Source organism: Marmota flaviventris, chromosome 10 (genome assembly GCF_047511675.1).
Source record: "Marmota flaviventris isolate mMarFla1 chromosome 10, mMarFla1.hap1, whole genome shotgun sequence".
Classification (NCBI taxonomy): domain Eukaryota; kingdom Metazoa; phylum Chordata; class Mammalia; order Rodentia; family Sciuridae; genus Marmota; species Marmota flaviventris.
The window spans coordinates 99017790-99464179 of record NC_092507.1 but is presented as its reverse complement, the minus strand read 5'-3'; the positions used below and the strand labels follow the sequence as shown (position 1 = coordinate 99464179).

At 38.6% G+C, this 446390-nt stretch overlaps 2 protein-coding genes, 1 long non-coding RNA gene and 5 pseudogenes across 10 annotated transcripts; 4 read left to right on the top strand and 4 right to left on the bottom strand.

The window, feature by feature from the left end:
• Window positions 1-11704: 11704 nt before the first annotated feature.
• Window positions 11705-29593, bottom strand: LOC139707270 (uncharacterized). Of its 4 annotated transcripts, none has more exons than XR_011708892.1 (5): window positions 29483-29593; window positions 29303-29394; window positions 24864-24964; window positions 16002-16152; window positions 11705-11960 (listed from the first exon to the last, which is right to left on the bottom strand). It is a non-coding gene; the product is annotated as an uncharacterized lncRNA (long non-coding RNA). The 4 variants fall into 4 exon arrangements; XR_011708894.1 differs by lacking the exon at window positions 11705-11960 and adding an exon at window positions 13929-14594; XR_011708895.1 differs by lacking the exons at window positions 11705-11960; window positions 16002-16152 and adding an exon at window positions 20293-21274.
• Window positions 29594-70961: 41368 nt separating this feature from the next.
• Window positions 70962-95463, bottom strand: Sec22b (SEC22 homolog B, vesicle trafficking protein). The gene is made up of 5 exons (XM_027951771.3): window positions 95208-95463; window positions 88865-88974; window positions 85855-86015; window positions 83127-83273; window positions 70962-77820 (listed from the first exon to the last, which is right to left on the bottom strand). Exons 1-5 carry the CDS (start codon window positions 95280-95282, stop codon window positions 77666-77668), a joined length of 648 nt encoding a protein of 215 aa, XP_027807572.1. The 5' UTR covers window positions 95283-95463; the 3' UTR covers window positions 70962-77665.
• An 8082-nt stretch (window positions 95464-103545) lies between these two features.
• LOC114105332 (ADP-ribosylation factor-like protein 4A) lies at window positions 103546-104122 on the top strand (annotated as a pseudogene).
• A 3230-nt stretch (window positions 104123-107352) lies between these two features.
• On the top strand, window positions 107353-324464 carry Pde4dip (phosphodiesterase 4D interacting protein). 5 transcript variants are annotated; one of them, XM_071618121.1, is made up of 49 exons: window positions 107353-107582; window positions 154234-154289; window positions 159617-159768; window positions 179736-179846; window positions 219916-219992; window positions 222228-222351; window positions 228963-229138; window positions 229431-229548; window positions 256429-256563; window positions 257295-257414; window positions 257645-257737; window positions 257867-258079; window positions 259311-259469; window positions 260678-260791; window positions 260982-261119; window positions 262226-262405; window positions 263308-263502; window positions 265515-265682; window positions 265855-265936; window positions 268639-268730; window positions 272821-272937; window positions 273110-273247; window positions 274238-274350; window positions 275855-275982; window positions 287109-287197; window positions 293119-293351; window positions 296022-296454; window positions 297285-297477; window positions 298369-298485; window positions 299562-300090; window positions 301626-301861; window positions 302865-302916; window positions 303932-304155; window positions 304794-304946; window positions 306817-307002; window positions 308931-309182; window positions 310344-310475; window positions 310968-311087; window positions 312467-312656; window positions 313247-313371; window positions 315557-315796; window positions 318089-318205; window positions 318748-318974; window positions 319962-320105; window positions 321146-321284; window positions 321580-321626; window positions 322729-322779; window position 323358; window positions 323405-324464. In XM_071618121.1, the coding sequence occupies exons 1-49, from the start codon at window positions 107353-107355 to the stop codon at window positions 323548-323550; spliced, it is 7605 nt and encodes a 2534-aa protein (XP_071474222.1). In that variant the 3' UTR covers window positions 323551-324464. The 5 variants fall into 5 exon arrangements, with proteins under 5 accessions (XP_071474222.1, XP_071474220.1, XP_071474219.1 ...); XM_071618119.1 differs by lacking the exons at window positions 322729-322779; window position 323358 and having other exon boundaries at window positions 323405-323536; XM_071618118.1 differs by lacking the exons at window positions 107353-107582; window positions 154234-154289; window positions 159617-159768; ... (5 more) ...; window positions 322729-322779; window position 323358 and adding an exon at window positions 247721-249256 and having other exon boundaries at window positions 323405-323536.
• On the top strand, window positions 125460-125559 carry LOC114105350 (U2 spliceosomal RNA; annotated as a pseudogene).
• On the top strand, window positions 323843-331667 carry LOC114105343 (plakophilin-4-like; annotated as a pseudogene).
• Window positions 331668-346994: 15327 nt separating this feature from the next.
• Window positions 346995-347369, bottom strand: LOC114105334 (transcription initiation factor TFIID subunit 13 pseudogene; annotated as a pseudogene).
• A 27783-nt stretch (window positions 347370-375152) lies between these two features.
• On the bottom strand, window positions 375153-375671 carry LOC114105342 (ras-related protein Ral-A-like; annotated as a pseudogene).
• Between the last annotated feature and the right edge of the window lie 70719 nt (window positions 375672-446390).

Here is a 446390-nt window from a genome sequence, read left to right as displayed (position 1 = left end):
AGGTTAGATACTTCTTAAACAGCTTGCTTTGCGTAGGAGTGTCCCTTAGACAGAGTAATGATACCTAAAATGCATTAGTAATGATACCTAAGACTCTGCTACTGTGGGCTAGGGGATTCAGAGAAGATTTTCATAAAGTATCTGGGGTGAGAGCAAGATATTAAAAGGTCAGTAAAATGTGTATGAGGAGACCAGCTGAGGATATTTATTGTAACATTGTAAGAGCCAAAAATTGGGAATAACCCAAATGCCCATTCACAGGGTGCCAGATGAATAATGTATAATATATTTACAAATTGAAATGATTATCTTCATATATGTAGATAGGGATAAACCTTGAAAACTAAATGATAGTGAGAAAAAAAAACATTGCAGAGGGAAACATAAAATGTGCCATTTATGTATATCTAATTTTTTTCAAAACAATTCTATATGTTATTTGTGGATGCATATGTATACAGTAAAAGAAAATAACCAGAATAGTGAATACTTCCTGGCAGGACAATAGGAGATGTGATCTGGCCTGGGTACAAGAGGGTTTGTAAGAACTGAAATTAACAACAGACAACAAATTGTGTGGTCCTGTCATTTCAAGGAAGAACCCCCATAAAAGCAAAAGTAAAGGAAGGGAATAATAAATAACTTCTAGCACTTTTAGTAGTTAGGGGAGACAAAGAGGAATATGGGGTTGGGATCAGATCATACAGACTTTGAATGACAAGCTGGAAAGTAGAAATAAGAGTGTTATCTCTCAGATCACAGAAAACCATTGAAGGTTTTTGAGCAGGGGTAAGACTTGGAAAGGAAGGTTGCTGTGATTACTGATTGTCAAGAGCAAGAGTGCAGAATTGATTGTCAAGAGCAAGAGGTGAACTGGAGCTCCAGGACCAGTCAGGAGTTTGTGAAACAGTCCAAGCATAGGGAAGTAAAGCCCTGAACTAATGAGATACATGGCAGAGTGGAAAGGAATTGATGGTTCTGAAAGAATCTTGAAAAAAAAAAATGGCGGGGTGTGATGGTACAAGACTTTTGTAGTTAATTGGATGTGGGAATTTATAATTCTATGGGATGGGAAAGTCTCCCCATAGAACCTCTCCCTGACTCCTACAGAACAAAGTCAAACTTCTAAAAATGGTACATACAATGGCTTTTCCTCATTGTTCCCGTCTCCTGATATCCCTGCCCCCATTGTGAACTTTACACAGTAACAGTATAGAATGACTTCAGATTCCCCAAATATATCTTGCTGTTTCAGACTCTGTACCCTCTGTTCCTTTGGCTTGGAGTGAGTCTTATAGTCCCCTTCCCTCCTCCTCTTGAAGAATTTCTAATCATCATTCATCCTTCACTCCTAAGAGGGTTTGCCGACACTGTAACGAGTTTCTACCTCTAATAGACAATTTCTCCACTGTACTGCTTCCTTTATCTTACACTGATATCTATTTTCCACACAGGAGTTTTGTATTTCTATCTTCTCAACTAGATTAGGAAGTCTTCATGGGCAATGACCATGGCCTTATTCACCCACAGTGTCTATCACATTATAGATGTTGAACTAGAATATGAAACAGTACTAAACAAGTGTAAGTCATCTCAGTATGAATGTACTCCCATGATGTTACAAAACTGTACTCTAATAAGTATTTTAGAACAGATAAGCAAGTACTATTACTGAAAGTAGTTACCTTGGATGCTAGAAACATATTATTTCAAAAATAACATTTGTCAAAATACTTTTGAAATTTCTCTTATGCATATGTTTTTTAAAAGATAATAATATTACTATTTAGTTCTTGACCCCCACAGTCTGATCATCCTCTTTACTCACTACAGATATTTCACAGTGAGTTGGCTATATTCAAATTTTAAAATTCACCTGCAAAGATCAGATTTGTCACTATCAAAATACATTGAGAAAAGGGTAAGGGTACTTATCCCTGAAGAGCAGCTCCAAAAATGACTATACATCTAACAACATTATTAAAATAGATGTGTAGTTCCCTGGTGGCTGTTTAAAAGAAAGCAACTATTACGTCCAAGTCCAATATAGCTTTTGTTGAATTTGTTGTAATGTTAAACTCACTGTATATGTTCTGGCAAGAATAAGAGGACTAGAGTAAATGTTGTGAATGGAAGAAGGCTGGGACTGAGCAAGTGCTTTGAAAGACATGTTTTGAAGCAAGATATAGATATAAATCGATAAAGAAACAAAACACAAAAAAAGGAACTGAAAACCAAGGGAAGAAATTGGGACCAGAAAAGACTAAGAGATATTAACAAGCCCAACCCATCAACCAGTAAATATTTACCATGAGCCAGATCCTGTGCAAGGATTTGAAGGATAAAGAGAAACAAGTAAAGAGAATTAAGATCCAATATGACAAGCAGAGTGTTGTAGATTCACAACTGAGGGACTATGAGTCAAATCTCAGCCCACAGGTGATCAGGGAAGGCTTCCAAGAAGAACCTAACAACTAGCGTAAGAATTGGAGGACAAAACCATTAATGTAATCAGGTGCAGAAGAGGAAATTTCTCACATTTACAGGTTTAAAGCTATTCCAGACACACAGCAACATGTATAGAGGCAGGGGAAATGGAAATCAGAATTTGTTTCCTGAACTGGGAAGAACTCAGACAGAAGCTGTGGGAATACAGAAAAGATGGGCTTGGACACTGAGATTGGTAACTGCTTAGATGAAAGAGGAAAAGTAGATCAAGGAATCAGCAATTCCTTGAGGCATGATAATGCTTTTCCCAGATACAGGATGTAAAGGAGAAGGAAAATGAGTTTGATAGTGAAGATAAGTAGGCAAGATATCAATATAGCTGGAAGGGGGAAACTGTTCTGGAGTACAGCAGTAGCTATTGTCAGCCTTAGGGAGACCTGGGTGTAACCTGACTGATTAGCAGAATGGAATTGCACTCTTGAATTGGCATCTTCCCAAAATTAAGCCTAACTTCCATTGTGTACATATATTTCTCTGATCACTATCAGAAGCTGGAGTGACTCGTAATGATATCTCAAAACTCAAGTAGCCACTGAACATGTGAAATGCCCAAATATGCCTGAGAATGTCAGCCCCAAATGTACTTAGCAGTTTACTCAAAACTGAATTGGGAAATGGTCTTCCCCAAGAACACTGCTTCTAGTCATAACAAATTCTATTTCATAGGAGAGATTGGCAGGAAAACATTGACAAAGTCCTAAAACTAAAAGTCAGTCTCCAGGACCCAATTAAAATATAGATTTTTATATAGACCTTCAGCAGTAGGAAAAAATGAATGAGAGCTACCAGTACTTTTAATCAGAACTTAAAATTACAAATATGTCTTTAAAATTACAAATATGTCTTTATTAATTAAAACTCACATGTAAAATTGCCTACCAAAGCAAACACAGGATAAAATAACTAACTCATTTGTTCTCATCTGTCCTCTCAGATCCAACAGGCTATAAAAACTCAGGGGTAGAAACTCTGGCTTATTTGCTTATCTTGCCCCAGTTTGTAGCATGTAGTATACAGAAGTGCTCAATAAATGTTAAATAAGAAAGATATGTTTCTCTATAAATTGGGGAGAAATGAAAATCCAAAAGAATATTTAGGAGTCTTGGAGAATCCCAGGCTGAGTCAGTTAAACGCTGTAAATATTGAAGTCAAGATCCTAGGGTGGGTATTAAGTATAAGTTTAGTTACCTCACATATCTGACTACATAACCTAGTAATCCAAAATGTGTGGTGAGATGTTTGTGGAAGAAGGGATTAAAAGTGAAGATTTCTTTCTTTTAATACTGTCTTGCTGTGGCTGGGGCTGGGGCTGTAGCTCAGTGGTAGAATACCCGTCTCGCACGTGTAAGGCACTGGGCTTGATCCTCAGCACCACATAAAAATAAATAAAGATATTGTGTCCAACTGCAACTAAAAATATTTTTAAAAAATAATGCCCTGCTTTTGGGCAGTGCTTTAGAACTTTTAAGCATATTATCTCATTTGATCCTCAAAGCAATCGTGGGAAATAGGGAGGCCACTCATTATTATCCCCATTTCAAAGATGAAAATACTGAGATAAAGTGTCTTGCCCAAGGCTAACCAAGTACTTAATAATAGAGCTAAGGCAAAACCTCACTATTTCTGACTTCTTATTCAGTCTCATTCCACTGCATCTTTCTGCAATTATAGGAAGCATATCCAACACATTTAATGTGAGGACCTCTGAGCAGAAAGCATAGTTGTTATTGTTTCTATATTAGGTCAGAGAAATCTGACCTACTGTCACTGGGAGACCTAAACAAGTGAATATGTTCTTTCATTTTAAGACATTTTGGGGGGAGCACATCCTTGATTCTGGCAATACAGACATAAATAAGACCAACCCAGCTCCTGCTCTGTGAAAAGCACAGTGCATTGAGGGAGGCCAACACATAAATAACATAACTACAACAGAGATAAGTACAGGGCCATGGGAAAGTAAAGAACACTGTGATTAATTTCAAGGCCACTTGCATTTCCTCCAGTCCAGCCTGCCAAATGTGAGCTGAGGTGGCTGATGCTACTGATTGTAAACAGTGTGAAGATGGGGATCATCTCTTACTCATCTCGTATTCCTGTTTGTAAACCTCAGAATAATAGTTCTTTGCCTTCAACAGAGTAAGTGCTCAATTTCATATTCTGAAATTTCCATGAAGTTTGACCAGAGAACTCGTTTGTTCAAGTTCTAAAGAACAGAGAGGTTTACCTCAAGATTCAAGTCATCTGAGAATTAGGAGCCAGCCAGACCCTTCCAATTGTCTCTGAGTATAGATCCAGTTGTCTCTGCTGTGATTAAGTGTACAAGTCATATAAGTAGTTGTAATTTTGGCTTCCTGACATATTTTTTTATCCTTTTAAAAATGTATCTTAAGGGGCTGGGGTTTGGCTCAGCGGTAGAGTGCTTGCCTAGCACATGTGAGGCCCCTGGGTTTGATCCTCAGCACCACATAAAAATCAAAAAATAAAGTAAAATCAAAAAATAAAGTATTGTGTCCAACTACAACTAAAAAATAAATATTTGGAAAAAAACCCACAAATGTATCTTAATGTAATTGAGGTTGAAGAGAGAAAAGTTTGAGGTTATCTTTGTCTAATAACCTATTCCTGGGTTGAGAGTACAGCTCCATGGTAGAACATTTGCCCAGCATACGAATGTTCACTTTACCACTACCTGACTTAAAAGCCTCTATGACATATTTTATACTGAGAGGTATCACATTTTGCTTCCTAAGTGGGTGTATACTTTTCATATATAATGATGTAAAAAAGAGCTGACCTGCATGTATCTCAGTCCAATAGCATCTCCTCAATTCAAAAGCATCATAAATCCACAACTGTGTAATTATGAAACCACACTATTATTGGATGAGTCTCAGTGCTTCAGACACTAAATTGATTATGCAACTCTGAATATTTATGAAATATTGTGGCATTTGTTCTCAGAGACTATTTAGTTGTTTCTACCCAACATTCTTATATTTTGCCTTCATAATTAGCCAAGAAATTCTTGAAAAGTGTCCAGGCCCACAGAAATTTTCTACCTTAAAATATGGAAAATCTTCATATCATCTAGGTGCAGATCATATCTAACTAAATCCCCTGAAGCAGAAGAAAAGGGAACATTTTTCTTATAATGTGGAATTCCAAAATGATTAACTAAATATAAGAGTGGGGGCATCAAAAGTAATGAGGGGAAATCCATTTATTAAAAAAAAAAAAACCCTCCTTCGAAGTAAGTAATTCATCAGGAGATAATTAATGGCTGGCAACAGGTATTTATAATAGAAGCATACATGGCCTTAACGATAGGGTTACTTCTGAAAACACGCTAATTAAAAAGGGAAAGAGTAATTTTATAGGAAAGTACAAATCAGTGGTGTGTATGTCTGCTAATGTGTGCAAACAGACAGAGATGGTAATTGCTGGGCTTGGACCAGGTATCTGTTGTCAAAGATAATAGACTGTAAATATACAAATAGGGTTTCTTATAAAACTACAGGTATGGCAGTATTTTGGGTCAGTTCGGGATAGAATGTGAAATTGGAATTTTGTGTATGAGAGGTGGTTGCATCTGAATTTCCCAGATAAAAAGTTGCATTTTTTTTTAAAATCATTTTGGTCTCTGTTAGGAATATTGCAATATAACCATTCTGTCATTTTGTTCTTTAGTTGTAGATGGACACAATACCTTTATTTTATTTATTTATTTTTATGTGGTGCTGAGGATTGAACTCAGTGCCTCACATGTGCCAGGCGAATGCTCTACCACTGAACCACAACCAAGCCCCACTCTGTCATTTTGCTCAGACCACTGGTACAACCATTTTTCTTTCAAAGCTTTGACTTCTTCCTTCTTGTAATACTTGGTGAATGTCTAAACAGGAATTGAAGAACAGATGATGGTGAGACAGAATGTTTCCCACATTAAGATTTCTATCTGAGCCCAGTCTTTCCTTCTGCGAACAGCCCTGAGGACAGTTCACACTTCTGTTGGTTTCTTCTGCAAGATATAGTTGCCTCCAAAGAGCCTTCCTTAATAAACTCTCATGGCCTAGGATCCTTGTCTCTACTGATGACCATCATTTGAGAGTATTACTAAAGACAACGGTTGGGGGAATAGATTTTTTTTAATATTTATTTTTTAGGTCTAGATGGACACAACACAATGCCTTTATTTTTATGTGGTGCTGAGGATCAAACCCAGGTCCCGCCTGTGCTAGGCGAGCGCTCCACTGCTGAGCCACAATCCCAGCCCAGGAATAGATATTTTTTTAAATAAGGTAAGGAATGATATGGTGAGCACCACCTACTAACGTAAACCCAAGTGCTGGAATTAGGAAGGAAACTCTAAGTTTCAAAAAAGGCAAACTTAGAACTTGCAGAAAGTAGTATACTTCCTTACTCATCTACCACTTGGGGTTTTGAGGAGAAAGGGGAAGTTAGAAGATTTGAAGGGAAGAAAAACAGAACAGAAGAGTGGGAGAGGAAGGTGAAAGGGTCCTCTGGAGTAACATGCACCTGTTTAGAAGTGCGGAAGTAGAATGCACAGGAGCAAACAAAGAAGCAAGGTGGAGTTCCCCCTTGTATGACTCCCTCTTCCACCCTGAAGGCCTGGGATGAGCCCACAGTATTGTCCCAGCAGCAGGAGAGGCCAGCTCTCCAGCATACCTCCCTGAATTTCCTCCAAAAAATTTAATTTCTCCTGGTTCAAATCAGTCCCTTCCATCATAAATATTCATAGATAGTTGCAACACTAATGACATTGATCATGATCATGGCAGCCAGCATTAACAGGCGCATACTGTATGTCAAGTACCTATTAAGCACTTTACCTATTTTATTGTTTGTAATGCTCCAAACAGCTTATGAGTCAGTATCATTTCCACCTCACAGATAAATTAAAACCAGAGGAAGTTGCCCAAGATCACACAGCTTCTAAGTGATAAGCCCAGGTCCATCTGACCAACCCCAGTGACACAGTTGACCTCTGCATGCTAATATTTGCTCACAGGTCTCTGTCTCGGTGATCCAATCCCATCTGTTGTTCAGATGACCCACTTGAGTGCTAAGTTGTCTTCTAATTACTTATTATAAGTCTGGTCTCCCAAGTCTATTGTGAGACAAAACCTCTTTGTGCTCTCCTATAGCATGGTACCCAGCCGCCTGCTTGGCAGCCTGCAACTCTGAGGCAACCCAAGGACTGCTTTTCCTTTCTTTGCCTGCCACATGGGAGGTCAGACAACTTTGTTGATTGGTTCCACACTCCAACACTTTATTTTGAAATATTTACTTCTAATATTCTCTTCCTAGTAAAAGACAAAAACCAATAGAGAAAGAACCAATTATATGTACTGCTATAACTTCAATTGTAAACATAAAAACATCAATTTAAAAGTTAAATGAAAAATTACAGGGCAGTAATTCACACCTGAATACAGTTTTTATCCTGGATTCTCAGGTAATTTATAAATTATAAATATTTTATTTTGGTGCTACATGGATGCCATATGTAGCATTGTTATTTTCTGCAGAATATTCCAGTGTTAATTGAGATACAGAGATAGAATACATTCTATATGGGTGTTGGGACCTGTATCCAGAAGTTATATATCTTATTGAAGAGACAGCCGTTGGAGACAATACCCACATGCTGCTTTCATTGCCAAAGTCAATTGAATGGGTGGGCCCTTCTTTATCTTGAATCAAGGAGAAGGAGTCCCCCCCTAAAGAATCTCCTGTTGCAGCCTTTCCCCTGACCACTTGCCCCCTCCGTGGCACTTACAAGTCTTTACCACTCTTCTCTTTCCCACTTTCTGTTCCCTGTTTCCTTCCCAGTAAAAGGCTTCACTTCCTACTTCTCTAAAGACATCTCCCAGGTCAATGTCACATCTCCTGCAAGACCTTCCCTGTCCCCACCAATTCTATTACTGGCAGGCCAGGACATCTAAGAACTTGCCACACTCTCCCCCTCAATCTCTTGATCTATCTCTTTTGTTGCCACTTTTTCTTCCTCCCCTTGTATTTCAGAGGAAAGAACCTTCCCTTCTTTCAGTGCTAATCCACTTGCATCGGCCCCTGATTTCATCCTCTTCTGCCTTTACCAGGATCATTTTGCCATTCATTATCCGTATGCCCCCACCCTATCTCACCATGCATCTCTACTGGCTTAATCCCCTCAGCCAACAAGTTTCTTCTAGCCTATATAAACACACACACACACGCACACGCACACACACGCACACACACACACACACTCTTATTGTAGATAAATGTAGATACATGTATCTTTCCTTTATTCCCAAACCTTTTTTAAAAATATTTTTTAGTTGTCAGTGGACTTTTATTTTATTTATTTATATGTAGTGCTGAGAACCCAGTGCTTCACATATGCTAGGCAAGCGCTCTGCCACTGAGTCCCAACCCCATCCCACTCCCAAACCTTTTAAGAGAGAAATTTATCCCTTGCTGATCTTACTTCCTCAACCCATTGCAGTATCCTCTTCCTATATTTACTGAGAATCTGCACATAAAAATGATGTAGAAATAAAGATGGACAGGGGAGTTCCTATTTCCAAGAAACTTCTAATAAGTATGCAAAAATTCATAGGAGAGCTGCCTGGAGGAAACTGGAGAAGCTTCCTAAGGAAGTGATGTTTGCATTAAGCCTTAAACCATGAGTTTGGTATTGCCAGGCAGAGGCTGTACATATACTGAGTAAGGGTAATCATATGACTGACAGAAGAAACAACTTATGCAGAGAATTGTGAAACCATAATATTAGGGAGTACCAAATGCCTCAATTGTAAGAGTTAGTTCCTAGTAAGGAATGCGTGCAGTGGCTCTCAAACTTTAGTATGCACCAGAATTACCCAGAATATTTGTAAGGAACTCCAGTTGCTGGACTCCATTCTTAGAGTTTGGGGTGAGTGTGGAATGAGTTGGATAATTTACATTTGCAGCAAGTTCCCAGGTAATATGGATATTGCTGTTCTGGGGACCACACTTTGCAAATCACTGTTTTAGTCATCCAAATTCTGCTTGTATTATCCTAGTGAAATTACTTTTAGATCTCTTTTTAAAGATCTCCAACTGCAGAATCCAATTAACTGGTTCTCAGTTCTGATCCTTCTTGATCAGTTTGCAGCATTTTGCATTGTCCACAATTTCAGTAATCTTCCAATCATTTCCCAGGTTCCATTCTCACTTTCTTTCAGTCCTTTCACTAAACTGAAGCCCCAAGGATTGCCCAAAATACAAGTATAATCCTATCACTCTATACTCAAAACCCATCAATGGCTTCAAAATTCACAGACACATAGAAAATGCATGGCTTTCTGGCCTTTTCTGCTGTTGCCGCATATTGTACAGTCTATGTCTGGGCTCATGAAACTACCAGCCAGTCCTCAGACATGCTATGGGCTCATGTCCTCCTCACCTCTGTGCATATACTTCCTTTGCCTGGAATGCCCTTCCTCCCTGCTCTCCCTTATCCATTGTGCCCTCACCTGTGGAATCCCAGCTCAAGGCCTAGTGCAAATGTCACATCCTCAGTGCAGCCTTCCTCAGCCTCAAGGTTCCTTTCCCTGAGCCCCTATAGAGTTAGTTTCTACATATTATATGTTCATTTAACAATTAGCTGAGTGTGTGAGTACTGTTTTGGGGTTTACAAAAGTATACACTCTAATCTTATTAGTTTTGTTATTCTCATAGAAGATATTCGATATAGGTGCATTGAATAAATGCTGGGAAGATATTCGATATACGTGCATTGAATAAATGCTGGGAACACAGCACACACTCTGCACATGATGATTTGGGTAGGCTGCCTATCCAGTGGAACCAGAAGTGGGCAGGTAGGCAAAGAGGAGGAGGAGGACATAAAGAGAAACTTCATTAATGAGCCAAAGTCAAACGTGCCACCTCACAGCCACCTGACTCCCTGACTGAGGAGTTGAACCATGTCCTTTTATTTCGCATGACTCTCTCTTTCTTTGATGACATAGTAGTTTGTCAGCTCTATGGACCTGGCAGTTAATTATGCAGCTGCCTTTCTTGCTTTTGGTAAAATACTTGTGGGGGAACTTATCTAGAGCTAAGGAGCAATCTCTGTGGAGACTGAGCAGAAAATACTTTGGTAGCATGGCTTGATGCATATACCATCAGCCATTCACCTCCTGTTCCAGCTCAACTGCTGAGGAATGCTGGGAGAGTCTCTGACTATAAGAACATATCCTGTCTGCTGCCATTCTTCTTATCCTCCTTCTTTCTTCCACTCTCTCAGACTTAGTCCTGCACATTCTGATTTCTGAGGTGGCTAGAGCCTGCAGAAATAAAACAGGCCCATGTTGCTATATGGCTAGGCTGTATTCTCCTTATTTCCTAGTAAAACCATAAAGTTAAGAAAGCATCTATCAGCTAGTGAGAATTTTTTTTACCTTTCCTCATCTTCCTCCAACTCTGCAACCATTCCTGTGAGAACAGCCTTTTACATAGTGACTCCTATGTGCTAGGTGTTTTGCATACATGATCTCATTAAATCCTCACATCTTTTCCAAAAGGTAGGTATCTTTTTCTCCATTTAACAAATACAGATACCGAGGCTCACAGAAGTTAAATAATTTGTCCAAGATCAAAAAGCTAGCAAATGTAGGGGCTGGGGTTGTAGCTCAATGGTAGAATGCTCACCTTGAACATGCAAGACCTGGGGTTTGATCCTCAGTACCATATAAAAATAAATAAGTGAAATAAAGGCATATGTCCAACTACAACTAAAAAATAAATAAATAGATAGATATATAAATAATAAATAAAAACCTTTTTAAAAAAAGCTAGCAAGTATAGAGGTAGAACTTGAACTCCTGGTACAATAATTCCAAAGCTTGTATGTTTTCTATTACTCAAACCATCTTGGAGAACTGAAAAGGCCAAATGTTAGAGTCAGCCATATCACAGCAAAAATTAAATTCAATACATGACCAGTGTAACTCCACATCACGTATAACCACAAGAATGGGATCCTAATTAGAATAAGTTATACTCCATGTATGTATAATATGTCAAAATACACTATACTGTCATCTATATCTAAAAAGAACAAATTTTTTAAAAAGAAAAAAATTAAATTTCAAAGTAGTTTGATTTCCAGGGCAGCCCACAAAAAAATACTATATTGAAAAATTCTTTGGATATGTTTAATGTTGCAAGAATTTACAAAACTTAAAAATTGATGCTACAATGTGAAAATGACCCAGGATTGGAAAAGCTATCGGTTACTCACAGTGTCCTTTGTTTTACTCTTCTGTAGCCAGTGGCCCCTCTCAGTTGGATGTGTCTGATCAGGGATGCTTCCCTGTTACTTCAAGTCATACATTCACCTGTGATTTGCATACTCCCTGGGAATGTTGCCTTTTAAAATCTTCCCTCTTCTCTCTCTGGAGCACAAAGTATGACCAGATAGGAGGAATAAGATTGTGTCTACATGCACAACTATTTTGACAAAATATAAATTATTTTTTTTCTAAAACAATGCTAGTTTCACTTAAATGTTGATGAGGAATTTTAGAGGGTCAATTTGACACCTAAAACATAGGCTTTCCTCTATATTTCTTTGTTCAACTTGTGCTCATGGCATCGCGAATAAACAGAGCTGGTGATAACATCCATCACAGAGTTATTAAGCACACAGAGTGGGTGATAAAGTCAACAAGAAGCTGAAAGCAAGATATACCACGGATAAGCTGCCAAGAGTTGGCTGTAGATTCTAAGTGGACACTGTGGCTCATTCATTTTCTCCCTTTAGATTTCCAACCCCAAAACATCATCCCTGCTTTGGTGTTTATGACAAGAGTAAGAGAGTAGGAGACAAAGAAACCATGGGTGTCACATGTAGGAAATGAATACAATACATTAATGATTTGTCTAAGACAAAATGCAAAGACTCGATAGTAAATTCTTGAGTGCTATGAAAGAATAAAAAAAGACAATTAAAATATCAAAACAAAAATAATATGCTAGAGGAGACACAAATGGTTGCTTCCTTCAAGCAGTATTTTGTTTTCTTGTCCTAGCTATCTCAAGCTCAGCTGAGGTTCTAGAGTCTGCCTATTATTCAAAGACTTAAAATTGTTTTCTTTGGATTATTCCCACTCCTATAATTTTCTTGCCTCTCTTTTCAAAAGTAGGTTAAGGATGTTCAGGTTTCCCTCAAGCGTCTTAAGGAGTTAGTCATGATTACAGTTGCATCTTTTAAATTGCCCAACCCGTTGAAAGGCTGCCATGAAAGGAGCTTTTACAAACACAATCTGGGCAGTGTTTTTCATTGTCATATGTTGCAAAATGTGACCCAGAAGTTACCTCCAAATGGGTAATTAGCATAAAAGCTGCTGAAGCAAAGGAGAGGAAGGTGGGCTACTGTCCCCATGGAAAAGGCTGCTGATCTCTCTGCAGGGAACATGTACACTGAAAATAAAAGGAGGAGAAGCTTTTTGCTAATAAGTATGAGAGGGTTTTACACAGCTCAGTGGCACCTAATAAGTGGTGACAACTGCTTTCTGGGTTAGAATCCTCTCTAGAAGCTACTTCTCAGTCATTGACCCTGGCTGCCTGTTTCCTGACCATCTACTCTTCTTGTGCTCCTCTTTAAATTAGATTAAAGCTTCATCACCCATCATGGTACTTGTCTCCCCATCATTGCCCTTCAAGGGAGACTTTGTAGAATCTCACCTATGAAATTTTAATAGTGGCTTAAAAGTGGTTAACTTTATGTGTCAACTGTACTGAACTAAGAGTAACTCAGAGAGCTAGTAAAACATTACTTTGGAGTATATCTGTGATAGTGTTTCCAGAAAAGAATAGCAATTGAATTGATGGACTGAGTAAAAGGATTAGTCTCACAGGCGGGCGTCCTCCAACCCACTGAAGGCCCAAAGAGAACAAAAAAGCTTAGAGAAAGGATGAATTTGCTACTCTCTTCTCCTGTGCTCAGGTATCAGTGCTCCTGGTTCCTCAGTCTTTGGAGTTAAGACTGGAATTTAATGATTGGTTTCCTTGGTTATCACGCCTTCAGACTTGGACTAGAACTATACCACTGGCTTTTTTGGGCCTCCATCTTACAGACAGGAGATCATGGAACTTTCTAGTATCCATAATCTCCTGAGCTAATCTCTCATAACAAAGTTCTCTCTCTCTCTCTCTCTCTCTCTCTCTCTCTCTCTCTCTCTCTCTATATATATATATATATATATATATATATATACACACACACTCTCTCTATATATATATTTTTTTCTATCAGTTCTGTTCCCCTGGAGAACCTTAATATATGCAGATATATTGTGATTGTAGTTTATATACAAGTTGTTTTTATTCCCCCAAAACCATCCTCACTCCTGTTGAGAATGCATGACCTATCTGATGACAGACAGTAGACTGATCTGGATCACAATAAATGGAAATCACAGAATTCGATGTGATACAAAAACAATTTGGGCAAAAATCCAGGCAGATAGCAAGTGTAGGAGTTTGTCTAAATAAGGCTCAGGTCATGACAGATAGCTGGCTATAAAGCCTAGCCAAGCAGAACACAGGGTGGATGATGCCGTTGAAGGCAATGTTGATGGAAGACATGAGAGCAAGGTTCAAGGTAGGCAGAGGCATGGAGAATATTTATACACTGGGTTAGATAGTGCCTCTTTCAGAGGAACCCTCTTATCCAGACAAGTTCCCTGGAGGAGAATTTGCTCGCAGTTCTGAAGCTAGACTTAGACATTCTACCTATGATTCTAAAGAGCATGGACAACTAAGCTGACTGTTTCCCATTGATGAAAATCTGCATTTTTTTTTGTAGGGAAACATGTCATGTTGGTCCCTGTATTCCCTTAGAACCATTCACACCTCCCAGTACTTTGAATCCTACATATCAGATGAAAGAACAAAGCCATCCAAACTGATTTAGAACTGGGCAAGGGTGTCTACATCCCTGGTATTCAAGAAGATTGAGCTGATAGGAGGTCTGGTGTTTCTCTTCCTCAAGTCATTTGCCTTCTGGAGATGCTTCCTCTTCTGAGCTAAAAATAGTAGCAGAACCAGGGCCCTTAGTAGGGAGCTCTCAAAGTTATGCTTCTGACAACCCTTAGCATCTCTTAGTGATTAAATTCAGTGGGCTCTCTCATTGATTTCCAGGTACACAGTGCATCTGGTGCTAGTGTGTGCTCTCTTCTCTTTGACTAGGGTCAGCACTAACTCCACCTTTCATCACACTCTGCCTCTTGGAGTCTTCTGAGTGCTCTCTGCAAGAGTCTTCTCAGTCTCTTACTTCCTCCTTACTTTTCATCAAGGGCACCCTTTTTATCTTTCGGTTGCTTTCTATTGCCTGACATGCTTTTTGGTTTATATGTTCAATGTAATTTAGTAAAATTGTTGAGCACTTGCTATATGACTAGCACTGGAATAAGCAAAGTGTAGTCCTTGCACACTCTTTTTTTAAAAAAAATTTGTAGTTGTAGATGGACAAAATGCCTTTATTTTATTTGTATATGGTGCTAAGGATCGAACCCAGTGCCTCGCACATGCAAGGCAAGGGCTCTGCCACTGAGCTACAGCCCCAGACCCTTGCATGCTCGTACGGAAGAACAGATATGGATATAACCAAGCAAAATGCAATGTAAAATATATAATATAGACATGTACAAGATATCTTAGCTACTCAAAGTAGCTAAGATTCTGTCTTGAGAATATCATAAAAGGCACTGCAGAGGGGAAAATTCGATCTGTGCCTTAAGAATGAATAGAAACTTATAAAACAGAAATGCTGAAGAGCATTACAGAGAGAGATAAGGATGAGAAAAGCACATCATGATCGAGAAGAATTTGGAAGTCCATGTGACTGAATGGGAAGTAGGTGAGAATGGATCAGGGCAAGGGGTATGTGATGACTACATGGTAGTTTCAGTCACCAACTAAATCTTGATGATTATGTAACATGAAAATGTGTGTGTGTGTGTGTCTCCCTCCCTCCTTCCAGGCTGCCATGAGCTGAGAACTTTCTCTTCCATGCCCTTACACCATGACGTTCTGTCTCAACCTTGGGCCAAAAGCAATGGAGTCAGCCAACCATGGACTAAGATCTCTTAAGTCCTTGAACTTAAGAGGACTAGAAGCTTTCATTAAAAACTAATTAACAATGTACCTGGCCAAGCCTCTTCACATGGTGGATTTCCATGGCTATGATTCAAACAAAAACAGAATATGTACCCCTTAGGATGGACTGGAAACGCTTTATGCTTATTGCCATTAGTCACATTCTCTCTCATAAGAGCAATTACAAGAGAGCTAATGGCTAACACCTTTCAAATTAATAAATACAGAGTTTCTAAAAATAGAAAGTAAATAGCAATAGGTAAAACCTTAATATTAATGACCACTTGCTCTGGAAACTAAAAAAATATAGTGTCCATCCTCACACACAGTCTTACCTTACTTTTATTAGCAGGCAGTTAACAAATATTCACGGTTATCATTGCATTGAAGACTTTCACTGTCCACCAAGGATATTTTTAAGAAATATATTCTGGTTGATTGAGTTTTTTTCTCTCATCATTTGCCTTCTCACCACAACTGAGGAAGCTGTATTAGAAAGGAAGAGAACTGAATGTGAAATCCTATTTGTCATATATTTACTTCTTGAACCATTGGTTTCTTAGAAATAGAACATTTTAAACATTTAAAAAAACATCAATTGGAATTGAAGAGAATAATGGCTCCCCAAAGATGTCCATATCCTAAACCATCAAATGATAGCTGCTTACATGGCAATGGGGACTTTGCAGATATGATGAAGCTCAGGGAAGATGAGATCAGATTATTCAGATAGGTCTGATGTAATCACAAGGATTCCTCTATTAAAAGAAGGTGGAAGTGTTAGGGAAAGAGATGTGACAATGGAAGCAAAGGGTGAGAAGAGCAAAGGGTGAGAAGACACAGCCATCAGCCAAAAAAAAAAAAATGTGAGCAGACTCCAGAATCTAAAAAAAGTGAAAAACAGATTATCTTTGTAAGTTCCAGAAGGTAAGCTACACTGGTAATTTTAGCCCTATCAAGTTCATTTCAAACTTCTGATTTCCAAAGAATAAAATGATAAATTTGTTTCTGAATCATTAAGTTTGTAGTAATATGTTATGATAGCAGTAGGAAACTCAGATGCAAAGGCAGGCAGGCAGGATGTGGGAGTAGAAAGCAATCCAGGTAAAAGGGATAGCAGAAACCAAGGCACAGAGGCATAAACTAGCGTGACTCACCCTTAGGACCAGGTTGCAAGTAGTTCAGTGTTGCTTGAGTTCAAAAATCACCAAGTAAGTTGTAGAAGACAAAGCTGGAATGTGAATAAGCACTAGATGATATAGGCCTGACCACGAACTGCCCTACCATGGAGTTTAGATATTGCTTAAGTGTACAAGGTAAATCCAGACACTTTAGTGGTTTAAAACAAAATACAGAATTTTCAGTTTGAAAGAAAGGTTGAATGGGGAAGAGCCTGGGACAGGAAGACTACTTAGGAAGCTATTGCAAAAGTCCCAGCAAGAGGTGGTGTGACTCAAACTAAAGCAGTGTGAGGAAGAGGTCAAGGTAGTAGCATTTAGGACCCAGAGGGTGACAGAATATTGGTGGTAAAGAGAAAGAGAAGAATCAAAGATGATCCCAGGTTTCTCCTTGGACTTGGGTGGATGCCCTTGCTATCTACTAAATGGCAAAAATTGAAGGTTCCTCCCAATATTTCTTGGTTTCATATTTTCTTTATTTCGTATCCATTAGATTCATTAGTTCAACCAACTTGTGTCTAGGCTGTCTTTAAAGTCTCCTACCCATTTTTCCAAATTCTATCATTGCCCATCCTTAATGTAGTCCTAACCTTGTAGTTAGAAAAATTAATTTAATTATTCATCAGATACTTATTTATTGCCTACCGGGTACCAGGTACCCCTAAAGACTCTGGGAATGTTGTAAAGAGCAAAGCAATTTTTTAAAATAAACTAACCTAAATTTAATCTAGAAGATCTTCTTACGAGGCTCTTTTGGACATTTTCACCTCCAGTTCACATCTATGATTACTTTCAATTTCTTCTCGCTATATATGTATATTTACTTTCTTTTTCTTTTCTTTGGTGTATGTGTGTGTGTGTGTGTGTGTATGTGTGTGTGTTCTCAAGCCCTCTACCTCCTCATCCCAAATTAGCTATAAAGAGTCTTAACTTACAAATGTGATCTAAAGGGGTACTTCAAACTCTCTGTGGGGTTTAATTTTTTTTATTTGTTTTCTTAAAAATGTCCAAACTTGTGGTCTGCGTCCTTTTACCCCTGACTACTACATAGGTTGTGCCACATATGACTCATTGTGTGAATTCCACAGTTCCCAAACTAGTTTATACCCAGCTCACTGAAATCAGCCCACTGATGACATGCTCAGATGTCACAACATTCTGAGTTTTCTCTCAAAACTTCTAAATGCTTATTCTCTATTTCAGCACCATCCACAGACCACATTTTTACTCCTCATACTTATTCTCTTACTAGAACAGTTTTGAGGAATTTAGACAATTTTTAAATACATGCTTAATTATAAAGTAAATCTATTTTGTCTTGCCAGCCCTCTAAAGCCTATATTTGTTATGCTAACTTATGTTTTCCTATAAGAGATTGTGGACTATGTGGAGTCATGAGACATGAGAAGAAAGAGATGAAGAGCTGTGGGACTTTTCTTTTTTTTTAAAATGGTTTGGCATACCATTTTATCTATCCATCTATCTATCTATTTGTTTATTTATTTATTGAGTACCAGAGATGAACTCAGGGCCTTGCACATGATGGGCAAGCACACTACTGCTGAACTACATCCCCAACCATCTGCAGTCCCTTATAAAATTTTATTTTGAGACAGGGTTTTGCTAAGTTGCTGAGGCTGGCCTCAAACTTTGAATGCTCCTGCCTCAGCTTCCCACGTAGCTGGGATTACAGGCATGTAATCAGTTTTAAAAATGAATACCTCTTATTCTCCTTTGCTTTTCATGTTTTTCTTTTATTTCTTTAATCAACTACTGCCTTAACCTAATCTCAACTCATACAAATGAAGAATGAAGTTAATGTGAAAGACTCTCAGTTCTTTTATTCAAAGATTCAGTTCTTTATCAAGTTCTTATAGTCCAACCACCTCGATTTCACCAGCCCTAATTAGATGAAGTTATTTAACATAAATCATAGTTTCAATTTAACCTCAGGCTTATGAACTGGATGAGAGTAAGAGAGAAAGAAGGAGCCTTTTGTCTCTGGGTCACTGGCTCAGTACTGGGGCTGGCTTATGCTGGACATCCTCCAGCCCCCAATGAGTATGTTTGAAACCTTATATTATTGCTCGTTCGGGACCTTTTCTCAGTCCTCATCATCCGTATCCTTTCTTTGTTTTGACATTATGAACTCTTTGTTCCCTGTGAACAAACTCTTTCTATGGCTTCTTGACTCCACATTTTATTTCCCCTATTTCTGTGCCTACTCCAATTTCATCTTTGTGGTCTTATTCTCTCTCCTCCTTCCCAAGGAAATCATCCTAGACTGCTCTATACCTCTCACATGTTCTCCAGATGCTGTCTTCCGTGCTCTGGACTCAGTTATCATTTAGAAATCCTCATGAGCTAAACTCTTTCCTGAGTGTGAGACACATAGTTCCAACTGCTTTCTTAACATCTTCATTTAGGTATCTCTAAACAACTCTGTTACTTCCTTGCTTTCCATATCACAATACCATCTACTTCAACATTCAATATAAATAAACTCATGCAATCTCTTTTTTTTTTTTGCCAATGAATTTTTCTTTTTTTTTTTTTTTGTTCTTTTTAGATATACATGACAGTAGGGTGTATTTTGACATATTATTATACATAAATGGGGTATAACTTCCCATTCCTGTTGTACATGATGTGGAGTTACACTGGTCATATATTCATATATGAAAATAGGGAAGTTATGCCTGACTCATTCTACTGTCTTTCCTACTCCCATCCCCCATCCCTTCCCTTCATCCCTCTTTGTTGGAATTACTCTTGACTCTTTTTTTCCCTCATTCTTTTGTCTTCAACCAGCCACCAGCCACCATGGTGGCATGCTGTATTTATTTCTCCATCATTCTTTTCTCCATCTCCACTGCCTTGGTTCAGGCCCCCATCACTCCTAAGCTGAACCATTATCACTTCTCTGAACCCTCAGCTCAACGATCAGGCTTTCCCATCCAAAAACACCACCCTGGTGCTGCCTGTCCCTTTCTCTGACAGACAACTCCCTCATTCAGATTCCTGAACACTGACCTCCCAAACCTTTTTTTCTCTAGCTTTTTGTAATACCACCATGGCTCCTTTATTAGCATGCATCTCAGGCCTTGACATTTATATAATAACTACAAGAAAAATCACCATATCACTCAGTCTGTCTTCTCAGGTATTCTCAATATTTCCTAAATGCACACCATTTCTAACAGCCCTCCGTACCTTTGTACCTTCTGTTCTTACAACCAGCTATGAATCAAACCTTATCATTCTGCCTGAATGGATTATTATTCATCTTCTTGGTACCTGTGTTTCAGTTTCTGGAGTGACTTTTCCAAGCAAAGGTCACTTCTCCTTCTAGTGCAGTCCCATAGCATTTTGTAAGGCCCTCTATGGATAGTTCATTCAATGGAGTTTTTATGAACCAAACACTGAACTAGACTTATATAAAGCAGCTTGCCTTTAATTGGTAGAGAAAAATACAAATATATATATAAAAAAACAAATACAGGTATGTATTTTAAAACAATCAATATTACTATATTTCCTGTAGAAAAAGTATAGGCAGAACATGTGGACAAAGAGAAGAATGGGTCAATTCTACCTGAGAGATTAGAGATGGGAGGAAAAAAAAATAAGAAAATCTGTTACAAAGGAGATAACACTTTGTGGAGTGACAAGAGGAGTCATTTCAAGCATTCCAGGGAGGGGACAGCATGAGGAATGACCCACATTTAGGAAAAAGCAATCGGTTCACTGTAACTAGACCCTGGGCATCAGCATAGATCCAGTTAGATGAGAAGTTGGAGAACAGGAAGGAGGTTTCACCACAAAGGCCTCAAGGCGCCACTGTAGGGTTTTCAGCAAGGGCAGGTATATTTTTAGAAGGATCATTCTAGAAATAGTGTGCAGAGTGCAATAGAATTTTAAAGAGTAGGGTACACATATGCTTTCCAAACTGGATTGTAAGCTCCTTCATGTTGAGTCCTCTGTCTTTTTCTATCTTCCTAATGCACTCATTCACTACCCAATGAGAGGGGCTCCGTGATGCTCATCCTGGAATCAGGGAAGGGAGCTGTAGGCGGGCTGTGTTCCAACCCGGTGAGACATTAGCAAGTCACTCTGTACTTCTGTTTTTTCATCTATAAAATGGTGGCCTATCCAAGATCATCTTTCAGTTCTCTTTTGCTTTTATTTTCTGTAATTGTATAAGGGAGGGTCCTTGTTTTTTCAGTTTGCAGTCAATATTTGGTAAAGTAAGAACAATAATACTGGTTTACAGAGGTGTCAATAGATTAGTGTACCAAGTACAGGTTGACCAAAAGATTATATAAGCTATTCTCTGAATAGTGAGCAATGATTCTGGTTCAATTCACACAGAATAAGGATAGGTTCTTCCTGCTGTGGTTGTGTAGTCTCATCTCCTTGAATGTTTCTTCCTTTTTAAAGGAAATAAACAGAACTGACATTACTATTACTGTGGGCCTTTAAGGCATAAGACCAATACATTTCAAAAAAAACACAAGCAGTCTGAAGAAGTCATCCATCTGAACTGTTCTTTCTTAATTAGCACATCAGAATGCCCAGAGCTCTGTCAGGCTCTCCATGTTCCTTTCATAGTTTCCATGTTTTTGACTTTGTAGACTATGCTCTGTCATTTCTGTTTCTGTTTCAAGATCTTGCTGGCCTTATCACCAGAATATAAAATTCAGGATCTCTAGCCACAGAGCACATTCCTATTGACCACAAAGAAGCAATAGTTTCTTTTATTCTCCATGTTATTTGATCTTTATCTTGATGACATCCTAGCCTTCAACTCTTGAAAAACATCTTTTTTTTTCCACTGATGATATGATTGTATTATCTTTTATCCAGTGATTATTTTCTTGATTAAATTTTTTCATCAGTGTACTTCTCTACCATGATCTGTCTCCACAATTACTGAGTAAAATTATTTGAATTTAATTTGTTAAATATTTGCCTTCAATTTTTTAAATTTAGTGATTTATTGGCTTTTTCCTAAGAAATATCATTCACTATCTACTATTGAATTCGTACATATAAATTATCTAATTTCTTAACATAATATCTATATTTACTCATAAAACAAAAAAAATCCTCAATTGGATCATATTTTCATAATAGACTATGTCCACATGGGTTTCTTTTTACTGTAAAACATAGCTGCTAAATTTGTTCTGGGCCATAATTTTCCAGAGTAGCTTGTAAACCAGCCACAGTAATTTGGAGATGCTTCAACTGAGTTGAATTTTCTTTAAAACAAGGCTTTAGAAGAGGAAAAGAGGCCTGTTTATTACCTTGGAGGACAAAAAGAGAAAGATAGTGGTGACAGTGCCCATCCCTTATGTTCTCACACTTTAGGTAAAGTAGGCAAGACAGCGATGCCAATAACCCCATGTGCTTTGACTTCACTGGGTATGGGTTTTGTTTTCAGATACTTCTTTTTGGACAGTAAGCTAACAGGGTGGATATGGTTCTCAAAATAGCATCTAAACAAATAAGATACACAGTGAAATCAGTTCTTCCTCCAGATAGGGGTTCGGTGGTCTTATACTGCTCCCTTCTCCACCCTCCTGTGGTAGGGAAGAAGCTGGTCCATGGCTGGTCCATCTCCCAAGGATGTTACATAAGAAACACATATTCTAATTATTTATTTACTCCAAGAGCTACTCAGAGCATCTAGTTTTCATTTTTTGAACTGCATACGAAAGGTATTTGGGAGTAAAAGTTCAATAATTCTTAAGAATCAGAAGAGTTTCTTAAACTAAGTCACTATGACACAACAATAGAAAGTTCTAAAATTCACAACAGCTCTGCCTTAAGGGCCTGAGGTGATCTGTAAAAATAGTTCACTAATCTCTTGACCCATAAAACCCCACAAAATTGTGCAAAGCAAGAGATTCAAATCTTCATTTTCACTTTAAGAATGCCCATAAAACTGCCCAGGCAACCAAGTATTTAAAAGATGGCACTTTGAAGGAACAATGTGTGCCGTTACAGAATTACAATGGTAGATGTATCCTGGCCAAAAGCACATTTTGAAGCATATGCTCAGCATATGTAATGCTGAACTTAAGGGTTTCGATGTAGATTCTCTGGTCATTGAACACATCCAAGTGAAGAGAACACACAAGAAATGCTGCCATATTTACAATGCTCATGGTTAGATTAACCCATACACAAGTTCCCCTGCCAAATTATGATGGTCCTCACTGAAAAGGTACAGATTGTTCCTATACCAGAAGAGTAGGATGTATAGAAGAAAAAGATATTGCAAAAAAAAAAGGGGGGGGGCTGGCATTGTGGCTTGGTAGCGTGCTTGCCTAGCATGCATGAGGCACTAGGTTTGAGTCTCAGCACCACATACAAATAAATAAAATAAATGTCCATCACCAGCTAAAAAATATTTCTTTAAAAAAAGATATTGCAGAAGAAATGGAAGAAACAAAAACTTACTGCTTGGGAATAAATTTAGCATAAAATAAATGCAAATGAAAGTTTAAAAAATCATAACAGGGCTGGGATTGTAGCTCATTGGTAAAGCTCTTGTCTCACATGCATGAGGCACTGGGTTCGATCCTCAGCACCACATAAAAATAAATAAATAAAGATATTGTATACAGTTACAAGTAAAAAAAATATTTTAAAAAATCAACAAATTTTAAAACAAGCACACCATCTAAAACTTATACAGTGTAATTTGAGCTGCTCATTGATCTCATAAAGTCAAAATAATATTCTGTAAGAAAAGTCCTAATACAGGCTAATACTTTCTGTTCCTTTTCTTATCTCTAAAGTGGGATAAGTATGAAAAATTTTAACTGTCCTGTGCAAGAAATAATAATGATAAGGAAAAATGTGGTCACTCTAGATTAGTTTATCTCATAAATAACTAAGAGTCTTTGAAAATTAAAATATCACAAATTAGTGAGAAATCTGAGTGCTTTCCAATTTACTTTTTTGCCTGGGTTTTCATAAGGGGATCAATGGTGAAAAGGATAGTCTTATATCAAACCTGGGAGAAATAAAAGGAGTTGTGTATTGCCTTAAGAAAAATGACAGGAAAGGAAAATAAAAGGTACTTTTTGTTTTACAGGAAGATTTCAATGAACATAAATTATATTTATTGACCATTAATTACATTGGCATGTGCATTGCCTTTGCATATGGCAGCGGACATTTGTTGAAAACAAGTTCTTGAACGAGTGGTTCTCCATGATCTAGCCTCACAAAAGTGCTCTATTTCACTTATTTTGGTTCTTAAAATGTTACTATCCAAACAAGTACCTCTTGTGAAAAGAGGGCAGAAAAAGATGAATTATTTTTAAAACTAAACTTGTCACTTTTTAGAAACAAACTTAACAAATGTCAGTGGTGACAGGTAATCATCTAACACATGAATGCCAAACATATAAACAGAGCTAAGTGTTGTTTTAATAAACCATTTACTTAGAGAATGTGGACTGAGATAGCCAATGCTGTAGTTACCATGTAACATGGGGACTACGAGTGCAACCTCCAGAGTCAGACTGTTTGGGTGTGAATTCTGATTTTGTCATTTGCGAGCTATCAGATCTTGGACAATCTTGGTGCTCTGATTTTCTCATCTGTGAAATGAAAACAATAACGATATCTACCTCATAGACTTTGGTGAAGTTATAAACGGAATGAGTTAATGAATGTAAAGTGATTAGAAAAGCACCTGTCAGCTGGGCATTGTGATGCACACCTGTAATTCCAGCTACTTGGAAATCTGAGGCAGGAGGATCACAAGTTGAAGGCCGGCCTGGGCAACTTAGTGAATTCCTGTCTCAAAATTAAACATAAAAAGGGCTGGGGATATAGTTCAGTGGTAGAGCATCCCTGGGTTCAAGTGCTGACCAAAAAAAAAAAAAAAAAAAGTGTATGGCCTAGAGTGAACACTTACTAATTGTTACAAGTTACACAGATTGATTGCTTCTAAAATTCTTTGTAACAGTGTAGGACTGAGATTGAAATAATACAGACCACATCTGAAAACTTCTGAAAGTGCTTCCCAAAAATCTTCTGTCTCCTGGAATCCTCACAGTTTACATCAAAGCAGAGGTTGGAATCTTTTCAGCTAGAACCTGTAATCATATAGCCAAAATTAAATGTGCTTAAAAAGAGAACTTTCAGGCTGGGGTTGTGGCTCAGAGGTAGAGCGCTCACACTTGGCATGCACGAGGCACTGGGTTCAATCCTCAGTACCATATAAAAGTAAAATAAAGGTATTGTGTCCACCTACAACAAATAAATAAATAAATAATGAACTTTCAATTTTTCCTATTATCCTCTTCTCCATTGGTATAACCCTTCCCCCCAGCCCCCAGCACGGGGAATTGAACCCAGAGCTTCCTTCATGGTAGGCAAGCACTTACCTCTGAACTACATCCCCAACCCTGCAGTAACATTTTTTTCAATTAGTGTAATTAGAGTTCTAGTTAAAGACACTGGTCTGGATGCTGTAAGGAGGCAAGTCCGTATCTGAATAGGCTATTGTAGAAATCTTACCATCATGCACAACATCATCACTTGGGGAAAATATATTCCATGATGGCAAATAAGTATTCATCTCAATTCCACTCAATAAATCAAGGGTCCAGGATTGTTGACTACACCAGAACTGGTTCCTTGATTCCCTTCCTGTACTGAAGAGGAATATGCTTGCCTGAGAGACCAGGGGTGATCCTGCAGACCTACTTGAGCTGGATGGAATGGGGCACTGCCAGGTTGCCCTTGTTGAGTTAGATGGCTACTGAGTGCTGTGTCTTAAAGAGCTCAGGGTGGGATCTTCCCTCAAAGTTATCTTACAGTGACTTAGAATCCTTATACTCCACTGTGGCCCCCTACTCTGACTTAGGGTTTGTCCATGTAATAATGTCGTGACGGACCAAGCCATTTCCCAGGTCTGCTACTGCTTCTCCTGATTGGAAATACACCTATTTTAGGTGAACATCAAGGTCTGAAATTTAGACACTCTGTTGTTGTTTTGGTACCAGGGATTAAACTCAGGGGCACTCAACCACTGAGTCACATCCCCAGCCCTATTTCGTATTTTATTTAGAGACAGGGTCTCACTGAGTTGCTTAGTGCCTCGCCATTGCTGAGGCAGACTTTGAACTCATGATCCTCCTGTCTCAGCCACCCGAGCCGCTGGGTACACTATTGTTTTAACAACTAAAAAGTCAAAACCTACCCCCTCTGCCGTAACTATATAAATATTATTTATTAAAAAAAACACATAAAAGGGTTAATTTGCTGATCAAGTATAAATTATGCCAAGATGAGAATAGAAAATGAGCACAAATTCCAGAAATAATATAAATAACATCTCACCCAGGTCTTCTGCCCTGAATCTGACCCCAATACCCAGACTGAAGTCTGTCTCTTATAGACACAAGTCCTGCCCCATTACTGTGCCAATGAAAGCCAGACCTCAGTCCAATTTCTTCTCCAGAAAAGAGGGGAAAAATCAGGAAATAGTTTATTATTTCCATTCCAGCACTTAGTCCAATGCCTGGCACAGTGCCTGGGACATAAAGAACTTTCAGCAAATATTGATTGAATGAACAGATAGGCTGCCACCCACCCCATAGCCGGTATGACTCGAAATGGATTTAGCCTCCCGAGGCTCCTTTTATGTATTAATCCTGTTTCCATACCTGCTCCTCAGCATGTGTGGCTGCCCATCCTAGTTAGTTTTTCTGATCTGGGTAGTCATCTGCCCCTTGTTTCTGTTTCAAAGACCCTGGGAGAGCCAGTATAGTCTGTCACACGAGCTGATTGGCAGGGGAGAGGGATGCAAGGGGAGCCAGACCTTCTTATGTGGGACCTACAATTCCTTTTCCCTTGTCAAGGTCTGTTTCAAAGATGCATTCTATTGCCCAGAATCCTCGTGATTAACAACCATGAGTCCTATTGCTGAGAATCCCCTCTTTCCAATGCTTTGCTCTGCTCCTTGATTTACTCTTGGGATACTACAGTCATTATGACTCAGTGTTCTCTTTTTGCCATGAGGCATTTTATTCTCTTCTGTTTTGCACTGAAAACCCAAGTATAAAATAAACATTAACATAATTTTATTATAGATTTGCCAAAATCTGCAAAGACTTGAATTTACTTAGTCTGGTTCTTGGTTTTTCAACAAACTAATCTTCTCTTCTGAAAGCAACTGAAGTTACCTCCCTCTTGAAAGAAATCCTTTTCTCATTTTATTTATTTATTTTTAAAAAAATATTTATCTTTTATTTTTTTTTTTAATTTTCGGCAGACACAACATCTTTGTTTGTATGTGGTGCTGAGGATCGAACCCGGGCCGCACGCATGCCAGGCGAGTGCTAGGCGAGTGTGCTACCGCTTGAGCCACATCCCCAGCCCTCTCATTTGATTTTATGGGCTACTTCAAGTAGTATATTGGATTCTGTCTCTCATATTTCTCAGTGTTCACAGTTTTCCCTATCCTCTTCCTTATTTTTTATTCCTATTTCTACCATATCAATGAAGGCTTTTGTTGGCTCTTGTCTCAGCTATAGCAACATCTTCTACATGGTCTTCTTACACTAATTTATACCAGCTCTGGTCCTTATTCTCTATGGGATTGGGGAAAGTTGCTTTCACTCTAATCCCCAGTTTCCTTGTGTATAAAATAGGCACAATAGATTTCAGTCATTTTTATAAATATGAGCAAATATCCTAGACTATAAATTCAAATGTGATGATGCTAATTAATAGTTGTCATCATCTCCCACAATATTTCTGAGAAACCCACAAAATGAATTAATGTATTTTTATTGAACATGCTACACCAGTCACTAATCTAGGTTCTGGGGACACAAAGATAAACAGACCAGGACACTGCTTCACAGCATTTACACTATAGGACAGAAAAAGAGAAGATTAAAAAATAAGAAGCAATAAGAAAAATTACAGAAAACAAAACGGCGATAAGAGCTACAGAAAGAAAGGTTGGAGTAGTTGGAATAGAGGATGAAGTTCAGGGCATCAGGGCAGGTTGCATTGAGAAGACTTTTTTTCTGTGCAAAGACATTTGTGTGGAGTGGGCAGATCTTACTTGTGCTCTTAAATCAGGGCTGCAGTGTATTTTTACAGTCAGCTTGGCTGGCACAGTAATGCTTGCTCAGCCCACACCCCTATGAGTTAGAGGTCCACAGTTAGTATGTCAGTGTGGAGTCCTGCTTGGTCACACCCATCAATGATGCTTTTGAAAAACAGGAAGTCAGACAGTCCATTTTTTTTTTTACATTAATGCTGAAGGTAAAGAGTTATCACAGAATTAACTAAAATTATCTACTATTACCCTGTTCCAAGTTGGAAGAAAACTTTCCAGCCATCACATTTAACCTCATGGTGCAGGTTTTATGAGAAATTGAGGGCTGTGACAGCCCCCTGGTGCCTAGAAGCATCCTCTTTCAAAGCAAGAAAGGAAAAGTTCTCTTCCAGATGTTACTGTCAGTTACCCACTGGCCAATAGGCCCTAGAGCATTATACATTCTCATATAATGGCTCCTTCTTTGTTTTCCTCTGGGAAGACATGTCCAGAGGAGGTAGGTTAGGCCCTGCCTTATGACAGCCAGACTGGCCAGAACCTTGCAGGTCTAAAGCCCAGTCTTACCACTGCAGACTTCTTCCTCAGAAGACTGTGCCCTCTCTTGGGCCCCTGTATCCTTGCCAGCAATCTGCCTACCTTGGAAATCTCCCCAGACATGTCTGTGCATGACTGAAACACTACTGAAGGAAAGATTTAGCCCCAGCAACATTCTTAGCCCCCTTGTAAATCAATGACTACCCATCATTCATTGTCTGAGGGAAAGAGATATTGTAACTCTGCATCACAAGTGAGTCTGTCTGAATTCTGGACCAACTAGGATTTTGTATTACATAAGAAATAGAAACTATAAAGTTTCTAGCAGAATCCATCTAGTTAGTAGGTTCTCAAAAGATGGTAGCTATCATAATTATTTAAGGAGTTGCATAATGAGACATTGTAAATTTATTCTTCATAGTTTTTGAAAATGATTTATGAAACCATGTATCACACCAATAGAAGCAAATTCTTTTACAACAACAAAAACCTCTTGACCCAGTGTTGTTTTCTTCCCTCCTTTTCTAAACTCAGATGAGTAGTCTTACACTCACGGTTTCCACTTCCTTCACTTGCTTCTGTTTGGTTTCTGCCTCAATCATTCCTCTGAGCTTGCCCTCACTGAAGTCACCAGTCCCTCCCTAATGTCTCCATTCCCTCAGGAGTCAGTAGGTAGGCCTGGGGGGATGGGGGGGAAAGATACCCTTGGGGAAAGGACAACCTGGATCTGAGTAGAAAGGAAGGGGCAAGGGAGCAAGAGGTGAGGCTACCTCTTCCAAGTGGAAACAATGATTCAGAACCAAAGTTGAATCCAAACACTCACCTTTTCCTAAGAGTCAAGCAGTCCAGTTAGAAGCCAACTCACCTAAGCAGACAAGAAAGTCCAGAAGCAATCCAACTCCAAACAGGTATAAGCTGAAAAAAAAAAAAAATCCAGAGTAGTCCCACAAGGAAGAGTGCAAGGAGATGGTAGGCCAAAAGAGATTCCAAACTCATCAATTACCTGTTGCATTTGGCAGGGCTTTCCTGGGAATGTCTGAGGAAAAGTTCAAACCCACAAGATTATTTCTTTCAGAGATGAGAGATGGGCTCCCTGGAGCACTCCTATACTGGATATGTCAACACAGTGCCTGCCACACCCAACTTCCTCTTCAAGATGAAACTGCCCCACCCACAGCCCCCTGTAGTGAGAAGCAGAGGTAGGTTGGTCTTTACGCAGGGATGGCTCCTCATAGGACCAGGAATTGGCCCTTCATGCTAGGGCTGCCTCTCCAAAAATCAGGGCTTCCAATTAAAAAAAAAAAAAAAAAGAGAGATTCTTCTGGAATTTGAATTAGAAAATGTGGATATATGGAAGCACTCAGCCATGGAAACTAAAGCTGAAAGTATGCTGTACAATGGCATGGGCCCATAGAGAGTTACAGCAAACTAAAGCTATGAGGAAGCAGAACAGTATGATAAGAAATTAGGATTTATGAATCAATAGAAATGCCATAATTGCTAGAGAAGATACATGAAGAGTAAACAGAATTTGTTTGTTGGAATAAGACAGAAGGAAGCAAACCTGCAAAGTGGAGAACTACTTCGTGACTACTGTTATGAAGTATCTGCCTGAGTAAATCCCAGCTCACTGGGTTCCCAAGCTAATGTTTGTTGGACACCTCCTATAAGCTGGACATGGTTCCAGGTATTTGGGATCCATCAGTGAAGAACGGAAACTGGAAAGGACTTAACAGAAAACCTCTTGTGACTTGAGGTAGGGTCTCTGTTTCAAAGGGTCAAATTAAAACAACTCCTCCTGCTCTCACCAGTTTCCATGGCCCAGCTGGTGAGACATGATGTCATTATGAGTCTACTCCCTCTTGGGAACACAGTTCAGGTTTATCCCCCTTCATTGTTGAGATGGGTGAGCATTAGAAAAGTGTGGAAATTGAGAGACTGGGCATGGGGAAAATCAACTGACATGTGACCATGGTGAAACAGTGACTGAATGGCCCCCTCTTTGTATTAACGGGGGCTCAAAATCTGGCTTTACCATTTTCTTATGTGTGACTCTTGGCACAATTTTGTCAGCTGTAAACTGAAGATAATATAGCATCCTCATCATTGCATTGTTGTGAGAATTAATTGAAAAAAAAATCTGTGCCAGGCATTTAGCATAGTATCTGGTCTGTGGTAAGTGCTTTATTAATGTTAACTGTTGTTGCTGATGTAACTATTGTCAGAAATCCTGTAGCTTTCACACTGGGTAGAATAAACATGTTAGGGAAAGAATCAGGTGGTGTTCGATGTTCAGACCTTCTCTCTGAAGGCTGCTGCGGGCACAATGTGGTACGCTCATGAGAGAGAGTTCCTTCAATTTGGTATACACCTTCCCAAGTACTACCTCACTGAAAGAGTATTGATATGACTGAGAAGAAAGCATGCAATAAAATGATTAGAATAAAACTGTTGTCACACAGAAAAACATTTATGGAGGCACACAAACAATGCAAGTATTCCTTACTCATTCTCTTTCACCTCTCTGGGAGTGGTGGGCAGGTGGACTTAGACCCGATAGGCCCATACTGGAGCGCAACTGAGGATTCTGATTGCACAGCAGTGCCAAAGTAGAAACAATTTTTTACTTCTCAGGGTATAAGTGGCCAGAGTGGATGGAGGAACAATGCAGGGAGAGAAGAGTGCCATCTTTGTGGAGCTGTCACTTCTAGGACACTGGCATTACTGGACCAGATGGAAGTCCCATAGGTGGAGTCCCAGAAGTATGTGGATCAGAAGTCATATTTGCCCTTCAGAAATCCCAGGTTATCATTGCCTCAGGTGCAGATATTTTTTTATTAGTGTCCCAGAAAAATCATGTCAGGGAGGGCCTCATATTGTGTTTTGGTTGTAAATCAGGTGTGTGGCTGGGATGAGGCCACACACCTGATTTACACACCTCTAATGGTCTTCTTGGCATTTTACATGCTCCAAGACCTTGGATCTGGATTAGGACTAGATCCAAGAGATAATGGAGAGCAGGATAGGGCTCCTCCTGGGTGAGGATGGCCCACTCTACAGCATCTGTCTTAGTGCAAGACTGAATGAAGCTGTGTTGGAGAGCACTGGAGTTGGCACACTGGTTCAGAGGACAGACTCCAGAGCTGGAGGGCCTAAATTGAAATTTCAGCTTTTATTTCTTAGCAAATTTTTACCTATATGAACTCAGAAGAATCACTTTATCTCTTTGTGTTCCAGTTTCCTTATCTGCAAAACAGCAATAATAACACTATATACTTCTTAGGGTTATTATGAGTGTTAAATTAGTTAATGTGGTAAGTCCTCAGAACAGGGCCTGGAAGATAGCTTCTGTGATACTGGAAGAGTGAGGGGAGTGTTGAGTTGCCTGAATATAATGTCAATGTCAGCACATCAGGCAAACTTCCTTCTCTGTTTTAGGAGGTCATTACTAGGGCAGTTAGACAGAAAGGATAAAAGTCTATGAAGCATCTCTTGGAATGTCTGTGCACTCTAAAGTGACCAATATGTCTCTCACTCCAGAACCACAGACACCTGGCTATACCAGACTTGGTCCACACATTTCTGGAGACTGTTTGGAAGGTGCTGATGCTTCAAGTAGCCCAGGACTGTTGATATTAGAGTGCTGCATGAAGCATACCTGGACAGGTGTGTGTGGAGTTGGAGGTGCTCGAGGGAGTATTAGGGCATTGTTTTAGAAGAGCAGAAAGCCATCCCCTAGAAGGTCACACAGAATACTGATGGTTTCATGCTATCATAGATCGAGCAGTGTCATGATCTCTGCAAACTGTGTAGATACTTGTAGAAAGCCATCTTCTACTCTTTGTCTTCCAAATGCAGTTGATGAAATACAAATGAGGTCACAGGCACTCAAGTGGGATTTCATGGGACCCCCAGAGTTGGCCCAGGAGCATAAGGGAGCCAGACAAGATCAGGACATCAGTAGTCCTAGTAGAGGCCCAGTTATCTGCTTTTCTTCTTTACTGAGTGTTCTAGTGTGCTCTTGAGATCTCAAGGCCTATAAATTCCCATCAAATCTTAAGTTACAGGTGTTGTGGTAACCATAGGGTTTCCAGATAAAATTCAGGACAACTAGTTAAGTTTTAATTTCAGATAAACCACAAATAATGCCTTAATATAAGTATATTCTAAATATTAAATGGCATATACTTAAACTAAAAAAAAAATTGTTACGTAGATCGGTGTGGTGGTACATGCATGTAAACCCAGTGACTTGGGAGGCTAAGGCAGGAGGATTGCAAGTTCAAGCAAGCCTCAGCAACTTAATAAGACCTTAAGAAACTTAGGGAGACCTTATCTTAAAATTAAAAATAAAAAGGGCTAGGGATGTGACTCAGTGGTTAAGTACCCCTGCGTTCAATCCCAGTACCCCACCCCCAATATTTATTTGTTACCTGAAATTCAAATTTATTGGTCTCTTGTATTTTTTTGTTTTCTAGTAACCTTTACTGAGGGTGTAGCCACAGAAGGCTGATGGATGGGTGCAACCTCCAAATGAACACAAAAATAGACATGCTAAAGGATGCTGGTTTCCTCACTTCACAGGGACCCCATGATATGAACTCATTCAGTATAAGTTGCTAAGAATGGTGCAGGTCTGATACCTACCTTCTCTAATGTTGTGATTGGCTATTCTACAGATTCAAGGACTCTTTTGCCTGATGTCAGGGCTGTGAGAAAATCCCAGTGGTGCACACAGTGTGAGTTTCCAGACTACAGCTAGGCCAGTGTTCAGCATCCTGCTTTCCCAACAGAAATGAGAATTCTCACTTACATACATGTCCTCTTGCCTCCAAACATAAGCCTTATATCTACCTAAACTGCTGGAACCAGATTTAAAAGCATGGCAACTGAGAGACACCTGAAGATAGATCACTTGCTCTGGCAGCAGACACTGTAAGGCTTGACATGGTCAGACCAGCAACCTGTGATCTCAAAACCAACAGCCCCTTTGTCAGTTATTCATCTACAGAATACAGCCACTGAGGTCTGAGTTGTGGAGAACCAGCTGGAGATACAGCACTGCGGACTGATAGAATAATGTCCAACCTCACTCCCTTGAGGTGGAAGTAGATAGTAACCAAAGATAAGGATGAGGTGTAACTCTGAGTTTCCTAAGCTGAAAGAATGGTCCAGAATCTCAGTCAAGCACACCCAGATACAGAGTTCAAAATCCAGCAAAAAAACCTATCCAAAGAGGTCAAAACATCAAGGCAGTGTTGGGAGACAGAGTTCAAAAGGTGTGGGCGACTACCACCTGTCAGTCATTTTTAAATTCCTGGGTCTTGGGTCAGGTTATGGATGGTTACGAATGTTACTCAGTGGTTAGGGGTGTTGTTGCCGACCTAACTATTGATACCATGAACACTTCTCAACTCTGCCCTTGGAACAGACTTGTGGACATGCTTTCTTTGCTGTCACTCTTGACTTCAGAGATTTGTACCCTTTTGGTGTCTTCTTTCCTGCCCTTTCTCTGTTTTCTTTCAAGTCTCCTTCTTTTCCTCCCTGTTCCTTAAATATACATATGTCCGTCCTATCCTTGGTCCACTGCTCAGCTCTTTTCTATCTAGTATGCCTGGATGTTCTCATTAGTTATTGTTTTAGTCAGCTTTTTCACTGCTCTATCCAAAAGACCTGACAAGAAGAATTTCTTTTTTTTTTTTTTTGATACTTGACCAAGAAGCACGTGACCACTGAGCCACATCCCCAGCCCTATTTTATATTTTATTTAGAGACAGGGTCTCACTGAGTTGCTTAGCACCTCTCTTTTGCTGAGGCTGGCTTTGAACTTGCGATCTTCCTGCCTCAGCCTTCTGAACCACTGGGATTACAGGAGTGCGCCACTGCACTCAACTCTCTGACAATAACAATTTTAGAGGTGGAAAAAGTTTAGTTGGTGCTCATGGTTTCAGAGGTCTCAGTCCAAAGACAGTCAGCAACATTGCTCTGGTCCCAATCAAGGTGAGGCAGCACACTATGGCAGAAGGTGTGGGAGAGGACAGCAGCTCAGAACGCGGCATCCGGAAGCCGAGAAAGCTCCCTCAACAAGAACAAAATATAAGCCCCAAAGGCACGCCCCCAGTGATCTCCTTCTTTAGCCACACCCTACCTGCCTACAGTTACAACCTAGTTAATCCATTCAAGTGGATTAACGAACTGATTAGATTCAGGCTCTCATAACCCAATCATTTCACCTCTAAACATTCTTGCATCGTTTTACACATAAGCTTTTGGGGGAAGACCTAATACCTAAACAATCACAACTCTCACATTTCCAACTAAGCATAACTTGTTATAATGCGGGTTGCAGAGGCAAAAGATTCGAATGCTTTTTGAACTTCCTAGCTGTGAGACCTAGTCCAAATTTTATTTTGATTTTTTTAAGCTTCTCTAGGCTTTATTTCCTCATCTACTAACTTCTAGGGTCATTGTGGGAACTAAATAAGAAAACATATATAAATTACTTAGCACAGTGCCTGATGCATAAGTGCTCAGTGAATATGACCTCAATGGCTATTCTTACTATTCAAATGCTTTTGAATCTCAGCTCTTTGTTTCCAGTTCAGTACTTTCTCAGGAGTCTTACTTATATATCCAGCTGTCTATTGCCTCATTCTAAATAAATGTCCTGAAGACATCTCTTGTTCATTGGGTCAAAAATAAACAGGTCCTCTCTTCTTCTAACCCTCCCTTTCCTTCTCTGTTCTTTACCTCAATGGTTGACACTATCATTCATTAGTCATCCAAGCTGGAACCTTAGAAGTTATCCTTGACTCTATCTTTTTCACTCACCCTGTTCTTCATCAAGTGTCATTAGAATTGAACAATTTTACCTTTTCAACCCTTTCACTTCGCATTTTTACCTTGTCTTGACAAAAAAAAAAACCTCTTGAAAAGGTGACTCAAGACTAAGACCCTGAATCTGAGACAGCTCATGACTTTGGAGGCAAAGATAAACTCCAGTGGCAACTTCTGTTATTGTCTAGAATACTTGCTGCTTCTGCTTGTGGAATTTGGTATCTGTCTTGGCCTTTGACTTGCCAATAGAATGTGAGCATATGTGATTTTTTTTTTGCCAGTTCTGAGCAGAACCTACAAGGGTCATTATATCATTCCACCATTGTTCTTTTCTCTCACTATGATCCTGCCATGTCCCTTGGCAGGAGTCACAAATGCAGAGGACATGAAACAGGATAGCAACCAACTCGTGAAATACACAGCGCAAACAAAAGATTAATCTATTTTGTTGTTAAGATACAGGGATGGGCTGGGATTATGGCTCAGCGGTAGAGCGCTCGCTTAGCACGGGTGGGACCCGGGTTCAATTCTCAGCACCATATAAAAATAAAGGCATTGTGTTGTGTCCATCTACAAAAAAAAAAAAGATTCTCTCTCTCTCTCTCTCTAAAAGAAGAAAAAAAAAAGATACAGGGATATTTTCTTATTGGATCACAACCTAGCTGAAATGGATAGAACTCCTTTCAGGATTATTGATGGAGTTTTTGAAGCAAATGCATGATTAATATGGAAATCAGTGAATCATGATGATGTCAGGCACAGTGTTCTCCAACACTGTAAGAAAGCTGTATGCACTGCCAAGCATCACAGATGCTTCACATATGTCTAGAGTACCAAGGTTGTTCTTTTGGGTAAAGTTTTGTTTGGCAAAGTAAGTTTTTGCCATTTTGAAAATGTAAGTTTCTAAAAGGAGGCCAAGAAAATCAAACTGTAGAAATCTGTTTAATGTACACAAAATAGGAAAACAAAACAAAACAAGAGCTATGAACCAAGAGATATCAGGGATGCACAGAGTTGCATGCTGAAAGGAAATGGCATTGCTGTGAGTTTATTTATGACCTACTTCAACATTTTGGAAGATATGTCAGCAATTCCTGGATTGGTAACATAATTTGACAGAAAGATAGCTTTTTTAAAATTGATTTTATTTTTTAAATACATGACAGTGGAATGCATTACAATTCTTATTACACATATAGAGCATAATTTTTCATATCTCTGTTTGTATATAAAGTATGTTCACACCAATTCACGTCTTCATACATGTACTTTGGATAATGATGTCCATCACATTCCCCTTCTCTCTCCCTCCCCCTCCCACCCCTCTGCCCTATCTAGAGTTCCTCTATTCCTCCCATGCTCCCCCTCCCTACCCCACTATGAGTCAGACTCCTTAAATCAGAGAAAACATTTGGCATCTGTTTTTTTGGGATTGGCTAACTGCACTTAGCATTCTCTTCTCTAACTCCATCCATTTACCTGCAAATGCCATGATTTTATTTTATTGCTGAGTAATATTCCATTCTGTATATATGCCACATTTTTAAAATTCATTCATCTACTGAAGGCTATCTAGGTTGGTTCCACAGTTTAGCTATTGTGAATTGTGCTGCTACAAACATTGATGTGGCTGTGTCCCTGTAGTATGCTGTTTTTAAGTCCTTTGGGTATAGATCAAAGAGAGGAATCCATATGCAATAAAATGAAATTAAACTCCTATCTTTCACCATGCACAAAACTCAACTCAAAGTAGATCAAGGACCTATGAATTAAACCAGAAAAACTCTGCATCTACTAGAAGAAAAAGTAGGCCCTAATCTTCATCATGTGGGATTAGGCCCCACCTTTCTTATTAAGACTCCTTTAGCACAAGAATTAAAACCAAGAATCAATAAATGTAATGGACTCAAACTAAAAAGTTTCTTATCAGAAAAAAAAAAAAAATCTGTGAGGTGAATAGAGCCTACATTTTGGGAGCAAATGTTTACCCTTCACACATCAGATAGAGCACTAAACTCTAGGGTATATAAAGAACTCAAAAAGCTAAGCACCAAAAAAACCAAATAACCCAATAATAAATGGGCCAAGAACATGAACAGACACTTCTCAGAAGAGGATATACAATCAATCAACAAATATATGAAATAATGTTCATCATCTATATCAATTAGAGAAAAGCAAATCAAAACTACTCTAAGATATCATCTCACTCCAGTCACAATGGCAGCTATTATGAAAAAAACAACAACAATAAGTGTTGGCGAGGATGTAGGGGAAAAGGCACACTCATACATTGCTGGTGGGACTGCAAGTTGGTACAACCAATATGGAAAGCAGTATGGAGATTCCTTGGAAAAACAGCTTTAATTCTCTAATGCTACCACAAGTCCTGATGCAGCCTGACCATTTCTAAGGCACACGTCTCCTTTACTTGGCAACAACAGCAGCCCCAGCAACAATAGTTCACTACAAATGGTGGCATATGCTGAACCACGTGTTAGTAGATGGCAGGGTATTTCTTTGCTATTCTTTGTGACAAATTTGGGTATTAACAGGGCATTTCAAGAATAAACTAGTTTTAATACTCAATATTAAAACAGCTTCTAAATTGCCATCATTTGGGGCCAGATTTTTTATTATTATTATTATTTTTTTGTACTAGAGATTGAACCCTGGGGTGCTTTACCACTGAGACACACCTCCAGCCCTTCTTATTTTATTTTTTATTTTGAGACAGTCTTGTTAAATTGTCTATGCTGGCCTTGAACTTGCAGTCCTCCTGCCTCAGCCTCCCCAGTTGTGTGTGCTACTATGCCGAGGTGGACCAGATAATTCTTAGTTGAGGGACTGTCCTGGGCATTATAGGATGTTTAGCAGTTTCCCTGGCCTGACTCATTAGATGCCAGTAGCACCCTCACAGTTGTGACAATCAAAAATGACTCTTGACATTGGCAAAATTCCTCAGGGTGACATTCTCCTCTAAAGGAATAAATTTAGTGACAGGAAATTAGAAACCATGGCATAATAAATTAAAGATACTTTTGATTAGCTAATGAGTTCAGGTAGTTTGTTGTTCAGTTTTCTTAGATATCAAGTCAGTTCCAATTCTTTGCAAGTTGTTGGCTGAGTACCTATTCTAGAGAGAAAATGTAATTTGCATAGTCAATACAGCATGGAGATTAAGGACTTGGTTCTGGAATCAGACAGCCTGGGTTGGAATCCTAACTCTGCCATTTACCTGCTGTATAAAGTGCCGCAAGTTTCTTTTCTTCTATGTCATTGTTTCCTATTTGTACATGAAATAGCACAGCATATGTGATAGCATATATGAAAAAAACATAGGATTATTGAGAATTCAATTAATCAATGCACATAAAGTGCTAGGATGTCAAAAACAGTCAATAGATGCTTATTTTTAACCTCTACAACAACACTTCAAATTAAGCAACATTACCTCCATTTATACGTATGGAGGCAAATATTCAGGAAAACCAAGTCCAAGATCACACAACTGCTAAGTCGTTTGGCTGGCAAAAAGAGGAACTGGACACAAATTCCAAGACTGAAGTGTTTCTCTCTATACCTTAGGCTTGGGCGAAAAACAAGTTAAACCTAGGAGAAAAAATTCTCTTTCAGGGATTAAAAAAAAAAAAAGTGTCTACTTGGCTTGGTGTGCTCACATGAGGTAGTAGAGAGATCCACCAAACAGGAGGCAGAAAAACTACATTTATCACAGACTGTGTGAATCTGGGCAAGGCTCTCGAACATCCTGAGGCTGTTTACTCATCTGTAAAATGGACACAAAAAAACACCTGCTCTTCGGTCTTCACAGATGGTGGTCAAAGTCATGTGAGACAATGTTTGCAGCGGAGTACTGCAGAGTGGTAAACTGCTCAGTAAATGATGTAGGGTTAGAAAAGCAAAGCTCTCAGCAGGCTATCAGGAAGGCATGCTTAAGACCTCTCGGTTCCTGGTCTATCTCAGTCCTGGTATTACGCATGCAGAGCACATCTTTCTGGGCCCAGAGGCCATCTCATGAGCCTGCTCAGCAGCAGCACAAGTCGCTGGGCAGGACTTGTGTGTGTCAGGGTGGGGCTGAGGCTTCTCCTGCCTGGGTCCAGGGTGGGCAATCTGGGAGGTGACCCTAAATTGGAGGCAGCAGCTGCTGCTTATCTGTAGTTAGTCAGCAGGCCAGACAGATGAGGTGTCCGTGGTGACCTTCCTGCCTCAGTGAGTGTGGGAACCCGGGGCTTCCCAGGGCGAGGGAGTGGGAACATAAACAGAATGGCCCCTGCTGAAGCTCCAGCATCTCATCCTCCCTTGGTGCTGCCCTAACCCAGGAAGAAGCACAAAAGAGACACCCAGGCACTGCTGCCTAGGACTACAGAGGGAAGAGACCCCAGCCCTGAGGAGGAGTTGCTTTCACCTCCTGCATGATTCTCTCCCAAAGGTGGATACTTCCTGCTGAAAGTCCCACCACCAGTACCCTTTGCTGTCAAAGGGGCAGAGCTAGAAATCTATCATCCTGGTGGAAACTTTCTTCCCTCCCTCCTCCTCTCAGCCTGTTTGTCACTGTATTCCCTAGAATGCTCCAGTGGTCAATGTCAAAGGGCAACAGACAAACAAGAGGCAGTGTGGGAGACATGGCTAATTCTTAGCCACCTTTCATGTGTCTACAAAAGGCCTTGTGTACCTGTGGGCTCTTAGGATGAACTGATTGACTACTCCAGAGCTTTCTTGTGTTAAGTATCTTTCTTTCTGTTGCTTCCTCTTCCTCTTCTCATTGCCTGGCTCCTCCAATGTACCATTCAGAGTTGTTCTGGAGAAAATGGTAACACATTTTCTATGATTTCCCACCTTTTTCTTAGTTTTCTTCCTCTCCATCTTTATATTGGCTAGCACCTAATCTGCATTTGACAAATGTCTTAGACACCATAAAGGTGCTGGGGATGCATCATCTAGAAAGCAAGATAAAGTGATGATATCTGAATGCATATGTTTTAGCGGGGAAGACAGATACTGGACAAGTATTCTTCAAAGGAGACGCTGAGGGTGCTGAGTGCCTGTTTCGGTAGGTGCAGATGGGGGCCTGGGAACAGCCTCCCTGAAGAAGAGATATTTTGGCTGAGCCTAGAAGCACAAGGGTTATTCAGGTGGAGAGCTGGGGAGGGGGAGAAGACAGAGGAGAAGGAAAACGTATGTGAAGGTGCTGAGGGAAGACAGAGCATTTGAGGAACCAAAAATGAATAGTACAGCTGCTTGTGGTACATGACAGGGCCTCACCCTCTCCCTTGAGCTCTGGTTTGCCCCTAAACACTTCTGCCTACTCACCCACCATAAAACCTGTCATGTATACTCTTCCTTTGAGGCTCTGCTTTTTTCCCTTCTGTCACTGCAGTCTTAACCGATAATTTCCTAAAAGAGGTAAAATGGTTTGGAGCCTGGAAACTTTGATTCTTAACTGAATTCAACTACTTCACTGTGCAATCTTCAAGCAAGTTTTTAGCATCTTAGAACTGTGGTTCCTTATCAGTAATATGGCCTAATAAGTGTGCTACTAGAAACATTTAATGAATGTTTATGACAGCACCCAATGCTGAGTACTTTTGTTGTTTAGAGCACTTAATTCTCAAAAACCTCATGAAGCAGATAATATTTTTATCCCTTTTAACCTTCTCAAAGGATTCTTGGGAAGTCTAGTTGTGACATTAATCATAGGTGTGTTTTGTAATCATTAAAGGGTTAATGCAAAAAATGCAATAATATTATCATGCTGTTCAATCAGTACATATTTAATAAATAAATTCAATAGTTTTGGGATATTCATAATTAAGTGAGTCTCAAAATCTTTTGTCCATCTCCTGAACAAACCAAATGGAAAGCAGTAGCAAGCGTGAGAAATGTTGTCATCATCAAACTGAGCTAATTTCATGTGGTGCCAAACCACAAAAGGGAGAATTCCACAGATGTGACCCTGAACCTGACGAGATTATGGACTGATGACCACCATTGCTTGAGATCTACAGGTAGATTCCAGAGAGAAAACTCAGAGTCAGTGGATGAAGAAACACTGAGGTTGCCTCAAAATCACTGCCTACTAAGGGTGAGGATCTGCATAATCTTATAGCAAGACAGGAGATGAAGCCAAAGGGTTCTCAGTCTGTTGGTATTCTCTTTAGTACATGTCTCTCCATTTTCTATGGCTTTATCAAAATATTTTTTCACTTCAAACTTTGGAAATTATTTATACATGACATACGCACTATCAGAATAATGAAATGCCTTTTAATTATTAATTTCTGAATATAACAGACTAATATAAACGTATAGATATGCATGTATGCATGTGTTTTGATGCACGTGTGTTTATGTGGCTTCCTATACTCATGCTCCCCTACTTGGCAAGAAGTGGTGCTCCTTGGCTCCCCCCGAAAGCTGCCAAATGTGGGAGGAGAACTGACACCAAAAACAAATGAGGTGAAAGAGGATAACTGTGGTTTGATGCTCTCAGATCAGAGGAGAGGAAAGTCAACAAGATGAAAATGATTTAAGTATAGGCAGCTCCTAGGGATTGTCCTCTCTGTAAATGATTGTAATAAATCTGTATAAACTCCTTTAATTTGAGTTTTAACATCCACTCCTCCCACCCTCACAATATTAGGTAGTAGAGTCTGAGGTAAAGCACATTCTGGGTTCGGAATAACCCAGGTTCTGTCAGAATCTGTCCCTTGCCAGCTGAATGATACAGGACAAGTCACAATCTCTCTAAGCCTCCCTGTCTCTACCTATAAAAGGAAAAGTGCTATCTATCTCATGCAGATCTGATAAAGGAAAATAAAATGTATCAAGTGTCTTGCATTCAATATTTGGCAAATGAGGACTGGGGCTGTTGCTCAGTGGTAACACATTGCCTGGCATGTGTGAGGCATTGGGCTCAATTCTCAGCACCATGTATAAATAAATAAAATAAAGTTTTATCAACAAATAAAACTCCCTATTCTGGGTCCTTCATGCCAGGAAAACTGTCATGCATCCTGTCTGACCCAGGACTCTTTTATCCATGAGGAGCACCAATTCCATATTGAAGTAATTTTTAGGTTTCAAGCGATTTTTCTTGTATATATCTTGAATTTGCATTTTTTTCTGTCAATTTGCACATTAGCAAATTCAGAATTCCAATGCAAGACTTATATCAGACTTTCTGGAAAATTAGATCTGAGGTAACCCCAGGGAATCAAAAGAGTTATGGGTGATGAGAAAAAAAAATACATACCCTATCACACCTTCTCCAATTGTGAACATGTAGGTTATTTATGGATTGATATGACACGATCATAATCCCTTGTTGGAAATGCTCTGTCACTTCCCTCTGCTATTAGTGGGTGTATGCTCAGTTTTTGTCAACTCAGAGAGGTAATGCAAAACCAGGAAAGTAAATCTGCTTCTTACACCTCCTACTCCACACCAGTCTCCCTCTTTCTTTTTATTTAATTCTTTCCAGCTTTACACATTGGAAGTAAATGCATTTGCAATTATCTTTGCTACAGCTCCCATTATGGAAACAATTGACAGGTGGCTGAGGAGTTAGGAATCCAGGGGCTTTAATCCAGATGTGCCGTTGCTTAACTGTGGGCCTCAAGCAAGCTAGATCAGGCTTTGGTCTCTATCTGTAAAATTTAAAAAAGAACAAAGTATTTATGGAGTGTCTATTCTGCCAAGTGTCCTCAACCACATCACTTCACTTAAGACATAAAAAAAGAATCCTCCTAGTTAGGAATATTTATCTATGTTAAACAAATGAGAAAATAGTGAAGCAGAGATATTGTCGGGAGCTTCTCTGGATAGGAGCTATGTACACATCTTTAAGTCCTGAGTAAAGGGGACAGTTATTGCACCCCACAATACATTGGACTTTTACCCACGCTCAGATAATGAGGTGTGGCTCCAGGAGTGGGCATCACCCAGTGGGGTTGAGTTACACTCACCTGTTCCTTTGTAATCCTACCCCTTTGCCTTTTTTTGGGATAGAATGTTTCATGGAACCTCCCCTTGTGTGTCCCCTATATTCTTATATATTCTCCTCTTGTGTGTTCCCTTATTCTTATATGAATAAAGAATTCCAGGGGCTCCCTCTCTTTCCATGGACCCCTAAGGTCACAGAGCCATCCCCGGATTTTGAAAAGGTACTTGGTGTATGTTTGTGTGCTTTCTTTGCCGTTTGCTTAAGTTATTGAAATAGGCAGATTTGGGGGCTGGGGATGTGGCTCAAGCGGTAGCGTGCTCGCCTGGCATGCGTGCGGCCCGGGTTCAATCCTCAGCACTACATACAAACAAAGATGTTGTGTCTGCCGAAAACTAAAAAAAAGAAAATAAATATTAAAAAATTCTCTCTCTCTCTCTCTCTCTCTCTCTCTCTCTCTCTCTCTCTCAAAAAAAAAAAATCTTCCTTCATTAGCTTTCATTAAAAAAAAAAAAGAAATAGTCAGATTTTGTGAACTCAGCATTAGGTTGCCAGCTCTGCTAGATGGTGATAAGACATAAATTACCCAAGGCTACATGAGAGGCAAAGAAGAGTCTGCCAGAATTTGAATTTAGGACCACCTTATTCCAAATTTTATGCTTGTACTAGTAATTCAACATCATCTGTAATGCCCTTTCCTATTCTAATATTACAATGCTCTGTAAGCACAGTTAATCAATAGTTGGCTTAGTTCTTTACAGTGAGTCATCCATCCATGTCTTGGGGTCTCTGTGTAGGCAGAGCCCTGAGGGGATTTACCACATCCCTTATTCAGCAATTACATCAGCTTGTAAACCCTGGTATTATAAGGAGTAATTTTATTGCCATCAATTGAAATCTAATACTTGACTTCATTTAAAATGCTCCTTCTAATAAGGAAAAAAAATTCCTTGGGAGCCCTTCCCACATCCTTCCTTGGAATCTTATATTACCAGCCTTACCTTTAATTATTCAAGATAGTTCACTGACAAACCAAAAATATTTCACATGTGCATATTTAAAAGATTATAACCTATACAGGTTTAGGGCATGGTATGAAGAGCTTATGACATGGAGTAACCAGTGACTCATCATTATCATGGAGATTTGTCCTTCTCCCTCTTATCCTCAGATGCTTCCAAAATTGCACTCATGTAAGAACTTAAAATATCTCATTGGTAACTCAAATACATAATGGTTGGAAGAAGAACATACACCTCACTCCAAGGAGAGCAAAGGGGAATTCTCAGTGTTGCCAGTTCAATTTTAGTCAACCAGGTATATGGTTGAGCCTGGTCCTTTCACATCATAGTTACCTAAAGGTAAAGATAATGTTTTATTTGATTTTGCTTCATTAGGCCAGTCCAATGTCTAGCATGCAGTAGGTGCATAAGTAAATGCAAAGGATAAGGCAAACCAGTAGGGAAGGTAATTAGAATAATCTAGATCATCACTGAATTAAATGTCAATTATCAATTTAAATCTGCCTTAATCATGTGCTATCAGCTCCTTGAGAGCAACACCCATGTTTTACCCATCTTTGTGTACACTTGGATTTCGTCTTGTATATTAGGGCTCAGAAATTCTGTGGAATTGAATCATCTTACAGTAAAAAATCCTATAAGATGATATAGTAGAGTGATGGAAAAAAAACTAAGTGATTTGAAGGTGATAAGGGAAGAATAATAACAATGATTACATAATCAAACTTGGTAGTGGAAAACAAGGATGCTCTTGGAAAGGACTGATGCTATTATTGGAGAAACGTATTAGACACTGTCCAGAGAAAAGTTGTGTTCTCTTTCTGCTGCTTTCATGAAGCACAAAAGTAAAATAGATTCATATTGGTACTTTAGGGAAAAATGATTCCCCAACATTCCACTTGGGTCTGTCCCCACTATTCCCTAATGGGCCTGAATCCAAAATATTACGAGTCTCACGGATCAGTTCCCATCCCCACCCCCGTGTTCTCATGTAGAGTCATTTCCTGGATATGTGAGACCTAAGATGAATTCCAGCATCTTCCCTCCTAGATCCAGTACCACATCCCTCTTCCTCTCTAAAGACAACTTCTCTCCAAGAGGGGCTAGGTTCACTGCATCCGAAACTCCTTTTCCTGTCCTATCCTCTTAAGGCATGATCCCAAGACAATACCCTGTCCCATACTGTGAGGCTACAACTGCAAACTTTTTCTATCAGATAGATGAAAACCAGAAATTTTAGTTTTTAATGGGACACCCCCTGTGATTAACATCATCCTGTTGTGTAAGAAGCCCAGAAGTAGGAGAACATAGGCTTCATGATGCTTCATAGATTTCTGTTTGTAGGGTCAAACTTGACTCAAAGTTGGCGTGAACAGGAGTAAATTAATGGCTTTGGTGGGGAGTGAGTAAGACTGAAGTCTGGAGGGAGCAGTGTCCTACATAGATGAATAAAACAGAAAGGAAATATTCTTAAATGGAATAAGAATGTGGGAAACATTTGGATGAGAAAGCTGAAATGAAATTTTAAAATGCAGGGAGCTTGAAAGTCCACGTTTAAGGTTTAGGGTTTAGGGAGAACAGCTAACATTGTCTATTTGGCACTCTTCTAAGCTCTATAGATTTATTACTTTATTCAGTCTTCACAACAAATCTATGAGATAGGTATTAGTATTAGCCCCATTTCATAGATTAGGAAACCAAAGCAAAAAACTAGGGAATAACTTATTCAAGGCCACACGGTAACCAAATGGTAAAGAGAACTGCAATTTGAAGTAAGCTCTATCCTATATTATCATTTATGTGCTAAGCAGTATGCCTTATTCTGACTCCAGGAGTCCTAAAGAGCTATGTGCAAGAGGAAAAAAAAAATTATGTCCTGTCACACCCCTTCAATTGTCAACATGCTGATTATTTACTTTGTGAACTAATGTGACACAATCTTTAATCCTGTATTTTTATGCACACTCTTCCTGTAAAATGTGTATCAACACACTGTGTGTGTCTACATTGTGGTTTTTTATACTCACAATTAATTTACCACTGCTCTTCAAGATCACAAGATCATACCTCATTATTACCTCTAATTTTTAGCATGGTTTCCATTAGCTATTCCTGAGAGGAAATAAGCAGTCCTTGCATTTTACAGATGGGGAAAGTGGTTTAGAGGAGGTCAATGGCTTGAGCAAGGTCACAGACCAAGTTAGCAACATGTGGCTTAAATCCAGATCAATAACCTCTGTCTGCCCAACCTCATCCTTAGAGGGTCTGTCTATCCTAGGGACTGGGCCACATTCCAAATTGGGTCATCTGGTGCATGCTGCCTGTCTGAAATTCCCCTTGTGGTTTTGCTCACATCTGGTGTTTTTCACTTCTCTTTCTAAACACGTGCTTTGATCCTATTGCTGCTGCAGCAGAAAGATGTCCATGGCTCCAAGGAGTATAGCTAATTTAGTGAGAGGTGAAAAATACTCCTTTTAACAGAACATCTAAAAATAAACAGTGTCACAGTTTCACCATGCCATGCTTGAGGCACTTCCTGGAAATCCCTAAATTTAGTTAGTTTCTACATGGTCTCCCTATAAGCCCCCAACCCTCTAACGTGCTTGGACTCCAGACTCTTAGCTCTTCTCAAATGCCAACAGGTCTGAAGTCTTCTTCCTGTTTTTCTTCCTTCTGATGATACTCAGAGTGGACTGCAAGGGTAACAAATGGTTAATAATGACATGCCTTTCTTAACAGTTCTGTAGTCATATTTCTCCATCAGTTCACACACACTGAGTAGGGTACTATCTATATTTACTTCCACAAATCCTTATCTACAACTAGCTTTCCTGTTTTACTTATTTAAACAAACTTTGTTACTCTGTTTTTTTATTATGACAAATATTTTTTCATTATATCAAAATTTTTAGAATAACAGAGAATAAGAAAAACCCACAATCCTAGCACTTTACCACCATATTTTTTTATTATTTTTAAGTCTATTTTCCTTGTACTGTATTTATAATTTTTCATTTATTTTTACATAGTTACAATTATAATTTACATGCAGTTTACATGTCTTCTTCTTTTCATTATTTAATATCACAAATGTTTCCCACGGCCATGGTTTGGATATGGTTTCAGTATCCCCCAAGCCTTCATGTGCTGAAATTTAATTCCTGTGTATTAAGAAACTAGAAACTAAATCCAACTATAGTGTTTAGAGGTGAGGCCTCAGGGAGGTGGTCAGAATTAGATAAGGTCATCAGGGTGGAGCCCCCATTATTCAATCCTGGTGGATTTATAAGAAAAGGCAGAGACCAGATACACACAACCACATGTGTGCTCCCTGTCTCTTGCCACGTGATATCCTGTACCACCTCAAAACTTTGCCAGCAGGAAGGCCATAACCAGATGTGATGTCTTGATCTTGTACCTCCAGAACCACTGGCCAAAATACACTTATTTTCTTTATAAATTACCTAGTCTTTGGTATTGTATTACTAGCAACAGAAAGCAGAGTAATAAGCCAATGTTGCTATATAATCTTTCAGATATAAAATTAGGAATGAAAGGAGACATGTAGATTTTGACAAGATGAATAGGGAAAGGGTACCAGTGACCTCTCAGAAAGGAGTGGATTATCAATATTTTTACTGAATTTTATTTTTGTACTACCAGGGTTTCTCTATCACTAAGCTGCATCCCCAGCCCTTTTTATTTTTTATTTTGAGACAGGGTCTCACTAAGTAGTCCAGGCTGGCCTCAAACTTCTGGTTCTCCTGCCTCAGGCTCCTGAGTACCTGTGATTACAGATGTGTGCCACTGTTCCCAGCTGTGAATATCTTTTGTGGGTAGCCAATTCTATCCTGAAGTTGCTGAATTTTAAGGGGAACTGGAGGAGACATAGCTATGCACAAAGAGACAAAACAGCCCAATATTTTTGGAGACAAAAGATTAAAGTGAAGTCACAAATAAGAAAATGTGGGATTCAAGACAATGAGCCTTCCCTATTGAGATAAATCAGAAGCAAGACTATATGTTTTGGTAACATCTACCTAAACAGTCCCCAGAGAACAACAACTTATCATAGATATGGCCAGAAGGAGGGACGCAGGGAACACTCCTCCTAGGGAAAGAACATCTTCCCATGGGCTATGGAAAATGATAATAAGGAAGTTACATTGCTCACTCCAATTACCAGAGGTATCTATGGAAGAAATGAGGAAACAGAGCATTCTTCCTGTTAAAGGGAATTGTTTGACTTCCTCACTTGGTTTTCTACTTTATCTTGGTCCCTCTTCCCTTCTCAGTTGGCCCATCAGATTTCTGCACCAAACTATGAAATGGTTTTCTAATGGATTAAATTGTCCTCATTTAGTCAACCTTCCTCCACTCAAACTTTCTGCCTCTCTTGCTTTTCTTTGCTGACCATTCCAAATTCAAGATGTCCCACCAGCTCCCTCATACCATATTCACCCACAGCACACACAGAGGTCCATACTGAGCAGCACCACGGGCATGCCCTGCATTGCAGCAATGGTGACACCTAATGTTGCACAGAAGGATGCAGGCCATCACCTCCTGCTTAACTTCTTTGAAGCAGTTCTATTTACTCTAGGGAAACCAACTGACTATTATACATCAGGAAACTTTGATCCTCACAATAATGCTGAAAGACTGGAATGGCCATTTTAAACTCACAGATGAGGTAACTGAGGATCAGGGTTTGTTTATGTAATAATATATAACACTGTGGAGATGTAACAGAATTGAGAAAAAAAAAAAGAAAAACAAGGGAAAAAACCAACTGAGGAAAAAAGCAAAATACAGGGGCTGGGGTTGTGGCTCAGTGGTAGAGCGCTTGCCTAACATGTGTGAGGCCCTGGGTTCGAGCCTCAGAACCACATATAAATAAACAAAGTTAAAAATCCATTGGCAACTAAAAAACATTTTAAAAAAGCAAAATATCTTGTTAACCACCTTCCCAAAGAATCACTGTTCACTTTTTAAATATATTTCCTTTACCTCTCTCTCTCTCTCTCTCTCTCTGACAAAATTCAATACTTACTCTTTATGTAATATCGCATTTTTAAAAAATTCACCATTCTGTTGTGAACATTTTCCAGGATAGGTTCATTTTGTTGGTGGAAGGGACTAGAATATGCATTTGAAGCCGTAAGAGAAGGCCCCATATAGGGCAGCACAATGGGAAGCAATCCAAAGCCTTGGGGGAAGGCTGAAAATGAGGAGCGTATAGAAAGGCAGGAAGGCTGTCAGAACACTGGCCACTATAATGCTTTTCCTATTTCACATGTTTCCCGAAGGCTTCTTAGAAACGTGTTAGGAAAGGATGGCTGCCGGAACCACCCAGTCTTCACCATGATCCCAGTTCCCCACCACCAATCATTATCCAGCCTGGCACAGATCCTAGAAGGACACAGGGGGACCATAGAAACAGATAAAGAAGAAATACTTGTGAGGGAAGGTTTGGAAGGTGAATGTAATAGATTTGTCAAATAGAAAGCAATATACACTGAGTGTGTATATAGATATACCACACACACATGCATATACACATGCAATAACTAAGATGTCCTACATAGAGTCAGACAAATGTGTTTTCAAATCCTAGCTCTGTCACTCATTTTTTAAACAAAGATTTTATTTTTAGAGCAGTTTTAAATTCACAGAAAATTTGAGCAGAAGACACAAAGATTTCTATACACCCCTTGCCCTACCCTGCATAGTTTTCCCATTACCAGTATCCCTCAACGGAGTGATACAACTCTCAACAATTTGTTAGGACTGATGAACCTACAATGACACAGCATAATCATCCAGAGTTTATAGCACACATTAAGATTCACTCTTGGTGTTATTATGCATTGTATGGATTTGGACAAATGTATAATAACATTATACATTATAGTATACTATAGGTTAGTTTTACCACCCCCAAATTTCTTTGTTCTCCACCTGCTCATCCTCCCTCCCTGTCTTGACAACCACTGATTCTTTTTCTGTCTCCACAGTTTTGTCTTTCCAGGTCATATGGCTGGAATGATATAGTATATATGGCCTTCTCAGACTGGCTTCTTTCCTTTAGTAATATGCAATTAAGTTTCTGACATGTCTTTCATGGCTCTATAGCTACTCACAGGCATGTTTCTGTGAAATTTTAGGCATATTACTTAGTCTCTGTAAGTTTCACTCTTCTCATCTGAAAATAGGCCTGACAATAGACCTATATGCATAAGGTCTTGTGAGAATAAAAGACAGGCAAATGTGTAACATACTTACTGCAGCACCTGGCATGAAGAAAGCACTTTGTTCATTCATTTATTCAAAAAAATTTATTATCTACCATGCTGAATGCTAAGTGCACAGCATTAAATAAAACGAACAGGGTTCCTATCCTCATGGAACTTAAAGTTTAAAGATAAAGGTAAATATTTATGTAAAAATTCCATACACTTAAAGTCTGTAATTTTGAACTGTATAAATAATTTGAAGAAAACAAACTATTTCTAAAACAGAGAAATTGATTTAGTTTGGTGGGAGGGGATTGAGACAGCCCTTAGGGAGGGCCACTCTGAGGAACTGATATGAAACTGAGACCTGAAAGCTGAGCTGGAAATAGCCAGTTGAAGTGCTTTTGCGGGGTTGGCAGAGGAAGTGTTCCAGGTAGAGGGAACAAGTCCTAAGACAGTATAGAACATAGTGGATTAGAGGAACTGAAACATCCGTGTAACTGGAGTATAGAGCTAGGGGGAACAGGGTACACATGAGGTCGGAGACATAGGCAGATACCAGATCTTGCAAGGGGTCACAAGACCCCAGTAGATGCCTATTCTTTAGAGAGTAGAAGGAGAAAGGGAAGCCAAAAAGAAAGAATAATAAAAGAAGAATGAAAACGGGAAAAAAAGAGTGATACAGAAGGGAGGGAGATGCTGGGAGTGGGGAACAGTGGAGAGAGGGAGAGAGAGAGAGAACTAAAAGAGCTTTAAAAGTCAAAGGCGAAGAGAAGTTGAGGAGGACAAAGACTCAGCAGAACCAAGCAATTTAGAAAGTAAGAAGCCTTTGAGACCTCTCCAGCAGGTTCAGAGCAATAGCCAAAGCGAAAGCTAGAGTGCAAGGGGTTCAGAAGTAGCGTGTGGTGAGGAAGGAAAAGAAGAGAGGAAGTTAGCAAATGTGCTTTTTAGAACTACTGCATTGTGATGAAGGAAAAGAGAAAGTTTGAGTGATATCTAAAGGAACAATTTCTTCTTTATTTTTATTCATATTGGTATTTTTGAGCATTTTTCTCAGATAAGGAGAAGGATTCACGATAGAGATTGAAATCAGAAAGTAAGACTGTTTGTGTCTTCAGCAGGCTGCATTCCTGCGGGTATTTTGCCTGCAATTAGAAAGTGGTAGGTTCTCTTATTGAGGGCTGTAGATCTCAACAATGCTTGCAGTTGTAGATATGGTTAGTCAAGACTGTACAAAGCATTTTCCTGTTTTTTTAAAATTAAAACTATAAATCAAATAGTCATAATCTTAACTCTTTAATAACAATAGGTATTATAAATTTTAAAGTAAAATTTCAAAACACTCATATCCAGACACAATTAAGAATCTATTCCACTGGCATTTAAGTACTGTTAGTAGATGCCTTAATGTAAACCTGGTTTTATTTTTCATCTGATAGAATCCTTTCATTGTGATCTTGAATCATTTCTTTGGTTCAAAAACCTATTAGGGTAGGCCCATATTTCAGGTCAGTTTTATATCAATAGCTCTTTAAAATATTTCTAAATCTAAATTTCCCATTTGCTCATAATTTTTCTTCTGCCTCAACAAGACATGGAAAGACAATGACCCCGCTGGGTGATGGACGCATGGAATGACAAAGTTTAATTTTACTTATCCCATTCCCTTATCATCTAGAGACAATACACATTTTCCATCTCACCACTTCCCTGTTTTTGAAAAGCAGAAGGAAAAAAAAAGACAGATTTCTGATTTTTATTTATGTATATCACAGCTAAATATGTACATAGTTTAAATAACTAAATAGTTCTTTTATGTTACTAATTACAAAAAAAAATTCTCCAACCTCTACCCACTTCTCAAGCATCAGAAGAAATCACATTCAATGTTTTAACTAATTCTTTTTTTGATAAACAACGTATCTCTAAATGACTATTTTATATATTGACTTTCCACTATAGAAAGTAGGAATTTATCCTTTACCCCTTCTCATGCCCCACCCAAACATATTTCCTTGGCTCATCTATCCATATTATTAGATTGATACTCAATGTTTATATTACTATGGCTAAATAAATACTATCTATATCTGTATTGTATTGTTATAAAATAATTTATGAATTATGATTTTCCTTTCCTCAAAAACATTTTGCTTTTTCTAGAGTTAATAATTGTCTCCTTTTTCATTTGCCTATCTCTTTCTGTGCATGTCACTAGTTTAATTCATGCTCGGCATCAGTTGTTTAGTCTTCTCTGAATATTTTCAGACAAATTTGGTACTGTCCCAGTTCTTCCAGAGCCTCTCTTCTGCTCCTATCTGGGCTGATTGTTCTCCAGGCCTGCTGGACAGCTGTCCTCTTAGGATCTCCATTCACCACGTCCTGGGGATTCCCTTCACCTCTGTATTGAGCACCCTGGTTCCTGGATTCCACCTCTTCCTCTTTCTTGATTTACTCCTTTGTTTTGGCAGAGCACATTTTCTAGTAGTTTTCTAAGAGAGAGTGCAGGGGAGATACAAATCGCTATCAGGACCCTGCCCATGTTCTTTGGCACTTAGGACATCTGTGTCTTCTAAACTGCCAGCACATATCTGTTTGCCTGAGTGCTTTTTCAGGCCACTGAAGGTTTGTTCAGGAAGTGTTGAGGATTAACCCCCTCCTCCCTGGAGCAGCCCTTAACCAATGACTGATGGTTTAACAGATAAATACCCCAGCTTCCTCAGCCCTGAAGGGCTGAGGACTGTTTTCCGCATAAATCTCCCAGAGTGCTCCAACAAAATCAAGTTTCAGTTGTTCACAGAAACTAAAGGGATATATCAGCTTCCTTGTCTCACTTCTCCTCTCCCCAGCAAATATTTCTTGGGATTATCTCTCAAAAAAACTACTTTTGTTCTTATATTTTCTATTTTTTTTCCACCTTTTTTTTTGCTTTCTTTTTACAAAAGTTCTACTGTTTTTAAATTTCTACTGTCATATTTAAATTTATAAGATCTTTTTCTTTTGTTCTCTAACTATTCCTTATAAAATTGCTTTCTGTTCTTATTTCATATATGCACTTATCCTTCTTATCTTTTTGAGGCTATAATAATTTTTTGTTTTATTTTCCTTCCAGAGATGTGTTGTTTTCAAATTACCTTAAGGGCATATGTCTCCAATATGTCAGGGTCCCAGAGAAAGCTTTCCTAATGTCCAAGCTGGCTGATGGGTCCTCAACTAAGAAAGGGAAGAAGGCAGAGACAGAGTATCTCCAATGACTCTAGGTAATTTTTATATAATCTCCTTCTCCCCCTCCCCAGGATGTCCTTTTACACAACAGTGCCTGGTTTCCCCTTGGTTTTACCATCCTGCCAGAAAAACAAAACAAAAATCAAAACTTCCATTCCTTGGCTATAGTGAGGAAGGGACAGTTCACCTGACACAAGCAAGCGGCTGGGGAATCTGGAGTTCTAGTTGTTTCCTGAACTGACTTTCAACTCATCCTGTTGCTTACATCCTTAATATCACTCACATTTCCAAAAGTATCTAAGGTTACCAAATGATGAGCATCTGGGAGATTCTGAAATATCAAAGCAGGCTGCTTTAGCTTTCTTTTCTGCTGGCCTGGTATTCAGCTTGCTCTAGTCTCTTGATCCAGTTACCACATCCACATAAATCCAACTTTTAAGTTAACCTTGTTGTCCCTTGTGTATTCTTTTTTCTTTAGGCTTATTCTTTAGGAAAATTCATTTACCTTAATTCTTATTTGCTTACATATGGATGAAGAAACGCTGTAAACTCATAGAAGAAACTAATGCTGGCCCATGGACAGGAAGAAAGTGGAACTGGGCCAATGGATGAAAGAAACTTTGGTTTGTGCTTCTTCATTTTTTTTTTTTTTGGCTTTTACATCATGTGAATATGTTAATTAATCAAAACATTAAATTTGGGTTGAGTTTGAGGAGGGAGTGGAGTGCAACTCATGTGTTGAATCTATTGTCTTTAACCAGAAGTCACAAGTGTTGGTTTTCTAGATTAGCAGCTTCAACACTGAGATCATGAGAAATTTCCCAACCAAAAGCCATTGTAAGCAAATAGAGAGCAATAAGCCAAAACACAGACTGATTTGCCTCCCTGAAATTAAAGATTTATGCAAAACAAAGAACAAAAAACAAATAAAATAAAACAAACAAGACTGGAAGACCAAACCTAACTAGAGAAAAAATATTTGCCCCTAATATGACAAAGGGTAGTTTCCTTAAATTATGGAGTTCTTACAGAGCAATTAAAATCAGGTCAAAATCCAATAGAAAACAACAAAAGACATAAGTAGAATATACAGGTAAGTAAATACAAATGGCTTTTTAAAAAAAATATTTATTTATTTTTAGTTGTAGTTGGAAACAATACCTTTATTTTTTTTATATGTGGTGCTGAGGATTGAACCCAGGGCCTCACACGTGCTAGGCGAGCTCTCTACCACTGAGCTACAACCCCAGCCTCACAAATGGCTTTTAAGATTGTGAAAAATGCTCAGTCTTACTAATAATTTAAAGATTGAGAATCAAAACAATACAAAATTACTAAAATCTGATAATATAATTGATGAAGTGAGGATTTGGAGATATAGGGAGTCTAAAACATTTTTAGGGGGATAAAAATTGTAGTGCAATTTGGTAATATCTATTAAAATTAGAAAGTTACATTCTTTGACCCAGCAGCTTCACTACCAGAAATTTATCCTATGAATCTGCTTGCACTGGTCATTAAGACATGTTTATAAGAACACTATTTATAAGCAACATTATTTGTAGTCACAGAAGCTGTAAGCAACACAACTCTTCATAGTAGTAGTCTACATACATAATAATATATTAATTCAAAGAGATATTAAGCAGCATTTAAAAAGAATGGGGCAGGGCTGTGGTTGTGTAGCTCTGTGGTAGAGTGCTTCCCTAGCATGTGCGAGGCACTGAATTCAATCCTCAGCACCACATAAAAATAAGACAAAGGTATTGTGTAAAAAAAAAATTAAAAAAATTTTTAAAGAATGGGGCAGCTTTATATTCAGGAAATTATTTCTAACATCTATTTTTAAGTTTAAAAGCAAGGTATGAAATAACGAATGTATGGAATGACCCTGTTTGTGTATATGGTGAATTTCAGTGTTTTTTCCTCAATATATAGATATGCCAGTGTACAGAGAACATCTCTGGAGGAATACATAAAAAAATCAGTAATAATGGCTACCTCTAGAGAAGGGAATGGGAAAATTGGCGGGGAGGGTTGAGAAAGGGAAGGAAAAAAAACATTTCTTCTTAAATATATTTCATCTTTTTGTTAAAACCAAGTATGTATTTTTTTTAAAATGGGAGTATTAATCAGGGATTTTGGCTGCAGCAACAGAATAAAACTCCAGTTAATTTAAGCAGAAAATGAATATATTAAAGGATATTGATCATCTTCCAGGCCTAGAGATTCAGGTGTAGAAGTGATAGCTAGAACAATTTCATGAAGACACCAATGCCTCCGTTGTAGACAATACTGCTGGGACCATGGACACCCCAACTCTGGATGCTGTTCCTTGCTGATAGAACTACCACCACTGCAGCATCTGGAAACCAAATGTGGTTATTGCAATTAATGCTGCTATCTGTAGAACAAATTCAGCAGTCTTTGAGGTCACTCATTCCAAAGTCAAAATCTAGTACAAATCCTAATGCTTATGCATAACTGCAAGGGAGACTGGGAAATGAGGATCTGACATTTTCTGTTTCAAAAGTGGGAATTTTATCAGGGCCCATAAAAGGGAGAATGCCCTAAATACAGAAAGGTTAATTAACTGGGGTGGTGTGGGGTAGGGGGAAAAAATAAGGATTTTACATGGATTTCATTTTGTTTTGGAGGAAAGTATGAAACTCTGTCTTGGCTCGCATATGACATATTTACTTTCCTACATGGGCCTACTGCATGTACTATATTATTCAGAATCATAGCACTTCAGAGTAGAAAGTTCCCTATAGTTCCTTTAGTTAAAAAGCCTTGTAGGAAAAAAAAAAAAAAAAAAAACTCAAGTTAAATTGAGGAAAACACAAGTGGTCTGAGGTAACTTTGTGAATTTCTGGTGCTGACTAGAGCCTCCCCATTTGGGGCCCTATCCTGCAGAATCCTTGAGTCCCACCCATACTTTGGCAAAGTCTCTACTACAGTGTCAACAGATATGCTTCTAGTAGAGCCTCTTCCTGAAGAAGCTGATGGCATTTATTACAAGTATTATTAAATTTGTACATAAGATATTAATGTTTATTTAAAAATAATCTTATTTTTATTACTAAAATAGTTTATTAAAAACAAGAAAAAATATGGAAGAATTTAAAGTAAATGGTAAAATCTCTATCCTCCACTTTTCTATTCTCTAAGAATAATCAGTGTTAAAATTGTGGTGGGTGCCTTTCAGGTCTTTTTCCATATATGAGTATACATTTACATTTTTTTATAGATTCAAATATATACATATGTACTGTTTAATTACTTCCTTTGCATTCCACATATATCATGGACATGACTGACATTTGGTGCTGACTAAATCTGACCAAATTTTAAAAATCCATGATTGAAAAGAAACAAGTATATAAGTATGTTATTGGCAGATCAGTGGGTACCACATGAAGATTTAGTGCATAAGAAGAGGATGTGATGAATCATGGAAGACTTGGTGATGAGGTGATTTTTTTTGGTTCATTACCCTTGTGGTGCCAAAGTATAAGTTGTTTCATATAGAAAATTACCAACTTCATCTATATTCAGGGCTGATTCAGAACATGACAGGACATCCATAACTACTACACCATTCCTCATTTTTAGGTGAGGAACTATTTTCCTGGTGGTGGGGTTGAGAAGGTGGGCATGGTTAGGAGTTTTGCCCAATATCACCCAGCCTGGAAAATGGTATAGTTGGGATTTTTCTCCGAGACCCCCCTCGCTCACTGCATTGTGTTGCCTTGTTTTCTGCAGCATTTAAGAGAGAGAAGGAGGGCAGTGCTTTGGAAAACATTTATGTGAACTCCCACATTTGATTTCTTAGACAGTAGTGCTCCATGCTGCCTTTGTGTCTGTGAGTCCTTCCATGAAGTATTGCTTTTGACTTTTCTTTTGCCTAGTGTGTACCCTACTAACTGCCAATAACTATCTTTGGGTACTACAAGCTTTGTACTTCAATCTTCTCATGGGAATTTCCACTTTTTGTTTCTTTTCAATCATGGATTTTTTTAATTTGGTCAGATTTTGGCAGAATATTGAACATGATATATAATATCAGATGGATGACAAATGGTGGGTGGGAAACAAAGAAAGCCAATCATGTTCACATAGATGCCAAATTCACTGCATTAGGGAATGGTCATTTAGTTCTAGATAATGAGGATGGGATGGGATACAAATTAGGACAAAACACATTCCAGCTCATGGCAGCTTATTTTCTCAAACATTTATCCCAGACATCATGACACTCTATCAAAAAACAAAACAAGACAAAAAACTGTACATTCCCAATCACTTCATATAAGTTGTATAAATTTTCAAATACGGATAAAACTGAATTTTCTTAGTATTTTAGATTTAAAAATAAATAAAAACAAGTGTTCATATATTTTCTTCACATACTTCAGTATATCATTTTGAGCACTCCACTTTGGATCCCTCTGTTCCAATCAGGGAATTGAATATACACCAAAAAAGATTGTGACACAAGAGAGCATAAAGGGAGCTGGGGTTGTGACTCAGCAGTAGAGTGCTTGCCTATCACATGCGAGGCCCTGGGTTAGATCCTCAGCATCACATAAAAATAAATAAATAAAATAAAGTTTATTGTGTCTAACTACGACTAAAAAATAAATGTTAAAAAAAGAGAGAGAGAGAAAGCATGAAGAAGACTCTAATATGAGCAAAGCATTCTTAGACCATCAAAAAAGCATCCCTGGAAGAAAGGAAGGCTGAATATTTGCAGACCTCATACCTACTCCTGGGTCTAATTCTCAGTCTTAGGCCAGAGATTAATACCAGTCTTGGTTTCTTTGATTGATGCCTGTACAAAGGCTACCTAATAAAAAGGCTGCACATGAAGAGGCTACCTCACCCTTAAGGCATCTGTTTCCTGGTACTTTGAGTGGATGAAGGCTTAATAAATAACATGCTATTCCATGATGATATGGATAGACACTTTTGACCCAGGACCCAGAGTCATCCTTCACTTTCTACACTCAGTGGTGGGGCAGCAAGTGCCTTGGATATGGAATCAGGAGGCTGAGCTGCATTGTATCCTTTTTGTATGACTGTAACCCTTACTCTCTCTGAGCCTTAATTTTCTCATCTGTAAGTCTTAGAGTGGATAATTTGCTTATACAAGTTCACACAGTTAAGATGTACAGAGACAGGATTCTGAGGCTTGCTGGACCCTAAAGCCTGTGTTCTATTCACTACACTTGGATGCTGATCTCATGGTGCTCTGGAAAAGTGAATAGGTAACATGAGCATATCTCATCAACTTTGAAGAACAAGGTTACACAGAGTGTTAAGATTAAGTCCTCAAACTCAAGTCTAAATTCAAAATATGTTTTTCTACACAGCCCTAAAAGTCAACAGAGTATGATTTGGTTGGAATGAAAAGGTGGAAAAAGAAAATTTCAAAGTTAACTTCCTTATTTTTAGTCCTTATGACAGGGTATGGTAATCTGGAAATAGTTAGGTTAGGAAGAAAGTGACCAGTTCTACCCCAACCTTGCTCTTGATTTTGGGCATATCCTTTAGGCTGAGTTTACTTATCTATTAGGGAATTCTAATCAGTGATCTCTAAAGGGTCTTCCTGCTTGATAATCTTCAAATTCCCATCTTAAAATGCTCTGCAATTTGGAGTCTCCCTGCACTCTGGGAAGAGGGAAGAGAGGCATGTGGACATAGAAGCAATCCCCAGGTCTGTTAGGGCTTACTCCAACAAGGCTGTATGGGGGCAACTGAGAGAGTGGATGGGGACTCAAGCCAGAGCCCTAGTGGGTTGGGCTGGTAATTATAAAGAAACATTGTGGAGAAAGTTTCTGTTGTGGTTGTTCCCTGTGTTTACTTTGGGCAGTTCTGTCATTTTTTAACTGACCCTTCCCAGATGAGATCGTCAGTTTTCAGCTGGGTAAAGTCAGGGCCTTGCAACTGATGGAGTATTTGAATCCTCTGTGGCTCAGTTGCTGGAGAGAGGCCAGGGCAGCTGACACTCCCCCTGCCCCCCCCCCCCCCCCCGGCCCCCTTTCAGGGAAGTGAAGCCAGGGCTGCAAATTTGCTGACACTGGCCAGCGGCCTGTAAACCCAAACATCCTCTTCTCCTCTGCTTCGGTGTAGCAACGTGAAGAAAAGAAAGTCATGGAGGTTTCCAGAGCTTGGAAAGGCTCTAGCTGTATTCCTTTCCAGCCATTCACTCCTGCACATCGGCTCACAGCCATGTAGGTACAAGGTTATAGTTACAGTTGAGAACTGCTGACACTGCTTAAAAAAAAAAAGAAAAAGAAGATACTTTTCTTCATGGCTAAACATTCTCATAATTGATTTAAACCCAAAGGTGCATAGTACTTGTTTTTATTTTCATAAGTTTGAACAATACCCATGTAGCTAGCTATTTGAGAATCAGAGAGAAGGAAAGTTTATCTGCTTTTTCTAAATTCTCCAGTTTCTTTTGGCCTGTGAGTACCAAAGAATAGAGTCTTTTATGCCTAAGATGAAAAACATCTGGCTGGCACATCTGAGTAAGGTTGGTCTAAAGTAGGGCAAAACCAGGTGGAATGGCCTGCCTTTTTGAATTATGGAATTTTAAGCATTTATGTTAATAAAAGTTGCTAAATTCAACCTCTTCATTGAACTAATAAGGAAAGAGTCCAGAGAGGTTAGGACACAGCCTGCAAAAGATGAGCTCAGAACCCAAGTCTTCTCAGTTCCAGCCTTGCACATTTTACATTATCTATCCATTCTCAGGGAGGACTTGCATATGAAAAAATAAATTATAAAAAATACATAACTCTCATATTTTAAACATCCATTTATTCCCATTTTTGCAGCTTTCTAAAAAAAATTTTAGTTATAGATGGACACAATACCTTTATTTTGTTTTTATGTGGTGCTAAGGATCAAACCCAGTGCCTCACATGTGCTAGGCAAGCACTCTACCATTGAGCTACAACCCCAGCCCCAATATTTACAGTTTTTTTTAAATACTTTGTTTTTAGTTGTAGTTGGACACAATAGCTTTAATTAATTAATTAATTTATTTATTTATTTTTATGTGGTGCTGAGGTTCCACAGCTTACACATGCTAGGTGAGCGCTCTACTGTTGAACCGCAACCCCAGCCCCCACTTTTACAGTTTTTATCCACTGAATATATATTCTTTCAGAGAAGAGAGAGATTTAATATTCATACAGCAACTACTATGTGCCAGATGTTCAAATGCATTTCTCATTTAACTTTACAATACTGTGACAGAGGCATTATTATGCCTGTTTCATAGATGATGAAACTGAAAGGTACACTTGCCCAAATTCACCCAACTAGAAAGTGGTGGAGTCACTAATTTGAATCCAGATCTCTTCCATTCTACAGCTCCCAGCGTGCACTATATCACATACACTGTGCTCATCTCATCACAGTTTATATTTATTTGTTTTTCCACTTTCAAAAGTATGACCTAGTTTTCATAATTGTTACATTTATGGGTGTATTCATTCATTCAATGAATATTTATTAAAAGGCTCTCTATTTCAGGCACAGTTGAGACACTGAGGATAGAGTAGCAAGCAACATACCCGAATCTCTGCTCTCCTAGAACACATGGGGAGAGATAGAAAATAATCCAAATAAATAAATCAAATGAAGTGATAGGTGCAATTCGGGAATAAAGCAAGGAAAAGGAGGAGGAAATGCTAGGGACTTGGGAAAGATAGCAATTTTAAATAGGAGGATTAGGGGAAAGTAATTCTCATCTATTACACTGGAACAAAGATATGAAGGTGGTGAGGGAACAAACTCATGGATGTCTGGGAGAAAAGAATTTGAGAAAGAATACTGAGTGAGTCCAAAGTCACTGGGATAGGAGGAGGCCTGTGCATCCATAGTAGAGTGTGCAAGATGAGAAATAGTATCAGATAAGGTTAGAGAAATAATAAAGGCCAGATGAGATAGGGCTTGGGAAGAATAAAATATGTTGATTTTTATACTAAATGAGAGGGCAGACATGGGAGCTTTTGAGTAAAAGACTGAAAGGTTTTCTAAAGGATTACTAAGTGTGCTGAGAGCAGATTGGGGGAGGGTAACATTGTGAAAGCAGAAACACCAGTTGGGAGCTACTGTAATACTTCAGGTGAGAGATGATGGTGATTTGGACCTGGGGTAGTAGTGACAGTGAAAAATTATGCAATTCAAAATATATTTTTACAGTGAAGCCAGTATAATAGTCTACCGTATTTATACATCATGGTGTCACAAAATATGTTCCTGTTTTGGAGATTTCATTTGCTTCAGCTTGTGCTATTACAGATAATAATACTCTCATTGACATTCCCACTTATACTTTTTACATATCTTATTTCCTTAGGATAAAGATTACTGAGTCAAAGTATGTGGTTGCCCTTGGGACTTTTGCTATATGTTGTTGTATTACCAAGTAGCTCTACTAGCAGTACTTTAGGGATCTTTTAATTTTAAATGCTCTGGAATCCCTTTCCTCTCCCCAGCAAATAACTCATCTCCCACCTTGGTTTTCTTCTTTCTCTCTCTCCTCTCTCTTATTTTGGGGAACTTATAAAGGGGAAGGGTAACAAAAGATGGGCAAAGGTTAGGCTGGCCACAGAGAGAGGTAAGAAAAGACTGAGGAATTTCTTCTTCTTCTTTTTATTTCCCCCCTTGCCTTAACAGCAATGAGCTCTGATAAAGGGCCAGCTGTTTCCCTTGGTTGAATGAGAATCTCCTTCTGTAAGAATCAACAAACCACAATACTGCTTACTTAGAGACCCTTTTTTCCCCCCCTTCTGGGAAGATCAATGGACTTTAAAATTTCAATTATCTTTCACAATATTCCCTGGTGCTAGATCAAACTGCCTCCTCTGAACAAACATTCCTCTCCACAGGGTGGGAAGTTTACCAATTTTTTTGATTCCTTTATTCCCATTCCCCATTGGTTTGGTCCCCTTTTCAAAGGACCTGTCTCCTCTTCAACTCTAAAGTGTACCTGCTCAGGCTTCCTTATTCAATTTTACCCTGGGTATGAAAGAAAATGTTTTAATTGTTTATTAGGAGTAGGGGCTTTCTGATGAATTTTAGTTATCTGGCTGTCAATTTCTGCTGATCCCCAAACTCATATGGAAATGCAAGGGACTCAGAATAGCTAAAAAATTTTGAAAAAGAAGAACAAAGTTGATAAGCTCGTGCTTCCTGATTTCAAAACATACTATAAAACTACAGTAGTCAAGACAGTTTGAGGCTGAAATAGATGAACATACAGATCAATGGAAAATAATTGAGAATCACAAATAAACTCTAACAATTATGGTCAAGTGATTATTGACAAAGGAGCCAAGACAATTCAACTGGAGTAAATGATCTTTTCAAAAAAATGGTACTGGAAAAGTAGACATCCACAGACAAAATAATAGGCTTATATCTTTGCTTAACATAATACATAATAATTAACTCAAGTGGATCATAGGCCTCAATGTACAAGTTACAACTATGAAACTTTTAGAAGAATATGAAATCTTTGTGACTTTGGGTTACGTAGTAAATCTTTGTGACCTTAGGTTAAGCAATTATTTCTTAGATGCACCAAAAAGCACAGGTGATAAAAGAGAGGCAGAGAAGGAAAAAAAAAAAAAAAAAAACAGCTAATAAGTTATACTTCATTAATATTTAAAACTTTTGTGTTTTAAAAGACACCATCAAGAAACTGAAAGGACTACTTCAAGAACAGAAAAAAATATATTGCAAATCATATGTTTGATAAGAGACTTGCATTTAGGATATAAAAAACTCCTCCATAATAAGAAGACAAATGATCCAATTTAAAATGAACAATGGGCTGAGGATGCAGCTCAGTGATAAAGCACTCAGCCTAACATGCTTGAGACTTTGGGTTTAATCCCTAGTACAGAATAAGGGATGGAGAATGGAAAAAGGAACAGATCAGTCATAAGTCATTTCAAATTAGAAAATCATGTGTGAAAGGGAGAGGAATTGGGGGAGTGGAATCTTGTGTATTTTTATTTTTGTGTAGGAATGGGAGTAAAGGGGTTCAAAGCAAAGTTAATATGCAAAAAATTGAGAGGAGAAAGACTTCACTGAATTATTTAATGCTGTGTACAGCTAACAGGAATTAATTGATAAAAGTATGTAAGCATTACAGCCAACTGGAAAAAGGAACTTTGATTGCTGTTGCCACATTTACATCAAAGAAAAATGATACTGGAATTCAGCAAATAGTCAGAAAAGAGATTAACCCTTTCTACAAGATTGTGAATCAACATTAGGTTATTTTCTTTTCTAAAAAAAAACTTTTTTGTATTTTTAGTGGTCGATGGACCTTTATTTTGTTTATTTATATGTGATGCTGAGACTTGAACCCAGGGCCTCACACATGCCAGGCAAATGCTCTACCACTGAGCCACAACCCCAGCCCCAATGTTAAATTATTTTCTAAGAAATTGCTCCTTTTTCCAAGTAGAAGGTTGTGTATATAATTTTATTTGCAGCCCCTTGAATTTCAAGATGGGTATTTTTCACCATAGTAACTTTTTAATTTCTAAAAATGTGCTCCATAAATTACAGGTTTTAAGAGACATTTTTGGATCTAAACTGTGTCTCTTTTTAAAATAATAATTTAAAAATAAGAATACAAGGCAAGTTAAAATAAATGCAATGGTAACTCATTGCATGTAGTAAGACAGACAGATACACACACACACACACACACACACACACACACACCTCCTAAAAGTTCAAAGTATGTCATGATACAAATTGTACCACTATTGACCTCTTTCTTAGATGTCTTAGTCCCTCCCACTCATGAGCCTGTCTCTTCCTGACAGCCCTGTCACATAGGGTAGAAGAGACAGGGACAGAACAGCTGTGACTAGAGCTTATTCATCTGGACAATGGATGATGACAGTTACAAATTTTAACATGTTTTATAGAGTTTGCAGTATATGAGCCTATACTGTCACTGTCATATGATTTTGATTTAATTTTAATCTTCATAGAAATTCCCCTCCCCCAGATGAGGGTATCAAAGCTCAGGTATAAAGTGATTTGTTGAGATCTCTCTATGCTCTCTTCAAGTATATAAATATCCAAACCTCCCTTGATTTTTAAAAATGAAACCCATTCTTTACTGCAACATTTTCTTTAGCCAACCTCTCTCTTCTTTCATAACTAAGATTTTTCAAAAAAGTAGCTTATATTGCCTACCTCTCTCTTTTTGTACTCATATTGCTAATTTTTCTTGTCTAAGAAATGTAATGTAACTCATGTCACAAGCTGAAAGATGACACATGGAAAGTGCAGTCACCCAACTCCTGCAGGTTTAGATCATGCATAATTATACACATAACTTGAGAAATGTTCTTGATCATTGAGGAAAGTGGGCACACTCTGGGCTGGAACCCAGACTTGGGAAACTTGTAGCATTTCTCTGAGTTTCAGGGAGCTTCCCAGTCCCACTCCCTTCTTCTCTAAAGTAAAGGCAGGTGGAAAAGGAGGAGGGAGGGTAGTTTCAAAACAAAGTCATTTGACTACAAATTCCATTCTTTCTCATTTATTAGATTCTTTCCAACTTACCACTGTTGGGGTTCTAAAACTGAGAACATTTTTACTACTTACAGAGGCTTTGGGAGAAAAGGTCTCTTCACTCTAAGATTTGTTTCTCTCACCTCCTGTTTTAATGCCTAAGATTCTTCCATTTAAGCTTCAATAATGATCTAGATCGCGGAAGATTTGCATTGACAAGATTACAGGAGCTGAACATGACAGGAGGTGAGAATGCTGTAAGAGGAGGCAGGCTTGAAAGCATGCTTCATCTATTTCTCAATGTTCCTCAGTCAGTCCTGGTCACTTACAGGGCAGAAAATATAATGCACAGAGGTGTGTGAGGAACTTACAGACTTGGGTACACAGTAAGTTCTTTCTCCCCTCCCAGTTGCACTCACAGTATTTCCTGTTCTGTTATCTAAAGTGTGAGGTTGGCAGTCTCTAAATGCAAGTGCCCAATTCCAGTCAAGCCAAGCAACCTTTCCCCCAGACTAAGATGGATGCTTCCATTCTCTATGTCTGACTCTCCAACTGCAAAAGCAGAGCTCAGATCTCATTTCTCCAGATTGTGAGGCAGTGAGCTTGGGAAGGTAAATTAAGGAGTCACTGTGAGGCTCTATATTGCATCTGTATTCAGGCTGCTGAAGAATAAGTATCTCCTTTAACAGTGAAGGGAAAAAATGTAAGTTGAGTAGGCCATGGGCAAAATAATAAATAGATGTTATTTATCTTTGATTCTCCTGTCTTTTCCTTTCTCCTTCCTCCTTCATTGAAGGCAGGAATCTGAAGGTAGTCATTTACACTTTAGTGTACATTTAAAGTTCTCAATTATATCAAAGGGGAGTTGTCATTAGTTATAAAATAATTACTTCTACTATTTGAAGCAGCTTTTCAGGCAGATAGCAGAAGTATTTGGGGGGAACATGGGAACTTTCATCTGGGAATCACCTCTGGCAGAGAATTGCTAAGAAATACTCTACCCTGGACCTTTGTGCTTAGAGTTAGACTATGGAGGAGGTTTGAGGCAAATGGTCCATTCACTTAAGGGACCTTCCCCGAGCCTCTATATTTCTTATTACCATCCACCTTCTTAGGCCAGTACCTGGTAGTGACACTCATGGTGACCCAGGAAAATTGGATCAGGGGAAGTGGAAGGCTGTGCTAATGATTTATTAAACTCTGTGGCTTCTTACTCCTCCACCAGATTCCCCACCAGAGGGTGCGGCTTGGGTCATGCTGGGCACACAGCAGCTTTGTGGTGGGTATCGGTTTGTGCTTCCTCTCCTTTGCTTTCGATTCAATGCCTTCCTGTTGCAGTCTGAAAAGTTCTAATTAACCATTGCCTCACACCAGCTACCCCACAAGCAACCTGGATCCATGTAGGGGCAAGTGTAGAGTAACCAAAGGGTAAGGGTTAAGAGGTAAGAAAGGAGAGTGGTCGAAGCCACATGGAAATTTTAAAAAATCAATCAATCAATCAAAAAACAGTATGGCAGAATGAATAACAATCAAGAAAACACTCTAATACAATTAAAAAATGTTCCAGTTTACATTCAGCTATGGTAAAAATCAATCATAAGTTAACTAATTCAAATATATTTCCATGTGAATTTTGGCTTTAATTCCAGAATCAGTTAAGCATCTAAGTTCAGTTCTGACTCAGGAATTAAAGCCAATGACAATTTGAGAGTAAAAATCCATCTGAATACACTTAAGTCCCTGTAGTAAAGCACTCAAGGCAAAGGAAATAGTATTTGTGAAGGCCCAGAAGCAAAAGGAAGGAAGGTGTATTCAAACCCTGAAGTCCAGCATGAGTGGAGGTCAGGCTGCTGGCAGGCTGATCATGACGGGCTTATGAGCTGTGTTAAGAAGTTTGTACTCTATCCTCAGGACAGTAGGAAGCAACTAACGGGTTTTAAACAAAAGTTATTAATTCACCAGAACTGCATTTATATAAAGAACATCCTGATGGCTGGTGGAAAATGATCCAAGGGGAGAAAAACTGGGTGTTTTTCCTAGGCAGGAAACAAGCAAGAGGAAGTGTAACACTTACACAGATGGTACTCACTTAGGTCAGGTGGTGGCAGTGGGAAAGGGGAGAAGTGGATAGAGTCGAGGGGATTTTACTGGACTTGGTTATTGATTGAATATGGGGGAGGTGAGCAAACAGTACCAAGGATAAATTCTACGTTTCTGGCTATAGTAAGTAACTGGGTGGATGGTACAGCATATATTTGGATAAGGAGCAACATAGGAGGAACAGATTTGAGGGAATGAGTTGGTGGTTATGGTTTTAGGAATTCCCAATTGGAAAAGTTCCAGGAGGCAGTTGGTTACAATGAATTTAGAGTTCAGGGGAGATAGAGATTTAAATGCCATTTGCATGTAGTCTAATAATGCCATGGAAGGAAATAAGATTTCTTATTTCTCTCACACAGAGACTGTGAGAAAAGAGGTTGATGTAGAACAGGGTCCTTAGAAATACCAACAACACTGAGTTTTTGGAGAAAGAGGAGCTTGCAAAGGATATTTTAAGATCCATATCTAAGGTAGGAATGAAAGAATAGCATATGGAAAACAAAGGAAGACAGTGAGTCTTCTCAGGGAGGATATGGTCAGTAGCATCAGGTGCTCAGAGGTCAAGTAAGATAAAGACTGATGTGTTGAATGAATTTAGTAATACAGAGGTTGTGGGACACATCAGTGTCCTTAATAAAAGGCTCTTTCAATACAGTGGGAGCCAATACCATATTACTTTGTTGAAAAATAAATAAGCATTAGAAGCAGCAAGGTAGACAGCTCATTCAGCAATGTGTACCCAAAATGCTCTTTCATACTTTGATATATCCTGCTCATTCCAGGACAGGCTGGAGTGAAGAATTTCTAAATAAACAAAAATCTGAGGAATATGTATATATTTTTTGAAGGGCAAGGCTAGAAGTCAGGAAGTGAGTGACTTATTTCCTGCTCACCAGACAAGAACTATCAACCAATAAAAAGAAGTCTATGTGCTCCCAGGTGCCAGTATGGGGGTGTTGGTCTACAATAAGCCAAGTATGTGATGCAATTCTCAAGAACAGGAAGAGGTTTAGCTGGAATGGAAAAGACTCTGACTTGGGGGCGGTGGGAGAAGAGGAAGAGTGGGAAACAGGATAGTTTTTTTTCCTCTCCAAAAAAAGCAAAGCCAGAAATGAACTGGCCAAAGCAGAGGGAATTGGAAAATTAACTGAAAGCCTTCCTATCGCATCTCTCATTGCAATAGGGCAGACCAAAAAATAAATAAATAAATAAATAAAAAGCATCACATTCAGAATTGGCTTTTATAAAAGCACTTATCAGGAGAGAGAAATTACTCATCCTGTGGGGCCCTTGACATATGGGGCATCCCCCTGAAATTTTCTCTTCAAGTAAAGAACAGCTATTATGATTACAGATGAGAAAATTTATCCATAAAATGAGGAGAGTGGCTATCAACCGCACAGGGCTACAGTGAGGATGAAAGAAAATCATGTCTGTGAAAGTACCTCATATACTGTTACAAATGGCTCAAATATTAGTTGCTATCATTACAAGAAGATTCACTGATTAAAGGTATAAAAGCACTAGGAAACTTTTAAACAAATTTGAATAATGAATGAGAAAGATCAGATATAAACTTCTCTTTGTATCACACAGATACTCTATGACAGGCATATGTAGACACTATTGGGAATCATTCTTTGAATTTAGGTAGGCATTAAGTTGGAAAGATTGGGCCTGAGCTCCTTACCTTCCTCTTAGAAAAGAATGTTATTTAAAAACTAATGCCATATCCATGTTCATAGCAGCACAATTCACAATCATTATATTATGAAACCAGGTATCCATCAATGAATGAATAGGTGAAGAAAATGTGGTATATATACATAATGAAGTTTTATTTAGTTATAAGGAGAAATGAAATGATATCATTTGCAGGAAAATGGATGGAATTTGAGCCAAACTCCAGAGTCAAGGGTTGTTTTCTCTCATATATGGAAGGGGGTGGGGGCGGGGGGAAGGTAGGGAATCTCACTAAAATTGAAGGCAGACTAGTAGAGTAAAGGAAGGGGACCCAGGGAAGAAGGAGAGTTAGGCAAAAGGGAGGTACTGGAGGATGAAATTGACCAAAGTATGTTATGTGCATGTATAAATACGTCACAATGAATCCCATTATTATGTATAAAATTTTTAAAAAACAAAAACTGATGTTAAGTGATGTTCAAAAATTTGGGGTTAAGTGGGAAAACATGACTAGAGGGTTCTAGATATGTTACAGAGTTAAAATGTTACAGAGTTAAAATGAGATTAAAGAAATAATTATTTTCTTCAGAGGACACATAAAAGGTAAAATGTTTTTTGAAATGAGTAAAATGGTTGCTATAGTGTTTATTGTAATGAGATCAGCTTTGTCACCTAAAGATAGATAGATTATAAATATATATATATATGTGTGTGTGTGTGTGTGTTGGGGGGGTTCTGGAGATGGAACTGGGTCCATCTAGAGTGCTAGGCAAGCATTCTACCATTAAGCTACAGTCTCAGCCAAGACCACCATTTCTCTTTACAGTATAGTTGTTTTCCTCTCAAGGAAAAACTAGACATTTTGAGGAAGTGGCAGAACCTTTGGATTGGAGTTTTGCTGCCCTCTTCTGGGAACATCAAGTTATGGCCTGAGAAAGGGACCTTACTAAAGGATCCTCAATAACTTCGGTATACCAGAGCAGGGAGACTGCCCTATCAAGACTGAGATAAATATGAAACTGGGTGGTAAGATTCCAGAGGGACAGGCATGACTGCACTGGTCACAAATGTTTACATTTAACAATTATGTCATAATAATAACAGTGATCTAATATGGCATACTTATTGGTCATTTTGAGGTTTAGAAAATCCTCAAAACCATTACTGCTTTTTAAACCTCCTTTATCTCAAATAATCTACCAGTAGGTAGAACAGATATCATTTGCTTTTTCCACACAGAGAAACCGAGGCACACAGTACCTAAATAACTTATCTAAAGTACTACTGCTAGAGTGGTGAGCTGGGTCTAAGAGTTGTGTAAAATGCTTTCTACCAAGTACAATGCTTTCTACCATTTTTTGCCTGCTGCATGCATGTGATACAAGCAAATTGTCTCTGTTGCAGTTTCATGTAAATCTCTAATCCTCTTCAGTAAATGTCCATTTTACACTGCAGGGTTCAATTGATAAAAATAAATATGCTGCTTTGAATATGATTCTAACAAAAATATGCTATAGTGAAAGCAAATATAAAATTTATATAAATTCCTTCAACAAAGTGGATGAGTCTATAGCAGGTCTTACACTGCTTTGGAAGCTCTTTTGTGTCTTTTTTTTTTTTTTTTTTAAAGAGTCTTTGAAAAGTAGAATTTTTAGTTTTATTTTATTATTATTATTTTCTTTGGTGGTGTTGGGGATTGAACCTAGGTCCTTGTGCATGTGAGGCAAGCACTCTACCAACTGAGCTATATCCCCAGCCCCAGAATTTTTATAACATACTTAAATCCCAACTCTACACTGGTAAAAACCTGAGAAAACTGAAGATTAAAACAAAACAAAAATAACAAAGAAAAAACAATTTGAAAGTCAAAGTACTTTTATTTTAAAGTTCTGAGTGCATAAGTAAACATACTGCATGATAATGCAAGTGGGCTAAATAAGAGAAACACAAAGAAATATAATCTCCAGTACTTCTTTTGTCCCTGCTTGCTCAGTCTAACATACCTCACTGCTCACCTACACAAACTCCTTGGAAAAAATTGGAAGTTCAGCAGGTGCACACTCCCATCAGTGGGTGAAAATTAAGCCTTAAACCAGTTTCTTAACAGTAGCATGGTAAAAAATTTACCTCATATGGCATATTGATTAAGGTATTTATCACTGAACTAAAATTACTTTTTCAGATGAAAAACTGGAAAGTAGTTAATAGATAATTAAAAGTTCACTAGATACTATTTATACAACATAAAAGCAACTAACTATAGGCATGTTGGTCAACTAGAAGTATTCTCAGACTGAGATCTGCTGGTCTCACTGATTTTTGTGCTTTTTCTCTTATTCTAATGCGCCTATTTCCTTTCCTTCTTTACCTCCTTGCCTTTCAATTGTTTCTGCTACAATCAATTTCACCCATTTTCTCCAAAGTGTTCACAATATATTATTGATCCTCTTTTTTGTTCTGACTTTTTAAGCATGCTTCTTTTATCCTCATTCCTTTACTAGGCTATACCATTTTTCATCATGTTTTTTTTTTCCTTTCAAATTATGCTTTTAAAAAAAAGAGCATTAATTTTTGTAAGTCAACATATTTATTCTGCAAATATTTGCTGAGTACCTCCCATGTGTCAGTCACTGTACTAAGTACAAGGATTCAAAGACATGAATAATAATTGGTCTCTATCTCAAAAACACAAACACATACCAACTGGTATTTTTAAAGTGGTAATTTTGTGCTAGAAATATGAACATGATAATGTGGGAGGATGGAAATGAACTTCTCCCAGGTCATGAGAATGTTAAAAAGGCTTTATAAAGGAGATAAATTTGAGCTGGGTCTTGGAAAGATTAGCAGAACTTATCAAACTTATAGGGAAAAGAACAGGAGGAAAATATTCTAGAGAAAAGGTACAGAACAAATCACAGCACAAGTTAAGTATTTGACAGTGTAGAAGATCTCAGATTATCTGATGTGACTAAAGCAAACTACAGGTGGTGGAAAGTGGTAAGATATGGGTTTGAAATGGTACAATGGGGCCAGATTGTGGACTGGAGTATATGATCTCTTTCTACAGGAAATGAGGCGTGATTAGCTCTTTTGGAAAATTTGGTAGTATTGAGGTGAGAGAGGAAGATACAAGGAAGATAGTAAGGAGACTACTGAAAAAGTCCATGTTAAAGTTAGTAAGTACTTGCTCCCAAGAAGGTGAAGAGAAAGAGGTGGGTGAGAAATATTTTGGAGGTTGTGAAAAACAGATTTTGGTCAACAGTTGAGTTAGAAGTAGGAGGAAAAGAAGGAGTTAAATTCAAGTTATGACTTTTAGCTCAGGTAAGGGGATGGCAGATGATGAGTAAAAATTTGAAATATAGTACTGATTAATAAAAGCACAGGTTAGGTTTTATCTTTGAGAATAACGAAGTAGAGGTGATAACGTGTTTTAGATGTAACAAATAAAGTATTTATGGGATATTCAAAAACAGATATTCAATAAGCAGCAAAAAATTTGGGTCCAGAACTCAAGTTTAAAGACAGGTATATTTGGGATTAATCACTAATATAAGAGAAGCCCTAGATTTAAAAAAAAAAACCAAAAAACAACTTTTCTTTGAATTCTTGCATTGTTTGAAATGTTTTTTTTACAAAAGGAGTCCTTAAAGCAGGGGTACATATATATGTACATACCTCTGCTGACTTAATATGTGCTGAATAAAGAAAGAACAGAATATATTATAAAACCAGTCAAAAGTAAGATAAAATAAGGCCTAAAAATAAACAGTAATACTCAGTTGATTTTGAAGCTCTAATTTACAGAATCAAAGTTGCAGCATTATGTTAACTTGGAAATGAAAACCACATGGGAAATGAAAAAGAAAAGAAAAAGGGAGAGAATTAAAAATGTAACAGCAAGTGAGGGAAACACAAGAGAATGGGTAAAAGTACACAGGTAAAAAAAAAGTAAATTTTTTTTTTTTTGTTAATGAGTGGAGTTTTTACTTTGCTAAACTGTTAGTGAATCAGTTATAGAAAACTGCTGAATTACCACTGAGATTAAGTGAAAAAGGAAGCAAATATGGGAAGATATACATATAAGCCAAGTGTGAAAAACGGCAAACAAAATCATAAGAGCAAAAGTTATTTACAAAGAATAAAAGGAAAATGATAAAATAAATTAAAAAGGACAGGAAAATGAAATGATAAGAAAATATACAAAAATAAGCATACTACTAATAACAGGACAGAGTAAAATGCTTAAGACAAAGTGTCTATGTTATTACTTAGGAGTAGTAAACAGTGTAGTGTAGTGATTATGTGTGTTGCTGCCTTGGATTTGAATTTCTGTATCTCAACTTGCTAGCTATGTGGCCTTGAGCAAAGAAAATGGTTACAAAGATTATAGTACCCATAAATTGCCCAATACTTAATACTCAACAAATGAAGATTATGAGAGAAAAATTAGTCCAGTGTATATTACTATATGAAAGTCCAACCTCCAGGGATTTTTCTAATCTAAAACATGGATTGTTATAGCACTTGAAATAAACTTTTAAAGAACTAAATGATTAAATTGCCTGAGACAGTTTTACCTGAAGTGTCAATCCTGCCTGACAATAATGAGTAAGAACAGGATGTGAAATTCAATTTGCTCATTGTATCTCAAACTATGTCATTCATAGTAAAATATTTTCTTGGTGGGGGAGTCATCTTTACAATACCAGTTATTTGGTCCAGTTAGTTAATATGCAATCACAAAAATAACATCTACATAACCGTGTTTGTTGCCTTCCTTTTGAACTGCCTGAAAAATACCCTACCAGATGGGGTTTAGTTAATTGTGCTAAACACACTAAAAGCCTTTACAGTGTGTTCAACAACACTCAAGCTTAGAATAGAAGTGAAAACTGAGGTGGGAGTTTTCACTACCATAAGTAATAGTGAACTACCAATAAGGCAGAATTTAAATTATGAGATATTTTACTATACATGTTTTATTAAATCCTATGTGTAGAGAAGTGACTTCTTTTTAACTTGCCTTTGTAAGATATCTTACTAGTAAAAGCAGAAAATAAAAATTTCAAAATCCTTAATTTTGATATAGAGAAACTAGAACAACAACAACAAAAAATCAGCAGAACCAGATCTCTGATTGTAGTACGGGGAAATATTATTTGATATAAACGTATTCGTACACATAGTTTTTCAAGAATACATCTCATCCAAAAAGTTTGTTCAAACTGTAGAATTTTTCAAACTCACCACAACTAGATAGTGTCCAAAGCTTCTGGGTTCTTAACCTTTGAGTCCCACATCCTATATATTGGAGTTCTTAACAGAGAGGGACCATCGACCACTAGGTCATGAAAAAGCTTTAGGGTCCTTGAATAGCCTGAAATGGTTTGTGACACTTGATATGCATGTACACAAGAATATTTTCTGGGGTAAAGGCACATACATTTCGTCAGATTTTCAAAGATTTCTCACAAAGCTTAATGATCACTGTTAAAGACATTTAAATAACCAGATGTGTGTACAATGTGCCAATCCTCAACTCACTGCAATCTGACTTTGTCCCCAGCTCTCTGGAATCATTTCAGCCTACAGGATTAAGTTTCTGGTTGTTAAATTCAAAATACATTTTTTGGGGGTACTTAGTTTATTTGAATGTTTGGTAGTTCCGTATTTTGTTTAAAAGCACTGATTCTAAAAATCCAGCTGCCTAGGTTCAAATCTTGGCTCCATCAATTTTTAGCTTTGTGACTTTGGGCAATTTACTTAATGTGCCTCTGAGTAGCATCCTTTGTAAAGTTTCTTTATTCATAGAATTCTGTGACCATCAAAGGGTTGAGTCAATGCAAGAATCACTTAAAAACCTTCTAAAAAACAAAGTGTTATGTAACAGTTATCTGGTATCTCTAATTACTCTTTTCTTGAAAATCATTTGAAACTGGCCTAATTCTGACTTGTCTGACAAGTTCTTGGTTTTAACACCCTATTTCAGGTTTTCCCTCTCCAATGTATCTTTTACACCATGGCCAAAATGATCATTTGAAACTATAACTAGCTATCCTGTGCTATGGCCATTAATAAAGTCTGAACTCCTTAGCATTATAGACAAGACCCTTTATTATAGTATATCATTCTAGTTCTTCCTTATATCTCAACTGTCTCTACTTGAGTTAAGCTAAACCAAGTTGTTACATTCCCAAAATATGCCTAACTCTCTCTACATATGACTTGAACATGCTATTAACTCTACATGCCCCATTCTCCTTCTCTTGAAATAAATTAACTCTCCTTTCTTAAGGTGCCTGCAACAACTTCACACAGTATTTATCACATTCTATTTTAGATGCCTGTTTGATTCCTGATACAATTCATCTAGTTAGATCTTCCCACTAGCTCCTATTAAGAACAAAAGGGGCTGGGCAATGGAACAGGCCTGTAATCCCAGCTATCTGAAAGGCTGAGGCAGTAGGACTGTGTCAAAATGTGAGGGCCAGCCTGGGCAACTTAGTGAGACCCTGTTACAGAATCAAAAATAAAAAAGGACTAGGGTTGTAGCTCAGTAGTAGAGAGCCCTTGAGTTTAATTTCCAGTATGGGGAAAAACCAAAAACCCAAATGGGGCTGTATTTATGAATCTTATTCTGTTATTTTTCCACTACCCTGATCTTAAACCACTTTCCTATTCCTTTATTCTTCATTATCATATCCTTTCTTTTTAATTAGTGCAATGAGGTTAGGTGGAAATGTACCTAGAAAGGATATGTGTACTTAAATTAACTAGATAACAAAACTTCACACTGAAGGGAACATTCTAGAAGGATTTATTTCATTGCTGACCATTAGGTTGCAGCATGCAACTTCTCAACAATAAGGTGCTACTCTCCACTCCTACAAAAGCACCAAATGCTATGGTACTACCACTTAGGTTTTCAGTTTTATTACCAATTGTCATATGCCTTTTAGGGACTTAAAAGCACTTATTCTCTATAAAAGAAACCTCATATTTCATGCATAAAACTCTAATTGGCAGATATAGATCTATAATAGAAGAAAAAATCCTAGTTCTGTTAAGTTATCAGAAATAAAATAAGCATTTCTACTTCCCTTGTTTTAAGGAAATGAGATTATTTTTTTCCTATCAGGAATCAGAACAGTGGTTCTGATGATCCTTTAAGGTTATAAAACTGCTTACTAGTTAAAAGTTCCCTCTAAAGATGTTAAGAAGTTGGCTTATTTTCCTGTATAGTTTAAAGAAATATTTGCAGTATGTGTAAGAGTTATAGGTTATATTGTAGACACTGGCATTAATATTCAAAAGGCCTATTATCCCCTTTTAAAAAATTCCATGTCAGAAGGTAAAAGGAAATCCCCAATATCCCTGAGTGAAAAAGGAAAAAAAAATTATAGTTACTTTTATTGGTTAATAGAAGTCATTGTAAATGTATTTTCTATCTTTAGAACATTCTTGAATACTTTGCATAAACTGAAACAGGAATGAGGTGCTCTCAGATTTGCTTAGATAAATGTAGCAGTATGATTAGTTCATCTGCAGAGATTTCAAATTTAATTAACTATATAGCCTAACAGTTTCCATTTTGAAATGTGACAATATCCTGAAAGGATGTTCATGGGACATGAAACTAATGGATAAAGGGGAATTTTTAAAACGTTAGCAGGAAAAAAAAAAAAAAAACAGAGTGGGGAAAACTATAATGTAAGTAAGGGGGCAAGACAAAGCTGTAGTACTGAGCTGGGCCTTCTCTTTAAGCTAGGGGCCTCTAGCAATCCTATGCTATATCTGCTTTTATAATAATATAAGCAAAAAGCTGAGAAATAAAATTAATAATGTCCCAAACTAAGTCTTTTGTTTAAAGAGTAAATAAGAGAAAAATTTTAGCTTCTTAATCAAGGAGTGCTTTATAATTTCAAGGCATCTTAATATAATTCATTTAACCCTACAGCAATTGTGCAACAAGCAAAATATCATAAAAGGAAAACAACAAAGGTTAACTCCTATAGGGGCCAACAGACAGGATTGGTGCAGCACAGTAATTAACCTTCACATACTTGAAGTCTTGTTTGAAAGGCAGAAAAAACTCAGATTACTGAAAATCACAAATGTCACCAACAAAAGGAATGTTGATTAAAGTCAAAAGAACTTCCCAAAGGGTTGCCTTCTTTGAAGGAATTTCAGAATATTGCTAGCACAGATTGGCTACCTTAAATCTCACTAATGGCTCCATTAGAGAATGAGAATGCCCAGTCAGTGCTGTTAAAAATGTACTGGGAGGGAAAAAACAAAATAAAACAATCTACTGTTCCCTAACATATATGGCTTAGCACCCAGAGAAAGCCTCTGCCCCCAAAAGAGACTTTCCACAAAGGGTTAAGCTTCATTAAATGAGGCGTACTCTTTCATTTTCAGGATGTCTTTTCTTGCAAGGTCTTTAGAGGCAGAAGTTCCACTTGGATTCTAATACACATTTCTGTGAGCTCAGCTTCCTGAAAACTTACACCTGCCAGGTTCTAGGTTCTCCCTTATCAATGACTGGATTCACTACTTCACAGCCACCAGAATCGCACATACACTATTAACATGATGAAAAATACAGCTACTGCTGCAAGTTTGGCATAAGTGGAACGCATGTTCAAGTACTTCGCATCCTGGCGGTATTTCTTGGACAGACTGGACAAATTGTTGGCCTTTGAATCCAATGCTGTCAAAGAGGAAGAAGGAAACCATTAATTAGTCCTAGGAAGTATTTCATCAATAATATTAAGGCATAAAAATAACCAAAATGAGAGGCATATTAACAATGAAACTTAAATTTTCATTTTTATTTTAAGGGTAAGGTTACATATATTAACTCAAAACTGCAGTGCTATAAAATTTATAATATATTTTAAAATCATCTGACCAAATTATGTGCAAAATTATTGAGGCTGTATAGTGTGGTGGTCGGGAGCACAAATTTTGGCCTTAGACTCTCTGGTTCAAATATCAGCTGTACCAACCATGTAATTAATGTTCATCAAGTCACTTAGCCTTTCCCAGTCTCTTTCTTTCTTTTAATATTTTTGTAGTTGTCAATGGACCAATATTTTATTTATTTATACACAGTGCTAGAATCAAACCCAGTGTATCACACATGCTAGACAAGCACTCTTACCACTGTACTACAACCCCCCAGCCCTCTCTCAGTTTCGTTATCTATAAAATATAAGGTACATAAGATTGCTTGTAAAGTGAGAACAATGCCTGCACATATGGTAAATACTTAATAAATATTACCTGACATTTCTAATAATTATCATCTTTATAATATTTTAATCATAATATTATCATTTTTATAATCTTTTAATGGTTTAAGTCACATTATATCATATTTTTAAAAATTATAATCCATGTAAGATAAGAATTAGATAACTAACTAGAAAATTCAGTTAATCAGACACAGTATTAAACTACATTTCAGTGGTATAGTTTAAAATTTCTGAGATTTTCCACATAGAAAAGACTATTATGAAGTTAAAACTGTAAGAAATCATATTTCAATAAGCATAGGAATGTAAAATTGTAATTAAAATGTAGTAACAGGTCCTCAAACAAACAAACACCAAAATGCAGTAAATTAAGTTTTTAGCATTTTCTGAGAAGTTTGCCTTCTCCCAACCTATTAATTGTTACTGAGTACTTAGATATAGCCAGATACAAACTAGGTCAGATTAAAACATAGGACATATTTAAATAATGAAAAGCTTTGACATAAATTAATTCTGATCAAACTTTTCATTTACTTAAATTTTTACAAAACATTTTGCAATCTCAATTTGTTTATTCTCCCTTGAGATAATACAACTGGAATATTTGGAATTGCTTAATAGAGACTGGTTTTGATTGAGAAATGTGGCATTACTTAATAACACAAGTATGATAGTCACATCTGTATTTACAAACTGGTCATATGAGTAAGAAAAAAACCTAGTCATGAAAAAAATCAATTAGAGGATGAGAAATAACCATGACAATGATCAAGAAATCTTTCTATCTAGTCTACTAGAAATGTACCCTCCATTGGACAAGAGAATTTTATTGTTTTTACTTCTATATCCCAGGCAACCAGAATGACATATAATCAATGCTGAATAAACATTTGCCAAATAACTCTAAATCTGCTGAGCATAACTGGGCAGAGGAACGAGTATTAGGTCATTTGAAATAAGTGATAAGAGAATTCCTCAATAAAGAAACATTTTGAATCACATGATATCATAAAGATAAAGTTACTGCTTGGAGAAGTCATTTAGCAAATATTTATGCTATATAGTAGGACTATATGAAGTGACAGACGATTCAATGATGATCAAAACATACATGATCCCCGCCTCTGTGGAATTTATAGTCTCATAGAGGTAATATCATGAATGAAAAAACACAACTCAGAGCTTAAAAGATAGTTGTACTAGACATTAAAAAAAGGCATAATTTAAGTTTGCTGAAAGAATCCACAGGAACTACTCTTAGTCTTAAATGCAAAGCAGACTACCTATTAAACTAAAATTAGAAAGAAAAGAAGGTATAAAATATTTATTCTTAAGAAGCTTAAAGAGGAGAAAATATTCTTTGAAGTAGGCTAATCTCTTTACTGTCCTTTAAATATGCTCTGTTCTGATGTTTTTTTCTTCTACTTAAGATACTTCCTTGTCTATGTAAATTCAAAAGGCTTTCCTTGCTCACTTTACATTTTTCTATATCCTTCTATATTAATATAGCTCTTGTTATCTACATATCCATTTAAAGTTACTGTACACTGAAAAAGGACAAGGACTCTAGAGGCCAACGAATCCTGCTAAGTATCAGCAGTGATTTTTAGTAGGCCACATAACTTTTCAAGATTTTTGCTTCTTTATTTGTAAGACTGGTTTGATATCACCCATTACACATGAAATAATTATGAAGATTAAATAAGATACATATAAAACTTCCCCAGCAGATTAGAATAAGTGTCCAATAGATGTTTATTCCCTTATACTGCCTGTTAATTACTCTTTGAGACAGTTTCTTATCTCCCCAACAAGATGAAGCTACTTAAGGTAGACAAGTACTTCTTTTTAAATCAGCATATCAGCTTTTTAACACAAAACACTAGAGGAGAATCCTTTACATTGTTGGTATACTGACAGATGTATAAATTTTGGATTTAAAAAGCGTCTATGCTACTCTATCTCAGGTAGAAACTGTAAGTCTATTATGAAAAAAATGGCATGGTATTGGCACCAAAACAGACTTGTAGACCAATGGTACAGAATAGAGGATACAGAGACAAACCCACGTAAATACGATTATCTCATACTAGACAAGGGTGCCAAAAACATTCACTGGAGATAGCCTATTCAACAAATGGTGTTGGCAAAACTAGAAATCCATATGAAGCAAAATGAAATTAAATCTCTTGTTTCTCACCTGGCACAAAAATCAACTCAAAATGGATCAAAGACTTAGGTACTAGAACAGAGACCGGGCCGCTAATAGAAGAAAAAACAGGCCCAAATCTGCACCATGTTGGCCTAGGATCTGACTTCCTTAACAAGACTCCTAAAGAGCAAGTAAAATCAAGAATCAATAAATGGGATGGATTCAAATTTAAAAAGCTTCTTCTCAGCAAAGGAAACAATAATGTGAAGAGAAAGCCTACAGATTGGGAGAAAATCTTTACCACAAGCACCTCCGATAAAGCATTAATCTCTAGGATATATAAAGAATTCAAAAAACTTAACACCAAAAAAACAAATAACCCAATCAATAATAGAAGCAGAAATACAATTGATCAACAAACATATGAAGAAGTGTTTAACATCTCTAGCAATTAGCGAAATACAAATCAAAACTACTCTAAGATTTCATCTCATTTCTGTTAGAATAGCAATAATCAAGAATATAGGCAACAATAAATGTTGGTGAGGATGTGGTAAAAAAGGTACACTCATACATTGCTGGTGGGACTGCAAATTGGTGCAACCACTATGGAAAGCAGTATGAAGATTCCACAGAAAACTGGGAATGGAACCACCATTTGATCTAGCTATCCCACTTCTTGGTTTATAGCCAAAGGACTTAAAATCAGCATGCTATAGTGATGCAACCACATCAATGTTTATAGTGGCTCAATTCACAATAGCTAGACCAACCTAGGTGTCCCTCAATAGATGAATGGATAAAGAAAATATGGTACATATACTCAATGGAATATTACTCAGCTTTAAAGAAGAGTGAAATTATGTCACTTGCCTGTAAATGGATGGAGTTGGAGAATATCATGCTAAGCAAAATAAGTCAATCACACAAACCAAAGGCCAAATGTTTTGTATAATATGTGGACACTAATTCATAATAAGGTGGGGGGCACTAGGGAAGAATAGCGTTACCTTGGATTAAGTAGAGGGAAGTTATGGGAGGGGAGAGGAAGGGATGTGGGGATAGAAAAGATAACAGAATGAAACAGACATTATTACTGTATGTGTGTGTGTGTGTATGTATGTGTGTGTACATGAATAGCCAAACAGGCTATTCATGGAATCCACTGCAATAAGTCTTTTAACATTTTCCTCTTATTTTTCTTTTTATTTTCCTTAACTTGTACAAATATTTCTGTACATAATTTTGTAAATTTTTGTAGAGTAATTGCTTCAAAGAAATATATATATGTAGTCATATATATATATATATATATATGACTACATGACATGATTCTGCAACATGTACATTCAGAAAAATGAGAAATTATATCTCAACTATGTACAATATATCAAAGTGTATAAATGCATTCTACTGTCATATATAACTAATTAAATTAAAAAACTAATAAATAAATAGCTTATTTGCTAAAAAAAAAACTTTATAGACTCATCCTCAAAATTTGATGTTTAGGGTGTAAAGCTATATGCTAGGATAACTGCTACTACTAACACAAAGAGTAAAGTTTTGGTTCATACTAAAGGATAACTATTTACTAATGTGTAGCAAGCTGAATTTTAGAAATATTTATTAATGAGTGTATAGTGGGGGATAAAAGTAGCATGTGAAACATATATAAAAATTCATAAAATACTGTCTTTAAAGAGTTTACATGTCTGCCTCTAACACTTGGGTAACATTTAAATATCAGATAAATACATATACTTCAATTATTTACAATTTAAAATTACTATAGGTAATTCAATCTCAAGCACTACACACATACACAAAAATCACTATAGGTAAAAAATGCCTAATTTTACATATATATGTAACCAATTTACTGCAAATATATTTAAGTATCTATATTGAATATATATTGAACATATATTAATAATAATATATTTAATGCAAATATTTGAGGTGAATTGGGTAAATAAACATATACAACACAATCATCCGCAAAAAAAGCCATGTAACTAAATGTTTTAAGAGTTTAAAAAGTACAGAAGAGATTATGTGATGTGGGCTATAAGGATCAAGGAGGGTTTCTTTGAAGGAGCAATTCTTGTCTACATCTTAAAGATTAGATCCATACAGTGAGAATGGGCCATTAAGAATGGTGAGTAAGCTCACCTAGCTGATAGAATATTTGTGAACTAGGGAGAATGATAGATATTTTGCAATCTCCTTCTTTTCCATTGGTTTGGTGGTAGTAAAATCTCCCAAACAGGCTATTCATGGAACCCACTGCAAAAAGTCTTTTGACATTTTCCTCTTATTTTTCTTTTTATTTTCCTTAACTTGTACAAATGTTTCTATACATAATTTTGTAAATTTTTGTAAAGAGTAATTGCTTCAAATACGTATGAATCCTTTACACTCTTCTAACCCAACAAAAACTAATCACGTTAGGGAAAAAAAATGTATCATACTGGAAGCCTTGTAATGTAATCTATTTCTGAAACATGAATTCTTAACAGTCCTGGCATGAATCTTACTGCAATAAAAATAAGCTCTCCTTGCCTATGGTATTGCTTTATTAAGTCTCATATTGTGTTCAGATACCTGAGAGTGCTTCTCCTCGTTGTAACACTTCTTCAATATTGGCCACCATGATTCTCTGCACATCTTGCAATTCAGTGTTGATAGAGCCTAGGTTTCTCCGAGCACGACTGTCAATGTACAGCTTCTTGGTTTTCTGAATGAAGGTATCTACAACAATGAAGAAAAGTGACCATTAACAACTCCTTTCAAGTCCATCGGAGTATTTAAGTAGGGAATTAGAAGTTTTGAGCTTATTGGATTTGCCACTGTCCCTGGTTTAATCAAGCACATGGGGTGAGTATCAAAATCTAGGCTTTGATTTCTTTTTTTAAAATATTTTATTTTTTAGTTGTAGATGGATATAATATTTTATTTTTATTGGTGCTGAGGATCGAACCCAGGGCCTTGCACGTGCTAGACAAGCGCTCTACTGCTGAGCCACAATACCAGCCCTAGCCTTTGATTTCTTCATTTGTAAAATGTGAAGCTGTAACTAGGTGACCATTCAGGGGATATGAGCTTTAGAGAATTCTGAATAAAAAGTATTTGCTATTAGACATTTTACAGAAATAAAGACCACTATCACAAGCCTTTCCTCAAAGCAGAAAATTTCAAACTATATTTGGTTTCAATACTTATTCTATACATTCCCAAAAGTATGCGGGTAACACCCTACCATCATTATAGACTAACAAGGCAAAAGAGTTAATGATTACTAAAAAGTTATCATTACAAATGTTGCCTTAAAGTATTTTCTTTAATATATTTTCCTAATGTCGTGACATTCTTAAACTTTGGGTAAAGTAAGCATGTGACTGGGAATTTCCTAAAATACCAATGTAAAGCTACAGTCTCATTCATCTTTAGCCAACGTTGGTGTAAGAATGAATTATTATTAAAGATACTTTTAACTTTTGGCAAAAATCTGAAGTTATATGTGCTAGACACCTTTCACTTGGCCTCTTTGGATCCCTTCCACCTTTTTGCACCTTGCTTTCTGTCTTGGGAACCTGACCTGTATGGTGTACCTCAATGGGCTCCTTACCCTCTGGCTTCCAGCAAAGATCAGGCAATGAAGGAGGTCCCAAGAGTAGAAAAGGTTTGGAACAGACCAGTGATATCAGGGTACTTATTCCCAATAACTTCCTAAGAAGTCACTTTCAGCTGGAAGTATCTCTCTTGCAAAAGTTAGTGATCCTAACTTTTGGTTTCTCTTATAAATTTCTTCTTTTCAATTCTAAAAACTGCTCCTTCCTTTTATGCCTTCAAGCCTAGGGATGGTAAAACTACTTTATTACTGATTGCAGATTACTATGCCTTATGGTTCTCTTATAGCCCATTCATACATATCTTCAGGTATAGCCAGTTAAGCTTGTTTGAGCGTACCATCTATTTCTTGTGTGACCTTGACACATGTGTTTTAGTTTTTCTTTAGGTTTACTAAATTGTTATTATCTACAAAAAATAAAATCTGAACAACTGGACATTATATGAATTAGCTTTTGGAGAGTTTATAGTTACGAAACACTATTTTGCCAAATTTTTAATTTCTATAAGGCAAGATGACTCACTTATCAGGCAAACTTGAAACACTCCAGAAATTCTAAGATAGTAAAATTACTTACTTTTTTAACTAAAAATTTCAGCAATGTAGCATGATCCTACTTATTCTTACCCTATATTTGATGTTCTTAGGATATTTCTTTTGATATATTGCCACTAGATACTTTACGAGGTCTGACTAGTATTGAATCTTTTCATAATTCCTATACAAATACAGATACCCACGCTCACTACTTCTGAATATAGTAAATATTAGTCTCCAATCAATAATACATCTTCTTGTATTTTTTTAATTAGAGGATACTTTTCTACTAAAAGAAACAAAATACCATTTTTTTCTCATTTCCAAATTCTTATCTCCAAAAAATGAATCTTAATATTAGCATGTGTCTAGAGGTTGGAAGAAAGAAGACTCAGCTGTTATAAGCCCATTAAGTAGAGCTTTATGCATAGCTCTGGTCACAAATGCCCCTAATTGGTGATGGTGCATGCCTGTAATCTCACAGGCTCTGGAGGCTGAGGCAGGAGGACTGTGAATTCAAAGCCAGCCTCAGCAACTTAGCAAGCCCCTAAGCAACTCAGTGAGACCCTGAGTCTAAATAAAATACAAAAAAGGGAGGAGGATGCAGCTTGATGGTTAAGCACCCCTGGGTTCAATCCCCATAGCACACACACCCACAAAAAGCCCCTAATGAAGAATCAAGCCAAAGAACAAAAAGGCAACAAGATCAAAAGGGAAAAGATAATTATATCTAGAGAATATTGCTTCTAAGAAGGGAGCCTCATTCATTCAAAGAGACAAAACGAGGGCCAGGTATGGTGGCACATGCCTATAACTCCAGCAATTCAGAAGATTGAGGCAAGAGGATCTCAAGTTTGAGGACAACCTTGGCAATGCACTTAGTAAAACCCTGTCTCAAAATAAAAACCAAAAGTACTGGGGGTGTGTAGCTTACTGGTAAGGTATCCAGGGTTAATTCCCAGGACCACCAAGAAATAAAACAAAAAAACAACCAAAGAAGAAAAGGAACAAAAAGATGTAGAATGGGAGAAGAGGCTAAAGCCAAAATTCCAGTAAGGTAAACATCAGGGAAAAAAAACGTGTCCAAATTTTATCAGTGTAACAAAGAGCTTTTCCTCTATATTGTTTGTTCCCCTAATAAAGAAGTGAGGGGCATAAACTTACCAAACTCAATAAAGGAGTAAGGTCTAGACACAGTAGGCACCTTTTTCCCATGCTGTTCATCAAATTCTGAGTGCAAATCTTCTAGGTAGGCAAAAGCCAACTTCTTAGGGAAGGCAGCTTCACACAAAACCAGATAACACACTCCCTGCTCAATAATATAGCTGAAAAGACAAAAAAGCAAGACAAAGTTGTTTATAAAGTTAACAGTACCTCAAACTTGTTGAAGCAGACTCTGAGGACCATATAAACTTGTGAAAATGTCTAGTTTAATCTCTCTGAGGCTGGCCAAGAGAAGATCAATTTCAAACCACAAATTCTCAGAATCAGAAAACAAACATCTTCTCATTAAGAGACATATATCCCAAAAGGAGTATAACTATTTTATTCATTACACAATTCTTCAACTAACATATATCAATACCTAAAATTTCTTCTTAGAAATAGATTTTTCACTATATCTACCCTTTGATTTTTGTAAGTGAACTAGTATACATATATTATATTTCTTCTAGTCACAAAGTAAAACTGGAAATTTTTGTGGACACTTAAAAGCTGAAAATAAACAGCATATTATTTACTGGGTATAGACAAATGTGGCCTTGGAACTAATAATGCTCTCTGATTTCCAGGCTAGGAAAACTATAATCAATTGGAAACTACTGAACAACAGAATTTGGCTTCCATTTGTGATAGGGAGTTCTCTGGACTACATGTATGAATATCTACATGTATGAGATATTCTTGGGAAAAGTTTAGGCTATTACTTAAAAGCTTTCAAACTTCTTTTTTAGCTATAGTATTCTTTTTTTAAAAAAATATTTTTAGCTGTAGATGGACATAGTAACTTTATTTATTTTTATGTGGTGCTGAGGATTGATCCCAGTGCCTCACACATGCTAGCCAAGCACTGTATTACTGAGTCATAATTTCAGTCAGCTATAGTATTCTTTACTTCAGCAAAAAATTATACTTAAAAGACCTATGTGTACAGATTATTTTAGAAGTTATTTAGTGTAAATAGGAGTTTAAAGGCCAAAAGCATTATATAAACTCCCATCCCTGCCCTATGTAACACCTGAGGTATCCTATGGCTTCACAAAAGACAATTTAAAGACTATTACAGTATCTTAGGCTCCTAAATATCATACTAATTACTTGCTTAGAAATAACAGTTCTCCCTGCCTTCAAGCTATATCATCTTCTATACCACATGTTTTATTCCCCTCAAATTGACAGTATCACATTGCCTTGTTTACAAACTCTAGAGGTTCTCCAATACCTATGCAATAAAATCATACTTCTTGAAGTATTTATAGCCCTCCAAAAGTGCTAAGCTACTTTCTATAACATATTCTAATATACCAAATGGCAAGCTGTTTCCTAACAAGCTAGGTTTTAAATTTTAAAATATTTTTGTGAACTTCTACTTATGCTGTCATTTCTAATTATAATGCTCTTTTATATACTTGGAGAAATCCTGTTCCTTTTATATGCTCAATTGTATTATAATTTTTTTCTGTGAAATTTCTCTGCATTTTCTCTTCCTCTATCCCTTTCTTCATATTAACCCCCACAAATGGGAATTTACTACTTCCTTCTCTCTCCCCCAAAGCATTCAGATTGCATTACAGCATTTATTGCCCTGAAATATTATGGTATACTTGTTTTAATATGTGTTTCTCTCAGCTATAAAAAGATAAGCTCATTAAAGGTAATGATATTAAAAGGAAGACTTAATAAAGGGCCTGGCAAGTAAATCTTTAATAAATAGCTCTCTGGTAGAAATAAAAGATATGAGATTATGAACATCCTAAAGGAACCAGACAGAAGAAAATCCTTTAATTCTATAAGAACTTTCCTAAGTCTTTTGTTTCCTCACCCATGGTAGACATATACAGTCCCTCAGTAGTTATAAGAGGTTGCTTCCTGGACCCTTGTGGATACGGAAATCCAAGGATGCTCAAATCTCTTATATACCAATAGATATGGAAGACTAATTGTATTATATAATTAATAGCATAATTACATAATTATACTGCTATGTTGCCCAGGATGGGGTCAACCAAGCTTCCTGCCTCAATGTCATAAGCAGTTGTGACTATGGGTGTATATAATCTTAAATGACTGCCTAAATGACTATTTTTTGGTGTTGAAAATTAGATTTATATAAAATGTTTCAGATACTATATAAATTGATACCTTACAAAATGCAATGTCTACCATTTTCTTAATCAACAGGCCAAGGTTTTGTTTTTATTTGGATATATTTAATTACTCGTCTTTGATAAATGGTGGTATTTTGTATTTTTTATTTTTAGTTAAACCCAAAATGTTCTTCTTGGGTCTAAATTACTGAGTCCCTAAAATGGCAAAGATTATTTAGCTGATCCCTTTTTTTTTTCTGTGATCTTGTAATTTTCCTGCTATATCAGATTCAAATTTGACATGTACTGAACATTTAATACCAGTTGCTTATAAATCATTTAAAATGCAATAAAGTTCTTTTGATCCCTCTCTCAGGTGTATGTATTGTCTTTACCAATGACTGAGATGCTTTTAAACTTTTTTTCCTAAATAATAACTCATATTTATTGATTATTCCCTTTGTGCCAGGCAAGTAATACATATGATTTCCTTTAAAATCCTTATGGAACTTCTATAATCATTTGCCCTATTTTATAGAGAAAAGTGAGGCTTGAAAAGGTTATGTGAATTGCTCAAAGTTACATTCTAGTAAATGTCTAAGCAAGAGTACTAACCTACCTATGTCTGGCTCCAAGACATTCCTAAAGTAAGAGGTTATCTGTTATTGCATGATGGGTACATAGTTTTTTTAGACACAAGTTATGAGGCTAAATTACTGTAAGCATGTCAAGAGGAGTTGCTTCCAGGAAGAGACTCTATTTTTCAAGTTATCTTTACTTTAAAAGACTGTCACAATTCTCATAAGGTGTCACATTTACTGTATTTCATTCATAAATGATCATAAAAAAATCAGGACTATACTCACTGAAAAGTCATTGCTCCTGCTTCCAAGGTACACCTGGTAGGGGACTGTTCATTCAACTTTCGAAAGAGTTGTTTAGCCTGGCTCTGATACTGTTGAAGGTCCCGGCCAGACTGAAAGAAGACACCTTCATTTAAGAATTTTCCACACAAAAAGCTGTGTCAATTAGTGAGAAGCATCATGATATTAGGAGGATGTTATGTGAATAAGATCCTTAATTTACAGCTTAATAAGATTCATTTCAATGAGAGAAAAATGATCCTACTTTTACGACAAAGACGACCTAATCCCTACTTCAAAATCATATTGGTTATTTGCTACGAAGCAAAAGTATGTATCTTCACTACATTTCTGACACTTTCAGTGTTCTTTCCACTATTAGGTCAGTATCTTCTTCCTAACCCATTTCACTTTTACAGTTACTGGCACAGAATGGCACAAGCATGTGTTATAATCATGAGAAATTTGTGACTGACGAATCTTATTTTTATGCAGGCATATCAAGTAAAACCTTCCACAAAGCCTTATATGATTGAGAATTTAAGCAAAACTAAATGTACACACTATTAACTTCAGATTATACGAACACCATGAGTGAAACTAATAAAAAATAAGTAGGGGTATAATAAGGACTGGAAAGTCAAATATCCTTTATGTATAAATCTATTTGGTTTTCTGGATAGCAAAGTTTGAATTCTGAGGAACATGTGCAACAAAATGAAAATAATAACATGTGAGTAATGTAATTATAGGTCATATTTACCTAAAGGATTTCTGGATAATACTATAATTAGTTAAAAAGGGGGAGCGAGGGTGAGAGAAACAGTGGAGAAACTACTGGAGAAATAGTGTCATTACTTTCTTTCTGCAGTGCTGGGCCCTCATGCATACTAGGCAAGTGCTCTAGCATTGTAGTAATATCTTTTTGAAAGGAGAGAATGAAGAATAGGAAGCAAACACATTATTTATTCATTTGCATACTAATTGGGGAAAGGAAGACTTTCTGTTGGCTATGATCTGAATGTCTGCATCTCCTCAAAATTCACGTTGAAAAAAATTTTTTAAACCAGGAATTGAACCATTTAACCACTGAGGTGCATATCCAGTCCTTTTTATTTTTTATTTTGAGATGCGGTCTTGCTAAGAGATTAGAACCTCGATAAATTGCTGAAGCTGGCTTTGAATTTGTAATCCTCCTGCCTCAGCCTCCTGAGCTCCTGGGATTATAGGCATGTACCACTTAACCTCAAGGTGATATACCATTCCTGAGAAATACAATGCTGATACAATCCTTTTGGCTAAATAATAACCTTTTTGGTATACTTACATGACCAAATACTATGTATCCACCCAAACAATGTCATGTAATATTTAATGATATCAGACAATGTTTATCAGATACTGGTAAGTGGAAAATTGAGGTAAAACAGTCTTACAGTATTGTCAGTTATTTAATCATACACAAACATGAGCATACACACACATTTAAGGTCACTCACCAAAAAGATATAATGAGTAGAGATTATAGGTAATAATCACCACTGACATTTTGGTCTTTTTGCTTGCATATATTCACTAAACTTTCTAAATAAGCATGAATTAATTTTGCAATGGGAAAAATTAGTCATTTACTCATTAACTCATTCATTCCTGTTTACTAAATATTTGCATCCAGTGTATGATGAGCAAGTCTGGTTTATGAATTTTTTTAAAAAATGTGGCATATATACAATATGAAATATTACTCAACAATAAAAGAGAATAAAATCATGGCATTTGCAGGTAAATGGATGCAGTTGGAGAAGATAATGCTAAGTGAAGTTAGCCAATCCCAAAATATCAAATGGTGAATGTTTTCTCTGATATAAGGTAACTGTCTCATAGTGGAGTAGGGAGAGGGCATATGGGAGGAATAGATGAACTCTAGATAGGGCAGAGGAGTGGGAGGGGGCAGGGGTTTAGCCATGATGGGGAATGTGATGGTCATCATTATCCAAAGTACATGTATGAAGACATGAATTGGTGTGAACATACTTTATATACAAACAGAGACATGAAAAATTGTGTTCTATATGTGTAATAAGAATTGTGATGTATTCCGCTGTCATGTATTTAAAAAATAAAAGCAATTTTAAAAAAAGATTCTTCAGAAACAGGTAAATGAAATTAAGGGCTCACTTTCTGCCAGGCCCTGTTCTAAACACTTTATATAATTTAACTCATTTAATCTTCACAATTACCTTGAGATGACTATCATACCAATATTTGATAAATCAAACCTGCCTCCGGACCAAGGACTCCAGATCAATAAAGGATGGAGTGAGGATCTGAGCCTAGGTAGTCTGGCTCTGGAGCCCCTGCTCCAAATGTTACATAACACCAATTATATAATTCAAATTTCTAAGTGATGTTTTGCTAATTCGTAGAAAATGCTCAAGAAATCATGTGGCAACTTGGATACAGAAGTTACAAAACAACATAACCTCTACTTTACAGTACTGACCTTTAGATTATTTTCAGTGTCAAAGTCACAAAGGGCGCACAGTCAGCTAGTTCACCTAAAAATATTTGAGTGTCCTGATTCTACCTTCTACTTCATCTAGAATAGATTAATAAGCTTTATATACTTTATAATGATATCTGTTGGTAATCCAATAATGAAGTGGATGAGAATAACTGGACAAATTGTGTAAAATACTTGAAGTAATTTGATAGCATATTTAGGATTTATCTCTCTATAATACAAAAAGTACAAGGTAGTAATTTGTCGTACAACCATAATAGTTTCATTGCTGTCACCTAGGACTGCTAACAACTAGTTCTATCAAGTATCATCTTTTGCCTTAGTAAGAACTTTTAGCTAAGCTCTTGTCATTTAAAAATCCCTATTGAATTCAGCTGGTCAAAGTCCAGCAGAACCAAGAACCAACCATTTTTCTCTATAATCTACCTTAAATAATTGGGAGAATGAAGCTGTTTAACTGTACAACAGACTATTTGTTTTTTGTTTTTTTTTTGAGTTCCCTGCTGGTTAGATCTACCCTACCACCTTCTTGAAGTCTAAACTGCCCTCCACAGAGCTGGTGCAAAATTAAAGAGAATACAATCATTTTAAGGTAGAACAGAAAGGTGGATAAAGAAATTGCAAACACCCTAAAAGGAAAAACACCACAAAAAGAGCAAAGGAATACACAGGATATTAATTAGGGTAGTCTGAGTTTGTGAAGAAAGCTCATTTCTATACCTGCCCTAAGCCTAAATTTCTAGTTAAGTACAGAGGAAACACTGTATATAACATTCTGTTATTTTCAGAATTTTGCTCTCAATTATATAATCTGAATAACTTTTCATTTCATAAGGCAGCTTGTACAAGGACTGGTACCTAGTAAACACCTAAAATTATCAGTGACATAGTTGAAAGCACTTTGAATTATTTGGCTTAGACAATTAAGGTATTTAAACATAAAAGTAGGCGTTGGAGTTGTGGCTCAGTGGGTAGAATGCTTGCCTTGCATGTGTGAGGCATTGGGTTCGATCCTCAGCACCACATAAAAATAAAAATAAAGATTTTTAAAAAAATCTTAAATAAATTTTTTTTTTGTAGTTGTAAATGGACAGAATGCCTTTATTTCATTTGTTTATTTTTACATGGTGCTGAGGATCAAACCCAGTGCCTCATGCATGCTAGGCAAGTGCTCTGCCACTGAGCTACAGGCCAGGCCCTAAAAAAAAAATCTTAAAAAAAAAAAAAAAGTATTTGGTAGGATAATCTGTTCTTAAAAAGCTACTACTAGACTGGTAAGGAGTGACTACATCATCAAAAGTCCTAGAACAAGGCAGTGGAATTTGGTGGTCAGGCACTAAGCCTGCTCTAGAGCCTAACAGATACTGATTAAAAACCAGTGGTTCTCAACCTGGGGTGATTTTACTCTCAAGGGGACATTTGGCCATGGCTAGAAATATTTTGAATTGTAATAAAGGGAAAGAGGTAGAGCTACTGCCATCTGGAGGTATAGGCCAAGTATGTCCTTACACATCCTAAAATGCGCTGAAAAGTCCCTCACAACAAAGAAACCCAAAATGTCAATGGTTGCTGAGGTAAAAAAAATCTTGATGAAAAATTCCACTATGCTACTTACTAGCTGTATAAGTAACCTATTCCCCATAAGCCTCACAGCTTCTTTATCTATAAATAGGGATAATTAAAGAATCTATTCTAATATGATCAGTATGAGGATTGAATGAAATAATGCATTTAGGCTTAGCATAGTGCTTGGTATGCAGTATGCCTTCTATAAATGTTCTCTATATAATTATAATAGTAAAAGTAAGTCTAGAACTCATATTTGCAGACATTAAAAGTTTAAGAGACATTCTGCTGTCATATATACTTAATTAAAATAAATACATAAATAAAGATCTAGAGATATGCCTAAAGTAAATAAAATGATCCTAACTCCAAAAAAAAAAAAAAAAAAAAAAATGTTTAAGAGAGACTTTATTACTTAAAAACAAAATTTCTAGAAGAAAATACAATGGAATTATAATCACATAAATATTTGTGTCAAATGTCTTTGTCAATGAAACCAAGCACCCACCTTAGTAAATCAATACCACACTCAAAATTAAGAAACAAACAATAACAAATCAATTTTTTTCAATAAAGTATCAAGGGAGAGTAGGGGCCCTCTAATATTAAGAAAATTTTCATATCCACTTTATATTCTTTGCTCACAATAGAATAAATGCAAAAGTTGAAAAACTGATCAGATTCTTCCCCTTTTTACTTCACCGCCATCCCTCATGGGTAAAATATTTCTCAAACTACATGTCCTTCAAGGAAATTTTCCCATGTTCTTGGGATCCTTTGAACAATCACACTCCTCCTGCTGAGTGGTTCTAGAAAATTCTTAACAAAAGTGGAGAATCAACAGAAAAACATTTCACAGTTAAAATTCAGGATGAGATATTTTTCACAGTTTATTTCAATGAGTAGACTTTGGTGGAATGAATGAAATATATTTCACTTAGCATAACCTGCAACTCTATCATCTGTATAACTACTCTCTTAAAAGTGAAAATAAACAAATTTACTTTCAAAAATAAAGAGGCATAAAATCAAATAGAAGAGTTCCTTAATAACAGATCCTCCTATCAACTTAGATGTCATTTCTGGGAAGGCCCTTCTGATCTTAGATATCTATGTTCAGCCCCAGAACCCCTTCCTCTTCCATAATGGTTTTACATTACAATGGTTAGTTATCTGATTTTTCCACTAGACTGTAAGCTCTATGAAGGTGGAGACTGAGTCCTCTCATCCCTTGCATTAACAAAATGCCTGCCACATTTTTTTTTTTTTTTAAATGAGTATCATAAATGAAGAATCCAAGAAAAGGAATGCACGAAATGTTTTTCCTCTTAGGAATCCATCGTTTTTAAGCCTGAGGTTTTAAAAATCTACTTAGGTTGTATGAGAAAGTAATATAAAATTGACCACTTTAAATAAGTTACATAAATTCTATTACTGCCTTCTTTAGGGACCTCCCAGGCTTGTTCCTGACACTTATCTCACACCGAAAATCTCCCATGTGATTCTAAGTCACAAAGCAATTTCCTTTTAAGATAACTGGTGGAGTTATTATTAATCAATTCAATAAATTTCTGAACACCCCCTAGCATAAAGCTACTGTTGTAAAAGCTATAGAGAACACAAAGATGAGTAAGACCTGTCGTTTGTTTGCCTACTAGGAAACTTCACTTACTGAAAGACAAAGCAAAATAAAATAAGGTACAATGAATTGCAGAAATTTGGTACGTTTATTGGGCGAGATAGGAATTGTGCATAACCTTGAAAGAAGGCACCCCAATGAAATTTAACGATTGCATATAAGTGGTAAAATTACCTCACCCACTTTCAAAAGATGTCAGCAAGCCGGGTCAAGGATCAAGTGCTACAGAAAGACGAGTTGAAGAACTTAGGAACTCACTTTTTCCTAGGATTTGTGTCAACGGCCTTATTAGCAGCAGAAAATCATGAGTCCTAACTTTGTTACAAAGCCCCTAAAAAGCCACAGAACACAATTAGTGATCACACTTAGATCAAACCTATTCCTTTTCCGAAGTATTTTTCTGAAGAGAAACGGGTAACACAAAAATCTGTCTTCGCTTTTAGGAAAGATTTCCTCTCAGGGGTAGCCTCTCCACCACTGAAAGAGCGGAGCACTTCAGACCCGTCGGGAGATCCTGGGAGGTTCGCAAGGGTCTCCCGCGTCCTAGGAAGGAATCCGAAGCTGAAAGCAGCGCGTTCGCGGGGACTTGGGGTCGCCGGGATCTGTTAGTGGCTCACCTGTTCGTCCTCCTGCATGGAGGCGGCCAGCGGAAGCCCGTCTGCCACTCGGGCGATCATCGTCAGTAACACCATTTTCACTGGCTTCAGGGACCCAACACTGGCCCGGGGCGTCGTCCTCACTTCCTCCGCTGCAGCAGCAGTCACACCTCTACCTCAGTTCCCTAAGAGACAACTGCTTGCGTCTCCGCTTCCCGCTGAGGTGGCCGGAAACAGCTTAAGAGCTTTCCACTACCGGTCCCCAAAATTGGCTTCCCACCGAGAACCACAACTACGGAACGTTAGTTCCGTCGTCTCTCCTACCTTTGTAAATTTCCAAAGTCCCGCCTACTTTTCTGAATTTTTGAGCTTCCAATAAATCTCGCTTCTGGAGTGGGTGTGGCACCCGAACTGAAAGAATGTTCTAGTTCTTAATACTTTTAAGTTTGGGGAGAGGACTGGAAAGAGGGTGGGAGTTAGTAGGTTGTTAGAAGAAAGTTATGTGAAAGCACTGAAAATCAGGCTATATTTTTCATATTTAATTTTTCTATTTTATAGAAAATTATATACAGAATATTTCCTATATTTGTATATCTCCAGGCAGAGATTTTTTGTTTTTTTCCTTGGCTGCATTTTTTTTTTCCATACTGTATCCCCAGATTTTTTGGACAGTTTCTGGTAGGAGGTCAGTAAATAATGTATGTATGTTATAAAAGAACAAGTACAGGACCTCAGAGATACCTAAGTCAGTCAGCCTAAAACCTTCATGAATCATGCTATACAGCAGGGCAGTCTTACTGGAACTTTCAGTGACTGGGCATTTATTCCCTATTGGAATATCTTCTAGACAATCGAACTTCAGGAACTGTCCCCAGTTCTCTGTTCTTTGATATCCCCATCTCTAATCTCAGGAATATTATTCACAGCATTTTTGTGAATATTAGAATAAAATGTAGGAGCAGGGATTTCATAAAATAAAGAGAAGTTATAAAAAAATCTATTGTAACATATTAATAACATCTAGTCTTAATGTTTATAGTTGGTGCCTACATTAATAGAAATGCTAAGCACTTCATGTATATTTTTTTTTTGAGAGAGAGAATTTTTTTTTTAATATTTATTTTTCAGTTTTCGGCGGACACAACATCTTCATTTTTATTTTATGTGGTGCTGAGGATGGAACCCAGTGCCCAGTTCATGCCAGGCCAGTGCATTACCGCTTGAGCCACATCCCCAGCCCACACAACATCTTTTTTAATTTTATTTTTATGTGGTGCTGAGGATTGAACCCAGCGCCTGGCACATGCCAGGCGAGCCCGTTACTGCTTGAGCCACATCCCCAGCCCCTATGTATAATTTTTAATTCAACAAAAAACCCTATAAGATTGGATATAAGACTTGGGGAAAAAGCTTCAGAGAGTAATTTTTCCAAAGTAGCGAATGGGAAGAGGATTTGAACTCAGATTCAAGACAAATCCTGGCATGAGTCTTTCTTAACTTTTACTCAGAGATTAAAGGACTTTGCTTTTTTTTTTTTTTAAGAGAGAGAGAGAGAGAGAGAGAGAGAGAGAGAGAGAATTTTAATATTTATTTTTTAGTTTTCGGCGGACACAAAATCTTTGTTTGTATGTGGTGCTGAGGATCGAACCTGGGCTGCACACATGCCAGGCAAGCATGCTACAGCTTGAGCCACATCCCCAGCCCCAGGATTTTGGTTTTTTAAATTTACCTTTTTGATTGTCTTCAGTTATGAGGAAAAATAGTATTATTTCATTAGAAGTTTTGGGGAGGAAGACCCAATAAGACCTTGTGATTGACTCCACATGAATGATGAGGGACCAAAATTGATAAGAAACCAGTGGTTCTGTTTACAGATACAGTGAGTGCAATGGAAAGCAACTCATATATGGGAGCTTAAATTGGTAGAATCATAATACATTTAAAATAGGCTATAGTTATAACTTGTTCTAACTTCCCTTTTTTATCCTTAACAAGGACAGGCCTTCTCCACAATCTAAAATGATGGTAATGCGGCCTCTGTTAGAACAATCCCAGTAACTGTGAATTAATGACACAAATATTTTAAATAAGGATACTTCTATGTGAATTAGGAAACAAAGAGAAAACTGTAGTAGGACTGTACAGAGAAGCAAATTTGGGCAAGAGTTTTAGTTCTTTACAGTTCCTAGCCCCAGGCTCTTCTCAAGATCCATATGCATTCCTGCTCTTGGATTCTATAAGATACTCTTGTTTCTTTTTATTAATAATCCCTTTTTTTATTTTTGTCTTGTTATATGTTTCAGCTACTTTGTGATGTTTCTGTTACAACCAAAAAAATTTAATACAGAAATGCAGAGTCAACCCGGACAAACCCCATTTTGGAACAACACTCATACTTGAACTTAAAAAAAAAAATTCCTTTTTTAGTTGTAGTTGGACACAATATCTTTATGTGGTGCTGAGGATGGAACCCAGGGCCTCCCACTTGCTAGGCGAGCGCTCTACTGCTGAGCCACAATCCCAGCCCCATACTTGAACTTCCTATGTCTCTGTTTTATTTATTTATTTATTTATTTTTATTGGTTGTTCAAAACATTACGAAGCTCTTGACATATCATATTTCATACATTAGATTCAAGTGGGTTATGTCTGTTTTAAAACACACTAGATGATTTTTGGTATCCCTCAGACACACTGAAATTATTATTCCTGAGGGCTAAGTAGCCTTCAGGAGAAAATTAGAATTATCTCTGTTAGACCTTAGGAACTCTGGAATCTGAGTGGCTTTTACTTGTGACTTGATTGCTATCATCTCATTCACATGCAGGTATTGCCTTCAACTCCTGCGCCCTTTGATCCTTTGAGTAATACAGTATGGTATAATAATGGCTAACTCTGTGATCTGGTAAAAGGAAGGTCTTCAACTAATTTACACTTAAAAAAAAAAAGAATAGCCACAAACATTTGTTCAAAATATTACAATTTATAAAGCTCATGTATAGTATACTTTTTGAATAAAATTTGATCACAATCTTCTGAAATGAGTAAAATTCAAGAACTTTGGGGTTTGTAAAATTTCTAGGAGAGAAAGAAAAGGAAACCATATCTACAGCTGCTAGCAGATTCTGGAAATTTATAAAAAATGTGTAATTCACACATCAAAATCAATATTAAGCTGCTAAAATAGGATACGATTTTTTTTTTTTTTTTTTTTGGATAATGGCAGAATCAGAAAGTTGCAGAATTTTTTTACAACTGGGATCAAAGAAAGTAATAGAGGCATCCGTTCATTCTTAATTCCCAAATGCCTAATTATATGTCAGACACTGAACTAGTAATAAAGATGCATAAATAATAGTCCCATTAACTTCTGTCCCGTATCCACCCACAGACGAAACACTGCTGCCGAGGGAAAGAATTCTGCAGGTAAATGGCAACTCCTGTTTGAATTTAAAAATTATATAAATGGAAAAAGCATTTCTCAGGAGATGGTACTCTTGATAAACAAAATAGCTACTGTATCTGAAAAGATATCCGGTCGTATGCACCAGTATGGCTCACTATTTCAAAAATTTAAAACTTAGAGATTACTACATAGCTGCTAACCTGAGCCTCACACGCTTTAGACCCCACCTCCTGCCTTCACTGCCTGCGAACCCGCTTAATACTCTGCCCTCTGCGGTTCTCCCCGCCCCCTCCCGCCCCCAGTTCTGATTGGTCATTTTTTCCGTGCCAGTCATTTTCAAAAGCTCCGCCTTCAGGCATGGCCATTGGTTATTTCTACGGGGTCCGGAACGGCCCCGCCTCCAGACACTATAGGCACTGGCCCGGATGGAAGCTGAGAAGCAGCGCCCCACGTGCATCGACGGGCTCTGTACTGGTGGTTAAATACTAATTATTTTGAAATGCCATTCCTTCTGACCTCCCTAAGGTGGGAGCTCCGTGAAGGTAGGAACGTGTTGGAAGGGAAGGGAAAGAAGAAAGGAACATAGTGTGCATTATGTCAGGTGAAAGCCACTGTTTAAAATAATTACTGCTTTAGAAAGCCTATTTTAAATACTGAGCGATAGCGAAACTTTGCCTGTTAGAAGAAACTGTCTTATAAAACTGCTAATTTCATGGTGTCTGTCTGGTTGTTTTGCTGTGTCAGGAAAGCAGGCAGAGAGCTGGCTCAGCTGGTCTATCCCTTGGAGTTTGGGATGGTGTGAGTTGAGAAAGATAGTTGGTAGATTTGAAAAGCAATTTTTTTTTTCCCTACAAGGCTTAAAACTCGTCCAAGACAGAAAAAAATAATTATTTGCTATTCCCAAGGGTATACCTGGAACCTAGCAAAAATTTTCAGTGTTATGGAAATAAATGAATAAATGGTGTGTCTCAGGGATTGAAAATACTCACTGGTTGTATACTGCACAATTTGCAGTTCTGTACTTAAGAAGACATATTCATAACCTATTTCTTTCGTTATTTTAATTAGTTATTAAATATTTACTGCTCAACTATTGTGGGTAATACCAGGCACCAGAATACAAAGAGGTGAATACAAAGCATGATGTTTGCTGGTAGAGTTTACATTCCACTTGACTCTGTCTCTCTTCCATTACCTCTAACCCACCTCCAACCCTATTGCTTTCCCAGTTTTCAGTCTGGATTAAAACAACCTTGGAGGGTGAATTTCTTTTCCCTGATGATCCATTCTGATTGCCCTTTACACCTGCAGCTCTACTCCTTTTCTATGGAATCTAAGTGGATTTAGTTATTTCTAGAAGCCATTATAATTTCCTGATCATGATACCTAAACACCATAATCCCAAATGTTGGCATCTTAAAAACTTGAAATCCTTAAAGTCTAACATTCCTCAAATTACAATCCTCAGGATTAACATCCTGAATGTGGAAATCCCTAAAGCCCCAAATCCATAAAGTGGTGATTCTCATGGTGGGAAAGCTATATAAAGGGGGACAGAAAGCCAAATTCTAAGGAAGGCATTGACCACACAATGTGGCAATGATGAAAACTTTAGTTCAAAAATGCATTATTTTTCTCCATTGGAATTATTTAGATTTAGGTTGTCCATCAAAGAATTTCAGATGGCCACAGTTATAAAGAGGATATACACAATTACCAACCATAGTGATGTACATTTTTAAAATTTGCTTTTTGACCTATTTATGAATATGATTCATTTTCTCATAACTGTCCTATGTATAAGACTATTCTAATTTACCAAAATGTTTATGTTTACAAAAATATGAATGTTATTATTGCTGATTTTACCTAGTGGCCTGTGCATATTTTTGTATGCTTTCTAAATAAATTCCCTTTTAAGAATGTAAATAAATATCTCTTTATTTTTGGTGCCCCATATATGCTAAGCATGCACTCTATTACTAAGCTGCAACCATAGCCTGAAAAAAAATGTCTTTTAAAAGAAAATTTGAATTAGTTATTCTGGAATTACAGTTTTGGGATTTTGGTCTTTGGTGTTTAATAATTGGGATTATGGTCCAAACTGTTACTCACTATGATTTTATTTTATTTTATTTTTTTGCAGAAGATTCATTTATTTATTTTTTTTTTACTCACTATGATTTTAAAGAGTTTATTGCTAGGTCATTATAGTCAGACCTATTAATCTGCATTTTCCCTTTGTGTCCTCCTTATTTCTGGCACTCAGAGGCTGATTTGACTGTGAGCTCTATTCAATGACATAATTTCCACATTCTCTCTTTTTAAAAAAAAAATATTTATTCTAACTAGGTATATATTACACCAGAATGTATTTTGATTCATTGTATACAAATGCATCACAACATTTCATTTCTGTGGATATAGTGTTCCACCATATGTGCAGTCATACATGTACGTAGGGTAATGATGTCCATCTCATTCTACCATCTTTCCTGCCCCCATACCCCCTTCCTTCCCCTCTCTCCCCTTTGCCCAATCAAAGTTCCTCCATTTTTCCATGCCCTCCTGCATTATGGATCAGCATCCACTTATCAGAGAGAACATTCGGCCTTTGGTTTTTGGCTTACTTCGTGCAGCATTATAGTCTCCAACTCCATTCATTTACCTGCAAATGCCATAATTTTATTCTCTTTTAATGCTGAGTAATATTCCATTGTGTATATATACCACAGTTTCTTTATCCATTCATCCATTGAAAGGCATCTAGGTTGCTTTCACAGTTTAGCTATTGTGAGTAGAGCTGCTTTAAATATTGATGTGGCTGTGTTACTATAGTATACTGATTTTAAGTCCTTTGGGTATAGACCAAGGAGTGGGATAGCTGGATCAAATGGTGGTTCCATTCCAAGTTTTCTAAGGAATCTCCATTCTGCATTTCAGAGTGGTTGCACCAATTTGCAGTCCTACCAGCAATGTATGAGTGTGTCTTTCCCCCCACATCCTCGCCAACACTTATTGTTGTTTGTATTCTTGATAACTGCCATTCTGATTGGTGTGAGATGAAATCTTAGAGTAGTTTTGATTTGCATTTCTCTAATTATTAGAGATATTGAATATTTTTTCATATTCTCTTTTGTGTGGACATTTCCAGCCTTTGGCATGACAACTCACACCACTGTCTAATGCTGTGGAATTGCTTAGACCTCTGAAACCTGTTTTATGAAGTCTCCTTTGTTTCATATAAAGAATTGTCTTCAGCAAATTTCTGAATTGAAACAGCTTCTATGGTTTCTGAGAGATATTGGTGTTTTTTTTCTACATGAGGTTTGCTAAAATTCTGGAGTCTAAGGGGTCCATGTTTTTTATCATTTTTAGAAAATTCTTTGTCTTTATTTCTTTAAATACTGCTTCTATACCATTTGCTCCCCTCTCCTTCAGGAACTAAAATTACACTGTGTGCCATTAGCCTGTTGTATTCTCTTGATTTTCTCTCTCCTTTAGTTTGTTTACCTGCCTTCCAGCTCACTAATCCTGACTTCTGCTGTACTGAGACTGTTGTGAAATACCCACAATGGGTTCTAATTTCCTGTTATTGTAATTTTTAGTTTTAGAATATCCATCTGATATTTTAAATTCCAATTCTATATTTTCATACAGTTATTTATTTATTTATTATGTGGTGCTGAGGATCAAACCCAGTGCCTCACATGTGCTAGGCAAGCACACTACCACTGAGCTACAACCCCAGCCCTTGAGTTCTATATTGAGGCAAATTATCCATCTTTTTACCTTTGTCCATCTTTTCCATTGTTTTCTTATACTTAGTAAGCTTAGTTGTTTAAAGTTCCTGTGAACCCTAGTATCTGGTTCTGACTCTATTAGCACTTTTTTCTTAGTGTTTAGTGATTTGGATTTGAATTTTAGCCTGGTCCATTATTTTATATTGGATTTGGACATTGTGTTTGAAAAATTTGTTAGGCTCTGGATAATGTTTTCTACCTCTAAAAAGTTAATCTTTCTTCTATTTTTTTTCTTCAATGCTGGGGATCAAACCCAGGACCTTGCCCATGTTAGGCAAGCACTCCACTTCTGAGCTACATTCCCATCCCTAGTTTTCTTCTGGAATGTAGAGGAGTACTGGAAGGTTATTTTGACCTTGTAAAACCTTGGTTTTAAGCTTTGTTTTTAAGCTTTCTTATATTTAAATATTATATTGCCTTAATTCCAAAGTTCTGATCCTTTTGGGCCCTGGATGTCTCTATACCTTGTATAGGCTTGAAGTCCCATCTTCTGTTGGGTGCTGAAATCATTACTTGGTTCCTTAGACTCTATAAACTATGTTTTCTAGTGGATTTTTGGATTTTGTTTTGTGCATACTAAGTTTAGGAACTGATTTTGTTGTCAAAGTAAGCCACTATATTGATCAGAGTTTCTATCTACATTAATGAACTCCTTTTCTGCAGTTTCCTCCTCTTTTGGTGTTTGCCCTCAATCCTAGCCATTTTGGCAGCCCTAAACTTTGACCTTTTTACTCCTCAGCTTAGAAATATTGCTGCCTTTTACTTAGCTGTTATTCTTTTGCTCTTAGTTTTGAAAATTCTCTCAGGATAGAAATCCTAGGGAACACTGTGCTCATGTAGTATCTTTTAAGGGATCATACATTTAAATCCTGTGTGTTTTGGCAACTCTTCAATGCCTTCCAAGAGTTGTTCATGTAAACTTTATATATAAGCCCTATGTTAGAGGTTTCTAGTGCAGCAACTGCTAGAACTGCATGGAGGTCTAAGCTGGATGGATGTGTGGTACATTCCCCCTGCAAGGAAATACTTGCCCGGTGCTTTCTCATTTGTACCTGGACTCCATTTTAGATCTTGTAGCGGAATCACCTAAGAAGAGAAATTCCACATGAGAAAAAGCGTTTAAATCTGGAACACTTATTTGCAGCTGGAAATGGGAAATGGACTATCAGACTAGACTTTTATTCTTCATTTTAGTCCTTTCTCATTGTTATTCTGGTTTTGGACTGGGTTGGAAAGACAACTGTTTTATACAGGCTGCAATTCAATGAATTTGTAAATATTGTACCTACCTAAGGATTTATCACTGAGAAAATTGAGGTAATCTTGGAAAATTCTAAAACAGTCACTTTCCACTCTGGGGATGTTGGTAGTCAGGAGAAATGAAGAACACCATGAAAGTCATATGCCAGACGCACAGAGGGCATTTGTTGCTATGGACTCCATTAATGTTGAAAGGATTGAAAAAGCTGAAAACAGAATTTCAGAAAATAACAGGGATATTAGAAAATCAAGGAACCCCTGTATTTACAGTTGCTAGCAAATAAGACCCAAGGAACTCACTGTCTCTCATAGAAATTGAAAAATGGTTAGCAAGCTCATAAATTCCTTGGCATTTGCAGCCTAATGGTGCAATCATAGGAGAGGGACGAAGAGCAAGACTTGAGAAACTATACAACATGATAATTAAAAGAAGAAAAATGTTGCGGCAACAGAAAAAGAAAAGATGAATAGCAATACCTATAACATTTGTGTAGAGTAGGTTTTCGCTGGTCTGATTTTGGTAAATGAAGAGTGTCTATAGCTTGCTTTGCTTGGATGCTATTATGTTTTGTTGAACAATCAGATGCCCAACTCATTTGCCTTGTGGAAGATGAGTAAATGCAGTGCTTCTTAGAGTTATCTCTTCTCCATACCCCACAAATATATTGGTCTTACCATTTTGGGACACCAAGCAAGGATAGTAAATTGACCAGAAAATAGTTGTGGAAGTTTGACCTGAAGTTAGTAAAATAAAACGTTGACGAGTGTCTGTTTGTGTTTATATCTTTTGGGGGAAGCCTTTGCAAAGAAATTGCATGCAAGGCTTTGTATGTTAAGATAAAATGCTAATGAATGCATACTTAAGGTATACATACACATTATATGTGTGTACACATTTACACAGTTACATTGATCACACTGGGACAGGGAGGAAGTATTTCCTTTTTTAAATTTTGGCCAAGTGATTTTTTTTTTAAAGGGAGGGAGGGAGGGAGGGGGAGAGAGAGAGAGAGAGAGAGAGAGCGAGCGAGCGAGAGGGAGGGAGGGAGGGAGAGAGAGAATTTTTTAATATTTATTTTTCAGTTTTTGGTGGACACAACATTTTTATTTTATGTTTATGTGGTGCTGAGGATCAAACCCAGCGCCCCGCGCATGCCAGGCGAGCGCGTTACACTTGAGCCACATCCCCAGCCCAAGTGATTTTTTTTTGATCGCATGATAATTAGTTTTTTTTGTAGTTGTAGATGGACAGAATGCCTTTATTTTTTGTATATGGTGCTAAGGATCAAACCCAGTACCTTGTATATGCTAGGCAAGTGCTATGCCTCTGAGCTATAGTCACAACCCTGGCCAAGTGATTTTTGACATTTTCTGGAATCAAATACTGTAATGCTCTCTCTTAATTCTAGACAGTTAATTCAGTCTAACTTTAATAAGGGATTTGAGGTAAAAAATAAACCTTATATAAAGTTTATATATTGTACATATAGTTATTTATTATTAATTATTTTTCATATTTTATTCCACTCCCTTTCTCCATAGTGGGAAGGTTAAATTGATACATGCTATTCCATCTTGACTAGAGTTGGAAATCTCATATTTCATAGCTTTTGGGTTTGCTTTTTGTAGTTTAAGATGGCATATTATTTTCAAATTACAGAGAACCAATCCTTTTAATTTGGATATTAAATAAAATCTATCACTTGTCTGTGGGTAAGGCCAAAGTTTGAGTCTCTGAAATCTAAGGCTGTGGACAAAATTTAGGTATTTTATACATCTAGAGTCATGTAATAGGATTACTCTCAGCTTATGTGCAGATAAACCACATAAATCCAAGAATTTGGCTCTACCACTCAGACCACTGGGCATAAATGCACAGGTACAGACAATACCATTTATACAGGTTAAGTGGAATTGGAGTTGTGCAATATGGTGTCCTTAATGCCAGTTTCTTTTTTGGCCTTTGAACTGGATTCCTTTGGAAAACACCAACAACCACCGCCAAAACTACTTGGGGCTGGGATGTAGTTCAGTGGTAGAGCACTTGCCTGTATGCATGAGGCCCTAACTTCAATCCTAGCACCACAAAAAAAATAAAAATTAAAAAATAATAAAGCTACCAAACTATGTGGGACAACTGATCCAGCACTGCCTTGCTATGCCAAGTGTGAAATTCACCAGGACTTGTGGAAGAACAGCTTCAGTTAAGCAATAAGAGTAGAAGCATTATTGCAGTGCATTAGGAAGTAAAGAATATGAAGTCAGGAAGTATGGACATCAAATGAGTGTACTGTATCTAAGAAAATTGGATGTAAAAGGAAGTGAGAGGCTAGAGACTTTATTTTAGGGATGAGGAAACAACATATGTTTATGGACTGGAGATGGACCTAATGAAGAAGGAAAGGTAGAAGATATAAGGACAAGAAGAGATAATTAAGAATTTCCTTGTCAAGCAATAAGATGAATAGCCCAGATAAGATAGATTGGAAAAAGGATAAGGAGAAAGATACAGATTAAGTTAAGAAGTTTGAAAGAATAATGAGGTATTTGATAATTCATTCTCTGAAGTCAACTGGAATCATTATGGGAAGGACTAAAGATAAAGAAGTTGAATTAGAGACAGGATGAACCAGAGATAAATCTCTGACAACATACAGGCTTGGGGCTGGGGCAGCTGGATGGATGATAGTGCTGGGGTTAAAAAATAGAGGACCAAGCCAGCAGATTTGGGAGGAAAGATGAGTTAGAATGAGTTCCACTTTGTTCACATTGAGTTCATCAACAATAATGGTAATTGTCTTTGAATCTTAAGACCATGGTATACAACTTCAAAGATAAACCTTGTTCCCTTATAGGCCTGGTGCCTGTGTAGACCATTTTAGTGGAAAATAGTTTCAGCTTTACTGGAGACTTAAGGAGTCGCTGTTCTTCAGAGACATATGTAGAATGAAAGAAATGGGCTTTTACAATGAACATTTAGTGGAGGATTTTTTAACCTATGATTTTTTTTTTAAAGATGAAAACACTTGAATTAGTGGACAACAAAATACATATATATATTTTACTATGAATTTTTAATGAAAAATGGCAATCTGTTCAGGAGCACATTTTTGCAGTATCTAAAAGGAAAGTTCAAAGGAAAAGCAGATTTTAGGAGAGAGGGCAAGGAGGAAAGAGGAAGCAAAGAGGATAGCCAACAGACTGGAGCAGTGATTCTAAGGAGCTAATAACAGGTAAAATGAATACAGAGGGTAACTGAGTTAGCGTGAGGACAAAAAGGGGAAATATTGAGAAAAGGATTGAGAACAGGAGAAACGTATTCGAGGTTAGAAACTGAGAAGGTGACATTGGAGTGCACAGAAAGGCAGGAGTGGGGTCTAGAAATGAAAAACAAACAAACAAACAAACAAAAAAAACTACAGGTTGAAGTAGGGAATAAAGAAAGAAAGGGGAGATGATAGGGAATGAAGGGAAAAGGAGGTGTTTGTAGAAGAAGGACCAAGCCATCTATCTGGGCGGAGCAGTAGGCTGAGCAGCCTCAGAGGAGGCTGGGTCTGACCACATTTCCTCCAGCACATTGGCAGCTGAAGTGAAAGCTCATGCATGCTCAGAGGATGCACCTGGGCAGTCCGGGAAGGCTAGAAAAGCCCAGCAAGGACTACTAACTAGCACTGGTGTGGCCAGGGCCGGGAAATCCATGAAGAGGACAGACAACGGGTCCTGCTGTCGCCAATGCGACTGTGGCTGCTGCCGCCGGGCGTCTCGCCGGACTCACCACACGCCTCACTGGTTTGGGGACGCGGTGCGAGTCTCACAGTCCCTGCGGCAGCACCCCAGCCGGGAAAGACGACGCCCGGAGCCGGTCGGGAGCTGGGCAGTGGCTGCAGAGGAGGAAGAAGCAGCCTCTGTGGGCGCCCCTTGGATGAGGTGAGGGCGTGGGCAGCTCCTGCCGCTGGAGCCGGGGAAGCAGAGGACCGCGCCCTGGCGTGCGGTGAGCTGGGCTGGAGAACTGCGGGGCCGGAGGTCCCAACTCCTGGGAGAGGTTGGCGCCCAGTGACAGTCTCTTCAGTGAGGGTGGAGGGCACCGGTGGTAATCAGGGTCCGCGGTGATAGGAGGACAGTGGTGAGTTCCTAGAAAAAAAAAGAAGTGGCGCTGGTTTGTACCCGAGAAAGCTCGGGAAACCCTGCTCTTACCCTAAGGTCTTCGCTTGATTTGATCTGCTGCTCTGATGGTGGTGAGGTTGAAGGCTGTGCTTGTTGGACTGAGGCAAAGGAGAGATGAACACAGGGCTCAAAGCCGTGCTAGGATGGAAACGTTAGGGATAATCACAGAAGATAAAGGATCAGGAAATGTGCTCGAATTGCCTTTTCTTTCCTTACGCCTCTTCTTTTTTGGATATTTATCTTAGATGTAGACAACTGGGTGGTATTGGTGACGGTTCTTTTTTTCCAGGCTAGCTACCTTTTCCCCTGCAGAGCTGGAGCCTGCCTGTTGGCCGATGTGCAGGACAAGCTTCACCTAAACCCAGTCCTTTCCTCTCTTCTGGCCTGGAAGACTGACAGATTAAGCCCAATTTTCTTCATGTAGCAGCAGCAAGATGAAAATCTGTCATGCGTAAGATTTCCTGGAGAAGAGACAGATTGTGAAACAAACACATTCTTGTCATAGATTGTTTATCTTTTTCTTTCATGGGAAGCCTGTACTGTAAATCAAGCCACAAAACAGTAATGTTTTCAGTCTGTAAACTGCTATTAACTAAATGGGATCTTTAAAAAATTACTTCATTTCTTTAGGCCTCAATTTCCTATGCAAAAAATTGAGATTTGGATTAAAAAGAGTATTAACTATAAAACTAAATATTAATTGGATTAGTATTTTATGGTCAGGATTCTGCTGTAGTTGTGAACTAGAGTCCTTAGTTTATTTAAAAAACAAAACAAAACTTGATTGTTTTATTCATCACACCACCCACTGTCCATACAAGAAAATGGAGTCAAAGACATTCAGTTAACAGTGCTTAAAGGAATCGCATTTCTATTAAGGAATTCATAATTAATAACTGCTCTTAAGAGTAAGAAAGCAAGAAATATTCATTATTTGATTTTTTAAAAAATTACATGAAAATTTAACCCAAATATAATTAATTACTTTAAAAAATGTGTCTGTGGGATAGTGAATATTTTTTCATGAACTACTTTGAAATTTTTTAAAAGCTTGGAATAAAAAAATTAATATGTCTATATCTATACCTATATCTATAATTTCAAGGCTTCTTGAGCATTTTACATATTCTAAGTTAATTTTTTATCTGGAAAGAAATATTAATACTGAAAAATTATAAAATAGATCATCTTCTTCTTATAAAGGTATAATTTTTCTCATTATCCTTGGAATCAAAACTTTATGTGTTTAAATTTTGATTCTCTAAATTGTGGTTTTGTTTGTTTTTGTGGTGCTGAGAATCAAACCTGGGGCCACATATGCTAGGCAAGCACTCTACCATAGAGCTACATTCCCAGCCCTGTGGTTTAATTATGAAAATTGGAAGCAAATATTCATTGTTTCTTAAATAGTTACTCATCTGACAAACTACCTCTACATTCATCTTAGTTGATGTAATGATAAATCTTGAAATGTTTAATTTGAGAATTCCTGAAAAATTTTAAACAGTTTTAGAAACTACACAGAAGTGTTGCTACTCTGGCCTTCATTTAAAAATCAATTCTATATTAGCTATAAACTTCTAATGCTATATTAGGTATAGCATTAGAAGTTTAATGAATATTAGAAGCTTGTGCATAGGAAATCATGTTTTGGTATAATTTTCTAAATCTCAAATCACCTAAAAAATTTAAGAAAGCAGCTTTGCATATTATCCAGATTCAATTTACTTGTGTTAATTATTGAGCATTGATGGTGGTAGCTGATACAATACTTAATACAAAATTACCCTCAGGTAGCTCAGAATCTACATTTCTAAACTACACTGATGTATCCATAGTATGGAGTAAGTTCTGTAACAGAAAAATGAATTAAGGAAATAAAAATAAATTTTAAAAGTATCTCTCCTGGGAAAGCTGGCCAATTGTGTCTCAAGAGGCCATAAAAAGTATCATTCTTTTGGAAAACGTCAAAATTGGTGTTAAAACTTCAGTCTGTTTCTTAAACTGATAAACTCACAGAATTACTATATAAACTCAGAATTATTAATTTATAATAAGGTTTTTTTAATGTTAGGAGGCTAGTTTTTTTCTTATTCCAGTTAAGTCTCATCATATATGCCATATTAGGAAGCCAAATTATAACCAAGAAGTTGTGAGATTTGCATTTACTGCAAGATAAATTAATCAGTGGATTCTAATTTTTAGAAAATTTGATAGCTTCAAATAGTATTAAAGAACTTCCCTGGGAAGTGAGTGTCCATTGATTCTCAGCCTTCCTTCTTATGTACCCAGTTTTTTTTAATATCTCTGACATGTAAGTATTTAAGTGAGTTTATTGTCTATTTGGTTTGGGAAATTTTATGTCTATTTCAAGTGTCTGAACATTTCTATGAATCAGTTGGTCTTAATTGTAAAATTTAAATTCCAAATGGCAAGTGTCTTAGCCTGTGTTGTGCTGCTATATATTGCATAATATCTGTTACTGGATAATTGATAAAGAACAGAGATGTATTTCCTGTGGTTCTGAAGGCTCAAAAGTCCAAGATCAAGGGGCTGGCATCTGGCGAGGGCCTTCTTACTGCAACATTATACAGCAGAAGATGGATGGGCAAGAGAGCACTTGAGAGAGAAAACAGGCAAGAAGGGCCAAACTTGTTTTTATAACAAACCCACTCTCGTGTTAACTAATTTACTCTCGACATTAATTCATTCGTAACAGGAGAACCCTCATGGCCTATTCACCTCTTATTAGGCCCCACCTTCAACATTCTTGCTCTGGGGATTAAATACATGCACTTTGAAAGATCATTCAAACCATAGCACCAACTTCATTATCTTTAGGTAAAGTTCATGACAGGGTAGGGCAGTGGGATTGGAGGGCTGTATTACAGAACTTGCATGCTGGCAGGATGCAAGTTAATTGCACCTACATAGAGTGCAAACAGGCAGTAGTGTGTTAGATATTTATTCAGAAACTGGTTGAATTAGAATTGAAAGTAAAAACTAATTCAGATGAAAGGGATAACTAATATTTATCCATAGGAACTTTGGGAGAGGGCAGGGGATTAGCAAGGATGGTGAAATGTGATGGACATCATTATCCAAAGTACATGTATGAAGACACGAATTGGTGTCAATATACTTTATATACAACCAGAGATATGAAATATTGTTCTATATGTGTAGTAAGAATTGTAATGCGTTCCGCTGTCATTTTTTAAAAAATTGATAAAAAGTTAAAATTAAAAAATTAAAATTATCATTTTAAGAGTTTAAAGGCAAATGCTGATTTTTTTCCACAAGAAAAAATGCTTCAAGAAACCTATTCTGAAAGAAAAGAATTTTGAAAATTTGAAACTAAGCATTCTATTCTCTTAACAAGTTACTGTGATTCATATGATATTTGTAACATCATGCTTTTTAATATTTATTATTTTAGTTGGACACAATACCTTTGTTCCATTCATTTATTTTTATGTGGTGCTGAGGATTGAACCCAGGGCCCTGTGTGTGCTAGGCAAGCACTGTACCAACTGTACCACTGAGCCACAATCCCAGCCCTGTAATAGCATACTTTTTATTTAAGTTTGTTTAGAAACTTACCACAAGAAGACTTATAAAAATTGCAGTTTTTAACTATTGGAACTCAATATATAGTTAGTTTTAGTGATGTCTGCATTATTTAAGATCAGTGAAACAAATCATACACAGTCCAGTCAGTGGACTTACATTTAGTAGTTCAAACTATTTTATGTATTATCTATAATTTACATGTAAGTATCCTATTTGACTGAGATGGCAATTATTAGGATAACTGAAATTCTGAGCCAGTATTTTTTTTTTTTTAGAGAGAGAGAGAGAGAGAGAGAGACTATTTTAATATTTATTTTTTTTAGTTTTCGGCAAACACAACATCTTTGTTTGTATGTGGTGCTGAGGATCGGACCCGGGCTACATGCTTGCCAGGCGAGCGTGCTACCGCTTGAGCCACATCCCCAGCCCAAGCCAGTATTTTTTTTAAATCCAAAAGCAAACTAAAATTTACTAGATACAGAAGCTCTCAATAGTTGCCATTCTCCTTTTTTTTTTCCCTAGACTCAGACTGTATTTTAAATTGTGCAACAAAACAAAGCAAAACAAAACAGCTTTGATTTGTGCTATCACATTTTTACCTTTATTATTCTCAGTTTACTATAAATGATACCTAAATTCTAAAGAGCCTAGTTATACTAATATAACCTTAAAGAAAAGTAAAAGAGTGAGAATTTTTATTTATCTTCTATTTTGTTTAAGTATTTAAAGAAGTAAAGTACTCGAAAACAAATTCTGAAGTTTCAAAATGGAAAATGAATTTTAAATACTTATGATCCCATTGTCTATTGGTGATACTGTCACTGGATAAATGAATAAATGAAAATAAACATTCTCATACCTCCAAATTTATATATTTTTAAGTGTACAGCATTAAATGCATCCATGTTATTTTGCTTAGAGTATTTTCATCTTACACACTGAAACTTTGTATCTATTAAAAAATGTTTCCTCTCCCCCTTCCCTCAAGCCCCTGACAATCACTGTTCCATTTTTGTCTTTGAATTTGACTATATAGGGTACTTCATATAAATGGAATCGTTCAATATCTGTCCTTTTTGTGTCTGGACTATCTGGTTTACTTCATTTAGCATAATGTCTTTCAATCAATTTTCAAGTCAATCCATCTTATAGACAGATCAGAATTATATTCTATTTTTTAAGGCTGAATAATACTCCAGTGTATGTATATATTGTATTTTGTTTATCTATTCATTGCTGATGGACTTTTGTATTGTTTCCATCTTTTGGCTACTGTGAACAAATGCTGCTATGAACATGGGTGTACAAATATCTGAGTCCTGTTTTTAATCCTTTTGTAAGGGTGTATGACCAGAATTGAAACTTCTGGATCACATGGTAATTCTATGTTCAATATTTTTTAGTTTTTTTTTTCCCTCCTTGTTTGAGACAGATCTTGCTATGTTTCCCTGGCTGGTCTCAAACTCATGGGCTCAAGTGATCTTCTCTGCTCAGGCTCCAGAGTGGCTGGGACTATGGGTGTATGTTTAATTTTCCTGAGGAATTGTTATCTTACTTTCCACAGTGGCTGTACATTCCCACCAATGATGCAAATCCAGTTTCTTTCTGCCATCACCAACAGTTTTTATTTTCAGTATTTTTTGTTTGTTTGTTTGTTTTAGTTGTTGCTTTTGGTAATAGCCATCCTACTGGGTATAAAGTAGAATCTCTGATTTTGATTTGCCTTTCCCTACAGATTAGTGCTATGAGAAATATTTTTAAAGTTTCATATTTATTCCCATATTTAACCTTTCCAATGTTTTTCATTAGTTTGTTTAGATCTCAATTCCATCTTGTATCATATGCCTTTTGTCTGAAAGAATTCCTTTGGTATTTCTTATTCATTCTGCAGATATGCTGGTGGGGGAATTCTTTCAGCTTTTGTTTGAGAAAAGTCTGATAAAATCTTTCTTTCACCTTCATATTTGAAAGATATTTTTGCTAGTTATTAGGACTGACTATACAATGCCTTTTATTTGTATCATGGGATCCAATGCAAAATAAAAATGTGGCATCTTCTTGTGGTGCAAACTTTATTAAGAATTTTAAACCATCAACAGCAGAACATTAAACTAAGCACCATCCTTCTAAGCACAGGACCTTGCGTGTACAAGTTGCACATTCATGAATCCTACTTTTGCTGGTGATAGAATTCTAGTTGACCCCTCTTCCCCCTTTTTTTCTTTCATTACTTCAAATGTACTGCTTTGTTGTCTTATAGGCTGCTATTTTTTTAAAATGAGAATTCTGTTCTCATTCTTGTCTTCATTCCTCTTTATGAGATAGGATAGGTCTTTTTTTCTTCTCCTGAATGCTTTTAAGATTTTATTACTGGTCTTTATTAACTTAATTGCAAGTTGTCTTGGTGTAGCTATTTTCATGTTTCTTGTGCTTTGGGTTTGCTCAGCTTATTGGATCTCTGTGTTTATAGTTTTCATTATAGTTGGAAAATTTTTAGCATTATTTCTTTAGAAAATTTTGTTGCCCCTTCTAACTCCTTTCCTTTGAGGACTTCAGTAACACGTATACTATATCACTTGAATTTTTCCCACAGACCACTGATCTTTTTTTCCCCTCCTTGTTTTATTTTGGATTATTTCTACTATGTATTCAAGTCTACTGACTTTTTTTTTTTTTTTTTTTTATCTAAGCATCTAATCTGCTCTTAATCCCCATTCAGTGTATTTTTCACCTCAGGTATCTTTTTTCATCTCTAGAAGTTTTTAACTTCCATGTATTTTTATTTATCTTGATTGATCTTTATTCTACCTTCTTGAAAATATGAAATGCTACAATAACTTCCAATTCTACTTCTGTGTCAGTTTATGTGTCTAGTGGTTGATTGCTCACTTCATTTTGAGTAGTTTTCCAGATTCTTGGTGTGCCTGGTAATATTTGATTAGATACCACATATTAGGCATTTTACCATTAGGTTCTAGATAATGTCACATTCCTATAAATATTCTTGAACTTTATTCAGTTAAGTTAGTTGGAAACTAATTTTGGGTCTTGTTTTTAAGCTTTATTAGATGGATTCAAAGCAGCATTTCATACAGGGTTAATTTTTCCTACTATCTGGGTGAAATTCTTCTGAGCACTGTACCCAATATTCCAGGAATTAAGACTTTTCTGACTTTAATGGATGGGGAGAAAACTATTTCTAGCCTTGTGTGAGCCAAGAGGATTGTTCCCTCTGAATTGCTCCTACAGGTCTTAACCCAACCTGAGTGGTTTCCTCACATAAATGTGCTGACCAGTACTCAGCTAAATGCTCAGTGGGACCCCTTGCAAATCTCTGGAATTTTCTCTTCTTTCTTTTACTTTGCCCTATGAACTCCAGCTCCCCGAGCCTTTTCAAATCCTATCATGAGTACCACAACTTAGACTGCCACATTCTGTCTGGATTCCATCTCCTGCCACTATGGCCTGCTAACTCTCTTCCAGATAGTAAGATAGGGCACTTGTGTGACCTACCTTGTTTGTCTTTTCTCTGGGATTACTGTCCTATGAAGCCTGATGTTCAGTGTCTGAAAATGATAGTTTCATATATTTTGACCAATTTTTAGTCATTTCTCTAGGGGGATTAAATATCAACACTGTTATTGCATACTATTCAGAGGTAGAAGTATATTTCTAGCCATGTTGTAAATTGAGTAGTTTTCAACTCTCTTTACATATTGGAATCATTTAGGAGAGGTTTGTGAAAAAAAAATTGATGTACAGACTCTACTCTAGACAATTGAATCAGATTCTTTCAGATTGAGGTCTCAGTATCAGTACTCATTAAAAGCACTTGAAGTATCTCGTTAAAACAAATAACAGAACTTCTGTATAAAAGAAACGGTTGCATTTCTAAACAGTTCTTAGAAACTTTCGTATTCCTTCACTGCAACCAAGACACAGAGATGGCTGGCTTGGATGCTTTATTTATTTATTTATTGTTTGTTTGTTTATTTTTCTAAGCACTGTGGGACTATAGGAGGCTTTAAAGTGGGGTCTGATGTACTTAGATCTTTGTGAATCATGAGGTTGGTACCTGTGTGGGAGTTGAATTTAAAGGGGAGTGAAGGCATAAGATCATTGGTTGCAAGTGGTTCAGGGCCAGAGGTGATGAGGGTCTGAGCACAGTTAGTTGTAGTGGGGAATGGGAAAGAAGGGATAGATTGGTGAATTTCTGACTTAGAATCAGTGGGCCTTGCTGATAACTTGAGTGTGGGAAATAAGGGAAAGGGTGAAACAAGTATAGTTGGCTTTCTGTATCTTCCAATTCTGTTAATCATGTTTTGAAAATAGTAAAAAAAAAATAAATGAATAAAAATAAAATACACAGCAATAAAAATAATACAAATAAAAACCTATATAGTATTATAATAATTTATTTAGCATTTATATTACATTAGGTATTATAAGTAATCTAGAGATGATTTAAAGTATACAGGATGGGCTGGGGTTGTGGCTTGGAGGTAGAGTGCTTACCTAGCATGCGTGAGGCCCTGGGTTCAATCCTTAGCACCACATAAAGTAAAATAAAGATATTGTGCCCACCTACAACTAAAAAATGAAAATTAAAAAAAAATTATGCAGGAGGCTATGTGTAGATTATATGCAAATATATCACTTTGTGTAAGGGGCTTGAGCATTTTTGAATTCCAGTCTGCAGGGTGTCCTGAAACCAAACTCCTGTGGATAATGAGGGGTTGTTGTATTACTTTCAAGTTTCTAGGTCAGCCATGGCATGATTAGTAATCTCAGTAACTAAGATGCATAATATGGTAGAATAATCAAGTATAAAGGAAATGAGGGAATTAATTCAATTTGGCACATCCATAAGAAAATATCTTTTATAATTGTTTTTCAGCCTCTAAATTTTTCTGAAACGTGGGACAGAGAAGACATTTAAAAGAGAGTCTTTGGGAGCTAGGGTTGTGGCTCAGCGGTAGAGCGATCACCTAGCATGTGCAAGGTGCTACGTTCAACCCTCAGCACCACATAAATAAAATAAAGGTATTGTGTCTAACTACAACCAAAACAAAATATTAAAAAAAAGAGAGTCTTTGAATATGCTGTACTATTTTAAATAGATTTGTCTTTTCAATTCTATTTAACCTAGGTTAATATTAAAATCAATTTGTGTGTGCGCGCGCGCCCGCACGCACATGTGCTGGGGATTGAACCCAGGGCCTTGCACAAACTAGGTAAGCTTTCTACCACTGAGTCACAACCATAGCCCTGTTGATTCTTTCAGTTTGAGAAGCTGACAAAGATTTTTGTCCCATTCTATAGGTTCTTTCTTCATACTGTTGTTTCCTTTACTGTGCAGAAGCTGTTTATTTTGATGTCATCCCATCTATTGATTATTTTCTGAGCTGTAGGAGTCCTGCTGAGGGAGTTGCTGCCTATGCCTATATGTTGGAGTGTTTCCCCTGTGTTCTCATCTAGCAATTGGAATGTTTTGGGACTTATTCTTAGCTGTTTGATCCATTTTGAGTTGGTTTTTGTGTGGGCTGAGACAGGATCTAGTTTCAGTCTTTTACATATGGATAGCTAGTTTTCCCAGCACCGTTTGTTAAAGAGGCTATCTTTTCTCCATTGTATATTTTTGGAAAAATTTTGTTAAGAATCAGATGACTATAGCTGTATGAATTTGTGTCTGTGTTTTATTCTGTTTCACTGGTCTACATGTCTCTTTTTATGCCAGTACCCTGCTGTTTGTTTTACTATGCGAGCCTGTTCTTTTTGAGTCCTCAACTGTTTCTTTTATTCTGTGGATCTCTCTTTCCAGTAAATCTTCTATACAAAATTTCAATATAGCCTGAGTTAGTTCATTCGTCTTCCTTAAAAGTATGTATGGAGTGGCAGGCACAATTCCAGGTGCTAGAGAAGAATGAAGAGTTAAGTTATCAGCTAAAGGCTCACAAGCTTGAGTTTAACAAAGTTGTAGTAGAACTGGTGAAGATATTGACAGGAAACAAGTAAAGAAACATTCAAATAAATTGACTTCTGATATTAATAAATTTTATGAAGAAAGTAAAATAGAATTGTTAGAGAGAGGCTGACACAGGTGATGACAGAATCCCAAGATTTCTAAGTTAGGAATTAACTTGATATGATTGAGGAACAGACAGAAGGCCAGTGTAGCTGGACCATGATAAAGGAGTGTGGCAGGAGATGAGAGGGAAGAGATGGACATGAGCTAGGTTATATGAGATCTTTCAGGTGATAAGAAGCTGATTTTATTGTAAGGATACTAGCAAGCTAGTGAAGACTTGAAGCAGGAGCATATGATATGGAAAATGTTATAAAATGTCATGCTACTGTTGGACAATAGACTTTCAGAGGTCAAGAATGGAAGCCAGGGAGGTGGCTTTGAAGGTTGCTGCAGAAAGTAGCACAGATATGAAATAATGGTGACAGGCATTGTGGTGGTAGCAGTGAAGCTGGTAAGAACAGAACAGATTCAAAATATATTTTGAAGGTAGAGTCAATAGGATTTGCTGGTGGATTGAATGAGGGGAATGAAGTAAAAAGAGGAAGTCCACAGAATTTTTTCAAAAGAGCAACTTTCCCCTTTATCCATAGTAATTAATTCAGGGATGGGGACTGGACTGTTAGTTCAAACAGGTTTATTCAGGAGCCTCCTGGAAGAGAGCTTTGCTTCTAATGGATGTGAACCTGGGCAGAAGGTAGGTCTGGGCCTCTTGGTAAGTAATTTGATATTTTGCAGATTTTGAAAACAAAACCAACACAGAAAATATTTGAGGGGTGAAGAGAGACAACTCCATTGTTAGCTGTACTTGGAACATCTGGTTGAGATTTTTTTTTGTCTAACCCTAGTTTAGGTTTTATCTCCAGTCATTATAGGGGTGCTTAGATGATGAATCAAAGAGATGCAGATCAGTGTAATGGAGAGGACCCTGGATAATATAAAAAATAACTCCACAGAAGGTTGCATATGGTTGTTAAACAGTGATGGTGTTTGTATGGTGCAAGGAGGGCAGCAGACATGTGCATCTACCCAGTCTTTTTTTTTTTTTAATTGTAGTTGTAGGTGGACAGTATGCCTTTATTTTGTTAATTTTATGTGGTGCTGAGGATCAAACATGCCTCACACATGCTAGGCAGGTGCTCTGCCACAGAGCTATGACCCCAATCCGTCCTCTGTGTCTTATTTGCTAGAGAAGCCTCATAAATACTGATGATTCATACTGGCTTTCACAGGAGTTCCAAACAGAATTATATAATGATTTTATATTGTGATTCCTGACATCCCATGGTAACAGCATTATCATTTATCACCATTAGTACATTTATAATTTGCATTATTAATAATATTTATTGATGGACTAGGGATATAGCTCAGTGGTACAGGGCTTGCCAGACATGTGTGAGACCCTGAGTTTGATCTCCAGCACTGCAAAAAAATTTATTGAGCATATGCTACATATGAGGCCTTATCTTAAGCACTTTACAAAACCTCATTTAATTCCTAACTATAATTTTGTGAGAAAGATGTTATTATTATCCCCAATTATATGGAAAAGTTAAGTAATTTGACGAAGTCTTACAGCTATAAAATGGTAGAGGTCATGCTTAATTTCCTGGTGCTAAATTTCTGTTTCATGTAACTGTTTTTTATCCATCTTGCATGTTTTTAAAATGTTTCCTTGCAGTGATGCTGAGTATTTGCTTTCCCTTAAAAATAAATTAATTTGAGTTATCTCTCTCCTTTTCTTTGTTAGCATGGCTAAGGGTCTGTCAATTTTATTTATGTTTTCAAAGAACCAACTTTTAGTTTTGTCAATTTTTTCAGTTGTTTCTTTTGTTTTGATTTCATCTCTAATTTTTTCTTGCCTTCTACTGCTTTTGCTGACGATTTGTTCTTCTTTTTCTAGGCTTTGAGATGTAGTGTGAGGTCATTAATTTGTTGACTTTTTCTTCTTTTAAGGAATGAACTCCATGCAATGAATTTTCCTCTTAGTATTGCTTTCATAGTGTCCCAGAGATTTCGATATGTTATGTCTGTGTTCTCATTTACCTCTAAGAATTTTTTAATCTCCTCCTTGATGTCTTCTGTAAGCCATTGTTCATTCAGTAACATATTGTTCAGTCTCCATGTGATGCAGAATTTTTTTATTCTTTATTTTGTCGTTGATTTCCAATTTCATTCAGTTATGACTTGATAAAATGCATGGTAGTATCTCTACTCCTTTGTATTTGCTAAGAGTTGCCCTATGGCATAGTATAAAAGTACATGTATGAAGAAGACTTGAATTGGGTGTCAACATACCTTATATACAAACAGAGATATGAAAAATTATGGTATATATATATTAAGAATTGTAATGCAAAAAAAGTACATGTATAATGGCATAAGTTGACGTGAACATACTTTATATACTGAGATACAAAAAATTGTGCTCTATATGTGTAATAAGGATTGTAATGCATTCCACTTTTGTTGTGTATTTAAAAAATAATAAAATCAATAAAAAACAAAAATAAAAATAAATAAAAATAAAAATAAATTAAAACAAAACTATAAATGAATCAAAACAAACTATAAGACTCTGCTTGAACTTAGATAAAAACAGTCTGGTCTCCAAATTAGCATAAGTGTGAAAATGTCATCTGTTTGAAAATAATAAACTGCACTATTAAAATCTGACCTTGTGAGGACTTGCTTTCTAATTTATATGGTAAAACCCTTGAAGGTGAGCACAGAGAAATAAATAACCTGTTTAAAACAAAAGGAAATGTACCTGGACATGACCAAGAATCTATCAAAAGAGTATCAGAGAGCTTCACATTCAGGTTAATAAAAATGGGTGAACTGCACATTTCCAAGGAGAATCTGGAACACTATTCAAATAACAAAGACTTAAAGCAAGCTGGGCTCACTGCCCAGAATAATAGGCACATGCATTCACAGAATTTTGTCCACCATTATATGCTCACCCACCCCCACATCTAACCTCATAACTCTATCAAGAAATAAGTGAAACCAGTGCAAGAGATGTTGATGTGAGAAAGTGACCCAAGTGAATAAACAGAAACAATACCATATTTTAGCATTTAAAAATCTCCATAATAGTCCACTCTGTAACACTTTTTGGCTATGTAAATCTTTACTTTGAAATCTCCAGCTAAATATTGTAACCAAAAAGTGCAACTTTCTTGTAACTTAAAAAATATTTTTATTAGTTGTTGATGAATTTTTAAAAATTTTATTTATTGGTATGTGGTGCTGAGAATCGCACCCAGTGCCTCACACATGCTAGGCAAGCGCTCTACCACTGAACCATAATCCCAGCCCCCATTTTATTGTAATTTTAACAAGAAAGGTTTTCATGAATTGCACATATCTTCTAAGGAAAAAATATTCTTGGTAGTAATTAAAGCATTTTCTGGAGAGAAATACATGAGGAATATACTCTACAAGATGATCTTTGGAAGGTGCTATTTATTATTCCCTTTATTTCACCATAAATCTAATTTTCTGTTGTGCAGCCTTAAGTAACTGCTCTGACTTCTTTGTTCTTCTTTATTTTACAGTGAATAATAGCTTCTTTGTGAATAAGAGGACTGAGTTTCAAACTCTATGGTGTGACTTTAGATAAAGGGAAATATTAGTTATTATTAGTTACATGTTATATTAGTTATTATTGCTATCACTACATAGCAGATCAGCCCAAAATGTTGTGGTTGAAAACTACACATATTTAGTATTTTATTATGTTTGTCAGGTTTGTGTTGCTGTGACCAAAATACTGATGAGAACAACTTAGAGAAGGAAAAGTTTATTTTGGCTCACAGTTTCAGAGTTTCAGTTCATGGTTGGTTGAGTCCATTGCTCTGGGCCTAAGGTGAGGCTGGCATATCATAGCAGAAGGGCATGGCAGAGAGAAGCTGCACCAGACATGGTGACTGAGAAGCAGAGGGAAGAAGGGGAAGTTGGCCACAGGGAAGATGAACCCTTCCACAGCATGCCTCTAATGACCCACCTTTTCCAGTCTTACCCCACCTACCTACAGTTACAACCATTTAGTTCATTCCAACTAGGATGGTTTGATTAGGTTACAGATCTCGTGATCCAATCATTTTGCCTCCGAATATTCCTTCATTAACACAGGAGCTTTTGGGGGACTTCATATCTAAACCATAACATTATGCTCAAAGATTATAAAGTTCAGGAATCTGGGAGCAACTTAGCAGGGTACCATTAGCTGAGGGTCTCTTATTCTCTTGTAAGGTTATAGTCAAGCAGTTGTCTAGGGGTGCAGTCATCTTAAGACTTGACAGGGACTGACAGATCCACTTCCAGGCTCTCTGCCATGGTTGTTGGCAGACATTATTTCCTTGGAGGCTGTTGGAATGAGTTCCTGTGTACACCATAGGTAGGTTTACAATATGGTAGCTTACCTCTCCTCCTAATTGATGGAAGCCACAATTAAAATAACCCAGTCTTGAAGGGGACATCCCATTTCTTCTATCTTATTGTTTTCACTAGAAGTTAATCATTAGGTCCATCCCAAACTCCAGGGAGAGGTATTTAAACAAGTCTTTGATTACCAAAGATCATTGGGAGCCATTTTAGAGACAGCCAACCATTTCCTGAGCTCCTGGAAAGTAGAGGAGCAATAGGAGTCATTCCTCTTTTCTTTTGGATGGAGGCTAGTACAATCAAGCACAAAATGCATAGGGAGGGTAACCAGAGCTGAGGCTGAAGACTATAACAAGCCATGTAAGCTTCCTTTCAGTATGTTGGCCTGTATCCTCAGAACAATAACAATCTCAAGCTCGACTTTTGGGTGTCTTACTTCCCTCCATGTCACAGGTAGAGTTCAAAGTCAAAGAGGACCAGAGGTTAGGCTCAATCCTTGAAAATTATTTGAGCTAAAGAATTAGTGTTTTACTGTCAATCTGAATTGGCCGCTGAGCTATATACATACTTCAGTAAAAGAAAACTGGAAGCAGAGGCCAAGATATAGTCAAGAACCTGGCCCATTGTTCATCTCTCCAGGTTGAGGTTCAAAGCTATAACACCAGTGTTCTACCCAGAAGGTCAGTTAACAAATGGCACAAACAACATGAGACCAGAGGAATGGCTGGCTTGCAAGACAGATATAGGCAGAAAGGCGGGAAGATAGGCCCAGGCTATCCCACCATTGGAAACTAGATAAGTTATCTGAAGGAAAATGCAAATGCCTCATGCCTCCAGGGGCCTGACAGGTAGCATAAATCAATGAGGCAGGTTAGGTGTAAGAACAGAGAGAATAGTGTCTGTGACTGTAACTATCTGGAGCACTTGGGGCCCAACACACACAGAAAATCCCTGAGGCCCCACCACATCTGTAAAATAGATTCTACCAGCAGGGGGCACCTGTAGATGGTTTTCATTGTCATAAAGTAGTTGTGGGTGAGCCGCTATTACCAGTAGAGGCTCTGGATTGAAGTTTCCTAAGTAGCTTAAATTCACTGCAGCCTGCATAGAAGATGAAGGGTGGCTACTTTGATTTCCAGATCTGACTTCAGACTATTTGACAGGAAGACTAGAAGTGACAGATTTGATTTTTGAGGTGAGCAGGAAGGTACCTCTCTCCAAGTTGGGGCTAAAGATTTTCTTGAAAAGACAGGCTTTTTAAAAAATTGCATTTAGTTAAATTAGTAGCAAGTCATGAGGTAACCCATATTTCCCCCCTCTCCTGTCATCTTCCCTTCTTGTCCTTTTCTGCCATCTCCCCAATGTTCTAGTTACCACAGAAACTTGCCCTTGAGACTTGAAACTATTTAGGTTGGAAGAGCTGGTGTTGGCTCAGATAGCTGTTTTTACCTTGTGGTGTCTCAAAGATGCGCTGATGTGTGACAGTTCACAATATACAGACAGAGCTGTTGCTAACATTTGGTCAGCAGAATATAGTACTAGAGAGACCATAAGGTTGCCTCTTGGCACACCACCTGGGGATGAAAATCCAGGTCCCTGACAAAGGTGAACACAGTAAGGCATTCACTCCCAGGATGATATAGATACAGGGTCAGATCCTGTCTTTATTTAAAAATTGCATTCAGGAGCCAGCATGGTGGCAGGCTTCTGTAATTCCAGCAACCCCGGAGGCAGAGGCAGGACAATTTCAAGTTCAACTAGCTTGGGCAACTTAGCAAGACCCTGTCTCAAAATAAAAAACTAAAAGGGCTAAGGTTATAGCTTAGTAGTAGAGTGCTCCTGAGTTCAATCCCTAGTGCCAAAAAAAATTGTGTTTACATATTTTTGCATTAATTTTGTTTCCAAAACTATTGTATTAAAAATTCACTTCTCTTAATTACTGAGTTTTGGGCATCCCTTGTGTTTTGCATCTCAGGTGTGCATTGCTCCTTTCATCCTAGTTCCAGCCCTGAACATCTTCACAATTGAATCACAAAGTTGAACCAGCCAGGCACGGTGGCACAGGCCTATAATCCCAGTGGTTTAGGAGGCTGAGGCAGGAGGATCCCGAGTTCAAAGCCAGTCTCCCACAAAAGCAAGGTGCTAAGCAACTCAGTGAGACCCTGTCTCTAAATAAAATACAAAATAGGGCTGGGGATGTGACACAGTAGTTGAATGCCCCTGAGTTTAAACCCCAGTACCCCTTGTCCAAAAAAAAAAAAGTTGAACCAGTTGATTTGGTCCATTAGCATCAGGACCTTTTGGCCTTGATTTTTCCCTCCATTTTTTCTCCTGAGAATTGATCAACACCAACAAATGAGGGATGCAATAATTCTTTTCTATGTGTCACCAACTCTTATTTAGTAAGCTCAAGTATTTCTGTACCTAAAAATGAAATAACTTATCTGATTAAAATATTATTTTAGTTGAAAGGAATTATAGTGGTTAATGTTAGATGTCTTTGTTTTCTTTTGCTAAGCTGGTATGAGTTTGATGAGATTAACTCTTACATCCACTATGCTCACTTGAACTTTGCAAGGATAAAGGACTGTTGTGGTTTGCTCATCTTTTGTATAGAATTGCCAGATATTTGATACTGAACTCAGTATTTTGGCTTCTTGTATGCTAAAATGAAAATGAAAACAAAAGTGAATACACAATGTGACATTTTTCTCATTAAAATTTTCTCCTGATTGCATAAGGCTTTTTGAGACTGTTTCTTGATAACACTTGCCAGCTGGAAGAAAGGACAAAACAGCTGTTTAAACTGTGAAGAAATTGGCTTCCAGTAGTTGTAAGTGTGAAAGAGGGAATTTGTCTTTGTTGTTTATTTTGCCTTTGTCCTGGGAGTGATTATTTTGATGAACCCTCTTGGTTGTGCAGATGTGAGCCAAGTATCAATGGCGAGAGGGGGTAGCTCCTCATACTGACTGGTGAAGTAATGCACTATAGACACTTCGGATTATGATGTAAAATATTCTGTTTAATAGTGACAAAAGGTGAACTGGGAGGAGTGGTCAAAATCAATTATTTAATAATTTTAATTATTCTTAGGAGATACACACTGAATTCATTAGGGGTGAAGACTATGCATCTTACTTTCAAATGGCTCGTCGAAATAATAGCAGTGCCAGCATGGTGGTGCACACCTGTAATTCCAAGGACTGCAGAGGCTGAGGCAGGAGAATAACAAATTCAAGGTCAGCCTGGGCAACTTAATGAGACTCTGTCTCAAAATAAAAAATAGAAAGGGCTGGGAATGTAGCTCAGTGGTATAGTGCCCCTGGGTTCAATCTCCAGTACTGCAATAAGTAAATAAATGAATAAATAAAAACAGTAGCAATAATTGTATGAGTGTATGCTTGTGTGTGTATGGAGAGAGGATGAAAACAAATGTAGCAAAATATTAATAATTGATGAATCAAGTGAAGGATTTATAAGACTTCTTGGTACTATTTTTGCAACTTTTTTTTATTATTTTTAATTTTTTATTGTTGGTTGTTCAAAACATTACATAGTTCTTGATATATCATATTTCACACTTTGATTCAAGTGGGTTATGAACTCCCATTTTTACCCCATATACAGATTGCAGAATCACATCAGTTACACATCCATGGCCTTTTGGCTAAGATCAAGTGTAGTATCTGTTCTTATCAGTTTAATATATAAAGCAACTTTTCTTTTTTAAACTTTTTAAAAATTCATAATGGAGAGTATTAAAAAACAATGATACATTTTATATATATGTATTCATCTATCTATCTATCCATCCATCTATCCTCAGGGAAAAGCTAGTAGATATCATGATACAAGAAGCAAAGGCAAGGACTTTGTATGTCTGGCTTGTCCTCAGCAACATGTTTTTCTAATTGAAAATCCAATCTGAGATTTAAACTAGGATCATGCTCTCCATTTAGTTATCATTCTGATGGATTTTTAAGCCAGAATTGACTGATCGATATACACTCCTCGAACCTGACTGAAAACTGCTTACTCCATCCTAGAAAATGACTCAGGTTTTAGTGATGGTGTGGGTTGTTAAGAATGTTTGGAAGCTACTTACAAATTTATTATAGTATTGTTTCTGGTTCCATAAACTTATTTATTGACCCTAACATCAATCTTTTCGAATTTTAAGGCCTGATGTCTGTGTTCAAAGAAAGGAGAATTATTCAAATAATTCACATAAGTCTTTCCTCACTATTCAACCCCCTTCTGTGAAATTTACATATCACATTTCTTGGATGATTTCCCCTCCCCCAACATCAAATACTCATAAATAGTGGGTGTTGAAAGGATGAGGGGGATTGTGTGAGTAAATTGCCACCAGCTGTCTGAAGGCTTGGTCATAATTTCTTCCTTGAGGTTTTGTTACAGCTGACAGGGTATAACCAATGAAAGAGATGAGTCTGAAAACACACACACGCACGCACGCACGCACGCACATACACACACACACAAGACAGTTGGGAGATAAAGGGAGGAAATGCCCACTTTTTTGGTCTCTAGGACTCTTGCCAGCAAGTGGGGGAACCACTTATTCAACTTCCTTGTAAGAACTTTAGTCTCATGATAAATCAGGAAGCTGAAAAATGGAAAATCTGGGTCATTGGCCTAGACCTGGAGAGCAATTTGGAGCAGAACTGAAATTAAAATTCACAACTACTATACAGGGTTGGAATCCTGCCTGGCATGCAAATATTAAGGAAAAATACCTGATTTATAGAATGTTTAAAATGTGCTGGGTACTGAATTAAACACTTTTAGTGTATTATCGCATTTTGTTTTCACAGTGACCCTATGGAGTGGTCATTATCATCAAGCTTATTTTACAAATGAGAAATCTAAAGCACAGAGTTCTAGTAACTTGACCAACATCACAGGGCTGAAAATTGACCACAGAGCCAGTAATCTTAGCAACTTGTATAGTCTGCCAGTGCCATTGGCTACACGGCACTGTCCTTTCAGATGAATGGTACCTAAGGCAATCACCCAAGGGAGGCTGTGAACATTTTTTTCTTCCAGTGAAAATTGAAACATTTTTTTCAACAGTACTTTTTAAAAATTGATTTTTAAATTGTTAGTTGACAATTATTGCATCAATTTATGAGATACAATGTGATATTTTGATATATGTACACATTATGGGATGATTAAAACAAACTAATACGTTTTTAATGAAAGTACTGAATTTTACAATTTTAGTATCCTACCTGAATGCTGCCTACTCAATGAAAATTTCTCTAGTCAAATTTAATTTTGTGCTCTCTCCTTCATGTTCTATTCTCTGTGCTTTATACAAACTGATTTGTGTTATGTTTGATGAATACTTGCCTTGAGTTCTACATGAAGTTTTAAATGTGTAGTACAATGTCTAGCAAGAGCTTTGTGTTTGCTGAACTAAGGCTGAATCAAATAAACTTAGGTAACCAGATTGTCCTGGAGTTTTGTCATCTTTTGGGAATAAAATTAAGACCCATCAGTATTAGCTACCAGATTAAAGTCCCTTATAAACCTCCTGCTTGCCTACCATAAGTATTTATGCTTAACCTAAGGGTTGTTTTCCATTCTTTCATAAACTTTTCCTGCTCTGATCTCTGTTACTCTGAAGCACAGCTGCCCCTTTGTCTGCTATGTATAGTCTTCAGAGCCCCACATCTCACCACCCGCTTCCCTGCTCCAGCTGCTGAAGTACAGATTTTGCCATTCATGTATATACAACCATTTCTCTCCAGGTTACTTGAATGACCGGTGTAACTAGGTACATCTATGTGATGTAGTTCTGCCTGTTAGGCTCTTACATTGAGAACTTAGACTCATACATGTTAACAGACTTGAATTTATGAACCCTATTATAAAGTTTTCTCCATGGAAAAGTCCAATATTACATACTTGGCTCGCTGTATCTGTAGGTTCCACATCCATGGATTCAACTGCAGATGGAAAATGGGGAAAAAACTGCAGCTATATTGAACATGTGTAGGCTTTTTTTCTTGTTATTATTCCCTAAACAGTTCAGTATAACAACTATGTATGTATCATTTACATTTCATTGGTGCTGTAGTTTGGATCTTGAATGTCTCACAAGGCCCATGTGTTAAAGGCTTGTTCCTCAGTCTGTGGTACTGTTGGGAGTTGGTAGAACCTTTAAAAGGTAGGGCTTTGTGGGAAGAGGTTGGGTCACTGGGGTGTGCCCTTGAAGGGGATATTGCAACCATAGCCCCTTCCTCTCTCTCTTTTTGCTTCTTGGCTATCAGGAGTTGAATAGGGCTCCTCTACCACGTGTTAACACCATGATGTTTGGCCTGTACTTCCACAGGCCAAAGGCAACAGGGCCAAGTGCTACAGACCGAAACTGTGAGAAAAATAAGCCTTTCCTTTTTCTAAGTTGATTATCTCAGGTATGTTGTCACCACAATGACAAACTTATAATCAAGAAATAATTTAAAGATTGACTAAATTATGTATGTTATGTGCATGTATGAATATGTCTCTGTGTATCCCATTATTATATATAATATACCAATTAAAAATTAATTTTAAAAAGTTATAAAAATATTTGGGAGGGTGTTCATAGGTTACACGCAAGTACTACACCATTTTATATAAGGGACTTGAGCATCAGTAGATTTTTGAGGGACCAATACTGTCATGGGCTGAGGACAAAGCCTTCAATAAATGGGCCTTTGTGAGATAATTAAGATCTAAACTATAGCACCAATACAATATAAATGCTACGTAAATTGTTCTTATACTGTATTATTTAGGGAATAATGACAAGAAAGTCATCTTTCATTCTATACTGTCTTAATTTTTTCCAGTCCATGCTGGTACAACTCACTTGTACTAATTTATAATCAATTCTTCTGGATAAATGTCATACCACATGCCATTCTGAAAATGCTCTCTCTTTTTTTTAATTGATTGGACTGCTTATGAGTCTGATGTGAGATAATGGATCCTTTAGATTATTAGAAATGTTTTTGTCCAGGGGAGAGGCACACCCTTAAGATTCTTAGAAGCCATTTTGTTTGACTGAAAGGATGTATGAGACATCCAGTAAATCTTGAGGTCTTATCCGTGGGTCTAACAATAACATCTTGGATTTGACTTTTGTCCTGAAGCCAGTTCTTATTTTGAAAGCTACTGCTGTCTGAAGAGATGGGGATGAGAAGCAGTTTTTCAATCCAGCAAATCCTGGCTCTTTATACTTTCTCTGAATTCTGCTCAAAAATCAACTCTTTTTTTTTTCTTAGCTCAGGTTTTTCTATTCATACTTTATCATAATGTGGTTTTAAGAAACCCATTAGCACTTTTGAAATTTGGCCTAAAAATCTTCTGAGCCTGATCTATCCATTCATTAGGTGGATTTTGTATTTTCCACTTTATCAGAAGAAATGATTTTGATAAACTTTCTGCCACTATATGATGTAGGTCATCTTTTTCCTGTCCCCTGTAGTATTTTCGTCACTGTCCTTTACAGTTTTCCCATCAGTCTCTGCAAAGTTCTTCCAGCTTTCACTAGCGCTTTCCTTGAGGCCTATCTGGCTTCTGCTGCATCCATGTAACAAAGTCATTGCCATTTGTTTTAGATTTTTGTTACAGCAGAATCCTGCTTCTAGAAAACAAATTTGGTTACAGTTATCTAACACTATTTAGTAAATTATTCCAAAACTTATGGCTTAGTACCACAAACATTTTATTTATATCAAGATTTGGGGTGGTTCATAATTCTAGCATAGTTCGGCAGGGCAGATGTACTCTCATCTTGGCCACAGCCAGGCTTGTTCAGTTTTGTCCAACTAATGAAGGACTCTTCACACCTCATGCCTGGCACCTCAATGGGAACTGCTGGATACTAGGGCTCCGTTAAAACCTTCCCCCTCTCTGTGAGTCTGAGGGCCGTTTATATTGTTTCTCTAGCATGGTAATTTGACTTCTTATGTGGGACCTTATGGCTTCAGAAGCCAGTATCCCAAGAGTCTCACATGGAAGCTGCAAAGCTACTTATTAACCCGTCTTTCACAGTCAGACATCTCTTTGGCTGCATCCTATTAGTTAAAAAAAGGCCAACACAAGTTAAAGGTAGAAGAATTTGATTCTACCTCTCATTGGGAGAAGTAGCCAAGAATTTGTGGTTGTCTTTACCACAGATCTCAGAATGTTTCCAGAAGCTGGGTGCTGTGGTGCACACCTTTAATCCCAGCAGCTTGGGAGGCTGAGGCAGGAGGTTTGCAAGTTCAAAGCCAGCTTTAGCAATTTAGCAAGATCCAAAGCAACTTAGCAAGATACTTTATCAAAATAAAAAAAAAATTTTAAAAGGGATGGGTATGTAGCTCAGTGGTTAATCGCCCCTGGATTAATTTCCCAGTTCCAAAAAAAAAAAGGAATAAATCCAGAAAGGACATTGTTTTAAAATCCAGGGTTAGAGAGATGGACAAAGGACTTATAGGGACCAGGCAGACATCTGCTGACGAGTAGTCAGCTGAATAACCTATAGTGATCAGTGAAGTGATAGATATTGCAGACATATTGTCCTCCTATCTAAGTGTTCAGAGAATGTTAGGTGTCAAAATCAGAGAAGCACTGTGCATAATGGTTGAGCATGACATTCTGAAACAAAATTGATTGGTTTAAAATATCATCTTTGCCATATATCAGCTCTGTGGACTTAGGTAATATTCTTCACCTCAATGTGCTCCACATTAATTATTTATGAAATAAAAATAAGGAGAGCCTACCTCATAAAGTTATTGTGAGGATGAAAGAAGTTATTATACCCAATACTTTTAGAAAAGAATCTGTCAAAAATATATTAGACATTATTATTTTTCTTATTGCCATATAGATTATGCAGTTACCCATGACAAGAATCATAGTCCTTCTTACTCAGAATGAAGTTAGAGCGAAGAAAAGAAAAATAATTTCTAAGAAAATTGGAGCTGCAAAAGATATGACTTTTTATTTTGTGTCCCCTTTAATCAATTAAAATATTTTCTGAATCACAATTAGTTGGCCAAATTAAAAGCAGTTCATTCAGTAAGAAATAACTGGTTTAATTCATTGATATCATATATATAGATTATTTCAGTTCTAGTCCATAAAACTGGAAGCAGATACACAAGGAAGAAAACGTGTGGCTTTTGTATGCGATTCTCTATTTCAAATGGTAATAAAAAATAATATGTCAGAATAGGCCAGGATATGCTACAGTAACAAATCCTTAAATCTCAGTTACTTAGTAAAAAACATATATTATTCTCATTGCACATGTTTCTGTTTGGGTCAGCAAGATGGTTGTGATCCTCATAATATCCCAGACCAGATTAATGAAATCTTCATGTCAAAACATACTGATTTAGTGGAAATTGACAATGGCCAATCATATTCTGGCTCTGAAAAACATCTAGATTTTACCTGAGTAACCACATGAGACATCCTTTCATGTTTCTATGGTCAAACCAAGTTTCATTTCATTGGCCAAACAACTAATTTTAAATAGGGTAGAAAAGGGTAAAGTTAACATCTACCCCCAAGGAGAAAAAAGTTTGATGAAAAGCCAGAAAGCTCTACATGTAGTTAGTGATTGGTAGATTATATAATTGTTCCACAAATATTCATTCTTCAACCCTATACTCTGAGTGAAGACTACTCTTTTCTGAACCAATGACTGGACTACATCGTATGACTTACTTTGGTGAATGGAATATGACAGAAGGAATAGTGTACTGGTTCAGAGTAGAGACTTTTAAGAGATGTTTTGCATCCCTGCGAACTCTCTTATATTTCTGTATTCTTCCAGGAGAATATTCCCCAGATTGCTGCTGCTTCTTCAGCAGGGGTCCTGGAATGAAAAAAATGTATGAAGCTGACTTAACCTATATCCAACCATGTCTAGAGCACAGATCCTTGAGTAAGAAATGGATGTCTGCTGCAAAATACTGAAATTCTTTGTTACGTTGCATTGTTTCAGCAAAAGATGACTAATGCAGTAACTCAACACAGAAAGATTTCCTGAATACTGGCTGCTATAAATAATGGTTTGTAAGTAAGCATATGAAATAGAAACTTACTGAATAATAGTCTACGAAACGGGGGCTGGGATTGTGGCTCAATGGTAGAGTGCTTGCCTAGCATGCGCGGGACCCGGGTTTGATCCTCAGCACCACATAAAAATAAAGGCATTGTGTTGTGTCCATCTACACCTAATATATATATATATATATATATATATATATATATATATATATATATATAGTCTAAGAAACATAAAGTAAAATAAATGATGCAAAATTGTATCCTAAACAGATATAGTTATGTATCTAAAATACTTATAACCATTGAATCATTTATCTATTAAATAAGGAAAAAAATTTAGAATGATAAATCCTAATGCTAAGGATATATAAGATGATAAAATTAGAATCCTTTTACCCTACCATTCCTATGTCTAAGAAGTTATCCTAAAGAAATAATTTCTCTTAGTCCATTCTGGGCATTCCTGTGCATTCCTTAGTCCTTTGCATTCCTGTTATGCTGGGTAGCTTTATAAAAAATAGAATTTATTTCTCACAGTTTTGGAGACTGGTAATTCCAAGACAAAGGGGCCAGCAGATTCAGTAACTGGGGAGGGCTGCTCTATACTTTCAGGATGGCTTCTTGTTGCTGCATCCTCCAGAGGGTATAAATGCTGTATTCTCACATGATGAGAGGTACAGACAGGAAAAAAAGACTAGGCCACTCCCTTCAACCTATTTCATAAAAGCACTAATCCTAGTAATGAGGGTATGGCATTCATGACTTAATCACTTCCCCAAAGGTCATACTTCTTAGGCTCTACTCTTTAGTCTCCACAATCTATGAATTTTAGAGGAATCCACACATTCAAACCATAACATAATTCAAAATAATAAAACAATGAAGGCAGGAATGTTTGAGATGAAGGTAGCTAATATTAGAAACAGCATAACTATGTAATAATAGGATATAATTAAGTAAGCAATGGTTCTACTGAGAATATAAAATATTATACAACCATTAGAATAACAGATATGAACATTCCCTAAAACATGGAAAAATATTTTAAAAGTGAAAAAGAATATACACTTATGTCTAAGCTGTAATTATATGTAAATAAACATAACTATATATGGATAATGGTTGAATGGCATATGGAGAAATGTAAACATTTGTGCAGGAATAGTTATATGAGTGAATATTTTTCTTTTGAAGTCTAACACAAAAATTGTTTTTTGACAACAAATATGATTTTGTATAAAACAAAGAAGTTTCTCTTCTTGAGAATGTATTCTTATCTGTATCAGCCTTTTGTTTGTGTATTCGAGTCAGTGTTTGGATTAAGAGTTACACTTTTAAGAGACTGGAAAGAAATTTAACAAATTTCAGGATAAAACCAACTACTATGTTTAACCATAAAGCTCTCATAAAAAATGTAAAAAAAATATTTGAAAAAATATTCAAATTATTAACATTGATTATCTCTGGGTAGTGAGGATAATTTATTTTTTGTATACCTTTATGTGTTTTTCAAGTGTTCTATGATAATATTATGAATTTTTAAAAATAGTTATTTTAAAAACAAATGAAACTATTTTGTAACTTCACTTCTGAGAGCCCACAGTTTATCTGGTTAGTGCTATAATTTCTTGAATGCAATGCGTGTCTGGTTGTAGACAGAGCTCCTCTCTTCAACTCAATAGCCCATAATTTGATTTGAGACACAACTAAATATAGCACCAACTTTGGTATGGAGGATGGAAATCTGACTCTCCCTGCTTTTTTGCTTCAGAGGCAGCAGGAGATTCTTTTCAAGACAGGTGGCCTGTGAGCCTTGTCAATGGTCAGACTGGACCTTCAAAATTTTCCTGATAGCATTCTAAGCTCAGGAGCAAATTCAACAAAACTAATTGTTGGGGTTGGGGGATTGTAGGCCCAGAGGCCTTTTACACAGATTCTCTGAACTCTTAAATGCTTTGTTGTCCTATCCTCCCCACCCCTACTTTATATTGGTAATCATTAGGAGAACTAAAATAGGAAATGGGAGGCAAGATGACAGTTTGCCCAAGAATACAGACTCCTTACAGTCCTGCAAATACTCAGGCATGCCAGAGTCTTTTCTGAGTCAAACTCTTAGGATGCCAGAGAGAATAGATTCATTACCTTGTTGGTCATATCTGGAAATTCAGAGAACAGTGCCTCTGGAGCCATGTTAAAGAGAGAAGAACCTGTATCAGAGTCTCAGCAGAGACTTTGAGCTTTCTTAGCTTCAAACTTATCATCTGTAAGCAAGTATAACTAAATCAACATTGCCACATGTAGGCATTATAAAGCTTTTTGCAAATTAAAAAAAAAGGTCAGTGGTAATTGCAAATAATAACAGTGATTGTGTCATTTAATAAAAAAAGATTTTATTTCAGAGCTAGAAAGGAGCTTCAGGCTATAAACAGTCTAATTATGGCATGTCTGCCTTGTTTAAACCTTGATATATAAGTAGATGGTTCAGTGTCTGAGGCAGTGTCATCTCAGAAGGACCTTTTCCGTGATCTTAAAACAGCCCCAGGGGGAGATTTGAGCTCCTGATTGCTACAGTCTTAAAGTTTGTCTAATGTTTTCTGGGATGTCCAGAAACCCTCTATCTCCTTGGAGCTCATGATATAGCCCAGTTGCTGTGGAAAACGACAAGAAAGGAGGTAGAATACCACAGAATCAAGGAATGTTTGAGATGAAGGTAGCTAATAAGGGTAAGATGCTTCCCTTTCTGAGGGAGATTTCTGTCCCTAGCTTGTGGTGAAACTAACGAGTCACATCTCTGGGAAAATAACTCATGTTCTGTGACCAGCTAATGCATACATCTGCGTTCAGGCAGAATTGCACTGGAACCTTCCTAGACTCCATCTCTGGCTCCGAGGTTACCTGTGGGTGGGTGATGCAGTCGTGTACGTGGGAGGACCTCCTCTCCAGATTTTCCCTACAGTTGGTTGGTTTTATTCAGAGCCTCTCATTGGGATGAATGCAGGATAGATGATATGGGAAAGCGTCCTCTAAGCCCCCTCCCCCGTTGTCAGCATCATTTCTTTGAGTCTGTGAGAGGCCGTGAAGACCCAGGGATGTGTTGAGGCATCCTGTAACCTGGGCGGATTCAGCCAGGAGCACACTGGCTGTGGGGAGCCCCGCCTCCCTCGCTCGCGGTTGACAGCTCAGCTGGTGCGGAGCAACTCGTGCCAGCCAGTCGTGTCTCAGCCTGGGAGTGTGAGCGTGCACCGCCCGCGCCGCTGCCTCTGGCCCCAGCTTCCAAAAACAGCTCCAGCGCAGCTCCGCTCAGCGTCCAGCTTGCTCCTGAGAACAGTCCCTCCCTTGTGCCGGTCGCACCGTTAGCTGGAGGTTCAGCCACGTCAAACTGGTTTTCTGAAAAAGCAGGGCGAGTTCTCTCTTTGCCTCCGACACCGAAAGAAGGAGCTGGGGAGGAAAAAGCTTGGGCTTTTTGCACTGGAGATTCCTGAGCAAGGCTTCTCATTTTCCCAGGCTGCTTCCACTCCCGGGTGAGGAGCGCCCTGAGAGTAAGGAAAGAACCTGGAAAATGGAGCAGACGTGGGCGAGGTACGTGAGCTGCTTCTTTCTAGCTGCATCAGGGAATTAGTGGCCCTCCTCTGTCCCCTCCCCCAGCGCCCTTAGGAAGAGGTCGCCCCTCACCCCTTGGGGCCTTTGACCGGTTCTCTTTTTTTATCTGTTTGCCCTCTCTGATTCCCAGTCTATCTTTCCTGGTCCTCCTGCACATGTTCTGTTCTCTGGTGCTTCCCTTGCTTAATGAATCTTCCTTCCACATACTCTAGACATTAAAAATACCCAATGAGGTTGCCTGGAAGTTTTTGTAGAAATGTATGTCTTTCCCTGACTTGGTGTCCTCCTTTTCCATAGACTAGAGGGACCCCACTTGGTTTTTCTTTAGAGATACCTTTAATTTTTAGCACTTTGAACAATATCGGATTCATTTTCACCCTGCCACGTTTTCCTTCTCAACCTCACCCTGCGCTAGTCACACAAAGGCAAAAAACTGAGTGAGCAGAGCCCAGCAACACTCTTCTATCTCCAGAGCCTCTAGTTGGAGCTGACTTTCCCCAAGAAAATAAGACAAAGAGTTCAGGGTACCCTGCATTGCTCAGGCTGGAGCCAGGGCAACAGTCTGCTTTTAAGTCAGACTTTGGAGATATTTGATGGAATTCTGTTTTCTCCAACCTCCACTCCCAACTCCTTCCCCTACATATTCTTTAAGATGGAACTCCTTCCAGGGAGGGGTAAGGATAAGGGACCCTCTGTTGAGACAAAGACTTAATTTTTGTTTTTAGGGGAAGTGTAGGTGGGGAGACTATATATTAGAAGTGTTTCCATCATAGACACATCTACAGGGTTTGACTTTGGAGAAGTGAGGTCGGGCCAATGAACATTATGATTTCTGAGAGAGTGAAGACTAAAACTACAGAAGGTAAATTGTGGGTTTAACAGTACTTATACAAAAGACCTGGTGGCGGTGGTGTGTGTGGGGGGAGTTATTGATTGTTAAGCTCAACAAGAGTAAACAGTTTAATGTGAATATTAAAGAAAGGGCAAAATGAAGCATGGGGTCTATTGCCAGACAAATTGTAGATTCTAGATTTTTAATTGTTGTTCCTACTTTTCGTGTTTCTCTGCTCTTTCTACTCAGGCATTTCCTGTCCTAGAAGAGTGTGCTGTTTAGGAAATCACTAGATTAAAAAAGTGCAAAGAGACAGGAGGGGACTAAAAGCCATGCCTTCAGGGGTACCCAAAGAACCTGAAGCTCTTTAGTCTGGAGAAGTACAGACTGGAACAGGGGAAGGATGTGGTTGTTCTCTTCAAAGATCTGAAGAGCAGTTGTTGGTGGAGGGATTAGATTAATTTAGAATCTCTTAGGAGGATGGAACAACTGATGGGAGCAATTTGTGGGGAGGCAAGTAATGACTTAGTATAAGGGAAGAGCTTTCTAAACAGCTACCTGAGCAGTACAGAGATCCCTGACCCTCAAGTTATTTAAGCAAAGGCTCTATGACCTCTTGATGGTAATGATAGTGTGTGTATCAGAGATTCTTTCCATCAGTGTTTTTCACACCTTAAACCAAAAGTAATCATGTGAAAGGTTTGATAACTAGCATTGCAAAAAAAAAAAAAAAAGTATTATTTGTTAACTTTCAGAAGAATCACAAATTATATGTTTATAATCCAATTTTCATGAATGAGCATATGCACACTATGGTGAGCACTCAGATAAAAAATGAGAACATAGCCGGCACCCCTGAAAGCCTTCTTATGAGTCCTAGAATAACCATGACCCTTATATTGAACACCATAGATTAGTGTTGCCTAATCACCTAAGCACCGCCAGGTGCTCTGCCACCGAGCCGCATACCCTGCCCTTTATTTTTTATTTTGAGACCGATCTTGCCAAATGGCCTCCAACTCATGATCCTCCTGCCTCACCCTCCTCTGTAGCTGGGATTACATTGGTGTGCCACCACACCCAACTTGCCCCTCTTTTTGTCCTTGGTCGGGGAGGGGACTATGACCTTCTCTCTGTTTCCACAGAGTGCCTGGAGTCTAGGCACTTCCATTTACACAAATGAAGTCATACATTTTTTACTTTTTATTCAGCTTCTTTCACTCAGTCTTATGCTTTTGGGATTCTTCTACATTGTTGTGCTCAGTTATTGTTCATTTGTTCTTGCTTCTAAATAAGATCTGTTGTGTGTAAATATGTCAGTTTGTTTATCCATTCTATTGTTAATAGGCATTTGGGCAATTTCCAGTTTGGGTCTATTAAAATAGTGTTTCTATGAACATTTCTGTACATGACTTTTGTGACCATATGTACACATTTCTGTTGGGTAAATAAATAGAAATAGAATCACTGGATGACAGAAAATGAATGTTCAGCTTTAGTAAATACTGCCAATTTGTTTTCTAAAGTAGTTACGAAAGAGGTTTCTAAAGTGAGTGTCCAAAGGGTAGTGACAGTGAAAAGGTGCTCTACATCACTCATCATGAGGAAAATAAAAATTAGAACCAAAGTTTCATATCACTACATACACATTGAATTGCTGAAATTAAAAAGTTAGAAAAGAACTGAGGGTGTATGTTAGTGATAGAGTGCTTGCCTAGAGTGCAAGAGGCCTTGGGTTTAATCTCTAGCATTGCCAAACAAAACAAAACAAAAACAAAAACAAATTAAAAAAAAAAAAAGAGAGAGAAAGAAAGAAAAAGAATATACCAAATGTTGGCAAGATAAAACCCTTAGAATATTCACACTTTTTTTTTACCCTACCCACAGTAAGAAATGTCATTTACATTGTCACCAAGTTCACTTACAAATGTAAAAAACTGAAAGTTTCATGTAACAGTACTTAAACTTACTATGTGTTTTATACTCTAATATTTTCTATTCTGTTCTTCTTTAGAAAACAAATGCTGGTCATGACTAAATTTATTTCACCACCTAATTGGTCACAGTTGGAAAAATTGTATAATTATAGCTGTGGTTAGTGTCTTAGAACCTTCTTAACTTACAGATCAGATCAGTTCATAAGTATTTATTACAAATGCAAGAACCCATAGCCAGTCACATTGGCGCATGCCTATAATTCCAGTGACTTGGGAGACTGAGGCAGGAGGTCATAAGTTTGAGTCCAGCCTCTGCAATTTAGTGAGGCTCTATGCAGCTCAGTGAGACCCTGTCTTAAAATTTAAAACAAAAAAGGACTGGGAATATAGCTCAGTGGTAGTGCCCCTGGGTTCAATTCCCAGTAGAGAATGAACAAAAAACCAAAAACAGGCCCCTCTGCTAGATGCTAAGCACAAAACAATGAATGAGACTGATTCTCTGCCTTAGAGGGTTTATATTCTTATCTATAATTTTAAATGAGGCTAAGGCAGAGAGGTATATTGGCTTCTCTGAGAGAACAGTGGAAAAATACAACTTAGGGGGTTCTGAGAATAGAAATTAACTTTAATTCCTACCATTTATTAGGCTTTTGTTGGGTGCTAATCCCTTTGCATGCTTTATTTCACCTAATGTTCAGAATCCCATGAGGTAAGTATTTATATTCTTAAGATAAAGAAATTGAACTTAATAGAGAACAAATAATTTCCCCAGGGTAACACATACAACAAAGAAAGAAATGAAACCTAAAACTATTTAATTCTAAAACTTATGCTCTTTTTAATTTTTTTACTTGAATTTTGTAGGTAGCTCAGTTTCTGAGTTGATTCTGAAACTGGCTACTTGTATTGACTCCTTAAATTTATGAATAAGCCTAAGACTGTGACTCTATCCCCAAATTTCATTCTGGGAAGCTCTGGAAAGTCTCTTCTCAGAGAGGTACTTCAGCTGACCCACCACAATCATATTCTGCTCAGTCTCCCCACAGAAGACAAAGTACTGGGGATTTGAGTTCTGAAAATTGCCTTAGCTGGGCATGGTGGCACACACATGTAATCTCAGCAACTCTAGAGGCTAAGGCAGGAGGATCATAAGTTGGAGGGAGGCCTTAGCACCTTTGTCTCAAAAAAAAAAGGCAGGGGATGTTGTGGAGGTGCTTCAGTAGTAGAATGCCCCTAGGTTCAATTTCTAGTACTGAAAAAACAATTTAGAAATCCGATGTAAAGGATATCTAAATTGTTTTAGATGAGAGTGTTTCCCCACCTTCCCAAGGGGCTGTTGCCTGAGTGTTGCCAGACTCTGGTTAAATCAGTGGGGAGAGTGTGGTTGGTTCTAGAACAGCAAATTTCCCATGGATATGCCAACCTTACAAAAAGCTGGTTTGGTTACTAATCAAATTGAAATCCATAAATAGGGTAAAGGTGGTCAAAGGAATAAGTTCATGGAGATGATGAAGAACTTGACTCTCAGGTAGTTTTCCTTACCTCACAGATCTAGTATCAATCAGGAAAGCTTCTACTGCTCTTGAGTTTTTAGCATCCACTTATCTAGACTAGCAACTCCCTGTGTCTTCTGCTTTAGAGACTGTGGATATTTCAGAGTCAGTATTTGTATTAATTTCCTATTGTTGCTGTAACATCATACCACAAATTAATGGCTTATAACAGCAGAAATTATTACCTTGCAGTTCTAGAGGTCAGAAGTCTAAAAATTGGTCTTTGAGGCTAAAATCAAGACATTTAAATAAATGTTTGTGAACTGGTCTGATCTGTGAGTTAAGAAGTGTCTGAAACATCAGCAGGACTGTGTTGCTTCTGGATGCTCCAAGAGAGAATCTATCCCTTACCTTTTCTAGCTTCTAGAGGCTACCCACATTCCAGGCTCCATAGCCTCTGTTCATCAATGTCATCACTCTGGGCTCTGCTTCCATTATCACATCTCCTTCACTCATTTTGACCCTGATGTGTCCTCTTACAAAGATCCCTGTGTTTACATTGGGACCAACCAGATAAACCAGAATAATCTCACCCCAAATCCTTCATCCCTTTTACCAAGTCCCTTTTGCCATGTAAAGTGGCATATTCAGAAGTTCTGGGAATTAAGTACATGGGCATCCTCGGAGTGCCATTTAGCCTGCCACAATTGCTACATGCTGGAAAAGTCATTGCTAATTCTCTTCCACTTTCTGTAAATAATATTGGAAATCTGAATAAAAGTCAAACCCTATGTTAACCTTATACTACTTCTCTGAATCAAAAATAGCAACAAAGGGACTGGGGTTGTGGCTCTATAGTAGAGCAATTGCTTGGCATGTGTGAGACCCTGGGTTTGATCCTTAGCACCACATATAAATAAATGAATAAAGTGAAAAATCCATTGGCAACTACAGAAAAAAAAGCAACAAAAAAGTGAACTTGAAATATTTAAGGGCAGCCTGTAAGCCTGAAGTTTAGGAAAAGAAAGCAAATTAATTATCCTATTTTGTTTTGTTTCATTTGATTTAGTGAAATGCAAACATTAATTGTATTTGCCTGTTATGTCTGTGACAATTTTGGAGAAGGGAAGTAACATTCAAGAAAAATAATGGTCCCATTTCAGAATTTGATTTTGTTTTTTCTCTTTCTGTAAGACAAGATGTTCATTTGCTAAAGCTGTATCATACTTAACAGATCCCCATTGATAAATTATTTGTATTTATTCTGCTCCATGTTAATACTTAGCTAAAGAGGAATGGGAGACATTTATATTTTTTTGAATTGATGATAAATTAGTACAGAGTCCTGTTTACAAAAACATAGTTATGGCCAGAGATGGCAATTTGCCCCATATTACAGATGAAGATGCTGAGGCTAGGGAGGTTATGTGATATTCTAGTGTTCACAACTAGTATGTATTAGGTCTGGGTAATGATGATGTCTTTACTTACTATGATGATGGTATTTTTTGTATAGCATTTTGTGTTTGGAAAATGCTTGTTTCATATTTCTATTTCTCAAACATGCTTGGATGTTGAATTTCCTGTTTAATATTCTGCTGTGCTGGTGATTAGTTTACTGGGTCTTGAAAAGGAAAGTCTGAATTGGCAACTATGATCTACCTTGACATGGTTCAGAAGTTGGATTTTGACTGGGGGAATTTGCCTCAATCAGTGCTTTTACTCCTTGCTTATTTCCCACAAACCAGATCTATGTAGACCCTACCCCAACCCCTTTTTTTGGACTGTGTGCTCATGGTGGATTTAAAGTCCTAGATGATTGGGAAGGGGTTACTTTTCTTTGGAAATGTGAGGAGACTGGGCTTTTTTTTTTTTTTCCTGAGACTGGGCTTTATCACAGTGCCTTCTCCATCCTGGGTGGCTGGCCTGACTGTGGCTAAGGGATTGTTGGTGCAAGACTATGTTCGCCATCCATCCATTCAGTGGATGCCCAGAGACAACACTCCCATTGAAATTGTCCCAATTTTATAAATAAAATTCTAAACCGAGTGCAGAACATTCCACGAGTTGTTTCAGGCAAAAGTTCAAATTATATTTAAAGTTACAAGAAAGTTCAGAATAAAGGAGATGTCATAATGACCCAAGATAGCTCTTTCCGATTCTATTTTAAAACATTCAGATGCACTGAGGACTTGTCCTCTGAGAGCATCTTCTGAGTTCTGTGGTTAGCAAGACAAGCAGGATCTGATTTTTTTCCCTTGAGTCTTTCTAGCTAAAGCATGGTCTACCTTGAAATGGTTCTGGGCTCTATAAATAGTCACGGACTATTTATAATGAATTTTATAATATAAATAATAACTTGTATTTTAATAACACTTTAATATTCTGTGATACATTTTCCCTTAACCTGTCTTTATTATTTCTGTTCCTTTCCTGCTTGTTACATTTTGCAGAAACTTCTTTCTTTTTTGGCTTCTCCAGGGCCAGATAGGGAAGAGGTAACCTTCTGTTAGTTTCTTCTCATTGTGTTCAGGGTGACAGGGGTACACAGAAGCAATAATTGGGAAGCATTGATGACAAAGGAAATTAAATAATTTCTAGCATTTCATGCAATTTAAAATTATATTTAATTTCAATTTCATAATTGGTATATTATTATTCATAACATAGGAGAGCAGTTATGTGGAATTACTGTACATTACTTAATAATTCCCTATGCTGAGGCCTGTAGTTCTCCAATTTTTAACTATGATAAACAATTGATAAACATATAAGTGTATAAAGCATTGTCTTCTATGGAATTATTTTTGAATGATAGATATTCAGAAGCAGAATAACTATGTCAAACATTTCCAGTTCTTTTTTTAAAAAATTTTTTAATCGGTAGATGGACTCAATACCTTTATTTTATTTTTATGTGGTCCTGAGGATTGAACCCAGTGCCTCACACATGCCAGGCAAATGTTCTACCACTGAGCCACAACCCAGCCCAAAACATTTCCAATTCTTGAAAACATATTGCAAGTTGCTTAGACCTTGTATTCACATCAACAAGGTATTTTTTTCAACTTAAAAATCTTTTTCAAGACCGGAATCCCTTTATTGCAGAGAAGGAAACTGAGGCACACTGACATAAAGAGGTGATTCCTGCTTTTTAATTTTTATTCATTTTATTTTTTGGAACCTTTTTATTCCTAGGTGAATCAAGTAACATTCCCAACTTTTACCCTTCTCAAGGGTAAACTGCTTCATTGTTGCTATCAATCTTCATTAGTATTACAAAGTGTTCACTGAAATGATAATAAATTTTTCATCTAAGAAAATAAAAGTATATTTAAGTAACATAAAAATTATGCATATATATTAAGATGTCCATTGCGAGGAAAGAGAAAAAAAATATATGCTGTATTTGCTTGTGGAATCGTGGGCAAAAGTCAATATATGTTTTTATAGCAGGAAGAAATTTACATTGTGTTCACCAAGTGACAGCATATAAGTTTTAGAACTGAGTTTGTTTTAGAAATATACTTAGATATTTTTAGGTTATTGTCACCATGAGAGCAGCATTATTGCCAGCAGATGTAGGGAGCTTGTTATAGAGTGATGGTCACTCTACTTACACTGAGCTATAATTATGATGTGTGGACCTTAATGTACCGGATGTTCCCACCCATGCACCTAGCCTTGCTTGCTAGGATAACTTTGTTCATCCTTCGAAGTTAGTTTCATCATTACTGCCTTTTGGAATTATTTTTGAATCCTAATTCTGGGTATTTGCTGTATCCTACTCTGTTATAGCTTGTACCTACTAGGTTTATTTGGCATTTTCCATGATCAAAATTTAATGAAAGAATGAACTGTTATTTGTCTCTACATCTTCAGCATCTAACATTGTTTATAGCACTTAGCAGATCCTCTGTATAGATAACATTCCCTTAAAAAAAAAAAAAAGATAACATTCCCTGAAAGGCTGATGTGAATATCTGTGGAATTTTTTTTCCCTTAATTCCACAGATATTCACATCAGCCTTTTATATATATATTTGTTTAAGACATATACATCAAGCTCCTTTTATGATTTAGACTTATTAAATACTCAGTATATGACAGGGAATGGCATATAAACCCTTTCTTCAAGGAGCTGATGTTCTAGGGGGGTCCTTAGGCAGGAGCATGTATTGGTGTTATGCCTTGACCTCCAGTTCCTTAACTTGACTTTACTTCAGTTTGCCATAAGCACAGACATCCTTTGTCTCTTCTTTGCACCAGATTCCCTACCTTCAAAATCCTTAACTCTAAAATTATATTCCATGACCACAGATCATTTCCTCCATTTTGCTTTTCTTTCTGAATGTTCAATTTACTGCATCACTTAATTCTGTTCCTCAGCTCCTCCATTTGCTCATGCCCTCCCTACTGAGCCTAGATTCAGGGTCAGCTATTTGACCCTCAGTGTTCTCAGCACTGCTTTAGAATCTCTGACATGTTTATAATCCCCAACTCTTGGCCTTTTTCGATTGTGTTATCCTCTAGAATCCTATAAGCGTTGTTTTAGTAATTATGAAACCATATGGAGAAAGAAGTCTCTAGGTTCATTCTTTTTAATCTCAGATTGATCTGTAATGCAAGAAATTCTCCTTCTCCTCTCTCCTACCTCTCCCTGATTCCTTGCTATACCCTTCCTCCCTGGACTTTTCCTTTTAAAACACATTCCTTACAACCTTTAGTTTCAATAGTGTAAATGAAAACAAATGATCTGTTCAACATCATTTCTTTTTTGTAGAATTCACATAAGCAAAACTAAAGAATAATTTAAAAACCTAAAATCATTTTCAATGTTGTCTTTAGGTGATAACATTTTAAAAATTATTCTGATTTTTCTCTGTAAACCTTTCTCCTTTTTAAAATTTGTATAAGTAGCAGGTAGTTCTTTTAAAGTCACTAAAAATAGATAAAAAATAAATAAATGATGAAAGATGATGTGAATAAAAAGATAGATGGAAATGGGGAAAATCACCTATCTCTTGACATCTAGTCTACGGTTCTAGATAGATTGAGTCAGTTTTTCACCATACCCCAGTGCCTTGGAACTATTAGTTGTTAGTGGAAACTGAGGACTGCAGAATGCATTGCCAGTACCAAAAGTAAAGAGTAAAAGATAAATTCTAGAAGCAGGTGGGGAGACCCTATACACCACTGGTGAAGTGACAAAACCAAAGTAGATTATTTTCATGTCTCTTTTGAAAAAGTGATATCTGAGGGTAGATAGAGGGGAATTTATTAGGTATTTGTATGTCTATTGACTTCATTAACCAAAGTGAGAAAAATAATTACAGAAACAGCCTTTATCTTTTTATAGTATCAAGTGATTTCTATGAACCATGATGGAAAGTACCAAGAAAAATAGTTTCCTTTAGGATGAAGACTTATAAACAAAATGAAGACAAAGAAAAAGAAAGGAAAGAAAAAAAAGGACCTAAACAGATGGACAATGATGTTGTAGCTCCCTGCAGCTATTGCGAACTAGAGCGATAACTACCTCTCAGAGTTCTGTTTGGTCGTGGTCACTCTCAGTGAATAGTCTGTGTTGAGTGAAGGATGTAATTGTAGCCTGTACAGTAGAAAAGTGGATGTTTCTGGATCAGTGCCAAGTTAGTCCACCCTTAGCATATGGAGGGAAGCTCAAAGGGATGCTCTCTCTGTGCAGAGGGTCTTTGCCAATTCAGCATCCTTGCTTGCAGAGGTTATAATGATAGGTTTTGAGATGAGAAAAAATGATAACCTCACTGTATTTATTATATATAATAGTTCTGTGCTCTGCATCTGTGACTTCTATCCTATTTGCATTTGAATATGTGTTTTTGCAATTCTGATGCCAAATGGGAGGTATTTGGCAACATTTTGAACATAGAAGATATATTCACTGTCACTCTTGGCAAGAGAAGAAAAGATCTGAGAAGGAGAAGTTTCAGAGCATGTTCATAAATTGTCTTTTCTACTTTGATTGTGTCTGTTTCCATCACCTCTCTTGCCTTTCAGTTTATTCCCGTATCCGTTGGGACAATGACCGTTGTTATCACAGAAGGAACTCGGGGAAGATGTGAATATTTTAGAGAAATTAAGTTAGAGATGGGGAAGTTTAAAGTAATGGCTGACTCACTTTTTCAGGACAGGACCTATATAAGTAGTCATACCAGCTACTTCCCTTTTAGGATTTTAATTTGTCATATGGCATCTGTAACCTGAATACTCAAAGATTCAAGTGCATGATGTATTCATCAAGGATAAGTTGGTATCCCAAGAAAACAAATTTGTTTTTAATCTAGATCTCCTGTAGATTACCCACCCTTCCTTTCTTCTTGGTTTCTCAGGTGCCATTTCCCTGGACTCAAGGCAGATATGAAGGAGGCTCTCACTATATGTATAGATAAAAATAGGACATATTGGGAAGAAAAAAGGTTTGGAGTCAGGCAGGATACCATTGTCAAATTCAAGCTCTGACACCAACCAGCTGTGTGATCTTGGGCAAATTATTTCATTCATTCAGGCTTCTTGCTTCCTTTCCTGTAAAATAGTGATGACGGTGCCTAATCTTCAGAATTTTATGAGGATTGAAGGATTCCTGGACACTCAATAAGTTGTGGAGGTAGCATTGGTGGTGGGTGGTGATGGTTGTCCATAATAATAATGATGGTCATTGATTAGTGTTGAGAAGAATACTAATGTATGAAAACATTGTTGAGCTATAAGGTTATGCATAGGTAGAATAGAAATTATTACCTGTAGATGTCTTTGTGTTTAATGTGATACTATTTGTGAAATCCTACAATTTACAAATTGTCAGGGCCAGAGAATGACATATATAAAAAATAGTAGGCCAAAGTTCTTTTCCTTCTAACCCTTTTTATGTGCCAAGATTGGGTGAGGATATAATTTTAGGGATGTGAAAAATGGACCTTTGAAAGATTTCTTTCATTTGAATGAAAATTTAGCAACTCACAACAGATGAGTTTTTTAAATTTTATTTTATTTATTTATTTTATTGGTTGCTCAAAACATTACAGCAGAATACAACAGACACTAGTATGGCAGTATGTATAAAGATGGACCTTTATTTTATTGATGTATTTATATGCAGTGCTGAGAATCGAACCCAGTGCCTCACACATGATAGGCAGGTGCTCTACCACTGAGCTACAACCCCAGCCCCTCACCTGCATTTTCTTCCACTCCAAACCCTCAGCCTTTTTACTTCTCCAGGTTCTTTTCTGGTCTGTACCTATAGGTGTCTTTGTAGTAGTGCAAATCTTAGTCCTGACCTTTTTTTTTTTTTCAGTTTAGTGGGGGAAATCCTTGTTTTATTATTTGGCCTCCCCTTTTTCTCTTAGAGATAGCAGTCTCTCTCTGCCCTTTCCCCGTTTAATAACCGCCATTTAAAGGAATCACCGCTCCCCTCCCTGCATATTGTCCCATGGCAGGGAAATCCTTTCCTGGAGCCAAGAGAAGTATAGGAGGCAGCAAGGCCACTGCACTGATGGCAAGGGCAGCTTTTACTCCACACATGGTGGCAGGGAGGCGGGCGCTGGCAACGGCTGCATGGTTTCTATTGTTTCCCGGCCATCCCCCTAACCCTCTTCGGTTTCGCTCCTCCATTGAGACCACTCCTGACTCTTTCTTCGGACATTATTATTAAATCACTTTTGGGGTTTGTGTTAGGTTTCTATCACTGTATCATGCACTTCAGATAAATGAACTTAAAAGGTAGAAAAGTGTATTTGGATCACAGTTTCAAGAACCTCTGCAACTTTAAACATTCTCCTTCTCTAACCAAAATTTTCAAGTTTTTCTTTTTGAGCTGCTTTCAGCTCTCAATTCTCACTGTAAATTTGGCTCAAAGAGCCAGCAATACTTATACTAGCCTGAATATGGTGTTGCCTTGAAATTTCCTCCATCAGATTAATTAATCCATTACCTTTAAACTCAGCCTAGCACAAAAGTCTCAGGTAATGGGTAAAATGTAGACAAATTGATGAGTTCTTTTTCTTTTTCTTCTCTTTTCTTTCTTTCTTTTTCTCCCAGAACATAACATAGGTAGCCTCTAGTCCACTTCCCTGTAGAATCCCCATTTCATTCTGGAACCTCATGAGCAAAGAGCCTTTACTGTCCACATTTCTATCAGCATTCTGAGTTGAAGCTCTTACCAGAAACAACCATTAATTAAGCTCCACTTATTGCATTCTAGACTTTTCCTAACCTGCCTCTCCAAACTTTTCCAAATTTGTCCTACAAACCAATTCCATCAGCTTCTGAACCATATGGTCAGGTTTAGTCATAGCAACCTCCCTACTCCTATTACCAATTTTCTGTGTTAGCTTTTTGCTGCTGTAACAAATACCTGAGATAAACAAAAGAAAAGGTTCATTTTGGCTCACTTTCAAAAGTTTCAGTCCATGCTTTCTTGGCCCTGTGACTTTGGGCCTGTGGCAACACAGTACATCTTGGCAGAAGCACATAGTGGAGGAAAACTGCTCACCTCATGCTGGTTGGGAAGGAGAGGGCAGGGGGTGGGGGGGATACAGAGACAGACAGATAGACAGACAGAGACAGAAGGGACTGGAGTCTCAGTACTTCATTCAGCAACTTGCTCCCAGTGACCTAACTTCCTTCCATTAGGCTCCAACTCCTACCAATTCTACCATCTCCTGGTAGTATCACAGGCTAGTGATCAAGCCTTTAGCACATGGGCTTTGGGGGGCATTTAAGATCTAAACCATAACATTGTTTTAAGTAATTAGATGACCATTCAGACCTGGGGAGCAAAATGAAAGCACTGAACACAGCCTTCATTATCCTGTTTTTGTCATGTTTCCTGTGTATTTATAGCTATGCTTGAAAAACCGGATATAGTATTCTCTGTTTTCTGGAGATTTCCTACAATCCCTACCTGCCAGGCCAAAATTAATTATTATCTCACTTATGTTCTGAAATCATTGTTAAATCTGATATTGTCTCTTTGAATCATGTATCTGCCTCCCACAATAGATAGATTGTGAGTACTTTTATGACAGGATATATGTATTTGTATTTCCAGGGCCTGCTATGTAAACAACATCTCAATAAATATTTGTGAAATGGAATTTAAAAATCTATAAATGAAAATGCATTCTACTGTCATGTATAAACAATTAGAACAAATAAAAAATTAAAAATCTATAAATGGCACTCAGTGCCATAACTTTTGCTCTAAGTACTGCTTAGAGCAAATAATAATAAATAGCATGTTGTTTTTCTTCTTCTGAGTTTTTGTTTATTATAAGAGAACTATATCAAAAGAAACTGGAAAGATAGAAAATGCCTCCAGGAGCTAGCCTTTGTTCCCAGACTTGAAGATGCTAAGTGATGATGATGGCAAGTGATGAAGTGAAGCCTAAACAACCTAAGTGTGTGTGATTGGCTTAGGGAGGGCACCCACTTTGGGAGTTTGCACACCCATATGGGGAGAAATAACTGGGTTAATTATTTTGAGTCTAAAGAGAAGAAAGCAGTGGAGACTAGACATAATCAGCACTTTAGAAATGGTTTTATGATCCAGGCTGGGGTTGTGGCTCAGTGGTAGAATGCTCGCCTACCATGTGCGAGGCCCTGAGTTCGATCCTTGTCACCACATATAAATAAAGGTATTGTGTGCAACTATAACTAAAAAGTAAATAAATATTTAAAAAAGAAATGGTTTTATAGTCATTTTGTTTCTGAGATAGAACTATCTCATATAATTCAGAGACTTGTTACAGAGCCTGATTTGTAATGGTGACTGCTACTTTCTCATGGTTGTGAATAACATGATGTGTGCCTCCTCTTAGTCCATAAATTAAGCAGGCCAAAATATGACAATGACACCAAATATGCAAGAAGGTCTTATACCTGACTTATAGAAAATATTTCACTGCAGGTTCTGTTGTGGTGTTCCTCTTTGCTAAGGACGAAGGAGCTCAACTCTCTACCTACTGCCACTACCAAAGTTATGAGAGATCAGACTAGTGGGACTAGGGAGATACTCAGATCTTAAAGGAGCTATATTACTAGCTGTTTCAAGCCAAGCAAAATTGATTGCCTTGGATATTCCTTGCCATAAATGAAACTAACATTCTTTTAAAATTACAGAAAGGAGCCACGTGGTGGCACAAGCCTGTAATTCCGGAGGCTTGGAAGGCTAAGACTTGAGGATCGAGAGTTCAAAGCCAGTCTCAGTATAAATGAAGCACTAAGTAACTCATTGAGACACTGTCTCTAAATAAAATAGGGCTGGGCATGTGATTCAGTGGCCCAGTGCCCCTGAGTTAAATCCCAGGTTACCCTCCCCCTCAAATTACTGGAAGGAATCATCACGCACAGTTTGACAGTATCAGAATATCAGGGGGTAGCAGAAGGCTTTCAGAGAGGAGCAATTATTTTTCTGATCATTCCCAACCTAATCACCCTGGAATACATTAGGAAAAGATAATGTGATATTAAATTTTGAAGTATTGATTCTAATATCTTAACAGCTACTTATCAGCTAGTCAAGAAAATATGGGGTTGTATAATATGCAGAAATCAAAAAATGAACAGCTTGTGGGTATGTTGTGCTTGGAAAATGGTTGGTTCTTCCAATTAAGCACAATAGTGTCTTGGTAAGAACATTCATTTGTATGAGTTTAGTGAAATTGGTATTAGTATTAACAGATTGATGAGGTAGGGAGAATGAGAAAGATAACACTTATTCCTCATTTATACAAGGAAAGCAAAATTGAAAGTCAAAGCATCTTGGGGAAAAGGTTATATATGGACATGTATGTAAGAAAGCTGTAAGGTCCTAGACCATGAAAAAAAAGAAAAAGGGGCAAGCTATATGGACATGCTATCTGAACATGAGTTATTTATGGACTGATTTTGTTAAGAAAAGCTAGAAACACTTGACTTTGAGAAAGAGTATGCAATTTTTGTTCTGGACTTGGGTAATATGGAAGAATTTACCAACATATCTTTCTGTTTCGGGGGGGGGGGCATTGGAAGTGGGAAAATTTGGAGTCTATTTCTACCATACCCCAAATTCTCTTTGCACTTTGGTTTATCAGATGTTGTCATAAATTGCAATCCCCTAGGTATATGCTCTGTGTTTCTTCACTTATGAACCCCTTCCCTTGGGGGCATCAAATTCCTTCCCAACCTTTTGGAGCAGCTGAGTGACCCCCACTGCCTGGCAATAAGAGAGGGAACTTGAGCTGTTAATAGAGCTAAAGTGGTTTTTAAAAAATCTCCTGAGAGATTACAAGTATGCCTTTTAACTCAGTGCTTGTCTAAAGTAACCTCTCTGTCCTTCCAGTTATTAATTCACACTAGACAGGCAGCAAGCTCAGAATGGCTGTTGGTGGGGAGAAGGTGAGGTATCTGGGAGGGCTGATCCTCATTGCCTTGTTATAACATGCTCTGATCTGTAATATGGGATCTGCAGACAATGAGGACTAAGTGAGATCATGTCTGGAAAGTAGCCCAGATCCTTAGAAAGTATTAAAATGGGTTTTATGATTAAGTATCTATTAGACTAGAATTGCGTACTGCCATTACTACAAGGACCTTAGAAATTCATGTCCTTCTTTTACAAATATTTGAGGAAACTGGAGCCCAGATAGGTAAAACTAGTTAGTAGCTTGTCACCACAAACTAATGAATTGTGTGTTGAAGCAAATAAGTTTCTTAAGATTATGTCTTAAAACATGATCAAATTCTGTCCACATTTGGTCTGTACTTACAGCCTTAGAAGTCTGCAGGGAGCTTGTTGGGCACCATAAGTAAGTGAGCAAGCTGGAACTGCCAGGACAGGGAGTGGCAGGGACTGTAGCAAACCAGAAAACATGCCTGTTTTGTGTAAAGGAGACAAGTTGTCTCTGAATATGCAGACGGAGTGTTTTGGGACCCTCTCATTTTCTAAGGGAAATTAGAATTGGCTTCACCTGGCATGAACTAAATAAAACATGTTGGATGGGCTGGATTTGGCCTGAGGTTGACCTTGTTCCCAAAGATATCAGATGCATGTTCACCTTTGTGGATGCTCAGTGATTAACAACAGCTAAGTATAAGTTTTTCCTCTACATCAAGACATTGTTTTTGATGAATAGTTTTGACATCCTTCCCCTGCTTTACCTCAACAGAGGGAAATCCATAACCAGTATACTCCTCTCATGTTCTTTACTGTCAGGGAAACTTTTTAATGAGAAGGAGAAAGGAAAGGTATAGGACTGGAAAGAATCACAAGCTGCTGATCTACTTTTGATTAAAGAAGAATTAACAGTTGTGTTCAGTCCAGTGTGTCCTGTCAGTACTTACTTTTTTTTAAGGGGCATCCAGGAAATTTAAAAAATGTTATTAGTGGAGTATAGTTATATATAATAGTGTAGTTCATTTTGACATAATCATACATGCATGGACTGCCTGGTACTTTCACGTCCATCTGGGACTTAACAGTGAAGATTTATGCCAAGATCCAGTCCTGAGACAGGGAAGAAAGAACACTAACTTCCAAACAAATACTAGATTCTTCTCTGTCACTGTGCAAATATCATCTGCCCTTTAAAAAGAGAAGCCTTCTAAGTCTCTGTCTACAGAATTCTTTTTAGCTATGACTGACTGGGAGTACCCAAAAGCTTTAAAAAATAAGCTAAATGTCAAAAACATTTCTCTGTAGAATTACTGCAGTCATCTCAGTTTCTTCCTTACCCACCCACCCAGTCTGTTGTAAAAACAGTAATCAGCCATCTTAAAACATTGGTCATTGGGTTCATGTCTCTCTTTGATTTACAAGACTCCAGTTGCTAAGGGCCTCTCAATGTCCTGAAAGGCTTTATATAGTTGGTGCCCCCTGCACAGCCCTCCCATTACATCACTGACCTCACCTCCTTCTACTGCTCAGCTATGTTGACCTCCTTACTGCTCTGTACACTCTAGAATGCTTCCTCCTAGGAGTCTTTGAATTTGATGTTGTCAGTTTAGAAGACTCTTTCCCCAGATACCCCATACTTATTCTGTTGCTTCTCAGAGAAGCCTTGTATACTAAAAATTGTAATCTCCTCTGCCTCTTCTAAGCCCTGAATTTCCTATCCGTACTCCCTATTTCCCTTCTCTCTCCTTCTTCCCTTCTTCCTTTCCCCCCTTTCTTTCTTCCTCCCCTCCCCATCTATCTTTCTTTCTGGTACTAGGGATTGAATCCAGTGGTGCTCCACTACTGAACTACATCCCCAGTCCTTTTTATTTTGAGATAGGGTGTCACTAAGTTGCCAAGGCTGGTCTTGAACTTCCAATCCTCCTGCCTCAGCCTCCCAAGTCACTGGGATTGCAGGTGTGTGCAACCATTCCTAGCTTCAAATAGGAATCAACAATTTTATTTATTTATTTGTTTGTTTGTTTATTTATATTTTGTAATGCCCTCCAACATGGTAGGCAAGCACTGTACCACTAAGCTCCTTTCCCAGCCTCTCTCCCCCTTTTTTTATAAATAGTTATAATAGTTGTCCCCAACTGCTATGACACATTTTACTTACTTGTATTTCCTTATTTTAAGTTCCATGAGTGTAGGAGGTTTGTCTGTCTTGTTCACTGCTACGTTGGTAGAGCTTAAGACAGAACTGAGGAGCACAGTAGGTGCTTGACAAGTATTTGTGGGATGCATTTTGAAGATTTTTAAGTTAAGGATGGTGGTGTTTGCTGAGCTTGGCCAATAAACCTCTTGCTACTGGATCGTGGTGTAACTAGCATTTCCATGAATAGATTTTGTCTCTTTTTCAAGTTTTCTGTGTCAATTCTACCTCCTAAACATATCGGATTTTTTTGACTTTTCTGTATCTCCACTGTTTTTACCTTAGTTAAAACCATCACGAGCTCTTACTTGGAATATAGCCTCTCACTGTCTTCTTTTGCCCACTCCAGACAGTCTCACTCAGTAGCCAGATGAGCTATCTAAAATCTAAATCTCTGGTCCTTTGGCATTCATTCCCTAGTTTGAAATCCTTCAGTGATTTCTCCTCCCACTCACATAAACCTCAATATCCTTAACCTATCCCACAGGGCTCTGTGTGGTCTGGTGACAACAATGACTTTCTCTGTTCCTCTAATAGGCCAAGGTCCTTCCTTTTTGACTTAGGATCTTTGCTGTTTTCTCCCTTTCCTTTGTTGTTTGCCCCCTTCTTAATCTGGTTGACATTCCCCTTTTCTGGAAATGTCCTTTCTCCGAGTCCTTATCCTAGTTAAGTTCCCTTTATTTGCCACAATGGTAATGAATACTTGCAAAATTATTTGTTTAATGGCTGGCTGTATGTGTAGCTAGAGCTTAATGAATATTTTTTTGTGGAGCAATAAATGAAAACAGCACATAGATGTTGTGTCCCCCAGGGACTGGGGGCCTTTTGAAATGATATCTTATTAATTAATGAAATGTTTCTCTCCACAGAGATTATTTCACAGACGATGATGGAGAGATGGTACCCAGGACAAATAATGCAGCAGGTAAGGATGCCATGGACTTTGTCTTATTATATTCTTTTTATTTATTTTTTTTAGTTGTGGTTGGACACAATACCTTTATTTTATTTATTTATTTTTATGTCTTGCTGAGGATCAAACCCAGTGCCTCGCATGTGCTAGGTGAGCCCCGAGCCTTGTTACATTCTTGGTTTCCTGTTAATCATCATTCTTTTGAATTTGGGGTCTTTTAAGTTCATTATGACAGACTCCTCAGATTTCTGTGAAGTTCCAAATTTGCACATACCACTGCAGCAGTGGGAATTATATAATCTCCACTGGGGAATTATGTACTGCATAAAATTATATGTGCTAGGAAGCAGCACAATGCAGTAAATCATAATTGAAATACTTATGTGAATGCTTTGCACTTTTAATGATTCTATAATTGCCAGATTAAAGTCACTTGTAAAATGATTAAAATAAATTCTGCCACTAAAAGGAAATCTCTACCCTAATACACCATTAAAATGGCTATAATAATATTGTCAATCTTGGGGATAAGATTAAATGACAAAAAGCCCTTGGTATAGAGGCTGTCAAGGAACAAGCACTCTGTAAATCTTATTATTGTTATTAAAGTAGTCATAACAATAGCACAATCATTACTGCTGTAATGTTAGCCAGAGATCTACTTGAATTATCAAACCAAAGTGAGAGACAGCTGTCTCTTTGGGGACTATTTTTCTCAAAACCTTACTCCATATTGAGGGTTTTACTTACTTGTTAAGTGATTGGCCTTTTGCATAGTAGCCTTGAAGCATTGATGGTTCGCGTGTATCACATGGAATGAAGGTTTAATTGGAACCAAGTAAGGATTTGAGAGTTACTTAAAATTAGTATTTGAACCTGTGTATGTTAAATTCAGAAATTCCAAAGGTTATGATACTCAACATTTTGAATGTCTGGGTCCTGCATTTTGAGGAGAATATCAAAGAATTAGGGCAAAAAAGGAAGGGGAATGGATGAAATGCCCACTACCAACAGACATTTGGTGAGATGTTTTTATTTACCATTCATAATCCATGTAAGAGCTTTGGGAGGACATATTATTATCCCCATTTTTATAGAGGAATGAAGCTTAACAAAATTAAGAGATTTGCTTAAATTCCCATAATAGCAAGTGGTCAGGATTCAAATCCCAGCTCCTTATGTTCTGCTCTTTCCATCATGTCCCACTAATCTCCACGTAATATATTTTTGCTCTGTTATTTATTTATTTTTGTGGTACCAAGGGTTGAACCCAAGGGTGCTTAACCACTGGGAAACATACCTGGCCCTTAAAAAATAATTTTTTTTTTTTTAGTTGTTGATGGACCTCTATGTTATTTATTTTATTTTATATGTGCTGAGAATTGAATCCCGTGCCTCACACATGCTAGGCAAGTGCTCTACTACAGAGCCCCAGCCCCTACCCAGTCCTTTTTTCATTTTTTATTTTGAAACAAGGTCTCACTAAGATGCTTAGAGCCTCACTAAGTTGCTGAGCTTGGCTTTGAACCTGTGATCCTCTAGCCTCAGCCTCCAGAGCCAATAGGATTACAGGCGTGCACCACTATGCCCTGCTTTCACTCAGTAGTCTATTTAATTTCACCTAAATGTGAAAGAAATCCTTTTTTTTTTTTTTAAATTAAAAAAGTGGCATTTGCTTAGAAACATTCAGTATGTCAACGGGACAAATGCAACAAAACACCACCATCATCATCATATGTTGTTATTATTTAAAATCAGAGTGTTATACAATTAGCAGAACAACTATTTTGTGTAAAAATAATTGAAATCAAAACACCAAAAACAATTGAAAATGACTAGAAATATCATCTCCACGTAAAACTAATTTGTGCTGTGTACCAATAAAATCTGCTTTAAATTTCTGAGCTAGTTTAAAGTTACTTAAAATTAGTATTTAAACCTGTGTATGTTAAATTCAGAAATTCCAAAGGTTATAATACTCAACGTACCAGGCAAGGTTAGCAGCTATTGACAATGCCCTTAATAAGGACAGGGCTCTCTAAAGACACACTTAATACTGTGTTAATTTTATAAAAATTAAAAGACACTGCACAGTATTCAGTGTTGAAACAAATCATTTAGTCTTAAGTTTCAGAATTCTTTTTACAGTCAATGATTTAAATACTTTAGGGCAAGGAAAAAACTGTCCTGGAACCACTTTATTGAACATCATCATTTTCTTCATCGTCTTTCTCTTCACCAGCATCTTTTGGATCCTTCTTTTTCCTTTTGTTCCTTTTCTTTTTCGACCTCAAAAAATCCCACCCCGCATCAGACTGTCTTTTGTCCTAGAATATAGAAAAAGCCTTTTTATATTTTCCTTTATCTTAAAATCTGTACTTCCCTTAAGGCTGTATATTATCTGCAACAATTACTCCTGTTTCTTTTAGTTTCCTGACATCACTAATGGATAGGCCAGAATGTGACTTGCAGTGGGGTTGGGGGCAATTTTCAGAATAAAACAAGAAAAAGGCTGAAGGAGATCTCTTTGGTGCATGGGGCCCTTAAAGCTCTCTCTTTCCCCCTGCCCTTTTGCAAGGGGGAATATATGTTTTAATTTCTCCATCAAAATTGACCTTGTTCAACTTTATTTTATCTTCACAATTTTTCTTTCTCTTTAGCAGACAAGAATTTCCATCTTTTTGAGCATTTTTAAAAATTATGAGATTGACTGAAGCACGTGGGTGCTTTTTCTTGTGCTCTATGTTAGTCAACTTTTTGTCACTACGGCAAAATACCTAAGAAAATCAACTTGAAAGGAGTAAAGATTTATTTTGGCTTACAGTTTCATTTCATAGTTGCTTGGCTGTATTGCTTTTGGGCCTGTGATGAGAGTACATTGTGGCAGGAGTACATAGTGGAGGAAATCAGTTCACCTCATGGTGGCAGAGAAACGAAGAGAGAAGGAAAGGGGCCAGGGCCCCCAAAAATCTCCTTTGAGGGCATGCCTCCAATGATCTAACATCCTTTCACTAGGCCCCACATTCTAAAAGTTCCACCACCTCCCATTAGTACCATAGGCTGATGGCCAAGCCTTTAGCATCTGAGCATTTGGGTGACATTTAAGATCCAAACCAGAACATGCTCCTTCTGCCAAGTTTGCAAAAAGAAAGAGAGAGGGAAGGAGAGAAGGAAAAAGAAAAAGAGCATATAGTGAGATTTTGCTTCTTTTTCCTTAGGACCCCTTTTGCCCCTGTGTCTAGCTAATTTTTCATTGAGATGTAGGGTGATCAGGGCCTGTTTGTTCTCACTTGCTCTGATGCTATCTGTAGAACTCAATGTATTGCCATAGCTTTTATTCTTTCTAATGTAAAAAAAAATAATTCAGTAATAAATGCTCATTTTTCTCTCCTCTCAGCCAAGAAACGATATATTTTCTATGTCTTTTATCTTTCACCATAACCCCAGCCCTCCCTGAGTCTCAGTTCCTCTTGTGTTCCATGCTAGACCAAGACCCTTATTTTTTCACAGTGTCACTGCTCAGAACCAGGCATAGGGTTCACAGACCCTCCAAGAACAATACTTCTGTTGATTAATGGAATGGTTGAAATTTGACCCCTTTGTCTCATTCCTCCTGAGTCTTAGACTTAACACAGTATTAGCATACTGCTAAGAGAGACGGGTGGAAAGAACATGGGATTGGTTTTGGGCAAGCAAACTTTCTGATCCTTTATTTACTCAGGAGTAAAATGAATTCAGTAATCACATTGGTCTATTTCACTAGTTGCTGTGACTCTATAAATGCCTTAATTCATGCAAAATTATTTTGTAACCTATAGTGCTGTATGAAGATATTGGTTGCTACAATTATTATTCCTAAATAGTATCCTGAAAAATTCTCTTACAGAGATTTGTAGAAATACTTCTTAGCTAGTAGCTTTTTTCTTTCCTTTTTTAAAAAGTTAAAATTTTTTTTTCACAATACCTTTATGCTATTTTTTTTTTTAATTTTAAATGATGCTGAGGATTGAACCCAGGGCCTCATATGTACTAGGCAAGCACTCTACTTCTGAACTATAGCCCCAGCCCTTTTCTTTCCTTTTAAAGACTAGTTTGGTTATTTTTTGTCATGTAAAAAACTACCCCAAACTTAGTGGCTTGAAACAGGAATGGGTCATGCAGATGCGGTGTATCTGTAATCTCAGTGACTTGGGAGGCTGAGGCAGGAGAATCTCAAGTTTAAAGCCAGCCTCAGCAATTTATAGAGGCCCTTAACAACTTGGTAACACCCTTTCTCAAAGTAAAAAATAGAAAGGGCTGGGGTGTTGCTCAATGGTTAAGCACCCCTGGGTTTAATCCTGGGTACCAAAAAAAAAGAAAAGAAAGAAAGAAAAGATTGTCAGCAGGGCTGGGATTGTAGCTCAGTGGTAGAGCACTTGCCTCGCACGTGTGAGGCCCTGGGTTCCATCCTCAGCACCACATAAAAATAAATAAATAAAAATAAAGATATTAAAAAAATATTGTCAGCAAACTTCAGCCCATAGACCAATATCCATTTTTTTGTAAATAAAATTTCAGTCACCTAGTCCTGCTTAATTCACTTATGTATTTTCTGTGTCTGCTTTGAGCTACATGGGCAGAACTGAGTAGTTATGACAGAGACTGTGAAGCCCATAAGCCTAAAATCCTATATGGCCCTTTAAGAATAGGTTTGCTTACCCTTGGCTTAAAACAATACTGTATTATTTCTCACAGTTCTCTGTTGGCAAACTGGGCATTTTTTTTTCTGCTGGTCTCATGTGGGATCACTGAAATGACTAATCTAACAGCTTGCCTGGGCCTGAGGGTCCAAGATACCCTTGCTCACATGTCTGGCATTTGGTGACTGGGTATAAGCTGGGCATCTTAATTTCCTGGAACGTGGCCTTTCCTTTTCCAGTAGGTAAACTGGGCTTTAATGCACTGTGGTCTTGAGGTGCTAAAAAGGCAAGAGCAGAAAAAAGCTTCTTACTGTGAATCATAGTTTCTGGGATTCATACAATATCATTTTCATCATGTTTTGTTACTCAGAGCAAATCACTGGGCCACCCCAGATTTGAGGGCTGGAGAAATAGATTCTACTTAATTGGAGGAGTAGGAACACCATATTGCAAAGGAGCATGAACACAAACCATGTAGTTTTTTCTACTAAGAACCATTATTAATATGATCTACCTCAGGCTACTTTATATGAATTCTTTCTATGTGGTCCAGAATTGAAATGCATTTTGTGGAAACCGTAATCTTCTGAAATGTGCCACTTAGAATGATCAAGGTGCCTTTATTATATAAATTTCATTGTTGTTCTTTTTCACTGACAGCTTTTCTTAGTGACACTAAAGATAGAGGCCCACCAGTGCAGTCACAGACTTGGAGAAATGGTGAAAAGGTCCCCTTTGGGCAGACACATTTCTTGAGAGCATTTGAGAAGCCCCCTCAGGTGCAGACCCAGGCTCTTCGAGACTTTGAGAAGGTAAGTCACACGATGGATAGCTCTAATCCCAATTAAAAACAGTATGATGGAATAGTGATGTCTTATAAAAATATGATGTGTACATTAGTTGGGGTTATAAGCATAGTCATCATAATGGTGTTTGAAGAGCCTATGTCCCATAAGCATATGCTCTGTTAGCTGTGTGCTGGTGGCTGTGGTTTATGGATATTTGCCTGTACCAATAAATTTTTGTTTTACCGTTTGTGTTTTTTTAAGTGTTTATTTTTTAGTGGTAGTTGGACACATACCTTTATTTTATTTATTTATTTTTATGTGATGCTGAAAATTGTACCTAGGACCTCGCACGTGCGAGGTGAGTGCTTTACCACTGAGCCACAACCCCAGCCCCACCATTTGTGTTCTTGTTTACTTCTCAGATGAAGTCAGGAAGTTTAAGTAGCACCCTGAGATTCTGTAGCTGCGACATAGTAAGCCCAGGAGTCCTAGTCCAGTCAGCTAGCATTATATTCTCTATTACTGTCTGGGACCATTCCAGAGATCTGAGTATTGTTTGCTCTATGAGGTTTCTCAGAACCATTTGCATCTCATCAAGCATCTAGCCATGTTGCTTGATATTCCTTGCTTGTCCTTAGATTTGGTTAAGAAGCAATGACTGATAGTGTAATATAGACCCCCAGCTCTCCTGGAGCTGGGTTGATCCCAGGGAATCTATACAATAGGACCTGTCTGCTGGGATCATAGGGCCCAGAAAGAGGCACCCATAATGTCTTTTACCCATGTTCTAAAAAAAGAAACAGCTCTTTGGTGCCCTCTGGGGGTTACCCAGTGGGCAGGCCTCACATGAGTACTGCGTAATTAGATCCTTAGATCCTGTGGTTTTCTTTCACTCTGGAGTTGATCACTTTGGTCATAAAACAATAAAACTCCATTTTTCAAAAAAGTTTTGTGTTGAAATGGTTTATCCTGTCTTTTATCATCTTGTAGTTATAAATGTTTTCCTGGGACTTCAATTATTTGTACTAGATACTGCCATGGCAGTAATGTTCCATATAACATGTTATTAGGAATTGAACAACTTACTCTTGGTCTTCTTGATCAGAGTTGTTTGTCATGGACACTGATTTTTTTAAAAATCAAAGAATTCTCAGGAATATTAAGTGACTTTAAAGAAAAGCTGTGTGTCTGGTTGTGGGAGTGGGGTAGTAACTCAGGCCCCTCCTTTTCCCCCACCTTTTGGATCTGCTACTGCAGAAGGGCTGAGAGCTCCTTGTTTGGGGAGCCTTGACAGGCAGTCTTCCCATGTGTTCCTTGTGGCTGAGAAGTGACTGGGAACATAGACATGATGGGTGTTGCCTCCACTGAAAGTTTGAATGGCTGGATGCTGTGGGGCTGAGCAGGGCTTAGCTGACTTTCAGATATAAAGTCCTGAGTCCTTTTCTCTTAGAGTTCAAGTCTAATATCATGGATTTGTCCTTATTTCTTATGGGGAATCACTGACAGAAACCAAGTTAGGATGCAGAGAAAAGGCCAATGACAGATAGTTAAATCTCTCTCCTCTGTACATCAAGTAATAAGTAAAAAACAATGAGACTAAAACACTTCTTTGTCAGAAACTCATTGCCAGTCCACCATGCTGTGTTGTGCTCATGTATGTGTTCATTCTTATATTCATTCATTTAGTAGATTATGAGGGACAGTACCTCCATGAGAGGACTTGAAAATTGGAGGAAACCTTAGTTAGAAAAAATATAGGAAGGGTCAGGTTACATTCCAATGTTCCATCCTTAAAATGACAGAATACCATGACATTTTCTGTAAGATTTTAACTGTGCATTCTGGAGTCTTGGGATAAAGGATGGGTGATTGTACTGTAAGACAGGAAGTAACATGTTAAAGGTTTTGTGTCAGAAAAGGTTGATTCCTCCACAGCTTGAAGAAGATGTCAAAGGAATGCAATCTGAGATGAGCAGCCAGGAATCTGTATTTCATCTATTCTTATTTAATCTGTCCATGCAACAAATGTTTGATCACTTTAAGAAATTATTCCTGCCCTTCGAATAGGTACTGTTTATTAGGAATTTCAGACATTATGTAACTTAAAGGTGCTGTCATGGAGATAAGAACACTGTACTCTGAAATTTGGGAGAACATATCTAATTTTATTAAAGGAATGGTGAAGGGCCTTCTACCAGTGATTATCTCTTATGGCTATACAGTGAAGGAGGTTTCCAAAATTGTGTTATATTTTGCTAGTCAGAGAGAGAGAGAGTGCAATACTCTAGACAGTGAGGACATTTTTGGAGAAGAAAGATATACTCATGAGTGAGCCAATGAGAGACTGGATTATAGGGAGATAAGAAAGGAGAGCTTAAACAAGGAGAGAAGTAAAAAAATTAATGCATCAGTAAGGTGATTGTTTCTAAAATACTTGCTGCTATAGGACATTTGGGAAAATGCCTTTGATTCCAGAGTAAAAAGTTATAGACTAAAAGTGAAAAAACGGATACATTATGTAACCAAAACATAATTGGTCAGTTAACAAGCGAAAATGATAAGGGACAGTTATGTCAATGCAGGGGAAAGGGATAAGAAGGGCAAAACTTTGAAGATATGATGGTTTCTCTTTCCTTCTCTACCCTCAGTGAACAGCAGGAGTGGGGTGAAGAATGATGGGGAGGGAAGGAAGAGCAATGCTTTGGGCCCTGCTTTGATTCACCTTTCTAGGTGTCAGTTAAATTCTAACTCCCAGCTGTATTTGTCAGGTTGAGACCAATAGATGGTATTTCACAGGATAAAAGGAGAGTATCACTTAGCATATAGCCTTCATTTGTGTCTTTGAATGTGTGAGTGATTTAATTAATTTTAAAGCCTTGTCAGCTTTGTTATAAAGAGTTTGCACTGATAAAGGGATCTCTTTTCTTTCTAGATCTGTATATTAGATCAGTGGGTTATATGCTTAAGTTGCCTTAGTTTGTCTTTATAAGACTTGAAACGAGCATCATTGTCCTCGTTTTTCAAAAGAGAACCAGGGCTCACAGAAACTGTGACTTTTTCTGGGTTCTAGAGTTTATTATATATCACAATCATCAATCCTGACAGATTATTAGGTCAGATATAAATTTAAAAGTTGAGTATAGTGGTGCATGTCTTTATTACCAGCCACTTAGGAGGCTGAGGCAAGAGGATTGCAAATTTGAGGGCAACTCAGTAACTTAGTGAAACCCTGTCTCAAAAAAAAAAAAAAAAGGCTGGGGCCATAGCTCAGTGGTAGAGAGCTCTACTGAGCTCAACCCCAGGACTATAAAAAAAGAATTAATTTTTATATACAAATGGACATGGTCAATAGTTGAGAAAAAAAAAATCCTTGTATGCTAAGGAATGGTCATAGCACCCACCCCAGCTCCTGCATCTAGTGATCACTTTCTACATGTCAAGTAGTGTTCAAAGTATGTGATAGTGTTACTTCATTTAATATTTACAATAACTCTGTGGAAAAGGCGTTACAATTATCCCCATTTACAAACAAGGAACTACAGGCACAAAGAATAACAAAGAAATTTGTCTGATGTTTCATGACACGAGCCTGAAAATAATACCTGTCCCTTGTTCGACCTAAAATAATGAGTTTTTCGAGGCAGCGGGGAGCTCACTTGGTGAAGTATGGTGCTAATGAAGGTGTTGGCTCATCTGGAAAAGGAATCATAAGCTCCTTCTATGGAGAGTGATGTAGATGAGAATTCTACCAGAGTTCTCTAGGTAAACTGTAAATCCACTTTTAGTGCTCAGTTTTCTCTCTCACAGAAAACTCCATTAATTGCTCCATTATTCTGACCTACTTGTAATTCAAAGCTGTTTTATACTTCCATGTCTTTGTTACTACTGGAAAACCTTCTCTCATACTTCCCCTCGTTAAAGCCTTCTCACTCTTTGAGTTTCAGCTCTAGTGTCCCCTGCTTTTTTTAGGATGCTTTCTGTAACACTCTAATCATAGAATATATACCCAGACTATAAGCTTATTGAGGATAGAGAACACCTCTTGCTTATTCTTTTCTATTCTCTAGAATTTGGCATAATTTAGTTTGTAATAAGCACTCAGTAAATGTTCATCGATTAAACTTATCGAAAAGTTCTGAAGATTGGGTATTCCACTGGATTTGTATTTCTCTTGCCACTACTTGGTATTCACAATAAGTGAATGGTTCTAAAGTGGGTATTGGTGGTAGAATGGAAAACCAAGAAATGTACATTTATTTCATTGAAATAATATTTCACAGAACTTATTAAGAGGATCATAATAGTAGCTAATAATAATAAACACTGTTTATTGAGTGATTTTATACACCAGACACTTTTCTAAATATTTATTTTATTTCAGCTAATTTTGAGTTCATCTTTCTAATTTATAAGATTGTTATTATTATGACATCCATTAAACTATAAAGAGAGCAAGGATCAAATAACTTGCCTGAAGTTATAAAGTAGAGAAGCCAGGATAACTCCAATGATTTCAAGGTTCTTGGGGAAATGAGAGGATCATCTGGGGAAGGAGAGGTTCCATTGGTGGAATGTGTGCAGTTTGGTTTATACATAGAATTTTAAATGGCAGAAGCCACAGAAGAGCCCTGAAGGGTAGGGGTCTTTGTTAAATCAAGAGGAGGCCTCCACTGCTCTATTCTGTTTACACATTTTCTAATAATGTTGTCTTTAACATGAAAATGCTAGTCAAACCAGCTGCAGCATTCTAACTGTAGACTGAAGCCAGCTTTCCCTGGCCGTCTCAATCTAACCACAGTGAGTCAGCCTGTTGAGATCCCACCCAACCTGGCAAACTTTTCCACTTGTGTCTTGGGTGGGGGGAGAAAGAAGAAAAAAATGCTAAAATGGAGAGGCTTTTAAACTTTTTACCTTTGTGGAACGCTGAATTATCAGAGTCTGGATATGCTTTGCTAATTAGGTGAATCTGGGTGATGTCAGCGCTGCCTTTATGTTCTGCAGTTTCAGTGTTTTTGAGTGTTTCTCTGTAATTGTAGTCTTGGAAATGAATGCTACCAGTGAACTGCATTTTAATTTTAAAAATGGCATTTATATTTCCATAACCACAGTGTCCCAAGCATACTAGTTTTGTTTCCACTTGTGTCCTAAGACACTCATAAAGTTATTAGATGAGAAGGAGGGAGATTCTAAACTTTACGTGTTCATAAGCATAGCTTTTCTCCCTGTTAAACATGACTCCTCAGAGGCCTTCTACAGAACTTTAGTGACATTTGTTTCCTGAGCAACATTGCCAGAGATATGTGACGAGTAGCACATCAACCATGTTTTTCCTTAAGTACTACAGGAATGACTGAGACATATGCAAGTTACCATTCAGAGTATAAAACCTGATGAGTGGCATCAGAAATTTAAGTTATAAAATATTTTATTTAAACAATTTTAAAGCAGCAGAGGATGAGATATTTCAAGATTGGAATAATTAATGAATGAAAATATGTCTTTATGTGTTGCTGAGGATATTTCAAGATTGGAATAATTGATGAATGAAAATATGTCTTTAAGACCTTTTTTTTTTTGTCCTAACTATCAGGATAAAACGTTTCCCTAGTTTTTTGTGTATGTATATACATGCATATAAAAACACACATATTAGCTCATATTTGGTTATAAAATTAATAAAGTAACTTTATCAAAAAGAATAAATCATAAAAATTGAACAATTTGTGTAAGGTATGGCTAGCAACACAGAAAAGAGAGCAACCACTTCCACAGCAAATAAGGCTTTAAATTAGAATAATTCTCCATTTTTAAAAATTTAATCTCATTACTCTGTCCTCATTTCTTTTCTTCACCATATGAAGAGAGCTCTATTGGGGCTGGAGATATGGCTTAGTGGTAAAGTGCTTGCCTAGCGCATGCGAGGCTCTGGGTTCGATCCTCAGCACCACATAAAAATAAATAAATAAAATAAAGGTATTGTGTCCAACTACAACTAAAAAAATATTTTAAAAAGCCCTATCTTCCTTCCTGTGGACCCTGTGGAATTTCCATTATTATCATAATTTCTATTCCAATAATAAAATTTAAAAATAACAATAAAAAGGATACTAATTAATACCTATTGAGTGCTTACCATGTGTCCACCTCTATGGATGCTTTTGCCTTGCATTATCTTATTTGGTTCTCCTAACAGGCCTTTAAAGTTGTTACTATCATTATCTTCACTTGGACAAAGATTCACTGAAGATAGGAAATGACTAGGAAGTACTGGAGCTGAATATGAATATAAGTATACTGATTACAAAGTCTGACCTCTTAGTCATAGTTTTATTATGTCTCTCTGTGGACAGCTGATTCCCTTATACATTTATGGGTTAACTCATTTATTCACTCAGTATGTGAGTATGTGCTACATGTCAGCCCCTGTCCTGGCTGTTAATCCCACAGTGATCAGGTGTGAATGTATGCAGTGATGTGTGTTTAAGGGTGAATGTTATCCAGCATTGTTTTCTTTCTTTCTTTTTTTGGCCTGATCTTATATGTTACTCTTTTCTTTAAAATATTTTTTTGTAGTTGTGTAGTTGGACACAACACCTTTACTTTATTTATTTATTTATTAATTTTTATGTGTTGCTGAGGATCAAACCCAGGGCCATGCACGTGCGAGGTGAGCACTCTACTGCTGAGCCATAACCCCAGCCCCAACTCTTAAAAATTATTAGTTTTGATTAGATTCTGACTTTTAGACTTAGAAGCTCTCAGAGAGGGCTTGGCAATGTATTCCTGATTTTTTTTTTTTAACCTCTTCCATTCTCTTGGACAAAAGTTTAGCATATTCTATAGCCTCTTCCTTATTTATTTTGTTTCCCTAGGGCAAAGCTGACATTTGTGTGGTTGGACATATGGAATAACAAGACACTGAATCTTGGGTGCTCTGATCCTGAGTTTATTAACTTCTTAGTGTAAGGGCTTTCTAATAACGTATTGGTGGATTTCATTTTCTTTAGAGAGGTTGAGAAATTTGCATATTCTGCCAGTTCTTGGGCCCCAGGTGATGAGGCATTGTGGTATGAGTCAGTCCAGGAATATCTTTCTCTGCTTTTTTTTTTTTTTTAAATAATACTCAACTTGAAAAGTTGATTTACTTTAACAGGAAGAAGAATAAACCACTAACATGGGATGGGAGAGGGAGAATAAGCAATGTTCCATGTAGAAGAAACAATATGAATCAAGATTCATATGAGAGAAAGAACTATAGCTAGTCAATATCCTTAGAACATGGGAGACAAGCAATGTGGAAAAAAATTAAGACTGGAGAATAAGAGAGAGAAGATAAGAGACAGAAGCCAGTACATGTGGCCTTATAAGTTCTGTAAAGGCTTTACATTTTAAACAGGCTCAATGGGAACTGCTTAAAGGTTTTAAACAGGCAGTCGACATAATCATATTTGCTTTTTAGAAAGGTCTCTTTGGCTTCTGCATGGACTCTGGATAGGAGGACTAAAGCCTTGAGGCAGAGAGAACGGTTAGGAGGCTCAACATCCAAGGCAAAAGTTGATGATGATGCCAGCAGAGGAATGAGGTAAATGAACAGATGAAAGAGAGATTTCAAAGGCATAATTGACAGAACTAAGTTATTGATTTGGGTGTGAAGGAATCAGTGAAGGCCAAGGATGACCTACCACCAAGTTATCTCCCCATTCCTATCTGAAACTTAGTTATTACTCTGCTGCAAATTTCCAGAGTACCTTGAACTTTCCTTTTAATACTATGAATTATCTATGGTTTAATAGTATGAATGCTATAGTTAATCTTTCCTGTTACAATCTGAGCTCCATAATATCAGATACACAATGTCTTTTCACTACTAACTATAATGATTAGCAGAGTTCGGGGTACATAGTTAACATTACCTGCCCCCCTTTCTTTTCTTTTCCTTCCTTCCTTCCTCTCTTCCTTCCTTCCTTCCTTCCTTTCTTTGTTTCTCTCTCTCTCTCTCTTTCTTTCTTTTGTTTTCTTTTCTTTTTTTTGTTGTACTTTGTCGTGTCAAGCTTTCTTGACATCATCAAGTTGCTTGAGCAACTGCTAAGTTATGCCATTCGTGGGGAGAAAAGAGAACAGCTGGAACAAACACAGTATTTTTATAATCATTAAAACAACAGTACAAACCAATAAATCAGTGAAGTGATTTTCATTTTGGGGAAAAAAGTAAAGATCTTTTCTGCTCTTCAGGAGCTCTAAGTGTATTTGGGGAGACAGCCAATATTAGATAATCCTAATAGATTGTGGTAAAGACCACAATAAGAATAGGTGCATAATGCTGTGAAAGCACTCAGGAGGAGGCCCTTGTCTAGCCTTAGGGTCCAGTAGCCTTCTTTAATATCTAAGTTAATTACTTAACATCTGAGCTGAATGAGGAGTGAAGAGGAGGGACATTGCATGCTAATGCTGCTACCCCTGCAAAGTCCTAGAGGCAGCAGAAAAATAGTTCAGAAATAAGAAGATTTTTGTCATGGCTGGAGCACTAGAGTGTTGATTTGGGATCATGTTGGCTGTGTCTCTCTCAACTCACCCTCTACTTTCGGTTAGTGCTTTGCTGCTGACCAGTCTATGGTAGTTCGTGTATCACTGTGAACTCTTAGCTCTTACGACCACAGCAGATCCTAGTCATGCCTTCAAAACTGCCTTCATGTCTTGAGAAGGATTGAAAAAGGATTATTGAAAATCTTGAGAAAAAAGTTGAGGCCATTGATTGATATTTCCCCCTGAATTCTAGTAGCTCAACAGATAGTCTTTCTGAGTTGAACCAGGTGGACAAACATCACCTCCTGCAGGTATTGGTTGGGCTAAGGTGAGGGAAAATCTAGTTTGGAGCCTAAAAGTTCTTGGAAGCTCCAGGCAATGCTGCAGCTCAAATGTCATTTCTACCATGCAGTTCATTTAGTTGTCTCTGGCCACACTATTTCTGTCTGGGCTGTCTATTTTTGGTGGTCAGAGAAGTTGTTATTTGTTTTGTTTTGTTTTTATATAGTTCACAGTGCTCTGGTGTGGTGCTGATGACGACATCTTGCTATTCCAGGATCAGGGGTGGTGTGGTTGTGTATCTGTGGTGGGAAGAGGCAGCAGGAACATCATCTGAACCCTCATCCTTTATGCTCATACTAAAGCTGTCTAAGATAGGGTTTGTTAATCAACCTGTTGTTAGCTCTCCTGTCATCAGTCCAGTTATTTTAAGAAAAAGCTGTGTAGAGGATGTGCTCTGAGTTTTAGGGGAGAAAATGAAATGGTATTAATAGTTTAGCATATAAATGACTCTGAAACTTTAGAACTTATGTAGAAATTTCAGAAACAGAGTTTTAAAAGATAAATTTGCTTATTCTGCAATCTGAAAGAAAAAAGTGAAGTCTTTGTAGCATCCCCAGTCTTTCTGAGGCAGGTATCAGTAGTTGGTTTCTGGAAAACTAAGCAGAAATCTCTGTGTTGGAGTGAAAGAATTGATGAGTGGAAGACTGAGTTGAATGACTTCTATTTACATTTCCTTGTTAGAATGTGATATGCAAATGTTATAAATATTCATCAGGACAGCCTAATGGGAATGTTTTCCTTGTATCAAAATATAGAATAGATTATGTATTTGAATGGATCACATATTTGAATTTGTTTTATCTGGAATTATAATAAAACTTTAGCTATGAATAATTAGTATTGAAGGCCATTAAGAGGATATTCCATGTAGCCTTTCTGTTAGTGCCCCACAATTTAAATAGGATTAACATGCAAAATATTTAGACATGATCAATTCTTTTTTGGGGGGAGTACTGAGGATTGAACTTAGGGGCATTCACCCACTGAACCACATCCCCATCCCTATTTTGAATTATATTTAGAGACAGGGTCTCAATGAGTTGCTTAGTGCCTCACTGTTGCTGAGGCTGGCTTTGAACTCTTGATCCTCCTGTCTCAGCCTCCCAACCCGCTGGAATTTCAGGCATGCACCCCATACCCAGACTAGACATGATCAATTCTAAGCCTTTAACTTTAACTAAGTTGAATTGAATTTAAATATATAACTAAATCTTTATTACAGAAAACCTTTATAAAGGGAAAATGATTGAGGAAGTTGCTTCTCCTAGCTTTCAATTATTTTTTTTAAACAATGGCTTTATTGAAATATAATTGATATCCCTCACAACTCACCCTTCTACAGTCTGTAATTCAGAGTTGTACAATCATCACCAGTGTCTTTCTCCAGAACACTTTCTTCACCTCCAGAAAGAAACCTCATTCCATTATTAATCACTCCCCATTTCTCCTTCTCTCTAGCTTAGCTCCTGGGAACAACAAATCTACTTTCTCTCTCCATATATTTGTGTATTCTGAGTATTTCATATAGACAGGATTGTATACTATATGACCTTTTGTGCCCTTCTACTTTTTTAAATTTTATTTTTATTTGTTTTAATTAGTTACACATGACAGTGTGCCCATTTACTTTAATAATAAAACGCCATTGTGTTTTCAGGGTTCCTCCATGTTGTAGCATGTATGGGTATTTCATTCCTTCTTATATTTGGATAATATTCCAGCATTTGGATATACTAAATTTTATGCATTCATTCATTAGCCCAAGGACTCTTGGGATATTTTCACTTGGGGCTATCAAGAATAATTCTGCTATGAATGTTTGTGTATAGGTTGTTATAGGGTCATATAGCTTTAATTCTTCTGAGTGTGAAACTAGAGGAGGAATTTTTGGGTCATATGGTAACTGTTATGTTTAACCTTTTGAGGGTCCTCTTTGGTTTACTCATCTTGAAAGTGGAGAAAGTGAATTTTACATAGGCTCAGATGGTCAGGTCCTCCAAGGACAGAGGGATAATTATTTACAGTCCAGGATGCTTTTTGGAAAGATGTTAGAGACCTGAGGTACATGGGCATGTTAGTCAGCTTTCCAGCACTGTGACCAAAACACCTGACCAGACAACTTAGAGGAGGAGAAGTTTATTTGGGGCTCCCAGTTTCAGAGGTTCAGTCCATGGTCAGTTGACTCCATTTCTCTGGGGGCCAAGGTAAGGCAGAATATCATGACAGAAGAGTAGAACAGAGGAAAGCTGCTCACCTCATGCAGGCTGGGAGGAAGAGAGAGAGAAAGGGAAAGTGGACATAGGAAAGATGAATCCTTCCCAGGCATGTCTGCAGGCATGTCTCCCACCTCTTCAAGCCACATCCTACCTGCCTGTTACCACCCAGTTAGTCCAAACTAGGATAGTCTGATTAGGTTACATCTCTCATAATCTTATTATTTCATCTTTGGATATTTCTGCATTAACACAGGAGCTTCTGGGGGATGCTTCCATATATAAATCATAACAAAGGGGAAATACTGTTTTAGTCACAGGTCAATCTTAGGCTCACAGGGGATATATAGTCTCATGACCAAAACCCTGGATGAGTGTGCAATATGGAGTCCAACTAGGAAGTTGTAGTCTGTACTCCTCCTCTTCATGAGCAAGTCAGCTAAGGCTCTTGATGTCTCTTTTTCCTAAGTAGGGAAATGGGGATAATGATATCTAATTTGTGTACTCCAAAAATTGTAGTGAAGGTACAATGAAATAATATACGTTGAAGTGTTGTATACATCATCAAATCCCATGTCAGTGGTTGTTGTGGAAAAGACACTATAATTGAATCCAGCTAATTTTATAATATAAGTCTAAATCATTAAAAAACAACCAGGAATTAAATTAAGTACTCTTGCAACTCAGATTTTATCAGAACAATGTAGAAATTCTAAGTATTATGAATATCTACGTATATGTATATTGTATATACATACATGTATTACGAATGTATACATATATGTATATTATATATACACATATATGTATTATGAATACATATATGTATTATGAATAAAATCCCTTCATCTGCCCCAACTCTTCCCATCTGCCTCTCTCTCTCAATCCAAGACAAATTGGCTTCCTAGGTTATATTTGACTGGATTCTGAAATACAGAAAATACTTCCTAGCCATTTGTGAGCCTTTGTTATAGAGCTATCTTGAAAATAAGACAGTAAGAAAAGTTAAAAGTTTAAACAGTCTATTGGAGATCATCTTTGGGTTACTGCTTTTGTTTTGGAAATATGGTGTCCCTTACACTTACTTACCTCTTCTTGTAGCAAAAGGCAATCAGAGTACTCAGTGTGAGTAGATAGACTCTTATTACCTTTTTAGTGCTATAGGAGAGCTTGTGGGTATTCTGAGACTACTCGAAAAAGGATAGCTCTCTCAGTAGAGAACATCTTTGTTAGAATTGTTTCTAGGAGAAAGTATGTTTCAAACATAGATTCTCAGGATGTCCGAAGATCTTAAAAGTTCTCTCTAGCTGAGATGTGAAGACTCTTAACAATATCACTGACGAGTGGTTCTTCAGTTTTAGTTAAGTCCCTTTTGTGGCAGGTATATTGTTCTTTCTTAAAAGTAAGTACCTGGCTAGGGTTATGGCTCAGTGATAGAGAGCTCGCCTAGGACGTGCAAGGACCTGGGTTCGATCCTCAGCACCACATGAAAATAAGTAAATAAAATCAAGTATTGCATCCAACTGCAACTAAAATATAAAAATTTTTAAAAAGTTTTTTTTTAAAAAGCAAGTACCTACTAAAGATTTGATATTTAAATATATGAAAGGAATTTGGCAATAAATTCACTACATTCAACTCTACTATAGAGAATTTGTCCTTATATCTAGTTGATAACTGTCTACTTAAAACATTTCTCATTTCATTCTCTTTAAAATAATTAATTTTTTAAGAAAAATTATGGGCTATTTTGTTACTTTCAGGAAAAAATGTATAATAGATACTGATTCTTACAGTTTTTTTTTTTTTTTTTATCATGCCAGACAACTGAGTTAAGGATATGTTAGCACCACACATTCTGAACAGTATGAAAGATGGCCATTAATTTTCAAAATGCCTTACATAATGATAAATATGAAAACATTCTCTGGTTTACTCAAAAAAAATTATGAGCTGTTTCACAAATGTCAGGAATATACAAATAATAATGAATACTTGTCAGTGTATCTATTATCTAAATATGAACAACCATTCTTTTCACTCTGTGTGCCTCAGGTGGAAAAACAAAATAGCAGCGTTACAGATATAGTTACAACCCTCTTGGTGACCTGTCTAGATCCCAATCTCCTGATTGCAATCCTACTATAAACTATTATTCTGTAATTGTCCACAAATTGCACAATTAGAAAATAGCAGAACCAGAAGTTGAACCTAGATCTCTTTGGTTCAAAAGCTATTGCACATTCCACAATTCTATACCACCCCACCTAGATAAATGTGCATAATATGATCATAATTGCTATCTACTTGTAAATGTATAATAAAATGTTGAGGTTACTTTAAACACTACTCTCATGCTCCTTTGTTTACTATATTAACTTATTTTAAATATTTTTATTTTTAAGGAAGGTAAAGATATGAATTAACACGGATATCAAAGTTGCAGAGTTTGAATTGTGGAAGTTTTATTATATTTGAAAAGAATGTGTCTATCATGGTGATTAATCATTTCTAGTGAAGTGGAACTTTATTTTTAGGAGATTGGTGAGAGATTTATATGTTTTCAAGCAATTCCATTATAAGAGCTATATGGGGGGTCTGAATATGATTAAGCAAATGTGGAGTTGGGTTTTTTAAAGGCTGACTTGACAGTTGGTGATGTTAATGGAGCATGACATACAACAGCTGGGTTGTAATCCTCCTACTATTGTTGGCATTGATTGAGTCATTATTACAGTATTATTTCCAGTCTTGGCTAATACATTATGGAAGAGGTAGAAAGAAGAAATTAAGAAAGGAGCAGGGTCAAGCCATTCATGTTTGAAAAAATCGTTTTGAGAGAAAAGTATAGATATGAGATTTACTGAGAGAGAAAAAACAAAGGTATAAACACTATATAAGTCCCAGAGCCTGCAGTGTTTTATTGTCTAAATAACATGGAGCTTCTGAAAATACACTGGCCTGGGAGACCTGATTTGGTAGGTTGAGTGTACAGTCCAAGTATGTGTGATATTGTTTGGTAAAGCTACAGAAAGCAAAGTAATAAGACAAAGCATAATCAGTAAACAAAGAAACAGAACAATCTTGCTTGTAAACAGTTCCCAGTTCTTCTTACCCCCATTGCCTTTCTCCTTACCTGTTTTAGTCAGATTTGCATTGCTATGATCAAAAGACCTGACAAGAACAATTTAGAGGAGGAAAAGTTTATTTTGACACATGGCTTCAGTGGGTCAAACCATGGTTGGCCAACTTCATAACACTGGGCCCAAGATGAGGCAGAACATCATGGTTGGAAGGTATGGCAGAAGAAAGCTGCTCAGTTCCCATCAACCAGAAAGCAGAGAGACATCTCTGCTTACCAGAGAGAAAATATAAACCCCATAGGCATGCCCCCCAGTGAGCTATTTCTTCTAGCTACATCTTACACCCAGTTAATCCATATCAGTGTGTTAATTCACTGGTTAGGTGGCAGCTGTCATAATCTTATCACTTCACCTCTGAACATTCCTGCATTTTCTCACACATAAGTTTTTTGGGGACACCTCATATCTAAACCATAACTTTGTCCACATTGAGAACCAGGACCTGCCTCAAGGAGCAAAGTCAAGGCTCTTCACCCTGACTTTCAAGATTTCCCCAGTGTAGTTCTTCACGCCCCGTAGTCTCTGGCCCCTTATTCCAAGATGGTGTGTACCCTTTGCTTCAGTCCAGTTGGCCCTCTGTACCTTCACTTATATTCTACATACCTGGATTGCTTGTAACCTCTCCCCAGATTACCCAATCCTGATTTAATCCTTTAATGGGCAATAAGACACCAATTTTCTATGGAATCTTCTCTGGCAATCTCTCCTTCCTAATTTCTATTGTTATGTTTTTTCTGTGTTATACAGTTTGTATTGTCCTTTGCTAACAAATTTAATACATTATTCTCTATTTTTTTCAGAACTCTTATAGAAAGACCAGATTCTGCATTGCATTTTAACATTAGTTTGTTAGAATAATTTGTTTATAAAATACCCCTTTTAAAAGGAGGAGTGTCTTTAGGTATGCCATTTATCTTAAAATATTTTCTTAATTTTGTGTTCAGATTGGGTTTTATTATAATTAAATCCAGGGAGGACAAAGAAATCAGCAGTTTAATTTTCATGCATTCTTTTATTCAACAAGTATTTATTGAGTACCTATTATGTACCAGACACCATTCCTAGCACTGGTGATAGAGAAAAAAATAGGTCAAATTCAGCTTTCTCATGGCATTTACATGCTAGGGGGGAGACAAGATATGTAAAGCTAGTAAATGTAGTATTTTAGAAGGTGGTGATACTATAGAATTAAAAAAATAATGAAGGGGGATATGGAATGCTGACAAGAAGCATGGGTGGGTTATAGTTTTAAATAGGGAAGTCACCTGTTTGAGAGGGTAGCATTTGTGGTTTATTTATTTATTTATTGCAGTATTGGGGATTGAACTGGGGCCTAGAGAAGGTGACATTTGATCCAAGATGAAGGAGAGGAAGAAGATCCTGTAGCTTTCTAAAGAAAGAGCATAGTAGGCAGACGGATCAATTAGCTCAGAGACCCCGAGGAGGAAGGGTGCTTACAGTTTTTGAGGAAAAAGCCAGGGGAACCACTGTGGCTAGAGCAGGATGTATAGGGAGAGAGTGGCAAGAAGAGTACAAGAGGGAATCCGAGAGGAGGAGAGAGGCTCCTGATCATGCAGGGCCCTGGGGCCTTATGGGCTGATGAACCAGTATCAGCCTTTACTCTGAGGTAGACAACAGGGGTTTCTCATGGATGAGTAACCTGACATATTTTAAATGAGTTACTCTGGTTCTCTGTTCAGAATAGACTGTAGGGGAATTAGGGTTGGTGCAGGGGAACCAGTAGAGGAAGCTATTCAAATAACTTGGGGTAAAGATGATGGCATCTTGGAGCATAGTGGCAGAAATTCCAGTGACATTGGTGCTACATGGAATGTGCGCGCGCGCGCGTGCATGTACTCAAACATACTATATATGAAACAATAAGACTCATAGACAGATGAGGTGATGTATAAGAAAGAGAATGAGCCAAGGAAAACTCAAAAGAATTTGGCCCAAACAACTATAAACTCTATAAAAACTATAAACATTGAGTTGATACAAACTGAAATAGGGTCCAATGAGGGAAGATCATGTTTGCTGGGAAGAAAGAGGATTCCATTTTAGATATCACAAGTATGAGATGTCTATATTCAGATGGAGATTTCTACTAAGAAGTTAGGTATAAATTGGAGTTCAGGGAAAAGGTCAGGGTGGGCACACAATCTGAGAAATTTAGGTGAACAAAACATCATTTTTCTACAATTACCATTTTCACAAATGTATTTTCTTTGCAACTATTAAAACAAACTTTTTACATTATAAGAATAATCCAGGCAAAACATAATATTTATGGGATACTTATCCATTCATCAATTCCACAATACTTGGGAGTGCTTTATAAATACTGAGGAGAGAATACAAAGATAAAAACTACTCCTTGCCAATCTTTAAAATCTTTGAGGTGACTTTAAACAGGGTGTGGCAGCACAGTGGTGTGACTGTTACTGCAGATGTGGTTTTAGGGTGTTGTGGAAGCTGTAGGAACAGATGAAGACATGTAATCATTGACACTTTCCTTGGGTGGCTTTGACTAGTAGGGAGTTCAAACATATGAAAAATTAAATACCTCTAAACAGTATAAATAACCTTCCAAGATAATAAAAGCAATATCAAAAGGCATCACATGAACCACTTGCTGATGTTAATATTTGCCTTAGGGAGGTGTTCAAGAGAGGAAGAAACTAGAGTAGGATGCAAAGTTTTATTTGGATGGAATTTGAAACAGGATTTGAAGGAAAAAAAAAAGAGGTGAATGTCTTAAAGACATGTGGTGGTGTTTTCCCTTTAATCTAAAAGTGATGAGATGACTGTGAAGAGTTTTAATTAAGAGAGATGGCAGGATATATTTGAGTCTTGAAAACATTATTTTGGCTCTAATATGGAGATAGCTGGAGTGGAAAGGGACTACTGCAAAAGTATTTGCTATGAAGTTTGTGTTGAGTATGTGACATTCAAGTTGAGCTATCTAGCAAAGAGTTGGACGTATAGGACTAGATCCAGAAGGCTGATTGGAGATTTAGGAGTTATTTGGGAGGTAAAAGTTATGGAACTAAAAGTAGATAAAATCTCTAAGGGAGAGAGTGTGAAAACAAAACAACAACAAAAAGCAAAAGGCTAAGGACTTACTATCATTTAAGCACCAATTTTAAGGGGCTGCCCCCCCCCCCAAAAAAATACACACAGAAAAGGGAGCAGAGAAATAGGCACAGGAGAAAACAGGCATAGATGTCCAGAAATATATAGGTTGAATAAGAATAGCCTGAATTCTTACAGTTTTATTTCCCAAAAATCTTTTATTAATTTTTTTCTTACATGATAAAAGAATCCAAATTGACAGCCAAAGCTTGATTAAACACTAATCTAGAATCTGGCAGCATGGCTCTCTTTGAACAAAATGGAAGTGATAATAATAGGCTATCCCTCTAAGAACTTAAAGTAGTAAAAGGCCTTAAAAATCACTCCATTCCCAACCATATCATTTTATACATGAAGACAGCTGGGCCTCTAGAAAAGTACACTCTTAAGCCCAGTTAGTTACAGAACTGGGACCAGAGAAGGTATTTTAAAATTTTATTTATTTCTCTAAGATGGGGTCCCACTATGTTGTCCAGCCTAGGCTGGACTCCTAGGCTCAAGTGATCCTCCTGCCTCAATCTCCCAAGTATCTGGGACTATAGGGTGCACCACTACACCTCAGAAAAGTATTTTTTGAATTTTAATTTAGATTTTGCTCCTCATGGTCTATAAGCCCAACATATTCATTTATTCCAAAATTTCAAATTTAATGAAAATAGTTAAATAAATTTTAAGTGTGTAGGTTTTTTCAAAAGGGTGGAATATTTTGGCTTAAATTATCAACTCTCCGTGAAGAAATGTTGCCTACTTATAATCCTAATCTATTTGGAAGAATGCACAGTTCTAATTCTGCCCTGCTGAGGTCACTTAATTCATTAAATCTTTTTCTTTCAAAAGCAAAGTGCTAGTTCAGCTGCTACCAAAGCTTTTCCTGGTATCACTTCAGTAAGAACTGATCATTCTTTCTTCTATGTTTCCATAAAGTCAATGATTTTTTTTTTTTTAAAGTACAGGTTGAGATTTATCAGCTGCTCATGAAATCAACTTAGCAGGTCACTCAGAAAGAGAAAAAGAAGAGAAATGTTAGAGCATATCATGCATAATGATAGTAACAATTACTTTGTGAAATATTTATTTCAGTTAAGTGTGAGTGTGAGTGTGAGTATGTGTGTGTGTGCGTGCGTGCATGTGCACGTGCTGGATTGCAGTTTGAAAAGCACAATCTTGGTGAATTGTAGTGTAAAGCATATCTTAACATGTACTGATCAGCTAGCTCTTTGATGGTTGAGACTGTCTTCATCAATCTGGTGGGTACTCAGGAGATACAGACATGAATCATTTTATGGAAGTTTGAGAAAGAATTGAAAATATGAGAAGCAAGTAGGTTGGGAAAGTGAATGGTTGACATATGCATAAACTTGTTTCCTTAACTTGGATGTTAATATTCATTTTTAAAAAAGGTATTATTATTGAACAAAGAACCTGAGTTTGATATTTGTGCTGTGAGGTTGTCTCCTAGTCACCTTCAATATCCCTGTGATGTGGCATAAATAATACTTCCTGCTAATGTTGCAGCTGTCACTCAAAGATCTTAAGTTGCTTTATGAGCAGGATCTGGTGAGGAGTACTTGGCTCCACTTGGCAGTTGCCTGAGTTAAGAGCCAGTGACTGGCTGAAATCAACAGGCTCCAGGAGGGTGGCTCCTTCCCTCTGCTCCTCCTACATTCTCTTCTCCCCTTCCCTTCTTCCCTAGAGGGAGGTGTCCTTGACCCTCTCTCTGTGTGAGCTCCTGTAACTAGTAAACAGTTTGCAAAGATCCCACTCAACTAGAAGATTCACTTTCTTCGGAGGTGCCTGGAGGTGGGAGAAGCATGGAATAAAGGCTATTAATGTAACTGCTCAGGGATTGAAAATCAGGAGGAAAACTGAAAGGAACTGATCAGAGGTGAGCTCTGGATCACCTAAAGGAATTAGAGACTCATTTGGTTTGTAGCTCCTTTAAGATTTGCACCTAAAAGGATATTTGACATGTGGTCACCTTTTTGTGGACCATTTTGTGTACATGTGCTCTTCTCCATAGAAATCTTGTTTCTGGCCACACTTTCTTTTTTAATTATTTTATTTTTTGGTACAAATCAGCCACCAAGAGCTTAAAGTAAGTAGCCCCTCCCCAGCACTCCACACCCTTTTATTTCCTTCTCTTCTTTGCAAGCCCTCCGCCACAGTCACATTGAATTATTCCCCCTTCCCATTTCCTGGAAGCATCTGGGGGTCAGCCCCTCTTTTCTCCTGGAAACTGTTAACTGCCTACACTTGGGCCTGGGAGGCTCCAGGAGGGTGACAGCCTAGTCCTGGCCTGGAGTCGGGTTACACCACTTGTGTCTGAGTTCACACAGCATGTTCCTCTGTCAGGGATTCCGCAAATATCTCCCTGAGGTAAAAAAGGAAAGCGCATTGCGCTCCAGCACCCAGAGCAGGGAACCCGGTCCCAAATCCTGGAGAAAGCGCCCGCGTCCGGGGCCATGTCGCTGTAGCCCCGGCCTCCCTTGGGGTCCCGCAACCTCAGCAGCGTCCCAGCCGGCTCCATTCATGCCGTGGTGCAGCTGCACCATGTTCCTGGGGTGAGGGGGCGATCGGGCATGCTCCTCCTCATGGGTTGCCCACCATGTCTAATGGATATCGCACTCTGTCCCAGCACCTCAATGACCTGAAGAAGGAGAACTTCAGCCTCAAGTTGCGCATCTACTTCCTGGAGGAGCGCATGCAACAGAAGTATGAGGCCAGCCGGGAGGACGTCTACAAGCGGGTGAGTGCAGGGGCAGTGGCAGCCGGGGGGCTAGTAGACCTGTTGCTATTTTAGGCCATTCCTAGCTAGTTCTGTGCTTGTCAGTGAGAAAGACAGGATTCAGTCCAGATTTGATCACCTAAACACCGTGTGACCTTGGACAAGCTTATTTCACTTCTCTTGTTCCTGTTCTCTACTTTCCTTCTGTGTAAAGGAAGGGGGCTGCATTAAACCAGAAGGAACTCTCAAACCCTGTTGTGGAACAGCCCAGAACAGTCATCCTGGAACAGATTTAAAATGTAGATTTCATGCTTCACTCCAGGGATTCTGATTTAGTAAATCAGGAGGGAAACTTTCATTTTTAGGCCAGCACAGGCAGTGACTCAGGCAGGTGGATTACATACAGGCCACACATTCTGCTATTGAAAGGTCCCTTCTAGCTCTGGATCAGTGGAGCATAGGATGATGCTGTGGAGGAAAGGGAGGCGCTGAGGACAGTTCTTTCCTTGAGAAATTCATGTTTGTTTTTGAAGATGATTAGGCTTTTGAGACAGGATCTTGGGCACTTTTAGTCCTAGGAATAGTTCACCTTAGAATGAAGGAGAGAATACCCATGGGATAGTGGTGGGCTGACAGGTGGGGTAGAAGAGAGAATGGGCTTTCCTTTGCAGGGAGGGCTCTCTTGATTGATGGGTCAGAATGTGTTGGCTGAGTTCAGAGTGAGATGAGACAGCACCTTACTTAGAGGTGATGGGTTACAGGGATTAAGATTCCTAGCTGGTTACCACAACATTGATTTCTTTAGACCTCTCAGTGTCTGGGCAAGTTGATCTGAAGTGGCCTGAATAACCTGGGGCTGGTTACTTCTGACCATATCAGAGATTATAAACTCCTGCTTTTTATGGCAGAGGACTACCCAAACATTGCCTGTCATTTTATTTGTGTGTCCTATCCTATCCAGAAGAAGGCTGGGAAGCATTACAGACTGCTGAATAACATCTTAGATCTGGAAAATAACTGATGTCTTTGAGACCTAAACGATAATTTAGTAAATTCAGTTAACATGGACTACTAAATCTGAGGAAGTTAGCACTATTTCCTATTTTTCCTGAATTTCCATGTTTAACCTGAATTTTTCTGAGATTCACCCAGGTTCACCTTTCATCTTTTATGTGGCATATAGTGAGTGTTCTTCTTGGAGCTGCCAGAGGTCAGGAAGGCTGGTAACTCAGAGATGGAGACAGGGGAACATAAGTGGCAGTATATGCTTCAGGGTAGGAAGGTAGGAATGGTAAACAAATTTGTTCCCTGTGCAGCGGGAGAAAGTTTTCCCATCAATCCAAAGCAAGACAGAAGGGGCAATTTTTTAGATTATTTGAGAGAAAGGATTTTCTTTTAGCTTGAATAAAACTACTGCTTGGATAATTTTGTCTCATCCTCTGCCCTGCACTAGCTAAAGAGACCATCTTCAGGGAATACATTGGGTGGGGTGTGAGAGGGCACCATTTCTCTCCTGGAAAATGTGGTTGATGAGATAATAGGAGCTACAGAGGGTACAGGGGCAGTGAGTCACAGCACATTGTCACATGTAGAGGTGACAACCTTTTTATTCCACTCTAGTCTAGCCCCTGGGTCTCATGCAGAAAGTAGGTATTGCCCTATCTCTACCTCGTCTTAAGTTTCAAGTAGAGTGGTCAGGCAGTATTGTACTATATGATTTGAAGGATTTCAAACTGCTGTGTCCTCTCCTTTCCCATCACACCAAATCTTTTTCAATCTGCCTGTCACATTACTCTTCTCATCTGACTGGTTATTTGAAAAGTGCTACAGGTTTAGATTGTAATGCTGTTATTATTTGAGAAGCAGAATGCATACAGTCACTTTCAGTTATTAACATCACAGTTGAAATTGGTCTATTATACTAGGAAATGATAAAGGATTGATAGAAACCAGGATAGTTCTGTTTTGATGGAAGGACCAGAGATTAGGAAACACTGGGTTAGGACTCATGGAGAACCAGGGGACCTAGGCAAGCCATTTAACCTCTCTGAGCCTGTTCTAACATCTATAATATGAATAAGACCACAGGCACAGAAACTTATTTATTGTATGAATAAATAGCACCATGATTGATGAAATAGAACTTGTGTCAAAGTACTTTGTAAACTCATATATATTCCCATGAATGCATCTTATGTTCATGCTTGTTTTTCACATCATGATTCCACAAGGTTAGAAGGATTAATGATCAGCAATTTTGGTGAAGAGACATCAAGGGTAACATGCCCAGCCTTACACGGTAAGTCAGATGGTTCAGATGAGAATTAATTTAGAGTACTGTTCTGTTTTCAAACTTATCTTGATTTTTATTTAGTTGTTAGAAGGATGTTTCTTTAAAAGTAAATATGTAAAAACATTAAATCATACTCAGTTGAATTAGAATCTGCAAAAATTTGAATACTGTTTACATAATTCTTTTTTTTTTTTTTTTGATACCAGGGTTTGAACCCAGCCAGGGGCCCTTAACCACTGAGCCACATCCTCATCCCTCTTTTTATTATTTTTTTTAGTTGTAAATTGATCTTTTATTATTTATTTATATGTGGTGCTGAGGATTGAACCCAGAGCCTCACGCATGCCAGGCAAGTAAGTGCTCTATCACTGAGCCACAACTTCAGCCCCTCAGCCTTTTCTGTTTTGAATAGGGTCTTGCTAAGTTACTTGGGGTCTCGTTTAGTTGCTGAGGCTGTCTTTGAACTTGCAATCCTCCTACCTCAGCCTCCCGAACTGCTGGGATTGCAGGCATGTACCATCTTTGCATAATTCTTTAAAGAAGACCAATGCTTATACAACATAAAAGTAATGCAAATCTGGGCTGGGATTGGGGCTCAGCGTAGAGCACTCGCCTTGCACGTGTGAGGGCCTGGGTTCAATCCTAAGCACCATATAAAAATAAATAAATAAAATAAAGATACTGTGTCCAACCATAACTAAAATATAAATATTAAAAAAGTAGTGCAAATCTATTGTGAATATTAATTATTAATGATTAATATTGACATTAATTATTTTATTGTTTCTGTTGAGATATTGGTACCTTAGAGTGAAGAATTACTGTCTTAGTGAGAGGATGTAAAACACTCCACCATAACTTCAGAGAAACTTTGGGAGAAGAGGCCTGGAGAGAGGGTGCTGTTCTTTTCTTTCTAACTATCAAACTATCAAGTCTTCCTTCACGTGTTTGAGAAAGAGATTAAAATGGATATAATTCTTAATTGTGAAGGAAGCTAAATAGATTTTTGTTTGTAAGAGAAATTGTAAAAGCTAGAGTGCTAACTAAAAACCTAGAAGTATCAAATTCAAAGCAAGTTAACAGATGAAGACTTAAGGGTTTCTCTTTTTTTGGCTATTCAGAGAATTGAGAAAAACTCTTTAGATTCATACTGTCCGTGGATTGATAAATAGTATTAAATTATAATTAAAAGTTGGTTCTTTGAGATTAGCTACTTTTCTGTTGAGTGTTTAAGTTATCCTTGAAGCTTCAATTTTTATAAATATTAAATACATATAAATGTTTATGTATGTATAAATATATACATAAACATACATGTATATGTATATACATAACTTTTCTTTTTAAAGGATGAGTTGGCTTACCCTCATTATAGGTAAACTGGGACTTATGCCTGCATGATTAGGTACCACTGCTCCTTTCTTGGTACAAACAGTAATTATAGGTTCAGTTTCTTTGGGGAAGACAATTTTGAATCTATAAAGCAAGCTAAGAAGTAATCATTGTAACACATATATAGCCCCCAATTCTGGAGTAAAGGAAAGTGAGAAAATTCTGTGAGTGGTTCACAGCTGAGTATGGCCCACTCCTAGGGAGACTGGCTTGTTAGCATTTCTGAACTGCAGCTGCTGTGGTAAATAATTTCTGGGTGGCAACTTGGCTGACTTCCTCATTGTTATTACCTAATCCTTCATCTTCTCATGTTAGCAGAGTGTGCCACCACCAGAAACATGTCTGACCCTGGAATTTATAAAATTCACTGCTGTGTGGTCAACACCCAATCTTCAGATTGCACACAAAACCACCATCCTCTCTTTTGCTTCATGATGATAACTTACTTGTTCAACTTATGTGTACTTTTTTATTACCCAAAGTTGCTTTTTAAGAGAGTGAAGGTTCCATTCTAAGAATCAAATTTAAAATGTGATAGGGCCATATCCAATAGCAGAAAGGTCAAAAGAAATGGAATGTTGTCATCCTGGACCAAATAGAATCAATGTTTAAATATGGTATAATTGATATAAAGTGAATTTGGCCTTTAGATAGGAGTTGAGAGTTGTGTTGTATAGTTTTATGTGTCTTAAACTGCCTGACTTCTTTGAGAAACCACTCCTTTTGAAACCACTTTAGTTTTCTTATCCTTGAGATTAGCTGATCCTTTTCCTGAGCAATCTTTGAAGTTTGTACATAGCATACTTCTATAGCTATGTTGAACAGCTTACTGATTTTACCTTTCACCAAATTGTCATTGTTTCTACTATTCTGCCATCACTGGGCATAGTAGTTAAGAGCTATGAGCTGGACAGACTTGGCATGGAATCTTGATTCTGCCACTTCACTTCCTGTGTTAACTTGGGCAGATACAGCCATGTTCCACATATTGATATTTTAATCAATGAATACCACACACATGAGGGTGGCTTCATAAAATTTTAAAGGAGCTGAAAAATTCTCATAGCCTGGTGATGGTGTAGCCATTGTCACAGTGTAGGGAACTGTATTATTACAATATTTCTGTTTATAGTGATGCTGGTATAAACAAACCTATTATGCTGCCAGTTGCATAAAAGTATAGCACACACCATTATGCACAGTACATAATACTTGATGATGACAATAAGAAACCATGTTACTAGTTTATGCATTTATAGTACTATACTCTTATTAGTATTTTAGAGTATATTCCTCTCATTTATATAAAAAAAAAACAACATTAACTATAAAACAACCTTATATGGTCCTTTAAGAGGGATTTCAGAAGAAAGCATTGTATCAGAAGAGGTGACAGCTCCATGTGTATTGCTGCTCTGAAGGCTGTCCAGTGGGACAAGATGTAGAGATGGCAGACAATGATAATGATTGATCTTGACCCTGGGTAGGCCTAGGCTATTGTGTGTATGTGTCTTAGTTTTTAACAAAAAGGTTTTAAAGTAAAAAACAATGTGGAAAATTTTAAAAATAAGAAAAAAGCTGCTAGGTCTGGTGGCACTCCTATCAACTCGGGAGGCTAAGGCAGGAGGATTGCAAGTTCCAGGCCAGACTCAGTAACTTAGTGAGACCCTGTCTCAAAATTAACTTAAAAAATGGGAAGGGGATGTAGCTTAGTGGTAAAATGCCTCTAGGTTAAATCCCCAATATCATACACACACACAAAAATAGCTTGTAGAATAAGGATATAAAGAAAAAATATTTTTGTACATCTGTACAATGTTTGTGTTTTAAGTTATACACAAGTCAAAAGTTTAAAATTAAAGTTTATAAAGTACAAAAGTTACCATAAGATGATTGTTATTGAAGAAATAATTTAAAAAGTAAATTTAATGTAGCCTAAGAGTACAGTGTTACAGTGTTTATAAAGTCAATAGCAGTGCAAGCAGTGTACAGTAACATCTTAGGCCTTCACATTCTTCACACTCACTCACTCACAGATTCACTCAGAGCAACTTCCAGTTGTGCAAGCTCCATCTGTGGTTAAGTGCCCTATATAGGTGTACCATTTTAAAAAAAATCATTCACAACACATTTTTACTGTATCATTTCTATGTTTAGACATGTTTAGGTATAAAATACTATCACATTCCACTTGTCTACAGTATTCAGTACAGTAGCATGCTGTATAGGTAACCTAGGTGTGCACTAACTAGGCTATACCATCTAGGTTTGTGTAAGTATACTCTATGATGTTCACACAGCAGAGAAATTGTCTAATGATACATCTCTCAGAATGTATCCCTATCATTAAGGGAAACATGACTGCATTGTAATTTCTCTGTGCTGAGGTAGGTGCAGTAATAACACCTGACTTATAGAGTTTGGGGGAAGATTAAATGAGCCAGTTAGTTGAATGTGGCCTATCACACAAAGACCTCAATAAATATTTACCATTATTGTGACAAATTGGAGCTGGTACAAGTATCCAGGTAAGTCCGATCATTGTTATGGATCATTTTCTATTTCAAATGAGTTTCATTTTCCTCAGTAGTGGGGATTTGGGACGGTTTGTCTTGTTTAACTCAATTCTCTATCTTAATTTGCTGGATATAAATGACGAAATAATTCCACTGTCCCTATTGCAGCAAATTAACCCTGACATCCTCAGATACAAAGAGAATAAATAAGAAAGACTGAGTTTGTCAAATTTCTCTTTGACTCACTGATGGATTTAGTTAAGCCTGATTTAAAAAAAAAAAAACAATATGCTCAGCAATATGGTAACAGTATACATGTAGACTTTCTATACTAAGCACTGAAAAGTTGAGGGAAGTTCAGGAACTCCATCAAGCTGTAAGATTTATAAACATTTATGTGAACCAATGGAAGCTGTTTAAGAAGGATGAGTACCTTTGAGATTATCAAATTGTAGGTATGCAAGTTTTGTACTAAATAAGGACACCTAAATTCTTTTTTGTACCAGTGATTGTACCCAGAGGTATTTTACCATTAAGCCACATCCCCAGCCTTAAAAAAAAAAAAATTATGTATATATATATATATATATATATATATATATATTTTAGTTGTACTTGGACACAATACCTTTATTTTATTTATTTCTTTTTATGTGGTGCTGAGGATCAAACCCAGTGCCTCACACCTGCTAGGTGAGCACTCTACCACTGAGCCATAACCCTAGCCCCATCTCCAGCCTTTTTTATATTTTATTTAGAGACAGGGTCTTGCTCAGTTGCTTAGGGCCTCGCTAAATTGCTGAGATGGCTTTGAACTTGTGATCCTCCTGCCTCTGGAGCCACTGGGATTACAGGTATGTGCCACTGCACCTGGAAGAACACCTAAATTCTTAATTCATCTTTTCTTAGCTCCCTGGTATTTGGCCAAGTCACTTAACTTGGGTGAGCATGAGTTTCCTAACTTGGAGGTACAGATTCTTGTCACACTGTCTTTCCCCATTTGTAAACATGCTGCCATGTATTAGATGTTAAATAAAAATTATTACTATCTTGCGCACCAGAGACACATGCCATCGAGTGCACACATTCTCTAATTATTGTCTAAACTGACCATTGTCGCTGCCGGTTTATAAGGTTTGTAAAGTTTTCTTATTATACTTAGCACAGTTGGTCTTTCTTTTTCACAGTTGGATGTCTTGCTTAATTATAGACTAAGATTTTTCTTCTATTTTACTTACATACACTGTAAGAAAATGTGTATGGTGGAAAATGGAGGAACATAAGTAAAGAGGAAGAAAATATTACATTAGCCAAACTATTTGTATGTTGGTGGATTGGGTACTGGGGATTGAACTCAGGGGCTCTCTACCACTGAGCTACATCTGCATCCCTTTTTATTTTTTATTTTGAGACAGGGGCTCTCTGAGTTGCCTGGGCTGGCCTTGAATTTAGTGATTCTCCTGTTTTAGCCTCTGAGTTGCTGGGATTACAAGTGTGTACCACTGTACGCAACTATTTTAAATAGTTCTAGAATGAACATGCTCCTGTATATGTACTCTATGTATTAAATCCCCATCCTCAGCTTTCTTAGGTTTGTAAAGACATTGTTATTCATTTCTTTTTCTTTTGGGGAATGGAAGTCAGAAAAAAAAGTAGGGAAGTTCTATTCCCTTAAATATTTATGACAAATATTTGTGTTCTTGGTTGAAATTTTTCTGAACTCCATACCTATTAGAATGGTGTGTGTGTGTGTGTGTATATATATATATATATACACATCAGAAAATAACAAGTGTTCATGAAGATTGGAGAAATTAGAACCCATGCATGTATTGATCTGGAAAATGGTATGAAAATTCCTCTAAAAATTAAACATAGAATTACCATATAATCCAGCAAATTCACTCTGGGTATATACCCCAAAGAGGTGAAAACTGGGACTCAAACAGATATCTGCACTCTTATGTTCCTAGGAGCATTATTTACAAGATGCCAGAGTGTGAAAACATTGACAGATGAATGGATAAGCAAACTATGGAATATACATACAATGGACTATTATGTAGCCTTAAAAAAGAAAGAAAATTCTAACATATACTATAACATGGACAAACCTTGAGGACATTGTTAAGTGAAGCCAATCACAAAAGGACAAATATATAATTCCACTTATATGAGGGAGTATTCATATAATAAAGACAGAAAGTAGAATGAAGATTACCAGGGGTTAAGGGGAGGAGAGAATGGGGAGTTAATTTTTAACAAATTTTTAGTTAGGGAATAAGTTCTAGAGATGGATGGTGGTGAATGTTTCCCAGTAATGTGAATGTAGTTAATACCACAGAACTGTATACTTAAAATGGATAAAATGACAGATTTAATGTTGTGCATATTTTACAACCATATTTTTTTATTGGTTATTCAAAACATTACAAAGCTCATGATATATCATTTTTCATACATTTGACTCATTTGGGTTATGAACTCCCATTTTTACCCCAAATACAAATTGCAGAATCACATCAGTTACACACTCACGTTTTTACATAATGGCATATTAGTGACTGTTGTATTCTGCTACCTTTCCTATACAACCATTATTTTTTTAAAAAGTGACTTTTTCATAAGTGTCATAGTTAATTTAAAAAATAGTGGAGGGGCTAGGGTTGTGGCTCAGCAGTGGAACACTTACCTAGCATATGTGATGCACTGGGTTCGATCCTCAGCACCACATAAAAATAAAATAAATAAAATAAAGGTATGTCCATCTACAATTAAATTAAAAAAAATAAAATAAAAAAATAGTGGAACCGTTGGCCAAAATCAACTTTGTTTTCCGTTTTTTGTTTAAGCTGTCTCATTTTTATAAGCGCTTTTATTAGAATACATGATATGTTCTTGTTGAGAAAAGAAAGGATTTCTTTTTTTTTTAAAGAGAGAGAGAGAGAGAGAGAGAGAGAGAGAGAATTTTTAATATTTATTGTTTTAGTTTTGGGCGGACACAACATCTTTGTTTTTGTATGTGGTGCTGAGGATCGAACCCGGGCCGCACGCATGCCAGGTGAGCGCGCCACCTCTTGAGCCACATCCCCAGCCCCGGGAAGGATTTCTTTTTTCTTTTGAATACTTATGAGTTTTTCCTCTAACTACTGGGAAAAAAATTCCAAATAAGGTTTTGAAAATTTAATTCTAATACACTTTCAGTTATCCCCTTAATGATATCTACATAATTTGCACTTTCACCTAAACTTATTACAAAGACATTTCTTCCTATTAGTTATGTTCATCCAGTTTATACACTAATAGAAGTAGAATGTTAGAGTTTAAAGAATAGGCATTTGAAATTTCTGTCTCAAATGTTTCCCTTACTTACAATATCACCATGATCATTCGTTTACCCATTTACATATATACATTAATGTATTCAATCAAACATCTATTGTTTATATATCCTATGCTGGCTGCTTTTGTAGATGTGGTGGAGAAAGAAATCAACACATAAATAAAAGTGGTATAATAAGGACTACTATAGAGATATGTCCAGGTCTACTATACTATTAGAAATAAAATCCATCAAGAAAGGCCTTGCTGAATGTGTGGAGTTCGAATTGAGTCTTAAAAAGGTAATATAACAAGAAATGGGGAAAAGCATTTCAGACCAAAGAAACAGAATATAGAAAGGCACAGAGTCATGATGGAGTAGTGTGTGCCCTTCACACTCTGGTCATTGGGGATGGCTGGAATATGTGGTGTGAAGGGCTTGTGGTGGCTAAGGAGAGACTGGAAAGGTAAGCAGGGGACAGGTCATGGAGAGATTTAGAATTATCCATTCACTCATTAATAAACATTCACTTGGTACCTGTAGTACTTCCAGTATTAGACTGTAAGTCTAGACCTCAGAGAGGAGTAAAATACAAGTGGTAGAGTATGGTAAAAAGCAGTAATAGAGAAACATACAAAGAATGAGAAAACTCAGAGGAGGCTTCCTTATCCCAAATGAATAGAGCAGATGGAAGAAAAATCTACAACTGATTCTTTGCAGAGATGACCCTTTTTTGTCTTCAAAGGGGAATAATGGGGGAGAAAAAGAGAGTTTTGCCATAAGCAAAAGCCCAGAGGCAAGAAACCACAGGTATGTGTGCAGAATCATGAGCGGTTTTATGCTGCTAGATTTAAGTATGGAATGTGGCATGAAAGAGGCTGAAGGGTATAAAGGGTATAGTTTTTTTTTTTGTACCATTTCAAAAAGTTCAGACTTTGTCCTCAGAATGATAAGGAGCCATTGATGGGCTTTAAGCAGTAGGGAACATGCTGGATCCTTCTGGTGGGTTAGGGAAAATGGATTTGAAGAGATAAGGAAGGAAGTCAGGAGGTCAAACCTGATGAGCAAAAGAAAACAAGGGCTTAAGTGAGGGTGTAGCAATGGGAATAGAGGGGAAGGAACTAATCTTTGAAATATTTAGGAGGTAAAAATATCTGTACAACTTGATGAGTGATTGGGATGAGAGAATTGAGGGAAAGGAATCTAGAAGACTGACCGATTTTTCTAGGCCCCCAATTCTCTGTGTTTGAAAAGTGTGGAAGGGACCAGGATTGACACAAATATCCCTCACATCTCTGAAGTTCTGTGATCCTGGGCAGCCTTTTTATGTGTTTTCACCTAGCATGTGTAGTTGCTTCGCCTCTCCCAGTCTGTCACCCTTTCTGTTGGCTTCTCAGGATCAGAGGTGCCAGCAAAGCTGAGTTGGCTTTAGAACTGCCAGCCAATGTCAGGGAAGTCAAGTGCTGTTACCAGGTAGCTGCAGTTATAATTAGCACAGTTACTAGGGAAAAGCTGATTCTGTAAGCATGGACTGCCAGAGACAACTTGCCCCTATGGGATGAATTTACTTGCTTGCAGAAACAAAATAGGTACATATGAAATATTTTAATGTGGTTTTGGAAAATTCAGTTTTTGCCCTGGGTACAGGATATGTTAAAAAGCAGAAAGTGAGTTTGTACTAATCAACATCTTGTCTGAGACAAGAGTGGGGCAAAATTCTACTTTGATATGTTTGACTAGCTAGAAAAAGACTGACTTTCATCTGAAGGGGGATGAATAAGAACATGGAATCACTGTTTCAAGAGCTGGTGAGGGTCTTGAAAAACTCTATAATCCATTCATTTTTCAAGAAAACTATTTATTTTGGCTGGGCCTGTGACTCTTCGGTAGAGTATTTGCCTAGTATGTGTGAGGCACTGGGTTCGATCCTCAGGAATACATAAAATAAATAAATAAATAGAATAAAGGTCCATCTATAACTAAAAAAAATTTTAAAAGTTTTTAAAGGAGCTGGGGATATGGCTCAAGTGGTAGCGTGCTCGCCTGGCATGCGTTTGGCCCGGGTTCGATCCTCAGCACCACATACAAACAAAGATGTTGTGTCCACCAAAAACTGAAAAATAAATATTAAAAAAATTTCTCTTTGTCTCTCTCTCTCTCTTTAAAAAAAGAGTTTTTTTTTTTTTAAAGAAAACTGTTTATTTTATAATAATTTTATGCTTACAGCAAAGTTACAAAAATAGTGCTGACAGTTGCTATGTGCCACACACTTAGCTTCTCCTAATGGATAAATCTTTCATTTTTTAAGGATAAGGAGATAGAGGCCCAAAATAGTAATTTGCCTCAGTTCACACAGAAAATGAATGGTCAAGCTGAGACTAGAATCTAGGATGCCTTATTGCGAGATGGCCAGCTCCCCAACAGATCAGGTTCCTGTCCAGGAGGTGTGAGCTGCCTGGGAAAATAAAAAGTCTGAACCAATCAGTAAGAAGGGGTGGTGGGTGGTGGTGTGCTGTAGAGCACTCACCTAGCACCTGGGAGGCCCTGGGTTCGATCCTCAGCACCACATAAAAATAAATGAATGAATGAATGAATGAATGAATAAATAAATAAATAAATAAAGGTATTGACAACTACAACTAAAAAATAAATATTAAAAAAAGAGACATAAAGACAGAGCCAAAAATTAGATATAAAAAGAGGAGCCCCTGATGGATCTTCCAGTCCTGATAGGAGCCAGATCTGAACAACTGGAAAAAGGCCCCATTCTTTATGTAAGGGGGAGTACATCAAAGGCAGGGATAAGGTTTCTGCGGGAGGAGTCTTGTGGTGCTTGCTTCTTGCTGTGGCAGGGGTCTTGCAATGAACAGGTTGATTGGCATTTTGGCAAGCTACACCCATCTCTGGGAGGCTGTTTAGAACTTGAGCCTGAACTAGGCAGAATACCACCTGAATCAGGTATTCTTGAACTAGTGGGTTCCTCCTGGGAGTTCCTAATACTGGGCTTCCCTGCCTAATGGCTTGAACATCGCCCAGTCTACACACTGTTCACAGATGGCTCCCTGCAGTTCCTAACTAATCTTTCCAGGCTGGTTAAAATGACCTTGTTCTCCAACCAAAAATATAAGAAATTTATGTGCTGGTGAGAAGTTAGATTTTCTTTGCATTAATCGGCTAAAATAGAACAAACACAGCAGGAGCTTGAGTAATTCACAGTTTGATTCTCTAACTGCTGTCAAAAGAAAATATTTAGTTCCTCAGTCTACATATCCCCCCCCCCCAGGAGTATTATTCATATGTTTTCAAAAGTCACTATGGACATTTTCTTTTTTCTTCTGCTTCTTGCTCTGGCCTTTGCCATCTCCTCTGAGCAAGTTCAACTACATAGAGAAATGAGGCTTCATTACACAAGGAGAAGACACAGAGTGGGAGCTGGTGCAAACTGGAAAGGGGCCTACCCTATCATGTTATATAGCAGCTAATCCACCCACACACTGAAGGACAGACTTAGTACATTCCATACTGGGAAGAGCTAAGTAATAGTCAGATGGCTTTTTGCCACACTGGGCAGCTATCATCCCTGCTATTTGGAAACTTGGCTTGAAGAGGTTAGGAGTGAATGAAAGGCACTGGCTGGCTTGTAATGCCAGTTTTTCATCTCCCATGCTCATGGAAGACCTGCTGTCATGAGGAGCTAGCAGCCTCCTCTTGAGGCACACAGGGCCTCAGACAGGCGAGAGAGGGCATGGGGAGAGGAGCCTCCTCTAAGTGGGGTGTAGCTGACTGCTGGAAGACTGTGACCTGAGCTGTAAAAGGAGAATCTGGGCTGGTGGAGGGCCTGAAGTAATCTAGTCCTTCTGGGTCACTTTTTCTTAGAAGGTCCCTGCTCTTCTTTCTGAAGCCACATAGGTAGTTGCCTTTTACGTACTCTAGCAGACCTCCCTCTCAGGGAACTCTGCAGTAAACTGAGTATCTGTTGCAATACAAATGGACATCTGGTCTTGTCTATCTAGCACAACTTACTTAATATAACAGGAATACAGTATCAGCAATCTGGTCCAAAATCAAGAACTTCTGGGTCCAGATCTGAATCCCAGTGCTTCCTGACACTGAAGTCAAGTGAAAGTAGTGAACCTCTGGGGCTCAGAGAAGATAGATCCCTTAAGGTTTAGTATACCTTCTAAGCCTTATTATCTCTCTCTGATTCCTTCCAGTCTGTGAGATCTTGGGGAAGCCCAGGTTGTTGCCAAACCATTTGGATCCTCAGAGGACTGAGTCAGGATGGTAGTAAATAACCCCAACCATCTTCTGCAAAGTTGGAGTGAGAGCAGAGGGGTTCCTTTAGCTATGTGAAAGCTTGGCCCTCTGGGGGCAACATAAAGAGGCCTGCAGCAAAATTGCTACAGTTTGAAGATGGTGTTATCAATTAGGAGTGAAACTCTGCCTTGGGCTTTCAGATTTGGTCCTCAACTGCTTCCTAATTTTTCTGTCTTCTCTTTTTTCTCCTTTTTTCCTCCTCAAGGGCCCAGAGTCTGTGACCAGTATCTATAGGTCTTGATATAAAATGAAAGAAAATAAATGCTCATGAGGAAAACAGCCTGAGGACTCTTTATCTCTTGTAGTATCTTATCTCCAGGAGAAGTTTCTAGACTCAGGTCTCGTCCCAACTCCTGGTATTAATAGTCCTCCCACTTTTAGGTCCAGTCTATCCTTCTTTGCCCCATATCTCTCTCCTTTTCTCCTTATACACAAGAAAGTAAATGCTAAATGCTTTGCATTTTTATCCTATCAGGGAACAAATCCATTTAGTGTTTACTATGTACCAAGTTGTATTTTATGCATTTTGCACATTTAATCTCAACCACAAAATAGCCCTATGAAGGAGATGTCTTTTCCCTATTTTTAACATGATCAAATTTGCCATCTATAGTCTCAGGGAGTGTACCTGGTGTACTGGCAGCTATTTGGCCTAATTCTACACTAATAAGTAGGGTCTTGGCAAGTTCTTTAGGATTTAAAGTTGGTCCTTTTTCAAATGCAAATGATGTTTTTCAGTGAATGACTCTACATGGTTTAAGGTCTGGCCAAAGAGAAAGAAAAAGCTTCACAGTGGCTTTTGCCAAGGCTGTAGCAGGAAGAGGTAGATTGTCTCATTGGTGTGTCCGTAGTAAAAGGTGGCATTGACCTCATTTTTACCTGCAAAACAGATACAGATTTCCATGTGGAAAGTAATAGAATCAGGGCTGCCCTGTCAAACTGTGCTGAGTCCGGTATAAACTCCACAAATTCAGAGGAAATATAAAATTGTTCAAACAAAAAAAATTAGAAAATAATGTATATAAACTGGGCAGGAATTGGGATGTACTCTGTAGTCCCAGCTACTCAGGAGACTGGGCAGGAATTTCCTTGAGTCTAGGAGTTCAAGTCCAGCCTCAGTAACATAACAAGAACAAAATTCAATCAATAAAAGGCTTATGAGTAAAGGGCAGTGGAATTGAGATTTTTTACACATTGGGAAAGAACAGAGTTAGAGGTATTCTTTTTTTTTTTTAATTTTTTATTGTTGGTTGTTCAAAACATTACATAGTTCTTGACATATCATATTTCACACTTTGATTCAAGTGGGTTATGAACTCCCATTTTTACCCCATATACAGATTGCAGAATCACATCAGTTACACATCCATTGATTTACATATTGCCATACTAGTGTCTGTTGTGTTCTGCTGCCTTTCCTATCCTCTACTATCCCCCCTCCCATCCCCTCCCCTCCCCTCCCCTCTCTCTACACCCTCTACTGTCATTCATTTCTCCCCCTTGTATTATTTTTCCCTTTCCCCTCACTTCCTCTTGTATGTACTTTTGTATAACCCTGAGGGTCTCCTTCCATTTCCATGCAATTTCCCTTGAGTTAGAGGTATTCTAATAATGGACTTGATGTATATTAAGTCTCGTTATGTGACAGGATATACATAACATTGGAAAGTGAAAGTACTCTTGGGGGAAAAAGAAAAGGAAAAAAGTAGACTGAGGTAAAATAGTCCCTGTGTTACCACTGTTGACCGGTGACGAGTCCTTGCTTCCCCAATGTTGAAGAATAACACCAGAGAGCACGCTGAGGCAAGGTCAGAGTAGAAATTAGAAGTTTATTAAAGGACAGCAGAAAAGACTTCTCCTGGAGGAAGAAGGGGACCCAAGAGGTGGAATCCGTGGAAGTGCTGTTGTCTCCCCTTTTTATAGTTTTGGTGATGGAATGTAAGGGGGAAGGGTTGGGACACAGGTGGGCCAAACAAGTAATCTGGGCAGGAAGGACTTCATTATCACTTCTTTGGGATGGGCTATCTCCAAATCTGTTGGGGGCTGTTTCCTGGGTTCCATTAACATTCCTTTGGGGTGGACTTTGGCCTAGGGCTTTTCCGGGACTTCATTAACATTCTATGAGTTGTCCTGCGTTTCTGGAATCGTGGTCAGCATGGCCTCCATTTTAGATTTCACTGGATTAGACCCGATTTACCTAACTACACTGACTACCTAACTTTAAATCTGTCTTCACCTGTTTTGTTACTATAATGAAATACTCAAGGATGGGTAACATAACAAAAGGGTTTATTTATTTTATAGCTTTAGAGGCTGAAAGTCCAAACATGCTGCTGGCCCTGGTGAGGGCTTCCCCTGGATACATAACATTATGGTGGATGGTATCATAGTGAGAAGGTGTGTGAGAGGGAAAAATTACATGGTGAGACCCAAAGCCAGAGAGGAGGCAAGGAAAGTTTTGCTTTTTTTTTTTTTTTAAATAACAAATCACTCTCATGATAACTGTGTAATACCTTCTGAAGGTAGTATCCCAATGACCTCCCCCTGGGCTCTACCTTTTAAAATTTCCACTACCTCCTAATGTCTGTCAATAAAGCTTCCAGCATATGACCCTTGGGGAACAAACCACATCTAAACTCTAGCAAAGTCAAAAAGAACAAGAATGGAGAGCAGGTTGCAGTCCGGGAAGGCCATATTTAGACAGTGGTATAAAACACACAGACAAACACACACAATCTTAAGTCTACACAGGTCAGGAGTCTTGGCATGGCTTAGCTGGGTTCTCTGATTAGGATCCCACTAGGCTAAAGCCAAGGTATTGATCATACTATATTCTCATCTAGAGGCTTATGTAGGCAAGAATCTAATTCAGAGCTCATGGAAGTTGTCAGCAGAATCCATTCCTGTGGCGGTATGACTGAGGCCATTGACTTTTTGTTGAATGTTGGCTAGAGCTACCCAGAGTTCCCTGAAGCTACCTACCTTTCCCTGCCCTGTGGGTTTTTTCTATCTGGCCACTTTCTTCAAGTCAGCAAGGAAATGCTATCCAACAAATCTGCAGGAAGACAGTCTTGAAACTTAATATAATCACAGAAGGTAATATTCTATCACTTTTGCCATATTCTGTTGTTCTAACCAGGTTTGCCTATGTCCAAAGTGGGGAGATGAGAGTGTGGACATAAGACCCTCAACACAAGGAGGGCAGGGGTTATAGGGAGCCACATTATAGTCTTCCACTTCTGATTTTACAGAGATGGGATGGAAATGGAAGTAAATGTACATGAGAGTGACCAATGGAGGAGTATTTGTTTTTGGGTTTACTTTCACAGCATTTATATCCCTCTTACCTGACCTGAGGTAATGAGAGCGTCCTAGATTGGCAGTCTCCATGCTGAGCTCCTTTCTCACCCTTTGTAGGTGTCCAATTGCACTTCTTTTATCATTTTAATTTTTCTTTTCATCTTTTTTTTCAAGTCAACTTCATTAAGTGTATGGTTTAATGAATCTTAACAATCAAGATGAAATATTTTTATCACCTAAAACAGTGTTGCTGTATGTCCCAGTGATGCCAATCCTCTAACACTTCTGACTGCAGGAAACCATTGATCTGCTTTCTATCTATACAGAAGTTTTGTCTGTTCTAGAATTTTATGTGTATAGAGACAGATAGTACAGAATTTGGTGTCTGGCTTCTTCCACTTAGCATAATGATTTTGTGGTTCATCTATGTTATTTGTATCAGTAGCACATTCTTTTTTATTGCTGAATAGTAGCTCAGCATATAAATATAATACAATTTGTTTATTCATTCATTTGTTGATGAACATATGGGTTGTGTCCAATGATTGGCTTTTAGGAATAAAGCTTCTATGAATATTCATGTAGAAGTCTTTGTTTTATTTCTCTTGGGTAAATGTGCAGTAGTGAAACTATTAAGCCACATAATATTCATACGTTTCAATTTATAAGATACTGCCAAACTGTTTCTAAAGTGGCTAAACCATAGAAAGTGATTTAAAAAAAATTTTTTTTTAGTTGTAGATGGACAGAATACCTTTGTTTTATTTGTTTATTTTTGTGTGGTACTGAGGATCGAACCCAGTGCCTCGCACATGCTAGGCAAGTGCTCTGCCGCTGAGCTACAGCCCTTAGAAAGTGATTTTTAAATGTGACTTAAAGGAGATGAGGGATTTAGCAACCAGATCACTGGGGGAAGACTATTCCAGGCAAAGAAACAACAGAAAAGCCATTGTGGCCTGAAGCAGCACCAGATAGGGAAAGAATGCTGGGAGATGAGGCCCCAGAGGTTGTGGAGCCGGTGCAGATCAGGTAGGCTCTTGTTGACAGTATTTAAGACTTCCGCTTGGGTTGTGGCTCAGCGGTAGAGCGCTTGCCTAGCATGTGCAAGGCCCTGGGTTCGATCCTCAACACCACATAAAAATAAATAAACAAAATAAAGGTATTGTGTCTAACCAAAAACAAATAAATTAAAAAAAAAAAAGACTTCAGCTTCTACTCTTAGTCACATAGGGAGTCATTGGAGGGTTTTAAGCAGAGGATTGATCTACCATATGGAAGTCCCATTTGACTTTTGAAAAAATCAAATCTGGTTATTGTATTGTAAACTGACCACAGAAAGGCAAGGATAGAAGGCAGGAGGACTATTAGGAAGCCATGCAGTTATCCACGTAATGGGTGATGATGATCAGACTAAGGTAATAGCAATGATCCTGGGGAGAAGTGGTGAAGATAGTGAATCCAATGAGACTTGCTCATGGATTGACTGTGGAATGTGAGAGAAAGAAGGGAATCGAGGAAGACTCCAGGGTTTTGGGCCTAAGCAACAAGAAGGCTGGTGTTGCCATAATTGAGGCAAGGAAGGCTATGGATGAAGTACATTTGAGGATGGGAGAATAGGAGTTCAATTTTGGTCACTTTGTGTTTGAAGTATTGGTTAGACATTCATGTGACAATATCAAATAAGCAGTTGTATATATGTCAGAAGTTATGGGAAAAGGTTTAGGATGGAGATGGAAATTTGGGATTCATCAGCACGTAGATGATATTTAAAGCCATAGGACTAGATCAGATCACCAACCTGGTTAGACCTACCAAAAGGGAAGAGAAAAGGACCAAAAGATTAAGCCCTGTGTCATTCTGACATTAACAGTTTGGAGAAAAGAGGAAGAACCAGAAAGGGAACAGAGGAAGTACAAACTGGTGAAGTAGAGGAAAACCCAAAGTATCTGGAGTTCTGGAAGTCAAATTGTTACGGTTTAGATGTGGTGTCCCCCCAAAGCTCATGTCTGAGACAATGCAAGAAGGTTTAAAGAAGAAATGATTGGGTTGTGAGAGTCTTAACCCAATCAGTGAATTAATCTTCTGATAGGGATTAACTGAATTCTAACTGATGTGGTACCCTGTGGCTGGAGGAGGTGGGAAAATTGGGCGTGGCTTTGGGGTTTATATTTGTATCTGGAGAGGGGAGTGTCTCTCTCTCTCCTGACCACCACATGAGCTGCTTCCCTCTGCCATACTCTTCTGCCCATGATGTTCAGCCTCACCTCTAGCCCCAAGGAATGGAGCCAGCCTTCTATGAACTAAGACCTCTGAAATTGTGAGCCCTCAAACTTTTCCTCCTCTAAAATTGTTCTGGTTGGGTTCTTTAGTCACTGCAACGAAAAAACTGACTGAAAACAGAAATGAAGAAGTGTATCTGTAATGCTGCTGATAGCTTGAGTGACAGGATGACTAAGAACTGATCTTTGGATTTGCAACATGAATGTCATTAGTGATCTGGTTTAGTTTTGGTGGAATGGTGGAAGCATCAGCCTGATTGTAGTGGACTTAAGAAAAAATGGGAGGAGAGGAATTAGATTTAGTGAACATGAATGATGGCATTAAAGAGTTTTGGTTCATAGGAGAACAAAGAAATGAGCGGTAAGGGTCTGAATTTTTTAAAAAGACAGATGAATTATAGCATGTTCACATATGAATAGGATTTTTCAGTAGAAAGTAAAATAACGATGGAAGAGAAGAGAAGACTCTCTGAATGTTATTGTTAACAGGTAGAGAAAATGGGACTTAATGTGCAATTGGAAAGTTTGGCTTTAGATAGGAGTCTGGATAGTGAATCTGTGGTCACAACCGAACAGACATGGTATAGGAACAAGGGTGTTGGTAGATGGACGATATGGAGGGAGGAGACTTCCAGAGGTTTTGTTGTTGTTATTATTGTTGTTTTGGTGAGGTAGGAAACAAGTTTATTCTTCCACTTATATGTATTTTCAATCACATTCTTAGAATGAGTTACTTTCCCTCATGTGTGCTCATTCCTGTTGCTCATGTGTGCTCACATCCTTATATTTTGGTACAGGGGATTGAACTGAAGGGTGCTTAACCACTGAGCCAAATCCCCAATCCTTTTAAAAATTTTATATTTTGAGACAAGTCCTTGATAAATTGCTTAGGGCCTTGCCAAGTTGCCCAGACTGGCCTCAAACTTGTGATCCTCTTTCTTTAGGAATTACAGGAATGCACCACTGTGCCTGGCTAACACATCCTTGTCCACACCTGGAATACCTGTACATTTTCTTTCTGCATATCCAAATCATACTTGTTTTTCTGAGTCCAACTCAGTTCCACCTGCTCTGATGGGCCTTTCCTTATCACCATTGCCTGAAATCCTTTCTTTCTCTGTGCTCTTGCAGTTCAGATACACTGATACATATTACTTAATCTCTGGTTGGCAATTATCTTTCTGTATATATATTTAAAAGATCTACTTCTTGGGGGCTGTGGTTGTGACTCAGCAGTAGAGTGCTCACCTAGCACATGTGAGGCCCTGGGTTTGATCCTCAACACCACATATGAAATAAATAAAATAAAGTTATTGTGTCCAACTACAACTAAAAGATAAATATTAAAAAAAAGAAAAAAGTCTACTTCTAGATTATGAACATGTTATAGGCTGGATTGATTTCAAATATCCTCCATAACTTTCAACATAAACATTGTTGAGTCCATTACAGAAATTTAGAAAATTCATGAGTTGCTTACAAATACCCTAGAAGTTGCAGATGAGTCTCACCTGTACAGAAAAGGTGGGTGAGAAACCCACCTTTCTATCCTTTGCTATCTCCTTCCTCTGAGTCAAACGGTTGCTGTCTTCAGAGAACTCCAGTTGAACCTTGACTCTTCCTGAAACTGAGCAGTCTCTCCAAGAGAGGGGTTGGTACGTTGGGAAGCAAATACACTAAGAGAAGGTCCGAGTAAGAACAGCATATTCTTGAAGATTAGGATTTTTTAAAATGGGTTGTGTATTTATTTATTTACTTACTTATTTTTATGATTATTATTATTTTGGTACTAGGGATTGAACCCAGGGGCACTTAACCACCAAGTTACATGCCCAGTTCTTTTTAAAAAATATTTTATTTAGAGACAGTTGCTCTAAGTTGCTTAGGGCCTTACTAAGTTCCTGAGGCTGGCTTTCTATCCTCCTGCCTCAGCCTTCTGAGCCTCTGGGATTTTAATCATGTACCACCATGCCTGGCTTATATATTTATCTTGAACAACATTCATTGGTTTGATAAATATATAATCACCTTCTATATATAGCTTTTGCTACCAAAGTGGATACAATGATGAGAGAGTCTCTGCCATCATTAACTTAAGAGTTTAATTGCCTGAGCTGTGACGCTGACCTCTCTGTTCAGTGTAGTTCTGCTGTCACCCTCCTCAGTGTTTTTTTTTTTTTTAATCACTCTTAATTAGCTGAAGTAATTTCTGTGTGTGTGGGGTTTTTTTTTTTTTGTGGTGCTAGGGATTGAACCCAGAGCCTTATGTTTGCAAGGTAAGTACTTTACCGACTGAACTATATCCCCAGCCCTCATTTCTGTGTTTTGATGTTTGATAAATGCCATAATCCCATAAAACTTTTTAAGGTGTGATTAGATCATAGGATTAACTGTGAGGTCAGAACATTTCTTCACATGACATACATAAAGCTAGTACGTCTTTTTCCTAACATCTTGCAAATGTTAGGAAATAGAATGCAAACTGTACATGTAATTTTATTTTATTTAAAATATTTTTATTTTTTAGTTGTAGTTGGACACAATACTTTTTTTTTTTAATATTTATTTTTTAGTTTTCGGCGGACACAACATCTTTGTTTGTATGTGGTGCTGAGGATCGAACCCGGGCTGCACGCATGCCAGGCGAGCACGCTACCGCTTGAGCCACATCCCCAGCCCTGGACACAATACCTTTATTTTATTTATTTATTTTTATGTGGTGCTGAGGATCTAACCCAGGGTCTTGCACATGCTAGACGAGTGCTCTACCGCTGAGCCACAACCCCAGCCCATACATGTAATTTTAAATTCTTTGGTGACCATGTTAAAAAAATAAATAAAAAGAAACGTGAAACTAATGTTAATAATATAGTTAAAATATTATCATTTCAACATGAAATCAACATTTAAAAATTATTAGAGATTTTACATTATTATAGTAAGTCTTTGAAATCTGATGTGTACTGTCTCTGAAATACTCATAGCACATTTTAATTTGAAGTAGTCACATCTCCAGGATTCAGTAACCCACATATGGCTGATACCAGTCATCCTGGATAGCACAGCTCTAATATCTGTAAGGTAAGTGCTATCCCTGGTCTGGAGCAGAAGTCTAAGTTCAAAAGAGTTGCCTTGCTTTAGAAAACAGGCTTTCAAAAAGGAAGTGACTGCCAACTGTTAGAGTTCAGTTTTTATATAAGCTTCAATGTAAGAAAAATGGTCCCGGACTTTTCAGTGTGCCTAAGTGGCTTTATCTTTCTTGAAGAATAAATCAAAACAAGTATCAATCCAAAATTGAAAGCTGAATTTGGGGATAAATATCAGATTATGTTAGATGCCACAGATAACTTAAAAATATTTAGCAGGCCATAAGTTTCCTATGTTCCAATTTATCTATAGAAAAGTCAATGTAGTTTCTGTACTTTGAAATGAATTCTGTACCTGGTACCTAAAGAGTACATTTGTGTACGAAACCAAGGAAAGCAAAGGCTGGTTCCTGTGAAATCCAGCTTTCCAATAGCTGAGAGAAACAAATCATTGTGAACATTACTTTTAGCCCCTCAATAGGACTGGGTTCCTGTCTCCACATAAGGTGTCCTGGGTGACTGCATGGGTTCCAGCCTCACCCCTGGCTTTCACAGGGGGCCTTTACTTTGCTAAATTAAGCCCAGGCAGTCCTATTTGTGAAAACAGACTCCTGCCAAGAGAGAGACATGTCCTGCTAAGGAATGTACTGGGGAGGGGAGAGAATCACTGAGATCATTTGTATTTATGTGTGTGTTCTCTCATTGCCAGCTCAGTTGTGCCAGATCTACAGAGGCTTCTGGGATTCAACCAAGATTTTAACAGAGTGACCATAGAGAATGAATAGCTCATGACACATGGGGAAGGGTTTAATTGGAGGTCAATGTGAACAACAAGGCAATGAGTATCTTAGGACCTCTGTGTTCAGAGTCTAAATAAAACAGGCAACCCACCTCATGTTTTTCACATTTGTGTCCTTAAGAAAATAGAATAAATTTTATGTTTTGTTGTGGTTTTAGGTTCACAGCAATATTGAGCAGAAGATAGATTTCCCATATATTCTGTCCTTTGTACGCATCCACATATATATAGCCTCTCCCAGTGGCAAAATCCAAAGACATCTCATTTGAATCTGTTTTTCTTGGGTTCCTGAACTCAGTGTTGACCCAAATTGACTACCCCTTCTATGATTTATGCTTCTGACTACCTTTGGGGAAACTGCATTTATCAAATACCTGCTATATGTCAGGTGTTTTCATTTAAATCTTCTTATTTAATTGTTGCAATGTCCCTGACATGAACACTTAATGGAATTGAAACAGGTTAAAGAGATTTGCCTCTAGAATAAAGAGGATGAACTGTAAAAAATATCTGCAGTTTCATGTGGTTCAATAGAATGCAACCTAGCTAGTGTTTGAACCCAGGCCTATTTAGTTTTAAGGCTTATATTTTGTATTGCCTCTGCCCAAGTACTAGATTCTTAATTTTCTCTTGGCAGTGCTATAGTTCATATTTATATACCTGCCATCCCTAGAAGACCAGGGTTGCTGAGAGTAAAAGCAACCCAAGATATGATATGTCTTGAATGGTGTCTAGGTGTTTCTTTGGAAGCTAAATCCAGTAGTTACATAACAGACCTGCTTTAACTTGTATATCTATTGCTATTTATATCTGCCACCTGTGCATATTCCATGAAGCTATCTGATTGTGTTTTCTTCTGTTTATTATATTTTACTATAAAGTAACCATTTAGTTGATAAAACATAGGCCATAAATTCTCTGAGGACTGTGCTTTGTGTCTGTCTTTCTCTAATACCTATTAAAATGCCTTATAAATTAAATATATTAATTAATTAATTTGATGGTGCTGGAGATGAAACCTAGGGCCTCACACATGCTAGGTAAATGCTCTGCTACTGATATACATCCTCAGTAGTACATTAAATATTTGATGAAAAAACAAGTGAATAAAAAAAAAAAACTGCCATATCACAAGTCAGTTACCTGTCTTCTGGCCAAAGAGTATTTTCTCTCTCTCTGTTTCTCTACCTCTCATACACATATGCACATGGGCATGCACACATGAACTGAGCCCTATCTGTGTTTGTCTAAATACCTGCTCTCCTTAGAACTTTGGCCTCATGCTTACTCAAGTGTGGATGTCTGTCTAATGAAGGTCAACCAGGCTAGGAAAGAAAGAGTATTGCTTTCAGGCCCCTACTAAGGACTAACATAGGTTAGACTTGAAAACAATGACCTGAACAGAGTTTTGCCATTTGGTTATGAATCCTTGTACAAACTCAAAACTTTTCTGCTTATTTTTTTCCATCTCTTTGGGAGACTGGATAGTAAAGCAGGCACTAGAAGGAGAGTGCCCTAAACTTGCATAGTCGGCTGGTTATTGAGGCCATGGACACTACCTTGCTGTCCTTTCCCTGGCAATGAAGGACACTTGTCAGATGTTGGGGCAACCGCTGTGTCTAATTTGGGCCTTAATTTCACTAGTGAAAGAAATTCAATATGAAATCTGTAGAAAGGCAGGGAATTGTATTTCTAAATCAAAGCTTTCCTCCACTGTGTGTTAAAATCTAAAAACTTCATGTTTTGCACTAGAATACCTTCTGGCTAGGTGCCTTATGTCAATGTAAAAGATTATGAGAGCAGATAGTGATAGTTCTTATGGGCAAGAGGGAAAGCTCTAATTTAAGATAATTGTATAAAAATAAATCTTTGGGGGTGACTGGTCTAAAGTCACAAAGTTAATGACAGAGCAGATAGATCTAGACCCATTAGGGTTCTATTTTTGCTCTAAGACTTAATTAATGGAAAGAAAATTAATTTATAAAATAACTCCTCTGGAAATTACTAAATATATTTCTGGGATCCAAGGACTAGTCCCTCTTCTCTTGCCCAAGACAGAAAAAATTCCTCATGAAAATACTCCGTGCTTCACTGTATTATATAATAATGACCTTTCCCCAGGGATATTGGAGAAGCCTAAAAAAGAAGTTCATTCTGTGTACAAAAATATTTGTGAACTATTGTTTTCCTAGAAAGAATATTATTCTTTTCAAAAAGAAAAGATTTTAAAATCCAACTCACTCACTAATAGTTTCTTTCTACTTTGGGTGAATAATCAGGAGTTTGTGAGGGTCTACTCACAAGATTTTGTGACTCTTCTTCCTGCTAAGCCATTTGTTTTTAGATTTCTTTCCTTTACAGAATTGATTAGAGTGGAATTTGGCCGTATTTATTTTTGTCCCAGATAAAGACTCCTTTGTGGAAGGCCTGCCTTCTCTGGCTTTTTCCTATGTCTTGCAAAGGTGTAATTCCATCTCTTGTACTCATTGACCCCTAACCTGCCTCTTACTACACAAAGAACTTCTTGAGGTCAAGTACTATAAAGCCAAGAAATACAATTTTATTTTGGAACTTTAATATCCAGTAAATATTTTACTCACTGATAAGACATGCTGTCAAGCTTCTTTCTCTCTTTCTTTTCAGGGGTATGAAAAATAGCATAAGACATGGTCCTGTCATCAGGGAGTTTACAGATTAGTGGATACACACACACACACACACACACACACACACACAGAGGAATGCAGGGAAGTGAAGTTAAATATAAAACAAAAATATAAATCAGCAATTTCAAGACAGATGATAATGTTCATTCCCTAAGCTTATACTGATGGTTACTGAAGGCAAAGTATTTTTCTAAAACCCAGATGGAGATCCAGGCATTTAAAAATCACTGATACCAGACAGAATGAGGTGAGTGCAATACCAGAGGTACACTTCTGATGACCGTGAGTTCTGGTTTACTCAAGAAAGCCTTGATTTTTGCCTGTTGCCCTGGTATAAGTACTCATTTTTTTACTTTAAGAAGATTGTAGTATGAATGTTAAATTATAGTCATATTGAGTTAGAGAAAGATTCCTAGAGAGAAGGAAGTTTGAGATGAATCTTAGTGAAAACAAGTTTAGAAAGAGAAGATGGAGAGAAGACATCTCAGACTGACAGCAGCTCAGGCAGAGCCTTGGTGGCATTCAAGGGCACTTATGATTGGTTTCCTCAAGTAATAAAAGACCTTGTGTTTAGAGGAGGGTGGCCTGAAGAGGTCTTAGATCTCTCTGTATACTATCATCACTCAGAACTCCTGTTATCAGAAAGATGGCTGCTCGATAATGATTGATGTCATGTGATCCCGTGTCAGAGTAAAGGATATGGGTCAAGCTAGGTGGTGCCAGCAGGTGAAAAGGAGAGAAAGAGAGTAAGTGAGGCCCTGTGAGAGTTGAGAGACTAAAGGATGATATGAGATAAAGTGAGAGAATATGCTTTTATTAGTTTAGTCTGATCAATTAAAGAGGTTGCATATTCCTCTTTAAACACATCTTGTTTGTAGTTTATTTCTGCATCTTGTCTTACCTGCCTACAATCCACGCTCAGTGGGTTCTGAGTTTCTCAAATTTGAGAGGTGCCGCAGTCTGGCTGGGCACAAAATCACGAGCCACTCAAGCAGGAACAAACTTTATTTCCAAAACTCCCGGGAACGCCACGCAGGCGGCCTTCTCCCGGGACACACCACACCAACCCGAAATCCCTCCTCCGGAAATCCCTCCTACCGCACTTCCCCCAGCCAATGGGAACTCTCCGGGAATCCCCACATGAGCTCCAAAGTAGCAGGCTGATGCGGACAGCAGGGGTCTAATATCCAATTGAATACACATCTTAACATAATCATTATCATCTCAATGGCTTGCTGGCTTCACCTTTCAACCAAAAATGCCATGCATCATTCCTACTGGGCTATGGCTCTCAGCAGAGAGACAATCTAGAGGCAGGTTCATTCTCTTTATTCCTAATATTGAGAAACAGACTCAACACCACTGTTTTATGCAAGTCTGGTGGCTAAAAAAAGCTGTTGTAGGGAGCTATAAATGCTATAAATGACCTTAGTTTAGGTAATTCCAGAAATGAAAATGAAAAAATAAAAAGCACATAGATGCTTATCTTTTGTGATGAAAATGTCCCCCTTGACTTTTAATTTTGAAAAGATTTAAATACACAGAAATATAAAAAGAATATTACCTGCCTTGTACCCATCCCATGAACTGGGGACCCATGTCTCTACTTGAACAGCACCCGACATTCTCCTGTTCTTTTTTTATATATATATTTTTTAGTTGTAGATGGACACAATACCTTTATTTATTTATCTTTATGTGGTGCTGAAGATTGAACCCAGTGCCTCACCTGTGCTAGGTGAGCACTCTATTACTGAGCCACAGCCCAGCCCTCTCCTGTTCTTTTAGTTGATCTCTCTGCAGTGTTCTTTTGCTATCCTTCTCTCCTTATGGCAACTCTCAGACATCATATGACTTACTTGGGAAGACATGAGAATGTAACTTTAACAGATTTATGTTTAAACATAACCACTATAATATTATTATACACAAAGAGTTTACAGATGATTTCTTAATACCACCTAATACTCAGTTCATACTCAGTTTTTCCCTCTAGAACATTCATTTTCAGATCTGGAGATCTTTATCTCTGAGTTTTAATGTAGTGCACAGGAAGAGAACGGCCCTTTTAGAAGGAAGGAGAAAGAGGAAGCTGTAAAACTAAATTGCATTCAACAGTTCTTCAGTAGGGTAGTAGTTTACCTCTTAGAGGCTCTTCTCAGCTTACAATGGAGAAAATCTTTTCAAGATTTCAGATAAAAAAAAGTTTTTTAGATGAAATCTTAGAGTGATTTTGATTTGCATTTCTCTAATTGCTAGTGATGATGAACATTTTTTCATGTATTTGTTGATTGATTGTATATCACCTTCTGAGAAGTGTCTGTAATGGCAGCTATTATGCATACAAACAACAAGTGTTGGCAAGGATGTGAGGAAAAAGGTACACTCATACACTGCTAGTGGGACTGCAAATTTGTACAGCCAATATGGAAAGCAGTATGGAGATTTCTTGGAAAATTGGGAATGGAACCACCATTTGACCCAGCTATCCCTCTCCTCGGTCTATACCCAAAGGATGTAAAAACAGCATACTACAGGGACACAGCCATATCAATGTTTATAGCAGCACAATTCACAATAACTAGTCTATGAAGCCATCCTAGATGCCCTTCAATACATCTGGATTAAAAAAATGTGGCATATATACACAAGAATATTACTCAGCAATAAAAGAGAATATAATCATGGCATTTGCAGGTAAATGGATGGAGTTAATGCTAAGTGTGAAGTTAGCCAATCCCCCCAAATCAAATGCCAAATGTTTTCATTGATAAAAGGAAGCTGATTCATAGTGGGATAGGGAGAGGGAGCATGGGAGGAATAGGGCAGAGGGGTGGGAAAGGAAGGGAGGTGGCATGGGGTAATAAATAATGGTGGAATATGATGATCATTATTATCCAAAGTACATTTATGGCAACATGAATTTGTGTGAATATACTTTATATAAACCAGAGATATGAAAAATTGTGCTCTATATGTGTAATAAGAATTGTAATGTATTCTGCTGTCATATATAAGTAAAAATTTTTTAAAAAGTTGTTCACACAGTCTCACAGCATTAGTCTATCCCTTTTCACTTACTCAACAAACATCATTGTCACCCCACTTCCTCTGCCTCTTGTCCACCTTTTCCTTGCAAGTTTATTCATTTGTTGGTTCATTCATTCAATGCTTTTACTACACACATAGATGTGAGGCACTGGGCCTTGGATGACTCACAGTGGCCAGCCACTTAAATCAGACATTGTGCTGGGTACTTTATATAGGCTCAATTATTCCTAACTATAGCTTTTAAGGTAATTTTTTAAATTCCTATTTTATAAATAAGGAAATTAGGTCCTTAAACATTAGGTTACTTACACAAAGTAAGGTTTCCCATCTAGGAAATGGCAGGAAGGCATTTGGACCTAGATGTATCTATCTGAAATTCCTGTCCCAACTTCACAGAATGAGGGGCAGATGCTTAATAATCAGTATACTTGGCTAGTTCCACCATATCATCATTTACTCTGTCTTTAGGAAGCTTATAATTCAAAAGGGTAAATAAGTCATAGAAAAATATGCATCCTGTGGTATGTCAATGTTGAAGGACAAAGAGTTATTAAAACTCATATCATCAAAGGTAAAATAAATTAATTTTAACTGGGAGAGAGATGAAGTAAGGCTTCATAAGGAATATGGCATTTAATGATGAAACTGAAGGAAGAACAATGATGTGGCACCAAGGAAGCCTAGGGCGTGTTCTGGAAATCTAGTTAGGCTGGTGGATAATTATGGGAGATCAAACTGAATAATAGATTGAGGTCAAATTTTAAATACAGGCTGTCACGTGAAATTTCACTGCTGTACAGTTTAAAATCATGAAAGACTTTTTGAGAACAGGGAATGGAATAATCAGAGTTATACTTTAGGAAAAAATGTAAATAGAGGAGAAACCAAGGTTGGAGAGACCAGATATAAGATTATTTACTCTGATACTGGTGAGGCTCATGGAGTGCCTAATAAGGTGGTATTAAGGAAGGCTAGAGAGGAGGGCATGATTGGAAAGAGATTCAGGAATACCAGATAATAACTTCCATTGGAGAAGCTCAAAGAGAATGTATAGTTTTGTTCTGTAGTTCAGATATAGTAATAGTATTCCTATGTACCACACTCTGTCCCAAGTGCATTTGCAACAATGTTTATCATTTAACTACTGAAAACTTTCTAGGGCTTTTTGAAACATTTTTATAATGACTTTAGTGAGAGATTCAAAAAATAACATTAGGGTTCTCTCATTTGAAGTGTACACACCAATGTTTCCAAATATTTTCATTCATGCAGCCTTCATCATAATCAATTTTAGAACATTTCATCAGATCCATAAAGAAACCTTTACTCATGAACCATCACTGATTTCCCTATCTCCCCTAGCCCTAGTCAATCATCAATTTACTTTCTATCATTATAGATTTGCCTAATTCGGACTTTTCATGTACATGGAATCATAACACAGTTTTTTGTGTGTGACTGATTTCATTTAACACAATGCTTTCAAACTTCATCCATGTTGAAGCATTTATCATTCTTTTATATGCCTAAATAATATTTCCTTGTATGGCTCTACCCCACAGTTTATGGATGGAAATTTATAATTGTTCTGTAACTTTCCCCTATCAAATATTCATGCTTGGAGTAAGTGAGCTACTAAAACACAATTGTATATTTGGGGTGTATAGCAGTTTCTATTTTAATAATGATATTTCCTCATCTGTAATGACCTTCTCCACTTCTGTGTATCTTACCTAATAAACCTTATGTGGCAACTCCAGTCATATTTATATTGCCTCACCAAGTACCACCTTCACCATTTTAAGCCTTATCTTGGATTTTGATCTTATCTCTTCAACTGAGTTCCAGGCATACTGAATATAAGAAATGCCTGTTCATTGCCATATTTCCCATGAGACCTTTAAAGTCCCATTCAACACTAAGAGATATAGAAGACCTGACTTGGAAGAGGTGGAGTGGACATGTCAACACTCCTGGCTATAACTGTACTTTTTCAATTTTAACTTCCCCCTTGCCTGCTCATAGAAATGGCTCATGGAATATTATTGTTATGTGGGAAACAGTGGGTAAATTATTGACCTATGATAAAAAGATGGACATATTTTTGGATTAAGATTGTTTAATTGATAAGGCAAAGCCATTTCTCTTTGTTTTTTTTTTTTTAAAGTAGGTTTTTAGGATTTAGTATGCCATGGCTTTATTGTAGAAGAATTTGAAAATATTCTTTTTAAAAGAGATAGGCACATTATTAATTATAAGAACGATGGATAATTTAAAGAGTTAAAATTGAAGACTTGGAAGGAGTCCCGTAATTAGTTCTGCTATTTGCTTTTAACTTGATACTGTATTTAACTCTGGTAACAGTGTACAAATCATTTCAGTGGGATCCTATGTTTAACATTTATTGCTTTAAGACTCTGACCCAGTGGTGTTTCCCAAAACAAAACAAGCTGCAGACTTGGAGAAAGTCTAATTAAACATGATTGATCCACAAACTTTTTATTAGCCCTGTCCTTTAGTCTAGGTACTAACATTATAATGAAAAATTTGAAAGTTTGTTGTTGTTCCTATTTAATTTGAGCTTTACCACTGAAACCTCTCCTTGAGTTAGTTGGGTGAATACTAATTTGGAGACATGGAAAGAGAGGAGCTCTCCTTCCAGCCCCCCTTTCTTGAATACATAAATATCCCTAGATATCTTGAGGAAGGGCTGATGAAATTTGGTGATAAATAATCAGATGTGGTTAATTTGGGATCCATTTAAGTTATACTTAGAATTTAATGATTTATGCATGCATATTCACTCGTGGAGAACAAATAAATGTGATAAACTATGTAGTGATTTTTCTACAGAAAAGAGGTTGCAAAAGGGTTAGACTTTGGAATTGTAAATTGGTTTGTGTTTGCATTACCATGTGGTAAGATTTTGTAGCACTCACGAAATTACTTTGGTCTACTGGAATAATTGATTACTAGATTTGTATCTAATCTTGTGGAGATAAAGCTATTTTAGCACTTTGGTATGAGATTCATAAACCTATTGTCTATTTGAATAGACATGATGCTGTATTCTAAAGAATTCATTTTACTTCTTGTCTTTCCTCTTTTTCCTTTCCCTCATTTTCATTTCTCTTTGCTATTTATCTCAAAATGAGAAAGCTAAAGTGAAAGTAGTTCTGATTGGGTGTGTATTCATCTGCAGGTGCCTGGGACATCCCACTTTTTGTGTAGTAATTATTTATCCCTTTCTATGACATAGTGTTAGTTTAATATGTGATTATGGCTAAGAAATCCAGCTATCCTGGTCAGAGATGATAAATTGTTGTTTTTGTAGACAATAATAACTAACATTTTTGAATGGTTACTGCATGCTAGGCAATATGCTTTCTGTGCATTATTTCATTTAATCTTCTTGACATCCATATGAAATTGGTACCATTACAGCCCCCTTGATAGATAAGGAGATCAAGGGTTTTGAGAGCCCTCTTCTTGCCTTCAGGACCTATGTATGCTCTTTACCATCATAGCCCCTCTATATGTTCCTTCAAGGACTAAATACAACATGTTCTCTAATTTTATAACTTACCGCATTCTACTATCAGACACAGCTGGACATTGTCTTCTGAGCTGGTTTCTCTGGCTGAAATGTTGAAGCCGAAGTGGAATACTGGATTCTGCTGCAGTCTGGCTGGGCACAAATGCCGCAGTCTGGCTGGGCACACAATCCCGAGCCACCACACAACTTGTAGATTCAAACAGCAACTCTTTATTCCCGAACTCACACCAGCCGTCTACAAACACGTTCTGGGGAAATCCACGTTCTCTGCCCAAATCCACGTTCTCTGCCCAAATCCACATCCACTGGGCTTCTATCTCCCAAAAAATACTGTCTGAATCCCGTGAGAACTCAAGGGGAACTCAGGCAGCAGGATACGCCCTATTCCCAGCAGGAATAATCTTAAACCTGGAACGCCCTAAACCCGATTATCTTAAACCGGGAACACCCTAATCCCGGATCCGCCCTGGTCCTTTAGCAAGGTCACCTAACTGCAATGTCACTGCAAAATGTCCTATTTCCACGAGTCCTTCCACTAAGCAACATGGGGTACGCTGGCAAGGAAATTGTCATACCTACTTGGCTAATGGCTCCCAGCATCTCCCCCCTTCTGATTAATTAAACAACAAGCAATGTGGCTTAAGGACCGTGCCTGGTAGGTTGTCCAATTCAACATATGGTTCTTACCCGTCATTGGAAAACTGACCTTTAGGCGTCAGCCTCCTGTCTTAGGTTGATACCACTGCAATTGGATCATACCCGTCACTGACTACCGGTCCAGCATACAGCCATTGGCCCCCAAATTTTAGACCATCACTAGCAGAAGGGAGGAAGATACAGAAATGCCACAACACCAAGCCAATTGACGGCTCCTTGGGAAAAATTGCATCACTGGTGACACCATCAGCAAAGATATGCCAGCACTACCACAATTAACATGGGGTGCGCTGCCAAGGAAATAAAAATTGCATCACTGGTGACACTATCAGCAAAGATATGCCAGCATTACCACAATTTGCTGCACCAAACGATAGTTACATAGTCCAGGCAAGTTCTGCAAGCAGTTCAAAGTGGAGGAATCTATCAGTATGTCCATTTCCTCCCAAAATCCGTTTCCTCCCAAAGTAAGTTGACTCCTTGATTGAGCATTACTTGTTGAGTTATATTCATTGATGTATCAGTTTATACAGTTTACTGTGATAGCTATCATAGAAGCTGTAGTTTGGTTTTATCTTTGTCTTCACTGGCACTGGGATGAAGATAGGAATTCTGGCAATGATGCTAAAAAGACATTATCCTGAAAAGAATTATTAAATATAATGAAAAGGAAAGGTGAAAGTAAACAAACAGATCTGTTAACCACCTTTAAAAACAATCCTTAACAGCTGTTTACCTAATTTAAATTAGTAAACAAACAGATCTGTTAACCACCTTTAAAAACAATCCTTAACAGCTGTTTACCTAATTTAAATTAAACCATTTAAATCACGTGAATAAAAAAAATAATAATAATTCGGATCCATTTTTTCATGAGCGCTCCTCATATAAGAAATATGGACATACGCACATGCAGACATACAACACAAAACACAAGAGTGTACACAAACGTACAACACATAAGAAAATAGTAAAGACCTTGTAGCTTTACCTAGGTGAAATCTCCATTGCAATGTTTAAAAACTCCACAGTCAAAAAATAAAACTGATCAGAAAAACATTAACCTAGGTTTGTATGAGCTCAAAAAATAAAAATAGAACCTTATGATGTGGAAAAATGCAATAATAAAATAGCTATTGAAAAAAGCACCCTGGTTAATCACTGTCACAGATGTAAGAATGGCCAAGCTGGAGTTCTGGATATCAGCTGTTATGGATTTGAGTCAAATCATCTTCTTTTCGATCTGTAGAAATTGTTTTAGTTAATCTCTCTGGAATCCAAATTGGCTGCTGTTCTCCCTGTGGAAACACACAAACAAAACCCCGACTCCAGACAATCACTGGGTCAGGACCTTTCCATTGTCCTGTTAGAATATCTTTCCAAAGTACCTTAGGCTTATGTACATTTTTTTGGATACATATGCCTTTCCGCAGCACTAAGTCCTTATGAATCCAAATTTAAAAAGTTTAGAGTAAAAAGCGTTATTTTAAGTTTATCTTTAGGGGATATATACCCCTTTCCAATTCCCTCTTTTTGCTTTAATAAGTATATGTCTGTATCTAATAGTTGTCTTAGCTTTTTGTATTTTTTACCTGAAATACCTTACTTGAATCCTATTATCTTCTCATTTTTTTAAGCAATGCCTTTAAGATTAACTAAGCTTCTTTCCTCCATCATGAAGGCATTTTAACCACCTTCAATTTAACCTTTTAAAGCCTTTTAATTATCATCTATACTGTACTTTTAAATGTACTTTTTTACCACCTACAACTTCACTCTTTTAAACGAGGCTTAGATTTTGTTTAAATCGCTTCAATGTTAGTTTACATGGCTGCCCTTCAACCAAAGGCTTTTTTTTTAAACTCCATTGAGAAGCTTTGTCTCAATCTGCCATGTACAAATACCTTTTTCTTCTTTCTTCCTTTCTCAAGCTTTTAAAGTAAGTCTAGTTTCCTCAAAATCTTTTTAAATGGCATTTTACAACTTTTTACTTTACCACACAGAGATTATCTCATCTAGAAACATTTTTTTTCCTTTAACCTTTTATATTAAAATATATTTCCACATCTTGAATCTTTTTCTATCTCTTTTTTAACTGTTAACCCTTTTTATAAATTCACATTTTGAAACAACTCTTATAAAATTTCTGATTTAGACAAATTACTCCACTTTAATAAAATGAAAGACTTTCATGTTTTTTATGATACTATAATACTATAATTGAAACCCAACTGAAAATTTTTCTACTCTTTGTATATAAATTACACATGATAGAATCTTAACACTTAGTAACCTTGTTTTAGCAAAGACACAGACACAAAGCAATATTAAACATTTTTCCATTTACCAATTTATGAAAACACACATAATGTTTAAATATATTACCTTATGGAACTTAATAAGTAAAGAGTACTTGATTTCATATTTAGTGGTTGATTTAACACTTTACCTTTGTAAATTAATCAGATGTCTGTAGAAACCAAGATCTTAGACAAGTGTAGTAAACAAAACTAGCCATCTCTTTCTTGAAGAAAAATCCTTCTACAGGATACCATGATGGTCCCATTGATATACTTAATAACTCGTCTTTAAAAAGCCATGGGCTACATTTTTGTATTGTATCAACATATGTCCTAACTGTTCTTGGTCTTACTGGGGTGCCTTCTTCCTCTAACAATTTATCTTGCTCGGAGGCGAACAACTTCAAACCTTGAGTCAACCATTTTCCCCAGTTTGCCTGAGAAAGTTCTAGGAACAGGCAACTTGAAATAAAAACAAAATAAATCAAAACAAGAGCATATTGTTTTTTGAATTGGTCACCCATTCTTTCGCTCTTCCTCAGGGGCGAGCAATTTCACTTACCTCTAAGCTTCAGAAGTTCCCCGTACGGGCCACCAAATGCCGCAGTCTGGCTGGGCACAAATGCCGCAGTCTGGCTGGGCACACAATCACGAGCCACCACACAGCTTGTAGATTCAAACAGCAACTCTTTATTCCCGAACTCACAGGCAGCAGGGTACGCCCTATTCCCAGCAGGAATAATCTTAAACCTGGAACGCCCTAAACCCGATTATCTTAAACCGGGAACACCCTAATCCCGGATCCGCCCTGGTCCTTGAGCAAGGTCACCTAACTGCAATGTCACTGCAAAATGTCCTATTTCCACGAGTCCTTCCACTAAGCAACATGGGGTATGCTGGCAAGGAAATTGTCATACCTCCTTGGCTAATGGCTCCCAGCAGGATTCAATTGGATTTCAATTTTTCTGTTTAAAATGAGAGACTTGGAGCAGATAAATGCTAAGGTATTTTATATATGTGAGTCTATGGCCAAATTAATTCAAGAACTAGCTCTATTTTCTTATCTAGGATTTAGAATGGATGGACCTTTATAATTTATACCTTCAATTTTTCTTCCCTTTAGATTTAAATATTTTTCCTATTGGACCTGAGGTCTCTAATTGACATTTAATTCTAACCATGTACCTGAAGGAAGGAACTAGGGCTGGTTATGTAGCTCAGAGGTAGAGTTCTTGCCTAGCATATGTGAGGCCCTGGATTTGGTACTCAGTGTGCGCACACACACACACACACAGCAGCTCCATAAGACCTATGAGAAAACTGAGGTTCAGAGGGATTATTAGATAACCTGTCTAAGGTCACCTAGCAGGAAAGTGCTAGAGCCACCATTGGAACCTACTTCTTTCTAGTCTGAATCAGTACTCTTCACTTTTTCACAGTGCCTCCCACACTCTCTGTTTGTATGTTTGCTTTTATTTAGGTGCTTGAGGATTTCTTATGAAAAAAAGTTGCAGTATGGATCAGTTTATATGTGATAGAGATTTCCTGTATTACATCAAAAGTCATTTATGTAGCTCTCGTCATTTGAAACCTCAAGTGTTTTCAGAATTGAGGTTTTTAAAAAATCTGCTGAAGCTTGAGCAATCTGAGATGGCTCAGCAAATATCTGGCTTTATGATTTAATCAGCCAGGTATAAGGAACACCATTGATAATAACTCTTCATCATTATACATTACATTTTCTTTCATGTGACATTTTAATTTTTTACTCATTCTGTGTCATTTTCCATGTAAAGAAACTTCAGCAGATTATTACCTAGGGTTAACAAATGAATCAGTTGGTGGCAGAAATAATAAACATAGGATTCATCTTTCTCAGCATCGCATTTTGAGTACTGAATTCATTTGAAATACAATGGTCTCACAGAAATCAAAACTGCTGCTGTCCCTGGATGATAATACTGTTATTGTTGTTGTTGGGATGATGATAATAATAATTTTTATATTTATGTTCAAAAACACTGTTCTAAGTCTTTTACATGTCCTTAATATATTTATGTCTCATAACCCTCTATGACAGGTTATAAATGAGGAAGGAACTTATCTCCATGTAACAGATGATGGAATATGACAGAATTCATGTCACTTCTATGAAGGGTCTCTAGCTTAGGGATCATTTCTTATGATGATATTTGTATTTCTCTTACTATTGAGCATAGAGTTTAAGATGCAGTAGCTACTTATTAAATCTTTTGCTTCGTTGATTTATCAGTTAGAATAGATGAATAGTTCTTCCAGTACCAAGTCATGGAATTGATATAGGAATCTTGGGTCTTTTCCTGATACAAAATTGAGATATTCTTCGCTACTAGTTGTTTATTTGGGGGAAGTTAGCATTGTGAGTTATCCATCTTTTGGTGTGAACAAGATGCTGAATTAAATTTGAATTTCAGATCAGTAACAAAGAATATTTTAACTAAGTATGTCCCAAATATGACAAAGAACATTTAACAATAAAAATTTATTACTTATCTGAAATTCAAATTGAAGTGGACATCCCATATTTTTAATTCTAAGTCCAATAACCCTAGTGTTAGTGTTCAGAAAATAACTTTAGAGAATATTCTGAAAAGACCAGGCTATTACTTTCTTCTTAAATGCTATAAGCCGTGAGGCAATTAAGATACTGTAATTTCATCTGATCTCACTGTACTATAAACCAAGCCAAAAGTACATGTTTTCTTAGGAGATCAGCTAGCACTCTTTTCAATAGATCAGACTATAAAGTTATTAGCAATATGATCAAAAACACCTTGGGTCTAACTGCCGTCCAGCTCCAAAATTCTTTAATTCTCAGTGACTTTCTAATATCAAAGAGGTGTCTATTGTTCCCATCTAGTATTGTTGCTTCCTCCATGAGAAGGTGTTATGAAATCCCTCCCAAAAGTAAGTGATACCCTAGCTTGGCATATTCCCGTGGACTCAAAGAAACCTAGGTATTGGTGGTTGTTATATGTTCCACTATCCATGATGTGCCTTTCCGTGCTCCAGCCAGTATATCACTTTGTCAACCTATGATGTAAAGGCTTCTTTCTCTCTTAGTCACATCCTTTTTGCTTAATACTGTGCCATGGACTTTAGCAGGGAAGGGATTAAATCACCTATGTACCCTCATCTTTAAGATGAGATAAAGTAATTTTCCAACCAACATTTGCAGACTCCCTCTTAGGTTCCCCCCCACACTTGCTCCTCTGTTTTCTGTTCCCTATTTTAGTTAAAGAGTATGTCACTAGGCATGTGCTAGAAATCTCTGCATCATCTTTGCTCCACCTTCTAATCTAATTTGAATCTCACAAGTCAGCAAGCCCTATGGAATCTGCCTCTTAAATGTCTTTTGGGTCTTTTTTCTCTGTACTGGTATGGCCGCAGACAGTTCCCATCCATCTGGCCACTCACCTATCTTCGTATCTATCACAAGTTCTTCCTCAACAGACTTGAATGTGGTGATATTTTGCCTAAATCTCCTTGATCTCTTTTGGTATGATTTTTTCCAAACTTAGCTTCAAACTTTTGGGAGTAGTGTTTGGGGATTAAACCCAGGGACACTCTATCACTGAGCTATATCCCTAGCCTTTTTAACATTTTGTTTTGAGATAGGGTCTCACTGAGTTGTCTAGGCTGGCCTCAAACTTGGAATCCTCCTGCCTCAAACTCTTGAGTTGATGGGATTATAGGTGTGCATCACTGCACCTGGCTTCAAACTATTTTCTCTACTGATTTTCCCATTCCTTGCCACTCACCAAGTCACTTAACCTGCACTGGATGCATCACGTGCATTTCATCAAATCTTTGTTCATACTTCACTTGGGATGTTTTTATTTTCTTTTTCTGTTTGCCAGAATCTTACTTGTTGCTGCTTTACCTCAAAACAAAACAAAACACAAAAAACTGTTTCTTGCATAGATTTAACATCAGAGTCCCCTTTTATCTTAATTTATGAAAGGTCAAATTCATGGTAAAGGCAAAGAAAGAATTGTTTTAAAAAATTCTCACAATAAAATAATTAAATCTAAAACATAACTCTGCAGACAGCATTGTTTTAGTTGTAGATGGACACAATACCTTTATTTAATTAATTATTAATTTATTTTTTATGTCTTGCTGAGGATTAAACTCAGTGCCTCACACATGCTACGCAAGTGCTCTACCACTGAGCCACAATCCCAGCCCCAGCAATTTGGTTTTAAGGAGCAAACTTACATTAGTAAGAAAAAATTGTTTTAATATACACTTTGATATCTAATGTTTTAAAGAGCAAATCGCCTTGGGCAGTGTTCATCATCCAGGGACAATGATGAACAGGCTGAGAACAAATAAGTAGTACAGGGGAAATCTTGAAGCTGTACAGTCCATTGTTCTTGACTAAATTACCGATTCATCTGAATTCCCATTTATGTGGAGGGTTATGAAAGGGCTCAGATGCGATGAGATGCTATGAAACAAGTCCAGACCCAAGTATGGCAGTTAATGATGGTAAATGCCTGTTTGCTTTTCAGAACATCGAGCTGAAGGTTGAAGTGGAGAGCCTGAAAAGAGAACTTCAGGACAAGAAACAGCATCTGGATAAATCATGGTGAGGTGCAGTTTGAACAAGGTGCAGAACAGTGTGAACAGAGGAACTCTATTCCTTTCCCAGAATCCAGTTCCCTAATTTGGGAACAATCAATTTGGAACCAAATTCCTTTACTTTATCCCTGGCATTTGAATGTTGTGTCCAGTTCAGGAACTAAAATCATGGATGTTTATGTACTTTCTTTCCCTTGGATTTTCTGTCTATTACTTGGTAAAGCAAACATTGCTGCAGAATGGTACCTCCACCAGACTTAAATTTATGAAGTTCCTATTAAACAGTAAGGAATAAATCAGGGAATAGTGAATACTTCCACTTTTAGTTGAAAGAGACAGATGCAAATAACGTTTGTCAGATTATCTATCAATCGGATAACATCAAGGGCTGACATAATGATTGGGGAAAATGGACATGCCCATATGCTTTTGATGAGAGAATTGTGGCTGCATTTTTGATATGTGTTGCTATCTATCAAAATCAAAAAGAAACATTTCCTTTGCTCAATTAATCCCTAGAATTATTCTGTTTCTCATAAATAAAGGCACTCCTGTGAAAGGTTAAATGTATAAGGGTGTTTGTGGATCATTATTTGAAACAGCAAAACAAACAAACAGAAATCTCCAACTATCCATCAATAGGGCAATGATTGAAAAAAAATTCAAGAAAACTATCCTGTGGACTGTTATGCAGTTATTAAAAAGAATGAGTTGGCTCTATATTATTGTCCTGGTAGAAAGTTCTCGATAAACTAAGTAAGGGGGAAAAGTACTAAGTGATGTGTACACTGCTAGCCCCTTTGGGTAAAGATATATGAATGTATTTGCTTGATTATGCCTAGGAAAAAAAATGGAGGGTTGCCACCAAGATCTTTTGCTTTCAAAAAATTTTAAGTCATTTCATTTTGGTGGCAAAATCCTGTTTTTAGAACTGAGAGAACCAGGGTATAGAGAGTTGAAGCCATCTTAAGTTACTGGTGGAGCCAACATCTGGCATCAAGTTGAAGGACCTTCTGGCTTCACAAAAACTATAGTTTCTTAAATCAGGCATTCCTGGCTGAGTTACTCAGAAAATGTGTAGCCTTCATTCTTTAGAGATTTTCAGTGGTTGTCTACTGTGTTTTATTAAGGACTGTAGAGTCAAAGTAAAAGTTGATTTCCGAGTTGTGCCTATTTCAGGGGTCTTCAGTCATTCCCTTGGCTTTTGTCCAGGTATTGTCAAGGCCTTCATACTCCCCCAAAGCTGTATAATGATAAAACAACTCAAAGTAAGTGTACCCTCTGGAATGGTGCAGAGTAATAACCACTGTCAGCCAAGGAATCCTGTAATCTTCAGGGAAGCCAAATTTAAGCTCCATGGACACAACCTCCTAAGCCAAACATTGAAGTATCACTGTGCTTGGTGATACTTTATGAGCAATATGGTTCTCTGATCTCAGAATAAGAAGATGGTACGTGGTTCTTAATAAATGGCTTAGAACAGGAATAAAAGCCAACCGGAATTAAGATCAGTCAGCACCTGGTACCACCCTGAAAAATTCTAATGCTCAGATATCCAAAGACAGCTGTTGTTGGCTATAAATAAACTGGTGATACCTTACCCGCTTCATGTTAGAGCTTGGATATTAATTCCTTGGGCTATCAGAGAAGCAAAGCTCAGCCAAAATGCTGAGCTCCCATAGATTAAGTATCTGCTCTCTGTGAGAGACCATGGAAAACTGGATAGAAATCTGCATAGGTAGCCCACATTAAGGACAGTCTACTGTGCATTCCCAGCTATAAATGCAGAGGACATTTCTGTGGTGGTCTAGGTTGATACCCTGTCCCAGTATTCTGAACAGAAGGAACACTTTAAGTTTAAACAACTGGAAGGGCAAGAAATTAGCAAAGCCATCTAGAAAAAGCAGTCTAAATGGGAAAGTTCAGGGACAGATGGTAGTGACATGGGTGCTGACTAGCTGCCTTCTGAAACAAGTTTCCTTCTCCTGAAGTTACAGCTTTTTGAAGTCTCTAGGAATCCAGGCATAGCATGCTTGTCAAGCAACAAAAAGTTAGAATTCCTGAGAGATTGCCTGAGAAAGTTGGACAGAGCAGTTCCATAGATAATTGCAGGAAAAAAAAAAAAAAAAGATGCTTCTTTTTCTTTTCCTCGGTGTGACTCTGGATTGCTGGAACAACCTCAGTGAGTTCTCTGGTGAAATTAAGGGTCTGGCTTTCACTGGCTAATGCTCCATGTTTCTAGGGCTGACGTGGAGAATCTCAACAGCCAGAATGAAGCTGAGCTCAGGCGCCAGTTTGAGGAGCGACAGCAGGAGACAGAGCATGTTTATGAGCTCTTAGAGAATAAGATCCAACTGCTGCAGGAGGTGAGCAGGAGTCTCCAAGGCCCATGGCGAGGGGCCCTCTTTGAATCTCTTCTGCTGTCCTGTTTTCTGGCTTTTATTTTTCACCTCTCTACGTGTCATAGAGCTCCTCACCTAGGTGGGACTTGGCAACCTCTGTTTTCATTATTTTTAAAAATTTATTTATTTTAATTAGGTATATATGACAGCAGAATTAATTTTGATTCATTGTACACAATTGCAGCACAAATTTTCATTTCTCTGTGCACGATGTAGTGTTGCACCATATGAGAAGTCATACATGTACCTTGAGTAATAATATCCATCACATTCTACCATGTTTCCTGCCCTCATATGCCCTCCCGTCCTCTCCCTCCCCGTTGCCCCATCAAGGTTACTCCATTTTCCCCATGCCCACCCCCATGATGGATCAGCATTCACTTATCAGGGAGAACATTTGGCCTTTGAATTTTGGGGATTGGCTAGCTTCGCTTAGCATGATATTCTCCAACTCCATCCATTTACATGCAAATACCACAATTTTATTCTCTTTTAATGATGAGTAGTATTCCACTGTGTGTATATATATATCACAGTTTCTTTATCCATTCATCTATTGAAGGGCATTTAGGTTGTTTCCACAGTTTAGCTATTATGAATTGAGCTACTATAAACATTAATGTGGCTGCGTTACTATAGTATGCAGATTTTAAGTCCTTTGGGTATAGACTGTGGAGTGGGATAGCTGGGTCAAATGATGGTTTCACTCCCAATTTTCTAAGGAATCTCCATACTGCTTTCCAGAGTGGTTGCACCAATTTGTAGTCCCACCAGCAATGTATGAGTGTGCCTTTTCCCCCACAACCTCGCCAACACTTATTGTCGTTTGTATTCTTGATAACTGCCATTCTGATTGACATGAGATGAAATCTTAGAGTAGTTTTCATTTTTATTTCTGTAATTACTGGAGATGTTGAACATTTTCTCATATATTTGTTGATCGATTGTATATTTTCTTCTGAGAAGTGTCTCTTCGCTCCTTAGCCCATTTATTGATTAGGTTTTTTTTGTGTGTGTGTTAAGTTTTTTGAGTTCTTTATATATCCTGGAGATTAGTATTCTATCTGACGTGTGTGTGGCAAAAATTTTACTCCCAAAATGTAGGCTCTTTCTTTACCTCATTGATTGTTTCTTTTGCCAAGAAGAAGCTTTTTAGTTTGAATCCATCCCATTTATTAATTCTTGATTTTATTTCTTGTGCTTTAGGAGTCTTATTAAGGAAGTCAGAGCCTAATCTGATGTGATGAAGATTTGGACCTGTTTTTTCCTCCTAATAGGTGCAGAGTCTCTTCTTGGGTCCTTGATCCACTTTGAGTTGAGTTTTGTGCATGGAGAGAGATAGAGGTTTAATTTCATTTTGCTGCATATGGATTTCCAGTTCTCCCCACACCATTTGTTGAAGAGGCTTATCCTCAGCATTCATTTTCCAATGTATATTTTTGGCTCCTTTGTCTAGTATGAGTAAATGTATTTATGTGGGTTTGTCTCTATGTCTTCTGTTCTGTACCCTTGGTCTACATATCTATTTTGGTGCCAATACCATGCCATTTTTGTTACTATAGCTTTGTAGTATAGTTTAAGGTCAGGTATTGTGATGCTTCCTGCTTTACTAAGGATTCTTGCTAAGGATTGCTTTGGCTATTTTGGGTCTCTTATTTTTCCAAATGAATTTCATGATTGCCTTTTCTATTTATGTAAGGAATGACATTGGGATTTAATTGGAATCACATTAAATCTGTATAATGCTTTGGGTAGAATGGCCATTTTGACAATATTAATTTTACCTATCCAAGAGCATGGGAGATCTTTCCATCTTCTAAGGTGTTCTTCAATTTCTTTCTTTAGTGTTTTGTAGTTTTCACTGTAGAGGTCTTTCACCTCTTTTGTTGATTCCCAAGTTTTTTTTTTTTTTGACGCTATTGTTAATGGGATAGTTTTCCTAATTTCTTTTTTAGAGGATTCATCACTGATGTATAGGAATGCATTTGATTTATGGGTATTGATTTTATATCCTGCTACTTTGCTGAATTCATTTATTAATTCTAAAATTTTTCTGATAAAGTTTTTTTGATCCTCTAAGTATAAAATCATGTCATCAGCAAATAATGATACTTTGAGTTCTTCTTTTCCTATTTGTATCCCTTTAACTTCTTTCATCTGTCCAATTGCCCTGACTAGAGTTTCAAGAACTTTGTTGAATAGAAGTGGTGAAAGAGGATATCCCTGTCTTGTTCCAGTTTTTAGAGGAAATGCTTCCAATTTTACTCCATTTAGAATGATGTTGGCCTTGGGTTTAGCATAGATAGCTTTTACAATGTTGAGGTATGTGCCTACTATCTCTAGTTTTTTTAGTGTTTTGAATATGAAAGAGTGCTGTATTTTGTCAAATGCTTTGTCTGCATCAATTGATATAATCACATGATTCTTTAAGCCTACTGATGTTATGAATTATATTTATTGATTTCCTTATGTTGAACCAACCTTGCATCCCTGGAATGAACCCTACTTGATCATGGTGCACTATTTTTTAATATGTTTTTGTATGCAGTTTGTCAGAATTTTTTTGAGAATTTTTGCATCAATGTTTATCAGAGATAATGGTCTAAAATTGTCTTTCCTTGATGTGTCTCTGCCTGGTTTTGGTATCAGGATGATACTAGCTTCATAGAATGAGTTTGGAAGCTTTCCTCCTTTTCTATTTCAAGGAATAATTTGAGGATATTGGTATTAATTCTTCTTTGTAGGTCTTGTAGAATTTAGCTGTGAATCCATCTGGTCTCGGGCTTTTCTTGGTTGGTAGGCTTTTCATGGTGTCTTCTATTTCCTTGCTTGAAATTGATTTTATATTTCCCTTCAACTCAGTTTGGGTTGATCATATGGCTCTAGAAATTTGTTGGTGTATTTGAGGTTTTCTGTTTTATTAGAGTATAACTTTTCAAAATAGTTTCTAATTGTCTTCTGTATTTCAATAGTGTCTGTCGTGATAGTTTCTTTTTCATCGTGAATTTTTATAATTTGAGTTTTCTCTCTCCTTCTTTTCATTTGGGTGGCTAAGGGTTTGTCAATTTTATTTATTTTTTCAAAGAACCAGCTTTTTGTTTTGTCAATGTTTTGGATTGTTTCCTTTGTTTCAATTTCATTGATTTCTGCCTTGATTTTAGTTATTTCCTGTCTTCTACTACTTTGGATGTTGGTTTGTTCCTCTTTTTTCTAGGACTTTGAGCTGTAATGTCAGTTCGTTTATTTGTTGACTTTCTCTTCTTTTAATGAATAAACTCCATGCAATGAACTTTCCTTTTAGCACTGCCTTCATAGTGTCCTATAGATTTTGACAAGTTGTATCACAGTTCTCATTCACCTCTAAGATTTTTTTATCTCCTTCCTGATGTCTTCTGTTATCCATATGTCATTCAATAGTATATTGTTTAGTCTCTGGGTGTTGGATAGCTTCTGTTTTTAATTTTGATTTCTATTCATATTTGATTTCTGTTCAATCAATAATTTCATTGATTTCTAATTTCATTCCATCATGGTCAGATAGAATGCAGGGTAGTATCTCTGTGTTTTTGTATTTGCTAAGACTTGCTTTGTGGCATAACATATGGTCTATTTTGGAGAAGGATCCATGTGCTGCTGAGAAGAAAGTGTATTCCCTCTATGATGGATGGAATAGTCATATATATATATATGTCTGTTAACTTATTGATTGTATTATTGAGTTCAATAGTTTCTTTGTTTAGTTTTGTTTGGAAGATCTATCCAGTGGTTAGAGAGGTTTATTAAGTCACCCAGTATTATTGTATTGTGGTCTATTTGATTATTGTAGTTGAGAAGGATTTGTTTGATATATGTAGCTGCCCCATTTTTTGGGGCATAGATATTTATGATTGTTATGTCTTGTTGATGTATGAATCCCTTAAGCAGTATGAAATGTCCTTCTTTATCCCTTTTCACCAGCTTTGATATGAGGATGGAAACCCCTGCTTGTACCGATGTGATTCTGCAATCTGTATTTGGGGTAAAAATGGGAGTTCATAACCCACTTGAATCTAATGTATGAAATATGATATGTCAAGAGCTTTGTAATGTTTTGAACAACCAATAAAAAAAAAAAAAAAGAAACCCCTGCTTGTCTACATAGTTCATGAGAGTGGTATTTTTTTTCCACCCTTTCACATTAAGTCTATGGATGACTTTTCCTGTGAGATGAGTCTCTTGAAGGTCTTTTTTTTAAAAAATCATAGAATTATGGGATAACATCAATTGTGGCTTTCAATTGATGAGTTTGGGCCATTTACATTCAGGGTTATTATTGAGACATGATTTGTATTCCTGGTCATTTTGGTTTATTTTTGGTTTTTTAACTTGACTTTGTTTCTCCTTTGATTGGCCTTTCCTTTAGTATAGTTCCTCTCTTTGCTGATTTTCCTTGTTGTTCTTCATTTCCTCCTCTTAGAATATTTTGCTAAGAGTGCTCTGTAGTGCAGGCTTTCTCGCTATAAATTCTTTTAATTTGTGTCTATCATGAAAGGCATTAATTTTGTCATCATATCTGAAGCTTAATTTTGCTGGATATAAGATTCTTGGTTGGCATCCATTTTCTTTTAGAGCTTGGTATATGTTGTTCCAGGATCCCTTGACTTTGAGGGTCTGGATTGAAAAATCTGCTGAGATCCAAATTGTTCTCCCCCTATATGTGATCTGATTCCCCTCTCTTGTGGTCTTTAAGATTCTATCCTTATTCTGTATGCTAGGCATTTTCATTATAATGTGCCTTGGTGTAGATCGGTTGTAATTTTATACATTTGGTGTCCTGTAAGCCTTTTGCATTTGGTTTTCCAATTCATTCTTCAAGTTTGGGAAGTTTTCTGATATTATTTAATTAAAGAGATTGTGCATTCTTTTGGTTTGAATCTCTGTGCCTTCCTCTACCCCAATAAATCTTAGATTTGGCCTTTTGATGTTATCCCATATTTCTTGGATCTTCTGTTCATGGTTTCTTCTTTCACTGTGTGGCCAGAATGTATTTTATTTTCAAGATTATATATTTTGTCTTCATTATCTGACATTCTGTCTTCCAAATGATCTAGTCTGTTGGTGATACTTTCTATTAGATTTTTTATTTGGTTTATTGTTTTGTTATAGTTAAAGCTTCGTCCCAGGGTTTCAAGAACTGACTCTCAGACCACTCATGTATAATAGAATCAAGCCTTTATGGAAGCACACCGGTGGTGGCTGACCAGAACATAAAGCTGTTCCCCTAATCAGCCCCGAACAATTGCAAGGGCACTCCTTATAAGCCTGAAAACCGCAAAAGGGATGTTCTGGGGTGTCTAGCCAATGCAAGCAAGGCAGGTTACAGAAGCGGGACAGTGCAGTCAAGCGGAGGGAAGCCTAACCAATCAGTTAGCCCAGTCACCCCACTTACAGAAACAGAGCCCTGTTACCCTAGTTACAGAAACAATGCCCCATTAGGTAGTTCCGTGTTCGTAAAGGTTTCTATAGCAAAAGGAAAAGAACTTCTTGCTCCAGTCATGACTCTTCTACTTGGCATGGTTGTTTTACAAGATGAAGTCATAAAACAAAATGGAGTCACATTTGCTCCTACTATCATAGTTTCTTTCATTTCAAGGATTTCTGATTATTTTTTGGGGTGGGGATTGGGGATTGAACTCAGGGGCACTTGACCACTAAGCCACATTCCCTGTTTTGTATATCATTTAGAGACAGGTTCTCACTGAGTTTCTTAGTGCCTCACTTTTGCTGAGGCTGGCTTTGAACTCTCAATCCTCCTGCTTCAGCCTCCTGAGCCACTGGGATTACAGGCATGCGCCACCACGCCCAGCTGATTGGTTTTTTGTTTGTTTGTTTATTTTTTAGAATCTTTATCTCTTTCTTGAAGTAATATTTTGCTACCTATATTTGCTCCCTTATCTCTTTGTTGGAATTATCAATTTTTGCCTGTATTTGCTCACTTAGGTCATTCTTTAATTCATAGATCATTTTAATTATGTACATTCTGAACTCCTTCTCTGACATTTCATCAACTGTGCTGTCAATGGATTATATTATTGTAGTATCTTGGTTTGTTTGGGGCACTTTCGTCCCTTGTTTTTTTCATTTTGTCTATGTGTCTTCCTTTCTTGCAGTGTGGATCTGAGGTTTTATAGTTTCTATCCTATAATCTTGTAGTGTCCCTGAAGATTACCTATACCTCACCTTGGTGTTGGGCTTCTAGACCCTTGCCCATGTCCCATGATAAATGCTATTGCAACTAAAGGTGGTGGTGGCAATGGCAGAGATAACTCAAGATAACAGTGAGGGTGTCCCGAGATGGATGGGCTGAAAGGATGGGCTGCCTGTTTGGAGATGAAACAGTTGTCCCCAGGTAGAGGTTACTATGTGGGGAGGGCTATGGCGATGGATGCAGTGTCCCCGATGGAGGTGGGGTAAGCCTGGGCACTGGTGTGGGTCTGCTGGTCAGCAGGCAGTCCTGGGCCCAGGCCTGGGTTCTGGTGTGGGTCTGACAATCGGCCAGCCCCTAAAGTCTTAACCTGTTTTCATTCTTTTTTCAGGAATCCAGGCTAGCAAAGAATGAAGCTGCACGCATGGCAGCTCTGATGGAAGCAGAGAAAGAGTGTAACCTGGAGCTCTCAGAAAAACTGAAGGGAGTCACTAAGGACAGGGAAGATGTACAGGGAGACCAGGTCAAGCCCGACCAGTACACTGAGGCCCTGGACCAGAGGGACAAGTATGTGCCTTTGGTGCTCTTTGCTTGACTTTGCCTATTCTCCGGGCCATCAGAATGTTCAATAGCCACACTGTTCCCTGTTAGGACTGATGGTGGAGTGGCAGAACCTTCACCATTTCCAAGACTTTCTGGTCCCACAACCCAAGATTTTCTTTTCAGGGTTGAGTTTTCAACAGCATCCATTAAAAAAACTCACTTCTTACCAGTCACGAGGCCAAGTATGAATAGTAAATCAACAAAGTGGTCCAATGGTGGTAAGCAAGAGATTGGATCTTTCTTCTCTTTGCTGCAGGAGAATCGAAGAACTGAGTCAGAGCCTGGCTGCCCAAGAGAGGCTTGTAGAACAACTCTCTCAGGAGAAACAGCAACTTCTACATCTGCTGGAAGAGCCCACTAGCATGGAAGTGCAGGTAGGGCTTGGGCTGTATGTCCCAGGGCACTTGCTTCATGCTCTCATGAGCTTTACCTTTATTATCTATTTCTGTGTAACAAATTGCTACAGACTTAGCAGTTTTTTTTTTTTAATTTAGTTGTAGATGGACACAATACCTTTATTTATTTCATTTATTTATTTTATGTCGTGCTGAGGATCAAACCCAGTGCCTTACATGTGCTAGGCAAGTATTTTACCACTGAGCCACAACTCCATCCCCAGACTTAGCAGTTTAAAACCACACGTATGTGTTATCTCAGTTTATGTGAGTCAGAAGTCTAGACATGGCTTAATTGGGTTCTCAGTTCAGGGTCCAATAACTCTGAAATGGAGGTGTGGATGGGATTTTCTTTATCTGGAGGTGAAACAAGGGAAAGATCTGTCTCTAAGCTCCCTCAGGTTACTGGCACAATTTATCTCTGTATGGTTGTAGAAGTAGGATCTTGTTTCTTCACAGCCAGCACTGGAGAAAAGACTATTGCTTCTCTAATAGCTAGATCCTCTTTTAAGGTTCACCTGATTAGGTCATGCCCACCAGTGTGCTGTCCCTTTTTTGTTAACTTAAAGTCAACATCTGAAAAAATCTCACTTTTGCTACATAATAGTATAATTGTGTAGTGAACTTTACCTTTGCCATGCTCTATTGATTAGAAGCAAATTACAAGTCTTTCCAATATTCAAGTGATGGGGATTACATAAAAGTGGAAATTATAGGGACCAGCTTGGATTTTTGCCAACCATGCTGAGTGATTTATAACTATATAGATAGAACATTGAATGTGGTTTTAATAATGAAGAGATCACACTTGCTATGGTGAAAATAACTGTATCTTTATCTATATCATTGCTCTTGGAAGTTAGCCCAGAGGGAACTCCCTTCTCCACTTGACATTTAATTTACCAAAAATAACTTTCTAAATAAACCTTAGAATATATTGGAGCTCAAGTAACATAACAATTCCCAGGTATTCTTACAATGATAAAACAAAATGTGTGATTTAACATATTGATTCACATATACAAAGGTTGGAGTCAGGATAAAGAACAGTGGTAAGAATTAGTTTAAGCCAGTGCTTCCCAGCCTTTTCCATGTCTTGGTACATACAACAAATGGTAACATTAGCAAGGTATAGGTGTAAATAGATGAAGCTTCTCACTAGGAGGTGACTAGTCTGGGTGTGTAGGCCACAGTGAGGACAAAAGAAGTTATTGTTCTGGCCATACTTGTGAACTTTTTAGACTACAGACCCATTTGGGTTGGGAAGATTTGGTTAATAAATTCAAGAAGTGATGTGTGTGTATGTCATTTGACCTCTATGAATAAAAATTAAAATTCATAGGCTTTTTGTAAGATACATGTTGAAATACTTGAAGTTTCTTAAGGAACTCTTGAAAAGATTTCATAACACATTTTCATTAGAAAAAACTTGACTAGGAATGAGAATTGAATTTCTCTCCTCATTACTAGCTGTATGACTATGACTAGATCACTTCTCTGCTTTCATATGTGTAAAATAGGAAGATTAGCCCAGATAATCTCTTAAATTTATAATGCAAACATTTTATTATAATTCCAGAATCACTAGAAAAAAGTATATATTCCCTAACATGAGTGTTTTGAAAGAAATAATTGTTATGTATAAATTCCAAAATCAGATCACTCTCATTGCTCATTTTATATTTATCAATAAATACTGATATATTTATGTATGTATACTTATTTTCATCATCATTGGCAAGCACTTAAGTGGGTATATGTAGTTCATTATTTGTGATGCTAATGAGAGATTGTATCAGTTTTCATAACAGATTTAAAGAACAGAAATATAATTTCTAAGAGACTAAATTATCTATATTATATTTTAAAGAATGCTTATATCAAGGATTAATATACAGACGATAATGTTGCATAATTTTGCAGAAAAAAGAAAGGCATTAAGTCACCTAAATTGTACAAAATTGATATACTTTTAAAATGTTGCTTGTTATTTATAGAATGTATTGTTATTGTGATTATGCAACACTTTGTACATTGAGAAACATGATCACTTTGTGCTGTTAATTCTCTAAGACAGTGTTTCCCTTTTTCGTAGAAAACTTATTTGCATAGGAAATTGTCATACATCTATGGTATACTGAAATAAGTGACTGTGTTAGCCAGTTTGTTTGTAATTATGACCAAAAGGCCTGACAAGAACAATGTAGAAGAGGAAATGGTTTCAGAGAGCTCAGTTCATATATAGATGGCTGACTCTATAGTTCTGGGCCCAGGGTGAGGCAGAATATTAAGGTAGAAGAGTGTGGAGAAGGAAAGCAGCTCAGGGCATGGTACCAGGAGGCAGAGACAGCTTTGCTCACCAGGGACAGAAATATAAACCCCAAAGGCACTGCCCCCAGTGACTTACCTCTTCTAGCCATACCCAACCTGCTTACATTTATAGCTTAGTTAATCCATATCAGTGGATTAGTGCACTGATTAGGTTAAGGTTTTCATAACCCAATAATTGCACCTCTAAACTTTCTTGCATTGCCTCACACATGAGCTTTTGGGGGAAACCTCATATCTAAACCATAACAGTGACTGAGGCTGCTTATGGTTGGAGGGGACTGGCCATGGCCATTTTAGGATCCATCTACTATCCTGAGAGATGAGGGGGCTGGCATTTCTGCACAGTGGTGGGCTATCTTGGGGCACACTGTGCTGAACACCCAAGTTGGGAGGCTCTATCACAGGGGTCTTTGAGTAGGTCCTCCTAGGTGTGGAGGACAGAACGTGTCCCACAGCTCACTTCCTAATTTCTCCCTTTGATTCTGTGACTTATGGGGAAAAAACAGTCAGGATTATTTTATATTATTGTTTCTGAGACAGCCCAGAGTGACCTGGACAGATAAAGCAGCCTTTTAGGAAGCATATAGATAATCTTGTGAAAACTTCCTTTTCCCAACTTGTGTTTAGAATCCAAGGAAAAGTTTTGGTCACTGTGATTCTATTTTACCCTCTGTGGCCTAGCCAGAATAAAATTTTGATTTTTATAATATCTTGTGAATTTCAGCCATACTCTAGTGGTTCAAATTGACTTATGAAAGGAGACAAGTGCAAGTTCAGAGAAGGAATCTTGCTTTTTCTGTAGCTGATTTAGTGTGAAGTCTTTTTAACTAGGGCAGCAGAATAATATGAAAGAATGAACTTAGGATTTGGAATTTGAATCCTAGCATTACCAGTTTTAGATGTATGCCCTTGGACAAGTTAAACAACCCCTTCAAACACAATTTCCTCTTCTATAAAATAGGGATTAAAAACCCTAGTGTTTAGCCATTTATAAGTATTGGAGATAATATATATAAAGTGTCTTGCATATTGCTCAGAACATGGTAACTACATCATCCATATTATCAATCTGAAAGATAGGATGACTTTTCTAAAACTACGTAGCAGATAAAAAGATATATTCAATAAATCACATATTCAAAACTTCATTCACATTTTAACTATCTCTGTCCTGTAAGAGGCATAGATAAAATTAATAAATATAGCAATTATTTGTTAGGAGATTAATGATTACAATTATCCCTCTGGACCTGTTAGTCACCCACATAAAAAACTGTGTTATAGGCAAAGACTTAACTCAAAGGTGCTAGTTTGTGTTACCATTGCTCAGGAGGACCGCAAGTATAAATGGTTCAGGGAAAATTGGTCAAAATGATTATTATACTCACTTGTTAGACAAAGAGAAATATTAAAGTACTTTCTATAACATCTTGGAAACATTTAGTCATAATCAAATGGTTCAGATTGCTGTAATACAAAAATCTAGAAGCAAATTGATAGGATTTCTTAAATACATATTCCATGAGTAGTTTAAATATTTATGCATTAATATCCAACGACTCTTCTGTAGTAATAATATCAGCACAACAGCATTTCCTATGTGCCAGGTGCTTCTCTAAATATTTTATGTATTAACTCAAATTAACTGAAAACAAGTGTGATTAGACATAAAAGAGCCATAAAAAGAGAATAATTTATAATAGGAAATGTTTATTTTCATATGCAAGTTCTGATTCAAAACTATATGAAAAGACAAAAACAGTCAAGTGCTTATATCTGTATAGAAAGTCACCATGAATGTCAAGAGCTTCAAATTCAAGTGTATATTATCTTGGCAGGTATACTATCAGGTATATTATCTTGGCATTCAAAACCAGCAAGTGTCTTTGCCAAAAATAACAAGTGGAAAATTTCCAAACAAAAGCCAATCTTTCCTTAATTTATATAGTAGTTTAATTCATGGGAAATTCATTGTGTTCATTATGTTCATATGTGTGTATATATACACATATGTACATATACATCAGAATTTAATTCTAGATTCAGATGATTATCAGTTATTTTATTACCTCCATCAGTGCCCAGTGGAAGTCTTGAAAATCATTTTGAATTTGGGAGAATCCTTTGTCCTGCCCATTGTGAGTTATGTAGCAACCTTGATACCCATTTTTCTGAGAATAAAACCAAGCACACTCCCTCAATGAATTTCCAAAATGCACTCTAGGAGATAGTACATTTGTTCTAGCTTTCAAAGGGCTCATAGTCCAATGAATTATTGGCATGCAGCAGTATGATAAATAAATATAGAAGTATATGCATAGTGCATAGTGGACCCACTGATATAAGGGATTAACTCTACCTTTGGAATTCAGATAGGGACTCACACTTGAGCTGGGTCTTAAAGGCTGAATACACCAGGCAGAAAATAGGGGGAAGGTCATTCTAGGCAGGGAGGACTCCACATACAGTGGTATGGAACATATTTAAGGAATTGAATTAAGAATAATTGGTATTACCAAACATTTGATAAGTCTGGACAGTGATGAAATGTACAACTGTGAAGTTATATAAATGTCAAGGTAATCAGTTCATATTGTAAGAAAGGGAGATTTTTTTAAAAAAATTAAGCAGAGGGAATAAAAGCATATGATTTGCATTTTAGAAAAGCAAACCTGATGGTTGCAACTAAGAATTACTTGGAGAGCAGATAGTTGATATCACCTCTTGAGTGAAAAATTGTGGTTTGATGTGGCCATTAACTGCTACATCAAGTCCATTCTGTGCATTAGATAGGTATAAAGAATGTTGTAAAAGATTATAAAGCATTTTATCTCTCTGTATACGGTAATGTTTAATGGTCCCTGCTGTTTATGACAGCTGATGTTTGTACTGTGGTTATTATCTTTGTTAACAGTGGGAGTGTCTTAACTCTGCTGCATTATACCTGAACTTTAGTCTGCTGTGCCTCTTCTCACCACAGGGGCCATGCCCTTAGGAGGTGGAAGGCATTTAATTTCTAAGCATCTAGGCTGGCTCCCCAGAGGGTAAAGAATCTCCTCCTCTCCAAGAAAACCATTCTGGAATCTGACTGATGCTGGAGGACAAAAGAGTTTTAGTCCTGAGGACTGAATTCCCTCCCCTCATCTCTCCTTACTCCTCACAATCTAGAATACCACAGTTGAGCCTGAGATGGAAAGAGAGCTCACAGATTTTGCACTTCTAGGTTTAAATATTCCAAGCAAAGAACACTCATTTACCCCATCTCCTATGGATGAATATGTGTCATGTAATCCCAGTACAAAAATGTGGATTGGGTATAATCTCTAAGAATAGAAGTTTCACCTCAGAGCCTTCATTCCTTCAAACAAGACAGATACTTTCAATATAGATTATTTGAATTGCTTTTACTCTTTCCATGTTTGCCATTACCCATTCTACCAAAACATTTTACAGTATCTGTTTTTAGTGGGAGTGTGTTTGCAAAATATACGAATTTATGTAACTTTGTATAAACAACCCCCCAAAATGCCATGAGTTTGACATGCCAAAGGTTGACCTCACTCCAGGTTTGCTTCCAGTTCTTCCTGTCCTTTTCAATGTCCATTCAAGTCAATAACATGTCATGATTACAGTGCTCTGAAGCTTTTTGATTTAGCTGTTATGTTGCAGCTACTTGTCCACATCTTTTCCCCCAGGGAGTCAGGAAAGCTAATAGAGTCTTTCTCTGTGACTTTATCCACAAAGTTGCAGGGGAAAGTTAGTGGTTGTTTCAGTTGTTGATTTATTCCTCTTTACAAAATGGTGGCAGCTTCATCTCAAAGCTTTGAAATGAAACTGGAAATAGGAAGTGTGAAAGCAGGGGAAATTATGGGTTTGCAAAGAAAGGTTTGTAGGAATTCTTGCTTTGTGTCTTTTTTTTCCCCGTCTACATTTTTTCTCTAGTCTGAGATAAGCAAAATTTATTAACATGTAATTTCACTGTGATTGATTTTAAAATGACAGGGTAATATCATTAGGGAGGGGCACACATTAATCCAGCAGGACCTTGCCATGCACACTAATCAGCAGGCACTAAAGCCATGGCATTTAGCCTTGTTTGGAACCTAATGTAAATAGCACTGCAAGCAATGAGGCATATTTCCTAAAATAGCAAACATTCCAGTGTTACAGTGGATAGATTTGATGTGGAGGTTAAGGCAAGAATGTGCTCTAAATGCTCAAGACAGAAACTAAAAATTTTGCAGGGATTAGTAGCTCTGGCAGCTCCAGATAACTTCATTTAATGAAATAGAGTAGTTTTTCAGTATCTTCTTCTTAAGATGATGAATATTGGAGCTGGAGACTCATTTATAAATTCTCACTCAATATTGCTATCTCCTGGACATAACTTTCCTGAGTAACAAGTCTCAGAAGAAGCAGGACTTACCAGCTAAAGTAATTATAGCTTTGGTCCTTTGGCGTGGCAAAAGAGATAGAAAATGAGGGGCCTTCTTTACAGTTTTATTAAGAATATTTATTGAATCAACTCAAAATGGATCAAAACCTAGGAATCAGAATGGAAACTATGCAACTCTGGAAGAAAACATAGGGTCAAAATTTCAGTATAGAGGTCCAGGCAATGACTTTCTCAACAGGACCCTTAGAGCTCAGGAAATAATGTCATGAGTTAACAGATGGGATGGCATCAAATTAAAAAGCTTCTCCAAAGTAAATGCAACAATTAGGAAAGTTAAGAGAGAACCTACAGGATGGGAGAACATCTTTGCTAGCTACTCTTCTGACAGAGGATTAATATGTAGAATACATACACCAAAAAAATGAAATAACCCAATTAATAAATATAAAATGCAAAAAAGTTAAACAAAGAAGAAATACAAATGGCCAACATTGCTAATGTTCAACATCATTAGCACTTAGGGAACTGCAAAGCAAATCTACACTGAGATTTCATCTCACACCAATCAAAATGGCAGCTATAAAGAATACAAACAATAATAAATGCTGGAGAGGACATAGAGAAAAAGGAACACTTTTACTCTGTTGGTAGAATTGTAAATTAGTACGACGACTATGGAAATCAGTATGGAGGTTCCTCAAAAGGCTAAGCATGGAATTACTATATGACCCAGCTATACTATTCCTCAATATTTATCTTAAAGAATTAAAAGTTTATAGCAGCATAGTTCATAAAAGCCAAACTGTGGAACCAGCCTAGGTGTCCATCAATGGATGAATGGATTAAAAAAATGTGGTATATATAGACAATGGAGTTTTATTTGGCTATAAAGAAAAATGAAATTATGTTATTTGCAGAAAAATAGATGATTTAAAGACCATTATGTTAAGCAAAATAAGTCAAAATCTGAAGGTCAAGTGTCAAATGTTTTCTCTCAGATGTGGAAACTCAAGAGGAAAAAGAAAAAGATGGGAGGTGGAGATCTCATGAAAAACAAAAGGAGAGCAGTAAAGAGAGGGGAGGCAGTGCTGGGGAGTGATATGCCAAATTATATTGTTAATTGTGTGCAAGTGTGAAAGTAACAACAGATCCCACCATTATGTACAATTATAATGCACTAACAAAAATGTGGAGAAAAACACATTTATTGAGCACTTATAATGCTCCAGGTACTGTTAGTTGAAGGAAAAGAAACATAAAGATGTATAAGGTTTAGTCTCTGTCTTCAAGAGATTACAATCTAAGAAAGTCATTGATTTAAAAATACAGGTAGCAGAGAAAGGAAAAAGTCATCATGGGATAGGCAGTGAAGATTCTGTTCTGTAAGGAATGAACAGGTTTTAATAAAGTAGATACCAAAGAAAAAGGGTTTATTTATTTATTTATTTATTTTTCAGTGATTGTTGATTCAGATTTAAGCAGCTACCATTCTAAGCACTCCAGAAGTAGTGTCTTCATCCATGTAACTGCTAGGTGGCTTATTGGTAGCTTATAATTAACAGAAATTTATTTCTCAAAGTATTGGAAGTTGGGAGGTCCAAGACTAATGAGAGGGTAGCATACTCTATTAAAACACTAGATAAAGGGTTGAATCACAATCCAGGTGGGACAAATGGGACAACATGAGATTTTATCACACTACTCAGAATGAACTTTGGTTTACAACTTGTTTATTTCTGGCATTTTCCATTTTATATTTTCCCGACTACATTTGATTGTAGGTAACTGAAACTGGAGTAGCAAAATGTGGATAAGGGTGGACTATTGTGTAGAGCTCAGTCTTTCCTATGGTAATTTTTTTTATTTTTAAATTTTTTCTAGACATTGATGGACCTTTATTTTGTTCATTTATTTATATGCAGTGCTGAGAATCAAACCCAGGGCCTCACACATGCTAGTCAAGCGCTCTACCATTGAGTCACAACCCCAGCTCCTCCTATGGTAATTTTGAGATATCTTTGACACAAATAAGCAAATATTAAATAGGTAGTTGACTATTTGAGAGTAGAACCCTAGTATTAAGAGAGAATTCTAGAATAAAGGTATAAATTGGAAGCCACTGGAAAAAAGATGGTAAGGGATGAGATGACATGAGCACCAATGAACACCTGCAAAAAGTTTGTAATGGAGTATAACTCTTAATTCACAAATTCAGGTGTGCAAGAAATATCACATTACTTTTTAAAAATCAATTTAATACTACCCTAAATACCTATCTTAATCAGACTGGTGGGAAATTCAATTCCACCCATTTGGAATTTCCTTCCCTCCCTACTCTCAGTAATATAAAGGTTGAAAGTACCTTGTTTTTATCAGATGCCAAAGCATCAAGCAGACTACTCTGACCATCAGTCCATCACTGAAGTACCCCTACCCAGCAAGCTTGGTTCTGCCAACCCAACAGCTTGTGATACTGGAATCTTTTCTGGAGACAGAATTCCTTATCTAGCCTCTCTAAGTTATCCCACTGCCTTCACCTCTGGGCGCTGATATTGAATGGAGGTGGGTTCTTGTTATTCTTTGACCTCTACTCTCTTTTCAATCTGGGTGAGATATCACCCTCTCTCCTCTTTTGTTGAACATTTCTCTCTTTTTCACCATTGGAACACCAGACTCAAATCATCTCCATGAGTTTAGAAGTGTATAAAGCTATAAAAACAATTTGACTTCAAACAGCCTTTGCTCTTTGCTCTGAAAGAATTCCTGGGTAAACTGCATCTAGGGGCTGCTTCAGATTAGAAAAAAAAGGGAAGTAGGAATATACAGGTAACAAAAATTTACCTTATCACTATTTAGTTAGGGAAGAAATATGAGATGAAGCTAGAAGGGGAGTAGATTAGGGTCTTTCGGTAGATATAACGAAATGTCAGGTATTATGGTTTAGAGAAACTCTGAGAATATCCCCTATTGTAATTTTGAGATATTTCCTGGGTTTGTGTGTGGGAGCTTAGACCCTAGTGAACAGTGCTGAGAGGTGGTGGGAATGTTAAGAGGAGGGGAAGTTATTAGGTTATAGCAGAATCTTCCCTCAGAAGGATTAAAGGAGCTTTCATGGGACCTCTGAGTTCTCATGAGAACAAGTTGTAATAAAAGTGAGCCCAGCTGGGTCCAGTGGTGCACACTGGTAATCCTAGTAACTCATAAGCCTGAGGCAGGGGATCACAAGTTCAAGGCCAGCCTCAGCAACTTAGTAAGACCCTATCTTAAAAAATAACAACAACAACAACAAAAGGGCTGGGGATGTAACTCAATCCTTAGTTTAAAAAAAAGAAAAAGAAAAAGAGTAAGCCTAATTCCTGAATCACTGTTTGGCTTCCTCTTTTTCCATGTGCTTTTTTGCTTATCATAAGACCATCTGTTATCCCATTGGCAAAGGCCAAACCAATGGAACCATCCAATCTTGGCCTTTCAGCCTCTAAAATTCAGCCAGATAAACCACTTTATCTTATAAAGTTAGCTAGCCTCAGGTCTTTTAATATACTAACAGAAAACAGAACAATTACTAGACTAAAGGTTTTAGACTTCATCAGATAGATAGCAGACAATGATGCAATTTTACTGCAGATGTCTAAAAATAATATGCAGAACGATTAGAGATAATCTAAGGCTGCATGATTATTGTACTGATGTTAGGTTTTAAGAACCCAAAGTGGAAATTATAGTGAAAATGTGAAGCAAGACACATGCTAGAGATATTCAGAAAAAGAATTAAGAATCTAGCATTTGGCTTGATAGGGATGGATTCTGTGGAGTTAAAGATAATAACTTTGAAATTTTCATTTTCACCTGATTTATAGATCTACCTGATTAGCACTCAGTCATATCAGGAAATATTATGCCTGACCTCATTTATCCTGCAAATTTCTCTTTCGCTTTTAAAAACGTTCAAAATTTCTCTCATTTTTGAAACTTTCCTTTTTTTCACTTGTGCTTGGATTTTGAGAGAACTACACATAGTCTTCTATTTCATTTTCTCAGTTACCTAAAAAATTAGCATGTCCCCAAATAAAAATTTCAATATCTACTTTCAAATGGGTTAGTGTAAGCCATTCTTTTACTAGTCTTCTGGACCCTAAACCTTATTTTCACCTTTAATCTTTCTTTTTATCCTGTGTGTGTATATATATATGTATGTATATGTATACACACATATCATCACTGAGTGTTGTGTGTATATGTATACATGTATATATACACACATCATCATCAAATGTTGTCATTCATTCCTTCAAGAAGGTTTTCATATTTAACATTTTCTTTCTGTTTCTACATCTGATCTCATTTCATCATGTTTTAGTCATCTTTTATTTTGTTTTATTGGTTCTTTTAGAATTCACTTTGACCTAATTATAAAGCCTGGAAAATAATTTGTTCTAATTCAGTTCCCAGTACTGCCCCCACCCTGCCCTTCCTCCAACCCCCTGTTCCCTTCCTTCTTTTCTATTGATCTTTCCATTTTTTACTTAGTTTTTTTTTTAAATAAATAGTGTCTTATGGATGTACCTGATGGTGAGATTCACTGTGGTATATTCATATACAAAGGAATGCTAGGTCAGATTTTTTCCACTGTCTTTCCCTATCCCATCCTTTTCTCCTTCCCTTCATTCCCCTTTGTCTACTCTATATTCTTTCTTTTTTTAAAAAAAAATGCCTTCCCTATTTTGGATTAGTTTCCACATATCAGAAAACATTCATTAGTCAGCTGTTCTATCACTGTGATCAAAAGACCTGCCTGTAATCCCAGCGGCTTGGGAGGCTGAGGCAGGAGTATCTCAAAGTTCAAAGCCAGCCTCAGCAATGGCGTTTTGCTTAGCAACTCAGTGAGACCCTATTACTAAGTAAAGTACAAAATAGGGCTGGGTGTGGCTCAGTGGCTGAGTGCCCCTGAGTTCAATTCTAGGAATCCACCCCTCTCCGCAAAAAAAAAAAAAAAAATGTAGAGGAGGGAAAAGTTTATTTGTGACTCACAGTTTCAGAGTTCTCAGTTCATAGGCAACCAGTTCTATTGCTCTGGGCTCAAGGCAGAACAGCAAAGCAGACGGGCATGGTGAAGGAAAGCAGTTCAGGACCTGGCAACAAGGAAGCAAAGAGCTCCATTCACCAGGAACAAAATATAACCCCAAAAGCATGCCCCTGGGGACCTATTTCCTCACCCTACCGACCATACCCACCTACCTACCTACCTACAGTTAGTTCATTCAAATGAATTAATGCACTGATTAGGTTAAGGCTCTCATAACTCAAATCATTCACCTCTAAACTTTCTTGCATTGTCTCACACATGACCTTTTGAGGGACACTTCATATCTAAACCATAACACCCCACAGATGAGTAACTACAATGGCTTTTTGGCACATTTTCCTGTTACCATCATATAATGTCTCCTTGAAACTACAGTCCATCGTATTACCTGGTTAGTCTTCCTAATATAGTTTTTGTCATGCCATTCTCTGCTCCAGACTACGACATTTAAATACAGATTCTTTTGTCTTTGTCAAATACTGTAATCAGATTCCACTTACCAAGGTTCTTGATACTGTAGTATTTGGCTTATAGTTGGCCCTTGATATATATTCTTTTAATGAACAATTGTAGCTTAGGTGCATGTAGCAATAAACCTGGACACTAAAAAATTCTGTTTATCCCAGCTTCCAAGTCTTTTAATGATTTGGGGTGGAGTTGGGGGCGCTGGAGTCCTTTCCTTATCTTCCACTTTTAGTGCCTCTTCTGTCCCCTTCAACTATATCAGATCATCCTAATCTCCACTGTTTTTTTGCACTCTCACTGAATTTAAGTCAATACTGTTTAGTTTACCAATCATACTAATTATAACATGCACTTTTATAACTACATTCAAACTTGCCGAAGACAAAATACATTTGATTTTGCATAAATTCTTGCAGATTGACAGATTTAACACATAGTTAAAAATTTACTTAATAAGCTATGGATATTTAATAACTTAACTTTAAAAACTCTAATGTTTATTATTTTAAGATGGATTTTGCTGAAAACCTTCTTGCTACAATCTGTTGATATCCTGGAAATCTCTTGGTTTTAAACTGTATTACCAAATGCTCTATTAATTGATGCAAAGCATGACTGTATCTGACTTCTTAAAGATTTTCTGCTAGCACAGGAAATCTTGTAGTGTTACCACAAAGCCTAACTGGCTTTACTTTGACATTCTTACATTTCCCTTGTTTGCCTCAGCTTTTATGTTAGAATCACTTTGGCGGGGGCAGTTTTGGTAATTGTTGGTAATTTCCAATGTCATAACTAGGGCAATGAAACCTAATACGCCTGGTTTGGGAAATAGGGATCTTCCATCTTTGGTTCTCTTGGAAACTCCCTCCCAGCCCAGAATCAGGTCTTGGAAACACTTTAATTCTGTTACCACACAGTGAGTACAGAAGTGACTATGGTTTTAAGAGATACTTCTCAGACCCCAAAATCTAGAGATCAAAAGAGATGGTACAGAAGACCCATAGCACAGTAATACTTCAGAATCTTGTTTCAGATGTGGATACAATTCTCTAAATTCAACAAAGATCTTGTCAAGTTTTTAATTTAATAGTTTTTCCCATTTGTCTTCAGCACTTTTGATCTTTTGATTGAGATTTTTCTGAACACAGCTTAGGATAGTTCTAGGTCAGTGGTTTTCAAAGTGTGATTTCCAGACAGCAGCATCAGCAAGATCTGGGAATTTGTCAAGAATGCAAATACTTGGGTCCCACCCCAGACTTATTTACTGAATCAGAAGCTCTAGGGGTAGGTTCTAGCAGTCTGTGTTTTAACAAACTCTTCAGTTTATTCTGATGCATGCCAAAGTTTGAAAACTGCTACTTAAAGTCAACATTTTTGTAATGTAGATTAGGAAATTAAAGACCAGATATAAATGACTTCACCTAGTTCACAGAGTTAGTGAAGTGCTTGTGAATATATTTATCAATACATTTTGAGACCTAACTGCTAAAAAATCAGTAATTCATGATATGAAACCTATTCTCAGTAAAATTTTCCTTTATTATGTCTTCAATAAATTTTAGAAATAATCATCCTATATTAAATTATCACGAAAGTCCTGTCACCATTCCTTGATTTGATGATAAATATATGATGTGCAAATGTGTATAAAATTGTATTTTTCAAAGTTCATATGCATAGGAACTACTGAGTTTTTACTTTGCAGTTTGGCCTCTTAACAGATTTTCTTCTGGGCTATATATTACCTTTCCTTTTTTTTTTGGTACCGGGAATTGAACTCTGAGCCACATCCTCAGCGCTATTTTGTATTTTAGTTAGAGACAGGGTCGCACTGAGTTTCTTAGCACCTCCCTTTTGCTGAGGCTGGCTTTGAACTCGAAATCCTCCTGCCTCAGCCTCCCGAGCCGCAGGGATTACAGGCGTGCAACACTGCACTCAGTTATCTTTCCAATTTTCAGATTGATTCTTTTATTGAAGTGGTGGTAACATTCTTCTAAAGAAACCCCTCAGATTAAAAGTATTTGGATAATACATATTTTAAATTTATTTATTACTTTTTAATCCTTTTAATCAAAATATACCAAAATATATAAAATCTACAAATCTAAGTTCTTAGTTCAATAAGCTTTGATAATTGTACATCCCCATATAACTATCATAAAAAATGAGATGAAGAAAATCTTCTTCACCCCAGAAAATTCCTTTGTGCCCCTCTGCAAATCAATTAATTTCTTACCTGGAAGCTATTTCCTGACTTTCCTCCCTATAGATGTGTGTGTGTGTGTGTGTGTGTTTTAATATATATATATATATATATTTAGCTGTAGTTGGACACAATACCTTTATTTTATTTATTTATTTTTATGTGGTGCTGAAGATCGAACCTTGCACCTCACATGTGCTAGGCAAGCGTTCTATTGCTGAGCCACAACCCCAGCCCCTATTGCTGTGTTTTTCCTGTTTTTAAATGTTGAATAAATGGAATCATACTTGATATACTCATTTGTTTATGTCTTATTTCACTTACCATGTTTTTGAGATTCATTCATGTTGCGTGAATCAGAGTTCACTCTTTTTAATTTCTGGTTAGTATGGCATTGTATGAATATACCAGATGTGTTTATCCTAACTTTTTCTTAGTACAAATATTTCTTTCTTATCCCAAAAGCAACATGTACTTATTGTGAAAAATTATAGAATATGAATATTAAAAAAATCACAATTCCACTCTATAAATAATCACTAACTTAGAACCTTTGTTTATATAAGTTGTCCATATAATACATGTGTATTACACATATTATAAAAATTATTATTTTAGGTTCAAGTTTTATCACTTTGAACCTAATGTTAGTGTGTTAAATTGGCATCATCCTTAGAATTTTAACTTTAGAATCTTTTCTAAATTTAAAAGAAAGCATAAGACCTGAATAACTATTTATTGCCCCAAATGCAAATGATACACAGTATACACAATCAAAAGAAAATGTTTAATTCCTATCCTCCAATTTTGCTTGCCTCCCCAGTGTTAACCACAAAATCTTAACCACAATCATATCGATAATGTCTACGAAGTGCTGAATTTATTATCACAATTTTTCTTCTAAATTTTATTCTTAAATTTTTATTTTCAAATTTGTTATCTATACACCAATGACTTTAGTTTTGATTATATTATAACACCAATGAACATGTAAGGACTAATTCTAATATAATAGCTTATTAGCCACCTTAAGATAACAGTTTTAAAGTAATTTCTCTAGGTGTATAAAGTACTACCTTCAAATTTTCTGATTGTTGAGTAGGAATATTAATATGCCTGTTGTTGGAAGCCTAGATATATGTTTTCTCAATATATTGATTTTTTACTTATCACAAATATACCCTTCAATAGTAAATTGGCTTTTCATTATAAACGAAGTTATTTACATATTGTCATTAAAGTTTGGATATCAGTCAGATGCAAAGTCCTATTAAGGAACAGAAAATAATATAGAGTATTATTTAGGGTTTGCTTTCTAAGGGTACTTTGTTTCATTGGAGACCTTGATTAATGTCTTAATTTGCAATTTTATGGACTTTCAAGTCCTTGGTGCTATTTGGAACAAGACTGGGTATAGATAGAAGGGGCATGTCCTGGCAAGCAGTCTGTCCATTAATCAGGACAGTCCAGAAACTCCTTGCCTTTCTATTGATCAGTATAAATTCCAAAGATTGTTGCTTTATTTCTTATGATTTTAAAGCTCACATACCTAGAGGCAGGCAAAAAATGCAGGTAGAGCTTTACTCTGAACTGTTTTACAGTTTTGGTTTTGAGGTGAGAATATGCAGTGTGTTAGCTTTCCATCCTTGGGACAAGACACCTGAGAAAGATAACTTAAGAGGAGGAAAGATATATTTTGGCTCACATATTAGTTCATGGTTGGCTGGTTTTATTGCTCTGGGTCTGAAGGTGAAGGAAAGCTGCTGACCTCATGGCAGCCAGGAAGCATAAAGAGTGAGGAAGGGGTCACTGGGGGCAAGAAATACATTTCCAGGACATACCCCTAGTGACCTGCTTCTTCCAACTAGGCGCCACATCCTACCTGAGAATCTACCATCTGTCAATAATACTATCAGCTACTCAAGCATCAGTGTATTATTCCATTGATGAATTAATCCACTGATAAAGTCAGAGACCTCATGATACAATCATTTTCCAAGACTCAATCCCCCAACACTGTTGTATTGAGGACTGAGTCTTCAATGAGCCTTTGGGGGACATTCCACGTCCAAATCATAACATTTATTACTTAGATGAAATTACATATGCAAAGTAAATGGCTTACTAAGCCCAAAGCTCTAAGGACTGTTCCCTTATGGAGCTACAAGAGCTTTTGTTTTGGTGACTAGAACAATACAATCATGTGTGCAGGGCCCTATGGTTTTAAATTATTTTAAAATATTCCCATTACATTAAAACGACAACACTGGTTATTGTTTAATGACCTAAACACTGTTAAAGCATTTTCCCCAAATCATCCCATTTAATCCTAATTAAGGAGTTTGGGGCTTATTATGAGTTCTTAATAATAGCATTTGGATATCCCCAGGCTCAGATGTATGGGCTTTGTCCTAGAAATAAAGTTCAGAAATGCTTAGACTATTTCTGGCTTTATCTCAGAAGGTAAGCATTACTATAAATGGAAAATGTCCTGCTCTGAAAGACTAGGAGTGATTGCTGAGGTTAGTGTTTCTCCTCTCAGTTATTTTCTCCTCTCAAGCCAGGAAAGGAATTATTATTATTTGATTGGTGATAACTTTCATTCTATTGAGTCCAAGCTCCTTACCTCGTCTTTGTGTGCATTCTACGTTCTATACCCAAGGGTAGAGAGATTTAGAATTGTATATTGTTAAATAAGGAATTGTATATTGTTAAGAAATCATAGAACTGTGTATTGTTAAATACTAAGTAAAGTCATTGAAATTCCAAGCCCTAATTCAACAGGACTGCAGAACACTCTGGACTCTTGCTCAGTCTGTCTGTCTTCCCAGTCACGAAAGAAATGTCCTCTACCTGAGCTGGAAAGTCAATTTGGTGATGATAATGTACATTAGGGTGGCTACATTCATGAAAAAGCCTATTTCCTCATCTATTATCTTAAGAATATTGGTTAACCAGATGGATTCACATGGTATTTGATGGACTCTTTCTAAAATGACTGCTTCGTGCCCTCTCTTTTGATTTTTTTCCCCCTAAATACAGGACAAATCACTGAGCATTGCTAACCCTACCACCTCCTCCCCTTCACCCTCCCCCAGCATCGAAGGGAGAAAGGCTCATCCTCTTTTCTGCATACGCCCAATAGTTGGGGGAAGGGTTGAACTTGGTCTCCTAAAACCCGCTCTACTTGCTCCCTCAGGTTATCAACCTTTCCTCGTCCACCTCTGCAGCCAGGGACCTTCAGACCTAGGCAATAGTCTCGGTAGAGAGAGGAGGTGGTACTTTGACGGAAGGAGTTGGCGCGCAGCGGTGCCTAGTGGCGCTGCCAGGCTGCTCCAGAGTACGTGGCAGAGCCCACAGAGGGGCGGGGAGGAGGTTTGGCCTTCTCCTCCCCTGAAGGAGCCTTGGGGCATCCTGCAAAGTCAGGGCGATCCTTAAGTGGATGGGAGCATCTTTTTGGTGAGATCTGGGCAGATGAAAGTGTATGCAGCAGTCAGCGTCCTCCTCTACGTTCCGTACCCACCGAAAGCCTAGTCAGCGTTTGGCCGCCAGCAACGGTAACCGGATTTGGGGCCAGGGGACGCCCTCCCTAGTCCGCATGCGCAGAGTAGGGAGCCTGCTGGCACGACTACAACTCCCAGAGGAACCTCGCCGAGCCGCAGGCGCCCGGCCGCCGGCGCCATCTTGAAATCTGATGCTCAATCGGCCTGGCTTTGCGTCAGCCCTAGGCGGCTGCTAGAGTCCCGGATCCCAGCCTGCTAACCCGGGAGGACGTGGAGGACGCGGCGGCGGGAGAGACAGCTGTGCGAGACTTGGCAAGGTTGGACTGGGACCCGCGCTGCTGTCAATCAGCATCCCCCTGCGGCGTTTCCACTCCTGCCCGGCTTCCCCAGGGGCGGGGCCGACCACTGTGGTACCCAGAGCGGAGCGCGGTGCTGAGGTTCCCCCCTGCGGGGTGGGGACCTCCACAGAACTGTACCATGCCAGCTAGACACCTCCGAGGCCGGAGACGGAACGCAACCCAGGGATAGTGAGCGATCACTCAGTAGCTGCCACAGGAAAAGCTCGGCACCCGCTAGCAGCGAAGATGAAGGAGGTTTGCAGGATCTGTGCCCGGGAGCTGTGTGGAAACCAGCGGCGCTGGATCTTCCACACGGCGTCCAAGCTTAACCTCCAGGTTCTGCTTTCGCACGTCCTGGGCAAGGATGTCTGTCGCGATGGCAAAGCCGAGTTTGCTTGCAGCAAATGTGCTTTCATGCTTGATCGTATCTATAGATTCGATACCGTTATTGCCCGGATCGAAGCCCTTTCTATTGAGCGCCTGCAGAAGCTGCTGCTGGAGAAGGATCGCCTCAAGTCCTGCATTGCCAGTATGTATCGGAAGAATAATGATGACTCTGGCGCGGACACTAAGGCAGGGAGTGGGACCGTTGACATTTCCGGCTTACCCGATGTGAGATACTCTGCCCTGCTCCAGGAAGACTTTGCCTATTCTGGGTTTGAGTGCTGGGTAGAAAATGAAGATCAGATTCAAGAGTCACACAGTTGTCATGCGTCGGAAGGCCCTGGAAACCGACCCAGGAGATGCCGTGGTTGTGCAGCTTTGCGAGTTGCAGATTCTGACTATGAAGCCATTTGTAAGGTGCCTCGAAAAGTGGCCAGAAGTATTTCTTATGGCCCCTCTAGGTGGTCTACCAGCATTTGTACTGAAGAACCTGCTTTGTCAGAGGTTGGGCCACCCGATTTATCAAGCACAAAGGTGCCCCCAGATGGAGAAAGCATGGAGGAAGGGACACCAGGTTCCTCTGTAGAATCTTTGGATGCTAGTGTCCAGGCTAGTCCTCCACAACAGAAGGATGAGGAAACTGAGAGAAGTGCAAAGGAACTTGTAAAGTGTGACTGTTGTTCAGATGAACAGGCTCCACAGCATATCTATAATCACAAACTGGAGCTAGCTCTTAGCATGATTAAAGGTCTTGATTATAAGCCCATCCAGAGCCCCCGAGGGAGCAAGCTTCCTATTCCACTGAAATCTAGCCCATCTGGAGCCAAGCCTGGCCATATCATGACAGATGGAGTTAGTTCCAGTTTCATTAACAGGTCTTTGAAACCCCTTTACAAGGCACCTGTGAATTATCCCTTGGAGATTTCAGACTTGCAGGAGCTGTGGGATGATCTCTGTGAAGAGTATTTGCCACTCCCTGTCCAGGTATACAAAATGGCTTCAAAAGTGTCTGAGTAGAGCTAGCTGGCTTCAGGCTTTACATGATTTCTGTCTAGTAGGTAGAGATTAAGGATATTCCAGACTTGAGAAAATTAATCATTGAGCCTATTTTGGATACACCTTTTTTTTTTTTTTAAATGTCCCATTTAGTGAATGTGATTTACACTCAGATAATTTGCTTTTCATAGTCCTCTTTGTAATATAACTTGTTGATATCTTCCCATTAATTATAAAGATTGCATATCTGTTGAGACAAAAAGATTTCCTATTTCATTTTTATCCTACAAAAAGAAGACAATGTCATTTCTATCACTAGAACTTTTACCTCCTTTTCTTCTTTTTGTTTATTGATTCATAAATGTTTTCTTCCATTGGCATTCTGTAAGGGAGAACTTTAGTTAGTGCTCCCTGGAGCATTTAGCCTGTCATCCCCAAGATACCTCAAATAATTAGAGCAGAGGGTAAAATTTGGGGGAAACATTAATCCACTAGTAAAGTGTTATAACATTAGGCATGATTATTATTATTATTATTATTGATGGATCATTTGAGGATTAATCACCACATTCATAGAAGAGGCTTGGGAATTCAAATATTGTCAGTGTCTCAATGTGCAAATTGCACCGTTGGCTTTTCTACTGACCTCTACTAGATGATATTTGGTATTAAGAAAGGAGTTAGCCATTATATTATTTTGACTTTCTTAATTACTAAAGAATGGCAGTTGATCTTTGAGCTATTCATGTTTACCCAGTTGATTTCATATCACACTGTAAAATTCAGCTATATACAGGGAACTGACAGATGGTATTTTGTTTCTATAGCAACAGGAAACACTAGATTCAGTTAACTTTGTGAAACATTCTGGCATGTTTCATTTGATAAAAATTTCTTAGTGGTACTAAAGCAAAAGTGGACAATCTAGAAGGCATTTCCAGGAAGCCTGGTACATAACACAATTCCAGAAATTTAGGACTTGATAACATGATACTGTTATTTGTCACATGAAATTTTTGAAAGTTAGTTCAATTGTATATAAAGCTTGTATTACAATAAGAACTCAAGCAGAAATAGGAGTAAAGTTTTCAAAACAAAATTATCAGATAAAACATGGAAATGTTAAGAAAAAGTAAAAAGAAATGTGTTTTCATTTGTATAAAATGCTAAGTACTGTAGGCCTAATGTTTGTGTACTTATTTTCTATTGCTTTTTCTTTCAGTGGAGACTCATGGCTAAATTTGGGCTTAACACTATTTCTGTAAACAGACTTAGATGTTACAAATTAAACTTGGTATTCTCATATTTGGATCTAAAAAAGTAGACTAGGCTTGGTGGATGATGGGAAGTCACTTTCCTTTCTCAAATATGGTCTTTACTGTAGAAAGGTGAAAATTTAGAAAATTAAGGGTAAAGAAAGAGGAAAAATTTTCTCCATGTTTAATTAAAAATACTATTTTTTAGCGCCTGGACTCAGCAAATTTTGGAGTTGGGAAGGATTTTAAAGAACATCTCAGCAGTCTCTCATTTTAGAGTTGGAAAGTTCGTGGTTTAAATAATTTAGCTCATGCAGAGCCAAAGCTTCCTGATCATTTTTAGTCAAGATATTTAAATTCAATACATAAAATCATGTTTCCTGAAGTACATTAACTCAAGTAAGTACTTATTTTAAACCAAGAGCCCTCTGTCTGTAACCTAAGTATCCCAGGAGAATTCTTTAGGGATCCCCTGAAGCAAACTTTCATAGGAATAAGCATATGTAAACTATGGTAACTGTATCTTTAGGTCAGGTGCCTTTACATTTTTTTCTTCCTATGAACTAAAATGAGACCTACCAAAGAAATTTACATCATATTTGTTCATAGAAATAGACAAAAATAGTCTGCCTTTGTCCTACGTAGCTCTGGTTTGCCCTAAAGCAAAACAGCCCTTAAGGAGCTTAGAAGTTTTTAAAATAGTAGGGTGTGACCTTTGTGACCTTTCTGGTTTACAGTCTTTACTGTTTGTAGAATAATAAAACATTGGGGAGGAAGAAAATAACATTCAGCTTCAAGAAACTTGGTGTTTAATTACTATTATTTTCACTAATTAAGAATGTAAAGGAAAATAAATGGGGCTCAAAGTATTTGTAAGTAAGTATGTATTTTATTCTGGACACTTGATCTATCTATCTATCATTTAAGCCTGATAAGATTCTAAGCTCCTTAAGGGCTGTTTTGCTTTAGGGAAAAACCAGAACTAGGTGGGACAAAGGCAGACTGTTTTTGTCTATTTCTATGAACAAATACAATGTAAATTTTCATTGATAGTTCTCAATTTAGTTTGTAGGAAGAAAAAAATTGTTAAGCAAAACATTTTTCTTTAGTTTAATCTGATAGAAGTAGGAAGAAAACCTGTTATTTTAAGCCAGCAAAATTGGTCTGTTAAGGTCATTTTAATTCCTTTGTTTAGTCCTCCACTTACCTCCCGTTATATGCACTATTAAACATCAACATTAGGATTCTCCTGATTGATTTTTTTTCTTTTTCTCTCTCTCCTTTTCTTTCCTTCTTTTTCTGTATTAAAGAAAAACAGCAACAGCATGTTTCTCCTGCTTACCGATTTTCTGATATTATGCAAAATAATTTCTTTGCCTTCTGTGGAATTCATGCCTGAAGACCTAAGGTTCTTCAGATATCTAAAGAAAGGTTTTAAGCCTTATTCTAGCTGGTAATTTTCTCCTTTGTTGTCTGGCTCTGAAGTAGAAAAGCTATCATAGGAGGGGTGTGGTTTCTTAAAAAACAGCATTTCAGAGAACCCTGGCCCTTTTTATGTAAATTCAAAGAGATCTTTGCTTCAAACCTTACAATGCCAAAATCTTCTCCTTTGTGACTATGATAAGTTATCTCACTCAGCTTAGCTCTATTAAATAGATCAGGCCCTTTGAAAAGCATAGACTATTAGATACTGGTCAAAGATTAGGCCTTTAATTTTATGCTAGTTGATGGTTTTTGTCTGTTTCCTATTATGAATGATAGGATAGAAAATTAGTTTGAGATCTATGATTCATTATTTTGAGGACTAGAAAGTGCCAAGAAAATTGCTGTTAACCCAGTAGACTTAAAATGCCTTTTAGCCTAATGGTCTTACATTATGCAACATGAGGCAATCCTTTTTCTGATGCTAGAAAGGATTTGTACTAATTCTGTGTCAAAAGTGACTTAATTTAAGGGACTGGGGTGTGGCTCAGTGGTAGAGCGCTCACCTAGCATCTGCAAGGCACTGGGTTCCATCCTTAATATCACATATCAATCAATCAATCAATAAAATAAAGGTATTGTGTCCAATTACACCTAAAAAAGTGTTTTTAAAAAGTGACTTAATTTAAAATTGCATTTCATTACAACATGATCTTAATAACCGAAAGTCTGGGAGCAACACTAATTCTGACAATTTAAGGATTTCTGATCTCAGACTATAGTATTTGGAGTGATGGGTTTATGCACTTGAATTCATTATGAGTTCTTTACTCAGCAGCACTTACCAAGTACTCTTTTGCCAGATTGTTATCTGAAAGGACATTTTCCTGAGATATAAAAGAAAAAGTTATTATGAACAAAAAGACAATTATCTTCAAGCTTTTAAGTCACTACATTATATTTATAGAATTATAGTTTTCCTGTGAGTATTCATGCCAATGTGAGTTCAAATGAGATCCAGATTCATTATATACTTTCCTATGACAATCTTTGGTTTACAGTTGCTGTTTGTGTGTGTGTGTGTGTGTGTGTGTGTACATATTAATATATATATATGGTCTTCTTTCTAAGAGAGCCACTGAAGGATCAGAACTCCGAACTTGGAACTAGGAAAAAGGCCTGTTTTTGTTTGTCCTAATATTTTTTCATTTATTAAATAAAAATTTTTGATTGCTTATATATTCCCAGCATTAATATCAAATATCTACATTTTTCTAGGAGTCATATCCTACTTCTTTTCACAAATCCTGTTAACTGTACTTTCAAAATTGTCCAAACCCACTCATTTACCCCCCATCCCACCTGAATCAAGGCCACTATAATCCTAGCCACTATTGTATTTCATCTCCTGTAGTACACTAGTCTCCTGTCTTTTCTCTCCACTTCTGCTGGTGCTCCCCAACAGTCCATCACCACAGAGCAGCTAGAGTGGTCTTTTGAAAACTTAAATATGATTCCTTTCTGTTAAAAATACTGTATTGCATTTCTTTTCAATTGGTGTGAAATCCAGCTTTATTAGCTCTGCTGTTCTAGGAGAACTGTCTGATTGGGCCCCTGCCTACCTTTTCAGTTGATTGTGTTACTCTGCCCTTTGCCCATTATGCTCCAGTCCTGAGCTATCCAGTAAGCTAGCCACTGGCCTTGAGTAGCTGCTGAGCACTTGAAACTTGTCTATTCTGACTGAGATGTGCTGTAGTGTAAAATCTACTTCCAACTTCAAATACTTAATAAGAATAAAATCATGTAAAGCTTCTCAGTAATTTTTATACTGATTACATGTTTATATTAATATTTTGGCCGTATTTGCTTAAATATCAAAATAAACTTCACTTATTCAGTGAAGTCACTAGAAAGTTAAAAATTACATACCTGGCTCATGTTATATTTCTGTTGGAAAGTAACCCTTTAGCCACATAGGCCTTTCTCTTTCCTAGGCTTCTATTTCACTGGCTCTTTTCTCTGCTTGGATTGATCTTCTGCTGATATTTGAAGGACTGGCTCTTTTTCATTTAGATTTCCATTTAAGTGCTGCTTCATTAAATGCCTTCTTCTGAACAGTAGAGTAACTTAACCACCAACTCTCTACCATGCTTTCCAATTTTACTGCAAAGAGCTTGTCACTAGCTGATATTTTGTATTTGTTTGTTTATTATGCTACTCCAGCCCTGCAAAATATATTTGAATGAGGCAGTGACTTTGTCCTATAGTACTTGATCTCTAGGACCTGTGCCTTCCATTAGGTACTCAACATGTATGTGTTGCAAGAGAGAATACATTAAATTAATGGATCCTTTACTGGTAACTGATATTTGGTAGGCATAAGAAAATACAGTGAGTGGGTCAGTTTCTCATTTTTGTCTAAATAAGCATTGAGATCTAGCTTCTAAAAAATGATGTCATAAGTTTAGATTCTTTTTGTGAAATGCCCCCACTAACTTGTTAAAACCTATGTGATTATTTTTAGTTCCCATCATCTATTTATAATTAAAAATATTTCTTGATATCTCTTTGGTATTCGTGTCTTTTAGAATTTTGAAATTTTGACTTCCTAAATAATGAAATGGAGGGGGGTTAATGTACTTTACTAGCTGTTCAGAAATAGCTCTAGACTTTTAAATAGGATAACATGTTTGCTCAGGATAGGCCCTGGTTTTATCTGTTATGCTGATATAATTATTAATTGTATCCTTTCTAAAGGGTGAAATTACATGAGCACTAAAAAGGTAAGGGAAGTCACAATTTGTATCCATTAGCTCCACACTTCCCTCACTTTCCTGTTTCTGTTGCTCTGAGATGCCCTGTGAAGATTCTACCCCTCCTTAGATCCAGGATTTTTTTTTTTGGGGGGGGGGGGGGTGCTGGGGATGGGACACAGGGTTTCACATGTGCTAAGTGAGCACTCTGCCACTGGTCTACAACCCCAGTCCCTATGCAGGGTAAAATTTTGTCTGCTTGAAGAGCCTTTCCTACATTTCCCATTGAAATGAATGTATTTCTCTGTATTTATGATAGGAAATACCTCTTCAGTAAACCTAGTAGACTGTTTAGTTAAAACTATGCATTAGATTATATTCCCCACAATTCCTCACAGGGTACTGTGCAGGTTATAGTACTTGACTGAAATTAGAGAAAGAGATAAATGGCATGGAAGGGATAGAAAAGATCTTCATACTTCTAAACAGGAAGGGATATGAGGCAAGCTCTACTGCCTGGAAGGTGCTAATCAAGTGCAAAGGAAAGAAAAAAATGAATAGCAGTTGCTTGTTTTTTGTCTTCCTTGTGAATTTATATTCCTAACTGGAGTGACAGTTATGTGAGGGGAAATGTTATTTAATGCCACAGTGTGTCCTTAAATTTTATTTTAACATCTTTAAGTCATGATGATTATAAGGCACAGTTTAATTAGTTTATCTTAGACTGATCAGTCATCCCATATGAACATTATGCATTTTTTTCCTCCTGAATATTTTTAGTGAATTGATATCCTCATAAGTCATACTTCCTTCCTATACTACTGTAGATTATTTATCCAGGATGTACTGTATACCTGACTTTAATTAGGCATATACATATATATATATATATATAAATACACACATATATATATTTACGTACGTAAATATATATAATTATTTTTTAATGTACCTGTAATTTCTTCCTTTTTATTTTGAAAAAAATTCAAATTTATGGAGACATTGTAAGAAAAGAACAAAGAACTCCCATTTACTCCTTACTTGGATTTACCACTTGCTGATATTTTGCCACATTTGTTTTATCCCTATCCTTGTATAGGCTCATTATTTTTAAAAAATTCCTGAACTGTGTGAGGATTGGTTGTAGATATTATGTCACTTAACCTTAAATACTTCTGCATGTATTTCCTAAGAACAAGGAGATCTTTTACAACTGTAGTGCAGTTAACAAATTTAGAAAGTTTAGGTTTAAAAGAGTATTTTCTAATATCTAGTTCATATTCAAATGTGCCAGTTTTTCCAATAATGTAAACAGGCCTGTTGTAAGAAAGGTAATTATAATAAAACTTCTCTTCTTAGGAATGGCATACGATTCATCCATATAGCTTTTCAATTCCCTGATTAAAAATAGAATAAAGCAAACATTTGGTCATCTTAAGTATTTCCTTTTTAAAATCCCCCTTCTCTTTAAACTGAATTATTTGCCTCACCTCACCTAGTTATGTAGTCTGTGTGAGTGGGTGGGAAGGCTGGAGAGCATAGAAAGGATGGAGGTGAATCACTGCTCTTAGCAAGGACCAGGATTGTCTTCAGGAAGTTTTACTGGTACTTCATGTAACAACTCTGGTGTTCCCAATCTGTGGAAAAACATGCCACAGATATTTGAACATAAAAGTAAAATTTATTATTGGCTGCATTTAACTCATCTTGTCTTGCTGCTTCATCCTAGTCGCTGCCTGAAGATTTGGTACTCAAACAACAAAAGAGGAACTCAGATGAGACCACTGTAACTCAGCAGTCTATATCTGATTCCCACGTGGCAGAACTTCAGGAAAAACTCCAGCAAACAGAGGCCACCAACAAGGTATGATTAGTCCTGTGCTCCTGGAGAGCACAGGATTTTCCTGAGGATGTGATTGGCTGTAGTCCAAGTCTTTTGACCCGAGTAGGACTTGAGAGGTGAATTCTGTGGTCTTCTGATGCTCTAGGGAACTTTCACTTATAAGTTTAGTCCTTTCCTTTATTTCTCATCAAGATTTTAGCGAGGTCTGCCCAGATTCCAATATCTGGTATCGTTTAGGAATGTAATTAAAACTTGCACACAACCTTTAACAGTGTAAGGTATCACTTTTTGATCTTTGTGCTTTTGATCTTAGCTTAACTTCACTTCTTTATAGCTCATGGATTTTCATGTCTGTTAGAAAAACAATGCCACAATCTAGGATGCTGAGTTTCTTGCCTGCTGAGTCCTTGTAGTATCCCGTCCTATATAAGATAGCAGAAGCTCCTTGGTCTTAGGTGAGGAATCCACAGTGACTCATGTGGACAAGTGCCTACTATAGCTACCATTATAGAGAAAGCATGGTGCATGAGAATTGAGGCAACTGAGTATTGAAGGAAGTATTTCACATTTATTTCTATTTCCTTGTGTTGATTGGCTTTAAACTTTATGGTTACTGTATGTGAGAAAAATAAGAAAGTACTATTCTGTAAAAAATTCTTCAGAACCTGGTTTTGAGGAAGTACTTTGGTTGCGTTAAAGTTTAAAGATATCCTTGACCTAACAAACTAGCAAACTATTTTTTTTTAATTCAGACTCTTCAAGAGAAACTAAATGAAATGAGCTCTGAACTAAAGTCTGCTCAGGAGTTATCTCAGAAGCAAGATGGTACAATTCAAAGCCTCAAGGAAACTCTGAAAAGCAGGGAAAATGAGGTAAAATATTTAGCAATCAAGAACCTGTGAGAAACCAATTTGTCCCATCAAAGTAGACAGTATTCTATATTTTGTAGAAGTATGTATTATCAGACTAACAAATCTTAACCTGGAAAAATTGTATCTTAACCTAAATTGGTGTTTTGTAAGAATCCTGTTACTATACAGGCAAGATAATTGAATTTATATTTAGTTTGTTAACATGTTTGGCACTTCTCTCTCATTTTCAGACTGAGGAGTTATACCAGGTGATTGAAGGTCAAAATGACACAATGGCAAAGCTTCGAGAAATGCTGCACCAAAGCCAGCTTGGACAGCTTCAGGTATGTGAACGTCATAGGGAGAGACTTCAGTTGGGCATGTGCCATTTGGTTTTATGTTTTGTCTTTACAGTCTTCTCAGGTGTTCAATGCTTGCCCTCCTCGTGAGGATAATTTCTTCTCTTTCTTCAGAGCTCTGAGGGTACTTCCCCAGCTCAGCAACAGGTGGCTCTGCTTGATCTTCAGAGTGCTTTATTCTGCAGCCAGCTTGAAATACAGAAGCTTCAGAGGGTGGTACGACAGAAGGAACGCCAACTTGCTGATGCCAAGCGATGTGTGCAATTTGCGGAAGCTGCAGCAAACAAGAGTGAACAGCAGAAAGAAGCTTCTTGGAAACATAACCAGGTAAATCATTAACCACTTTGTAGCCCCAAATGCTGACTTTGCCCTGATAGTAACTTTTTAGCAGGACTGTGTATGTTGAACCTTAACCTTTGAGTCATTTTTTTAGTCTGAGTAATTCAGTTTAACATTTGTTGCCCATGTGTCATGTGCCAGATATTGAACTACATTGTGGAAGTATAATGGTGAATACCACAGGCTCCTTCCTCTTAACTTACTTATAATTTAGTGTGAGAAAAGCACCTGAACAGAATATCAGTGTGGTTAATACTGCAGAGGAGCCATGTATGGATTTTTATAAGAATATGTAGGAGGGGCTGAAGAGGGAGTCAGGGAAAGCTTGATGAAATATGAGGTGTTCTGGAAGCAGGGGGAGGTGTGAAAGTGAGCCAAACAGAAAAGTGGGGAAGAATGTCCAAGGTCTAAGGAATGGAAAGTACAATTAATCGTGTAATTTGAAAAATGTCTAATACATAACTCTTAAATGAATTTCTTTTTCTTCTTGGTTGAGAGTATATTCTTTCTCACTCTCTCGGTCTGTCTTGTTTGAAGATCTTAAGATCTTTTTTGTGCTAGCTTCTCTTAGACTCCCTGACACTCAGATTTAAAAGTACAGTTTTTGAAGCATCTTCCTGGTTTCGTACTTTGGATGATAAATATGAGACCTGAATTTCCTTTAGAAGTATTAAAATTCAGTTGTCTTGATAGTTTGGGGGTAGTGATAGAAGGATAGGGATGGAAATAATTCTCAACTTTTTATTATGCACACAAAGGAAACATATCCTAAGTTTTGTTTAATTTTTATATAGAGCTCCCTTTCTTTTTTTACAGTACGTTGCATACATACCTATTATTTATAAATATCTGCACACATATTTATATAAATGTGTAGACCATAAACATGCAAAGTATTCACTTATAACTCATGGGTGTGTGAAAAAAAGAACATTCACTTATTACTTATAATTCTGTATTATTTACATCCCTTCTGATGGGAATTTATACATGAAATATTTAAAGTTAGTATTGAACTCTAATATCAAGTTTATTTCCTACTACCCCCACAGTTTTTTCACAATTTTTCATATCCTATTTGATCCAAATTTCTATAGCAATATTAATAATAGCACTTTCTGCTATTGTGTATTTCATTATATATCTTGAAAATTTTAATGTATCTAATGACTATGTAAAAACTTTAGATTGCTTTAAGAAGGGAATATATTTAATTCAGGAATTGCGGAAAGCTTTGCAGCAGCTACAAGGAGAATTGCAGAATAAGAGCCAACAGCTTCGTACCCTGGAGGCTGAAAAATACAATGAGATTCGAACCCAGGAACAAAACATTCAACACCTAAACCATAGTCTAAGTCACAAGGAGCAGCTGCTTCAGGTGAGTGTTTATGACTTCAATGAAACTGTACTCATAGAGCTCTGAAATTCTTGTTCCTGTAATATGAAGGTATTAATCATCTGTGTTGAGATCCTGCTGTAAGTAGAATATTAAGTTGTGGGAATCAGGAAGATTTAAAATAAGTAGAAAATACAATCTAAATCAAGATGCTAATCATCAAGTAAGAAACATCTGCATAGACCTGAAAGACTTAACCAGTATTCAGCAAATGGTAAGCACCTCTGCGAGTTAGACACTATGCCAGGGGTTGGGAAAACAAAGAGATTTGGCTACTCTCTCAATCTAATAGGAGAAGACATCTGTACATAAATTTCCTGAAAGTTAAATGACAGAATGAAAGTTTTAAAGAAAAATGTGATATTAAGAAGAGTGATCAGACCGGGCGCAATAGCACACACCTGTAATCCTAGTGGCTCAGGAGGCTAAGACAGGAGGATTGCGAATTCAAAGTGGTGCTAAGCAACTCAGTGAGACCCTATCTCTAAACAAAATACAAAATAGAGTTGGGGGTGTGGCTCAGTGGTTAAGTGCCCCTGAATTCAATCCCCATTACCACAAAAAAAAAAAAAAAAAAGAGAGAGAGAGAGAAAAAGGAGAGTGATCAGTTTTGCCATCTACTCTAAGCTTCACTCACATTGAATCGCTTATATTTCACTGAGTATCTGATTTTTTTCATTGTATGCATATATTGTGTATAAAAGTGTTTTTTTTTTTTTTTTCTTATGAATGTACCCCTAGAACCTCTTCATTTAAGAAATCCTAGTCTTTTGTGGTGCTGGGGATTGAATCCAGGGCCTTGTGCATGCAGGGCAAGCACTCTATCAACTGAGCTATATTCCCAGCCCAGAAATCCTAGTCTTTTATCAGTGCAAATCGTTCCTCCTTTGTTAGATCTTTATTGTACTATTAGGCAGAGAGTCAAGCAATATACCCTGTGTTCCCCTACTAGTTAGCTGTCAAGCATGCTAGTATGTTTATATGTTGAAGATTGGTTATCAGTTCTATGTATTATATATGTTGTATGTTGCAGAATAGTTAACAATTTACATGAATGCTATCTCTGCTAAATTTTTCCCCCTGCGAAGAATAATCATGTTTTTTATCTTAAATGACAGATTACTTAGCAAAATATAGGAATACAGTTAGTAATAGATAAGTGAATAAAGGAATATCTTTTGTCTCATTAGGAATTTCAGGAGCTCCTACAGTATCGAGATAATTCAGAAAAAACCCCTGAAGCAAATGAAATGTTGCTTGAGAAACTTCGGCAACGAATACATGATAGAGCTATTGCTCTAGAGGTACGTGTTGTGGTTTTGCTTATTGGGCTATAGGTTATTCTATGTACATGAGTATCAAGAAATTTATGTCTACTTAATTTTCTCCTTTGGGGTTTTGGTTTTCCATTCTCTCATATTTTGAAGCTCATTGAGTAAATGGTAATCAAGATAATGAACCTTGTAGAATTAGGAGCTTTACTTTTTGTTACAGCGGGCTATAGATGAAAAGTTCTCTGCTCTAGAAGAAAAAGACAAAGAACTGCGCCAGCTTCATCTTGCTGTGAGAGAGCGAGATCATGACATAGAGAGACTGTGCAGTGTCCTCTCTTCTAATGAAGCTACCATGCATGTAAGAGCAAAATCTGTCTTGACTTGGTATTCCTCTCCCACTTGCATTCTAAGCCTGAAGCATCAGCATCCTCCATCATTTTCTGAAAACCAGAGTATTTGCTTTATAAAGTATATGGATATGTGTGTGTGTGTGTATACACACACGTATATTATTTTTATTTATACACACACATATATATATATAAACAAAAGTAGCACTTACTAGTTCCATCATTATAGACTAGAAAGTGAGAAATTAGGGCTGGGGTTGTAGCTCAGTGATAGAATACTTGCCTAGTACACATGAGGAACAGAATTCTATGCTCAGCATCACATAAAATAGACATTATTATTGCTGTATGTATATAGGTGACTGTATGACCAATGTGATTCTGCAACCTGTACAATCAGAAAAATGAGAAATTATACCCCATTTGATTCAAATGTATGAATTGTCAAGATCATCGTACTGTCATGTGTAGCTAATAAAAAAAAAAATAAATAAAGGTATTGTGTCTAACTTAAAAATTAGAAAAAAAACTGTGAGAAATTACAGCACTTCTGTTTTTGTAGAGGAAGTCAGTGAATACTGGTTTCTATTTACATGGTTCTAATTTATTTTTCATCTTTGGAAATGGGATTTGGATATAGATACATACACATCCTTCCCCACACATATACATTTTTACATAAGCATTTCCAGGGTATAACTGTTGTTCATCTCATTAATATTACATACACGTCCCTGTATTCCCACAATTAGAACACTTGTTTATTTTACTAACATTTACCATGAGCTTTTTATTTACATACTTATTTTAAAGCTTATATAACTAACCATCTGTCACTTTTTAAAGGAGTCATTTACTTTCTCTTCAGAGAAATTACTTCCTCTATAATGTTTCCATTTTATCATGGGCCTAGTATTTCTCTCTCCACAAACTAGTTAAGAATTTCTAAAAACAAAAAATAAATTAGTATGACATTGTTAGATTAGTTACTTAGTTTTCTCCTCTTGCAAAAAAGTTAATAGGTGCTAATTTAAAGGTGGATCTAATTTCTCATTTATCACGAGAAGTATAGAATAGCTCTTTTAACTTATGATTGCTCTCTTTGTGACTATAGAGCATGGAGAGTCTCCTGAGGGCCAAAGGCCTAGAAGTTGAACAGTTAACTGCTACCTGTCACAACCTCCAGTGGCTACAAGAAGAAATGGAAACCAAATTTAGCCATTGGCAGAAGGAACAAGAGAGTATCGTTCAGCAGTTACAGACATCTCTTCATGACAGGAACAAAGAAGTGGAGGCAAGACCTCAGTTAGCTTAAAAGCAGTTGGCTTAGTGGTTACTTGATTTCATTCTTGACTTAGGACTCTAGAAGTCTGGGAAGCAAGTTATCCAAGTCTTTAATTTCATTTTCTGGGCAAGTAATTGGCTTTCCCTAAGACTTGTTCCCCATATCTGTAAACTTAAGATGATGTTTATCTTTCTCAAAGAAGTTATGTGAGAATTAATGTGATCGAAAATATGCATCTATAATATGATAACTAACCTTTATTAGTTATGGTGCTCATGTCAGGTCAGGTACTATTTTAGGAGCTTAATGGGCAATAACTTATTGAATCCTCACAAATATATGAGGGACATAATATTATCCCTTTTTTACAGACAAGGAAAAGACTTCTGAAGTTAACTTATCCAGGTACCAGCTAGTTAAGTGTCAGAGCCAGTATTCAACCCAGGCAGTATGGCTTCACAGTTTTAACCACCAATATAGAGATAGGAATTGCATCAGCCTGCTTATTAAAACAGTTTTTGTCATTCCTTTTTAACTTTCTGTTTGATGCTCCCCTAAAAGTTTTTGCTGGGGAGAAAATAAATGAAACACTTGGGCTGAGTGTCCATTTGTTCTCATCTAACATTAATTATTATGTTCCCTGAGCAAATAAGAGAAGAATTTATTTCAGAGAACAATATGTAAGTTGGCACTCTATATATTTTATATTGTTAGTGTTTGTTCACTGAGCATGTCTAGCCTTCTGAGTCATAGGCCTTTCCTAAATGCGGGGAAACAAAAGTGGATAAAACATGATGTTTATTCTCAAGAACCTCAAAGCTCTTTCTTCCATGACACTTCTTATAAGCATTTCAATATGTGTTAGAAAGAACTTTTTTTTCCAAAATCTTACACCATTCCTTCTGCATCAGGATCTTAGTGCAACATTGCTCTGCAAACTGGGACCGGGACAGAGTGAAATAGCTGAGGAGCTCTGCCAGCGTTTACAGCGAAAAGAAAGGATGCTGCAGGACCTCCTAAGTGATCGGAACAAACAAGCTTTGGAACATGAAATGGAGGTTCAGGTTCTGCTTCAGTCTGTGAGCACCAGGGAGCAGGAGAGCCAGGTAAGGACTAGTGCAGAGACCAGAAAAATATCATTTGTAACATGTGTATATCATTTTACATGATATACGGAGAAACTCCATAGTTTCTCTCCTGCTGTTTATTAAATAGATTTCAGTTTTACATCAGTCATCCAAGTGTTAAATGTGTTTTAAACACCACATTTGGAATTGTGCCAAAAACACGTGTTCATTAACTGCATTGTCTACACTGATTTTTTCTTAATGCTTTGATCATTATAAGAGAACAAGGTATGGAGTTTTGGAGTGTTTTGATTTAATTCTAAACTATCAAGACTTGAGTGACATTTTATATTTTCATTCGAGGTATGGAAAAACTTACAATCAAATGTATTTTCTTTCGCTGGGCACAGTGGTGCACACCTATAATCCCAGTGGCTCGAGAGGCTGAAGCAGGAGGATCTCAAGTTCAAAGCCAGCCTCAGCAAAAGTGAGGTGCTAAGCAACGCAGTGAGACCTTGTCTCTAAATAAAATACAAAATAGGGCTGGGGATGTGGCTTAGTGATCGAGTGCCTCTGAGTGCAATCCCTGGTACTCACCCCCGAAAAAGTATTTCTCTCCTATCTCAGGAGGAAAAAAAAATGATTGGTTTTGAAAGGACATGAAGAGAATACATTCCCATACTCAATATTGAGTGTTAATCTCAAAATAATGGTATACAACTATTTCAGAAATAATTTTTTATTTTTCCCTTCATTTTTATCTTTTTCCTTAAGGGCAAAGACTACTAGTTGACTTATGCTGCATATTAAGGACCAGTAGCTCAAAATCAGTTTTTGGAGGAAGCTGCATTCTTACTTGCCTATGTTATGTTACCACAATATTTTCTGATGCTTTCTTGTATCATGGGATAGTGATATTCCACTCTTCTAATTCTCTGGCCTACTGAAGTAAATACACATTTTGTTAGAAACATCCTGCCACATACTTCAATGATCACTTCTAGAAGAGACCTAACAAAATTATTGTGAATCATTTAAGTCTTTGACAAGAGGCTACTAAGTCTTTGAAGTTTCTTTTTAACCTCTGTTATTTGAAAGAATTAGTCTTATTATACATCTTTTTACTACACAGCAGATAATAAAATAATGGAACCTTGGAGCTAATGGAAATGACTGAAGATTTTAAATTCAGCAACAGTATTAGTTATACTCTTCTGCATTCTCAAGTTTTACAGGCAGAAGAATCACCTAAATGGCTTTTTAAAAAAAATACTTTTTTAGTTTAGATGGATACAATGTCTTAGGAAACAGTTATTTCCTATGTGTGGATCCCTAATGAGGACATTAAAGATCTACTCTCTCAGCAAATAGAGGTAAACAATATAACATTATTACCAATAGTCGCTGTGTTGTACATTAGATCCCCAGAACTTACTCATAACTGAATATTTGTGCCTTGTGACTCACAAGATTGTTGTTTTAGACAGGATACTCAGGGAAGGCCAATCTGATAAGGTGACATTTGGCAAAGACCTGAAGGGAGCAAACCATCCAGATATATAGGTGAAGAGTAATCCAGGGCAAAGAAACAAGTAAGAGTAAAGACAGTCATCTGTTACACCAATTCAAACCAGAACCTTAACACCTTAAACCAATAGAGTTCTAGCAGAATCTACTTCAGTTTCTCTTATCTGTAATAAATGTGTTATGTTTTTTTTTTTCAACATTTTGCCTATGAGCAACTTTTTTTTCTACTCACTTGACTGTTTTTCTTTATAAACTGATAGCAAGGAAACTATTTCTTAGGGTCCCAGTAGCTTTTTATTTTTTTTTAGTTGTTGATGGACCTTTACTTTATTTATATGTGGTGCTGAGAATTGAACCCAGTGCCTCACACATGCTAGGCAAGTGCTCTACCACTGAGCCACAAACCCAGCCCCCGCAATAGCTTTTTCTAAATGGTTGGTCTTTAAGCAATTACACTTGAAAACAAATTGTGTTTATTTTACTGCAATATCTTTCTAATGTTATTTGTGACTTCTTCTCACTAGGCTGCTGCAGAGAAGATGGTGCAAGCCCTAATGGAAAGAAATTTAGAATTACAGGCTGTGCGCCAGCATTTAGGAGGGAAAGACTTAATGATGGCTCAAACACTCGTCTCTAACCAACAAGCTAAAGCTACTTCCATGAGCCCCAATCTGGGAGAGCAAACTGATCAAGTAAGAACTGTAGACTTATGTAGACTTCATGTCAGCAGCATTTCTTGCTTACATTTCAGGCATATAAGTTTAATAACTTTTAATATGAAACTGTGTGAGAATATTGCAAGTCCTGCCATTGTGATCATAGTTCCTGTGTCTTCCTAAATTCCCCAACTCTTCCAATTTTTAGGCATCAATGCAAATACCCTCCAGAAATGATAGCACTTCCTTGCCTGCTAAAGAGGATGCTAGCATTCCCAGGTCCACATTAGGTAAGTATCAAATTTTGTTTCATGAAAAGATCTTTTGTTTTCCTTCCTGTATCTCTATATTAATAGGTTTGGCCACAACTCTTTCTTTTAACAGAAAAAAATGTTTGGATTCCTCTGAAAGGCTGGAGACATGTCAGTTCTCAGAAGAAATGCCCATAATTTATGTTGATAAGAGTTCACAGTTGGGGCTGGGGTTGTGGCTCAGTGGTAGAGTGCTTGCCCAGCACAGGCGAGGCCCTGGGTTTGATCCTCAGCACCACATAAAAATACATTAATTAATTAAAGATATTGTATCCAACTACAACTACAATATTGTATCCAACTACAATAAATATTAAAAAAAAAAAAAAGAGTTCACAGTTTACTCCAGGGAAACTGAATCCTAATTCTCCTTTTGAGAGAGTTTTGCAGGGATTCGGAAATGCCAGAGTAGTGTTTCCAAACCTGCACAGCAGGACCAATGGAACTGATACATTCTACTGGATATCTTTCAATAGTGGGGTGCTCATAGTAACTTGACAACACTTACATTAAAGTATTAGGAGGGACAATATACCTGAATTATTTTCCAAGCTCAACCTTATTCAAGGAATGGCTGTAGGGCTTGAACTCCCCAAAGACAATCACATTCTAAGCATGGTGGGAGCAAAACTCAAGTAGAAACCTTGGATTGGAGTTTCTGCATTTACAGAGCAAAAGGTTGGTATTTAGGGTAGCTTTAAGGAAGCTGTTTCCCAGAGAATTACAGAAGAAGCTACTGGTGATGATTAATGAGGTAGGGATTATAATGCTGGAACCAGAAAGGGTGTAAACTTAAACAATTAACTTGTGATTTCTTTTGTCACCAAGAATGTAAAAAGTTTGCACCTGTATTATAGTGTATGGTATTAGATGATTCTGTGGGAAAAATTGCACAAGTTTCATTATCTAACAAGAAACCTTTGCATTGCCCCAAAAGTAATGAATGCTAGATTTGTGTAATTTACTTTATATTTGCCTTTTTCTTTTTAAAATTTATTTATTTATTTTAATTAGGTATATATGATAGCAGAAAAAAACATACTTTCCCCCAACTTTTTATTCTGGAAATTTCAAACCTACAGAAAAGTGGCAACGATAGTGTAGTGAATACCCATATACATTTTTATTAGGATTCATCAATTGTTAACATTTGCCACATTTGCATTATTTTTTTCCGTGTGCACAACATATATAGATATAATGCTTTTTTTCTAAATTTCTTATAAACATCATGACATTTGATCTGTAAATATTTCAGCAAGTATTTTCTAAGGACAAAGGCATTCTCCTACATGTTTACAATGTAATTATCATGTTTAGGAAATTTGACCTTAATGTATTTTTACTATCTAAATATATAATCCATATTTAGAATTCTCATTGTCTCAATAACATTTTCTGTAGTTGCTTCTTCTTGCCACCAGGGGACATGCATTGTGCCTAGATGTCCTGTCTTCAGTCTACTTTAATCTAGAACAGTTTTCCAACCTTTTTCCTCCTGTCTTTTACAACATTAGGATTTTTGAAGAATTCAGAGCACTGTCTATCATTGTTTCTTCATGGTTAGGTTCAGGTTAAACATTTTTGTCAAGAATCCTATGAGTGATGTCTTTTTGGGTGTATCCCATTAGTGCATATTGGTCAGTTTGCATCAAGTTGAATAATTGAATATACAGGAATAAGTATCAGATCATCAAATGTGGAAAAATTTTTACGTAGTGGTAACAAATTTTATCCTTTGGTTAAGGTTGTAATGTGTGCCAGATCTCTCCATTGTAAAGGTTCATTTTCCCCTTTGTAATTAGTAAGTGCTCTACAGGCTGATAGCTTGAGATGCTGACAGTTGTGTTTCCCAATAGTCAGTAGCTTTAGCATTCTTTAAACCTTGCTTGAACTTTTAAAAATTAATTTCCTAGTTCTTAAATTTTTTCTCTTATCTATTATGAAATTATTTTACAAAAAAAAAGAGTTATCTTGCCCTCATCTTCCCACTCCATTTGTTGTGTAAGTGGATTGTGTCTTTTAAAAAATTATTATAATATCTACCTTCTGTATTCCATAATTTTAGATTTTTATGTCCTATTATTGTCAAACTAACTTACACATTCAAAATTTAACATTAACACAGTTAAAAAGTCAAGTAGATGAAAAAAATATTCTCAGAAGTCCCATCTGCTTTCCAATCTTTTCTCTCATGTTTCTTTTCATTCTCTGAAGGAAAATTGTTAAATTCTGTGTTATCCTTAATGAAATATCTTTTTGCAAAAATAAACAGATGAATCATGTACATACATAATTTGTATGTGTGTGTCACATATTTCCCCCTTTTCCAGATAGAAGTATTCTTTTGAACATAGCTTCTTTCACTTAATGTATCCTTGAAATTGCTCCATATAAGTTCATGAACTTCCTCATTCTTTTTTACAGCTGTATATATATAGTCCTTAGTGTGAATACACTGTGGCTGATTCCATCTTTTCTCTTTCCCATGTAGAGTGATTGCAATATTTTGCTATTATAAATAATGCTATAAAAAAACCTGTGTGTGTGCGTGTGTGTGTGTGTGTGTGTATTTTTTCTTAATTGCTGGAATGCATATTCCAAGAAAATTTCTCAAAAAATGAGGCAGCAGAGATTACATGTTTTTAGTGATTAAAACTGGCACTATGTGTTCATTTTAGGAGACTTGGACACAGTTGCAGGACTGGAGAAAGAACTGAGTAATGCCAAAGAGGAACTTGTACTTATGACTAAAAAAGAAAGAGAAAGTCAGGTGAGTTTTATAGTCAAGGCTAATTTCTAAATTCCTGTTTTGTTTTTTTTTTTTCCCCCAGAATAGTTTATATTTAAAAGAGTACGATTCTTTAAGTATAATATCTAAGTTCAAATATAAGGTATACCTTTTTTCTTTTTGGAAAAAAATATAAATCATTTTATATGTGTGTGTGTGTTTATATATAAAAGATGTATATGTAAGATATAGATAATATATAACATTGTATATAACATAAAAATATATGTAAATAAGATATATATTATATATGCATACATATATATATATTTTATCCAATAAGATCCTCTTATTTTTATAATGGGGACTTTTAAAGCTTTTTTACTACTGAAATAATGAAGTTTTTTCTACCCATTAATAACTGTAATAAAATGATTGTAAAACACTTGTGAAAAGAGGAAATGCTATGTTATTGCTGCTTAGAATTATGACATTAGACTCATGAAATTAGAGTTTAGAAGCATTAAACAAGAGAAATTTGAGTATGAGCAATAATATTTATTGAGTACTCTTATATGCATTAGACTGTGCTGAATTCTTAAATTAATGCCAGTGTTCACAACTCTACACAAAATAGATGGTATTGGACTTATTTTATAGATGGAAAAGCTGAAACACTAATTTATTTATTTTTAATGGGACAGGGGTTAGTCCTAACTAATAAATGCCAAAGCTAAGATTTAGACTCAAAGTCTTTTGTGTCTCCAAATACTTTCCTTCTAAGAAGTCATTTCTTGGAATAGATACTCTTCCCCATCTTATGCATGAACTCTTTCTATCAGTAATTTTCATCCATTTTCTTAGAAGAAACCTGTCAGTCTTATAGAAATCCTTCCTCTGTCTTCCCCATATAGCCAGTTGTATGTCCAGCTATGATGTAGAAGAAATGTTAGGGCTACAACATAGCATTACAGACAAAAACTATACACATGTTGCTATGGCATCTATTTTAAAAGGTCAGTCAGGGGCTGGAGTTGTATGTAGTTCAGTGGTAGAGTGCTTGCCTCATATGTGTGAGACACTGGGTTTGATTCCTAGCACCACCTATAGATAAGCAAATAAAATAGATGTCCATCAATAACCAAAAAATATTTTTAAAAAAAGTCAGTGTCATGGGTTCCTAAGTTAGCTAGCTCAGTTCCTAGCTTTTTCTACCTTTTTTGCTATAATTTGATTTATAATATAAAATCTGTTTATATTTATGATGAAATTGTCTTATTATACCTTTTGATTTTATTACCATATTTTTGCTTATAAACCAATTCATGCATGGCATTTTAAAAAATTAGTTTTTAAATCCCCTAATCCTTTCCCTTTTTTCCTTTACTTTAGCCATTGATTGATTATTCATGTCAGATATTTTAATTTTCACATACTATTTCTGTTTTTCTCATATGTACCAAATTCAGAGTAATGTTACTTTTTGATTCTGTTCTGTTTTCGTGATCATAAAATTATAATGCTTATGAATGATATTTAGCTATTGCTTAACTTCATGAATCCTTAATCCATTACCCTCTTCTAAGTCCAATAACATATAAATGTATTACCACATTCCATCTAACATGAGGTATTTACCAAAAGCTATGTCGATTTTCCCCATATTTCCTGTCTTGATATTATAGTAGTATATAGATGCAGCAGTAGTTACTTCATTAATTCCCTGTAATGTGCCAAGTACTTGTAAAACATTTTCTGTATTTCTTATGTAGCCCTGAAAAGTAGCTATATTATTTCCATTTTACACTTGAGGAAATCATTAGTTTAAATGCCTTGTAAAGGAGTTTATGCCAGGATTTAAAACCTGTGTCAGTCTTACCTGCAGACCTTTTATCATGCTGTAAAAATGTTTTCTTCTTCATGTTTTCATTTTTCTTCAATGGAACCAAGTACCTGGATGTCTGTTTGTATCTATCTATCTATCTATCTATCTATCTATCTCTTTGAAGAGGATCTGATAAATAGCACCCTTTTTTCATACCCAACCCTGAACAAATTGAGAAATAAAACAAATTGGTGGCAGATAGCCTGAAGCTTTATCAGATTTAATACTGACAGAGTCTTAGAAAACTTAATGTAAGAACCGATGTTGGACCTGGATTGGGTAATTGACCTGCTCAGTCACAGGCAGCATTGGGCCTGGCAGACTATTCTGTGGTGGGCAACAAACTGCCTTTGGAGAAGCAGTGATAAGAAATAGTCTTCCTTTAGGCCAGTGTCTTCTAAGGAGAGGAAGTGGGGGGTGTGAGCCAAGCAGGCCTGGTTTATTCTTCCACTGTGTACAGATAAGTCAAGTCCCTCCCCCTGATTGGGGGCAAAGAAATGTCAAGAGTTACACTAACTGAGCTCCTTCAGCATGGAAGGAAAATAAAGGTAGTTAAAACTATCAAATAACTGTTACTAAATCATATGAGCCACACAGTTATACTGCAAGCATTGATGGAATTAGAAGATACACGAATAAAATTTTTCTTACTTTTGACTTAAATTTTATGTGCTTAAGGAAGAAGTGTTGCTTCCTTTAGGAAGCTTAATTATACCTTAAATTGGCTTCTCTACCATCTCTCTTCACTTGTTCCACTGAATTTTTAAAGATTATCTTAAAATAGTTCTATAAAATATTTATTTGAAATAACTTGCCATTGCCGTAAAGATTATATGGAATACGATACCTACAGGAAAGACATTATGCCTAGTGAATCAAGTTTGCTTCCACAAGTTCATACTCTGGATCTGCCACTTAATAGCTCTGTGATTTTTGAATTGGTTCCTTAATTTCTGTCTCAGTCACCTCATCTGTAATTTGAGGTGTAGAAGTCACCTTATCTGTAAATTGAAAAGTAGTTGCCCCATAGGATTTCTGTGAGGATTCATTTGTTCACTTGTTCATTCATTCATATATGGGATACTTTCTGTAAGCTAGTGCAGGGCTGAGGTAGTGAGCAATATCAACAATGTCCCATTCTGGCTCTGTGTAATTTCTACTAGAGAGATAAAAGACAAGAAACATGTTATATTATAAATTATAATATGTTATAATAATTATGCCATTAGATATTATAAATTATAAATATAAGATTTCCTTGCTATATTTGCTAATATACGCATTATAAAATATTATGATATTATAATTGAAGATTAAAATGAGTGATACAAAAAAAAGTGATAGAAAGTAACATGGATGGGGACCACCTTAACTGGAGTGGTCAAAGAAGACCTCTTTGAGCAGATGATACTGGGGTCCTGAGGACGGGAAGGAAGCATCCTTGGAAAAGATATTTCAGGCAGACCGAGTAATAGGTATAAAGCCCATGAATCAAGAGTCTGTGTTACAAGAACAGAAAAAGTCTTGTATTCCTAGAAAGTGAAGAATAAGGATAAAAGTGGCCGATATTGAAGGACAAGAAGTAGATTAGCCAGATCGCTAAGTTTGTGAGAACAACTCAGCTATGGTTATTATCATAATTTTTAATGAATTTGTTATAACGATGTTTATCATTTTCTAATGAGGAGGGAAGGAAAATACAACACTGAAAGTTTAGGGCCTACAGTGCTAACTGTGTGTAAGATTCCATTGCAGGTGGTAGCATGTTTAGTAGGAAGCATGTAATATTTAGTGATCTCTGATGTTAGCAGCTATTTTTGTTTGATGCCTTATTTATTAATTCATTAAGTTTTGCATAATGGAGGTGTTCTATAATGTTTTAATCTATTAGCTAAGGAACTTATATGAAGAAGAACTTCATCTTTTACTTCTGCTAAAGATAACCAGTTTTTAGGTGTCATAATAAATATGGTTAAATTAAATAAATTTGATGGTTTTATACTGCTAACTCAAATAGAGGAACACCATTAAAAACAACCATTACAACTTCCCATGAAACAACATTTGGTACCATGCTGTGTGGTTTATTTATTTGTTCCAGTAGAGCTCTGTTCATGTTCTTGTTTTCTTTTGCATTATTGGCTGATAGTGATGTGATATGAAAAGCAGTTGCCTCATTGTTGAAATGTAAATGTGACAGCTGTTGTTTCCTCTACCTGCTGACTCCAGTGTTTCTTTTGTCCCCAGATGGAACTTTCTGCTCTACAGTCTATGATGGCTGTACAAGAGGAAGAGCTACAGGTGCAGGCTGCTGATCTGGAGTCCCTGACCAGGAACATACAGATAAAAGAAGACCTCATAAAGGTCTTTCAAAGCTTTTTAAAGACTATTGGAAGTGCTTGGCCAGTGCTTATCAATATCCCACTTGAAAGTATAGTAGATTATTTCAAGAATATTTGTTCCCTTGCTCCTCTGCTAGAACAGCTTTTATTACTATATTAATATCTATACTTATTACTTGTTTTTTAATTTCTAGGACCTGCAAATGCAACTGGTTGATCCTGAAGACATACCAGCTATGGAACGCCTGACACAAGAAGTCTTACTTCTTCGAGAAAAAGTTGCTTCAGTAGAATCCCAAGGTCAAGAAATTTCAGGAAACCGAAGACAACAGGTAAAATATTGAAATACAGACTTTATTTTTTTTATTTGAAATAAGCAATAGAAAGACTGTCAATCTCAACTACTTTTGAAAAAAATCTAGGTCAGTTGATGGTATTTCATAGAGAATCCATACTCCACAGTACCTTGCTCAGTAGCAGTCATACATGCCTATTTCTAACCTTTATAGTTCTGAAAGGAGTAGCAGTTGCTTTTGGACACATACTGTCAGTTATCCTTCACTCTCAAACATAAGTCACTTCTCTCTCAATTAACTCTTTCTCATCTGCCTGCATTTAGCCATGTTCAGACGACTCCCAATTTAAAAAAGGAAGAGAGGAAACAACCCTGCCTTTGCCTTGAGTTCCTCTGTAGCTCTACTTTATGCTTGACCTTTTCAATGCCAAATTTTTTTCAAAAAGATTTATTTACCTATGCTCTACATCCATTACCATTACTCTCACTAACTGTTCTTATCATCCCTCCCCCGCAGCTTTAATTTTAGCTTAAACATCTCTGCTATTTACACATTATCATAGCCCATTATTTTTATGTCATGTAGTATATCTCACAGGACATATGTATGATTGATGGATGTCTTTTCCTCCCACTAGATAGTAAGCTTTTTCCTAGAATTAGAACAGAGTCTGTCACATTAAAAGGTGCTCAGTAAATGTTTATTGCATGAACATTGAAAACTAGAAAGTCCTATTGTATGTTTCCCTCTTTCCTATCCTTTCTCACTGTTTTTTGGGCTTCTTTCCTATGCGTCTGACTTTTGTCTCCTTTTTTTTCTTTCTTGCGCTCATATCTGAATTCAGCTAAGATATAAAATGATATTGTGTCATTGATTAAAACTGTAAGATACTACAGAGATCTTAAGTAATAAAAGACTGGGACTTTTTGGTCAGAGTATGTGCAAATACATTTTTCTTTTTTTCAGGATAAACTTGGCCTCACGCCTCACTTTTCCATTTGTATGTTGCTTCTTTTCTTTCTTCAGTTGTTGCTGATGCTAGAAGGACTAGTAGACGAAAAGAGTCGACTCAATGAGGCCTTACAAGCTGAGAGACAGCTCTATAGCAGCTTGGTGAAGTTCCATGCCCATCCAGAGAGGTAAGAGAGTAACTTTTCCCTTTACTAAATTATTATTATTATTATTATTATTATTATTATTAAGACAGGATCTCACTAAGCTGCTGAAGCTGGCCTTGAATTTGTGATCCTTCTGCCTCAGTCTCCCAAGTCACTGAGATTATAGGCATGTGCTGTCATGCCCAACTTTGTTTTTCCCTTTTTTTAAAAAAAATATTCCTTTTATTCTTTTCATTTCTTTTATTTCTTCTGTTCTTTATTAAGTGCAGATGCTAATAATACCAAAGAAGAGAGAAAAAGAAAGCTGTCCACTTTGTTATTTGTTGCATAGATGGCTCCAAGCCTCAGTGTCTAAATCTTGTCAGGAATAGTGTGTTTCACATAGTTAAGTGAGGATTAAATGAGAAGACAGTTTAGGCATCTAAACAGTGCTTTGCATATGGTAAGCATTTGGTGTATGTTCCTTTCTTTTCTCTGCTCCATGTCCTGTTAAAGGCTGTTCTGTTATAAAAGTACAGCTACAAAGGTCTCAGATATTAGTTTAGTATCATTAAATATCATTGAAGGTAATATAGTCATTGCAATACCTAATATTACCTCAGAATCATCGATAATCATCATGATGATTATATTTTCTTGTATTTTTCTCTTAATTTTTGGTCATGTATATTTTATCTTTTGTGTTTATTTTATATTACCCTCCCCCCGCCTCATTTCGCTTTCTCTCCCAGTCCTTTTTTCCTCTTTCACAGTTTTAAATTTTTATTATTCCCATTTCTTCTAATTTCTTGTTGGGCTTAAAAATATTTTCTTTTTACTCAGGAAAATGAAAGCAGGGGAAAGGTATGATAGGACCACTTGCTTGTGTTATTTTTTAAAGAACCCCTGGATCTTTAGTCTTCATGAACTGGATTTATTTTCAGAATACTGTCCATTTTGGTAAAAAATAGCTATCCTCAGCAATTCTACTTGGCTCAGTCTTGCTTCACAGGGTCTTCTGAATTACTCTACCTTTGTCAGACATTTTTCAGCATTACAGTAATTTTGGGTAAACATGGAAGCAAGTTTACTTTTTTTTGTGTGTGTGTGGTGCTAGGGATTGAATCTAGGGCCTGTGCATATGAGGCAACAACTCTACCAACTGAGCTATATCCCCATGCCTTTCAGTTTACATTTAATTTTTCCTGGGTTTTAGTTTTTCAGAAACTAAAGCTTTTAATAATGAAATTTCTCTTATGGGGCCTGTAGGAGAGTGAGAGCAATCATAAGACTATAATTTTATTTGAGATTTGCCCAGAATCTGGCCTAAAGGGGCAGGCTTTGAAGAAAGAACAGGCCTTGCAAATCTATCAGTAGTGACTACATGTGCTGCACCAAAGAGCTCATTCATTTATGATGTCCTGGAGAACATTACTTTAGAAAATCTCACAGTCTAGAGTAGCATTGATGGCTCTTTGGAAACATATGTGGACTTGTTACAGTTGATGGCTAATCCATTTTCCTTCCATGTGGCATGTTCAATCAGCTCTGAGAGAGATCGAACTCTGCAGGTGGAACTCGAAGGGGCCCAGGTATTACGCAGTCGGCTAGAAGAAATTCTTGGAAGAAGCCTGGAGCGCTTAAGCAGACTGGAGACCCTGGCCGCCGTTGGAGGTGGGGAACTGGAAGGTGTGCAAGTTCGTCACAAGCATGCCTTCTGAGCGCTGGCGGGTCACACTGCATCCCAGGATGGAAAACCTGTTTACACTAACCAGAGGGAGCCTTGTCTGATGTGACAGAATTAAATGGTGACTTACTAATAATAGAGCTGGTACAAGTAGCATCAACTACAAAGTGAAACTCACTTTAGCCTCCTGTATCTTATGTACATATCTACTTCTCCATTGATTGTTGGAGGTTACAAAGTGTATTTGCACATTTAAATCATTCAGTTTTAGTTTCCCCACATACACTCATTCTTTTTCCCAGCCCTTCCTTCTTGTTCCCTCATCCCTTCTATGGGCCAATAAAGTTTATTCCTTCCCCACTTTCACAGTCCATTTCATATGTTCCATATCATGTCATAAATGCATGTGTGTGTATTATTTTTGCCATTCAATCAACTCCTGCTCTTTGAGAGCATTTTTAAAATCCAATAAAAGATGAGAAAGAGAAAGATTGAGTTTATAAGAATGACTTTGCAAAAGTGATAATCCATATCAGAAGGTAATCAAAATCAGGAGAGTAGTCTTAGGCCAACTTAAGGAACAGAGGCAAAACCTGTTAAAGTGTTTATAATAAACTTTTGGCTCTAATATTGTTTCAGAGTTGACTGTTGATCAACAGAGGTGAAATTAGATAGTTAAATATTAAATTCTATTTAAAACTTTGTTGATCCCTTTAGGTTTTCTTTTAAGCCAGGGACATGCCATTTAGTTCAGAAAAGTCTTCCATTGTCAGAATTCTCTGTGTACAAAGATAATTGTTAATGTAATATCCCTGTTTAAAATCAGTATTTTGCCAAATAACTCGTGGAAAAGAGTATCACTTCTGTATTTCCATTTGGTAGTGGCACTAGTTGGAGTCCTTTATTTTTCACTATCTAGTGTACATACACTTCTCTATATTAAGTAATGGGCTCTAGGCTTTTAAGTGCTCAAATAGTTTAGAATGAAATGTCACTGATCTGTATTCATAGGTTTTAGTCAGTGTCTTGGTGATCTTGTGTGGCAACATGACAGGTGTAAGGAAAAGGCACTCGGGATTGTATTTCTGGTATTTTAAATGTCAAGAGTATAAAAAGTAATCAAGATTACTGTGGAGTTTTGTGGATTCAGCACCAGGAGGTTTCTTATTTCTGTGGATATTTGTTTCCTAGATTAGAAGCAGAGATTTTAGTTGCTTTAAACATGGTAATAAGTGAGCAGGGATTTAGGGTTTTAGTACCCTAAACATGTCTGAGTTTCTTTTCTAAGCTAGATGGAACATAATTTTTCTTTTTATTTCTGTTTTTCACGTGACACTGTTTCTTTCATATTTAAAAAAATTTTTTTTTAGTTATAGATGACATGATACCTTTATTTTATGTGGTGCTGAGTATCAAACCTCGTGCCTCACACATGCTAGGCAGGCACTCCGCCGCTGAGCTACAGCCCCAGCCCTTTTCTTTCACATTTGTATGCTGACATGGCTTACATTACGGTCTAATATTCATCAAGGATTCTGTAACCTTAGCTGTGCCTGTAACAGTGTCAGTTGATGTAACATGGACAGGGAGGACGTATTCTACCAGAGAAACACCTGGAATATTTTGATTATGTGGTTTTGCAAAGATTGGTAGCCATAAACCTTTCTCTTAATGGAGATGCCATTTCACTTTTAATGGCCTTGAGAGGAAAAAGGAGTCAATGGGAAAGAGAGAGGAAGTATAAGCATAACCACTCACTATTCTTAATTTCCTGGTTGTAAGAGATGCTTTCCTGTACAAAACTTTATGTAGCTTTTTCCAAGTAAGAAAGCAGATAGTGGAGTTGAGCATAGAAATGTCAACCTGGGTTGGGGTTGTGGCTCAGTGGTAGAGCTCTCGCCTAGCATGCACGAGGCACTGGGTTTGATCCTCATCACCACATAAATGTAAAATAAAGATATTGTGTCCACCTAAAACTTAAAAAAATAAAAAAAAAAATAAAATAAATGTCAACCTATTGAAGAGTATTCTCTCATGTTATTACAACAAGGCATTTAGGAAAATTTTTCTCTTAATTTTACTAATAGACCAAGGAAGCTTTCTAAGTCTACTGTTAAGTTTTAACTGTGAGTGATTCTCCGGTTCTAATGGCTCATAGTTATTATAGTAATTTATGTTAATAATCACTGCTTCTATCAACCTCCAGTGAGAGTGGATTGATAGAATACATTGAATTTGATTTTGATACCATAAATGTAACTAAAATCTAATACTAACTTTCTAGTTTTGATTGGGTTGAGGCTTGCAAATAGTGCTACTTGGAAAGAGCTTGCTATCTGTGGATATTTGTTTCCTAGATTAGAAGCAGAGATTTTAGTTGCTTTAAACATGGTAATAAGTGAGCAGGGATTTAGGGTTTTAGTACCCTAAACATGTCTGAGTTTCTTTTCTAAGCTAGATGGAACATAATTTTTCTTTTATACTTCTGTTTTTCATATGACACTGTTTCTTTCACATTTTTTAAAAATATTTTTTTAGTCGTAGATGACATGATAATTTGACATATTATGATTAGAGAACACAATTCTGATGAACATTTTTGTGTAACTCACAGATAGCTGTGATTGGACACATCATTCATATTGTCATTTAGCATTATATAATGTGCTTTTCTCTCTTTAGGAACACAGGGTCTTCTGAATTACTCTACCTTTGTCAGGCATTTTTCAGCATTGCAATAATTTTAGGTAAACATGGAGTGCCGTGTGTGTGTGTGTGTGTGTGTGTGTGTGTATGTGTATGTTTGTGTGTTTTACTCTGGGGATAAAGCCCAGGGCCTTGAGTATGCTAGGCAAGCACGGTACCACTGAGCTATATCCCCAGCCCACTTAAGCCATTTTTAATCAGAAACAGAACTTAAATTTAGAAAAATCCATATTGATAGATTTCATTGGTCTTACATTTTCTTTTGAATAATGCAAGTCCACAAAGTAATGGTTAAAAGGGATCAGGGTAGATAAAGTCTACAGTTTTTAGGACTGTAGAGTTAAAAAGGACTTCTAAGGGTATTTTTTTAATGAGTGAAATGGAAGTCCTTATGACATGTTTAAACTCTTATGAAAGTTTTGTTAGTTTGTTTTTTGAGGGGTTCTTTTGTTTGTTTAGGTTTTGTTTTTGTTTTTGTTTTGGTGCAGGGATTGACTATAGAGCTTCATGCATGCTAGGCAAGTGCTGTGTGACTGAGCTACCTACCTAGCCACTCTACTGCAGGTTTAAATCATATTATTGAAATCTAATGATTATTAGAGACTAGTATATGTCAACATTTGTCTGATGGTCTTTTTTTTTTTTTTAAGCTATTTAGTTATTTACTTTGAGAGGGTATATTCTTATACCCTGTTTCCTTTACCCTCAACTCATCCATTGCCACAGCAACTTTTCTTCACTCAGTTGTAGACAGCAGCAATATTTTTAGTACCTCTGTATCTTAGTACATTTTTCTGGTTCATAATTCTAAAAGATTTTTTAATTATATCATATTTGGTTAAAAAAATCTATTAAGGATGAAGAAAATCTAAACCCATGTAGGATCTCAGCCACAAAAAGTAGCTTCCTTATAAGATTCTTTAATATATTTTACTTAGTTTATACATGAGTGACTTATGCCTAAAAGACCTATCACTTCTATGCTAATTTATGCTCCTAGTTTAGTGTGTGGGTTGTAAGAAGTTGAGTCATAGTTTCAAAACAGTTCAGTTTTCATTTTGTTAATTTCAGTTTTACTTTGAGTTTTGAGTTGCTTCTGGAATCTTCTGATTAGGGAAAGAAGCAGCAGGTCACATTATACTAAAATTATTCCTTTTTTAAAGAAGTAAAGGTTGATTTGCTTACATAAAAGTTATAGTCTTAGAATACTTTTAGTACTTTTGCTTTCCTTGAGCTCGTAGTAGAAGTCTCTAGATCCAATTGTTTGGGTAAAGGCATTGTTTTCTGGTCTTTTTACAAAAGAGCCACATAATCTTCACACTTGAGATAGTTGTCTCTTTAATACTAGCTGGCCTCATATTCAACAAGTCTGTAGCCAGTATCCTCCAGATAAAGGGACAAAATGTCTATGAAGTTAGGAAAAAAAATCAGTAACTCACACACTTGACATCCATTTTTCATCTTACATTGAAATATTGTACAAAAGGTAGAATAAATGAAATGAATTTTCTTTTTCAAATACAAACATCTTGTGAGATAGAAGCACATATTTCTTCCTTGCTCTTAAGTTAAAGCTTGGGATGCTTTTCTCCTTTGGATAGTATAGAACCATTTGTACTCAGGGAAAAAAAAAAAAAAAAAACAGCTGAAAAAATGGAGCTCATTTATGGTAACTCTAATAAAAAAAGAGAAGGGACAAATCAATAGGTAGTGTGCTGGACAGATTTCTATAGGGTAGTTTCTGAGTCTTAATGCATTTTGAAATATTTAAGCCACTCCTTCACCATTCATAGGTTTATTAAAACATTTTATTATGATTAGAAAATAAAGTAATACTTTTACATAGTCTTGAGTATTGATAGAAGGTAAATTCTCAGCTTTTTTCTATGTAATCACATGAGCCAGGATGAGTGTCCCAAATAAAAAATTAGCATTATCATTTGCCTCCAACAGGGAAATGGAAGGGAAACCCAAAACTGTTGAACTAATAATGCTAATTTTTGTCAGATTTCAAGTAAGAACATTTAAACTTGTAAAGTGATAAACTCATTATTTTTGTGTTACTTTCCTTTTGTTGTTTAAAATCAAATTCCAGAAATAAAAATCTTTATTTATTATACTGTTTTCCTTTGCTAGAGTTGAAAGAATAAAACAGACAGAAAGTTCAGCAGCATCAGAAAATGTTTGGTCTAAAATATTAAGAGTAGGACTAAGTACTTGAACCAAATTAACTTTTTTCCCTGGAGAACATCTAATTGTATGGCAAATTCTTGTAGATTTGCTTTTTAGTACTTGAGTATGAGGTGCTGCTTTTTGTAGTTAGTTATAAAGTCATTATTCTAAGATATTTATCTCTCAATTTATAAACTTTAGAGGTGTGTATATATACATGCAAGTATATTTTATAACTCATGAATTCCCATCACTGTCCATGGAGCGTTATTAGCTTAATTTTTTTAAAAGCAAAGTTTTATTTGCTTTTATCACTTTAAATTTTGTCGGCTTAAAGTGATTCATAACTTCAGATGAAAAAGAAAATGACATGTTAAATGATCAGAAACTTGGCATTAAATTATTTTTAGAACTTTCCCCACCAAATTAAGCTGTATATTTTTCTTTGAAAGTTAATTTCTTCATAGATCTGTGGTGTTAATCTGTATTAATATTTGTGTTAAAATGGAGAGTGTACTTTTTATATATAAGTGTTAGAATTTCAGCTTACTTTAGTTGAGACACAACAAATTGTTACTGATCTAATAAAAATATCAAAGGCCAACAGAAACTATTTGGTTTTGTTCTTAAAAGATTTATGAGAAAAGAAATAGAGGATACTTATCTTTTTTTCTTTTCCTTTATAGGAAAATCAGTCTATTGATCATTGTACTAAAATTCCAAGTCAAAGTAAGGCTCTTTGGAATGAGTACTTTACTAAAGGAAGGAAGAAGAAACCTGAATTTTTCTCCTCCCAACGAAGTGAGACTAAAGAGACAGTGTTACACTTTTCTCCAGAAAACTGAAACTGGCTGCTTTACCTTAAAAATCCTCTCTTAATTCTCCTTGCTGAAGTAGATTAGGAGAAAGCAGGACGGATTTGAGGATCCACTGTTATGGTGGCTGGTGCTGTCTCTTTAAATCTTCCTAGAAAAGCCTTGTGTTCTTTAAAGAAGAGACCATAAGCGGGAGGAAATCCTCAACACTACAGAATTACATTTACAGAATAAGTCCAGTGAGCATATCTTCTCTCCAGGACGTCCTAATTTACACATGTACTGGTCATCCTAAGGATAAGTGACTAGTTTATTGAATAATCACCCTTTTGAAAAAGTAAAAATGTTTTCCAAAACCCTGTTGATATTTCATATCCTGAAAAGTGATTTGGATTTTAATTTAGTTTTGTAAAGCCACTTAAAAACAGTGCTTTCTGAATACTGTATGGGTCAGGGGCCTCCAGGTTGCATGAGATGTGTTGCAACTTAAAGACAAAGGTATTCCACAAAGGGGCTTGACTTGCAGACAGCAGCTTTCTGTTGTTCAAAACAAGCATCTGTTTAGATAAAGAATTTTATTTCTCAGTGAGGCTATGGAGAGCTACATAGAATATTGACTTTTTCTTATGGCCCTGAAGGGAATGGATTCAGATAAAATTGATAGAAGAATGTTCTCCTTTGGTTCTTTCATCTAGCATCATAATATTAAGTCAGTGATGGTTGGTTCATGACATAAAGTATGAGAGTTCTGCAAATGAGCACACAGCAGAGTGTCCAGGAATGAAAGAGATGGATGGAGAGGACCTGGCACTGAGGGAAAGAACACTGGGCACTGCAAACTTAACTCATGCTGTCAAGTACTAGCTTTTAAAATCTTCTTCCAGGATTAGTAAAATATGAACCCTGCTATGTTCTTGGTTTAGTTCTTAAAGATTTATGAGCAAAGTAGAGAACACTCATATCTTTTTTTCTTTTCCACAGGGGAATCAATCTATTGATTGTTGTACTAAAATGTCTTATCTCTTTGCTGTTGATCCCATATAAATGGCTTATAAGGGAAATAATGATTATAGAGTAGGGGGAGTTATCTTGACCCCACCCAGTTTGGACTCCTTACTAAGAATTAAAATTAAACTTTGTGAATTTTCCTGTAAAGCTTATTTTGCATGGTGGAGTTTCAAGACAGTTATAATTTACTGCTGGTGAATCCTGTTTGTATGGCACCTTTCCAAAAGAGTTCATCCTATTTCGCTGATGACTCTATTCTTTTTCAACTGTCCTGGAAAGCAGAAAGAGCACAAAGTATTATTTCAAGCATCTTGCTGAGGAAAACCGATTTTCATAAGTGAAGAAGTACAGGTAGAATCAATCAAGATCATCCAGTTAATAACATCAGGTCTAGAACTTCCTTCTTCTGCTTACATTTAGATTCTGTGGCCTTCAGTTTAGTTAGCCCTAGTCCAAGGACCACTTCAGTTGATAGAAAATTATTTTCTAGATCTAAATAATGGACATTTTGGTATCACCTCTATTTTGTGTGGTTCAGAGCCTAGAATCTTGTAAGAACCACAACTCCATCAAAACCATAAATAAAAGTTTATCAGCAGTAACAATAATAATAAACAGCAATACTGTCTGAGGGTAAGCTTTATTGAGGACATACTGTACTAAGCACTGTTCTAAGCACTTTAAAATTAGCAAACCCTTTGAAGTTCACAACAGCTGCATGGAATGGATGATATTATTAACCCTAATTAACAAATGAGGATACTGAGTTACAGACAGGTTATGACTTGCTTAAAGTCAAAACTAGTGACAAAAGAATAATTCAAACCTCGACTGGCTCCAAAGTCCACATTCTCAATATGCAATTTATCTTCAATTTAAAAAGTTTTATAAAAGTAAGAATTTTTTCCTTGGTCAAAGAAGACCTTATGGTTGCAGAATGCTTAAACTGTTGCCAAAGTATTTTACTATGTTACATTTTAGAGGGTTATTAAAAAAAATATTTTTTAGTTCTAGTTGGACACAATACCTTTATTGTATTGATTTATATGTGGTGCTGAGGATCGAACCCAGGGCCTCGTATGTGCTGGCAAGGCAAGCGCTGTACCACTGAGCCACAACCCCAGCCCCGATTTTTTTAAAATATATATTTCTCTTAGTTGTAATTGGACACAATACCTTTATTTTTATTTATTTTTTATTTTTATGTGGTGCTGGGGATTGAACCCAGTGCCTTGCAAGTGCTAGGTGAGCGCTGTACCACTGAGCCACACAACCCCAGCCCTTTTAGAGGGTTATTTTGTTTATTTTGTAGAACTGAATAGATGGTTTAAGATAATTTTCAAGATCTAGATAATGGACATTTTGTTATCACCTCTATTTTGTGTAGTTCAGAGCCTAGAATTATTATAAGCACCACAATTCTATCAAAACCTCAAATAAAAGTATTTAAGATTGCAGGCATGTTTTCATGTTAACATGAAACATGTAAAACTTAATCTTGGAGAATTGAGTCAACTTATGAATGAATAGATTCTTAGATTTTGGAGACTCTCAAAGTGACAGACCAGTTTATTTTATATTTTTATCCATAAAAGCAGAAGACTCATCAGTATAAAAAGTTTTAGAACCTTTCATTTAAATTAGAAATTTAAAGAAGTCCAAGATAGTTCTAAAGATAGACTTCTGTTGCCATGTAAAAAGCTTAGAAAAGGGGATTCCCCACAAAAGAGGTTCTTTATTTTCATTCATTTAAAAAAATGTAAATTATAACAGAAAGATGGATGACTAATGTACACTTAGATATGATATATAAGATATCTTCATTTTATTCCAACATTTTCTATAAAATATTTTCAGCTTTATTCTAGTCCTCAAACAAACAAACAAAAATTGTTTTCAGCTTTCTAATTCAAGGTGGTAAAAGGTAAGCAACTTTAAAACTGCTGTAAAGTAACTACAGCAGATTGAATGAACTCTGGGGGGTAAGGAGGAAAGAAAAATAAAATCCCTGTGTGGTAGAGTGTTGAGGTAAGATGGGCATTCTTCCTTTTTCTCTAATTTCTGATGAAGTCAGAACCAACACATCCTGTTCTCCCCCCAGTGAATTAAAAAGGAACATTATCTAGAAATGTAAATGTGGCATCAGAAAGGACCTCAAAGGTAAGTGGAGGGCAAAAAGTGTCAGATAAAAAACTTCAAGACCCGTGACAGTCACCTTTCCTAATTCCTTTTGAGGAACCTAATAAAGGAATCATCCTGGGATGTGGACTTAGCATAGGCTGTGCAAGCCACCAAGAATGGTATGGGACAAAGATCTGGATCTAACAGAGCTGAGCTTCCTTGAACTACAGGATCATTCTCTAGCTCAGTGTTCTAAAGGAAAACAATGGAAAATATGCTTTCTTAATCTTTCACTGAGTAGGACAATTAATCTGTGTGCGCGTGCACACACACACAGGAAAAATAAGATTATGATCTCTGTCATTGTACAGGGAAAGATTCTCCAAAGTAAGCATAATATAATATATATGTCCTTCAGTGAATTATCATTTAGTGTTTTGAAGCAGTCAGAGCATTCACCTCTGAGTAGAGGTGAACATATTCACCTCTATTCAGCCAGTGCCTTGAGTGAGAGAGTTCTGGAGCTAGTTTGAAATAATAAGTATTGGAAATCCCCACTGTACACTGTCTGCCACAGATTAAGATGCTCATTGTTAGAGGTTTCTCTTTGTGGAGGGATTTACTGAATAGGATCCTGCCTTGGTCCATGATTAAATAACGTTCACCAAAAGATCAGGGAAATTAAACTGTTAGAACAGCATGCCTAATTATCTTTATACCTTGATGAGGTCAGCATGAGCCATTGCAAATTCTCTGGCATGAACTTGCAGAAGCCAAGAAATGGAATCTAAAGACAAATTGCTCCTGTTCAACTCATCTGCAGGATGGGGAGTAAGAATTCAGGCTTAAGAAAGAATAGGTGAGAGGGCTAACCACTCGGACAGTGAATGCTTATTATTCATGTAGAACCTTTCATTTATGGAAATCTGAGCTAAGAAGGAAGCTCCTTGGATTGGGAAGAAGCAGCAAAAATAAAGTTCTGATTTATCACCTGAAGAAACAATGAATGGATCCTAAGAGTACAGACACTTCTTGACATAGGTCTTGTCAGGATTAGTTGGGTAACCTTAGACAAGCCACTTAATCTCTTTAAGGCCAGGGTTATTGAGTGGTATGAAGAGGACTTTAACAGATTGGTTGCTGAGTCCAAGGTCAGAACTAGATCTTGAGATTCTCTAACCTGGGTAGGTTCTGTAAGATACAGGGTGGCACAGGAGATATTCTTTGGTATTTTGATAAAATAAAACTATAATGTGGGCACAGTTATTGATCTAAAGTAGTATGGACAGTCTTTTATTCTAACAAAAGTAAAAAAGAAGAAATTCTCTAGATTTGTTCATTATTGTAGTCACTAGCTATATGTGGCTATACCAATAAAAATTAATTTAAATAAAATAATTAATCCAGTTTCTAAGTCACACTAGCCACATTTCAAGTGCTTAATAGCCACATGTGACAAGTGTCTACTTATTGGTACTGTAGACAAAGAACAGTGCCATCATCAAAGAACAGTGCCATCTGTGGTCAGCACTGCCCTAGACCACTAGCTGCCTAGACCAGTAATGGCAGTGATTTGTCCTTTAGAGCAGGGTGTGGATGTTTGTGCTGTGGGGTGACTGTGTACATGGTGACTGTGTACATTGGGGAATGAACGAATAGATTAATCCTTATTTGAACAAAGTATAAAAAACCCTCCATTCAAAGGATGTTGTCGTTGAACAGAGTTTGAGAGACATGGGGAAGAGGGAAAGAGGAGGGAATTAGGAAACAGTATCATTCTGTGTCTGAAATCTGGACTAGACCTGAGTCTTCCCCAGGACACAGGACCCCCAGATGGGAGAACCTCAGAGATGTCATCAGTCTATGCATAGCTGATCACAACAATGGAAAAGTGGGAAAGGAACTGGGTTGCCTTAATCCCTAGGAAATGAGGGAAACTCTTAGCATTTGTTGGGGGAAAAAGATTAGTTATGTTTGGCCCATGTTACAGAAGAAAAAGTTGCTACATATCCAGGATAGGGAATCATTTAGGCTTTTAAAAAATAGATAAGAGGGTAATCATTCTTGACAGTCAAGCTTTTTGGTTATAGATCTGTACAAGCTTGAGTGTTAGTAAAAAAAATACTGCAAATACACTGAGAAGGATTGGTTCTGCTTTCCCTAATGGCTAGGATTCCAGGCACTTGGGGAAAGAAAGAAATCAGAGGTGGATGGCAAAGAGTGTAATTTTACCTGCTGTCTGGAAGCCATCTGTGAAGGGACTCACCTTTCTCTTCTGAACTTACTTCCAGGTGCATCTGCAGGGGATGACACTGAAGATGCCAGCACTGAATTCACTGATAGTATTGAGGAGGAGGCTGCACACAACAGCCACCAGCAAGTAAGTCAGTGTCAGGTCCTGGGGTTCCCTGGGTGGAAGGTACACAGCCCTTCTGGGGTCTGATGGTCTCCCACAGCCTTTGTGCTCCTAAAGTGAGAAGACATTATTCTATATAAACCACTTCCCAGTCTGCTGCTTGTCCTCCCTAGGCATCCCAGCTGCCTCTCCAACCCACATTGTCAGTTTCTCTAATAGACCCTTTTGTTTTTACTACTTCTGTGTTTTTCTTCTGCTTCCTGCCTCTTCCTACCCACCTTTGCCTTTATTTACTGTCTGTAGCTATAGCTTCAGAAGAATTTTTACTTACAAGACAATGGATACTTCCCCTCTTGTGCTTTTGTAACTGAAACACACCACAGAAGACAGGGAGACATCGAAGGGCTGCTTGGGGAGGTGGCAGGGCTTAGGACCTGCATGGGGAGAATGCTGAGAAACTCCAAGAGGATCAGAATGTCTCCATAGCAGGGATCTTTCTCAATGGAGTCTCATATAGAAGAGAACTTGGCAGTGCAACCTGACAGACTACCCAGGTTGTGGTCAATGACCAGCAGATGGCCCTTCAACAGCAAGCCCCTGTCAAGCCTCAACTTGGTATCCAAGGCTGAAACACAGTCCCCACCCACTATCAGAGAAAGCACGTTCTCAAGTCCAAGAGTGAATGTCCTGGACCTCAGAGATTATCACTGATAGTGAGCCCACAACACTTGTTGGAACTCCTAAGTGTCTCCGCCTTGCCCAGTGACATTTAACAGTTGCATCTTCTAGATGGACGATGCCTGAAACTAAGTTATTGCAGAGAAAGTAGATCCCTGATAGAAATCCTTCTGCAAAAGTAGCCAGGCTTCCCCAGTGATGGCTTCCTTAGGACTATGAGGAAACCTGTAGGGAAAATGAGGATGCCTGGGTCTGTCTATACACCATCTGCATAAGAAAAAGAGGAAAAATTTAATAAACCAGTGAAAGGAGCCCAAGTGAACAGTCCCCAAATCTTACAGGATATGGCACAATACGTCCTCAAGAATTTCCCTTCTACCACGAGTCCCTTTTTGTTGCTTTAGCCATAGCTAACCTTCACTTCTTCCTTGAGTTTTTGCATTAGCTCCACTACTTTTGCTTGAATATCTTTTTCTGAGTCCTTCTCACCAAAGGTTGTGAATTTAATTGTGCAAACCACTGCCCCTCAGTAGAGATGCTTCTGCCCTTCACTCCCTGATTTCACTGAGGATCTTCGGTAAGAGAAAGGAACCCACAGAATGAACAGATATTCACTTTAAGACAATTGGTTTGGGATGGCAGCTGGTCACTGATGGTTAGTGACTGTGGGATGGGATTAACTTAGAATAAATAAGCAGGAAGCACAGCTGTAAGGAGATTCAGATTCTGATTTGCATGGTATAAATTATTTTTGGTAGTACAAGTCCTATAGGAAAACTGACTTATAAAGTCATTTCTTCCATAGCCTTTTTTTTGTAGCCTAACATGGAGAATACAACCAAATCCTATTTTGATAAGGTCAGTCCAGCTGGGAAATGGACTTTTACATTGGGGCATATTGCAGTGCTTGCAATATTACTTGGCATAGGAGATGCCTAATATAATTTTAAATTGATAGACTTCTGGATTAGGGCTTGACTCTTGATAGATAAAGTGTATACCTGTTGGATGAAGAGTCTCTTGGGTAAGCACCATTTTCCTTTTTATCGCCTTTTCTTAAAAAACCAATCTTCAGCTTTGGGGAGGAGGACCCTTCGTATGTGAAGTCATTGTAAGTTTACTTCATTTTTCTGGAGTTTACAGTTGTGATTCTCTTTCTTTCAATTAAATAAAGCTTGCTTTGCCATAACTGTGTTTTGTGTCCAGATTCTCAAAAAAAAATCATTTGCTTTTTTCTAGGAAAATGGTTCCTTATTTATTAGGTTGTGTTCTCCTTGTTGGAAACTAAGACTTATTCTTGACACCAAAATCTCTTCTTCACTCAAGCATCCATATACTTCCCCTGGTACACATATCCAACTTTGGGTTCCTGGGCAAGAATCACCTTTTAGCCAAAGAAAGTTTTTTTCCTCCTTATTTTTTTGACTCACCTACTTAAGCAAGCTTCAGGTCTGGCTATGATGATAATTTCTCCTAGATATCTCCCCCAAAATTCCAATCTCAAATAGATTAAGATCTACAGTAAACACCTAGGAAATTTCCATTAAAGAAACTAGAGTAATCAATCATTGCTTTCTTCATTTTAACTTTGCAATGGAGAAAAGTTAATCAAGAATTGAGATTCAAATGCAAAGGAGAGAAGTCAGTAGACTAAATGTGATGTTTTAGGAACAGCTATTTAAAAAACTAATATTATTTTTATTGTCCAATCATGATTATGTACGTTTATGGGGTACAAAGTGATGTTTTACTATATAAATAAAATGTGAAATAATTACATCAAGCTAATAAATATATCCATCACCTCACCTCACCCTGGTTTCTTATGGTGAGACATTTGAAATTTATTCTTAGTTCTTTGGAATTATACATTATTAGTGACTGTAGTCATCTTGCTGTGTAATAAATCTCAAAACCTATTCCTTAAGTCTATCCAAAACTTTGTACCCTTTAGTAAACAACTTCCTGATGTATCCCCCCTCACTCTGGTAATTATCACTCTATTCCTTACTTCTGTTAGTTCAACTTTATTATAGATTCCACATATTTCAGTCCTATAAGTGAGATCAGGACATATATGTCTTTGTCTGCCATGCTTATTTCTCTTAGCCTGAAGGACTTCAGAATCTTCCGAGTGACAGGATTTCTCCCCTTTTTAAAGGCTGAGTAATATGAGGTTGAGCATAATATTTTCTTTATTTACTTACTTCTCTGTTGAGAAGTTGACCTCTTATCATGGCTATTGTAAAATGATGCTGCAGTAGACATGGAATGCTGAAATCCTTTGACAATATGATTTCAGTTCCTTTGTAAATATATATCCAAAAATGGAATTACTGGATCATATGGGTAGTTCTATTTTTAGTTTTTGGAGGAGTCACCATACCATTTTTCACAGTAGCTATACTAAAGTTCATTCCTACCAACAATGTACAAGTTCCCCTTTCTTGGCATCTTAATGCTTGATATCTTTTTTTCTTTCCTAAGTTTGTATAAAAACCAATCTAACAGGTGTGAGGAGATATCTCATTGCAGTTTTATTTTGCATTTCCCTAAAGATTAGTGACGCTGTGCATCGGGGGAAAGCTAGTTTTTAATGCACTTATTGCTGCCTCGGAACTGACTTACATTGTGAGAGGTATGAAGCAATAGGGAAAAACAGAACAACTCTATTCAAGCAAGAGAGAAGATCCTGCACTAAACCTCTGCAGGGCAAATAGGAACTCAGCACCCAAAAAGTTGAATTGTATGGAAACAATAGCACAAGTGAATTAGGTAATGTTGAAGAAGATATCTATAAGAAAGACATAGCTAAAATAGATTTAATGGATTCATACTACTGCCACACATAGTGGAAGTCTCAGGGTTTGTTTGAAGGAAGGAGCAGAAATATTTGCTTTTCATAAATGATTAAAAACTAATGAAAAGGCTAGTTTCTGAGTCACTTTTCATACATTGACATTTAAATTATATTTATATTTAAATTTTAAGTTTAGTCAATGTATGCCATCGTTGAGATAGAACTATGAAAACCCAAATTAGCATAAGCAAAAATTAGATCTCGAGTCATTATTTTTTCTTTAACAAAATAAGTGTATTAAAACCAATAGAGTAAGGTATCATACATACAGATGGTGCTTGAAAATAGTTAAACTTGTTTGGCATGGTGACGCATACCAGAAATCCCACTTACTGGGGAAGCCAAGGCAAGAGGATTGCAAGTTTGAGGCCTGCCTTGGCAACTTTGTGACACTCTGTCTCAAAATAAAAAATAAAATAAAAAGAGCCGGGGATGTAGCTCAGTGGTAGAGCACCCCTGTACCATACACACACAAAATGGGTAGATTTATAAAGTTGGACATTATTTTTAAGCAAAAGGAATCCTTGGGTTTTAGAAAATAATAAAGATTGTACCCATATTCAAGACTAATGGTGATGTTTTAGTTATGTTAATTGGAAAGGGTTTATATTGAAAGATAACACAGTTAAATGAAAGGTAGAGCCATAAATTTTGCAAAGTGGTTTTATCCAGTACCATGTCCTTTATTTTGTCACAAATGGTTGGTGGCATATGTGGAGATGACCCCCAAACTGACTAAGCTGATCAGCAGAGTTATAGAGAGAAAATTGTCAAGAGCCTGCCAGATATCAAGCTCACAGAACCCATGTACAATTGGATACCTAGAGATGGTGTCCTTTGTGTGTGGATCTCTTTCTTTGACACAGGTGCACATCTCCTTACTAAACACCACTTGCACATGCATGTTATGAGTTACCTCCACCACAAACCTGTGGCTTAGATTTTATCATGGTTTCTTAAGGGAAGTAGCAAAAGTCAATTGCTTTTTGCCAACCCAAGCCGCTCCAATTATTGATCCATGTAAGGTACCCTAGATCTTATTCTGTTAACATATTGGTAACTTAAATGAAGGTTTAAAGCATATAACTAATTCAACAAATCATCCCTACTTGGGTAACCACTACACATTATAGAGATGCACAGCAAATATTTTGATGGTTTTGATAATTAGGAAATGGTTCTGTATAGCTAGAATGAATTTATAAGTGATAAGTACAAATAACAGATTTATAGATATAAAAGAAAGAGAGAGAGAGAGAAAAAAAAAAAAAAAACATGACCCAGACAAAGCTGTGGGAGAGAGGTGGGAAACTGAGAATTAGAATTGACCTGGGGGTAAGTAACTCTCAAATGCTGCCACTGAGATAAAAATAAAAATTAATGTGACATTGAGATATATTGAAATTAATTTAGACAGGCAAGAAATCCTTGTTCTAAAATAATAGTCATACACTAAGTAGATTGCCATACTTTTGTTTTGATTTCCACACTTTAAAAAGCATGAAAAACAACTAGAGACGAGTGCAAATGAACAGAAAGAAAGTCTAAAACTTCGCTAATTCCCATTTGAGGAAACACTGTAAGATTTGCTTTAATTGAAACTTGAAGAGGATTTTTAAGAAAAAGAAAGGTATTGGGAAATTGTTTCTACCTTGATTTCTTCTTACATGCTTAAATTTGTAAAGAGAATTTGGCTGACAATATTGGCACAAGTGAAATAACCAAAAAGGAATAGAGGCTTTTGAACAGGGCTTCACCTCAGCTTCTCAGTAGTTTAGGATGTGATTCCCCTGCTGTCAATGAAATAAAGCTTACTCTGTAGCTCCACCATTATTCTAATTTTGTGAGGACTGCTGCTGTTTCCTGAGTACCCTGAGCCCTCCTGCTCATCTTCTCTTTGGAATCTAAGTTCCAGGTAGGGCCTTGGGCATTGAGCCCTGCAATTTTGAGCCATCATCTTCTGATTCAAGGATTCCAGTGTTGTGAAGCTTCGTGACTTGTGAGAAGACTCTGGGGAACTCTGACCTCTCAGAAATAGGAATCACCCCATCCACAGACACAGACTTATTTAAAACTTGTTTGTTTGTGTGTGTGTGTGTGTGTGTGTGTGTGTGTGAAAGAGAGAGAGAGCGCGCTTTTTGTGTTTTCCTCACCCTTCTGTGTATTCTCCTCTTCCCCTTTGTAACAACTCTGCTCACTAGATGTGTCCTCCTTGCCCAAACCACTCTCCCAGACCCTTATGACTGAGAAAATCCTTAGAAGGGAGTTCATTTTAGCTTTGTCTTCTTGTTGTTGCTTCCATTGAAGGATGTCCTTGTGATCTCATGTTTCTCTTGGGTCCTCTTTAATGACCTAACATCATTTTATGTATGTGACCTAATTTCTTTAAACCATTATTTTGTTTCAGCTTACCAAGGTGGCTTTGGATAAAAGCTCGGCAACTGTGGAGACCCAGAACACATCCCTTTCCCCTCCATCCCCAGTAGGAGGGGACAGTAACAGGTGTCTTCAGGAGGAAATGCTCCACCTGAGGGCTGAGATCCACCAGCACTTAGAGGAGAAGAGAAAAGCTGAAGGGGAACTCAAGGAGCTAAAGGCTCAAATTGAGGAAGCGGGATTCTCCTCTGTGTCCCACATCAGGTAGGACATTTTCTCCAGGGAAGGCGAGCCTATAGACCACAAGTCCCTACCACCATAGCCAGGGCCTTGCCTTGCTGCAACCAAGATGTTTGTGTTGCTACATGACTACGGGATCCACATTCCAGGATCCATGCATTGATGTTTCTATGAATTCTTTACAGCAAAGTTAATGGATAATGGTGATCACTTTTGTTATTGATTGGAATGTATAAGGGATCTTCTGCCCCCAAAGTTTAACTGCTGTATGCAGAACCACAGCAGTTCGCAAGATAGGGGTATTTATATGGAAGCCCCTGCTTCTCCAACTCAGTTCCCTGGCAGAAGCAACGAGTAATCAAATCATGGAATAGCAATTTTAATAATATCTGCTGCTTTATTAACTTGATTAAAATGATAAATATCTGATTCATTGACTAGATTGGCTACTCTGTCTTTAGCAGCTTTTTGTCAAAAGATGCCCAGAGAATATTTTGATATAGGGATAATCCACTTAATCATTCACCACTGAGGACTCTTGTTTAGAGTACAGCTATAAGATGTACAAATTTTAATTCATGTCCTGTGGTTTCCCGGTATACTACACATCACTTAAACTTACTTGAATAACATTAACATTTGAAGAGGACCTTGATATCCAGCCCATTGTCCATGTTTATAGTTAAGAAAACTCAGGCCTAGGAAGTTCTAAGTGACTTACTCAAGATTGTGTAATGGTCCATAGCCAGACCCCTGGCTCCTGATTTTTAAATCTGCTCCTTTCTTCTGTTATGTATTTTTTCAAATATTTTTTTAAAACTTCGGTGATCATTCTAAATGTTAGTTCTTTCACACTGAATTATAATAATTCTTTAGTTAAGTTCTACTTAAGTTAAAGCACAAGCTTTGCTTAACTTTTGCATGTGTGAATTTAGTTGAGATGTTACAAACAGAACAATTCTTTTTGATTCTACACACCATGCCTATGTATCCTTGTGGATTATTTTCCTTTTTCCTCAGAGTTACTGTTCTGAAACTGATTTTTTCTCTCCACCAGACCTCAAGAAACACTGATGTTGTAGAAGATAGAATCTAATACCTAACCACTCCTTTCAAGATTTTGTTGAGCATGCTTTCATTACTTTGTACTGTGAAAACATTAGTGTTTACCCCAAAATGTAGTTATAATATTAAATATTATTTTCTATATTATATGTGTGTCCCCCTCTCTCCCTCTTTCATCCCAGTTTTGGTAACATCCTGTCCCTTTTTTATCCATTGAAAAACTGTCTCATGGATGCTCTGAATTCTATGTCCTAAAGTATTTTCTTCCCTAAATGACACCAGATTAATTCTGCTCGAAGGCCCAAGACTTCAGGATTCTGAGAAATCTAGTTGAGGGACATAGCCAACTACTGATCCTTCAGGCCATGAATTACCATTTTTCTTTGCCTCTTCAAGCTCAGCACTCTCAGTGCTTAAGAATCACCTGTGGAACTTAAGTAAGATTCAAATTCATAGGCCTTAGCTTAAGAGCCTTTTAAACAAGGACCTGGTGGGATTTTGATGTTAATATTCCTCAGGTCTACAGCTAGTTGCAACAGCATCGAATGACTCCTCTGTTGAGGATTCTGAGCTAACCACATCCTGTAATTTCATTAGTATCTACTAATGTTATAATTCTTATTTTTCATAAAAGGTATCATAATTTTTATTTTATCTAAAAGGAAACTGAGACTCCAAGAGGTTAAGTGAATTGCTTTGTGAAAGCCATGTTTTTTTATAGCTTCCATTAAACCCCAGAAAAGGGAGTATTGGGGATAAGGGTAAAGCTAGAATGTCTTGGTGAAAATTAGTTTAGTCAATTTTATTTTGTCGACAATGTGAATGTTTTACATGGCAGGAACCTGTGGAGACCCTGGGATACAGGGCAAACGGTACAGATATGGTTTCTGCTCTCATGAAAGTTATCTGCTATCACATGAGCCAGACATATAGCAAATAATTTTATGTTTATGTTTTATCTAATTAGTGTTGTTTCTGTCTTATGTGTTCCTAGATGCCAATTATGGTGGTTTTTTGTTGTTGTTGTTGTTACTGGAGATTGAATTCAGGGGTGCTTACTGAGCCACCACCCCAGCCCTTTTTAATTTTTTTATTAAGGCTGGCTTTGAACTTCCAATCCTCCTGCCTCAGCCCCCCAAGTCACTGGGATTACAGGTGTGAGCCACTGTGCCCAGCTCCTAGATCCCAATTTATCCTTCAGTGGTTTAAAATGGATGATAAATAATAGAACTGTAGAATCCATAATAACAAATTTGTCATAGGCCATTTCCTTCTAATGTTTTACTGAATAGTGTAAGTACCTCTGTGTTTTCCAGAGGTCACTGAGAATTAGAAAACTGGCTATTTGGCCAAGTAAAGAAAAATAGACTGTAGATCTTGATACCGAGATTTTAGTGATTGGCGCTGCCATCAAACAGCTGTTGGAAGTATTTGGTGTGGGGCTGTCTCTCACCCTTCCTAACTCTGGGTATTCCAATGTATAAAATAAAGATGTTGTTGTAGGTTTTTGAGGTTGCTTCATGCCCTGGCATGTCCCTGAGTCTATCATGGACTGAGATGTGGGTAAAAGGGGCTATAAAGAGCTGTGGCCAAGACCAGATCTGTTCTCTGAATGTATATTTTCTGTAGGAATACCATGTTGAGCCTTTGCCTTGAGAATGCAGAGCTGAAAGAGCAGATGGGAGAAGCAATGTCTGATGGATGGGAGATGGAGGAAGACAAGGAGAAAGGCGAGGTGATGGTGGAGACTGTAGTCGCCAAAGGGGATCTAAATGAGAATACCCTTCAGGCTGAGTTCAGAAAGCTCCAGGGAAAACTGAAGAATGCCCACAACATCATCAACCTCCTCAAAGAACACTTGGTACTAAGCAGCAAGGAAGGGAATAATAAACTTACTCCAGAGCTCCTTGCACACTTGACCAGGGAGATTGACAGAATGAACACAAACCTGGTTTGTTCTCCTGGGAAGAACCAATGCCAAGAGGAGGAGTTGACCACAAGGCCTTGCCCCAGACCCCAGAGCCTTGACCTTGGGGCCGCCCTGGCAGTGGATACCCACCAAGTAAGCAAGGGCATGGGTGAAATGAAAAATACTTGGTAAAGATCTGGAGATATCAGTTTTTATCTTAAACTGTCTATCAGGAGGTAATAAAGGAAGGGCAGCTTTGTTCCACAGGGAGGGAGATGGTAATAATAAAAGTACCCATTCAGTTTTAGAAAGGTTTTTACATTATCTCATGAGTATCTCCTAAATTGTTAGTTTTCCAGGTAACATCTCAGCAGTAGCAGTGGGTAATAAGACCTCATCTCTGCCCTTGACATCATACGGTGGGGAAAAATGGCCACAAACCCAGATAATTTTAATAGGATGTAACTGCCATAATAGTGGGATCCATCAGATTTTGAAGCATCCCAAATGGTGTGTAATGACATCTCTTTCTTATCAACTGCTATTTTCATCACACTTCATTACAGGTGTCTGTGATCACAAGGGGTTGTTGGGATTCTCTTAAGGGAATTAGCTTTGCTGAGGATTCAGTCAATGGAGAATACAGAGGATTCTGAGAACCACTGAAATAGGAATGCAAGGAGAGCTGAGTGGAGGTTTCTACCTCTTCCCTTCAATCACTGAGCAAACATTTTCTGAGAGCTCTCCTATAGACTTGATTGGCACTCTGCTGTGTGCTATAGATACAGAGATGAATAAAACATTTTAGAAACTCTCTAGGAGCTCTGTCTAAAGCAAGTAACTATTGAATGGTGTGACAAGTACTCTGACAGACACATGAGTATAACCCACAGTGTTAAAAGGGGGAAGTGGCTATCACTGTGTGTGTGAGTAGGGGGGATGGCCTCAGGCTGTCCTGATCCCTGTATTGGTCCCTTTTACAGTTGGATAACCAGTCTCAGGCCCAGGATGGTAGGCCTCAATCAGAATTTAGCCTGCGTGGTTCTACCAAGCACCTGCGCTCTCAGCTGGCTCAGTGCAGACAATGCTATCAAGACCTTCAGGAGAAGCTACTGATCTCAGAAGCCACTGTCTTTGCCCAGGCAAACCAACTGGAGAAGTACAGAGCCATATTTAGTAAGTATTGGAAGCTCACCATCACAGTGTCTTTGTTCTTCCTAAGAAAAGATAGGTCTTGCAGATTTTACTCTTTCCCCCTCCAGTCTCAAAACAAATTCAGTTCTGACCATAGTGCTAGAACTGTGGAAATGGATATTTTACTTCAATTTGAAGATGGCAGAGAAAAAAGGAAGAAAGCAAAGTTTCAAGGTTGCAATGGGCGTATAGGGAGAAAACTCATCTAGGTTTGCTAATTTCTGGTATAGTGAGTAAACTGCCTTCCTCTCTCAGTGTAATTGGTTCTCTTTTATTTTCTTTGTACTATAACAGATTCTTTAAAAATGTGTAATAATTATTGGTTTAGATCAGCACTGTCTAATATAACTTTTTTGCAGTGGTAGGAAAGTAGAAAACATATATATATATATCTGTCTCATATGTCTATTGAACATATAAAATATGGCTAATGCAATTTGGAAATTTTAGGTTTTACTTGATTTTAATTCATTTAATATAAAATAGCCACCTTATTGGCCAATACAGATCTAGATGTCTTGGGACTCTACATTAGCTCAGCCCCATTTAAACATTTACTGAACTCCTGTGGATAAAGGACTTGCAAGTTTCACTGCAGCTTCCAGAGATGATAGTATTGAATATCCAACTTACAAGTTTCTAGTCCCAACCTAGGTTGTCAGAAGTGAGATTATCAGTGAAAAACAAGCTCATCCTCAAAGAAATTCTGCCTGGAGCAGATGATTTCTCCTCCTGACCCCAATAAAAAGAACATATATTCCACACTTGATCTGACCTCCCTGCCCCTAAAGGTCAGGGTGTATGCCCCAGAAGTTCAGGGAACATGTGAGAAATTCAGATACTCTGTAATACTTTCTGTTACTTCCTGAGCAGGTGAATCCCTTGTGAAGCAGGATAGCAAGCAGGTCCAGGTGGATCTCCAGGACCTGGGCTATGAGACTTGTGGTCGAAGTGAAAATGAGGCTGAACGTGAGGAGACCACCAGCCCTGGTAAGATCATAGGGTATAGGACTCACCTGCCTGCCCCAGGGTCAGCTGTCACATTTGGTTGCCATTCTAGAACCACTGGAACAGGAATGCAAGGAGGGCTGAGTGGAGGTTTCTATCTCTTCCCTTCAATCACTGAGCAAACATTTTCTGAGAGCCCTCCTATAAAGAGAGCTATATGCATTCCTGTTCCAGTGGTCCTAGGCTATTCCCATACCTTATTGATTAGTAGGGGTTGGGAAGTTGTGATTGAAAGGGACCCAGGACCAGAAAAGGACAGGAAATGTGGAGAACTCTGCTTCAAAATGAGTCTGAATATGAGTTTCACCTTCTATAATTAACTTTTAGCATACTTCTCTTAAGAAAATAACATTCTATCCATATCACTATTATAGAAAAAAATACCAAGGACTACTTATGAAAGAAGGGAATAGATGAGCTCTTGGGGTTATGTAAGCAATATATTTTTAAAAAAATATTTTGTTTTGCCTTATAAAAGACAATAGTCATGGGGCCCCTACCTAATTAATACTGAGAAAAGGAGAAAAACACTTTCCATCTCTTTTCCCTTGAGGCAGAGTAGTGTGGCAGTTAAGAGCAGAAATCCTGGGGCAAGCCTAGTTGGTTCAAATTTCAGTTTATGAATTTCTCTGTGCTTCAGTTTCCTCAACTACTAAAACAGTTATTTAATAAAACTACTATCATTATTAAATGGCTATTTAATAAAGGCCCAAGTTAATGTCATACTTAAGAGGCAGCAATGTGTATGGGACGTACACATGACATTGGAGGATTTGAATTATGGTTTTGCCATGTGCTAGTCTGAATGATCTAGAGCTAGTTAGTTTATTTCTGAGTCAGTAAAATGGAAGGCGTCCATACCTAACTTGCAGGGCTGTTGGGAGGATATAAAATATTAGGTTTGAATACTGGTACAGAACCAGGTTGAATTGAGTACTGCTTCAATTTTGCTCCACTAATTATTATTCCTATGGCCAAACCTATTCCCTGAAAAGGGAATGACCACAGTAGCATGTCTAGTCTATATTCAGGAAGATGTCTTTGTCTCTGTCTTTCAGAATGTGAGGAGCACAACAGCCTCAGGGACATGGTACTCATGGAAGGGCTGTGCTCTGAACAAGGGCGCATGGGCCCAGCCCTCACTCACCCTCCTGGGAAGAAGCCTTCAGAGAGCCGGCTAGGGAAGCAGGAAGAGTCCCAGGCATATGGAAAGTCAGAAAACATCTCTGTTCTACAAAAGGACATTAAAGATCTGAAAGCCCAGCTGCAGAATGCCAACAAGGTCATTCAGAACCTCAAGAGCCGTGTCCGGTCTCTCTCGGTTACAAGTGATTATTCATCTAGTCTGGAAAGACCCCGGAAGCTAAGGGCTGTTGGCACCCTTGAGGGGTCTTCACCCCATAGTGTCACTGATGAGGATGAGGGGTGGCTGTCTGATGGCACTGGGGCCTTCTACCCTCCAGGCCTTCAGGCCAAAAAGGATCTGGAGAGTCTTGTCCAGAGAGTATCCCAGCTGGAGGCTCAGCTCCCAAAAACCGGAATAGAAGGGAAGCTGGCCGAGGAGCTGAGATCAGCCTCGTGGCCTGGGTAAGGAGTGCACTATTTGATTGATGATGTCTAAGTTTGTGCTTGGAATTGAGTGACCTAAGTAGTTTGAATGAAGAACATATCATCATAGTAAGAAGGCACTTATTTAAGTGGTGGTAAGTCTGAGAAGATACTTATTATCAGCTATCATTAGTACATTGTATGGTGGCCCAGTGTCTGGGAGATACCAGGTTGCTGGGATTTTCTATTAGGGATATATTTAAAGTATCTGTCTGTCTATCTACTGAAATCTATCTAGTATGAGATAGTAGAAAGCTAGATTCAGATACCTGGGTTTAACTCCTAGCTTTGTCACCTATTAGTTGTACAATTTGCCTAACTTTTCTGAACCTATTTGATTACCTATTAAATGAGGATAATAAGAGAGGCCAACTCAAAGGATGGTTAGTAGCTTTCAGTGAATTAATGCAAGTGCTTAAAATAGTGTCTGACATGCATTAAGCTCAGTGCTATTTGCATAATTGTTATTGTTTCTGAAACTTCATTTTGAAAAACACTGGATGGACATCCATCTTGGTATGTGTCATACTTACCTATTGCTAAATAATCACTTTACAACATAGTAGCTTTATCATTTCTCATGGTTTTGTGGGTTTACCAGGCTTAGCAGGGCCCCTGGGTGGCTGCCATCAAATGGTAGCTAAGGTTGGAATAATCAGAAAGACTTCACTGGGCTGGACACAATTTCTTTATCTACATGTCTAGTGAGTCAGTGCTCTCTGGCTTCTCTTTCTCCACAGGGCTTCTTATTGTCCAGGGCTTTCCTTCTGTCTTTGGCTTCTCATAGTGTGGTGTTCTCAGAGTGCTTTCTTTGTGAAAGCTGAGATCTCAGGCAGGAAGTAAAAGTTGCCAGGTCAGTTAAGAGTTAGTCCCAGAATTGGCACAATGTTACTTCCACTGTATTATCTTGGTTAAAATGGTCATAGAGCCTTCCAATATTTAAGAAGGTAGAGAATAACCTCTAAATGCTGATGAAGAAGTGGCAAAGCCATGTTGTACCAGAGCATATGGGACTGGAGGTCGTATAATGGCCATCTTTGTAAATTACAGTCTGTCACAGTATCATAGCATAGAAGAAATAAAAGACATGGAAAGTCCTATGTAACTTAGGATTAAGTGATTTTAAGTGTTTATTGACTATCTATTGTGAGCCTACATTATACTGGTGCTGTATGAGATGTACCATATAGTATTGTCTTTACTTTCACAGAATTTATGATTTAGTTTTGGACATATGGCTAATATATATAAAACAGTTGAAGAACAGTGGCATACTAATTTTTTATGCAGTATTTTCTCAGAATAGTATTTATTCTTAAATACCTCCTATGGATTATATGAATTTCTCTTGGGGGAGTTCCTTAGGTATATCCTATATCCTCTTTGAAATCTCTAAGGAAGCCCCTATAACTTTAATTCATTTTTTCCCATTCATTCTCTCTCTCTCTCTCTCTCTCTCTCTCTCTCTCTCTCTCTCTCTCTCTTCCTCTTCTCTTCTCTTCTCTTTCCTGTAGAAAATATGATTCCCTGATTCAGGATCAGGCCCGAGAACTATCCTACCTACGGCAAAAAATACGAGAAGGGAGGGGTATTTGTTATCTTCTCACCCAGCATGCAAAAGATACAGTCAAATCTTTTGAGGATCTCCTAAGGAGCAATGATATTGACTACTACCTGGGTCAGAGCTTCCGGGAGCAACTTGCCCAGGGAAGTCAGCTGACTGAGAGACTTACCAGCAAACTCAGCACCAGTAAGTAGGCCATGGGACTTTGGAATACTCTCAGTCACTCTCACAGTTCAGGCCCGGGTAACCACCACACCTCCACTGCACAATTTTATCCCAGGGTCCAATTTTACTTCATCTCCTGTGGGCCATTACAGGATCATGACTGGCTAGCAAGGAGTACCAAGAGGAACATACAGGGTTGGAGATGCATGGTTACAACTGCAGAGAATTAATCACATATTGAATGTGACCTTTCAGGCAGGAGGTAGCATGCATCTAATGTTAAAGAGAGAGGGAGATGAAAGGGCCCTGTTACAATGAAGAGTCCTGAATTAAGAACTGAAAGATGCAAGTTCATCCTAGGTGCTGCCATCAACCTGCTTTGAACAAATTACTTTTCCTTTTGTCATCTGTTTCTTAATTGATTGCATAGTATTTTATATATACATGTATTTCAAATATAAATAAAGCCATTTTGGACATAATGAAGGCAGTGGCTATGGTAGTTCAAGGGATATGTTGGTTATTATAGAACCTGTTACATAGAATTTCCTAGGACTATAGCAGGCTCAGACTTGGGGGACAAACCAGTCCTTCTACTGGTGACAGGTACAAAGGTGGAACAGGGCTGTCATTTCCTCAGAGACAAGAGTAGGTTCTACATGAGAGCAGTAATGGGACACATAGCTGTGTATTTGGGAGGAAGTCTATGGCAGGACATAAAGGCTGGAGTATTTGAGAGGGCACCTAGAGGTATCTTGTGATCAAGGAGGCAAAAGATATTTTGAAGTTTTGCCATGATTTAAGGCAGACAAAGTCACAATGGTTAGGGAAGGTCTGCCTAGCAAACTCAGTTGAGTCTGCCACCTCACTTCTACAAAGACACAACTGAGGTCCTCAAAATAATTATTCTGGACACACATGTAGAGTAATCACTATTCTGTGTCTGAATAGGCCCCTGAGTTTATGATGTGTGAAATGAGATCTATTTAATTTCTTACTATTTCTTTCTGAATTTGGTTTGCAGAGGATCATAAAAATGAGAAAGAACAAGCTGAACTTGAGCCACTGGCCCTCAGGTAATTCAGAAAATAATCTTATAAAGGCATCTGAACTAGGGCCCAAGGGGTCAAATGTGCTACAACTTCATAAACTTGGGGGGGGGGAAGCTGAATGTAATCAATTAATTTATTCACTGAACATCTTAACATTATTTTTAACCAAATCCTTTCTTCCCTTTTGATATAATTCCATGGACACATTAACTCTCTAAGCTTCGTAACTTAGAATTAGCATGACTTACAAGTGAACTAAATAGGTTTCAGGAGTCTTCTCACCTTTCCCAGGGGCCTTCCCTGCTTTCCCCCCTGTGTATTTAATGACCAGGGTAAGCTTTTTACAAGGTTGGCTTGCCCTAAGTTAGATTGACAGCTTGCTTAATGGCCACCCAATTTTCTTGGAGAAGAAGGAGTCATAATACCGTGTCTAGTGAAAGAGGCCCAGTGAAAGAGGCTGGACGCCCTGGGAAGCCACGATGCCTCAGGAACCATTTTTTAATGTGTCACTTCTTATAATGCTCTATAAGATATGTGCTAAGGGTAAAGTTACAGCCACTAGTTTGAGCTGTCTGTGTTACAACTGTGCCTCAAAATAACTGTGGTGTCAAGGTATTTGGGTTTTTATTTCTAATCTATCACAGACATTTCAATCAACTAGATGATTCTACCTAACGTAGTCTTAGATGTTGGGACAATGTTTTTTCAATGCTTTTAAATGCTCAATTTCAATTTTATACTGGTCTTATTGGAGATAAGAAACAGTCCTTGGGCTGCAGTTGTTCAGAGATCATATCATACCTAGATAACTGTCTCCTCAGGTCCTGAGCATACTATGTGGCCAGTGTGCTGGGTAACTATTATTCACTCTTCATCTGTCTCCTACCTGCCCTGCAGCCCCAATTAGAAATGAGTTATTTCAATTGTGCTATGCAGAATGGTCCCCCTGGCTTATGTGACTTTTTCTCATATGCCTTAGTCAGGACTTGCTGGACTGTGTGAACTTGGTTTCACCTTTGTCTACCTCTCTTCCCACCAGGCTCAGCAGGGAGCTGCAGGAGAAGGAAAAAGTGATTGAAGTCCTGCAGGCCAAGCTGGATGCCCGGTCTCTTTCGCCCCCCAGCAGCCATGCCTTGTCTGACTTCCACCGTTCTCCCAGCAGCACCTCCTTCTTATCTGATGAGCTGGAAGCCTGCTCTGACATGGACATAGCCAGCGAGTATACACACTGTGAAGAGAAGAAAGCTTCACCTGGTCACTCAGGTAGTCTCTACTTTCTGAGAGGTGCCCTTCTATTTAGACTGAGCAGAGACCTAGGAAACCAGGCCTTATGGCTCTGCCTTGGTGTGTATCAGGCTGAACATGGTTCTGGGACCAAGTGCCAAGCACAGGCTCCCATGGGTTAAGGACTTTACTCTGCTCCTGACTCTTCAATTTACTATGTCACCCTATTACCCATCAGCATATATTGCTGTTGGACTCAAGGCAATCTGTAGTGCACAGAATGAGAAGATGGTGGGAAGATTTTTCTTCTTCACTGAATCTGATAGACATCTTTCTTTAAGATTGAACATCTCGTCTCTCTTGTAGTGATCTTGCTGCAGTTCCTGAGCAGTATCTCCTGAGTATCTGTGGGTGTCCACAGTTGCTGCCAGTCTTCCCTGATATTTTTAGAGGTATAGATTTCATCATTTCAGGGCTCTGAGCCCCACTATAACCCCTGAAGTGGATGCCTCACTAAAGGAACTATTTGCAAGCAAGAAAATGAACACTGCAAAAGTGCCTGTGCTTGGAGCTTTTTCTGACAACGAGACCCCAGCCCTGGTACCCCTAGTTAAATATAAGGCCAGGATTCCAGTTCTCTGTAGAACATCATTTTCTTTCATTCATGGGTTTTATAGATTCCATCCATCATTCAAGTCTTTCTGCTGTATTGTCTTCTAAACCATCAGTAACCAGTGCTTCACAGGGGGTTAAGGCCGAGTCCAGCAGCAACCCCATCAGCTTGCCAACTCCCCTGAATTCCCCCAAGGAGGCCAACCAGGCCCATCCAGGTATGCAGTAGCTTCATCTCCTCTTCCTCAGCTGCCCGTTGGACTTTCCTTCAGGGACAAAGGTGTGAACATAGAAACCATTGTGCATCACATCCTAGACAAAATCAAGACACCACTTTCATGCACTAATTGTGTCTGATTTAAAAAAAAAATTAGAACATAAGTAATCCATGACAAGATTTGATCAGCATACCAATTTTGACCAATAATTAGCTAATAATTTTAAATAAACATTTTTCTTTCTTTCTTTTATTTAGCCTGGGGAACAAAGAGGCAAAATTTTCTTACAGGATTACAATCAAAGAACGGAAAGAAATTCCCATTTACTGATCCTGTATACATGTTACCCATATATTCTTCACAGTGGCCCTGTGTAATGGGTGGCATGGCTTACTTTGTGACTAAATTCTGTTTATTTTATACTATCATTCCTGGATTTGTGAATGTATTACTAGGCCTTGATTTGTACGTGGGGTATATATCCTGGGGGCAACTAGGTGGGTACATTTCACTTCTATGTCTCAGCATAGTTGCCAGAGGCTACATTGTTCACTCACAGCTCTACAGAAGGGTTGGCACGGAAAGAGCCAGCCTTGTCTTTACCTCCTGCCTCACACACCTGGATGGCTGCCTTCAGTGTAGTCTGACATGGATAGGGATTCTCCCAGGAAGCACAGTGCTTTCTCTGCCACCCTCCTCTCTTCTGAGGAAGAAAGGTGTCCCTAACCTGAGACTGGGCACAAAGTTTCTGAGCCAGAGTATGTACCAGCTAGACCAGGAGATCATGGGGAAAAACTTTTTACCCAGAACTATAGATATCTGCTTAAATGCTCAGTTCACAGAGCAGAAAGCCAGGGGTTTTAAAAATCAGAAGACTTTTTCCATAAGAGGCCTGAGCTGTGCTACTTAGCAGTTTGGGTGTCTTTGCAGTATTGCTCTGTCATGATGTCAGCCTCGTGGGGCAGTGAATGAGTTTTAGAATGTAACCATTGTCTTGTCTTCTACATTAGACATTCTCTACAGGGCAGTCTTAATTTCTGGTCCTTCCATTGGATACCTGCCCTCTACCTATTTTTAGTAAAGAAGAAACAGAGGCAAACATTGGAACTTCCCAGGGTTTACAAAAAACAGGCTATCAGTGGGCAGCATAAAGATCACCTGGAGATTTCTCAAAGTGAAAATTTCCAAACCCTGCTCTCAGAGTTCATGATTCTGTAGCTCTGCATTAAGGACTGAAGAATCTGCATGTATTATGAGTTTGTCCTAAGTAGTTCTAGTGCCCAGACAAGTTTGTAAGCCACTGAATAAAGGCCTCTGTTTTTCCTCTGGTGAAAGAAGATGCTGATTTGGGTTTCTGACATTTGTTTCCATCAAAATCTTGAACTCCATGTACTTGTAATGCAAATTTCCTGACAGCCCTATCAACTCCTGCCTTCCTCAAGATGGACCCTGATGCTTTCGGAAGAGGAAGTGTAGGTGTAGGAAGAATCACTCCCAGAGTCAAGGACTGATACATGCTGGGAATAACACCCAGTGGCCCTTGAGGTCTTTGGGGCACAGCCATTTTGACATGGGTGAGGGTCAGTAATGGCCCCTTGCCTTCTGTAGCCAATTGATTTCAAGATGAGCAAAAAACATATATATAAGACAGCCCTGGCAGGGGAGAAGGAGGAGAGGTCAGCCGGGTCAACCTCTCTGGAGCAAAGGTCACTCTTGGCTGGCTCAGCCTGCACCTCATTAAGTGTAAGCCACTCTACCAGTTGGTATCTGGTCAGGGAATTATTTCACCTTCTCAATCTTTTACCCATGCTTTTCTCTCACTTTCTCTCTAATGATATTGTCTCCTTTCTCCCTAACTTTCTGTTTCTAGGCTTTCATTTTAACTCCATACCCAAGCCGGTTAGCCTCCCCCAGGCTCCATTGCCCTCAGCTCCATCCAGTTTCCTGCCCTTCAGCCCCCTTGGTCCTCCCTTCCTTGGCTGCTGTGAGACACCAGTGGTGTCCTTGGCTGAGGCTCAACAGGAGCTGCAGATGCTGCAGAAGCAGTTGGGAGAAAGTGAGCACAACTGCTGCCCTTGTGTGCTTGCGAGTGGCAGTCTCACATTGTGTTGCTCTGCATGGCTTTGGCTTGATAGTGAAGTTGGAAAACAAACAGTGGCACATTCTATAAATGGAAGAGGGAAGGAAGGCTCTGCTTGCTTATTTTGAAATGCATTTGCTTTTGTCTTTCTGATGTGTGTGTCTCATCAGTTATAGGATATGTTCAGGAAGCTCTAGACCTAGTGCTCACACACTTTTGACAGGTTGGGTACCACCACGTGTGCAGAATCCGGACAGCTGGGAGAAGTATTTACTGGTAGGGAATGGGAGAAAGATTTTGTTTTGTCCTCTTAGGATTAACATGACAATAAAAAAGGTGGCCACATATATGGATGGACTCCTTTGTAGGGCTCTTATATTCTGCTGTGAAATGATTTTAATCAAGTTTAGTTCTTGACATTATGAGCTCAAGGAAAAAGGGTGGTGGTAGAAAGATTCAGAAGCAGAAGTAATAGAGGCCCTTTTTCTGTTCCAGGGCAGCTGGAATCATAAACATAGGACATGATGTCTGATTGTGAATTCTGTCCTCAAGATAGTTCATCTTATATAGTCACATAATTTATAGGCTGTGTACAGTCATCTTTTAGAAAACAGTTTGATATATTTATGGGCTGGATGCCTCATCATAAATTTTATTTTATTTATTTATTTATTTGTGTGTGTGTGTGTGTGTGTGTGTGTGTGTTTCCTAAACCCAAATCATACTTTGGGTTTAGGAAAAAAGAGGGGGAAAAAAACCCTTCATATAATGAATTTACTCACTAATAGTGCTTTAAAGAACAACTAGAAAAATTGGGGGTAAAACTGGCAAGTGATACAATTATTAACCCCTCTTAGAAGTTTGGATTGATTGAAGGAAATGATGAACTCACTCCTGTTTGTTTAGGGGGAGATGCATGTCTGTTCTGCTGCCCATGTTGATAATCCTTGGAAGAAAACAGTCTTCTGAATTTTCTAAATTATGGCCCTGCCCACGTTTTCTCCCCTCTTTCCCATGTCAAACTTTTTCTTTTATTTCTTTTTTTAAACACAGAAGCAAAGATGAAACTCAAAGGGTCTTACCTTCAGAAGCTCCCTAATTATGGCCAGAAACAGGCGATATAGGCAGAATTTTATAGTTTTTAAAGTCACCCAACTTCTTACCTCTGCTTCAAGGGCTCAAGTGGAAACCCTGTGGTTTCATAGGACATATGGAGAAATCAGTTCATGCAATACAAGGTCAGGCCTCCCTCCTTGGAATGGGTTCAGTGGTCTTTGGGCAGGTATGGTGACACTTTTCAGTTCCTTGAATCATGTTGGAGGGGATCCAAATCACAACTTGCCTTACATAGGGCTTTCTCCAGCTCACAATAGGGTTCATTAGTTTAGAGGAATTGAGTTGCCTTGTCTTGATGGATTTTGTGTCCTCTTTCTCCTCTGAAAACTCCAAAGGAGGAATAGAAAGATTTACTGGTTAGCAGGGACAGCAAATATTCATAGGCAAATATTCCTGTTCTCAGGGATATTCAATCCTACATCCCATCATGCTCTGACCCCTAACTTTGGGAGTAAGTCCTATTTCTGGAACTTCTCAGGAAACTTCCTAGACTCTGTCATGAAGAATTATAGTAGGAGCCAGGAATAGGATCACTGGACTTTTCCTTGTATACAAAGGTGATTCAGGTTACTTTATCCATCCTTTTCTATTGGTGTCTCATGCTAAGAAATACAAAGGGTGCAAGTTATCCCCTCTAGGTCTTTATGCCATTGGTGTCTCACAGAGGATGTGACCTCTGAAGACCCATATGGCCCCTGGTAATCTCCATTCTTAGTAATCACAGAATTCCTTGCTGATCCTTCCCTTCCGACACCCTGTTGGTTTCTCATTCATGTTTCTTTCTGCAGGTGTCAGCAGTGTTCCTCCAGCTTCCACAGCCACGTTGCCAGGCAGCCATTCAGAAACCAGCTCTTCCCACTACCTCAACCCTGCCCAGTCCCACTCTCCAATGAGGGGTGCCATGGAATTGGGCAGAATCCTGGATCCTGGATACCTGGGTAGCAATGGCCAGTGGGATGTCATGAGACCTCAGAAAGGGAGTGTCTCTGGGGACATCTCTTCAGGTTCTTCAGTGTATCAGCTTAACTCCAAACCCACAGGTAAACACAAAGCTGAGAGTCTTGGCCTTTGAAAGGAATAGCATTTGGTTTGCTCCTCTCCTGCCTGGGCAGGGCTTCTTCACTCATCCCCAACCCCTGGCTCCCAGAGTAGGAATATGATCGAAGAGCAGTCTCAGTACCACATCCTTTCTAAGTGCACCCTTTCTTTCTCCCTGCAGAGGGTTTTGGTGCACTGCAGGGCTATGGAAAAGTCAGTGACCCATCCCCTGTGCTGTCACACATGTTGTTCTCCTTCATTGAACCTGACCTCTTTGTAGCCCACTCTTTTAGACCCTTCTAGATGGCCAGGCAGATGTTCACAGGGATTTGCTTCTATCAGTCATGAATTTTATGAAATCCCCACCCACACATATGTATTGTACACAAAAACCAATCACATCAAGTGGAGGGGTATAACTAAGCAGGTGGATACAGGAACACAGCTCAGTTCCAACAGTAAGATGTTATAATTCTCAAAAAAAGATTGAGCCCCAAACAAAATGGTATAGTTGATGTGGTTTATTCTTAGCATCTCTTCCACTTTTCTTTTCTGCATCCTTTTTCTTTCCTTGGGGTTGCTCCTTTCTCCTCTCTAATCCATATTCAGATCCCTCAATCTATGCAGGCTATCCTGCTTTTCCCACCATATTAAAAGCGATTTGAGGGAAGGTTTTAGTTTGGGTCATTAACCACATGGGATAAATTGAAGGTCATGTGCTTTTAATTTAGGCCTTCTCTCTAAGGATTGGAGGACTATGCTAAAAATTGTTCAGTTATAATATCAGTAAGAAGAAAGGCATTAGAAGAAAGTCAGAGTGAGAACTTTTCTATCATCCTCAAAGCCACACCAGGCGGTGGCCAGGCCTTTCCTGATGGTAGGCAAGCTCTAACCAGAGTTGTCAGTTATTTTTCTAAATCATGTGGAACTTTACCAGGCCTCTGTGTGAGAGATAGCCCATGGGGTTTCCTTAGCAAAGGACCATTCTGCGCTTGAAAGCCCATTTACTCTTTATTTAAATAAAGTTACCTGTGTCCCCTCAGTGCCCGTGTGAGAGAAGGAAGTTAGCAGAAGGGGTCATGCTGAGGCTGATCCATCTCCCATTCTTCCTAGTAACCAGGACTCTCATTTCCTTCTCTCCATGTCCTGGTGGTATGATGCAGGGGCTGACCTACTGGAAGAGCATCTTGGTGAAATCCGGAACCTGCGCCAGCGGCTGGAAGAGTCCATCTGCATCAATGACCGCCTGCGGGAGCAGCTGGAACACCGGCTCAGTTCCACTGCCCGTGACAGTGGTAGGGAAGGCCCAGCTCTTCCTGTTTCTGGATGTATTTAGGGAACTTTTGAAGAAAAGGCCCTTTGGCAGAGTTTCAGTTTTCAAACCCTTTGGTATACTTTCCTTCAGTAGCTCCCTACAGACCGTCCAGCAAGGGAGATGACTAAGTGTTATTATCCTACTTCATGAATGTATCTGAGCTTAGAGAATAACTTTCCTCCAGGCCGAACTAGGTCTAGTACCCAGAGTCTACTTATTTCTCACATCATACTTAATCTCCTTACATGCTGCCTACTGATTCTGTGTGTCCTTGTGATTGGCATGTGCTAAAACCTGATCTATAAGGGCCTTCCCCCACTATTTCTTCTCTCTCCCCGTGCTCTTCCTCTGAGCTGCTGGCACTTAGAGTTTTGGGAGCTTTCTGCTGGGTTGGGACAAAAGATCTATGGGAGATACAGAATGCCAGACTTTTGGAAGTATCTGTAACTCAAATGTCTGTTTCCCTGGACAGGATCCACCTCTCACTTCTACAGTCAGAGCCTGGAATCTATGCCTCAGCTCTACAATGAGAACAGAGCCCTCAGGGAAGAAAACCGGAGCCTTCAAGCTCAGCTGAGTCACGTTTCCAGAGGTAGGTGGACAAAAATCACAAACTGGTAACACCCATGTCCCTTTCTTCCCTAGCCACAGCAGTCACCAATTGGAGAAGCAAAGAAAAGAAGGCAGAGATAACAGCTATTAAGCTGTTAATCTACCAATTCAAGATTCTCGTAGCCATTCTCACTCTACAAAGGGCTGCTTCCTAAGAGGTCCCAACCATGGCCCTCCCAAGAAGTCCATCACTTCTGTGAAGTCCACCTACAGAGGTCCAGAGTCATTAACTTTCAAACTGGTTATCAGTTTGAGATTTACTCTACCTCCTCCCATTCACAGCTGGTTTGGACCCTTGAAAGGAAGAAGTGTGTGTGTGTGTGTGTATGTGTGTGTGTATTTCCTGTCACATTTCTCAACACTGAACTGCAGCAGTGTGTCCCTCATCTGTTCTTCTGTCACCTCACCACATCCCCTCACTATACATTTCACGCTGCTCTCTGATAGGTAGTCCTACACTTCTATGTCAGGAGGTACTAGCAAATGTTCTCCATAACTCTCTCAACTGTATTTGATGGGCATCTATGAGTAAGTGTCATTTCTCATGTGACCTGGGAGGCACCTGATTTAGAGTTAATTGACCCAATCAAATCAATGTATAACCATCACAAATTCTTTTTGTTTACAGATATTTATTAAATATCTACAAAAAGGCTAAGAATAGTTTCTGAGAGGAATAAATCCAGAATGAAGGAATGCTTGAGGAAGCCAAAGGCTTCAAGAGATAATTCCTTAATTAGTCACTCTGAAGCATACTTCAGAGGAAAGGTTCCTGCTTGGGGAAGATAACAAAAGTTAATAGTTAAGAGAGAAGGAAGAGTGACTAAACTATCATTGCATATTTGGAAAGAATAGAACAGACCTTACTGGTGAGAAGAGAGTAGAGATTTAAATGAGTACTGTTTGCTAGGCCCAGGCAAGTTCCACTTCAGAGGACTGATTAAACATCCAGCCTTATTCTCAGGGTTCCTATCAATCATATTTGAAAATTTGTGATCAGAGAGAGATGCTGCTAGCCCTGCCAAAAACAAATGTCCCAATTTTCAAAATGATGAAAAAATATATTCTAAAAACCATGGTCAAGAAATCTTGATGTTGATCTTTGGCAAATTTGAGATAGATTGTTGAACAAACAATAAGTGGTAAGCTTTAGATACCAGAATGTCTTCTTTCAGAGTGAGGGAAGCCATACTAAATGAGAGAATCAGGCACTGCAAAAATGGAGGTATACCGGACTTTAGCATGTATGGGTACAGTAAGCCAAACTCTGTCCCTATGCCTTACCTTGGTTTTGATTGGTGCACTTGGGATCATCTCCCTCCTGAGCTTTGACCCCACACCTGTTGTTCTGCCCACCAGGGCACTCACAGGAAACAGAATGCCTGAGGGACGCTCTGTTCTCCTCTCGATCCCGCCTTCAAGAGCTGGAAAAGGAGCTGGAGCAGCAAAAGATGGAGCGGCAGCAGCTTCTAGAAGACCTGCAGGAGAAGCAACAGGAGATCTTGCATTTCAGGGAGGAACGTCTGTCCCTCCAGGAAAATGACTCCAGGTAAGGGGAAGGGGGCCCCATTTTCAGATTTATAAGGTATATTGGCAAGACAGTAGTGTCCTCTTTGGGAAGCCTGGTTTTCCATCTGCTATTCCTGCTTCCTGGGTGAATTTGAGCAGAGGAGGGCCTCTCTAGGGATACCTTTTGCACTCCAAAGTGGAGTTACATAAGACTTGCATGTACCAGAGACTGGAGAAAGACCATTCCCATGCTGTCAATTAGATACAGGACATTACTTTCACCTTTACCTGGAAGCTGCCTCAGCAGCACAAGTTTGAGTGATGTTTATCCAAAGCACAAGCTCCACAACTACCTGTCAGCATGAAGAGCACTGGGGGTCCAGTGAAGACACTATGCTGGTGTGTCTGTCCTGGTCCTAGCTTAGGTAACTAATGCTGCTTCACACCAAGTTACTTTACCTGTCCCAGGCTCTGCTTCTACATCTGTAAAGTAAAGGAGATGGTCTTCCTGATCCCTGAGGGGATGTCTAGAGCTAAAACTCTAGGAAGCAAAGGTTGGCTCATAGTGTATTGCACAAGTATGGCTGAGCAGCCCTGCCAGCTCAGTGGGCCCTTGCTTCTCCCTGGCAGACTGCAACACAAGCTGGCCCTCCTGCAGCAGCAGTGTGAAGAGAAACAGCAGCTCTTCCAGTCCCTGCAGTCAGAGCTACAGATCTATGAGGCACTTTATGGAAATTCTAAAAAAGGACTAAAAGGTATGTTTTCCTTCTCCCTCTCCTCTTAAAGCCCAAGCACGAGACATTAGTGGCATGGGCAAGATTCAGTCTGGGTGCCCTTACAATAGGCCACAAGAATCAAACTTCACCTACTTAGGTAGTTAGAAACAAATTAATCAATGTGAGATTATACCATGTTTTTAATGCAAAGAACTATTCTGGTGCTATCATCATTTGTGAAAGTCTTAAATATTATAAATAATATATAATGACAGCCCATGCAGCCATCCTACTTTACCTTAATCCTGACCCCCCAACTCACTATGGGAAAATTAAGAGATATAAAACAAAAGTTATTGTGTCCATCTGCAACTAAAAAAAATTTTTAAAAGTATACATATATATGTATATAATTGGCTTTTAAAAATACCTTTGAAACCTTAAAATTTCAAGCCTGATTTTAAATATTAGCATTTTTATTGAGGACTTTTGCCACCTGCTGAAATAATAATCTAGTATTTGAGAATTTTGGTATATTTCCCTATTTGTCTTCTTTAGATGAAGAAGGCACATTTGAATTTTCTTAAAACTGGATTTAGTTTCCTAGTTTACTAAAAAGGGAAAATGAACTAGAACTTGAAGCATAGGGGTCTTACCAGGCTGAGAGAATAGCAAATGTACAAAGCCAATGTGAATGTTGGGTCAGAGGAGAGATCAGCCTGTCTATAGCTTGATTGGAGGAGTAAGAAATCAGATTAATGGAATGAGAGACACCAGTGCATAGAAAACCCATAATTCAGCATAGAGGTTTATATACAATGGAAATAACTATGCTTTTTTCTTTTTCAATGAAAGAAAGTATGTAATGAAAACAGAATTTTAAGATGTTAAGTCTGGTGGGACATTTTAGAGACATTAGAATCTAAAAAACCTCTTGGATGGCCAAATAATTTGGGGAGCTTTAAAAAGTGAGAGCTTAATATAAGGTGCTTGGGAAGATAAAGAAGGATACATGAAAAAAAAAAAAACACATGACACATGTTTCATAAAAAAAATACCGACAATAAGCAAAACTTAGTGGGAATTTGGATCTAGGGAGAGAAAGGGAGGAGTGTGATAGAAACTTTGGATTAGTTTCTGAAGCCACTTGATCCTAAACCACTTCCCCTTTCATTCCATTCCTCCAGTTCATGGGTCTTTTAGGATTTATTACAAAGCTGTTGCCACTACAACTCCAAAATTCCTTATTTTTAATTCCAAAATCCAATAAGAATTAAAATTGAATTAAAAGCTTTTTCATATACTCTTTAACTGAATGACAAGAGGACATTTATAGTCTTCAAATAATCACTTGATGGGTAAATAGCTGTGGGCCAGATGCAATTTGGTGCAAGTAATTCAAGGCACCCTCTTGCATGGTATATGCACCCTCTTGCCTTGCTAGAAATCAAAACCAATTCAGTCTTTTAAAATATATTTGGCTTTGGGCTTGGGTTGTGGCTTAGTGGTAGAGTGCTTGCCTAGCATGCGTTAAGCACGGGTTTCAATCCCCAGCACCATATAAAAATAAACAAATAAAGTTATTGTGTCCATCTGCAACTAAAAAAATTTTTAAAAAGTATACATATATATGTATATATTTGGCTTTAAGGTAAAATATTTCTGAGATCTTTTCATTATAGCATGTACAAATATGTGTGGTAAGTAGAAATGAAAACCATAGAGAAGCTGAAAAATTCACTTTGTTAGGACCCCTGTCTAAAGTACTTGACTCCCATTTTTACATGTTACCAAAAGTCCTGGTGCATTCCTCCTCTCCCTCTTTGATTTCTGAGGGCAGAGGTGATCAAATCTTCTCCCTCAGCCCCTACCCTTCTCTAGTTGAGTGCTGACCTCCTGCCTTGGAGGATCCTGTTCTCCAGCCTGCAGAACTAAGGTTAATATGGAGGTGAGATAACAGATTTGTTATTGTCTGCCAATCAAATGCCTTTAAGTACATGGGGATAATTTTGAACCTCGGAAAATTCCAAACTGAAAATGTGTCACCTTGGTGTGTCCCAGGGGCTACACAGGAATGATTAACATCTCTACCACAGATTTGCTGCCCAAGTCCGAGACTACAGTAAGGTCCTTGGCAGAAAAGAATGTCACAGAACAGTATTCTCACAAGTGCTTGTAAATACATGGGCCAATGCAACCAAACCCCTCTTCTCTCTTCTTTTAGCTTTTAGCCTGGATGGCTGTCACCAAGTTCCTTTGAACAGTGACTTGAACCACCTGGTGGCAGAGATACGAGCTCTGAGAGGGCAACTAGAACAGAGCATTCAGGTGAACAATTGTCTGCGGCTACAGCTGGAGCAGCAGTTAGATGGTGGTACTGGCAAAGGCAGCCTCAGCCCCTCCACTGTGAGCCAGAACTTCCCAACCAACCCTGACCCTGGAAATAAGCAGTCACTCTTTCAAGGTAGGAAGGACAAAGAATCAAGAAGCCCTTAGCCAATGGGGCGATACCAATATGTGTGCAGTGGAAGGGGTACTCTTGCTTCTCTTAGGTTCCTTAGGGTCAAGTTCTCAAATTGGAGAGGCTTTAATATGGTGTCCTGAGAGCATGGGATTTAGAGTCAGACCTGTCTCCAGATTCTGCGTTTACCATTATAGGTGGTTTGCTTTGGGCAATGTGTTTAAACAATGAAGTGTTGAAGCCTTGGTTTCCTCAACTTGCAGATGGTAATAATATAAAATATATACCATGTATGGTTATTTGGAGCATTGAATTAAATCATTTTCAAGTGTCTGGCACAATAAGAATTGCTCAATAATTATCAGTTAACATAGTTAACATCTATTCCTTGTATTTGTGTAGTCCCTTACAATTTACCAAGCATTTTCAAATATTTAATTTCCTCTGAAGTACGTGAGAAAACTGGGCATTGAGATATTAATGGACAAGCTAGGGTTTATAGAACTTAGGGACAAAATCAGGTTAGAACCAGATATTTTGATTCCCAATTTGTATCTTTTTTCACCTTGCCAGACTCTATCTCAGTATCACAGACCTTGCCACACTCTCTAGAGTGGCCCTTTCCTTCATCTGGGGGAACTCAGCATGTGGCAAGATACTCCTATCCCTAAGAAAACCAGGGCTATGGGAAAGTACTGGGTGGCAAGCGTGATAATTCCAGGTGACAGACATCCACTTCTGCCCCATCCTCTTGCCTGCATGTAAATACACATGTTCATCAGATCTGTATTACTCTCTTCAATATCTAGTCTCAGTTTTGCTTTCCTCACTTTAATTGAAAGTTAACAGATCTCTTATACCTAAGCTCTTCACACATCATTCAACTTCTACATCTTCTTCTGTTTTTACTTTTGATGTATCATTTAACCCACTTTCTCCACTCACCTGCATGGCCATATCGCCAATTTTATTCTAATCAAGAATCACTGATGCTCAGGTTTCCATAAGGCTGAGCTTTCAAACTCTCCTGTCTGATGTTACTGAGTCAAGTTAATCCTTATTTTTTCCTTTTTTGCTGAATACTCATTTATGAAACTATGACCTCAATTGTCAAATGAAAGGGACAATTACATGGACTTGTTGTGGCCATCAAGTAAGAAATATCTATGGACTGCTAAGTACCATACTCAGTTGGCATCAACTTCTCAGCATTTATTGAATGTCTGTTTCACCCTTATGGGGCTGTCATGATGGACATGGTCTTGAGTCATGGGAAAGTACTGGGTGGCAGGCATGTTCATTCTAGGTGACAGACATCCACTTCTGCCCCATCCTCTTGCCTCTAACCAAGTTTCCCCTCTTAGAGTTTTTCCTTGTACCAGCTGAGATGCAGCCCCATGGTTTAGTCCCTTCTTCCTCCCAGTCCCCAGAGACCTGAGCTGGAAACCTCACTCTGACCCACATTTCCCCTAGCAGTACCTTCCTGTCTTTTTTTTTTGATATTTCACGTTTTTTATCAACTTTATTTTTTCTTTTTTCAGTACTAGGGAATCAAACCCAGGGTCTTAGGGCTGGGGATATAGCTCAGTTGGTAGAGTGCTTGCCTTGCATGCACAAGGCCCTGGGGTTGATTCCCAGCACCAAAAAAAGAAAAGAAAAAAAAAAAAAAACCCAAGGAGGCTGTAGCTGTAGATCAGTGTTAGAGCACTTGCCTCACAAGTGTGAGGCACTGGGTTCAATTCTCAGTACTGCATAAAAATAAACAAATAAAAAATATTTAAAAAAACAACAAACCCAGGGCCTTGTGCATAATATGCAAGCAGTCCATCACTGAGTTGTACCACTACCTTTGATTAACATTTTAACATATGTATGCATACATCTATGCATTATACAAAATAGCACATACAAAATTCTACTCAGGATTGGGTTTATAAAATGATATCTAACAATGGGCTGGGGGTATGGCTCAGTGGCAGAGTGTTTGCCTAGCATGTGTGATGCACTGGGTTCAATTCTCAGCACCACATATAAATAAGTAAAATAAATATTTTTAAAAAAATTATATCTAACAAGTTTTTAAATGGAAAGTTACACTTTTTTTTCCTGAATAATGGAAACATACCAAGCGAACTGATTGTTGGCTTTTGCTTTTCATTGTGGCATATGGATGCTAATGTTGTGAAAGGGGAGTCCTGTCAACTTAGACTTGGGTGGTAAAGACTAGGCTGTGCATGATTTGGGGTGCAGAATGTTCCAGGGGTTCTGAAAATTTTGATTGTCTTTACTCCCTAGATTCAGTTACTTCCCCTCCAGTTCGTGATGTTGGCATGAATTCTCCTGCTCTGGTCCTTCCCAGCTCTTCTTCCTCTTCTCCTGGCTCAGACACTGCCATTGTCACCAGGAAAAATGGTAAATATGGCAACTAAGTGGCTCAGACACCATGACGGAAAATTATTAATGCAAATAACTGTTAGTTCTCTGTAAGTACAATATCTGAATTTAGAAAATTTTCTCTGCATGCCAGAAAACCTTCAGTCCTATTCATTGAATCTTCTGTGGCTGCCTTTCTTTTCATTCTTCTTCTTCCCACAGTTGTCCTGTTGTTCTGTTTGCATCATTGCCCTGTAATCTCTCCGTTCATATATGTGCTGTGTCCTGCTGATTTACTTGTCTGTGCCTTTTCTATCCATAAATTTTTCATGTTTATAATACTATTTGTCCTGAATAGTCCACTTTCAATAAAGATAAAATCTGTCTTCTAGCAAGTTTATTATGCAATGATGTAAGAAAGATTATAAAAATAAAGAAACCAGAAGGTCTGGACTTGACCCATCCTGCATTTTTGAAGGCTGCCTTTCTTGATCCTTTCACTGTCTCTTTGCATTGGCTGGAACTGAGGATATCATTATGAATAACAACAGATCCTATATTATCGTGGTTTTCTTTTACAGAGCTGGAATCAGATGCTCCTCAAGGAATGAAGAACTCTCCCAAGCTGGAGGGTGATACTACAGATGGCTCCTTCGCCAACAAAAATGGCCGCCATGTCATAGGCCACATCGATGACTATACTGCTCTCAGGGAGCAGATTGAGGAGGGAAAACCGCTGGTGCAAAAGATCCTGTCTCTCCTGAGACCCACATGCAACTTCCTGGGCCTTGAATCTCAGAGCTCAGAGGTAGTCACACCTGCACCTCCTGGGTTCACCCTTTCTTTGTGTCCTTTGTCCTTAGTTCTACTTCCTTCTCCACTATTTATTTTTGTGGCCTGCATCTCCCAATGACAGAGAAATCATCTTCCAGTTATTCTAGCCAAGCCCTTGCTTCCCTTTCTCTTGATTCATTCTAAGTTCTACTCTGTTGTAGAGAAGGCCAACTAGATAATCTTCCTTAGAGCCCCAGAGAAGTCTGTGCAACATTGTCACCATCCTCAGTAGTGCATTTGTTAAGTATTGACATTCATGTGATGTTGTGTTGAACTCAGCACCCTCTGCTAGTTATTACCTGTTACACTCATGGTGGCCCATGCTGGCCCACTTAAAATCAATCAGATGGACAGATGCTGAGGGATTTGCGTCCATAAGGACCTTGTGTGTGGAAAGGGTAAGAAGTGGGACACTATGGTATTTGTTGAGACAGAGCAAAGGCTGGGAAGCAGTGCTTCTCAGAGTACTTTACTGTTGAGAGAGACCAAGGATCAGTGACTATGCCGAGCCACCAGAGACCCATGGATGAATAGACACAGCCCTGCCTCCAGAGAGCCTGGACTCAAGGGCAAGACACAGACCTCTGTTGATAAGCAAACTAAGGTGCCAAGAGCACGATGTGAGAAGCCACCTCTTGTGCCTTGAATGGACCAATGCAGAAGAAGGGTCTTTTGTTGCAGGAAAGGAAGGTAACAGGTCTATAGAGGACATGACATGGGAATGTGCTTTGACAGACTTATAGGGTGTCCAGGTGGGAGGAGGCATTCCAGGTAAAGGGAGCAGCACTTCAGTCCTGGGACCTCACAGGGATGAACCAGGATTTTATAGGTTCAAGCATCCCATGTTTTGTGCCTCACTTAAAAGGAAGCAAGCTTAAGACCTGTACAGGCCTGCGATATCTTGAGCCCTGAGATATCTCAGCTTGAATGTTTTCCATGGTTCCCTTCCCCCTTTCCACAGGCACCAGGCAACAAAGGAGTCCGTGAGCTACGCAGCAGTATCAGTGCCCTACAACACACCCTAGAAGAGTCAGCCTCCCTCCTGACCATGTTCTGGCGAGCGGCCCTGCCAAGTTCCCAAGGCCCTGCACTGCCTGGCAAAGCAGTAAGAGACTAATGTCTTCTTCCATTTCAAATACTGCTCTTCTGTTTCTGGTATGGTTCTGTCTCCTTAGTCCCACAGCTTTCCGAGGGTCAGGAACCACATGGGAAATTAGTATGGACACCACCTTAGGGGAGCATCCTGGAGGGAAACCCCTGATCCATGGCAGCTGCTTTCATGGCAGCTCTGATTACCTTACCTCCTCCTTATACTCCAGCCTCCAAGATCAGAAATCAAAGAGGAGAAAGAAAAAAAAATGGAGGAACTATAACTGAAGTTTGAGTGGACTGAAATTCAGGGGCCTTTTGAAGTTTCTCTCCCCCTCAGGTCTCCTTGGTCAAAAGATCAGAGGATATCACCATGAGCCTGAAGCTTCTTATGGTCATGCTCCTAGAATCCCAAAATATCTTTTTAAATTATCATCTCTGTGCCAAGGTCCCCCCCAGCCCCCAGCCCCCAACCCCAGGATCTGCTGTGATCTCAGGCTGGCTCTTATTGCTAAGCCTGGAGTGGTCCCGCATCTGGATCCCTTCCCAGATATTCGAGTTCCAGACAAATATTGCTGTTATCTTTTGGGAGCTAACTGCTAATTCCAGGGAAGGTGCTTTACCATCTTCACATTTATACAGATATTTAGAGACTTACACACTGTCTTCAGGGCAGCCCTGTGTCCCATACATCATATCTCTGAAATTCCAAATCTTGTATGGATGGGGGAAGGATGAGATAGAACTTTTACAAGGACTGAATTGGAGGTCTTATTCACAACTGGGAGTTTTCTGCTAGTCTGGGGTCAGGGTCTCCTTGGCCACAGGACAGTAGACCTGTGCTAGTCTGGGGGCTTTCATGTTTTCAACATTCTTACCTGTGGCCTCTTCCTCAACTGTCCTGAACTGGAGGATCAAGAGGCTGTAATGGAGAGAACATACTCCAGAGAGTGTTGAGAAGATTATAGAGTTCTGCTTCCAATTGGTAGGAACCACAAAGCACTGGATGCTTTTGGTCTCCATACTGTTGTCTGAGAGCCTATCCTTCTTCCCCAGGATGAATCAATGGAAAGGGAGCTACTGGATCTGCGAGCCCAAGTATCCAAACAGGAGAAGCTCCTTCAGAGCACAGCTGAGCGTCTGAAGACTGCCAACCAGCAGAAGGAGAACATGGAGCAGTTCATCGTCAACCAGTGTAGGTGCCCCTGAGCTGTGGAGCAGCAGAGGAAAGGGGTGATCTTACAGATGCCCCACTGTGCTGCAGATGAACAGTGTCCACAGAGGCACTGGAATGTTGGGAGAGGAGAGTCTGATGCACTGGGCCCAAACTTCCTGTGCCATGAGTAATTGTGGGTGCAGAGGGAGGGAAGGAAGGAGTCAGCAAGAGGCCATGATTGAGGGGTCAGAAGAAAATGCTTTAGAACACACATGCCCAACAAGTAGGGCCCAGCTGGTAATTCCTGCTTTGTGGGGCTGTTTTGTTGTTTCAGTGACCAGGACACATGATGTTTTGAAGAAGGCAAGGACTAATTTGGAGGTAAGGAAACGATTACACCTGTCAGAGCCAAAGAACCTGCCTCTAACACACCACTGTCTATCATCAGGTCTGTAGGTAACCCTGACCTTCTTTCTTCTTCCAGAGGAGAGATATCTGATCCACTTGACTGGTCCTAGTTCCTAGTTAGCCTCCTGTTAGAATTCCATCCTATCACTTCTCCCACTCAGTTCCCTTCCCTGCCCTTGTTTTTCTCTTGTCATCATCTCTCTTTTTTCACTTCAATTTTTCCTCCTTGATGTCAGTTAAACAAGGAGCCAGGAGAAATGTAGTTCAGTTGGTTCTTGAGGACAGAGACATTTGCAGGTTTTCTGAGAATTAGTTATCTGTACAGGGGTCTTTAGGCCATTTGGGCATTCTGGACTTTCCTAAACTACTTTATGATAAAGTAGAGTAAGGCACAACCTTATAAATTGACTTTAGTGCAAAATATTATGTTAAGAACAGCAATTTGATTTTGACACATTTTTTCTTTAAAAAACATGATAAAAAATCCACTTGGTCTCATTGATCTAAAATAAAATAAAATTTGATAATAAATAAACACTGAATCTTAAGGCAAGAGATTTTATATATATATATATATATATATATATATATATATATATATATATATATATACATACATACATATATATGCTAGATATTCTCTACATTTACTTAAATGCTAAGTGCTTATTACTTAGTACTTTGAAGAAAAACTTGATGTGCACTAATTGGTTTAAAACTCAGAAACTAAACTTTTAAACTTAGACATTAAACTTCGCCAGAGAAGTTGAACATATTCCTAGAAATATTCCTAAATTGGGGCTGGGGTTATAGCTCAGTGGTAGAACACTTGCCTAGCACATATGAGGCACTGAGTTTGATCCTCAGCACCACATATAAATAAATAATATAAAGGTATTTATTTGTCCATCTACAAATAAAATAATTTTAAAAAAAGAAATATTTCCTTAGTTATATTCCAAAAGGGTTGACTCCCACACTGTGATTAAGGGTGGGCCATGGTTTAACCAGCTCTTGTTTTTTAATTCCCTTTGGTTCTTCTCTGATGATTCCTTTCTTTCTTGAGCCTCTTTAGCACAACACTTACAAGATTGCTTCTGTACAGCCTTATCCTGTCCCAGCCAAGGTAACCCAGTAGCCTCCAGATCCCACTGGCTATCTCCAGTGTGCAGGCCTCCCTTTATACTTCCTGATGCCTGGGCTGTAACTCCAGGCTTGTCACTAACTGGCTGTGTGCCTTTGGCTGTCCTCCTTGCCTTTGTGAACTGCTGCCCCCTCATCTGTTAAGAGTAGACTAGATGGTCTCATCCCTGCCCCTTTGAATTCTCCTCAAGAAAACTGGGATACACACTTAACAGGGGAACTTCCCCCAACATGTTTTCTCCTTCCTACCACAGGCTTTTTCTACATGTGCATGTTTCATGCTTGGCACTACTTTTCCTAGAAGATGGCAAACTTCCCCACTTTTTTGTTTTTCTTCAGACCACATAACTTGTAGCATGAACTGGCTCATCCAGAGGAAATGGTAGGATCTGACCACATAGAGTATAGTGGGGCAGTGGCTGGGGCAGCAGGAATTTGGGTGCACAGGGAGGCTTTTCCTCTAAGCTGGGACCTGGAAGCTCATCCTCTTAATCCCCTCCTGCCTTGTTCTGGCTTCCTGCACGCTTTGCCCTCATTCCAGCCTCTGGATGTCGTCAGCAGGGTCTGACAGTTCCATCTGAACAGGGTTGTTTTATGTTTTCTTGCAGGTGAAATCTCTAAGGCCCCTGCTGTGCACTCCAGCCTTGTGACCCTTGCCTTCCAGGAGCCACACAAGAAGCAAAGCCACCACAGGTCCTTAAAGCATCAGGAAGAATGGGCCTGCCCCTCTTTTGCACAACTACCTGTCTGCTGAGGAGAATCTGGGCTTGATTCCTCTAAATCTGCTGGAGGTCTGAAGATGCAGTCAGAGACGTGTCCTTGTGGGGTAGGCAGAAAGGTAGAATGACTTCCTGGCAGTGATGGAATAACAGTAGCCAAATTCCCCTGGGCCCAGCATTAAGCAAAGCACATGTGAGATTGCGTAGTAGCACTTGTGACACTGCTTTTGAACAGCCTCAGTGGCATAGCACCTGCCAGAGCATGGTTCTCATCTCAACAGCTGTCCTCAAGATGGTCAACGCGAAGGAAATAGCTGCCTTCTACACATGGGACATGTGATCCCAATGCTGAAGCTCCTCCACAGTTATAGAAGCACACTACTGAGCAGCAGTGCCCTGCTGGACAGTGTCAGTGGGGTTCAGTGAGCACTGCTCACAGATCCACACCTAACCAGGTAGCTCCTCTGGGGCAAGTCAGGCTGGACTTCATGCTGTACCACCAATTCTGAGAGCTTTGATTCTGTGTGGGGAATTGGTGACTTGTTAGATGCCCTGTCATGCTTAGCCTAGCATGATCTTCTTCATTTCTTACATGTTCTCCAAACTGTACTGTCCCTACCCCCATTAGGTATGTTATCCCTTTGTCATCCTAACTTCCCTCAGGCGAATTGGGAACTGATGGCCATACCAAGCCTATGGAAAGTCTTGCATATAGCAGCCCTCTGCTTGTTTTTAAGTGGTCTGGGCAAGGTCCTAGTTGTACTGAAGCCTAGTCTGTGTCTTCAGAGTGCTCCTAGGATGTGGGTATGTGTGTATAAATGTATGATAGAGATTTATGTATGTTGCTGTAGCAATATGTTGAAGGCCAACGTAACTCATGGATGGGGAGGACGAGAGGAAACAACAATCTTTTTTTGGTGGCTATTAAAGAAATATGTGTATAAGTGAATAGTTTTTCTTTGTTTTGTTTTGCATTTCTACACCATTTCCCAGAACAAGTATATCAGAATAGGAAAGACAAACTGTCATGAAAAAATAATAGTCTAATCCATAAAGTCTAAGTTTAAAAATTCATTTTTCCTCTATTTTACAAAAATTTCCAATATATAATATGATGGAGTGATCTTTAAACTTGATTTGCCTTACAGTTTACACAGGGAAGGACATATTTTGCTGTTTGTTGTGTTCCATTAAAACTCAGGAGTTAGGATGGCAAGGGAAACAAAGGTTTCTTACAATGTTGGATTTGAGCAAGATAGAGAACATTTTCTTTCTCAACTCTCCATCGTTTGTGACTTAGGAACATGGAAAGCTTTTATAAGAGCTATGGGGTGCAGTAGGACAAAAGGCAGGAAATATCCATGTGTATATTTAGCTAGGCTGTGTTAATCAGAAACATGTCTCAGACTCAGTTCCTCTGGGCAGTGCCCTCAGGGCCAGGGAAGTCCCTCAGACTCCATTTTCAGCTTAAGGAAAGTCAGAAGTTAAAAGGCTTTGGAGCTGTTAATTTCAAATGCAGTCTGTTTCACAAATCAGTTGTGAAGATTGTGGGAGCAATTTCCTGGGATGAAATGCCAAGAACTTTTGTGGGTGTGGGACCCTAGGGTTGCATTTAAATATAAGCATCCCAGGTGATTCTGATGCAGGTGGGCTACCGACCACAGTTTAACACACATTGTTTTATATCATTGAGTCAAAACATTAAATAAATTTATTTAAGAACCATAGTTGAAAATTATGCCATTCTGATACCAGTCTTGGAGATCAGGAATGGGTCTTTGTTCCCCTGGTGTTTAGGATTAAACACCCCGAGAAACACCCAGGCAAGTGTAGAAAGCATATTTTATATACCAAAGAGACAGGGACAGCAGACTTCTCTGAAGAGAATTGGTACCGCTGGTTATCTATCGGTGACAAGTCCTGCTTCCTCACCTGTTGAAGTTTGAAGCATGCCAAGGCATGCATATAAAGCAGGGTTTATTTAAAAGGGGATAACATAGACTTCTCCTGGGAGGGAGGAGGGGGCCAGAGCTGGTATCCTGGCATCCCCAGAAGTGAGGTGTTCTGCCCTTTTTATATGTCCTAGGCTTCCTTTGTTCTCCTGCCTCTTCGCCTTATCTTTCTCCTTCCTACTATGGGACTAGGCCTAGGCAGTGACTAGACCTAGGAAATGCTTAGTGGGATGGCCAAAAGGTGGGAAACAGGTAGGTTGAAGTGGGAAGGGCAGGATGGTGCAGCCCACATTAATTAACAACCTTATAGCTCCCTGTAGGGAGCTATTCCTGGGACTGGTTACCTTAGCAACAGGTTGGAGCAGGGATAGTTCTTGGGTGGAGGAAGGGCTCTGAAGGAATTAACATTTCAATCCCTCAGGGGACAGTCTCCAACTAGCCAGACTCACTCAAAATTGGCCTCCTTAAACCGACCTGACTTGATTGACCTGTTTATACTGACTGTCTCACTAATTCTGGCTTCAGAAGTGGGCAAAGAGCTGGGTGTCAGGAGGAGTGGGTGTGTCTTGCTGTTTTATAGACCCCAGAACCCCCCACCACCTTTTCCTTCTTTGTGCATATGCCTAAGGGTAAGAAGGAGCTGGAGCACTTGGGATAATCAATAGCAGCTCATTGTGCTGGAAAGTGTGATTCCCAGGTTAGCTGTTAGCAACCCATCTGTCTTTTCTTTGATAACCAGCCCTTATGTTCTCCACCCCCATCATTTATTACCTACACTGACTGCCAGACCTTCTTAGCCCTGAGTCAGTTTGCTGAGGAATGTGACATATCCTCTCCACTCAGGCCAGGTGGGGCTGCAGACAGATTAACTCACCATCCTCATTTATCTGTCCTCTTATACTTCCATAAATGTTGAAATAAAAATCTTAAAAGATTCCTTCAGAAAAATCCTTGTATTCTTTTGCCTTCTAGAATTAAAATTAAGCTATCACTCTATAATTATTTCCTAGAAACAGTTAAAAATGAAATCCTGTGAGGGGAAATAGAATTTAAGTCCTATAAAGGGGGCTGGAAGGGAAAACAGAACAGGTACCACTTAAAATATGTAATAGTATCTCTTTTTTTTTTTTTTTTAAAGAGAGAGAGAGAGAGAGAGAGAGAGAGAGAATTTTTTTTTTAATATTTATTTTTTAGTTATCGGCGGACACAACATCTTTGTTTGTATGTGGTGCTGAGGATCGAACCCGGGCCGCACGCATGCCAGGCGAGCGCGCTACCGCTTGAGCCACATCCCCAGCCCGTAATAGTATCTCTTGACCTGTCAACCTAGGCCTTCAGAATGTGCAGAGTTCATCACGTCCTTCAGATCTCGTCACTGGTGAAGTGAATTAGAGAGGCACTTGTGTTGACTTTCTGTTGTTGCTGTAACCAATTCCCATAAACATCGTGGCTGAGAACACCCCAAACTCATTTCTTTAGAGTTCTGTAGGTTAGGAGTCCACCAAGGGTCCCAACAGGCCTAAAATTGATAGGTCAATCTTTGGCTGGTAGCTGCTTCCTCTACCTTCACAACCAGCAAAGCAGGCAGAGTGCTTGATCCATCACCCTGACCTCTTTCTTTGCCTCTTCTTCCATGTTAAAGACCCATGGGATTATTTGGATGTTATGGATTACCCTGTGCCATTCAGCATGGTCTCCCCATCTCAGAATCCTTAACATAAGCCCATCTGCAAGTCCCTTGCTAGATAATGAATGAAGTGTGTTCACATCCAAGGATTAGGAAGAGGATCTCTTGGGGAGGCCATTATTCTGGCTGCCACATACTCTTTTATTTTTTTTTCCCAGTTTTCAGTGGACACACATCTTTATTTTATTTTTATGTGATGCTGAGGATCTAACCCAGCGCCCCGTGCATGCCAGGCGAGCGCAGTTACCACTCGAACCATATCCCCAGCCCCTGCCACATACTCTTAATTCATGTGCTGACTAATGTTGGAATTAAAACAAAACACTAAATCAAGTTAGTAAAATTAAGACACTACCTTAAGGCATAGCCTGACATAGCAAAAATACTAAATTTAAAATTGAGCTCTGGAAATGCTCCAGTGATGGCCTTAGGATTTTACAAGTGTTGAGATTATTTTAGATGTGGCCCTTATTTTCTCAAAGGCTGGCTTTGGGTGCAGAACTCTCATCTGAGGCTAAGAGGACACAAGGAAGCAGGGAGGGAGAGGCAGATTCTGTATACCTGGGAGCCTGCTGACTTTGGCTCAGTACACTTGGCTCATTCTAAATGGGGCAGTTGGATGGTTTTCTTTGGTCAGGATTTCCTGCTGCTTGTAGCCCCTAGCACCATGGGGATCTCTGTGTGCCCAATGATGGCCATGAGGTGGTGCTAGAAAAGGGCCTAGGGTATTCAAGTCCCTCAAGATGAGGGCCAGATTCTAGCCATGAGGAACAGGAAATGGAATAGTTGTGGTTGAAGTTCAGCTTTAAGGTGCAGCCATCTTCTTTGGTCTCCTCATAAACTGAGCTTGACCAGAAACAATGTGATTGTTTTTGATTTTTCTTCTGATACAAAATATTCCTTCATCTTCATCGCAGATGAGAGCAACCCCTTCCTGTGTTGGCCTGTATAGTGTGTATGTGGGAGGGATAGAGGGTATGTGGGCAGGAGGAGCAAGAAGAGGAACAAGGAGTGGAACAACAAGGCAGGCCAGGAGGACAGAGAGGAGAGAGGGATGGAGGTGGGGCAAGATGTGCAGGAGGTGGTGAGGAGAAGAGGCAGAGCTTGAACTCTCAGGCCCAGAAGGAACTCAGCTTGTAACTAAAAACTTGGTCCTTGTCCCCAGTGCCAATGAATGCCTATTAATAATGAGGACACAGTTTTGAGAAAAAGGAAAAAGTTGTTTTATGGCTTTTCTGACAAAGGAGAAACACAGGGGACTCCTGTCCCTGAGGCTGTGATTCTGTCCATCAGAAGGAACAGGGGGATTTTAAAGGAGCTCCTTAAGGGCTATATTCCAAATGTGCCCTGACAGGGAGTCCAGGGGCATTGATGGAGTGTTAGGATTCACTTGTTATTTGTCACTTCCGAGATCCTCTTACAGACATCTCCTTCCTGTGGAACACAGATAACTCAGGGTAATCTGGCCTCCAGGTTAGGGAGAGTGAGGGGGAGAAAAGGAAAAGGGAAAAAAATGTCCCTTTAAAAAATAAGCCTCAGAACTATATTCAAAAGGTGAAGTGGACCCCTGTTACAAGCTGTTGATGGATTGGTTCTCAAAAGTTTATTTGGGGGCTGGGGTTGTGGCTCAGTGGTAGAGCACTTGCCTTGCGTTTGTGAGGCACTGGGTTTGATTCTCAGGACTGCATATAAATAAATGAATAAAATAAAGAGCCATCAAAAACTAAAACTATATATATATAGTTTTATATTATATTATATTTATATATGTATATGTGTGTGTATGTATATATATATAAAGTTTATTTGGAACGATAGCAGCATCTACTCACTATCCACAGAGACAGGAAGTAGGGAATCCTCTGGTAGCTGGCTGGAGAGAATCCAATGACAACAAAATTTAATGCACCCAAATTGGAGGCCACATTTCCAACACATCACACCATGATTTTAGAGGGTACTCAGGACTTCCAGTGCTGTGTGGCAGATTGGTTTAGTCACCTCTTGAAAGACCTCCAATCCCAGGGGAATAGCCCCTCAATGCCAAACCACCTTTTGAGTCCCCAGTGACCCTGACAGATGCACAGACACAATAGCTTCTCCTTCCCAAAGCCAGGTGGCGGCGGCGCCCCCCCCCAAATGCTCAGAATTGACCGCGGTACCACAGCATCTGGCATCTTCACTGAAAAGGAGTGTTCATAACATGGAGCAATTTGGACAGCAACAGTAAGATATTTACAATAGGATGGTTCCATCTCACCCAGATAGCCTGATGACTTATTGAGTTCCTGTTTTGTCAGCACAGATAGCTTTTGCTAGAGTATGTCTTCGGCTATGTCTCCTATATATGAGGGAGGAACCTATTATAGTCCAGTGTACCATAGGCCAAACCAAAGAACCGTGGAGCTCCAAGGATGGCAGGTGGCTCTCTATCACACCAGCTTAGGTGTTGGGATCTATAAAAGACTTCTAGCCAACAGAATGACCTTCCATACCAAACAAATAATTATGCTCTAAACACAACAGCTACCTACACCCAGCTCTACAGGCCAATACAATATCAAGTACAAGAGTTCAATTATAACAGGCTTCAGTAGGCAGCTCTGGCTGATGATGGCACCACAAGATCCCCATCAATAGACAGTGTGATGGGGTGACCAGCACCCAGACAGAGCAGGTTCCTGCTCAGGAGGTGTGAGCCTCCTGGGAAAATAAAAAGTCTAAAATAATCAGTAAGAAGTAAGACAAAGCCAAAGTTTAGATTTAAATAGAGGAGTGTCTGGTGGGTCTTCCAGTCCTGATAGGAACTGGAACTGAACATCTGAAAAAGGCCCTGATTTTTTATTTAAGGGGGAGTACATCAAAGGCAGAGATAAAGTTTCAGTGGGAGGAGTCTTGCTTTGGTGCTTATTCCTTGGTGTAGCAGGGGTCTTGCAGTAAACAGGTTGATTGGTGTTTGGCAGGCTACACCCATCTCTCTCTCTCTCTGAGACTGTGCTTGAACTTGAGCTGTGAGCTAGAACAAGGTGCCAACGTGAATTGGGCATTTTCGCATCAGGAGGTTCTGCTTGGGAGTTCCCAAAACCAGTCTTCCCTGCCTAATGGTTTGAATGTCACTCAGTTCACACACAGCTCATAGATGGCCTCCCCTGGGACAGCATCCAGAAAGACCCCAGGAAGTTTGCCTGGCACAATCCCAAGCTGCCCAAAATCATTCATATGCTGCAGCACCAGTTGCACTCCATACTAGCAAACACAGCAGCCTATCTTCAGCACCTGGGTTTTGGCAACAACAAAGTGAAATTGGAAGTATATAGGCTAGGGCAAATCAGGCGTCTGTTTGATTTTTTGGACCATAGAGTTTTGAAAGTTCAGAAGGATACTTGTACTCTCTGAAACCTTGTCTTTGGCAAGTCCACAGATGAAAATCAAATAGCCATGAAAAATGTTGGTGGGATACCTGCCATCTTGCATCTGTGAGAAAAACTATTGATGCAGAGTAACGGAGCTTGTTACAGGAGTTATTTGCTATTCATCTTCATGTGATGCCTTAAAGAAGACATCAATCATCTGAAATGCCCTCTCAACCTGAACAAACACTGTGATTGTTCCTGTTCTGGGTGGAATGCTCTTCTTTTGTTGGTGATTATAAAATTAAATTTCTGACTTCACTAGTTCTGCATAACATGACAGGGTGCCTGAGCAACCTCAACTCTGCAAGGAATGAAGCAAGGAAGAAAATACAGTCCTGTGAGAAGCTGGTTGACTCACGGTTTTAAGTGATCCGTAGGTGTGAACACATCTGATTATAACAGCAAGATGGTGGAGAATTGTGCACCGTGAGGAACTTGTCCTATTGGCTGGAACTGAAGGTCCCTTAGTGCTGGGTTTCTGTTCTCACGACTAAAAGGCTCAGGGGTCACTCCAGTTAAACTGGGCTAACTGGGCTGCACGAAATAACCACACAAGAGACACAAATACCTTTTTCTTTGGGGTCGCTGTGATGGCTCCTCTGACCTTAAGGGTCTGCAGGAAGAGAGAGAGCGAGAGCACGCGCTGACCCCTTTTATTGAGGAGAAGTTATTTAAATGAGGCAAGGGGTCAGGTTCCTCTATCTTCATGATGTCCACTGTCAGCAGGTTGACTAACACCTGGGTAGGCCACACCCAAGGGCACAGTAAGAGAAGGGAACACACACAAGGCACTTCCATGGAAGATTCTATCCTAAATAGGGCAAGGGGTTATATTACAAAGGAACAGGTGAGCATAGCTTCACCCATGGGGCTGTAGCAAGACACACCCATTTCTGTGACTGAGCGCCTCAGCACCCAGCCGGGGAGTGTAACTCAGTCACCCATAAGGTTGGCCTCCCACACCTTAGGCTTGACTGCTGGGACTGACGAGTTGGATGACTTACTAGGTAGGAAAAGAATCTCCCAGAAAAGGCTCCAAGCCAAGCTGCTGGAGGAAGCTTCCACCTTGTCTGTGCTTCCACCTTGAGAAGGACATTTAAATTATTTTATTCATATTTATTGCCATCATCATCATCATCATAATTATTACTAATTTTATAGTGCTGGTGATCAAACCCAGGGCCTCTTCAGCTGGCATTCTACCACTGAGCTAATAAGACCCCCGTCCACACGAGGACATTTTAAGGTAAGCAAACTAAAAACTATCATTTCTAATGAACACAGATAAAATAAACACCACAAGATATTGGGAAAGTACATGTAAAAACATTGTAAAACTGGGCGAGAAGTCACTGTGACCCCTGGGAGACACTTACCTGGCATTCCTGGGGACCCAGAGGACCTCGGGACCATGGCGGCTGGGAGGATTGTGTCCCTGTGTGTCCTGTGCCTTCCCCCAAGGTGGCACCAGATCAGCTAATCCTGCTGCTGTTCCTGGCCACATTGTTCATGGTCTTTCTGCTGATAGTGCAGTTGGTGTTTTGTGTGGCATCTCTTTTGTGTTTTAAGTTTCTCCTGGGACTAGTGGGAAACCCAGTATCCCAGCAGGGAGGTCATGAGCCTTTCTGGATCCTAAACTGAAGCAGACCCTTTATGCTCTGCAGACAGGATAAGATCACCTCCCCGAAGGAGAGCACATGATGATGAAGGTTGTTTTAGTTAGCTTTTTTGCTGCTGTGACTAGAAGATCTAGCCAGAACAATTTTAGGAAGAAAAGTTTATTTGAGTGCTCACAGTTTCAGCAGGCTATATTCCTCAGGGATTAAGATAAGGCTGAACATCATGGTAGAAGAGTACCACAGTACAGGAAGCAGCTCACAGGATGATCAGGAAACAGAGAGATATTTCACTCTCCAGGTATAATATATATATCATAGATGTGCCTCCAATGAACCACTTCCTCTAGCTACACCCCACTTACTTCCAGTCCCCACCCAGTTAATCCCGTCAGGGATTAATTCATGATTAGGTTAAGAATATAATTGAATCATTTCTCCTCCAAACCTTCTCACATTGTCTCACACATGAGTTTTGGGGGACACCACATTTAAACCATAACAAAAGTCATTGACCCCACACATGGTCCTTTATCAGTGAATGGTGGAATGTAATTGTGAACCTCTCTGTCTTTAGTGACTTGACTTTGAAATTTATTAAATGACTGAAGAATATTTGTATTTGGATTTAATGGTTCAAAAAAGTTAAATGTAAGCCATAAGATAACAAAGGGAATTAAAACCAATTGGACCACTGCTAATTTTATTTTAAAGACAATATTTCGATTCACTAACTTTTTACTTAGCACACTTATTCCTTGGCTCATTGAGTCTTTGTTTGCTTGTTTGTTGGCACTGGTGTGAATCTGGTGATCATTCTAAATTCGAAAAAAACCCCCATATTTTAATAGTCATAAAATATAAGTTTTTTCTTCACATTTTAGCTTGTTTGAAATTGGAATGCATCTCAGTACTCTAACCAGTTGATAATCACAGAATTATCCTAACTTGTGCCTGTGTGAATTACAGCGTATAAATGGCATCCTCTAATTGACCTGTGTATTGTTAATACCAAAAATGTCAGTTTTTGATTGGCATTTTAAAATGCCTTCAGAAAAATTATGCTATGACTTAACATTGAAACACAAGGTTATTGTATATGCAGAAAAGCATGAAAACAGAGAGGCAGGGCAGAAATTTGATATTAGAAAAGCAAATACTCATTGTTGGAAATTCCATATTTTCTTGCAAAGCACCCACAAAATATTTTACATAACCTAACATTAGAAGATACCCACAAATAGATGAAACTGAACTATATTTTGTCAGTGAGGCACGTGCAAAGGGATTGCCTATCACACACCAAGCAATGAAATCAAAGGCAGAGGAAATTGCCCAGACTCTTGGAATCACTGAAAACAATATTCAAAGCAATAAGAGGCTGGTGAGAGGGATTCATGGGCAGAGCTGGGCTAAGATGAAGGCATCAGACATTGTTTTGTCTAAAGCTTCCCACTAGCATCAACAGAAGATGGGATGGAGCCTTCTTTCAAGAGGAGGAATAATCAGTTCTCTTGAAGACACCTAGGACTCTGTTCTGTGGGCAAATGCAGGCAGTGGGGACAGTGACGTAAAAAGTGACTCAAAAGAGTTGGGTTCAGAATGTGAAGTTAAAAGTTATAATTTAACCAGTTTATTTCCCACATCCTTTACATACATACAAGATAGATGTGATAAAAATTTTAACAACACTATTTGAATAAATATAAACATTTTTCATGATAAAATACTATAAAATAGTTAATACATCATGATCAAAAGGATGTCTCAAGAGTGTTAAACTATTTTATCAATAGAAAATTAAGCAGTGCAGTTAATTACATTGACAAAATTAATCAATATGTTAATAAATGAAAAAACGGTAGTTCAAAAAATTCAACACCCATGATGGAGAGTTGGGCCTACTTTTTCTTCCAGTAGTCATAGCATCTCTGGTCTAATATCTAGGTCCTTGATCTACTTTGAGTTGAGTTTTGTGCAGGATTTGATATAGGGGTTCAATTCCTCGAAGAAAAAGTAGGCCCAACTCTACACCATGTCAGTTTAGGAATGGCATCAAGCTTCTTCACAGCAACGGAAACAATAATGCCAAGAGAGAGCCTACAGAATGGGAGAAAATCTTTACCACCTGCACCTCAGATACAGCATTAATCTTCAGGATATAAAAAGAACTCAAAAAACTTAACACCAAAACCTCCAAATATTCCAATCACTAAATGAACAAAGGAACTGAACAGGAATGTCACAGAAGAAAAAAATATGAATGTCAAAAAATATATGAAGAAATGTTCAACATCTCTAGCAATTAGAGAGATTCAAATTAAAACTACACAGATTCCATCTCACTCCAGTTACTGATAAACCCAGCCTAATTTCATTTTAAGATTGGGAGCCATCTCATCACAAAGTCATGAAAAATTAATTTCTGACTGCAATTTCTAAACTTGTTTGGAATTCCTGCCTGTGCTCCGAACTCACCCATGACTGGCTCTTCTTGACTCTCTCCATCTCTAAAACCTTAGTGGCGCCTCATAAATCTTAGCTCACCCTGACCAGATAACAATCCTCTCTGAAACCTCAGCAGAGCCTCATAAATCCTCTGGGATCTGAATTTACTCCCTACCTTGAAATATCATGCCATGTAGATCATTAACCCGCTATTTGCCTTTGTATTATGCTTGTCAAAATCCTGTTATATATAAGTTCCTAAGACACTCCCCTTTGCAACTTTTTGTGCTATAAAACCATGTTCCTGGAGAGCTGGGGTACAGATCTCTAGCCTGGGGTTTTGGGAGAGACAGTCCTGTGTACACAAAGTCAAGCTTGCTTTAATTTGATTCAAAATTGGAGCCGGTAGTCTTTTCTTTGTGTCGTGGTTTAACATCACAATGGCAATTATCAAGAATGCAAGTAACAATAAATGTTGGTAAGGATGTGGAAAAAAGGTCTACTCATACATTGCTGGAGGGACTGCAAATTAGGGCAACCACTATGGAAAGTAGTATGGAGATTCCTTGGAGAACTTGAAATGGAACCACCATTTGACCCAGTTATCCCACTCCTTGGCTTATATGTAAAGGACTTAGAATCAACATACTACGATGATGAAGCCACATCAATATTTATAGCATCTCAATTCACAATAGCCAAGCTATGGAACCAGCCTAGATGTCCTTCAATAGATGAATGGATAAAGAAAATGTGGTAATGTATACACAATGGAATATTACTCAGCCATAAAGAAAAAATTATGGCATTTGCTAGTAAAGTGAAGGAACTGGAGAATATCATGCTAAGTGAAATAAGCCAATTCCACCCCCCCTCCCCCCTGCAAAAAAAAAAGGCCAAATGTTCTCTCTGATATGTGGATGCTAACCCATAATGAGGAATGGTAGGGAGGGGAAGAATAGAAGTTCATTGGATTTGACAAAGGGAAATGAAGGAAAGAGGGAGGGCAGGATGGGGTTAGGAAAGAATGAATCTGACATAACTTTTCTGGGCTCATATATGAATACACTACCAGTGTAACTCCTCATTATGTAAAACAACAAGAATGGGATCCTGATTGGAATGGGTTTCACTCTATGTATGTATAATATGTCAAAATATACCCTACTGTCATGTATATCTAAAAACAACAAGTTAAAAAAGAAAGAAAGAAAGAAAGCCAAGGAAAGAGGCCTCAGAATTAACCTACTAACCCTACTGACATCTTGATGTTGGACTTCCAGCTTCCAGAATGGTGAGAAAATAAATTTTTATTTCTTAAGCCTTAAATAATAGTAATAGTAATAGTAATAATAATAATAATAGTAATAAAATAATTGCTGAAAGTAAGAAGCAATCCTGTTGCCTGCAGAGGGAAAGACAAAACACTTTGAGCACTTTCAATGGCTGTAGCATCCTTTTGTTTGTTTTTTCTATGAAAACCCTTGGAAGCTGTTGGAATATGCCTAAGAGCCTAGGAACCATGTAGTCTTTTGACATCTGGTTAACTAGATAACTAGCTAGTCAGAAGATTGTTAGTTAAGAGCACACATAACATGACCACCACTCCTTGCACTGAGATGGAAGTAATTATCATTAGGAGGAATGATCATCAAATATTTTGTCAAAAGAGTTTGTTCCTTGTCAAGTTATAATTTTAAGAAATGTCTGTTTCAAACAGTATAGTCCTAGGATCAATATTAAAGAAGCAGGGCTGGGGTTGTAGCTCAGAGGTAGAGTGCTTACCCCTCACACGTGAGGTCCTGGGTTTGATCCTCAGCACCACATAAAAATAAATAGAAAAATAAAGATATTGTTTCCATCTACAACTTAAAAAGTATTAAAGAAGCATAATTGTAGTGAAGAAAATTATGGCTTATTTTTCCTTTCTTACATTCCATATAGAATATTTATTAGTGATGAGACAGCAGATTATTTCTTAAAAACTGTCAAGGTTGGCTTTCATCAGAGGCACTCACAACCTTTCAGTTCAAACTATTTTGAGTCCTGTGTTTCTCCACGATGAGGTGTAAGATTTATAATGTATGTTCTCAGCTGTAAGAGAACTGATGAGACAAAGTACCAGCCCACAAAAGATGTCTAATGTGTAAGAACAACATAAAGGATATTTAAAAATAAAGACAGTGTAGGAAGTACTCAACGAATGATTTAGACAGTAAATGTTGAATTAAAAAAAATCAACACCCAGTCATGTTCTAATTTCTAAACAATGAGGAATAGAAGGAAAGCACCTCATCCTGAGAAAAAAGTCCTTATAACCTACAACTGATTTCATATGTAATGGGGAAAGCCTGAATAGAAACCACAAACACTGGGGAAAAGACAAGGCAAGAAAACTGTAGGCAGAAGATTTAAAAGGAAGAAGTAGAGCTGTCTTAAATTGCAAATTACTGACCGTGTAGGTAGATAATACTAAGGAGTTCACCAGAAAACTGCCAAAATTAATTGGTGACTTAAGCAAGTTGCTAGAAATGCACGTAAGGGGGCTGAGGGAGAAATTGCAGGACAATGGGAATCTGCCTCTACTAAGAGAGGTGGAGGGTGGGGTGAGGCTGCTGGGGATTTGTCCCAGCTAGAGCGGTTTTGATGGAAAGGAGAAGAGAAGGGAATGGTTCCCCAGTTTAGCTATTGTGAATTGTGCTACTATAAACATTGATGTGGCTGTGTCCCTGTAGTATGCTGTTTTTAAGTCCTTTGGGTATCCACCGAGAAGAGGGACAGCTGGGTCAAATGGTGGTTCCATTCCCAATTTTCCAAGAAATCTCCATACTGCTTTCTATATTGGCTGCACCAATTTGCAGTCCCACCAGCAGTGTATGAGTGTGCCTTTTTCCCCACATCCTCACCAACACCTATTGTTGTTTGTCTTCATAATAGCTGCCATTCTGACTGGAGTGAGATGAAATCTTAGAGTAGTTTTGATTTGCATTTCTCTAATTGCTAGTGATGATGAACATTTTTTTCATGTATTTGTTGATTGACTGTACATCATCTTCTGAGAAGTGTCTGTTCAGATCTTTGGCCCATTTATTGACTGGGTTATTTGTTTTTTTGGTGCTTAGCTTTTTGAGTTCTTTATATACCCTAGAGATTAGTGCTCCATCTGATGTGTGAGGGGTAAAGATTTGCTCCCAAGATGTAGGCTCTCTATTTACCTCACAGATTGTTTCTTTTGCTGAGAAGAAACTTTTTTAGTTTGATTCCATCCCATTTATTTATTCTTGATTTTATTTCAACCTAGATGCCCCTCAATAGATGAATGGATTAAAAAATGTGGCATATATATAAAATGGAATATTACCCAGCAATAAAAGAGAATAAAATCATTTGCAGGTAAATGGATGGAGTTAGAAAAGATAATGCTAAGTTAAGTTAGTCAATCCCCAAAAACCAAATGCAGAATGTTTTCTCTGATAAAAGGAGGCTGATTCATAGTGGGGTAGGGAGGGGGAGCATGGGAGGAATAGAAGAAATCTAGATAGGGCAGAGGGTTGGGAGGGTAAGGGAGGGGGCATGGGGTTATAAATGATGGTGGAATGTGATAGATATTATTATCCAAAGTACGTGTATGAAGACATGAATTGGTGTGAATATACTTTGTATACAACCAGAGATATGAAAAAATTGTGCTCTATATGTGTAGTAAGAATTGTAATGCATTCTGCTGTCATATATAAACTTAAAAAACTTAAAAAAAAAAAAGAAGAGAAGGGATATTTCCTAGGTGAAGGAGAGAAAATAACTGTAAGCTTCAGGTAGGGACCAGATGGAGGTGCAGTCTGTCCAGAGCAAGGGCAATTGGAGATGGCTGGTGAGACATAAAAATCAGAACCTAAGAACTTGCAATAGCATTAAAAAATAAAAATTAAATATGGACTAAACAATTCACAAGGAGGGGAGGTGGAGTGAGGGCATAAGATTAAAAATGCCTGGGTTGCTACAGAGAAATCTGTTGATTACTTTGATAAAACTTGTACTGTCTACTGAACAGGAGTCCAGTCCTTGAATCTTCAGCCAGAACTATTCTTTGATTTGATGGTCTCAAGTCCTGAACCTCTCCCCTCAATCTAAACCTCTCTAGCCCCAGAAGGCAGCCTGTCTGCAGGGGGAAAAAATGTGGGGGAGGGGAGAGAGTGTACTGCCAGTCAAACTTAACCATTAAGCCCCAAGTTTTCAATTCTGCCAATATTTCAATGGAATTGATGCAGGTGCATTAAAATAGTTTGCAAAGTTCAATCTAGAGCTTATTATATAATTTATTATCATTAATAATGATATCATTAATAATATTTGTAAATATGAGAGATTATTCCCTTATTATGTTTCTCAGAATACTAGAACTCTAAAAACACAAACATTTATTTGGAAGTTACATACATTTTCTATTTGTGGCTCAATTTAAGTTTTTTGGTGTTCCAAAAATGGGACAATGGAACATAAGGGGTTAAGGAAGCCAGCAAGATACCTGATTTAGCTACTACCCATCTTACAAAAGAGATTTCCCTAATTCCAGGATGAAAGGCAAGTTAGTGAAAACAAAGAAAGCAAATAGCTCCAAGCTTTCTGGGTGCACAGCATTCTTGGGTGGATTCATAAGGGATTCTAACGACATGAGAGAGGCTCCAGAGTGGGCAAATGTGGTATCTCAAACCCAGCAACTGAAAACTACCCTCTTAGCTCCTTGCTGGTCCCTTCCTTTCAGTTGGTCTCCCCTCCCTACACAACTTTCCAAGTCCGCAGAGTCTTTCTTTTCGGGTGCTCCAAAGTAAGTCCCTCAAAAAAGTAACTATTGGGGCTGGGGTTGTGGCTCAGAGGTAAAACACTTGCCTAGGCACTAGGTTCGATCCCTGGGGCACCACATAAAAATAAAGACAAATAAATAAAGGTAATACGTCCATCTACAACTAAAACATTTTTTTAAAAAAAGCAACTATTTTTCAGTCCTTTGTAACCATGCAAAGTTTTAAAATCCAACACACACCACACACACACACACACACACACTCTCTCTCTCTCTCTCTCTCTCTCTCTCTCTCTCTCTGTGTCTCCTAAAGAAAACTCTTGTTTAACGCCAGGCGGAGAACATTTAACTAGGTGGGAAGAGTCTTTCAAATACTCCTCTAAATTTTTCCGTGAAGAGGAGGGAAGGAATCACAATGAACTTTTCATGATCTCCAAGGGCTTCTTTTCAGAGCAGAGCCTGGCAGGAACAGGGGGAGCCTTGCGATTCTGGGGCGCGCTCCTGGAGCTGCTCAGGCTCCTCTCACCTTTCCCACTGGACGAACTCCATTGAAGAACTTGGGGACTCAACTTCCGGGACACTCAAATCAAGGCCCAGCTCTTGGCTGAATTCAGGGCTTCAAGGGATTCCCTACACTGGGGCGCAAAATCCTAGGCACCTGCGCCCCCTACTGGCCTCAATAGACACTCGGAAGCGCGCTATTCTTCCGCTAAAACCGTGACAGTCAAGAATCTAAGGAACCGACTGAACTGCTCCCCACCCGCTTGAACCCAGGACTGGAAACTGAGTCTGATCATCCCACCCCTGAGTTAAGGAACGCCTTTTCCTATTTCAAGTATTTTCTACTTGTATGGAAATAGGACAATAGAGCCAAATATGTGGCCAGTTGCTGAGGGTCACCTGAGGACAGAGGGGGTCTTGCAGGGTCACGGGGCCTATTGTCCACGGGGTGGACACCTCCAGTGCCAGAAAGCATGGAGCCGGCAGAGTCGCCGAGGACAGGATGTCCCAAGCATGGACACCCAGATTCCATGTATCCAGTTTCCCAGTGATCGCAGCCTCGGGCACCCGAATTAGCGAGGAGCCAGGGGTCAGCGCTGGGGGACAGGGCTGAGTGGGCAAACAGCAGGGGACCATGGAGGACTCAGGGAGCAGCCACTGTCCTGAGCAGCCTCTCTCCCTGCCCTGAATCCCGCCTGTCCCCTAAAGTAGAACTTGGAGGGGAAACATTTCCCATTTTAAGGAGGGAAAGATAATGACCTTTACCCCAACTAAACAAAAGGTTCCACCGACACTTGAACTCTGATTGTTGGACTTAAAGTGTCCAGAGGGCTCATGGAACCACAGTAATGAACAAGTCCCAACCCCCCTTGGATTTGCAAGCCCTTTCTCAGCCTCCATGTGCCCCAGCTTTTCTTCCTCCGGTGAGTACAGATATTACTCAGCTATTACCGCTGTGGGTCCTCTGAACCATATAAACACATTATATCTCCTAATTTAGGTGTTCTTTTATCCTTTTAAAATCCTTTGCCATTTATACACCATATTATGTTTTTTTGAAGAATTTCACCCTGGGGGAACCATTTTAAATGGTATTGATTTTAAGATTTTAAAAGTTTGCTTTCTAGTTTTATATTGTTCGTAATAGAAATATGTTTGATTTTTGTTTATGTACATTGCACCCTACAATACTGCTAAATAAATATAAATAAATATAAATCTTTTTTCATTTATTTATAAGTGGTGCTGAGAATTGAACCCAGTGCCTCACACATACCAGGCAAGTGTGCTACTGCTGAGCCCCAGCCCCAGCCCCTCTCATTAGTTTTAATAAACTAATGAGAGGGGCTGGGGGGTTTGCCACCAAGATTCTTTGAGATCTTCTATATGGACAATCATAAAACCTGTGATAGAAACAGTTTTATCTATACCTTTCTTAGAATGGATGCCTTTTATTTCCTTTTCTGCATTATCTCATTGGTTAAGACTGACATAGAATGCTGATGTGAGTGGTGAGGGTGGACACCTTGCCTTGTTTCCAATGTGGTGGGGACAGTATTTGGTTTTCACCAGGAAATGCGGTGAGTGTGAAATTAGCTGTTCCGTTTTGTAGATGTCCTTTATCAGTTTGAGGACATTCTCTTCTATTCCTAATACACTGCTATTTTTTTTTTTAATCACCAATAGATGTTCTTACTGAATTGCCTTTTTACCTTTGTCAATAGTCAATTGGCCATACTGATGGGGCCCTATTTCTGGAAGTTAATCTTTTTGTTAAATTCATCTGTGTTTATCTCTTTGTCCATAGTACAATATCTTGCTAACTGCAGCTTTATATTAAGTCTTAAAACTGGGTAGTGCAATACATAATGCCAAATATAGTTTCTGCATCAATTGATATTATTTTGTGGTTTTAGTATTTAGACTATCAACATAGTGAATTACAATAATTGATTATTTCACAGAGAGCCAGTCAGGCATCCCTGGGATTAACCCAGTAATTAGGGAAGTTTCTCCCCACAAAAAGAGAACCTATAAGACATGTAGGTATGAGAGGATGCATTATGAGAATTGATTCACAATTGTGAAGGCCAGGAAGCCCCATGATATGTCATCAAAGCTGGAGAACCAGATGTAAGTTATTCTGAGTCCACAGGTTTAAGAAGCAGGGGAGCTTTCACAGTAAAGTTGAAGAGATGACTTTCCCAGCTCCAGAAGACAAAGTGAATTAGTTATTTCTCCATCTTGATTATTATTGTTAATCTTTGCGGTACTGGAGATTGGACCCAGAGTCTTCTACATACTAGCCAAGCATCTGCCACTGAGGCACAACCCAGCCATTTTTAATTTATTTTGTGACAGGGTCTCACTGAGTTTACCAGGCTGGCCTTGAACTTGAGATCCTCCTGCCTCAGCCTCTCAGGAAGTGGGATTACAGGTGTACACCATCATGCTCAGCCCTCTATCTTTATTTTTTATGGGACCATCAATGAATTTAATGATGTGTATGCATATCAGTGAAGATTCTGCGCCAAATACTAATCTCTTCTATACACAAGCAAAAATAATGTCTCACCAGCTATTGGTGCGAACCTTAATGTAGTTAAGTTCACGTTAGAAAATTATCACGCCCACTTATTGTATTGTTCATTTTGTATATTGCTGGAATTAATTTATTAATATTTCATTACAAATTTTGTATGTATGTTCATTATGGTTATTGTTCTATAGGTTTGGGGTTTTTGTTTTGTTTTTTAGAAGTCAGGGATCTCATTTGTATTGTATCAAGGTCATGCTGACTTCACATAATGAATCATAAGGTGTTTCCTTCTTTTACATTTTTTGAAAAAAATTTATGTAGCATAATGTACTTTCTTAATTGTTAATAGAATTTCCAGTTAATCAATGTGGACCTAGAGATTACTTTTTAAAAATTAATATAGTTTAAATAGTAGTTAGAGCACTATTCAGTTTACTTGGTTTATTTTGAGTGAATTTAGTAGCTTGGGATTTTCAAGAAATAGATCCACACTTGAATTTATGTGTGTAGGTTAGTTCATAATGTTATAATATTCTCTTATTTTGCCTTTTGTATTTTTAGGATATTTAATGATATCCCATGCAATTCTTGATATTGGTAATGTGTGTTTTCTTTCTTTTTTTTTTTTTACAAACATCAGTTAGAATATTAACTTTGCTGCTTTCTCAGAGAATAACATTTTACTATCTCATTGAAATTAGAAAAAGAATTAGGGAAGAGAGGATCTGAACAGTGGAGTTGGAGGGTCAGAAGAATCACCAAGGAGGTAATGCCTGAGAGCTGATATGTCTATTAGCACAAGTGTGACCTCAGAGTAAGAAGTGTTGGACTCATGAAGGGAGCTGTTTCTTTTTGGAGTTTTAGCCACTCATCTGATGATGGCTAAAACCATTGTGGGTATGCACTAGTAGCAGTCATGAAGAAGAGCTTCATGTAGAATGGAGGAGCCAGCACCTCTCCATCTGTCCAACACCACACTGTCCATTTACCACTGTAGTAGGTTAAGAGAATAATAAACATTTCTCCTTTATCTAATTTCTCTTTGGGCCAATTCTAACTGAGAAGTGTACAACAAAGGAGACTCTGGGGAACTTAGTTCTAATTAAGCTAAGTTGACATGGCACAAAATACAAGAGCCCTAAAATAGATTTCCAGACAAGGACTATTATCAGAACTATAGAAGAGACATTTCACAATGATAAAGGAGTTGATATTTTAACAAAACATGAAATTCATTAATGTGCATGCCCTTTGAATACTAGAGCTTCAAAAAAAAAAATGACCAGAACTAAGGAAATCTACTGTCATGAATAGAATTGTAAACACTCATCTGTCTGTATTTGATACAATAAGTACAAGAAAAAAGTTTGTATGGTTATCAAAGATTTATAAAACCTGAAGCTTTTATAGAACATTAGATAGAGAAGAGATGTCATATTAATTTCAGGATTACAGGGAACATTCACTAAGGTAGACTGTAAGGTACAATCATTGTTGTGGTTGCAATCTTGTATTTTCTACATATGATTATGTGCTGAATGTTGAGTACCCAGCTTATGATGGAATTGGGAATGGTGGAAACTTTGGAAGCTGGGGCTTGGATTAAGGAAGTTAAGTCATTGGTGGCATGGCCTGGAAGGAGAGATTGGGACCTGGACCCCTCTGCTCTCTCACTTCCCAAACACCATGACCCCAACCAAGCTGTTCGGCTTTACCACAGGTCCAGAGAAAAGGTGCTAAAAACCATGGATTAAACCTCTCAAAACATTATCTTAAACAAATTTTCCTTCTTTTAAGTTGTTTGTCTCAGGTGTTTTGTCACAGTGATGTCAAGTTAACTAATATGATCATAAAGTGAGTCTCAAAATTTAAGAATTTTTCCCAAGCATATTTGACAACACTTAAATTATGAGTCAACAATGTAAAATACCTGAATGATAACCAAACATTTTTAAATTAAGCAATGTGTTTCTTTAAAAAAATACCTATGTTTAAAGAAAAAATTACAAGGGGAATTGGAAATTATTTTGAACTGATGGATAACTGAAAAGCAACCTAGCAACAGGATGCAGCTGAAGAAAGGAATGTGTCTAGTGCCACCTGCTTACATTAGAAAAAGACACAGGGATAAAATTAATGTTGACTCTGATTATCCACCTTGAGAAAAAAAAAAGAAGGAATTAAACCAAAGTAAGTGGATGAAAAGAAATAGTAAAGATATGATGTAGAATATAGAAAATGATAACACCACAAAAAAACAAAACAGAAAAATGACTTTTCAAAAAGTTTAATAAACTTGATGAGAGCAAGATTAAGTGAGAAAGAAAAGCACAATAAGCAATATCCAAATACAAAAGATATCTCAACATATCCTAAGGTATTACCATAATGTAGTCCTGTGTATCTTCTTATAAGGATGTATTATAGGAAAAACATTTAGCTCAATGATAACATAGACAAAAAAATCTTGAAAAACAAATTATCAAAATATATAAGAAAAAAGTGGAAAATCTGAATAGCTATATACATTTTATAGTAATTAAATTTATAAAAACCTTACCAAATAGACACTAGAAACATATTCATTGGTGATTCTATCAAATATTTAAGAACCAAATAATACTAATCTTATACAAAGATTTTATGATAACATGCCTGGGATATATTATATCGCCAAACCCATTTTATGAGGCCAGAAGGATCCTGATCACAAAATAATCAAGCAACACTTAATTCTTAAATTAATATTTATAATTATGATTACTTTTTGCAGTGCTGGTGATCAAACCCAGGGCCTTGTGAACCCTAGTCAAGCACTTTACTGCTGAGCTAAAATATCAGTCATCACAAGGACATTTTAAGATAAGAAAATTACAAACTAATATCCTTCATGAAGAGAGAAACACAATAAACACCACAAAATATTAGGAAAATAAATATCAAAATAAAATAGATAATACATCATGATCAAGTGAGTAATATCCCAGGAATACTGTAGTCCTGTGAACAATAGAATATTCAGAAGTGCTATTAATCACGTTAACAAAATTATTCATCATCTTAAGAGATATAAAGCTAGGACTTCACAAAATTCAACACCCAGTCATGTTCTAAGTGCTAAGCAAATAAGTATGAGAAGGAAAACACCTCAATCTGACAAAAAGTCCTATAAACAGCCTACAGCTGATTTCACACCTAATGGGGAAAGCCTGAGTGCCAGAATTAATAAGAGAGTTTGACAAGTTACTATAAGTGTCCATAATTGGGAACAGAGGAGGAACTTCTGGAGAATGGGAATCTGTCCCCACAAATGGAGGTGGAGGGTAGGGTGAGGCTGGTCCTTGTCTCACCTAGAGCAGTTTTGATGGGAAAAGGAAGAGAAGAGGTATCTTCTGGGTGAGGAAGAGAATAAACTCCAGGTTCCAGGTAGAGACCAGATGTGGGTGCAGTCTGCCTAGGACATGAGCAGTTGGAGACGGCTGATGAGACAGAGGAGGGAATAGAACCTAACTATGAACTTGCAATTTCATTAAAAATATAAATAAGGACTAAATAATACACAGGAGAGGAGGTGCAGGACCAGAGTGAGGGATTAAGAACAGAAATGTCTGGTTTGCTATAGCATGATCTCTTGATTACTCTTATGAACATTTTCTGTATACAGTATACTAAACAGACTTTGGGTCCTTAAATATGCAGTGGGTTCAGGTATGGCTCTCCAGAAACTAGTTCTTGACTTGATGATCTTTAGTCCTGAACTACTCCAATAGGGAGATACTGTCCTCAGCCTTTGTTTTGTACTCAGGTGTTTAAGTATTTGCCTGAATGCCTTTGGCTTAGATTGGGAAAATGAGTTCTAAAACTTAAAAAGTAACCTAAGTCCAAAAGGTTTTAAATAAAAAAAGTCTTTCAACATGGAAGCATCAACATGAAACTTAAAGTTTCTAAAAAAATAAAAATAAAAAAATCACTCTTTAGAAAATATTAAAACAAATTATCATTTAAGACACATAAACATTCTTACAAAACTTGTAGTTTCAAATATCATCTCCTTAAAAGAAAAACCAGTTCACTATCTTTAATAACATTTCAGACCACTGTTGTCTAAAAACTTCAGAATACGTAAGGCATATGTCTCAGCTGTCATAGTCAAAATGACACTTAGATTTCACATTAAACAGCTATAGTATAGCTTATAATGGCACAAATATACCTAACACATAAATACTACTTCATCCTTTAGATAGTCAAAAGTCAGAAGGAACTGCATAATTTGTAAGGTACTTTAACTTACGTGTAGTCATTAAACTCAGTAAGTAATTCAAGTATAGTCATGTAAAGGGAGGCAATTAAAGGCTCAAGGATCACTCTAAAATCAAAGACATGAAAATAAAGGCTGAAAACTTTGTTTCTCCATCTTTCATTTACATGCCTAGATATTAGGACATTACTGAACAAAATACACAATTATTGTATATGATTTCCACAGAAGATAATGAAATTTCACAAAGTACAAAATTTATCAAGATCCGTAGTTTGCTTCATCAAATGCTTTTCTAGCTCGTTTCAATTCTTCATTCATGGTAAGCAAGTCTTTAACCCTAGCAAACTTTCTTGGGTCCTTTTGAATCAAGAAGACGATATCTTCAACTTGTACTCGACCTTGTCTTCCAAATGACATTGCCTTGTGAGTTATTTCAGTGATGAACTCTATGACAAGGTCTTCAAGAATATCTAATGACTAAGTGTAAGGATTCTGATCATCCCCAAACCCATACATCATGCATCGCAATTCTTTAGTAAAAATTCTCTTTCTTTTACCCTGTCCACCTTTTGCGCCTCCTCCAATTTCTTCATTTTCCTCCTGAAAGGTCGGGTCTTCTTCCTCATCTGCCATCCCACTATCCCGCCAGCCCACAGCCAGTCTGGAGATTTTAAATTAGTGCACTGCCAGCACCCTATACTTGCTGGTCCACACTGGGAGACTTTACCCCAGGGATCTCCCTTGGGTTCCACTTGTGTGGTGGGGGAGCCAATTCTTAGTCTCCTCTGTCACCTGCAGACTCCACATTTCCTGGTCTCGGGTTCAGTCTCCAAACAATTTCTCCCATCCTCACCCTTTTGATTTCCCATCCAGATGCATCTCTCCCAGCCATTTCTGCAAGCAGTTGGATTGGAGAGAGTGGGGTAGAGCCAGTGGGTTTCAATGACCAGTTGTCCCTTGTGTAAACCTCTCTCCATGTTTGATTTTTTCTGGTCACTTAAGCACACTCTATGTCATGCAGCACATGTTTACTGGGCCTTTATTTTGGGCCAAACTTGAGTTTGCCAGGAATTGCCTTTGTTGGTTGCCAGCCCCTGAGTACAGCTGCAAAATGGTTCCTTCCTAAGTCCTTCACAGATCACCTGGAAAGATGGCAGCTTCTTTCCCCACACTCAGATATCGTGCAGCATGTCCTTCAGGTTTGTTGGGCAATATCCTTGGTCTCTAACTGCCGTGTATCCAGACATGCCTTGCGTCCTCCAAAAATGCAGGTTCCTTTAATTCTCTTATCCCTCTACTATGCTCACAGGGGGACCTCTCTGGCTGGAGCTTCTGGCCCTGCTGTGACAACGGCTGAACCACTGGGGATTTTTTCCTTATTTTATTATATCCAACCTTGTGTGTTCCCAATCTGCTTTGAATGTCCACTTTTAGGTTCTAGTAAAGTACCCGCTCCCCTTTTTGTTCACACACTTTGTAGAGAAGCTGCCTGTCTGCTTTATTGGTTTCATCGCATGGAGCAGCCAGGAATGTAAACTCCTGTACTCCACCATCTTGTATACTGGGCCTTGAAAAACTGGTCCCTGGACTCACTTTTCTAAGAGTCAATTAATGAAAATGCTCTCTTATAATGTCAGACCTCAAGATTAAATGTAGTTGCATTTTAGATTCTTAACTGGACATGTCAAAGTGGAAAAGGGTCTAAAAAGAGGAGAAAAAAGTACCAAAGCAGCACATGATCTTTGCCACTTGAATTCCCACCCTAGGCATCAGTTATTAGACTGAAGTCCTTTTACAGTGCCATCTACAGCCCTCCAGTGAGTGTCCCCTTCAATAAGTCCATGAATTCCAGATACAGAGTCCTGCACGTGACTGTCCATGTGATATCAAAGACAAAACTGTCCTCAGAACAGTATGTGTTTCCCATCTATATCACACATTGCAATTTTGTTTTTGTAATCAGGACTCTTTCTTGTCAGTTTTAACTTTTTCATTTGTATAAAAGTTGACTGAAAAAAGATTTAAGAGTTGACTTAGTCTTGTTCTAAAAGATGAACTTGGAGAAGTGTCCATGTGCCAGTGATTTATGAAGGCCATGCTTCCCAGGAGAAAGAGGCAGTGGAGTTGAGGGAGCTGGGAAGAGAAGGCAAAGCAGCCTACAAAGTGTGTGATTTCAGGGACAGCACCATGTGTTTAAAAGATAATTTTCATAATATTTGGACCCCAAGCTGCCTCTGCTCCAGTGTGGCAGTTACAGGGAATATCAGGACAGCAGCTATGAGAACAGAAAACAGTTCAGAGTGAAAAACATAAGAGTGAGTCGACCTTGTGCATAACCAAAGTTGAATTTTACACTCACCTATCCAGTCAATTCAGCCTCCTGCATTTGGAAAGTTCTAGAGAACTTGGGCCTTCTAGGCCTCTTCCTATCAATATCTTGACATCATATGATATGTTGTTATTTGTGTATGTGCTATTTTTGCTATAACAGAACTGTTCATGATCTTGGAATAACTATGTTGAAAGAAGTTATTTATGTAATTCTTATTTTAGTCCTTACAAAGGAAAAAGTGATTTTTTCTAAGGACAAGAAGTTGCCATTTCTAGGTATATATCCAAAGGACTTAAAATCAGCATAATACAGGGACTCAGCCACATCAATGTTTATAGCAGCTCAATTCACAATAGCAAAGCTATGGAGCCAACCTAGGTGTAATGGATAATGAAAATGTGACAGGTATATACCATAGAATGTTACTTAGCCATAAAGATAAATTAAATGATATTTGACAGTAAATGGATGGATCTGGAGAATATCATGCTAAGTGAAATAAGCCAATACCCCCAAACCAAAGGCCAAATGTTCTCTCTGATATGTGTATGCTAACACATAATAAAGGGGCGAGGGAAGAAGGAAGAATAGAAGTTCATTGGATTAGACCAAGGAGAATGAAGGGAAGAGAGGTGGGATGGGATTAGGAAAGATATTAAAATGAATTGGACACAACTTTCCTATGTTTATATATGAATACATGACCAGTGAAAATACACATTATGTACAAACACAAGAATAGGATCTTAATTGGAATGGGTTGCACTCCATGGATGTATAATACATCAAAAATACACTCTACTGTTACGTATATCTAACAACAACAACAACAACCACTGCTTGTTCCCCTTGGACAGACTCATTCTACAACTAGCACAAATGAAATTCATAACTTGGTTAAAAGGACTATGTCTGGTGGAATGAGATAGATATTACCCTTAGTACATGTATGAAGACATGTATGGTGTGAATATACTTTGTATACAACCAGAGATATGAAAAATTATGCTCTATATGTGTAATATGAATTCTAATGCATTCTGCTGTCATATAAAATGAAAAAAAGACTGTCATCTTTAGTTGAATGAACAAAATCAGGCAATCAGAAGCTTATTTTACCTTTGATTATGGAATATGCAGCTACTTTTGGCCTCATGATGTGTAATTTAGAATAGCCAAACCCCATTGTATTACCCTTGCTTATTGTCCTTGGTCATTCATTGTTATGTGTAATCCAGTGGCTCTCCTTCTTCTTTATCCTCCTCCTCCTCCTCATATTCTTAAAAAAATTTTAGAAATATCCAGAAGTCATTAAATAGCTGTATTTTACACATTTCAATACAGCATTCTACCTGAACATGGAGACATAAATTATGTATGTATAGATACGGAATGCACATACAGGATTGTCCTGAATGATCTCATATTTTGAATTAAAAGAAATGTTCTGGGATGCTATGATGCACACTGTTGGCTGGATATCATTATGCCAAAATGTATTTTGGTCCCCTGATTATTGGATACTTGTCCAGGTTATTTGGATTTCTCTAGTTACATCTGTCTTCCTTCTACAAAGCTCATTCCCAGTCTTAATAGCTCTGTGCCCCCTCAAAATTCTCAAATAGAACCTACTTCCTGTACTTCATCCCTCCTTATATTAGGGACTTTATGGGCATCTCCAAATTGGCTTCTGCAATCTACTGGGGGCAATTTAACTTTAGAATCTGTTCTCGTATGAACCAACATTTCTGCCACCTCATTCCATTTTTTAACTGAAGGAACCCTAAACACTTATCAGTACTGTGGTTTAAAATGAGTTCATGGGAATTCCTTCATTCATTTGCTAGAGCTAAATACAACACATTATTTGATTCATTTTACAGATGAGGAAACAAAAACCCCAGAAGGCAGAAGTGGACCATGTGCCAACAGGTATAAAAGTCAGTGCTCAGGAAGAGCTGAAGAAACTTTCTTTACTAGTTCAGGTTCTCTGTACTCTTAAGAATCTATCTGCCTCTTGACTTTGAGCACTGGTGGTTGCTATCTCTTGCTCCAGAGGCCACACACCATTAGGGAGGATAGAGACAGTTGGAATATTGTGAGCTCCAATACAGCGCAGTTCTCCTTTTGTTCCCCCTCAGGCTGTACTCATCCTACCACGGCCTCAGCTGTGATGTAGAAACCAGAGCAGCTGGTGAAATGCTACTGGTGGAGATGTCAAGCATCCTGTGAACCAGGGACTTCAGAGCAGGTTAGTGTGATCAAGGCCACCCAACCTGCGCTAAGCCTATAGACAAAGCTTTCTGCCAGCCTGCAGCCTTCAGCCAGTTGCTTGTGGATGTCCTGCCCCTGGTGACTGTCTTTCTGGCTGAGGAATTTCTTGAGATGCTGACTGAGGTAGAAGGAGGAATCTCTTTGATTCTTGTAACTTCTGGCTTAACTGAGTCAGTTCTTGCACCTGAACTTGGACCAGGAGATAATATTTCCTAAGGAGGGATGGAAGATACTTTTAGAATGGGAATGATGTAGTGATAGGTGATGAGGACTTTGAGAGATTTCTATCTCTCAAACACCTTCCAGTTGTGATCCTGGCTCATTTCTTGGTGAACTGTGACTTTTCCTTTTCTTATTACATTTTACATGCAGTAGTCCAGTAAAAACATGCTCCTGAGGCATTTATATACCCCAGAGGTCCTCTGACTCTTAATGTTATAACAGGATATGAATTTTTATTTTGTGAATTTTTTTTTCTTTTTTGCTATGAAATACCTGCCAATAAGAAACAGTGACCCATGCAGGAAACATGTGCCTCTTACTCTAGTTCTTCACAGTCAGTTCAGAAAGTGCTGGACATTCCTTGGCCTGGTCAGTTCACTTTGGATGAAACAGATGATACAAATGCCACACAGAAAATAGGCAATACAGACTGGTTAAGCAAAGTAAACCAGTGATAGGAGCAGATTTTCTCTACCCTTGCATCACGAATGTGGCTATTTTGGCCTGATAGTGCTCCTTTTTTCATGGTAATTACCCTACCCTGAATATCCCCTTGGAGGCCATTGATTCCAGTGTTGCTTTTTTTTTTTTTTTTTTTCATCATGATGCTCTTCATGATTTCCTATAATCAAATTTATAAAACCCCATTCAGATATCAGTTCTACCTCATCCATGAGGAACACAATGGCCTATCTTGGCACAGAGAAATTATCAGAGTAAATTTAGAAAGTCTCATGTTTTCCTTTAAAGAAATGGCTGGGCAGGGTGTTTTATTTATTTATTTATTTATTTATTTTTATTGGTTGTTCAAAACATTACAAAGCTCTTGACATATCATATTTCATACATTAGATTCAAGTGGGTTATGAACTCCCATTTTTACCCCAAATACAGATTGCAGAATCATATCGGTTACACATCCACTGTTTTACATATTGCCATACTAGTGTATGTTGTATTCTGCTGCCTTTCCTATCCTCTACTATCCCCCCTCCCCTCCCCTCCCCTCCCATCTTCTCTCTCTACCCCATCTACTGTAATTCATTTCTCTCCTTGTTTTTTTCCCATTCTCCTCACAACCTCTTATATGTAATTTTGTGTAACAATGAGGGTCTCCTTCCATTTCCATGCAATTTCCCTTTTCTCTCCCTTTCCCTCCCACCTCATGTCTCCGTTTAATGTTAATCTTTTCCTCCTGCTCTTCCTCCCTGCTCTGTTCTTAGTTGCTCTCATTATATCAAAGAAGACATTTGGCATTTGTTTTTTAGGGATTGGCTAGCTTCACTTAGCATAATCTGCTCTAATGCCATCCATTTTCCTGCAAATTCCATGATTTTGTCATTTTTTAGTGCAGAGTAATACTCCATTGTGTATAAATGCCACATTTTTTTTTTATCCATTCATCTATTGAAGGCATCTGGGTTGGTTCCACAGTCTAGCTATTGTGAATTGTGCTGCTATGAACATCGATGTGGCAGTATCCCTGTAGTACGCTCTTTTTAGGTCTTCAGGGAATAGTCCGAGAAGGGCAATAGCTGGGTCAAATGGTGGTTCCATTCCCAGCTTTCCAAGGAATCTCCATACTGCTTTCCAAATTGGCCGCACCACCAGCAATGTACAAGAGTACCCTTTTCCCCACATCCTCGCCAGCACTTGTTGTTGTTTGACTTCATAATGGCTGCCAATCTTACTGGAGTGAGATGGTATCTTAGGGTAGTTTTGATTTGCATTTCTCTGACTGCTAGAGATGGTGAGCATTTTTTCATGTACTTGTTGATTGATTGTGTGTCCTCCTCTGAGAAGTGTCTGTTCAGGTCCTTGGCCCATTTGTTGATTGGGTTATTTGTTATCTTATTGTTTAATTTTTTGAGTTCTTTGTATACTCTGGATATTAGGGCTCTATCTGAAGTGTGAGGAGTAAAAATTTGTTCCCAGGATGTAGGCTCCCTATTTACCTCTCTTATTGTTTCTCTTGCTGAGAAAAAACTTTTTAGTTTAAGTAAGTCCCATTTGTTGTTTCTTGTTATTAACTCTTGTGTTTTGGATGTCCTATTAAGGAATTTGGAGCCCGACCCCACAATATGTAGATTGGAGCCAACTTTTTCTTCTATCAGACGCAGAGTCTCTGATTTGATATCAAGCTCCTTGATCCATTTTGAGTTAACTTTTGTGCATGGTGAGAGAAAGGGATTCAGTTTCATTTTGTTGCATATGGATTTCCAGTTTTCCCAGCACCATTTGTTGAAGATGCTATCCTTCCTCCATGGCATGCTTTTAGCCCCTTTATCAAATATAAGATAGTTGTAACTTTGTGGACTAGTCTCTGTGTCCTCTATTCTGTACCATTGGTCCACCCGCCTGTTTTGGTACCAGTACCATGCTGTTTTTGTTACTATTGCTCTGTAGTATAGTTTGAAATCTGGTATCGCTATGCTGCCTGATTCACACTTCCTGCTTAGAGTTGCTTTTGCTATTCTGGGTCTTTTATTTCTCCATATGAATTTCATGATTGCTTTATCTATTTCTACAAGAAATGCCATTGGGATTTTGATTGGCATTGCATTAAACCTATAGAGAACTTTGGGTAATATCGCCATTTTGATGATGTTAGTTCTGCCTATCCATGAACAGGGTATATTTTTCCATCTTCTAAGATCTTCTTCTATTTCTCTCTTTAGGGTTCTGTAGTTCTCATTGTATAAATCTTTCAACTCTTTTGTTAGGTTGATTTCCAAATATTTTATTTTTTTTTGAGGATATTGTGAATGGGGTGTTTTTCCTCATTTCCGTTTCAGACGTTTTGTTGCTGATATACAGAAATGCCTTTGATTTATGGGTGTTGATTTTATATCCTGCCACTTTGCTGAATTCATTTATTAGCTCTAGTAGTTTCTTTGTAGACCCTTTTGGGTCTGTTAGATATAGTATCATATCATCCGCAAATAGTGATAATTTAAGTTCTTCTTTTCCTATTTTTATGCCTTTAATTTCTTTTGTCTGTCTAATTGCTCTGGCTAGTATTTCAAGGACTAAATTGAATAGAAGTGGTGAGAGAGGGCAGCCCTGTCTTGTTCCAGATTTTAGAGGGAATGCCTTCAGTTTTTCTCCATTTAGAATGATGCTAGCCTGAGGCTTAGCATATATAGCTTTTACAATGTTGAGGTAAGTTCCTGTTATCCCTAGTTTTTCTAATGTTTTGAACATAAAGGGATGCTGTACTTTGTCGAATGCTTTTTCTGCATCTATCGAGATGATCATGTGGTTCTTATCATTAAGTCTATTGATGTGGTGAATAACATTTATTGATTTCCGTATATTGAACCAGCCTTGCATCCCAGGGATGAATTCTACTTGATCATGGTGCACAATTTTTTTGATATGCTTTTGTATTCGATTCACCAGGATTGTATTGAGGATTTTTGCATCTAAGTTCATTAGAGATATTGGTCTGTAGTTTTCTTTCTTTGAAGTGTCTTTGCTGGTTTCGGGATCATGGTGATGTTGGCCTCATAGAATGAATTTGGAAGAGCTCCTTCTTTTTCTATTTCTATTTCTTTTTCTTGAAATAACTTGAAAAGTATTGGTATTAATTCTTCTTTGAAGTTTTTATAAAACTCCGCTGTATACCCATCTGGTCCAGGGCTTTTCTTGGTTGGAAGTCTTTTGATGGCTTCTTCCTCCTTTGTTATTGGTCTGTTTAAATTGTGTGTGTCTTCTTGACTCAATCTGGGCAAATCATATGACTTAAGAAATTTATCGATATCTTCACTATCTTCTATTTTATTGGAATATAGTGTTTCAAAATAATTTCTAATTATCTTCTATATTTCTGTAGTGTCCATTGTGATATTGTGTTTTTCATCCCGTATGTTAGTAATTGAGTTCTCTCTCTTCTTGTCTTCGTTAGCATGGCTAAGGGTCTGTTGATCTTATTTATTATTTCAAAGAACCAACTTTTAGTTTTATCAATTTTTTCAATGGTTTTTTTTGTTTCAATTTTGTTGATTTCCGCTCTGATTTTAATTATTTCTTGCCTTCTACTACATTTGCTGTTATTTTGCTCTTCCTTTTCTAAGGTTTTGAGATGAAGTGTGAGCTCATTTATTTGTTAGTTTTTTCTTTTTTTGAGGAATGACCTCCAGGCAATGAATTTCCCTCTTAAAACTGCTTTCATTGTGTCCCATAGATTCCGATATGTTGTGTCTGTATTTTCTTTTATCTCTAAGAATTTTTTGATTTCCTCCTTTTTGTCTTCTGTAACCCATTGATCATTCAGTAACATATTGTTCATTTTCCAGGTGATGCATGATTTTTCCTTCCTTCTTTTATCATTGATTTCCAGTTTAATTCCATTATGATCAGATAAGATGCATGGTATTATCTCCACCCCTTTATATTTACTAAGAGTTGCCCTATGGCATAATATATGGTCTATCTTTGAGAAGGATCCATGTGCTGCTGAAAAGAACATATATCCACTTGATGATGGTTGATATATTCTATATATGTTGGTTAAGTCTAGGTTATTGATTGTGTTATTGAGTTGTATAGTTTATTTATTCAGCTTTTGTCTGGAGCATCTGTCCAATGGAGAGAGCAGTGTGTTGAAGTCACCCATAATCATTGTGTTGTGGTCTATTTGACTCTTGAACTTGAAGAGAGTTTGTTTTATGAATGTTGCAGCACCATTGTTTGGTGCATATATATTGATAATTGTTATGTCTTGTTGGTGAATGGTTCCTTTTAACAGTATATAGTGTCCTTCTTTATCCCTTTTGATTAACTTAGGTTTGAAGTTGATTTTATTCGATATGAATATGGCCACTCCTGCTTGCTTCCGAGGACCATGTGAGTGGTATGATTTTTCCCAACCTTTCACCTTCAGTCTGTGTATGTATTTTCCTATCATATGAGTCTCCTGAAGGCAGCATATTGTTGGATCTGTTTTTTTTAATCCAGGTTACTAGCCTATGTCTCTTGATTGGTGAATTTAAGCCATTAATGTTTAGGGTTACTATTGATATATGGTTTGTACTTCCAGTCATGCTTATTTATTTATTTATTTTAATATGGTTAGTTTTTCCTTTTTGGTTATTTTTTTTCCTTCCCTTTACTGAGTTACCTCCCACTGTTAGTTTTGGGTGCTGTTTTTCAATTCCTCTTCTTGTATTGTTTTGCTCAAAATGCCTTGCAGTGCTGGTTTTCTGGCTGCGAATTGTTTTAACTTTTGCTTATTGTGAAATATTTTAATTTCATTGTCAAATCTGAAGCTTAATTTTGCTGGATACAGTATTCTTGTTTGGAATCCATTATTTTTCAGCGTTTGAAATACGTTGTTCCAGGATCTTCTTGCTTTCAACGTCCGTGATGAAAAATCAGCCGTTAACCTAATTGGTTTACCCCTGAATGTAATCTGCCTCCATTCTCTTGTAGCTTTTAATATTCTCTCCTTGTTCTGTATGTTGGATATCTTCATAATTATGTGTCTTGGTGTTGGTCTATTACGGTTTTGTATGTTTGGGGTCCTGTAGGATTCCAGGATTTGGCAATCCATTCCATCTTTCATATCTGGGAAGTTTTCTAAGATTATTTCATTCAACAGATTGTTCATTCCTTTGGTTTGAACCTCTATACCTTCTTCTATCCCAATGAGTCTCAAGTTTGGTTTTTTTATGACATCCCATATCTCTTGGATGGATTGCTTGTGATTTCTTTTTTTTTTTTTTTTTTTAATTTTTTATTGTGGGTTGTTCAAAACATTACAAATTTCTTGACATATCATATTCCACACTTTGATTCAAGTGGGTTATGAACTCCCACCTTCACCCCATACACAGATTGCAGAATCACATCAGTTACACATCCATTGATTTACAAATTGCCATACTAGTGTCTGTTGTGCTCCACTGCCTTTCCCATCCTCCACCCTCCCCCCTCCCCACCTCTCCCCTCCCCTCCCCTCCTCTCTCTCTACCTCCTCCACTGTATAACCCTGAGGGTCTCCTTCCATTACCATGCAATTTCCCTTCTCTCTCCCTTTCCCTCCCACCTCTCATCCCTGTTAAATGTTAATCTTCTTCTCCTGTTCTTCGTCCCTACACTGTTCTTAGTTACTCTCCTTATATCAAAGAAGACATTTGGCATTTGTTTTTTAGGGATTGGCTAGCTTCACTTAGCATAATCTGCTCTAATGCCATCCATTTCCCTGTAAATTCTATGATTTTGTCATTTTTTAATGCAGAGTAATACTCCATTGTGTATAAATGCCACATTTTTTTTATCCATTCGTCTATTGAAGGGCATCTAGGTTGGTTCCACAGTCTTGCTATTGTGAACTGTGCTGCTATGAACATCGATGTAGCAGTGTCCCTGTAGCATGCTCTTTTTAGGTCTTTAGGGAATAGACCAAGAAGGGGAATAGCTGGGTCAAATGGTGGCTCCATTCCCAGCTTTCCAAGAAATCTCCATACTGCTTTCCAAATTGGCTGCACCAATCTGCAGTCCCACCAGCAATGTACAAGTGTACCCTTTTCCCCACATCCTCGCCAGCACTTGTTGTTGTTTGACTTCCTAATGGCTGACAATCTTACTGGAGTGAGATGGTATCTTAGGGTGGTTTTGATTTGCATTTCTCTGACTGCTAGAGATGTTGAGCATTTTTTCATGTACTTGTTGATTGACTGTATGTCCTCCTCTGAGAAGTGTCTGTTCAGGTCTTTGGCCCATTTGTTGATTGGGTTGTTTGTTTTCTTATTGTCTAATTTTTTGAGTTCTTTGTATACTCTGGATATTAGGGCTCTATCTGAAGTGTGAGGAGTAAAGATTTGTTCCCAGGGTGTAGGCTCCCTATTTACCTCTCTTATTGTTTCTTTTGCTGAGAAAAAACTTTTTAGTTTGAGTAAGTCCCATTTGTTGATTCTAGTTATTAACTTTTGTGCTATGGGTGTCCTATTGAGGAATTTGGAGCCCGACCCCACCGACTGTAGATCGTAGCCAACTTTTTCTTCTATCAGACGGCGCGTCTCTGATTTGATATCAAGCTCCTTGATCCATTTTGAATTAACTTTTGTGCATGGCGAGAGAAAGGGATTCAGTTTCATTTTGTTGCATATGGATTTCCAGTTTTCCCAGCACCATTTGTTGAAGATGCTATCCTTCCTCCATGGCATGCTTTTAGCCCCTTTATCAAATATAAGATAGTTGTAGTTTTGTGGATTGGTTTCTGTGTCCTCTATTCTGTACCATTGGTCCACCCGCCTGTTTTGGTACCAGTACCATGCTGTTTTTGTTACTATTGCTCTGTAGTATAGTTTGAAGTCTGGTATCGCTATACCGCCTGATTCACACTTCCTGCTTAGCATTGTTTTTGCTATTCTGGGTCTTTTATTTTTCCATATGAATTTCATGATTGCTTTCTCTATTTCTATAAGAAATGCCGATGGGATTTTGATTGGCATTGCATTAAACCTATAGAGAACTTTTGGTAATATCGCCATTTTGATGATGTTAGTTCTGCCTATCCATGAACAGGGTATATTTTTCCATCTTCTAAGATCTTCTTCTATTTCTCTCTTTAGGGTTCTGTAGTTTTCATTGTATAAGTCTTTCACCTCTTTTGTTAGGTTGATTCCCAAGTATTTTATTTTTTTTGAAGATATTTTGAATGGAGTGGTTGTCCTCATTTCCAATTCAGAGGATTCGTCGCTGATATACAGGAATGCCTTTGATTTATGTGTGTTGATTTTATATCCTGCCACTTTGCTGAATTCATTTATTAGCTCTAATAGTTTCTTTGTAGAGCCTTTTGGGTCTGCTAGGTATAGAATCATATCATCTGCAAATAGTGATAATTTAAGTTCTTCTTTTCCTATTTTTATGCCTTTAATTTCTTTCGTCTGTCTAATTGCTCTGGCCAGTGTTTCGAGAACTATGTTGAACAGAAGTGGAGAGAGAGGGCATCCCTGTCTAGTTCCAGATTTTAGAGGGAATGCCTTCAGTTTTTCTCCATTCAGAATGATGCTAGCCTGAGGCTTAGCATAGATTGCTTTTACAATATTGAGGTATGTTCCTGTTATCCCTAGTTTTTCTAGAGTTTTGAACATAAAGGGATGCTGTACTTTGTCAAATGCTTTTTCCGCATCTATCGAGATGATCATATGGTTCTTATTTTTAAGTCTATTGATGTGGTGAATAACATTTATTGATTTCCGTATATTGAACCAGCCTTGCATCCCAGGGATGAATCCTACTTGATCATGGTGTACAATTTTTTTGATATGTTTTTGTATCCGATTCGCCAGAATTTTATTGAGGATTTTTGCATCTAGGTTCATTAGAGATATTGGTCTGTAGTTTTCTTTCTTTGAAGTGTCTTTGTCTGGTTTAGGTATCAGGGTGATGTTGGCCTCATAGAATGAATTTGGAAGTTCTCCCTCCTTTTCTATTTCCTGAAGTAGCTTGAAAAGTATTGGTATTAGTTCTTCTTTAAAGGTTTTGTAAAATTCTGCTGTATACCCATCTGGACCTGGGCTTTTCTTAGTTGGTAGTCTTTTTATGGTTTCTTCTATTTCCTCAATTGATATTGGTCTGTTTAGGTTTTCTATATCCTCCTGACTCAATCTGGGCAGATCATATGACTTAAGAAATTTATCTATGCCTTCACTATCTTCTAATTTATTGGAGTATAAGGATTCAAAATAGTTTTTGATTATCTTCTGTATTTCTGAAGTGTCTGTTGTGATATTGCCTTTTTCATCCCGTATGCTAGTAATTTGAGTTCTCTCTCTTCTTCTCTTCGCTAGCATCGCTAAGGGTCTGTCGATTTTGTTTATTTTTTCAAAGAACCAACTTTTAGTTTTGTCAATTTTTTCAATTGTTTCTTTTGTTTCGATTTCATTAATTTCAGCTCTGATTTTAATTATTTCTTGCCTTCTACTTCTTTTGCTGTTGTTTTGCTCTTCATTTTCCAGGATTTTGAGATGAAGTATGAGATCATTTATTTGTTGGTTTTTTCTTTTTTTAAGGAATGAACTCCAAGCAATGAATTTTCCTCTTAGAACTGCTTTCAATGTGTCCCATAGATTCCGATATGTTGTGTCTGTGTTTTCATTTATCTCTAAGAATTTTTTGATTTCCTTCTTGATGTCTTCTATAACCCATTGATCGTTCAGTAACCTATTGTTCATTCTCCAAGTGATGTATGCTTTTTCCTTCCTTCTTTTATCGTTGATTTTCAGTTTCATTCCATTATGATCAGATAAGATGCATGGTATTATCTCTACTCCTTTATATTGTCTAAGAGTTGCCCTGTGACATAATATATGATCCATTTTTGAGAAGGATCCATGTGCTGCTGAGAAAAAAGTGTAACTGCTTGATGTTGGGTGGTATATTCTATATATGTCAATTAGGTCTAGGTTATTAATAGTGTTATTGAGTTCTATAGTTTCCTTATTCAACTTTTGTTTGGAAGATCTGTCCAGTGGCGAGAGAGGTGTGTTGAAGTCTCCCATGATTATGGTATGGTGGTCTATTAGACTCTTGAACTTGAGAAGAGTTTGTTTGACGAATATAGCTGCACCATTGTTTGGGGCATAAATATTTATGATTGTTATGTCTTGTTGGTGTATGGTTCCCTTAAGCAGTATGTAGTGTCCCTCTTTATCCCTTTTGATTAACTTTGGCTTAAAATCTATTTTATTTGATATGAGTATGGACACTCCTGCTTGTTTCCGAAGTCCATATGAGTGATATGATTTTTCCCAACCTTTCACCTTCAGCCTATGTATGTCCTTTCCTATCAAATGCGTCTCCTGTAGGCAGCATATTGTTGGGTCTTGTTTTGTGATCCATTCTACTAGCCTGTGTCTCTTAATTGGTGAGTTTAAGCCATTAACATTTAGGGTTATTATTGAGATATGGGTTGTTCTTCCAGCCATATTTGTTTATTTCTGTTACTAAACATGGTTTGTTTTCCTCTTTGATTATCCCCCCCCCTTTACTGTCCTACCTCCCACTGTTGGTTTTCATTGTTATTTTCCATTTCCTCTTCCTGTAATGCTTTGGCGAGGATGTTTTGAAGAGATGGTTTTCTAGCTGCAAATTCTTTAAACTTTTGTTTATCGTGGAAGGTTTTAATTTCATCCTCCATCCTGAAGCTTAATTTCGCTGGATACACAATTCTTGGTTGGAACCCATTTTCTTTCAGTGTTTGAAATATGTTATTCCAGGATCTTCTAGCTTTCAGAGTCTGTGTTGACAGATCAGCTGTTATCCTGATTGGCTTACCCCTAAATGTAATCTGCTTCCTTTCTCTTGTAGCTTTTAAAATTCTCTCCTTATTCTGTATGTTGGGCATCTTCATTATAATGTGTCTAGGTGTGGGTCTCTTATGATTTTGCACATTCGGCGTCCTGTAGGCTTCTAGGATTTGGGATTCTGTCTCATTCTTCAAGTCTGGGAAGTTTTCTTGTATTATTTCATTGAATAGACTTCTCATTCCTTTGGTTTGGAGCTCTGTACCTTCCTGTATCCCAATGACTCTTAAATTTGGTCTCTTAATGTTATCCCATATTTCTTGGATGTTCTGCTCATGGTTTCTTAACAGTCTTGCTGAGCTGTCTATGTTCTTTTCCAGTTGAAATACTTTGTCTTCATTGTCTGATGTTCTATCTTCTAAGTGTTCTACTCTGCTGGTAGTATTCTCCATTGAGTTTTTAAGTTGGTTTATTGCTTCCTGCATTTCTAGGATTTCTGTTTGTTTGTTTTTTATAACCTCTATCTCCCTGTATAGTTGATCCTTTGCTTCCTGGATTTGTTTGCGTAATTCGTTGTCGAAGTGATCTTTCATTGTCTGATTTTGCTGTTTAATGTCTTCCTTGATACTCCAGATCATCTGAAGCATGTATATCCTGAATTCTTTATCTGACATTCCATCTGCTGCAGCTGTTACCTCTTCTAAAGTTGCGTTGACCTGCATTGCTTGTGGTCCTTTCTTTCCTTGTCTTTTCATACTGCTTGCGTATCTTTCCTGCAGGTGCGGGCGGCGGCTCTGCTCTCTTCTTATTCCAATTGGGGTGTCGTGGCTACCACGCCGGCAGGTCACTGGGCCTGTTCTGGGAGCTGGCGGCGGCTCTGTTCTGCCCCTACTCCAATTGGGGTGACGAGTGTACCACGCCGGCAGGCCACTGGGCCTGATCCGCCGGTCGGTTGCAGGTTTGCCTACCCTGCAGGCGCGGGCGGCGGCTCTACTCTGCCCCTACTGCAAATGGGGTGACGTGTCTGTCGTACCGGTAGGCCACTGGGCCTGTCCCGCTGGTCGGTCGCAGATCTGCCCACCTTTCGGGCACGGGTGGAGGCTCTGCTCTGCCCCTACTCCAATTGGGGTGTCGTGACTACCCCGCCTGCAGGACACTGGGCCTGTTCCTGGCACGGGCGGCGACTCTGCTCTGCCACTACTCCAATTAGGGTGGTGTTTGTACCACGCCGGCAGGCTCCTGGGCCTGATCCGCAGGTCTGTTGTAGGTCTGCCTACCTTGGAGGCGCGGGCGGCGGATCTGCCCTGCCCCTCCTACCACGCCTGCGGACCCCTGGGCCTGATCTACAGGTTGATCACTGGTCTGCTCACCCTGCGGGCACGGGTGGCGGTTCTGCTCCGCCCCCGATTGGGGTCACGTGACCACCACACCGGCAGGGCCTGATCCGGGCGTGGGAGAAGGATCTGCTCTGCCCCTACTCCAGTTGGGGTGACGTGTGTACCACACTGGCAGGCCACTGGGCCTGACCCGCCAGGCTGTCACAGGTCTGTTTACCTTGCACGCTCATTCGTCACAGCGCGAACAGCGGCTCTGCCCTGCCCCTCCTACCACGCCCATGTACCACTGGGTCGCGGGTCTGCCCACCTTGCGGTTGCGGGTGGCGGCTCCGCTCCGCCCCCTCTCCAATTGGGGTCACGCGGTCACCACGCTGGCAAGCCGCTGGGCCTGCTCCGGGCGCTGGCGGCGGCCCGGCTCCTTCCCTCTGGCTCGACGACAAATTGAGGAGACTCGGGTGACTGTGCCTCACCCCCCCTACCAGGAGACCAACTGCTTATGTCACCACTGGTATTGATGAAGTTCCCTCCTCCGCCGCTTTCTGCAGACATCAGATCTCTGCCATGTTGGTATCCTATGCGAATGGCAGCATTTCGTTCCCCTTGCCGGGCAACCAAAGCACCGGGTGAGTCCTGACCGGCCCTCAGCAGGACCCGGACCGAGAAGCAGTTTCCGTGGGCTCCTAGCCCCGGGCCAGGGAAGTTCTGGGAGCCGGAACTCGGCCACTCCGTGCTCGGTGTAAGCTCCTATAAATGTAAGCTCCAAGAAGCAGTCCCCGCGGGCTCAGTTCCGGGAGCCGTAATTCGGCTGCTTAGTGCTTGTTGTATGCTCTGGTAGGCGCAGGGTCCAAGAAGCAGCCTCCGCGGGCTCAGCCGCCGCTCCGCGCTGGGTATTCACTCCGATAAGATCAGGTTCTAAGAAGCACCCAGGCGCTGAGCCCTAGCAATCTGTCTGCAAGCCGCAGGCGAATTGCAGCCTGAAATTACCTGTTCTATGGCTGAATGAGCTGCGGTCAGTCGAAAACAGCGGTGGTGACGTCAGTTTACCAACATGGTGGCTGCTGGCCTCCTCTGTGGTCTGACCGGTGTGGAGAACCGAGATGGACCGCTTCCTTCCCCCGTCTCGAACCCAGAATTCAGCCCTGAGTACGGTGCTTGCGCGGCTGGCAGAAACTGCAGCGCTGTAACCCTGCGTCTCTATCCCAGCGCACGCTGCAGATTCTAGCCTCGGGCCGATTTGCTGAATAAGCAGTGCGACAAACCTCTCGCGTTTGAGTCCCCGTAGCTGATCCTCGTGCGATGGAAATCCTTCCTCCAGGTTCCGGAGCACCCCACTATTGCTGGAAATTCCTAACAAGATATCCTTTAGCCGTCCTGACTTGTCATACTCCCACACAGTGAAGCAGCACACGGGGGCAATGCACTCCCCTCGCCGCCATCTTTAAACTTTCGTGATTTCTTAACATCCTTTCTGCGCTGACTATATTCTTTTTGAGTTGATAAACTTTGTCTTAATTATCTGATGTTCTGACTTCTATTTGATCTAGTCTATTTGTAATATTCTTGTTTGAGTTTTTAATTTGGTTTATGGTTTCCTGCATTTCTAGGATTACTGTTTGATTTTTTTTTTAAAATCTCTATCTCCTGGTAGAGTTCATTCTTTGCTATTTGAATTTGCTTATGTAATTCGTTTTCAAAGTATTCTTTCATTGTTTGGACTTGCTGTCTCATGACTTCTCTAAGATTCCATTCCATCTGAGTCAGGTATGCCTTGAGTTCTTTCTCTGTCCATTTTTCTGATGCCTCTAGGTTCTCCTGTAGATTTAAGTTGTCCTGCATTGTTTGTAATCCTTTTTTCCCTTGTTTTTTCATGTTGTTCACATTACTTTCCAACTCTGTTTAACTGTTGTGTTTCTGTTTTCTCCTATGAATTTGTTTTGGTTTTGTATATCTCTGTGGTCTCTCCTTTGTGGTGGGAGACTATGCCTAGAAATGTTGGGCTTTATTGTACTTTAAAGCTGATTCCTTCAATTCATAAAAAGCTTACGGATTCTGTAGCCATATAGTGATCTGTTGTTTGGTCTTAGGACTTTATGTTTAGGTTAGGTGCTATGATGGTATGAAGGTTAGTATGTCTTGGCTACTTTGGAAGATTGCTCTACTGAAGGGGGATATTAACAGGCAATTGGATCAGGTTGTTTGGTAATAGCTAGGTATTTAGGAGCCCTATAGACAGCCTTGAAATGATCACCTATTTGCATTTAGACAGTTACACGTAATGGAAGACGTAATGCTTGGGATGAAAGTTGGGGGGTAGGGGAAGGAAAGTGCTCTTAAAAAGAAAGAGGGAGAGAGAGATAGATAGAATAGAGGAGAATGGAAAGAGCATTAAAACTTGAAAAGGGAAAGAAAGAAGTAAGGAAAAGGGGAGAGTAAAAAAACTAATAAAATAGAAATTAAAAAAAAAAAATGAAGTCTTAGAGAGCCATTTTCTTCTCCTCCATAGGTGGAGCTGTGCCCTCTGAGCCAAGCTTCTGCCCTCTATGTGCCAACAGCAATCCCTGTAAGGCGGCTCCTGGGAGTCTGTCAATCCTGTTAGTCCAGAGCCGTTTCTCTTCTCCTGCCCCTCCCCGCTTCCTCCTGTCAGCCAGCTAGACCCCCGCTTGCCAGAGGCGCTCTCCAAGGATCTGATTACACTTGCAGCCCCACTGTGTGCCCTATTTCCCGAACGACTGAGCACTCTCTCTGTTATTCATCCAAGCCCCAGTGTTGTGGAGCGGTTATCTGGGAACTGACAGTTTAATTTTTCCTGACCCCTTTGTTGGGCACACCCCCGGGAACTGGTGGCTAAGACCTTGGATGTCGCTGCTGGTGGTAAGGGGAGTTGGGGATCGAGAAGCCCCTCTGCTTCCCTCGGCCCCTACAATCATGTCCACGCCGCTGGTGGTGGGGGTCGGGAGTCCCTTTTGCTTCCCTGGGGCCCCTACCGTCACGCCCACTCTGCTGGCCGTAGGGGGAGTTGGGGGTTGGGAGTCTCCTCCGTTTCCCTCAGCCCCTACAGTGCGCCCACGGAGCTCTGGGTCGAGTTTTCCCAGCTGTATGTATCTGGTGGGGGTGGGAATCACACACCTGCTAAAGCCGATTCCGCTGGGAAGGAATCCAGTCTGCTGAATTCTGGTGACGTCACCTCTCTGCTATGGCGGACCCCAGGCTCCTTGCCCGAGTGTCCGAAGGGAGGGGTGGGTCTGGCCTGTCTCTGGTCTGACCCAGTCTCGGTTGGTTTCGGTTTGGGTTCGCTGTTTCATGAAGGCTTGGTTAGAGACCTCTTCATAGGGTCCCTACGCCACGCCTGCTGAACTGCTGTTTGCTGCGCAGCAGCGGCGGGAGGCGAATAACTTAAAACTTGCTTGTTTTCTGTTTCGTCTTTGTGAGGTGGTTGAATAAAAAAAGAGTACGTTGTAAAGAGTAAACAAACATGAAGGACCTATTCCTTTCAAGACGCAACCATAAACTCAGCTTGGCTCCACTGTCAGGGCTGCTGTGAATCTCTCCAAAGGGCCAAAAAGGAGTATTACTCCATCCCACTAGGCACACCTCCCTTGAACACAGCAGTCAAAATCCTAAGTTAGGAAAAGACAGAGTCATAGTTCATTCAAAGGAGAAGTGTTGCAATCAAATCCTCTGATGTCTTTCTCTTTGGGGCCTGAAAAACACTCCTATAGAGCACCTCTTGTTCCCAGGTGGCATCTTTTTCTGCCATGGATCACTAAGTCTTGTTACACAGGGTGCCTGGGAGAGGGGAGAGGCCCAGGAGAGAGGAACAAGGATGCAGTCCAGAGACAAAGAGACAGCTGCTGAAATGAAGTGGGCAGGACACACAGAGAGATGGGCATGCAGAACATCCTTGGACTGCTGACTCACCTCAAAATGGGGAATGGCTTGGTGCCCCACTCAGTTCCACCTGCCATCATAAAATTGACTTAGGCAGGAAAACGGAGTGTGATATGGAATTTTGCATTAACATCAACCAAGCCATAATGTGAGCATTACAAGTGTACATTACAAGTGTACATACAAGTGTACATTAAAATCTTCAAAGAATATTGCCTGGTAGCCTATTCCAACTCCTAAACTACTGCCAGTCATCCCCATATCTAGCTTGAATTCCTCACACTGTCATTCAAGCCCAAATTCTTCTGTTCTGCCTTTCCTAAAACAAAAGAACTCTAGCTGGCCGGCATCCGGTGTGGGAATGTTCATGTGCTTTAAATACAGCACAGAATCAGTTTCAAGTTTTCCTTTTTGTATTAAGTAGCTGTCAGCCCTTTAACACTCCCTCCAAGTCTGCATTTTTGTGACCTGAGATGACACTGAGGTAGTTTTGGGAACATACACTGCATGTAATGATAAATGGCCCAGCCAACAAACCCAGGAAGTTTCTCATCAACCGTAGCATCTTTTAATCTTGAGAGATAAGTCACTGCACCAGAAAATTCAGAGAGAATAGAAATGAAAAGAACTCAGACTCTTGCCAGAGCACTTAACTGTTTCCATGGAAGAGAGAGTCTCAAGTTACTTGTATAGAAAGTACACCCAGCACCCAGCACTGTGAAGGGCCAGCAGGCTCCAGCCAGACAACACCTGCCTCCTGCAGGTAGGTAATGGAGCAGCCCCCCTTGGTGCTTTGCCTGGCCCTGTAGCATGGAGAGAGGGAAGCTGATGAGGTAGACAGGGCTCCTGCACTGCAGTCGGAAGCCCTCCTCTGTCCATCTGCATGTGACCCTGGGACCAGGAACAGGGCAACAACTTGACCCTCCCCAGGAAAGGCTCCCAAGAGTGGCACCAGAAGGAGCTCTGCCTACCCCTTGGGACAGGGAAGGCAACACCAGCGTTCTGGCTACAACACTGGTGCTGGGAGCAAATGGAAGGCAGACAGCTAATTGTAACATGTATCTATGCTGTATCTAAGAACCCCGCCAACCTTCCATCCAAAGCTTCTTCATTACACTCTCCTTTGGTGCCTAATAGTCATATCTCACTCATTCATTCATGATTATGCATGTCAAGTAAAAGGCTTTTATTGGTTAATATACATTACAAGATAACGTGAAAACAATAGAGAAAAGCTCCTGAATTCCTAGGTCTAGAGGAGGCAAGGAGGCCTGGAAATCCAGGGGTAGGGAGAGAGATCAGGGCCAAATGAGCAGAGCGCCCCAGGAGACCCACTCAGATCCAGGAGGGCCCTGCTGCTCAGGGGCAGCCCAGAATAGCTTTGTCAGGACTCCGGCAAGTCAGGCAGAGGCTCCAACTGTGGGTGCAAACTGCTGTAGGTGAAAAGGTACATTAAAGCACATGTCATCCAGGTAAAAATTCAGTTTCACCAAAGACAAATTGAAAGTGAAAAAGATTCAATTTATAAGTCAGAAAGTGACTGGATGGTGGGAGCTGAGCACTGAGCCCTTTCCTTCCAGTGTTTTCTGCCATGTCTTGTCAAGGACAAGCTGGCAACTTGCTGCAGCGGGAGAGTCCAAGTTCTGTGTAGCTTCCTGTGTTGATCGACAAGTGAAAAAAGTTCACAGCCTCAAAGTGGATCAAGGACCTAGGAATTAAACCAGAGTCACTGCCTCTAATAGAAGAAAAAGTAGGCCCAAGTCTCCATCATGTCAGATTAGGCCCCTACTTCCTTGATAAGACTCCTGTAGCGCAAGAATTAAAATCAAGAATCAATAAATGGGATGGACTCAAACTAAAAAGCTTCTTCTCGGTAAAAGAAAGAATCAGTGAAGTGAATAGAGAGCCTACATCTTGAGGGCAAATTTTTACCACTCTCACATGAGATAGAGCACTAGGCTATATAAAGAACTCAAAAAGCTAAACACCAAAAAACCAAATAACCCAAGTTATACAATTTTGACTTGAGGAAAAGCCTTGATATCCACTTTGATATTGAAGAAATGATGAAGTAACTTCTGGGTATAACCGAAGAAAATGTAACTTTTGGGAAAACTAGTCTGTGTTAATGATTTTCCACATGCCCAAGAATGAATAATAAGTAGAATTATTGTGGAGTGGCGCAGAAGAGAGTAGAGTGGTACTGGCATGAGGGTAAACAACTGTTGACTGCCTTATGAGTAAAAATTCCTCATTTGTGAGGACCTTCTGCAGAGATCAGGGGGCCTGTGGATCAGACAGGAAGGCAGGGGCTCCCCACATTCCATGACATCTCCAAACTTCTTTTTTTTAATATTTATTTTTGAGTTATAGTTGGACATAATACCTTTATTTTATTTATTTATTTTTATGTGGTACTGAGGATTGAACCCAGGGTCTCGCACCTGCTAGGCGAGTGCTCTACCGTGAGCCACACAACCCCAGGCTGACATCTCCAAACTTCTAATTCTGTTAGACTGTTACCTGGTGCACTCAGCCCTACCTCCTCACTCCTGTCCAAGTCTGAGCTATAGGCAGAGCTTTCAGCTCTGAGGTCTGAAATCCAAAGCCATGTTTTGGGGGTTAAGGCCTTTCAACTGTTGTGGTGTGGTGATCAACCTCTTTTGAACAGTAAGTTAATGATTACAGTTCTGTCCTCCCTTAGTCCTGATGAATGCTACTTGATTTAATTTGTTTTTAACCCGTAACGTGTCTGGGTTTCTTCTCTGTAGTCCCTGGCTGTACCTCTAAGGCCTAAAATCATCATGGCTGTATAGGTCAGCCCTTCAGAAGAAATCATCCAGTAATTGTGCCTTCAACTGAAAGAGGGCAAGCAAAAATTGAGAGACCTCAACGAAAAACTGCTTACATCTGAAGTTGTAATTTGTACATAGGATCCTAAGTTGTACATAGAATCCCAGTCACCAAATGAATGGTCTTCTCTGAGATATAAGATGCCCTGCCCTCCAAAATGGATTCTTCTCTTCCTTTCCTTAAAGTAAATTCCATTAATAGCATATTTCTAAAAGTCTAGAAGTTAGTATATTTACCTTCAATATAATGGCAATGGAAAAATGAGACAGAAAGTGTTTGGCAACTTCTAGTTTATAGTGAGGTGTAGGGTGAGGATAGGGTTAAAATGCTAGCTTATGATTTCTACTGAAAGCATGCAATTGCCTTTTTCTCTCTCTAGAATAGCTCACACTATTTTTACTAGTATCCTCTCTGTATTATATCGGGTCTTACAGGCATAAAAAAACCATGTTGTTCTAAGTGTCTGGAACTAATGATCTTCCATTCAGTTCAAGCTTTTTTTGAGTCCTAATTGGACAGCACTTGCTGGTTATGCTGAGAACAGTGTGGCAGTGCACAGTACCTTCTTTAAAGACCTAGAGCAGTCTGTTGCTAATAGAAGCCATGGTACCCAGAAGTGATATCATCAAGACCAGGGACTCTGCTGGTGAGGAGAAATCCCTGAATCCTGGGACACAGAGTCTTAAGAATCCAGGAGATTCTTCTCCCTGAAGTGCAATGGAAGGTGTTTCTGGGATATCTGAGGATCTATAGCACCTTATAGGTGTGTTCCTGAGCTGGTACCTCTAGGGAGGAGGATGTTGTCCTATGGGAGCTCAGGCCCAGGTCATTAGATTTGGGCCTCTGACAGTTGACAGAAGAGGGGAGGCATGGTTGGGATAGTAGACATTTTGTATTTGGAGGCGGCAGCAATAGCCCCCAGATTTCAGGTATAGGCCCATTTCACCCTGAGTCCTTCTATAAGCCTTTTAAGATACACAGATCAAACAACAAAGGCACACTGCCAATGGTTCATATAAATGAGAACAAATCCATAAGCAAATGGTTATGACCTTGACTACATAGGTGATTCAGGGTGTTTATGACCTTCACTACATACTAAAAACAGCTCTCTGGAAGCCTTTTAGAAGGAGCCCAACTATAAGCCTTTAGTGCCTGCCCAGTAGATGGCCAGCTGGTACAGAATGACTTCTAGGATTTTAATTATGTGATATGAGGCCAAAGTGAGAATGAGGGTTGTGGAGGAGATTATCAGCCCCAGTTAAACCCAAGATACTCTGCATAGCAGGTCCTCCCTTTCCACAGTCAGCCTGGCAAGGGTGGACAGTCAGCCTGCTCTTCAGGGTGGACTGTTGGGACTCATGGAATCCTGGAAATGGGTGTGTTCTATCACATGGTTAAGAAGGAATCTTGCCACCTCTGAGCCCAAACTTGCCTTTTTTACATACATTTTCCAAATATTAAGTGGTATAATCTTTCTTTTAATAAAAAATGATTAGAGAAAAAATTAAAAATTGAAGCTTGTTGAGCTGGGATTGTGGCTCATCAGTAGAGTGCTTGCCTCACTCATGTGAGGCCCTGGGTTCAATTCTCAGCACCACATAAAAATAAATAAATAAAATAGAGGTATTAAAAAAATTGAAGCCTATTAAGGAAGTCAGGAGATGAGATTTAGGAAAGGGCAAAATGTATTTTATTAAGATAATTCTTTTGAGTCGCAACATAATTGTAGGAAAATAATTAGAGGTTGAAGAAGAAAGATATCCCCTAAGACCCTGTTGAAGTAACAGTGTAAAGGTTTATGGCACTGGGCCATTGTCCTGGGCTTTAATCCAGAATTCTGTCTTCTCTGTCTTCAGGTTCCTACTCCATCATGTGATTTTTAATACTACCTACTATGAATTTTAAAGTGCATAAGAGTAAATTTTCATAAAATGTTTATCTCAATCATTGCTGGCACAGAGTAAACACTGGAAGTTCATCGCTCTGTTATATCTCATTTAACACAAATGTTATCACTGTTGGGTGAATTTCTTTCAGGTTTTAAAGGTCTTAACATTATTCTTTATACAAGTGCATCCAGATACAATATTTGTTATCTTTGAGATGTTTATTTAGTCTTGAAATTCTGAGCACAAGGGAACTTTCACCTCTGTTGTCCTAGGGTTCTTTGTCAATCTACAGAGAATCAGCAGTTCATGTGAGGCTAATAGTTTGACTTAAGAGGCTGCAGCTTTGCTAATTATAGTGGTCCAGGATTCGGAGTCAGATGTGAACCTGACAGCCATGTACAGTTGAATTACCCTCCCATAATACATCCTGCATCCTTGGACTTCTCTTTCCTCATCTATAAATTGAGGAGTAATCAAATACTATGTGTTTGGGGAGACTTCAGGACATGGAGGCCCTGTGTAGACTCTGGGATGAAGTTCCCATTGTCCTTGGATGGACCTGCCTCCTCCTCTGAAGGCAGTGCCCACAGCAGCATGTCCAGTTGGCCACTGATGCAGGCTCATTTGTCTTTTGTCAGGGTGTGGCAAGCACAAACACACCATGAAGTCTGTGCTGGGGGAGAGGTTGCAGGCAAGGAGGGGAAGCTGCCAGAGAGGCTGATGCTAGCCATGTAGCTGAGGTGAGGGGGCTATGAACAATGCAGGTAGGTGAGAAGGCATGTGAGACTCTGAAGTGGGGCAGCCCAGCTGGGGGAGTTAAGATCTACCTTTAAGAAGAAGGGCAGAAAGTCACACACAAGGAACATTCACAAGTATTTATAAAACAATTTGGAACCACATAATATTGTGAATGATGGACTAAAATGGTTCACAAAAAATGCCTCGTTTGTAGTTTCAGAGCCACCCAAATCCTTCTCCTGTCATTGTTGCTGTTAATCCCAGCTGGGCAAATCAGGACACATTCATGTGTGTGGCTCACATACCATCCAGGCACAATGCACTATGTTATGTCCACCTAGAAATGTCTTTGGCCAAATGAGGAAGTGAAGGGGCATCTTTATAAAGGAGATTCAGGAAGACGCTTGACTTTGAATAGGGAAGAGTAGGTGAGGCGATGTCTAGGAACCTTACAGAGAACTTTCTGATACAGAGGAGGCCTTTGTTTGGCTTTATTATTTTTTCTTTCTCTATTGCCGAAGTGAATTGTGTTTAGATGGTTCCATGGCATGTTCTTACCAAAATCTCTGTCAAAGGCCATATAATCTACTGTGTAATTCTGCAGGCTTCAATTTCTTTTTATTCCATCCCAGAGAATCCAATATTAAAATCCAAGAGCAAGCCTGGGAGCTTTCCCACTTAAGAAAAAAGCTACAACAGGGAAGAGAGGTTTCATCGTTTATCAATGATTTTCTGAAAGACCTCATTACTCAAGAAGACTCTGACTGCCACAAGTAACACCACCTTCAAGATCTATTGGCTGAGGGGTGCAGACTGGTCGAATATCTTGTCTTCAAGCTAAGCCCAGGTAACATGACCATAATTACACTGAGCTGCTCCAAGGGATGCTGCACGCACAAAGTGATTTTTTGATCAGTTTTTTTGCTTTTCATGTCAAAATTAGGGCATGGAAACACCAAGGCTGCCTGTGTGGGAACACAAAAGCAAGTACCCAAGTGAATGTCATAGTGCAACTATGTTCTTTCTTCCTGATAGAATGTGGCCTCTGGATAAGGAGGTAGAATCCATCTAATGTTAAAGAAGAGGACAGGGATGAAACATGAGCCCTCATGTTGTACTGATATCATTATGGACTAGGATTGAGAGGGTCCCATTCTCCAACCTGAATTCTTACTATCTGTGGCCATTGATCATTTAATCTCTCCTAAATTTCTGTCTCCAGATTTCTAAAAAAGGATCCAGTAGTAGTTGGAGCTATCATGTGTGGGAAAGGAAGTTTATGAATGCATTTTTTTTTAAAAAAAGATATATATCCTCAGTCTTTGGAGCTTGTTTTGGGCCTTGGTATTATCATCTGATGATAGAAATGTTGCTTTATACCTCATGCAACTTCCATAGGGGGAATTTCTCCTCATAACAGACCAGGCTGAGTTTTTATGTTTGGCATGACTGATGAGAAGAGTCATAAATTATTATTAACTAAAGAAAATGCATTACATTGGGAATTACTCTGATTTGTACATTCTGTGGACTTTGGAAAATGTGTAATATATAACTTCTGTGGGCTGTGCCACACAGCTAGTTTTAGTAAGAGTCCACTGTCATCCACCTGCTCACCACCCCCTCATTGAGAACCTCAAAGCATCATGTCTTTGTGTATCATCAGCTGTGTACCTGGCAAAACTTTTCTCCCCATATGTGGCTCATCTTTTAACTTTGTTAACAGTGTCTTTCACAGAGCAGAGGTAGATTCTAACAAAGTGCAATTTCTCGGCTCTTTCTCTCATGGGTTATGCCTTGGTGTTGCGACTGAGAAGTCATGTGCAAACTCCTAGATTGAATCTTTTTCTTCACCATCTTAGGAGGGTAATTAAACATTTTATGTTTTATATTTTAGGTCTGTGATCTCTTTCTATTTAATTTTTGTGAAAAGTGTAAGGTCTGTGTCCAGTTTCCTTTTTGAGGGATGTGAATGTCCACTTGTTACAGCACCAGTTGATAAAAAAGTCTCCTTTCGCCTGTGGATGGCCTTAAGTTCTGATCTAATGACTCTAAAATGTTTTCTTGATCTCTCTCCTAAAATAATGTTTGCTCCAAAGTTTACTCCCAATATTTCTTTAAATTATCTCTTAAATGCCACACTTGATCAGCTGGGTGACATGAATGGAAGTGAATCCAAGGGTAAGGTTCCCTTCTCAGTTTACCTCTCTAGTGAGTAGACTGTGTGATTTTTTTTCATTTAAAGAAAGTTAATTGGCCTTTAAATGGCTCAAATTGCAAATAAATGATTCAGGTAGTGGCATCAGCCTAAGAAACTAGATGCATCTTTGTCATTTGGCTTCACAGCTTCTCAGTACCCAGGAGAGGAAAGGTCTCAAGGCAAAACCACAATGTTTGTGTTCAGGATTCCTGGTATAATGGCTGAAGTGAGCACACCTAGGGTCTGCTAGGCCTGCTGGCTAGTGTGACATTGATCACTTAATTCCATGCATGGCATTGTTTATGAGTAGTAAGAAATGAAAGACATACATCATAAACCCCTAAGCAAAAATATTTGACATGACTAGCTAGATGTAATATCTAAAGACATGAATTCCTAAAAAGCCTCTTTTTGATAACTTTATCTACACACCTATTACCCCAAATGCCTGTACACCTTTGACATTATCAACATTAGCTCATATTTTAGCAGAAGTTTCCACATACTTATCCTTCCTCTAGCCAGCTCTCTTTTTTGCCTTTTCTACAGAAACTTGCCTTTTTATCTTTCAACTCTGATTTTTTACCAACCAGTAGAAATGGAACATCATCATCTTTTTTTCCTCTTAAAATCTCCTCCTTGAAGCCAGCTGTGGCTGCCAGCGATTCCATTTCTGCAATAGAGAAGGTACAGAGGAACCCCTCCCCTTTATGAAGCAGTTGTCTCCAATTGCAGCTGGTCTGAGTTGTGGAGATGTGCTCTTCCTCCCCACCCAGCACACCTTCTTCCTGTAGCTCTCTGCTTTGCTAGGTTCAGAGTCCTCCACAAACTCCTCATACATGAACTGCAGAGTCCCAACAGATTTTCCCACACCACCACTGCTCACTATGATGACTTTGTGTAAGGTTAAGAAATTCTGATATTTGTGGGGATGTGCAGCCATCTAGTGTTGTGGAGTTTTCACCATAGTATTCAGAATGATCTGTACCAGCAAGCTGTCTGCCACCCAGTAGGTCCCAGAAGCCTCAGCTGGATTGGCTGTGGTGGAGGGTGCTCTGACTTTGTTGTCTGGGAGGTTCCTTTTAAGGGGAGTCAGAAGGAGGAGGCTGCAGGGTAGCAGCAGAGTGTGGGCAAATGAAGGAGAAGGCAGGGGATCCAGGCTAGTCTATGGGGGGATCCACCCTCTTCCCTGCAGCTTCCAGGCTATGTTATGTGTATGCTGTAACTATAGATGCCATGGACCAAAATCTCTTCTACTGTTTTTACTTTTTCTACTTCATTGTTTCAATTTCCCCTGATTGTTCTGCTTAAATCTAAGACTATTTCTTTCAGATTTATTCCCCTGTTATTATTTGAGCCCTGTTGCAGTGTGGGTGAGTTGTGGAAGGATAGGACTATGGACTCCTTCCACAGTCCTGCAATTTATTCTCAGGTTTTAGTCAGCCTGTGTCTTGGGTTGTGACCTTCCCACCTACTCTGTGTTTCTCCTACCTCTGCAATCTGGTTAGTCCTATGTACACCATCATGAATTGCAGTGGACCCTTAGTATGTGATTGGTACAACTGACGTTCTTTCAATGGAGTCCTCATGAGCTGCTTCTGGAGGAGAACTTTATGCCCATACAAAGGTTACAAATTGATACGGCTCCATGCTCAGAGGCTCCCATGTGTTTGTGATGAGTGATGTGGAACTACTCAATGCCTGACTGGACATTTCTGAATTTGATTTCAGAGAATTGTGAAGATATAAAATGGAAAAGAGCAGGAATCACTGGATCCCAGGTAACAATGAATATTAAGGGCCTTAGAGAGGATAGGTAAAATATGACAGGGGTCTCCATGAGGAAATCAAGAGGTCCAGGTAGCCATGTATTTCACATGTAAAGGCAAACAAAAACTGCTGGTATGACTACATTCCTCAACCAATGAAGAAGTCCATCTTTTAACAAGGTGCCCATTGTACTGGTTCTGGTCTGCATCCAAGTAGAAATAATCAGCCCCCCCCCCCCCTAATTTTTTTTTTTTACTCACAGAATCTACATATGGATCAATTGAGGATGAGACATATATATAGGTTATCGATCCATTGAGGATAATGTATATCTATTTTCTTTATGGTTGACCTGAATTTGTTGAAAGGCCTTTCATAGCCATGAAATTGGATCATGGGTGTGTATATATATCCATATATGTGTGTGTGTGTGTGTGTCTTGGATTCTACAATGTCTCTGAAGCATGTAAAAGTAAAAGTCAACATATAGAGAAAAGTTTGAACTCGTGTTATGTTTTCTGTGTGCTGTGGGTCATGGTGGTAGCATACAAAGAGAGTTGAGACACCTACCCCCTCAGCTAATTGTCCAGCCAGTATAATGAACCTCTCCTCCTGTCTAATGTCATGAAGGCTACACTCTGCCCTCATCCTAGAAGTATCATTTTCTTTCTCTTTAAAGGGAGTACCTCTGACTTTCTGGGATCAATCCCTTAGGCCTCTATCAGGACTCTTGCATCCAATCTTTCTTGTTTAATCGTACTCTTTATCCCACCAGGCTGAGAAAAGAGGAACAGGAGGAAGAGGAGGAAGTAAAAGAACCCCTGCAGGGCTCATTGGATGAGGACCCTAAGACTTCCTGCAGTCATTGTGAACTGTCCAACATCCACCAGCCTTCCTGCTCTAGTGATGACCTGTTGGGTGGGCATGAAGTCACCTCTTCTCTGGATGCAACTCGTGAGTACTCCAGCAGAAAGAGAACTATACTCCAACAGTCATATTTCTGGGTGTTGAATGAGAAATTCAGGTGGCGAACACAGGACTAACCAGGATGGGAAGGTTGCAGAGATTATACAGAACTCACAGGCATTACTTATGCATGTGTGTAGCTGGGATCTGCGAGTCTTGTCTTTTAAACTGGGCCAGCTGATCTTTCCTACAAAGTTGTTGCTAATTTTTGATCCTGAAAAAACCACTCAGTGTACTTTGAGTGTTAGTGACTGTGCAGATAGGTTAGTACTCTTCACTATGTCATTGGAGATACCATTTGCATGGTCCCTTATGAATATGCCTGGAATTATTCCTGAAGGCATGACTTGGATCCTGGATGTCTCTTTAATAAAAAGTATTCTATTCCCTCATTATGACAAAAGCTCTTTCCATTTGGACAGTGTTTAGATTCCATCTATGAGTTTATTCTCACCATCTAATCTCAAATCTACCAAGAAGCACCATCATATCTGATGGAGTCAATTATGAGTCTTGAAAAAAGTGTTCTAGAAGCCAGTCTTCAAGTTATTCCTGATCACTGGGATAAAAAATAGTTTTTTTTTAATTGGGAGAAGGTATTATTGCTATTTGATGGAATGGGACTATATGTCCATTTCTGAAGTCACAGCTGAGACTTCCTTGAGTGTTCCTCCTGGTGTATCCATTCCCCACACCAACAGTACTTATCATACCCTGAGTTTAAAATGGCACATGGTCTTTGCAGAAGGATTACAAAAAGAAACCAGGTCGTTTCCTAAAGCTAAATGAGGACACTATTCAACAGTTCTCATAGTGTACCCTAAAACCATGCATAAATATTTATGTCATCATGCCAAGATAGGACAGGGTGACACAGAACTCCTTTATGTCTGACAGGACATTTTTGAATTTGCATATTGTCATGAAAATGGCAAAGATGATGAAGAAAAACAACCATTTTGTGAAATTCATGAGAAAGAAAGGTAAAATACAGAAAGGGTCCCTGAAAAGACAAAGATAAATATGACCGCACTCAGGATGCAAAGTTAAACTACTGATTTACTAATTCCACTCACTCAACCAACCTTGCAATCAGCGCTTGGCAAGGTTGTATATTCTCCTTCTATAACTTGTAATTTGAGTATAAGTTAGTCTCAGGGGATTTCTTATACTCCCAGGTCCCATACATCCTTCATGTATGATAAAAAGACAGGGTAAGATTTAAACCTTTTATATGAGTCATCTTCATTGTTTGGGACCTTACAACAAGGAAGGCAGTTACACACACACACACACACACACACTCACTTACACACACAAACACACTACACACACACACACATAAACATGTATACATATGTACACATACATCTCTGTCTCTATATTTTTTTCATAGTGTTCTAGGAAAAGATTTAAAAAGGAGCTCTAGGAGTTACACTAGTTAGGGGGAAATAAGCTTCAATTGTGAAGAATGTACAAGGATTCTGTTTGAAGTCTTCAAAGGGATATTGTTATAAAAATTGTGTCCTTGCCCTAATAACCTATCATTCATTGAGTTCTAATCATAATTTCCCCTTGCATCCTACCTTAGGGATTTCAATTTTCTATTAACAATACAAGCAAGAGACTTGGCCAACTTAAAGCTGAAAATGCAGGAAGGGAGAGATGCATCTCTTGACATCCGAAGGTATCTTGAGGATCTCCTCACCCAGCCTGACTCTGACTGTGACCAGGGGCAGGGCCTTAAAAAACAGCTCTTGGAGGGGTTCAGGCTGGCAGATCATCGTGCTGATAAGCTGAGTCCAGGTAAGGTGCCAAGAGGCCCTGCTCACACAGAGATGCTCTAATGTGCCCAGCTCACATGGGACTCCACTATGAAAGCAATATTTGCACCTGCTCTCCTGGTATCAACATTTTGTTTTGAGGCTTGAAAGATGAAGACTGCCTCAGTTGGAAGACAGTGGATAAGTGCACTGGGTAGAGGCCAAAGTGTTCCATCTCTCATCATCCTCCCTGATGGAATGTGGCATTGAGACAGTAGGTAGCATCCCCCAGCATCCTTGCAGGAAGGAGAGTGTGATAGGTGGAATTTTGTGAGATTGAAAAGAGCCCAGTCTAAGATTCAAAACGTTCCAGGAATCCTCATGCTGATTTCATTGTGGGAAAGCAGTGATTTATCCTTTCTGGATTTCAGTTTCCTCATCTTATAAAAATATTGAAAAGTGTGCACTGCATGGTAGCTGTAGCATTTGATTAGGGAATGTTCAATGTACTTTCAGTAGGATAATGTCACTGTCCAGGCTTGGTTTAGGGACTTCATATAGTGGGAATCTGGGGATGAGGTATAGGGTACACTGGAATACTTAACAGGAGAGAATTTTCCTTGGTCAAATGACAGAAACAGACTTGAAGGATCCTGTGTCCCCACAAGTACAGAGAGTCACAGGACAGTGTTCCATTTTCTCTCTGTAGAGGAAGGAGTGAACATGATGTTTTCTCTGAGCATCATGGTGGCAGGTAAATTGCTGATCTTGGGAAGCAGCCATGTGGCAGGATGTGGGTACAGTTGGAATAGCCTCATCTTTCAAAGATGCCTCAGTTTCTGTTAATTTGGGGGAACAAAAGACATTTTTCTTTTTGCCCAATTAAACAAGTAGTATGCTACTGAGGAGATCCATTAAATAAAGGCCACTTTCTTTCATGGATAAGAAACACCCTGGGGGGTCATTTCTTTAAAGAAAAACATGACAACTTTTAAACTCATTCATCAATAATTTATGTCTCTGTGACAAGATAAGCCAATGCATTTCTAATGGATGAGGTAGAACTGCCTCATTCCTGAATGGGTTTTGTATAAATTTGATTGTAGGAGATTAGGAAGAACAACATAAAGAAGAAAAAGAATCACTGGCCACCAGGTAGTGATGTATTGTCAGGGGAGGGTAATGATCAGGCCAAAAGGAGCACAAAACAAGCCAAAATAGCCACATTTATGATCCAAGGGTAGAGAAAATCTGCTGGTATCCTAGCTTTCCTTTACTCAACCAGTCTACACTTCCCCTTTTCTGTGAGACATTTGTATCATCTGTCTCATTAAAAGTGCATTGACTAGGAGCAGGAATGTCCAGCACTTTCAGAGTTGACTGGTTCTCTCCTCTGTAGCTGAGAACTAGAGTGGGAGGCAGGTGTTTCCTGCCAGGGTCACCTTTGCCTTTCAGCAAGCATCTCATAGCAAGCAAAGGCCTGCATGAAACAAAAATTCTTATCCTGTCCCAACACTAGTAGTCGGAAGTCCTTTGGGTGTCTATAAACACCTAAGGGGCAGGTTGTCACTTGGCCACTGTATGCAACATGTAACAAGAAAAGAAAAAGTCACAATTCACACCAAAATGAGCCAGAATCACAAGTGGAAGGCATTTGGGAGCTATTCTCACAGAATTCTCTCAAAGTCCTCATCACATATCATTATGCCATTCCTACTCTGAGAATGTCTTCTCTTCCATGTTAGGAATTACTATTTCCTGGTGCAAGCCCAGGCATGAGGGCTGACTTGTTTATGCCAGCAGTTGAAGGCAGGGAGTGATGCTGCCTTCTCCCTCATTCACCATCTGACCAACCTCCTCAGCCATGAGGTCTCTGGCAAGCACCAGCACCAGGGCCTCCAAGACCAACTGTCAGAGAGATGCAGCCTGGCAGAGAGGCTTCTCTGCAGACTTAACTATGGTGAGAGGCACAGGCCTTGATCATACTGAAATGTTCCAATGTCCCTGGCTCATAGGACACTCCACACCTCCACCAATAACAGTTCACCAGATGTCTTGGATTCCACATGTCAATTGAGGCCATTGCAAGATGAGCACAGCCTTAGCTGGAGCACTAAGGAGAAAAATACTATATTGGAGGTCATAGTATTTCTGCTGTGTTGGTGCTTCCTGATGGTTCATGGCTTCTGGAGCAAGAGGCAACATCTACCAGTGCTATAGAACAGGAGTCAGATTCTTAAAGTGCAGAGAGCCTGGGCTAGGAATGACAGTCTCCCAAGTTCTTCCTGAGCATTGGCTTTTATACCTGTATGGATGTGGCTCACTTATACCTTCCTGATTTTTTGCTTCATCATGTGTAAAATAAACCAAATAGGGTGTTTCTTTTAACTCTATTGAATGAAGGTTATTGATAAACTCACTTTAAGAAGGAATGTAATCAATAAGTGTTTGTTGATGGTTCAGTTAAAAGAGTAGAATCCAAAAACAATGAGTAGAATCAGGTGGTAGAAATTTGGTTCATACTATTACAGATTCCAAAGAAAAATTGGCCCTAGTATATCACCAAAGCCAATTTGGAGAATAGTGCAAAACTTACAGTATGTAAAGGCATAAGGAACAGGGAATAGCTTCTATTTGAGGATGGTGAGGGGACACAGAAACACCAAGCCTGGGAATGAGTCTTGTATAAGGAAGAGAGAAGTAACTACAGATATTCAGAAGAACCTGGACGAGTATCTAGTGTTCAGAAGACCAAAATGCACTTTTATTCTATTCATTTAACTCAGAGCTTGCCATAATAATGATCCAGCCAAATAGTGACATTTTGCAATAAAGGATTAGCACATCAACACAGACCATTTCTTTGAAGTCACCATATGAGATCATTCAGTAGAATCCTGTATGTGTATCCCAAATTCATGCACACATAATAGAATGTCCTCATGCTCAGGTGGCCACTGTATTGAAATGTGTAAAATATAGCTATTTAACAACTTCTATATATTTCTGAATTTGTTTGCAGAATATAATGATGATGAGAATGATGAAGAAGAACGAGAGTCACTGGATTTTAGGTAACAATAAAAGATCAGGGATAATAAGCAAAGGCAATATAATGGGGTTTGAGTGTCCTGAAATATACACCATGAGATCAAAATTAGCTGCAGATTCCATAATGAAAGGTTAAAAAAAAGCTTCTGATTGCTATGATGTAGTTCACTCAGCCAAAATTTGACATATTCATTTGGCCAGGTAATATATTTTCTTTACTGTAATTGTAGAGTGGGTCTGTCCATGGGGACCTAAGGAGTCTTGGGGATTTTTTTTCCCATTAAAAAGTCACTTGTTCATTTTTTTTAAAATTTTTTATTGTTGGCTGTTCAAAACATTACATAGTTCTTGATATTATCATATTTCACACTTTGATTCAAGTGGGTTATGAGCTCCAATTTTTACCCCACATACAGATTGCAGAATCACATCAGTTACACATCCATTGATTTACATATTGCCATACTAGTGTCTGTTGTGTTCTGCTGCCTTTCCTATCCTCTACTATCCCCCCTCCCCTCCCCTCCCCTCCCCTCCCCTCTTCTCTCTCTGCCCCCTCTACTGACATTCATTTGTCCCCCTTGTATTATTTTTCCCCTTCCCCTCACTTCCTCTTGTATGTACTTTTGTATAACTCTGAGGGTCTCCTTCCATATCCATGCAATTTCCCTTCTCTCTCCCTTTCCCTCCCACCTCTCATCCCTGTTTAATGTTAATCTTCTTCTCATGCTCTTCGACCCTACTCTGTTCTTAGTTACTCTCCTTATATCAAAGAAGACATTTGGCATTTGTTTTTTAGGGATTGGCTAGCTTCACTTAGCATAATCTGCTCTAATGCCATCCATTTCCCTGTAAATTCTATGATTTTGTCATTTTTTAATGCAGAGTAATACTCCATTGTGTATAAATGCCACATTTTTTTTTATCCATTCATCTATTGAAGGGCATCTAGGTTGGTTTCACAGTCTTGCTATTGTGAATTGTGCTGCTATGAACATCGATGTAGCAGTGTCCCTGCAGCATGCTCTTTTTAGGTCTTTAGGGAATAGACCGAGAAGGGGAATAGCTGGGTCAAATGGTGGTTCCATTCCCAGCATTCCAAGAAATCTCCATACTGCTTTCCAAATTGGCTGCACCAATTTGCAGTCCCACCAGCAATGTACAAGTGTACCCTTTTCCCCACATCCTCACCAGCACTTGTTGTTGTTTGACTTCATAATGGCTGCCAATCTAACTGGAGTGAGATGGTATCTTAGGGTGGTTTTGATTTGCATTTCTCTGACTGCTAGAGATGGTGAGCATTTTTTCATGTACTTGTTGATTGATTGTATGTCCTCCTCTGAGAAGTGTCTGTTCAGGTCCTTGGCCCATTTGTTGATTGGGTTGTTTGTTCTCTTATTGTCTAATTTTTTGAGTTCTTTGTATACTCTGGATATTAGGGCTCTATCTGAAGTGTGAGGAGTAAAGATTTGTTCCCAGGATGTAGGCTCTCTATTTACCTCTCTTATTGTTTCTTTTGCTGAGAAAAAACTTTTTAGTTTGAGTAAGTCCCATTTGTTGATTCTAGTTATTAACTTTTGTGCTATGGGTGTCCTATTGAGGAATTTGGAGCCCGACCCCACAGTATGTAGATCGTAGCCAACTTTTTCTTCTATCAGACGGCGTGTCTCTGATTTGATATCAAGCTCCTTGATCCATTTTGAATTAACTTTTGTGCATGGTGAGAGAAAGGGATTCAGTTTCATTTTGTTGCATATGGATTTCCAGTTTTCCCAGCACCATTTGTTGAAGGTGCTATCCTTCCTCCATTGCATGCTTTTAGCCCCTTTATCAAATATAAGGTAGTTGTAGTTTTGTGGATTGGTTTCTGTGTCCTCTATTCTTTTTTTTTTTTTTTTTAAATTTTTTATTGTTGGCTGTTCAAAACATTACATAGTTCTTGATATATCATATTTCACAATTTGATTCAAGTGGGTTATGAGCTCCCATTTTTACCCCATATACAGATTGCAGAATCACATCAGTTACACATCCATTGATTTACATATTGCCATACTAGTGTCTGTTGTATTCTGCTGTCTTTCCTATCCTCTACTATCCCCCCTCCCCTCCCCTCCCCTCCCCTCCCCTCTTCTCTCTCTGCCCCCTTTACTGACATTCGTTTGTCCCCCTTGTATTATTTTTCCCCTTCCCCTCACTTCCTCTTGTATGTACTTTTGTATACCTCTGAGGGTCTCCTTCCATTTCCATGCATTTTCCCTTCTCTCTCCCTTTCCCTCCCACCTCTCATCCCTGTTTAATGTTAATCTTCTTCTCATGCTCTTCGACCCTACTCTGTTCTTAGCTACTCTCCTTATATCAAAGAAGACATTTGACATTTGTTTTTTAGGGATTGGCTAGCTTCACTTAGCATAATCTGCTCTAATGCCATCCATTTCCCTGTAAATTCTATGATTTTGTCATTTTTTAATGCAGAGTAATACTCCATTGTGTATAAATGCCACATTTTTTTTATCCATTCATCCATTGAAGGGCATCTAGGTTGGTTCCACAGTCTAGCTATTGTGAATTGTGCTGCTATGAACATCGATGTAGCAGTGTCCCTGTAGCATGCTCTTTTTAGGTCTTTAGGGAATAGACCGAGAAGGGGAATAGCTGGGTCAAATGGTGGCTCCATTCCCAGCTTTCCAAGAAATCTCCATACTGCTTTCCAAATTGGCTGCACCAATTTGCAGTCCCACCAGCAATGTACAAGTGTACCCTTTTCCCCACATCCTCGCCAGCACTTGTTGTTGTTTGACTTCATAATGGCTGCCAATCTAACTGGAGTGAGATGGTATCTTAGGGTGGTTTTGATTTGCATTTCTCTGACTGCTAGAGATGGTGAGCATTTTTTCATGTACTTGTTGATTGACTGTATGTCCTCCTCTGAGAAGTGTCTGTTCAGGTCCTTGGCCCATTTGTTGATTGGGTTGTTTGTTCTCTTATTGTCTAATTTTTTGAGCTCTTTGTATACTCTGGATATTAGGGCTCTATCTGAGGTGTGAGGAGTAAAGATTTGTTCCCAGGATGTAGGCTCTCTATTTACCTCTCTTATTGTATCTTTTGCTGAGAAAAAACTTTTTAGTTTGAGTAAGTCCCATTTGTTGATTCTAGTTATTAACTTTTGTGCTATGGGTGTCCTATTGAGGAATTTGGAGCCCGACCCCACCGACTGTAGATCGTAGCCAACTTTTTCTTCTATCAGACGGCGCGTCTCTGATTTGATATCAAGCTCCTTGATCCATTTTGAATTAACTTTTGTGCATGGCGAGAGAAAGGGATTCAGTTTCATTTTGTTGCATATGGATTTCCAGTTTTCCCAGCACCATTTGTTGAAGATGCTATCCTTCCTCCATTGCATGCTTTTAGCCCCTTTATCAAATATAAGATAGTTGTAGTTTTGTGGATTGGTTTCTGTGTCCTCTATTCTGTACCATTGGTCCACCCACCTGTTTTGGTACCAGTACCATGCTGTTTTTGTTACTATTGCTCTGTAGTATAGTTTGAAGTCTGGTATCGCTATACCGCCTGATTCACACTTCCTGCTTAGCATTGTTTTTGCTATTCTGGGTCGTTTATTTTTCCATATGAATTTCATGATTGCTTTCTCTATTTCTACAAGAAATTCCGTTGGGATTTTGATTGGCATTGCATTAAACCTATAGAGAACTTTTGGTAATATTGCCATTTTGATGATATTAGTTCTGCCTATCCATGAACAGGGTATATTTTTCCATCTTCTAAGATATTCTTCTATTTCTCTCTTTAGGGTTCTGTAGTTTTCATTGTATAAGTCTTTCACCTCTTTTGTTAGGTTAATTCCCAAGTATTTTATTTTTTTTGAAGATATTGTGAATGGAGTGGTTGTCCTCATTTCCATTTCAGAGGATTTGTTGCTGATATACAGGAATGCCTTTGATTTATGCGTGTTGATTTTATATCCTGCCACTTTGCTGAATTCATTTATTAGCTCTAATAGTTTCTTTGTGGACCCTTTTGGGTCTGCTAGGTATAGAATCATGTCATCTGCAAATAGTGATAATTTAAGTTCTTCTTTTCCTATTTTGATGCCTTTAATTTCTTTCGTCTGTCTGATTGCTCTGGCCAGTGTTTCGAGAACTATGTTGAACAGGAGTGGTGAGAGAGGGCATCCCTGTCTTGTTCCAGATTTTAGAGGGAATGCCTTCAATTTTTCTCCATTCAGAATGATGCTAGCCTGAGGCTTAGCATAGATTGCTTTTACAATATTGAGGTATGTTCCTGTTATCCCTAGTTTTTCTAGAGTTTTGAACATAAAGGGATGCTGTACTTTGTTGAATGATTTTTCCGCATCTATCGAGATGATCATATGGTTCTTATTTTTAAGTCTATTGATGTGGTGAATAACATTTATTGATTTCCGTATATTGAACCAGCCTTGCATCCCAGGGATGAATCCTACTTGATCATGGTGTACAATTTTTTTGATATGTTTTTGTATCCGATTCGCCAGAATTTTATTGAGGATTTTTGCATCTAGGTTCATCTAGGTTCATTAGAGATATTGGTCTGTAGTTTTCTTTCTTTGAAGTGTCTTTGTCTGGTTTAGGAATCAGGGTGATGTTGGCCTCGTAGAATGAATTTGGAAGTTCTCCCTCTTTTTCTATTTCCTGAAGTAGCTTGAAAAGTATTGGTATTAGTTCCTCTTTAAACGTTTTGTAAAACTCTGCTGTATATCCATCCGGTCCTGGGCTTTTCTTAGTTGGTAGTCTTTTGATGGTTTCTTCTATTTCCTCAATTGATATTGGTCTGTTTAGGTTGTCTATATCCTCGTGACTCAATCTGGGCAGATCATATGACTTAAGAAATTTATCGATGCCTTCACTATCTTCTAATTTATTGGAGTATAAGGATTCAAAATAATTTTTGATTATCTTCTGTATATCTGAAGTGTCTGTTGTGATATTGCCTTTTTCATCCCGTATGCTAGTAATTTGAGTTCTCTCTCTTCTTCTCTTCGCTAGCATGGCTAAGGGTATGTCGATTTTGTTTATTTTTTCAAAGAACCAACTTTTAGTTTTGTCAATTTTTTCAATTGTTTCTTTTGTTTCGATTTCATTAATTTCAGCTCTGATTTTAATGATTTCTTGCCTTCTACTTCTTTTGCTGTTGTTTTGCTCTTCTTTTTCTAGGATTTTGAGATGAAGTATGAGATCATTTATTTGTTGGTTTTTTCTTTTTTTAAGGAATGAACTCCAAGCAATGAATTTTCCTCTTAGAACTGCTTTCAGTGTGTCCCATAGATTCCGATATGTTGTGTCTGTGTTTTCATTAATCTCTAAGAATTTTTTAATTTCCTCCTTGATGTCTTCTATAACCCATTGATCATTCAGTAACCTATTGTTCATTCTCCAAGTGATGTATTCTTTTTCCTTCCTTCTTTTATCGTTGATTTTCAGTTCCATTCCATTATGATCAGATAGGATGCATGGTATTATCTCTACTCCTTTATATTGTCTAAGAGTTTCCCTGTGACATAATATATGATCTATTTTTGAGAAGGATCCATGTGCTGCTGAGAAAAAAGTGTAACTGCTTGATGTTGGGTGGTATATTCTATATATGTCAATTAAGTCTAGGTTATTAATTGTGTTATTGAGTTCTATAGTTTCCTTATTCAACTTTTGTTTGGAAGATCTGTCCAGTGGCGAGAGAGGTGTGTTGAAGTCTCCCATGATTATTGTATGGTGGTCTATTAGACTCTTGAACTTGAGAAGAGTTTGTTTGATGAACATAGCTGCACCATTGTTTGGGGCATATATATTTATGATTGTTATGTCTTGTTGTTGTATGGTTCCCTTAAGCAGTATGTAGTGTCCCTCTTTATCCCTTTTGATTAACTTTGGCTTGAAATCTATTTTATTTGATATGAGTATGGACACTCCTGCTTGTTTCCGAAGTCCATATGAGTGATATGATTTTTCCCAACCTTTCACCTTCAGCCTATGTATGTCTTTTCCTATCAAATGCGTCTCCTGTAGGCAGCATATTGTTGGGTCTTGTTTTGTGATCCATTCATTCTACTAGCCTGTGTCTCTTGATTGGTAAGTTTAATCCATTAACATTTAGGGTTATTATTGAGATATGGGTTGTTCTTCCAGCCATATTTGTTTATTTATGTTACTAAACATGGTTTGTTTTCCTCTTTGATTATTTTTCCCCCCTTTACTGTCCTACCTCCCACTGTTGGTTTTCATTGTTATTTTCCATTTCCTCTTCCTGTAATGTTTTGCCAAGGATATTTTGAAGAGATGGTTTTCTAGCTGCAAATTCTTTTAACTTTTGTTTATCGTGGAAGGTTTTAATTTCATCTTCCATCCTGAAGCTTAATTTCGCTGGAAACACAATTCTTGGTTGGAACCCATTTTCTTTCAGTGTTTGAAATATGTTATTCCAGGATCTTCTAGCTTTCAGAGTCTGTGTTGAAAGATCAGCTGTTATCCTGATTGGCTTACCCCTAAATGTGATCTGCTTCCTTTCTCTTGTAGCTTTTAAAATTCTCTCCTTATTCTGTATGTTGGGCATCTTCATTATAATGTGTCTAGGTGTGGGTCTCTTATGATTTTGCACATTCGGTGTCCTGTAGGTTTCTAGGATTTGGGATTGTGTCTCATTCTTCAAGTCTGGGAAGTTTTCTCGTATTATTTCATTGAATAGATTGCTCATTCCTTTGGTTTGAAACTCTGTTCCTTCCTGTATCCCAATGACTCTTAAATTTGGTCTCTTGATGTTATCCCATATTTCTTGGATGTTCTGCTCATGGTTTCTTAACAGTCTTGCTGAGCTGTCTATGTTCTTTTCAAGTTGAAATACTTTATCTTCATTGTCTGATGTTCTATCTTCTAAGTGTTCTACTCTGCTGGTAGTATTCTCAATTGAGTTTTTAAGTTGGTTTATTGCTTCCTGCATTTCTAGGATTTCTGTTTGTTTTTTATAACCTGTATCTCCCTGTATAGTTGATCTTTTGCTTCTTGGATTTGTTTATGTAATTCATTGTTGAAGTGATCTTTCATTGTCTGATTTTGCTGTCTGATGTCTTCCTTGAGACTCCAGATCATCTGAAGCATGTATATCCTGAATTCTTTATCTGACATTCCATCTGCTGCAGCTATTACCTCTTCTAACGTTGAGTTGACCTGCATTGCTTGTGGTCCTTTCTTTCCTTGTCTCTTCATACTGTTCGCGGTCCTTTCTACTTGGTGAAACTGTTGTGCTATTGAATTTTCCCCCTATATATTTATATTGGTCTTGTATAGTTGCAAAGTCTCCCTAGCAGGCGCGGGCGGCGGCTCTGCCCCTCCTCCAATTGGGGCAATGTGCCTACCACGCCGGCAGGCCGCTGGGCCTGCTCTGCCGGTCGGTAGCAGGTCCGCCTACCTTGCAGGCTCGGGCGGTGGCTCTGTCCCTCTGCGGGCCGCTAGGCTTGTTCTGTTGGTGGTCGCAGTTCTGCCTACTTTGCAGGCGCAGGCAGCGGCACTGCCCCTCTGCAGGCCTCTGGGGCTGTTCTGCCAGTGGGTCGCATGTCCGCCTACCTTGCAGGCATGGGGGCGGGCGGCTCTACCCTTCCTCAGGCCACTGGGCCTGTTCTGTCTGTCAGTTGCAGGTCTGGCCTGTTCTGATGGTGGTCACAGTTCCGTCTACCTTGCAGGCGGGGGGGGGGAGGGGGCGGCTCTGCCTCTCAGCAGGCCGCTGCTCCTCTTCTGCCCGTGGTTCGCAGGCCTGCCTACCTTGCAGGAGTGATTGGAAGCTCTGCCCCTCCGCGGGCCACTGGGCCTTTTCTGTCGGTGGTCACAGTTCCGCCTACCTGGCAGGCGCGGGGGGTGGGGGGCGGCTCTGCCCCTCAGCAGGCTTCTGGGCCTGCTCTGTGGGTGGTCACAGTTCCCTCTACCTTGCTGGCGCAGGGGGAGGGGGCAGCTCTGCCTCTCAGCAGGCCGCTGCTCCTCTTCTGCCGGTGGGTCGCAGGCCCGCCTACCTTGCAGGAGTGATTGGAAGCTCTGTCCCTCCGCGGGCCACTGGGCCTTTTCTGTTGGTGGTCACAGTTCTGCCTACCTGGCAGGCGCGGGGGGTGGGGGGCGGCTCTGCCCCTCAGCAGGCCGCTGGGCCTGCTCTGTGGGTGGTCACAGTTCCCTCTACCTTGCCGGCGCAGGGGGAGGGGGCGGCTCCCACTTGTTCATTTGTAAGAACTAAAATAAGAATGAAGTGAGTTAACTTCTTTCCAGACTATTGCCCAAGTTCATTATTAGTATGTATGTCACAGCAAGAACAGCAGATAGAAAAGAAACATGTCACAATATTGATAGAAAAAGATATAGAAGTTACAAGGTCTCTAACATTCCACAGTGCTGAGGCTGATTCACTGGGCAGGTGAGTGTAAAATCCAACTTTGGTTATGTACAAGGTTGACCACTGCTATGCTTCTCATTGTGTGCTCCCTCTTGTGACTGTACTGTATAGGTGAACTTAATCCTCCTTCCTCATCAGCTTGTGATCTGCCCAGTGCACTGGGTACTCGTGCCTATTTTTTCTTTCTTTCTTTCTTATCTCCATGCTCATGGCACCCAAGCTATGGGCATCAGTGCAGAATGCTTTTCTTCTTCCTTTTTGAAGGGAGGGGTCCATGTTGTTCTGACCATGACCAGATGAGATGCTAGGATTCTAATCTATCTTTATTTCATCTGTTGTTTTTCATGATCTCACTAGTCTGGACAGTGAAACGCAGGAGAAGAAAGAGAATAAACTTTTTCCAGATGAATGACATTATGTGCCCTCTGTTCATCCTGATTCTTCTGACTCACAAGAAGGTCTCGGAAGTACAGACTTCTCATTAGATGAGCCTAGAGTCAGCCCTGCTGGAAGCAATGAGTACCCCTATCAATGCACGTGAATCCAGCAGGTTTCCCAAGTAACCTCCAAATTCTTTATAGTGTAAGCTGATAGATGTGCCTATAGGTTCAGGAGACCTCATTTTGTTTTAGAGAATATTTAGTGGACTAGAAATCTCCAGCTTTGCCTTCTTCCTACTACCTGTCTAGATCTCGTTGAGCCTGGTCCTCACTGTGCAGGCCATAGATTTGCAGGTAGGATGAAGTTAGGAGGGAGGGGATCATGAGATTCTCACAGTTATCACTACAGCCTGTCTGCCCAGCAGGGGTCTATCAACATCTGTCTTTAAAGTTTTCTCATCTCTCCCACAGCATTCTGCTGAATTGCATTTTATTGACCCCTCCCTCCACTCTTCTCTGGACAGCCATATGTGCTAGCAAATCATTTGCCCAATTATTTGGATGTCTTATGATTCCTGGGTCCCAACTCAGATTCTCTGCTTCCTCTGAGGTGGCTTTCCTCTAATTAAACAATCTAGTTCACTTTCCTCCATACATCAATGGGCAATACCCATGGTTTTCCCCCATCTAGATTCATAGTTCCAACTATGCATTGAGTCTTAGAATTCTATTCTCATGTGAAATATCAACAACCAGTGTACATGATGCGGCAGGCCCTTACCTAGTATATGGTCCTAAGAACTGTTCTTTTCATAAATTTCAGAGATGTCTGCTTATTGAGCAAAGACCTCATGGAATGGTAGCTTTATAGAGTATGTGGAGCAAAAAAATCTGTTCTCCTGTCTACTAATTCAGGATAGTGTTGAAATTTTCCTAAGAGAGAAACCTTTGGAATTCTGAAGATTCCTTCCTCAGTAAATCAACTTGAAGGAAAAGCAAAACTCTGATGTCTTTCGCTATATTATTGGGAAATTAACCATGAGAAATTTTGTCCCTCAGTCCTTTGTTTGGTACCATTTTGTAATGTGACCACAATGTTTCCTGATCCTAGTTCTGCTTAGGTGCAATGATGTCAAATTCCTTTCTCAGATTTGCAGCAATTCACCAGGCTATAAGGAAATCCATGTTTACTTGCATCTTTTGTGCACAATGACCAGCGAGTGCCAAGTGAGTTCTCTCTCCACTGTCATCCAGTAAATCCTCCACAGAACCTTTCATGTATCTGGTAGTATCTTTTTGTAGGAGCTGGGACACTGAGACTCAGCAAGGCCACTAAACCTTTTCAAGAATCCCCAAATGGTATGTGGTGGGAATATGGGCCCAATGTCTGCCTGACTTCAAAGTTAAGGTAGGCCTACTGTTCTGAATCCTGACCTAACAATCTTACTTCTTTATTTTTTCAAAGAATTATTAAGAGATAATTTGAAACTTAAACAATAACTTTACCTGCCAGATACAAAGAGGTCCTATGGCCCATGACACAGATGTTAAAACATTAAAGTGTGATTGCACTTTGTCCATGAGCAGAGCCAGCACCTTATCAAATGTTTTCAGGAGGAAATGCAGATTAGTGAGGGTCTCTATGGAAAATCAATCCTGTTTTTGGAAGGGCTTTGACTCAACACTTGCATCTAGGCTTTCTGCTCTATCTCAGGGTCCCAGTGAAGCCTTGAGTTTGACTTTCTTGGAACCTTTTTAAAAATTGGGGGCTGTGTCTCAGAAAAACCCACAGGGTGGGCTTGATCCAAGGAGGAGGATTAGAAGTGTGAAGACATGTCTCAGAAGATGTGTGTGATATGACAATTTCTTGCCAGGACCTTGATAAAAAAACCAGAAGGGAGGGCATAGAGAGTGATTCCACAGGGAATAGATGCCACCCTTGAGACAAAGCTGCCTGCAAGGCCTGTGGTCTGAGTAGGCCATATTTTGAAGGGAATGTCCTTATGTGAGGACCAACTCCCCAAGGCCTTGGTTGATGTGGGAACTTTTATTAATAAACAGTGTATGATGGTGGGCCAGAAGTTTGGCCAGAATTGAAGTCAACATTAATGATTGAGAAATCATAGAGAACTGGGATCCAACTTCAAATATTTAAAGGAACTGGAGGAGAGGAGAACAGATTTGTTTTGTGGCATCATGGGTATATACAAGGAGAACATGTGAAGGAAGAGTTCAGGACATCATGGTTTGGCTATATCCAAGGAGGTTTCCTAGCCTTGAGAGTTATTGAATGATGGGATGGATGACTGGTTGTGAATAACTTGCTTCACAAGACATTTGAGAAGACTCCTGTGTTAGTAGCCCGTTTCAATGCTTGCAACACTAAGATCCTTTTATCTGAGCTTGTCAAGTTTTTGAAAGAGTAGGAATATTGGTTTAAGATGTTTACCCTTCAGCCCAATAGGATTTATTTCAAAACCTTGCTAAGCATCTTCAGTGACTGTTGTTCAGCTCTTTATTGCTGTGACCAAAATACCTGAAAAGAACAACTTAGAGAACAGCTAAATTTATTTTAACTCATGGTTTCAGGGATTCAGACCATGAAGACACATGGCCCAACTCCATTACTCTGGGTTTAAAGTGAGGCAGAATATCATGGCAGGAGGTTGTGGTGGAAGAATGCTGTTCACCTTATGGCAGCTGAAAGAAAAGAGAAAGAGGGAGAGAACAAAGGGAATATGAACCCTCTAGAGCAACCACCCCCTGCTGTGACCACTTCTTCCAGCCTGCCCACTTGCCTACAGTCCCACTTAGCCCATTCAAAATAGGATGTTTAGGCTGTAGCTCTCACAATCCAATCAGTTCTCCCTAATAAAAATGATTTATATTTCCAGACAGAAAAGAATAGATGTCAGCACTTCTGCCAACACTTTTACATTAACACATAGGAGATTTTGGGAAACACCTCAGATCCAAAAGATAGTTGTAACTGATGATTACTGATGTGTAAATTGAGACTTGAGGAAACCTGGAAGATATACCAGGCTGAGAGCATCACTTTGTAGACAAAACCTGGTTGCTGGAAGACATTTTTTGTCTTTTCTGGAGTCAGGAAAGGGTCATCCTGATTCCAGGGGAGGATTTGCATAAGGGAGTGAAGGGAAGTGAAGGGATGTGTAAGCCAGGGGAGCTAGTTATTAGGAATACAAATACAAGGTGAGGAGTTTGAATTATTTAGTGTATAGTTGAAAAAGTTATCACAAGCAGAATAATCACATGATAAGAAGAAGACTTTGAGCAAGAACACTAATGGAGCTTGAGAAGGTGGGACATGGCTGTCAACCCAGCTAATTGGTAGGCTGAGGCAGGAGGGTGGCCTGAACCTATGAATTTGAGGCCAAACTGAGCAACAAAGTGAGATCCCATCTACAAACAAAACAAAGCAATAAAATAAAACTGGCGAGACAATTGATGTTTTGGGGACTTCACAATTAGAGAAGGCAATGAGGAGGAGAGTGGATAAATCTATGTACCAGTGAAGAAAGTTGGATGTGCTAGGAGTTCAGGAAGATGAAGATGAGGTTTATGGAAGATAGTTTAAGAAAAGTGAGAATGAGGAAGGAAAGAGGAGAGGAAAGCATTGGGCCCACAGCAACATGCAGTAGGCCTTGCTGGCCCAGTCCCTTCCTGGGCCTGTGAGGACTGGCATGAGGCTGCTGGAAGCCTTTGCTTAGCCCATTGTTCTGCTGACATCTATTCTTTTCTGCCTGGAAGTACAAATCATTTTTATTAGGGAGAACTGTGAAGACACTTCTAAACAGATGGTGATAATAGAAGGATTATGCACCTGTTTTTTTTCCTCCATGTTTGTGAGTGTTATTTGGTATTTAGGAAGGGTCATATAGCTCATGTTGCACATTACCTTAAGAACATTTTGACATATTTAGTCTCCTCTACTTGAAAAATGCCTAACATTTGTTTTATTTTATTTTTTTGAAATTGCAAATAAATCCATAATGCAAAGGAGCAGGGACGTCAGGAAGATTTGTTACATGCCTATTTGGGAAAGATCAAAACCCCAGGAAAGAAAGAACAAGAGAAATAAAAGCTTTCATGACACATTAATTCACCACCCGGCTTGCCAGGCTCACCTTGCTCTGTGAGTGACAGAGGCACCCTGTTTCTCAATTTCAGCACCAGCCCCTCCTTAAACAGAACATCTGTGTAGATTCATTACATTAAATATTTGGACCATGATGTTTTCCCTCCAGATTCTCTCCCCAGGGGCAAATCAAACAGTTTGATGCTTGGTAGAAAACCAAAACCAGGTCCAGGACCCTTAGAGAGCTCTAGGTCCTTTGAGGAAATAGAGCTTTGGTCACCTCACTCCACTGTGCATCCTTCCTCCTGCTCTGCTCTTTACCAGAGGACTTTTATGGGAGCACTTGAGGCTCCAAAATAGCTCAGAAATCCTGGGAATGTTTACACGTGAAATAATTATTTTGTCTCCAAGAAACAAGAGAGGCAGCCACTAAGTAATGATTCCGCTCTCCACTTCATTTTTAGAGAGAGCAAGCAGTTCCATGCCTTAACCTGAGGTGCTCCTTTGAGTTCCTTTGACAAGCTCATTTCCATCAGTACACACAGAGCTCCACAGCATTCAGAGAGAAAGTAGCTCCTGGACCCCTCATCTCTGCAACTACCATCTCTTTTCTCTGCTCCACTTCACAACAAGACTTCACCCAAAATCCTGTCTCCATAATTTGTCCTTCTTAAGCATGCGAGTGGCAAGTCTAACATTCCCTTGGTGTCTTCATTTCCATTGACCTCTCAGCAGTAGGGACACAATGGAACAACCCCTCTTTTAGGGAAGATATTTCTCTTTGGCTTTTATGATTCCACCCCTGAGCATTCTTCGTGCATTTCAAGTCACTTCCTGGTCACCTTCATTGGCACCCTTCTCTTCCTGCTTTCCAGAGGGCTCTTTGAGCTCTGTAACTTCATATCCTACACCTGTAGGGTGGTGATCTCTTGACTCCACCCCCGGGGTTCAGACTCCCTTATCCAAGTGCTACTTGATTCCTCCAGTGTTATGTTTAATTAGTGCCTCAAACTTCCCATAACCAAACCACAATTCTTGATTTTTCCTCCTACACACTCATAAATCCATTTCTGTTCAACCAGAAATGACCACCATTTACCTACTTGTTTAAGGAAAAGACTCCAGAAGACATCCTTGATTTCCTTCCTATTCATCATCACCATAAATATGTGCTTTCAATTATTTTCCCCAAATATCTCAAATCCACCTACTTTTCTCAGTTTTCACCCTTATGATCCTCATCAAGCCACTCTTCACTTCTCAGTTGTATCTTGGTGGTGGCCTTTAAATGGGTTGATTTGCTTCTGCCCTTTCCCACAGCATAATAGTTAAGGAGGAGACTCTGGAGTTAATTTCTCTGGATTCATATGATGACTCTACCAATTACTGATTACAAACTTGGGGAGGTGGCTTAAATCCTAGTGCTAGTCTTGTATGCCTCCTACAAATCTGGATGACAGCAGTGCCTGTTAAAGGAATATTAGTTAAGACTTGTGTTAAGTATTTAAAAAGAGCACTCACTACTCTGAACAAATATCTGCTAGATACATGATCACTAGTTCAGTGTGTTCTCCTTAATGAGCACATAACAAATTTTTATTATCTTGTGCTTAATACACACTATGACTTCCATTGCACTTAATGATTCCTGGCCTACAATCCTGCATATGTGTGGGCTTTTGCCTCTATGACCTCCTAATCAATCATTCTCTCCCCATCAACCTGCCTTCAGTTCAGTTTCCTCCATCTACCATACCCTGGCGTATCTCAGAGCTTGTTGCACTTGTTCTTTTTGCCTGGAATTCTTGTCCTTGATTATTATTATTATTATTTGTCTCAACTCATTAGGAGCTTTCCATGACAACCTATCTAATGAAGTCCCTTTTACCTCACACCTATTTGGTCTACATAACATCACCCAGTTTGTTTCATTAACAGTACATCAGAATCCAAAATACCTTCTTTATAGATTTCTCTACTTGTTTATTTTTAGCTCTTTCCTCACCACTAGAACTCTTTTTAAATTTTTTTTTATTTTTATTATTAGTTGTTCAAAACATTACAAAGCTCTTGACATATCATATTTCATACATTTGATTCAAGCGGATTATGAACTCCCATTTTTACCCTATATACATATTGCAGATTCATATCGGTTACACATCCACTTTTTTACCTATTGCCATACTAGTGTATGTTGTATTCTGTTGCCTTTCCTTCCTCTACTATCCCCCCTCCCCTCCCCTCCCCTCCCCTCCCATCTTCTCTCTCTACCCCATCTACTGTAATTCATTTCTCTCTCTTTTTTCCCCCTTTCCCCTCACTTCCTCTTATATGTAATTTTGTATAACAATGAGGGTCTCCTTCCTTTACCATGCAATTTCCCTTCTCTCTCTCTTTCCGTCCCCCCTCTCGTCCCTGTTTAGTGGTGATCTTCTTCTCATGCTCTTCCTCCCTATTCTGTTCTTAGTTGCTTTCCTTATATCAAAGATGACATTTGGCATTTGTTTTTTAGGGATTGGCTAGCTTCACTTAGCATAATCTGCTCTAGTGCCATCCATTTCCCTGCAAATTCCATGATTTTGTCATTTTTTAGTGCAGAGTAATACTCCATTGTGTATAAATGACACATTTTTTTATCCATTCATCTATTGAAGGGCATCTAGGTTGGTTCCACAGTCTAGCTATTGTGAATTGTGCTGCTATGAACTTCGTTGTAGCAGTATCCCTGTAGTATGCTCTTTTAAGGTCTTTAGGGAATAGTACAAGAAGGGGAATAGCTGGGTCAAATGGTGGTTCCATTCCCAGCTTTCCAAGGAATCTCCATACTGCTTTCCAAATTGGCTGCACCAATTTGCAGTCCCACCAGCAATGTACAAGAGTACCCTTTTCCCCACATCCTCGCCAGCACTTGTTGTTGTTTGACTTCATAATGGCTGCCAATCTTACTGGAGTGAGATGGTATCTTAGGGTGGTTTTGATTTGCATTTCTCTGACTGCTAGAGATGGTGAGCATATTTTTGTGTACTTGTTGATTGATTGTATGTCCTCCTCTGAGAAGTGTCTGTTCAGGTCCTTGGCCCATTTGTTGATTGGGTTGTTTGTTCTCTTATTGTCTAATTTTTTGAGTTCTTTGTATACTCTGGATATTAGGGCTCTATCTGAAGTGTGAGGAGTAAAAATTTGTTCCCAGGATGTAGGCTCCCTATTTACCTCTCTTATTGTTTCTCTTGCTGAGAAAAAACTTTTAGTTTAAGTAAGTCCCATTTGTTGATTCTTGTTATTAACTCTTGTGCTATGGGCGTCCTGTTAAGGAATTTGGAGCCCAACCCCACAATCTGTAGATCGGAGCCAACATTTTCTTCTATCAGACGCAGAGACTCTAATTTGATATCAAGCTCCTTGATCCATTTTGGGTTAACTTTTGTGCATGGCGAGAGAAAGGGATTCAGTTTCCTTTTGTTGCATATGGATTTCCAGTTTTCCCAGCACCATTTGTTGCAGATGCTATCCTTCCTCCATTGCATGCTTTTAGCCCCTTTATCAAATATAAGATTGTTGTAACTTTGTGGATTAGTCTCTGTGTCCTCTATTCTGTACCATTGGTCCACCCGCCTGTTTTGGTACCAGTACCGTGCTGTTTTTGTTATTATTGCTCTGTAGTATAGTTTGAAATCTGGTATTGCTATACTGCCTGGTTCACACTTCCTGCTTAGAGTTGCTTTTGCTATTCTGGGTCTTTTATTTTTCCATATGAATTTCATGATTGCTTTATCTATTTCTACAAGAAATACCATTGGGATTTTGATTGACATTGCATTAAACCTATAGAGAACTTTGGGTAATATCGCCATTTTGATGATGTTAGTTCTGCCTATCCATGAACAGGGTATATTTTTCCATCTTCTAAGATCTTCTTCTATTTCTCTCTTTAGGGTTCTGTAGTTTTCATTTTATAAATCTTTCACCTCTTTTGTTAGGTGATTCCCAAGTATTTTATTTTTTTTTGAGGATATTGTGAATGGGGTGTTTTTCCTCATTTCCATTTCAGAAGTTTTGTCGCTGATATACAGGAATGCCTTTGATTTATGCGTGTTGATTTTACTGAGGGTTGCTCTATGGCATAATATATGGTCTATTTTTGAGAAGGATCCATGTGCTACTTAGAAAAAAGTATATCCACTTGATGATGGTTGATATATTCTATATATGTCAGTTAAGTCTAGGTTATTGATTGTGATATTGAGTTCTATAGTTTCTTTATTCAACTTTTGTTTGGAGGATCTGTCCAATGGTGAGAGAGGTGTGTTGAAGTCACCCATAATTATTGTGTTGTGGTCTATTTGATTCTTGAACTCGAGGAGAGTTTGTTTTATGAACGTCGCAGCACCCTTATTTGGTGCATAAATATTGATAATTGTTATGTCTTTTTGGTGAATGGTTCCTTTTAACAGTATGTAATGTCCTTCCTTATCCCTTTTGATTAACTTAGTCTTGAAGTCGATTTATTCGATATGAGGATGGCCACCCCTGCTTACTTACGAGGACCGTGTTCGTGGTATATTTTTTCCCAACCTTTCACTTTCAGCCTGTGTATGTCTTTTCCAATCAGATGTGTCTCCTGGAGGCAGCATATTGTTGGATTTGTTTTTTTTTAATCCATGTTACCAGCCTATGTCGCTTTATAGGAGAGTTTAAGCCATTAACGTTTAGAGTTACTATTGATATATGGTTTTGTACTTCCAGCCATGTTTGATTATTTATCTTTTTTTTAAAATTTGGTTTGTTTCTCCATGATTAGCTTTCCCCCCCACCCTCTGGCTTTACTGAGGTACTTCCCACTGTTGGTGGTTATTGTTTTTCATTTCTTCCTCATGTAGTGTTTTGCTCAAGATGCTTTACAATGCTGGTTTTCTGGCTGCAAATTCTTTTAACTTTTGTTTATCATGAAAGATTTTTATTTCATTGTCGTACCTGAAGCTTAATTTTGCTGGATACAAAATTCTTGGTTGGCATCCATTGTCTTTCAGTGTTTGAAATACGTTGTTCCAGGATCTTCTCGCTTTCAGCGTCTGTGATGAAAAATCCGTTGTTAACCTTATTGGTTTACCCCTGAATGTAATCTGCCTCTTTTCTCTTGTAGCTTTTAATCTTTTCTCTTTGTTCTGTATGTTGGATATCTTCATAACAATGTGTCTTGGCGTTGGTCTACTGTGATTTTGTATGTTCGGTGTGTCCTGTATGCATCTACAATTTGTACATCTGTTTCCTTTTTTATTTCTGGAAAGTTTTCTATAATTATTTCATTCAGCAGGTTGGTCATTCCCTTGGTTTGAACCTCTATACCTTCCTCTATCCCAATGACTTTTTTTTTTAAATTTTTTATTGTTGGCTGTTCAAAACATTACATAGTTCTTGATATACCATATTTCACACTTTGATTCAAGTGGGTTATGAGCTCCCATTTTTACCCCATATACAGATTGCAGAATTACATCAGTTACACATCCATTGATGTACATATTGCCATACTAGTGTCTGTTGTGTTCTGCTGCCTTTCCTATCCTCTACTATCCCCCCTCCCCTCCCCTCCCCTCTTCTCTCTCTGCCCCCTCTACTGTCATTCATTTATCCCCCTTGTATTATTTTTCCCTTTCCCCTCACTTCCTCTTGTATGTACTTTTGTATAACTCTGAGGGTCTCCTTCCATTTCCATGCAATTTCCCTTCTCTCTCCCTTTCCCTCCCACGTCTCATCCCTGTTTAATGTTAATCTTCTTCTCATGCTCTTCGACCCTACTCTGTTCTTAGTTACTCTCCTTATATCAAAGAAGACATTTGGCATTTGTTTTTTAGGGATTGGCTAGCTTCACTTAGCATAATCTGCTCTAATGCCATCCCAATGACTCTTAAGTTTTTTTTTTTATGTTATCCCATATCTCTTGGATGTTTTTCTCGTGATTTTTTACCAGCCTTTCTGAGTTGGCTAGAGTCTTTTCAAGATGATATATTTTGTCTTCATTATCTGACGTTCTGGCTTCTATTTGCTCCACTCTGTTAGTGATACTCTCATTTGAGTTTTTAATTTGGTTTATAGTTTCCTTCATTTCTAGAATTATTGTTTGATTTTTTGTATAATATCTATCTCCTGATAAAGATGCTTGCTTCTTTTATCTGTTTATGTAATTCATTTTCAATGTGTTCTTTCATTGTTTGAATTTTCTGTCTCATATCCTCTTTAAGATTCCATTCCATCTGTCTAAGGTATTCCTTGATTTCTTTATTTGACCATTTTTCTGATACCTCTAGGTCCTCCTGAATATTTAGGCTGTCCTGCATTTTTTGTACTCCTTTTCTTCCTTGCTTTTTCATGCTGCTCATGTTACTTCTTGTTCTGTTCGACTGCTGAGTTACTGTTTACTCCTATAAATTTATTTGGTTTTGTGTGTCTCTGGGGTCTCTCTTTTGTGATGGGAGACTATGACTAGAGATGATGTGTTTTGTTGCACTTAATGCAGATTCATTCGTTTCCTAAACTGTGTACAGATTCTGTTGGCATATAGCGGTCTGTGGTTTGGTCTTGGGACTTATATTTAGGTCGAATGATGTGATGGTATTGAGGTTGGTATCTCCTGGCAACCTTGGAAGGTTGCTCTACTGATGAGGGATATTAACAGGAGAATGGTCTGGAGTATTTTGGGGAAGCTAGGGACTTGGTAGTACCATATAACACCTCGGAACATTGACCTATATATATTTAGTAAATTACACATAAACAGCGTCATGATGCTTGGGAGGAAAGGTATTAGAAAGGAAGGAAAGAAGTCACTAAAGAGAATGAGAGTTAACAGGTAGAATTCAAGGAAAGGGGAATAAGGAAATTGAAAAGAAATGAAAAGACAAAAGAAAAAAATAGAAAATAAAGAAAAGAAAAAATTTAAAAAAATAATAAAAAAATAGTAAAAAATATATAAAAAAATAAAAAAATAAAAATTAAAAAAAAATTTTAAAAATGCAGTCTTAGAGTTTGATTAACTTCTCTTTCAGTAGGTGGAGCTGTGCCCAAGCTTCTCCTCTCAATACGTGGGAACCAATCACTGTGCAGCAGCTCCTCCTCCCCGACTGGGCGGGTCTCCAATCCTGAGTGCCTCGGGCCTTTTCTTGTGTCTAGTCACTTCCCCACTTTTCCTCCAGCCAGGCCCTGCTCACCGGTGAGGCTCACCACAATACTGGCTACATGCCAGGTCTGCTGCTCCCGGGAGCCCTATTTTCTTGAACAACTGGGCACACTCTCCCTGCTTGCCATTCCCTCAGACCCTAAGGTTGTGGAGCATGGGGCTGAGAACCCTCAGCGTATTTTGCTTGTCCTCCAGTAGCCACGCCCCCGGTAGCTGGTGCAAGAGACCTCAGTTGTTAGCGCTGGTGGGAACGGTAGCCTGGGGTCCCGTGCCACGGGTCCCGTGCTGCTCCTGAATCCCTCAGTCTGACTATCGCGCTCACGGGAGAGCTGGGAGGGGTCCTTGAGGTTTCCCAGCTGTATGGAGAGGGGGGGTTAGGGGGTTACACACCTGCTGCCGCTGGTTTCAATGAAGTTATCTCCTCCGCCGCATTCTAGTGACGTCAGTTCTCTGCCATGGTGGTATCCCCCTAATATTTGTTTTATACTTACATCATATCATTAAATCTCAGCTGCAATGGCCAGTATGACATTATTCACTTATTTCATGTCTATCCACAGAACCTGCCCCTTGTATTGTTATTCCAACCTGATCATCTATATCCCAGTTACATGTATTTCTCCCACCATATCTCCACATTGGTTTTGCTTTAGATAAAAAAACTGAATATGTTAATGCTCATCAGATATTTAAAATTGAGTCTCCTTATTCATTTTCCACTGGAATTTATCCTTAACATATTCTCATGATAGAATCAGGATGCTCAGAGTTTGGCATAGTTCTCCTTGTCTATGGCCTTGATACATGAATATCTCAGAGTATATCTAGTATTTGTTGAAAATGATTTATCTTTAGTATTTAGAGAATACTGTCTTGGTTTTGGGGATGGGTATGTTACATGTTTGAATTCTGAGTTTCTACTTTTTCTTCTGGGATCTGAAATTTCTATCAGCTGCAATGAAGCACTCTATAAAATTCAATATCCCTTCATGATTATTAAAAAAAATAAACTCAACCAGCTATGTATTGTGGGAATATACCTCAACAGAACACAGGCTTATATGTGACAAATGCATTGTCAAAATCATGCTACTGAATTGGAGGAAAGTTGAAAGCACTTCCTGTAAGAGCTGTAAGAAAACAAGGATGTCCACTTTAACCACTCCTGTTCAATATAGTACTGGAAAACAGAACAAAAGGCCAAAGAAAGGAATAGGGGACATCCATATTGGAGAAGAGGAAGTCAAATCATGTCTCTTTGTGGATCATATATGTAGAAAAAAACCTGAAGACATCAGCAAGTAGCTCTTGAACCTGATAAACACACTTAGTAAAGTTGCAGAATGCATAATTAACATAAAAAACCAGCATTCTTTTATACATCAATAATAGGCTGACTGAAAAAGATATTTAAAACACAATCCCATTTGCAATATCCCCCAAAAAGTGCTTGGGAATATATTTTACCCAGGAGATGAAAGATCTCTAATAGTGAAAATCTTAGAAGCCTGATGAAAGTGCGTGCATGCACACACACACACACACACACACACACACACACACACACACACACACATTTGCAAGATATCCCATGGCATGGATTGGAATCATTGGTATTGTATAATGTCAGTGCAGATCCAATCAAATATCTAGCAACAAACAATGGGCATTGATCACAAAACTAGAAAACAATCACAAAATTTATAGGGACCCACAAAAAGCCAGAATTGCCATTAGAACCCTGAGGAAGCAGGCTAAAAGGGACAAAGCAGGAAGCATTAAAATATGTGATTCCAAAATATACAACAAAGCTGTAATAATAGAGATAGCATGGCACTACCACAAAATCAGACACATGCCTAATAAAACTGAGAATTTAATTGAGAATTAAATTTTTACTTGGAATTAAAAATTGAGATATTTATCTTTAACCACTTAAATTTTTAAAGATTCTAAGAATATATCTTGGAAAAATTACAGTGTTCTTTATAAATGGTGCTGGAAAACCTACATATACATACACAAAAGAATTAATCTTTCTACCTCTCACCACGTTAAAAAATCAACTAAAATTTCAGGATGTAGCTGAATGGTAGAGTTTTTACCCAATACGTGTGCAGGCCTGGGTTATATTCCCAGCACTGAAAAAGAAATCAACTAAAACTCTATCACATGCTAAAAAGAAAGAATGCAGAGTTTGAAATGACTGAAAGAAAACAAAATGGAAACAGTTCAGGACACTGGGACACTTTTGGAAAGACCCCCCAAAGCACAGGCAACAAAAGCAAAAATAGACCAATGATATTATATTAAAATGCTTCTGCACAGCAGAGGAAAAAACAGAGTAAACATTCTACAGATGTAGAGGAAATGTTTTAAAACTATTCATTTATCTATTCAGAATACATAAAGAATTCAGAATTTCAACATAAAATAAAACAAATACTCTGATTTGAAATGGGTAAAAGATCTGATATTTCTCAAAAAAAGATATACTATTCTTTTTGGTGGGTAATGGTCACCGACTATATGCCAAAATGCTCAGCATTACTAATATTAGGGAAATGGCTATCAAAATTACAATGAGGGATAGTCTCACTTCAGTAAGAATGGGACCCACAAAAACCCAGGAGCATGCCTGTAATCTCAACGGCTTAAGAGGCTGAGGCAGGAGGATCGTGAGTTCAAAGCCAACTTCTGCGAAAGCGAGATGCTAAGCAACTCAATGAGACCCTGTCTCTAATAAAATACAAAATAGGGCTGGGGATGTGGCTTGCTGGCCGAGTGCCCCTGAGTTAAATCCTTGGTACCAAAAAACAAACAACAACAACAACAACAAAAACAACAACGACAACCTGGAATTTGTGCTGTAGTAGAAAGAATAAGGTATTGCAAGACAAAAAGATAATATTGGTGAGGATGTAGAGAAAGAGTAACTTTACAGTGTTGATGGGATTGTAAATAAGTAAGTCATTATGGAGAATAATATGGAATATTTTTAAAACCTGAAAATAGCACTATCATATGATCCTTCCATCTCACTACTTTGTATATATCAAAGAGATACCAGCACACCCATATTTATTGTGGGAGTAGTCACAGAGTTCAAAATATGTAAAAAAAACTTATGTGCCCATCTATTATGAATGGATTCTGAAAATGTGGTGTACATATACAAGATAATATTTTTCAGCCATAAAAATAATGAAAAACTGCCAATTGCAGCAACGTCCATGGGAACAGGATATTTCATGAAATAAGAATGGAAAGACAAATACTGGTTATTCTCACACATGTGTACATTAAAAAAAAATTGATCTAGAAGTAGAGAGCAGATACAGGTCATAGCAGCTAAGAAGGTTAGAGAGAATAGAGTGCATGCAATGAGCAGAATACAGTAGGAAGAGAAGAGGGGAAGTGGTTCTAATGTTACCTAGCATGTTAAAGAGACTATAGCTTACAGTAGGTACTTATATTTTTCAAAATAGCTAGAGAAGTGTTGCAGGTGTCCAAAACAGAAATGCTCATACATCCTTTATATTTCTTTCATGTCCTATTTATTTGATGTTCTATCTTAATGAACGCTCTATGTGTATTTGAAAAGGAGTGCATAGTCCTTAGTGGCACTACTTATTTCTCTGTGGTTGTCAATTTAGCTAACCCGATTGATTTACTCCAGTGGATGGTTAACTTACTGATTACTCTGGACTTGTGCAGACTTGGTTTATGCTCCATTATGGGGGAATCCTTGTAAATCCCGAAGTATTTCCCAGGGCCTTTTAATTTGGCAAGACTCAACCAAAAACCCATCTCCCCTGTGGGATATATCATAGTTTGGTTTAAGCTTTAGGAGAGCTAGTCTAGACTAGATCTTATTCTAAGGCCTGGTTATCAGTACCAGGATTCATCCTGTGTAAGAGGGGTTTGCATGCTTTAGAATTAACAAACAAAAGGGTCTTTGTATCATGGGAGTTTAAAGATTTATTATTGTTTTTTGTATAAAACAAGTTAATATGCAGAAGTGAAACAGACCGTGGAAAAAGAAAAGTCTGAGTTTCATCAGGAAAACAGTTTCTACATCCTCATGATTCATCTTTGGTGTTCTATTGGGAGGGAAAGGTAGAAGCTTTCCTCATGGGATAGTACAGAGCCTGAGATCATGCCAGCAAGTCCCGGATTTAGAGCATAGCAGCTGGGGTTGCTTCCTGAAGCTGCAGATGCCAGTGATGCATTTTAATGGCTACCACAGATCTTCTGATTTGAGCATCTCTCAGAGACACAAACGTACGAGCTTGAGAAGCTCCTTTTCCCATCACCACAGCAAATGCCTTTGAGTGCCATGGATTTTATTTGAATTAGAGAAAATTGGAAGACAATCTAAAGGTTTTCCCCTTTCCTTTTCTTTTTTACAGAATGAGTTCTGTTTCTGCCACATATAGGGAAAGAATATACTTATAAAAATTATATACTGGAGAATCTGCCTCAAGGACATTTTGCTGTCCTCTTTTAAAAACTTATTAATTCAAACAGCTGTTTTTCTATAATCATAAAAGGGGTAATACAATAGCTTTCAAAAGTTTTCTCTAAAAGGAGCTGGGGACTGTATCCACCAGTTCTCAGGCTTACAAGAGGTAATATGTGTTGTTGTCATTGTAAAGTTGCTACATAGTAAGCTGACTTACTAAGTATAAATATTTGAGTTGTCCTGTGATCACTGATTATTTTATCAAGGCTACCAGCCCTTGAAGCACAGACATAAAGGAGGAAATTTTCAGGCTGCTGCAATAACATCTCAGGCCAAATGTTCTTATCATTGACTGTTTTACCTTTAAATTCAGTAATGGGTCTGAGGAGTTTCCAACCTGCTAATTCTGCCAGCAAATTTCTCTGTATTTCAAAGCCAAAGTCACTCATGCAAATACTTAAAACCCCTGAGTATAAAGCACAGGTTGACTTCACATCTCCTCACAGGGAGTGGCCATGTCTCTATCCAAGGAGGTCTATTGAAGGGTCTTTTGTTATTGCTGCTGCTAATGGTGGTGGCTTTGTTGATAATGATTACAGTTTTTATTTTGTCACTGTGTTCATTTTTAACTACTTCTAGGAAATAATTGTAGAATAATAGCTTTATTTTAATTCTGGAAGGTGAAAGGACACAAGAATTTTCTGAAGGATTATTTTAAGATTTTTATTTCAAAATTTATGGAATGATGATTTTTAATTAAGGTTCATAAATAAATTTATTGCTGTGACTCAATGACATGCACAATATAGGTTAAACTGTGGTTTGCAGCCCACCTGTATCAGAATCATCCATGTGTTAAACTGTGTCTGCAGCAATATCACCTGGGATACTTACATAAAAATGCAAATCCTAGATTACAGTCCCACACCCACTAATGCACTTGATTTTGCTGCCCAAGGAGTCAGTCCCACAACCCCCACAGCTGACTGTGAAACAGACCCCCTTTGAAATGAAAATCTTCAAATTCTTTTTAATTTTGATCTTCTTTATATTGAGGGTGGAGGCTGATGGACTGCCTGGCCCTCATGGGCACTGCAAAGGGGAACATGCACTGAGACAGGTTTCTGATTAACGCAGCCTAGCTAAATACACACTTGGATATTTCCTGCCTTTTTTCCCCACTGTGTTCTCTGTTTTCCTAAAAGCTTTCCATGCCTCTCAGTCACCAAAGATGAAGACTTGTCAAAGAAAATGTTGTCCACCTTGCTCAAACCCAGGATGGAAAGAAACCTAATTATCTATTGCCATCCTGACTCCTGAGTTTCAATGCTGCAGAACAAACCAGTAAAATATGCCCTTCCCTGTGAAAACTGTAAAGGCACATCAAATTTAAGAATTACTCTGTCTTACCTTAGAGATTTTTGCACAATGGCAAAGAGGGAAAATTATATTTTTTAAACTTCAGAATTAGCTAATAAATTTCTTCATGACAGTTTTTTTCTATTCTTTAAAAATGTTTGTCTTTTTAATTTTAATTTTTAAATTTGTTCTAATTAGTTATTCATAACAGTATTGTACACAACTACTCCTTCCTCTGGATGAACATGGTGCAGAGTCAAACCAGTAGTGTAGTCATACTGTATATAGGGTATTAAAGTCTGTCTCATTCCATCATCCTTCCCCCCCTTCCCTCCCTCCCCTCTGCCCAATCCAAAGTTCCTTCATCCCCCACCCCACTTTATGGATCAGCATCCACTTATCATAGAAAAGATTCAGTCTTTGGTTTTTTTGGGTTTGGCTTATTTTACTTTCTATTCTTAACACTTGTTCTAGGGACTGGTGTAGAAATGAGAAACAAAGCCAATAAAAAGAAACTATTTATACAAATTTTGCTTAAAAAAAAGCCACCGAAAGACTGTTACTGAGTATGTTGGCCTTCAACGTATGGCTACAGCAACATAAATAAATCTCTATCTTACATTTATACACACCTACTCACATCCTAGGAACACCCTGAAGACACAAAGAAGGCTTCAGTACAATTGGAGCCTGGCCCACACCACTAGGAAACAAGTAGAGGCTGCCATATGCAAGACTTTGCATAGGCTTGGTGTGGATATCAGTCTCATATTCCCCTAAGGGATGTTAGGTTAGCAAAATGGCACAGCATACTTAATATGGAGGAGGGGGGGCAGTAAAATTTGGAGAATGAGTTAATAAAGGAAGCAGATTGTGCTAGTCTATAAATGAGAGGACCTCTTAGGGAGTCACCAATTTTCTTCCCCACATGGACTCAAAGAGATCAGACCTGATGGTGTAGTGCAAAGTCCAGCCTGGCTTGGCCTAGAGGAGCTACCTGGTCAGGTGTGGATCTGTGAAAGGTTCTAGATGAGTTCCACTGACACTGTCCAGAAGTGCCCTGCTGCTCACTAGGGTGCTTCTAGAATTCTGCCTTTCTGCCTACGCTAGTAGGAGACATCTCTGATCACCTCGTCAGACCTGCACCAGCTTTGAAGGAATAGGTCCCAGATGCTCCTTAGCAGATAGGCAGTTGTTCAGATGTGGGGAGGGGGTTAGGCCTAGGCTTCCTCATGCTAGGGACCTATGGTGGCTTTGCTTCTTGTGTGGCTCCTGGAAGGCAAGGATCTCGAGGCTGGAACACACAGCAGGGCCCTTAAGGATTTCACCTGCAAGCAAACATAAAAGAATCCTTTTCAGATGGAACTGTCGGACACTGCTGATGATATCCAGAGGCTGGAATAAGGGCAAAGCATGCAGGAAGGCAGGAACATGGTAGGAGGTGGTTAAGAGGATGAGCCAAGTGGATGCACTGGGTCTGGAGGAGATTCCAGGTTCCAGTTTAGAGGATAAGCCTCCCTGTGCACCCAAATCCCTGGTGCCCCAGCCATAGCCCTACTGCATGCCATATGGCCAGATCCTACTACTTTCCTTTTATTAAACAGTCCATGCTACAAGTTATGTGGTCTGAAGGGAAACAAAGGCCTTTGTCATCTTCCAGGAAAAGAAGGATGAAGCATGAAACATGCACATGTAGAAACAGCCTGTATTGAAGAGGACATACTGGGGAAAGTTCCCCTGTTAAGTGTGTGTCTCAGTTTTCTTAAGAGGACAAATTGGCAGGGACCTCAGAGATCATCTGAGTCTAGGCTTACCTTTAACAGATGAAGGACAATAGCTCACAGAGACAAAGGGGCCAGCCAAAGGAATACAACCAGTTAATGACAAGCCTTGACTTAGAGACCAGACATCAGGAAGAAGAGAGAGTGGCCTGCACACTGCAGGGAGCCAGCAAGAACTGGAGGCTGCTGGGTTAACTTGGCAGGGATAGGAGGAGGCTGTACAGGGTAATCCTCTAAGTGTTGTGCTAAAGAGGCTCAGGAAAGAAAGCAATCCTCAGAGAAGAACCAAAGGGAATTAGAAAACAAGAGTGCCCTAAAACATGGCCCATCCTTGATCACACTATGGCTGTCAAGGCTCTCAGGGTACAATATAGGAGCATTCATTCCTAGAAGGCTCAACTTCTCTGATGTTTACCATCTAAGTTTAAAGGTTTAATTTCTGATTTTTTAAAAAACACATCAAGTTTTTCTTCAAAAGATTTCTAGGGAATTATTAGCACAGCATTTAAGTAAATGTAGAGGATATCTGGTATATATATATTTTTAAAATTTTCCCTTAATGATCAGTTTTAATATATTAACTTTTCTTTTATATCAAGGAGACCAAGTGGATCTACCTTTATTTTTTTAAAGAAAATGAGATGTCAAAACAAAATTGCTGTTATTAACCTAATTTTGTGCATTAAAGTCAATTTATAAGGTCATGCCTTATTTGGTTTTCATAAAGTAGTTCAGGAAAGTCTAGAATGCATAATTGGCCTCAAGATCTCTTGGTAGACAACTAACTCACAGACAGACTTTGAAAGTTTCTTCCCTCAAGGACCAACTGAACTGCATTTCTCCTGGCTCCTTGTTTGACTGACATCAAGGAGAGAAAATTGGGGTAAAGAGGACAGATGGTGACTAGGGGAGAGCAAGGGCAGAGGAGGGAGTTGAGTGGGCAGGAGGGTGAAGGGATAGAATCTTAAGAGGAGGCTATCCAGGAGGTAAGACCTGTCTAGTGGACTAGATATCTCCTGGAAGGTCAAAGGAGGTCAGGGTCACTTACACATCTGATGACAGACGCTGATGTATTTGAAGCAAGCTCTGTGACTGTGTAAGGTGCAACGTTTCCTTAATTCCAAGTTAGTCCTTGCCTTCTTCAAAACATCATGTGTCCTGGTCACTGAAACAACAAAAGAGCCCCACCCCCGCCAAAAGCAGGAATTACTATCTGGACCCTACTTGCTGGGCATGTATTTTCTAAAGCATTTTCTTCTCACCCCTCTATCATGGCCACTTGCTGACCCCTTCCTCACCTCCCTCTGCACCCACAATTACTCATGCCACAGGAGGGTTGGGCCCAGTGCATCAGATTCCCCTCCCAACATTCCAGTGCCTCTGTAGTCACTGTTCATCTGCAGCACAAGTGGGGCATCTGTAAGACCACCCCATTTCTCTGCTGCTCCACAGCTCAGGATCACCTACACTGGCTGAGAATGAACTGCTCCATGTTCTCCTGCTGGTTGGCAGTCTTCAGACGCTCAGCTGTGCTCTCAAGGAGCTCTTCCTGGTTAGATACTTGGGCTCGCAGATCCAGGAGCTCCCTTTCCATTGAATCATCCTGGGGAAGAAGGACAGGCTCTCAGACAACAGTTTAGTATCGGTTCTTTGTGGTTCCTACCTATCAGAAGCAGAACTCTATAATCTTCTCAACACTTCCAGACTGAGTTCCCTCCATTATAGCTTCTCAATCCCTAGTTCAGAACAGTTGAGAAAGAGACCACAGGTAGGAATGTTGAGAACCTAAAAGCCCCCAGTCAGACTAGTACAGGCCTATATTCCTGTGATCAAGGAGACCCTGACTCCAGACCTTCAGGAAACTCCCAACTGTGAACAAGACCTCCAACTCAGTCCTTGCAGAAGTTTTATCTCACCCTTCCCCCAACCATGCAGGACTTGGAATTTCAGAGATACTATGTCTGGGACACAGGGCTACCTGATGATAGTGTTTACATTTCAGTATGTGAACCTGAAGATGGTACAGTACCTGAAGATGGTAAAGTACCTCTTTGGATTTAGCATAATTTGATCCCAAAACATACCAGAAATATTAATGTGGAACTGAAAATTGGAGAGGGGATCCAGAGATTAGCCCACCCAGGGCAGGACAATTCCTTAGGGGCTCTACCTTTCCCCAAGACTGGAATAGATAAAAAAGGGATTCTAGGAGCATGACTAAAAGAAGCTGCAGGATTACAGTGCCATCCTTTGATCTTTCCACCAAGAAGCCCTGAAGGAATGGAGAGGCTTCAAAGGCTCCTGAATTTCAGCTCAAACTTCAGAATTATTAGAAGTGGACATTTATGGATTACCAGGGTGCCTATGTCTGTGCTTCTCCATTTCCTTTTCTTCTCCTTGAATTATCATCTTGGGGGTTGGGGTGTGAGGATGAAGTAAGATAATTAGAGCTTTAATGAAAGCAGCCACCATGGTCCAGGGGTCTCTCTTCAGGATCCTGCACTAAGGTCCAGCACATTCTAACAACCCATGTAGCTCCTGACCTTCAGAAAGCCCTGGAACTCAGAATACAGAACTCATGGGGCAGAAGAGCAGGGCTTATACCAGAAGACAACACTGGCCTCTTACCACTTTGCCAGGCAGCCCAGGGCCGTGGAAGCTTGGTAAAGCTGCTCTCCAGAACATGGTCAGGAGGGAGGCTGACTCCTCTAGGGTGTGCTGTAGGGCATAGGTGCTGCTTCTTAGCTCATGGAAACATTTGTTGGCTGGTGCCTGTGGAAAGGCAGGAGGTAGCCATGGACATCACTGAAGCTGAGACATCCCAGGGCTCAGGACATTATAGGCCTGCACAGGACTCAAGCTTCCTTTGTCAATGAGGCACAAAGCATGGGCTGCTTGAACCTGTAAAACCCTGGCTCATCCCTTTGAGGTCCCAGGACTGAAGTGTGGCTCCTTTTACCTAGAATGCCTCCTCTACCTGGATGCCTACATAAGGCTGTCACAGAGCTCATTCCCATGTCATGTCCACACACAAGACCTTTATGAATGCAAATCCTTCAGTACCTGTCCATCTGATTGATTTTAATGTGTCCACATGGGCCAGCATGACTGTAGCAGATCATAAACCATCAGAGGGTGCTGATTTCAACATCATATGGACCATCAACACTCAACAAATGCTTTACTGAGAATAGTGGCAACACTGCACAGACTTCTCTGTGGCTCTAAGGGAGAATATCTGGTTGACCTTCTCTACAACAGAGTAGAGCTTACAATGAATCAGGAGAAAGGGAAGCAAGGGCTTGGCTAGAATAATTGGAAGATGCTTTCTCTGTCATTGGGAGATGCAGGCCACAAAAATAAATAGTGGAGAAGGAAGTAGAACTAAGGACAAAGGGCACAAAGAAAGGGTGAACCCAGGAGCTATAGGTGTGACTACCTCTGAGCTCTGAGCTTCAAGGCCCAGAAAGTTGCATGTGGGCCTCAGGAGAGAGAGGATCTTTTGGACCACCTGTTTCCCCTCTCCAATCTTCTTTCGGAGAGTAGTATAGTCATTGATGTGGCCTATGACATGGTGGCCATGCTTGTTGGCAAAGGAGCCATCTGTAGTATCACCCTCCAGCTTTGGAGAGTTCTTTACTTCTGGAGGATCATCCAAATCCAGCTCTGAAAAAGAAAACCACAATAATATAGGATCTGCTATTATTCATGATAATATCCTCGGTTCCCACCAATGCAGAGACAGTGAAAGAGCCCAGGATCAAGAAAGGAAGCCTTCAAAAATGCAGGTGGGTCAAGTCCATAGAGACCTTTTGGTTTCTTTATTTTTATAATCTTTCTTACATTAATGCATAATGATAAACTTACCAAATTTTGTTTTCATTGACAAGTGGCTATTCAGGACAATAGCATAAACATGAAAAGTTTTCTGGATAGAAAAAGCACAGACAAGTGAATGAGAATGTGTACAGGGCAATGACCCAAACAGGGCAATAGGACAACTGTGGCAAGAAGAAGAATGAGAAGAAAGGCAGCCACAGAAAATTCAAGGAACAGGACTGAAGGCTTTGTTGCACACAGAAAATTTTCCAAGTTCACATGACACACTTATAGAGGACCAACAATTATTTGCATTAATAATTTTCCTTCATTGTGTCCAAACCCATCAGTTGTCATATTTATACCATTTGTCTTGGTGACAATGACAGTATCTGAGCCAGGAGAAGAGAAAGAAGAGCTGTGGAGGACCAGAGTTAGAAAATTCATGCCAACATCCCAAACTACAGAGGAAACAACTGAATCTAGGGAGTAAAACCAATAAGGGTTTAGGTCACCACAAACACCCTGCACCCCAAATAATGCACACTCTAGCCTTTACCACACAAGATCTAAGGCGCCAGGACTCCCCTCTCATATCATTAGCCTATGCCACATAGAAAAGAAAAATTCAACAGATTGATATGTTTCCATTATTTAGAACAAAAAAATGTTTGATGGATGGGTATTCCAAATGAATGTAACTTCCAGTAAAAACTTGTTAGGTATAATTTCATAAACCAACTTTGAGTATAATTTATATATATATATATATATATATATATATATATATATATATATTTAGTTGTAGTTGGACACAATATCTTTATTTATTTTTATGTAGTGCTGAGGATCGAACCCAATGCCTCACATGTGTGAGGCAGGCACTCTACCAGTGAGATACAGCCCCAGCCCTTGAGTATAATTTTCTATGTGCTGTCTAGTACAATGCCTTGTAGTGAAACTTAAATATGCACAAACTAACATACATATATAAAATACACACACATATGCATATATGTGAAATATGTATATTTTAAAATTTTGATCAAGGCTTATAGTTCAGTGGTAGAATGCTTGCTTAGCACACAGAAGGATTTGGGTTAAATTGCTCTGTACTACAAAAGTTGGTCAAAATGTGAAGTATCACAAAAAAGGAGTTCCTGGTAAGAGGGGAGTGGGTCAGAGCCAGGTTCCAGTTCAGGCCTCTGGGGGCTGGGAACAAGAGGAAGAGCAGGGACTGAGTCATGGTGTACACCTTAGCTGGTGCATGGGAAAACAGTGATGGGGAAGTCTTGTTAGAAGGAAGTGAAGATGTGACTCAACACCACACCCACCATGGCAGCTCCAAATGGGGAAGGCAACAACCTAATGTATGCTTAGCAGTTCCTGTCAGCTGGGTACTGTGTTTAGCAGTTTTTCTTACTTAAAGGCCACAATAAAAAGTCCATGAAATTGTCCACTTTCATTTGACAATTGAGGACATTATCTGAAAAATGAGTATTGAGCATGACCAGAGAAAATAAGGATTAACATGACCCAAGAACATCTGGCATGAGAATTTCAAGGCTCAGACTTAGAGAAACCTGAGCAGAAGTGATTGAGGATATGGCCATGCAGGCGATTGGAGAGGGTGAATTAACTGGTGCCCCAAAAGGCAAAACAGAAGACACAGAGTGGAATGATGTGTCAAGAGGCTGGGGAGTGGGGCCTCTGTTAACACTCAAATTAAAACTAGGGAAGCAAGATAGAGACTGGATATAGAAGAGAGCCATAGAAATCTGGTAAATATGCTTATCTGAAGAGGCAGGCAAGAGACTGGGGCAGAAGTGGATGTCTACCACGTGGAATAAATGTGCCTGCCACCCAGCACTTTCCCACAGCCCTGGTTTCCTTAGGGACAGGAACATTTTGCCACATACTGAAGTCCCTCTAAGTGAAGGAAAGGGAAGCTACTCAAGAGAGTGTGTGGCAAGGTCTGGAATACTCAGAGCCTAGAGATCTAGAAGGAAGACCAGCTAAAACAGCCGAACACCTGATTTGGTCTTTAAGCCCTGTAAACTCCAGCTTGTCTGTTAATGTCCCCCTTTGCCAGTTGGATCATGTAAATATAAAAAAAACCTGTCCTACTAAAAATGAAATTGGAAAACACAGGCTCCAGGACAATGTGTCTCCTACCTATAGCCAAACTTCCATAGAATTTTTATTTTGCCTTTTTAGGTTCCACAATGATTTTCTTACATATATTTCTTTTTAAAATTAGATAGTATCTGAGCCAGGAGAAGTTATACATTGTAGTGGGTTCATTTGGACAAAATCATAAATGCACACAATTTGATTTCAGTTCATGATTCACCCCTTTCCCTCTCTCTTTTACCTCCCATCTTCCATAAAGTCTCCAATCTCCTTCATCTACTCTACTAGACTTCCTTTTGCTCAACTATTAATTTATATTTGATTGGTTCTTTCTACCTGTGCATAAAGGTGGAGTCCCCTGTGGTATTTTATATGTGCACACAACAACTTTTTAAGAATTCATTCTGGGGCTGGGGTTGTGGCTCAGTGGTCGAGTGCTTGCCTCACATGCATAAATCCCTGGGTTCGATCCTCAGCACCAGGTAAAAATAAAGATCCATCTACAACTAAATTTTTTTTTTAAAAGAATTCATTCTGCATTGCCTTCCCTTACCCATCCCTGCACTCTGCCTCTTGATCTTCTGCATGACTGCTCTTTCCTTTATCTGAATGCTATCCTATCCTGCCCTCCCCATTTCATTTTTTTTACTCTAATTTCTGCAAAAGAATAAACATTCAAGCTTCGAGTATTTGTGTTTGGCTTATTTCACATAGGATGCATACAACTCTAGTTTTTTGTTGAATCTTCATAGTGCTTTCTGGAATTGTATTAGTCTGCAGTCCCACTAACAATGTACAAGTGCACCTTTTCCCCCACAACCTTGCCTACACTTTTTGTTTTGTGTGTATTCTTGATTATTGCCATGGTGGAGTGAGATGAAATTTTAGTGTTGTTTTCATTTGCATTTCCCTGATTGCTAGTGAGGTTGAACCTTTTCTCATATATTTGGCCATTTGTGTTTCTTTTGTTAAGAAGTTTCTGTTTAGTTCTACTGCCCAATTATTGATTGCGTCCTCTGGGATATTTTTGTATGAGGTGCTTTGAGTTATTTATATATTCTGGGTATTAATCCCTTATCAAATTAGTAGCTGGCCAAGACTTTTTCCCTTTTTGTAGGCTCTCTCTTCACACTCTTATTTCTTTCCTTTGCTGGGAAGAAGTTTTATAGTTTGATGATATCCCACTTATCTATTCATAGTTTCATTTCATGCACTTTAAGTGTCCTATTAAGAAGCTGGTGCCAGCCATTCTATGATGGAGTGTTGGTTCTATGTTCTCTTCTAGCAGTTGTAAGGTTTCTGGTCTAATTCTTTGATTTGAGTTTTGTTTTAGTGAGAAATAGGGTTTTAATATTATTTTTCTATAAATTATCCAGTTGTCCCAGCACCATTTATTAAAAAGGCACTTTATCCCAACATACATTTTCGGCACCTTTGTTAAGTATCAGAGGGCTCTAAGTATTTGGATTTGTCTCTGTCTTCTATTCTGTCCTATTGGTCTATGGGTCTATACCTTTGGTGCCAATATCATGCTGTTTTTGTTACTACAGCTCTGCAACACTACTGGTATTCTGTGTTTAATAATAGTACCAATAAGAAAAACAAAATGAAACAAAAAATAGTTTAGGAATTGCATACTAGGAGTCAATATGTGGGCTAATATATTAACAATTGCAACTTGAAGTGGTGAGAATTACAAAGTATAATTTTTTAAAAAAATTTAGGAATACAGTATTTTTTTGTGGAGCTATTTTTCGTCAATAGATTTATTTTATTTATGTGGTGCTGAGGATCAAACTCAGTGCCTCACACATGCCAGGCACGTGCTCTGCCACTGAGCTACAACCCCAGTCTTGGGAATACAGTATTTTTATTGAAAATTCTTTTAAACATATTATTATTATTTTTACATGATAGTATGTATTTTTTGACATACTGTACATACATAGTATAAGTAAAATTTGGTGAAAATAGGATCCCTCCATTATTGTGGTTGTACATGATGAGGAGCTACACTGGTCATGTATTTATAGATGAAGATAGGAAAGATGATGCTTATTATTCATTCTCCTGTCTTTCCTATTACCATGCCCCTTCCCTTCTCTTCATTCCCCTTTGTCTAGTCCACTTGCTGTGAGCTAGTATCACATTCTGCCTTTGGATTTTGGGACTGGCTTATGTCACATAGCATGATAGTCTCCAGTTCCATCCATTTACTGGCAAATGATATAATTTCATTCTTCTTTATGGCTGAGTAAGTATTCCATTGTGTATGTATACCAAATTCTTTATCTATTCATCTGATGTAGGGCACCTAGGTTGGTTCCATAGCTTGACTATTGTGAATTGTGCTGCTATTAAATATTGAAGTGGCCGTGTCACTGTAGTATGCTGATTTTAAGTCCTGTGGGTATAAAGTGAGGAGTGGGATAATGGGGTCAAATAATGGTTCTTTTCCAAGTTTTGGAGGAATCTCCACGTGGTTGCACCAATTTGCAGTTCCACCAGCAATGTATTAAGTGAATCTCTTTCCCCACATCCTTGCCATCATTTATTTTTGCTTTTAATTTTAATATTTACCATTCTGAGTGGGGTGAAATGGATTCAGTTTAGTTTTGATTTACATTTCTCTAATTGCTAGAGATTTTAAATACTGCAGGCTCTGGATCAATCAAGTTCAGGGAGCTTTTCTGATCTCAGGTTTTTCTGTACTAAATCTGTGTTTCTCTGTGTTCTCCCACCCCTTTGTGGGGAATCTTTGCTGCTTTCGGTACCCATGTGGCAGGTGGGTTGGCGTCTATGTATTCTTTTTCTTTGTTTTTGTACTCAAATTTCTGATTCCCTAATACAATTGAATGTACAATATTTTGTGAAATTCCTTTTCACCAACCTCAGTAAGTGGCTACATTCCTGCTGCTGTGCTCATGAGACAAGGTAATGCAGCTTTCCACTATCTCACCATCATCTGCTCTTGTAAAACAGCTTTTTGTCCAGGATGATTGCTCATCAATTTTAACACTTTTCAGGTCAATGCCATCCCATCTGTGGATGTTTGATTTTATTTCTTGCCCTTTAGGAGTGTACTTAAGGAATTCAGCTCCTGAGCCTCGATGTTAGAGTGTTAGGCCTACATTTTCTTCCAGTAGATGCAGGGTTTCTGGTCTACTTCTAAGGTCTTTGATATGCTTTCAGTTCAGTTTTAAGAGATAGGGGTTAAAGGGGTCTAGGAAGATGGCAGTGAAGGGAGTGCATTACCCGCGTGTACCACGTCACTGTGCGGGAGAATGACAAGTTAGAAAGGCTAAAAGCTATCTTGTTAGGAATTTCCAGCAAAATTGGGGTGCTCCAAAGCCTAAAGGAAGGATTTCCATCGCACGAGGATCAGCTACGGGGGCTCAAACACGAGAGATTTGTCCGCAAGGAGGGTCACGCTGCTTATTCAGCAAATTGCCCCGCGGCTAGAGTCTGCGGCGCGTGCTGGGAAATGAGGAGATAGCAACGCAAAGATACAGCGCTGCAGTTTCCGCGGGCTTCTGCCAGCTGTGCAATCACTGTACTCAGTGCTGAATTCTGGGATAGAGACGGGGGAAAGAAGCGGTCCAATTCGGTTCTCCACACCGGTCAGACCACAGGGGAAGCAAGCGGCCACCATCTTGGAGAGCTGACGTCACCATCCCTGTTTTTGACTGATCGCAGCTCATTCAGCCATAGAACAGGTAATTTCAGGCTGCCATTTGCCTGCGGCTCGCAGACAAATTACTCAGGCTCAGTGCTAATTAACCCGTGGAAACTGCTTCTTGGAGCCTGCTCCTATCAGAACATACACAGAGCACGGAGCGGCTGAATTCTGGCTCCCCGAACTGCTCTGGCCCAGGGCTAAAGAATCCACGGAAACTGCTTCTCGGTCCGGGTCCTGCTGAATACTGTGGAGGTAAATACCAACCGAGCCTTTATAGGCAGTGGCAACAGGACTGAGACGGGGCTTGTGAGGGCCGGTCAGGACTCACCCATTGCTTTGGTCACCCGGCAAAGGGAATGAAATGCTGCCATTCGCATGGGATACCAACATGGCAGAGATCTGATGTCATCAGAAAGCGGCGGAGGAGAGAACTTCATCGATACCAGTGGCGACAGAAACAGTTGGTCTCCTGGTAAAGAAAGAGAGTCACAAACACCCGAGTCTCTCTCACTTTGTCATCAAGCCAGAGGGGCAGAGCAGAGCCTCCGCCCGCGGCCGTAACAGGCCCAGCGGCCCGCCGGCGTGACCCCAATTGGAGTAGGGGCAGAGCAGAGCCGCCACCCGCGCCCGCAAGGTAGGCAGACCTGTGACTGACCAGCAGAACAGGACCAGTGGTCCGCGGGCATGGTAGGAGGGGCAGGGCAGAGCCGCCGCCCGCACCTGCAAGGTAGGCAGACCTGCGACAGACCGGCGGATCAGGCCCAGGGGCCTGCCGGCGTGGTACACACGTCACCCCAAGTGGAGTAGGGGCAGAGCAGAGCCGCTGATCGCCCCCGGAACAGGCCCAGCGACCTGCTGGCATGGTAGTCACGACACCCCAATTGGAGTAGGGGCAGAGCAGAGCCGCCACCCGCGCCCGAAAGGTAGGCAGACCTGCGACCGACCAAAGGAACAGGCCCAGTGGCCTGCCAGCGCGACAGACACGTCACCCCATTTGGAGCAGGGGCAGAGCAGAGCTGCCGCCCGTTCCCGCAAGGTAGGCAGACCTGCGACCGACCGGTGGAACAGGCCCAGCAGCCAGCCGGTGTGGTAGGCACGTCACCCCAATTGGAGTAGGAGCAGAGCAGAGACTTCGCCCGCGCCCGGAACAGGCCCAGCGGTCCGCGGGTGTGGTAGACAAGTCACACCAATTGGAGGAGGGGCAGAGCCGCTGCCCGCGCCTGCAAGGTAGGCAGACCTGTAACCGACCGGCGGATCAGGCCCGGTGGCCTGCCAGCGTGGTACACATGTCACCCCAATTGGAGTAGGGGCAGAGCAGAGCTTTCGCCCGGGCCCGGGACAGGCTCAGCGGCCCGCCAGCACAGTAGTCACGTCACCCCAATTGGAGTAGGGGCAGAGCACAGCTGCTGCCTGTGCCTGCAAGGTAGGCAGACCGCTGCCCAACCATGCAAGGGAGACTTTTCAACTATACAAGAGCAATATAAATATATAGGGGGAAAATTTTCAAAAACACAACAGTTTCACCAAGCAGAAAGAAACACAAGCAATATGAAAAGACAAGGAAAGAAAGGACCACAAGCAATGCAGGTCAACTCAACTTTAGAAGAGGTAACAGCTACAGCAGATGGAATGTCAGATAAAGAATTCAGGATATACATGCTTCAGATGATCTGGAGTCTCAAGGAAGACATTAGACAGCAAAATCAGACAATGAAAGATCACTTCGACAATGAATTACAAAAACATATCCAGGCAGCAAAAGATCAACTATACAGGGAGATAGAGGTTATAAAAAACAAACAAATAGAAATCCTAGAAATGCAGGAAGCAATAAACCAACTTAAAAACTCAATTGAGAATACTACCAGCAGAGTAGAACACTTAGAAGATAGAACATCAGACAATGAAGACAAAGTATTTCAACTTGAAAAGAACATAGACAGCTCAGCAAGACTGTTAAGAAACCATGAGCAGAACATCCAAGAAATATGGGATAACATAAATAGACCAAACTTAAGAGTCATTGGGATACAGGTAGGTATAGAGCTCCAAACCAAAGGAATGAGCAATCTATTCAATGAAATAATACAAGAAAACTTCCCAGACTTGAAGAATGAAACAGAATCCGAAATCCTAGAAGCCTACAGGATGCCGAATGTGCAAAATCATAAGAGATCCACACCTAGACACATTGTAATGAAGATGCCCAACATACAGAATAAGGAGAGAATTTTAAAAGCTACAAGAGAAAGGAAGCAGATTACATTTAGGGGTAAGCCAATCAGGATAACAGCTGATCTGTCAACACAGACTCTGAAAGCTAGAAGATCCTGGAATAACATATTTCAAACACTGAAAGAAAATGGGTTCCAACCAAGAATTGTGTATCCAGCGAAATTAAGCTTCAGGATGGAAGATGAAATGAAAACCTTCCATGATAAACAAAAGTTAAAAGAATTTGCAGCTAGAAAACCATCTCTTCAAAACATCCTCGGCAAAACATTACAGGAAGAGGAAATGGAAAATAACAATGAAAACCAACAGTGGGAGGTAGGACAGTAAAGGGGGGAAAAATAATCAAAGAGGAAAACAAACCATGTTTCGTAACATAAATAAACAAATATGGCTGGAAGAACAACCCATATCTCAATAATAACCCTAAATGTTAATGGCTTAAACTCACCAATTAAGACACAGGCTAGTAGAATGGATCACAAAACAAGACCCAACAATATGCTGCCTACAGGAGACGCATTTGATAGGAAAAGACATACATAGGCTGAAGGTGAAAGGTTGGGAAAAATCATATCACTCATATGGACTTCAGAAACAAGCAGGAGTGTCCATACTCATATCAAATAAAATAGATTTCAAGCCAAAGTTAATCAAAAGGGATAAAGAGGGACACTACATACTGCTCAAGGGAACCATACACCAACAAGACATAACAATCATAAATATGTATGCCCCAAACAATGGTGCAGCTATGTTCATCAAACAAACTCTTCTCAAGTTCAAGAGTCTAATAGACCACCACACAATAATCATGGGAGACTTCAACACACCTCTCTCGCCACTGGACCGATCTTCCAAACAAAAGTTGAATAAGGAAACTATAGAACTCAATAACACAATTAATAACCTAGATTTAATTGACATATATAGAATATACCACCAAACATCAAGCAGTTACACTTTTTTCTCAGCAGCACATGGATCCTTCTCAAAAATAGATCATATATTATGTCACAGGGCAACTCTTAGACAATATAAAGGAGTAGAGATAATACCATGCATCTTATCTGATCATAATGGAATGAAACTGAAAATCAACGATAAAAGAAGGAAGGAAAAATCATGCATCACTTGGAGAATGACTTGGAGAAGACAACAAGGAGGAAATTAAAAAATTCTTAGAGATAAATGAAAACACAGACACAACATATCGGAATCTATGGGACACATTGAAAGCAGTTCTAAGAGGAAAATTCATTGCTTGGAGTTCATTCCTTAAAAAAAGAAAAAACCAACAAATAAATGATCTCATACTTCATCTCAAAATCCTAGAAAAAGAAGAGCAAAACAACAGCAAAAGAAGTAGAAGGCAAGAAATCATTAAAATCAGAGCTGAAATTAATGAAATCAAAACAAAAGAAACAATTGAAAAAATTGACAAAACTAAAAGTTGGTTCTTTGAAAAAATAAATAACATCGACAGACCCTTAGCCATGTTAACGAAGAGAAGAAGAGAGAGAACTCAAATTACTAGCATAAGGGGATGAAAATGGCAATATAACAACAGACACTTCAGAAATACAGAAGATAATCAGAAATTATTTTGAAACCTTATACTCCAATAAATTAGAAGATAGTGAAGGCATCCATAAATTTCTTAAGTCATATGATCTGCCCAGATTGAGTAAGGAGGATATAGATGACCTAAACAGACCAATATCAATTGAGGAAATAGAAGAAACCATCAAAAGACTACCAACTAAGAAAAGCCCAGGACCGGATGGGTATACAGCAGAGTTTTACAAAACCTTTGAAGAGGAACTAATACCAATACTTTTCAAGCTACTTCAGGAAATAGAAAAAGAGGGAGTACTTCCAAATTCATTCTACAAGGCCAACATCACCCTGATACCTAAACCAGACAAAGACAATTCAAAGAAAGAAAACTACAGACCAATATCTCTAATGAACCTAGATTCAAAAATCCTCAATAAAATTCTGGTGAATCGGATACAAAAACATATCAAAAAAATTGTGCACCATGATCAAGTAGGATTCATCCCTGGGATGCAAGGCTGGTTCAATATACGGAAATCAATAAATGTTATTAACCACATCAATAGACTTAAAAATAAGAACCATATGATCATCTTGATAGATGCGGAAAAAGCATTCAACAAAGTACAGCATCCCTTTATGTCCAAAACTCTAGAAAAACTAGGGATAACAGGAACATACCTCAATATTGTAAAAGCAATCTATGCTAAGCCTCAGGCTAGTATCATTCTGAATGGAGAAAAATTGAAGGCATTCCCTCTAAAATCTGGCACAAGACAGGGATGCCCTCTCTCACCACTTCTGCACAACATAGTTCTTGAAACACTGGCCAGAGCAATTAGACAGACGAAAGAATTTAAAGGCATAAAAATAGGAAAAGAAGAACTTAAATTATCACTATTTTCAGGTGACATGATTATATACCTAGCAGACCCAAAAGGGTCTACAAAGAAACTATTAGAGCTAATAAATGAATTCAGCAAAGTGGCAGGCTATAAAATCAACATGCATAAATCAAAGGCATTCCTGTATATCAGTGACAAATCCTCTGAAATGGAAATGAGGACAACCACTCCATTCACAATATTCTCAAAAAAAATAAAATACTTGGGAATCAACTTAACAAAAGAGGTGAAAGACTTATACAATGAAAACTACAGAACCCTAAAGAGAAAAATAGAAGAAAATATTAGAAGATGGAAAAATATACCCTGTTCATGGATAGGCAGAACTAACATCATCAAAATGACGATATTACCAAAAGTTCTCTATAGGTTTAATGCAATGCCAATCAAAATCCCAATGGCATTTCTTGTAGAAATAGAGAAAGCAATCATGAAATTCATATGGAAAAATAAAAGACCCAGAATAGCAAAAACAATGCTAAGCAGGAAGAGTGAATCAGGCGGTATAGCGATACCAGACTTCAAACTATACTACAGAGCAATAGTAACAAAAACAGCATGGTACTGGTACCAAAACAGGTGGGTGGAACAATGGTACAGAATAGAGGACACAGAAACCAATCCACAAAACTACAATTATCTTATATTTGATAAAGGGGCTAAAAGCATGCAATGGAGGAAGGATAGCATCTGCAACAAATGGTGCTGGGAAAACTGGAAATCCATATGCAACAAAATGAAACTGAATCCTTTTCTCTCACCATGCACAAAAGTTAATTCAAAATGGATCAAGGAGCTTGATATCAAATAAGAAAAACACGCCATCTGATAGAAGAAAAAGTTGGCTACGATCTACATACGGTGGGGTCGGGCTCCAAATTCCTCAATAGGACACCCATAGCACAAAAGTTAATAACTAGAATCAACAAATGGGACTTACTCAAACTAAAAAGTTTTTTCTCAGCAAAAGAAACAATAAGAGAGGTAAATAGAGAGCCTACATCCTGGGAACAAATCTTTACTCCTCACACTTCAGATAGAGCCCTAATATCCAGAGTATACAAAGAACTCAAAAAATTAGACAATAAGAGAACAAACAACCCAATCAACAAATGGGCCAAGGACCTGAACAGACACTTCTCAGAGGAGGACATACAATCAATCAACAAGTACATGAAAAAATGCTCACCATCTCTAGCAGTCAGAGAAATGCAAATCAAAACCACCCTAAGATACCATCTCACTCCAGTTAGATTGGCAGCCATTATGAAGTCAAACAACAACAAGTGCTGGTGAGGATGTGGGGAAAAGGGTACACTTGTACATTGCTGGTGGGACTGCAAATTGGTACAGCCAATTTGGAAAGCAGTATGGAGATTTCTTGGAATGCTGGGAATGGAACCACCATTTGACCCAGCTATTCCCCTTCTCGGTCTATTCCCTAAAGACCTAAAAAGAGCATGCTGCAGGGACACTGCTACATCGATGTTCATAGCAGCACAATTCACAATGGCAAGACTGTGGAACCAACCTAGATGCCCTTCAATAGACGAATGGATTAAAAAAATGTGGCATTTATACACAATGGAGTATTACTCTGCATTAAAAAATGACAAAATCATAGAATTTGCAGGGAAATGGATGGCATTAGTGCAGATTATGCTAAGTGAAGCTAGCCAATCCTTAAAAAACATATGCCAAATGTCTTCTTTGATATAAGGAGAGTAACTAAGAACAGAGTAGGGACGAAACGCATGAGAAGAAGATTAACATTAAACAGGGATGAGTGGTGGGAGGGAAAGGGAGAGAGAAGGGAAATTGCATGGAAATGGAAGGAGACCCTCAGGGTTATACAAAATAACATACAAGAGGAAGTGAGGGGAAATGGAAAAATAATACAAGGGGGAGAAATGAATGGCAGTAGAGGGGGTAGAGAGAGAAGAGGGGAGGGGAGGGGAGGGGGGGTAGTAGAGGATAGGAAAGGCAGCAGAATACAACAGACACTAGTATGGCAACATGTAAATCAATGGATATGATTTTGCAATCTGTATACGGGGTAAAAATGGGAGTTCATAACCCACTTGAATCAAAGTGTGAAATATGATATATCAAGAACTATGTAATATTTTGAACAACTAACAATAAAATATTAAAAAAAAACTCTTTTAGGGGTTAAATTTCATTTGACTACCTATGGATTTCCAGTTTTTCCAGCACCATTTGTACCATTTGTTGAAGAGGCTATCCTTAGCATCCCAGCCAAAAGAGGCAATGATGTCAAGGAAGTCAGGTACAGAAGGAAATCAGTCTAAAAGTATGGAATTTAAGAGAAGGTAGCACATGTCTGAAAGATGCTCTTCATAGGGTTAGGACCCTAATCTGACTGGGCTTCCCTGTGGCAGTTATCAGGAATATCAGGAGAGCAGGTGTGAGAACAGAGCAGAGTTCAGAATGTAAACAGGAAATGTAGATGGAAGGGCAGGTCAGTGATACAAGGCCGTGGGAAACACAGATAAGACCAAACACAGGCTCCATCTGCTGTTGGAGACAAGCACAGGTGAAGAGAAATCACTGAAGAAGGGGGAGCTACAATCTTATATAGAGTTAAAAGGCATCAAGTGCATTCCAGAGCCAACATACCTGAAGCTTGAAGGCCAGGGAATCTGCATGCTATTTTCCCCTTGCTCATCAGATTTTTTCTTGTGATTATCTTCTGTTTGCAGATACCTGTGGCATCATTGAGGACATGCTCTGTAAGTATGTACAAGTAAGATAGGATTCATAAAATCCAATAGCACCCAGATATATTTGCCATACACTAGGAAATCACAGTGGAGGTTAGGTTGTACTTTGGGTAAGGAAGAGATAATAAAAATCAAGCAAAATCAAAGTAGAAACAAACACATTATTAAGGAAAGGAAAACTCATCCTAAGGAATTAAAAATATGCATAATTATGATATGCTCCATGTATACCCAGTATATATGATAAAGCACATATATAAACAATGTGTAATACACACACGGGGGTCTCTATATTTATCTGATGGACAACTGCTCTTTTGGGCTCTTGACTCCACCTGTGCATGGGAAACTTGCATCTATGATATGTACGGGCTCACATGTCCACTCAAAGGCCCTTGGGCCTTCTCTGAGGTAGTTGAAAGGAGAAGAGGGTTCAGTAATAATTCCAGTTATCCCTTTGCTAATCATTCCTGGAAACCCATTTCTTATGTCCCTGCCTATTGACCCAACCTAGTGACCCAGGCACAGTGACAGAAATCATGTATCTGATGGACATGTCATCTTTTGTACATGTGCCTAGGTATTCTTGGATGGGCGGTGCCCATACAAGAGTCCCTAAAATAAAGTCATCCAATTAACAAAGAGAGCTTTGAAGTAACAATGAGTTCATGTTTATTATCCCAATATGATTAATCTTAGTCACTTTTTCTGGAGACACCAGGGCATGGGACAAAAAAAGGAATTTTTTGATCTTGATCCACAGGCAGAAAAGATCATGGATAGAAATGGTGGACATAAGTTTCACTGAGTTTCTTAGCACCCTGCTGTTGCTGAGGCTGGCTTTGAATTCATCATTCTCCTATCTCAGCCTCCTAAGCCACTCGGATTATAGGCCTGACCCACCGCCCAGCACAGTGGACATACTTAAAGTTAGAATCAGTCAGAGTCTGTGAAGTACTCATGATGCTCTCCCTCTTAACTGCAACCTACATGCAAATGTATGGCTGGCACAGCAAAAGCAACAATGAAAGAAACCTGACCAGGCCATAGGAAAACAGCAAAGCTTAAGATCCACCTGGCCTCTGTACCTACTCTGAAACAAAATGGGTCTCCTGCCTCTGCATGCATCTGTCTCAGCCTACATGGTAGAGTTGAGTGCAGAGAATTTGCGCTTTCCCAGGGAGACAAGTGAGATTCATCTGAATTATGATAGTACTCACAGGCTTCATCCACAGCAGAACTGACTTTAGGCTCAGCTGATGGGAAGACAGAGCTTCTGACAAATTCTTGTGTGTCAAATGAGTCGGGATGTCCAGAGGGTAGAAAATACTTTTTGTCCAGCAGGAGGTCATTCTCTTTCTCCTCCTGCAGTTCACTACTGAGAGTGCTGAAACAAGGAAGAATAATAGATAAAATCAAGGTGGTTTAGAAGCTACAGCCTCCCAGTTGGTCCTGATTCCAAGATGAAGGGTGGAGTCCCCAAACAGATGCCTCCCTTCAAAAATGATCCAGGAAACTATTTTCATCTCATGGACATAGTTTAGGTGCCATGGTATGAGAGAGAGACCAAGAGCCACCAGTGCCCAGTGTACTGGCCAGATGACAAGCTGATGAGTAAGGAGGCTCAACTCCATCCATAAGGTACAGCCACAGAAGGATCACACAATGAGAAGCAAAGCTGTGGTTGAACCAAGGGCATGACTGATATTGACACTTATATATAGATGGCCAGCAAATACAGCCTGGTACATGACAGAGTGCCAGAGAACTTGTGCCTTCTAGAACTTTTTCTATCCATTTTTTGAAATAATACTTTTTTGTGTGGGGGGAGTGTATTTCTGCTTTTCTTGCTATGGCATACCTGTCAATAATCTCAGACCATTAGTGTAGAAAGATGGTATGCCTCTAATCTTGATTTTGTAACTTACAAAGTTAACAAGTGATTTCGTTAAAAGCAAGAAATGCCCAAGACAGGCTGTGCAGTTCTTCTTAGTCAGAATGACTGTACCAGCACCAGGAAGGTAGAAGATAACCTTGCTAAAGGGCTCTATCATACTGGGCTTAGTTAATATCACCACTGCCAACTGTAGTCTTTCTTTACATTTAGTTATCAAATGTGTCTACTTTTGACCTCATGGTCTATCCTTTCAGGTTATCTTTAACCTCTTATTTTACCCTTTCTTAGAATCCCCAGATTATTCATTGTTACCTGGAATTCAGTGAATCTTGATCTTTTTCATCATTATTTTCATGGTTTTCTGCAAACAATTCAAAAACATCCAGGAGTCATTAAATAGTGATATTTCACTCATTTCAACTGGAGCCCATGTGGGTTCTTCAGTCACCTTGGCTAGACAGGAGTAAGAATCTGCAGGAAATTTTGGAAGTTATTGCAATTTAGGTCAGGAATGAGCAGACAAAGGAGTCATGGAAAATGAAGTGGACTAAGGGGTGAAGACATAATGACTCTTGACCTGTTTGGGTCTGCCACCTATAGCCCAGATGAAGTTTAGTTGTTGTAATCTTTCTCATCAGTTTTCACGATTTTCCTTTGTATGTCCAAGATAAGGATCTAGGGTTGACTTAGTCCTGTTTGCCAAGGAGGGTCCAAGAAGGAGCCATGTGCCAGTGACTTATGAAGGCCATGTTCCCAGAATAAAGAGGCAGTGGAGTCAAGGAAGCTGGGAAGAGAAGACAAACAGCCTAGACAGTGTGTGATTCCAGGGAAGGTGGCATGTGTCTGAAAGATGCTCTTCATGGGATTAGGATCCCCAATTGAGCTGGGCTTTCCTGTGGCAGTTACAGGGAATATCAGGACAGCAGATATAGGAACAGAGCAGAGTTCAGAATGCAAACAGGAGATGGAGATGGAAAGGCCTGTCAGAGTGGGAGACCATAAAAAAGAGAGGTAAGACCAGACAGCCTCCATCTGCTGTTGGAAAGAACCAATGGTGAAGAGAAATCACAGCAGAAGGAGCTACATCCTCATAGAGAGAGCTAAAATGGGTAAGTGCATCCTGGAGCCACAGGAGCCATCACAACTCTACCCGAAGCTTGAAGGCCAGGGAATCTGCATGCCATTCTCCACTTGCAGAAGAGTTGTTTTCTTTTCATGATCTTCCATGTCAGGACACTCGTGGTTTCAATGAGGACATGCAGATCACACTCAGGTGTTTTGACAGCCGAGCCTCCAAGGGCATTACCCTCAAGCTTAGTAGGGTTCTTCACTTCAGTGCAAGTATCGAAATCCAGCTGTGAAAATACAACAGAAACTATTATCCTTTGACACACCTATTGACCCAAAAGAGTCACCTAATCAAGAAAGCAGCCTTGCACAAGAAAGTCTAAGGATTGATGTGTAGCTTATAGAAACTGATACTTTCATTTTGTTGATGACTCTGACATATCCAGTAATGATAAACTTGACAGGAGGCAAGTGCACTTCCAATTTATAAAAATATTCCAGATACATGGATGTTATAGACACCTGTAGGTCCCAGGTATATAAGGCAATAATATCATTAGGGATACAGGCAGAGCTTTTAGTCAGGAAGTGATTATCAATATTAAGCAAAATCAAAGTAGAAGGAAAAAATATATGAAAGTAAAGAACTGGGGAAGATTGTCCCTGGAAAATTTTAAATCTTATATAGGATTGACTTATTTTATATACAGGCATTATTACTAAGAGAACTACTGCATACACCTAACATATGATGGATACATGTGATAAACCCATAATTATGAATGTTTGTGTGAGGGATTGTATAATATTTTGATATTCTGGCCAGTAGAAGTTAGAAATAATTTAGAAATGTGAGAAAAAGAGATGTTTGAAAAGCAGATGTCCTGTTAGTCACCAGAACACCATTACACAACTGAGCCTGTGGGCTGAGTCTTGACTGGGATTGTGGGAGCATCCAAGAGAGTCCAGCAGGAAGAAAAGATGGTGAACCTCCTCAAGTTATCACATGTGCTTCAAGTACTACACACCACTGACACGCACTGAGCCCATTACAGGGAGTGCTCCACATGAGGGACAGGTGTTTCTTCTCTTGCATGACCCTCAGAGGTTTGTAATGAGTGCAAGGTTGCCCACATCTCAGTCATGACTCAGCCCACATCTGTCAGATGAGTGTGGCACCTGACATTAAAACCAGAGGCTCCAGAAGCTGATATTGAGGGAGACAGAGAATAAAGATGAACACAATCCAGATTAAGGGGGTAAGAGGGACTGAAAGCTCAGTCTTTACATTTGAGCAGAATTGGATCCTTGTGCGAAGGACATTGACAACATGGCTATGGAGACAGATGAATGGAGAGGATAGACTCAGTGTGGAATCATTGAGGAGGCCAATTTGTGCACTTTCTGTGTGAAGGTGTCACTTTATTTCAAAGAGAGGAGGAAAGGAGAAAAAGTGAGCTGGATATGTCAGGACACAGACTTGTGGGTCCAGAATTTATACTATTATTGAAAAATTGCTCTATATCAAAGGAATACTTCTTTGTGAAATCATGTTTATCAAATCACCAGAAGTTATCTAAGGATTTGAGATTACACAGTCAAAGCTTTCATTAAAAATTTTTTATTTTTATTGGATTGGCACCATGGAAATTATTTTAACTAATGAAACCATGAAAGAGATGTAAACATCTAAGATATCCATGTGGCCAAGGCCAGCCTAGGACCTGAGAGTATATCTAACCCTAAACCCCAGGCTCCGGCTCATGTCACCATGTCAGAGAATCATAGCTTTCAGTCTGACCCTGAGAGAACATGGAGAGGCCCATTATCTGCCACTCACAATATTCTGACAACCAAGACATGGATCAGAGCTTATGATTTCCCTTTCATTCCCTACCTGGGAAGAGCATCCACTGTTTTTCAGGGTCAGTGTTGGCTACATAGCTATTGATAGCAGAGGAAAGGCTCAGCCAGAGATCATGAGTGTGATGAATATGTCACCTTTGATTTTTGTGCCTAGGATGCTAAGAAGGCAAGAATGATGCTAAGAAGGCAAGATGGGAAGGAAATCTGCAAAGCTTTTTCACAGTAAAGGGAACAATAACATGAAGAAAGAACCTACAGAATGGGAAAAATTTTTTACCACATGCATCTCAAACAAGAACATTCAATCTCCAGGATATATTAAGAACTCAAAAAAACTTAACAACCCCCCAAACCCAATAAATAAATGAGCAAAGAACTGAACAAGCATTTCACAGATGAAGAAACAGGAATGGTCAAAAGATATATAACAACTGTTTAACATCTCTAGCAATTAGAGAAATGCAAATTAAAACTACACAGAAATTCCATCTTGCTTGAATCAGAATGGCAATTATAAAGAATTATAAAGTAACAATGTGGGAATGTGGTGAGAAATGTATTCTCATATATTTTTGGTAGGAGTGTAAATTAGAGTAGCCACTCTGGAAAGCAGTATGGAGATTCCTTAGAAAACTTGGAATGGAAACACCATTTGACATCATCAACAAATGAATGGATAAAGAAGGTATGGTGAATATACAGAATAGAATATTAGACATAAATAAAAATGAAATGATGGCATTTGCCAGTAAATGGATGGAAGTGGAGATATCATGCTAAGTGAAATAAGCCAATCCTCAAACACCAAAGGCTGAATGTTCTGATTTGTAGATGCTAACCCAAAACAAGGGAGGTTGAGAATGGGAATAATAGAAATCCACTGGACTGGTCAATGGGAAATAAAGGGATGGGAAGGAGAGAGAAACAGGAAAGACAGTAGAATTAACTGGACCTAACATTCATAGTCTTATGTTTGAATAAATAACCAGGGTAAATTCACTCATGTAAGAGTGGGATCCTAAATAGGATAGGTTATACTCTAATAATGTATAATTTGCCAAAATACATTCTACTGTCATGTTTTACTAAATAAGAACAACAACAACAAGGGCAGGTGCCCAGAAAACAGTTTCCCTAAAGGGAAATCATCCACTTGAGAAATATGGGTTTGGAAACAAAAATGAGTTCAAGGTCATTTTTCCAGTATTATTAAACTCAGTCACTTTTTGTAGAGCGGACATTCTATTGAGACTCAAGGACATGGTTAAAATAAAAAGAGTTCTTGATCTCTCTCCCCAGGGAGAAAAGATCATGGAAAGAAACGGTGCTTCAAGAATTTGGATACCATGAAAATGGGTATAGAATGACTGCATAACATTCCTAGTTATGGGACTGTCTCTGCATTTTGGATGCCTGTAACTCCTTGTGGCCTATGTACCATCCACCATCGATACAGATATATAATCTATTGCCATTTGGAGGCTGTTAGCAGCTGTAACCAGTGCAGCAGAGTGTGGTGAGCCGTGTTTGTAGACCGTTGCCGCCATTAGAAGATGGCGCCGGTCTCCGTTGTGGATCTTGGTAAACAACTCCTTATTTGGGAGAGTTGGCGCGCTGTCTCTCAATACCCTATGAGAAAACGCCGCGTGGCAGCTTTGGATTGGACTTGAGTAAGCTTTATTAGGCTGTGTGTGGGTGCGGAAGGAGCGCGTGCTTGAGAGAAGACTAGAGTTAAGGCCTGAATAAACCGTTGAAAGAAGGATCCTGTGTCGTGTCTTCCTTGCTGGCGAGGGGGTCGCGACAATTGGTGGCCCGTACGGGGAACCGAATACCTCTCAATCCCAGGATCCAGAACTTTCAGCGGTCAGAGTGGTGCACCGGTAAGTTCCCAGGTAAGTGGGAATCCGCGGAAAAATTAGCGGGTCGCTCCTCTGTAAAGAGAGAGCGGGGATTTTTTTTTTTTTTGGACTTTCGCTTTATTTCTTTGCTTTCGCTTTCTGCATTAACGCCATGGGCGCCTCTGCTTCTAGCCCTATTCTGTTAGCCCTGGATGGACTGCTACGATCTAAAGGTTTAAAAGTTAAACAGAGTACTTTGCAGATGTTTTTAAAACAAGTAGATCTAGCGGCCCCGTGGTTTGCTTACTCGGGCAGTCTCACGACCCCCAGCTGGGAAAAACTAGGTAAGGATTTAGATTTTGCATACGAACAAGGGACCCTCGAAGGTGGGGTGATCCCTTTATGGAAGTTAGTAAGGGGTTGTTTATCTGACAGTAGATGTCAGGATGCCCTAACCAAAGGACAGGAGGTTCTTGAACAATTGCATGAGGAGAGGTCCGAGGGAGCTGAAAGTATTAAGAGTGGGGGAAGTGATAGAGATAATAAACGTTCAAGTCAGCCAAAGACTAGACTTTATCCAGATTTGACTGAATTGAAAGCCGTTGAGGAAGACAGTAGTTCAGACAATGAGGAAGTATTGGAATTGCTATCACGGCAAGCTAGAGAGAAAAGGGGAAAAGGTGAAACTAAAGGGCGAAGTGATCCCCGCAAGGCTGTCTACACAGAACATAAGTACCCAAAGACAGATGTGGGATATGAGGAAGAGGGGGAGGATGCTTTGGAGATTCCTCCTGACCCTCCACCCTATCCTAACCCAGGACTCAATAGGACGTTTCATGCACAAACATGGAGAAAGATTCATTCGGACATGGGTCTAGCATTCCCTGTGTTTCAAGATGCCAATTGGGGGCGATATCATGAACCCCTTGACTTTAAAATTGTCAAGACATTGGCTGAATCAGTCCGAACCTATGGTGTGGATGCTGCATTTACACTTACCCAGGTGGAGGGCCTTTCTCGCTTTTGTATGACTCCGTCTGATTGGGCGAGCCTAGTGCGTGCCTGTGTTTCTCCAGGAAAGTATCTGGATTGGAGAGCATTTATGTTAGAGGGGGCAGTAGAGCAGGCAGCCCAAAACCATGCGGCGGGACGCCCTGCCTGGGATAAGGACATGCTTTTGGGACAGGGCAGATTTGCCAATCAACAAACAGGATACCCACCGGAAGTATATGAGCAAATCAACAACATCTGCATCCGAGCCTGGAAGTCCTTGCCTAACAGAGGGGAAGTATCTGGTAATCTAACTAAGATCATCCAAAGCCCCACAGAGCCTTTTTCTGACTTTGTGGCTCGGATGGTGGATGCAGCAGGGAAGATATTTGGGGACCCTGATAGAGCTATGCCTTTGATCAAACAACTTGTTTTTGAACAATGTACTAAGGAATGCAAAGCAGCTATAACCCCATATAAAAATAAAGGAATAGAGGCATGGATGAAAGTCTGTAGGGAAATAGGTGGGCCACTTACTAATGCAGGGTTGGCTGCTGCCGTTCTCCAGCTAACCCGAAAACCACCACCTCATACAGGAAAGTGCTTTAGATGTGGCCAGGAGGGACATTTTAAGCGTGATTGTCCCCGAACATGTCAGTTACGGGACAAAAAAGGGTCATCCTCAATTGTTCGACAGCCGGGACTATGTCCTCGTTGCAAGAAGGGTAAACATTGGGCTAATGAATGCAGATCAGTCAAGGATATCCATGGACAGCCAATATCAGATAGACAGGTGCCAAAAAACGGCCGGAAGGGCCCTCGACCTCAGGGCCCGCAAATATATGGGGCAATGGAGAATGGGACCATGGAGAGCGAAACATGGCCATCTCTACGACATCCCAAAGATCGCGGAGAACTACTACAGGTGCCGCGGGGCTGGACCTCTGTTCCGCCTCCCGACTCGTATTAACACCTAAAATGGGAGTCCAATTGGTGGAAACTGACTTTAAAGGACCTTTGCCACCTGGTACTGTAGGGTTGCTAGTGGGGCGTGCTTCTTCCGCTTTACAAGGCCTTTACATCTTCCCTGGAATTATTAATCCGGATACAATAGGAACAGTAAAGGTTATGGTAGAAGCTCCAAAAGGTATTGTGTCCATCTCCCCAGGAGACCGGATTGCTCAATTGTTAATTTTACCCAGTCTACATACCCGTTTTCCTGCTGGCTCCCATTTGAGATTAAACTATAAGATTGGAGCAACGGGGGGAAATTGTGTATTTTTGTCTCTAGAAATGGATGACCGTCCCACATTAAAATTAACTATAGAAGGCAAATCAATTTTAGGATTACTGGATACTGGAGCAGATCGTAGCATAATAGCAATGAAGGACTGGTCAAAGGGGTGGCCGGTGCAACTCTCGGATCAATCGCTGAGGGGTTTAGGATATGCTCAAGCTCCACAAGTCAGCTGTAGACATCTATCATGGAAAGATTCTGAAGGACATTCTGGCATTTTTCAACCATATGTACTTGATCTTCCAATCTCCCTATGGGGACGTGATCTTATGAAGGCCATGGGGTTTCAACTTAGTAATGAATACTCAGCAGTTGCCCAAAAGATAATGCAAGACATGGGATATAGACCAGGTCTTGGATTAGGTAAAAATTTACAGGGACGTAGACGTCCCATACAATCAATACCAAACCTTAACAGACATGGGTTGGGTTTTTCTTAGGGGCCGCTGAGGATCAGGTGCCCATTACCTGGAAATCAGGGTAGCCAGTATGGGTGCCTCAGTGGCCACTCTCCTCTGAGAAACTGACTGCAGCACATGTTTTAATTCAAGAACAGTTAAAGTTAGGACATATAAGGCCATCCACTTCTCCTTGGAATACACCCATATTTGTCATTAAAAAAAAGACTGGAAAATGGCGGTTGCTGCACGATTTATGGGCTATTAATGCTCAAATGCAACTCATGGGATCTATTCAGAGAGGGTTGCCTTTGCTTTCTACTATCCCTAATAATTGGCCAGTGATATGTATAGATATTAAGGATTGTTTCTTTTCCATCCCATTACATCCTCTAGATTCAGAACGTTTTGCCTTCACCTTGCCTTCATGTAATCACGAGGAGCCTGATCAGAGGTTTGAGTGGGTGGTTCTGCCGCAGGGCATGGCAAATAGTCCTACCATGTGTCAAATATTTGTCGGTGCGACTATTGCTCCAATCAGACAAAAATATCCAACATTAAGGTGTGTACATTATATGGATGATATTTTGTTAGCAGCAAAGACCCAATGTATGTTGGAGGCTGCTTATACTGACTTAGTACATTTGCTACAGTTAAAAGGCTTGCTTATTTCACCTGATAAGGTACAGATAGGGGACTCTATTTTTTTTTTTTTAATTTGATGTTTGTATTTATCAATGTGTAACTTTTCCATTCTAGTCTCTAGTTTACCCCAGACAGAAAGTTTGCCACAGTGCAGAGAAACAAAAAATCTTCCTAATGATTGCAGAGTTGGAGAAAAAAACTTAGCTGTGCAAAGCATTGCATCAGGAAAGCAGAAAGGGGTGTTCTATAGATGACAGAGGTGGTGGATATGAATGGACATTCAATAATGTGCAGTGTGGACAGGGAAGGGTGAAAAATGGTTGTGGAATGAACAGGATGAGGAAACTGGTGCTTGATGAGAGAAGTGGATGAGGTTGTAGCTTTAAAGGCAGAAAATAACTGACTTGACCTCCAATGCTGAGGTTACCAAAGGCCTCCAGAGTCTTCTCCAGAGTCTTCTTCAAGGTTCTGCATGACGAAGACCAGCCAAAAAAAGCAGGAAACGGCAGTTCTTAGGTTCACGTGCCTACAAGTAGAGGACAATTGTGCCTCCGTGAACTTTTAGCGACTTGTATCTTCGGGTGCAGTCATCTGTCCCGGGTGTGCCACTCACCGGTTAGGTGAGAAAAGGAACGCCTACATAACTCACTGAGCGTGTTCTAAGCCACTGTTTTAATAAGAGTGGATCCAGGGAAAACAGGAGAATCCTTCAGGCAGAATCACTCCAGCTTCATCGGGAAAGGCCAGACGAAGGGCTCCTCTATAAGTTTCGGTCCTTCCTTGGAAGAGAAGCGGAAAAGCCCTGGAATATGGGGGGAAAGGAGTGGAGAATAGATGCTTGCCTCTTCGGAGTTGAGGCGGGAACCTCAGGAAGCAGGAGGAAATTTTTTTTTTTTTGGAGGATGCTGAGAGGGTCCGGGGTCGGTGCGCGGCTAGCAGCTCAGCTGCGAACTCTAGGGGACTCTATTAATTATCTTGGTGCTACTATCTCTTGTAAAGCTATCACACCCTAAAAGATAACTCTGAGGACTGATAAATTACAGACACTAAATGATTTCCAAAAATTATTGGGTGATATAAATTGGATTAGAAGCTACCTACATATTCCCAATGTTGAATTAAAACCTTTGTATGAAATTCTTAAAGGCGATTCAGATCTTACTTCCCCTCGACATCTTACTGAGGAAGCCAGGTCAGTGTTGCTTAAAGTGGAAGAGGCTATACAACATGCTAGCCTTTGTAGGTTTCAAGAGGATAAACCTCTCCAACTATGTATGCTCGCCACTGTGCGACAACCTACTGGAGTTTTATGGCAAGATGGTCCTTTACTGTGGATACATCCACGTATGTCCCCTGGAAAATCCCTTGAGTATTATCCTGATGCAGTTGCTTCCTTAGCTATGTTAGGGATACAACAAAGTGTACAATTTTTTGGTTTCTCTCCAACGTTTGTGATTGTTCCTTATACGTGTCAACAAATTCTGGTCTTATGTGCTAACTTGGATAATTGGGCTATATTACGATGCTCTTTTCCAGGAGAGATAGATAATCACTATCCATCACATCCTCTTATTACATTTATTAAGGAACATCCTGTCATTTTCCCTAAAATCACTTCTTCCACGCCTATTCCAGGAGCTGCAAATATCTTTACAGATGGATCTAAGACTGGTATTGGAGCTTATGTGATAAATGATCAACCTCCTATCCAACATCAGTTTGCTCCTGGTAATCCACAATGGGTGGAGCTGCAAATTGTCATAAAAGTTTTTGAACAATGTCCATTTCCTTTTAATTTAATCTCAGATTCTGTCTATGTAGTTAAAGCTTTAAAGGTGTTGGAAGCAGTGGGTCCCATACACACATCAGGAGTAATGTCTTCCCTTTTTCTCCATCTTCAAACATTGATTTGGAATCGTTCCGCCTGTTTTTACCCCTTGCATATTCGAGCCCACACAGGTTTACCGGGTGCTCTTTCTGCGGGCAATGCCCAGGCAGATCTTTCTACTCGTCCTTCTTGGGTGTTCCCTATTTCCTCCTTAGATCAAGCTAGAAACTTTCATAGTAAGTTTCATATTAATGCACGAGCACTTCAGAAACGTTTTACCATCTCCCGAGCTGATGCTCAACAGATTGTGTTGGATTGTCCTAATTGTGTGATTTTACATCATCCTCCCTCTATAGGTGTAAATCCTCGTGGTTTACGGCCTTTAACTATATGGCAAATGGATGTTACTCATGTTCCTGACTTTGGTAAACTTAAATATGTCCATGTATCTGTAGATACTTGTTCTGGTATTATCTATGCTTCCGCTTTTTCTGGGGAAAAAGCTGGAAATGTTATCACACATTGCTTGGAAGCTTGGGCAGCCTGGGGCTTACCACAGTCCATTAAGACGGACAATGGTCCAGCATATACTGGGCGACAATTTTCTTCCTTTTGCAGCAAGATGGGTATCCAACTTGTCCATGGTTTACCTTACAATCCACAAGGCCAGGGCATTGTAGAGTGCGCTCATAAGACTCTAAAAGAGATGTTACTAAAACAAAAAGGGGGAATTGGCTTAGGCCACTCCCTGAAAGAGCGCCTCTCCCTGGCTCTATTTACTATCAATTTTTTAAATCTGGACATCCAAGGGCGCTCTGCTGCAGATAGGCATTGTTCGCCCTCTGCCCCGAATTTTGGGTATGTTAAGTGGAAAGATGTCCTTTCCGGACAATGGTATGGTCCTGATCCCGTGCTGGCATGGGCACGAGGTTCTGTCTGTGTTTTCCCACAGGACCGAGCGGAACCGGTGTGGATCCCTGAACGACTAACGAGAAAAGTCTCGAAGACAACTGACCAACAATGGGGGACCCTACAAGAGTCCAACGATGAGACCCTTCATTCTGCTGAGTATCCTGGCCCTATCACAGACGATGATGGTCCAGATGTTACCGATGCAGTGGTGGGCGGTAGCTCGGACATGGCCGATGCCGATGCCGGTCCATAAAAATTCTAGTGTCCTCCCCACTCTTTTTTCTACTTCATGTGAGATGTCTGCCCCTTGTGTCTCCCCTAGAGGAGACGGGGAACAGGTTTTCAACCTTTCTCGTGTTAATATCACGGGAACTTTCTGCTTCAGTTTCTTGAGAACACGTTGTATTCGCTTACAGTGCAACAATTTGACCAATTGGGAGGACCCCTTACAGAACAGTAGGGTCTCACTGGGAACCTTGTCTGCGGTGCTTAGCCAAGTGAGTAGTGGGGTACAGGAGGGCTCAGGAGAGACTACAAATTCAACCGAAATGAATATCACCACTTTGGCTATGATTTCCCAGGTGTCACTCCCGGTGGCTTTTTCTAACGCTAGTAATGCCACTTATTTTAAGGCCTCTCCTTATTGTACCCCATACTATTCTTTCCCCCCGACATTCACGCCTTGTCAAGATCATTCTTGGGAGAAGCGCCAAGTTGCTGTGGGTTTCTCTCTTTCCCCTTCTCTTAAAAGGTATTTGTATAACTCTTCCAAGGCTAATTCCACTACAGGAACAGGCTGGTCTTGGTTTCAATGGTTGATTTCCAATGAAAAGGGGGCCACAGCCGATGTCTCTGCTCTGGCTCAATTGAGAGGAGTCCAGAGTTGGCTGTTTAATGTGTCTGGCTCTGTACAGGACACTGTTAATGGTAGGAGGCTTAAAAACATTTCATACAATTCTCAGGTGTCCAGTGCTACACTGCCCCCTGCAGCAGTCTGTCTTCATTCTCCGTTTCTGTTCCTTTTGATCAATGATACCAATACTACAGAATCGGATATGATTGACTGTTCTAATTGTACATGTGTCTTGTCTGAGTGTTGGAATGGATCCTGGAGCACGGCAGTTGTTATGAAGGTCCCGACTTTCGTCCCGATTCCGGTTACTGCGGATCCAGACTCCTTCCCTATTATTGAGGTGCTCAGGAGCCATAGGGATTTTGGAATCACAGCAGCTATTGTGACAGCGGTTGCCGTGTCTGCTGCTGCAGCGGTCACTGCCGGAGTGGCCATGGCTAGTCAAGTGCAGACTGCGGCCACGGTTAATCAGGTCATCCAACAAACTTCCAGCATTTTAGAGTCTCAAAGTAAAATCAATCAACATATTTTATCAGGAATTTTGGCCGTTAATCAAAGGGTGGATCTCCTCCAAGCTCAGATTGAGGAATTGTCAGACCTAGTACATTTGGGTTGTGTTGATCATCGTGCACATCTATGTATAACATCTCTCAGATTTAATGATTCCAGAAATACCTCTCAAATCATTGGACAGTACCTGGCCGGAAACTGGTCCATGGAAGCAGAGAAGTTGATCCAGACCCAACTGACACAAATTGCCATGTTGAACAACACTCGTGTGGAACCTGTGACATTGGGCCAATTTACGAATTGGCTGTCTTCTGCCTTTTCTTTCTTTAAGGAATGGGTGGGAGTAGGCATTTTTGGAGCGATATGTTGTTTTGGGGTTGTCCTTTGTCTGTGGCTTTTCTGTCGCCTAAGAGCTCGCCATAGCCAAGAAAAGGCTATGATCGTCCAGGCTTTTGCAGCCCTAGAGAATGGTATCTCTCCACAAGTTTGGCTTGTGCAACTTAAGCAATAATTTCCTGGGTTTTGGCCATTGCACCCCAAGTCATCTTTGACATTGCACTGGGTTTGGCATGCCCTCCTCTTCCTGCCTTCCCAGTTTTGGAAGGCCCATGCACTCTGCAGGCCTTGTTGCCATTGCACGCAGGTGGGCTTCCATGCTGGTGCTGCACTTTATGCTTTGGACCCTTCGTTTTCTCAGGGGCTGAGGGATGGTGTTGCCACTTCCAACCTCATAGTCACTGACCGGCTACTTGTAAAATCCCCTTTCTTTTTCACCGTCATCACGATGCAGGATGCGAGGCAAGGCACTGCACTTGAGTGATCCGGTCGCCGGACCTCAAGGGAAGCATGTTCTATTGCATACGGGTTTGGTGTCCACGCTCCGTCCCACGAAAAAAGGCGTCGGCTGATGTGGTGTCAGATCTAGGGAAGGCGCCTCCTTAGGACTGAGCCATACATTGCAGCCATGTTTGCACAGTGGGATAGGACCTCTACTTTCGCCTGCATTGTTTTTTAAGAGATAAGGGGGAACTGTGGTGAGCCGTGTTTGTAGACCGTTGCCGCCATTAGAAGATGGCGCCGGTCTCCGTTGTGGATCTTGGTAAACAACTCCTTATTTGGGAGAGTTGGCGCGCTGTCTCTCAATACCCTATGAGAAAACGCCGCATGGCAGCTTTGGATTGGACTTGAGTAAGCTTTATTAGGCTGTGTGTGGGTGCGGAAGGAGCGCGCGCTTGAGAGAAGACTAGAGTTAAGGCCTGAATAAACCATTGAAAGAAGGATCCTGTGTCGTGTCTTCCTTGCTGGCGAGGGGGTCGCGACAGCAGAGGAGCTGGCTCCTTATTGTAAATACGGGGGCCACATGTGCTACAGAATCTCAATGTATGGAATTATGAAGAGATATTGGGTTCATAATCCATATGTTTTCCACATCCTACAGTGGAGGCTTGGACATTCCTCCTGATAAAAATGAGTTCCATGTATCTAGGGAAAAGAATAGACATCCTCAGAAATTGAGCTGAAGGTTTCCAGTAGCCTTATGCCAACCCAGGTTGGGCTCAGGAAGGAATGGGAGAAACAGGGCCTGCTGCCCACTGTTGTGTTCTCCACACTCTCTCTGAAAATTCCTCATTCTCACCATGGTCTGCTTCAGTTTTCTCAAAATTTCTTCCATGTGACTGTTTGGCTCCATCACCCTGAGAACACACCACAATAGACTATCATCACTGGTGTCTAGATTTCTTCCACTCTCCTCCTCACTACCATCTTTGGTTGTGAAGTTCCCCAAAGATCAACTGTCTCATCAGGTTCACTTTTGTTAAGATACAGCTGCACAGTGTTACCCATGCTGGCCTCAAACTCCTGGCCATGAGAGAAACTCCTGCTGGCACCACTGGGCCCAGCCTCATTAGCCTTCTCACCCAATGCCATGCTCTTAATGTGTTCCCACTCTGCTTGTGAAAACTCTATTCCTACATCCCCCTAAATAGTTCTAACTCCCCATCTTGCATTTGAAGTCCTCATTCCTGGCCCCACAAGGTTATTCAACATCACATCCCAACACTCCCATACAGCATCATCTTCCTCCCTGACTCTCACTCTGCTTCACTTGTCTTCCAGCACTGTCTTGTCTTTGTTTACATGTGCTGCTCCCTGCCTGTCATGTACTGTGTGTCCCCAAGTTTCAGTTTATACATCATTAATCATCTATCACTGAAGACACTCAGTAAGATGTGTGAGAGATCCTCTTGATCTGGGGGGAAATATCTTAAACCAATATACCTGTTTGTGAAAACAATGGTCGAGCAGAAAAAAAAAAAGGTGTTTAGAGGGGGAAGGATTGAAAATGGCCACTGACACAAAAATCTCTTCATGGACTCTTGGCAACCAGGACAGTTTCTTCACAAATGTCTTGTATAGTGGCTTAATACCAGCCACTCTGTCATTACATATTTTGGTGGGAAGGAAAATTACTTTTATATGTCTAACACTTGATATCCTGGCCCATTCCTTTACATGATTTCCTATTTAGTCTCAGAATATCACAAACAAATCTCCTCCTCTTCAATCTACTTCCTTCAGTTCCTTGAGGCTGGATCCCTCAATCATTGTATACAATGTCTGTTTCACCCTCCTTCATATAGTGTCTATTATGTAAAGTGGCCAAATCTATGAAGTCCCTTGAGAAAGTTTTGCTTTCCCACAAGGATATTCCATTTAAACTACCTTGAACTCGGACTGAAGGACTTTGGGGCAGTTTAGCCTCAAGGTGGCCTTAATTCAATGTGAATTCACTCTCTCTACCACTCCTGTGAATTACTACAGAGCTAGGTCTACCCTCCAGATCATCTGCAATGAATATTTTAAATTGGGTAAGAATTGTATCATGTTTTCTGTTGCCTGCTTTTAGCAGGAAGGAACCCTGCTGACATTTTTCAAGGTCCACACTAGGAAATCCTAGATATTAGAGCCATGTGTCAAAATCTAAAGTCCTCAACAAAATATAAAGTTGTAGCTTAGTTATATTCATGCTGTTTCTTCAGGGCTTTCTGTATACACAGAGGATGGGTCTGAGCAGAGAGGCTGGTACCATTACTATAGTCATGGCTCTGTCCTGTTCATAATATTCATGTTAGGGTCAGTGAACCCACACAGGATAGATACTTGTACAATTAAGATGCTCTTTTTTTCATCCCAGACTTATGTATAAAGGTGAATGTGTCTAGCTCCATTTAGAGGGAATGGATGAGGCACTGGCTCTTCCCATGGATAAAGTATACTAATGGGTTAATAGCTCAACTATCCATGTCAGAGGCCTCATGAGTTCTTTGTTCCAGAGAAGCAATGTTTCTGTTTCTGTTTGAAATTATCTCAAAAACATTTGTAACAAAAAGAATCAGGAATGGGTGAACACCCAACCCAGTCTAGTCCTTGAAAGATCAGGCTGCACAGCAGTAGAAATACGTTAGCTGAGGAATCAGTCATAGGCCCTGTGTTCCCACCACACCCTAGTAGTGATTTTTGGGCAGGTTAAGGAACTTGCTGAGTCTCAGAATCCTCAGCACTATTGTAGAGCACCACCAATTATCTATAATGTCTCTTGAGGATTTAATGGAGTAGACTGTATACAGAGCTCACTTGGCAGTGGTCACAGTTCACAACATGTATTTTGTTTCTGTTTCTAAAATGCTGTGACACTGAGAATAAACCTTTGCATCATTGCATCTCAGAAGAAATGGGAAAAAGAAAGAAGATGGTCAAACCATAAAAAGTCACTTCCTGTAGCAAGGGCTAGAAAATAAATTTTGTCACAGTTAATTTTATTAGAAAACATTCTGATACAGTGAGACATCACAGACTTCTGCTTTTCCTATAAATTGACTTAATGAGAAAAGACTCCCAAGAATTTCAAAGGTTTACCTGAGGAAAAGTTCAAATCCACCTTGAGTGAGAGCAAAGAAAAATTGATTTTTTTAATCTACATACTCTATGAAGCTGCTACCTCATAGGGCTCTTGTTCAATAAGAGTGACATTTCTGGAAATTGTGGAGAAAAATGCTCTGTGTTGTTTGAATAACTGGATCAAGTTCCCCATCATTTACACTGACCATTGACAATTTACATGAGAACATAACTCTCAGACTGAACATATGATTCAACATATAATCTCTGGAGAAAAAAACCATCTGTGCTCCTTAGGGTTGAAAACTGCAGCAATGTCCAGAGGAACAGAAATGGGAATGATAACTGAAGGAAAGCCTTCTCAGAGGAAGTTGAGAAACTGAGTTGGGACTTAAGAACTGTAAGTGATTTCACAATGATTTTATAAATTTTCTGTCACATGCAAAGAAGAGAGGAAAGCATTGGTCAACAAATGCAGTTTGCAAGGACAATGCAGAAGGAATGACATGACCCCTTTAAAGACTGAGGTCTGGGGCTTGGGGTTGTGGATCACCAGTAAAAGTGCTCGCCTAGCATGTGCAAGGCCCTGGGTTAGATCCTCAGCACTATATATAAATAAAGGTATTCTAACTACAACTAAAAAATAAATATTAAACAAACAAACAAAAGAAAGACTTAGGTCTGACCAATCCCTGTTGGAAAAGGCTGTAGTAATGTCTGTGAGATGCTTATAATCCCCTCCTCCTAACTTCAGTCTACCTGCAAATCTATGGCTAGCACACTACAGACCAGGTCAAAAAAAGCCCTGATCTGGCAAAGAAAATAACAAAGCCTCAGATCCACCTGACCTCTGTACCTACTCTGAAACAAATGGGTCTCCTGGCTCTGTATGCATATGTCTCAGCCTAGACGGTGGAGTTGTGTGCAGAGAATTTGGGCTTTACCAGGGAGAGAAATTGAATTCATCTGAATTATGACAGGAGTACTCACTGGCTCCAGCCACAGCAGAGCTGACTTTAGGCCCATCTGATGGAAACACAGAGCTTTTGAGTTCAGGATGACCAGTGGGTAGAAAATACTTTTCGTCCAGCAGGAGGTCATTCTCTTCCTCTTCCTGCAGTTCACTGTTGAGACTGCTGAGACAGCTGAGGCAGGGAAGAACAAAAGACGAAATCACAGTGGTTTAGAAGTTACAGCCTCTCAGCTGGTCCTGACTCAAAGCTGAAGGGTGGAGTCCCAAACAGGTGCCTCCCTTCAAAAATGATCCAGAAAACTATTTTCATCTCATGGATATAGTTTAGGTGCCACGGTATGAGAGAGAGACCAAGAGCCACAAGTGCCCAGTGTACT

What these genes read in the sequence shown, in the direction of transcription:
- Sec22b (XM_027951771.3), bottom strand. Translation starts at nt 95,282, where the DNA reads ATGGTGTTACTGACGATGATCGCCCGAGTGGCAGACGGGCTTCCGCTG. An exon ending in GCAGGAGCAATGACTTTTCA is followed by an intron (nt 86,016 to 88,864) that starts GTGAGTATAGTC and finishes TTGTCTTTTCAG; the next exon opens with CTATATTATTGAGCAGGGAG. An exon ending in TTACTCCTTTATTGAGTTTG is followed by an intron (nt 83,274 to 85,854) that starts GTAAGTTTATGC and finishes TCATTGTTGTAG; the next exon opens with ATACCTTCATTCAGAAAACC.
- Pde4dip (XM_071618121.1), top strand. Translation starts at nt 107,353, where the DNA reads ATGAAGAGGACAGACAACGGGTCCTGCTGTCGCCAATGCGACTGTGGC. An exon ending in GCCAGCTTGGACAGCTTCAG is followed by an intron (nt 257,738 to 257,866) that starts GTATGTGAACGT and finishes CTCTTTCTTCAG; the next exon opens with AGCTCTGAGGGTACTTCCCC. An exon ending in GCAGAAGCAGTTGGGAGAAA is followed by an intron (nt 307,003 to 308,930) that starts GTGAGCACAACT and finishes TTCTTTCTGCAG; the next exon opens with GTGTCAGCAGTGTTCCTCCA.